Source organism: Sander vitreus, chromosome 4, assembly GCF_031162955.1.
Source record: "Sander vitreus isolate 19-12246 chromosome 4, sanVit1, whole genome shotgun sequence".
Lineage (NCBI taxonomy): Eukaryota > Metazoa > Chordata > Actinopteri > Perciformes > Percidae > Sander > Sander vitreus.
The window spans coordinates 24,765,237-25,301,757 of record NC_135858.1 but is presented as its reverse complement, the minus strand read 5'-3'; the positions used below and the strand labels follow the sequence as shown (position 1 = coordinate 25,301,757).

Below are 536,521 nucleotides of genomic sequence, written 5' to 3'. Positions count from 1 at the left end.
AAAAGCCCCAAAAAAATAATCAAAAAATAAGAAAATCCTGTCTTTGATGTATCTGTATCACTTTTTTTGGTGTTTGGTTATTCAGATTTCAATAAGCTAACCTCTACATCTGCTGGAAGCCAGTCCTTTGAAAAAAACAACTCTTTTTGTTGAGTAAAAGTAAGACTACAGAGACTGAACAGTAAGAGAAAAAAAAGAAAAAAAAATTGACTGTTAATTTTGTGCTTAGCGGTGTTCCATCTCCAAAACACTACCCTCTAGGCTTCTCATTATGAGTCACATAGTCCAGAGTATTTGTTTCTTGTTGCTTTCTCAAGATCATTGCTCACTTAAAAGTCATAAGGAACATCTATTTAATAAGTTGATTGCATGTCAGAAAAATAATCATCAACCCTTTTTGTTAAGCTACAAAAGCAATAACAGAATTCAGGGGAGAAAAGTAGCCTTAAGTATTTCCTTAAATTGACATTTCTTGTCAATTATAGGTACACTGCACTTTCTATTAGTGCAGTAGTTGAGTGAAATGTACCAAATAACCATTGAGATATGGTTTTGTCACATCCTTTCCTCCTCTCCATGCCACTCGTCCTAGGTGGAGTGCCACCAGCTTTTGTCATCACTGGCACAGTATTCTTGAGCAAGGCAAGTGGGATTCTTACGAGGGAGCTCAAACTGCAGGTGAACACGTTTGCACAACACAGGGGAACCCCTACCATACTACCCCCCTCCCTACGCTCACTGCTTGTCTTTATCCCTGTCTCTGTCCCTCACTGTGTTTCTTTATCCCCTTCTCTTTCAACATGTGTCGAAGAAGTCCGCACAGAATACAAATCCACTATCCATCATAGTAGGAAATGAAGCGGTGCGCCATTTCCGTGTGACCAGTCATCAGGGCAATGTGTACTGTTGCCCTTTGACCAGAAAGTTACATTAATAGCCTCCTCCTAACTCTACATGGAGCAGTCAGGCCACATAAAGGCCCCTTCGGTGCTGACAATGTCAGATAAAGAGGGCACAGGGAGAGTGGAGCGGGCTGTACATCCACTGGAATCAGCCTCAGCAGTAGCCTAAAGGGAATTAGCAGGAAAGGTCTATGCTAAAAAATAAATAAATAAAAAAAACCATGGATGATCGAGTTAATCAATCAGATGGAGGTTCAGGTGTGTATAGCAACATTTAGATCATTATGGTTCATGACAGACTGATGAAAACCAGCTGATGCTTTCAAGCGGCTGCATGTGAACAATTGTTACAGAATACAAAGACGCACAGCTGTTTTTTTTTTGTTTTTTTTTATTAAAATGTGATGTCTTCTTCAGTCATTCAGTTAGATATGCATAATACAAGAAATGGGCATCTGCCATTAATATGCTTCCTCATCCTCTGTGGATGTGTATAATCTAGGCTTTGTTTACTTGTAGTCTTTTCAGTTTTGCAGCAAGCTCTCATAGATGTTATCCTGGGAGCAGCCCTTACGCAAACACAATAAGGATCACACCACTAACAGGAAGCTCCTGAAAGGCTCCATAAAACTCCTGTGAGAATTGAGAATGTAATACTGATCTGATAAAGCAGTGCTGAATTGCGCCTTGTACCTGGGTCAGCATTAGAACACATCCTCGCCTGGAAGGAAAATGACAAAATGAAAGGCCGGAATGCTGCGCAAGCGTTTCACTGTCAAGACTCAAACGGTACGGGGCGTAAATATGTGTGCTTTTTTTCCCCCTGCTGGGACTTCAGCAAAACCCCTTTTTCTCAACCTTTCTATATATATTTTCTGCCAATTAAGTCTGCTTCAGCAGAGATTTGCCTATCTCGAGCCCCAGCTTTGCGCCTGTCCAGCTCCCGGCGTCACTCTCCCTGCGTCTCAGGTATAATTTGCATGCCTCGGTCAAGGCTAAACTGAAGCGGATGAAGCGTTGCGGTTTGAAGGTCTCCCTTGCTTTATCTGCCGACTCCTAAAAGCCGGCCATATTTGCATTGCTTTTCATTTCCGCAGGCTTGGCAGTACGGATAATAAAGGAGGGAGAGCACACTGTACAAACCTTGCTTGACAAAGGAAGCAGTAGCTAATGATTTGCATACGGAGAATGCAAGGATAAAGGCTGCCGCAGGTGTTATTATCACCCTCCATCAACGCTCTGGGCTGATGCCTGTCAACATCCAGTGCACAGCCCTACAGAGAGAGAGAGAGAGGAGGGGGGGGGGGGGTTGGGTCACATCTTGGTGTCACATGTAGCTATCTCCCTCCTGGCAAAGTTAAGTCTCACGTGAACCCCCCCAAAAAATAAATTTCAATGGAGGATATTGTTTTCCAGTTCACCTAACTTCTAGATGTGAGGACTAAACTCCCTCAGTGCACCCCCTCCTTTCTTATACAAACCATCTATCCTCAGCCATTGGTTGACCAAATTGATTTATTTATTGTATTTTATTATCTGTGTACTTATTTATTCTTTAATTACCTATTCAGTTTTCTTTTCCTGTACCTGTCAGTACAATCCCTTGCATCCCAATGAATAGGACACTGGGACAGGCGAGAGGGAGGGGGGGATGGGTGGGTAAGTTAGCTCGATGGAAGATACATGTTCTATGTAGTATCTGGTTAAAGGGGAAGACTAAGAGCTAGATGGAGGGGCGGAACGGGTGGGAATTTATGTGTACTGTTTAAAAACAAGAAAAATGTCAAACCCAATACAGCCTGTAATGAGGTTTGATCAATAAACATATTTGAAAAAAAAAAAAAAAAAACTCCCACAGTGCCTGTTCAGTGCTCAGTCTCACATTGCTGTATGTAGACCTGTCTTTTACAATGCTCTCAGTGCCGCTCACAGATAGCCTATGTTTAATTCACTACCTTTTAATCATGCAAAAGATTAATGAAAATTTGATCACGGTACATTATTTAACTTGTCCCCTAGGAGTGGGGTCTGCTTAATGGCAGGACGTTGTGCCTGCATTGAATAGTTATCATCTCCCGAAATATGTATCCCTGTTTCCATCCATTGTATCCATTCGTATAGAGGCACTGGAAAAGAAATGTAGTGATCCTTAACAGTGACATCTCTGTAATGCTTACCTATTCTGCACCTTCCTTTGGATATGACAATATTATTATTACAATTTTTTTTTTTTTTTTGCAGTCTGTAAAATCATAATAGGTAAAGTGCAGCTGAGAAGTGTTTTATAGGCAATTTCCTCAAAACACCTTCATATAATGCCTCAGAGCCCGTAGTCCTATCCCCACTTTTATTTACTGTTATATGTATAAAGATGCCAGTTTTACATGCTCGGCACTTCCCTCTGTCCTGCAGTGTTTTATTTTCTCAGACTGTTTGGGCCTTTGAAGGGTGACCTTCAATTCATATATCTATTGCTATAACTCTCTGCTACTATCTCAGTGGGACCTCTGTGGAGAAGATAACATTTCTTTTTATGTTCTGCAGTGAATCAAGTCACTTTATGCCAACATTTCTCTGACTATTCAAACAAAATGAGAATGTTAGCATTCAGGTCCAGTCTTTCCCCCTTTTTTGCATCCTTGTTGAATTTGGATGCCAGCCAGAGAACATTTCAGAGGTAACTAACACGTTGAATGTGGCTTTAACCTGGCGGCACTTCACCAGAGGATCAAAATGTGACTCAAACCATTTTCGGCATAAAAAACAACAGCATCTCGTCTTGGCTTTTCTCTCTCTGTTTGTTTGACATGCTGATGCAATACTTGCATCACCTGCAGCTAAGGATTCACAGGACCGCTGAACAATATTCATTTTGGGCCTGTTGTGTTAATGAAAGCCATGTCTCCCACCAAGTTTTCAAGTGTTTTGACTCACAGCAGTTTGTCTTCTTCTGGCTGTCACTCCTCACTTTTCTGACTTCTGCTCTCATTTATTTTAAACCTTTTCTTCAACATCTCCCTCTCCATCTCTCTTTCCGTCCTCACTCCTGCCTCTCTTCCCTCCTGGGGGAAAAAGATGTACAGTACATTTTAGCGCTGCTTTCCTCTGCATGACAGATGGAGGCTATTAAAACACATTTACATTGTATTATGGTGAATAACACAGCCATGTTTTATATAATATTGCTGTTCCCAAGACAGTGCTAGGCTGCAAGAGGAAGTCATATAACCATCTTGTCATGGGTTTACTATCCATGTATGGTGTACTATATCTGTGATTCAGTTACAGATGGTTTTCACTGAGCCGCGGCGCCTTGATTGTTGTTTGATTGCACGAGTCAGTCCCGTGTGAAGTATAAAAAAAAAGCTCTGACATCAGCTCATCAGGCCTGATTTTCAATTTTACAAAAAAAAAGGCAGTGTGACTGAGTAATGGACTTCTCCTTTAAGGCATCAGGGGCTGACAACCACACACATGGAGCAGTTAACATTCTTAGAGTTTCAAAGGTATAGAAAATCAATATCACTAGTGACAGGTATGATATTTATTCAAAATGCACTCCCTCACTTGATAAAAAGAGGAGAGGAGGTTTGGCTTTGCAAGAAGCTTGGCAGCTTAGACGCTGTCTGTTTTATAGGGTGGACATTCACAGTAACCAATGATGACAGTTTCTATTTTTATACCCCTCACTCCTCTTTGTCACAGCGGTTGGCTGGCACAAGGAGAATTTGTGTTTTAAAATGATAGGATAGGGAAAGTATTGGACTTGGACAGTTTAATACATTTATTAGTAACTCATGATTTTCTGTAAATGGCCAAATCTGAGGGGATGTCATATGTTGTTTAGTGGCCATAATTGTAAATTAAATGACAAAAAAGAAGGGTTATCAATCAATTAGCCGAGGTGAAGAGGATGATATATTTTCGAGGACATACCTGCTGGGGACACATTTGACCATGTACATAAAACATGTTACAGTAGTGACTTAGATGATGTCATTGAACCTTGAAATGATGTCCATCACATATAGCAACATGGAAGTTTCTAGCAACATTTCATGTCGGGATGTTACAGAAGTATTTTGTGTTGAGCAAACAGAGAAACTAAAAGAAGAAATGGGGGCTGTACAAAATGGTTAAAGGTATAATGTACAGTATATGAAGTAGGGCTGTCACGATATCAAATTTTCACTTCACGAATATCCTGGCCAAAATAAATCACCCCGTAACAATATTTCAATCAGGAGAGACTTCATTTAAGAGTGAAATAAGTTTAATGAACATGGTGCATGATGGTTTGATATGTTTGAGTAGCGATTAGACTCCATCGCAATGTTAATTCATAAGGGGTATAGAGGCCGTGGATATATAGGAATATCCACCCCGATGGAGACACTGGTGGAGGTAAGGAAGCGATAAAAGGAAGCCTGAAGATCTGGATGGGTGTGATGTGAAGCGGCGTTTCTGATGGAGGAACCCTGGGTGCTGGGAATGATGAGAACTGGAGGTGAATGGGATGGAGGAAGTTTGCATCGATTTTGCCTGAAAAGACAACTGACAGCAGCGGAGAGGAGAAAAGATTTAAAGGTTGAATGCAACAACACGATAGCTCACGGAGATTGTGGCAAATTCTGGTTGGTTTAACTGAAAGAGTGAACGCTCACATTCAGCTGATAACAAAGCAGCTGATTAGGTTAGGAGAGAGAGAACTGTGAAGCATAGTAGTCTTCCTGAATGAACTTATGCTGAGCTTAATTACCGTGATTGCTATAGAACATTTGAAATAAATAAATAATGCATCAGTCAAATTCATCTTAAACTTAGTTTTGCAAAGGATAATCTATACATTATTCATTTCACTCACAATATTCTATTCATTATTTCGGTTGCTGACCAAACAGCACAGATGTACTGATACTAGGATGGGGTGAATGATCATGTGACCTGTGACCATGTGAGATTAGCACTTTTCACACACACGTTCACTCTGATTCGTCAGCAGACTTGACTCAATGCATCATGGGATACATCTTGCCATCCGTAGGCTTCAGCTAATGGCTAATGCCAACGACAACTCCTTTCAATACAGATAAATAACCACAGAAGACATTAATAGTTGGATTTATTAGTTTTATGAAGTCTCTAAAAAAAGACTGCTGTTCCATGCTGGATTACAATGCTTCTGAAGGGGATACAATCCAGTGGAGCCCTCGTTTGAAAGCTGCAACTGAAAGGAAGTGGAGGCAATTTAAAGTAAGGCTACATCTACACTACTACATTTGAATTTTTAAGCGGCGTTTTAGACAAAAACAATCTCCGCTCACACAAGAGTTTTAGCTCCGTAGCAGAACTAATCTCTGTCCATATTAACCATAGACTGTAAAAGATGTTAACCATAATATCAACATGTCTGAAAATGCATATCACATGACCATTTGCATACACTGGGCATGTGCGTGCCGGTGTAAACAGGAAGCAGATAGTCTGACGTTACTCGGCTGTTGAAAATCATGGATGTATAAATTAAAAATACAGAAAATACTTTGGAGAAAGAACAACAATGGCGAAAAGTAAAACCAGAGATTTATCTGCTTGGGCCGACAATGAGGTGGAACTGTTACTGAAAGGTATGCCTCCCTAACTGATAAGACTGACTGACGCACATCGTCGTTTCCAAATGTTTTAGGGGCTCCTAAACCCGGAGCAGTGTGGACGCAAGGCGTAAACGTAGCAAAATATATTGGTTTTTGTATGGTATGAGGTACGGTCACACATATGCAAAATTAACATTGACATATTTTGCCAATATTCATGTAGAGTTCAACTTTGTGGCAAAGTTGCAGTCTTAACCAATAGCAAATAAGTATTTATTCCACCACAAATATTTAAACGGACTACAAAGCAGCAAACTGATTTCAATGTGCGTCACATCGTGCGCTGCCCACGTTCAGCACAACCATTGCCTTGGCAGGCAACGGCCACTCACCTGCATTCGCACATGTGTGACTGTACCCATATTCTAAACATAGTAAATATTACTTTGACATACTTTGATGTCATATACGACTTTGGAGATAGTGAAAGGCAACCAGATGAACTAATGAACAAAAGGAAAAAACAATGTGTGGGGCATGTGGAGCGAGAACGCAAAGAAACTAAAATGATTTAAGAGGCACTGGATTGACAAAATATAATCATATGTTTATTATTAACATAATAGCAATATTTTATCTTTAAATATCAGGGTTATCGTCAATACCTGTATATCTCGACACCCCCAGTATGAAGTGAACGATCTAATTCTTAGCAATCTGGTGCAATAAGTGCTAATTCTAAAACAGATTACATGTTGTGGATAGGGGCCGTCCAGAAAACTTGATTTATGTGATAAAAGCATTATTGGACTTACATGTTTTACAAAGGTATGAATTATGAAAAACTACTGTAATGGCTAGGTTTAAAGTGCTTTTATGCTTATCTTAATTTGTAATATTTGAAAACGTTTATTCACTTTATTTGTGGCATCTATCATGTCCTGAATATATGCTCAGCCGGTAAAGGTGTGATACAATTTCACCCCCACTCACCTCTGAAGGATACTCCTCAGCCATTGTGCTCCGTGAACACTTGGGAGAGAAGGTCACGCTCGGAATATACAAGCAGAAATGCAGTCAGTGCACTGAATTCATGAACAGTCGTGAATTATACTGTAGTTTGTTGCCAAACTGATGCTCCTAATGCCAGTTTACAGACATGCCCTTCATTTGGACACTTTGCATAATGGGGATAGGTATAAAGACAGTATTCATGTCAGCAAAATACATATAGCCCGTTGGTTTCATTTTTGCTTCTGAGACATTAACACAATAAATGCAAAGAGCGAGCATATCCGAGGAACATTCTTTGATACCCTTGTTTGGAGACAGATGGGACTGGCTGGTTCTTTTCATCGCTTGGGGTAGTTGTCAGATTCTACATTTAAAATGGGCCATGCAGACAAATAAACCACTGGTTATTGAAGCGATTATGGTGCTGTCACAGTCTGAAGTGTTTCTGTATTTTTTGTCTCATCACTAATACAGGATTACCCCAGCATGTGTAGCAAGTTGAACTAAACAGTTTACTGTGCTAGGGCCTTAGAATTACTATACAGCTAGAGGGATCCCAGCACACATTCAGGAAATTAGGTGGCTAAATAGAATAAACCCTATGCCCTGAGGGGATTTTATTGTGATATCAACAAACCAGGTGGCAGAAGGTAGAAGGTAATCTTACACTGTATAAATGCTGGAGAAAGAATGTGTATACACTTCCAATTGGCTGATGTGTCTAAGGTTTAATGCTCATAAAACATGAAAAGCTCAGCGAGAGGCTGTCAGGGACAGTTAAAGCATTTCAAAAACATTATGTAAGGCTCTCCATGGACAGGAAGCCAATACTGTAGATAGGAATTCCACATGCTGAACAAGCTTAAGTGAGAACATCTATATTTTTCATCAGTAATTATTAGATTTCAAATATGGTCTTGGGTTTCCTGTGAGGGTGAGATAATATGGAATTCAATTTGTACCAATATAGTCAAACAAAACTTCTTAAGTATTAAACAAAAATCACTCACTAAAGCAAAACAGTCATCTGATGAGTAAAACGTATAACTTGCAATCATTTATGTAATGCAAAACTATTGGTCTTTTACTTGTTTGATAGTATGTCCTTTTGTTAACAATTCGCTCTGCTTCTTTCTCACTGACCAGACTTTTGCTGTCTCCAGTCGAATCCAGTAAAAACAAAAATGTTATCTGCGGTTAGTCACAGTGGAAGGAAAGTGAAATAAAGGTTGCTGTTTGATGGCTTTAATGGCTGTTATTGTTTGCATTTTATTGGTAAACCATTGCAGTCTTTTTATGCTTTAAATATGTAGTGTTTTTCTTATACAGTACATCTAAGATATGACAACACAATATAACTGCCGTACATCTCTTCATCTCTTTATGACTGGAATTACTTAAACTTATATGTCAAGGACAACTATCGTTGCTGTTTTTTCAAGAGAAACTGTATGTTTTTTAATTGAAATCTTTTGCAATATCCTACTGATTATCTAGCTTTCAATCTTAATATTGGTTAAACAAATTAGAAATACAATTTTAAGGATATTACTTTTTCCAGCAATCTGACAGTGGTCACACACATTCACCTCACAGACAGAAAACAAACAAAACTGGAAGTCTGGCATAATAATAGGCTGACTAAAATCTATAATACAAATCTGCATTGCCGTCGTTAAAAAAATATGGCCCGATATGACCACCTCATATTCAATAATTTATTACCAATAGTCCGCAAACAAACTCCTCACCACCTATGGAGCTATCTGGGCCCTGGGACCTGTATTCCTGCACTGCCCTGTATAACCATTATATGCATTATTGCAGAAACATTATTGCATAGCTGCACTTATCGTACGCTCGTTGTCAGCATAGGTTTTTGCACACTATCACACTTTCCATCCCCAGGAATTATTTCCATGTTTTACAATCTTCCTAATCTGTTCCTCATTTTGCTCAATATTACCCCGTCACGGTAAACTGTCTGGTTGACTACACACTAACCATACCTTGCTCTAAAACCATGATCATTCTATATTTAAAGCTGTCTCAACATGTACTGTAAAGTGAATGAATGTTCAGAGGATGATATATCTATAATTTGGCCAAACGTATGTGCCTTGCATTGTTCTTTTCACTAAAAAGATGTTTTCCTTGTACATGTAATGACTTTGCATGTCACTTTATTTACAGTACATTTCCCTGCGACTATGATAAAATATCCCACATAACAGGGCCTACAGTAAGATGTGTTGCCCTGTGATGACTCACAGCATCCTAGAAAGGCAAATGTACATATTAATAGACTAGAATCTTCACAGCAGGTACTGTAACCTTGTTTTTAACATCAAAGTAGATTAGACATTTCTTTGTTCTTAGCATGAGATTAAATTGTTTGAGGTTGCAAGATGTATCTGTAATCTTTTCATTTCCTTTTATCTCAAGGTTCAGACTTAGTTAATAATAATTAGAATAATAATAAAACGCTAATAATTCTTGACTGACCTCGCCTTGCACTTTGTTGGTTGATCATATCATTTTGATTTTTAAGTGATTCTATCCAATTTAAGTTTGATGTTCTGCAATCCCACAAAAGATATTTGCTTACATGGAGAATTAATTTCCATGCCTTGTCACGCGACCATGACCAATCATCAATCCATGCTCTTCTGCTCGCGTCCTTGATGTCATTATCGTGTACAAGAATATCTGTTCGGTACTTAAAACCCTGGTCAATACATTTGACATGCATTAGGGTCACGTCTCTGATTGGACTTGCCAGACATATCTCCACAGCGCTGCGGAGGAAGGTCTGGCTATGGACATTCCTGGAAAGGAGAATAAAGAATACATTTCTTTAAACCAATCACAATCGTCTTGGGCGGTGCTAAGCTCTGGACGCAGCGAGTGGGGCTCTTTAAAATTGGGAAGGAACTTGTTTAGGTGGAACATTTGCACCACGCAAAAGAGAACACCACATACGGGCCCTCGCGCCTCTGTGTGCGTCGGGGTTACTGGCGGATGCCGCTCCTTGCGATCGTGCATTTGCGCGACACTCAGACGCAGCAAAACGTCAACAATGAAAAGGGAACTCCCTGCTGAGTTAAATGATACCTCACACAAGACTGTACGTCATACAGTTCATTAGCTGTGAAAAGGGGCGTGGCTAAAGCATAGGGGGCGGGTCAAACCATCACCAATGAAGAAGGAAGTCTCTGCAGAGTTCAATGATACCTCACACAAGACTCTACCTTAATGGGTCAGCATTTATGCAAGGGGGCGTCGCTTAAACATAGGGGGTGGGCCAAACCATCACCAATGAAGAAGGAATTCTCTGCTGAGTTCAATGATACCTCACACAATACTCTACCTTAAACGGTTCAAATGTTATGAAAGGGGGCGTGGTTAAAGTATAGGGGGCGGCTCAGTATCACATGTAGACCACACATTATAAGTTTCATGTAAATCGGATGATGTTTGTCATATAAGGTGCATTTCCTGTTGCCAGCGGGGGGCGCTATGACCAAAAGTCAATATTGGCCTGTAGATGTCCTCAGGCCTGGACCCTTGTCAATCATAATACATTTCGGGCAGATACGACAACGTACACTCAAGTTACAACAATTTCTTTGCTCATTGCTAAACACTCACAATGGTTTGGTCAATAGCAAAAGTTAATCTCAATACTTTGTTATATACCCTTTGTTGGCAATGACAGAGGTCAAACGTTTTCTGTAAGTCTTCACAAGGTTTTCACACATTGTTGCTATTTTGGCCCATTCCTCCATGCAGATCTCCTCTAGAGTAGTGATGTTTTGGGGCTGTCGCTGGGCAACATGGACTTTCAACTCCCTCCCAAAGATTTTCTATGGGGTTGAGATCTGGAGACTGGCTAGGCCACTCCAGGACCTTGAAATGCTTCTTACGAAGCCACTCCTTCGTTGCCCGGGCGGTGTGTTTGGGATCATTGTCATGCTGAAAGACCCAGCCACGTTTCATCTTCAATGCCCTTGCTGATGGAAGGAGGTTTTCACTCAACATCTCATGATACATGGCCCCATTCATTCTTTCCTTTACACGGATCAGTCGTCCTGGTCCCTTTGCAGAAAAACAGCCCCAAAGCATGATGTTTCCACCCCCATGCTTCACAGTAGGTATGGTGTTCTTTGGATGCAACTCAGCATTCTTTCCTCTCCAAACACGACGAGTTGAGTTTTTACCAAAAAGTTCTATTTTGGTTTCATCTGACCATATGACATTCTCCCAATCCTCTTCTGGATCATCCAAATGCTCTTTAGCAAACTCCAGACGGGCCTGGACATGTACTGGCTTAAGCAGGGGGACACGTCTGGCACTGCAGGATTTGAGTCCCTGGCGGCGTAGTGTGTTACTGATGGTAGCCTTTGTTACTTTGGTCCCAGCTCTCTGCAGGTCATTCACTAGGTCCCCCCGTGTGGTTCTGGGATTTTTGCTCACCGGTCTTGTGATCATTTTGACCCCATGGGGTGAGATCTTGCGTGGAGCACCAGATCGAGGGAGATTATTAATGGTCTTGTATGTCTTCCATTTTCTTATAATTTCTCCCACAGTTGATTTATTCACACCAAGCTGCTTACCTATTGCATATTCAGTCTTCCCAGCCTGGTGCAGGTCTACAATTTTGTTTCTGGTGTCCTTTGACAGCTCTTTGGTCTTGACCATAGTGGAGTTTGGAGTGTGACTGTTTGAGGTTGTGGACAGGTGTCTTTTATACTGATAACAAGTTCAAACAGGTGCTATTAATACAGGTAACGAGTGGAGGACAGAGGAGCCTCTTAAAGAAGAAGTTACAGGTCTGTGAGAGCCAGAAATCTTGCTTGTTTGTAGATGACCAAATACTTATTTTCCCGAGGAATTTGCAAATAAATTCATTAAAAATCCTACATTGTGATTTTCTGGATTTTTTTTTCTCATTTTGTCTCTCATAGTTGAAGTGTACCTATGATGAAAATTACAGGCCTCTCTCATCTTTTTAAGTGGGAGAACTTGCACAATTGGTGGCTAACTAAATACTTTTTTGCCCCACTGTATCTCTGACTAATGACAGAGGGAATAAGAGATTCGGCCCAATATTCCGTGGAATCCAAAGCTGAATCCGGGCACCGAATCCAGGATTCGGCTTCGGTCGGGTTTGGTCAGGTTCGGCCGGGTTCTGGATCAGGTTGGGTCGGGTTCGGTAGAGTTCGGCCGGGATCTGGTTCGGCCGGGTTCAGGCTTGGGGTCGGGATCAGGTTTGGTAGGGTTCGGTCGGTTTGGTCTTAATTTCTATCATATTACACAGGCTCGTGCCGGGCTCGGGCCTGTGCTCCGGGTTGCGCGGTAAATGAGCGGTGAGGTGATGCGTTTCGATTTGAATAGAATAGAATTCTTTATTGTCATTGTACAGGATACAATGAAATAGGACTGTATTCCTCTTGTTGCTTTGCAAATAAATAAAATAGAATTTAAAAACATAAAAAAATTAAAAAATAAGAATGTAAAAGCAATATTGTCCAGCCATTCTCAACCCGAATATCGGCCCAATATTGGGCCGAATTCGAAGCAGAATATATCCTGGATTCGGTGCTAGGATTTGGTGCTAGGATTTGGTGCCAGGATTCAGCCGAATATTGGGCCGAATCCAACACCATCCTCACTCACACAAAAAGAGAGGGGTGAGAGGGAGGGCAGGAGATTAAAGTACTTCCTATTCTATTAACCAATCAAGTTAAAAGTCAAGCAAGCAAAATCTCAGGATTCTAAAGTGTTTTACTAATATTTTGAGCATGTAAAGGCAGGGCCCTGATAACACAGGTAAACTAAACTCCACTTCCATCTGTCACTCTCAAACACATCACACACACACACACACACACACACACACACACACACACACACACACACACACACACAGTGCGAGAGAGGTAGAAAGTGAGCAGGCGAGTGTGAGAGTCCTTGTGATTGAAGTATCTTAAGGATAACCTAAGAGTGGCTGATCCCTCAGATAAGACTGCAGCTGAAGAGGGTGTGGAGGGCTTCTGCTAAAGAAACTGCCAGAGCCGACTGAGATGCAATATTATCTCTGACTAACGACAGAGGGAATAGGAGATTCGGCCCAATATTCGGCAGAATCCGAAGCCAAATCCGGGCACCGAATCCAGGATTCGGCTTCGGGTTTGGTCAGGTTTGGTCAGGTTTGGCCGGGTTCGGGATCAGTGTAGGTTGGGTTCGGTAGGGTTCAGCCGGTTTCGGGATCGGGTTCGGCAGGGTTCGGCCGGGTTCGGTAGGGTTGAAATAGGATTGTATTCCTCTTGGTGCTTTGCAATAAATAAAATAGAATTTGAAAACATAAAAAAAATTAAAAAATAAGAATTTAAAAGCAATATTGTCCTGCCACTCTCACTTCCTGTTGCCACTAAGGGGCGCTATGACTTTGAGTCAATTTTGTCCGGTAAATGTGCTAGAGTTTGTCTTATGATCATGAAACGTTTCGAACCAATTGGGAAATGGCGAAACGCACAAAATGGTGGCCACGCCCTACGACGAAAAGTTTTTCTTTTAATAACTTTTCATCTTTAATGTCTTAAGATGGCACAGACCGAATTTGAAGTTGATCGGATGAAATCTCTAGGAGGAGTTCGTTAAAGTACGACATGTGGAAATGGCCAAAATCGCAATTTTGAACTTTGAAATCATAATGGTGGACTTCCTGTTGGGTTTAGGGTATGGCTCCAATGACGTTTTCTGTACATCTTGACATGCTACAAATGTGTACCAACTTCCGTGAGTCTTCGTTAAACGCACTGCAGGGGCTCAATTTATTTTAACTTTGTAGGGGGCGCTAGCGAGCCATTTTTGTGTGCCTATTTCCGAAACCCTTAAAATACGTAAATTTTCACCAGACTTGATGCGACCGCCAATTTTGTTGAGTTTTTTAATATGTTAAGCCCCTCAAAAAGCCAATTCATTTGGTGTAGTAATAATAATTCCTTCAGTTTCAATAGGGCCTTCGCCGCTGTCAGCGCTCGGGCCCTAATAATAATAATTCCTTCAGTTCCAATAGGGCCTTTCCTCCGCTGTCGGCGCTCGGGCCCTAATGAAGTTAACTGTTCACTCAATACAGTAACGTGAGCTATTTAAATTAGCTGGATACATGGTTAAACGTTATTAGCTCTTACCAGTGTATCACTGTGTGTATTTTGTCCATAGCAATCAGTCCTAAAACATCCCAGTTAGAGAGTAAATGCCGTAAACCTATTATTTGTAAATCTTTACGATCATTCCCCAAATAAACCAAGCAGGACTGCCTTGTTGCACCATCCAAATTTTCCTTAACTCCACACACAAGTTTAAGCTTAAAGACAGCGGAAAGTGAGGGACATCCGGCGAAATTTCCAGCCGCTCTGGAACTATCCTGTAAATGAAACGTCGATATAGACTATGTCTCTGATGAATCTCTGTATAGGCTATGCATAGCAAGTAAGTTAGAAGTAAATATGCCTAGTGAGTGCATATTTTACAAGAACTATAGAAAAACTGTATCTCATTTCATCTCCATTTGAATGAAATGGAGTACCATTTATCAATACCATTTCGTATTTTAGTTTCGATAGTTACGAATAGCTGTAATCACGCGATGACACTGAGGCGATGTGAATATTCACGTTGATTTAATCGTGTGAGTTCAACTGCAGGATCATACTGGGATCATTTGTGTATTTTTAATTGCCAATTTGTAAAAAGTGTCAATTCATACTTTTTCAGGTCTGTCCGCAAATAACTTTAAAAATGATTGTTTTCTGAATAAAGTCCTAATCAATCAGTAGGTCTGTGTATTGGCAAGAATATGGCGATACGATACGTATCACGATTCATGTGTTATGATTCAATATATTGCAATATATTTTGATACTGTGCATGAGGCGATATATTGGGATTTTTTTAAAGTAGAATTTTAGAAAAACTAATATTTAAAAAAAGACATGATGTGCATAAAAGTCAAAGAAGTTTACTTTAGGTAAACAATTCAGTACACAGAAAATCAAACTGCCAGTTTGGGATTGTGGTTCACAGGTTCTTAGTGAGCAAATATTTATATGCTAAAGTAGGCCAAAGTTCAGCCATAGGTACATTGTTAGCTTCTAGCAAAAAGTCAGGCACTGCTATGCACTGTTAGGCAAGGACACTAGTGGTGCATCTCAGCATAGCCATCTAGTGGTAGGGGGTTTAAAGACAATATAAACGTGAACCACTGTCTTACATGAATATTTTTGCACGTAAACTAAAAAAAAAATTAAAAAAAAGATATTGCGTTTTTGAAAATCTATACAGTATTGCTAAATAAAATATCGCGATACTCAAGTGTATCAATTTTTTTTCTTACACCCCTATCAATCAGGGCTATGCTAACATTGTTTCAGAACTGACCAGGTAGTCCAACTTCCCCGTTTAGTTTTCCCCAAAAAAAACTCCTTTTTAGTCTGCTCTCTGTACAACTAATGAGGTACTGTAGAGCTCTGGGAATCTAAACACTGATTGGCTTTTTGCGACACAGCGTCATGTGAATTTCTCACTTGAGTTGAATTATTTCAACTCACCCGAATATGTGAATGTTGTGAATTTTGCCTACTTGCCTAAATCGCAACACATCATTTGCATTATTCATGCTGCCCCCGCAAATTTGCGTCTTTGCACTGACTTTGCACTTCATATGTGCCGCCCAATATGCGGGTCTGAACGCACCATATGAGATGGGTGTGAATATTTAGGTCTCTAGTTTCACAGTTGTAAACTGGTGCTAATACATTGATGTTAGAAATTAACAACAAGAATCCACTTAAAGCTAACTGTAGTCTATATCGACGACAATTAATTTAGGGCAAAGGTGTAAAAATCCAGCTCCTCACAAATTTTAATCTGGCCTGCATATCAATTTAGGCTCACAATAAATTTTGGCCCACCTAGTTGTGCGCCAAACCAAGAAGAACAGAAATTGTTTTAAAACTGCAATTACGTGACACTAATAGCAGAATTTGGCAGATTTCCGACTTTGAGACCCACAGAACCAGAGTTAGCATAATTTGGCTTCTTAAACAGGTTGTTGTGAGTCGGCTGTGTGGTAGCTTACTTTTAAAACATTTCTAATCATTGTTTTGCTTGATTTGCTAAACTCTATGATGGCTAAGGAACTTTTTTACTGACTTTTTTAGGGCTTTATGTCAACAAATTTGTAAGTGAGAAGACTATATGGGACATGCAATAATACAGTCAAATATAATTTTACATTTTCGAATAAATAAAAGCATGTGAATAAACTACACGTCTGGCCCTTGATGTGATTCTCATTTTTCAGTGTGGCCCTTAGTGAAATTAACTAAATTGACACCCCAGATTTAGGGAATTGCTTTGGTACCGCTGGAAGATCCACCTGATGTCCCTCTTTTTGGGCCGGATGTCCGTCACCTTCCACTTTCTTTGTGTTGGAATTTTAAACTCCAGTGGATGTATGAGGACTAAGGTTAACTGCTCCTCAGATCTCTGCAGGGTAAATCCAGACAGCTAGCTAGAATATCTGTCCAATCTGAGTTTCTGTTGCACAACTAAAACAACCTTTGAATGTACACATGTTCCACCAAAAGAAGTTCCTTCCCGAGGCTATTTTGCAGAGGCACCGTTAGTGCATCCGGCCAAGACGATTGTGATTGGTTTAAAGAAATGCCAATAAACCAGAGCACGTTTTTATCCCATCCTGGTATGCTGTGTGGACTAGCCAGACCCTCCTCCGCAGCACTCTGGATGAAGGTCTGGCAATGCGAGACTAAGCTCACTGTAAAGTACTGAAACATATCAGACATATTCTAAGTCATAAATATATTACAGGAATATTATAGGAGTAAAATACATAGCCTACATGTGAACTCTATTTGTATGTTTCAGTACTTTTTGATCCTGCTTCCGTTGTGTATGTAGTCCCACTGAATAATATAACATCTCCTGCTGACTTATTGAATTATAATTTAACACATTTCTCATTTAGATTTGTTATGCTAATGCACACGGAACTGCAACTGGGTTATTAAGCCGCTTGATGAAATGGGATTAACATTTTCTCATGTATGATTGAGCAAGTCTATGTTTTTGCTTAAAGGATCTTGGTGGAGTAACATTTAGATAGTGTGTACATTTTTAATCAATATTAACAATCAGAAAATGTATAGGCTAATATATTAGTAGTACAAAAAGCTACAAACTGAATAGATCAACCACTTTCTGTGTGTCTGACAAATGCTTTACAAACATTCTGTGAATACTTTTGTTGCAAAACATACGTTATTGTGTGTGTATTCATTTTCACCGAGGTTACAGACTTTTAAAAAATAGTTTCACCCTAATGTTGAGCTATAAAAGGTACGCAGCTGACACTTCTAATGCCATTTTCAGCGTGTAGATGGCACTTTAGACAGTAGACGGATTTTCCACTTCATGGCAGAATTTAGCGTCTTTGTCTGCACCTGTTCTGAAACTGTGCAAGCAATCAAAGCATATTCAAACATCCTTTTGATATATGGGATGACTCGGAGGACTAAGGAGAGAGTTCCCACAGGCAGACTGAAGCACCTTTGAGTCCTAATGATGTAAACTGGTGGAAAAGAGTACAGTCTGCAGAGGCATTAAGACTTAATTGCTCTTTCAGCGAGGCTGCATGTAAAGCCATTCTCTCCAGCTCCAGGACTTAATGAGAGAGCTACCAATGTGCTGCAGTCAACTCACCTCTTCATGTGTTACGGTGATGATAATTAGAAATCACTTGGGTGTGTACTAGTTTGGAGTAGGGCCAAATCAGGCTAACAGATCAACGTCTGTGCCGGCTATGTTTGTGGTTATACTGGTTCCAGCGATGAAGCATGAAGAGAGGCGAGCCTGTGGTGAAGTAGGCAAAACATTAAATGTACTCACTTCCACAACATATGTACACATACGCTTGCATGCACCTGTACACCACTGATGTTTTCTAGGCTTTTCTCTGAATCTCTCTCCCTCTTTCGTATACCCTTATAGCCCCTACCCGCACAGACACTACTGGCAACATTTGTGTACAATATCGACAAGCTGGCAGCCATACTTAAGTCCACGCTGAGTATATTAAACAGGAATAATGTGGTAGTCTTACACTGCCCTTTTAAATATTTTAAAGATGATCAGTCTTTAGTATCACTGTCAGTCATAATTGTCCACTTCTTACTTTAATCTCTTTAAGTGCACTAGAAATTAATAAATTACCACATAATACAGTTGCTGATGTAACCAGCAGGTAAAAGTCCACCTTTGTCACACCCACTCGGTTAGCTGTTCCTTCACAATAAACCAATGCCGTGAGTCTCCAGATAAGTCGCTCGTTTTGCCAGACCTTCCGCCACGGTGCAGCGGAGGAAGGTCTTTCTAGTCCACACAGCATTCCGGGATGGGAGAAAAATGTGCTCTGGTTTATTGTAATTTCTTTAAACCAATCACAATCGTCGGTCCACGGTGCCTTTGCAAAATAGCCTCGGGAAGGAACTTGTTTTGGTGGAACGTGTACGTTCAAAGGTTGTTTTAGTCATGCAACATAAAACTCAGATTGGACAGTTAGTCTAGCTAGCTGTCTGGATTTACCTGAGGTAAAGATTTATCTGAGGAGCAGTTAACCATAGTCCTCAGAAATCCACTGGAGTTTACAATTCCAACACAAAGAAAGCGGAAGGTAATGGACATCCGGCTGAAAAGAGTGAAATCCTGTGGAATTTCTGGTGGCAACGGAACAATCCCGGAAGTGGAACGTCTTGGATATAGACTAGTCCCTTGGTAATAAAGACCGGTAGTAAACCCTGTAAGTTCGCTCTGCATGATTTCCTGTTTCTCCCTGTGACTTATGTAGCATGCTCCGGTGAGTTTGGGATGGCGTTATTTGTTAGGGAACTCCTTCTTTCAAAACAAAGGAGTAGTAGTTAAAAGTAAGGAAATGGGTTTGAATCCCAAGCTTTGGTAATTCTTTGGGTGAAAGTCCCAAGGTGGCTTTGTTGACATTTTTACCTGTAATACAATATAGCTGACACCCCTCCACGTGTCCGGTTACACCAAGATGCTTAAAAAGTTTTGTGTGTCCACCCATTTGGAATAGCAGGGTGGTGGGGTCCACAAAGCAATCCAGAAAGTTGTCTTTAAATGTACAACGTTATTGCCTCTGAAATACTACCAAGTAGTTATCAGTTATCTACACTATTTAATTCACTTTATTATTTGAACATGTACTGTAGCGGTGTCAAGTTGTAGTTTAGAGTGCGTGATTTGTATTCAAGGAAAAGAGACATGAATGTTTTGATCTATCTTGTTGAATGTGAGGAAGGAGAATCTGGAAAATGGATTTGTTACGATCTTTTGTACGGTAACTAAAAACTGTAAATGGCATTGAAATGTAGTTTAAAAAAAAAAAGACATCGCACCCCCTCATTAAATAAAAGGTGTTATTTAAACAGTAAAAGGATATCGGCATGTATGATGTTGGATTCTTATTTAGCTAACAAACGGAATACTGCATATATGCAACAACATGCCACAAAGGTTTATCTACACAATCACACAGCATAGCTTACTGTAGCAGGAGTCAATTTGTTACTTGAATTTATGTTTGAAGGATAGAGGGTGTCTGTCATACGTCGCTCAGACTGTAAAGCTCTCTGAGACAAATACATAACTGACTTGGGCTAAATAAATTACATTTAAGTGTGTGTGTGTGTGTGTCCATCTGGGGACAAAATTCGAGTCCCCACAAGTTAAACAATTTATTGCATTTTAAAGCCCTATTCGCACGGGATTCTAATATTAGATTTTCATATTTTAAATGTCAATGCATTTTTAACTGACTTTTCCTTTTCCATCTTACAAACAAACCAAGCTGCAAACGTTTTGAGGTTAAGGAGAATAAGGACTTACATAGCACCTCAGCCAACTTTTGTTATACATTGTAAAGCACAGGATTGCACTGTATTAAAAAGGATTAAGAAGCTGCAATCTATAGTGCTACAAGAAGCAGTACAGATGCTTTGACTAGTTTTTTTTATTGTAATTGATTGACAAAGGATACTCAATGCATTGTTGTTATACTTTTATGCTGTGTACTTTAGTCTTGCAGCCACCACCACCTGAGTGACTGCCAGTGGCTTATGCCAGCAGCTGAGATAATTGGCCATCACTGTAACTGGTGCTAGGTAGACCATGATCCAAAGCCACCGGTGCAAATTCCCTGTCTCATTGAGATCACATCATCAGCGAATGAGATGTCATTATGTTTTGATCTGATAACTCAGCGAAGGACCAAATTATAAACAAAGCATCCCCGATCATTTTTCCTTCAGAATGTCAAGACTTTTCAGTGGAGCTGTTAACGTTGAAGTGTTTCCCTGTCTCAGCTCTCTGCAGATTGGTATGAACCCTCTCCATCTGACGATGTACTGTCAAAATACAGTCACTTCACTGATGTGCTTTGTGGATTTACACTCTGAGAATTTATCACCTGACTAGCTAGCTTTGCATTATTCATTGAGCTGGGAGAGTGAGACCACAATCTGAATGCAGACAGCGTTTTATTCACACTCAGAGCCACACAGTATGACAGCATTGTCTTCACAATGCCCTTGTTAAAACTCCGCTTTGGCAAACAGGAGGCAAAGACAATCTGAAGCCTCATTACTGTCCTTGCTACATTTGTTGAACACTAACAGTGGAGAAAAAAAAAATCTGAAGTGTCATTTTAATGCCCTTTGCAAGAGTTTCTCTTTCGTTTACAACAAGTAATACCAACCACATGAAACTGCGACTTAAGACCCTTTGGGTCAATGAAAACATGATTGACTGCAATATGTGTAAACAGTAATATATGCACATTGACTGTTTAGTCAAGATATTTCCAATTCATTTCTACACCATATATCCAATGTACTGTAGATCAGCAAGTCACAGCTGATAGGATGAAAGATTGAGTTGAATGCCGTTAAAACAGCTCAGGAAAGCTTTCATGTCAAAAAACAAACATAACATTTGAGTGTACATCATAAAGCCTTACAAACAACTACAAAAGGATCCTCAAAATGAAAAGAAAAAGATCAAAACTCTGCTCACATTAATAAGCAAAACAGCACACACAGCAGGTCACAGGAAATGTTTTCTTTTGTTTAAATATAAATATATTTGTAACCTGAGCAGAGGTCTAATCAACCAGATTAACTGTGTGTGTGTGCAGGGCATTCAAAGCAATCATCTCCACAGGTGTGGTAATGTTCTGTAGTTAAAGGCCTTGAACACCCACACAGGTGTTTTCAGTTAATCCACTGATTGGACCTCTTCCCAAACATGTGTGGGTGTAGACTGATTGACATCTAACGGAGTAGTCCTGTTAGCGCTAGCTGTGTTCAAAATCGTTCCGTATCATGGAAATAGTGCACTATATAGTGTGTTCGTAAATTTAATTCACTATATAGTCCACTATAAAATACCCACAAGGCACAGCTAATTTGAGTGTACGTACGATGTACACTACATTTTACTCCCGTATGCCACAATTAGTCCAGTCATTTTATGAAAAAAGGTTGAACAATTTGCAACAGAAGCAAACTCAACTGATTTTGTATCCTCAATATGTCCCGAGTAAGGAAAAAAAAGCCCCGAAGAATCCCATTAGGGGAAGGTTTCGAAAAAGACCCAAATATAGCCTATTCATATGCATATTAATTCTTTTTCTCACGTGAATAGGGTAAACATTTTAACCTTTAGATATCACCATGAAAATTACCGAGTCGATTACTTACATCAAGACAAACAAAATGTATTACAAGTTCTTTGAAATTGTTTGTTAACATGGGCAAATGGTGCATAATCGAATTACGTATGTGCTAATTTGCATAAATACCACAACAGATCTAAACATTGGGTATAGCCAGGTGAAAATGTCTTGTTGAATCTTGTTGACATCTTACAGTAAAAGACTTAATGTTAAGGTCTGAATGTAACCCATTTAGGCTACTCATGAGCATTAATAAATAGAGGCAGGAAGAAGTACTTTAAACAAGCCTTTATTAATTATTATTGCACAGATGGGGTTTGAGGCTGGGTCCGTGGGACTGTTTCTGGGGGATGAGTCTGAGGGAAGAACAGGAGACAAGGGTAAGGAGAATGCAGAAGACAAAAGGTAGGTCCTGTTCCCCATCGCTGCAATAATAATTAATAAAGGCTGGTTTAAAGTACTAAGTAAGGTCAAATTAAACCCTATTCATGTGAGAAAAAGAATGAATAGGCTATATTTGGGTCTTTTTCAAAACTTTCCCCTAATGGGATTCTTTGGGGCTTTTTTTTCCTTACTCAAGACATATTGAGAATACAAAATCAGTTGAGTTTGCTTCTATTGCAATTTGTTCAAGGTTGACCCCCATTTTGGCTGAAAATGACTGGACTAAATGGAATGGGGCCATGTTTTCCCCGAGGAGAAGAAGAAGCAGAAGCACCCGCGGAAACTGAAAAGGACAAATTGGAGCGGGCTTTCGTTTCTAAACAATGGAAATGTAACATGCAACATCAGTACAACCTTTTACTATTCTCCGGAGCACTCCGTTTGTTTTAGGGACGTATTAAAAGTATTTTTGTTTCGGTTTGTTTACCTGATGCTGAGCCTTCCCTCCGCCACACCCATCTACTGACGCAACGATATTTTCAGTCGTTCCCTATATAGTTCACGATTTAATAAACACTGTATAAGGAATAGTGATTGAGTGAATGAGGGAACGGTTTCGAACACAGCTTTTTTTTTAACCTGTTACGGCAGGACAAATTACACCTTTATCATTATTATTGGTAGAAAAGTTTTGTAACCTAAATTCCCATCTAAGCTCTGTGTCACCTTCAACCTGAGCAGAGGTCTAATTAGCCAGAATTAGTGAAATCACCTGTGTGGGTGTTCAGAGGCTTTAATGCTCCTTCCCCTCTTTAGAAGTTAAATGCTGCTTGGGTGTATCTGGTGGTTTGTTTTTGCAGGTAACTCGCAGGGCTGATCACTTAGGGTAAGTGGGAGCACCTGGGCCCAATCCTCCCAGCCACTATAAAAGCTGCCACCTCAGGGCCTTTTGCAGAGGCTCTGCTCATGTGCTGTGTTTGGTTTGTTTAGTATTCCCCCAATCAGCATCCACTTAACACATTTCTAACACAGATAGTGCCTTCGTGATTCAGAATTTGACTAAATTGCTCAATCAAGTGTTTTTTGTCTTAAGATTTGGTGGTATTTTGAGCTAATTCATCCTTTTCAGAAATGTGTGATGTCTTCACATCCCTTCTTCAACTTGTAATATTATTTAGTAACAGTAGCGAACTGTATGACACACGCACACACACACACACACACACCGCCAGTACAACTGATTAGCATTAGTTTACTGTGGTATAATATATACCTAATCACAGGTAGATTTATAACAAACAAAGGGCAATCCTAGTCTTTAGTCGTAATTTAAACTATAACATTATACATCACGTTAATGTTACCCGATACATATACAGTGTTGTGCCTATGCTCTGACAAGCACAAGCCCCACTGTTTATTTCATGTTTAGAAAACATACACACATTTATTTTAGGGAACTCACAGAGAGCAAGTGTCTTGTCCACTGATTTGTACTGTGCATTGCTCACATAGGAATTTAATTGAAATATGTTAAATATGACATTTACAGTTTTTTTCAATTGCTTAAGCACAATTTTGAAAACCCCTTTACACAATCAGCACAACACTACACCAAAGTAGCACAACACCTCAGCTCATTTACTAAATGGAACACTTTTGTCAAAACTATACAATGTCTTATAAAAACCTTATTTTGTTGTCATAACATAAACACAACCATCATATGGTCTGATTCTGTTTGAATCAGTTAAACACTCCCGTGCTCAACCTAAAACACTTTTAGCATTTACACAGAGAACGTGTAAAAATATATTCACCAACGCCACATGACACCAATTGTGCAGACTAATGAAAATATTTATTTCTTTTCATGTACTCAAGTCAGTCAATACTGAACATTTCAACAAAACATTTTCCAGTTTTCATACAGTATTACTGAACGTACCATTGTACTGTAAGCTTACAGTAATACTGTAACATAAATTACATATCCAGTTCAGTACTGAATAAAAAAAAATAAAAAAACCTAAACATAGGTTAGCCGGATCTGGCCACAGGGCCTCGTCAACATCAGGCTATATTTTCATTTGCAAGGCAACGTGGGAAGAATCTTTTGGAGTGACGAATCCACCCTTGTATGGATGCTGCTTCAATTTGATCATATGCTTCCTCCATAGCTTGAACTAGGGCCATCTGGACATAGGGCCAGAGATCATAAACCTTCCACCGCCATGCTGAGAAGAACTCCTCGATGGGGTTTAGGAAGGGGGAGTATGGTGGAAGGTATTGAACTGTAAATTGTGGGTGTTGATGAAACCAGTTTTGGTCCAGAGCAGAACGATGGAAAGCTACATTGTCCTAGACGACAATGTATTGCATCTGGTCCCTTTGGTTTGCTGCTGTGATAATATTGTGTAATCTGTCTTAGAATGAGGTCAGTGTTGTAAGGACCCAAGTTGGCATGGTGGTGGAGGACCCCATTCTGTGTAATGGCAGCACAAAGGGTAATGTTACCCCCACGTTGCCCTGGTACATTGGCAATAGCCCTGTGGCCAGTAATGTTTCTTCTCCTTCTTCTCACTGTTGTCAGTAAAGATAATTTGTTGGGCTTTTCCGCCTTTTATTTGATAGGACAGCTAAGAGAGAGGGGGAAGATATGCAGGAAATCGTCACAGGTCAGATTCGAACCCTGGACCTCTGCGTCGAGGCATAAACCTCTCAGTATATGTGCGCCTGGTCTACCACTGAGCCAACCCGGCCACACTGTACGGTTAAATCCAGCCTCATCAATGTATATAAACTCATGCGGGACTTCCTCCGCATCCATTTGCAAAACTCTGTATATACAGATGTATAAAGTATGTATAAACTCTGTAATACTGTAGGTCTGCTATACAGTAAAATTACATGTACAGTAAAAAGGTTATGTGTGCAGTACACAATACTACAGTCAGTGAACAAAACGTACCACCACATATTCACACCGCAGGACTTTCACCCTGTCTGAATTTCTTTCAAATGGCACTTTATACAGTTGTTTCATCAGGACTTGATGTTTTTTAAGGATTACAGGCTATTGTTGAAGACAGACCTGTTGGACATTATTTAAAATTTGGTGATCATTGACTATATGGGCTTGAATTTCTCTAAGTCTGATTGCATTATTGGCCAAAACAAGGTTTATGATCTCTCTCTCTTGCTCCTGTGTGAATATGGGACCCCTCCCTCCTTGGTGTTCTCGACGTTCAATTCTATGTTGGCCAAACAAAATACATGTAGCTTACTGTAAAATGATACAGGAATAGATACGGAAACTGTCGATATAGTTCATGCAGTAAGCTATGGATTATCTGTTGACAGAAGATAAGTTTCTCGCCTGTGCTCTTGACGAAATGTCCGAACTGTTGATGCCACCGTGTACCAGCTTAGGTTAGGCTGTACTCTCAGTCCAGCCTTCCTCAGTGTAAGTCTGTGGTTTATTACATGGTCCACAATTGTAGCACGAATTTCTTTACAGATTTGGTTGGCTTCTTCTTTGTGCATGTCCTACCACTACTCCAGGTCTCCCTCTCCCTGGGCCTCTTCCTCCACCTTGTTCTCTCCAGATTCCCCCTCTCATCCGCACTTTCCCTCTTCCTCTGACACCGTCCATTTTTGTTGAAGACAGGTGAACTTACCTGTTGCCTTTTTATAGTGCTTAAACCTGATTGGTGTGTCTACAATTAAGCACCAGTGTGTGTGCACACCTGGTGGCTGTGTTTAACCAATTGGCTCATGGGTGTGTTCATTTGAAAGCCTTTGCTTTGAAATTGCAAGGAAATGACATCATGATACATTTCTGTGTCAAATGCATGGAAGTGTGTTCAGTGTTTTGCAAATCACTGTGTGTGATGTTTTTTTGAAAAAAGTGTGAAGCTGACAATGTGCTTACAGTTGTACAAATCTAGGCCGGTGTTTTGCTCCTTGAGTGTAAGGTTTTGCTAATTGTGGGAAAGTTTTAATTTGTGTAAGCAATTGAAAAAAACTGTAATATGCTGATATGTCGGGCCTTCTCTGAAGTCCTAGAAGTCCCTAAGGGTTTCCCTCTCTGCAAGCATTCTCTGCTAATTATCACGTTTTACTTGGATGTTACTTAAACCTACCCTACGTATAGAATATTTATGCAATTATACCTTCTGCTGACGTGAGATTTAATTTGTAGAACCATTAGATGTGTATTGGCAACAAACAAACAAACATAGTTGGTATAACCAATGTGGTGCTCAAGGTTAAGAAAGTACTTTTAATGTCGTCATGCCTGCAATGTAGTCATTGTCTGCAATAAATACAACTTTTAGAGGCCTTGAAGGTACAGCATTTGGAAATGCTAACTGTTTTTATGTACAGTATACAGGCTGTCCTGCACTGATTTTCATCAACAGCACACTGTCATATCATAAACAAATTAAAGCTATATGACAAGACAAGTCATCAAGTTTGATCAGCAGTGACAGCATGTGTAACGAGTGGCTGGCAGAACTTATCTTGTCTGGATAACTGGCTCGTTATACCTTTCCAATCTTCCCAGGGGATTCAAGGCTTTAGACCCGTATACATCAATGAAATATCAGCAGTCCAGAGCAGTCTTATAAAAATATAATTGGCTATTCTTGTAAACTCTATTCATACACTCGCTTGTACCACCACAGTACCAACTGCCCTCCCAGAATGCCTGACACACTAACCTTTTCATAGTTGTCTCTAAATGGCAAAATATCAAAAAATAGAAGGAGTCACTGAGCAATCTACCTCTGGGTCTGATTTATATATTCTTGTACTACATACAGTAGATTTTTTTTTTTAGGCAAAAAATGATATATTCAGAACAGTAAAGATAGGGAATAATATGTCTCTCTAAAATGGAACCAATTGACTAAGTGCTGTATTTAATTACAAGGAAAGTACTACAAACCCATTTCACTGTAACTGAAAATAAAGGTGAAAGACCCAGTGGAACAGTATTGTTTGCATGAATAACTGTCAAAGACCGACCTTAGGGAAATATGGCGCTAATGGTTTTAGCAGTGCAAGTATTACATTTATTATAGCAAACATTTTCTGATGTGTTTTTCCTTTTGCTTGACAGCACTTAGTAAATGTTGAGAAAAGTGCTATTACAGGACTGTCAAGAATATATTTGTGCCAGCAAGTAAATTTCAAAATAGGCTAAAAGGGGACGACTCGAGACCAAGACTAGAGCATGTGGAGCAGGCAAAATGGGCAATTTCTCTTGTGGGAAATTTCTCTTGTGCAAAAGACAACCATTTAGGAAGAAAGAAGAAAATTTAAACATTTTGTGAATCTACTGTATTTGCAAACATGCTTGCTGTGTCTCAAATCACCACTTCTGTACTTACATTTGCTATGTTGAGTACATAGTGCTTTCACAATGACAAAGTGTGGCCACATGCAGTGCACTGCAAGTACCTGGGTGCTGCCCTCAAAGCGTTGAAAATGTTGAGTGTGGATCGCTGGGCACTATTCGTACTGAACGGCCGCCATCTTTTCTGCGACGCAGAAGCTAATGGACCGCCAACGTCTTTTCAAACTTGTAAAAGTGGCAGGCGAGGAAGCTGCAGCGGTAACTACTGAAATAGCGTAACACAAACTATACAAATTAAATATATGTTGACAGATATGATGTGTTTCTTTTCCAGATAAGTACCACTATACTGCTGTCAATTAGTGAGAAAACAAGCCATGCAATTTACCATTAAACAGAAGAAGAAGAGTCATTTCCAGTCGGTGCATAACGGTCGTGTGCTATTTGAGACAACACTACCTCATTGAAATGTACAGACTGCACAAGTCTTCACAGTGCACTACATGTAAGTGAGACACACTGGCTGATTCATACTCTTGAACATCCAACTAATCTGTGCTTAATAGAAGTGAATGTATCAGTCCACAGGCATTGTCAGCGTTCGGCAGATGCAATCTCTTAAATTGTTTGTTGTGTAATACTAATAATCAACATCATTATCATAATAAAAACAAGTAGGTGAGGATTAATTGGATTACCAGGAAAGATGTACAGGGAAAGAAGCCATGGTCTGTATCTGGTGTATGTCATTGGAGAAGACAAGCTGACGAGTGTTTCAAGAACAGCAATAGTTTCAGTCGGGCAAAGAGAAGATCAGCAAATTGTTCTTTTCTACTGTTGGATCATAATGACAGCTGTGGTCCCAGGTTGTTTGTGGCAAGGCTGACTGACAGGTTGGGCACCGTAGAGCTGACAGGCTTAGCACATCCATTGGCAGATACAGATGTCACATGCACCACGGGTCCATCTTGCAGCTGGGAATGGAGAACAGGACGGTCATCACCACCACCACAGGGCTTGGGCAGACTTACAAAAAAACACAGACTTCTCAGTGACCTGATAGTCTGTGGCTGCATCTCATAACCCTTATTTCTAGCTCCTCAACTCCTCGGTCCTCGGCTGAACCGGAAGTTGTTTAGTCCCTCCTCAGTGAAGACTGTCTCAAAGCTCTGCCCCGAGGAGCGAGCATCGAGGAGGGATCATCAAGGAGCTATAGGTGAGATACACAAGGGCAGCCTTCCCGGAAGCCATGCAGCTGAAGGAGTTGTGACGCTTCAAAAGAAAGGACGCCTCATCCTTCTAAAACACATTTGCTCTATGCCTCTGTCCTCCCATGATTTTGCAGAGGCACCGTAGCTCCATCCAGCGCTTAGCGCTGGCCAAGACAGTTGTGATTGGTTTAAAGAAAATGCCAATAAACCAGAGCATGTTATTCTCCCATCCCAGAATGCTGTGTGGACTAGCCAGACCCTCCTCCGCAGCACTGTGGAGGAAGACTAGTGATGCGAGACTAGTGACCTGATGGCCAGAACAATCATCCTTTTCTGAATCATCAAGTGGCCTATGACATAATTCAATCAAGCACACTAAGTTTTAACTGGCATGCTGCTGAAAATCATGTTCTTATACTTTGCATACTAAACAAGCCCACACCAGTTTCATGTACATGCTGTAACATGCTGTCATGCCAACCATGTGTCAATGCTACAAATATATAGAGACCTTAATTAAATCCAAGAATGGGCCACCAATTATCAGGCGTGTAATGGAGAAGTTGTAAAAGCTGTAGCTGACTCGCGCGACCTAATTAGATGTGACAAAGTTCAGCATCTCTTGGGGGTAGGATTAAGAACACATTGTGGAATGCAGACCGTTTGGACAAAATCGATTATGACACTAATCCTTGATGAATAATGAATACGGTCATTTACCAAGAATGCTGCAGGGGGAAGTCCATTGTGTGATGATAAAACGATGCTTGGAGAGGTAAGCTGGAATGGACCGTTTACTAATCATACTAATACGTGGTGGTAATGAGAGAGACCTTCTCTACGATGATAATGTGCAGTGCCCTGAGGTACCTGCTTAAGACCTTTTCAACCCATGGGTGAAAAGGTCAATCCAGGAAAACCCATTTAACTAAAGCAGTTGAATCTGTGTGGAATACCTGATGCGCAATGTTCAGTGACACGGGTAAGTTACCCGTTCCTCTGGGAGGATCTAAACTCACTTCCCCTCAAGCTGCGGCGCTTAAATAATTTAACACATAAAAGACTATGTGAAGGATGTGTTGACTGAAAATCAATTAGATGTCCACAGCCTCATATGTCTCTTTCGCAGCGTTGGCACCAGCACTTCTTTAAAAGGTGCAATAGGTTCTCCCTGCGGGGGCTCTACTCAGAAAGTACTTCAAGAATCCAGTGCATAACAACAGTATAACAACAGTTTACTAGCCACAACATTTGAAAATATTTCAGAGACGCCACAGCATCACTGAAGCTATGCCTTTCTGTTACACCAGTCATTAAAATGTTACCCTACACTATAGAAAAACAAGGTAACAAAGACACTACTGTGTGTCTAACCATGATACATCAGTGCATCTTTTCAACAAGAATTAAAATTTCACAAAGTCAGCCCTAAACATTTTGTATAATGTTGGGTAATCCTGCAGGATTGTAATCATGGAATATGAATTTGTTTGAGAACGATGCTATTTTGGAACTTTACAGTCCCTTTAGGCGCTACATCAAACTCATTATAATCCTAAAAGTCATAGAGGCTTTGCAACGGGGACACAATACTCCAAGCAAAGCAGAAGTAGCCACTAATTCGTAACTCGGACAGTGATGAGGCACAGGTTTCTGATGAAGAAGGGTTGTCTGTCCCAAGGAATGTTTGAAAAATAGTCCCTGTATTACACATATAAATATTTCTCTGTCTTATGTTTAGTGGTGGAAGAAGTACATATATATTTTACTACTAAAAGTAGAAATACTACAGTGTTGCAAGTAAAGGTTATGCATTCAAAATTTTACTTAGAAAAAGTACAGACATATTAACATTAAAATATGCTTAAAGTACCAAAAGTAAAAGTAATCAGTATGCACAATGACCCATTTCAGAATCATATATATAATATTACTGGATCATAACTATTGATGCATTAATGTGTACATTTTATTGCTGCAGCTGGTAAAGGTGGGGCTAATTGTGATTACTTTATACCTCTGTATAGCTTGTATATGAGTTTTCCCCCGGGAATCCGGTCTTATCTTGTTTTAACCTATACTTACGCATCCAGATTTATTTATTGAATATAATTGGTATTATTAATCTGAATCTGTGTGGAAATACTAAAGTGATGGGTAAATGTAGTGGAGTGGAAAAATACAATATTTCCCTCTGAAATATAGCAAATTATAAAGTAGCATAAAATGGAAAATACATTATACATGTATGTGTGTGTGTGCACGTACACCTCAAATGTGGTCATTCCAGTTCTTGCTTTGTCACAAAATGTTGCCACCTGAAACCCATTTAGAGAGCAGTTGGTAGAAGGCTCTCGTGTTCGGATATTAAACCAAGAATCAGACCTGCTTTATTCTATGTCTGGGAAACTGACATAGAATAATGGCGCGGAAATTCTGTAGGCTCTCCAGTTTGTTTCCCCCTCTCTCCTCCTATACTCCACTCAGAAGATTCATGGATACAGCAGCTTTTGCGAGATCACTCAATTTGTAATAACGCCAAAGCTGAACTTCTGATTTATGAACAGTCAAGGGTCTACAAGAGGCCATTAACTATAGGAAACATGAAGGAGTGAGATTTATATAAATCAAATTAAAATCCAAGAGTATAACTCTCCGTAATATCTGGGTTATCTAGGTCAAGAAGGTTTTGCTGGTATTAGAAATATAAATTGCATGGTATATTACAAAAAGGTCATACTTTTGTATGACATTTATAATGTAACCTACATGCAATAAAGTCATTGTGTATTGATGGTAACAGCATACATTAATGCATGCATGACAGACAGTCATGCATGCATCCAGTATGTTAATGTACTGATTGTGTTTGTGTTTCAGAGGGAGAGAATGTGTGTTAGTGTGCGGTAACAGTCCGTGAGTGTTTGCGAAATACAGCCAGGCTCTACTTCAGTTTGTTGATATTGATTCAATTCCATGAGTTTGGACAGAGACATTTCTCAGAGCATAATTCTGTTTTGCAAAGACACCAAAACTCAGCGAGACATTCGGAAGTTCCACAACGTCAAAGCACTGATCCAAGCACTTCCATCTCAACAATGGGTGTAGTAATTTAAATGATTTGACAGGTACATCCTCTCTCTTGACAGAGGAAGGCTATTACAAAGATATTGTGATTCACATATGGACTGACTTTAGACAGCTTTTGCAGGTACAGAAGCACACAATCCTTTTCATTTATGTCTATTCCCCTGAATCTGCAATTGAAGCCACTATGTAAATTCAGTGCATATGGGAGGACACACAGACAGTACAACAGATGCTCAAACAAACATGCTACTTCCTGGTTAAGCCAGCTGTTTAATGAAAATGCCATGTTGGCCTAAGGATTCACATACCATATTGCAGTTGTCAGGTGAAAAGCTGGCATATTTAATGTACAGTATAAACTTGTGGACAAATATTGCAGTGCCTGCTAATACCACCAGAATGCACTGCCTCTTTTGTGTTTTCCCTGACTGCAAGATTGGGAACAGCATAGAGGTAGACTGGCAAAATGGGAAGCCATGAAATATATTGAAAATGTATGTTTACATTCAAATATACTGCCTGCTAATGTGAGATAATGTGTCTCCTGTAGTACTAATAGCCAAGTCTTATCAAGACCCTATTGTAATCAAGGTTAACTTCCAAGACTTATTTTGCAGCCACACTAGTAATATGACTCTAGAGGTTTCAAATTCCTATCAGCATCACCTCTACTTTCATATTAATGGCAACATTACTAAAACATCAACATGCTCTAGCATACTGCCATGAAGCCTGCAACAGTAGAAGATGCAACCCAGTCTCACAGCAGTTCATGAAATGGTCACGTTATTTCCTTTCCCCGCTGTTCTTTTCCTAAACACAACTGTCCCGTTGTTGTCCCGCGTGCCCCAGAGACCGCGGATCGTGTCCCGTGTGTGACCTTTCCTTTCCCAGTTCTTCTTTTCCTAAACCCAACCTTCGTATAGATGCTTCCCATTACGTGCTGGCCACCATGAAAAAAACAAAATAAACATGTCCGTGTACACGAATCAATAGATTAAACATGATGTGACCATTTCACGAATTGCCGTGAGACCGTGTTGGAAGATGACATGGACCCTTTGGATAAACTTTAGACTACCACAACTGAGTGGGGGCATGTCTAAGCTATGGCCTAAGCAGGTAAAGCTACCAAATGCTCTGATGAAGGATTCTCGAAGACAAGTGAAACAAGTGTGGGGAGCCTATTGGTTTCAGATGCAATTAAGGGAGAAGGACATATTACAAGGGGGTGCAAAAATAACAAGTTAGAGGGCCAGTTTACTACCAGGGGTTCACCTTTTTAGGTAGGCTAGATTACGCAGTTGTCAAGAGAAATCACAATCAAAGGTGAAGGTGAAAGTTCAAAGACACACATGAGAGATTTTAAATTAGCAGTCACTGTTTGTCAGAAGGATAAAGTTAAGATGGGTGGAGGTAAGGCTAATACTGTGTTGGATATTGGGAACCAGGATAGCACCGTCTGAGTTATTCTTCTGGCAATAGCAACAGAACAAAGTCAACAGCCTACAGCCAACTCACTGACGGCCCCACACGTGTGCATTGAGCTGGACACGCAGGCCATGTGGTTGACTTCATGTACTTGAGTATGGGTTTCTAGTAGTCAAGGATGACTCAGATCAAGAACAAAAAATGTAAGAGATCCAGAGGAGAATATGTCAGTAGACTAGGATCCAGAATACCAGTCTCTGGTTGGCTGATAGATTCACCGAGCTTGGAGAGAAGCTTTTCAGCAAGACCAAACTAAATGCATGTGCCATCAGCTTAATTTCAACTTCGAATCTAGACACCTCGTATGGCACCAGGCAGTCCTGCAGAGACTTCAGAGGACAGTGTTGAAGGTCAATGTTGAAAAAAATCCTGATTAAAGTTGAGGACACAAGTACAGATCTAGATAGCTGCAGTGAACCAGTGGCTTGTGTCTGCCACCATTAAACACAAGGGATTTTGCAGATCCTGTAAGAGATTTCTCCAGGGTTTCTCTCAGTCTGTAGGTCTCTTACATGATGGGGTTAAAGCATGCATCAAGCATTACCAGCTGCAAAATCCAAAGACCTGTTTTATGGCATATGGACATCTGAGGGCCAGGAATGATTTGACCAAAGAATTAAAAGAGAAAGTGCTTTGCTACTGAACAATACTGATTTGTCTCTTCCTTTATGGCAGGGACATACGACAGCAGCCTAGATTAAGGGCATTTTCACACCTGAAAGTCCGAACAAAGGTTCATGTTTTTGTTACATTGTATACATTTGATCCGGTAAGTTTTGGTTTCACACTTCAGTTATGCAAGCGCACTAAAGATCTATATGTGACAAAACTACGTCCTGCTGTCATCACATACATGAGCTGCGTCTCCAGATACTTACAATTGATTGGTTTGTAGACGGGCTTCCTCGTCCTCTCGTATCCTCTCTCTGTGTCAGAGTTTTTTCAACTGACTGCTGCTCTCCCCCCTTCTCCTATTCAGAGACAAACGGAAACCTACACTGTACATTTACTACCACTTAACAACTAAACTGCTGATGTAAAAGATGCAAAATTTGGTCTTTTGATCCGGACCGTGGTCCGGGGGAGGTTTCACACCTGTAATTTGGTTTTGGATCAAACTGAAAAGTCTGAAAGTCCGGACCAAATGAGGTAGGTGTGAAAACGCCCTAAGATGCTGTCCTCTAACAGCTGTAAGGAGACATACCACAGCAAAACATACCATACAGTATGCCAGTAGAATAAGAAGTACAGAGAAAAATAGAACTTTCAGCAGCCTGGAAACGAGAACTCCTGGCTCTAAACAGTGAACTGTTTTAAAAAAAATTCCAGGGGATACTTGAGCTAATGTTATAGACCACAATCCCCTGTGTGGAGCATTTCAACATCAGTTTGCCTATCTTCAGTGGGGCAAAAAAGTATTTAGTCAGCCACCAATTGTGCAAGTTCTCCCACTTAAAAAGATGAGAGAGGCCTGTAATCATCATCATCATAGGTACACTTCAACTATGAGAGACAAAATTAGAATTTTTTTTTAAAGATTTTTAATGAGTTTATTTGCAAATTATGGTGGAAAATAAGTATTTAGTCAATAGCAAAAGTTAATCTCAATACTTTGTTATATACCCTTTGTTGGCAATGACAGAGGTCAAACGTTTTCTGTAAGTCTTCACAAGGTTTTCACACACTGTTGCTGGTATTTTGGCCCATTCCTCCATGCAGATCTCCTCTAGAGCAGTGATGTTTTGGGGCTGTCACTGGGCAACACGGACTTTCAACTCCCTCCAAAGACTTTCTATGGGGTTGAGATCTGGAGACTGGCTAGGCCACTCCAGGACCTTGAAATGCTTCGTACGAAGCCACTCCTTCATTGCCCGGGCGGTGTGTTTGGGATCATTGTCATGCTGAAAGACCCAGCCACGTTTCTTCTTCAATGCCCTTGCTGATGGAAGGAGGTTTTCACTCAACATCTCATGATACATGGCCCCATTCATTCTTTCCTTTACACGGATCAGTCGTCCTGGTCCCTTTGCAGAAAAACAGCCCCAAAGCATGATGTTTCCACCCCCATGCTTCACAGTAGGTATGGTGTTCTTTGGATGCAACTCAGCATTCTTTCCCCTCCAAACATGACGAGTTGAGTTTTTACCAAAAAGTTCTATTTTGGTTTCATCTGACCATATGACATTCTCCCAATCCTCTTCTGGATCATCCAAATGCTCTCTAGCAAACTCTAGACGGGCCTGGACATGTACTGGCTTAAGCAGGGGGACACGTCTGGCACTGCAGGATTTGAGTGTGTTACTGATGGTAGCCTTTGTTACTTTGGTCCCAGCTCTCTGCAGGTCATTCACTAGGTCCCCCCGTGTGGTTCTGGGATTTTTGCTCACCATTCTTGTGATCATTTTGACCCCACGGGGTGAGATCTTGCATGGAGCCCCTGATCGAGGGAGATTATTAGTGGTCTTGTATGTCTTCCATTTTCTTATAATTTCTCCCACAGTTGATTTCTTCACACCAAGCTGCTTATCTATTGCAGATACAGTCTTCCCAGCCTGGTGCAGGTCTTCAATTTTGTTTCTGGTGTCCTTTGACAGCTCTTTGGTCTTGGCCATAGTGGAGTTTGGAGTGTGACTGTTTGAGGTTGTGGACAGGTGTCTTTTATACTGATAACAAGTTCAAACAGGTGCCATTAATACAGGTGACGAGTGGAGGACAGAGGAGCCTCTTAAAGAAGAAGTTACAGGTCTGTGAGAGCCAGAAATCTTGCTTGTTTGTAGGTGACCAAATACTTATTTTCCCGAGGAATTTGCAAATAAATAAGTTAAAAATCCTACAATGTGATTTTCTGGATTATTTTTTCTCTTTCTTTTTTTCTCAAGTGTACCTATGATGAAAATTACAGGCCTCTCTCATCTTTTTAAGTGGGAGAACTTGCACAATTGGTGGCTGACTCAATACTTTTTTGCCCCACTGTAGCTGTATTTGCTATTGATGTGTAGTATTGCCCTGGGCAAAGTAACACTGGGGCTGACACTGTATATAAGCAGCTGTTAGCAGTTGGAGCCTCTGTCAGGCAGGAATCACCAGGGGTCTCATTTATAAAACTGTGTGTAGGATCCTTACTATAACTGTACGTACGCCCAAAAGCCCAAAATGGCGTATGCCAAAAAAAAGTCAGATTTATAAAACCGTGTGTACACACACCTGTAAGCAAAGTTCCCTTTATAAATCAGATATTACCTACAAGTTTGCGTACTTGAATCCGCCTCTTATCCCGCCCTGTACACGCCCATTTTTAACCATACATAGTCAATGCAAAGCACCTCGTGAATGCTGATCAGTATATGAATGACCGAATCATGATTGGCGGAGAAAAGGCTAAAAACTTCTCAGAAACCTGATCTATAACTACATGTATTAAAAATACGTCCAAAACGGCAGGCATTACAGCTTCGATATACCAGACGTATATAATAAGATTTCACAGAACTATATATTAAACCCAAACAAGCCTTAGTGATAAAGTTGAAGATTATATATAATATTTATTAAATAAAAACACTTAGCTGTCTGACATTTCTCTCTAGAAACAGCTGGTTTCCCCCAGAGTGGCGAGGACCTGTCTTTGGACTGGGATGGCACGGTTCCGGCGCGTTGCCCTACTGGACCCAATTCAATACATAGATCCAAGAGCTCAGCTTTAGGGAATCTAAATCGGCATATTAGCCAGTCATCGTCATGGTCCCTGAAGTCTCTTTCTCTCCTGATTCTTCCATTGGCAGAGTCCTCCTGCAGGGCCAGCAGTGCCATCATGCAGCATTACGCACGGGTTCACCACAGTATTTGTTTACAACAATTTGTGATTAACACCTTGCCAGCACAGCATCAACTAGTGGTAACCCCACCCCGAGATACAATTTGAAGACGAAAGAAGGTCTAATAGGCAAACACACTTTTCTTCATGCAGGTTTGGTCACAAACATTATTAAAGTTCGGACCGATAACGAGAACATTAAGTGTAACGATTGCGTGAGAGCTTAAGGGCTGTATTTCCAGACTTTGACATTTGATGATATATGCACAGTTTTAAAGATTTTTAAAGTTATTTAGATTTAGCTATTTAGAGTTATTTACACTGTGTTATCTAATGCTAGGGTATTTGATGCTATCCTGTATTCCATGCAGTCGGGCCATCCCCTCCTCCTGCGCTCCGTAGTGGACAATGTGACGGCGAGTCAGCACCGATTAAACATTAAGAACACATTTTTATTAAAGAATTGAGCTGGATTTTACAAGGTGTTTATGGAACAAGAATCATTAAGTACAAGCACAAATAACACTACTGGATTTAATCTTCATGGGAACGTGGATGATATAGAGTGAAATGTGTGTGAGGCATATCAATACTTGAAAATATTACGAGTAATCGTTTTTCCCATTTACAGTCTGACTTCAGTTCACCACCTCACCATCTGCGTCGCCAATTCCTATTTTGTCTCCAAAATGTGCGTACGCATGGGTCAGAGTTTGCGTGGAGGACCGCACATTCTCCCGTCAAGTTAGTTTTTTATAAATCACAACCTTTGCGTGGGAAGTGGCGTATGCACATTTTCAGCCCCGTTTTGTGCGTACGCCATGTTTATAAATGAGACCCCAGGACTTTGATGGGTTTACTGTTTATCTATCTGTAAGACATCAGAAAGAAAATAGGTACACATTTAGTGACATCAGGTATAAAGTAAAGATTGTTTTGTTGATAGATAGACATTTTTGGGATCAGAAGAAAAATGCACAGTATGTACATTTTTAGTATGTACATTGTGTTTAGATGTTAAATACATGTACAGTACCACCTTGTAATTCTACAAGACAATTACCATATTACCTTTTCTTTGGCGTACAACCACATCTTTCTGATTGGAACAGTAGCAAGTGTTGGATAAGAAAGGTGATTGGTTCGTGCATTAGGAACATCTAATTACGTATACTAGTGCAAGACGGGAAGACCCCAGATTAGGTGTGGAGATTCACCCTGGCCTGTGAACGCCTCGGCAGTGGCCATGGTGTCTGGAGAAGTGCAACCGCAGGGTACCGCTAAGCTAACTTACCCTGTGTCTTTAGCTGCATGCCACCAGAAGTAAGCTACACTGCGTCTGTTCTTTACTTCAAACGTGCACAAATAGGCAGGGGTGGAGAAAAAAATGCTGAGGGAATTGATGATCCTGCTTTTGATTTTGATAGTCAAAATCAAAGCTCATTCTGATTGATTTGCCATTTAAAATCAAAATCGTGACAAGCCTAATGACAATAGATTGTTGTTGGTTCAACAAAAACTGAAACTTGAAATATATGCTAAACAAAAATAGTGGTTTTAACAATTAGGCTGTCCCACTGTAACCTGTCTCCTGGAAGATACTTTTATATGTTACTAGTTTGGAACCTATGGTCATGAAGGCTGGGTAATGACCGAAAGAACAAGATCCAGGGTACAAGCGGCCGAAATGGGTTTCCTCAGGAGGGTAGCTGGCGTCTCCCTTAGAGATAGGGTGAGAAGCTCAGTTATCCGTGAGGAGCTCGGAGTAGAGCCGCTGCTCCTTTGCGTCGAAAGGAGCCAGTTGAGGTGGTTCGGGCATCTGGTAAGGATGCCCCTTGGGCGCCTCCCTAGGGAGGTGTTCCAGGCACGTCCAGCTGGGAGGAGGCCTCGGGGGGGGCCCAGGACTAGGTGGAGGGATTATATCTCTAACCTGGCCTGGGAACGCCTCGGGATCCCCCAGTCGGAGCTGGTTAATGTGGCCCGGGAAAGGGAAGTTTGGGGTCCCCTGCTGGAGCTGCTACACCCACGACCCGACCCCGGATAAGTGGATGAAGATGGATGGATGGATGGATGGATAGTTTGGAACAACAAATACGATTTGAAGGAAATGTAATGATGCCTGGATTACAGTGTAAATTAACATATCTGGCAAGTCACAAAAATGTTGATACTGAACATAACTGCAACATGTTTACTGACAATCTATTTAATTAGTTTTCTGTTGAAATATCTGATCTTGCTGTACACTATTTGCTTGTAGTGACTACAGCATAGCACTCGGCACTGGAAGCACTTGGTTAAGGCAGGGGAAAGATCAACATGTGCACTTTGTACATGCGCCATTCCACTCCAAAGACCTCCCTGCTAAACTGGAGCAGCACATTAATGTAGCACATTCATTCAAAAAAAAACATCAGAACATAATCAAGACGGTGTTTACATTTCCACCCACAGCGTAATTAGGAAAGCAATTTAGTACTACATAAACATAATTTGTAGGAGAAAGGCTTGCCTAAAGTGCATGCAGGTCAGCCGGTCTACTCTCGACACTGGCCACGTAGAAATAAAATCTAAAATACACAGGAGAGCCAGTGAAGAAGGTTAAGAAGGTCCAAAGCGTTGATCTTAGGTTTTGTATCATCCCTGTTCCTGATCCCAGGGAAGCAACAGGAAGTGACTCTAAATTAACACCAGTCTCTTCTCACCCAGATTTAGATCCAGAGTATGTAGTGCTTGAAGAATTTAAATACCCAAGTGTAGACCAGAGGGAAGAAGGAATGAGAGATGGACTCTAATCATGATTCAAAGTCAAATCTATGGATGTGGTTTGGGTTTAAATGAGAAGTCCTTCATGCTCTGATGGAAACTTTATGATGAAACACATCAGCAGATTTGTCAGCCTGTTGTTGTTGATCAAGACCTGAGGTGACCTTTTCCGTCACCATTAATCGACTGTCTCAGATGCTGACCACTATAGTTGCTGTATTCTTCAGAAAAGGCTTGAATGATATAAAAGTATGAGCTAAGTCATTTTAATTATAGTCGTTCCTGTAATTTGTCAAATCAACAACATTTTGAGTCATTGCCTCGCATGAATTTTCTTTATTATTGTGCACAAAAGAGTCTAATGTTTGGGATAATATGCATACTTCATAGGGCAATTGCCATTTTGTTCTCAAGTTGTGTTTTGCATCATCAGCGACAAAAGTGGTATTATCCTCTTGAGGATGCTGCAAAGTAGTGGGTTGTGTGATGAGAGGTATTGTCCCTCTTCGCAAGGCATTGCTTTGTCAAAACTGTGGTGTCTTCTTCTAAATAACCCAACAAGAATGTACTTCACATAATTACAAGACACAAAAATCCTCATGGTGTTCATTAATGAGCAGAAAACATACTGTACATGTAAATATGGAACAATGGGGACGACAAAGTGGGCTGTTTAACGCAAGAGTGCTGATTATTGATTCTGTAGTGTTGAGAGCTTATGAATATGTAATATATAATAAATTATATATAATATATTTAAATCATACTCACCTTAGGCGCAAGTTAATTTTTTTAGCTTCACACGAGTGAGAAGTTATGCACAACTCACTTCAGATATTGTCTGATGTCAATTACCAATCCACTAACTTAATTGTGTGCGTGTGTGTGTGTGTGTGTGTGTGTGTGTGTGTGTGTGTGTGTGTGTGTGTACAACAGCCTAAGCGGATCAGCATAAAGCTTTATTAAAGCATCAATTACCACCACAACAGACTTCTGGATACAAAACATCATGTTGCCAAGTCTTTGCATTTGTTTAACTGCTTTGACCTATGGACATACACTGATGTATACATGTACCAACCTAAACAATTATGACTATTTCAAATATTGTAGCATGTAGAGTCATGGAATGAGGCATATGGTTCAATTATGCATCCTTGAGTGCTGAGCTCATTAGTCCCCAGGAGGTCCCTCTAAATAGACCACAGGCATCATCTAGGCCTCCATTTAGAGACTATAGAAAGAAAATAGCTTCGGAAGCCAAGTTAATGCTTCACAACCTGATGAAAGTAACCTAAAAATGGCACAATATTCACATAATGAAATCAAATTAGTGGCGTCCTTCTCATATTGTACTGTCCATTTCTAACTGCAGGCTAAGCATCCATCTGTAAGTGATTCCTAACAGCTCTCTATGAGTCAGCCCTCCAAAAGATTGTGTGTAATAAAGACTGCTGAGGAGAATAAAAGTGTTTGATCACGCATCTGTCTGCTGCCATGACAGTCTAATCCAATAACAGCTCCTTAAGGAGGTCACACTGAAAACTTCAGGCTAGTCGCAGGCAACACAGAAAAATTACGGATGGTTATTTTCCTTATTCACTATTACAGTTATTTCTACTGTTATAGTGATGCAGATTTGTCATTCCATAACTGGTAAGAAATGTAATTACTAGACACAGCATGACCCACCTTTGGGGGGCTGCTGACATGAACAATCTGTATGATGTAATGAGCAGCAAGGATCCGCAAGTCTACCCTAATAAATACTCATTGTAGGCTATTGTACAACAACAGTCCCACTGCTTCTTGTAGGAAAGACCACACGTTACTTACTAACTGAAAGAGACTTGCACTCAGTGGAAGTCTAGAGTCCCTCTGGGAGCCCCATTTCTTGTAACAATGCCACAATCCCTGCGTCTCACTACTCAGGGGGCGGACGCCTGGTGTGATATACACCTTCACATTAGCCCCTGACAAGAAAGGGTTGGTTTTGATCGAGTGCCGTTCTATGGTGACAGCCTCATCTCTCATAAAGAATATTTACACAGCCACAAGTGGAGGGCTGTAAATAAATTGCCTTGTGGTGAACCACAAAGTCACCAGACCCTTTCTTGCAGAGATCAGAGGAGGTAACAATCTTTCTCTACTCCATCCTTACAATAATTGCAGCCATGGATCAATTACATTCAATGTCCTGAATAAAAGCAATTGCAGAGTAGCATATGTATGGCTTATTCAGCTTGTCTCTGCACTTGTTGCAGAGTCTAGTTGAGTATAACAAAAAGTAAATCCCATGCTGTGTTGCCAAGTCTTTTCCAATACAAGCCACTGTGACTGCTCAGAAGGTTTTAACAGCTTGCCAGGTGTCATATTAGAGTTAAGGCACTTTGATCTCTTTTTTCCCCATTATAGACAGATCATGTCTGTTCTTTACAGAGCAGTATTTGATTTGTCCCATGCTTTGGTTTTGTGTGTGTGTAGAATATTTGTATCAGCTGTGATAAAATGATGTATGGTTGACAAAACAATCTCGAATCAAGGTCCACTTGCTCGCTTGTTTCGGAGCCCTAAAAATGCTCAGAATAATTGAGGATTTAAACATCTGAAGTTTCATTACAATCGAGTAAACTCCATCTGCTGATTAGGACTGTATAATAAAATAGGAAGCTGGAGAACAAGTGAGTAAGTGTACCTTGAGTTGAGAATGAACAGTCAAACTTAATTGATTTATGTTGATACAGTATTGTATACATGCAGTATAAGCATAGACTAAAAATAATGCATATAGCTTCAGTGACGTCACCCACTGGTGTATGGACTTTTAAAGCCAAGAGTTTCCATATTTGGACAAGAGGGCAGAGCTTGGGTGGATGACGCGCCTAAGCTAGTGTCGCATATGGTTTCAATTGCTAAGCAAAGCTAAGCTAAATGATAAAAAGGTAGTCGATTTTCAACTGGCTGACTTGAGTCATCCAGCAAAGTTTTGCGGGCTCTCTAAATTCTCGGGAAGGAACTTGATTTGATGGAACATTTGCACCCTGCAAAAAAAATGCCACATACAATAATAAATTAAGTAACTGGTCACATAATACAGTAACGTGACGTGAGCTATTTAAATGAGCTGGAAACATGGTGAAACGTCATTTGCTCTTACCAGTTTATCGCCGTGTGTACTTCGTCCATAGCAATCCCACCATTTGATGCCAAAATGTCCCAGTTAGATAGTAAATGCTGTAAACATATTCTTTGTAAATGTTTAAAATCATTCCCCGAAAGAACCAAGCAGGCCTGCCTTGTTGCATGATCAAAATTTTCTTCAAAACTTGCCATTTTAAGTGTGTAGCTTGCTAGCTCGAAGTTTGTTGTTGTTTCCCGTAGCGAAGGGATTTTGCAGCACAGCAACACACAGAGAGAGCGGAAGGTGAGGGCTGATCCAGACTATTAACCTGATCTGTGAGCTTTCCCTAACCAAACCAAATGTTTTAGTTTGCCCAATGGTGTTTTGCAGAATCGTTTAATATTGACAGTCTTGTCTGGACATATGGTTGATAATACTGTATGTTCTGGTTTTACAGAACAACACTGCTGTTTGTATCTCAATCTAGAATTTTCTTTTCGTTTGTCTGTGTAGTAGGTTGACATTTTTATTTAAACAGACACCCCCCAATGTTTGTTAATATTTGAATCATTCTAACTAGTCTTTACACAGACTTACAAAGCTATTAGGCTTCCACGTCAGTAGATGACGCTATGGCCAGTAGGGAAACCGTAGCCCTTAGCTCTGCTTATGCGCAGCTCAGAAATAAACAAGCTTTGCCGTGAGCAACCAAGGGGGTAAGCTTCTCCTCGGAACGCGTAGCTCCTATGGCACCATTTTGATGCTAACAAGCCATCACCTCCCGTTAGCATTCCATTGACTGCAATTCATTTTGGCGCCACTTTGACAGCGAATAATTTTACATCTGAAGCGTTTAAAGACTCTATTTGTCCATTGTTTATTTCTAAAGAAACACAACAATGTATAAAAGGCTCCATTACCTTGTACCTCACGTTATGGTTCCGTAGCAGGTGTTTTTGTAAAAATAGGCTAACGATTGTGTCATAACCACGCGACTTACTGTCGCACAGTAGAGAAATTACCGTACAGTAAAGAAGAAGCTCGCAGGCAGTTTCGACTCACATTAGCTGTTTAAGTTTAATTACTAATGTTAACTAGCATTTTAGTTAGTAATAATTAGCCTGTGCCTATGTTATCTCCTTACATATACCTGCGCTCTCCGTCTCTGCAAGATTGGGAATGATTGAGATTTCTCTTGGCACAGCAGAAGACTTCCAACTTTCAGACAGGTTGCTCATGTGACAGCTATGTCTTCGAGCTCAGTTGGAGGCTGCGCAGTAACGCTCAGCTGGAAAAGTGCTTCTAATATCCTTCACTGGTCTCCGTCCAGAGCAACGGGATCTGTTGGTTCATTTTATATATGTCAATGTGAGCAACTCGCTAATTTCAATGCTTTCTATTGATTCACAGGTACTACAACTCGTTTTTATATTAAGCTTGTATCAGCGTACTATTTGAATGTTATAGTAATCGTTTTGTGATGTTGTGAGAGGATTCTGAGCTGTGTGTTAAGGTAAAAGCTTAACTTTGAAGCTTATATTGTACCGACCAGTGTCGGCATGCTGAGTAATGTTAGTTCTTTTTTATGAACTTCGGTTTTAAAACGTAGTTTTTCACAGTAGTTTGTAACTGTAAGTTACTGATATTAGCGTTCTGTAACATAAGAAAATGTGTTCTATATTTAGTTCAGAGTATTAGCCAGCCAGCAGTGATGAAATGGTGATGAGATATACTGTTTCAAGCTAGTTTTACATTCCTGGTCATTCAGTAACATGTCGTTGTCGACGCCATATAGTCAAGCGTTACTGATAAATGCACTTGTGTGAGAGAGTAGGATGGGTAAGAATGTTGGGTATACCTGCAGTTTAGTGTCCCAAATTCCCCCATACAATGTCCTTAATTAATTAGAAACCTGCTAAACCACCTGTGCTGTTTAACAGGTGTTTTATAGTAATAAATGTGGGCGTGACAAGTTTGCTGCTCAAAAAGTCATTTATTAAGTAATTTTGTTCCAAATGTGCATTATTTACAAGCGAAAAAATGGCAGGGCGACCCTGTTCTCCTGAAACGGTTGTGGCAAATTGCCTCAATGAGGATCAAATTAAGGGGGAGGAGTGGAATTTAATGAGGCTAGCTCCCGAACTCACCACACCGACAGTAGGGGTGGGAATCTCTTGGCACCTCATGATTCGATTCAGAGGCCAATTATTCGATTCTAAACCGATTATCGATGCATCTCGATGCAACAATTTTTTTATGTACATTTCCATGCGTGATTTAAAAAAATATACATATAAATCTGAGTTTGCTACTCAGAGTTTGCTAATCACTTCCTACTTTTGTGATGATCATTAAAAGAAAATCAACAGATGAATTACCTTCTCTAATATTTTATTAGAGAAAAAGCTTTTATCATCACACATATGACTTTCTATGAACAATGCAATAATCAATGCAGGTTGCATTTCAACACAATCTAGTATGTAAAAAAACCTGATGCATTTTTCTTTTCTTTCTAATCTTTTCTATGTAAAGCTGCTCTTAGTCAATTATATACGACTTCAAACACAAAATCCTCCTGTTTTTGTTAATAAGCAGCATATCCCTGAGACAGAAAAAAAACAACTGTTTGCTACACAATGTTATGCCGCTTGCATTTCAACACATTGTGCAAAAAGTATGGCTTGGAATTCAGCTCTCATACAAAAACACTGTGCAATATGATGTAGAAAAGTAAACAGAAATATAACAGTGCTACAATTAAATCATGGCAGTGTACCATGGAAGTGCAACATATTAGTAAACAAACAGTAATAGTAAAGGTGCTTAATTTCCAGTTAATAGCTGGTGGACGCTCATGGAATATGCAAGTTCTTGTGTAAGAACAGGAGCTGGTCGACATACTCTGGTGTGAGTGTACTCCGTTGGGCAGTCACAATATCCCCTGCAGTAGAGAAGACTCTTTCTGCAGAGACAATGGTGGCCAGGAATACAGAAGCTTGCCAAACTTGGAAAGCAGGGGATACATCACCTCATTCTTTCTCCACAAGCTGAGGATTGTGGAGCACCACGGAACTTGCTAACCTCCTCCTCAGCTTTAGTATAGGCAGAGAAGGGCTGCTGAGCTGTGTTACCAGCTAAGGTATTCCCCAGCAGATTCTCTAACAAAGAGGATGGAGCTCGTCTCTTAGGAGGAGAGGGGCATTGCAAAGAGGATGGTGCTTGTCTTTTGGGAGGAGAGGGGTTTTGCAAAGAGGGGGAAGCTCTTCTATTGGGAGGGGAGGGGCTTTGGTTCTGCTCCTCTGTGGTGTGGGTGTCCTCTCTGTTGGGCTGGCTTTCCTCATCTTCCACTCTCACCTATTGCTGTAGGTAAACACAATAAGAGCAGATCACTACAGCGGCCTCATTTTCACATTTCCATATCATGTCAATATCTCCAATCCTAACCACATACAAAATAATAAAATATAACAAAATCATAAATTAGGCTACTTATCTGTTCAATATTGTATTATGCATTAATGTTGTGTTATGTTGTCAAATGTATCAATTCAACAAAGTAAATAGTAGGCCTAAACCTTGAAAATCAATACAATAATGTTATATCATACAATAAAATAGCATTATTTACCTCAAGTGATGCAGCCTCAGCAACAACTCTTCCAAATGTCTCCTCTATATCCTCCTCAGAAAGGAAAGGCAGTCCCTTGAATCTCAGGTCTAGAGCAGAAGCTGAACGAAGTGTGCTTCTCTCTAGGTCAGAAGTGTACCTTTTCCTGAGGTCCTCGTTGATAACCTGCTTTATCTCGCGGATAATTGATGATTCTGCAATGTTGCCCGTCGTTTCCTGGCAGAGTTGAGCTTGCAGTGGGGCAATCAAATGCACTGTGGGGCTGCTCTCCTCTGATATAAGTGTAGTAGCATCTTTCATTGGCTTGAGGGCCTTAACTACATCCTCTGCGTTGGAGACATCTGTCTCAGTGAGAGTAAAGCGGCGCAGGTAGCAGGCTGCTGTTCCAAAAAACACTCCACCAACTCATACCCACTCTTCCACCTGGTGCTGACGTCTGTTATCAGTTTGTGACACGGCAGACCAAGCAGCTTCTGCTTCTCCTCCAGCTGGTACGACCGACGGTGCTGTGGTGGAAAAACAAAACTATGCGTCTAATCCTCACCAGGACAGAGCAGGCAACTTGAGCGCTCGCTGACAAGCCAAATTTAAGGTGTGGACGTAACATCTCACATGCATAAATCCTCCAAGTTGGGCAGCAACGACCATATTAGAAGCATTGTCTGTGACTAGAAGTTGTTGTCATTCAGATGCCATTCATCTGCTACCCTCTTCAACAAGTCGGCCACATTTGCGCCCGTGTGACTGTGACATTGCTCTTGTTAGGAGCACAAGTGACACTAGCTGCCAGTCATCGACGAAATGCGCGGTTACGGTAACGTAGGACACCGTGGCAATTGATGTTCATGCGTCGCATGTTATAGCGACCCTTCCAGCGTTCGTCAAAGTGTCCAACATTTTTGATTTGGTTTCAACGTAGAGTCTAGGGACTGCAGTGTTGGTGAAGTATCGCCGACAAGGTATCTTGTACCTCGGCTCCAAAGTATGCACCATCTCCCGAAAACCCTCGTTCTCTACACAGAGTATGGTCTTAAATCCACTGCAATAAATTTTGCAATGGATTAAGTAATCCTTTTGGCCCTAACCGAGTTCGGTGGCAGCTGTGCCATTGCCTGCTCAATTGTCCTCTGGCTGCCATCAGGAATGGGTCGCTTTTCTTCCAACTCTGAGTGGTATCGAGAAATGTGGTTTCGCAGATTTGTTGTATTTCTGATAGGGCTGTCCCAAACGATTATTTTTTAAACGATTAATCTAGCGATTATTTTTCCGATTAGTCGACTAATCTAACGATTTAATATTTTGATAAATTTTTTGATTAATCTAACGATTAATTTTTCAATTAGCGATTATTTTCCCATTGCTCAATTATTAACAATTTACACAAATCAAATTTCAATAAGGTTCAAATCTCTATTTATTAAAATTGTTTAACACTGCACTGTTCAAGTAAAATGAATTTGTAGTGCAACCTGAAGCCAACCACAAAATAAAGTCACTTTCAGGAGGAATACAAAAATAAAAAACTTTAATTTTTTCTCTCTCCTTTCTACCTCCCTCTCTCTCTCTTAGGCAGTGTGGCTCCATGTGTGTATGTTGAAGAGATGGTTAGGCATTGCTGTGGAGAAATGTGAGCATGTCTACATGGAGCTCAGCGCAAATTCTTTCAGGAAGACTTCTAAAACATAATCACTTTCTCTCTCCTCTAAACGGACCAGCTGTAGAGGTGTTCACTTTTATCTTAACCAATCAGGTGCGGCCATGAAAATCACGAGCCAATCACTGCATGACATCCCTGTTTTAAACCTGTCTCTCTCTGCTGCTCAGTTGTCATTTCAGGATAAGAGCACAACCCTCCTCCTCCCCTCGCTCCTCCGGTCTTCATCACACATGGCTCCTGGGTCCTCATCCGGCAGCCCACTACCGACGGCTCTTCGGTTTTGGTTTCCAGGCTCCTCGCGCCACCATCAGTGTCTAGACTCCATCAGGGGATTATCTTTCGGCTTTCTACCCCTTTAAAAAAATTATATTTTTTAAATAATGATGGAGTCTAATCTCCAAAGACTGTACATTTCAAATCATGCATATGTACAATAAATCTTTGCATATCTGCAACGAAGTCTCTCCTGATTGAAATGCTATGCTGTTAGGCTTGCTCTTTTTTTTGTCACAATGTTCCCAGCAGCTGAAAAGAACCGTTCGGATGGAGTGGATGTCGCAGGCACAGGCAAGTAGGCTAGAGCAGCCAGGTTGGGGAACCGTTCTGCATTTCCCTTCCACCATTTGAAGGGGGCTATTCTCTCTTGAAATGGAATTTTCTCCAAAATACAAGAGCACCTCATTGCTCACTGCTTCACGGTCTCTGTCTTCTTCCTGGCCAACATCTTCCTCATTGCTGTGCTCCTCGGAATCTGACCCTAACAGTGTCCAGCACATACCTGGAGCTCTTGTTTGGTTGGGACCTGGCTGAGGCATCCAGCACACTTGCCTGTTTGTTGTTCCTTCTTTTGATTTGAAGTGCAAGAGTCTGAATTCGGACTTGCACTTTCAGAATATCAACTGCTGACAGAAACTTCAGTTTGTGAAAGTGGGGGTCCAGAGCAGCAGCAATTATACAGACATTTTGCCCACCGTCTCTGAACCCTGTTTCTCCCTCCCACCTTGATTTTATCTTCTGTTCTGCATCCCTCTGGAATGTGTTCACAGCTGCAAACTCAAAGGAGGTTTTCTGGCTGGACTCCAGGAGGCCCTTTAGCATTGGAGGTAGAGCAGAGCTAGTAACATAAGCCTGGCCACTCAGGAACACAGTGGCCTGCTCAAAAGGCTTGAGCACTTGCTCCAACAACAGAGTCCATTGGTCACTTCTGAGGTCAAGGTAGTGTTTACCCCTTTGTGTGACCTCTGGATCTGACAGGGCTGCGGCCACTGGCCATCACCTCTGACAGGCGTCTCACCATATAGTAAGAGCTGTTCCATCTTACTGCTACATCTTGAATGAGTTTGTGCTCAGGTGTGCCCCACTTTTTCTGCTTTTGCTTCAGCTTGCTGCTAGCCAGCTCACTGTTCTTGAAATGCTGTACAAGGCACCTTGCAGCCCCAAGAGTCCTGTTAATCATGGCATCACTCTTCAGTGCGTGGTTCACCACCAACTGGAGAGTATGGCCAGCACACTGATGGGAGGCAACTCCATGCCTTTCCTCCAGGTTCCTTAGAGCTGCCACAACATTGGCAGCGTTGTCATGGATGATAGCTAGCACATTGTCACGGAGTGAGAAATCAAACTTCTCTGCCACCTTTTCGATCCAGGAAGCAATATTTTCTGCTGTGTGGCGCTCTTCAAGTGGCATTGTAGTTAGGCTGTATTAGATCAGCTCCCAACTATCATTGATGAAGTGGCAAGTGACTCCTAAGAATGCCTCAGTGGCAAGACTTGTCCATGCATCTGTAGTGAGTGTGAGTTTTGTTCTTTACATTTTTTAGTTCAGTTTTCACTTTCTCTATGGTAGCCACATATTTCTTTTCCATTAAATCCACAAAGTGGCTCCTGGAGGGAAGTGTATACCCTGGGTAAAATGTGTTGACCATGTCATGGAAGCCTTCACCCTCCACAATAGCAAAGGGTCTCATATCCTTGATTATAATCTGTAAAATGCTCTGAGTAAGCTCAGCAGCCAACTGGGGTGTGCATGGATTTGGATTCTTCTTGTGAAAAAAATCCTCCACACTGCTTTGCCTAACCCTGAAAAGGAGACAAATGAATACCAACAATAATCTGACATTTGTCGACATCTGACAGATGGTGATACTAGTATAACATAGCCTACTAGACCCCATTTGTCAGACACATTCAGAAAATATTATTCCTCAATCTCAAAAGGATTGCTGTGTAAGATTGTTCATTTTAAATCACTGTATATCAGAGAATCACTTTTTAATTATATACAAGGCTTACGATATAAAATGGTTACTAGAACATGGACTTTCATAATTGAATTAATAGCCTATGTTGTTAAAATAAAATAATCCCTGGCAAATGTATTGCACATAAGGCAAGTTGCAGAGTGTCTAATATAACAGTCTGTAATCGATTGGGTCACTCATGATGATAGTAAACCAAAATAATAACACTGCCAACTGACAGCGTTTGATGATGCTTAATGTTAAGTCATAGCGGGGCATTAAAACAAATCAACGGACTAATGTACCGTTGGGCTACTACTGGGAACACATTCCGTGTCACTATGTTGATGATCGCACATGCTTGGGAGAAAAGCTTAGATAGGGTCCAAAAAATCCCTACCCTACCTGAGCCCATGCACGTTGTGTCTGAGCACGGCCCGGCCCGGTGTATGAGCCCAAGCCTGATTTTAAACCCGACAATTTTTGAATACGTGGGCCGTTATAACTGACGTTATAAAGGACTCATGATATATCTGAAACAATCTGGCCTGGTTGTGCAATTATCGAAGACACTACAGACGCTACAGATGGGGGAGACACGATTTTAGCACAGTTTACCTCACACTCAAGTCAGTGCAGGACATATACCCAGAGCTACGGGAGAAGCTGGAGAGGCATAGCTTTTCTCCCCACCAAAAATAACACAAATGCTTGATCAAGGGCCCGGCCCGGTCTGGTCGTCAAACCGGGACGTCTGGACACCCTAGTTTGGTTACATCATTTATTTAATTTTGAAACGTTTCATTATCATTTTAACATGCACTTTCATCAGAGAGCTAATAGAGACAATGTGAATGTATGGGAACTGTATGCAATTGTTTCAGAAATAAACAAGCTTTGCTGTGAGCAACACTCTAATTTCCGTGCTCTCTATTGATTCACAGAGTCACAGTTTCCAGTTTTATTTGGCTACGCAGTGCCTCCTAGCCTGTGTAACTATTGATGCCAGTCCAGATTTCCCCAAGGTCTGGTGCCGGTAACATCTGCATAGAGCTGAAGGTGACGAACATCTGGCGCGTGAGTCACAATTATTCACTTGTATATGTTGCTACTGTGTCAGTGATGGGGCTGAACAGACTCTTGACATGTTGTCAGATTGGTGCCTAGAAGAAAATAGGCAGAGAAATAATTACAGATTTTTATTAACAATCTCCTCAAAAAACAAAAACAGACAGAATTAATTTCTGTTTATGACTTAGAATATGTCATAGTCCCATAGTATTTTTCAATTTTGCTGCGACACTGTGCAATTAAGATTGTATGACAACAATTTCAATTCACCTACTGCAATGGCATTCCAATAAAACAAGCTTCATATTGCCAAAACTGTGAGGATTAAAAAGCAGGTGCTTGAGGCTTTCTGAGTGTACTGCATTTCATCTGATGACCACATTGAGAATGTCTCTGCCAGTTACATATTTTGAAAGCTCCTGGCTCGGTGTGATAAAATATGGAGTAGGTGCATGATACATTATACTGAGTGGCCTAAGTCAGGCACCATGCTGTCGGGAGTTCACTAAAACGCCTGAACAATCCTTTCTCCTTTCTTGTTCAAACTACTGTCCACAACATTTTGGACACAAATTAAGGAAATTATAGTTCTCTCACTGATTGTCCAAAACGTCAACATCAACATCTTTCTGAAGTTTTGATAATCAGAAAGTTGCAATGATAACAGTCGCACAAAAATAATTATGCTCTAAAATATAATAATCATCTCCGACTTTTGATTGCCACATTGATACGGCATGTCAATGAGGCCGTGTGGGATGTGTGTGTGTGTGTGTGTGTGTGTGTGTGTGTGTGTGTGTGTGGATTAATTATCATCATCGCTTGCTAACTCTTAATTAATCAGACAGTGTATTTTCCTTTAAGGCTTTTTGTGTATTTGCTAGTTTGCTGTAGGCCCTCTGTATCAGTACAATCATTTTAATAGACTACTCTATCTCACATATACATCTTCTGAGGAAATGTTTTATGCCCATACACTGTTGTAAACAACTTCGTTGGCTTGCTCTTCTGCTCCTCAACACATTTCTGGTAATGAAAATGCCCAAACGTAACACTCCACTCAGCTAGAAGAACCTTTATTTTTGAACATCCAGATAAGAACAGTAAGGGAAGTAAAAATCACTGTTGGCTGGTGGAGTTTATGGTGTGATGGGAAACACACTGTGTCTGTTTTGTTGAGTGTGTGCACACCACAAAACAATGGTTCACATTTGCAACGACCTGACGGAAGTGTTTTGGCAGTTTCATCCTCAAGCTTAAGGCACATTTTCATGGCAGGTGGTATTTGGTGATATCAAGAAGAAAATATTTCTCACAGGAGTGGCAAGGGTATTGCATTTTAGTGTTTACAGCTTATAAATTGAGGGGAATAATTACAGGCACCTTAAATTAACAGTGACTCACTTTGCTGCTTTACCAGCACAGCTGTTTTTTCCTCTCCTTCAGTGGTGCAATGAGTTGTTCCCCCTGCCTGTCCAGGCTGCAGCTGACAGGCACACTTAAAGTGGTCACCTTGAAAGTACATTCTTAAATGAAACACTCTTCTCTGTCTGAAAACTGTCCGCGGTCGTGTTGTGGCTTACTTAACAGACAGTGATGCTGTCTCATGTGATGCAGATCTTCCAAACACAAGTACCACCAGTCCTTAATTAAACACAAAGTAATGTGCTGACAATCACACATTGTTTACTTCAATCGGGCAAGTTCACTTGTGCTGCTGTGCACATTGTGATAAAACTCTGCCTGGACTTACTGTAGAGTAGATTAGGACATCTGTTCATTTATTTTCATTCAGAGGTTACTCATGGTACAAGAACCTACTGTAAAATATTCATGTGTTAAAGAAAACAAGTGAATATAGCATACCTAATCAATGTATAATCATAAGCTTGCAATATGTTAGACATTTTGGAGAGGGGAATGACATTGACATTCATTCTCTCTGTGGTAGCTAATTGATGATGCATCTACTTGAGGAAAAATTAAATGAAATCAGGAAATGTGCCGTCTATTTGGTGAAAATTGAACAGAGCAAATGCATGTATTAATGTGTATGGCATCATACAGCAAAGTGATGTATGCTACTATGTGGTAGGGAGAATCCGCTACATTTTGCTCATCTCTATTGGTCATCTATGTGGGGGTAAGAGTTGTCTCATGTCTCTTTATGTGTCTTGCAATTCATCTACTCTGCTCTCATGCAGAGCTTTTATCCTTTATACCAACGCCTCAGATCAATCAAAATGATGCAATACATAATGATGCAAAGGTAGAACATGGAAACAAAATCCCTTTACATTAAATTGCTCACTATTGAGTGGCAATGTGCAGTGATCATTGAAGAAACATCAGGCAAGCATTGTGCGTCTGTTAAATGTATAGCTTGACAAAAGGCAAGCCTAATTGAGGAATAACACCATGATTTTTCTATATATGTATTTGTAAGCCACCAGATAAACACATTACAGAATCCTGGTGCTTTTATGGGTAGAGATTAGGCTGTGGATGGCGGGACCACATGGTGAGCTTGTCTTCATCTGGCCCAGCAGGGGTGCCACTTGCCATCCTTCCCATTCTCTGAACCCCTTGTCAAGCGCACCACTTATCTGTTCACCCAGGATAGTGGCTGGCTTCTGTCTAGGTTCATCCTCTTCGTCCCCTCTCGTTTTTTCTGCGACATTCCTTTTGTGAAGATGAGGGCAGGCTAATACCTGTGCTATTTTGCAATGCTCAGGAGCATCTTATCGCACCCGGGCAAAAATCCCTTGCCTAGGAACGGAGCAACTAGCCAGTCTTATTGGGAAGGGACTGAGGCGGTGGTAACCAGTGGCATGGAGGCAGCCTTATCTCAGTGTGAGCAGCCATGGCTCGCCTCCCTGTCCCTCTTAACTCCACACAAGCCTCTCAGATTAACAACACCCTTCTTCTCCCTGCACCCCCTGCACATGCCCCGTAAGCACCTCCCTAGCTCCCCAGCGCCCTTGAACAGACATCATTACTGTGATTATTACTGTTTATCGGGCTGATGAATACACAACAAAGCATTGGCCTGTTTTGTGAGACGCTTTGTTCTGGTTTTTGTGTTTGTCGGTTCATGGCTTTGTCAAGGAGGCATATCACGTACAGTATGTTTTAACAGGCCTTCAGGGTGGAATGCTTCCATTGGACACCGAGCATGAAGTGGGATCATATATAACACCCTTGATTTAGTACAGCTTACTGATTTACCTTTGTCCCCACTGTGTGAGTCACTGCTTTCCTGAAGCTTCCTGCTTTGCGGTTTATCTTGTACTGCTCTGTGGATTGTTCCAGCATTACACGCTTCTAAATATTCCCTTTTTTTGTTGGTCTCCTTTATATTCATATGGTCTGTAAAGAATTTAACAATGACCCCGTTTGTTAAAGCACCTTATAAATACATTTGGACGGCCTTGAATTGACTTGATATGCTTACAGCTCCCACAACACTGTACGCACAGTGGAAAAATCCATTTCTCATTTTTGAGAAATCTGATTTAGGTTTTCATTACTCAATTATTTTCCACTGAAACTTAACCTCTGGGCGGTGTGTCATCAGAATGTGCACTACTCTCCTGGCAGCATGATACACTGCAAAATCATTGGATTTCCCCTGTCCCAAGTACTAAAACATGCAATTATGTATTTATTGCTGAGCAGCAAAAAGGTTAACAATTTATATTTCATGTAGTGTGCCTACACACCTTCTTAACAACAAACTTTGTAAGCCACAAAACACCAGGCTCTTTTTGTTTGCTCGTTCAGGCTGGCAAAACAAATTTTGAACTAAGACCGGGGCATTTGTTGATTTAGGAAGACAAAGAGGCATCTTAATTAAATTCAAAGGGGATTATGCGAAGGCATTATTCAAATCATACCGTCTGTGAAATTAAGTTGTAATGCATTTGAAATGTGAAGTCAAATATACTGGAAGGGGGGTAAAATCGTTTAATTAAATCCCTATAGTCGTCATTAGCATGCAAGCTTGTGGAGTCCTGGTCACAGATTACATGTGACGTGATGAAAAGCTGACGAGCACTTTTTTTCAAAAGTTATTAACTTTTTAAGCACCCAATTACGTCTGCTGGATTGCAAGCTCACAACTTACAATCTTCTAAGGCAACTTTGGCTTAGGATCATTGTCCCTGTGAAGTACGGACAATTAAGCCCTGTTGAGGCTGACAGAGGAAACATAGACCATGTAATGTCAATACGACACTATTTTTTTTCCTCCGGGACTTAAAGCATAACTGTTGAACCAGGATGGAAGATATACATTCCCTCAGTTTATAGACAATTACCATTCACAGCTAAGTGGAAGAATGTTGTGGCACGATTGCACAATTAGCAAAACTGATTATTCAGCTTTCTTGTCTGCTTCTTGTGAGGCACATCACATGGGTGCGTATCATAGCTGGAATCGTGGAGGTGATTTCCCACGCCTATCAGAGCTTTACCATCATGACAGTGTATTGAACAAAAGGAAAAGCCAGATTCAACTCAAGAAAGGAAAGCTTGTTTTGATTTACCTGGGGAGAGCTCCGTGTAAGACTCTCATATCTGTCTCTGTACTTATCTTTTGACTACACTTTATTTACTCACCCCTTTCAGAGCTTTTGTATTTTTCCCTTACTGCTGACTTGTGGTGTTGGAAAAAATGTTTTAGACAAAAAAATGTTCTCCCCTCAGTGAGCACTGACGTACTATACAAAGCTTTTCAAAGAAAAATGAAAAGGATGTATTCTCAGAAACACAGGCTACAACATCATTTTACTTGGCAACATTAACAAAGTGCAAAACGTCAGGGACACCATGTTACGTAACACAAGCGTAATACAACTTCATACATGCAGGGTTATTTTGTTTGCCTGAGAAACCGTTCACGGAAACGCTGTGTATGCCATGCTTACATGCCACAGCATTTTCCAGAGGTCAGTCTTGGTATTTGTCAACTCATTGGAATTCTGCGAGCCAGGTAGGCGAGGAAGCTCATGGCGTGAAATTGTCATTGCAGTGACTGCAGGGGACTTGAGAGACGTGGGTCAGTTGACAACCAAATGACAGGGTAGTCCAATCCTTGACTGCCTCCCAGGGCGTCTGTCTCAGTAGCACACACTTCCATGCCAGGAGACAGTGTAGCACAGCCATCCTAAACTGTTGTGGCTTATGTTGGGTTCCATCCAGCAGCCTATTGTGACATCTTTCTCAAATTTTTAACCCGGTCGCAGTCACTTCCCTACAAAAGTCCCAAACCATGACATTGATAACAATTTGCGATTGATAAAGACAGCACTGCAGCTGGCTGGTTGCATAGACACAGCAGACAAGACAGCCTGAGTCTGCAATTCAGAGAGGTCATAATGTATTACTCTTATCCATTGAGATAAAAACATAATAATTAACCATTGACCTACAAAATGCCTCTACTGATTGTATTCTACTTAAAATAACAGCTATTCCAATAACACAAAAAACATTTAACTTGGCTGTCCTTTAGGAACTGTTACTGTTACCGTTATTTATTTAAGGGGCCACCGGAAGAGTTTTGGGACCTTTAGTCAAAAGAGACCTGACCCTCCCTTTACCAGCAATACATTTTGGATGGCTCTGGAAATGATATGAAAAAAAAGGGATGACCCTCCCCAACAATGTATTGATGCCTTCTGTACTGGTTTGTGCTTGGCAAGGACAAACAGATAACCATTGTTTTGTTTTGTTTTTTACAGCTGTGACCTATGTGTCTAAACCTCTCCATTCTATCTTACGCATCACACTCCTCTGTTATGGTGTGGTGGCCATTTCAGTAGATTTACTCACTAACATTGTTGTGGAAACACAATAAGCATGGAAACTAAATGCACACTTCCTGCATTACTGCATTACTTCAGATACTAAGTTACTCATCTAGTAAACTAGTAGTCACATGAAATAAAACAATAAAACATTGAGACCATTCAGCAAAGCACACTGGGTAATTCAACACTGGTTGCTATGGACTCATCACTAGGCTTCCTCAGTCATGGTATATTTTAGCATATAGGTAAAGCTGCCAAAGCTGAACATTATCCAAAACTCCATTTCTCAGACAAGCGTCAATTTGGGAGCTTGCATGCTACCACTCCTTCCTTCTCAAATGCCTTAAAAAGCCTGTCGTTTATATATATATAATATCACCGGGACCGAAAGGATACTTGACTTGAGTCGGGTATGGCTGCAGCCTGGAGACCTCCCATCTCGTTCCCTCCCGGCTTGGTGCAGTCCGCAAGCTTTGACTTTTCAAAATAAAAGCTTGCGTCTGATCCGTTATGTTTTCGTACGGTGTTTTGGATGTTTTTGAACTAAACAGTACCGCAATCATTGGAAAACACTGGTTGTTCTGAATTAATATGTTGTGTGGAATCAATATAGTCATGTCAAATATATCTAATTTCATTCAACAGAATCGTGGTCACAACTTTTAGGCAATCCTACTTTCTTTACCCCACAACTCACACTTTAGTGTTGATTTGAAATAACCCAGAGCGCAGTTGGTTAAAGGATCCTGGGCCAAAAAGCCACTTAAATCCCCCCCAATAAGCTACAGTAGCAACCAGGCCTGACAGCAAATCTTCGACTTAAAGCTGACGTGAAACTGAATAGCTCTCACCCAAGCCCCTGGTTTGACAAAACTATATTTGCTTTTAATCTTCTTATTGAGTCCAACGCTGGCCTTTTAAAGACCAATTGAAAAAATGTAAATCACATACAAATGAGGAGTAATTCAGATTTTCTCAGGCTGCTTGTCCCTCAGTGACCATATCCAATTTTCACAGTTATATTATCAGGCTTGGTGAAGTGGTCAGCACACCAAAAGGAACTAATATCGGCTAGACCAGCTGCTCTGACAGGACACATAGAAAGCTTGAATCATACTCTGCTGCTGTTACTCCATTTAAATGGACAGACTGGAGCTAATTTTAAATAAAGTCTAATTACCGGCATGCTTTTGAAATGAAGAGAAACATAAGCTGGTGCTACCATCTAGTAGCTATTATTCTATGGCATAATGCGTCTCACAAAATGGAGTAAAACAGACTGCAATGCATTAATCTCTTTTAACTTTCTTTGGACCATGTGAAGTGAAAGTTCATGGGTCATATAATGATTTTTCCTTGTTTGAAAGGTTACCGTGTATGTTGTGTGACTGTGAAACAATGATTTCAAAGTATATGCATGTCCTCCATCATAAAACACTTTCAAGGGATAAACCAACCTCCTGCCAAGTACCCCCAAAATTAAATATTGAACCACTGAAATGGGAATAATTCAAATGCATATGATTTATATAATATATTCCGCTCAGTGAATGGGAGTGGAACAGGGATGACTGATTAGGCTTTTTATCTTCACCAGTTCCCACTGATTGTACTCAGAATGGTAGTAAAGAACATCAGATGACTGAAATAGACCAAGGAGAGAAATAACAATAGATGGCGTGGAAAGGATGAAGGTATCCGTGTGCAGCAGCAGCAGCAGCAGCAGCACCAACACTACTAGGGCCCTATGATTCCCGTGATGCAGAAAACGCGGCCGGAATCACGGAATCTACACATGAAAACGGAATTCTCTTATACACGCGGAATTGCACAGAATTTGCATATATTATGTTGACATATTAAATAAACGATTTTTTTGTGAGTTTGTTACGTGGGGAAAAAAAATGTAGAAGCGAGTGGCTCCTGATAAGCCAACGGTGGGCAAATCCAACAAATGAGTTTGTGGAAGATTCTGTTGCAGTGTGTGCTGAAGCTGACACCGCCTGAGAAAATGAAGAGGATACGTCCGTTTCTTGTTTAACATTGCAAACAGGGAGGCGCACTCCCAGAAAACGCCAGCAGCCTCAGGCAGACCCACCTACCGCGGGTCTTTGACCAGCACATGCAAAAATTGCTGCAAGAGATCCGTGGAAAGAAAATCTTCGTTGTTGTCGACGAAACCGATCGCAGTGTCCTCAACATTGTTATAGGTGAGCATCCAAAGCTTTTATTTAGGTAATTTTGAATGTGCTTTGCTGAATATATTAACGGTTTAAATAAAAAAGCTGAATTGTGAGTGTCACTGAGTTTTTAAAGGTCAATACTGCTTATAAGTGAAAAGAAAACAAGCAAATCCGAAAAGTCCGAAAGGGCTAAAAATAAATCCGAAAACACGGAATTTAAAAAAAAAAAAAAAAAACGGATTTCATAGGGTCCTACACTACCACGGGAAAATAGTGCAGTTTTCATTATATTTTGGCATTTGATTGAGAGTTTTTCAAAATTCTTATTTATTTAAATCTCGTGACCTTCAGTTGTTTCGTTAGTCCTTCAGCTCACTTAAGCTGGATGTGGAGGCAGTATTGTTATCCTTTGCTCTCACACAGTAAAATCTTGCACCTCAAGACTTTTCAACTGTAATGGATGAGCGCGGAAAAGCTGTGCTGCCAAAAGTATTGACTACTGTAAACCATAAGATGTACGACGGGTGATATGATCCATGCTCGGGAAGTGCTGTAATGTACTTACAGTAATGGTGTTATGTCTGCAGTTGAGGTGGATATATTATAACCATCCAGAGTGGTGGAAGACTGATCTTTTGGAGCATGATTTTATATCATCATTCTGCATCCTCCTCAAAAAAACTTCTAAATATATATAAACTTAGCACAAAAAGTAAGGAAATTTGTGTTTGGTAGATTATTTCTCTGTGGTCACAATGCTTTTTGGCAATACATCTTATACTGTTGGAAAGCCTGTTTAGTTCCCTTTCAAATGGTGCCCCATTTGTAAGGAACATGCATTTGTGGGATGAGCAGCAGCGCTGAGTATGTGGGTTGCGGCCATTCCAAATCTTCTCTGCCATTGCCCTTCACCGTCCGGCCCGTTTGCGCTGGTGTCGGCAACACGTGCACTGAACCTGAACATGTGGAGGAACGTTATGTTCAGTGATGGGTCCAGATTCTGCATACGGCAGTTGGATCGTAGAGTCAAAGTGTGGAGAAGATGCGGAGAACCCTATGCTGATTGCTGCACCGATAGAGTAACACCTTTTGATGGAGGCAGTGTGATGGTGTGGGGCGGCATCTCCCTCACTGGAAAAACGAGGCTTGTCATCATTGGAGGCAATCTCAATGCAGAGAGATATAGAGAGGAGATTCTGCAACCAGTGGCAATCCCATATCTCCACAGTCTGGGACCGAATTCTATCCTCCAAGATGACAACGCTCGCCCCCCCAGGTCAGGGTTTATCAGAGACTACCTCCTGAATATGGGAGTGGAGAGGATGGAATGGCCTGCCAGCAGTCCTGACCTCAACCCCATTGAACACTTGTGGGATCAGCTTGGGCGTGCTGTTCGTGCCAGAGTGACCAACACAACCACGTTGGCTGACTTGCGACAAATGCTGGTTGAAGAATGTGATGCCATCCCACAGCAGTGTGTGACCAGGCTGGTGACCAGCATGAGGAGGAGGTGCCAGGCTGTTGTGGCTGTGTATGGTTCTTCCACACGCTACTGAGGCTCCTGTTTGTGAAATGATTAAATTGTTAAATTGCCAATATGTCTTGTTTCTTCAAACTTCAATCATCCAATCCACCAAACACCAAACGAGTCAATGGCAGAATAAGCTGTTGGCATGTTCTTGGCATTGGCAGAGAAGATTTGGCAAATTTTTCATGGGCGCAACCCACATACTCAGCGCTGTTGCTCATCCCACAAATGTGTGTTCCTTACAAATGGGGCACCATTTGAAAGGGAACTAAACAGGCTTTCCAACGGTATAAGATTTATTGCCAAAAAGCATTGTTACCACAGAGAAATAATCTACCAAACACAAATTTCCTTACTTTTTGTAAGGTATATGTATTTAACTGACAAATACAGAAGTGTGAAAAACAAAGGCATTATTTTGTTCGTGCTTATCACTGATTCTTCAGTACACCTGCTATCACCTTTCTCTGCATTGATCTGGTAAATCTTAAAATACATACAAACACATTCATATCACTGCAGTGTCGTTTTCAACCATTAAAGGGACAGTTCACTCCAATATCAAAAATACATATTACCTTACCTTACCTGTAGTGCTATTCATCAATTTAGATTGTTTTGGTGTGAGTTGCCCAGTGTTGTTCTCTTCAATATAATGGAACTAGATAGCACTCGGCTTGTGGTGCTCAAAGCACCAAAAAACAACATTTAAAAACTCAACAGCAATGTCTCTTTTCAGAAATCATGACCTGGTTACTCAAAAATAATTCACAGACCTGGTTGTAAGGAGCTTCATGTAGGAACTATTTTCTGTCTACCAAACTTCACCCGCCAACCGTGTAACCGCACAGAAAGGAAATTTTAATTTTTCAAATGTATTTTTTGGGTGATTTGTGCCAAGCCAAGTGCCATCTAGTTCCGTTATTTTGGAGAGAAAGCAAACATTTCTACGGCGTATATCTCCAAAACTGGGCAACTCACAACAAAACAATCTAGTTTATCAATAGCACTACAGGTAAGAGGAAACATATTTTGATAGTGGGGAGGACTATCCCTATTACATGTAAGTGCTGTCATGCCATGCTACTATTTAAAGCCCACATAATGGTTGTCTTTGATCATTTGTGTTCCTTCCTTTGGGGTTTTGCTTCCCACTTTGACGACAGCCAAGCTGGAGCTGTATATATCGGCGCAAAAAATAAACTGTGACCTCTGTCAAAAGGAGAGGTCAGAATCCCAAATTCTCTTTCCCAACAGGCGTCCTGTCAGCTGCTATCACAAACAGTATTAACCCAGCTTGGTGGCACTCCTGCAGAAATCCCACCAGCAATTTTCACCATCTAAATTAACTGTCATTCTCTTGTCATAGTTAACTCTAACTGATTCACAGCCACTAATCTCCTTAACAGATATCCCAAAAGGACACGGTGATAAAAACAAAAGAAGAAATCTCGTGGAATGATTTCATAACAAATTCACATTTAGGTCATTGACAGTTATTGTAGATCTCTGAACGGTTAAGGCTCATGGCAGTAATATTATTCATCATTCTGTGCAGTGTTTAATGGACATGTTGACATAATCTGCATTAACCAGGGATTTTAAATGCACGCCGCAGTTAAGTGGTGGACAGTGATGGCCATATTCCTTCGGTATTCAACTGTCATTCAACTTTAATGCGCTGGTCTACTCTACAGTGTTACTCGTTACTAACTTGCTTAACAGTTTAAAATGTCCAATTACACAGTTGGATGGCCATTATGACAATATAAGCGAGCGACATGACTGAGCCATTGAAATTGGTTTTGCAGTGTGAAATAATCTGAAATCCAAATGGTTGCAAATGATGATAAATATTAAGACAAAGAAGGCAATGCTGATTTGCTTGCAACTGTGCCACATATGAGCTCTGCTTTCACTTTCCTGCTAAATAACTGTAAAGCATGTGAAATAAGATTCCTCTGAGGAACTAGGACATTCAGACTGCAGCTGGAAACAAAACTTTTTTTTTTCTTTTCGTTCGGCTGTCACAATCATTCAAGTTTTTCGTCAAGCTTATTTTCATCGCCACATCTTGTCATAAGTCTATTCATCACAGTCCACATCTGTGCCATGTGTGATTGATGCATGTGTTTGATGGCAGCCAACTGTAAAAATACCTCAAAAGTACGGGTGCTCTTCACAGATTGCCTTTACTTTTCGCCCTGTCGATGTTTTGCTTGCACAAGCAGTCTCTCCCTTTCTCACATGCCAGCATCAGTCATATCAGAGCTGTCTCTCTCTTGTGATGGCGCTGTAAATAATGTCATTTCCAGCAGGTAAACAACGCTCCACACCCAGCGCCAACTATATCATTTCTTCTGTAAACTGATATTCATTTTGCATTGGTAGCGATGACCGTCCCTTGTCTTCCAAGTTCCAGTCGGCCTCCATTGCTTCATGTTTTTGCAGAATAATCAGCTGCATCCAGGGGGGGGAAACTGAAATACAAATATGCAGAGAACACAAGTGCACAGAAACCACGAGCTACACAAACATTTAAATGAGAGTTTTCCAGCCCTATTTTGCCAATGCAAAATATTTGCCTAGAAACATAATTCACAGGAGATAAGGTTGCTGCCTCCTCTTATGTTGTCCAGTATTTCATTTTTCACTCAAGTTTAAGAGGTTCATTTCAGGCAAGTTCTCTTTGGAGCTCAACGTGCTTTATTCTGAGAAAGATGGAAAGAGGTCATCCTGTCCCAGATAAGAAGCTGTTACTGGTGCAATAAATAAGGTTTTCACAGCTCCACAGTACAAAGTGATCCTAAAACATCTCTGGTGGTTTGATTGGGCCGAGGATCAATACCAATGACACAATGATTGCTCTGCTGGTTATTAAGTTCTCCGGATTTCAAAACTCCCTTTTCCAACCTGTGGTTTGTTCAAAACTCACTTTCCAGCCTGTTTTGGAACAAAAATGTCAATGCCTGTCAAATTTTGCAATGGTGGACCTTGCTCCAAGCAGACACACTGATTTCTGCTCCAAGAAGCTCACTTACTTTGTCTAGATCTTGAAAATTGTTAGGATAATTATTTATCAAAGAATGGACAAAATCCCTGGAGTTCTCCTTTAAAGTTTGTTTACTTGCAGCAAGTAGAGTCAGTTTACAGCTCTTCAGCATAAGTACCGAAAATGACTGTCGATAGTCTTTAACAGTAGCTTTTCATAGGGAAAAGGGAGTAATATCACAGAAAGAGAAACTTTCTTATCTCTGGTCAGGCTTGACGTCTCCTCCACATGTCCTGCCCTCAGGGGTTTTCTGTGCTTTCCACAAGGTCAGCGATAATCATAATTATCACATGAGAAACGGAAATGGATGCACAATTTCTTATGCAAATAGTTTAACACTAACATGAAGCAAAGACTATAGCAAGCATAACAAAATGTAGTTTTTGTTTGTGTCAATTATGATAAGTGGTGTCAGAGACCTGCTAATGTTCCATTTATTATGCTTTACTTGTATCCCACTAAGCACGGATAGAGCTGGATTTATTTCTGCCATACTTGTGTCCCACTGCAGCTTGTTTTCAGCTGGTGTGACTCCTCTCACCTATCTTTGCATCAAATGACATTGGAGCACAGACGTGTCCTATTAGTGAGTGATACAAGTGTTCCTCAATTATGAGTCTCATTAACGACATTTGATAAGACTCCCTCTCCCTGGGGGACATCAAGAAACTCGCTAATTCCCAAGCTAGAATAACGTCTCCGAGATTCACTGTCACAGTACCAGAGTCTGACAGATCTAAGGCTTGTTTGTATATCTGGGGAGTGGCAAAATGAGGCAGCACAGACCTGACATGCTGTGTACTGTGGTAGTAATTAGTCTCTATAGTTCAGGATTTAATAGTGTTGATACAGTCTTTGTGCGGAGCATGGTCTGCTAACCCTCCTTGACCTCCAACAGAGGTGCTTGACTAAAACAAATGATGAGCATCTGCTTCGGATTCAGTGTGAGATTGTCCTTTCCCTGAAAAAATAAGTTGTTTGTTCAAACAGCAATTACAACATATATTTAAGTTTATAGTGGCGGCGCCCTCTAGTGGCCATAGTCATTATGATGGAAGCGAAGCAGTAAATGTAGGTGACCAGGTACAAGAGCACCAAATTTCGCAGAAGGTGGCAGGTTGGGTTGGTGAATCATACACGGGACATACATGGGACTTTCACACAGGAGTTTGTGTCCGGTTGAAATAAAAGTAAATGTAAAGTTTTAGTTTTTTTACTTTACGGAACAAACGGAACAACACCACGTTCTGCGTCACGTGCGTAACCGGAAGTGAAGTAACATAACAAATTTACAGATTTTTACCCAAACCACATTTTTTTCTAAACTTAAATAAGTAGTTTTGTTGCCTAAACATAACCAAACTGCAACAGCTTCACGACGTTAACATTGTGTTTGAAACTGCAACCGCTATGTTCTCTGGTTCGGATATGAGGATGGAAAACGCTCCTGAGGGTTGTGTTAGAGGGTAGGAACAAACAATCTTTATCGTCGTATAGCTTGGAGGACTTGTTAGCCAGTGTATTAGGTGGCAGAGAGACACACTCATCTGGCATCCTGGATCCGCAGCATGGTTTACTCCAGAGTACAATACTCACCAAAGCCCTCAGCGCCTGTCCTGATCCGTAAGATAGTAAAACAAACTCACCACAAAAATTGTTACCTTCGTTGGATGATTCCCCGTTTACTTTGGAAATATTTGGGGGCGCACAAAGTTGGGCTGTAGATATTTCTGTTGAGTGTTAGAAATAGGAAAGAGATTTCTTTCCTCTTGGTCAATAGTCATATTCATTTTCCATAGAAAATGGATGGCTGCCAGTTTCATCACCAAACATCTGCTGATTCTCTGAATACATTCCACATTGTGTTTAACTTCACAAAAGAGTCCATTTAAAAAACATAATACAGCACGAGTGTTTCATCTCGTGCAATCAGTGAAATAGTCCTTGGCAATATACGGCATCTGATGGCTTGTTTCAATGTAACAACTCTGAAAGTGAAATCATTTAGAATTTATAATTGAAACTATTTTTGGCTTGAAAATATTTGTATCTACAAAAGGGAGGGGCCTGCAGAAAAAGTTTGGGAACCACTGCTTTAGCCCAAAGTTTTTCTCCTTAGGACATAAACTACCTTTAGTTTTAACAAGACAAAAAGTTCCTAAGCTAATAGAGGCCTTAATGTTTATTACATCTGACTAAATTACATTTCCTACCATACTTTATGAAAATGTTGGATGGCTAATGGGGGCTCTATTGAACCAGTCATGGAATCAATACATGTGGAGGGATAGTTTCTCTGAGCTCGTGAAAGTGCTGTGTCCAGATCTAATGAACAATCACAAATCTTGTGTGCAAATGGAAAATTGTGGTGTGCAGAGCATGTGAGCGGTGAGAATTTTCGCTCCTTGTTCACGGAGCGGTTTAATTCCCTCTGCAACCCCCTCTCAAAGCCGCTCCAGGCTGCCCCACTATTATGATACTATTATTATTACTACTATACTAACTATATATAGCCTATTGCTCAACTCAGATTTTACCCCTCCACTCAAATCACTCACCACTTGCTCCAAAGAAAGAAAAAACCTGCGTTGTATTTTAGCTTAAACCCTAGCTTAGCATGATGGCGACAGAGTAACCATGTGGCGGACGCTGGGACTGTGATTGGCTGCTTGTGTTTTCTCCTACAAGTGTCTGATGCTGGAGGAGATTGTTGTTTGTGAAGACATTGTAAAGGAAGTTGAAAAAAGATTGTCTTCTCCTTTTCAGTTACACACATCTAGCAAAACCATCTCCACTGCAAACCGTTTGCCTACTTTGATCACCGCTCAGTGAATAAGCCTGATTATGTACTATGCATCCATCTAGATCTAGTAGTAGTTAAGTGGTTATTTTTTCTATGGCTGGAACATTTGAATGACACAGCTCCTTTCAACAATGTCTTTGAAAAGTGATAATTTGTTTTGATAGATGGTGTTTTGGTACTGGTCATTCAGAGAGAAAGCGAGAAATCACCTACAGTGATTTTTCTTTTACATCTACAATACGTACCACTTCTTGTGCCAAAGAGTGCAGTATTTAAAAAAAGATATCATTTCCAAAGAGCTATGTTTAAACAGTTTCATATAAAAAAAAGCTAAATAGATTAATTCTAACAGACAATCACGTTACCTGGCCTCCTAGCTCCCACTATGACACATTTGCTTTGTGCTGTTTGAGGTAGTTAAACTGCAAATATGAATCTAATATGCATCATCCCAAAACATCTGCTTTATAATTCACCTTTGGTAATGCATTTTGTGGCTTAGTTCAAGCCTATATTCAAAAGAACACATTGACAGACTTTAAGCAATAGATAATAAGGATTAGACATATGTAATTATAATTGTAATGCGACAGTGAGTGAGCATATTCATGAATATCAAAATGCCTCAACAAAGCAGTTCTGTCAGAGCACTTCTACAGAGTAGCTTTTGTGTGATTTCTTTTACCTGTTTTAAGCCACAGGAAAATAAGTTCACTCGTCTAACACAAACAAAAGCGGAACTGTAGCAGGTTTTGTTTATGGTATGAAAACATAATCTGATGCAGCCACAGTTGAGAGAGATTGAGAACAATTTAAAAGGTAAAAGGTAGTGTCTCAAATCCTGTAATGACTGTTTTATATACTGTAACATACGTTCCACTGATGAGGGGAGTCATTCACAGCCTCAAGGCTAAGCAATCGGTTGAAGCTATTTAGACAAGTAGGTCAAACGCATGTTAACTAAAGTCATGAAGAGCACTGCTTAGTGCAAAACGTCAGCTAACTTTATTGGTTAAATTAGTGGTTTTTAATGCTATTGACCGGCTCTCTAACTCAGCTTTTTAACATCAAACAATGTGATAAAAAAGCAGCAACAGGATTGCAGAGACAGAGCCAGGTCAATAAATTGCACCATGACTAAATAAGTGGGAGTGTAATTACCACTTTGTTGGTATTTTGCCAGCAGTGGGGATATCAATCTAGTATTAAAATCTAATCACACTTGAAGTTACATGTCAATTTCCATTCATTTCAGGTTTTATCAGCTTGTGAAGCATTAATGATCACAGCAAACAGGTTCGGATCCACTGTGGCTAAAGTAGGTGTGGGTTAACTGTTGGCAGGGCCAAATCTCATGTGGGCCCCCTGTGGGTTGGCCCCACAGCAGTATTTCCCTTTGAGGCCCCTATGTGGGTTTCCTGTCGGCACAGAAAGCCCAAACGGGCCACCCTGTGTCAACAGCACAGCACATTTAAATATTGTTTAAATATTATAGATCTTCTAGGTCAGGAGTATTCAAACATTTTTTTAATTTAAGGTCCACATGTGAATGTTGCATAAAGTGCCTCTTTCTGTTTTCGACAGCAGACATTAGACGGGTTCTGTCATAGGACAGCTGGGCCAGACGGTAGTGATTGCCAAATGAAGCTTCATGAACCATTTTCTTTTTTTTCTGAGCCCACTAGATGGGGCTCTCTCTTCAACAAAGGGTTGAAAACACACTGAATTGCCATTCCTTTAACCTTTTTCTTTGAACAGAGAGCGCCATCTAGTGAGCTCAGAAAAAAAAAAATCGTTTACGAAGCCTCATTTGACCATCACTACCAGACGTGGGGCGTCTAGTCTTCGCTAACATACTCTTGGTCCGGGAGGAACGCGGGGGAAAGTCCTCAGACCCCCACTCTACACTCAGGGACTGAGAAGAGAGTGAGTGAGGGATGCTGAGTTGCTGAGTGATGCTGAGTGATGAAGTTACACCATAGGTTTGTCAAGTGTTGGAGTTTCCCCATTGGCTGTTGCTCTTTCAAAACAATGTGCAACAGTGTTTCTGCTCATAACATTTTGTCATTTTATTTTACCTCAACTGCAGAGGGTACCAGCTTAACAAATGTTCAAATGTTCAAAGATCTATAGGATAGTGACCTCAATGGACAGAGCAGTTGTTTTATTTGAAATTCACCAACAGGTGGCAAAAGAAGGATCAATTGTCACAGAAAATGAAGTTATCCAACGTGAAGTTATCCATAAGTCAAACCAGTATTCTGATTCTCAGCTCACCAAAGATCCTCTTATTTCTGCCTACCTCAACTCAACTCTATACCGGTTCCATCTACTGCAGCCCATGCATTTAAATAGGATATTTAACTGAACTGCAGCAGCATTTTGGTATATTTGGTGGTCACTTGTACAGTTCTGGAAAGTCAACCTCACATTTTTAGCCCTAGGATATCACATTTATATATGCCTGATTTCAAGTGCATATCATGTGTCAGTGAAATACTGTGAATCCCTTATAGAGGAAGCAATGTTGAAACTAAAGTTGCAGGAGAGAAAACCTTCTGTATCAGCAGTTTCTGATTCATGCATAGTTTAAATACTGTAAATTGGCACTGTGCTTACAGGTTTTCTCAATCGCTTTGGCGCAATCGTCAAATGACTATTAAACTTCGTCAAACTATATGACTATATGAACATTAGGTCAGTTGTTCAAATGACTATAGTCAATTATCATTGCTTTGGCACAAAATGCATTGAGAAAGCCTTGCAGATCAAAATAGTTTGCATTAATTTGCTATTGAATCATATTATTCTCAAATGCAACTATACACATGTTCATTGTGTAAATCCCTACATGCAAAATGGAGCAACCAACAATCATAATAACCTGTCACATATATATATATATATATATATATATATATATATATATGTATATATATATATGTATATATATATATATATATATGTGACAGGTATATATTAGATAAATAATAGTTATGTGGTATTGTTGTAGAAGGTGTCAGATTGATACATTTGCAGCATATTTTCTTTTTTCTTGCAGATTTTGTACAGTATTTCTTGATAATTTTGCTGTTGTATATTTTTCTTTCTGTGCAAGCTTTCGTTATGTATTTGCAGTTGGTTGGTGTGTTCATACAAGTATGGTGTGTGTCATGGCTGACATCAATACTATTCAGCAACTGGACAATATGACACAGTTGGTAACTATCACTTTCAGAGTACACTGTCATTTGACAAGATGTCCCTGCATTTCGACTGTCTTGGTCTAAGCAATGATAAAGGAACGTTTGATTTATTCATTGATGGATTTATTGACATTTGAAATATGAGTTAGTTAATTTGATTGAGTAATCACCTTTTGCAGGTCACATAGAGTGATGTGCGGAATGTACCATTTGGTGTGATGCTTGTACTTAGAGTTTCGTAAGTTTGTTTCAAAGCGATTGAGAAAAACTGTAATTCTGTGCCGTCTAATTCAATGTGTATATTTGCTTGCTTTGTTTCTAATTGGTATAATGATTGGAGGGGTAAAAAGGTCGGTTAAGATTTAAGCCCCACAGTTAATGCAGAGCAAAATACTTGGATATTGCTAGTAACAAATTACCTCATATTTGTCGGTGTGTATTGTATAACTACCTGAGGGTTTAAGGTCATGCTCTTCAGTCGACTGGTAGAAAAAGCCTGGATAGAGTTTGACAGCTGCAGAAAAAAATATATACCTCACAGGCACTGTGCAGCTATGACTGAGCAGAGGAAATTACTTTTTACTAATACCCAGCTTGGACAAAGGCAGACAGAGAACAGTTTGATTTGGGTACACATCTGGGATTTCATGTTAGGAGGATTTGGCACTGCGAATATATACAGATGCTTCTTCATAACTTAAATTTAATAATTTAGCCTAATATCAGCCAAATACCATCTTTCAAGTAAATGAAACCCATGGATATGATGTCATAATATCAATTCACAGTACTATAATATTCGCATGTTGGTGATGCAAATGCTCACAAGTCATTAACATGGATGTTCTTTTTCATTCTCTACCATCCATCCCATGTGACGTGAACACTGCATATTAACTCCATGCCCCTCGACTTTGGAACATTGCAAACATCTACATAAACAAGATGTTGTAGATGAAGTTAAGTATGACTTAGAAACTGTGTGGCTGTTCGGAAAGAGATTTCAGTGGATAGTTTAGAAATCAAACGATGGTTTGAGAACATTTGCTATGTTCTTACATTTTAAACACCTGAAAAAGAAAGGAAAAAAGGCAAGCCAGCAAGTGCTGCTTTAGTCCAACTGGGTACAAGAAGTGTTCATGTTTCAATAAAGAGGAATAATTGCTTATTATCAGTCAATTAGTTTAAATCTGATCCCACAACATAACAGGACAAGCAAGACTTCACCTAATGATACTGATGATGGGTCAATACCATTTAGGTGTGTCAGCATGCTCAACAAGGCCCTGGCATTGGAAAACCCAAATGTAGTGCAGAGCAATAAATAAAGTAATTTGTTACATCTGTATTTGATTACTCAACTGTGGGGAAAGTCTGTTGCCTGTTAATTTTGGTCATCACTTCATTGTTGATGCCCCTAATGCAAATAAAGCTTTGGCGAAAGTTCAATAGGCTAAGGAAGATCTTTTCTGTCACATACCTTTATTCCTCTATGGATGAATTTGTGCTCATTCCTCCTGTATGTTGACTGTGCAAAGCTATGGTATATACCAGCAGTGTCACAAGTAATAGCAGCTAGTTGTTGGGAGTTCAAACTACTAAAAATAGGTCAGGCGACTGGCACACATAACAAAGCCTACAGATCCTAGAAAAGGTGCAAGGCACCACTCATTGTGCACAAATGAGAGCAACACTCCTGTGCTGCTCAATATTTGACAGAGTAAAAGAAACCTGAGGGGATGAAGGCGAATATGCCCTCACACTGGCCTGCTTAAAGCTTAGTCAGCCACCCAGTGAGACAAACTCAGCTAAAACAGATGCTATCACACTGGGCTATAAAGAGTTGGCATGACTGTCTCACGTCTCTCTTTTGAATTCACCAGCTGGACTCATTGATTTATCCCTTTTCTCCTTTTTTGATGTAAATAAAGAGCATTTCCGGCTAATGGATGATTTACATTAGCGTGACGCGCCAGATGGTTTGTTACATAGAACCATCTGAGAAGCTGTCATTGGAAACTGTTTGGAAAAAGGCAGGCACACACGTGATTGGATAAATCATCTGTCTACCACGCCCGCGAATGTTATTTTGAACAGTCGTGGCTGTCACACACACCAAAACGGACGCTAATTGGTTTGGTTAGCCGGTAGTTCAGATACAAATACATTAGGCCTACTTGAAGCTTGACAAGATGGATTTTTGTGTGATATGTGATACCGCAATTCTCTCGTGATTTCATGGTATCGTGAGAATCCAGCTGCTGTTCAAGCTAAGATTTATATGGGGTTCAGCTAGAATGTGACAACTTGACACCGTAGCTCGAGTTATGCAATCTGATAGAAGAGACAACGGGCACAGCACAGCTTGGACCATCCTCCACCTTTTGCCGGCAGCAAAAAAAAAAGAAATAAAAAGGTTCTTACACAGAAACAGATTGTTGAGCACAGACTCTACAGAACCAGCACAGATCCTCAGCTTGCAAGAGTGTTTGGTGCAATTGTAAATGACTAGCCATAGCACACAAGTAAACTACTCACCAAAGACGGACCATCAGCCCACAGGGAATATCGGTTAGAATATGTCAGAGGTGAGAGTATCTGGCACTGTTAGCCATGAACTGCCAAGACAAAGGAAATTAATTCCAAGGAGCAATAAGAAAAACCAGGCTCAGGCTCACCAGAAAAAAACGGCACTGTTTTCCAAAGATTCAACCCTGGATCCATTGCAGTTTTACCTGGACTCCAGCCCTTCGCTTCCCCCAGCCTCTGCAGGACCTTGGTTGTGCAGGCCACTGTTGGGATTACTGGAGACTTCCAATAAAAAAGGGGAAACATATTAAAAAGAAACACCAGCTCATGGATTTGGACCAATGTCATCCACCATAGAAGAGTCTGGCGATAATACACCGGGCCCGTTTCAGGAAGGAGGTTTAACAAACTCTTGAGTCTAACCCTGAACTGAGTTGATTTACCCTGAGATGGGAAACTCAGAGTTTTTGGTTCCAGAACAGCTGATATGAGTTAGTTCAATCAACTCAGAGTAGGTTGACTCAGAGTTAAGCGTGTGCACCGCCACTATGAAAAGGCAGCATGAATGGAGCCATGATACTATGAGTCACCATGGCAACAACTACAAAAAATCAGTTGCTTTACTAATATGCTCCGCATCACCAATGTTGTAAAGAAAAAAATGTATGCGACACAAGAATTTGCTGGGATGTAAGAGCATGTCCACGATGGGTGACGTTAGTGATATGAGGATGGATAAGTTTATGTAGGCTACATAACTGATAGACTGGGAAAAAAAACGATAACGCTCAAATAGGTAGTTATCTGGAATTAAAAAAATACATCTAGTCGGGGCCTCAGTATCATCTCCCGACGTATGTTTAACTCCCTGCGACATAATACATTAAATTCTTCATCAACGGGATTGTCGACAAAAGGAAATGCCATGTTGATGAAAAAAAAATGTTTTATAGTCTGCCTAACAGAGTTAATAAACCAACACTGTTTTTTTATTCATGCAGATAACAAACTGCACTAAAATGCGCCTGATACAGACTGACTGAATGAATGAATGAGGAAATGAAAGAGCGCTGTGTCAGAGGGAGGAGACTGAGAGACACTCAAGGTTTATTGAAGAAAACCTGCTCCAGACCAGGTTAGGTTCACAGACTCAGTTACCATAGTAACTGACTCTTAGGTTAAGTTACCTCTCTTTCTGAAACAGGCTGGAGTTACCCGTCTTTCTCAGGTTTGATCTACCTCCCTTTCTGAAAGGGAAAACCCAGAGTTTCCCTCATCTCAGGGTTAACAAACTCAGAGTTTTCACTAAACCTGCTTTCTGAAACAGGCCTCAGAGCAGCGAGGATTTCCTGGATAAACGGAGCTAGCAGAGCATCACGGATGACAGGGTGGATGAAATGGGAAAGTCAGGCAGCTTCAAAGTTAAACACAGGCACCATTAAGCCAAGTCATGTAGTTACAGTAGTATCTCAAAAACACGCCAGCAGATTTTGGTAAAAAATTAGATCACAGGCTAAAGAACAAGTCATTTATTGTGGTGTGAATGCAGATTGAGGAGCAAAACCAGAAATCTTGTGAAGATGTCTGAACAGTGGCAGAGAAGGTATTTTTGCTTTTTTCAAATATTTTGTTGTTATTTTCTTACAAAGTACCTTTACTTTTCTAAGTAGTAGCCTACATGTATTTAATATTTTCTGTTATCAAAATAAGACCTTTTTGGAGAAATGTGAAGCCTTGGCAGTGGTATAGCTCACTGAATTCTTACATCGGTTTATGCTACTAGATTTGTTTCCTTCCACACATGAGGACATCTATTGGTGCACATTGTTTTACCTATGTGTTACAGATCTTTTTGTTCAGGCTCCAACATTGGGCTCAAAGGAGCAGTTAGCGGTCTCACTCATTTAATTACATCCATGTGATGTTCTGGCTGAGAGCTACACCTCGCCAAGCTTCCCTAATCTGATGGCAAATAAGGGTGACATCCATCTCACCATGACAGAAATAGTAATAGCCACACTTTCTCTTCTCTCTTTGGTCTACATTGATGCAAGACAGCCATTCAGCCTATACTCCCCTCTCATCCTTCCTTTACTCGTATCATTCATCACAGGAAGTCTCAACAGATGAGATCGTTTAACAGTGGGTGTGAATGGGGATGTGCACTCTCTTTTTTTGTTAAAGAAGAGCCTCTGCGATTTGGAGTCCAGTGGCTTCAAAGGAATTTGTCACTGGGACATTTAATTGGACCATTAACTTTTGGAAAGACTCTCCAGATATCTTTATTACTTCCCTATCCAAAACTCAAACTCAGTCCTTTACACACACCTCTGTCAACATCTTCATACACACCATTTCCACCCATTAGTGTCTGAGACTTTTTCTCCCAAGTGTATTACACACTGCCCCTGTTTCAGCCCTTGTGGCTCAGTAAAAGAGATAGGAAAAGATTGGTTTATTGTAAAAAGTGGACAATGCTCTTTCTTACAATGACATGTTCTGATCCCAGTATTTGGTCTCGAACCGCTTAGAAAGACTATGTGAACATATACACTTGAATGTCAGACATTGAGTAGAGTACAAAAATGTAATGTGACAGTTTTTGCCAAAAACAAATCTGCACGTATACAGACATCAGTTTGCACCTCTGAACTAATTTAGTGAAAATGATGCATACCATGATTCCTGTATATATTGTTACCATCCAATATTGAAAATATACCATGATATCCATTTTATGCCATACCACCCAAGGGGAGTAGAGAGAGTGGCAATTCTCAAAACCTATCGAAAAATTATTCTTGCCAGACGGATGAGGTGAGAATGAAAACAGAAGTATACAATAGAGACAAAGCTTTCTATTCTTCCTTCTGCCTGTGATCAGTAATCACTGAAGCAGACAGGAGAGAGTAATCTCAGAGAGGGTTCAACAATTCTGCCCATCCGGAGATTACATTATTTTCCCAAATTGCAAGTGAAGCCTCTCAATTCACCAGCCAATGAATCAACAGTGTAGGCAGGAAGGGGAGAGCAGCATGCCGTGTCATCTAAGACAAGGCGTGTGTGAGGCATCCCATTAAGGGAAGAAAACAGCTGGGAATACTCTGTGTGGAACAAATGGCAAAGCAGTGCAGTGGCAGTAGCAAATTACTTCAGAGAACCTGGAAAGTTTCTGTAGAGGAATTCTACTAAATGATGTGAAGGTGAGCCAAAACATAGCAAACATCTAATATAAATAATGATGTGAGTGTGTACGGTAGCATTTATTATTAGTATTAATAATAATAATAATAATAATAATAATAATAATAATAATAATACTGAATGAATACCAAAATGTATATGTAATGTAATAATTGATAACGCAAAGGTTTATGCATCATAAACACGAATTGGTATGCCGCCATCTTGGATAACAGTCATGACCAGTCCAACGACGAACGCTGTGCAACCAGTAACCAATAACATAGCTCAAACACAGCGTTCGTGATTCGACTGGTCAGGATGTTATCCAAGATGGCGGCCGCATGTAAACATTAACGCTACTGTCTTTATACTGTCTGTACACTTACAAAGTTCTCAATGATTCGGTTTGCATGTAGGGACCCTCATTATGCTACTGTTTAAGTGTGGTGCTATTTTGACCCTTGTTAGTGGTATAGAAATAGTGATTTACCCTCTGCCCCGAAAGCTAGTGTTAGCAGCTAACCCCTGGTTTGTGGTAGCTAGTTTCAAGCTACAGACACATTCGATTAGCATGAAAACAGATCCCAGAGAGCGTTTGACTCGGTACACATATGTTATTAACCCCTAGGTTCATTTTGCACCGGAATTGTCCTTTAATTCGTGAATGAAGGCGAATTCTAAGTGAGAAGTGCCGAAACTCACCAAACATTACAAAATAAAGTTTCCACTTCACTTACTGGCATACGTCTGTGACGTTGTTTATGAAAAAACATAATTATATCCGCTGATACGCCATAAAAGTTTGATCATTTATGTGGATAACGTTTCACATCTTTCACACTTTTAACTGTTTAATTCCCAGGCTACTTAACCTCTGTTAAACATGAGGATGGGAAATGAATGAAAAATCCACTTAGAAAATACTTTCAGTCATCCTCTGTATTTCTCATAGATGAAATATCTACTCACTGTCAAGGTTATTATAGTTTTGCATTTTTCATTAGTTTTTATTTTTATTTCGTTTTGACTTTTTGTTTTTAAATTCAGTTTAGTTTGAATTAGTTCTTAAAGCGGGTTTGCTAGTTTAGTTTAGTTTTTATTTTTTGAAAATGCTTAGTTTTAGTTTAGTTTTTATTAGTTTTAGTCTTTTTTTGTAATATGGGTTATTTGTCGGGGGATTCAAAAAGGTCAGAAAAAGTATTGTGTAATAATAACTCAACAAAAACATCATACAATTTTAGAAACATGTATTCACAATGTATTCAACAATAACACCAGTAAATAAAATGTAGTACATATGGTCATAAATATGTAAACAGTCTACACAAGACGCAGCAGTAAGTGCAAAATGTGTAAGTGACGTGTTCCAGGAAAAAAACCTAAATAGCCAACAGACTAAAGAAGACATGAACAGGTGTTATGAACTTTGGTGCGAGTAAAGTGGCGAACTTTTTGAAGTCAATCGAGTCACACACAGTTGTGTAGAGATTCCAGTATCAATCCACATATTAACCCACGCTTCCTCCCGCTTTTGGTGTTCCTGCGTATGTACTAACCAGCAGCTATCGAGTCGCCGGTGAAAGCCTTCCTGTAGTGTTCTCTGTCCTGCTGTTGTCTCCGTCATGCTGCCTGGCCCTGTATCCATACATCCATGCCCGTAACGTTACTGGGGTTAGCTTCTGTTTCGGGGAAAGGGGGCTTTGATGCCAGGCGAGGGACACAGACTATGTTGTGTTCATTTTGACGTGGAATGTCGGAAACTATACATGTCTCCGGGAAATGTCATGGTCGGAAAGATATAACATTATTTGGTCTATGAAAGACATCGACAAAGACGAGAGCTAAGGATATTTACTCGGTAATATTATTTTATTTTAGTTAGTTTTGCAAACAGACATTACAGTTTTAGTTTAGTTATCGTTTTTTTGTAATGCCTCGTTTTTATTTTTATTTCAGTTAACGACAATGTTTTTTCCCACCTAGTTTTCGTTATTTCGTTAACGATTATAACCTTGCTCACTGTGCAACAAAAAGATAGGCACGGAAAAATGCAATAGTGTCTGTGAGTCGTAGTTGCTGAGACTCAGACATCCATGGCGCACAGGAGGCGGGACGCACGGATCCATCTCCCCAGGAACAAACGCTGTGTCGGGTGGGCGTACTCATGTGATGCGTAATTGATCCCGTGGTTGATTTGTAGGCTATGTAAGTGAACAACGTGTACCCGGTCCACCAAACACTGGGCCGTCTTGACTGTCTTGATTCTGCACATATTTCTGTTACTGTAGGCCTATTTACTATTTCATTACTTTATTATTTATTACTTAATGCATGGCGCAGCGGATCTGTGCGCACTGTCATCTGCCGTGGAGACGCTGGCCTCACTAACTTCTCCTCCTCTGAGCTGGGTCTCCCTCGTGCTGGACTCAGTTTCACTGAGCCTATTAACACTTACTACTAAATGGCATTACATCAGTGGGTTCAAACTGCTTATTGTGCGTAATTTGGACTGACACTGAGATGCATGTTCATAGGGGTGGCACGGTTCACAAAACCCACGGTTTGGTTCGTATCACGGTTTTAGGGTCACGGTTTTCGGTTCTGTATGGTTCTTATTTTTTCTTTTAATCTTTAACACTCCAGAAACATACTTCAGCATATATTTAGCTTAATTATCCTCAATGTAGGATACAGTATTAAAAAATAGTTATATCATGTAATCATGGAAACTGAATTTGACTTGACTTTAAGCACATTATTGGGACCATCTCTGAGGAAAGCTAGGTGAGATTTTGATACAGCAAGAGGGAAGACATTGACGATTTCAACAAGCTTTTCATTTATTTGGCAAAAAAAAGAGAATGTGTATTGCCATCTACAGGAACTTATCTGCCCTTTTAGCACACAAAGATTGAAATATTACAGAATATCAATTGAAATAACTTGCATCTATCAAACTGCCAACTTCAGTGTAGCGCTTACAAAAATTGTATCCTTTAAAAAAAAAAGATAGGGACTCTTAAAGCTCCGTCTTTTGAATAAGTCAGAATACGTTAAACATAAAAAAGGTGCAATATTCCTTTTGTATAGTTCTTTAAAAATAAAAAGGAAACTTGTTTTGGTGAGAATAAAATTACTCTAGGCTGAGTTTTCCTAGTAACCTTAGCAAAAAGGCTCAGGATGCTGCAAATGTTGATATAATATGAAAATGGCAAATGATAAATAAACAAGCCGTTCTTTAATGTCACTAACTGTTTAGTACCCTTCTTTTTTTAACTTTCTTAAAAAGTATCGGTTCAGGCACCATTAAGGCACCGGTACCGTTTTAAAAGTACCGCTTTAGCACCGGTATCCAAACCAAACAATACCCAACCCTAATATTGACTCTAGATTCAAATGTGTGACTAGATTAACACAGTTTTCTTTAGTTTACAATAAATAAGTAAATAATAAACAAATACAAATCTTAAAAACAAGTTCATAAAGTCATTTTCTTTGCATTCATTTGATTCCCAATCAAGATACACTGGTAAGAATTGCTTTCCATTGTTAATATGTACTTAAAAACAGTTCTGAAATGCAAAATAATAGAATTTTAATCATGTGATAAAACATGCGATTAATCGCGACTAACTATAGAAATTCAACGGTTAATCGCAATTAAGAAAATGTAATCGTTGGACAGCCCTAATATATATATATATATTTTATAATTGTAAGATTATCCTAACGTAGGCCGGTAACATTTAGTTATAGGCTTAATATCAATTGACCCTTTGTTTACTTATAATTAACACAGAAATATACATGTTCTTTGGTAATTACACTGGAACATATAGCCTGCATTTAACAACAAACACAGCTAACATAAATACAGTGTAATAATATAGTATTATTGTATAAATATATTTTTGTAAAACCACATTTTGCATGCGTTTATGTACCACTATTGCAGACACATTTCTATAAATCAAATCCAAAATGATGCAAACTCAAACACAAAGATGAAAAGCAAATGCTACTGTATATAATACAAAAAAAAATTGTTTTGTTTTTATGCATTTTTATTAGATAATACAGATAGACAGGAAAGTGGGGAGGGAGAGGGGATGACAAGCAGGCTGGATTTTGAACCTGGGCTGCTGCCAAGGACTCAGCTTACATGGGGCGCATGCTCTACCAGGTGAGCTAGAGGTGGCCCCATGCCTATATAATTTTATCAATTTTTCTTTTTGCAGTGCACTCAGACAGGAGAGACAAGTGAGGAGTAACAGAGAAAAGTACAGACAGTGAAGATTGTAGTTTGGATTATTCATTGCAAATTTTAACCTGATTTTAATGTCTTACTGCTTGACACATCATTTATGCTACTGCCTACAGACAGATTTAAAGCTGTTGTTATCCAATTTTTGCTCTCCAAACGTCTAACAATACATACATATACACATATTTAGATCAAGGAAATCAAAATTGAAGGGGGTGTAAGATCAGTTTTTTGACCTTGGTATTTCTTAAACCCTGCATATGGCCATGGTATGAGTAGTGCTAATTGTCAGCTCTATAGCTCCTAATGACTATTAGGCAGCTAAATATCTGATAAGACGAAAGAACCATGACAAGACAGTACAATTTGAAGCTCACTGTTACATAAGTACAAAATAATGGTAAGCCCATTAGAGATTATACCACTGATTTGAACTGTTTTTAACTGAACAGAACAATGCTAATGCCTGTTAGGTTTCAGGACTACTGTCTGCACAAGAGAACATGAGTACCAACCAGATATGCAGAGGCAATATGGCAACATCTGCGTTTTAGATATTGACAAGTATGACTGATCTAGTTTGTATTTTTGATTGATCAGATGGTGGCAAATTTATGTAACAGCAGTTCTTTAACACATACACAAACAATACATAACTAAAATGATACAAAAGCCATATTTGTATAACACAGTAATGCTTCTTTATCTGATAATTGGAAAGAACCTTTCCTTCAAGGAATCCATTTCAGTTTAGTTCCTTTGGGGATGACAGGCTTAAACAAGCATGTTTGGTTGGCAAATCAGTGACTGCGTTTACATGCACATAATATTCCGGTTTTTGCCGTTATTCCGAAAAAAGACGATATTCCGACTAAGCTGTTTACATGGCTAATGAAAGTGAATATTCCACTAATATTTCCGTTTACATGTAGCTAGCTGTGAAAAATATACGATTTTTTTTCAAAGTTTACCAGCGGTGGTGGACTTGTTGGACCGTGCGAACACAGCGTCCCTCTTTCATTCCTTCAACAAGCTTCTTGAAAAGCTGGACAAGCGATGTGTGCGCATATCCAAAACCCTGTTGATATCCAAGTCTTTGATAATGTTAAAAGTAGCTGTACGCATATTCCGAATGCGCTGTATACATGTCCAAAGAATGCCTCTACAACCCGAATAATACCGGAATATCCCACGTCTTTATCGGTATATTTATTGCTATTGCTATATTGCTATATTCGGAAAAAGGCCTTTTTCGGAATATCCAACCAGAATATGCTGTTTACATGACCCGTATCAAATTTGGAATATTGTCATATTCGGAATAATAGTGGAATATTGGTGTGCATGTAAACATACTCAATGAGTCTGAACCACCAAGGAAAATAAACTACAGTACTATTGATTCTAAAACTCTGTAGCACCATTCACAATCTCTGGAGAGACCCTAAAGCACATTTTACTATAAGACCTGAAAAAGACATCCGAATATTCTGATTACAGCATAGCTCATCCAACATTTTTTGGTGGAACTGAGAGCCTTTTTTTTTTACATATTATGTGGTAATAATTCAAGTCAGGTTTCATAGCAAGGCATTGTAAAACAATAAACAACCAAAGAGGTTGGACTAACATAAATCATGTTGTAAAGCCACAATGGACAAAAGATGTATTTGTATTGCTCTTGCAACATCAATTCTATTTTTAGATGGAAGCACTGGTGTGTTGTGCAGGAGTACATTACGATCCCTCTGTCTTACAATTACACAGAAAGAAAACTGCTAAACAAACACTGTTTGCAGTGCATGTATCCTTAGGCATTTTTCCTAAATAAAGTGCAATTTTATTATGTTTGCAATTTTCTCAGTTCATTATTGGTGTTTCGTAAAAATATGAAAATGACTAGCCTAATTCAGTAAAACATGACCAGAGGCAGAAAAGAAGCAAACATATTACCTTACTTGATGCCAATTGCCAATTTACATGAAAAAAAGATTGTAGGCTCTGTGTAGATTTTTCATGACATAGAGTAATAATATAGTTTCAAGACATTGAAATGTGTCAATTAAATGGTCTCCATTTACCAGTAAATCTCCTGATTCCATCATGAATTGTAGGCCTATAGAGCCTGTTTCTTAGAGCCACCCAATCACATAAATGTGTTTGCTGTCTGACAATAACGATGGCAAAGTATCCATGAAAAACCTTTAAGTCATAGTGAAATGAAACTTAAACTGAAATGACTCCTGCAGATATGTAACTTTCACTGTCAGTGTGGCTGTCCTAGCACTGATCAAATCCCATATCAAAAAATATAAATCCATCCTATAACATTCAACATTATTACTTTAACTTAACCTTTACATCTGTCAGTTTGTTCTCAAATAATGTATTCTTTTTATAATTTTTTATTTTTTTCCAAATATAAATACAGACAATAATAGGCTTGAAGGACATAGTTCAAAAAGTCAATATAAAGACTAGTAAAGACATAAATGTGATGTGACTTGAACTCCTCTGCCTGGCCATGTCTGCAGCAGATATAGACATCTGAACAAATGGGCATTACCATGACCTTCAATGTAATTGGAGTTCGGTATCAAGTAAATGGTGTGAAAAAATGGTGGTGATCCTGTCTTAATGCGCAGCTGACCACAATAAGTCACACTGATTGCATTTTAAAAACAACAACGTTAATGGTCCAGTGTTGGCACAAGGTACCGAACGTTGACAGAGACGTATCTCACCCACTGTGGAGACAAGTCAATCAGTGCGAGGGCTGGTGCCAAGTACTTGTTGTCGCTTTGTGTCTCTGCTGGAAGGGTCACACTCATCATGCATTCCACTAAAACCTCCTGTCCCTCACATCCCTAATACCTTGCACCTTGACCATGTCGACCGATCAGCACCTGTGACTCATCTACTGCATATGTTACAGCGGCTGCCTCATAAGAACATAATTGCTGTACTGGATTATGTTTTTAAAGTGTAGGTTAGAATAATAAGATATGATCTCTGCTGCCCCTTTGCACAAAATGACCATAATGGATCTACAGGGGATTGATAGGGTTGTTGATCAATACCAATGACTCACTGATTACTTTGGGACATTCTCAGACGACTGGCTTTCAAAACAATTTTTTCCAGCTCATCTACTGTAATCGCGAATACCCACCTGTCAAAATCTGTCTCTTTTATCAGAGGCTTGTGTAAGATGAGATAAATTCTGTGATGTAGCATTTCATTATCTGATAGAAGCAAATAAGGGACAGGGATTACTTAATACTTGTTTAAAGCTAACTGCTTACTACAGCAAACCTAAATGGGTTTTAGTGTTTGGACTTTGTGGAACTATACCCTGTACTGTTGTCCAGGAAGTTTTGAATTTGTTCTTGCCAACCTTTCCAACCCCTGAAGTCAAAGTCCAGTACGTGCTTCTCAGCTTGCAGAGGTGAATTTTCCAGAGGCGACATAGGGTCACGGAAAACCTAACATTCTAGTAGTGGTTAGAAGCTACCTTTCAATCCTGAGTAGAAAATGACAAAGCTTTCTTTACTGCAGCTCTGAATGGGACATGCTGGCCAAGTCATCAGTCACATTGGTGCAAGGGGGTAAGGGTGGGCACATTCACACCAGGATTGAGAGCTGACTGATGGGTTATTGCAGTAATGCTCTGCCACTGAGGCTAGCCATCTATTAACGTCAGTCCTACCAACTGAGCCTTGGGTCTGGGGTCTGGACAGTGTTTCTATGAAGCATTTGATTTCACAGCATGTTTAAATGGTTGGCTCCACCATCATGGGATTTATTGCCAAGTAGGCACCAAGGACTTTGCCTTGGTGCCTGCGATAAACATATCAAAAAGAAATAGAAAGTAAAGAAAGGTAATGCAACAGTCAAGAACATAAATGTCAATAAAATATTAATACTATTAACATACTATAACAAATACTATAACCAAATATGTAAAATTAGAATTGGAAAGCTGTACAGTTTAGTGCAGGATGTGCAAAAATATATTAATAGGGGATGTGCAAAAGTTCACAGTATAGATAATAGTCCAAAATGTGCATTAATGTAACACATAGAGACAGATGTCTGGGGAGGGGGAAAAGAGATTGTGTCAGTAGGGGTTCTGGGCCTTGTTGATGAGGCCTGCTGCAGTCAGGAAGAAAATGTTCTTGTGGCGTTTGGTTTTGGTCCTGATGGTTCCAACAGTTTGTGTCCAATAAATTGTATTAAATATGACTGATAATTTAAATAAAATGTTTAATTTAATTAAAGTAGCCTACTGGTACATAATTATTTTCTAGGGTTTAAAATGTATACAGATTTGACCTTTTCCCCTCATACTTCTGTCGGAATGGGTACGAAGTTGGCACTGAATTTCATTTGAAATGGTATTAAAAAGGTCTTAAAAAGCCTTGAATTTAAGTTGGAGGACCCTGGGGGTATCCTATTGTTTGTGTTTGTTTGTTAAACGTGACTTTTTCATTGTAGCCTAGGCTGTACAAACCATCACGACAAAGAATTATAGGAATCGTATAGTAGGCCAATTTTGGAACAATATTATAGTAATCTTATAGAAATAGGCTACTATAGGCCTAATATTTTGGGACATACTATAAAAGTATTACAGTATTTTGGAGACTATTATAAGACTGTAGGCTACTGTAGGAACATTATGGAGGGTAAGGTTATCATAGAGATCATAAGTGACCTGGGCTATGACTAATGACTATGTCCTATTAGGGCTGTGCAATTAATCAAAATGTAATCGTGATTATGATTTTGGCTCCCAATGATCACAAAAACAGAATAATCGAGAAAAACAATTATTTAGCTCATTACATTTTGCAAGTAAACTCTTATTTTCTCTTGTGTTTGGAATGAAAAAATAAAGTTTAAATAGGAAAAGTATTAAGGCAAATTTCACAGTAGTATGTGATTTTTTACTGTTGATTTATTTAACTTTTTCCACTGTTTTTTAAGTTCAATAATTGCAACATCTTTCCAGAAGTCAACGAGTAATCGTGTTAAATTATCGGGATTTCAATATTGACCAAAATAATTGTGATTATATTTTTTTCCACAATCGAGCAGCCCTATGTCCTAGGACCAGGTGAAGTGATTGGTAAGCATGTGAACTAAACGATACACTATACTGATGCCCAACCAGCCAAAATGACATCAAAGACAGCCGTAATGGCACATTTTTTTCACGTGCGTGCCGTGTTCATGAACCAAAACTTCGACAAGAAATCAGTAAGTTGCTACTCAAAAAAGTTTTTCAAGGTTGGCAGGTCTGCCTATGTTTCGTCCGTACGCCACTTCTGACACAGTTTTATAAATGAGGCCCCAGGTTGGGAGGGATCGGCCACAATCTTCTTCCACAGCTTGATGAAGTCGGAACCGGCTCTGAGGCCACTCGTCCTCGTTTACCAGTGAGTCTTCTTGCTGTCGGTCTCCATTTGCCACATCTTCCAACAGTGCAAAGCCAGCCATTGTGCATCATTACGCATGGCATGCCTTTTTATACCCCTCAATTTGGTTGTATCTAAAAAGCTAAGTGTATGGATATTTATTTAATTGTAAATGACAAATAGTTTTGCGCAAGGAGCATGTACTTAGTAAAACTTTATTTCTATTGCACCTTTGACAATGGTTAAAACATAAATAAAACTGTCTAAAGCCCAAACAATAAAAACACTATGATACTGTATATAATGAACATATTAAAATGACGTCCTCCGCCAGACAGAAGCATCGAAAACAGCATTACTGTAAACAGTATTCGTCCTGTTTATCGTATTGTTCATGAGAATAAATTACATAACATGCCAATATAGTTACAGAACGTATGATTTTTTTTTTTTTTTTTTTGCAAAATTATCTTAATTAGAATTTACGATAGTATCTTGTTTTTTACCGCAGATCGATCAAACAGGTGTTTGTGTAGGATATTAATTGTAAAAATGGCTTTGTGATTTCTTTAGATCATCAATGAGAGGCAATATTTCGATTTGTTTAACACAATGATCTCAGTTTCAAGTGTTTCATCCATCTCCCGTCGGTGTTTCTCATTTCACCCGTTTCTGTGCGTACGCCTAGGTCAGAGTGTCCGTAGAGGACCGCACATTTTCCCAAGTTTTTTTTTTATAAATCCCAGTTCTTGCGTAGAGAGCGGCGTACGTCTTCTTTTGTGCATACGCCACGTTTATAAATGAAGCTCCTGGAGCATTGGAAAAAGTTCCTACTATAACCGTGTGCTCCAGATCTTATCTTTCCAGTGACCCTATTTAACTCAGTGACTGAGTAAGAAAATTCTCTGTCATCTTCTAAAGACACAAGGAATAAAGGTGTATACCAAATAGATATAACTGTTACATGTTAAAATGTATTTTGTATTAATACTGATTACTGTATTTAATAGCTACGACTTTTCTTTCATGTCATTAATCCAACTACAAAATGAATACAACTTCGTTCTTATTGATGTTTGTTTCTGTTTTTTTTTTTTTTTAAGCTCTTTGATTATTCAGCTTTGAATGCAAATGCACAAAAACAGAAATACATGTTTTCCCACCAAGGATTATGTAACGGAGGCAAAAGTGTGACAGGCTGTAATTCACACTTTCTCACACACACACACACACACACACACACACACACACACACACACACACACACACTCCATAACAATATTGCACAGACACTAAACATTCACAATCGTACTCTTAAGACACACTATTGTCTGGGCAAGTGAGAGACAATGGTTGGGCGTGTGAACTAGTATAATGATGTGTGCGTGAGACCGTATGATGATGCATGTAAGACAAAATTAGCTTGTCTGAGAAGGAATGACAGTGTCAAACACACAACCATTTTCTTTTCACATACAGAGTAGGATCATCTAAGTGAGGGACAATGATTGTGTGTTTGAGAAATTATGATGGTTCATGTGAGAGGGAATTGTGTGTGAGGGAGTATAATTAGTTCTCAGTCGCCGCCCCTTCTTTGTGGAACTCACTCCCTAACCACATCAAAAATGCCCCCACACTGTCAGCATCATTCAATAAGGCTTTCAAAACCCACCTCTTTAGATGTGCCTTTTATCTGTCTTGCAATCTTATTTTTATTGTCTTTATTAAAATGTTTACTGCTTGTTTTAATTTTTATCCTACTATGTAAGCGTCTTTAAGGGCTTCAAAATGTGCTATATTAATACAATGTATCACAATTATTATTATTAAAAAGGAATTTATTTTGATCACAGAACATACAGACAGTTTAAATCCTCATTCCCTATTAACTTACAGCCTTGAAAACAAAGCCTGTACCTGCTCAGAGCGCTGCTAGCTAAACTGGAGCTAAATCCATATGAAAACTCAAGATCAGTGGAAATGAGGCAAAAGGCTATGTTTAATTCAAGAGTACCTCAAACAATCAAGAACTCTTCATCCTGGTCCAATCTACAACATGAGCAAATTACCCTCTGTTTGTTCCTTTAAATGAGTCAGCATAAAATAGCTGTATGCTTTGGAATCAACAGGAGGACATTGTACAAGCACAGAAAGCAACTTGAAATTGGACCACCAACATTTACAGGAGTGTCTGATGAGGTCTTGACTGACATTGTTAGTGAGGCCTACGTTCATACAACATCAGAATACAACGTTGGTGTATAAGACGCTGCCTGCAACAGCATGGCCCGTCCAACTGGGTCTAGCTGATTCCAAAGCATTCAGTTATTTTTTGCATTCCAAGGGAGAAACATTTCTAATCTTTCAAAGGAAAGAAAGGAAGTTCAACATCATCCAAATCCTCCATTTTCTCATACTATTATTACTTATTGTCCTCCCTACCTTGAAACTCCATTTCAATGTCCATTTTTCTTTGCCAGTACTGAGTAGCTATTCTATACTCAGCAAAAAAAGAAAAGTCCTCTCACTTTCAACTGCTTTTATTTTCAGCAAAATGATTTGAAAAAAAGACCCCCAGCAATTTATTGATGCCCTATGTGCTAGTTTGCACTTGGCATAGATATACAAATACCCTTTGATTTTTTACAGCTATGACATACATGACTTAACCTCTGCTTTCTCATCTTACTCATCCCACGCCTCTGTTATGGTGTGGTGGCCATTTCAGTAGATTTACTCACTAACATTGTTGTGGAAACACAATAAGCATGGAAACTAAATGCACACTTCCTGCATTACTGCATTACTTCAAATACTAAGTTGCTCATCTAGTAAACTAGTATTCACATGAAATAAAACAATAAAACATTGAGACCATTCAGCAAAGCACACTGGGAAATAAATTGAACACTGGTTGCTATGGACTCGTTACTAGGCTTCCTCAGTCATTGTATGTTTTAGCACATAGGTAAAGGTGCCAAAGCTGAACATTATATTCAGAACATATATGTTTATTTTTAAAGCAGATTTTAAATTACATTGTAACAATTTAACAATTTGCCCTTATTTTATCCAATCGCGGCACGGCTGTCTTGGAACGCAATAGACAGACGGTGGCGGAATGCCCCGACACTTAAATTCAACTATAATGTAACAGTGAACAATCAGTGTTGGACCTACAGTCTGTTGAGATGCCTCCCCAAACTCACCATAAAACGTTAAGACACGTTGAGAAAAAAGATCCGTATTTTGCCGTAATCCAATGACACGAAAAAAAAGTAATCCACAGTGATCAGTAGATCCACAAACAGAGTCACGGTGTATCCAGCAAGGCCGATACGGGCGTCACATTCACCAGCCAGCTCCAAACAGGTGAACGAGGCCTCTCCACTTCGCCGTTTAAACAAAGTGGAATAAACGTATAAAAGTATCTACACAAAACCCGCAATCAATTAGTAAGATTATATCAAATGTATATACATGGCATTTAGGAACCCTTTATTGCAACCTTGGCACGGCAAGATGTCCAGACTAGTGCAACAGTAATTTTAATTATTTACGTCCTGCTGCTCCCATCGTCAGCCAGGTAATATGTTTTTTACTAAAGCAGTATATGAAATCTGATGTATTACCTACCACCATTTAGTTTTGTGTTATTTAAGATATTTATAAAATATCTGGTCATGCCAGACGGAATTATTCCACTCATTTTTTAAACAATGCAATTACCCATTTCACCACCAAGGGGCCAGTGCTCCGCCTGCCCCCCAGCAAACTCATGGGTCAGACCATCTGGTAGCGAAGGAGGGTCGAGACTAAGAGCTACATGGAAAAATATGCACCAAACAAGCCACTTTGAAATTTTGCTGTTTAATGAATACAAAAGTTGGGTGAGCCCCCCCCATTAGACTAAATTTATTTGGGTGACCCTCCCCTATTTTCCTCCGGTGGTCCATTCCATAAATACCGAACAGTCCCTAAGGAATGAATGACAAAAATATAGAGAAAGGAAAATGGGAGATGACAAGGATGTAAGGAGAGAAGGAGTGGAAGAATGGCAGGAGGCAAAGAGTAAAGAAGAGGAAAGGAAGAACAGCAAAGAAATGCAGGATTTAATGGAAAAAGAAAAAGAGAAAATGAGAAAATAAAACAGAGACAAAATATTGAACCAGAGGAAGTTGACAAATTGACCAGCGGATGGGTCTAAAGGAAAGATTAGGGGATAACCAAAATCCTTTAGATTTATTTTCTGGGAATAATGAATGTCCATTACAACTTGGATGCAAATGTGTCATTAGTGGTCTAAATTTTTTTCCTGGTCCAATATTGTATACGCTTGGAGTGACCAACAGCACAAGAGACAATGTACAGGTAGCAGCAGCTATATTTACCTTCAACATCCTGCAGGTAATCCCTAAAAAATGGCCCAACAAGTTCATTTGCCCTTCTCCTTTTGCCTCCCACCCCAGACAGCAGGATTCATTAGTCAGCAGTGAGTGTGGATGGTTTGTAGCACACTAAGGGCCTAAAACTGTCTTGGATTCATTCGGATTACATACCACCAAGACCTTTTCAGACCCTTCCCAAATCTCTAAAATAATGAGAGACATGAGAATTTCAAATGGGAATGATAGTAATGTATTGCATCACTAAGAATCATGCCCTGTATAATTACCCAGATGATGCTTCTGCCTCAGCCTCTTAGAAAATAATCATCAGTATTATTCTATTTCTACTATACAGCATATGTCTTGCAATGCAAGGATAACCCAATAATCAATAAAATATTATATTTAGAGCAGTGCTTTGGCCCTCGTTTTTAGGCTGCTGTCACAGTATTTAATTCCAGACTGTATGTGCATGCCACTCCTCCCTTTCTTTTTCTTCTCTGCATTAAGCTTACTTTGTGTCCCTGCAGACTTTCTATCTTACTGTGATTTTCATTCTATGGAAAGTATTTGCTCTCTTTTGACTCCATCTTGGTTTGTCCTTTGTTGCCCTGTTGAAGACTTTGCGCTTAATTGTTAGATTAAAGCACTTTCTAATTAAATGTACAGCACCTCCATCTGAGAAATGCAATTTGATTATACAGCAGTGGCCAGTATAATTCGAGGTCTTCAGAAGTAAATTCTAGTAGATTCTCTGTCTCCCCAACATGTTTTATTCAATGTATCTCAAAGAAAAGTTTAAAACAAAAAATTGAGAAGAAAAGAACACTGATTATTTCTTTCCTGCGGTGAGTCTGTCTGCATGCTATACAGTCAGAGCTGGCCTGACGCGTAAAGCTGCCTACACATGATCTGCTGTAAAACCGCTCTGTGCTGGCAGTGCAATTCTTTTCCTATGGGGAGAGCAGCGGAGACAAGGGACAAGGAAGAAGCGCTACCCTTGGCAGGGCACACTGCTGTTTAAATTATTTCAACTTTGACGTCGTAGTCGCTGACCTTTCAAAGCTCAACCAAAGAGATAAAGAGTTAGCCAGAAGTGATCATGCCGTATACCTGCGCTCTGCGCTTTGCCTCTGAAGCATTGTTGTAGTGTATGCCGAGTCAAGTCTCGAGTCCCCAGTGTTTGAGTCTGAGTCAAAGTTTGAGTCCAAAGAATAGCAACTCCAGTCGGAGTCCAGGACCTTGAGTACTCCATTACTGGAGTACTCCATCACTCCCTATTACACATAAAAGTAGTCAGAAACTAGGGCTGCAATGATTAGTCAGCATAATCGATGACGTTGATTATAAAAATTTGTCGACGCATAATTTCCTTGTCGACGTGTCATTCCAGATATGTTCTTAAGGGGGGTGATATCAATCTTAGCACTTTTCCCCTTAAGATAATTTCTGGTCGTTCATTTGTAACTGCAGTGCACTACAGGAAGTGCTGTGGGCAGTATCACTTTCATTTTCTGCCATGACTGTATGACTCTTACCTGTGAAGAAGTATTTGAATGATGGAGAAGCGACCGTGACTTTCTGCAGTTTGGGGATATTCCACCGAAAATAAACCTACCACACAAGTGAAGTGCAAACACTGTAAAGGACACTTAGCATTTCACGGCAATATAACAGTGATGCACGAGCACCAAGTTTTACTGACCGTTTCATGCTTTAGCCAACTGGCTATACGTTAATGTTTGTATCGGAATGTTTGTTAGTTTACCTGTTTAACAAGGTCTCATGGTGCTGGCTAAGAGAACGCTATTTCAGTTATATCAGCTAACGTGTTAAGTGCAAAAGTAAATCATAGGAGTGGAGTAGCCTACCCTGTCTCGTCGTCTTTTTTAGGTTTTTCCCTGGCGTTTTCTAGCATTCATTCTGAATAGTAAACCTCCTCCACTTAAAGGGCAATTCATAGTCCAGGCGACAAGTATCGCACGACAAAAAATGACGTCAAAACGACCAACTTTGTGTCTGTTAGGGTGTCAAAGAGCTTTTTCGCGCACATTAAAAAATTTTAAAGGGCGCAGATGTTGTAGAATAGCAACTCAAAGTTCTACGTCCTGGAGTGTTTCCGTGGTGCAGAGCAGTTACGCAACTATGTTTCTTTTGTAAACAAACATTAGCTACGTTGTTTTACAAGTTGTCATAGAAATGACCATGTTAAAGGGGCGCTATGCAGTTTTGGCAATTTCTTCGCTGTTTTCTCGCTTTTTGCTCGCAGGTTTCTCTATAGAGCTCCCCCTACAGCTTCGGAATAGATATTTGGCAACACTGTGTAAAAACTTGCTCGGTCAGTCTACCGTTTCCTCTTTCTCTGTTCCTCCGACAATGCTTTCTTAGCTTTCTGCTTCTTTTTTGCCGGCTCAGTCATGAAGATAATGTGAAAAACTCCATCGCTACCTTGTTCTTGTTAGCCAGTTCCTGGATGGGGGCGTTTATGTGTGCAGTGCCTAAAACAATTTGTTACATCGCGAGACCTGATATCACGCGATACTTCCTGGCCAGTGGCTCGCCGGCCAAAAGTATCAAGGGTGGTTTTTCCGCTCACAGGCGCTAGGGGGAAGCGAGATGACCACCATTCAACCCGAAAAAAGACATATAACCATTCCAATGAAGCTGTTCAGTTAAGGTAAATTAAGCTAAAAAAAAAACTCCATAGTTCCGCTTTAAGGCAGAGACCAGACAACTAGGTGACATTCACAGGTGTACAGACTTGAGCAGGTGAGGTAAAACATGCACTGGAGCCCATTACAGGAGACCCGCCCAAAGGAACCAGAGATTGAGGGCGTGATAAAAATAATCGTTGCCTAATCGGCTAATTGAAAAAAAAAAAATCAACAGGTTAGTCAACTACCAAAATAATCATTAGTTGCAGCCCTATCAGAAACTTCATCCAACTTTGGAGTCCTATTTCATAAATCCTCGAGTCTTAGTCCAAGCCAAAGTTTAAGCCCAAGTCGAGTCACGAGTCCAGCGAATAGTGACTCTAGTCCTTTTATCACTGCTTTGTGTTTGCACTATGCTCTGGACCCTACCTTGCATCAAACTTTAACCAGCTCAAACAAAAGGCACTGAGAAGGACCATTCATAGGGTTAGGGGTTAATAGACAAATACTGTACTTACTGTAGTCCATTTAAAGATAACATTGCTGGTTATAGGTGTCTGTTTAGTCTTTACATGCGTATTTGTAGACTATGAGTGCTTAATCTAATATTTACATACAGAAGTTGGTTCACTGGCATGTGAAGTGGCAACACGTTACAATGTGGATGGCCGCCCCCCAAACCAAATCCTGTTTAGGGCCCCCAAAAGTCTAGGGCCTGCCCTGGCTACAGTGTACAATATAATAAAGTTAGATCTACTGTTTGTCCTGGCTTACTGTGACGTGAGTGAAAATGAGTGAAAATAAAATGTTTCTTTTATGTTTGTGGCTCATTACACTTAAGCCTGGGGACAGTAATCTATGAGATTACAAATATGTGGGCCCTACTGCTTGAAGGCAGGATCTGTGCCTTTTTGCGTGGGGAGAGGGAATTTGGCAAGCTGCTGTCAAGCCAATGCATCAAAGTCCTTTTCCCACTGCAGTGGCTCGTCACAACAACAGAGAGAGAGAGAGAGAGCTAGAGAGAGAGAGAGAGAGAGAGAGAGAGAGCTAGAGAGAGAGAGAGAGACAGAAAGCGGGAGGCAGCGATAGATAAAGGGAGACAGAGATCTTGGAGGAAGACGGCTTACGCCACTCATGGTTGGCTTACTGTGCACACTTGCTTCACATTTTAGATCCAAAGCCCATACTGAGTATAGCTCAATAAAGCACTCAAGTCAGCAGGGGAGGCTAGATGTGCTGTCAGTGTCAGTACATCCAAATGGATCGTGACAGTGACACATGAGTACAGAAGCAATGTCTCCATGCAAAATATGAAAAGGATGTCAACATTTGGAAATGTTATGATTAAAAAACTGAAACAAACCTTCAAGATGAAGCTCTACAGAGAACATTATAGTATACCATACTACTGCTGTAAGCATACTGTCATTGAGTACTGGAAGCATTAGTTGATGTCTGTATGCGTTTCTATGTTAGAGCACAGAATAGGTCAGGACATAATAGATACTGTCAAAATCTACAACTTACTGTTGCATATTTCACATCTCAAACAGAGTAACCATGTAAGCCATGTGCTATCCACACTGCAGCAGCCTATGTGCTTTCTCTGAATCTTTTTTTTTCTTCCTCTTGCACCAAGGAGTGCATGTAAGCATGAAATTCTGTGTCTGGCTAAAGGCGCTTTCCATGTGACTTGATATCTGTGGACATTAGAATAATGTCACAACCTAGGAAGGAAAACAGATTTATGCAGACAAAAACAGAACTTCAATTAAACAGGGCTTTGGGATTACTACCACTACAGTACTATCGAGGTGCCCATGAGCAAAAAAGCTTTATCCCAGATTGCACCAATGGAGCCTTAAAGTGGGCAACCACAATCCCTTGCAAACAGCAGTGTGATGCCTGCTGTGGATTGTTTAGCCATGACTCTTTTATCAAAAAGAGACAGAGAAAACATCCATCACAGAAGCCTTGGTAATAATGCAAGAGAAAAGAATAGTCTTGTTACATATTGCAATATATTCTACATGTTTAGACAATCCTCTCACACACCTATATTTTGACATTCAATCGAGACGTTAATATCTGCAGTGCCTGTCACAGTTAGGGAGATCTCTCTCTCTCTCCCTTTATGTCTCTCCCGACATTCAATATTAATCACGAAATGTTCTTTTTGATCGCTTTGATAATCAAGGTTGCTGATGGGAGAGCACACATTCAAAATTGGTAGTTTGAGCATGGACTACCACAGGGACAAAAGTGCTAATTAATTAAGTAAGGTAACCAGAAAGTGGCTGGGCTGTGCTCAGAATTCTGGAGCCCCTTGAGGTTTAACCACAGACCCCCCCCCAGATGGATCAGTCATAATGGACTATCAGCATGTACCACCAAAAAGCAATTCATCAGTTTTTACCAGCCACGACAGCAACACCGGTACTGTTTTTGTCACTGCGATAGCATCACAACCGAGCAATATGCAGACACAAAACTTTACAGGTGTGTTCTTGAGGTCAAAATGAAGGCTGAGTTTGAAGATGGGTCTGGTCCGAGTAGGGCCGCCGGAATTCGGGTGGTAGAAAGTGGAAGAAGGGGCCAATGGCCCTCCCTGCCTCCCCTGGCCTGATTTGGCATTGCGGCTGGCGCGGTACCATTTTGCAAGATCTTTAGGTACTTGTTATTGTTATTGTTAAGTGATTCAAAATCCCAAACAGCAAGGGCTATAACACAACATGTTATCTATCAATACAGGAAGCATTTATTTGGTTTCTTATACAAATACAGATTAAACTACACACAGTCAAATTGAAATTTTGACTAGATGAAGGCGTTAGGTGAAAAGTCACGGAATCACTTAAGTTATTACAATTAATCTATGCATGTCTGTTTCAAATGTCACCGCAATCCATTCAATAAGTCAACCTCATGGTGGCGCTAAAGGACAGGTCAGGTGTTCACCAAAGTTATTAATACCTCTTTCACACCAATGACCACGGTTGGGCCCTGGTTATCTGACCAGTGTTCAACCCTTCTTTTGGAAATTCAAACCAAGCCAGTCAACATGCGTATATCCCTGTTCATGAAAATTCAGGTTTGACCTGGGTCACACACGGAGCAATGCATAACAATTACCTTAAGTGCTAGAAATGGGCGGGGTTTACACGTCATATTCAATTAACAGCTAACATCACATACTCCAGTCCAGCTGTATACCAGCAGAACTAATGTTTTGTAGCTACTTCTACTTTGTCATTGTACGGTAGAGAGATATATATAACTAAAGCTTATTTTATGTTTGTTTCACAGTGGTTACATTCTGAAGCACAAATAAATAACCATCAAACACTTAACAGATGATTTTGTGCGGACGGATTTCTCCTCCTCTGCATTTCATTGCAGCAGCTGGACAAGGAAGTTGCTGCTCTAGTATCAATTCACAGTATGACCATTTTAGGACAAGGGGACAACATTTTTGTTTGATATCATTAAAAGTAAAGTTATGCTTTGCTGTCGGCTTTACGACTCATTTTAAAAGAGAGAGAGAGCGAGAGAGAGAAAAGAGATTTGCGATACCCAGCAGCCGCACTGAACTGCCGGCTGGAGACGTGTCTCGAGCGAGGGAGGGGAGTGAGAGCAATGGTGTCACGTCTAGTCCCTGTGTCAAGTTTCTTTGTTTAGTTGGTTTCATGTTTTCTGTTGGTTTTCCCATTTCCTGTTTTATTTTGTAGTCTCTCTGTTCCCTTATGTGTTGTCTTGTTTTACTTCCTGTCTTTTGGTTTTCCCGCCTTTGTGATTGTCTGTCTTTCACCTGTTCACCAGCCGTTGTGTCACCTGCCCCTTGTTATCCCTTGTTTACTTGTGTATTTAGTCCCTGTGCTTTTTGTGTCTGTTGGTGGTGGATTGTCATTTGTCATTTGTTATCCGTCCTGTGTATTGCTGTGGTTTTGTGTTCCTGTTTTCTCTGGATTACTTTTCCCGTTTACAAGTTTGTGAGTCTCCTTGTGTTTCATTAACATTATTGTTTATTCAGACTGCTGCTTACTCCTCGCCTTCCTGCATTTGGGTCCAAGCCTGCATTCTGACAGTATCCACCAACCAAATATGGACCCAGCAGTTATGGAGTTTGTGCCACTTTTTCACCCTGGACTCTGTTTTTTCGCGATGTTCATGAGGAGGACCCCGCCTTTGCTAGGCACCTCATGGAGGCTCGCTGGCTGTCTACGGAGCGGGAATTTAGCCTTCCTGTCTCCAAGCCTGGCAGCCTTTCAGAACTTCAGCAGCCAACCAGCCTTCTTGTCTGTAAGCCTGTCAGTTTTCCCAGCTGACGTGCAGCCTTCCAGAGTCCCAGCTGATGTGCAGCCTTCAAGAACCTCCGCTGACGTGCAGCGGTCAAGAACCCCAGCTGACGAGCAGCGGTCCAGAGCATCAGCGGACCCGCCTTCCAGAGCCTCAGCGGACCCACTTTCCAGAGTCTCAGCGGACCCGCCATTCAGAGTCTCAGTGGATGACCAGTCCTCCAGAGCTTCAGCTGATGAACAGTCCTTCAGAGCCCTCGGTGTTGTCCAGCGAGCGGCCCAGAGACTGTGCTGTCCAGCGGCCCCGAGCCCGAGCTGACCAGTGTTCCAGTTCCTGAGCTGACCAGTGTACCAGAACTGACCAGTGTTCCTGAGCTGACCAGTGTTCCAGAGCTGTCCAGTGTTCCAGAGCTGACATCCAGCCATCCAGAGTCTCGGGCTGACGTCCAGCTGTCCAGAGTCTCAGCTGACATCCAGCCGTCTAGAGTCTCAGCTGACGTCCAGCCATCTAGAGTCTCAGCTGACGGTCCTCCCAGAGTCTCCGATGACTGACCTCCCAAAGTCTACGTTGACCAACCACTCAGAGTGTTCACTGACTGGCGCCCCTGTGACTTTGCCGTTCCCCAGCGTCCCAGTGACTTTGCCGGTCTCCGGCGCCCCAGAGACTTTGCTGGTCCCCGGCGCCAAGCTGACCCTTTGCCTGCCTGGCCCTCAGAGGAGTTCAGCCTTCGCTGGCCTGCCAGGTCTCCCAAGGGATTCCGCCTTTGCCGTCGGCCTTCAGAAGGGTTTTGCCTTTGCCGCCGGCTTCCAGAGGGGTTTCACCTTTGTACTCGGCCTCCAGAGGGGCTTCGTCTTCGCCGACCTGCTCGGCCTCCAGAGGGTCTCCGCCTTCGCCACCCTCCTCGGCCTCCAGAGGGTCTCCGCCTTCGCCGTCCTGCTCGGCCTCCAGAGGGTTTTCGCCGTCGCCATCCTGCTCAGCATCCAGAGGGGTTTTGCCTTCGCTGTCGTCCTCCTGAGAGTCTCCAATGTCCTGCTCGGCCACCAGAGGGGCTTCACCGTCGGTGTCATCACTGCACTCCAGAGGGTTTTCGCCGTCATGTTCGGCCGCCAGTGGGTTCCCGCTTTCGCATCTGGTCTCCTGAGAGTCTTTGCTGTCCTGCTCGGCCGCCAGAGGGGTTCCGCCTTCGCTGCTGTCCGCAGCCCCGGACCCCGTGCCTAGCTGGCCGCAGCACTTCGGTCCCCAAGCCCCACTGTTCTCAGTTCTCAAGTCCCACTGTCCTCAGTTCCCAGGCCCCGTTGTCAATTGTTCTCCCCCCATGGGTTGGGCTTTGACTTTTTGTCCTCCCTTCCCCCCTTCCTGGGTTGACTTATGTTTGTCCCTCCTCCAGATACACTCCGCCCTCCCTGGGCCAAAACAAAGCAGCATCTGCTCTGAAGGCTAGCAGGCCTGTTAGCTGGAAAGCGGAGTCTGGTACACTGTTGTTCAGCCATGTTTCCACAAAAACACAGCAGTCTCTGAACTCGCATTGGGTTATTTCGTTGAAGTTGGATGTAGTCCAGTTTGTTGTCTAATGAGCGGACACTTGCAAGCAGAATGGATGTGACAGGTGGCTGGCTAGCGTTAGCTTTCCAGCTAGCTCGAACTCCTGCCCTCGGTCTGCGTTTCCACTTTTGATGTCCCCTTATCCTGCTACCGGCATCGAGCGACACCGCAGGCTGAGGTGCTGGTCTCTGTAGCAGGCAAAGCTTGCGTAGTGTGTCAAGTATTCCGTCTGTAATAAAGTTTCCTGCATATTCTCCGATCTGTACCAATGTATCCCAGTGGTACACATGTGCGGTAGTTTGAATGCACATAATTGTTGTAAAATTTTGCTGCTGAAAAGAGAGACCCTGTTTAGCATAGCTTCAAGATAGCTGACACTCGACTTGCATTGGTAGTGACAGTCCCAACCCCTATGGGCGGGTTGAAAACATGCAGAACTAGCTAGCTGTAGTCCATAGCCTCTGTGATTGCGCCATTGGATATGTGCAGCCTCGAGAAAGCTGTGTACAAAATGTCGTATTTGGTTATCAGTGGAGCATTCTTTTGTGCTAACCTGTCCAGCGTGTACCCGCCACTCTCACCCAATGTCAACTTCAAAGGATAAGCGGCTATGGGTAATTGATGGGTGGATGGAGGTGTTTTTTTGTGTCAAATAACACTTGGGACTGTGAAGTTTGATGGCCTTTCAAAATTACAACCTACACAGCTTGAACACTTTTATATTCGTATGTCAGATTTTAGTCATTTCTGACATACGTAATTTAGTTAATAATCCCAGACTAAATACATTAATAAGGATGTAGAATGCAAGTGACTGCGGTGGTTTCAGAAGAAAAGTAGGTCTATACAAATTTAGAAATGAGGTTTATTGTTTATCCTTTAGAGGTGGGGAACAGAAATGGATTACTCTATATAATAATTATTTATGGCCAGTGGGATCAGAAGTTCTATGTTTGACTACGGAGCCCAGGATTAACCAAACAATACACCAGGAATGACTCAAACACAGCTGTACTTTCTTTGAAAAACAAAACGCTTCCCTTTTAATACATGGATGGGAAGGATAAGCCAAAAAACATAAACATTGCACACTCTTCAAATGACACAAATCTTACCCGAGTAAGTAGAAAAGTAAACAAAACTCATAGCTGTGATTTAAAGTCCCCCCCCGTTTTCAGTCACTTCAATTGAGTTTCAGTTTCAGTTCGGTCCACTGTGGAAGTGGAGAGTTTGTCCTACTGCACAGTTGGTGGTGGGTGTGTGTATGTAATGAAGTGTCGAATTCTGAAAGGCGCCGTATCTCTAGTTCTCCTCTGGGCTGTGGCTCGCCATCAACATCTCGACTCAGGCTCCAACATCCAGGTAGATCAAAGGTTCAAAGGGTCCAACAAAAAAAACCTTCCCTACAGTGAGTAAGGTCAAAACATTCATTTAGCTTTTTTTTTTTAGCTTTCAATCATGAACTATAGAATATAATTCATGTTAAATCATCATATCATTAAACTTAAAAATCACAATATCAGTAACAAACACTCAAAATATTCTTAGAGACAATTATTGAAAAACCTCTTCAATATAATATCAAAATATTGCTTCCACATAATAATTAGGACACAAAATAACATAGATACTAGTAAACAGACACTTTGTGTACCCTCTGCCATGTGAAGGCATGTTTAGACACATCTCAAATAAAATGTAACACTCAAAGATAATTCAAATATGGCTTAATGTGCTCAAAAAAACAGATAAAAGTGCTAAATCAACACATTCCACAGTTAAGTATGTAACAATTATGCAAACAAACATATTACACAGCACTGGGGATGCTAACCAGTGCTTAGCATGGTAAAAACGATCGCTCACCAATGCGTTTAACAACTTTTATTGCAATATCTTCCCAAGGTAGGTATCGTCAAAGCCCGTATACGGAAAGCCGTTCCACTCCCTATTCAGCCCCATTGTACCGAATTTGGTTGCAGTTCCACCAGAGTTCCAGTGGGGGTGATCGCGGTCCAGTGCTAAATGAATGGGACTCTATGGCGCTAGACGGCTAAATTTGTCTCTTTCGCCTGATTGTCGTTGAGAAATCTCAGATTTGATTGTAGTTTTTGCAAGTTCAACATGGATTATAAGTCAAAAGTTGAATGAACGAGTACTTGTGTCCTTTCGATTTCTCACAGGTTGAGTCGTTGTTGCCCATAACACGCTAGCATTCTGCTAATGAATGCTGATTGGTCAGTGAAGGACTGATTACGATTGGAGATCCCGCTTGACGGCATCCAAAGCAGAACCAGAATGTCAGAGTGAATATTTCGGCGTGGTCTTTAAAACATTAGCAAACCTCTTTCTACCACGTGTATTGACAGGGAGAGCCTAACCTGTCAGCTGTGTTGTCGATGCAACATTCAAATTACTAGACAAAAAATGATATCCTGAGAAAAATGGATTTTGAGGGGTATAGCTCCATAGAGTCCCATTCATTCTGCACTTGCCTGTGAGCGCCCCCTATATGGAACTCGGGTGGAACTGCAACCAGTTCAGAAGCCGGAGGTAACGAGAGAGTGGAACTTCTTCCCTTATTAGAAATTCTTTGGTATCGTTCTCGACGCGGGGTTTGCTCTCTGATCTTCCAGCAGCTCAAGGGGAAGTGAACTCTGCTCCGTGCAGGTCAACAGTCCGAGCTTCTTCCTGATTGACTGACAGCACGTCTCCAACCCATCTCCTTCAAAATAAACTTCCTATTTATTTTCTCTTTCTCAGTTGAATTGCTTTTTAGACAAATATCAGTTTTTAATCTTTAACATTAATAACATACTTCATGAATTTACTTTTTAATATACATTTTAATATAGATTTTTAACCTTGGTTACATATATTTTTAGTAGAGCTCGAAATGTGCCTCACTCAAACATGGTGAAGGACACTGCAACAAGTGTGCAATGTGTTAGCAAGTTCAGATGCAGGATACTGACCTAACCAGGATTTAAATCTAGGAGTCTAGGAACTCCAATGCTATATTTTTGTTTACAGAAGAAAAAAACTAGCTGCGAGCAAAATGAAATAGAAACTGGAGAAGCTTGAATTAAGGCTGAGTCACAAGAAAAAACAACAACCCAAATGATCAGTTTGTAGTAAAGGATAAAAAATATATCAGTTTCCTTTCCTTAAGATGTTCAAAAAACATGTCAGTGTTGCTGCTTCTCAAATTGTTTGTAGTGAACGATAAAAGATAAGTAGTACACCTCGTATGCATGCGTTTTAATAATAAAGGATAACAGGTGCCGCTGCTCTTCTGAATCATATCTCAGTGTGTGAGGCAGCATAATGTTTACCCTTTGTCTTCCTTGAGAGAACAAAAGGGAACTCATAAACCATGAGAAAACTCATAACCCTGATAAAAGAAAACCAACTCGCTTCCAACCGTATTGGACCAGAGGGGCTGTATCCACAATTCTCACATCAGGCTGGTCCTTTTTTGGCAAGTCAAGGGAACAGTTTAAACGACTTCATGAAATATTATTGGTGCAACTGACAGTTTGACTTTAAAAATGATTTCTAGCATGTAGCAAGAGGACAAACTCCTCCCAGCTTCAATGGCGCAAACAATGATTGAAGTCTGTTTCATCATTCTGAGGAATGACCCACTGTATATACTCTTAAAAGGTAACTACCATTTTTTTCAACTTGGGCCCTATTTTCCTATGTTTTTGTGTCTAAGTGACTGATGGGAACAACAATGTTTGACATTGGTCCAGTATTAAGCAAGAACGGTGCAGTCGGCAGCGGCGAAAAACAAGCTACAATGTAAGTTAATGGGGCAATTGTCCAGCTCGTATTTACTTTTACAAAAGTGCTCATTTTGTCACTGACAGGCTCAGATTAATATTCTAAGTGTCTGACAACATTATCGAAAGGATCCCTTCAGAGATAAATCTTTAAAACCTCTTTGAGACCTTTTTTCTTTAACCAGAAACAGCTCTGAAGTCGCTAGCGCTAAACCCACCAGACTCCATTTAAAAAAGCAGTACTTTTAGCGTGTATAGAGACAACTTATTTTCACATGTAAATCGGTAAACTACAGTATGTGTTTATTTCAACTCAAACTAGAGTTGTGATGGTTGGAAGACGACCCAAAACGGCTTTTCATAGTTTTATTTAGTCGACTTTGAATGAAGTGTATTTTACAATGCTAAAATTATTGTTTATTTACATGGACTCTGGTGGATTTAGCGAACGTGATTTCACGGATGTTTTCATGTTTAAAAAAAGGATCTTACTCTTTAACAGAAGGGTCGACATCCTTTGAAATCCTTTCCATAATGTTGTCAGACACTTAGAATATTAATCTGAGCTTGTCCGTGGCAAAACGAGCACTTCTGTGAAGGTAAATACAAACTGGACAATTGCCCTATTAACTTGCATTGTAGCCTGTTTCGCTTCTGCCAACTGCAGCGATCTTGCTTAATACTGGACCAATTTCAAAGATTGTTGTTCTCATCAGTCACTTAGACATTAAAACATAGCAAAATAGGTTGAACAAAAGGTAGTTACCCTTTAACTGATAGAAATGCCTGATTATGAGATGCCTCTGTGACAAGCATATGGCCCTGAACTTGGACATCGGGGGTACTATTTTGCATAAGTCTCTTGCAAATGAGTACTAATGCACTCCCAAGCAGCAAGAAATACATCTTTTAGAATCAAGCAGCAACATTTTGGCTGCATAAACATTGCAAGTGTCTGTACTGCAGGATGGTTGCTGTGAGTCTGCCCACTGCGGTTGGCAGTAATGTGCTGCAAGATGTTCAGGAAGAAGACGCAATTTGGGTGATAACCTGCTACAGTACAGTTGCCTGTATATCAGTTTTATTTGGGTGTCAGTCTGTCAATATTAATGTTATAGAGTGTGAGCTAAGTGAAGAAGAGTGTAATGAGAGGACATTAACTTTATTCCCAGATTTATTAGGTAGCTGTAGAGGGGTATTATAAGGTAAGACTGCTGATTTATGAATCACCAAATGAAGACAAGAATTTAGGTTAAAGCATGCACAATTAATTAACATTACATTAATTTCCTGTGTTGTCATTCAAAGCTCTACAGACTAGGCCTACCATTTTACTGTACAGGGGCACAGAGTAAAGGCTGACACCTAATCAGTCTATGGGGGGGCATAGTTATGTGGAGTCACATCAATAAAGATGGGAGAGGTCCACTGAAAGTGTCCCTTATGTTTTGTAGACCGAGGTTTCTAGAAGTAGAGTTTTTATAAAAAACATTGTGAGACCGGACAGGAGTGACAGGATCAGGATGGGAAGGGACTGGCTACAACAAAAATGCGAATAGAGATGGGAAAAGAAAACGTTTTGTACATTTTTATATTGCAAAATATTGTATATTATCAGTGTTATTATCATACTGAAATACATATTGCAGTATATAAACACATTACACATAGCTACTATGTATTTGTACTAAATATTAATTCATGAGCGTTATGTGATTGAAACTCATTTTACCTTTTATCACAATGTTAGCTTTTTTGTGAGAATGTGGTAATGAGCAGATGAGGGTAAATTCACAGGAATAGTCTTGGTGGTATCTTAGTAATATACAGGCTTATATTGCAATATCTTAGGCCTACATGTAGGAGTACTTATGGACACTGCTCTCTGGGTATCGGGTCATCTGGCTCTAGAACCCCACAGGCTAAAACAATGTTGCAGACTTTTTCTGCTGTGTATAGTAGGGTCCCCCCCGCTGATGCAAGACCATGAGCCATCTGCCCTTAATCAATCCGATGGAGCGCTCCACCGTGGCCCGTGCGCGTAACGTGTGCACTGTTGTACCGGCGAATAGAGGTCTTCTAAAAGAGCCAGCTCTGCCATTGCTGATAAGTGATCAACTGATGACTTCGCCTGTTAAACTGATTATATGCTGCAAGTCCACACTGACTCGAAAACTTGCGTACACAAGTTCAGACCAGACGTGAGATTTTATCGCAGCCTACGCTTACGTTCAAATTGATAAATGCCTTGCTTTGCGTAGGAATCGGCGTACACCCGTCCTACGCCTGTTTTTGGTCGTACGCACGTTTCATAAATGAGGGCCAATGTCTCAGTTGTCTAAGCTGTCAGTATTTATGTTTTAAAAGCATGACTCCTAGACTAGATTGTCACAACATATGCACGCAAATGTTAAAAGCCACAGCTAAGTTGCTAAAACATTACAATTACTCAGCGAGGAAGCCATGAGGACATTCTGTTTATTTAGACAATAGCTAGATACCAGTGTTCATCTCATCTCCAAAATGCACAATATCTTTTCAATCAGCTATTTTTATGGTAATAACTTCCTTGTGATATAACAAATCTGTGTGTATGGATTTCAGGTTCACAGTATGCTTCTTCACCACACTGTGCAGATTTGACAAGCTGTGGGTCTTATGGTTACACTGCAGTTATTGATTTTGCTTCTCTGTGTGGGGTTTCTCAGGCCCTTCTGTGGTAAAGTTGTTCAAAAAAGGCCATACCCCCCAAACTTTCCACCTAGGTTTCTATTCTCCAGAAATACAGGGCTTTATATTGCTTTTTTCATGCTTATTTGCTTTCATTATGTATGTTTATGACACTATTGACAATCCATGTAGCAACCCTGTCACTTTATTTGATTGCTTGGCAGTAATGTACAGTATGTTGCCTGCACTGACTCATCACTCCCTCTCATACTTTATTGATATATGTTTGCACAGGTCCTAAGGAATTACATCAAATAAAAGTGAGCCAAGCATTTCTGTGCCATTTGCAGACTCTAAATGACAGAGTCTGGGAGTGGGTGAAGAAGGTGGGAAGAAGGATTGATTTGATGCATGCAAGGCTCCACAGGAAAATCAATATGCTCATGGCAGCCCACGATTGACTTAACAGCACATGCCAACTACCTCTGAGAGGAGGTGAGAGCTAATGTCGACACAGTTTGTTATAGACGCTCGGTGCCGATATGATCTCACAGCCCTGCTTTTTAGTTCAGCGCACCACCTGCCCATAGGACACTTACTCAACTCCTCGCCCAGTTGGGTCGGAATAATATTATTGTGGTGGGTGGCTAAGACATCACACTCCCCTACTATTTTATTGCTGTCAAGCTCCAGCATGTGTCAAACTAAGCTCTTTCTGTGGGCGTTTGGTGAGAACTAACTCACCTTTACTACATGCCTGAAGATTGAGATGGAGACGATCAGAGACCTTTCCCCTTTTATCTAGTTCAACTGCACATTTATTCTTATTTCCATTTTATGTTATTTGTTTTAGTTTTGTGTGATTGGGTGTATTTTTAATAGCACATTGTTTTATTACCATGACTTGTATAATTTCTCGTAACTGCCACTTTATAGTAAAACAAAGCAATATCACACCACACTGAAGTTAAGAAAATAAAATGATTTATTTTTAACTTTTTAATTAAACAAGTGTTTGTTTTGAAGTTCAGAATGTTACATTGATTCATAGACTTCAATATTTATTAAATCCGTAGCAAAGCTTTAGATTACCAGGCTCAGTATATCTTTTTTTAAATGTTGGCAGAAAAGACAGCAATATTGGGAATACTACCGTTTCACTTTTGATTGTTGCATGATATCTACAAAGTTATTTAGCTGGTGAGCTCCTTTTAGATTTCTGGTCAGTGTTGTTGATGGTAAAGTGAAATCACACTCTAATTTAAGCATGCAGAACATTTTGATTGCTGACTCTATGTCAGTGCAGTGGTGGATTTCTAAATGTCCTAATATAATAATCCAAAAGAAGATAAATAGGTATAATTTCTAAAATATGAAAGTAAAATGATTAGTTTATTTCAATCTATGGTAAAAGTCCCTATTTCACAGAGCCTCAGTTTCTGCTGTAAGTAAATTATGACACAACCATTGGACTATTTAATAAGTGAACTATACCAAAAGCACCTGTCAGTCTTTGGCCTTAACTGACAGCGCTGTTTATCTGAGCATTCAGCTTCTGTCCTCACTGAAATTAAAACCATGCCAGGACAAAGTGGCTTTGTACCAAATGTGTGCTATAATTGCTTTTTGGGGATGAAATGAAAGAATCTTCTTAGTTATGGCAGTACTTTGGAAAATGTTAATGGGCAGCAAAAAAAAAAAAAACAGGGAAGCAATTCAGGCAAGCCACAAAGTCATAGCAGAGCAGAATTACAGCACATTTAAAGGTAAATCTGGACTGTGCACTGTTAGGCACTATGTAGTCTATATCCACGACGTTCCACTTCCGGGATTGCTTCGTTGCCGTCGGAAAATCTGCCAGATTTCACTCTTTTCAGCCGGATATTCGTTACCTTCCGCTTTCTTTGTGTTGTAATTTTAAACTCTGGTGTACTTATGAGGACTATGGTTAACTGCTCCTCAGATCTCTGCAGGGTCAATCTAGACAGCTAGCTAGACTATCTGTCCATTCTGAGTTTCTGTTGCAAGACTTAAACAACTTTTGAACGTACACGTTTCACCAAAAAAAGTTCCTTCCCGAGACTATTTTGCAGAGGCACCGCGGCTCCGTCCAGTGCTTAGCGCCGCCCAAGACAATTGTGATTGGTTTAAAGAAATGCTAATAAACCGGAGCACGTTTTCTCCCATCCCGGAATGCTGGAGTGTGGACTAGCCAGACCCTCCTCCGCAGCGCTGTGGAGGAAGGTCTGGCAATGCGAAACTAGGCACTGTGTGGCACTACAGTATGTGAGTTTATACAGTAACCCCCCTGTTATGAATCTGTTTTGGTTCTGCTTTTGTTGTGGGTTTTTTCTGTTTTGTTGTCCTCTCTGCATGGCATGTGTGTGGCAGGGGGCGTGGCTGGCTTCTCCAGGCAGAAGGCAGGCACACCTGCTTCCACTCACATCATCACCTGGTCCATATAAGCCTGGTTCTCACACCACTACTCTACCAGATAGCTCTATAGTGTTCGGTAGTGCGCTGCGGTTTCCGCTCCCTCGTGTTCTTGTAAATGTGTTTTTTTTGCTCTAGACCCCCAGTTTTCTGTTCGCTATCCTCTGGGTTTTTGGTTTGCACAGCTCCACAAGTGTGCCTCACTGCTTCTCCAGTTTCCTGAGATTCAATGTCTGGTTTTCACTTTTCCTCTGAGGATATCTCCAGCCAGCCAGCTCCCTGCCACCGCTGCTTTTTTTTTTGTTAAATACTTTTTTTATAACTACCAACCAGTTCCAGTTCTCTGCTTTGTCGTCTAACTTCACGTGAAACTTAACACCCCACCCCCCCTAAACAAATCTACAAACATGGGGACACTGTAATTTCACTTCATCACTCTTCGACAGTTTAAACAATTTTAACTAATAAAATGCCAAGATTAACAAAATTGTTATACATAAAATACATTACTGTGAAACCTTTCAAAAGCAGTGTGACTTGACATTTGTAAAAGGATTGTGTGAATATAACAAATCATGAAAGATCTACTTCCTTGTTCAAATACTTACATCCCTATCCTCTGTACAGATTCAAAAGCACTATGGCATGATAGTGGAAAAGAGGATCATCTTTCATGTGTGATATAACAGGATGGAGTGGAGTGACACTGGGGTGCCAAAACATCCCCGAACAGTAACCTGTAGTAGGAACAATACTTTTCAAAACCATAAGGAAAGAGCCCTGTCCTTTCATTACTGCACTTCTCAAATGCATGTGAGCTTTCATCTTTTTTTCCAGTGCATAGTTTGCAGTGTAAAACTCTCTCTCGTATCTGAGAGAGGCTACCTCCACTTCCTCCTCATTACAACATGCACCATTTGAGCAAATTCTCTATTCTCTCCCCTTTTAAATTCATGCCTTCATTATCCATTTCATTCTGGCCATAAACAACCCATCAACCATTTTGCAGAATACAGAATCCCCTTAGCCGTAGCTACATTTACTAATTGCTTAAGATTTAAGGCTAATGATGGGGTTATTTGCTCTACAGCCCTGTCAGATCTATTTCCTTCACTTGCCAGTGGATTCTCAGTTTCTTATGGTGCTTGTCATTACTGTCACAGTGCACACTGAAAAAGAGAAATAGCACTGTGTGAAACTACAGCTGCAAAAGAGTCTACTTTTTATCAACTATAGTTGATTCATTTGTGAAAGAAAGAAATACACCGTGCAAGATGTTTCTTGTAAAAATGCTTTCTTTTCAGTCTGAATAATAGTGACATTGCAACAGCACTGAGCAGCCCATCTCCACTAAAGTAAAATGCAATTTATAGAAGGTATTGTTTAATGTTACACATTTTGTGTGTGTATTTCAACTTTTCAAACAGTCACAATGCAAGACTAATTAATAAGCTGCCTGGTGTAACCGTAAACATGTTGCCAGTAATGTTGCCAAATATATATATATATATACAGTATATATCAAACTCCCTTTTGCAATATGGATGACCTTTATTTGCATTCAAATACATAAAATAAGTGCAAGTGAAAATAGAACGTGGAATTCTGCAATTGTTTTGTGTCTTGCAAAGAGTTTTGACTTCAAACTTACAAATTGAATTGATTTGAAATAGCTATATCCATTTAAAAGGAGGTACTATGGTGTTATTCGTCACTCATAAAGAACAAGACAATACAGCTTGTTTGCACAAACTGTTGCTGTGTGGAGCATTGGACACGTGAAGTCAAATAATTTGCATATTAAAGGCAAATATGTACACTGAGCTGTAGTGGGCACTGGCCTCTGCTCTTTCCTTTTAGCCACTGATCTGCTGCCAGTGAATAAGGCCCTGTTTACACGATGACGCTCGCGGGTGAAAACGAAAAAATATTTTATCGGATGTGCCTTTCGTTTATACGGTGACGGCATTTTTGGGGCTTAAAAACGCAAAAAAGTGAAACCACCTTCCAGAGTGGAAATCTTAAACGCTCCACAGTCGCGTTACCGTCTAAAGGGTAAAAACACAAAAGTCTGAAGACAGCGGTGTGGAGAGAGACGAGAACAAGGCGTCCAGGTAGTCTGTTGTTACGGAGTAGACTACAGAAATTATAGGCTCCTGTTTCTAAAAGATTTTCAATGTAATGGCTCAATATTTAAGTAATTTCCACAATGTGGATAAGGTTGTTATAGTTTGATGACCATATGTAGGCTATTCATTTGAGCCAGAGTAGGCTACAATGTTGCGGATGAAGAGAAAGAGAAAAAGCGAGTGCCAGAGGGCAGAGGAGGGTCTGCTTAAGCCTCCTCTGCCCGCTGGCCGCTGCCACTGAAGGGCTGCGACGCTCAGGATACTGGTAGTGCTCCCCGTGGGTGCTGTGCTGTGGCTTATCACGGTCGACTGTGCCGGTCATCATCAGACAAACATGCAACTCCACCTCCTCGTCTTTCCAGACAAGCTTTTGTTGTTCACTTCGACATGTTTTGGTTTCGCGCTACTAAGGAGAGAAGTAGAAGGAAGGTTCTACGTAGGCGCGCGGCCTTGGTTTGTGGCAGTGCCACCTAGCCGCCTGGCGTGCATACTACATCGAATTTCACACACTTTTGCGTCACCATATGCACACAGATTTCCCCCCCCAAAACTTTCGTCTAAACGCGGAATAAAAAGTGAGAACGCAACGCCACTTTTGCGTTTTCTCTTCAGATCGTTTCCGTCTAAACATAGCCTAAGTGTATCCCTGCCACCCGGCCTCCTTCATGCCAACCAATCAACCCCAAGTAGTCTATATCCTTCGCGTTCAACTTCTGAGATTGCTCTGGTGATGCAGGAAATTCTGCCGGATGCATGTATTTTCCATTTCCTTCCACTTTCTTTGTGCTGGATTTTTGTGCCAGATCTCTGCAGGGTAAATTGAGACAGTTAGACTATCAATCTGAGTTCTATTTTGCAGCGGCTCCGTGCGGAGTTTAGCTCCGTCAATGACCATTGTGATTGGTTTAAAGTTTTCCTCCCATCCCGAATGCTATGTGGAGTAGCCAGACCCTCCTTCAGCGCGCTTTGGAGGAGGGTCGGGCAAAGCGAGAATAAATCCCGAGTGACCACCAGCTTGCAGTGTGGAACCTCTCAGTGGCATTGAACTGGCAGTGGCCAGAGAGAGTTGAATGATGCAACCCTGATTTGTTGATAAGCCAGATACTAGATAAGTAAAGGGGAGCCAGATTTTCTTTCCTGCTATTTTGGAAGAACAAATTCCCCAGTGTTTGTGGGTTTGGGTCACTAATTTACTCTTGTTGAAGCCATAAATGAGTGCAAAGGCGCTCCAGAGGGACTCATGTCCCTGGTGGTGTGTTTGACGGGGGTGTAAGAGCCTGGACTGGACCGTGTTATGGTTTATTAATGGTTGAACTATTTTTGGGGACATTTATTTGGATGAGGTTTTCATATTTTATGCACACAATACAATTCAATAATGTAATTAAATGTAATTAAATAACCAATGGAATGATATCTAAACAATGTTTTGAGTGCTCATGTGGTGGCTAAAGATCAGAATTGAACCTATGAGCAAACTAAGCTAAACAAAGTTCTTGCTTCTAAACTATTGTATGACATTTACAAATATCTTATACAGATTTCTTTTTTAGGTATAAAGACACAGCAGTAGACTAGTTTGATTAATCAGAGTGATGATTCAGAGTAATTTCACCCTAGGCTGCTTTGCACCTTGACCTCGAGCCAAACAACCCCCCATAAGCTTTTTTCCCTTGTTATAACGTTGGTCGAGTTAGCGTTATCAGCTGGTTAGCTTAGTGCAGGCACTAATGGATCCACGTTTGTATCTCGTAAATTACCCCACTAATAATGCCCGGAATGATACCAAACTTCTACAGTAGTACAAATAGTTTCTATACTTATGAAACGAGGCATTAGAAAGTTTGTAACTACACCAGAAGTATATTTAAATAACACTAGCCTGATGGATACTCCTCTCGGCTGCTACTGCGTGATAGCGCCGATAGCGCGGTAGCACACATACATTCCAGGATAAGAGAAAAAAAGCTCTGGCATTTCTTTAAACCAATTGGGCCGTCTTGGGCGGTGCTAAGCCAGTAGGAGTTAGATTTTTAAGTGGCAAGTGGCAGCCGGAAGTGGCATGTTCTTCACTGTAACACGTAAAATATAACTTATAACGTTAAAATATAACTTACAACGTAAGATTTCGTTAAAATATACGTGGCACTATCTAAAGCCACGTGGCGTGTTATCGCGAGGCTACGTCTTATGGCGAGGCTACGTGACACACTGGTTGCGATTAGGAAAAGAAGAACGGGGTTAGGTTAGGAAAACAACAAACGTGAAAAGGAAATATCAATCGCGGGACACAAAGTTACACATGGGATTCGATCCCTGCTCTCGAGCCCTGTGTTTTACCCATCCTCCACCCAAAACAGATTTTCGCCGTTTCATACTACTTGCTACGGCGTTAATTCACATGCAATCGCAATTGGCATACGGAAGTACCGGTAGTACATGCCACTTAAAAATCTAACTCCCTCTCTGCTAAGCTCCGGATGCAGCGATGGTGGCTCTGCAAAATGGTCTTGAAGGAACTTGTTTTGGTGGAACATTTGCACCCCGCAAAAGAAAACGCCACATACAATATTAAATGAAGTTAACTGTTCCCACAAAACAGTAACGTGAGCTATTTAAATTAGCTGGATACATGGTGAAACGTGATTTGCTCTTACCAGTGTATCGCCGTGTATATTTTGTCCATAGCAAATCCCCACCTATCGGTCCCAAAGCGTCCCAGTTAGATAGTAAATGCAGTAAACATGTTCTTTGTAAATCTTTATAATCATTCCCAGAAAGAACCAAGCAGGCCTGCCTTGTTGCACGATCCAAATTTTCTTAAATACTTGCCGTTTGCAGCTTGAAGCTTGCTAGCTCGAGGTTTCCCGAAGAGAACAGAGTAAGACAACGGCAACGCACAATGTCGGAAGATCCGGCAATTATCCTAGAAATGAACTGTCGTTGATCCAGACTAATGCTGGTGTGACTAAGTCCTGAGACGGCAAAGAACTAGTGGCGACGAAGGCCGACTATGGCCGACTATGGCGTCGCATCATGTCGTCTGTCTTGGCCAAAAGCTGTACTTGAACACACGGCAAAGACTTCAACATGCCACATAAAAGGCAGACGGGGGCCAACAAGTAGCAACAGTGCGTGACACACCGGGACACACATGGATCGACGGCCGACTGTCTCCTTGGTGTGTCAGCATCTTGACACTTCTACGCTTATTAACAGTCCCTCCAGGATTTTGCGGTCTTTTTTTGAGATTGTTGCGGCCCAAAATGCCTGATTTCGCAGGAGCTTTTGTAAAAAATTGCGATAAAAGTTGCCATGTCTTTTGTATGTTTGTTGTAATTAAGTTGCAGGAGACAGTGAAAGTTGCAAAAAATAAAAAGGTAATTTGTTTTGGGGGGAATGAAACTACTCTGGGCTGAGATTTCCTAGTAACCTTACCAAAAAGGCTCAGGATGCTGCAAATGTTGGTATAATATGAAAATGGCTGGTGGATTTATAACAAAAAAATATAATTTATTGAATGAATCAAATTTGACCATATCTGTCACTGTCAGTGGCTTGTTGATCTTTACATTGTTAGTTCATTTCCTATCCTGGGCTGGGACACACATTCATACAGTTTGTAAAGTATAGTAAAGTAAAGTACTTATTGGACTTTAACTTATCATTGCACTTACAATAACGAGCGTAGCTGTCCTCAATTTAGGTCATTGTGTCGTCTCATCTCCGGTTTTTCCTGCATCCACCGTGTGTGTGTGTGTGTGTGTGTGTGTGTGTGTGTGTGTGTGCGCGCGTGCGGGGAACGGAGCAGCAGCCCCACCCGATGCAGAGAGCCGACAGTCAGGATTGAAATGGCAGCAACTTCAGCGACTTTTATATCATTACAGCGTACATTGATGTTAAAATGTATACAGGTTGGCAGGACGGTCTAAAATGTTTTGCGTGGTCTTTCGCTGTACGTTTTGTTGGTAAATGTGAGATGTTCGAGTCACACATGTCTCGTCTTCATATCACAAACAAGGAAATTATCAGAGATGTCAAAAGTATTTACATTCATTACTTAAGTAGAAGTATAGATACTAGTGTTTGAAAAGACTTCTGTAAAAGTTGAAGTATCAACTCAAGCTTTTTACTCAAGTAAAAGTGTAAAAGTACTGGTTTCAAAACTACTTAAAGTATAAAAGTAATGTAAGGGGGAAAAATGCCGTTAAGGACAAAAGCTTAGCCCCCACAGAGGCCTATAGTGCACTACCCCACCTCCACAAAAAAGGAGCACCTTGTTCAATTGTATTTGTCTGTTCTGTATGTTCAAAAATATAAAACAATAAAAAGTTGATCTTAAAAAAAAAAGAGCACAAGGCGACATTAAAGAATGGCTTGTGTATTGCTAAGGCCACAGGATCAAAATTAAATGATTTATTAAAAATGTAATAATAACTTATTTCAGGCTGAGTCTGTGTTTTTCAGACAACGGCAGCTACAGTCTGGTGTTCTTCTTTACAGTGAAATTCAGACACTTTTACACCGTTTAGCTGTCAGCATTTTAACCGTGTTTAATCCAGCTACTAGCTAGCGGTAGGCTCACGTTACCTGCTGCCAACTGTAGTGTTAACTAGTCAAATTTGCGGAAAAGTTGTGGTGATTGGTCAAAATTGCGAGTCGCACCAAATTTGCGGTGATTGGTTGAATTAACGTGAATTGGCGCGGTCGCGACATCCTGGAGGGACTATCTTATGACGCCTTAGCACCGTAGCTGCTGTGAAATGTCCTTAGAAACTGAACACACCTGTAGACATTAATGGCTAAATCACACTGCAAAACTCACTCTAAAGTATCCAACTGTCGCTGACTTGACTTGGATTTTAAGGTCAGCACATTGTTTTGTTTCGCTTCATGTTTCGTCTGTGATTGCAGAGCCGCCTCACAACACAACAGACAGATGAAATGGACATGGTATTATTTTCCTGCTGTGAGCAGCAACACAACTTAAAGCAGACGGGATTCAGAAGGCAAAGCTTCACACAACGCATATATTTCAAAGTTGAAATGAAAGTCTGTGACCGCTGACACCTTCATTCATGTTTTGTGATGTTTCAAACGCAAACGCCTGCATGCACAGAAAGTGCTGAAGTGTTAAACTTCAGATTTTGATCGTTTCCCTCAGTTGTGCAAAATCTTAAGCAATGCAACATAGTGCCCATATGTCCTGCACACCTTAATCTTCATTTCTAAGAGGTTTATTTGGATATAAATAGGAAAAGTATATTTTGCTGAGACAATGTGTTCCTTTCATGCCATCTGTTTCAAGGTGTTTTTCTGTTTGTCTACCCATGATTAGGCTTTAACTGGCTGGGTGTGCGTTTGATCATAGTGCCAAATTTTTTTTTTGTAAGGCTGTTTGTTGCAGGGCTTTGTTGTGCGTTAGCTGAGACACAAAGAGAGAAAAGCTGTCAAAGAGTAGAGGAAATATTTTCTCGCCACATTCATTCATTGCCACCCAATAAATAATACAAATAAAATGCTGGACCTTGCAGATTCAGAGAAAGAACTTGTAGTAAATATAGCTTTTTCTATGAAAAGAGATCATTGTTTACTGACTTGAGGCTTTATTGGAATTTACCTATTCAGTACTGAACAGGCTCTAGCTTTAGAGACTAAATCACACTAAAGTGGGGATCTGAGAAAGTAGTGCTTAGCAATTTAGTTACAAAAACATGAGAAATGTGTTGTTCCAGTTAATAATTTGGGCACTTAGAAAATAGCCTAAACATACACAATGTGAAATTGTGTTTGATGTCAAGTCAACTGTTATCAAGATGGTGAAAAAATAGGAATGCTAATTTTGATCGTATGGGATTCATCCTGGAAAAGCAGAAACATTTACGCTCATACAGTTCCAGTCATCGTTTCTATTAAAATCAATTTCTTAATTACATGAAAAAAAACTCTTACCAAGACAGAACACTCTGACCCAGACACTACATAGATGGCTATCACTTTGTGTATCTGTGCTTTTGAGCGTTTAACACCCAAATGAGTTTCATTCCATTGTAGCGCTTAGAGCTCTGAACCAGAAAATGTAACCATATCCCTGGAAAATCAGCCTGGGTTCTGTGCCACAGTGTCCACAAAGCCAGCCCTGTCTCATTGCAATTGAGGCTCTGGAGACAAAGAGTGTTGTTTATTGGCATATTGGATATTTTCCTCCAGACTTTTACAAAAACTCACACATATCTGGACTACGTGGTTTGAAATCACAAGAGTATCGTGGTTTATTCCTGTTATGTATAAAGTAGCACTTCTTTTTATACTCTGGAATACTTGGTGTAGTGCATCCATAAAACATAACCATGATTACAGCATGATTTTCTTTCTGTGTTAATTAGAAATATGTCTGGAATTGCCATAGCTTGCCATACCACAATTTGCCCAATTGTTGATTTTCAAGTGTCCTTCCCATAATTTTTTTCAATCATGTTAATCATTGACAATTTAATAATTAATATAATTCATAATTAATAGTTTTTAACGTCAGCAATTAGCTGTGATTAAAACTAACTTGACTTGGATTAAGTAACATTATTCATTTCTGGGCAAAAACCTCAGAGAATGGCTTGAATTTAACTTTTTTTTTATGAAACCTGTTTTAGTTAATCAAAAAAGATTTAAAAAAAAAAGCAATCACATGAAATTACAGGTCTCAGATATACTAGCAGTGTTAGGCAAAATAAGCTGATGGATAACAATCCATATGACAGCATGGGTCTAATCTGCAGTTTAAGTGAGTTATTTGAGACACCATCTGACTGTGCTGATTACTCATAGTATTCTACAGTCCAATGAAAGACAATTCTTGAAAGAAAAGTCTTAACACGTAATAACACTGACAATTTAAATTCAATGTCAAAAAAGCTACATTTTGAGTCAGATTGCCCAAAACTAACAATGTAAAAATCAGATCAGCCATGTGTAATGTGCAAATATACCTCAGTATTGTCATCACAATTCTCAATCAGTCCGTTTAAGGTATGCAATGAGATTGGAATGTTCTATTAACTTCCTTCCCCCATTCATGTCTCAACATCAGCTGTGGCTATTACATCAGTCAGGACGTTACCAGTAAGGTGAGGTGGGGAGTAAAATAGATTTCATATGTGACAGGTCTTATCTGCCCTTCACTAAACACATTTGCAGGTAGGGAAGGGTACGCTAGATTAGTCAGTGCATCATGTGGAAGATGAGCGACAAGGGCAGGTGCCAATAACCCTTTGCTAGATGGAAATTGAGAATTTCTCTGCAAATGCAGTGGAGCCACACGGACCAGTTAGCTGACACCATGTAGACATCCTGTCCCCAACAGCAGGGGCTCTATAGGTTGGTAAATAAACTGAAATTCATATATATATATATATATATATATATATATATGTATGTATGTGTATATATATATATATATATATATATATATATGTGTGTGTATAAAAGCAGTGTAATGTGTGTATATGTGAATTGGTGTAGCAATTTCAAGACATGCAATAATGTAATGCATTCTTGGTAATTACTGAAACTTCATATGATTTAAACCAACCTCTGGCACAGCTTTTATAGTCCATGCACAGATGAGATAGATACATAGCTTACTTTATTTTTTTTACATTTTATTTTACTTTCTGCCATTTAATTAGAATTTTTATTAGCGGTAGCAGTCCCATGTGCACTTGCAATATTGAACTTTGCCTATATGTGGCTGCATGATAAAAAATAAGTTAGTATGTAAATAAATAAATTCTAGAGCAACAATGCTGTGTCTTCATGTGCTGTGGTGGGATAGGTTTTAGTTACCTGGTTTGCTACCTGCAGCTGTTCATCCATCAACATTTTGCAAGAGGAAACAACAGAGACACAAACTAACCATCTGCTCATAATTCCATACTGAAATTCAATTTTGCAGTTTGTACTGCTGTCAGTCAAATGATATTTTGAATCATTTACTTCCTGTGATGTTTTATTCGTATAGCAGTCAGAGGAGCATTATCTTTTACATTGCCCTGAAGACAATATGAAAAACTTGGTTTAGGCAGCATTAATACATGTACAAGTCTACCCTTGCTCACATCGTGAAGCTCTAAAAAATGTATTCTTTAGGGAACATATGAGACACTTTGAATCAAACATCCAAATTATTTAGAATAATTAATTAATCAATCACTCCACAGGGTTCCATCATCCTCGTATGATTGACACATGAATGAACATGGATAACGTACATGTGAAGAAAACTACAAATATACACATTTTATACAAGAAACATCCATCACATGAGAGTTTATTAAATCATACCCACACATGTGTAATTCCCCAGCCATATTCCTCTGTTAAATGCAATTTGCGATCTATTAGATGTTTTGTTGGCTCTGCCTTGATGCATACGCTTTATCACCTTAAATCTTGAAACATTTTCAACCGTTGATGAGGAAGTGCATAATCATGGTGACTGTTGTACTTTCTTTTTTTTCACCCAGTAAACCTGAGACTAATTTCCTTCTCACACCAGCAATCAGTGTTGACCTTTTAATACTTTACCATGAAAATGATTGTACCTTACCTGTACCTCCATGGGCATGCTCCCCTGTAAGAATTTTTTGTGTATTTTAATGTTTAAATGCATCAATCTGGTGCACTTTGAAAAGAAATTCTGAGGTTAGACTTGATTATTCATATATCTATGGATGGGAATATTTGTGCTGTAGCCTGAGCTATTTTGTACTTCAGAATTTTAACCATGCACACACAGGTGGAATAGTTTTTTCTTCATATTTTTGCATTAATGTCACTAGGAAGCATACCAGTAGAAATATATATTTATATTTGTAAGTGGGATATATATATAAGTAAGTGGGATTGTCTGGAATCTGGCAATATAATAACGATTATGGTGGAATACACTAGCTAAGCAATTTACAAAAAATATCTGTGCTGACATAGTTTACATGAGAATACAATATAATTTTGTAGATCATGTGGAACTTTTGTTGCAATTTCAAAACCAGATTACTCAGGGACCGCTTGTTGTACTGATGCATGTGTTGAGTGAAGAGTTTGGGAGATATTTCACAGAGAGTAATGGGTGTGCAGAGATTTATGCAGAATGCAAATATGATAACATTTCATGTAAGTTCAATGTTAATTTTCTTGCAATTTGTCACAGCAATGGGGTTAACACTTTTGCATGAACTATATCTGTGTCACATTCTCATTAGGGGCTGAGCCCCCCTAAAGGTCTGATCCTAGAATCACCCCTGTTGCTACTTCATACTTGTACTCCACTACACCTCAGAGGGAAATGTTGTAATGTTTACTGCACTACATTTATCTGACAGCTTTTGCTTTATTGCTTCACGCTGGGCTTCTTTCTGCAACAGCTCATTGAGATTCGGATACAGTTAAAACTATTGAGGAAATATTTTCCTTTGACATTGGTTCAGTATTAAACGAGATCGCTGCAGTCGGCAACGGCGAAACAAGCTATAATGTAAGTTAATAGGACGTCAATTGTACAGCTTGTTTTTACGTTCATAAAAGTGCTCATTTTGCCACTGACAGGCTCAGATTAATATTCTAAGTGTCTGACAACATTATGGAAAGGATTTCTAAGGAGGTCGACCTTTCTGTTAAAGAGTAAGATCCTTTTTTTAAAAACATAAAAAGTCCGCGAAATTGCGTTCGCTGAACCCACCAGACTCCATGTAAATAAACTAATATTAGCATCGTAAAATGGGCATTCTAAAACATCTCTGAGCTCTGAGCAGTGCTTGCTCTGGCTGTCTTGAGCCTGTGCATGTAGGCATGTAGGGTGCACGACTATTTCATTCCAATTTCGGGTCTGTCAGTCACAGTGAAAAGCCGGGGACAGGTCACCGAAACCGGGGACTGTCTCCGGAAACCGGAGACATCTGGTCACCCTACCCTATGCGAAAGTCCGAGCCAAGAGGGAAAGAGCCTCACAACTGGCCGGAAGTCAAAGAACTACAGCCTTGTAGTCTTCACACCTTCAAGAGCTCTGATTCTTCCCATTGGTTCAGCGGGATCATAAACACAGCATGGAGCCATGTCCGGTGGCCTGAGCTATAAAACTTCACGTCACTCCCCCCCCTCCTTGTCTTCCGTTGCAACCCCGTTGCTGCAGGGAGCACGCAAGCGCTTGTGTTAAAACTTCCATTTTTGAAACAAAGTGGATTTGATTTCGGTGCTGAAGCACCAGGGGATCCTGGAAACACACGGCGTGTTTCAAAACTGCAGAAGAGAAAACATTTCTCTACCAGGAAATCGGATAACAGTGGACACCGCTTCTCTCATCGAGTCGACTAGCTTCCTCTCTGCTGCCTTTTTGGAGGGAAAAGCTTTTTTCTGTGAAATCGCCGACGGGCAATCCCGTTTCTGTTTTTCTGTGGAAATCTACGGACTGATGGACAGCACACTTAAGCAGGCTTAAGGTTCTGGGCAGAGAAATAGTGTGTTTTATTAATGTCAGTAATGCTAATGCTGCCACTTGTTACGACATTAATGTGATCTGGTTAATAAGCGCTACTGGTGCACCTTGATTTATTAATCTGATTGAACCGCCGAGTCCAATCTGTTTTGCTGTGAATGTATTTTGATCACGATTGTTGATGATGTGTTGAATAATGTAGCTTAGGTAACTGTAAATGCTACATTGCAAGCTCTTTTCACGATGTTAGTTACTGTACCAAATGCGAGGGTGATCACTGTCAGAACCTCGAAGATTCTTTTTCTTTTCAGTGTGTTTTTCGCCCCTCTTTTACACACTAACCACACACACACACGTGCCATTCTGTCCAGCGGGCCTTGCCAGCCGACATAGTCACATGAGAGCGGAACACAGCTCCACAAGAGAAGCTAACCGTATTGTGTCCTTTTTGTCTGCAACACGTGTTGTGAACAGCTAGCCTTGCTAGTTTCCTCAGTATCATCACAGACAAGCTAATCGGCTAGCACATAGCCTGTTGTTTAGCGTGAACGAGCTAACGGCTAACTCATAGCCTCCGGCGGGGCTTCCTCCACCGTCTTGATCGCGTTGCCTAGCAACCCCTGGGTTTCGTCCCCCCCCCCCCCCCTCCTCGCACTCTCACACACACTCGCACACAAGACACAGAGTGTCTCACCACATGCTGGTTTGTTTTTGTTTTGGTTGTAGTTTTAAAAAAGGGTATTGATTGAAGGATTTTTGATTGGCCATTGATGATTGAAGAAGTTAATAAATTCTACTATATTTTAAATAGCAGTTGTCTGTGATTGTTTTGTGTATTTTGTTGTAATAATTGCTGGTTGAACACAGGTAGTGCTTGAATTCATCCTTCCTTTCTGTTCCTTTAAAGAATACCAGATAGGTTAACCAAGTTAATTAAGATCTCTCTTTTAAAGGGAACACCACCAATGAGACTATTTCACAGCTCAACTATTGGTCCCTAAGTTCCAGGGTGGTGCACCGTTTTGATTATTTGTCATTTTGGTGGAGTTATGAATACACACATTCATAACTCTATTAATATTGATAAAACATCTTTGATAATTTGCCAATAATTGAATCTGTACCCTACCGACCCAACAAACTGTATGGTAACATTTACTGACTCATTTTACTACACAATCACTCTCTTCAACCATACGGAACAAACCATGTTCACATTTATTCATAAGCTTTCATGCACAACTGTGTTACTTAACCTTATAAACTACAATGATCATAATGACTTTTCTTATGAGACATCATAATCATTAAGGCCTAGAGAAATTATTATAATGCATTCGGTGGGTAGCTAATACATTATTATGTGTGCATTATGTGTGTTCCCATTTTTTTGTCTATTCAATTAAAACAATAAGCATTCTTTGTTCATTCTCAATACTATTTTATGGAGTCAGTTTAAATCAGGCAGTAGAGGTTTCAGCACTGTGTTGTGCTTCACATTGTCTTACAATAATAAGCACACAGCTGTTAATTATGTTGATTGTTCAGACAGTTCAGAGGGAGCTGGTTATTACATTGTCATCTCTTTGGAATGTGTCAGATATATTGGCAATAGTGAAACAGATCTGGAGCACGACTCTAGTCACTTTTCTCTCTTGTTAGCAACACTAACTAAATGCCACAGAAGCAAGATGATGTGCCGAGCATGTTGTCTATCTGAGCTCACATGCTGAGAGCACAAGAGCCACTTGGCATCTTCCTCTAGAGCTCTCCTGGACACAAACATTAGCTTATCAGTGGGTACACATTACATTGCTTTTATAAATATCAATTTAACATGCAGATGAGCGTGTTTGGTGCTTTATCAACACTCCCATCATCTATATCCACGGTGTTCCATTTCCGGGATTGCTCCAGTGCTGCTGAAAATTCCGCCGGATCACGCTGTTTTCGTCCGGATGTCCGTTAACGTTAACTCTGGTCGATTTATGAGGACTATGGTTAACTGCTCCTCAGATCTCTGCAGGGTAAATCCAGACAGCTAGCTAGACTATCTGTCCAATCTGAGTTTTCTGTTGCACGACTAAAACAACTTTTGAACGTATACGTTCCACCAAAACAAGTTCCTTCCAGAGGCTATTTCGCAGCGGCACCGGGACTCTGTCAGGCGCTTAGTGCAGCCCAAGACGATTGTGATTGGTTTAAAGAAATGTCAATAAACCAGAGCACGTTATTCTCCCATCCTGGAATGCTGTGTGGACTAGCCAGACCCTCCTCCCCAGGGCTGTGGAGAGACGTCTGGCAAAGCGAGACTAACACTCCAATAACGCACATGTGCATTTGTGATTCAAAAGGGATGAAAGCATACCTTAGTGTCATAGTGTGGCATGTTGCTCCACCTGCTTTATAATAATGCTTAATTTACAATACTAAAATATACATTTCTATTTTAAAAATTCATGAGCTGCACCCTATTTTTATCAGTGAGAAGTAATGGCCATTACTACATTTGACAATAACAGCACTTAGGCCAAAGTGCATGCACATTATAGAGGAGACGTATCTGGAGGTTGACTGGAACGCCTGTTACTATTCTTGTCTTATCCTAGCCAGTAGAAGAAGAAGCATATCCCAGGGTTACCTGCTAGACAATGACTGAGGCTGTGGGTCTGCCATATCAAACATCCAGAGCCATCTTGCCTCTTGGCATCTAATTACTGACACAAATCATCCGGAGATAATGCATTCCCATTTGCGATTAGCATGTCATTGACGATAATGGTATATCTACCATGGGATGCCAAGGCTCTTACAAGATGTCTGCATGTCTGGCAATAATGATTTGAGTAAACTGTAAACACAAATCAACAGGGGCTTGTATGCAATGAGGTTGTTCCCAATATAATCAAGAAAATGTAGGACTTGTAGATTTTGCTGTTATGTTGTTGTTTGATGTGTGACAATACAATGTTATTTCAGTAATAGTCAAAACACTTGCAGGGAGCTTTCTCTCTTGTGCAATGCACCTTCAACATGCATTAACCTCATTTAAAATATTTGTTCCTCATTATGGTGATACAGGAGTTGCATCAATAATCATTTCCTTCTAATCCTCAAAGCCAACAGCTAAGATGTGGAGTTACCTATAATTCATGTGATGGCAGAGAAAGCATCATAATTTATATCTTCTGTGACACCTTCCAATGGAATTATTATTTCTCAGGTTACAGGAAATGCAAAGATAAGAAGAACTGCACAATGCAAAGCATTAAACAACCAATAAAAAATACGCTAAAGCAAATTATATTAGCATTTCTAATAATCTTTTGTAAATACTGTAATAATGTTTATGAATGCAGATTTTTTTCTCAGTAAGAGTACATGGACACATCAGTAGAAAGTACAACACAAACCTCCTTTCATGATGAAGCGTCAACCCAACCATCTGGATGGATAAATTAAAGATCTTCAATCTGCATATATTACTGCGTTATAACGGCTTTATGGTATTTTATTTATTTTGTGTTCTCTTTTCAGTGCTTGAAAAAAACTCAAGCTGAGAGAGAGAGAGATAGAGAGAGAGCAAATGGAGGTCAGTTGCCATGCACCAGCTATTTAGGTGGCTACATATATTTGTTTACATGCTTTAGAAATCTCCTCTAAAGAAAAACAAAAACAAATTAAATGTTTTATGTAAAAGAAATAGAACACAAAGAAATGTATCTCTGCTATGTTGCACAAAAAGGTTATTGGATAATGGGACCAGTAAAAATTTGTTTAGATTTAGAGAAAAATCAAAGACGCCAGTGGTGTTTAATTCAGAATTCACAAAATGTCTATGATTGGAACATTTGGTCATGCTCTTTTGAGGTGCTGATTAGCAATCAGAATGTTGTTCCACAATAAATTGGTATTGATCTATTTCCAGGAATGCAACAGCAAACATAATTGATCTTCTTTCAAAACTTTAAAAAGAAACACAAATTCCTTCAGTCAATGGCAGGTAATCCTGAATCCTTGTTTCCAATGACTGTGCAGGTCTTGGCACACTGTCTTTTTTCTTATCTTGTTGCAGTTTCTTTCTTTTATTCACTATCCTGGTATGGGCATGGTATCGGCTCAGTGAAACTGAGTCCAGCGCGAGGGAGACCCGACACAGAGGAGGAGAGGTTAGTGAGGCCAGCGTCTCCACAGCAGGTGACAGTGCGCACAGATCCGCTGCGCCACGCATTGATGAAATAATGAAATAGTAAATAGGACTACAGTAACAGAAATATGTGCAGAATTAAGACAGGCAAGATGGCCCAGTGTTTGGTGGACCGGGTACACCTTGTTCACTTGATAGCCTACCAATCATCCACGGGATCAATTACGCATCACGAGTACGCCCACCCGACACAGCATTTGTTCCTGGGGAGATGGATCCGTGCGTCCCGCCTCCTGTGCACCATGGATGTCTGGAGTCTCAGCAAGTACTAACTATAAAGATACAATTTGCCTGTTCATTAGCACAACACTTTGCTTTTTGAAGGTTAGCTTGTTAGCTGTGACGATATATGCTAAATTTAACGTCTCTTTCACAAGTGACTGACCAATCTGGGTGCATTTTGAGATGCCTGATGAAGTTCGACGTTGTAGATCCGGCATCATTTATCTTGGCGACACACACCTTGCATGTAGCTGTTCGCTTAGGGCCACTGTTTACGAAGTTATTGAAAGCAAAACTAATAACAAAAGGCACAACTCCGGGAGGACTTGGTGTCTCCATTGTAAATGCATTTTTTTATATGTGAGTGCGCGCACATAAGGCATAGCGCATGTGTTATGTTGTACATTATGGGGGACATAATGTGGGACATGCAGCTCGTCATATGTTTTCCCAACGTATATATAAAAGAAAATTAGAAATACATGAACACATTTAGATTTAAAAAGCAATAATTGCATGAAAACAGGTTGTTGACGAGTCTCGAAGCTCGAGTCCAAGTCAAATCTGAAGTCACTGTTTGTGCGACTTAAAGATGCAGTAGCTAAGACTTATACAACTAACTTTCTGTCATATTTGCTGAAACTGATCCTATGTTCCAGTAGAACTACATGAAGCTGGTAATTAAAAAAAAAAAAAATCTGGCTCCTCTGGCACCACCTACAACCTGTAGTGCAATTTGCAAAAATCCACCGCTCCCTGTTCAGATGCTCCAATCAGGGCCAGGGGAGTGTCTAACTGCGTGTCAATCACTGCTCATGCACACATATTCATTCTCCCTTGTGGGGGGAGGGGCTTAGGAGACCGTTTGGGCTTTAGCAGAAAGGGGGGAGGGACTGAGAAGTTGTTGAATGTTCAAATTCTTTGGCTAAGTCCTGGATCTTCACAATCCTACCTACAGCACCTTTTAAGTGCGACTCGAGTCCGAGTCTCAGACTCGAGTCCCCATCTCTGATTGGTCGTTGTGCAAGGATCGTCCATTAGACCGGAGTGGATCTTAGATTAGACACCATCAGACTAACGTTACTGTACACAAGCACGTGATTAAGGCAAAACAGTCCATTAAATCTTCATGAAATGTTCTTCTTCATCTGAGTCAACAGTGATTCTTACATTATTTGTTAAGTTATTACATTATTAGGTTTTATTATATTTCAGATAGGGTTAAGTGCAAATTTGTATTGCATGTTCAAGAAAATTATTACAGTATTCGGTGCTACAAGGCTTATTCGATACAGTTTTTCCATTAAAGCAAACAATCCCTTTATTTTAAACACAATAAATGAAACCACCACATTTTATAGGCTAGACACTAAAGAGACAGTGTCACACTTCAGTGAGTGTCATTCAATAAACCTAATGAAATCCTGTTGGAAAATAATGACACTTCAACTAAGCAAATTTGTACCATAATGACTGGGTCAAGGAAGGAGCTAGTCTTTGTTTAAATGCAGCCATTATCATAGGCTTATAGCACAGCTGTTGTACTGTGGTATCTAAATACTTCATGTAAATATCCAAATGCATACTACAGTACTGTTGCCTAGGAACAACCTCTTATCGTTAAAATCCCACAAACAACATAATTTTAAAACATCCAACTGTGCAATCAAAGCTTATCAAAACTTAACCAAAAAGTACAATACTTTGATATCAACGAATAATTGGCTTACTAAACACTCACAAATCTTTTGATTCAGTCAAGAACCAAATAACTGCAACTAAACTCCTACAAATTAAAGTTTCAGTACCAATACAGATGATGTTCACACAGTGCAGCAAAAATGCAAGTAACTGTTAATCCCTAATCATGCTTTATTTACCACATGAAGTTACTGAAGTTTTGCTCCACACAACAAATTTCACTGAACTTAATATTAAAAAGAAAAAAAAAACATTAACAAAGAGATCTGGTTGTCAGAGAACAATCAATGGACTGGGAGCAGTGCTCAAAGTGGGCCGGTACTCACTGGTGGCACTTCTACATTTTACCCTTAAGCGTACCTGCACTTTTTCTTGCGTTCCACTACTTCTCGCATGTAGCCGGTACTCTACCACTGACAGATAAAGCGTCAGTGTCAGAGAGATTGACCCTAACGTTACATAAACTACACTACCCAGAGGGCACTGCGTGACTTACCTCAGTTCGGAAAAGCTGTCTGATGCCTGCAGCCTGACCATAACAGATTTTTCACTGCTGAAAACCTACAAACTAAAAAGAAGTGTGTCGAGTTTGTAAGTCGTTATGTTAGCCTGGCTTCAGAAAGGTACTAAAAGAATGCGTCAAAAGAACGAGCCAGACACATCAACAGAGGTCCAAGTTAACGTTGATGTGAGCGGAACAACTAGCGTTAATGAGGAGTCTGCAGCAACCAACCTTAACGTTACCTTAGTCAGTGACACTGACGTCAACAATAACGTGAGTAACGAAACACATGGATGGCCTGACTGTTGGTCAAAGGACCAAATTATGTATTTTTGCTACATGAACAGCTGGCTCGTTTTTAAAGATAACATACTGGGCTGCAAAACATGTAGCAGCATCCCGTCACTTGCTGGCCTGACAGAGAGGGGACTAAAGCTGTCAAGAGAATCACTCACACACACACACACACACACACACACACTACTTGTTTAAATAAATACATACGTTTATGTTGTTAATAAATAACAATAAATTGTTGTTGTACCAGCAATATCTCCAAGTTTAGTTTTTCACTGCTTAATGATTTGCCAATGCAAGAGAGTACCGGCACCTGTGGGCGTGTCCTATGGGACCCACATTTGGATTCACGACTTACACTAATGTGAGCAACTTTAAATTTACAGGGTAGATGTACAATGGGTCATGGACCTCACCTACCAAAAATTACACGTGGACCACTAGGTGGTGCTATAATGTTTTTTTGCCTTTAACTCCTACATTACACGTCACACATTAGAAAACCTTACATTAACGTGTTCCTGAATCAAGCTGAATCACATGATATAGGCCACACCCATTTCTGCTTAAATCTTTTTTCACAATATTGCGCAATGCACAAAACCAACTTTTTCGAACTCGTCCTAGGCCGTGTGACCGATCTGCACGAAACCTGGTACATAGCATCTCCAGATGTACCTGACCAAAAGTTATTAAAAGAATTTTGCTACGTTAAAGTACGCACATTTGACAACCAAACAAATTTTCCTAGCTAGCTACCACACACATATCATATCTCGGCCAAATTAAATGTTATCAGCAAATAACTTGAGGTCATTGTTCTACATCCCACTACGATGCTCTGTACCAAATTGGGCGAAGATTGGCCATTAGGGGGCGCTATAATCAACGCTTATGTGTTTTGGCCAATATCTCAATGCATTTAAATTGGAAATTTGCAATTGCAATATCTCTGCCACAGTAAATGTTATCAACACAAAACTTGTGATGCTTGTTTGGCATGCCAGTTTGAAGCTCTGGACCAAATTTGGCAAAGATCAGCCATTAGGGGGCGCAATAATCAATAGATGAGTTTTTTTTTGTGTGTGGCAGGGTTGACAGGACAGCTTAGACTTGAAAGGGGAGAGAGAGGGAGAATGACATGCAGCAAAGGGTCGCAATCTGGAATTGAACCTGTGGCCGCTGCGGCGAGGACCAAACCCCTGTACATGGGGTGCACGCTCTACGAGGTGAGCTACCCAGGTGCCCCTTACTCAATCAATGTTAATGGAATATTTGCAACGGCAACGTACCGCAGACCTTGCGGCTCAAACCTCTCGATATTTCCCAACGTAGTATGCCTCCCCATGTTACGCTTTGGGTTCCGCTTTTGTGTGCTCCGCAGGTCGTCGCAGCCACTGGCGCCGGGAGGCTTGGACCCTGTCAATACTGCTTGCAGTTCTAGTTCAAATTGTGATAACTGTTCCCAAGAGTCGTGGCACTTACAGACATAAACTTCTGGAATATGTAACAGGTATACTTTCAAAGGGATACTTTGCAAATTGTGTGTTAAGATGAAAGCTGTGTGGCTTTCCTCCGTGGAGCTACGTGTGCTGCGGCCATGTAGGGAAGCCACGCAGCGTTCATCTTAAAGCTTTAGTGCGTAACTTTTTTGATATTAATGAACGTCCGTTACATTGAAGCCATTGCCAAATGAGTTGATACAAAGCTAATTTAGACTATCAACTCCACTAATCCTCCATGTCCTCCTTGGCTACTAGCAACTGTATGGAGGAGGGGTGGGGGGGGATGCGTGACCAGAGAAGGCTTGCATCATGTGGACGCACCGACAGTTTTGTTGTCATTACTTAGAATTCCTCATTGGAGCGACAGAAACTACGCACTAAAGCTTTAACACCCTGCAAACACTGCCATGACACAGTTGAATTGAAATCATCAAACTATCTTTTGAATGGCTCATTTATGTTTTCTTACATTCTAAATAAATTGTTTTGTTTTGGGTTTTATGGAAAAACTTAACATAATGTATTCCAGGTGGCTTTGCATTTTTTTGTTGTGTCTAATTTGTTAAAGAAAAGTAATTTGTAATAAAAAACAATAATAATGTGTAGTCTATCCATATCTAGAAATTGTTATACGATTGGCTCTAGTCTTGAGGATGCTGTCTGCCAGGTACTGTAGGAGTAAGCATCGTAGTCAGTTAACAGCAGCAGTGACATGAATGATCAGCACAGTGAGAGTGTGAGCTGTCAGGTTATACAGTAGAGAGCATGTCTTGTCTACAAATTCTCTACATCTTTCTACAGCTGTAACACTTCTGAATTGATGAATTGATCATTACATGAGCTAATGAGTACTTGTAATTCAAAAGGTGCGCTACTAATGAGCTTTTATATAGACGGATATAAGCTTTGAAGGGCAGTTTGTTAAACCTGGGTAATATATAGAGGCATTTAAAGGGGTGATAGAATGCAAAACCGATTTTACCTTGTCATAGTTGAATAACGACAGTTCGGTGGGTAAATAGGACATACATAGAAGCTCAAAATCCCATTGATACCCCTTTACTATGAAAATCTCATATTTTGAAACTGCCGCTGAAAACGGGCGAATCTCAACAAAGCTGGAAGCTGACGTAAACATCCCAACTCCTAGTCTTTGTCACGCCCCAACATTTGCATAGGCTACACCACTGACCTGAGGTCAGCTTAGTCTTCTGAATCTAGCTAGGTCATGCAGATCTCCAGAGGTCCGCTATTTAATTACTAAAGTCACTTCTGAGATTTTTTTTATGCGAGAAATCAACTATATAGAGGTCAAATATGGGCCGTTTTACGAAAATTGATGTCAAATTGCAAATTTTGTCCGACTGTGTGTCGCAGTTCAGCAGGAGCTCAGCAGGTTACGTGACAGCGGCCGGTGCTGCCTCGCCGCCCGGCGTGTCCTACTTCATAGACTCCGGCCTAATGTTTACAAAAATGCATTAAATTGAAATTGGACACCATAGTTAGCTTTATAAAACCTTGGGGTAGATGTTATATAAGTGGCGTGACGAAATTCAAACTGTAAATATACGAAAGTTATACCGAAAGTGTAGCAACGATCTTTTCCCATAGGATTAAATGGGACACATAGCCCCGAGCCCCGGTCGTCCAGTAACCGAGAAACGGTGACTTTCACTGGGTATGGAGGTTGCCGCTTTCTCATCAGACTGTGTGGAGCTCCTAAAGTCTGACACGTCTTACTAAATTTCCAAATAGCATTCGGGCAATTTTCAGCACAACCAATGTTACATACCCTATTAGGAGACAGGAACAGTTAGGAACAGTGTAATATACCCTATATAATCATTCTATCACCCCTTTAAATTCATATCTAGCAACTCTCTGTTGTTTTTCAAATATATTTTGTCTGCCAATAACAATCCTGTATAACACTCTATGGGAACGTAAGCCATACAGTCTCAGTCGATGTTGACTTGGGTGGTTGAGCAAGGCCAAGGCCAAGTTTGACCTCTGATCTGACTGAATAACAAGCTGTGCAAGTAGCCCATACAATAGTCAGCAGGGAATTAAGTTGCTCCTCATAGTGTGTTTTGGACTCATTCATAGCTCTACGTTTACCAACATTTACTTCTCTCTGTTTCACACCTCTCTCGGATTACACTTTAATCAGTATCAACACATTTGCAGAAACAGTGACAGGAGACAAAGAGAAAAGGAAGCGAGTGGACTACTACTTATTAAATCTCTCTTTTGAATTTTAAACATTTGCTTACTTTAGTGTTAACAGCCAAAGAGAGACCGAGTGCTGCCTTTATTTACACAAGTACACACCTCCAGTCGCAGTGTTTAGTTTGCAACTTTAATTTAGATGAATTTAGCTTGGTTGAGTTTATTTGAAAAGGTGAGGTAATCACAGATAGACCTAAAATCACCAACCTGATGGCCCGTAATTTTAACATAACCAGTTACACATGAGTTTGTCTGGGTTGCAATTATCACTAATGAAAAACATTGCAAATATTTGTGCTAGCCCAGTATACAGCCAATTAAAATCAACAAGTGCTACTTGGTGCATTTATTGCTAACAGAGACTATCCACACAGTAGCTCAACTATTGAGTAACACTAAGTAATTTATAAATAAATAAATGTTAACTGTATTATAAAAAGCATCAGCCAGATAAAAGATATACATGGAAATGCAAATGTTGCAGTCTTGATTAAAAATCTAATTAAAAATCTAACTTAATTAAACACGTTGAGTGTTTTATTGTTGTTTTAATGGCTAATTTAACATCTGGCCAATGGACAATAGTTCAGACTTACCCTTTCGACTAATGCAGGCACATTTACAGTGATGTAAGTCTCGCATTGCCAGACCTTCCCCTACAGCGCTGTGGAGGAGGGTCTGGCTAGTCCATGCAGCATTCTGGGATGGGTTTATTGGCATTTCTTTAAACCAAACACAATCGTCTTGGGTGGCGCTAAGCCTCGGAACCAATGACAGTGTCGCTGCAAAATAGCCTCGGAAAGGAAGTGTTACATGTTTTGAGATTGGACAGATAGTCTAACTAGCTGTCTGGATTTACCCTGCAGAGATCTGAAGAGCAGTTAACTGTAGTCCTCAGAAATCGACCGGAGTTTAAAATTACAACACAAAGAAAGCGGAAGGTGACGGACATCCGGCCGAAATGAGGGACATCCGGCGGAACTCAACACCAGAGCAATCTCAGAAGTGGAACGTCGTCGATATAGACTACAGTGATGTTGATCAATGTCATGCTGTAATTCTCATTTTCCTTTTTTCATGTTTTGGGTATGTTGTATGTGGGCTGGGCTTTGGGTATATGACAGTTACAGTAATCATACATGTTCATTAATAGATACATTTATGATGACATTTGGCTTATTATGTCATGTATACTTATTGTTTTATTACATACATATATATTTATCATAAATTATATGCAATGGAGCTCAGTGAAAGTTCAATCAGGATCATCCTCATGCTTCATTCATTCACACCTCTCTCTCTCTCACACACACACGCTTCTTCTTAATCAGCTGATTAAGGGTTTTCACTCTTTTAATTAAACCCAATCAGAATTTGCCACGACCTCCATCAGCCAATCATGTCGCTGCTGTCAAACTTTAGATCTGTTCTCTCTGTTGCTGTCAGCTGTCATTTTAAGCGAAATCGTTGCAGCTCACCCCAATTAACTCGAGATATGATGATATCCGGTGCCCAGGTTGAGGTCCACTCCTCATCACATCCAGATCTTCAGCATTATCTTAATCTCATTACCACCACTAGTGTCTAGACTCCATAATGGAGTTTCCTATTCTACTTCACCACCCCCTTTAAAATATACGACATCACGGTGGGGTCTGATCGCCAAAGACTATTCACATTTCTCATTCTTTTGTGGTCTCTCCTGATTGAAATATAGTTTAACTCATTAATTGAACTATATTTAATAAGTGTGATGCTGACAACACATTTTTATTATTGGGTTAGTTTTTTTTATATACACTGTCTTAAAGACATCAAATGAGTCTAAGTAAATGTAATATGAAAAGATGAAATTTGGCAAATGCGTTTCTTGTCAATTTAGCACATGTACTGTGGCCCCCATCATCTTCATGTCTATCATCAGTCCTATTCTAATGGATTCTGATGTGTTTTGTCTGTGTTAGAAATATTTGACAGACCGTTGCATGCGATGCGGCTGCTCAGTCTTTCTTTATTTCAGTAAATCACTGACAATAACAAATGGCACGAGTTTAACCTTTGCTGACAGAAGCTTCAAACATGAAGGACAGTCTGCTGTGGGAGAGCGGGGTGTCTTTTCGTCACCAACTCATTGATTTCCTTTTGCATATAACTGTTTCATTTGTAACTTCATCAGGATTGGGTTGGGTGGGAGTTCTTTCTGTCGGTCTCTTCTTCATTGCTTTCAGTTGTTGAGTGAACTGAGCACATATCAGCTCAGTCAGGACACTAGACCTGTGTAATTACTGCCAAGGGCTAGTTTATCCCACTACTCTCCCACTTTACCATCACTTGAGTGATTGGAGCTGCAGGGGGGATCACCAATGTAACAGGTCATTACTCATAAAGGTCTGGACTGGCAATATAGAGTCAAAAAAAAAAGCTCTTTGCTTCAATAAAAGAGCATGGATTGCTTATCTGAGATGGTGGCAAGCCCATGGATCATTCTGCTGTAGATCGCTTCAAGTAGCTTTAACTCGTCCAGGTGAAAGGAATTCTTTGTCTGTGTCTGGCACTTCAAAAGCCAGCATGGCTGAAACTAAAAATAATACTGCATACATTGTATGGCTTGTTAAAGGTTGATGGGCTGCTGTAAAAGCAGAAAAAAACCTATAAACACTAGTTGTATTTTTCATTAAAATGAACATTGATAGATTGTATAATCATACATGTCAGCAGGCATTCACTGTTGAATTCCTACTATTAATAGGTCTTTCCACCAACATATCAGTTATGTTGGTAATTCGGAGGTTGCTCAAGGTGGCTTGTGACCAAATCGTAATGAAATGAGGAAATCCATCTGGAAATGGATAGATTACCCTGGATGCTGGCAGGAATTACATTAACATCTGGCAAAGGCATGTTGCATCCCCATATCTCAGCAAAAGACATTTGGCATGAAGTTTAACCGCTTCATGAGTAAGAATAAGTGACACATTAAGGTTTTTTTTTGTGCATACAGATATTTGCTAAAAAAAGGATTGTCTGTGTTATAAGACAGAATGCATTCTGGGTGATGAGTTTTGATTTTTTTCTTGTTGTGTTGTTTCAACATGAAGTCAAACAGAGACAGGTACATGGTTTTAAGCTGTTTTCAGCTTCATTGCTATTCATAAATCAATACACCAATCTATAGCATTTGTACAGACACCCAAGTTTCTTTTGAAAGGGGTTAGCTTATACTGACATTGAATTTCTCCCTCTTCTTTAAAGGCATTTAAAGAAAATTAGTGACATATGCAGCATGACACTTTACGTAACGTTTCAAGATTTCACTTAAATGTATCCGTGCCACATAAATAATCTCTAAAAATAAACAAGCCAGTGGTGGAATTCATAGTTCAAATCTGTCCTTAACTCTAAATTGCCTGAAGGTGTGAATGTGACATTAAACATGGTTGTCTGTCTCTGTGTCAGTGATTGACTGGCGTCCTGTCCAGGGTGTACCCCGCTTCTTGCCCAATGTCAACTGGGATTGGCTCCAGCCCTCTATGACCCTGTAAAGGATTAGCGGTTTCAGATAATGGATGGAAATCTTTCCTTAAATGTTCTACGCCTGTGCTATGTTTGTATTAAGCAAATACATTGATCAGGAAATACCCCAATAAATGATAGAAATAGACACACAATGTTTGGGCTACAGTATACTGGATTATCCACACCCGAAACCTGTCCCTCTTATTCAAAATCTCTTCTTTAAGTGAACCATGCTGATTGTTTCAAACATCTTGCTAAGATTATTATTTATTTTCTATATTTAAAAAGGTATTCTCAGTTTTTTAATATATCACTACATTGATTTTTGTGGTCATATATTGCATTTTTCTGAGCTCTTGCAAGAGTAATAACATTCTCAAATGGAGATGTTAATATGGTTTGCTTGGGTAAGGCAATGCTATTCTCTCCCACACAAGTCATTAATACAAACCAAAAACAAATCACGTACACAGATATGCATGTATAATCCCAAAATTCAATATGACTACATAACATGTTCAAATAACCAGAGCATCTAATGGGAAAAGACAAAGGAGACATGCAATAACCACATCCAATTATGAGTTACCCTGTTAAAATATTTGTATCGTCTTGTTTCATAAAATAATTGTATCACCTGTCACATTTTATCAAGACATGAAGTCACACAGTCCATCAGCCATCTAGGTTACACACTGAACCTCCATCTGGATGATGATGGGAATGCTTGCAAGCATAACAAGTTTAATTCAGTTGCAAGATGCTAATTTACAAAATGTCATAACCCTTTCAACCAGTTTCAGACATTTCATGAAATGAGCACAACCCTTTACAACATGGAACTGAAGCCATATATCACTCTCTTCAAAACCACCAGAATCCTTTGACAAAAACAATATTTTTGCCTTACAGAAACACAGGAGTTGCTGGCCTACCAATTTCTTCACTAGAACATTGTCAAAAGAAAAATTCTTCACAGCAAGGTCTCTGGTTATACTGAGTTACAGTACTAGGAGGACAAACTGCTTTTGACTTTTTCAAATGTAATTTTTCAATAGTTTGAGCATCTCAAAACAAAATCCATTCACCTCCATTGTACTAGGATGACTGAATCTCCGAGGTAGCATTTTTAAAAGCTGGGCAAATAAAAGCAAAAGTACCTGCATTGCTAGATGCCATAATTGGCTAGTGATTTTCTTTAGTGTCGAACTATACTGTAGCCTTCGGGGGAGCCCTTTTTTTTTTTTACTTACAATGACTTACAAAGATACATAAGAGCTATAGGTGTATGCATTATACTGGATTTACCCTGTTATACTTTATTGACAGGAATTGATAGGTCAAACAGCCACCCACAAATATTCTATAAATGAAGCATCAGGCTGTCTTTGAGATTTCACATGAACAACGGTTAAAGTTACTCAGGCTACCGAAGAATACCATAAGTCCTCTGTTCAATTAGGCCTAAGCGATGCACCCCAAGCTTCTATCCTTAACAAACAGCCATGTACTGTATATCGGCTCTTCCAGTCTCTCCACTGCTGGCTGTTCCAATTTAACGGGAGAGAAGAGCAAGAGGGGTTAGGATCGTGACCGGCCTCTGACGAGCTGTTACCACCACCATCTTCAGCCAGAGAGGACATTATTTCTTCAGCTTCTTCTTGTGTTGTCAACCTGGCGGGAGGTGTGCTAACAGGGCTTGCAGCAGGTGAATCGGTCGTGCTATTAACGTCATCGCTACACAATTTCTTAGTAAAACCAAAATTAATTAATCTGCCTTGTTTTCTTTTTGCCATGGCTATATGACGCTAACTGCAGAATAGATTTCAAGGACTTTGCACGCTGATTAATGGCCTCCAACGTTTATATTTTTTTTACAAATCTTAGAGTCGAATTTGCACCGCAGCGCCGCCACACCTCGACAAGAATAGCATGTATAGTTATCTTTATTGAAGTGAATTAGGTTTAAATCGCCGTCATGCATGAATGAATGATATTTTTGCAATAGTACACGTAATAATCCACAATGATCACATTACACAAAACTGAAATTGCATGTCAAAATGAAATGACACTGTCAGTATTTGACAACAGTATTGTCAGAGACCCCCCAAAATTTCACACATTTTTCAGGGAAGCCCATGTCTTATTAAGGGGAGCCTATCTCCCATGTAGTTTGCACCCTGATTTTCTTTCTTCTTTTTTGTCATTTGTGTAAACCAAACCCTTCAATTTCAACCTGACATACATCCCTGATTACTTTTTAGCTAAGCAGAAAAATGACTGATACTACCAGAATTTATAAATCCAGGATAACTGATGAAGCGAGGCTTGACCTAGTCTAATCTGTGCAGCTTGGTTTGGTGCGTTTCACGACGGCCAAGCCAGGCTGAGGAGGTGCGACTAGGTCAAGCCAGGATGAAGTATTTTGGATAGATGCACGTTCACGGCTTTCTGTAACAGACCGCGAGGTCGATAACAGATTTACTGATGCTAAAATGGAGAATACGCATTGTACATACTTTACAGCAGCTTCTTATGGAAGTATGCTAACATGAAACATGTTATTTGTAAAAAATAAAAAAACACTAAAAAAAGAAACACGCCCACTGTAATGAAACAGCAAGAGAAAGTGTGGCAGATGAACGCAAACTGACTGAATGCGTAAGTAGCCTAAAAATATACATTAACGGACCACTGCTCTGAATTGAAACCGTCATAATCATACCATTCAAGAAATTAGGCTACTAATCAATTGCACAAATGAACTTAAAAGTAAGCAGAAGATAATGTCAGTAAATTTACCATGAAGATCAATTTTCTACGATAGAATATGATGCGTAAATATCTCTTTCACTCTGTTTCTCCCTCTCTCTCATGGGCTAAAATGTAAATTACCGAAGTCATATTAACTTCCACTGCTCACTTTTAATGCAAAGTGTACAACTGTTCGTTTTTGCAAATAACAAATGACTTATTGAATGGTTTCAGTTAAGAGCAGTAGTTCATAAATGTATATTTTTAGACTATCATTCAGTCGGTCCGCTATTATCTGCCACGATTTTTCTCACGTTTTTTTTTTTTTTTATTTTTTTTTTTTATAGAGGACGAGTTTCCTTCTTTATATATTATATGCTTTGCTCCCTCGTATATAGTGCATGGACATAGAAAAGAAAGACACTGAAGAAATTGTACTCTAGAAACTATAAAGATAATTAAGTGATAAATTCCATGCACGCTGTAAACATGAATTTAAAAGGTATATTCATCAGTTATTTTCCTCCAGCTAAATATAAGGTCAAAACCCACTGAGGTGTCATCTCCCTGTTGTTACATGAATGTACAGTAGCCTACAACACTATATAGTTACTGGTCCAGTGAACTAAGACTATAATTACGGAGGATTGTACAATTAGGATATGTTCTTAAAATTGTACAATCCTCCCAAATTATAGTCCCAGTTTACTGGACAACACAAATTGTGTGCTAAGAATGCCAAATACAATGCACATAGAAGAGGAACAAACATGATCCTATTGTTAAAGAATAAAAAAAAATTAATCACCTAAATAAATTCAAGGTGCATTGGTCCACTATAGAAACACACATGTACAGCATTTTATGTATTGCCCTTTGTAACAGACTTCATTTTAAACACATTTGAAATGTTATCAGCCTTTTTTAATTATCTCGACTGCCATAATATATTCATCAAACTTCTAACAACAATATGAACAGCAGTCTTCATACAGCAATATAACAGTAACAATGTCACATGAATAATTGTAAAAAAAAAATAATGGTCACAACTTTAAATAATAACAGTAGTTAACTGAACAGCAATATGCTATATGTATTTCAATGTAGGCTGATAGACATAAGGTAAAACCACTGCTGAGTGAACAGAAAAGGCTCCAGGATTAATAAATCCTGATTAGCCTGGTCAAGAGCAGGCTAGCTGTACAGAATAAATCTCCATGGTAACTTACGTGCCTTTGCTTTTGTGAAACTGAGTTAAGGCTAAATTGAGCCAGGATAACTGGGAAATCCCAGCTTAATCCCTTATCTTGGTTTTGAGAAATAGCCCTCAGAACATAAAGAAAATGAAAATAAGGTAATATTATGATCATGCAGGGATGGAAGAAGTATTAAGATCCAATACTTAGTTAAAAGTACTAATTCCACACTGTAAAAATACTCTTACAAGTAAAAGTCCTGCATTGAAAATGTTACTTAAGTAAAATTATGTAGGTTTCATCGGGAAAATGTACTTAAAGTATTAAAAGTAAATGTACTCAATGCAGACAAATCCTCACAAAACTAATACTGTCAGATAAATATAGTGGAGTAAAAAGTACAATATTTCTCTGAAATGTAGTGCAGTAGAAGTAGAAGGTGGCATGAAAAGAAAAGACTCAAGTGAAGTACAAGTATCTCAAATTTGTTATTAAGTACAGTACTTGAGTAAATGTACTTAGTTACATTCCACCACTGTGATCATGTCCACGTGAGTGATAATTGCGCATTTGAAACACCCCATGCCCAATCCCAATACACCATGCTTTGGCTGTCTGGTTTTGCTTTACCATGTCAAACCAATGAAACGTTTTAGGAAAGTAGACTGGGCACGTCAAAATAGGAAACAGACGTTAAATGCCACTAATGTTTTAATGTGTCATGAACAGAAACATTTGCCTGGCTTCCTGTAGCTATCCCATCTGCATTTATGTCTTGGTCGTCCACTAAGCATACAGTTTTATAGCAGCCCTATTAGCTCAACACCTTGCAGATATGATAGAGCCTTAAGATTTGATATTTTATACAGGCATCAATTCAAAGTGAGTTACTTCAAATATTAGAGGAGAAGCCATTAAATGTCTCTTCTCCCATGGCAACCTTTTCTTCATTGAAGCATAGACTTCTTATCATAGAGTGTAATGGCAGCAGTGACGTCACCCATTAGTTTGTGGCATGCCTTTTGGAAGCCTTGAGTTGCCATTTCAGTTTTTTGAAACTGGACATGACGATTTTGGACGAGAAAGTGGAGCTGGGGAGGATAATGTTGTAAGGTTATTGGTTGGTTGAAAAGGCGCTGCGTTAAGCTAAACGCTAAAGAGGAAAAGTTTTAAATTTTCAATCCTTCTTAAGCGAGTCATCCAGTGGAGATTTTCTGTTGGGTAAACGCATATGTCCGGGTGCTAGTGCCGTTCATCTGCTTGTACGACAGTACAGAAAATCAGCAAGCTTTTCTTTAACAGTGCCTCCAGGATTTCGCTGCCTTTTCTTGAGATTGTTGCGATCCAAAATGCCGGATTTTGTGGGAGCTTTTGTAAAAAAATTGCAATGTCTTTTGTATTTTTGTTGCAATGAAGTTGCGAGAGACAGTGACATTTTTTTTTTTGGGATTGGTCAAAATTGCGAGTTGCACCGATTTCACAGTGATTGGTTGAATTTGCGTGAATTGTTGCAATTGTTGCACCCTGCATCGCAAATTCCTGGAGGGACTGCTTTAAGTTACCAGCTAACGGTATCTGTAGCTAGCTAGATTGGTTTGCAGAACATTGAACAGGCGAACAAAATGTTACAATAAACTTTCATGAAGTGAAAACACACAGAGTTTCAAAGTGCATTGAAAACATGGACAACATGGCTATTTTAATGTATAGAGGGTTTTCACCGACGTCACGTTCTGGGCGGTAACTTGGATGCGAGGCCATATTGGAGGCACTCGGTGTAAACAACTGAATGAAGTAATGGAGTATTGTGCACTTTGGATACTTTAATACTGTATGTCTAAACAACAGAAAAGCTCATCAAAACACGTCCAAGATGCAAAGGCATGGAAGGACTTGGACCACAAAAAAAGGCACGATATTTTGAGAAATTACAGTTTACTGGTGGTGCAGATCCCTACAAGTTGGCTCCCTATCCATGGCGATCTGGTGATTCTTCCTTCAGTTGCATATCCCGATATAGTCAACTACCTGGTTTTCTCGCCGAGCCCATACACAGCGGAAGACCTTAAATCCTACAAAAGTTTGGAGGCTTATAACCAGATGGTGTGTGGATGGGTGAGGGAGATGCAGTATGTAGTCATTAACGACCAATGTGTTGTGAAGGCCAAAGTAAGTAATGCAATAACGTCTTTAATCAACCTAACCTTAACTGTATGACATCATTGCGATACTCAAGGTGTAGCCAAGTGACTCTCAATAGTTTGTTTTTTTCATTTCAAAGACCGAACAAGACAGATTTTTCCCTCGTAGATCCTGGTTGAGCTTTGCCAACCACAAGCGCCTCCTTTTCATCTGATAACTTCTGGCATTCCTCTCCCTGGTTTTTAATAACCTTTGGAAGTCGATAATATTCCAAATGTTTTTCTCGGTCTGACCTATTGGTACAACCTAAAACATGGCAATAATTAACCATTTTCCTTGACGCCGTTCGGGATCTACTTCAGTGCCTGTGCTTTGTTTTGATGCGGAGTACCTCCAACATGGCGACTTCGGGTCTGATGACGCGTCGTGAAAACCCTCTATACAGTGCCATGGATACGCATGCTAAGCCTCTGTCCTGATTGACAGGTCGGTGTGTAGCCACACCCTAAAGTATCCCCTTCTTTATTATCTATTTTAAAATAAATGCGACCATAATTTACAAAAGATCATTACTTCATTATAAAAATGTTTACTGAGTAAATCACGTAAGTAGGGTCATTTTCTCGTAGACTTAGACCTATAGAAATGGACTCATTTTTGCCAACAGAGGAGTCACCCCTGCTGGATTTAGATAGAATGCAGGTTTAGGGCACTTAAGCATTGGCTTCTCTTTTCAGACCTGGAAGCTTCTTCCATTGTTTTTTACAGTCAATGGGTTTGCCATGATTGCAGCCTGGGAGAAAAAGCTACCAAAAATACTCCAATCCAAGCCAACAATAACCTATTGCATAACACTTCTCTTTCTAAATGGGTCATTTTCATACCAATTTTGGTTTTGTAGAGCTGTAACTGTTTTTCTTGGAATTGGTTCTAGTGTTGTAGGTTTTGTCAGTGCACACAGAGGACGGAGTGCCTCAGAAATTTTAATTTTGAAATGGTGTAAAGGAAAATCATAAGGTTGTCCCAGTATTGTTTGTTTTGTATATGCACAAAAGTTATAATGCCAAAGACATCTTCTAAAACCTTTGTGGTGACCCTACTGTGATGTATGCAATTGGTCAGATAAGCAGGAACTAACTCACAATAGTAAAAAAAAGTGATGTAGTATTTAGTAAAGACCGATCTGATTCCAATTTGTCAGCAAGAACTAATAAATGTGTCACCCACCCTGTTTGAGATGTGGCTTGGCTCCACTAATGACAGTTGCTACCGATTTAGCTGGCTCTGTAATTAACCGGTTGATTTTCAGGTGCTCTCTGGTAGCATCAATGCAAAGAGTGGGGCTATCTCCACACGTGAGAGTGTAATGAAGGCGTGTCTCTTCAAGTCAGCGTGAGCAGTAAAAGTGTTTATTATGCACAAATGATCAGCTAGTTCTGTAGTCATTAAGCTCTCTTAATATGCACGTGTCTTGTTTATGATTCTCACAGCAATTAACTGTAATTTAAAAGGCTTTGGTGTATGAGTACTAGTGAGTCACTGGAAACAGTAGCAGTAGGGAAGATGATAAAGGTTGCTGAATATGAGGCCACGTTTTGAGTTACGATAGGTTAAGGAGGCTGTAATAACTAATAAATAATAATTATTTAAAATGTACAAGACAAACACTTCTAATTATCCATGAGGATGTCCTAAATTTATACGAGCAAAACATTATAGCACTTGGGATTTGACATAGCTCTCACACAGTGCTTATTCCAAGCTTGGGCAGACAGATATGAAACCTGTAAAGAACTACTGTATTCATGAGAATGTTTAGGGTGGGCAACAGACAACGAAATATCTTTTATTAACCTCAAAAAAGTTCATTTCACCCGGTTGAGCGTGCACCCCATATACTGAGACTCAGTCCTTACCGCAGTGGCCCTAGATCAAGTCTGACCCACGGCCCTTTGCTGCATGTCATCCCCCCCTCTCTCTCCTCCCTTTCCTGTCTTCAGCTATCCTATCTAAAAAAAAATAATAATAATACAAAAAATACAGTTCATTTCAGTATATCATGTAGTTGTAGGATTGATGCACCTTTTTCTCTAAGTACACAGGATGGCGCTGTTAAAGCTGGTGACGCTCAGTTCCATTTAGCCAAGCACTGATGCCATGTTGTCCCACTTTCATGGATGGCCTTAATCTCTGCCCTTAGCTGAGGCAGATTAATCCAGACAGTGCTGACATTATCTCCTGTTCTACAATGTGACACTGGACACAGGAGGAACTCCTCACATCCTCACTTCTCTAAGCTCAAACATCACCTCTTACGCAAACCTGATCCCGATCTGGAGCCAAAGAATTACTATATTTCCAATAAAGCTATTTTGCTCAAGTGTTTAAATCATGAGTGGCAGAATATGTATGACTATGTTTCCAATGCAAAGTGTATTTGATTTAAAAAACAGTACATTATCCATTGTGTGGATTGTATTGGTTTGTGGTTTTAAGACATTTGCATGTCATCATTTCCTTTTAGAGTAATGACACTGCAAATACATACATACATGCATTACGTAAATGTGTCAGACGTATCTAATATTTGTAATTTACTGTGGAGCCTAATTTATGCAGTGGTGGAAAAAATACTCAGCTATTTTACTTAGAAATGTAGCAATACCACAGATTACAAATAGTCAAAAAGTTAAAAAAATTTACTTAGGAGTAAAAGTACTAAAGTAGTAGAATGCCCCCCTTCCAGAAGCATATAAATTATATTATTGGATTGTTACATTAAAGGAGCACTCCGGGCAATTTTTATGTTAAACTTGATCGCTATAAGTATGTGAGTACTGTCAATAGCAAAAAAAATGAGCCAAATTGGTGCTAGCAATATGGAGCTGCTGCAGCTAATGCCGAGAGCTCCCACTTAGCTAAAACAGCAGAAACGGCATATCATAAAGAGTGCCTTTGTGCCTCTTTAACAGACACAAAATGCAATTAAAATGTCTGTGCAACATGAACAGGGCCCTTACATGACAACAAGACGCGTTTTCAACTCAGACATTGTTTAAATTCACCTACCCTGTTAGCTGCTACTAATCATCAAGCAGCAGTTCTGTGTGTATTTGTAGCATATATATCCATTTTGTGTGCGATCCATCTGGCGTTGGTGAATAGGAGTCTCGGCAGTGGCGAACTGTGTATTAGTTGTGTTAGCCGGGCTAGCAGGCCCGACCGGCATCCTTCTACTTCCTCCCCGCCTGCCGCGGCCGACAACAATCCACGGGCGCCCACTGGTTTGGTGGATGTCCTCCAGAGGACAGTTCATGCTTTCGCGGCGAAATTTTTGCGCCGAAAAAAGTTTATTTCCCCCTCAAAAATAGGTAATTGAGCACTGTAGTGGTTATGATCATATCAGTGACTATGTAACTACATGGAAACGGACCAAATGATGCCCTTTTCTCATACAGTAATAGCGTTACTGAAGGCTATGTAAGGGCCCTGTTCATGTTGCACCGACATTTTAATTGCATTTTGTGTCTGTTAAAGAGGCACAAAGGCACTCTTTATGATATGCCCGCAAAACTGCCATTTTAGCTAAGTGGGAGCTCTTGGCATTAGCTACAGCAGCTCCATGTTGCTAGCACCGATTCGGATCGTTTTTTTTGCAATCGACAGTACTCACATACTCATAACGATCAAGATTAATGTAAAAATTGCCCGGAGTTCTCCTTTAATGTGTTAATAAATTTAATTGTGGATAGTAAAGAGCGGGCTAATTTAAATGACTTTATATAGCCTACTGCTTGGTAGCTTGTAGATCCCCCTGGATCAATAAAGTTTTGCCTAGCAGAAAATGGAAATACTTAAGTAAAGTACAAGTACCTTAAATTAGTACTTAAGTACAGTACTAGTGACTTTCCACCGCTGCATTTATGTTGATTTTCTTCCTTCTACTCAGTACCTTGACCTGTAGACTGAGTATGATCAAGGCACAAAGTGCATGTCAAAGTGACTGATTAAAGGTATTGGGTGGTAAATATTTACCACCTTCTGCGACTTGCACTAGTGGTGCTGTGGCTAAAAACAATGGACGTCAGGGTCCTGCCGAGGCACTCTGACAAATGTTTTCCATTAATTATGTTTATAATTTATAAGCCAGGGGCTGTTTGATGTTCCGTGACGGATTATCATAATAATGATGGAGCACAGTGAATAGCAACCCACTGGAAAACACGTTTTATCATAAGATGGAAGGTTCTTCCTCTTTCTGTAGCAGCAACCTCCAAACAGACATCAATTCCCATTGTTGCAGAACTAAAGAACCATCATAATCTCAAAGCATTGTGTTCAAGGCTTTGAACAGTGCTCAGTTGAAAAACAATCAATTAACAGTTTTTATAGAGCACTTTACATAAAGTAACAACAGTGAACATAAAAAACATAAAAAATTAGGAAATTAACTATATTTTTAATGACCACTTTCTTCATCAATATTTCCTGATTATTCAGTCACTGATCAGCACAAAACTAGTCACTAACTCATTACTTAATCAATATTTACTCTTTTTGTAGTCTCACATTGCCAGACATAATTTGCTCTTATCAGTGTATCACCGTATGTAACTTACTTCGTCGATAGCAATCCCTGCCAACCGGGTTTGAAACATCCCAGTTAGATAGTAAATGCCAAAAAACATTATTTGTAATCTTTACAATCATTCCTCAAAAGAACCAAGCAGGCCTGCCTGATTTCCCATTCAAATTTTTGGCAAAACTTGCCATTGTCGGCTTGTAACATTAGCTCGGAGGTTGTGTTGGTTTTGTTGTGAAGGGGAAAAGCCAGACATCCGGTGCTTCTCGCTGGATTCTCATCCGCCTTCTCAGACTTATCCTGGCAATGTACTTCCATTGAACCCAGACTACTCTTTTTGTGCACACCAAAGTAAAGTGATTCAAACATACTGGCAAGTTACTTAGTAATCCTCCAATCCCAATACTCCATGATTATCTGACCATAACTTACCCATGTTGTGCCCCAAAAAGGTTAAAACTAATTTTGCCTGGACAGCTTGCAGAGTTTATCACTGCCTCAGACCATGGCTCTTTTTTCTGGCTTGCTTACTACTGGGCTATCTATATCTAACAAGCCACGCAAAACCTAAAGTCAATAGGATGTGTCTATTATCAAATGATAAAGGCCCTTAACTCTGTCAGTCATAATCATTTGTTCAATAGCCGAGGAGCTCATGGCAGTTCGTGTAAATGTCACGTTATTTTTAATCTATTGATACGTGTTCACGGGGACGTTTCTCTCGTTTTTTACGCGGTGGCCAGCACGAACATGTGAAGTAATGTATTTCAGTGGGAAGCATATTTTGTGGTCACAGCACGAAAATGGTAGGGAGTAGTATAAAGAGCCGAAAATCCGCGTAGGGAGGCTGGTCAGGGTGTTGTATGGGTCAAACAACACAGGACTTAACACAGGACTTTCACCTGGGCGAGCGGGGATCGCGTCCCACGTGTGGCATTTTGTTTCCCGTAGTCTTCCTAATCACAACCGTCCCGTTATTGTCGCGCGTCCCCAGCGGCCGTCTCCCGGCGTGTGAGGCGCCCCGTCCTGTTATTGTTGCGCGTCCCCAGTGGCCGTCTCCCGGCGTGTCAGGTGCCCCGTCCTGTTATTGTCACGCGTCCCCACTGTCATAGTGTGATTGGTTATGTCGCTGTCAGTCCCCTGCTCCATATCCTATCCACCAATCACAGCGTCTCTCGGATAAAAACGCCTCTTTAGTGACCCCGCTCAGCAGCCCGGCAGACGCACAACAGGGTTTCCGCTATGTAAACCGCGCACCACTGCTCCTTCAGCTGTTTATGAAAAGTGATAAAGTCATAGCGCCGTCTGCTCTACTGAACTCAAGCGAACTGTCATCCGCTCTCTCTCCCCCTAGGGTGAGCAACTGGAACAGTGACAGGACGTCATCACTTGCCAAGTTATGGCAACCAAATAAACAACAGGGCGAGTACTACTTCACTCAATAAGTGATAAACAGCGACGAAAGCCGCGACATGAAATCTGCACTCACACCCATGAAATATGACAGCTACAGTTTAATGGAAAATAGCATTGTGGACACAAAGGTAACGGTCGGTAGCTTACATTAGCAGATAAGCCCATACTCCATACTCTTTTTTTTTAAACGGCGTGCGCCCTTTAGCACCAACGGAGGAAAACATAAATCGGCCTATAAACCGCATATGACCAGAGATGTGATGGAATGAAGCTTTATTTCTGCTGGCCTTTTTTGCTTAAGTCTGTGCCTTTTTTCTGTCCATCTCTCCTGGTGTGTATGGACTGCACTCCTGTATCTATGAAGATAATTTGTTATTGAAACAGTGAAGGTAAAATCCACTATAACAATATTCAGTACATTGCCATTTCATCAATAACTATCCCTTTTGATCTTTTAGTCCCAATTCATTTTAAGACTATATTTTGCTAGATGTTTTGTAAATATGTAAATACTCAATACACTTTGTTAAAGCATTTTGTGTTTGGAGTTATTGCCTTTTGACATAGCTCCATGGTCAAATTTTTAAAGCTAGAGTGCGTGCTTTTACATTTTAATGAACGTCTGTTACATTCAAAAACAAGTTCACACAATGCTGATGAAACCTATCATGGTCAGGAAATGCTGGTTGTATTTCTAAACCTGAGTTGTGGTGTCTGGTTTCAGTGGCAACATTCCTATGCTGGCGTACAGCGTATTCGTACTCAGAACGAGAAGTTCATTAACTACATTAACCACAACAACATCATTACATTAGCAGTACACAAAGTGCAGTTAACCAACCTTGCTTAGAGTTCTTCACAGCATAGCTGCTCATTCTGGCTCTCTGATTGGTTACACTGTATGTCAGCATTACCCACTATACCTGGACAGGCAGTAAAGGGGGCGAGACCACAGTGAAGCAGCATTTTCTTTTCTTAAGCACGTCAACAGTGTTTGTGTAATTACTCTCACTGCCAGGGGGGACAAAAGTTCCTGCACTTGAGCTTTAAGCTTACTTACACAAGTACATACTCTGTTAATGATTTTTTAAGATGTTAGCATCACTAATGCTCCAGAACATAACATAATCATGAAGTAATGAGGGAATACTTATAACTATACTTAGTATAATGTACCATGTTATTTGGTGGGACATTAAAAAGTGATGGCAAAGTAATTATGAAGTAATGTGGGCCTATATAATAACTAGTACACTATTTTGTGGACTGTATTGTAAAGTGTTAGCAGTAACCTGATGCTATGTACAAAGAATTTGGAGGTTGGACGACATCACTGCAGAGAGATGTTAATGCATTATATTTGTACAGCTAATATAGATGCAACTAATAAAAACAACAGGGTGCCACATTGAAGACATTGAAAGCACAGGGAGCCATGCATACTGTAAATGTACCAATTGTCATGTGGATTAACACATTGTTTTGAGGCCAGGGCACTTCTTCTTGACTATTTCCATTTGCATAACTGTTACTCTTCCACAGGATGTTGTGGCTAACAGGATCATATCAACTAAAAAGCCTATTTTCATTACAGAGAATGGTCTGCAGCATCTGAATTGAGTAGAACTGCTTTCACACCTTCCCACGCTGTAGCATTTGCATCATTTCTGGATGAGGCACAGGCAAAGTGTTTTTTTTTTTTTCATTACTCTTTTCTTGATTATGCATGCAGTGCCTGAGGAGCTCACAAACTGAATATGATGCTTAAGATATTCCAAACACTTGTATGTCTATATGAATGCACGTTTCTTAGTTCTGGTAAACAATGCAAAGGTCACACTATAGAATTCATGATGCATGGATCATAGTGATTGTCATAGTGTCAGATTTTAGAAAGGGAGCATTTTAGTAATCATTAGAGTTATCAATTAAGTTATCAAAGAACGTTTAAGGGAACTTTGCTCAAGGCAGTTAAAACCTTATTTTCTAAACTACTGCCTGATACATAACCGTATTGGAGGTGGGGCCATTGGTGCCTGGATTTTGTATTTATATTTTAACACATTAATGTACACATTACATTAACACATTGACACTTTAATAGACCAGGTAGGGAGGGGAACACAAAATCATTAATTAAAACACTGGAGCTGCCACTACCATAGTCTGTCTACCCTGTCATGGATTCACACCAGTCACTTGTTATTCACAGCACTGCCATCTGGATATTCTAAAATAAATTAAAAGTCCTTGCCAGAACATATTTAGGAGCAAAACATTACCAGAGATAAAGCTATTTTCTTATTTCTGTTTAAAAATACTGTAAATAGTGGTTTCAAATACTGAACTCTTACTCTTTTCAATCTATTTGCAAATATAAGTTTATGAACCTTGTTTACAGAGGCAAGACTTTGAACATATCTCTTAGTGGCTTGTTGGCTTTACATTGTTAGTTAATTTCCTAACCTGGCCTGGGAAACACATTCATACAGTTTGAGAAAGTACTTATTGGACTTTAACTTATCATTGCACTTACAATAACGAGCATAGTTGTCCTCAATTTAGGTCATCCTGTATATCTCATCTCTGGTTTTTCCTGCATCCACTGTGTGTGTGTGTGTGTGTGTGTGTGTGTGCGCGCGCGCGCGTCAGTCACGGGGGGAACTGAGCAGCAGCCCCGCCCGCTGCAGAGAGCTGACGGGATTGAAAAAATCGTTACAGAGTCCATTAATGTTAAAATGTATACAGGTTGGCAGGACGGTCTGAAATGTTTTGCACGGTCTTTCGCTGTACGTTTTGTTGGTAAATGTGAGATGTTCGAGTCACACACGTCTCGTCTTCATATCAGAAACAAGGTAATGAATTTGGCGACGTACGTGTGTTACGTCAACCCGTTCTCACTCCTGCTTGGTCAGTGTGAGTCATGTCCTCAGAGTCACACACTGACGCAAAGTCTAGCACGTAGGACTGCTGCGATTGGTTGAAGTCACCGGAATCTCAAGTTATTGGTATTTGCTGTACAGTTGCGGTGATTGGTCAAAATTGCGGGTTGCATCGAATTCACGGTGATTGGTTGAATTTGCGTGAATTGTTGCGATCGCGACATCGCGAAATCCTGAAGGGACTGAAAGGGGGCACGGGGTGGCACCGGCCCCTCCCCTGAAATATGATTTTCTATGCTGTATTCTGATAAAAACATCTGACTGTCTGATTGGTCCCCCCTGTGCCACTAACTTAAAAAATCCTGGAATCGCCCCTGCCTACCAGGCACAGGTCCAGGGGCCCCTCTGGCCTTCAACTGCAAAATGTCACTCAATGAGACATGAAGCAACCAGGAAAAGAATCAAAATGACTGCAAATAAGCATAAACCGAGTACAAAGACACACAAAAGACCACTAAGAGACTCACAATAACTATGGAAAGGTGAAAAACAACCACAAAGAGACACAAAACCACATCAAAATGAGGCTAAACAACTATAAAGTCTGTGTTTTGCTTCATATGTAAGAGAGGTGGTGGGGCCTTTTGCATGTCTGTGCCCAGGGGCCCATTGTCTCACAACCAACTGTAACATTTCAGAAGACAGACGAAATATGCGTTATTTATACATGACAAATGCATGTATGTGTTATTAGATGCTTGTTAAACTTAATTTGATCTGATGAAAATCAGAGAAAAGGGCCAGTGATCAAATTATGTATCTGATATGTAGTCCTTCAACTTTTACTGTCATAAATAGAGGTCTGTCTTTGTTTCTAAAGGCCAGTAGAGGGGTTAAACATCGAGGCAATCTATGGCTTTCATTATATTAAAAAAGATCACAAGAAGGGGGAAGGGCACATATGCTCTTTTGTGATATCTATCTAGCCAGCCATATGGAGTAGACTTCAAACCATCATTCACCAGCGAAAGGCTTTGGTAATAAAGACACTCATCCCCCGAGGAGGTTCCATCTTTGCTATCCTGTCTAAGAGCGAATCACAAACACAGCTGAAGGACGCATCACCATCTCCTTCCAGCCACACGACTACTGCTGTCACTGGACTGAGAGATAACTGGCTTTACCAAGCATGTCCTTTATGTGAATGTCAAAGTATCCACGCAGGGGCCATGACACACCAGCATGAGCCACTGTTGTCTGCAACCAACCCTGCCTCTGTGGTGAACTGCCTCAGAAGAGTTGGTGCTCATATACCTCACCTCCTAGCTATTGTGTCCTGGCCACATGCAGATGTCTTACTCTGCAGGAAAGAAATCCAGCAATCTAGGTTTCCCTTACCATTAACAATTATACAGTTACGTTTATTCCTGTTTATAGTTACTGGACATTTAAGCACATCATCTGTTCCAGATGGTGCAATATGAGACTAAGACACTCATCTTTCACAGCTCTTCTCATCTTGAGCTCAGGTTGTTGATGTTGGCTCTGATTGCTCTCTGAGCAGTGACACTGAATGTGTCACTTCATCTAAATTCCTCTGTACAGCCAAGTAAGTCACTAGAGATGAAGTCAGACTTCAGTGGATACAATTAATTGCTCAACCTCTGCAAAATCAGGTGCCAATAAATTACATGGGGAAATGACTGATCGCACACATCATGTTCACCAGACGTTGGTCTGTCATACCTAAACAGAGAGTTCAGTGATATGCACAGTTTTGTGTAGAGAAAATGCAATGTCACTGGAATCAAATGCAGCAAGGCTACAGTATATCATGCAGCTGTGCGTTTGAGTGCACTATGTGGTGGAATTTCCAGCTTACAAACACATGCTATGTTGAGACAGTGGTACCCCAGGTCTCATTCATTCAGGTCAGTGTCCAACATAACAGCAGTAGGTCATAACCTGTCTCAGGCAGAGTAGTACTGAAACTCTGTGTTCCATAGATGACAGGAGATGTAACAGTGCTGCCTCAAACGCTCGTACACTACGCCGTACACTACGCCATACACTACGCCATACACTACGCCGTACTCTACTCGGTACACTACGCCATACTCTACGCCGTGCACTACGCCGTGCACTACGCCGCACTCTACCTACGCCACACTCTACCTATGCTGCACTCTACGGCGTACACTGCGCCGCAAACTACGCCGCACACTACGCCGTACACTACGCCATACTCTACTCTTACCCTGGTCGCATGCTCTGCAGGACAAAATTCACCGTACTCGCTTGACCACACATCACGTCTTGACTACGTCCTGTCTCAGTATCTGTGTATACCATGTAAATTCTGTTATGTTTGTTTTTTTGTTTCTTTGCAAGAGTTCTGTCCATGAGTTAGGTAAGCATATGTGTTTACGGTGCCCGCAATATCTTTGTTTACATTGAAGGTCCAGCTAACCAGCATAGAGTTTAAATACACCTACAGGAAGCACAGGAACTTAAGAAATTGAGATGGCACTATACTGTACTGTTTAATCCTAAATTCTCCTTGGCTGAGATTTCATTAAATGCTTCTGTGTAAGTCATCAAAGTCTCCTGAACCTTTTTTTACATATGTGAAAATAAGTTGTGCTGCTCCTGAGTTTTTCCATAACACACTATACTGCAGCTGTTGCACTAATATTAGTCCCTGCAATGGAAACATTGTTATACTGACTCTCTGACAAAAGACAAAATCAAATTGTCTGCAATCTACTTACCAAGTATAGCTGTGGTTGTTTATCCATCTTCTGTATTGTTCCAGTGAAGAGAAAGAATAACCGAAGAAATGACAAATATCACATCCCACTTTGCCTGGAATCTCTATATGAAGGTTATTTCAGCCATATACACTTGATATCAAAAGAAACAATTCAATCTTCAGCTCTGAACATATCTGCTGATTTAACAATCCGTCAAATGAAAAAAGAAAAATAAATACGTCAGGCATGTTCATGCTAACAACACGCTGTGTGGATGAATGGTGATCTAAATGGGAGCAGTCACACTTGAGAGCTGCTGGTTCACATCATCCCAGTATTTGTTCAGCTTTGGCTAAGATTCCTATTTTCAGAGTCATTTTGTCAGTTTTAAGGGTATTCCTGGTTTCAAGCAACTGAAGCGATGGTAAAACAAAAGAGTGCAGGGAGACACAAAGATTAAAGTTCTATTCTACTGAGAGTCATTCAGACACAGTAAAGAATAGTCATGGTAAGTGAGGCTGTAAAAATCTCTGACTTTAGCTGACCCCTCTGTCTGGCAATACATATTTCAAAAATATGGACCCTGGAGGTCATTTCTAAAGTGTGTATGAATTTACATTCCTTGTGACAATGTTATAAAACACCACTACTGTAAGTAGCTTCATTGTTTTGCACTGTCTAAGTAGTGCATGCACTTGAATACTGGGTTTACTGTCAAACGTAAATTACCTTGCTCTTTATTCAGATTCACATTTCAAGCTCATAAGTATGCATGACACACACACACACACACACACACACACACACACACACACACACACACACACACCCAACAAGTCCACCAAACCATTTAGTTTAGTTTATTTGAAAAATAGTTAAAATACTAGTACAAACAAAGAAATAGCGAAGATATGTGAAATGGAAGCTTGTTTATAGGAGCCCAGATACTTGCACAAAATCTCTTCAATTCTACAGTAACAGTTTCAAGCTACAGACAACCCTAAAAGCTTACTACCCTAACCCAATATATTTGTTCCATCAGTCTAACATTGGTTAAATAGGTAATACAATTCAAGCTTGAACATATTTTAGTAGTAACTGCTGTCTCAAGCTGCTTTTGAAAGCAGACACAGACAAATAATTTTTTTATGGTATAATCATTTTCATTCTATACCTGTGGACCTCTGCAAACCACACTATAGCTCATACATTTAAGTTTGTTTTTTTACCAGTTATAAGATGCTTTTTACTCGTCTTAAATGTATGCAAGGGAGGCATTATACATTACGTTACACAGGCATTGTGAAACATATTACACTCAGTAAGCTTCAGAAGACTGTAGGTGTGGAAAGGAGGGTCAGTGGGAGCATTTACCATGGACCATGATATGGCACTTACAACTTTCTTCTGTAAAATCTTTAATTTCACCATTGAATGATATAGGTCGTTTTGTTCTACCTTCTAACCTTCTTACCGTCGCAGTTTGGTTACGTTTAGGCACAAAAACTACTTGGTTAAGTTCAGAACAAGATTGTGGTTTGGTTTAAAATCAGCACGTTTGTTATGAAACTTCACTTACGGTTAAGGATGTGACGCAGAACGTGGCGCAGTCTCGTTTGTTTACCTTTAATTTGAAACTGGACACAAACTCCAGTCTCCTGGGTGAAAGTCCTGTGTTTGTTTGACCCATACACCACCCCAACCTGTCTCCTTGTGCGGCATTTGGTGCGCTTAAACTTTGTCACCTTACCTCCTGCTTTGCACCGCCACTATAAAGTTAATATAGGTCCTGCTCGAACAAGCAATTTACAGTGTCCTTTTTTTCGTGGGAGGACAGTCTCTCTCTCTCTCTCTCTCTCTCTCTCTCTCTCTCTCTCTCTCTCACACACACACACACACACACTACTGTATAATGTAAACCAACATACTGTACAACATTCAAATACATTACTTTAAACAGAGAACCTTATTGAAGGCAGCAAACTGAGGTGGAAACACAAACCCAAGGTAAATGGCATCTTTCGTTTTGCGAGCCCACCTTGAATTAATCCCATTTAAGGGTTTAGCTACACTGTGCACAGCAGTATTCACTCAAACTAATCCATATCACACCCACGTACTTTTGCACACAGAGGCTTGTGTGGATGTGTGCAGATATACACGCAAATGTGCTGTCACACCCACACATAAACTTACATGGAAACACACACTCACAGGTGCAATGTCTCTATGTAACCAAGACACAAACACTCCTCTTTTGGATAAAACAAATAAAGTAAATGGCTACCTTGCAGGAAGTTTTTTTGCAAGAAAAAAAACTCTTGACTATCTCTTGTCATAGTCACAAGCATCTGAAGTAGATATTCTTTGGTGAGACACACACATAAAAGTAATAAACAGAGCCTCCCTATGGCCCTCACAAACCCAGTCTCACAGTAGGCTTCTCCTGGACACTATAACATTAAAAAGTATTAACAAAGATTCTTTCTGTCCTCTTTCTTTCTATCTTCTTTCTATTTTCTTCTCATGAATATTCAGCTGTTGAGTCTTAGATGTGTCTACTGTGAGTGGAAGCACAGGTGGATAAGAATCTGTACATGAAACACAAATGAATGAAAGAGGAGCGTGACTGTCTCTGGGGCTCTATACCCACACCTTCAGCATCAACACAACCGCAGGGCAAAATGAGTAAGAGCTGCAGATTTGAAGAGTGTAAAGGAAGCTAAGAGGCATTCAGTAAACATTCAAGGTTAGGTTTCATCTCATCCCTTAAACATACATTCCCTCTGAATATGGGATGGGTGCTGACATGTTACAAAAGCTATTTCCTGACCATTATTATAGAAATGTACACCGGTACTAGGGATGGGCATTTGATAACATTTTCTTAGTCGATCGTCGGGAGAATTAACGATCGACTATCGATTAATCATTAATATCTTTATATTAAAATTCATTATTTATTTAACTTTTTATAAATTAAAAATGCAATGAAAATACAAAAATACAGTGTGTTTTTCCTCATTGAGATCTTTATTACAAGAAGAACAACTTGTGGCAGTTAAACTGGACGTTCGGTTAGGCTAAACTTGAAGATATATGCGCTGCGGTGCTCTAAAGCAGTGGAACCTGCAGCTGTGAGCCGGCGTTCTTAAACAGAGACACTCGTTTGTTCCAAAATAATTAATAGAGATGGCCGATACCATTTTTTGCTTCCCGATACCGATTCTGATATCCTGAGTACCGATCCGATACCAGTGTGTCATATATTTTATTATGTTTTAACAACTGTATACTACTATCCCTGTATGGATGTAATATTATTTATATCTTTGTTGTCAGTCTGGCTCAGGTTAAACTCTTTGTGAAACATGAACAAACACAAACAATGAACGCCACAGAACTTTCTTTTATTAAGCAGTTTGACAGTCAGTTATAACGGAAAAAGAACATAAATAAAACTACTTTAACGTAGATTTTCTTTAGGGCTTTATTACGTGGTATCGGATCGGTGTATAAACTCCAGTACTTCCCAATACCGATACCAGCGTTTTAGGCAGTATCGGAGCTGATACCGATACCAGTATCGGAACATCTCTAATAATAAATTTTTAAAAAAAAGAATCATGTTAAATAATAACTTAACCAAAAACATAATAATACTTAGATCTGACAGGTTTTGTCAAAATGTAACTCAAAACTATCCAAGGCACAGAGTAGAGAAAGAGGTTGAGAGAGATAGCCTACCTAACAATTAATTAGGCTACTTAACAAAGCCTCATAAAAAAATAACTAGTAACTCACATACAACTTCTGCACCAGTCTACTGATTTTTGTTGAGAAAGATAAGCATGTTGACATGATCTTGGGTCAGACCGAACCGAAACCTTGTGACCGTCAGTCCAGCCGCCGAAAACAGCCGCTCTGAGGGGACTGACGTTGCCGGGATGCAGAGGTACCTCTGCGCTAACTTGGCCAGCCCGGGGAACCTTATTCCGTTCACTTTCCACCAGTCTGTAGGGGTGCAATCCAGGGGTGGGGGAGTCTTCCTCAGAAAGTTCTGAAGTTCTGCTTCGATGCCAGACTTGCATTGAGTGGTATAGTGCTCCCCAAGGAGTTGTGCCATGGCAGAGGACTGGGACGCCGCGACTCCAGTGTTTGCGCTCCCCTTGTCCGTGTCAGACAACGCAACCTCGTCATCCCCAGCCTGTGGGATAGCCGCCCTACCGGTCTCCACTGCCTCTCCCAGTTCAACCAGTTTCGCATTAGCAGCCAGTCTCTGTGTTGGTATAAGAAAGCCCAGGTGCTTGTGACGAAGGTCCGGCATTGATGAGATCATGGGGGCGAATGACACAAGCTCACCAGACTGAACCTGTATAAATATATGATGGGGGAATCAATAATCAGAAAAAATGCTGTATCTAAATAGGTAACACAATGCAGATAACAGGCAAGTATGTATGTAATTAGGTATATCATGTAAACTAAGATAAAAAGTTTAGCTTACATTAATTCGCTTGATGAGGGAGGAACGCACTTGTGTCTTGAATTCAATGTCTGGGCCCGTCTCCTTCACTGCGCATGAGGTGGATATTGATGAAGCCGAAGGGGACGGGATAAGTGTTAGAGATAGAGACGTCTTTCTCTGCAGACATAACCGTGGTGTAGGGCTGCACGATATTTTGTTTCATCGTCTACATCGCAAGGCATGTAGACGGGGAGGGGTTGTTATGGTAAGTGAGGCTCTCCCGTGTGTAGAAAAGTACGATAAGCGGCAGCTGCCGCTGACACAGTGATGCACATGCTTTTCCATGTAGTGAAGCTACAGTAGTCAGTGTTTTATGTTCGCTGCAAAGACAAACTAAATCACCTGATGAATGCAACGTAATCACGACATCTCCCGGCCATTTTTCACTGCAGAAAGCTGCTACCAGCCATGCTAAAGCTAACATAGTTAGTATAAAGAAACAAAGCGTCTGTCCCAACTAACGTTATGGTTCGGAGCTGCGACGCTGGAAACATAACACTAATCTACAACAGCAGTCTGTTTCTGATATAACGTCATTTACACTGATTTAAGTGCTCTTGGATACACAGTTTGTTGCAAGAGTGTGACATGCAGGCTCTGTATGCACAGCAAACCAATCATGATCAATTTTAATCAATTTATCAAACAACCAAAGCAGGCCCCGCTAGTCGACCACAACCTGAAATTTAGAGGAAGCAACATGCATGCATTATTAATATCATTCACTTTAGCCTGGATTGATATTATGTGAATACAATGTTGTCATGTCAGTCAACCAGTGTATTTCTTCCTAATTTCCCTCTCCAAAATCACTTCAGAAGAATAATCACAGCGCTTACTTGCTTTGGTTTTTGTAAAGCATTACAAAGACTGGTTCACATAAGAAAATTTCCTTTTTCATTTTTGTTTTCTTTGTAGATGCACTCCCCTACAAAATCACCCCAGTAGCTGAGAATGACTAAATAGGGCTATTTATGTCCTCTTGTAAAAATTAGTCTTTTTTTCATATCGCAATATATATCGCAGGGAAAAAAATATATCGCAATGTAAGTTTTTTCCAATATCGTGCAGGCCTACCGTGGTGGCACATTTAAGTGCTGACAGCACAGGCTATGTGTCCTCCATCAGCTGCCAGTACTCATCCTTCAACTCCAGGATACTGGCATCTTGAAGCTTGGTCACGGTTCGGTCCGACAGCATAGCAACAGCAGCCCACCGCTGCTCTACCAGCCGATCAAACATCTCGCACACGGAGTTCCACCGTGTTTTACACGCCTGGATAAGCCGGGGAGTTGCGAGGCCCATTTGCTCCTGTTTCTTTTGTAGCGCTTTGGTTGCTGTAGTGCTGTGATTAAAGTGGCTAACGAGTTTGCTAGCTGCTGATATTACCCGATGTAGATACAGTGCAAATCCATCATTTATGGCCAACTGGAGGGTGTGTGCAAAGCAGGCAACAGAAATCCAGGGCACTCTGGTGGGACTGTTGGCAGCAACAATATTGGCCGCGTTGCCTTGAAAGCATGCAATAACTCGATCTGCAAGTCCCCACTGCTCTACAGCTCCATTCATTTTCTCAGCGAGGTGGTCAGCTGTATGCGGGCCTGGCATGCTTTTAATTTGTCAGTCATCACTGATGTAGTGGCAGGTGATGGTGATGTAGCTCTCAGCTGTTACAGCGGTCCAGCAGTCTGTAGTTAGAGCAACTCTCTCAGCTGTGCTCAATTCTTTTAACAGCGATGGTACGTTGTGACGGAATGTGATTTGCTGGTTCTAATAAATGTATCAGTTCTCAAAAACCTTTGCCCTCAACAATACTTAAGGGCAGCATATCCATCTCAATGAACTTGCAGATCCCTTGGGTAGTTTTCTCTGCTCGTTGTGCATCGCAGCTCCTCAGTTCTAACGCCGACTTGATGCTAGGTTGAGACTGAGAGCAGGATGCACTGACATTAACCAGGGTCCGATGCACTTTGTTTAAGTGGTACCTCATTTGAGTCGTGGCCGTGTTGTACTTATACATGGCATCACAGTGTTTGCAGTGAACTAAGTCGTTTTTTAAAGCGTAACTCTCGCCAAAATGCAACCTAGGGTCTTTTTGTGAATGAACCCGAGTCAAACTTTCGTTTAAAAGCACATTTAGGACGGAAGCGTCACTTTTAAGATTTACCGTATCTTCGTTTTTCGGTCTACTAAATTTACTAAAAAGAAAGGTTTTGAGCAACTCACTGTAGCTGTTGTTCTTCCGGTCCCCGTCTATCGAGCCAGTCAAAAATAGTCAAGGGAGGAGAGTAAAGATGGAAAGCTCCTAAAGCTTAGTTCCATATAAATGCACGGATAATTTGTTGTTTTGTCCTTAGTGAAAAAGAATATTGACCTTGTAGTTGAAAAAGGAGCCTCATATAGGAATGACATTTCCTCCTATGGAGTCCGTTCATTCGCATTCTGAGATCGCCTATTTTTGACTGGGAAAATGGCGGATAGAGTAAACAACTGCTAACGTGAGTTGCTCAAAACCTTTCTTTTTAGTAAACTCTGTGTACACAAACAATGTTCTCAATGCTCAAGTTCATGTGTAGAGACCCTGGTGATACTTGAGCAAAGTTTCATGTTGTGTCGAGCCGTCATAGTGTTATAAAAATAGCTATTTTGAGGCTAGCATGAAAGTGCCCCTGGCACTCCCATTCAAAAGGCCATTTGACCGAAAAACGAAGATACGGTAAATCTTAAAAGTGACGCTTCCGTCCTAAATATGCTTTTAAACGAAAGTTTTCGGGGACTTTTACAAAAAGACCCTAGGTTGCATTTTGGCGAGAGTTACGCTTTAAATCAAAATGGTCCCACGTCACACTTCGCTGTGACCACTTCATGTTTACTTTTGAAATCAAAACAGAAACTCGCAGGTAACTGAGTATGGTGTCAAATATTGCCATAGTGAAATTAATTTCATAGCTTCAAGACTCACACTATGCAACGCAACCTGCATTAGTTTAATCGATAACAACTTAACGTGATCAACGAAATTCTTAATAATCAATTATCGATCATCGAGTAATCATGCTGTGACGGGGCGCATGGCTGCCGTCACGGTTTCAAATCATCTTGAAATCATCTCAATCAGCCTAGCCATTCATCAAATCCCCCACAGTAATCCCATAGCTTTCTTGTGCACATATTTAACATCCAATACTGCGGTGATATATATGCTAGCTACATCCATCAATACATTATTCTCTATTGTTTAAAACCATACCGTTTATTTCACAAACATGACCAGTTATAATAAACACTTGTCTTTGTTAACTACATGGCTGTTTATTGAGTTTAAAAGGTAACAGAGGTTAACATGTAGTTTTTGTGGTTTACCGGCATCTGCTCTCTTAGTTTATAAAGGAAAGTTTGCCACGACCAGTGAGTTTAAATGACGCTAGGACTTCCGGGGTAACAGGAAGTTACCGGAATCATGAGTAATTAATTTATTGGCCATCAAGGTATCTTGTGGCTTTGTGAAATGTTTCTGTGAATCATGTAAATAATCTTCAGTAAATTTCTAGCCTAATATCTATTAATTGTGGCTGTTTTTAGCTTTTATTGTCTACTCGCCTGAGCCCCTGTATTGTATTTTGTATTGGTATGTTCCAATTCCAGGGGCGTGCTACAGGTCTATATAGACTGGCAGTTCAGTTGCTCGAGAGGATGGAGAACGTAAGTCTATTGAAGGCTCTGATGACTAGTTAAAAAAAGTCAACTTGTATACAGCTGTATCTTGTTATAATTTAACCATTTTTTGACTCTCATGTCAATTTATTTTATTTTTGTGAAATTATTTTATTTTTTTCTTCTCTTTAATTGTGGTTTTGTTAATTGTTAGTTTTGCCTATGGGCCTTAATTGGGTAAACAATAAAAATCCCATCTCTTCAACTTCATCTCTGACTCTTTCTGAGTGTATACACCGGTCACGACTACTCATCTACATCTACCCTCAACACATACCATCCCTAACCGGTACAATTATTAATTCCATCAAAGCGCCTTTCTGTATTATATATGTGTATGTGTTCAATTTCAATTACATTTTATTTATAGTATCAAATCATAACAAGAGTTATCTCAAGACACTTTACAGATGGAGTAGGTCTAGACCACACTCTATAATATACAAAGACCCAACAATTCCAGTAATTCCCCCAAGAGCAAGCATTTAGTGCAACGGTGGTGAGGAAAAACTTCCTTTTAGGGAGAAACCTCAGACAAACCCAGGCTCTTGGTGTGATCGTGTAATGAACACTGGCAATAATACACAATAAACACAATAAAGATAATAATCACAATAAAGAAATAATGGAACTATGACTAGAAATAGTAGTTGTAGTAGTTCATGGCGTAGCAGGGTATAGCAGGGCGCAACAGCTGCCACCTTAATCCAAGGAAAACTGCTGGGTGAAAAAACATAAGGACTCCGGGGAATAAGCTCCCTAAGTTAGTAACAAGCATTTCTGGGACATGGATGCACACAGATGGGACGAGACAGGAGAGCAGAGCTCAGTGTTTCAAAGGAAGTTCCCGGCAGTCTAAAACTATAACAGCATAATTAAGAGCTGGTGCAAGGTAAACCTGAGACAGTTCTATAAGGGTTGGTAGATGAATCTGACTACTATGAAGAGAAGCAGAGAAGAGAAGGGGTGCCGTGTCTGTAGCAATACACCCTCCACGTCCGGTCTAGGCGAACGCTGCAACTCCTCACTCCCTAACTATAAGCTTTATCAAAGAGGAGAGTTTTAAGTTTACTCTTAAATATGGTGATGGTGTCTGCCTCCCAAACCCAGACTGGGAGCTGGTTCCACAGGAGAGGAGCCTTATAGCTGAAGGCTCTGGCTCCCATTTGACTTTTAGACTCTCTGAACCAGAAGTAACTGCATTCTGGGAGCGCAGTGCTCTAGTGGGACAATAAGGTACTGTGAGCTCTTCAAGATATGATGGTGCTTGACTATTTAGAGTTTTGGAGGTCAGGAGAAAGATTTTAAATTCAATCCTGAATTTTACAGGAAGCCAATGCAGAGAAGCTAATACAGGAGAAATATGATCTCTTTTTTTAGTTCTTGTCATAACACGTGCTGCAGCATTCTGGATCTGGACTTATTTGAGCGACCTGATAGTAAAGAATTACAATAGTCCAACCTAGAATTAACAAATGCATGGACTAGTTTTTCAGCATCGTTTTGAGACAGGATGTGCCTAATTTTGGCAATGTTACGAAGGTGAAAAAAGGCTGTGTTTGAGGTTTGTTTTAAGTGGGCATTAAAGGATATATCCTGATCAAAAATAACTCCTAGATTGCTGACAGTAGTGCTGGAGGCCAGGGCAATGTCATCCAGAGTAGCTATATCTTTAGATAATGAGGTTCGGAGGTGTTTAGGGCCCAGCACAATAACCTCAGTTTTGTCGGAGTTTAACATCAGAAAATTGTAGGTCATCCATGATTTTATATCTTTAATGCATGCTTGAAGTTTAGCTAACTGACCGGTTTCGTCTGGCTTGATTAATACGTATGTACTTTCCGATCATGAAATGCCTTCCTAAGAGAGTTTTCTACCACATTCTTGAACTGTTAAATATATATAATCATGATCATATGAATTGCACAATAGGAAGTGAATGATTTAGAAGCAAATTATGCTTATTCTCTCACTGACTGTTCCCAGAGAGCGTGTGAATGATTTTGAGTACTTGATGACTATTCATTTCTCTGCAATCCCATTACTTTTTTCTACCTTCAATTGAAGTCTTGTAATGGCACATTGAATGCCATTGAAAAGACACTAAGTGTACTATGAAATGCCTTTAATGTCGAGATGGATCAGCCAATTAGCCATTGTAATTCAGCGGACTATTGAAATTCACTAGAGTGAAATCAAAATGGAGTGTGTCAGAAAACACTATCATTTATTGCTGCAGCCTACCTCACTATTCCGCAAAGCGGTAAATCCACTTACAGTGCACGGCTCATCACACATCCTCTACTGTGTGATGAAGGAAGACAAAGTGGAGGTTATATGTGAATGTTAGACAGTTGTAGGCAGTCCAATTAAATAGTATTGTTTCAAATATACACACATCTGTAGAGGACATTACAGTAGTATTAATAACCTGATGCTTTTGAATGTCTAGTTTTTATTTTTTAACCTTCTAGAACACTGTGTTCAGGCTCACTGGTTGATGAAGAATTAAACGATTAAAAGATTTTCATACCCCATAATACCTTACCTTCAGAAAAAACTGAATCCAATCACTCTGACCTGCATATGGTCAGTGACAATTTCATGAAGTTACATCATGAAATTTTATCTTAACAGCTCACTGAAAAGTGCTTGGAGTGGGTGTAGCACTATTGGCCAAGTAGAATTTCCCCTTGGGGACAGGAAAGTATATCATATCTTATCTAACTCTTACATTATAAAACTACATCAGGAAGTCTCTTTGGCCAAAATTAGATGCTACTTAATACATAGTGCTTTTTCCATAATGCGTAGACTTGAATTTCTAAATGTTAAAATGTAAGATATTGAGTTGATTGACTGACCACAACTCAAATGTCCTCCAAAGAGCTTTCATAATGGACAATTCACATAGTCTGAGTATCTGCCTGTTTTGTGAACCCTTCTTTAGCTGCCTCGCCTACAGTCATGGAACTTCAGGACTTGGCATTTGAACAAGGGCCCTGGAAGACATTGGCTAATTAGTTCCTGAGGAAAGAGCAATCCATCTTCCTCAGGAAGTGATGTGTCCACTCCTGCAGCTGTGGTCAGTGCACTTTAAATTAGAATGTCTTAAACTTAGGAGACAAATAGCGAAGTATGCCAATCAACAAACTACAGGAAATAGATTTTTCTTCTTATAAGCCACATCATATGCTTTGCTAACAGTTCTGCTGTGATCAAGGAAAACTGACTGAGTGTAAAACTCTCAAGATTTGAAACAGGAGAATGATTTGTCATTTTTCAGTTTTCACCTTTTTTTGAGAAACACTTTCCAAAGAGCTCATGATCTGACTGAAAATACAGAGAGCAAATTGAAAGAGCTTCATTCTTCCTGCAGCAATGAAATTCAGCTGATTATCAAAGCCTCTCTTAGACTGCAGTTTTTACAGTCAATTTGGGTTAAAAAAAAATCATGCCATGAATGTTGCACAACTGCATGGAAAATGCATGAATTAACTTCAGGTCAGGTCAATGTAAACTCAGATTGGAAATTATAGTTTGTGGGTATAGTGGAGCTTCCTCGCAGGCCATGATGCATGTAAATATGGAATACATATAGACTCTTAATGTACAGTTGTGTTCAAAATAATAGCAGTCCAACATCACTAACCATATAAATCAAATTCTTTGGTAGAAGTTATATTTCTACATGGCAAATAATTTACTAGTAAGTGTTGTAGAGTCATAGAAAACACAGACCCAACAGTCATGACATGCATGCTGCTCATTCTGTGTAATTGAATCTGTAATTGAAAGGGGCATGTTCAAAATAGCAGTGTTGTGTTCAGTTAGTGAGGTGATTGATTCTGTGAAGAAACAGGTGTCAATTATGGCCCATATTTAAGGAAGGAAATGTTGTGCATGCTGGTTATAGTGCATTTCACACTGAAATACTCAGCAAAATGGGTCGTTCCAGACATTGCTCTGAGGAACAGCGGACTTTGATTACAAAGTTGATTGGTGAGGGGAAAACATATAAAGAAGTGCAGAAAAGTATAGGCTGCTCAGCCAAAATGATTTAAAATGCCTTGAAATGGCATCCAAAGCCTGAACGACGTGGGAAAAAACGGTCAACTACCATTCGAATGGATCGAAGAATAGCCAAAATGGCAAAAACTCACCCAATGATCAGCTCCAGGAAAATCAAAGAAGACTTAAAGTTACCTGTATGTGAAGCAAAGCTATCAGCTAGAATATGGAGTTATATTCCTATCTTTATTCAAGAGCGCATTATTTCAATTTGAGAGTATTTCTCACTAATATTACATTCAGATGTTGTAATAATTTCCCTCAAAATCTTGCTCTCACACTCAAATAGTCACTGCTCACGCTTGGATTTGCTGTGCTTGTGCTCAAACTTTCTGCTTGGACTCAGATATTTCTCCTTGCACCTGCTGATTCTGCGCGCTTGCAAATCTTCTCCTCTCGGATTTTCCTGCGCTCTTGGATTGTTTGTGTGACAACCCTATCAAAATTCAGCAACCAATAGAATGCCAGCTGTAGTGTTGACCAATGAAATGATCCCTGCCCCGTTGAGGGTGCGTTCGTTTTATGTTAGAACATCCGTTGCGTCACCTACAAACAAGCAAGCTTTCTGGCTCTCACAGACCTGTAACTTCTTCTTTAAGAGGCTCCTCTGTCCTCCACTCGTTACCTGTATTAATGGCACCTGTTTGAACTTGTTATCAGTATAAAAGACACCTGTCCACAACCTCAAACAGTCACACTCCAAACTCCACTATGGCCAAGACCAAAGAGCTGTCAAAGGACACCAGAAACAAAATTGTAGACCTGCTCCAGGCTGGGAAGACTGAATCTGCAATAGGTAAGCAGCTTGGTGTGAAGATCAACTGTGGGAGAAATTATAAGAAGACATACAAGACCAAAACATCACTGCTCTAGAGGAGATCTGCATGGAGGAATGGGCCAAAATACCAGCAACAGTGTGTGAAAACCTTGTGAAGACTTACAGAAAATGTTTGACCTCTGTCATTGCCAACAAAAGGTATATAACAAAGTATTGAGATGAACTTTTGTTATTGACCAAATACTTATTTTCCACCATAATTTGCAAATAAATTCATAAAAAATCCTACAATGTGATTTTCTGGAAATTGTTTTTTCATTTTGTCTCTCATAGTTGAAGTGTACCTATGATGAAAATTACAGGCCTCTCTCATCTTTTTAAGTGGGAGAACTTGGCTGACTAAATACTTTTTTGCCCCACTGTATATGTCAATGTGCACAGAATGGTCGACGCTCTTTCACCTGCACCCATCAGGAAATGGGAGAAACCTTTGAAGTGGGACATATCAAGTTACGTACACAACTATGAGGGTAACATAAATTAAGCACATAGCATATGGCGCTAGCCACAGCTAGCCTAGCTTGATGTCCGTAAACAAATAGCTTTTCTTTATACTGCTAGATTGAACGACATATGACGGACAGTATGTGTGTATTTACAACTGGTATTTAATGACACTTTGTATTTTTTCCTCGTTTGGTTAACCATGTTCCTGGTGATTTTGCTAATTTGCTAACTAGAGGCAATAGTAAAACCTAAACTGTAATATAACTGAGAAACAAAAGAAACTGGATTGTTTGTATCAGTTTTTACATCACTGTTGTATGTTTTTCAGATATTGTTCTAAATTCTTATAACATTATTTTAACAATAACATTCATATATATCTGTATAGAAAGTTGTAAGTACAATTTCACTCCTATAATAAAACACTATTTAAAATAGCAGTTATTTATTTTTAACCTAATGAAATCAATACAAATCAAACTGAACAGAAAAAAAACAAGTATTGTTTTTCAGTTTCCCTTCTGGGGCTGAAATACCCCTGTTGAGCTGCATCACAGCTGCACTGTGTGCATGGACCAGTGTTGTACCACCACACTACTGTGTTGTTCCACCACACTACTGTGTTGTTCCAGTCAGTACATTACTCCAAATGCAAAATCCCATTGGTTCCCCCTGTACTCACCTGTTTGCAGAGGGCAGGCAACAGTGGAACAAACCAAGAATGTTGGCAAGTCTGATAATAATATAATTGTAAAATCATGTTACATACACTTATCATTTCATCTTGCTTAAATTCACAGGGTGCACAACAAGGCCTGGGAGAGAAAATTACTGTGATGTCCACATATCCAAAGCATTGAAGGTAAGGTAAGATAGTAATAATGTTCAATAAAGCTATGTACACCTAATATCTTATGTGTTGATGTCTATGAATTTGTCTTAAATAGGAGCACACTATACAAAGACAGCAGTGGAGAGTTGCTGGAACTGTCTGTCCTCAAAGTGCCAGAGATCTACAAGGACCTCACCCCTGTTTCTGTACCATCACCTGCATAATCCAAGTGATAAAAGAGAGAACAAACTATTGTGTTCTCTGCTTACATGAATAGGTGCCTGTAATGTCTGCCCACATATACAATCAATTCAATAAATGTTGATAAGTCTCACTGATATTTCTTAAATCATTGTAGTTTTTCAGAGCAATAAGATTATTAAAGCCATGTTCATATTTGCAACAAATTAAAACCCTTATCTAGGCAAATAGGTTTTTCATGATCTGTAATCTTTATAAAAAAAAACAGTACAATTAAATTGACCAGAGTGGACACTTGCAGGTTGTTAAAAGGCTTTAATTTACCTTGTCAAAACAATGAGTAATTCATAATAAACTGCACAATATTTGACACAAAACCTAAAAAGCATATGGTTCATACTCCTGTGAAGCAGTACACTTTGCCTGTAGGATTTACTGTAGCAGGAACATTGATATTGGCAAACAGATGACCCAGGTACAGGTGAGTTTGTGAGAAGGGTTATGATATGAACTAAAATAAAGATAAGATAAGCCTATTGTGCAGTGAGTCAAGTCAACAGTGTACACCAGAATAATATATACTGTGATTAAGTACTGATTCTTAGTGTTGTCTGTAGCTTACTAATATAACAAAACAGAAAAATAATATAGTGTATGATGCAGTATGGAGAACAACCGAGTCCCAAAGCCCCCCCGAGACTTTAAGTGCAGCTGTTGATGATGTTGCAGATGGTTGTAGTCTGTACAGCCATACAGTAGGTAGATCTGGAGTAGCAGGGTGACTTCTAGCTTTCATGGGTTGGCGATAAGACACTGTGCTGCTATGATGCAGCATTGGTCGAGCCCTTCAGCCTCAACTGGAAGAAAAGAAAACAAAATGTTTTTTTTTATTTGTTCAGTTTGCTTTGTAGTCATTAAAAAAAAAATGCTATTTAAGAAGCAAATCATTTCTAGATCTGTTTTTATTATAGTGATAAAATTGTACTAACGTTACAACGTTTTATACAGACTGATATGAATCCATCATTTTCAAACTAATGTTATATGAAGGAATGAAGACTAAATTCTGATGAACAACACACAACAGTGATGCAAAAATGGACACAAACAATCCAGTTTCTGGTGTTCTTTCAGTTATATTACAGTTTTACTATTGGCTCTAACATGAAATTAGCCAAATCCCCAGGAACAAGGTTAACCAAACGAGGAAAAAAAAATACTAAGTGGGGTCATTAAATACATACATACTGTCCGTCATATGTTGTTCAATCTAGCTAAACTAAGAAGAAAATGTTGTTTACGGAAATTGTTTACGGACATCAAGCTAGACTATATGCTAGCGTGTGAAATTAGCCAAATCCCCAGGAACATGGTTAACCAAACGAGGAAAAAATACAAAGTGGGGTCATTAAATACCAGTTGTAAATACACACATACTGTCCGTCATATGTCGTTCAATCTAGCTAGCTAAACTACTGGTATAAAGAAAAGCTATTTGTTTACGGACATCAAGCTAGGCTAGTTATGGCTAGCGCCATATGCTATGTGCTTAATTTATGTTACTCACCCTCATAGTTGTGTACGTAACTTGATATGTCCCACTTCAAAGCTTTCTCCCGTTTCCTGATGGGTGCAGGTGAAAGAGCATTGACCATTCTGTGCACATTATTGACATATACTAATAATAAAGCGATGGACGTCGGGGGTAAATAAACTTGGGTTGCAGATCCATGGTTACAGAGGAGCCCTCCGCAACGGATGTTATAACATAAAACGAACGCACCCTCAACGGGGCAGGGATCATTTCATTGGTCAACACTACAGCTGGCATTCTATTGGTTGCTGAATTTTGAAAGGGTTGTCACACAAACAATCCGAGAGCGCAGGAAAATCCGAGAGGAGAAGATTTGCAAGCGCGCAGAATCAGCCTGAGTGCAAGGAGAAATATCTGAGTCCAAGCACAAAGTTTGAGAACAAGCACAGCAAATGCAAGCACGAGCAGTGACTATTTGAGTGTGAGAGCAAGGTTTTGAGTCCAATTTTTTTTTTTACCGCATACCAGGGACCATGGATAAGTTTCAATACATCAAAATACTTGAAGAGGTCATGTTGCCTTATGCTGAAGAGGAAATGCCTTTGAAATTGGTCTTTCAACAAGACAATGACCCAAAACACACCAGTAAGCGAGCAAAGTCTTGGTTCCAGATGAACAAGATTGATGTTATGGAGTGGTCAGCCCAATCCCCAGACCTCAATCCCATAGAAAACTTGTAGGGTGACATCAAAAATGCTGTTTCTGAGGCAAAACCCAGTAATGCAGAGGAATTGTGGAATGTAGTTCAATGGTCCTGGGCTGGAATACCTGTTCACAGGTGCCAGAAGTTGGTCGACTCCATGCAACACAGATGTGAAGTAGTTCTCAGAAATAATGGTTATGCAACTAAATATTAGTGCAGTGATTCAAAGTAAAGCAAACCCTTGAGACATTTTTTTCAGTTTATACAGTAAATGTTTAAGTTTGTAAAGAAAAATGCAAAACAGCCTAATATTCCTTTTTCTTCAAGGTATAACACAAACTTGATCAATTTTGGTCATGTGTATTTGGAATTGAATGTGCAGTGTTCCCAATGCATTCATGTTATGGAATTAAAAGCTATTCTAAGGATTTTGAGCATTATTCACTTTTTTAAACACTGCTATTATTCTGAAAACAACTGTGTATTCTAATGGATCTAATTATCAGAAGCAAACATGTTTCACCATATGTGTACCATATTTAATTAATTTAAGCAATAGGAATGTAGCCACTCAGATATCCTCATGTTCATGATGTTATTCTATTAACATATGTTAATTTTTTTTATATGGCATGTATTCTTTATATTTCTACAATTTACTGATGCTTAATATCTTACAGCTCTTACAGGAACAGAATCTTACATGTTCATCAGTTAACAACCAAAATGTGGTGAAAACAAACAGTTAATGTGACTGAGTCTTGGCTAATAACATGATGATTAGTGAAACATGATCAATTCATTGAAAATATATTTGACATATATTTGCCAAAAAGACAGAAAGGGTTACAGACAATGGAAGTAAACCATGCAGTGTGGTTGTTATTAAAATGTAGATCTGAAACCTAATCCCAATAAATATAATTTGGATTTCAACGTGTCTGACAAGTCTGGCTTCAGCCATGACTGGTTAAAGTTGTTTTCAATACATAAAAAAAAAAAAATTCTTGCAGGGAATATATTGTGTATTCTGCAGCCTTTGTTTATAAATGTATGAGAGTGTTGACTGTCTCTATTAAATGCAATTAAATATATCATTCATCCTTATGATGCTATTAAACTATTATGATTACATTAATATGGTTACATGTTAAGTGTGTATTATGAGTTTAATTTATGCTTTGATCGAAATTTCATGTATTCTGCCACCGCATGAGCACAGTATGTGTCCATTTAATATGAAAATAAGCTTTAGGCTTATTATGTATGGCTTAATATTATCTCATTTTGTCAGTACTCCAGAATGAAAAAGACATGTATTTCCAGTGTTTTGTTTGGCCCAGTACAGTGGAAACACATTCACTCTGTAAATCTGCTTTTTACAATCAATAAGGAGACATTCAAACTGTTAGGTTGTGTCATTGCTTCCAAACATATAGCCCACTCAAATACACAGAAAGTGGTCAGAGATGCCATCCCTGAATGCTGGAAAAAAAACTATGGGAGATTCGAGCAATCAAAGCTGATTAAAAGTATTGCCAAGTAATGAGTCAGTGGGTGGGAGCTCTTCTCCCATCTAGAGTTCTGAGATGAGGACTGTTTGTGTAATTTCTAATCCTCAAAGTGGGAGTTTTGTGAGGAGAAAATACGTTTACTGTACAAAAACTCACCTTATCTAAATTGCCTTTGCGCAAATGCATAAAAGTCAACAAAGGGAGTGTGTCACATTTAAATGGCAAATTTGTATATGCAGGAGCACAAATCTAAATAACATAACTTTCAAAGTAATTTGGTAAAGTATAGGGTACAACGCCTCTTGTTTGTGTCCATAATTTGCTTCTGTGATTTAAACCAACGAGAAAAAGTTAGTTTGAACCTCTTTGATGACCGATGTTCTCCTCATTAACATATTGAGTTTCAACAGTCTGGGAATTCAGTTTAAGTATAAATGTGGTGGAATGATCCTTGACTATATGCAACCCGGTCTCAGCCCTGTAAAAATTACATTGATATACTCAGTTTGCAACAGTACATCTGTTTAGAGGAAATTAACATGAGGAAGCATGCAAAAGCTGACCAGTTGCAAAATGTTGCTACTGAATGTATCTACAAAAAATGTTCACTGAGGTATTTCATATGTTTTCAGACAATATCTAATCTTGCAACACAATGTTACTTGTAGCAGCTAAGGCATTATTCATTGTTTTATAGTTATATTTAATGACTTTAGACAAGTCATGTGTTAGGTCCTGGAGTTTGGCAGACCCAAAAGCAGAGGCAGCAGGCAGAATAGAGCTTGAGTATTTAATGAATGAATAAAATACAAACAAATGGTGTCCAGCAAAACAGCAGGTAACGGAAAATCCAAAATACGTGAAAGTAAAACCAGGAATAAACAGGACCAAAAACACAGAGACGAAACGGGTAACTCACAAACAGACACTCCAAAATAGAAAAACAATACAATGATCTGACACCGGGCAGGGGGAAGACAAAGACTAAATACACAGGGTAACGAGGAAACACAAGACAGGTGACACAAGGCTGGGAAACAGGTGAAACACATAGGGCAATCACAAGGGCGGGAAAACACAGGAAGTAAAACAAGACAAGACAAGACAAAAAACAAAACCGTCAAAATAAAATAGGAAACAGCAAAAATACAAAACAGAAAAAACAGATTACCAAAATAAGACAAAACACACCAAACCCATAACATCATGTTTACTTTATTAACATTTAACCAAAACTACTATCTTTCTCTATCTCTTTTCTCTGAGTCCAGTGTTCTGTACGCCCGTCATCCACCTTGACGGCCTTTCTGTGACTTCGGTTGCTACACAAAAATGTAGCACTTCCTCCACTCCGTCACCCCTCCCCCCCAAAAAAAAGTGCTGTATGTAACATTATCCAAACATCAATTACAGTTCCCATCACAGCATAATTGGGAAAACAAATTACAATTATAGAAATGTACAAACATAATTTCTAGGAGACAGGGTTGCATACTAGCATACACTAGTCAACACAGATACAAAAAAAATAGAAGTTGTATCAATGATTTCTACCTTAAAATGACTATATGTAACTTTCAGTTTGTGTTGATTCTAGTGGCCTTTTTGGACAGAAAAGGTAGTGTTTTTACCTGTCTTAAAGGTCTTTTCTTTACGGTGCTGTATTACCTACTGTATATTACTGAGTCAGCGTTACCGGGAGGTCATATAGTCGCGATGAATGTTTTGCTCTGACAGATAATCATTCATTTACAATAAGAGAATATGTTGCAGATGCATCGTTGCATTTCAAGTGTTGCAGATGGTAACTTAGTATCCGTATCGTGAGCTAAACTGGGTATCACTGTCGCTGTGTCACAAGCCAAAGCATTAGGAGATTGTTGAAGCAACCAACGTAATAACTTTTAATATATATTAATATAGCGCATTTCATGAAACCCAAGGACGCTTTACACAAGTAACGTTACAGGGGGACAAGGAAAAAGAAACTAGTAGGCCAACACAGACACGCACTAAAAGTAATAACACGTCCGCGCTAAATGGAAGGGGGATGTAATTTAACTACTGTCGGCTACTGACATACAACTACACTGCGCAATCTAAAGTTATTTCCGTTTTAGCTTTTCTTTGTTTATTTTCCTTCTTTTCTGTGATGGTCCTGTCCCAGTATCAACCATAACTACAGCAGATAACTTCTAAAATACAATTAGGCCTATATAAAAGACATATCCTGCTACCTTTTACCTGCGTACTCACTAGTGCGTTCCATTTACCTCGGAACTCAGAAGCTGAAATAGCGTTCTTTTCACCGTTAGTCTCGTTTGTTGTTACAGGTCATTTATGATTATCAGATGGAACATTACACAGTTTCAGAAACATTTAAAAGTTACATATAGTTACTTTAAATATGAGGCAGGGCAATTTTATTTATATTGTGCATTCAGGAAGAAGACAATTCAAAGCACTTCACATAACACATTAAAAGGACAGACATGACTGCAAGGTTTAAAGGGAACTTCTGTCAGTCAGTCAGTCAGGTTTCACTAGAGCGGAACCCAGAAGCAGACCAGGACAAGTTGAGTTGAATAAAGGTGAGTATTTATTAAGAGACTTAAATGTGGAAGCAGGAGAATCCAGGTGACAGCGCAGACAGTGGAGGTGAGTAGGTGGGAGGGAATAAGCAGATCCAATGTTGTTTCTGAAGCAACAGATGACCAGGCAGAGGTGGCGTGACTATCCCGGAAGAGTAACTGCAGACAGAGGAAACAAAGGTAAGTTCACAACGAGCAAAAATAACAGAACAGCAAAACTAACTATTAGTAAACTGAGGCTGATACGCAGGCACAACATACTGTTCATGGCTAACGATCCGGCAGGGAATGGATGTCAGGTCAGAGCTTAAGAAGTGGAGAGGTGATGATCAGGACCAGGTGTGCAGGTAGCTGATGAGATGCAGGTGTGGGTAGAGATTGTCGCCAGGCAACCAAACAGGGTACGTTCAGGAAACTCAGGAAAACAGACTCCAGGACAGAATACAGGCAACTCAGGCAGAAAACAGACTCAGACAGCGGGATTCATGACAATATATATGTATGTATGTGGGTGGGAGCATAATTACATGCTTTCAGGCATAAGCAAGCAAAGTGGTTACAGTGTTGCTGTGGTGTAACTGAATTACAAATGCTCTCTTTATCCCTCCATCACCCACTTGACACAAACAAAATGATATTTTCTTTTAAGATGTGTATTGACCCAGATGCTGTGGCAGTCTTGTTGTGGGAAAAAATTATTCAGATGACACTTGGAAGAGAAGGCTGTGTTAGCCTGTGCAATATGGCTAAAATATTGTGCTAAATATATTTACCTCAATCAACAAATGAGGTTACATTTTTACTCATTTGTTGGCGTCTGTCTGTTAGCCAGATATCCCAAAAGTTAATTAGGGAATTTAGATTAAATTTGGCCGCAGATGGCCGTGGGCCCAAGGTTCAGTTGATCAGATTTTGGTGATGTCTGGGTCTGGGATGACTGCCACTGGACAATTATCATTTTTTAGTCATGGCTATGATGCTGTGTTCACATGCCAGTGGGAAGTGTGGGAAATGGACATTTAAGATTATTTTATGAGTAAGTCTGGTGAAGTCTGAAGTTTGTTAGATATTTCTTAACAGTCAGCATAGAGACGAAAGCTAAAAATGTCAAAAGATCAAAGATCATGCTTTTCCTGAGAAACGGTTAGGGGGAACACCAGGGGGACAGTTAGGACACATCTTATTGTGAAGTACATTAACATGACTTAAGATTTTCAGGAAGGGCTCAGGAAATATATGTTGTGTTGCCAGACTGAATCAACATTGTCAGAAGGTTAACATTTGTTAATTTTTTTTTTCACGATTTCAGTTTAGGTCTTTATAAGAAGAGGATGAACAAGTAGTTAGCCGATAAAGCTAGTATTGACAAATCAGGGGGCGTGTTTGTGGACGCTGATTCAACCCAGCACTGCAGGTGTTTGGGAGAGCCTCGGACAGACGTTACAGGCCACACACTCTGGAGAAAGACACTGTTGTTTTTCCACAACACAACATTTGTAAATACAACTTTTAAAACCTGAACGACGACACCGGAGAGCGTGCTGGTGCAGACCCGACGGCAGAGACGCTGGAGCGGCACATCAGAGTGTGCTGTTCCGTCTCGACGAGGGAGACCCCAAAAGCTAGCAGGCCCGGCTCCGGAACGCAAACTGAAACTGCGGCTGGGTGAGTCAGTTAACAAAGCACAAACCCCTCCTAGAAGTAGGAAAGATATACACTCATCCAGGCAAGCACAGGTCTCATTCTCATGTTAAATGCAAACGCTCAGGGAGAGGAGAAAAAAATGTTTAATATTACGAGCTAAGTTAGCCTTTAGTATCTGTGTTCTTTTGTTCTACGAGTCCAGGTTAGCTTACCTTAAAAACATTTAGAATACATTGAATTGCATTTTATAAGTAGGAATGCGGCCATCACATACAGCTTACTAAACAGGCCTATTCTGGTGTGTTCTTCTGTTCCAACTGGCTGAATGTGTACCTAAACAAGCAGATAGATTTTTGTATTTGTAGTCCCGAACTGCATACTACAAAAATCTAACCGCAGTCTAAGCTACCATGAGCTAATTTTAGCTAACGTTAGCTAACATGTCAAACGGGGCTAGTCTTCAACGGCTCTGGGGCTAGTAAATCAGCATGTAGGATAAGGTGACCAGACTTCTGAGACAAAATCCGGGGACATTTTCAGCTCAGAAGCGTAAATACCTCCAAAAAGGTAATGTTTTTTATCTTTGTAAAACTTGCCCAGGGAGGGTCACTAGACCTAGAGCTGCACTGGGGCACAAGCTCCCCTAGTCTATTTTAACATTTAAATGCATCAATCTGGTGCACTTTGAAAAGAAATTCAGAGGTTTGACTTGATTATTCTTATCTATGGACGGAAATATTTGTGCTGTAGCCTTAACTATTTTGCACTTCAGAATTTTAACCATGCACACACAGGTTGAATATTTTTTTCTTCATATTTTTGCATTAATGTTACTAGAAAGCATACCAGTAGAAATATATATTCATATTTGTAAGTGGAATATATATATATATATATATATATATAGTAAGTGGGATTGTGTGGAATCTGGCAATATAATAACCATTATGGTGGGATACATTGGCTAACAAAAATGTCTGTGTTGACATAAATAGTTTACATGAGAATACATTATAATTTTGGCCTTTTGGCTGAGTCTCTATCTGTCAGAGGAAAAGCAGGAGTGCGGTTGTGAAGAAGTTGGTAATTTAATGGCGCAGAGTAACACTTTTGCATGCACTATATCCGTGTCACATTCTCATTAGGGGCTGAGCCCCCCTAAAGGTCTGATCCTAGAATCACCCCTGTTGCTACTTCATACTTGTACTCCACTACACCTCAGAGGGAAATGTTATGTTTACTGCACTACATTTATCTGACAGCTTTTGCTTTATTGCTTCACGCTGGCCTTGTTTCTGCAACAGCTCATTCACTGAGTATCGGATACAATTAAAACTATTGAGGAAATATTTTCCTTTGACATTGGTTCAGTATTAAACGAGATCGCTGCAGTCGGCAACGGCGAAACAAGCTATAATGTAAGTTAATAGGACGTCAATTGTGCCGCTTGTATTTACGTTCATAAAAGTGCTCGTTTTTCCACTGACAGACTCAGATTAATATCCTACGTGTCTGACAACATTATGGAAAGGATTTCTAAGGAGGTCGATCTTTTTGTTAAAGCGTAAGATCTTTTTTTAAATATAAAAAGTCAGCTAAATTGCGTTTGCTAAACCCACCAGACTCCATGTAAATAAACATCTTTTATAAACAATTTTAGCATCGTAAAATGGGCATTCTAGAATATCTCTGAGCTCTGAGGCTTGCTCTGGCTGTCTTGAGCCTGTGAGTGTAGAGTGCACGACTATTTCATTCCAATTTCGGGTCTGTCAGTCACAGTGAAAACTGGGGACATTTCCGGGGACATCTCCAGCCAGGGACAGGTCACCGAAACCGGGGCCGTCTGGTCACCCTAATGTAGTAGAATGTAAAGTCGCACGTCAACTATAAAATAGCAAGGTGACCAGTAAAACTACAGCAGACGACTACCCTTGGCTAAAAATAACTTACTTTAAGATGCTTCTTCAGGTTGGAGGTGGAGTAATTTGGATGCTGAAAGGAAGTTGGTTGCTGGCAAGCAGAAGTTGCACTGCAGTGCACAGTTATATTTCGTTCTCTCTTCTCTTTCTTTAATGTGAAATGCTGTTTGAATTTCCAAGATAGAAACGCATTCCTGCCCTGGCTCTGTTGTGCCGGTTCCGGCTCCATCTTTACCTCTATATTAGCAAATAGCTAATCTTTTTCGTTTTCATATTGGGGCTTCTGGGAAATGCATGGAGTTGCGAGAGTGAATAAACCCGTGAAACAGAGAAGTATCGTCATGTAATCCATTGATTTCAACAATGTAACTGTATTCTAAATACCAACTATTTAAATTGTAACTGTAACGGAATACAGTTACTCCCCAACACTGCTTGTAACACTTCATTTCACTTGAGGACATGTAAGGCAAGATATTCTAAAATTCTGGAGAAGATTCCATTCAGAGGCCTCCTCTCCATGCTGCATGAAGTAAAGACTTGATTCATCACACTAGCGACTCTGTAATCTTTGTTGAAGAATTTCTTCTACAGAAGATTCAAAATTAAGGGGCCCCTGAACAGAACTGCATTTATGTGCTACAGTATGTTCATATTCGTGTGACAGAATCACATACAGAAGACAATCGTATGCTGGTGCTTTGATGTGCAACACAAGTGTCAGGGTTGGGGTTTCAATCAAAATGGTATAATCTTCTTCCATTGCTTAATTAATGGATGGTTGTCTTCCCTCGGATATGCAGATCATGGTCAAAATGTGTCAGAGTTGTTACAGTATGTTTCTCAGAGCAAATGTTGATATAAAGGCAATTTAAATTATGACACACTTAATCATGATAATCCACAGAACTCATTGGAACAGTTGGAATTATTTTTCATCAAAGTATGCCTGCCAACTGTCTGTCGCTGCACAGAAGGATGCATGCCAGTGCTCATTGATGACATGTGCGCATTTGTGACAAAACAGAAGTGGATGTGAAAAAAAAAGCTCATTTGTTTCTCAAGCTAATTAAGTTTGGGTCTGTTCACTTATAATTTTGTAACAATTTAAAAATATATATATATTATTATGTTTTACTACCGGCCTGAAAATTTGTCTCTTTTTCTGTGTATTCTATTTTAAAAAGTGTGCAACATATCACAGGTTGAGTTCATGTCAGTAGAGTAATGTGTCGGAGTTAGCCACTAAACTAAAGTGTGCGGTTTGGTCAACACCTCCTCATACCTAAACAACACACCAGGTCGGTTGCCATTGACTCCCTTTCCTCTTTTCTTTTCATTTTGCTATCAAGTTCTTTGGCATCAACCTTTGGGCACTGGGTGTGTAACCCTCGAACCACAGGGTGCAGGGTGTGAGGGCTGGACTCTATAAAAACGTAGCCAGGTGCCAAATCGTGATAATGCATCCAAGAGTAATTAGGAAAATGGCAGACACAGTGCCAAAAAACTGCAAATCTGGCAAGGCGAAGCGCCAAGTGGACAAAGCTTTGTCCAATCTGGGGTTGTTTTTTTTCCCACTGGTGGTGGTAGTCACTCGTTTTCCTGCAGGTAGTCAGGTACACTGCTCTTAAGTCATATTCTAAAGTATTCTTAACTTTTACATAGCAAGTGTCTAGTCTAGCCTTTGTGTATTAAGGCCTCATGTGCAGCAACAACCAACACCTCAGAGTGGCCTAATCCACCTTTGTGTATGTGGGGGGTGCACTTTTATTGTACGTACATATAAACACATTATAAGGCCACATTAGTATTTCTAATGGATGCAATCCTGCTCTCACTAGGCAATTATAAAACCAATGCTATAACCATTAGCCTCAGGCAAACACATTTCTTTCACAACAGACACTCCCCCAACTCCTGAATCATGGTAGAACTAGGAAGTATAAATAGACATGTGGTCCAGAGAAGAAACTTTTTTCAGCAGGAAGTGGGGGAGGAAAGAAGACTGGGGAAAAGTGGAGAGAACAGTGCATGTTAGTAGTAATAGGCATACTCATGTTTAGTAGAAGGAGACTGGGACACACACAGTTAAGTGCATCTTTGCATGTTATTGGGAAACATCCCACTGGAAATTGTGATTCCTGCAATAAAAAGGAGACTGTGGAAAACGTTCTTCTGGTATGCCCTCAATACTCAACTGAAAGACTGTTGTTAAAGGATGGACTGGAACGTGAAGGAATTCCGCAAATGGACATTAAAACAGTCTTAACAAATAACTCTGGAAAGATGCTGTTAAAACCTATATTCACTTATCTGCAACAAACTGGACTAACAACAAGAATGTAAGGAATATGTATAAAGGATACTGTAGGTCACGATACTGCTCCGACTGGTTGCAAGTCGCCATTAAAAAAAAGATAAAGAAGAAGAAGTAACTTTTGCCTGAGAACCAGGAAACAGGTGAGTAAGAAATGCAACACAACATTTAGATATTCCAAGTGTGTTAGTAGTTGTAGACTAGTGTATCATCAAGCACCACCTGCATGTTCCTCAAGTGTTTTCTCACAAGGAACTAAAGTTGTGTTGTGGTAATGAGGAACAATCGATTGGTTGGATCAGTAGAGAGATGGTGCGGTTACCTTGCATGTTAGCTAACATGGTTTGATTGCAACTGTTTGCAAGCAAGCAACCATTGCCTTGTTGTCCTCAGTTGCCTGTGTTTGCTAATATGTTATATTATGAAAGTGTAACTGTTAATATACTAATGTTCTACTTTTACTGAAATAATGTTCTACACGTTTACCTCTGAATGAGTATAAATAGCATTAAATTAATGCATTAGTGCTAGAAAAATTAAGAATCTTAAGTGTTTTTTTTTTTTTACACAGGTACAGGTCAAATGACCCTTCTTACTCTTAAATAAAGTGTGTACGTGTGTGTGTGTGTGTGTGTGTGTGTGTGTGTGTGTGTGTGTGTGTGTGTGTGTGCGCCATGTATTAATAGCCACAAGTATTCTGTAAAGCCACTACAGGGTATCACTCTGTTCAGTGAGTCATATGAGGCCAATCGCTTCAGGAAATACTTGTAGCTGACATAGATGTTAGATGTTATTTCTCTCTATCTACGTGTGCTGCAACTAAAGAGAAATTGTGCAGCTAAAGCACGTCTACAGCTGGTTCCAACCTGGTCAACCCCGCGAGCCTGGTCTTGTCCCATTTTACGAAGTCACCCCTAATCTCTGGTGATAGTTCAGGCACACTGCAATGTGTTCCCCACTGGCAGACTTCTGAGTCGTCCCCCATGCATAATATCCATGCAATTCTGCTTCTGACAGATATGTGTTGTAATCTCTTTGAAAATGAGCATTTGCAACATGTAAGAGCCTCAAAGCTGTGGGTTTGAAAAGTGTGAGGGAGAAAATTACATTAAAAAAAACTGCAACGTAAAAGAAAAAGAGAGAAAAAAACATTGCTGTCTCGAGTCTGGTCTTTATTCCATGTTTTCATACAAAATTGCTATTGATTTCTTTGGAAGCTGTTGTAATATATTTACTATAGAAACAGTTCTAACTTTAAATGATCAAACGTGTTCATTAAGTGGTCATTTAACAATTCATTACGCATTTATTTTAATATGATCACCTGGTGGATTGCAAAATAAAGTAAGCCTGTCTTGTTAAAACAGTGTTTCAATTTGTATTAGGACACTAAAACTGATGAATCTGCGTCATGCTTCTGATTTTGTGAAAAGAGAAACTGTAGAGCAACTGTACAACACATGTACATACATCTGTTCTATCTGACATACTTGCTATCAGTTTAAGAGAAAATCTGTTTTAATCCCTCTTTAAGACTCACCATGGTGTTTAAAGACCACGAATAAAGGCCATGTAATGTAAGCTAAACTTGCCTTCTCAGCCCATGTTTTAGTCTCTGAACATGCAACGAATGTTCAACCAAAATTTATCAAAAAAAGCGACTACAATTTTTGGTAATGATTAGGAAAGCAATATCATCAATATATCAAGATCATCTCACTTCCCCAGTACTTAACAGTGCTCAGTCTGTCACATTTCACTAATGAAAGTTTAAGGGCTTTTTCAGCTGTGATTGCCTTATTAAATATTCCTCATGAGACTCTAAACATGAAAGCCATTTGGAGTGAGTAATGGAGATAATTAGAGTCAATCCTTCTGTACCTGAGCAATTAAATTGGTCAAAATTGCAAAATGGTTAATAGCTGGCTGGTCATTTACATTGACGTCTAGACGCGTTTATTTTCAGATCAAGGGTTCAGATGATAAGAGACAATTCCATTGCCACACATTTGGATAGTAATTCACCTTGAGTAATACATAGAGACTATTGAAGGAGACAAGAGCATTGTTAAGCTGTGATATCTGATCTTCATCTATAGGAACAGTGTCCTTAAAGGATCCCTCCCCCACTTAATGACTTAGACGCCCTTTGAGATAATGTATTACAGACTGTGCTTGAATAAAGCTGTCACTTGCACACAAAGCTGACAGCCATTCATTGGATGTTATTGGCCTCTGTGTGGTTGACCCTAAGATGTAGTTTTTGTGGTGTGTCCTGCACCATCAGTTCTGTTTGGCCCTTTATCAGTAAGGTGGATGCAGGCAATGAGTGAAAGCCTGAATCCAATACTGACATTTATTCACTTACAGTATGTTTAAATGCATACTAGGCATTGCATTACCCCAAATGACCAAATTGGAATGCATTACTATTCCTTATCCTTGTGCAATGTTGGAGTAAATGAGTTAATGAGTTAAACATGTCCCAACACTGGTCTGATAAAGCTTCTTTTCACTACCCCTGTTACAGGATACATATGAAAATTATATGCAAAGTCTTTTTTGTGATCACACAATAGTTTTGTATTAGCACGAACTTGAAGCTCCCAAATTTACTGACACTTCACGACATATGTTTTTCTGAAATCACTGTAGTGTGTGTGAGAGTTTTGGGCCGGTGACATAAAGAGTTTGCAAAAAGCATGTTCAGCATTCAGGATGACTGCTAATTCTGCTGGAAGATGCAGGTAGATGCTTTTCCATCCTAAGGAATGATTTGGGGCCAGCCTTGTGCTCATTTCAGCTTTCTCTCAATGCAATTGATTTCTAAGCGACTAAGACAAACAAATCTGTTCACTTAGCTGATACCACTGCAGCATAAGAACTGCAATATTACTCACTCCTGGATCTCAGTGTCCATTTGGCCTAAGCTGGACAAGATCTTTTCTTTTCGCAATCTCACCTCCCCAACATAATGCCCACGGTTCTTACAAATATTCTCTTGGCAGTGGCAGCTAGATAGTTCACTGGTAGGTAGGTTTACACAACTCGCTTTAGCCAACTGATTCATATCATCTTGCTTCTGTAGGTGGTTCTAGTGACAGATCCATTTAAGCAGTGTGTGCTGTTCCACACAATAAGCCTAAAGCTATGCATGTTGTAAATAATGGGTATCTCTCCTTAGGGACATTTTTAAAGGTTTGTAGAAACAAAATTAAGCTAAAATTGTTGGATCTGTGTCTTACATTGCATGCCTAATTTGCCGTAGGCAGTGTGCCCTGAGAAGGGCGGAAGTATTTCCAGCCATTGTTCATCAGTTGTGGGTTTGCTGTCATGTATACATTTATTTCTAATAATTGTCTTTTTGGTATATGTACTTTAGGCATGTACTGTCTTAATAAATTAAATTTATTTATTCTACTTCGTTTAAGAATGCTTGATTCTGATTGGCTGGGAGGAGGGCATTAACCCGGCAGGTTTCCCGCTGACTGAGCACAGCGTCATCAAAATCAAAATTTCAAACATGAGGTCCATTGTAAAAATAAACCTTGTTTAAAAAAAGTTTCTAAAATGTGTCGGAAATCTATCGGAGGGTCAGTCGATACATAGTTTCGCAAACGAGATACAATGTAGCAACTACGTTATTAAACTAACGTTAGTGATCAGATGCAGCCTTGTGTGGTTGCTATAGAAACTAATTAACGTTAGCTACAGTTGAGCTAACGTTATTCGCTGTAGTTGTAAACATTACAGTGTTTTAAAAATGGACAAATTCATTGTCAATTTTAATATATTTGGAGTAGGGAAGACATTTGAGGACTGGTTAAAGAGCGACGAGGACGACGGAATGACAAAAGAGAAAGACAAGGCCCAGGGTACCCGTTTCCGAGATCTGACAGATGAGGAGCTGCGTACAATTGAAGACGGGGCCCGTGAATCAAACACGAAAAAGGCAACTGCCTTTGCTATCAAGGTTTTCATCAAGTGGAAGAGCCACCAGAAGGATAGACTGACAGTGACAACTGACCCGGACACCTGCAGCACCGAAGAACCTTGTGCGGTTGCTATAGAAACTAATTAGCTACAGCTGAGCTGACGTTATTCACCGTAGTTCTAAAGGGGACTACTTTTTGAGGGAGATGAACTCAAAAAGAGTATAAATTTTAATAAGCATGCAATACGAATAAGAAAAAGCATAATTATTAAAGTATTTGAATTGTTTTATTATGTTGGCAAGCAAGAAGCAGAATAAATGGGATAATCACCTCAAGGCAGGGTAATAGGGCTTGTAAGCCGGGCATATCAAACTGTTTATTGCCCTGCCTTGAGGTGATTATCCCTTACTTACAGTTTATTATTAAAAAGTGGCAGAGATTAATCTGACTTTTCTGATGTCCATAAACCCTTTTTAAAAAGCATACAAATACAAAAAGAGTATGCTAGAGTCAACTGGGGAAAATTAACCTACAGTTAGCACACACAACAATAAAATACAAAGGAATTCACAGTTGATTGTCATGTATAACTTAGGTGTGTGTATTTCTAAAGTGGATATGGACTTCTTTCCTGGCAATTTCTTTTTTCAGCAAGAGATGGACAGCGGTCATGCTAATGTGACTTCTGGCTGTAGGTTTCTGTATCACAAAGTTAAGGTGAACTGCAAACTTTACTCAAAGTAACATTGGTTCAAAACTATCTATAGATCTGCCTCGCATACTGGTGCTTTCCTGTACAGCTGGATCATTTTCAACTTTCTGCACCAGTGTGTGTGTGTGTGTGTGTGTGTGTGTGTGTGTGTGTGTGTGTGTGTGTGTGTGTGTGTGTGTGTGTGTGTGTGTCAATGCCGCTGTCCAAGGTGCTGATCCTGAGACTGCCAAGGATGCAGGATCTGTCTGGGGGAGCTCACAATCGTTGACGCGCTGACAATGAAGGATACAATCTTAACTGAACTCGCAGGATTTGCTATTTTTGATTTGGTTTTAGATAACCTGGCAGTACATTCTGCGGTTTTGTGTGTGTGTGTGTATTATGCATTTTCTGCCAGGTGCATCCCAGGGTAGGTCAAAATATTCACAAAAAATCTGTCACTGTGCATGAACACTGACTGGAAGAAGGATCCAGAAATAATAAAATACTGTATACTAGCGGTGTATAACAATGCATTGGGAAGCGTTTAAAAATTGATATGCACGTGCAAAGATTACAACCGGTTGAGATTAAAAATGAATCTTGACGCAATTTTTTTTTTTTTTAACGGCCTAAGGTGTAATCTACTTTTGATTTCACTTGTTTGATTTCAAACATCAGTGTTATCAGTTTATTTATTTGAAAAGATTTTCGTTCTATTTATTTAGTTATTTTGATGTAGGATATGTTTTAGAAATCTTTTTTTTTTCTTTTATTTGAGATAAAATACAATTTCAGTTGCACTTTTGATAAGAGGATGCATCTGTTTTGCACATTTTATATAAATACAGGATTCTTTTTAGCCATTTGTCTGCAGCGCATTCTGTTAAAAAAATGGTGAGAAAATCGTATCTTAAAATCGTTAATCGAATCCTGAGTTGGGTGTATTGTTACATCCCTAAAATACTATACCTTAGGGGAGGGAACAAAAAGAGTACCTTTACATTTCTTAGATCACGGTACATGTGGAACACTGTCCCAAACTATTCAAATACTCATTTGATACATCAATTATCTGTTCTGAAGTAATTTTTTTCTGTTTTGGCAAACGTAGCCTAACTTACAAAAGAGTTGTTTCAGCAAAACACTTTTTTGATAAGTTATATGGTTGTCTATTAAACAGAACAAAGTAGGCAAACGTGACTTTAATTAATGTTGCATATCCACCTGTTGTCGAATTAAAGCATGTTTTTGTGGATAATACTGCCAAGTTTATCATTACTTTGACAACAGTTATTTCATCCTTCAAATGGCGTTGTTAAGACACCGTTATTGTCTGTTCTCCTCTGTTAAATTTTGGGTTACCACAGTAAATTAATGTTACTATGGGAACTCACGTTTTTTTACGACCATTTTCTACAGTCTACTGTATGTTATTCACAATAAAAGTGTGTTGTTAATGCCAGACGTTGGCTAACATTACGTGTGTGTGTGTGTGTGTGTGTGTGTGTGATTTGCTAATTATTGGTTTTATTATTGGTTAGACATAATAGTCTACTGTAAGACTTGGATTGTTGGTTAGGGAAAAAGGCAATTTTAAGAATTATTTCCGCTGTGGTCACTTAGCATCTGTTTTCACTTTATATTGACCCATCAATCAAAAATAGATCATACCTGTTAAAATGTTTTAGTGTACTCACAGACATCGCTCTGACAAACCCAAAACATATTTCACATTGAGGAACGTGCTCAAAACCTGATGACATTTCTAGGATGTGACAGCACAGCTCCAAATCCTACCAGATTTCACAAATGCAGGATTTTATGTTTCCCATAGAGATGACATGATTACAGTAAACCTGAAAACACAAAAGTAAACTGAAATACATGGCCCAGAAGAAGCAGAACAAAACAAAGCAGTTTTGATTTAATTTCTAGTATGCTCTCGGTTTAGGTCCAAATGTAACAGGTGTATATTCATGTCTGATAATGCTCCATGTGGGAACAAACATAGGACTATGCAGTCATGGCATAACCTATTCCTTAATCTATTTATTAACATTTGTATTCCATGTTATCAAGTTAAACACAGCCAACAGTTGTGTGCTCACCTCTGCATTTGGTGGTTGAGTGTTTTTGCTCAAGTGATCTTGCTCGAGTGGTCTTGCTAAACTTCATTTGAACTCTATTTACATAAAAACATGCAATTAGTCAAAGTGCTGCAAAGCAAACTGTGTGTGCTAATACACGGTTAGTAAAGAACTGTGTCCACCCAGTAGCCATGAGTAACATGACCTCACCAAAATGTGTCTCTGATAGTCCAGTGGCAGCCAGTAACACTGTGTAGATATTCTCACAAAATAGTGAAACGGGCATCAAAACAAAGTAATCCAAAGGAACAAGGTACTTAATGATGACTGGAAAGACAAGAAGAACGAGAGGAGACGGAGTAATCCTCATCAAGTTGAAGTCCCTTCTGTCTTCGTGTCAGCTTTCCTCTTCCTCTGAATTCCACACATCCTAAATATAAAGATATAAAGACAGTTTAAGGCTTATTGATTTGTGCTTATGCTACAAAGAGAAAAGTAAGCGCATGAAAGCAGTATGTGGACTCTCACAAGACTGAAGACCCCTCTTTGTTAGTGGGTTAGATGCCATATGGACAGCAACATGTTCAGCTATGTTACCCCAATAAATTGTTGTTGACAGTGCCCTCTAGAGATGCGTGATAGTGCATTAGCACTGCTGACCTTAACCAGGCAAGCATCCTCCCTACTCTGTCAGCAGTGAGGGGAGGGAGTGCGGGAGAGTCTCTGGCACTGCATTTACATGTAGTTTGAATGTATACATTTGTGACACGCTTTCCTTTTCATGCGGTTTGTCTTTTGTTGCGTTTGGTGCTTTTGCACAGCATGGCAACGCCTAATAATGTGCAGTGTATGGGCCACCGAAACACTACCTGCTACCCAATAGTTTTCCTGTTGTTTCTCTATGGGCAAAGGTTTTACTGGGTCACTGCTGCTCAGATCAATACAAGTTTATGGCCTTGATATATTGAGTTGGCTTTGCTGAAAATAGGAAACCAATGGACTTATTCAACTGAATTCCTATTTTTTTGGGCAATGGATTTGCCGTGGTGGCTGTCTTCCTTAATAACTCATTGCCCAGACTTTGAAACAGAACCCCGAGGACCATTTCACAAAAGGCTTATAGTGCTGCAAACATGATTTCAGAGCAAAAGAGAGCAGCAAACCGGGCCTAACATTGCTGGTGATGCTGATTAGAATAACGGAGCCTGAGGCACCTGTCAACGTTAGGGGAGTTCTGACAATACTTGTGAGCCTGTCACTCTTGAACACTGAATGACTTAGAAGATGACCATAATGACCCAAAAATAGGTAATTAAACTCCCTATTATTTAAGCCTCTATTAATTAAATGTGAAAAAAAATGTTTTTAAGAGAATTGACCAACCTATATATTTGGATCCTTTCTTGTTGCACTGCTGTGGGCTGGGAGGAACAGCATTTACTTATGTATGCAGGTAAGAAAATGACAAACTACATTTTTAATATTGACTAAGGTAAAACTGCTGCAGTCTTTGTGACAGCAGGGATATGCTAATTGGAATCTTTAGTAAATGTTACATTGTTATATTGAAGAATACATGTGGGGGATAATTTTAATGCAAGTGGCATTTACTAAAAGGCTTTCTAATGTGAGTATCAAAAAAGCAGGGCTAGAGCCATTTACTTGATACTGTACTGTAGGAACATAACCTGCCAAGTAGAAATGGTCACTTCATCTAAGGTGAAATCTTCCCTGACACGTGAATCCACATTTGCGTGCCTGCATGACAGACCATCCTATAATGAGACAAATGATTGCAGCCAATTTAAACCAGAAGAGTGACTTTAACCTGTCCGATCAGGTCCATTACACTGCTACTCATAAAGTTCAAATAAGTCTTTATGGGGTTTAATGTTGTTCCAACAAAATGTATTTAATGTGTATCTGCTCGTTAAAGTAGTTTGGATGTTGTGGACAATAACAAGTGAATGAATCTGGATTTAATGCAACATGTAATGGAGTGTAAAGCGGAAAAAAAGGCAGACCCTTTCATTTGCAGAATAGAGAGTGTATCTCTTTTAGCTGGCTGCACAAAATGAGGTAAGACAATTAAAAACATCATTCAAAACATCCATTCAATAGTTTCTGACGAATTGATTGGCTTGATGAACTGGACATGGTTTGCCATCTGCTTTACTTATGTATTTGTATTCTCGTAGTTGTAATATAGTCTATACTATAGCCTAGCGGCGCATACGGATCTTTAAAACCCGTTTGTTACAGGGGGGGAATCAAACAGAAATGAATCGGCTTAATGGACAGAATTAGAGTGGTCTGAATCCAGGGCAGGATTAAGGAAAATTGTGTGAAATAAAAGAGCGAGTGATCAGGAATCACTGTGCGCCTGCCTGAAGGGCGGAGGGAGAGAGGGAGAGAGAGGGAGAGAGAGAGAGAGACATTTTCATCCAAACCTCTCCGTTTTTTTCCAGAGCCTATCTCTGCTCCGCGGCTCAGCGCAGCTCCCTATTGTTTAAACTAGGAGGGGAAAAAAGAACACTCCGCTTATTTTGTAGCCTAATCGCAGCCAGTCTTTATTATTATTATTATTATTATTATTATTATTATTATTATTATTATTATTATTATTAATATTATTAATATCTGATGCTCGATTTCACCAGTCCGAATGCCGTATTCACTATCAACTTCTCCGATTTCTCCACTCAGACTTGAGCTGCATCATGAATAGTTTGTGGGCACCTTTCAATCGCATACCTCTGGAATGGTGGGGATTACACAGCCGAGACCCGGAGAGCATGTAAACGCAAATGGAGTTTGGGATTTATTGCAAAATAAGGGAAAGATGACCGTCTTCTCGTTGTGCTTGCTGCTGTGCGCAGATCTACTGGATTTAGCCGTCGGTAAGTCTGACCCTGTCTGTCATATCATTTAACACAGTTACACAAGGGGGAAGCTCTCGCGCAGCCCTGCAATCCATGCGTGGGGTCTAACAATAGCCTAACTGCCAATGAGTTGAGTGTGTCGTATGTGACAGTGAAATACTCCCTGGCCATTAACAGGACACCTGGGTGGAGGCGATCGGTGCCACGCTTGCCTCATGCCGACTTTCCCCCTCCGCGCCAACCAAGTCGTGTAAGAGAGAAATCAGTGAATTATGATCGGATCGAGTTCAGGCTGCACAGTGCGCGGTGTCGGTGTGCTTCAAGAGATGCAAGAACATGGTTAGCAGGAGGCCTAGTTATGTATTAAGTCTTAACTCCTCTGCATTGACTATCGCGACCAGCATGCATGACAACACCTACTTCTGAACAACACACACACACTAACACGAGCGCGCACACCGAAGCGCACTCCTCTGCGTCCTGGTCGTCGTGGCTTTTGCACATCAGATAGCGCCCACATGGGCTCAGCAGCTGTTAAAGTTGTTGCCTTGAAAGACGTTAAAGTGTCTTTTTGCAATGCAGATTTCGGCTGTCCGTAGGCTACAGTCTGATCCGCACAGCGGTGGCATCAGTGTCGCTTGTTTTCTCTCTGTCCTCGCGTTTAAATGTGATGGAAAACATTTCTCATTAAAGCGAATTTGGATTTGAAAAGAACATAAACGCATCCTTAAACATGTGTTAGGCTGTCTTCTAGGCTACAGGATTGTGTGTTTTTTTTTTCTTTCTATTTTGTGAGGCAATGGTGATGGGACTTAGGATGTTCTACTGCAATTTAGGGGAAGCCAGTATTATCCAAATGTTTGCAACAGATAAGGACCTGGTGGCAGTAATTTAAACATGTTCACTTGTCTCTCGTATATGATGAAATGTGTCATTTTGCAGAGGCACCTTCTTTTCTACATGGCGTCATGCATCAAGAGCTTGCATTACAAGACTGCACTGCAAGCACTTGATTCCTTTACTGAGGAATATAGAAAGAGCATGTAAGGCTGCGTTTCATTCTGTTGGAGTTAGAGGCGCACACTCAGTGCACTGGTGGTAACATTGTGGTGTTTGAAGGACTTCAGAGGAGAGTTCACTCCCGGTTACGACATCAGAGCAGCATGCCTTTCGGACCAACCTGTTAACATGTGCTATTAGCTAAGGATTTTCTGTTGTTTTGAACTGTTTCTGACCTTCGCTGACCCATATAGGAAATCGTTATGCCAGTTAGGCTTAATATAATGTTAAGTGATAAAATGCCTCCGGGTCGGCCCTGCTCAGATGATGCTGAACTACACGCAGGCCAAAGTATTTAGGACTACCTCAGTAATGCAGTCATGCTCATTTGAAATGCTCCCAATAGCTTTGATTACTTTGGTTCATGTAGATTGCCATGCAAGCAAACAGTGAAAGGTAGAATTGAGCCGACCAACTGGCAGGAGTTGAGTTGTAGTGACTTTCGGTCAGACTGCGTGGTTGTTGTGGTTGGCTTTTGTTGTCACTGCTGTTTTAACAAAATAGATTTATCCTGTGGATACACCTCAGGATTTCATCTTTATTGTCTGTTTCCCCCCCAAGTGGCATTCTCTATATTGACTATCTGCTGTTGTCTGAATATCACTTTAAATTCTTACACAGAGAGAGAGAGAGAGAGAGAGAGAGAGAGAGAGAGAGAGAAGGTCTCTCTTTTTCAATGTGTGCACCAGTGTCTTAAGATAGATTTTGTTCCCCGAAGAGAGGGCCTGTGGTCAATGACTCCACTGTCATCTCTATCTTGAAATGTCATACATTTTTATTTTGCCCCAGCCGTTTCTTTCATGTCAGCAAAAATACAGAGATACTTACAGTATCTCATTCAGTTAACTTGAAGCCCATGTGCCATCGCTATGCGCCAGATGCGTTCTTCCTTGAGAAACTTGGTCACAGCAAACATGCAGCTGTACCTTCAAGCTAGCCTCAGCTAGTGAAATTCAGTAGGTCAGGATTTATGTTTGGCTGTGAGGTATGTCACAGAGTCACTGTATCAAGAGCAGGCTACATATTTTGTGGCTGCCTGTAGGCTTTTCCAGGAGTTATATTTTCTCACAATTTATGCATGCAGATTTATAGACCTTCTGTATGTGTACCAGGCTTGTGCAAAATTCAGAATTTCAGAATTGACCTCCATTCAATTCATGAATTTCATGAATTGAATTGAATTGACTCCGCCCCACAGGAAGTTGAATTTGAATTTGAATTTGAATGACAGGAAGTGGAATTACATTCATGGCAATTTAAAGAAATTCCACACAGTCACACAACAGACTGTGTTGAATCTCACGTACATTCAGTGTTAGGAAGGTTACTTTGGAAATGTAATTGCTTACTGTTATAAGTTACCCATTATAAATGTGGTTTGGATTACTTTATTTGGATTACTTTATCAATGCAAAGCAATTTCCTTTAAATTTGATTAGTAACTAATTGAATTACACATTTTACCTCAGTAATACAACTAAATACAATTACATTAATTTTGTAATTTAATAACATCATTTCATTACACGTAACTAGTCAGTGTTGGGGGTAACTCCTTACGAAGTAATGCCATAATATAATCACATTTGGCTGTAACTGAGTAATGTAACACATTAATGTTACTGTTACTGGTGTGAGTTGAAGGTGTGTTTAAGCCCTTTATGAGCTATATGCCAGGCTCTTGCTGTGTTGCGCTACAGTAATGTAATGAGTAGAGTAATGAGTTACTATCCATAGAGAATAACAAATAAAGTAATACATTATGTTTTTTGTTTTTTTTAAGTGAATAATGTGTATTACATGTTCTTGAGTAGTGACCCCAACAATGATATCAAATATCAGTAGCATAATACCATAAAGAGATGGTTTTCAAAATAAAAGACTGTCTCTCTGTTAACTTACTTGTAGATGCCTTTTGAAATTTGAAGTAGCCTTGATGGAGCCACAGACTGGAGCACTGCAGTGCTTGCATATGGCTCTGTGGTTTCCAGGTATTCTTGTTGGAATTGGTTTTTCAAAATAAACCAGTACAGATGACCTTTTAGGCCTGCTATTATTTCCCATGTCGCTGTTATTACAGGTGTCAAATCTATAAATGTTTGTAATCTGAAGTTGTAAGGGACTTCTGAAACTTAAAGTCCAGTGTTGACCATCATATTGTGTAGAAAAGAAGCTTTCAAACAAATGTCCACCTCAAATTGTTTGGCAATCATTTTAAATACTTGGTTAAAGTAAAGCATTCTGGGAAATGGAGTCATGTTCCACAAAATTATTTTACATTATACAATTAAAATAAATCAAACTTCATTATTTGTTCTGTGACTAGCGCTTTTAACATTCATTGCTGGGGGAAAACATTTCCTGTTAATGTAATCTGTACAAGTAGTTCAAACTAATCCTTTATAGAATATGCAATGCAATCATATCTGACATATATTGTAAAGCTTCATTACACTTAAATTATGTATATGCATTTCTTTCTTTCTTCATTTTTATTGAATTGCAATTCTGCTTCCTTTAATTCAAATTTAAATGTAATTCTAGATCCTGTTTTTGACATCAATTCAAATTTAGGAATTTAGGAGTCATTTTCAATTCTGAATTGTGCACAAGCCTGATGTGTACACAGCACAATCTAGTCTTACCTCAGAGATGCAATGTAAAATCCAAACAAATCTTTAGTATATTATATATACATATGTTGATACCCTAACTGGACAGTAAGAAATTGTCCCCGTATTTTCTCAAACGCATTGGCATATTTTCATGTGCAGGTCAACATGGTGTGTGTCTTTAGCCTCCAGTGCACCTGTTACATCTGATTGATTTTTGCTACATCAGTACAGACACACCACTATAAGAATTGATCTCACCAGAGTACTTACTCTGTAGGCCAAACATTCATATAGAAATTCAATTCAATCCAAGAAAAAAGTATTGGCTCCTGGATCGAAGAGGACTACTTCAGACGCTGAACTTTGGAAACATCTAACATTGCAAAGAATCCCGATAACCATTCCTGTTGGTTAAATAAATTGTCTGTGACATTTTTTGGGAAAATATGCTTATTCACTTCCTTGCAGATAGTTAAATAAACCAATAAAATTTAGCTTAGCTTAAAGACTGGATGCAGGGGGAAACAGCCAGCCGGGCTCTGTCTGAAAGTAATAAACTCTGCCTCAAAATCTGCCTATCAACATCTCTTAAGCTCACTAATAAACATGTTATATCTTGAATATTTCTTACAAAAACCTGAGTGTAAAAAAGTTAAATGGGGTTCTGTGCCAGACCATTTGTAGGCCACGAGCAGCGACTTCCTGAAGTTTTTGCTGGTAAACCTCACGGTGACAACAACAAGGCTTTAGGAAATTAGACTATGGCTTCTAGCCAAGAAATACCCACTCCCCATAAAACGCCAACTTGTAATTTTTTGACTTTTTTTGCGCCAGATTAGCTGTTTCCAATCTTTATGCCAAGCTAGGCTAGACATCTACTGGTTGTAGCCTTAACAGTATAATATGTATACTGTGTTGAATACTAGTTTGCTGAATTTGTACATGTGTTCTGTTATGTTTATGTTGTTATACCAATCGTAGCTCCGTGTTTTAAAGTAGTATAATTTAATTTGAACCACTGCAGGGATTTTTGAATAAGGGAAAGGCTGAGCCACTGCAAACAAAACTACTGCTGTTATCTTTGTGAAATCTCATGTGACACATTACAGGTTTGGTTTGACCTGGTTGGTGTTTTCCTAGTTTAAGGCAATAGTTCTAACTGTTGGGAAATGTGCTCATTTACTTTTTTTTGCCCCGCAAATACAGATGATCAATAGGTCCATCGAGACTTAACTAATCACAATTGCTGCACTGAGATCACTTGCTGCTGTCCAAGAGATAGTTTTATAGTTCACTGTTAGGTTTTGATTTATGACTTCTTGTTGGTGGGAAATTATTATCCCCAACACCCTAGAATTTAATTGTGAAGAAATATTGTTATTCTTCTGAGGTTCAGCTAGAAGCGATGCGCTGCTTTTCTCTGCAGTCCCATTTTTGATTTTGGTGGATATAAGAGGTGCATGCTTTTACGTTACTGTAAGGTGTTGTGTAGGGTGGCTTGACTTTTTTTTTTGTCCTTACAGACTTCACCAAAAAATAATTTCTAATAAGTTGGCACAAGGTGGTATTACTGTCTGTATTACATCACCATTTAGGCAATAACAGACTTGCTTCACATGGCTTTAGAGATTTCTCTAAGAGATTAAGAACTACAGATAAGAGTGTTCAGGATTGAATTGAAATTATAGCAAATTTTATCTTTTTGACACTTTGTCTCTGGCAAGAGCAGTTGGCTTGGCTTTTCCACTCATATTCATCTTCTGCCCGGGACCATTTTCTCAGATCAGTCTGACCTAATAGAAATCAAAGTATCTCTAATGCTGTATCTCATTTCCCTTTCGCTTTTTAGAGCAATCTGTGGACTGAGTGTCTTACACCGTAATACTAGATACTGTATGTCCTTCTACATTATTCTCACTGGGGATAATGCTTTTCTCAAAAGCCTTATGAATAATATCCCTCTTTTTTTTTTTTTACTCTCAGAGCAAGTGACAATTTGCTGTCCAATGCAATCAATTATGCATCTTCCCTCAGATGCTCATATTTTTATATTGTGTTTTAATGTTTTCCCAATTGAATAAAAGAAAACATGTTTTTGTGCAGTCGTTGCATGTCCTAGGCTAAATCCAAATGACAAGTGAGAACTACTTTAGGTTCAGGTTTGAACAGCTGCATGTAGGTTCAAAGAGCAATGCAGTAAAGTGCAAGGCGCTCTGATTTTATATAGATCAGAAAATGGGACAGGCAGGCTCTTGTGATTTGCTGCCAGTAGAATCTGGTAGGAATATTACAGGGATAAGGAGCAAAATAATCTACGTTCAGCTGTGTCAAAGTTCAAAGGGATACTGAGCATTATTGGAAACAGACTTAAACAGCTCTGTACAACACACTGTTGTGGTTGTTTGAGTTATTGCAGTTAAAATGCACAAAAAGGAGTCAATATAGGCACATGGTACAGCCACAGGTGGTTGGCTGTAAAATCATAGAGTGGCAACTAAACATGACATGACATGCCTGCAATAGACTGACTGACTGTAGCAGTGTTGTAGTCAAGTCACCAACTGTTGAGTCCTAGTCAAGTCTCCAGTCCCCAGTGTTCCGGTCCAAGTCTGAGTCACCAAAGAATAGTTTGAGTAGAGTCCGATTTCGAGTCGCCATTACCTGAGTTTGAGTCTGAGTCGAGTCACGAGTCCAGAGAATAGTGACTCGAGTCCGAGTCCAGTACGCCTAATAAACATAAAAGTAGTCAGAAACTTCATCCAATTCTGAGTCCTATTTCATGAATGCTTGAGTCCGATTTTATAAATTCTCGAGTCCAAGTCATCAGCGTGAGTCTAAGTTGAGTCACAAGTCCAGAGAATAGCGACTCGAGTCAGGACTCGAGTACTCCATCACTGCCTATTACACATAAAAGTAGTCAGAAACGTCCTCAAACTTCCGAGTTCTATTTCATGAATGCTCGAGTCCGATTTCATTAATCCTCGAGTCCAAGTCACCAGTGTGCGAGTCCAAGTGGAGTCACAAATCCAGAGAATAGTGCTTGAGTCCGAGTCCAGGACTCAAGTACTTCATTACTGCCTAATAAACATCAAAGTAGTCAGAAACGTCATCCAATTCTAAGTCCTATTTCATGAATTTTCGAGTCCGATGTCATAAATGATCGAGTCCAAGTCATCAGTGCACTAGTCCAAGTTAAGTCACAAGTCCAGAGAATAGCGACTCGAGTTCAGGACTTGAGTACTCATCACTGCACTGTAGCCTTTATGTTTGTCTCTGCTATAGGTTAAAAACAGTATGTATTCTTTCAGCGCAAGTTTATTTTAAGCCCTTCTGTTCCACTGCTGATATGAAGCATCTATGATAATATCTTGCCTCATTCCACAGTACTGTACGTAGGTTGGCTTGTTGATTGTGGATCATAGCGGTGTTGACAGATGTACCAGGCACTGGATCTCTATTAGATGTGATGGTTTCCGGTGCACTGTGACTGTCTGCTACTGACGGCTGGTCTTGCATCACAGGAAGTGAGAAGAGATATTAGCTGGGATATGGGTTGTGGTTAAGCCACTATCTAACAATCACCAGGCTTTGCATGAGCACTGCAGCTTTCAGCAGTTATATAAAATGATTATACTCAGATTAGAAGCAGTCTTCATTGTTTTGCTCTGCTATTGTTTGACTGGTCAGTCAGTCATTGTGATGGTTTATATAAATGTATACATGTATTTTTTCAGCTTACAGTATGTGCTATTATGGCCAGGGGTCTATTAACACTGGAGATCACTAAAAGTACAATGCAGCCGTTTGATCTATTTATTGATTTATTGCTTACGACTCATTTCTAGACTATTTTTGTTCTCATAGACCACCCTGGGCTTAATATTGATGCAGTGTACAATTTAATATCACACTATCCTCTGCAGCTGATAGGATCATTAGGATTTGTCCTAAAACTCTATTATGTATTCCACTGAAACCTGGGATGTGACAGCGAGTTCAAACAATGAGGGGTTTTGGAATTTGTAGAAAAATATAACATTCATTTCTTTCAGGTGGTAACTTAATAAAAAACACAACTGCTTTGAGTCTCTGGTTGACCTCTTACACTAGAGTACTTTGACCGAAATTAGAGCATCAATACCACACAAAGGTGGCTAGGCTGCATCAAATAGCTTCACAGAAGAAGAAATATCGGAAACCTTTCCCGTATACAGCAGTCACTTTAGATAACCTATGTGTGACTACCAATTGTCTCCTTCAGTGATCATCTTCAATAAAGTCTAATTTATGTTATACTCAACTTTTAGTGTGGATCTTTTGTAACATGAAATCCCAATTTAATGTGATGAAAGAGCCATAATGAAACTTGAAACAGGTTGTTGACCCAGAAATGACAGCTTTTGTCAAAGTGTTTCAGCCAGCTCTGTGCATGTAGACCAAAAAATGAAATGGATTTTACTGAAAAATCTAAATGGCCTAAAGTTCTTTGTGGTGTCATGCAGTCCCTGCAGGACGTCAGTAAATATTTGAGGTTTATTATTTGATTATTGAGTAGAGGAGCTTTACATGTAACTAGGGCTGCACGATATTTTGTTTCAACGTCTACATCGCGATGTGCGCATGCGCGATAGTCACATCGCAGGACGTTGCGATGTTGACGCTACAACTTCTTTGCTGCTTGATTAAAAAAAGTAAACTTTCACCGTTCTCTTTTTCCATGATTGTTACTGGCCGACCCTTCCCCTTTAAGACAGGTGGTCATGTGACGTAACGTTAGTCCGATGGGGGGGGTTGTTATGGGAAGTGAGGCTCTCCCGTGTGTAAAAACGTACTGTAAGCGGCAGCTGCCGCTGACACAGTGATGCACATGCTTTTCCACGTAGTGAAGCTACAGTAGTCAGTGTTTTATGTTCGCTGCAAAGACAAACTAAATAACCTGATGAATGCAATGTAATCACGACATATCCCGGCCATTTTTCATCGCAGAAAGCTGCTACCAGCCAGGCTAAAGCTAACATAGTTAGCCTAAAGAAACAAGGCGTCTGTCACAACTAACTTTATGGTTCGGAGCTGCGACGCTGGAAACGTAACACTAATCTACAACAGCAGTCTGTTTCTGATATAACGTCATTTACACTGATTTAAGTGCTCTTGGATACACAGTTTGTTGCAAGAGTGTGACATGCAGGCTCTGCATGCACAGCAAACCAATCATGATCAATTTTAATCAATTTATCAAACAACCAAAGCAGGCCCCGCTAGTCGACCACAACCTGACATTTAGAGGAAGCAACATGCATGCATTATTAATATCATTCACTTTAGCCTGGATTGAATTTATATGAATACAATGGTGTCATGTCAGTCAATCAGTGTATTTCTTCCCAATTTCCCTCTCCAAAATCACTTCAGAAGAGTAATCACAGCGCTTACTTGCTTTGGTTTTTGTAAAGCATTAAAGTTCAACAAAGACTGGTTCAAATAAATGAAAAGGGTTGGCTGCCATCCTCCCTCACCTGCATTGTTCGATCAGGAGGAGAACAAGGAAGTAATTAATAAATTGGAGCACAACCACGTGCAAAATGTAAAAGTTTTTGTCGACTGAGATCCAAACACACATTCCTGACCCATGATATTGGGTTAGCTATATTGCAGCAAAATATTGGCTACATTTATGTATATACGCCCCTGCATTGAGGATGAAAATATAAATGGGTAAAGTATTTGACGTTTTACAGAAAGAGAAAAGAAAGATATTTTTTTAGATCTAAACATATACAGCTACACATATACAGCTACACATATACCAAGGGATGACAGATCAATTACCACAGGGACACAGAATTAGATTCAGTCAGTTCACCCAAATCCTAAAAAAGAAAGTGGGGAATAACAACATTTTTTTTTATTTATATTTTATATTTTCTACCAAAGGTAGAGAATATTGAAGGCTCTCTCCACAGTGAGGTCTCATTATCAGGATTATCCAGCACACATCCAATTCAAATTGTAAAATTCTTTGACCACCACAAACACAATTCCATTCACCTCCATTGTTGTGTTGGTACTGTAGAAGTCTTAAGGGTGGGTGAAGTAATCCTTTAACTTTGGCTTAAACCTTTTTTTATGAGACTGAACAAAAACTCACACTTGCTGCTACAAATTTTCCAACAGCGGGTCTGAAGCAGTTTTACACCTCTCAACCATGCATGCATTTGCTTTTCACATTGAGGTGCGGGTGTTGATCTTGAAAGAAATTCTGGCTTTTAGTTTCTTCAAAGGCATTCATCCCAACAGCGTGACAACCTGAAATGTCTGTGACAGTGATAAGCCACATGTGAAAGAATAACATATTCTGAGCATTGGCATACATGCCAACTATCTGCTTTTCAGGTAAATGTGTGAAACCATATCATCTCTTTGACGTTTTGGATGAGCTAAAGTGTGTTGTTTGCAAGGAATCGGTTATTGGAAAACCATTAACATAATTTATTAACGGCTGGCATCTTTAGCTTTGGGGTTTGCAGCCGAGATGACTCGTTGCCTCAGGCCCAAGGGGTCAACCACAGGGCAAACATCTCCTACAATGCAAATAATGCAACGGAATCTGTAACCATCACAACAGATCTGTCCTCCCCCGCAACACCCTCTTGCAAAGAGGGGGGAAAATGTGCTTTCCTTCGCCGATATGGCTGAAATACATGTGATTCTCCAGCAGTGATGCGCCACATGATCAAATGATAAAGCCTGTGATTAGTAGAGACAACTAAAGGCTTGGGGCAAGGAAGTTCAAACAGCAGCTTCCCTTTCTACCCCTAAAGTCCCTCATACACAGATGTAGGCTGGCTTGCTGATGGCTCTGGCTTGCGTGGGAGTTTGAAGCAACTTTGATTCCCTCAACAGCTGGTGGTTTGCAGAGATAGAAGAAGGAGTAGATACACTTTGCTCAGTAAGGTCTCCCAAGATGGGCTAGAGAAGGTCTGACATAGTAGTTTGTGACTTACAGTTACCATTTTCCAAACAGTGTCATACTGTATGTTCCCTTACCAGAAATTTTTATCTGTAAATGATATCAAAATGACATATTCATGAAAAAGATATGAGAACCTTTTCTATTTTTTCTGAATTAGCAGTTAGAATAAGCAAGGGTTTCTTGACGAGCTTTATCAGCAGCTTTACATCATTCTCCCCTCACTTGTTTCTCTACATGCTAATGTGGATTATGCGATTTTTTTTTACTTATCGTCTTCAAACATGGCTGCTGTGTAATAACAATTGCTCTGCCACTGTGTCCCAACATTAGCCTCCTTATTAAAGACTCTGAGAAGTGCCATGTATATTGTACGTGACACTTATCTCTGCGTTCCTGGTTTATCACAGGGGGCTTAAGCTTCCAGGAGTAATACTGCTGTGCACAGATGAATTTTTCATATACAGACCTTCTGATTCTTCGCAGTTTGCTGTCTTTATGCTTTTTTTATTTATTTATTATTTTTTTTTTTTAAGAAAATGAAGAACCTGAGCAAGTGGAATTATTCAACATCACTGTGACCTCAGATTGAAAAGATAAAACGCGGCTGTCCTTGTTTTTTTCTGTGTTAGCATACACTATGTACACTGGTTATCAAGGTTATGTTATAAGGAAACATGGTAGGGTCAGTATCACTTACATTAGCAGGAGGTGCAGCATATATATAGGACATAACATTGAATCAATATAGTCAGAATATGTCTGTTTGGAGTAAGCCCTTGTAATGTACCTCTTCATTATGTGGAATGGGTTACTTTTATTTTTTTAACTGACCAATCCTTATAGTTCCAGTTGATATTAAAATATATCTATCTATCTATCTATCTATCTATCTATCTATCTATCTATCTATATATATATATATATATATATATATATATATATATATATATATATATATATATATCTATCTATCTATCTATATATATATATATATATATATATATATATATATATATATATATATATATATATATATATATATATCTCAACTGGAACTATAAGGATTATAGTTCCATATAATATCAACTGGAACTATAAGGATTGGGAGATAAGGATCTAAGGGATATATTAATTATAAACAGTGGTGGAAGAACTAGTTAGATCCTTCATTTAAGTAAAAGTACTAATACCACACTGTAAAAATACTCTGTTACATGTAAAATAAGTGCATTGAAAATGTTACTTAAGAAGAAGTATGTAAGTATCATCAGGAAAATGTACTTAAAGTATTAAAATTAAAATTACTCAATGCAGAAAAACATTTTAGAAACTGCAAACGATCAAAACAGTTCTGTGTTTAATGGTCTAATCATTTCAGCTGGACTTGTAGGCCGTTATCGATATTGTTGGCTATAATTTAAAATAAAACATTGTGTTTTATAAACTACATGTGTTTTGTGTGCACAAAGCTTAATTTGTTAAGTAACTAGTAACTAAAGCTGTCAGATGAATGTAGTGGAGTAAAAAGTACAATATTTCTTTCTGAAATGTAGCGGAGTAGAAGTAGAGAGTGGCATGTAGTCAACATTTGTACTTGAGTACAGTACTTGAGTAAATATATTTAGTTACATTCCACCACTTATTATAAACAAACAATGTGTCTAACAAGAATCCTATCCTGCACACAGTATGTAACTGTAAATATCTCAAATCACTGCTTTGCCAGTTTGGTTTGATTCTTCCGTTCCTTATGTCTATTCAAAGCTATCTCTTAGGCTGTGAATGCAGCATTGCAGAGGTTTCATGAAAAATCCAGATTAGGCGTGAAAAAGAGATTGGGTGGGGGGCGCCCTAATCTGCACATTGACGTCACTCTGGATAGGCTGTAGCTGTGCAGATGGGAGTAAGGGAGGATTGTGTGGGCTATGCATTTTCATGACAACAGATTATTTCCTTTTTTGCACGCTGCCTTCCTCCACATGAGCCACAGAGAGACTTTCTTCCCTTGGGACAACATCCCCATGTTTTCTATCGCCAAATCATCACCAAATCATGAGGACGTCAATCTCCAGTCCCAGGAGCAGGTCTTAGTGAAGTTTTACAGACTGTGTCAGTCCATGATAGGACAAGTCTTTGTGTTCATCCTGCAACATCTGTCATTTATGATAACATTTATCAGCAAACCTTTGATTCGCTGCAAAACTTGTCTTGCAAGTTCAGAGAATTAATCTCCTGAGCATGTGACATGAATTATACAATAATAGAAACTGCCGTTGCATATGGATCATAGCCTGCATTTGATATGATTATTTTACTTCAGTATTGCGAGGGTGCTTCATCTTCTGGGGTGATTGCACTTAACTTTTTGCTGCTTGCTCCTTCATTCTGAATTTTTATATAAAGCATAGATGATCTAATTTATTTTTGCCCAATAAAACTGTCAGTATTAATTTGCGTCTGAAAGTAAGTGTGGCTTGTGCCTTTTAACTTGGTATCACTGATACAGTAAAATGTCCTCAGGACAGGGAAATACAGTACTGTCAGGGAGCAGCTGGGATGACACTTCACCAGCGGTGGAGGAAGTATTCAGATCCTTTACTAAAACCACACTGTAAAAATACTGTTACAAGTAAAAGTCCTGCATTGAAAATGTTACTTAAGCAAAAGTAGCTATCATCCGAAAAATGTACTTAAAGTATTAAAATTACTTATTTTAGAAACTAGGATTGGTCAAAACAGTTCTGTCAATCAACTAAGGGATTCATCAGCTAATTATTTCACCTGGACGTGTAGGCCTATACTGTATATTGTTGGGTAGTTAAATTTATAATAAAACATTGTATTTTATAAACTACATGTGTTTTGTGGAACAAAATCTTAATTGGTAAAGTAACTAGTAACTAAAGCTGATTAATGTAGTGGAGTAAAAAGGACTGTTTTGTACTGGGCAGCTTCCAGGTGTGAAAGTATAACTGTGTGAATGTGATTAAGGCGTTCCTGCAAAAGAGAGGCTCAGTAAACTTTCCCTGAATAAATAATGGTAAACAAAAAAAAATGTAGAAAGTAAGTCAAATTTGTACAGTACTTGAGTAAACGTACTAAGTTACATTCTACCACTGCACTTCACTGTTGGTTGCTTGTGTGCCTGGAGCAATTAACCTTTAGTTTGGAAGCATACAATGTGGCTCCATGGTGGGATTCTAGCGTCTTCTGATTGCGATCTCTTGGGGTATGCAAGCATGATGTTCCAAGCTGTTTACACTTAAAGACATTGGTACTTGACCTTAACACAGTTATCTCTGCAGAGCACACCACACTTCATGCAATGTTATCTGCCATGCTTTTCTTTTCCTGTGACCATTAGCCAATATCTTAAACTACGTTAAAGCCCACACTGTCAATTATATTTTTCTTACAGATTATTTTTCTTTCAGCTTGGATAGCGTTGGAATTGAAATATGGAGCAATTGTATGTCAAACCCTCTGGCTGTGTCTTTGCTTTAATGTGACTGCTGGTAAGGGAACAAGCTCCTCTTTATATCTACCTAGAACATAAGCTAGTACAAGGCTCACAATTTGTTGCTCTGTCAAAACATTTCTCTCAAATTTTACTGTGCATGTACCATTGCGGGGCATAGGTATAGAGACCATCTGCTGCATCACTTTTAACCTTGTGCAGAGGTTTGCAGGCTTTGTCAGGGCTCACAAATCACAAAATGTAACCCCAAATTAGCACTAAACTGTTGAAGCATTAGCATTAAAGCTCATCATGTTGCTTTGTAGAACAAAGGCAAGACAAAGCATAGGCGTATGAGTAGATTACGACGGGGTGTTGCATTATTTTTCTAGGGAATAGTGCTTGAATTAAGCTTTCTTGAACATTAGAGAACATTCTTGGGTAATAATCCTCAAATGGGTTTTCTGATATGTCCAATTCTCTGTAAAGATACTTTGCTACCCACATATGCAATTTGATTTGTAATTCATAGATTTTGATTAATTCTAGTAAATCTATGCTATTATGCCACGTTTATGTATATACCCCAATAATACAACAATTTCTTATACTATAAACTGGCCCGATTTGGTGTCGTGGCTGGTGGGATACACAAACACAGTTCCCTTGGTAGTTTTAAAATATTCCACTATCTATAATGTTGTACGTCAGTTTCTGAAGACCTTTTGTACAACAGAATGGTTACGCCTTGATACACCTTTTTTTTTTAAAGAAAAAGCTGTTAAATCCTAGTGTTTTTTTAATGTGATAAAAGTGTTTTGAATCATGTAATCCTGTATCATGTCCTTAGACAGAGGGTGGCCGTGCCCAACAGGCTCCCCTGTGTAATTAGACCTCTCACTAGGTTGAGTTTTTTTCCAGACTGTAATGAAAGTGATGAATACGAGGTGGGAATAGGGAAAAGGAAGGCTTGCGCAATATCTTTGGCTCTGACGCAGCAGAGTAGAGTCAGCCTTCGGCCATGGATCAAGTTTGTGCTGAAACACCCCCACTGGATTGTATTTAATCAAACTTAGAGAGAGGCATGGGGAGGTGGTGGTAATAGGGAAAGGGAGTAGGTGGAGACTATTTGGAGAGCTGTGCATTTAAGTGTGTAATAAGTACATTGGCAGAATGGGAATCTCTCTTTCCGAGCATTCAAACTAAAACTAAACTCTTTTGATTAGGGTTGTTGATGACCAAAGAAAAGGATCCAGATTGGTACAGATCTAACCAATTTTAATTGATGCATAGTGGCTCTGATCTGTTTTGTGCATGAATGAACTGCAAATAGATAAAGTTCACAACTATCTCTTAATGAAATGCACACTAAAGCCTTTTTCACATATGAACTCCGGACAATGTCTGAGGAATCAGGTCCTGACATAGTCCGGAGTTTCCCTTTTCACACATGTAGCACACAACAGGAGATTGCCCGTCTCAGGTATGTTCTCACTTACTGGAAATACTCTGTTTGGTTTAGACAAGGGGTGATTCACCATGTCATGGAGCTGTTAATAATTTGATCATAAAGTCGCTTGCTGTTCCTTGAATTTGTCTGATGATTTCGGCGTCGGCCCTTACAGATAGAATTTCCTGAACTCGTTGTCTCCAGTTAGACATTTTTTACTGCCGTCTTAGTGTAAATCACCCTTCTTCACCCTTGGCTGTTTGTTTTCTTCCGGTTTTGTGTGAGCCTGATGAAACATCATCTACACGACCACTCGCTTGCTGTGAATCCTCACACTTTGGGCTCAACCAGAGATTACTCGGACTTTGTACTAGGGGGCTGGCAGGGTAAACACCGCTTAATGATCCGGACATTTGCGTTCCCACATACAGCTCTGCCAGGTAATGTCTAGATAAGTTCAAGTTTGCAGTGCATGTGTGAAAGGGCTTTACAGTATATGAAAGTAAGCTATGAAGACATAGTCATACTCATATTGGGTTAAAAAAAAATTGATTTTCACCTATTTCTGAGATGTTCTGAAGATACAAAGTGCTGCTCAAGGCTGAGGATTCGTTTTGAACCTCAGTAGTCTTTTAATTCATGCTTGGGAGGAAAAAAAGCTGTCCAAACTTTCCTGTCTTAAGACGGAAACTTCTGTTCCTATAAATATTACACCATAGCAGACTATGTGATGTAGGCTTACTTTAGTTGTGCAACTTTTTTTTTATGAGAAAAACATAACTAAATATTGGATTCAATTGGGAATGAAGAAATGATTTGGACATTCCTACAGGATGTGTTGGTGCTGACAAGACTACAACTGCTTGAGTAACACCAAATTTGATTTAGCTCCTGGCTCCTTAAGGGTACTGTTGCCTTCACTTTGTTTCACTATGTACAGTTATCTTGTCAAGCCTGCATAGTTTTTTTATTTTTATCTATTAAATGTTGGTTATGCACCTGTTTGGCAAAAGCAAAGGCAAAGTTGAATTAAATTGCTTTCCTGTCATTTCAGCAGTTTGATTTACGCACCCACTCAGCTGTTCAGTTTTGTCATGTGGCTGCCTTTTCCAAGGGGAGGTGAATGTAAGAGAAAGCTCACATTAGTCCTTGCCACAGCTGACTGAACATTTGGCTGCACTGTGTAGGATAGTGAGACCTCCATCATGTCATACTAACACTCCGAGATAGAACCCGCCAGGATGCAGTCAGATTGTAAATTCAATAGACTGTATTATCAGTTTCGTTTTGCCATTTTATCTAATCCCTTTTTCTATGCAAACCCAATGAATATGTACGCCCAGCCTCATTTTTACACCGTACCAGTAATAAAATGAGAACAATTCTGTGCACTTTGACTTCATTGAAATTCAGTGAAATGTCCTTGATATCAGATGTTGGACATCTGATGCCACAACAACATAACATATATTATGTAATTAAAAGTAATCCTGTGTTGCATTTTTATTTCTTTATTTAAAAACATAGAGGGCAGTGCTGTATATGTTGGGCAGCTGAGCATGAATCACTGGCAGATTATTGAGTTTGACTGACACTCTTTCTCAAAGGTCAGTGCTTTAGATTTCTAGAATAACATCGGCATCACAGTCGAGAGAAAATGTAAAACATAAGTGCCATATTAGAACATGTACATTTTCTCCTTGTAGCTGTAGCATGACAGATTTAATGTGATTGGGAGATGACTATATATATATATATATATATATATATATATATATATATCCTAGAATTAAAGTGCAATGTGAAGTAGACATCTGTCAGTCTCATCTCTTCTATCCTTCCTTTCCTTTCCTTCCCATTCAGCCACTCTCCTGATGGGACCATGGCTGCTTTCCGTGTTCAGGATAATAATCTCAGAATAAAAAGTAAAATGACTTGTGTCGGTTGTGGGGATGTTTTTTTTTATTTTGTATAATTCCTACTGTTTAACCATTCCATGTGCGGGTACACGGTGGTTAATATTAATTCTATTGTTTAAGCTCCACCCATGAGGAAAGACAGCTGATGACAGGATTATACTATATTAAGCCAGAGAAAGATCGGGCTGAAAGAACACATTTCTTTGTTTATGATCATGCGCCCGCGGGACGGATAGGTAAAATAACTCTGGATGATATAATGAGACACCCACACCTGCTCAGTTTAAATCCACATTCTAGCACTATTTTAAATCTCACTGTTTAAAAGACAGACTCAAGCTTTTATGACAAAAGCTGCTGTTAGCACAGTCATGGCAAAATCACTTATTGCAGTATTATACAACCAATGTAGAGGCAAATCTCACTGAATCATGCAGAGTTAAAGTTTGTCAGGGACGAATGGAGACAACCTGCTGCTTTACCATTAGAGTCAAAATACATGCTGTAAGAATATAGCTTGAACATAGAATAAAAATACATCCTTAACACATCACACTGGAACACACTGCCTCTTTTTTTTTAAGCAATATTCTTATGATTATGAACAAACTATATAGTTGACCAGAATATTTACAGTAGCTATACTATATAAACCCAGCATTAAAAAGCAACCAGAAAACACAATATATAAGGTAGGGCTGGGATGATTCATCGACGTCATCGATTACGTAAATGCGTCAACACTAATAATTTGCGTCAACGCGTCACTAAATAAATTAAATAAATAAAACTTGCGTGCAAATTAATGTAATGTAATGTAATGCGGAACTAATTTAATGCGGAACTACTGTTAGATACGTGGGTTATAGGGACACCTAATCTGTAGCCCTGCCTTAGCTCTGAAGCTAGCCGAGCTCTCCGCCTACATGCAGTTTTTTGTCAGGTCGACGGTCCAGTGAGTGAGTCAGAGATAGCAGCACGAAAGGACGAGCATGGCGAGTGGTGGCGACCCACAAGAGTTAGAGGACCCGCCGGCCTATTTAAGATCGCAAGTTTGGGAAAACTTCGAGACTGTATGGCTGCAGCGTGGAGCCTCCTGTGTCATGCCATCTCGTCTCATGCCCTCCCGCCTGATGCCATCCCCGCCTCGAATTCTTCGGTCTTTGGGTCATTTACAGGCGAGAGTGGTGGATGAGACGAGGACTGTGTGTCGGCGTTGTTCAGCAGTTGTTGGGTATGTGAGTGAAAATACATCATACAACAACATGCTAACGCATATCTGACGCCATCACCCAGATGTGCCAATCACTGGAATGAGACAAAAAAAACTGTCCAACTTCTCCCTACAGTGCTTAACCAGCCTTTAGATACAAATAATTCAAGTTAAATTAAAGGGAGAAGAGCTTGTTAAACAAGAGCTTATTCATTATTTTACCTACTGTTAAAAAAAGTAAATACAGGCTACCCTTTTTGCACTTGTTTTTATTTTTGTATTCCTCCTGAAAGTGACTTTATTTTGTGGTTGGATTGATAGCCTACATCTGGCTTCAGATTGCACTAAAAATTCATTTTACTTGAACAGTGCAGTGTTAAACTATTTTAATAAATAGAGATTTGAACCTTATTGAAATTTGTTTTGTGTAAATTGTTAATAATTGAGCAATGGGAAAATAACCACTAATTGAAGAATTGATAGATAGATGGATAGATGGATTAGTCGACTAATCGAAAAGATAATTGCTAGAAAAAAAAAAAAAAAAATATAAAAATAATCGTTTGGGACAGCCCTAATATAAGGGCTGTGCAATTAATCAAATTTTCATCGCTATTACGATTTTGGCTCCTAACGATCCCAAAATCAATGTAATTGAGAAACTATTCTTTTGCACATTACGTTTTGCAAGTAAGTGCTTATTTTGTCTTGTGTTCTAAGGGGGAAATTCAACAAGTTCAACAGGAAAAGTATTGAGGGAAATTTCACAGTTTTGTTTGTTTAACTGTTTCACCATATTTTAGGTTCAATAAATGCAACATCTTTGCAAAAGTCAATGAGTAATTATGTTAACTAATCGGGATTTCAATATTGACCAAAATAATTGGGTATGATTTTTCATAATCGAGCAGCACTACAATATATTACAACGTAAAATTGCAGTAAATCATTTCGGTTCATAATACTGTTGTGTTTTTGCATTATGGATGACTTGATAAGTCCCTTGGTTTGTTTCCTCCCCTGCACATACCCATGGAATTCTATTAGTGTATGTCTTGCAATAAAAAAAAGGATGTTCAATGGTCAGTGGCTAGTATGCCCCACCTTTTACTGGCTGAATCAATATTCTCTCTTCAGGCCTGATTGCAGTGTTGCATTTACATTCTGATGAATGAAGCTAAACAGATATCACAATTTTACTGGTTTGTAAAAACACTACTGGCCCACAAGGAATATGTTTCAAAGGGCAAATGACTCAAGTAGTACCTCTTCTGATGTAATTTCTATATAAATGGGCTTCTCAGAAGTAAGAATGGTAGCTTCTTCTCTGAGCAAAGAGCCAGATAGTTGGCCAGAAACATTTTTATCAGACTTATTCTTCAACAATTCCACGCATAAAGCTTTATGCAGAAAGAGCGGAAAAGGAAATGTCTTTATTGCAATTAGTGGTTTCTATAATAAAGGCAAAATCAAGCATATTGTTTGACAGAATTAAAGAGATCCTATGTTTGGTGGAATGTATGTCTTACTGGAGATTTCTGCAAAGTTTATGCATGAATGCAATTCGAATGAGTTCATAAGTTATACTATACTAATTGTAATAATTATAACTACTTTTTGTTAAATGCCTTTAAAACATTGAATACATCAATGATTTAACTGCAAGTTCCCCAAAGGCTGTGATGGTGAGGCTGAACATGTATTATTAATTTGTAATATTTCCATTGATATTTCCATTTTAAACAAGACTCATTGCTTCCTTGGCACTGGTCACTGCAAATATGTTTACCTTGTGTAATGTACAATTACATTTCAGACAACATCCGCAAAGTTTAATATTACAGCGGAAGGTATTGCAGTCAGCCTTGTTAACAAGGCCCCGGACCCCCACTGACATTGACTCTTAAACCCCCCCCCCCCCCTAGACAATACACTTTGCATTAACCTATATATCCTAAACTTTTTGCACATCCCTAGGGCTGGGTATCGTTAAAAAATATTCAATACCGGTTCCTAAACAATACTTTTTTCGATACCAATTTTATAAAACAAAAATAAATGACAACATTACACATTATGGCACAAATCTTTTTATTTATTTTTCAGCTTCTACTACGTGAGCCCCGTCTCTGTGTGTAACAGAGTTTTACCTGCCTGCCTTTACGACATGTAACGTTAGACAGCCAATCACCAGCATTATTAGATCTTGGTAGAAGCATGCTGCATGCTGAATAGCTCACTGACTCTGATGAGTCTTAGTCCTTAGGTATTGAAATTGGGTATTGAATGACGAGGCATTTTTTGATACTTGATACTTTAGAGGCAATTTGGTCGGTGCCTAAAAAAGTATTGAATTCGGTACCCAGCCCTACATCCCTAAACATTTATGCACATTCTGCACAAAACAATTTAGCCTCTTTTTTTTCTTATGTTAAACAGCTATTTTGTATGTATTTGTTTCTGTATTTATTGTTTATTTCATATACATGTTTAATATGTTTATGTATGCACCACACACCAGGGCAAATTCCTTGTAAGTGTTACTTACTTAGCAATAAATCCTTTTCTGATTTTGGAGTGTAACTACTGAGTAGAAAAGGAATGAATAGTGTTGGACAGGGACGGGATTACAACATGTGAGCAGAGCACGCATTCACAGCCCAGTAAAGAAGGTTACATCCTACAGTAGATTAAAAACTCACAGGCTGTCAAGGACATAAAGTGATGAGATGAATAAAATAAGTGGGTGTAATTATGAAGAGAGCAGCGAAGGCTGTGACTTCATCTTGGCTATTCCATATTTTAATGAAATCGAAAGAGCTCCGTGAGTTACTTCGAATGTGATCATACTCCTCTTGATTTCCACTTTTGCAAAAGCAAGGTGATTTTGCACCAAGGTTAACAAGGTTGCATTGTCCACGAAACAGCACGTGAAAATATACATATAAAATATGTTTTTAATCATTTTGCAAAACAAATATTGTGAAATTGTAAGAAAAAAGTGTGTACAATTATAACTTGTAATACTAATGGGTTTCTGCAATGGCACATGTACAGTTGTGTCTGCATATTTGCTTTTTTAAATTGAGATTCTCATTCTAATTATCTATTCATCTTTTCATCATATGGAAATAGTAAAAGGAAATAGCTGGAGAACTAATCAAATGTAGATTCAACAAATAAAACATAGACCATCGCTCTGAGAGAAGAGAAATATTAAGAGTGTATTGCTGAATGTTCTATTAATATGAGTTAAATGTACAGGGGTGCGCAGATACAAAGATAAGAAGTCCTCAAGTGTGCACATAATTCATGATCAGAAATCATTACAATCTCTAAAGACAATTTCTCAACAAAAATCTATTCTTGCCTTCTCTTTTGACTGTGGTGAAGCAGCCATCTCACATTCATTACACATGAACAGCACATAATAATGACAGCAATTACCACAAATGTTGGGGCTGGATCCATTATGGAAAAGAAGCTTAGGCATAATTGTTTTTTCCTGTTTTTGTATGCTTCTTAACATGGGGTTTAGGGAATGAGATGGCCCAATATAGAGGAACTGAACTGAATGGAGAAACATCAGATCAACTATACACTGCAAAATCTCATATCTTAAAACTTTATATCAGAATATGTAGCTGATACTGTAGGTTTCCAAGTTTGGCATATCATATAATGCATCATTACTCATCTTGCAACATTCAGTGCAGTTCTTAAAGCTTTAGTGTGTAACTTTTGATATTAATGAACGTCCGTTACATTCAAGCCATTGCCAAATGAGTTGATACAAAGCTAAGTAAGACTATCAGCTCCACACAACTCTCTCTGTATTTCTCAGTATGGCTATGTTCAGAAGATTGTGGCTTCTGGCGACCTTCGCCCACAGAAACTTGAGTAAAGATAATTACCCCCATCATGTATTTGTAATCCTCCGTGTCCTCCTTGGCTACTAGCAACTGTGTGGAGGGGGGGGGGGCGCAGTTCGTGGGCATGGAGGGCTTGTATCATGTGGACACGCCAACAGTTTTGTTGTTATTACTTAGAATTCCTCATGGTTGGCGGCAGAAACTACGCACTATAGCTTTAAAAAAGTAAAAGTACATTTCAACTCTTGATTGATATTTAGAAGACATGATCTCATTATTCTCCCAAGGAAAACAATAGAGTCAGACGTTTGTGAAAATGCTGAAAAAGAACATCTGTTTACATTTAACCAGCCTATAGCGACCGTGTGAAATATGACTCCTGTCAATCAGGGGTAAAGGTGGAAGCAGTGTGACATTGTTATACAGTAGAGCCTCAAAGTCTACATACAGTAGGAGGTTGAAGTGGATGAATGGGGTCGACAAAGCATCAGGCTTTGACACAGGACCTTCTTTTTTTTTAATACCTATGACGATGAAAGGTTCCAAGACTCATCATTTATCATTTTATTATTTGCATTGTTTAACTATGTGATTAAGGAACAAATTAAGACAGTATTGCCTGAAAGACATTCATACTTTTGCACCCAGTTGTTCACATGACAAGTGACAGAATTAGTTGCATAACAAATGAAGTGGGTGTAAATGTCAGATGGTTAGTTTGGGAAAGTTAGAGAAATGGTTGTACGTCAGAGAGCTGAAGGGGTTCCCGAAGGCTACCGTCACACAAGCTCTTCTGATGGAGCCCCAACCAATCTTTAATTACAGTGGTGTCAGATGGAAAAACTCACATATGAATCATCTTTTTCTATCAGTGATTTGTAACTGTTTTGGAAGGCATTGACAATAGGCCTGTAACAATTATTAAATAATTGTCTAGTCGCAATTTTTTACGGAATCAGTTTCTTTGTTTAAACACAATTAATTGCTAACATTAGCTAAGGTCCTAAGGGGTATGACTATTGAAGGTAATTGTTGATTTTGTTAAGATATGCCAAATTGTAATTATATACGTGTCTATTTGGTGCTTTGTTTTCTATTTCTATGAGAATAAATGTTCTGTCAATCAAAATGTAAATTTAAGAAAATAATACAATGTTGTATGATAATAGAGGCGTGTTTTACTTTATAGGCTGTGTACCTGTGTTATTACATTATATGGGTCACATAACAGTGATCTAACAAGACGTATTTGGAATTCATTCAAACATTTGTTTGAAAAAGTAATACATAACAATATATTTTAATTTCACTGAAAGAGAACTGATTGTGATTAACATTGTAATTGTCTGAGACAATTAATTGTGCAGCAACTTTTGGAATTGTTCCAGCTGTAATTGAATATTGATGTTGTCCTGCTGATGATGGCATCAGTTCAGAAAACATATGGGTCATGAGGCAATGAAGAACAAAGTATCTTGTTGTTTAGTTCGGAAGACTTTTTGATCACAAAATATATACATTTTCTCCTTGAGTATTTTAACATGGAGGCTGTGGAGGCTGGCAAGCAAGCTCTGTCTTCAATTCTGAAGAGAGGACCACTCTGGGCCAGATTCACTCATATAAATAAGAAAGTAATTTGTCTAACAGCCACATCATAATAATAAATGCCACGGGCTGCTGTGGACTTGTCAGTCTCGCAAGCGGTTTCAGGAAAGTTGCTGCATGTGTCTGACAATGCACAGAACATTAACGGTACAAGCCTACAGCTGTCAGTGTGTCAGAGAGGCTCCCGGACGGTGAACTGAGACTCCGTTAGCTGCTTGTCAAAAATCGCCACATAATAGCTAATGAATTAGCCTGAGGTAAACGCTAGCCATCAGTAAACAGAAGTGACATGGTGGCTGGCGTCTGCTTGTTTGTTTGTTTGTTTGTTTGTTTGTTTGTTTGTGTGTGTGTGTGTGTGTGTGTGTGTGTGTGTGTGTGTGCCTGTCCCCGAGAAGCCACGAACTGCAGAGGAGCAGAAGAAAGTATAGCTGCACCTTCGCCAAAATGAAGATTTTGGTACAAACATTTACCCGCCATGAGGCAGATAGCCACATAGAAATAGATACATATAATGTATTAAGTATATATTATTTAAATTTCATATTTAGTGTTTAATACATAATTATTAAATGGGTAGCACTTTATAACTATCCATAATTCATCATTTATTAAGCATTAGTTAATGGTTTGTTCATTATTACTTATTAATTGTTCATACATAGTTCATCATGAGTAAAGTATTTGTTCACACAGTTATAAATGGTTTGTTCATAGTAAACAAGCCTATTAGTTAATGGTTTGTTCATCATTATTAATTTATTGTTCATACATAATTCATCATCAGTAAAGCATTTGTTCACATAGTTATAAATGGTTTGTTCATAGTAAATAAGCCTATTTTGAAAAATATGTTTGTAAGTACATGATTTATACTGAACAAATAATGAAACAACCATTTATAAATGAAATCATTTTTCCATTATAAACCAGTTGCAAACTATTACTAAATGCTTTGTTCATTATTTGTAAAGCATTGCTTCTATGTTAATTCTCATAAATAAAGCATTTGTATACACACTCATAAATGGTTTGTTCATAGTAAATAAAGCTCTCAATAATTATGTTTATAAATAGAGGTTTAACACTTTCTAAGTATTGCAAAAAACATTGGTAAATTAAATAATTTTCCCTTTATAAACTATTTACAAACTATTAGTAATTTATTTGTTTATCATTGTAAAGCATAGTTCCTACATTCATTCTAATCAGTAAAGCATTAGTAAATACTAGGGCTGTCAACATAACGCGTTAATTTTGATTAATTAATCTGAGAACAAATAATGCGTTAAAAAAAATAACGCAGATTAATCCATTCCATATTGATGTTTGACCCGGAGCCATTCTAGCCATCATTGGACTGTAAAATGAAGGAGGGAGACGAGAATGTGCTGCCTGGATTATTAATTGGAACATTTACTTGTAAAAATCTTCTTCCTGCCAACCCTTGCTACCGAAATCTGGTGCCACTGATATGTCTGCGCTTCTCTCTGATGCTCTGAAGATACAGGCAACACAAACACCGCTGCACGTGACGCTAGTTAACATTATACTCGACAGCAGCTAACGTTAGCCTACCACTAGCTAGTAGCTGGATTAAACACGGTTAAAATGCAGACAGCTAACGCTAAATGGTGTAAAGTTTGACTGTGTTTTACTGTAGAGGATTCAACACCGGTATGTAACAATCTGCAGCTGCCGTCGGAGAAACAACACAGACGGTGCGTTCAATGAAACTGGTAAACTACAGTCTCGTGGTGCATTTGAAGTTATTGTAAATGTCCTTTTCCCATCTGATGGTTCAACAGCAATTTACTACTGAAATTAGTTATTGTTATACATTATTATTAAATCATTTCATTTTGACCATATGGCCTTAGCAATAAACAAGCCGTTCTTTAATGCCACCAACTGTTGTTTAGTACCCTTTTTGTTTTCTTTTCGTTTTTTACTTTCTTAAAAGGTATCGGTTCAAGCACTGTTAATTATGTATGCGATTAATTTTGATTAATTAATCACAGAGTATGTAATTAATTACATTACATTTTTTAATCGATTGACAGCCCTACTAAATACAGTTAGTCAATGGTTGGTCTATAGTAAGTAAGCTCATGTAAAATGTTTATCAGTTTATTTTTTAATAATTCCAAAATGATGCATTAACCATTTGTAAATGAAGTAATTTTACCATTATTAACTAGGTACTCAGGAACGTAAACGGTCGTTTAAAACTAGGAAGTTAATGACTAACAGACTATCTACACCTACATTTGTTCATGTCTTAAATAAAATGTTTTAGAAAAAGGCCTAAACTAATAGCTTGGGTGTTAACACATCTGTTACAAATACTTACCAATAATGTAATCCATGACTAATTCAGGAGTTACTACTGGTTAGTTAAGTATATTGTGTGAGCCCATCTACAATGAGGACTTGCTATGCTTTACAAAGCATTTATAAATGAGTTGCAAAGGCTAGCAGATACAACAGAAACACAAGTAAAAACAGTATTTGTAAACCTTATTACAATGTAGTAAGAATGTACATTCATGAAATAGCTTGTAGTAGTGTTATTTAGTTGATATCAGTGTGAATTTGGACCAGAACCAGAAGAAAACGAGATTAAGAGCCAGAGAATTGAACATCAATAAAGAAACTAGGAAACCAGGACAAAGTTTGAGAAGTGTATTAATATATACAGAAACATGGCATACACATATACAGATAAAACACAGGTATGAAAAATAACAACTAAAATAATAAAGTGCGCACATAAAAGAAACCCTTTTCAGTTCTATGAGCTCAATTGTTCTTTGATGACAAGAGTTCAGAGATGTTCAACGTTGGGGCCCATATGAGTTTGGTTTCTGTTTGTCCTACCACCATGAAGAAGGAATCCAGGGCAATCTGTATAAGTTCAGAGTCTCGATCCTGTAGCTCGCCACCCAGCCAACTGAACTGGGAATCTCTAAACCCTGGAAGACTCTGGGATCTGAAGAGTCAATGTGATCCAATATCCCTCTCTGGACCGGACCTCCCGTGCATAGCGCTTCTCAAATCTCCACCTCCTCCACCTGTAGATAAGGCCAAATCAGTTCTCTCAATTACTATTCAGTAATAAAATCAATTGCTTAGGCTACAATGAAAATAAAATGAGGTGATATTTCAGTTAACCCATGTTGAAACATCTAAATCTCTATTCAGTTGTACAACCATTCTTAAATTTATTCTCTTAAGTATCAAAAGTATATAAATCCCTTTCAGGTATCAAAAGTACATTTATATTAATAGGTAACCTTTATACAAAAAATACATTTCTAATTCAAGTTGTATGGAACCTACCTTAGTAACATTAACACTATTCTTAATATAACTGCATAAATTGCATGTAAAAATCTCTCAAATTGTATTATTTTCCCATAACTTAAGCTACAGTGTTGTAATCTAGAGGTATTAAGACATGCGTGCTTATTTATCCCTCCCCGCACCGGTAACCGTAGAAAGAATGCACTAAAAATTAGCCTCTTTAAAGTTACTTCACCATAAACTCCAGTTAAACAATTAAACTCACAACTTGTACTAACATTCATTCAATAAAATACCCACAGTTAGCAATAGTGTTGAAAAGCAAAATTACATGAATACAGCGCCTTAGCTAACCCGTTAGCTTTGCACTATTAGCACCGTTCTCTTAATACATCCATGATTAGCATCGATGCTTGAGCGAACTCAAGGCCTAGTTCTAAGGAATGACTCACCATTTTAATGGAATTCACTGCCTTTAACTCCGTGACGACATTTTCAGGCACAGCTCTTTCGTTCTATTCACAACAAGGCATAGCCAGCATTAGACAGTATATAGTATGTAGAATTGATTTAATTCACTAAATGTCGTTCTTTTTCTCTTACCGAGTGAATAACTGCCGCCTATGTTCCGATGTAGCGCCAAAAGGGACGTGAGGAGACATAAATCTAGCGATCTAACGTAGCCTAGTTGATAGCTGATTGGTTAGCTCACGGACCCAAGTTCACCCATTGGCCCATCAAAGGCCCATCAAAGGTAAGTGAAAGTTAAAACATTTTCCACTATTTTCTCCCATAGCTTTTACCAACTACTTTTGACCACATTTTAATAACTTGGAAAACAAAAGGAATGTCTCAAAATAAAATAAAATAATATATGGGTTCCATTATTGTTAACTTTGAGAACGGTGCTAATAGTGCAAAGCTAACGGGTTAGCTAAGGCGCTGTATTCATATGCTAATTGGGTAATTTGCCACAAAAGGCTAGCGGAGTACTGTGTATTGCCTATGAAAAGGCTAATGATTCTATCTATTGGTTATGGAAAGTAATTTTGCTTTTCAACACTATTGCTAGCTGTGGGTATTTTATTGAATGAATGTTAGTACAAGTTGTGAGTTTAATTGTTTAACTGGAGTTTATGGTGAAGTAACTTTAAAGAGGCTAATTTTTAGTGCATTCTTTCTACGGTTACCGGTGCGGGGAGGGATAAATAAGCACGCATGTCTTAATACCTCTAGATTACAACACTGTAGCTTAAGTTATGGGGAAATAATACAATTTGAGAGATTTTTACATGCAATTTATGCAGTTATATTAAGAATAGTGTTAATGTTACTAAGGTAGGTTCCATACAACTTGAATTAGAAATGTATTTTTTGTATAAAGGTTACCTATTAATATAAATGTACTTTTGATACCTGAAAGGGATTTATATTCTTTTGATACTTAAGAGAAGAAATTTAAGAACGGTTGTACAACTGAATAGAGATTTAGATATTTCAATATGGGTTAACTGAAATATCACCTCATTTTATTTTCATTGTAGCCTAAGCAATTGATTTTATTACTGAATAGTAATTGAGAGAACTGATTTGGCCTTATCTACAGGTGGAGGAGGTGGAGATTTGAGAAGCGCTACGCACGGGGAGGTCCGGTCCAGAGAGGGATATTGGATCACATTGACTCTTCAGATCCCAGAGTCTTCCAGGGTTTAGAGATTCCCAGTTCAGTTGGCTGGGTGGCGAGCTACAGGATCGAGACTCTGAACTTATACAGATTGCCCTGGATTCCTTCTTCATGGTGGTAGGACAAACAGAAACCAAACTCATATGGGCCCCAACGTTGAACATCTCTGAACTCTTGTCATCAAAGAACAATTGAGCTCATAGAACTGAAAAGGGTTTCTTTTATGTGCGCACTTTATTATTTTAGTTGTTATTTTTTCATACCTGTGTTTTATCTGTATATGTGTATGCCATGTTTCTGTGTATATTAATACACTTCTCAAACTTTATCCTGGTTTCCTAGTTTCTTTATTGATGTTCAATTCTCTGGCTCTTAATCTCGTTTTCTTCTGGTTCTGGTCCAAATTCACACTGATATCAACTAAATAACACTACTACGAGCTATTTCATGAATGTACATTCTTACTACATTGTAATAAGGTTTACAAATACTGTTTTTACTTGTGTTTCTGTTGTATCTGCTAGCCTTTGCAACTCATTTATAAATGCTTTTTAAAGCATAGCAAGTCCTCATTGTAGATGGGCTCACGCCATGTAGTCAACTAATCAGTAGTAACTCATGAGTTAATCATGAATTGATGTGTTGGTAAGTGCTTGTTAAAGATGCATTAACACACTAACTATCCATAGGCATATTTCTGAAGGCATGTCCAAATAGAACAATACATGTGTGTCCAGGTTCTGTTAGCCTTTGCACCTCATTTATAAATGCTTTGTAAAGCATAGAACATGCTCACTTTAGATGGGCTCACACAATATACTTAACTAACCAGTAGTAACTCATGAGTTAATCATGGATTACATTATTGGTAAGTATTTGTAACAGATGTGTTAACACCCCAACTATTACTTTTTCTAAATCATAACATTTTATTTAAGGCATGAACAAATGTAGGTGTAGATAGTTTGTTAATCATTAACTTCCTAGTTTTAACCGACCTTATACATTCCTGAGTACCTAGTTAATAATGGTAAGAAGACTTCATTTACAAATGGTTAATGCATCATTTTGGAATTATTAAAAACATCAACTGATAAACGTTTTACATTACTTAGACTATAGACCAACCATTTACTAACTGTATTTACTAATGCTTTACTGATTAGAATGAATGTAGGAACTATGATTTACAAATGATAAACAAATAAATTACTAATAGTTTATAAAGGGAAAATTATTTAATTTACCAATGTTTTTTGCAATGCTCATTAAGTGTCAAACTTCTATTTATAAACATAATTATTGATAGCTTTATTTACTATGAACAAACCATTTATGAGTTTGTATACAAATGCTTTATTTATGAGAATTAACATAGGAGCAATGCTTTACAAATGATGAACAAAGCATTTAGTAATAGTTTGCAACTGGTTTATAATGGGAAAATGATTTCATTTATAAATGGTTGTTTCATTATTTGTTAAGTATAAATCATGTACTTGCAAACGTATTATTTTAGATAGGCTTATTTACTATGAACAAACCATTTAGAACTGTGTGAACAAATGCTTTACTAATGATACATTATGTATGAACAATAAATACATAATAATGAACAAACCATTAACTAATAGGTAACTAATGCTTAACAAATGATGAATTATGGATAGTTATTTTAAAGTGCTACCGTTAAATGTAGTACAGAGTCTGTAGTCTATCGCACAAACACTCGACGAATGCTGCAAAGATTTGACAGCCAGTACGAATTGCCTGGGAGAACATACGTGTCACAAACAGCAATTCCACAACTGTACAATAACGTGAAAGTCAACATACTAAAGGAGGTCAAAGGCATATTGTGGATATTTAAAATGTCTTCCAGTTCCAGTGTTAAATATTCTTTAGAAATAAAGGTTTATTGATATTTCAAAAGGTGTACCTGCATTATTATGCCATTATCATTATATTAGATGAAAATGGTCTCAGAACGACAATTTTATCGTTTATCGCAATAATTTCTGGGACAATTTATCGTCCAGCAAAATTTGTTATCGTGATCGGCCTACACACACACACACACACACACACACACACACACACACACACACACACACACACACACACACATACATACATACATACATACATAAAAACCCGCTAGAATAAAAGTCAGAATATGAATATGAAAAAGGCTTAAAATCTAAACCAACCATTTCTAATAAAACTTAACAGTTAAATACAATATATGTCCCTTTGCTACCACTATAGAATCTATGGTGGTTCCACTTTTTAAAAATAATCCTTCACTAAAAGTGTGTATTAATACCTTGGGACTCTTGAGTGACATCAATTGTGTCAGTGCTGTCTGCCTCCTTCAAAGGCTCTAGAGTGAGTGTCGACAGCCAGCTGCTCCATTATTTTCCCCATAATCAACTATTTTTCTTTGAGCGTTTGTCATTCAATTTGCTTTTTTAATTTCCTTAAAATGTGTGTAGTAACTTCCACTGCATTCATATTATGCACAGTGGATGCCTAGATAAGTTTCGGAATTGCACCATTGTACAAAATGTGGGTAGCTTGTTACTTCGTTGATAAGGGGTTTCTATTTCAGTACCGCTAAACTGATTTTCTTTTGTTTTCTGAGCTTGTTCCACCTTTGGTAGATTCCACCACTGCGTGCTTGAGCTCTGCCTCAGTTTGCCCTAAATGCAGTGTTTTTGCTTTATTAGCTGCTTCCTTGGTAAATTAGATGCTAATTTCACACTTTGAGCACAAATACCATGAAGACGATACAGTGGCACCTTCTACGTACGATATTCTTGCCTTTTTATCTTAAATTCACTGCCTGTTGTCACTGGTGCATACACTTTATCTATTAGTGCTTGTACACTTTCCTCTGTGCAGAGGTAGTCTTGCATTGCCAGAACTTCCTCCACAGCGCTGCTGAGGAGGGTCTGGCTAGGCCACATAGCATTCCGGGATAGGAGAAAAACATGCTATGGTTTATTGGCATTTCTTTAAACCAATCACAATTGTCTTGGGCGGCACTAAGTGCAAAATAGCCTCGGGAAGGAACTTGTTTGGGTGGAACATGTGTAGGCCTACAGAGAACTGAGGAGCAGTTAACCATAGTCCTTATAAATTCACCGGAGTTTAGAATTCCAACACAAAGAAAGTGGAAGGTACCGGACATCCCGGCGAAATGAAAGACATCCAGTGGAATTTCCGGAACAATCCCGAAAGTGGAACATCGTGGCTATAGACTAGACCTTTGATGGGTATATTTAGGTAAAAAAAATGTTTTCAATGAAACTGTTCACAACAAGGTCTGTGAATTACTTTATCAAGAGTCACAGTGTCATGATTTATGGAGGGAGATTTGTGGCAGATACATGCCACAAGTTGTGAGTCGCTTTTTGGTACTTAAACCAAATGCCATTGTTCACCTCAAGTTTGGTGATGGCATAGCAGACATCCGTAAATGTTTGCAAATCAAACGAAAGCGATAGCACAGGAAATGAGAATGATTCGTAAACTGAAGTTTTAAGATCTATTGGTGAGGCTCCCCAGTGCAAAGCAACTACCATCTAGAGTGAACATGTGTGGAAGGATACTGGCTGCTCAAAAAGAGCACATGGGTCCAGTTAACCTTGTTTAATTTGTAGTGTCTCCTGATCTGGCACTTGTTCTGGATTTGTCTGGATGTGCATGCTGCTTCTTACATGGTTGATCGTGGCTGTCACACAGCCAGACTTTGGGCTAGTCCTGTGGTCATGGCGAGTTATACTTATCAAGTAAGCAGAAATAATTAGTCCAAAACCCTCTGCTCTTTCATTTTAGGCTCTTCCAAAGCTGCTCACACAGTTCACTCAGCGTGATGCAAGACACAAAGTAGTTCATTTACTGTAAGACGTCCATACTGAACCGGCAGCAGTGAAGCAATCCTGATAAATGGCCCTATTAAGGAGAATGGAATAGAACGTAATTATTATTATGAATATTAGGTTTCTACAACAGACCACATCCAAAAAATGGCTTTTTGCTTTTACCAAAATGTTGATTTGTTACAGGCTACTATCTGGTTAAGAATGCAGTTACCATATTGAACATGTTAAAGCTTTGCTGTCGATTCCATAGGAATTAGTCTCATAAGCGCTCCGATGTGCTGACAATACAGTCAGAGAGTGTAAAACGGTAATCTCATATAAATTCCATCTTCCAAGGACTCTGCTCAGACAACACTGTGATGTATGAAGTCACTAGCAGAGAAAAGGGCAGGTGACGAGGCTGAAGACTACTTGATATTCACAACGGCGGCTTCCTCAGACTGTCCTGAGTGAGTCAGTCGCTACAGGGACAATATACAATGACACCATTCTCTCCTTATAGCAACGTCTGAATTAACTGATGGTTTATTTACTGAGCACTACTACTACTTACTTCTTTACTACCTGTTTCATTTTTTGTCCACTTGAAATGTTCACAGCACTATTGGAACTTTCCTTTGGAAATCCAGATTGTTGTCAGTTAAGTGTTTGTTTTTGTGTGTGAATTTATTAATTGGTTAGTCACTGGCCTTGGCTCACCTAAATCACTACAGTTGGATCACAGAAAAAAGACCGCAATACCAGTCGTGTATATCTGAGAAGCAGGTAGTATTAATACTACTATGAAATCTGTACACATTCTTATTGTTGGGTATTCTTTGAAAAATTGCATAAGGCACTAGAACAAGTGTTACTTGGAAGGGTGTGTTCTGAGTACAGGGAGCACTCTGGTCTCCGGCCAAAGCTCTCCTGCTTGGCTTAGTAGTCTGTCCTCACTGCAAAAGCTCACTGCTTAGGTTTGCCCCCCTAAAATGCTCCCCCATCACCAGATGTATTTCTGCTTTGAACAGCACCCAGACAAAATCAACCTCTTGCCAAGTGCTCTGCAGCTAAGAGTCAGCAATAGGTAATCGATAGAGATTTACAGGAGAACTTTTCCCAATCGTCAGTGCGTGACATCTTCACTCTGTCACTTGACTGTGCAAACAGCAAGGTTTAACTGTAGGGCTATGGCCATTTCTGTGGGGTCTCTCGAGTTCAGACATCATATCTGGGCTGGATAGTAAGGTTCTGCTCCACCTCTGACTTTCCATTTCAGTTTAGTTGAACGTACAATATGTCATTCTCAATCAAACAATCACAAAAGACGGAGCAATGCCATAATTGCAGTCAGCTTCTCCCAATTAGGATTCCTTCAGTGTTTATCGTTTAGGCAGATAAATCAGAAGCCAAATCATCCAGAGGTCTCCTCCTCTCCAAAACAAACATTATACATGTGGCGTACGCACAAAACTGTCCTGAAAATGTGCATACGCCACTTCCCACGCAAAGGTTGTGATTTATAAAAAACAAACTTGACGGCAGAATGTGCAGTCCTCCACGCAAACTCTGACCCATGTTTGGCGACGCAGATGGTGAGGTGGTGAACTGATGAATGAAAAGTGGGAATAACGATTACTCTTAATATTTTCAAGTATTGATGCCTCACGCACATTTTTTCACTCCATATCATCCACATTATCATGAAGATTAAATCCAGCAGTGTTATTTGCGCTTGTACTGAGTTAGAATTGTTCCATAAACACCTTGTAAAATCGAAATCAAATCTTTAATAAAAATTCGTTCTTAATGTTTAATCGGCGCTGTCTCACCGTCAGATTGTCAGATGGCCCGACTGCATGGAATCCAGGATAGCATCAAATAGCCTAGCATTAGATAACTGCAGAACACAGTGTAAATAACTAAATATCTGTCTTTAATATGGTGCATATATCATCAAATGTCAAAGTGTGGAAATACAGCCGTTAAGCTCTCGCGCAATCGTTACCCTTTATGTCCTCGTTATCGGTCTGAACTTTAATTGTTCGTGACAAATCCTGCATGAAGAAAAGTGTGTTTGCTTATTAGACATTCATCTTTAAATTGTATCTCGGGGTGGGGGATACCACTAGTTGATGCTGTGATTTTGGCAAGGTGTTGACAATCACAAATTGTTGTAATGCGGTGACTCCCGTGCGTAATTCTGCACGATGGCACTGCTGGCACTGCAGGAGGACTCCACCAATGGAAGAAACAGGAGAGAAAGAGACTTCAGGGACCATGACGATGACTGGCTAATATGCCGATTTAGATTCCCTAAAGCTGCGCTCTTGGATCTATGTATTGAATTGGGTCCAGTAGAGAGGGCAATGCACTGGAACAGTGCCATCCCGGTCAAAATACAGGTCCTCACCACTCTGGGGGCCATCGGCTGTTTCCAGATGGAAATGGCAGACAGCCATGTATTTTGTGTCTGTTAAAGAGGCACAAAGGCACTCTTTATGATATGCCCCCAAAACTGCTGTTTTAGCTCACTGGGAGCTCTGGGCATTAGCTGCAGCAACTCCAGTTTGCTAGGACCGATTCGGCTCGTTTTTTTTGCTATCGACAGTACTAACATAGTTATAGCGATCAAGATTAACGTAAAAATTGGCCGGAGTTCTCCTTTAACAGTGTGTATGTGTGTGTGTGTGTGTGTGTGTGTGTGTGTGTGTGTGTGTGTGTGTGTGTGTTTGTGTGTGTGTGTGTATGTAATTACTCTCACTGCCAGAGGGGGGAGACAAAAAGTTCCACACTTCAGCTTTAACCGGGCTCCGCATAAAAGTAAAATGATTTTCTCTGTGTAGAACATTCGGGGAAGTTCTTAATGTACTTCACCTAAGGGCCACAATGGCAAAAAAAATCATGCTGCTTTATTATGTTCATGTTATTATGGTGTTCTGTGTTTGTTCCCTCATTAAATACGTATAAAGGTGTTTTAACTGGTAGGTTTTATTGTGGCGAAACAAATTAGTTATGAATTGTAGTAAACAAATGATGTTGCTACTTTAAAAACTTGGTGTTTAAATGAATGCATGCTGTAACATGTTGCAGGTCGGCTTGGAAAGGTTGTAGGATTTGAACCTTAATGAGTGATTTCAGGCTTTCTACAGAGCTGTATGTGGTGAATTGATTAAATGCTTGATTAAACACTAGGCGAAGGAGGCTGGCAGCCTAATTCCAAAGCATATGCAAATAATCTAGTTTTGTAGATTATTGCCTTTTACACTTACACACACACACACACACACACACACACACACACACAGGCGCCGACACAGTTGTGCTAATGTGTCACTTTCATACACACAAACACTGAACAAACTAAGTATAGGTCTACATAAACCACATATTTTATAAACATCCCAGTGCACACACAGACACAAAAGCAAGCAATTTCATTTTAGAGCAAAGTTATCCACAAACAGCACATGCAAATTTAAGCAAATTAAGTAGAATTCATATTGCCTGCCCAGTCTCACACAGAAATTGTTTTACAACAGTCCCCAGCATATTTTGTTGAGGATTACAGTTTTCAGAGATTCCGCAAGTACACAGTCTCAGGCAGTGTTTCCCAACCTTTTTCCGGCCATGGCACACTTCCATGTTCAAATTATACCAGGGCACACAGCTATCATTAGCCACAAATATGTTAGAAAATATCACACTCATGGACATGGCCTACAGATACAGTGTCACTTACCTTAATGATTTAGCCAAGAATATATTAAATGCTTTTTAAACTTTACCCTCTTGAGTGCCTCAGTTTCCTTCAACCCTTTTACTAAGTTAATGCTTTTGTCTTTGCATGCCTCTGTACAACAGTAATCCATACATGGATCAATACTTTTACACATTTATGCCTGTCGTGATATCAATAAGAAATAAAAGAAAATTTGTAAAGAAATCCAGTCGTGGAAGTGTCCTTACATATGTCTCCAGTTTGATAAAAGAAAATGTCTTTGCACATGAACTGTACAACTTCAGACTGACAATTTGAAACATGTATCATGTCATTTAAACTCTTTTATGCCACCAAAAAATGAAAAAATCATTAAAAAAAATGAATGACAGCAACACACAAAACCACATTACCCAGAGGCTAAAATAACTCAACACTGTGGGTGGCAATCTTGAAACAAGACCTTTTTAAAAAAAGTTTATCTGAACGATAAAGCTGCCCACAACAGTATGACAACAGAAAATAAGAAAACAGCAGAATAACCACAAAAGGGAAAAAATGCTATGTCCTGGTATGCAAAATAACATAAACGTACCAACTTGTGACTGTGACTACTTGTGCCTTTGAGCTGTATCTTATAGCTCATTGGCCAGTAATAATAATAATAATAATAATAATTATTATTATTCATTACATTTATATAGCGCTTTATCATAGACACTCAATGCGCTTCCAGTGGGGGAGACTACTGTCTACCACCTGGGTGATGCACGGCAGCATTAGGACGCCAGACGCTCACCACACATCAGCTCAGTAGAGAGGGAACATGTTTTTAGTAGTGGGGGACACCGGAGCACCCGGAGAAAACCCACACAGACACGGGGAGAACATGCAAACTCCACACAGAAAGGGACCGGGACGACCAGGGTTTGAACCTGGTACCTTCCTGCTGTGAGACCACAGTGCCAACCATTGGGCCTCCGTGCTGATCACATAGTCAACAGGTAGAAAGTAGCTGTGTTCGAAACTATTCCCTCATTCATTATTCCCTATATAGTGTTTATTAAATAGTTAACTATATAGAGAACGACTAAACGAGATTTCGGACATTCACTGACAGTATCATAGTAGATGCGTGTGACAGAGGCAGGTGCTCAGCATCATGTAAACAAACCGAAACAAAAATACTTTTAATACGTCCCTGAAACAAACAGAGTGCTCCGGAGAATAGTAAAAGGATGTATATATACTGGATGTTACATTTCTACTGTTTTAGAAACGAAAGCCCGCTCCATTTTTCCTTTTCAGTTTCCGCGGGTGCTTCTGGAAAACACGGCCACGTTGCATTGAGGAATACATCGTATGTACAAATTAGCTGTGCATTGTGGGTATTTTATAGTGGACTATATAGTGAATAAAATTTACCACGGAGAATTTGAACACTACTGCAAAATGGCGAACACACTATATAGTGCACTATTTCTGTGATGGGGAACAGTTTCAAACACAGCTAGTGACATGATTAGTGTGAACAGGTCAAGTCACATGACAGACCGTGTTAACTGCATTGTAACCCTTTACATTAGAACCTTTGCTTGACATGAGGTCATAATAAATGTGTTCAGGAGACCACAAGAAGTATTCTCATTAGATACAGTTCTATATGGAGGCATGGTTATTATAAAATGTCCATGGCAACAGTGTATTCCAAAGATAACTTAACAGGAAATGTGATAGTCTCCAGGATACCGTGCTTGTAAACACACAGCCAATGTCATAACAGATGACTGCAAATATCATTGATCCTCACAAAAATTTCCATCGGGCAGGGTGATTTGGCACCGTACAAAAATATGTCCTCTGTAGAAGAGGATTCAATAAGCATAGAGGCTGTGTATGAATACTTACTTCCTGATTAACCTTTTTAATACATTTGATTTATTAAATTTTTGTCCATCTTCCTCTGCAGATGTCTTTTAAAAATTTGATCTGATGCTATACTTTGGTGGAGAACAAGAGATAATGGGAATAATCTCAGAATATCTTTGGGCCAAGATGGAGATGGATTTCTCTGAAACACAATGTTTAATGACTCATTATTGCGGTCAGCCACTGAAAATAGATGAGCTAGACATTTTATCCTGATTAACGCGCCTAATGGGTTTGCCCATAAAACCAAACTGTTCCTTCAGTGATGCATGCTTAGTCTGTCTCTCTCTCATATTTTCAGGTCGATAATGCATACACTAATCCATCAAGATTGACAGTGATCATTAGAATAATAAGGGGAGCAGATATTTGATATGAACTCTCATGGTGGCTGTTGCCAGTTGAATGAAATTGTCTGAGACAGCGGGCAACCTTGACAGCAGAAGCCAATAACTCGGTGAAATTCATCATTCATCCCACAAAAGTCCATGCCCAAGATAAACTTTTCTATTTGTAAATAAATAGAGATATTTTTTACTTACTCTGGCACACAAGCAGACATTGTTTGGGCTTCCTGCCCTTGTGTCTCAGTAGAGGCATAGACACAGCTGAGACTCTATGTGTGCTAATGTACCACCCATAAACAATCTATATTTACTGAAGTGTTATCAACCCAGTGCTGAAGGCATAAACATAATTTGTTATGCAGGCAGCGAAAGTAAGGTGTGTGCTTGACTGTGTGTATGTACTGTATATTTGTGTGAATGATGGTTTTCAGGTGTGGCTGTTTGTACGCCAATATGCATGTGTGTGTGGTTCAGAATGATGTGCTAAATTTGTATATCTCTAAGTAAGTTTTATTTCAGCATCTTATTAAATATTAGTTTGTTGTGTTCAATCTGTTGCAACTCTTAGAACTGTATTCATCAACAGAATTTAAAATATCTCCATTAGTTGTGTAATATAATATGTTATTAAGAAACCTAACATACTTATTGGCTGAGAGGTTACACTGAGATTTATGAATGGGGACAGTACTGAACTCAGTATCCATGTTTCAAATAGTCATATCATTTCATGACAAAGGTCCACACTTGAGGTGCATTGGTAGTATGTTGAAACTAATGAAACGAGTGGCCATTCGTCTTGTACTGTACTTGAATCAGAAATGAAGTGTATCATGATATATTAATGAACTGCACTATAGCACACTTAAATACTTTACCAATGGGGTGTTGAGAATGAAGAGGTGTAGGAGTCACTTTATCCCAGTTACAGACAGAATAGTCTCACATTGCCTGATCTATCTCCACAGCGTTATGCAGGGCTCAACGCTAACTTTTTAAAGTGGTTGCCAGCTTGGCAACCAGGCATCAGCTTTTGGTTGCCGAAATTGTCAATACGGGTGGATGCCAAAGGGGGCAACCAGAGGCCACAAAACGGTTGACAATTGACTCAATCTGGTTGCCAAGGGAAACCGGGCAACCGTTACTGTCAAGCCCTGGCTATGGAATAAGGTCTGGCCACACAACACATACATTCCTGGATAGGAGAAAAAAAACACTCTGGGTTGTTTGCATTTCTTTAAACCAATCACAATGGTTTTGGCGACGCTAAGCTCCGGATGCAGCAAAGGTAGCTCTGCAAATTAGTCTAGGAAAGGAACTTGTTTTGGTGGAACATTTGCAGCCCGCAAAAGAAAACGCAGCATACAATATTAAATGAAGTTAACTATTCACACAATTCACTAACGTGAGCTATTTAAATTAGCTGGATACAAGGTTAAACGTTATTGGCTCTTATCTTATTGCCGTGCCTACCTCATTCAAAGCAATCCCCACCAATTGGTCACAAAACGTCCCAGTTAGAGAGTAAATGCCATAAACATATTCTTTGTAAATCTTTACAATCATTCACCAAAAGAACCAATCAGGCCTGCCTTATTGCACGATCCAAATTTTCTTCAAAACGTGCCATTTTCAGCGTGTGGCTTGCTAGCTTGAAGTTTGTTGTTGTTTCCTGTAGCGAAGGGATTTTGAGAATGGCAACACAGAGTGCGAAAGCGGAGGGGCGAAGTCTGACATCCGGTGCCTTATGTCAGGCTTTATCCTGGAAATGTACTTCCGTTGAGCCAAGTCTACAGACAGAATGATACTGAAAGTGAGGCTTTTCTTCACTTAAAATAAAAGCACGCAGTTTGATACTATCTATGAGCTATTGCACCCGGTGAACACTCTTTCTTATGACATATCACTTACACTGTAATGCCCATATACCATACATATACTGCTGGAATAACCTTAACTTACCCTTTATGTCCTTTTATGTCTCCACCATACACTATTATAGTATGTGCTTGTTGAAATTATTAGCCATTTCATTTACACCATGCGCTAATGAGATTTTGCCTCACAGTCATCAAACTAGACTAGACTAGACTTTTTCTTGAGTATCAAAAGTAAGTAAAAGTAGTTGACTCTAGTGTTCGTACATGATTGAAGTTCATGGCACAGATACAATGAAAAAGGCAATTATAGATGGGGATTCGTTTTTCAATCCTAAAAATAACTTCAATAAAAGGTTTTCGTAGCCCAAATTTCTAATGTTTAGACAACATTTTGAATTGAATTGAATTTCAGGCCAAACATGAATTATTTTAGCTCGTTGGCTAACATGAAATAATGTAATTTTGTAGTGCTTTGGAACTTTCTTGCTAAAATCAGGTTCTAATATGCTGTAATTAAAATGACCTCAATGGTAATTTAGACAAACTCATAGGTTTTTACACTGCAGGTGAATTACATGAATACTAGGTGTAATTTTAAGACCAACTGCTGTTTTACGCAGGGCATTAATCGATAACATGCATTTTTTCTACTGAGGATGACAAGCTGTTTGAAAAGATCAAAGTACACGTTCATTCAAAAATGGCAATGGATGTAGTAATTAGTGATTCCTGCCCCAAGTGATGAGCTATCTCCTGTGAAATACTGTGGCATGGCTGCCCTTAACACTCATTAAATTCATTTTATTTGAGTCATTTACAGACAAGAACCATCGTTTTTTGACAGTTGTTATGGTTTACTGGATAGAAGAATGCATTTTTGAAACACGCCTTGAAACACGCCTATGCCTTTGGCTATACAATAGCCAATATTATAGTTTTCTAATGCAAAACATTTAACTTACCATGTTGTGGCTGTCTTACTAGTTTAAAATTCCCGTTACCCAGTCTTACTTGATGTTTATTTTAAGTATTGCAAATGTCCTTGTTCATTTTCAAAATCCCTTTCAAAAACACATCTTTGGCAAGAGTTTCTGAAAAAGAGTTTCTATTTTGATGGAATCATGTCAACCAGAGAATCAATAAAAAATACTTCAGCTATAAAAATCAATATCAGTTTAAGTTGATGCTATATTTAGAATATTTTCACCGCTTTACCTGCACTATATTTTCACAACCGTAAAACTTCTGTTAGAATTGCAACTGTGCCGCACACTGTATTACGCCGTCAGCTTTTGGGTCAGTCTTTCAGCGATTTATGGAAGAGATAGTCTTGCATTGCCAGACCTTCCTCCACGGCGCTGCGGAAGAGGGTCTGGCTAGTCCACACAGCATTCCAGGATGGTAGAAAAATGTGCCTTGGTTTATTGGCATTTCTTTAAACCAATCACAATCGTCATGGGCAGTGCTAAGCGCCTAGGGGAGCCACGGTGCCGCTGCAAAATAGCCTCGGGAAGGAACTTGTTTGGAACATGTACGTTCAAAGGTTGTTTTAGTCGTGTAACAGAAAACTCAGATTGGACAGATAGTCTAGCTAGCTGTCTGGATTTACCATGCAGAGATCTGAGGAGCAGTTAACCATAGTCCTCATACATCCACCGGAGTTTAAAATTACAAAACAAAGACAGCAGAAGGTAACATGACAGGTGACATCTGAAAACGGACATTCGAAAAGTGTGACATCCGGCGGAATTTCCGGTGAACGAGAGCAATCCCGGAAGTGGAACGTCGTGGATCTAGACTATGGAAGAGACAGAAATACAAGAAAATACAAATTAGTGTTTTTGACAGCAACGGCGAAATGCTGATTACAGCAGTACATTGCCTAGTTTCTGTGTCGGTACTTCAATCCGTTTCTCTAAACTGGTGCCGTGGCGACTGCCATCAAGGTGTTACCAGTCAGAAATGGCTTGTGTAATCCCAAATCAAATAAAAAAAAGTGTGTTCTCTGAAACATGCTCGAAAATACAGTACTAGGGGAGATTTGAAGATATCTCAGTCTCAAAATACATGTTATATGGAAATATATCGCAAGTCAACAATTAATATAGTCATAGTATTTTCCTTTTTCCCACAAGTATACATTTTCCATGTAGGTTATGAATAGGAAGATATGAACATTGGATAAACACTTTTATGGTTGATTGCAGTTTCTTTCCCACAATCACCACAAAATATAAAACACACTTTATTTTAATGTTTTGAGTCCAAATTATTACCTTTGTAGTTCATTTTGTGGCAATGAAATGGCCCATGCTCTATCAACACAATGTTCAATTTTAGATTCAAGAAGATTTTTGTGAACATGTTAAATATGCTACAGGTTGCAGTATTTAAAACGAACTACTATCCTCAGAAAAAAAACCCGGGAAAATGTTGCTAGGGAAGAGTCTCTCCCTCTCTCCTTGGGTCTACACCGATCACTTAGTAATACATCTGCCGAGAAGAAGGTAATTAATCTTACAGGCGAAAATAGGAGTGGAACAGTAAAGTTAGTTAGAGCATTATTCATGAACATAAACTTATTTTTCAACCAAGTTTGCACACCTACTCTGAAACATCCCTGCAATTTATTAACACACACCCTTCTAAAAGCCAATGACAAAAAAATGCCAGAAAAGGCCATGCAATTCAGTGTGCTCCCTTTTTCCAGCAAGTGTAAAATGCTGCTGTTGAGCCACCTCATTAGACCATATAAGTGGAGTAGCTGTCGTGGCTGACATAGGAATGAAGTGCACACAAGGGCACAATTTGTGTTTGTGTTGGCACCTTGTCTTCACCGTGAGTGTCACCCATTTTGGATTGTCATGGGGTGGGATTGAAAGGCATGTGAGTGCCATGCTGACCCTTAGGAATTGTCACATCTTCACTGAGGCCTGTCAGTCACCTCAGGATACACCAGTGTCTGTATATGGCGTAAACCATGCTTTAGCCTTTGTAGGATACAAAAAACTGCAAGAAGATACAGTGATTGATTGGCAGATATTTATTTCTAATCCCACACCGCTAACTCCCAACGTCTTCCAGCCTATTAGCTTTAGCTAAGAGTGATTTCCTTAGAGACATTGTGAAAAAGCAGTTTTTTGGCAAGTGAGCAGGGATGTCAAAAAGACTCAATTAATCAATCTCTCTGCCAAATTGACAGCCTTTAGAGTATGTTGTTTTATCATAGCTCTCCTGTTCCTCATTACTTTTACTTTCACACCTTGAAATGCAACTTGAATCCCAATTATAGGAAGAAGTATTTCATTGCATGCACTAAGAGTCCATTAAGCTCAGCCAGGAAGTAGCCCAGAGTAATCTAAATCCTTGCTTTACATGTTCACTGCTTTCTTCCACAGGTTTATTATAATAAACCTCTGTGTACGTTTTGAAAAAAAGCCATTGATTTTTCAATAAATTCTGAGTGGCCAGTAATGTATTGCATTGCTTCCGGCTGACTGCTCTGCAAACATTATATCTGCATATGCTATTTTGGAAAGTGAGCTTCGAGGATCCGTTATCCCCTCATGATATCCATTTGTCCATTTCACTGTAAACCTTGTGCACCTAGAGCATTTTGAAATGCCTGATGGCATTTCAAAAGTACTGAAAAGCAAAATTGTAGCAATTTAACCAGTGCCGGGGTGCATGTTTTGAAATGATGCTTCTATGAACATATTTTGAACAGAAGCATTTTGCTATTTTTATGTTATTATGTTATGTTGTTATGCAAGCTATTCATCATCAGCATATTAGGGATTTTGGGTGTAATACCTGCCTGCCTTCTTTCTTTTTAAAGCCTTTTTTTCCTGTATATAAACTACAGTATAAGCACAAAATAAATTCAATAATCTTCTGCCGAAGTGGCTTACTGTATTAGTAATTTTTCAGCATGCAATTGTAATAAACTATGGACTCCTGCTCTAAACAATGATTGTTCTATATGAGTCATGAGCAGCATCAGACAGCTTAATCCATCACAGAGTTCAAGCAACCACTCTCTTCCTCTAGTTTCTGCTGGCCTTGATGAATCTATACCACCTTTTCGGGAGCCTCATAACTTACTGCCTTTAATGTTCAATTCTCCCTTCACAGGCCTTGTTCTTTCTATTTTCATAGCCCTTGGTGTAAATCATGGACTAATATAGAGCATTCAACAGCAATAAGTCATTGTTTAAGATATTGTGGAAGCTCGGGCTGTTCCTCACAACACCGATTTACAGCTCATGCAAGACAATTACTTTTATCAGTCCATCATTTTTTTTGCCAGAATCGTATCCAATCCGACTGTTATGCAATGTGTAAACTTGTATAATCATCTGGTTGGATAATAATAATTGTCATACACTGTTGCTGTCAAACAATCTCTAAAGATAGATGGATAGATGTATTCTCTGTCAACTTATAAAATGCATTTCCTATGCAGGGTTTGCGTATGTTGACACGTATCTTTTCCACCCGCATTGTTCAGCTTGCCCCCACAGTCCAAAAACATGGAGCTTAGCTTGACTGCAGACACTAAAATGACCATATTGTAGTCAGGATCAACTGAAGTACATTTCCAGGATAATTGCCTAATGTCTCTCTGTGTGTTGCCGTTCTTAAACTCGGTTTGCTTCGGAAAACAACAGACTTCGAGATAGAAAGCTTCAAGCTGAAAATGGCAAGTTTTGAAGAAAATTTGGAGGAGCTGATTATGTTTAACAATGTATCCAGCTAATTTAAATAGTTCACATTACTGTATTGTTAGGTTCATGTAATATTGTATATAGCGTTTTCTTTTGCGGGGTGCAAAAAATGTTCCACCACAACAAGTGCCCTACCAAGACCATTTTGCAGAGCCACCGGAGCTTAGCGCTGCCCAAGACAATTATGATTGGTTTAAAGAAATGGAAAACAACCCAGAGCATTTTTTCTCCAATCCCACAATGTATGTGAGGTGGAGCCAGATCTTACTCTGCAGCACTGTGGAAGTAGGTCTGGCAATGGTAGACCACCCATATTGTAGCTATTAGCTGTTGTTGTTCACCTGCAATAGACTGGTACTCAGAAAGATAGGCTCTACCCCTGGCTGTTCCAACACTGCACAGAATAAAGTGGGTTTTGGAGAGCAGATGGAGGTATAGAGAGGAAGAAGAGATGGCATCACCATAGCAGATGAAATTATGTAACACTTGTAAATACTGTTACAAGAAATTCATAAGCAAGGCTAGTTTATGTTCATCCTTCAAAGTTTGACACTCAATGGAATTATGTAAAACTTTGCAATGGCTATGAACCTTTTATTATGCCAGCCCAAGAGAAAAACTCATTCCAGATATCAGGTATGGTATTGCAGAGCGACAGGTCTAAATATCACAAGCTGCCAGAGGTCTTTTAGACTTCTAAATACGATATGCCACTCACAGCGTACTGGATGAACAATATTGCTACGCATTGCACCACAAAGCTTTGCCAAAACATCTATATGTCTGTACGGCACACAGAAAATATTACCGTTTCATCGCATTGTACAGTACGTCCAATGTGTTTGTGTCATACGTGCCACAAAATCTGCTCAAAGGCTGCCTTTCTCATCTGGATACCTTTCCTTAAGGATGCCCCTTTCTCTCCATTGAGGCTTTCATGCAAACCTAATAGCTATCTTGTGAAAACAGCGTTGTGGATAATTGGCTGTATGATGTAATTAGGGCCTTTTAGGGCCCTTTGGTCTTGAAGGACTCACCGGAAGGTTCCCTCCTATAGAGCACAGAGATAGGCACACCGCCCCAGCGTCATGCAGAGGGCTGTGAAATAGCCTCTTGTATCATTCATCTTGCCCACAACACTGAGGCTTTTTCCTACTCATTAGAGCTATACTTGTGCTCTAATGAGGAAGCAGAAGGGGTGTTGGCCATGGGGTGGAGACGCACAGCGGTCATTTTATTTTTGTTTGAAGGTGACCACTGTATTTAATGGAGGTGCACCACGAGAGTGTGATCTGTCTCCCCTGAGTTGTTAAACTCTTCATCGCTTGTCTCTTTAAACGTATTGTCTCCTTGTCTCGGGTCTTTGGCTCTGTCTCTCTCTCTCTGTCTCCCTCCTTCTTTTTGTCATTCAGTCACTTGTGCTTTCTTTTTGCTCCTCTGTCTCCTTCACTAGAGCTGAGGTGCATGTTGGAGAGCTTCCTATCGTGAATAATGTGCATCAACTGCAGAGGTCAAATGGAATGGGTTTTGCGAGATAATGACTGGAGTGATGGTACCTGGGCGCCACCAGATTGTGGAGTGTCTGAGCTTGTCATAAAACGACAGGGGAGGAGGACGCTGGATGCTCACTGTGTCCTTTAGGCATTATGAATGTCAGAAAAGGCAATGTCAAACTGATCCTGTTTTCATCCCCGCCCACTACGGCTCCCGCCACTTCTCCATCTGACACCGACAATCTCTTTGTCATTTCTGTCTTCATCCAAGCAGAAAAAAAGCCTCAGTTCATCCATAGGTCACACATCCATGTGCAGCATTTACAAATTCAATCTGTGACCGAGCGGCAGTCATATCGGACAGCTTTGTGTCATCATCCAGCATCACATGCCGCTCAAAACCTAATATTTATTGCATCTGTCTTCTTGTCATTCAATAACTTTGATGCCTCTCTCCTGCATTACAAAGTCGATGTTTGCTCCTCTTGCGTCTGCATCTTCTTCAGATTTACAGCTCCGTTGACTGTTTTCCCTCCCACCCCTCCTTCCGCCATGTTTAAATCCCAAGGAAACATCACAAGTTAAGGGAATTGGGCTCATCACTCTGCTGTCTTCCTCCACTTTGCGGTTCTAAACACTGAGTTTCAGCTCAAATTGCATCCTATTAAATGTCAATGAGCCGTTGTCACATTATTACAGGCCCTGGACTTGACGGCTCACAAAATAATCTATTAAAACCCATGAGTCACTGTGATGTGTTTGTAGCTGATATTTGGGACACAGGATATCACCTGTCACTGGGAGAGTGGGGCCATCATTGAATGGTAATTAGATGAGAAATCATGAATAAGTGAAATGAAAAGAGGCTTGAAAATGTGACACAATTTTTTATTCAGACAGCTGTATGTGAACTGTGACTTTGCTGACAAGTAGAACAACTTGGGAAGGAAACAGGGTGAAAACAAAGGCCCTGTATATGACAGGGCCTCTGTCTTCTCCAATACCCCGGCAACCATCGCCAAGCTCAGAGTTCTACACTTTTAACAAAGCATCACTGTATTTGTGCAATGGCCTGTGCTTGGAACAAGTTTCAGACACAAAGCCAATTTACCATTGTTTCGTCATGACTTCTTCAGGGTATTGACTTGTATCAACTTTCTGCCATTAGGAGGATTTGAAGGTGCAAAATGAGTGGTAATTACTTTACCTGAGCAAAAGGAGCAAAAGGACAACTTGATACATATTTATGCAAACCAACATATCAGCTTAAACCTAACCTGTATAGTCAGTTATACCGGCATTTAAACAACACAAACATTTGCAGCTTCAAAATGCCATTATGAGGTAATTATTTGCAAATGTCAATTCCCGGAAATTGTTTAATGTTAGGGCAGTAAATTATTCACACTAAGACGATGTTTACCAACTGGGCTGGTCTGTGTTACAACCAAATGATAAAGTTCAGCCTTTTCTCATAGAGGTTTAGAAGAAAATTTATGTTTCGGTCGACGGCAGAATGTGTCCCTTTCTTCAGGCAGATAAATGTACATTGCCATGCCTTATTTATGCAAATATGGTGTATCTTCAGCATCTAAATTAGAGGAATGGGGCAGTGCTCTACTGCAGCCCTTGTTTGCGGTCTAGCCGAGGTGTTGATTTACATAGGAATCTTGCCTTTGTGCAGCTTTGTGGATTTAACCGCTTTAATAATTTATATTGTCAGATCTGTTCACTGAAATGATGCATGTGGGTTCTTTTTACAGGGAAGGTCAATATTGAATTTATAGAATTGTGGTTTCAGTCTGTTGTAATACAAGTGTTCCCTCATCAAGGTCTTGACTAGCATTTTTCTCTCAGCTTTTCAAGCCTCAGTACAATGCTCACTGCCTCTGGTGCTGGAGCCTTATGGAAGTGAAGGCTCCCTTAGTTCAGATGTTCACACCTGATTGCTCCAGTCTCCCATGCCGGTAACCTTGCAATAGCTGACCTTGTGGACAGGTTCAGGGTTTTGCCAAGGATGCCTCATGTTCCTTATTTAGGCCGCTTTGCTAAAGTGGGAAGCGGAGACAGATGAGCATCCTGAGTGAGCATGCTGCAGGGACTCTGGGTGACAGCAGGGATTTCCATCATTTAGCTTTATGCCTTCACTACTCTGCCTCCCCAACACCCATCCTTCCCACCCCTACTGGCTTGTGATTAAACAATCACACTTACTATTAGCACAAGATTTACAGTGAAAACGCCTCTACAGTAAATATATACATAAATCATAGACACACTGAAACATGCATGTGTACAGACAATCACTTAGAATTCCAAATCATGTTTACAGACAGTAAGGCATACAATGCAAAGCCATTACACAGTTAAATTTGTCTTGATAATATCGCATGAAAACTAAGGCTGTCAATCGATTAAAATATTGCAAATTAATCACACATTTTTTATCTGTTCTAAATGTACTTTAAAAGGGAAATTTTTCAAGTTTGTAGTGCTCAAGTGGTATTTCAGACTCAACGTACTCTAACCCTAACCAAAACTCAGTTCACATCGACAGTACATGCAAATAACTTTAGTCTTGTTGAGAGATCCATCTGGAAGGGCTTTGAAACATCAACTTGCCATTCAAAAGACCCTTTTCTTTATCAGTTTCTGCTAAAGGTGCTTTGTTTCTGCTAGCCATCCACTCCCGTCTTGCTATCTTGTCTCCGCCGCAGGCAGGCCTGTCCCCCCACCCCTACTGACTGCCCGACAGTGCTGCTGCGCAAGATGAGAGGACTGGGAAGACATCAGCGCGGTTTGCCGAGGAGCCGTGGCTGCATGCATGTGAATGAATTACAATATAAATATATTTGTATATATTTATAGGTCGCTAAGGGTCTGAAAAGTCACCAAACCTAAGAAAGTCGCCAAGTTGGCAAAACTGTCCACAACGTTACTTGCTGCATTGCTTCTTGATTTCCCAATGGAGCAGAATCACGGAATGTGCGTGCGTTAATTGAGCGTTAAAACAAAAATGGGTGGCGTTAAAGGAAGTAGCGTTGACTCGTTATTGTCGTGTTCATTTTGACATTCAATATTGCACGAGAACATAATGATTGACATAATGACATACCATTTGCTTCAGTCCAGTCACGTCTACAGTAGTGTGTTATGAATAAAGTTGGATGAATAATGAGTTAAAGATGTTGTGAGGTGTTGCACCCTTGGACGCGCAGGGGGATAGTGCCTGTCTGTCACAGCGGTGAGTAACGGGCACACATGGCACTGGAACACAGCGATGTCGAGCAGGAAGCTGCCATCCTGACCTTCTCGCAATTAGTGTGGTCATCCAATTGCTCGTGTGCTTATAGGTGTTTATTCAGAGGGACTTATTATTGTTTTTTTCCCTGGCAGATATGTTTGAAACAAATTAAATTATTTTTGACACACAAGAGAATAAAGGAAAAAAAAAATGATACATAATTGCATGCACAAACACAAGTCAAATAAAATAGTGGGAAAGTAACCAGAAAAAGTATCCATGCGTTTAGCAGCCTCTATCTGTGACACATGTACCTGTCTTCTGTGGCTGAAATTCCCTCATCGCACTGGCTACACACAATTATGGCCTTCTCGGAGGCGTGAAAAGAGCTGTCAGGAATAATGCTGTCTTTTGAAGTTTTTGTAAAGAAAGCTTTTAAGCTATTTTTATTGATCAATTTACAGCTACTCACCGAAGTATGGAACACTTGCAGTTTAAGCTGTCCAGGTTGTGATGATTCTCATTTTTGTCGCACCATCACACAATTATTGGATGCAAATTGTGTTGGCAGAGCCTTGCAGCCACCAGGCCATTTTGTATGTTGTGCCTTAAAATTACTGCAAGACTAACCCACTTGATTTAGCCATTGTGAATGACTTAAAGCACCATATACTGTAAGTATACTGTATATTGCATCTAGATCAGCCTTGTTTTTACGATACACTATATAATAATATAATACAATGTGCTACATGGAAGTAAATTCAACTGGAAGAGGGCCAGAAGAGAAAACATTTCATACCCAACAGTTGGCATCAGTTTTCTCATAATTTCTGCTTAGCTCTCGAAGGATGTCTTGTTTCTTGTAGAGCATCACTGTACCAGACATACTGTATGGTGCATACTTTTCAGCACTGGCTCTGCATGTTTTAGTGTTAAGGGTGAGTGATTTCCTTTAGAGAGGTAAAGCAGTTATTAAGTAGCCATTTTGCAATCAACATAATAGTCCCATTAATTAAGTAATACAATTAAAATGATCCTTGGCAAATACTGATGAACATGTAAGTGAATTGTTAACTAGTTTGAACTGATTGGCTTCATGATGACGCCTGTGTTGTGAGAGTTAACAAAACATTAATTGTGTGTGTGTGTGTGTGTGTGTGTGTGTGTGTGTGTGTGTGTGTGTGTGTGTGTGTGAGACCAGAACACACACGTAAGGTTACTGTAATTATGGTACTGTAATTTTACCACTGTGTCAGATGGTTTCGTGGCTACCGGGGAAGTAAAGATGTCCGGATGGCTTTCAAATGACTTATTGATCTGTCTTCTGGAGTGGTTGACAAAGGACTTTACCTTGGCTTTTCTGAGGATCAGTTTTCTGATCTGCAATCAGTAAAAAAAAAAAAAAGTTATAAAAACAGGTACTGCTAAGCTTAGATGTATTTTGCAGATATGAGTGTACTGTTTTTGACAAATAGTGCATCCTGCTTGATTTAACCCCACTGATGAATGGGTTTTATTGTGCAGAATTTACAATCCAAATGTGGTACAAATGCTGAGAATAACTATTTGAGCCAAGGTTAGTGTGGATTACAGTCATACTGTTTTGTTTTGCGCTTTTTGCTAAAATAGGTTCCTCAGATATTTCAACATGGCTTTTTTCACAGTTTTGAAGCTGAGTATATGTAGTTAACAGATAGGACCGTGTGGAATTCGACCAGTGAGCCAACACAGTGAAGGACAGAAAAGAAACCACATATATAGCGGTACTAGTAGAAATATGATTCATAATACAGTGATCAGAGTGATTTTCATATAGCTGCTTTTCACTAAGTACAGCTTGTTGTCCAATTCAGCAGATGTGCAAAGGAAATAAAATGCTAAAGACACATGAACCGTACATTTTCTTTGATCTCATAAACCTGGCAGATATGATTCATCCATGCCTGTTTACAGCCGTGCATTAATTTCCCCTCCCGTCCCTAACACAGTTTAGCCCAATTAACACAGTAGCTCTTTTACTAACAGTGTGAGGGGGAGATGTGCATGTGTCAGAGCTGCAGTTGGCTGCAGCCAAGTACCAAACTAGATTCCAAAATGGAGGGACTGCTGTGAATACCAATGCTTCCCACTTCCTCTCACTCAAGACGACTAGGTTGTGCTCTCTCTCTCTCTCTCTCTCTCTCTCAGACTGCCATGATTCTTTCATTCATCTATAGAAATACCTAGCTCAAAGCTGAAAAATAACCCATTAAGGCATGCAAGGGTGCACCATTAAAGGAGTAATTGAGAGGTACAGTGGCTGTAGTGAGATTAGATGAATTTGTGTAATTTAGGAAAATCACTGCAATCTCCCATTCAGTCTTGTGCACTTTCAGAGACACTATAAGCATTATTCTCTACTATTTTCTTCCTGTCTTTAGCTATCGCTCTTCCCCTAAAGGATCTTAAACAAGAATAGGTGTCCTTAGGGATAGTTGGGTCATTCCAGTTTATGGCAATGTTTCCACTTGATGAGCCATGTCTCCAGGCACAAGAACTTCAAAATGCTTGGCATCAGGGCAACGGTGGTATATTAATAATCAGGGAGATGTATGCTGCTGGGCCTTGCCCCAAAACAGCCCTGCTTGTCATAGTAATGAATGGATGAAAACACTGATCTTCTGTAGCTTTTATCATTGTATCCAGTGGCATATAAATCCAAAATATGCTTACTCTGATCTGTAGATTCTGATGTCAATCTCACTGCCAGTGCCCCCCCAGCTGACTTTATGACTCCACATTTCCAGGGAGATCTGAAAATGACTAAAGGGAAATAGCCACAACACGGCTCCTTTGACTGTCCTACCTGCCACTCGCTAGCAGCAGGAGGGGACATATAGGCGGTTAAAATTACAGCAGAATTATACATGTGACACCAGAGTTAATGAAGACTGATTGGTGCTAGGTGTAACTGTAGCCACAGGGGAACAATGTTGAAAGACGATCAAACCAGTGTCTGTCTAATCAGTAAAAACGCCCTTGGTTCAGTTAAAGATGACAGCGGGCAGCCTTAGAGAGTGACTGATTTTGGCCTACGCCAACAAAAACACAGCTTCAAACAGAAGGTAAAGTCATACAGTACAGGATGAGTACAGTGGCACAGTTCTAAAGGTATTTTGCTGTCTGTGCTTACCTGATATGACTATGTTTTTAGAGCTCTGGTAACAAGAGGAGCCATGCAAACAGCTCTGTGAGACTGCACTTAACCACAGCGGTGCTTTGAGATAAATAACACCAGGATGCTAACATGTCCATAATGACAATGCTAACAAGACCAGATACAAGGACCAGGGTAGGTGAATTTAAACAATGTCTGAGTTGAAAACGCATCTTGTTGACACGTAAGGGCCCTGTTCATGTGGCACAGACATATTAATTGCATTTTGTGTCTGTTAAGAGGCACAAAGGCACTCTAAAACTTGCCCCGACCACTGCCGTTTTAGCTCAGGGGACGCTTGTAGTACGTAGCTGCAGCTTCTCCGTGTTACCTGCACTGATTCGGGTCGGGTTTTTTTCTATCGAAAGTACTCGCATAGCTATAGCGATCAAGATTAACGTAAAATTGGCCGTAATTCTCCTTTAAACCTCTAAACATGCTCGAAATGTCATTACAAGTGCTTACCCATGTGCAGTGATTCCTTCCGAGGGAATACAGCGAATCTGATTGCAGTAGCTGTGACAGAAAGGCATACAAGTTGTGTTAATCCAGCCAGTGCACATACCTCTGTTTATTTCCTGTTTTCCGGTCAAGTCCACACTAGTCGATTGTAGAACTCATACAATCCAATATTCCAGTCAAATTTGCTGTGTTCCCTCGGAAGGAATCACTGCACATGGGTAGGCACTTGTAATGACATTTCGAGCATGTTTAGAGGTTAAAAACACATTGCCCACACAACTTGCCCTGTTTAAGCCTGTTGGGTGCTAACACTAGCAGGGGGATAACACGGTGTAGGCAGCACCGATTGTTTTAGTCTTTCTTGCTACTGACAGCACTCCAAATTTCCAAAAAACAGAGCTACGTGTTGAAATAATTCAACAGTTACATCATTTCAGTTTTTGCCTATTCCAGCAGACTTGACATTAAATAATGACTGTGAAAATAGATTGCCAACCTAGGGAGGTTTGAGGCGAACACCAGCTCAAAGCAACCCCCCCCCCCCACACACACCCCCCCACCACACACACACACACACACACACACACACACAACTTTAGGATAATTTAGTGGAACAATGATCCAACCAAAGAGTTTTTTTAATGGCCAGACAGTGGAATGTTCTCGTCTGGACAGATTAGTAGTCTCAATCCACCTGAACATATCTTTTATTGGCTGAACACCAGACTCATGGTAGAATGCCTCCAAAATAATAATAATATAATAAGTTTATTGTGATATTGCACCTTTTACAGATGTCACAAAGTGCTTTGCATGATAAAATTGTTAAAATAAGATACAAACAGTAAAATGAGCAAGCAAAAAAGATATAAAATACCAATGGAAATAAAAATTGAAAAGACTCAAAATCACAAACATGAGACAAGCCAGTTTAAACAAGCAAGTCAACACAGCAAAAAAAAAAAAAAAGTTGTTAATGTCCAAACATCTATGGAGTGCCTTGTATATGATATTTTAACACATTCCCCCATTTATTCAGCTGGTTGTGTAACCTTTGTGATTCTTCTACCTTCAATATACTCACTGTGACATTTTTGCTGCATCCATACTATGACCTTAATGTTTGCTGCAGTTCACCTGCAGGACAGGAAGTCAGTGTGAAGGTCACCATTTTGGCCAGCAGGACACTTTATTCCCCAGAACACAGAGGAGAGGAGCTGCAGTGGCAGCCTTTAATCCTCTTTAATTTGTTTTCAGATGGGGCTTTGGAATACCAGCCTGTTCCCTAAGCAGAGATCACATAAGAACGTGGGCTGGGACAGCTGTCTCCTCTTCTTGCAGTTTTTAATACAGGTCTGCTCACCACCCCACCCTGCATTGAATAATTCTGCTGTGGAGCCGAGTAGTTACTTCATGTGGATTTTAGTAAAAAAAAAAAATAGGATGCAATTCCACATAGTACAAAAGCATGATAGTGCAAGCGCGGCCGTGTTGGGGGATAAAAAAGAAAAGAAAATGAAAGTGGGTGGGATGTGTGTTCTTTATCAGCCGTCATGTGGCCTCCTCATCCCTCACAAAACAAAGCTTGTAATTGGGTTTGGGCGTGTCCTTTTTCTCCTTTGTTTGACGGTAAAGGTTGACTTGTGAAAGGGAAAAAGGAGGCTTTGCTTACCTGACCTACATGCCTGTGTACCTTCATAGAGGTGAATTGTATCAATGATTAGAGGACTGCACTGCCTGTCTCCTTTGCAGCACATTTTTATCTAGCAATTATTTCAGAAGAAGGCATGATTCTGTTAAAGTGATGAAGCACATCTTAAAGTGGCCATATTATGCTCATTTTCAGGTTCATAATTGTAATTTGAGATTGTATCAGAATAGGTTTACATGGTTTAATTTTCAAAAAAACACCATATCTTTGTTGTACTGGACATTGCTACAGCTCCTCTTTTCACCCTGTGTTCAGGTGTTTGTTTTAGCTACAGAGTGAGACCCCTCTACTTCTGTAACTGGCAACACTTTGTTGTCAGTCGCACATGCGCAGTAGCTAGGTAAGGATTACATGAGCTAGCTAGCTGTTTCTCCAACTTTATGTTACATTACATGTCATTTAGCTGACGCTTTTATCCAAAGCGACTTACAATTGCTATATATGTCAGAGGTTGCATGTCTCTGGAGAAACTAGGAGTTAAGTGTCTTGCTCAGGGACACATTGGTTGATGTATCGCAGTGGGAATCGAACCTGGGTCTCCCACACCAAAGGCATGTGTTATAGCCACCGTGCCATCAATTTCGGCCAGTACAAGGCAGGATTAACTGGGAGACTAGCAGGGAATACCTGCAGAACATGGACATGTAATTACAATTTATTTTGTAGATTAGGGTGAATTTATATGTTTTAGCAGTGTTTTGCTATTGAGAACGAGCTAGCTTGCTAACGGTTAGCCCCCTAGGCCTCTCGTTTCGGCTAGTGATGTAGAACAGCTCACCCTGAGACTGAAGGCAGGATACATTCAGAAACCCATATCTCACTCAAAACAGCATGGGTGATTTTTTTTTCAAGGTTTGTATGCATGTGGAAGCACCAGAGACACAAAATAACACCCCAAATCCCAGAAAAAGTGTTTTTTTTTTTCATAATATGGGCACTTTAAGAGACGGAGGGGGTTTAAAAGCTGCTGAAACAAAGCATGCAGTCAGTGGGTTGGTGATGCAAGCAGGGGGTTGGCAGTCCTTTAATCCTCACCGCAGTGCTGATAAATCAGCATGCAAGTTTCATTTTTATCCCCTTTCCAGTTTGCTTGGCTCTTGAGTGATGAACAAACACCCACTGGCCTTTGAGGCCTTTTGATGTAATATCCAACCATGGATTACGCCCTCTGCACTTGGCCAGATTGGTGCTGAGGAACAGGTGGATGGTCTCAGAGTCCAGGTATCTTTCAGGGAGGCAGAGTAATCAAGGACAGCAGTCTAGTCAGAAAGCATCATCGATGCTATGTATGTAGATTCACTTCTTGTAATTGGACTACGATGTATGTAGTTTTTAACTTGAGCTTGATACATCCAAGAAAAAGAAAAAAAGCCAGCAGTTTTCTTTCGATGATCACTTTGATCACACTTCCAAAACTGCTGTGCTTATGTGCTCTTTGAATTTCCAGTCATACACAGTGATGCATTTCTGTAGCCCTTCTACTGTAGGCCTACTTCTCTTAGAGCTTCTCATTGATCCTCATTGCAGTTTTTGTCACAGTGACACCTTGAACATTGCAAATTTGATATCTCAAAAAGTCGAATGACTCTTCTTACAAAAACATATATTTTTTCTGACAGTTCCTTTCCCTTTACTCATTCCTACTTTCATTTACACAACGGGCCTCTTCCCTCTAGGCTGTATGATGATTGTGCGAGCATAGATTGAAGATTATGCACTCCAGTTTTCCATTGCCTCATGCACAACATGACGTCTCTGCCCTTAAATGAAGTTGGCTAGATGACAGAATCTCTTTTTTTCTGTCATTCTGTTCGTACCATTGTCTAATTTGAAGAGGGAAGAATGCACGTTGCCGTGAGCAAAAAAAAAAGAGATAAGGTTACAATAGCAGGGAGACTCATTTTGCAGGCCACTAGAGTTAATAGAAATATATAATACATTACCAGAAATCAGCTGAGCCGCAAGCACAACCCTGCAGGTTGTGTTTGTCACGCAGGCTCAATACACTCAATTGTCAATATCTTAATTGAGGTCACTTTGGCAATAGTTTTTGAATGCTTCCTTTTTTCCCCCCTTTTTTCCCCTTTTGGAACATCAAGGCAAACTGGATTTCCTCTTTTTGGCCTCACACTAAAATGATTTGAGCAAAAAAAAAAAAAAAAAAAAAAATACACTGCCAGTGGGAGATTGTGCTTCTGAAGTGGATGAGTGAGGCTTCAAAGTGGAGAAAACAAGAGCAAACCAATGAAAAGATGTTGTGAATAGTCACTGAAACAACATGAAATGACCTTCTTGTAACTGCAGCAATTCTGCTATTATAAATTGACTCTGCAGTTTATGTTCCTCGCATGCTGGATGCGTTCCTCAAATCTTCCCGCTTGACATTCAAAATGGCCATTTCTCCACACTACCCCCGTCTCCTCCCTCGTTTCCTGCCATTGCTCATGACCTGTGGTGATGCAGGGGTCTACAGATTGAATCCACAAACAGTGATTGATACCCTAGTCTGTCTCTGGGTTACCGGGACAACTTGCTACCTTGGTAACATCATCATGACTTCTTTGAGGCCTTTATTAATATGGCACCCAGGTCCTGTTTACCTTATTAAAAACAGATTGGAATATATATTTCCAAGGCTCTGTGACATTTCATTCCTCTGAGCTCGAGATTTGTTTGTTGTATTTATTACTAAGTAATGGAAAAATACAGACAAACTGCGAGCAGCTTTCAGGACAACCCTCAGATGATTTTGTAGATTGTTTGTACAGGCGCTGATACTGATTCAAGATTTTTTTTTTATGATTTTTTTTATGTTACAGTTTTATGTAGCCTAGTCATGGCTTGCATATTTTAAAACTTTTCAACAACTAGTTATCTTTCAACGCAGTACGATATCATATGAACAGGTTCATATGATATCGTACTGTATGGCTTTTGTTTTATCTCTTACACTCCTATTTTAATCTAGTACTTTAACTTAATATGTTTAACATACAGTATGTTTCCTGTGTATTTTTCTGTGTCAACTTTTCTGTCTCAACCCTGTTTTTTCTGCCTACATGCAGTGTTGAGCGTCCATTCAGAGTTATGTCCAAGAGTCACTCCAACAACTGCTTAGATAGTGATTGGAAGAGCATGAGGAGTTTGAGTGACCTTATATGGCGATATTGGTTACTGGGATGTCCAATGAGGGCTGTGTAAAAGGAACAAATGCTGAAAGAAGGTCATTTTCTGTAGAAAATACTCAGGGTCTCTTGATTGAATAAAGATGTTATTATTACACCATCTGGTCTCCCTGAAGATTCTTCGATCCAACAAATCGGCCTAAGAAAATCCACCACAGTACATAAATGTATGCACACCAACTTGTATGATATCGTACTGCCGGCTGGTCACGTGAAGCCGGCTACAGAGCTCTGTGAGCTGTTGCTCGTATCAGCGGCAGTTGCTAGTTCAGTTTAGCCTACAATAGGTTACTGTTAGCCAGTGTTGGGGAGAAACAGAATACATGTACCGGCGTTACGTATTCAGAATACAAATTATGAGTAACTGTATTCTTTTACAGTTACAATTTAAATAGTTGGTATTTAGAATACAGTTAAATTGTTGAAATCAATGGATTACATGACAATACTTCTGTTTCACGGGTTTATTCACTCTTGCAACTCCATGCATTTCCCAGAAGCCCCAATATGAAAACTAAAAAATTAGCTATTTGCGTGATCACTGATGGAGGTAAAGATGGAGATGGAGCCGGAACCGGCACAACAGAGCCAGGGCAGGAATGCGTTTCTATCTTGGAAATTCAAACAGCATTTCACATTAAAGAAAGAGAAGAGAGAACGAAATATAACTGTGCACTGCAGTGCAACTTCTGCTTGCCAGCAACCAACTTCCTTTCAGCGTCCAAATTACTCCACCTCCAACCTGAAGAAGCATCTTAAAGTAAGTTATTTTTAGCCAAGGGTAGTCGTCTGCTGTAGTTTTACTGGTCACCTTGCTATTTTATAGTTGACGTGCGACTTTACATTCTCCTACATGCTGATTTACTATCCCCAGAGCCCTTGAAAGACTAGCCCCGTTTGACATGTTCGCTAACGTTAGCTAAAATTAGCTCATGGTAGCTTAGACTGTGGTTAGATTTTTGTAGTATGCAGTTCAGGACTACAAATACAAAAATCTATCTGCTTGTTTAGGTACACATTCAGCCAGTTGGAATAGAAGAACACACCAGAAATAGGCCTGTTTAGTAAGCTGTATGTGATGGCCGCATTCCTACTTATAAAATGCAATTCAATGTGGAAGTAATCCAAGTATTCAGAATACGTTACTCAGATTGAGTAATGTAACGGAATACGTTACAAATGACATTTTTGGGCATGTATTCTGTACTCTGTAACGGAATACGTTTTGAAAGTATCCTTCCCAACACTGCTGGTAGCCGGCTACAGAGCGCCGCGAGATGACGGCCCTTTCTGGGGCCGTGGCAGTTGAGTTTCACCGACAAAAAGTGAACGTCATCCGGCGGCGACAGTTAAGTTTAGGTAACAAAACGACTAGTTAAATTTAGGAAAAAAGGAGAAAGATGGTGGTTTGGATTAAAACACTCCCGGGGAATGAACATGCGTTTCCTGGGTGAAAGTTTGAATTGTTCATGAGAACGGCCTGTATCTTTTATTGATCCACCAGTGTATCTGGCCATCTTTTATCATGTCTTTGTATGCCTGTGTGTGTTTGAGTGTGTGTGTGTGTGTGTGTCACAAAAAATTGGACTGTGACTTCCGCTCAGCTCTAAATGTGTTTACTTCATGTAAAACACACAAACTCTTTGTACAGCCTGTTCTCATGAACCATTCGGTAAAAAAGCCACGAAAAGTTAAGATACATTTTTGTATGATATCATATGGACCCGTTCATGAGAATGTGTTGCTTTGTACCAGGGGATGGAAATAGGAATAAAGGATAATGAATAGAATCATACAATGCTAGCCTATTCGAAAAATTATCTTTTTGAGGGGTTGAGGCAGGATTTGGGAACATATTTTCTGTTTCCACTGCAGGTGTCCACTTAATTGTTTAGGCAAAATAAACACTTCTGTTTATGCCTGCAGCTGATTTACTTACTTCACATGTGCTGGATATAACATTATAAGTAAATTTCCTTTACCAATTACCAGTTACATTCTGGTCAAATGTTGTTCTCTATAATTCAATTAGCTGTTTATATAAAAATGTGTGATTTTCCACTACTCCAAGTTTGTTTATATTCCAGTAAAATTCATATCACCAAACACACAGTGAATCGCCCCTGCATTTGGCCTTCCAAATTCAAGAGAACAGTCAGTAATTTCAGAAATGTTACAAAACCAAACATTTCATGGACAAACAACTGCACCATCAGCTAAACAATCCACATTTACCTCATTACCTCCTATATATACCCCGCTGACTGGTCCTTGTTTTTGAAAGCTTGTACAGATCGACACCTTGGTGTGTCAGCCTGCAGCACTGTGCCAGAAGGCTCTGTTTGCTCACTGTGCTGTGTGCACCATCAATAATCTCCTATGTTAAAGGTTCGTGACATGAAAGTATTCTTCAGATAAACCGTTTTTTGTTCACTGCAGAGTGCTGAGTCGTGCTCTGGTGGCCAGCCCACTCTTTTTGTTGGAAGGAACATCAGTTCCTGGACTTTACTGACAGTGGGATAGGCAGACAATGGCTGACACTATAGTCTTCATGAGTACATCATTTGCATTTCCAAAAAGTGTTACTCTAAGGCCATAAAGGGGCACAGAAGATGAGGTCGGAAACTTGTTATAAAAACTTCTTATCGTGTCTGAACACATTTTTACGGCAAATATCTTTCTCATACTAATACTGTGGCTCAGGAGGTAGAGCGCGTCGTCTGTTCAATCCCCTGCTCCTCCTGTCTGCATGTCGAAGTGTCCTTGAGCAAGACACCCCAAGTTGCTCCCAATGGGCAGGCCAGCGCCTTGCATTGCAGCTCCGCCACCGTTGGTGTATAAATGTGTGTGTGTGTGAGAATGAGAGGCAAATTGTAAAGTGCTTTGTCTGGTTAGGTAGAAAGGCGCTATATAAATGCAGACCATTTACAATTTACTTGTAGATGCATGACATTTTGAGTGCAGCTTTTTTCAAAAAGCAGGGATACAGCCCTCCGTGAGCAGAAATTGGTTGATTTTTTTCCCTCAATTATTGAGATTGGCAGCTACAGAACAATGATAACAAATCATTTCCAGCTGCAATAATGAAGCTAAAAGGCAGATGGATTCACATAGCGAGAATAATACAGGTTTGCAATATTCTCCATAAGAACTGAAGGCATTTTTATTCTACAGACATGTCATACATTTAGCTCAATTCTCATAAAATTTACCAGATATGTCATTATAATTAATCTCTTTAGCTAAGCAGAGGGAGATTTAAGTTAGAGTACAGCATAACTTCAGCCCCATTTTACAGCATCATTGCCTTATTATACATCATCATTATACAATGAGGTTAATGTTTTTAAATAAAGTACAAATTTTTAACAGTTCTCGATTCTTGAATCAAGAATCTGGTCAGGTCTCATTTCAGTTGGCTGTCATGTCAAAAACCATATTTATCCTTTTTAAATTCTTATTTTTTCATCCACTGTAATTATACCTGTCAATCATAGACTATTAAAATAGTGGACGTTGCAGCAGTGACAATCATCCATTGGTTTGCGGACTGCCGTTTTGAAGCAATATGGCCATTGCCATCTTTGACAAAGGGGTGGAACTGGGGAGGATGACATGGCCAAGCCATAGTGGTTTATGGTTGCAATGGCGTACCATGGCTAAGCTAAACGCCAAAGTGGGAAAGTTGCCGATTTTCAACCCTTCTGAAACGAGTCGTCTAGTGGAGATTTACCGGCGGGTAAAGGCAGACCTCCGGGTACTGCTGCCATTCATCTGCATGTATTGCAGTACACAGAAAACCTTCCCTTAAGTTACCAGCTAACGCTAGCTAGCTAGCTTGGTTGGATAATGCAGAACAAGAAATTTTTAGGCGACCAAAATGTTCCAATCAATTTTGATGAAGTGAAAAGACAGTGAAATGGTCAAAGATTAAGACAAAAACATGGACAACACCCAAAAACAAGTTCATGGCTATTTTAATGTACACAGTGCCATGGATACACATTGCTAAGCTAAATTTAGCAATACCATAAGAGACCATGAACTTGTAATGAAAATGTTTACTGAGGTAACAAATCAAGTGAGATATAGGGTAATTTTCCCTTAGACTTCTATAGAAACGGACATCTTTTTGTAACCATTAGAGTCTCCCCCTGCTGGAAATGAGATAAAATGCAGGTTTAAGGCACTTCTCCATTGGCTTTACTTTTCAGACCCGGAAGCTTCGTTCATTATTTTTACAGTGCTTTGCTCTCACCCTGTGAGTTTTATGTTTTAGTGCCTTTGCTGGCATCTCAAGGCCACATAATTTCCACATATTCTGACAGCATCAAATATGCTTTTTGTAATCCTAGCTCAGTGATAAAATGCAGTAGTCTGCGGACAGGACGTGTTTAGTGCGGGTGCTGAAAAAAAGTGCTGCATTGGTCTTTTTTTAATGTTACCTACGTTTTTTCTGTTTGTCATATACACTCCTGGAATGTGAATAAATGCATGCATGGTAAACTCCCCACACTGATTATATCAGGCTTTACAAATCTCCAGAGGAAATACACAAGCTAATGGCACATTTATCCCTGTACATACAAGCTCCCAGTTGGATAATCTACACCAGACATGGCTGTTTGTGTCATCTTTCCTGATGGTGTGGCCATGGAAGGTCTGGTACTCCAACTCCCCGTGGGCCACTTGCATGCTGCAGCAGTGGTCATCCTCTGTCTTTATCACAAAAGCCTTATGTGGCTGCTGTTCAACTGAAACCTTGTATCTTCTAAAAGTGTCTTTCAATATATTGAGTTGGGGTGGAAAAAGGCTTGTTTCCCTGTTTTGAACAGGATTCATAAGTTGCGTGTTAGCTAACATTAGCTGACAGTCTCCTCTCCAGCTTGTCATGCCAAACGATGTATAACATTTGTAATTATGTTATATCTAGTTAAATTACGTTAGCTTACGTTAAAGGGAAGCTATACCGATTTTTCACCAGTGTTTGTGTTTTTGCAGTGTGGGATGAACGGGGTTTGGCCTCCCCTCATTACACTAAACGTTAACTAACTTACATGACAAACCACATAACGTTAATCTTCTTATTGAAAATATGAGTACTGACAGTGTGCTCCATGTGCACATTGCGCCTTAACAGGCTGCAAGGAGAGCAGCTGGCTGCCTGACTAAGGGTCTCCATCACTGGGTCGAGGGCATTAGAGCTGCTCTTCTCAAAGCCCAGGAACATTAAATGTCAAAAATCAGGGTGCAAAATTTGTCAAAAGGGAGGAAGGGAGAGTTAGAAAATAATATATCTTATTGTCCACCATGACAAGTTGTCTGTTTAACTTCAGACAGTGAACTGGATTACTCTTTTGCCCAAGTAAAGTATATTTGTAATTTATTTTCACCATATGATCTGTCAGGTATCATCTAGTAGAAACTATTTTCATTTAAAGCAACACCACTTCAGTCCCCCTACAGGTTTGAAAAGGAATTGTCCATTACATTACATTATGCAAGTTTGCCAGATCGGGTAGCGGATCTGTAGTTCGAATGAACTGGACAATGTAATGTAATGGATAATTCCGCTTCCAACCTGTAGGGGGGCCGAAGCGGGAAAAGTTCTTTAGTGTTGCTTTAAAGCAACACTATGTAACTTTTTGCGCGAGCTGTAGTTCCAATGAAACAAACTGGAGGGGGACCGAAGCGGGAAAAGTTACATAGTGTTGCTTTAATAGCTGTTAATTTATTTGGTCTGCTGCACTTTGGATCAATAGACTGAGATTAAAAATGATGTCTAATGGATGTTTGTTAGGTTTAAGTGATGCTTTTGACTTAAGCTACAGATCATCTTGCCTTTGCTGTCTCACAGAACGGTTCAATAACGTGAGAATGAAATGCTTTCCTTCAGAATGAGAATTTCACTGACACCTGTTGTGTACTTTTCAAAGAATGAGTGCTTCATGTCCTTGTTTCACAAAATTAATATTAAATGCACAGATTGGATGCTCTATATGTAACAAGTATTTATAAAATTAAATGTCCAAATTTAGCATGCAAGCTTGTCCTTTTGATGTAGGGAGAGTTGGAACAGAATACATTATTGTCATTTTTTATTTGTCAAGTTGATACCCTGTCCTCTAGCCTACCGGTAATAAATAGAACAGTAAGTAGTTCAACACAGGTAATACCGTTTGTTTAATTTCTTTTCATGACTCAAATGTATGGTATACCAAAATGTGTTCATGGTTAAAAAGTTTACAAGAACACATATTCTACATAGATCTAGCCTCTTAATTTTGCTCTCAAAGTGCACCAGATTGATGCGTTTAACTTTAAAATGTACATTTTCTTTCGGGGGAGCATACCCCCAGACCCCTCCTAGAGGGTCGGGGATATCATTCTCATCTTTTTTACCCCTGACCTGTTTGCATGCCTGGGGTTCAAAGATTCATTGCTTTCTAGTTTGCCAGCTAACTGCAGAAATGACAAACAAAACACTGCATCTGACTAACTCCATGTGGGAAGGCTGGCTGCATTTCCTCCCTGGTTTCAATTTGTCTCACAAATGACATGATAATTCCTCATGCCTAAAGCCCTTCTGAGTGAACACCCACTGATAGGGTTCCACGTGATTGCTATCCACTGTAGCTGTATGGGCTTGTGGGATGGCAGTGGATTACAACGGACACTCTTGAAGCTGAAGCATGTCATTAAACAGTAAATCACTCTGATTGAAAACCCATCAGCTACCAGCTTTCTGTTTACAAAAAAAGACCTTCTCCACAGTCGTGGATTGTAGGCCAGAATAAATCAACAAGCAGTCATCCAGATTCTCCTTCCGCGTAATGCTTCCTTAGCTCAGCTTCCATGTACAGTTACAAATCACTACCTGAGATGTGTTGACTTTGTTGAACCGGCAATGTTCATTCATCCACTGTGACTTTCAACACTGCTGTTTGCTGAAGATTATACAGTCATAATAATAACTCTTCATTGTTTTAAAGAGGAATTTACTTATTTTCAGGTTCATACTTGCATTTTGTGTTTCTATTAGTACATGTTTACATTCTGTAATGTTCAAAAACTTTATTTTTCTCATACTGCCCATGTCTGCTGCTCTACTCACCCTCTGTCTGGGACACTGTTGAAGCACCTGCCTTTTTTAGCCCCCCTCCCGAAAAAGCCCAGTCTGCTCTGATTGGTCAACGTTTCTGGGTTCTTCCACATCTGTGCTCTTGCCATCTTTGTACCATCTGTCAATGCAGCCGGGGATGGTGGTAACGTATGTAGCAGCACTTCCTACCATGAAAAATCATGAATAAAGGCTTCTAAACCAAAAACTACTCACTCAAACATGTTCCAGCAGGAATGTGATCCGAAATTGTGGAGAAATTAACATCTGCAATCAAGTTTACAGGTTTCCCTGACGTTAGCATGTAGCTACATGTAACAGTGTATGTAATGTAAACACTGCAGTAACATGCCTGGAGCAGATGACTACAGTATACAAAGAAATCTGGCACAGGTTGACCTAAGCCTGAGCTGAGAGTAGAAAAAACATTTGGAGGTGGACAGTTCAGAAGAGTCTGAAATCTAAGGTTTGCTTACAGGGATTATTTTCTCATATATTAAACACATTATTTGAAGCTTTGGCCACGTTTAATATGGACATCTGACATTGTATTATTTATTTTATTTATATATATATATATATATATATATATATATATGACAGAAAATAAGAAAAAGCATAATAGGTCCCCTTTCATACTTTTAAAGTGACCAAGAATAGATCAGATCATTTGGAGTGATTTATTCTGTGCATGTTGCCTCCTGGTAGGAATTCATCTAAGAATAGTTACTTTAATAGGACATCTTTACTCCCCTGTTCTGGTTATTTCGGCCATCATTTGTGGTTAGAGCACCATGACATTTGTGAGATGTGGGGATGCAACAAAGGTAGATACAGCTTTACAACAGAGACCAATAAGGCAACATAAGCTGTCAAACAAATCGCTTTTGTGCCTGCTCGGAGCACTCTGCTTGTAAGCTCTGACTACCAGAGATGGTACATGGACACATCTCAGTGATGAAGCAAAACTTTAAAATGAAAATAATGAAGGACAAAAATAAGGCCAAAGGTTGGAAAACAGATGGATTTTACTTTAAAATAAAGGTGTGATTTACATCATATTATATAACATATAAAAGTACAAAGGTTTGTACACCTTCTGTAAATCCACAAGAACCTAGTGCTATAGTTCAGCAACCTGCTATTGTTACTGTTCAACATTCTTTACACCATTTAACCAAACCTGGTGATTGGACCATAAATCAGGAATTTCAGAAGACACTTTTTTGCTCCCATTATCCTATTATTCTTTAACCTATAACTTATATATTGTATTCACTTTTATTCATGTTCTAAAATATAAAAGGATGAGGCAGTACAAGTACTTCTATGATAACTGTCTAGCTCTTCAAGAGCTTTAAAAGCCACTAAGTTCCTCACTTAGTGAATATTGTTTTATTAAGAATAGTTTGAATATGACATATAACATGTTCAATTTCCTTAATCTATACCCCTGTTTGCCTTAGGCTCCAGACTTTAAAATGTTTCAGATGGGCCCTCCAGATCACTGACAATTAATAGCACATCACTCGCTCACTTGCCTTAAGCTCTTGCCTTCAATATAGTCACCTGGCTTTAGCAATGCTGTTATTAGCAGAATGTATTGATTACCACATGTGTCCACATTGCTGGACCTCCATACAGTAGTGGACAAACATTTTTATACCAGGCAAATTACATGTGTTTAATTAAGGATGTTGTAAACAGTGCCAAAATTCTTTGTTTTGCTAAGACATGAACAGAACAAGTCCTCCAAACCATACGACGATATGGGTCGTTTGTTCCTACCCTTTAATACAACTCACAGGAGTGCGTCATAAAATAGCACCCTTAGCGGTGGAGGGAATTAGACCTCATATCTAAACCAGGGAATGTCTTTAACGGTTGCAGTTTGTTTACGTTTAGGCACAACAACTACTTAGGTTGAGAAAAAGATTGTGGTTTGGGTTAAAATCAGACGTTACTTAATTTCCTGAAGGTTACGCACGTGATGCTGAACGTGACGTTCGTTAAGTTAAAAAAACTTGCTGAGAAAACGTTTGTTTTCAAATGTGACTCGAACCCCGCTCTCCCGGTTGAAAGTCCTGTCTTTGTTTGTCCTATCATAACAACTACGGCCACTAGAGGGCGTCGCCACTCGAAACGTAAATATAAGTTGTATATGCTGCTTGAAAAAACAATCTCTCAGAGCATTTTTCGGGGGAAGACAGTTTCGAACAGAAATACTGCAGTGTTACACCGGAGCCATGGTGTCATGTCTCTGTTATTGTGAACATGGTTCAGGTACTATGTCCTGTGTCCTTGCTATCACTTATTGAAAAGCTTATTTTTCACATATACTGTGAAAGTGATAATGCATAAATGTCTTTTGGACAGATCAGCTGTTTATTCACACTGCTTAGAGGCACAGATGAGGAAGAGAGCTGAGAAACTCAGCCATCCATTTCTCTCATACATTTAGTTGCACTGACATCTAAGCAAAGGTAGACCATAGCCATAAATCACAGGCCACAATAACAGGCACATTTTGGGCCGGTCCATCATCGGCTGTGTTGTTTTGTTTTCTCATTGCATCTTGGCAAATTGCTGTTATTAATGGGAGAAAGCATAGTTTGCAGCCCTCATTAGATGTTGTTCCAACAGCGCCTCTGATGGATTAAGACAAGCCGGAGGCCTTGTCTGCCTCTACAAGCAGCTAATATGAGCCAATTAAATGCCATGCACTCTCTGGCCACTCCACACTAGCTTATATACTCGCACAACGATATACAAGTATTCTGCTTCATGGCCAAATGGATTTACGTTTCAAGACAAGTACATTTCTTTCAAGGATTTTTGGCTGAACCATATGCTTACCCTCATAATCCCTGATAATGAAGTATTTCCCTTTAAATCAGTTGATTTCTCTGAACATTTTCCTTTGATCAGGGAAGTTTTAAATCTTCATCTCTCCCCACAGTAATTGGAGCTATTTGTGACACAAGCTGTTAGTTCTACCTAGGGCATAGCGCCTGATTCATGAAGAACAAACTTATGGGTAGGTGGCTGTGAGCCCCTTCGAATGCAGAGCTCATAACACAAGTCGATATTGTGCAGCGCTAGCCTGAAAACAGGACGCAAGTCTCTCTGTCTGTTGAGTTTAAACTGAAGGTGTTCATGGTGCCAGACATAACTTGTTAGAGCTCACTGGATATATCCATCCTGACAACTAGGTCACATTTCCTTTAAAGGCTCAACGTGTCATGCATTAAAGCAACACTACAGAACTTTTCCCGCTTCGGTCCCCCCTACAGGTTGTAAGCGAAATTGTCCATTACATTACATTGTCCAGTTCATTTGAACTACAGATCTGCTACCCGATCTGGCAAACTTGGATAATGTAATGTAATGGACAATTCCGCTTCCAACCTGTAGGGGGACCGAAGCAGGAAACGTTCTTTAGTGTTGCTTTAAACAATTTACACATAAGGTGCATATTGGGAATTCCAACACATTTTGGGAGAAATTGTTTTGCACTCTGTCTTACATCCCATTTCAAACAAACATTCAAACAAAACTAAAAGAAACTGTCTGCTTCATAATTCATAGATTGCTCTTTCCACTGAAAGGGAATCAGTTCCCCTCTGACTGTTTAAATATTTTGTTTCACACATTGAAGTAAAATAAAAGCTGTACAGTGACGTGCCCAGCGTTCATACAGTCTGTACAACATAGCAGATTAACGCTATCTGACTAACTTTAATGGTTTTGTTTTAGTAGAGCTTGCAAAATGAAGAGTAAAACAAGCAACAGTCTTGTTTTTTTCCATTGCAATCAAAATGTTAACATGTTGGAATCATAACAATGTGGTAGATTGAGATAAACAACATACGATTTGTGCCGTTTTATATGTAATAATGGAAGCATCTCTGTTGGTTGAAGTAACTGATGACCTGCTGGCCTGCACGGATGACATGTTTATTCTTCATGATTTTGAGTTGATAAGGGCTGATTGGAGACTTGTGTGTCCACTCAGCTGTCTAAATTATCACAAGTGTTGAATTATCGCCGATGGGCGATGACTTGCACAAACACTTGCACAGTGTTGATTTCTACGCCTCAGAGTTGAATTAACAATGGCGTTTTTGCTGTGCGAACATGGCCCATATTAGCCTTTGTTTTAACAAGGGCATCAAGCTAACCAAGAGATATTGCTCCATTGGAACACTTTCAACAGAGAATTGGCAAATAAAATGTGTCTAATTTATGAAGTCATTTGGATGGCATTCGATGGATATTGAATTGCGTGGGAATTATGCCCTCATCTCTTGCTATGTGCAGCCTGCAACTGTTCCAGTTTCTTGTAGGGATTATTTGAAATGTGAACTTCCCTGGCACGAGTGCATAACCCATGTAATTTGCTCTTTTAAAAATTCCTCATCCCTCCCCTCATGCTTCGGAGAATTTTTCTGTCATTGGCTATGCTTTATTTTTCTCTGTGCCACATAGTCAATGAACTGTTCACAATTAATCCCTGCAAACACACAAGGAGATCACCAAGCAATTACTTGATATGTTATGTTTAATTCTTTTTTGTAAGGATCTGACGCAGTGGTTCTCAAACTTTGTTACATCAAGGACCCCTAAACTGACATAAAGTAGACCACAGACCCCCATCCGATGAGACTTGTCCCAGGGTCCCCTACCTGATAGAATTTTTGCTTTTAGATGTTTTATTACAGAAAGTGAATGAATCCCATGAGCAAAATAGTCATGCCTCTGGAAAACTCACACTGAGACAAAGCCATGCTGCTCCTCTTGTGGGTTGGTAGTAAGTGGTTAGGATTTTCTCCAAGAGCATCAGCTCTGTGTTAATGACATGCAGTCTCTGGAAAGGTTTATTCATTCAATTTGACTCTAGAGAGAAGATCTCTTCAACCTGCTGATTAAATTAAGATCCTTTTTAATAAGCAAATCTAGGTGCACTGACACGAGAGTCATTCTGACCTGTGTCTGCCAATGCAGATACCCTGAACTGTATAAGCTCAAACGCACTAAAAGCGATAATTCACCAACTAATTTGTTACTCTTCAATTGATGCTCCTATGGCGCACTTCAGGCATTAGATTTGAAGTGACAACACAACAGAACCAGCAGTATTTTAGAAAAATCGATATTCAGGCAAATGTTTTGCCTCCCACCCTATCAGTGGTTGCATTAGACTTTGCCCTATGACGGACAGCGTCATAAGACTCCCATCATAATCTCTAGCCCATTATTACCGGTCATTTGAATTTTTTTATGATATTAAGATACATATATTTAATTTGCATTCATATGTTTTCACTTTTTAATAATAAATATAGGCTAAAGCACAAGCTTATAGGCTAGATTGTGAATGTCTGACCAGAGGCACCGAACCTGCAGTCACTTTTCATCACAAAACAGATTTGTTTTTTTTCTGCAGTGACAGGAGAGGCCACTAAAAACATTGTAAATATGTACGCTAATGTATACTTGCTTGTCCTTCATCCTTCACCGCATAAATCCCTCCTTTTTTTTTAACTCGTTTATAAGCTTATAACACACACTTATTATTGGGCTTTCTAAAGAAACCTTTGGACTCTCAGGTGCCGTGATATTTTGCAATGGTGTGAAGACACAACGCCGCAGCAGAATTACAGTATGAGCGTGATTCACAGGATTTTTAACATCCTCTGATCATTAACATCCTGTACTCATGCCTGGTGTGGCCAGTTTCATCGATTAACAGTGAACACTGACCTCAGACAGCAAGACAGAGGTGGACGTGCAGTGAGAGCGTACAACAGTTGTTGGTAGTAAGGCGCCTGAATATAAATTAATGAATACAAATTTAGATTCTGATCACACCAGTACAGTAACTCTCTCCATGTAGATCAGCTGCAGAAAAAGCCGCTTTGGCCGCTGGGTTCTCTCATTTGACGCTCCAAAATCTAAACAAGGTCGAAGTGGGCGTGTCAAAGCATTTTAACGTGCCTCATAAACTTTTGGTGCGTGTTTGGCCATTTAAAACAAAAGGTGTACGTTAAAATGCGCACGTCTGGGCCTTATTTTCTAAAGGCAAGTGACACTGATTTTCTGCTGTGTAATGTATTTTCTTTGGTGGTGATTATTCATCTCTGCTCTGCTTGTAATTTGCTGTGCCACACAAATCCACAGCTGTATGTGTGTGTAGTCATTTTCTAAAATGAGAAGTTCTCTATATGCACTTTTTCATTTGCTGTACATGCCGTTTGCTATGTATACTTTTGAATTATTCAGTAAAGTCTAATTCTCTCTGACACTGTCCTAAATATTATGTAAACCCAGGTAATTCTGGAAATCTGCTCACCTGATCTAGCATTTTAGATCCATCATCCCATGTGTAGTGTTCTGAAAACTATGTAGCCATATAGATTCTTATGTAGAAGGTCAAAGGACAAAAAGTCTCTATACAATGTTCTCGCTGTAACCTAACAAGGACGAAACATGCACATTTCAGCAGTATTGCAGAGAGGCGACTAAAAAAATCCTGTTTCAGCGTGATGTCAGATATTTTCTAGACACTTTTCTGGACACAAACGGCCAAACGCCCTAACAGTGACTGAATGACTGAATATGGGAGTGAGTTACTAATTTAGAAGGCTCTTTTTATGAAAGAACATTGGGGCCAATACCACTTGAACTTTGACATTTTCTTTCATGCAATTTGGCATGTTTTCTCACTTTACCTATTATGTTGATGACTCATGGTAAAAAGCAGTGCTGGAATGTAACTAAGTACATATACAGCAGTAAAATCATGCTTCAAATTAATGCATGAGTAATAATTTAATTATATATGTGCTATAACTGTCACAGGGGGAATTTTTAAGCATCGAATACCTTTCCTTTCAATACTTTAAGTACATTCCTGATTATACTTACATACTTTTACCTAAGTAACACTTTTAGTGCAGGACTTTTACTTGTAACAGTGTATTTCTTACAGTGTGGTATTTGTACTTAATGTGGCGAGTGGGACTTTTTGGTGTTGAGCGCCTTTTTGGCCCGCTCAACGCCCAGACCCAAGGAAAACACCGGCAACACCACCCGGGGAATTTCACCCCGAGAATAGGATTTGACTAGCTCGATAGTTAAACTACCAAAATACAGAAAGCACACAGGTTCGACTTATGCACGAAGCCAGAGACGTAGTTCCGTTAAAGACAATAATTTTATTTATACAATTACTAAAAAACATCAAGTATAAAATACCATTAAAATACCATACACACTGAAATAGGGGAGATAAGTGCTGAGGCCTTACCAGTGGAGGGACAGGGTCAAGGGGTGTGGGATCTCAGGGAAGGATCACCCCAATCACACGTGAACACTCTCACACACACAGTGGTGAAAAACTCAAAATAAACCAAAGGGGGAAACACAGCACACAGGAGGGAGACACCACCACCGGGGACACCGACACCTTCGGCACTCAGCAACTGTGGGAGAAAGAACATTACATTTTTTGGGGGGAGAATAAATCAATAAACCAAAAATAAATGAAAAACATCTTCAATCAAAGGCAAATTTAGGCAGCCGAAGGTGACTTAATAGCTGCCTACAGCCAAACAAAAATAACCAAAGATTAACAACAAATAAACCATAAAGTTTTCAACAGAAATGAATGTCTTTATCACAACTTAAACAAAAGAAATAGAAAGGAACCAAAAATCATTTAATCCTAGCTGCCTAGAGCCAAACAAAAATAACCAAGATTAACAACAGATAAATCATAAAGTGTCAACCGAAATGAGTCTTTATCACAACTTAAACAAAAGAAATAGAAATTAACCAAAAATCAACTTAATCCTAATTTAACAAAGAAACCCATAAACATAGACCCCAATCTCCACACACATATTAATAAGCACGGGCAGGCCAAAGAAAGGCAAAGCTATCGTCCATGTCACAATCACTCAATCTAATACAGCCTTGTAGGACACCCAGTTGGGCAACAGATCCTGGTGCTGAAAGGCACGTGGAGGCGTTCAAAGCCTGGAGTGAGCTCATCTACAGCCCATTGAAACCATAGACTGTATATAGAATGGACCAACCATAGACAGTATATAAGAATGGACCAACAGATCTCGTTGCTCTGGACGGAGACCAGTGAAGGCCATTAGAAGCACTTTTCCGGTGAGCGCCGAGCGTTACTGCGCAGCCGCAACTGAGAGAGACGACGTAGATGTGACATGAGCAACCTGTCTGAAAGTTGTAAGTCTTCTGGTAGCTGTGCCAAGAGAAATCTCAATCATTCCAAATATTGCAGAGACGGAGAGCGTAGGTATATGTAAGGAGATAACATGGACACAGGCTAATTATTGCTAACTAAAATGCTAGTTAACATTAGTAATTAAACTTAAACAGCTAATATAAGTCGAAACTGCCTGCGAGCTTCTCCTATACTATACGGTAATTCCTCTACTATGCGACAGTAAGTCGCGTGGTTATGACACAATCGTTAGCCTATTTTTACAAAAACGTCTGCTACGGAGCCATAATGTGAGGTACAAGGTAATGGAGCCTTTTATACATTGTCATGTTTCTTTAGAAATAAACAATAGACAAATAAAGTCTTTAAACGCTTCAGATGTAAAGTTATTCGCTGTCAAAGTGACGTCAAAATGAATGGCAGTCAATGGAACGCTAACGGGGGGTGAGTGCTTGTTGGCATCAAAATGGCGCCAAAGGAGTTACGCGTTGTGAGGAGAAGCTTGGTTGAAACAGAAGTCGGTTGAGACAAAACAGCAGCGTGGCAGGGAAGGGAGGGGCTAGTGCAGATACCAGCGCAAGCAGTTTACAACCCCGTCAGGGAGCTTGGCACCAATACACCACCAATAGTGCCGATAGTACAGCTACACAGAGCCTACAATAGAATGGCCGATTACTTAAACACTCAGTCAGGAGAATATCCGAGAGGAGAAAAGATTTGCCCAACCTACCAGCAGCAAAACTCAACCCGGTTCCGTTACAGGAATAGTCGGGTTTGTGACCGGGAGACACTGCAAAAGACAATGCACGTTGTAACGCCCATCCTAACACAAACAAGGCCTATAGGTAACAAACAAATTAGCAACACTGCATTACCTGTCGAACTACCGTGACTGCGCCGCGGACGCGAAAGTACCCAGAGTGGAAATGTGGCTCCGGCAACAAAGAGTGTCAAGAGGGCAAACCCCCTGCCTTTATCGCATGCAGTTACTTCCTGATTGGTCCAGAGAGAGTGAGTGTGATTAAAAACATAGCGACCAATCAACCTGCTACATTGAGGATCTGAACACTGCAGGCGGATGCTCACTCGGGGTTGTATCACTACCTGTCAAGGGGAAACATTTTGAACTTTATCAACCTATTTTATGGCTTACATGAAGTGCAACCTGACTTTCTTTCATTTTGATTACTTTTAAAGTCCATGTGCCTGCTCTAAACAGTGAATGTCATTTAAAAGAAAACTGTCAGTATGCATTGTGACATGCATATAGTGGGTTTGTCGAGACAGTCTTTTGTCTCTTTGAAACATAACAGGTGGTTGGACATATTTCTGTGGTCTTGCACCAGTTGAGTGACTAAGAGCTGGGCGATGTGCCCAACATATCATATAACAGTAGTTTTTTAATTATTGATATGACTGTATTTGTATTTGACTGTATTGTGTTTTGTTTTGTTAATGCTAATTCCAAGTGAACTACATCACCTAAGAACAACCAATCCTCTCATTGTTAGCTATTTTTACATGCTTAAAATAGATATAACTAATGAACTTAAACACCTTTTCACTTGGAGCATAAACGCTAAACAATAACACTTTAAATAAACCAGGAATAAATAAAACCAATTACAAAATTGGGGTATTAACAAAATGTGCTTTCTTTTCTCAACCACCTTCTGGTTCAACTGCAATGCCTTCCGTATTAATGAAATCTAAAATTGCTTTCATACAAAATTACACAATATTTGTCAATAGCAACTGTGAACGATTTCAATAGTTTATATTAAAGGTTTTCACAACACTATATGAAAGCATTTTGCTAGTATGTGTGAAAGCTTTTCAAAAGCTTTCATAAGAGCCTTTAAGTTGTGTATGTAAAAGCATTTCACTTGTATGTGTGTGTGATTTTCAGTATGTTATGTGAATGAGTTTGGTTTTATATGTGGATGTGAGAGGAACATTACATGTACTGTATATGCATGGTTATTCTAAATAAAGTGCCTAACAGCCCGTCATACTGTCCGCTAAATGGTAACGATTGTCACGGTTGCCTGCTATTCCAAATTATATTGTTGTTCAGCCACACTCAGCCAGACTTTTGTCAAAGTCATCCAACTCTGTGTGCCTACACTGCAAGCCATCAATAAGAAAAAATATATTTGATTAAATAAAATTTGAAATAAAACGTTGGGGAAATAAACAAACAAACACAGCACTCGAGCAGAGGGTGCACTTTGGGTGTCAGTGCTTCGGAACTTTGCTTAGGAATTTTCGATACAGTGCAACGGGTTGCAGAGCTAGAGAGACCCTTATTGCATGACAGTGAGGATGCATGCTGTGAGTGCTTTTTCCGAGAATTATTTATTTTCTTTTATATTTCTACTGTGATATTCATCTGTTTTACAAGATCCAGTTCCCTAATTAAATAATCAATGTGTTGAAACAGCTATGATGTTGGGAAGAGGGTTGTTGTCTGTCTATGGAAGTCAGCTCATGCACCCTCGCTGGCTCACTCATGGTAGCATATAAAGAGATGCCCTTTACACTTCTTTGTAAACTAGATATATTTTAGTAATTATAGATTAATTTTTTGACACTATATTGCCTTCCCCCACAAGTTAGGATATGTAATACCTTCTCTCAGATTCTGAATCTGTCCTCCATACAGTCTTCATCTAATTGCCCCCTTCCAATTTGTGGATGCATTTATTTTCCCACACCTTGTCATTATCACCAGGTAATTCCCTTTGTATCCACCCATTATGCAAATCATCACCTTGTGTATAGTTATAGTGGAACTAAAGAACTTCCTTTACTTTATTTATTTTTTGGCGAGTGTATGTGTGTAATTTGTTAATGTGTGTCACTGTTGTCTGTTTATGCCTGTTAACACAAAAGCCTGAGTTCCTTTTTTAATGAAAAAATATACATAATTTCAATTCTTTGACAATAGGTAGGCTCCAGGCAGTGTAGGCTACTGCACGGCATTTAAGGGGAACGTTTTCACTTTTAATATTTTTCAGCTTGGAACTTATTTCTCCATGTTTTAGTGTCTAAGTGACTAATGCGGTCAACTATTTTTGAAATTGGTCCAGTATTGAGCAAGAGCTTTGCAGCCGACAGCCGTGAAACAGGCTGCAATGTAATCACACAGGACAATAGCGACTGTCAATGTACGTCCACTAAAAATGCTGTTTTAGCAACTGACAGGCTCAGATCATTATTATAAGTGTCCGACTACATTATGGAAAGATGGAGATGTTGACGATATCCAGCCATGCTTTCGTGTGTAACTTACTGATACCAGGTCAACACTGTAACTTTAACTAATAGCATTAGCTTGCCCCGCCCTGTCTGCAGCTCTCCACTCTTGGTACAGCATTTTTTCCCGATGGTCTGCAAGGCGCAGTGTATGGACCGGTGTGTTAGGATCCAATTGTAGATAGCACAACTAGCCACAACGACTTTCGCCTGTCTGTATCCAAAGGTTAAAGTGTTTGAAAAATGCTTGAAGTGTAGCTCAACATTTTGTTGACACAATTTAGAAATAGCGCAATTACAAATCTTTTAGATAACATTTAGCTACGCCTAATGTACTCCAACACAACAACCTCTCCCCTAGCACTCCTCTCTCCAACTGTCACCAACATTTCCACTGCTCTCTTCTGCCAACAAGTCACCTCTCATGACTTTTTAGAGCAAGACTTCTCCATCTTTCCATAGTAGTCAGACACTTCTAATAACAATCTGAGCCTGTCAGTGGAAACAACAAAGACTTTTAACGTTCGTTGACATTGATGGCACATAATTGCCCCGAGGGACTACACTGCAGCCCAGTTCACGGCTATTAGCTGCAGGGCTCTCGCTCAATACTGGACCAATTTAAAAAGTTGTTGTCCCCATTAGTAACTTAGAAACATGGGAAAATAGGGTCCATGTTTAAAAATATAAAAGTCTCCTTTAATTAGTTAATTTTCTGTGTTCTAAAAATAAGAAAAATATGTTATAGAGATAATGACTGAGTTACCCTTGTCAAAATCAATGGCCGCATTATCCTTTAAAATACATTTTCATTATTAAATCAACACTTCTATGTTGTTGTTTCTGACATTTCTCATTATGTTATTTATATTTACTGACGATGAATGACAAATTCTTCAAAGCAATTGTTTGAATCGTGATGTCATTCAAATACCTTTGCTTCTCTCAGAGGTTTGTTGACACACACACACACACACACACACAAATAGTTGCACTGTTATTTCCAAACCAGATAAAGAAATCATGAAAAGTCATGCAGTGAATGATTTTACACACTTAAGTAAATACAACTGAAGTGCTAGTTACAGTAATAAGATAACCCCCATGTGGGAAAGTGCTTGTTATGTAATTGCATAAAGATGAATCATGGCACTATTCCACAAGAGAGTTCGGACTCATTCAATCTTAGCTTTTTAAAATGATTCATATTCTGTAAATTCATGACTACTTCATTGCTGTTGTCCAACATTTACCTCAGCAGGACATCAAAAAACATGTTTATTGTTCAGGCAAAGTGTTTTATGGTATATGACTGCAATAAAACTCCTTTCCACATTTTTGTTTTTCCAGGATATTTGACTGTTACCATAGAGCCCCTGCCTCCCGTTGTTGTGGGCGAGACTGTTACTCTCAAGTGTAACTTCAAAACTGACGGAAGGCTTCGAGAGATTGTTTGGTACAGGGTGAGTAAACCTGTCTACACTGTGTACACTCAATGACATTAAGCACTCCCTCCAAATACGTTTTGAGCACTATATAGATTTGCTTTGTAAAAGTGGCTGACTCTTCACCAAGTTGTTTGTGAAGTTGCTGAGTGATGATTGGATTTGTATCATTTTGGTACAGACAAACTGTAGAGTCTGAAATCAGCCGAGCCTTGAAAATGCCAAAATGCATTCTTGCTCTGTCATTCATGGTGCTTGTGATACAACCAACATGCTGATGGGTTTCCATGACAAACACGTTAACAGCACACAGAAAGATGACTTGCAAGGGGTGCTTTGATGATGAGAATACACTAGAACGTGAGGTACTGATTTCCTGAACAATAGATTTGGCTTAGAGGAGCTCTCCACTGACTGTGTCCCATTTGCTCATGAGGAGTACTATTCAGCCTGTAAAAACAGTTGGATATGTTTGTTTGTGTATGTACTGCATTTTTGGCTCTGGATGAAGCTTTCCAAAGTCTGAAAAATAACCCTAATGATGCTGCGAGGAGGAAGTTGCTATCGAGTTGCATTGTGGGTAATATAGGATCCAGCATTTCTGGAGCTTGACCAATACTGGACCAAAAGTCAGTCAGATATCTCAGCCTGTGTGGCATTGATTTTTTAAATTGTCTCTTCTGTGTCTTCCAACATTGTGAAGTGCGATACTAAATCTCTGAGTACCAAATTAGTAATTGAACCACGATGGTGGGAGAAAAGAGAAAAAGAGAATTTTAAAAAGATCCTGCCAAAAATACTTCTGCATCTTACTTGATACTTATTTCAACAGTATTTGATCATCATGATAGAACATTCACCTTGGTTTCACCCTCCGCCCTGTGTTCAAACACCTTTCATTAATGACCGAGTGGCGGTTTATTGCTTAGGCAGGAACTCTGTCTTTAGAGTAGCTTCTGCTTTTTCACTTTTATTATTGTGAAATAAAACTGTGTCTTTGGACTCATCTTAGCGAATGCTGACCTTTCAAGGTAGGACAAAAATAGATTTATGGCACTTTACACATTCACCTTAGTATCATAGATCACTTTCATTGCTGTGACAATTCATTTAATCAGGCAGGGATTGGAGAGCGTTGTTTTGCTTATATTCTGTCAGATTTCTGTGGTGTCTATTGATAGCTGTAGTTTAAATATTCACGATGAGAACAGAGCTGCCCATATTAAGTGCTCCCATGAGGAAAGCAAAGAGGTTGTAACTGTAAACTGGCCAGATCTCTGCAGTGGCCACTGCTCAGCACAACTGTTGATAAATTATAAATCAATTACCCACACTTGGCTGCCAAAGTTTCTTTAATCTCTGCCTTTCATTTGACTAAATAATGTTGACTTCTCATTTTACCTCCTGTTCGAATGGAACTGGGGTTGATACTCACCTGGGGAATCCTCGTATCTAATCGAAGCTTGGCCAATCAGACATGGGCTGTATGAACTGAATATTTCAGCAAGTGCTCATTTGTGCGGCTAGATCCTGAGGTATTCTGTTTGAGGATTTTTTAACACATCCGGACTGCAGTCAGATTAAGCATGTCTTAAGATGTACTTAGGATACATCTGATTATTGTAGAAAACCTTACAGTACAAGCCACACTAACCCACATTCTCCCAAAAAACACATTTCCAGTAGATGCTATCACCGCAAAACTTGGGATTCATGTTTGCCATGCAACTTTTCGGCTCTGTACCAAATTTGGTTTCAAGGGTGTGCTAAAATCAAGGTTGGTGCGTTTTGGCTTATAACGCAATGAATGTAAATGGCAAATTTGCAATTGCAATTTGCTACAGCTTTGCAGCTCACGCGTTGCAATATTTCCTGATGTTTGCCTCGCCGCCGTCACGCTTAGGGTTCCGTTTTCACAGACTACCGCTACCGCGTGCCCACGAGGCTTGAACCCCGTCATAACTGCTTGCAGTACTAGTATTTCTATTATAAAGCATTTTGTGTTTATTTTTATTAATAGGTTATTTTTTTTAGGAGACCGTTGAAATGTTATCGCCACAGAGTGGACTGTAAGGGTGTGTGTAAGGGGGGCCTCTCATTTAATTTTCCACAAGATGGCACCACATATGGAGACAGGGAGTGAATGCAAGAGCGTAAGAGTGATCCTCTGTAATGGATGTTGTACAGCCCTGCAGCTAACGCTTCAAGAGCAGATAAAGGAAAGCCTCTCAAGTGTCTACGGTTTTGCAATGTAGGCCACATTAATGTTTTTAGTGAGTTGTGAATACTGACAGGCCATGTATTAAGCACTATGGATATGTAGTGCCATCAAGCTGTCCATTATACTTTAATAGCATACACCAAATAGCAATGATGCATCATTTGAGAGGGTGGGGCTTATGTGCTGTCTGTTTGGGAGAAAAATGTCAGCATGGTGGCGCTCGCAGGGACCTACACATAAGCTCATCCCATGCTATGCCTGTTTTCATTTGTCACTCTGATGATAATACAGTATACGTATGGGACGTCTCCCAGTGGGCGCCCAGGTATACCACGCTGATGGTGGTGGAGCTAGAGGTGTCTGTAGCTTGTTTGGTGAGTGCAGCTCTGCACTCTGCTTTATTGTAATCACTGGATAAACTGTCTCGGCTCTCCTGTTTGCTCTGGCAATTACCAAACTCCTCCATCCTCCCCGACATAACTCTTCAGGGATCCTCTCTCTCACCAACACTAGTGTCTTCCCTATGCCTGCCCTAAGACACTTCCCTAATTTACCCCTGGCCTGTCTGCTAGCTGTACTGGTTTTCTGATACTCATCTCATCATTCAGCTGTGTCCACCTCTGTCCATTTCATTATTAGGATTCAAACTCACTTGTTTTTATCATAATCCTGCTCTCTGCTGAATTGAACCCACTCCATGTGCGGTACAGATACATACTGTACCTTTGCAAGATAACACGCAATATCAACTACTAAAGAGCACAGTATTAGTCATGATTCAGAGACATTTTGAATTTGTGTTAACAAATTGCAAAATAATCAGCATGGATTATTTTGAGCATGAGATATCCAGAGCACACCAGAATTTGGTCTCCACATTTTGAATTTATTATGTGGTCTTTTTTTCTAATTAAATAAATAAATGGAGTTGAGACTGAAGGTTAGAGAAGAGTGCTTTTCATTTTGAGATGTGTCATTCAAATCTCCAGACTAGCTTAGAAAAAAAATTATCTATCATTCTTCAATTTAGAACTGTGTAGCTGGTACAAAATGAGTGGATGCCAGCATGTGAAATAGGAAAGGGAGCCAAATCAGAATGGCATGTTGAATCCCATGTTTTCTGATCATATCCCTGTTTTCAATGTTAAAGATGGACAAGGTCAGCACTTTGTTTGAAGAGCCACAAACATGAAGAAGTAATGTTTAGTTAATACTTAATTACACCACTACATTTCCGTTTTTTAGCCTGTCACTTTAACTACAGATTTACCTATGAAGAAGACATGAACATCATTAATAAATCAGAAATCATGATGATTGAAATACCTTAATTGATGCATTAATTAACATATTGTCAAACACTGTGGTTTCAAGCACAATTAGCTTGTGAAGTACAAATAACATTAGCTACCTGCCTGCTATTGAAATTGCTAACTGTATCCTGAAAACCATCATTGTGATTAATGGTTCAGTTATATATATATATATATATATATATATATATATATATATATATATATATATATATATATATGTGTGTATATATGTGTAGATATATATATATATATATATATATATATATATATATATATATATATATATATATATGTGTGTATATATATGTATGTGTGTGTATGTATGTATGTATGTATGTATGTATGTTTATCCTGTCATTTCGGGCTTACTTTAAAGAATATGTAATGTTTGGTTTCCTCCCCTCTCGTGTGCGTGGGTTGGTATTTGTGTCGGAGAAGTAACTAATCAATAGTATACAATGTGTGTGAAGGACAATAACCAAAGAGTAGTTCTTAATCATCAGCTGAATACCATTAAAAGCTTGTCAAATTTTGATGAAGCCATCTGCCCCCACTGGTTCTATTCGGATCAAGTTCAACACTTAGCTTTACAACCTACGCTACTACACCTTATATCATTGTGTCACTACATGTTCAAATATCAATTTGAAGCTACAACTTATACAATAGTCTTTTTGGTCAAACAACTTTAAAGAAAATCTGACCTGACAGGATTTTATGTTCAGTACCAAACTAGAAGGTAATGGGATGTTGTTATAATGAAGCTTAAAGGGATATATACAATTGTTTGAAGTGGGGTTGTATGAGGTATGGCTACTCATCCATCCAGGCGGTCGGCACGCCCCCAGTTTAAAGAAGAAGTCAGTAGTACCGGCACGGAAGCTAAGCGATGTACTGTACTGCTGAGTATAGGGGCAGCAGATAAATGTATTTTAAGTTTAAGTGTACGCTGTATTTAGATTATTTTCGCCACTTTACCTTGCCATCAGACAGCACTTTTCAATAGGGAAATGGAATGGCTCCCTTAAGTGTGCCAATGAGTGTAGTTCTCCTTGTCTTCTAACTAAAATTGGACAGTTGGCTGTTGGTCTCTTTTGAACTCACCCATTCACTCTGAATTCAGTTATTTCATTTTTTTTTAGAAATTCCTATATATCTACTTGGATTTATGTATATGATTAAATCTTATTTGTTCAAAATGATGTACCAACTTACACCAATTGTTCACGCATCATGAACAGACCGCAGTCCTTAGTGAATTTGTGAGGGTTCTCATATCCAAGTGCTGCATGCACAGTTCTTCCCTCACGACATATTGCCATTATCTTAACAGCACAGAAGTGCTGTACACGTGTACTAAAGAGTTTGCCAGCAGTGTTTGGACACAGGCCAGCTGCCTTAGTTGCTTTGAGGAGAATATGTTTATATCTGCAAATAAAAATAAGTGATGAAAATAAAATGTAAAAAAAATGAACATTTTAAAATGTAAAATACTGACCTGACTTCAACAGTACAGTCTTGACTTACAGCAAGAAACTTATTCTGGTATAATAGACTTGGTGCCCACGCAAACTTTTCTTATTCTAATACCCCCAACTCTTACATTTTCCAGATTTACTTGTGGCCCACATTTTGACAAATCCCATTTAAGCTGTTGGCAGTGTCAAAGCACAATATAACAGCTATGCAAATGACTTATCTCTTGTCACAGTCAGCCAATAAATATACAGTAGGAGTGCATTACCTGAGGGCCACTGGATTTACTGTCTTTTTCTGGCCATATGTTACCTCCAAATTCAATAGCAAAGAAAGGTTACCGGACACTCAACCTAAAAGTGGAGTGTTTTTCTAGCCAGTAATCCTGTTGCTTGACTGTGGTGAGACACAGGAGGTATGGTAAATCCAAGTTTAAAATCTTCAAGACAGGGTTGCCTGGGCAACTGGAATCTGTGAGTACAGAAGAGAGCTCACTGAATGTGTACGCACAGCACACTCCTGTGGTTTTTTTTGGGTGTCTAACTTCCCGCTGTTTAATCCCCAGAGTGTAGCTGTGTAGGTTCAAAATGTCCTTGTGTTTTTATTGTAAAGTCATATATGAATAGTGGCAGGCTAATGCATGAAGTCTGTCTATTTATGTACAGCATCTATCTATTTCTCTATATGGCTGTCTAAAAGTACCATTTATGAAAAAAGGGCATTTTTCATTTAATAATTTCTAGTACAGACACATGTTTTGAAGTAGAATATAGAAATAAGAGCAATATCCGTCCAGAAATGCTTTTCGTATCTTTGTCTTTTAGGAAACATTTCCAGTTTTGGAGCTTAGGCTCCATCATCAAATGTAATCAAGGTACGGTGATTTTGCTACAAACCATTAGATGATTTCTGAGAGAATGTAGGCAAACTAAGTAACTGCACAAACTGTCAAACTGTCTGTAAAATATTGGTCTATTTGGTATCACTTGACCTGCGATTAAGATTGGATATGTAACATGTTATGATTATGAGAGAAACTTTGTTGGCATAAGTCCATTTCCCTCAACACTTACTGTACTGAAATCAAATTATCAAATCACGTTTATTTGTCACGTACACAATCATACACAGTACAACGTGTAAGGAAATATATATATATATATATATATAGCTCCAGAAAGTAATTAACAAATCAAGAATAAAATAGAATACTCTAGAATAAAATAAACCAAATAAATATTTTGCAATAAAATCAGTATGATATAAAAACGAAAAGAGTGAAACAATTAAACAGACTATGGGTGACATTCAGAAAAATGTAAACCATATAACCGGTACTTATAACATATGTAATATGTGGCAGGTGGATGGATTATAATTAGGGTTATAAATTAGTCACTGGTTCAGGACCCACATGGGCTAGGGGAAGAATCTCCTCATCCTCTCTGTTTTGGACTTTAAAAAAAAAAAAGAATTGCACGCATGTATTCACTTTAATGCATAAATCCTTGCATTCATTATGATAGCCTCCTAACAAAGAGTAGTACCATGGGCAGATCACTATCGGCTGAAGGGCAGCTGTAAGCTCTGTGCCGAAGGGCTTCCCCAGCCTTTGTCCATGGTGCTGATCCGGCTCTGGCTCCCAGGGCATATTCACGTTGCTTCAATCATGCCCTGAGTCTCCCCACAGGATCATTCAGCACTGGTGAGAATGGCCCTGCTTGTTGAACAATGGGACACTACGCCTTAGTTCGTCATATTGCATGTATAGCCAACATTCAGGTTGCTTCGTCTTGACATGGTGAGAGGCAATAACTTCCTTCAATTTTCTAAATCTGCCAGCTTCAAATGTGAACATAACTTTTTTCTAGATAGAAAATTAGTGTGACAACTGTTTAGTTTTCATTTTGTCTGTTATTATGCCCACTGAGCTATTTAGTTAGTGTGCCCTACTTGGCAGAATAGAGTTTGAGACTCCTTGTTAGATTGTAGCATCATTAAAACGTCTGAGCATTCCCCTGCCTTCATCTTGCTTCTCCACTTGGGTTCAACCCCTGATCATTAGATCATCAGAATGAATAACTTTACACTGATGTGCCATTTGAAAGCAGTAAACCATAAACACTTGTCCTACAAACTAGGGAAAAGAGACATTGGGAATTTAGCCTCTGATTTCAAAGACGTCCGAGCATAAATATGTGTATACTTGAAGTCAGGGCAGCAAACGTATAGATAAAAAATGTTGTTCTTGTGTATTTATATATTATTATTAATTAGCATTTTACAAAATGGGACATTATCTTCCTTTTGGTAAAAGAACACTTTGTGTTTCAAGGAGGCCCACTAGTGCCACATGCAGTGTTATTATCATACATTTTGCTATCAACAGCCAAAGTAATTACCTCCTAATGTGGTCATTTCTTCTTGAGTTTTGTACCCTCATCCAAATCTAATTTTATTAAGAGAGATCTCACAGGTGAGCTCTTCACATCTTACATCAATACTGGATATTATAAAGCTAGGGCGTACTGTAAAACACTATAAGACCCTGTCTGTGACTGACTTTCCTATCTCTGCAGGGGACAGCTAACAGGCCAATCTGAAAAGAACATTCAAAATCACTTTCATTACATTTCAATTTCAATTCAAAGAATTTTATACACCCTCTTTTTGGAGAAAGGAAAAAAAAAAGTGGTCTGCCCCTTTAAACAGTGGCACAAACCTCTGTCATCTTTATTAGCGTGCTGCTCCATGCCGAATGTGGTGCCCCAAGGGGAATGGGAGATAAGGTGATACGGATCACTGCACCGCAACCTTCCCCTTTGAGGATGCCACTGGGGCAAATAAGCAGCCTGTTATACATGGAATGATAATTACACACTCATGAGTCCCTTTTTATCCACAAATTCTAATAGCAACAAAGGGACTGATCATTGCTGTGGCGGTCTGAGAGATTGTTCTGCTAATGGGAGTGACTGTGATGACAATAGAATATTTTGTTTCCATGCTGCTAATTGTGATTAATGCCTTCTCATTTAATGCATATCCCAGAGATCCTCAGGTATCTATCAGAAGCATACTCTGTATCTAATTAATTAGATAATTCAGCAAATGATTATATGGAAGAATTCTCCACGAGAGCATTTGGTTTTTCCCTACGGACACATTTTCTCTCCATGACAATAGGATTAAATATATTCTAATTGTTTTATCACATTTTTTCATCTGTATGGTAAATGTGAGCATCAGGGTATAGTACTGTATATGTCATACATGCATCACAAAAGCATTGCATGGCACATTTATTTTTCAATCTCTTTGTTTGTTTTTACCCAGAAATTGGTTAGATAACAGTATTAAATATAATCGAAGTGCTTACATTGGAACAGATACTGTAAAACAATAAAACATCTGTTTAACAAGAAAGATAATAGTTCATTACATAGATCTCAAAATGTTTTGCTTTATTATATTTCATTATGATGGCCATCTGGAAGAAGATTTTGAAGGCATCGCTTCAGCTTCACTCTTATTTTAAGGCTTACTGTACTGTTGCTCTTCCAATTTTCAACATGTCGTGAAAATTCATAATCTCCCTACCAGAATCATACCAGATTTTTGAAATCCATTCTTACATTCACAGAAGGATCAAACAAGTCAGTGATTATATAGTGCTTAGGATTGGATCAGAGGCTCTTTGTGACATTTGGGAGAGGGCATTAGAGGAGGAAGTCATTTCCATGCCAGGAGAATCTTAGCAGTGGCCCCTACTGCGTCTCAACCCAGCGCACTGCGAGTTCCTCCAGGGGCATGAAAGACTCAAAACAATTACTTATTTAGTTCTTTATATATTTTTTACTTGTTTACTTCCTTGTTTGTTAATTTGGATAGACTGTGATGAGCTATCTAAGTATAAAAATACTCTGTCTGTGTGTCTGTCCTTGCATATCTGGAGAACTGTTCATCTGCCAGCTGTTCTCATGAACAATTCATACATATAGTTATGAAAAGTAATGCACTGTAATTCCTATGCATTCCACGTTTATTACTGTATGCCACACATTGACTGCCGCTGTATAAGACCGTTAAGATCCGCATAGGGAGGAGCTCGGGATGGATGGGTGGATCCTAAAACACAGGGCTTTCAAGCGGGGATGCAGAGTTTGTGTCCTGAAAGAAGTTAAGGGGAAACACAAGACTTTCACCCAGGAAACAGGTGTTCCTGTGCTGGGAGTACTACAACTTTCAATAACTCAAACTACAATCATTTTTTAAATCTTAACTAGTTGTTTTGGTGCCTAAACTGAACTGTCGTTGCCGCATAACGGTCACCTTTTGTCAGTTAAACTTACCTGCAATGGCTGCAGAAGCGTTGTCACCTCACAGTGCCCTATACCCGGCTCACAGACCCCTTCTGTCAGCTAAGCTTAACTATAAAGCTTTATTTAACTTAAAGGACAATTCCGGCGCAAAACGAACCTACACTTACAAAGTTCTCAATGCTTCGGTTAACATTTTGGGACCCTCATTATGCTACCGTTGAAGTTTGGTGATATTTTGAGCCTTTTTAGTGGTATAAATAGTGATTCGTTTTTACGTTCCCTGTGCCCCGAATACTAGCGTTGTAAGCTAATCAGCGGTCCGCGCTAGCGTCTTTCAAGCTAAAAACTCATTCGATTAGCATGAAAACATGTCCCAGAGAGCGACAGAGTGGGTACACATCTGTTAATAACTCCTAGGTTTGTTTTGCACCGGAATTGTCCTTTAACCCGTTCATGAGAATGTGTTTTCATCCTATCTACTTAACACAGGTGTATTGCTGGGGGCCCAAGTACATGCCGTGTCAATTTTGGTGAAATTTGGCTAGATGGTGGCGATATAACAACAAACGTTTTGGCCTGTAACTTTTAAACCATAAGTCTCAGAAACAAAACTATTTTTGTAGTTTTTGATGTCAATGCAGTTTCCCAGTTTCCACCTATCTTCCATGGTCAGCATGCATTTAACATCACCACTCCAGATAAAGTTATATCTTAAATCAGACAAAGTTATATCTTACATCAGCTCAGATCCCACTCACAATCACAATCTTGTAGCACACGCACGGGCACTGCACTAGTACTTCCAAAGTGGAAAAAAGACGCACATACAAACAAATGACACGTGAACCCTTGATGCTATGTAAATCTATTAGCTAGTTATGTTATAATTTGCAAAGTCATAAACTCAAATACTTTAAAGGATAAGCTTGGTGACATTTTATATTTTGCTTATAATCAACATCCCCTTTCATCCCATTGAAAAAAATTTGATACCAGTCACAAGTACTGTCTGTGTAGCCAAAGCTTGATATAATGTACTCCTCTGTGCCGTAGAGCTCCATTGTTGTCCAAAAACTATTAAAAACACATCAGTGTGCCACACTGTTGCACTGGGTGATATGTTCCGTCATTACCATGAACATGGGTCGTGCCTAGATGGTAACTCGACATTTGATTTGCAAAAGTCTCGCCAGATGGTTGAGATAAGCATTGACCTTGAATGAGTGAGGTTAGGATAGTTCGTTCGGAAGAGTTTTTGCAAAATCTAGGGTTACTATCTAGACACGACCATGAACATGGGCACTTTAGTATATTTTGATTTGGTCCCGCATGCATCATTCTGCTGCTGTAAATACTCATTGGAGCACCAAATGTGTATTAATCCACAGCTGAAAATAGTCCCCAACAAATGCACTACACATTCTTATAGTCTGCCAACAACTACAGTGTCCTGCTGTTTAAAACTTTTCAGCCTTTTTTTTTTTTGGTTATATAATGAATTCATTTATTTGTGACCCATTTTACATTAGGTTAATACAAGCAATAAAATGTTCCAGGAGAGCATCTCTGGTCTGGGGCACTGGTGTATAGTGCTTTCAAACTAACACAGGGAGGAGTAATACTTGATTTCATTGTCAGCTAAATTGACAGTTTATATTGGCTGCAGCAAGGAGACACATCACTGTAACTCCAAGTGCTGGTAGAATATAGTATTTGGAGAGCAGTGTAGGCTAAGCATGAGTTTAGTTGATACTATTTTACCCATTTCTCTATCAGTGATAATTTGGGAGGCTAAATACTGTAGAAACACGATGTGAATGTTCATTTGTTTTCCAAATTCTTTACAACCACTGTAATTGGATATGTCAGTTTGAGTGTAGCATTCTTTTGTATTCTAGTTTCAAGATGAGACAAAGGGAGCTCCAAATGAATACTGTAGAATGCATGATAGCTATATGTATTTAAACTATTTACTTTAGTTTTTCATTAAAACCCTGTCACACAAATAGTGTCAGGTAGTGAAATCACTGTCAGGTAGTGAAACTGGAATTAGTAATGCAACATGAAAGTGACCCTAAAGTTGAGAAACTCTGTTATAGAAGTGTATAGTTAAGCGTGATATAAGTTGCAAAAGAGAAATTATATTTCAGCTTTCTTCCTACCACTGCAGTTGGTTCTTATGGCTCTATCTGCCTTTAAAAATAGCATAATGACATGTGACAACCGTTACACATTTTGCACGTTCAACTAGACATATATAATATTTGGCCTGTTTCTTCAGTATGATTGCATTCAAATAGAACATTAATAGTCCATGATGCAACATCAGTGTGGGAGCAGAAACCATTGAACATATATAGAAATAGGTCATTACAGCAATATTTCCGCATGTGAGGAGTTTCTTATCTGTGCAAGCTTCACAGAAACTGCAACAACATAACATAAAATAAAAAAATAAAAATAAGGGGAGACCATAATGTAACCAAATTATCTACTGAGTGACACTATCTAAATTAGTTAGTGCTCTCCCAACAAGGGGAAGTTCTTAGAAAATATTGATTGCTATCTACAAATTTAGACTTCAACACATACCGTTATCATCCATCCATTCATCTTTCCATGCCTGACTGTATCTTCTTTTTCCTCTTCAGGGTTATTATGTAGCTGTGCCAGCATGCATTAAGTGAACGGCACCGAAACACCCTGGATATGTCACCACTGTATCGCATGGCTAATAGGGGCACCAGTTATCATTACGTAATAGGAGCTGAGGAATAAATAAGCACTCATTAGGGTCAATAATTTAGGGGCACATCTTTAGTCGGATACAGACAGTATTGGCAATCATGTCTGAAAAAGAAATGGAATGAAAACAACCAAGTGACATCTTGGAAGTGAACATCTTCAGCCAAGACAAATTAAAGGAAATATGAATAACCATGAAGCAGTATTTCTATGCTTCTTTTCCAGAACATCTCAACTATGAACTGCAGTAGGCTTATTTTCTTTATTGTGTTCCCACAAAATAATCTTTAGATGAGTTTTGTTGATGCCTTCAAACAAGGCTTTGGCCCCATTGACACAAAGCCTAGGGCTAGACTGCCCCTGTCCAAAATCACTGAAAACCTGATTCTCTTTTGCAATCCATAATAAATCGTTTACAGTGTGAACCACTAGTCTACAACATTGTAGCAATATGAGTAATACAATAAACAATACATTGGGTCATATATATTATAAATAGCCTGATAGTAACCTAACACCACCAAATTGTAGTGTTCCCCATTAATTAATAATTGTGTGTAAATAAAACTTTTAAAACTGGGGGCGACCTTTAGTTTACCCAATAGAGTGTGCACCACCGGGTTTTAATCCAACCCACGGCCTTCTGCTGTATGGCATCCCCTCTCTTTCCCCCCTTTCCTGTCTATCTGTACTATCCATTAAAAAGCCCCAACATGTTTTTGAAAATTGTTTTATCAAGAGAAATTCACTAAAAGGTTTAAATAACAGCTATAAAAATAAATAAATAGAAATATCATTGATATATCATGTGCAGCTCTAGCTTGATTGGTGGTGTTAGCCATTCTGAAGCAGCACACTAAACATATTGAAAGTTGGTGAATACATGAATTGTTTATAATGCCTGTTAGGCTTCTGGTTCTGATCATCAAATGGTTGGCTTGTTCTTTGCTCTCCCACAGTTTATGCATTAGGCAGAAATAATTCCCAACTTGTTAAATAGCAGTATCATAAAGTGAAATGCAGTATATGCATGCCACATACTGTATCAGGTTACACCCTGGCATCTAGCAATTACATTTACATAGTACTAATTTCTTTTCTGAATAACTTTGTGGTGAGAAACGTTATCACCACCTGGATTATGTTTACAGGTGTCTTTTTTCCAAATAAATGAGTCTCATGTGCAGTAATAGAGTTAAGGTTAGTAAAGATTTGTTCTGTATTAAAACAAAACTATGATCTTTCACTAAGCTTAACCTTAAGTGCTGCAAATGCCTACACATAACCAGAAGAAAAAAACATTTCATCAGGCTTTAGTTGCTACAAGCTGATATTGCACAGCCAGATCAGATATGTTGACAGAAAACAAATGAGATACGCTGTTAGTGAACATTTTACTAATACATTCAGTCTCAACATTTTGCAACATCCCAGATTATGCTAATCGGCAACATTTTCTCATTATGTCAATAAAAAATCGTAACCCAGGCAACATTTCTTACAAAACATATATACCTTTGCAAAGTACTTGTACATAAACTGTGCTGATGAGGGTATCTAAGCTACTGAAGGAGGAGAAACATCACAGTCATCCTCCTGATATCCTCCTGGTAATTAAAAATTAGCGTGTGATAATTGTTTGTAATGTGGTGTCCCATATTTCCCACTTAATCACAAATTGTAGAGGTATGTGAACACAGGTGGCAAACATAGCTGTGAATGCACCACTGCCAGCAGTCGAAAATAATACAAATCTTAAATTCCGAGTTGATATGAATATGCTTACAACAAGCATCATGCAAGATCTGCTTTAGTTTCTTTACTGTTGCGTTTAAGGTGATGACAGCAGGCCTTGGTTTTCATCTTAGACAGTTAAGCTGCAGAAATGAGCTTCTTCCACTTCTTCCTTTGAGACGTGACCTTTGCTTGAAGGCTGTAGTCAGTGCTTATATTCACTCGTCTATCCATCCTTTTTGTTCAGCTTCTTATTCAGTTTCATGAGCCAGCTTAAGAATATGCCGTGAGCAAACCACAGAGAAAAACACTGAATACGTTATCCAAGGTTTATCAGTGCATCAGTTCTAAGCACATATTTTAGATCAGAAGTTGATATGTACAGACTAAATTACATATATCCTAATATGTGTTAGTCATTTCTTTGAGATGCTAACTATCTTTTGACCAGTGCTTAGATATAGTATAACTGCTGGTATGAGCATAGGAACACTCAGTTTATACTTATCTGTAAGCACAGGTTGGTTTCCATCTTGAAGGGGTCTTTATTGTAAAGGTGTGTTTCTTTTTGATTTGTTTAGATTTCCGTTGGTCCTTTTTGTGAAAAATAATAAATTCACCTTTGGTCACTTCTGGCATTTTTTTTGGGAGGGGGTTTGTTGTTTTTGTGACCCTTTTGTTAGGTTCCGTGTTAATGGAAAGTCCTAGGTATATTTCCCAATCTGTGCGGGTTAGTCCTTTGCCCCACATTCTTCCAGGGAAATTTTCCATGGCGAACTGAAGGAGATACCCTTTGCACTGAGAAATACTTTGTTGTTTTGAGAACACTATACAATTCACTGTACGGGAGATAATGTAGCATGGAATAAAGCTCCATCTTCCCTGCTGAGTGTCCATGCAGATTCTACTTCACTGGATAGTATACATGATAGAGGAGACATGGCTGAGAATTTGGAGACATGTGAGGACAAAAAAATACAAACTCAGTAATTTTGCAGGTGCATCTCATGAAATAGATAACACAACTTTCTTCTATGTCATTTGTTGTTGCATGTACAGTATTATTGGGGGCAAAATATCACTGAAATGCAACAATCACAAAATTCAGTTCTGAAGGAACATAATGTACAGTACAAGATGGTCAAACGTGAATGTTATCTTTGTATGTTTTCTACTGTGAAAAAAAGCAAAACAACCCCTCAGCTCTTTACTTAGAAATGTGCTCCATTGCTGCCACCGCAGACATTTCTCAACATTGTTCCTTTTTTCTTGTTCTGTGGACTACTGCAGATGCAGAGAGGTGCAATGAAAGGATACTGCTGCTACAGTGTAACAATTTGCTAGAGAGGCTTTTCAGCATGAGTTTGTTTACTCACTGCCATTTCAGAGCGACAAGTGAACTGAAAGCCAAGAGAGCTGATTGAGCCTGTAATTGAATCCAAAGAGACCGGGCCTTGAACATAAATCTTTTTGTTTTCTGGAGGATATCAGGACTCCTACATTTACCAGAAAAGTGTTTATCATACGTGCAACCATACCACACACAGCATTGTTGCTAAGCAGCCATCGCTGTGATGTCATTACAGTCACTATTTCAGAAATTGATGTCCTCTTCCTTTTTTGGTCACAAAGTTTCTGTAGCTGCCGAGTGACCTTTTTTTTTTTTTTTTTTTTTTTGAGGTGAGATTCCCATGTCATGCCGTCTCCCTCACTCTTCTGTTCATTTGAAAAAAAGTAGGGTGGTAATGCCTCTAGAACACTTTTCCTACCTGATGTCAGTGTATGCAATGGCAGATGTCAGAATTGTTCACAGTCTGTGTTTTAGATTGTATTGTATATCAATCAAGCTTTTAAAAAGTTTGTGAAAATAGGTTAACATTTGTTTCTTCATATTTCTCTGCACTTTCCTTGCAAAACTCTGCTGTGCCACATATAAGCTATATTTGTACTTCAAATTGCACTAGGTAGTTGATGGGTGTGAGTATTAACTCTAATGTGTTTGTAAAATTGGAATGGTTTTATTGCAGGCTGTTCTCATGAACCATTCGTACATATAGCTACAAAAAATAATGCACTGTAATTTGTGTGAATTCCAAGTATTTTTTGCTATATGCACCACAATGACTGCTGCTGTATAAGAACGCTGTGGACAGCGTAGGGAGGAGGTCGGGGAGCAGAGTTCGCTTTCCCAGGAAAACAAAAGACTTTCACCCAGGAAACACTTGTCCGTTCCTCGGGAGTGTTTGGATCCAAACCACGATTTTTTTTGTAAACTTAACTAGTCGTTTTGGTAGCTAAACTTAACTGTCGTTGCCGATGACGCTCACTTTTTCTCTACAACTCAACTGCCACGGCACCTGATAGGACCGCCATCCCGCTGCCGCTCACGGTGACCTGTAGCCGGCTCCCAGTAACCTTTTTCTCGGCTAACCTCAAATACAGTTAATTAATTAAAAAATGCGCTACTTTGGCTCGGCTACAGCTCTGTGTCTGTCCCTCTGCTTCGGTTTCACTCACCACTGAGTCTATCTTAATGTCCCGCCCACAACACTATCTGACTATCTTTTACTGTGAATTATGTTGAAAGTTTCGAATTTATTAAATCCATCCATCCATCTTCATCCGCTTATCCGGGGTCGGGTCGCGGGGGTAGCAGCTCCAGCAGGGGACCCCAAACTTCCCTTTCCCGGGCCACGTTAACCAGCTCCGACTGGGGGATCCCGAGGCGTTTCCAGGCCAGGTTAGAGATATAATCCCTCCACCTAGTCCTGGGTCTCCCCCGAGGCCTCCTCCCAGCTGGACGTGCCTGGAACACCTCCCTAGGGAGGCGCCCAGGGGGCATCCTTACCAGATGCCCGAACCACCTCAACTGGCACCTTTCGACGCAAAGGAGCAGCGGCTCTACTCCGAGCTCCTCACGGATAACTGAGCTTCTCACCCTATCTCTAAGGGAGACGCCAGCTACCCTCCTGAGGAAACCCATTTCGGCCGCTTGTACCCTGGATCTTGTTCTTTCGGTCATGACCCAGCCTTCATGACCATAGGTGAGGGTAGGAACAAAAACTGACCGGTAGATTGAGAGCTTTGCCTTCTGGCTCAGCTCTCTTTTCGTCACAACGGTGCGATAAATTGAAAGTAATACCGCACCTGCTGTGCCGATTCTCCGACCAATCTCCCGCTCCATTGTCCCCTCACTCGCGAACAAGACCCCAAGGTACTTGAACTCCTTCACTTGGGGTAAGGACTCATTCCCTACCTGGAGAAGGCACTCCATCGGTTTCCTGCTGAGAACCATGGCCTCCGATTTAGAGGTGCTGATCCTCATCCCAGCCGCTTCACACTCGGCTGCGAACCGATCCAGTGAGTGCTGAAGGTCACAGGCCGATGATGCCATCAGGACCACATCATCTGCAAAAAGCAGCGATGAGATCCCCAGCCCACCGAACTGCAACCCCTCTCCACCCCGACTACGCCTCGATATCCTGTCCATAAATACTACAAACAGGATTGGTGACGAAGCGCAGCGAATTCATTAAATGATTGCTTAAATCGGTATCGTTATCAGCCTAGAAAACCCAGTATCGGTCAATCCCGAAAAAAAGACACTTTAAATAATGCCATGCTAAACATAGCAATGTGTAAATGATGGGTCTGAATGACCCGCTCACAAATCAGAGCTATAATATGGACTTGGTTCACTCATAACCAGGCCAGCTTCTGCTGCCAAGGAAAAACAATTAGAGAAAAGCCTCCCTTCCCCAGTGGGTTTAATGCGAGTGGAGAGAGATAGGTTTTGTAATAGATTTTTGTCCGTGTAAAATGAGATGCTGACCTCTAGGTCCAAGACATTCAGAGACATCAGAGAGAGTGGGACAGCACACTCCCAGTGGGGCCAAAGGATATTCATCCAGGACATCATTCTCGCGCTTGGTGTGAGTCATACTACCAGCCATGACAGCTCCTCCTCACGGTAGTTATCACCAGAGAGCTTCTGAGGGTGTTCAAAGTCGAGATTGCATCTACACTATGCAATCAAGTTCTTTTTTTAAATGTCATGAGACTCCGGCAATTGACACAGGTTTTTTCAGCTCCTTTGCAGCTGTTGATTCGGTGATGTTAATCATGTCATCATGACAGATTCATGAAGAGGCAATTTTGAAAGATTGCGTGTCTTGTTTATTTTTGTGGCTTTGTTAATTGAATAAACTTGTCAGGAAAGCTGTTTCCTTCACATACTACTAAGTCATTTTCCTGAATAAACTTAATGTTGCTGTGGAGTGTTTCTTAATGTATATATGCTCAAAATGACACAACTTCACCACAGTGTGTTGTTTTGCCATTTTGATTCAAATTGTACACTGTTTATTATTCAGATGCATTCATTGAATCCCTTAATTATTTTTCAGAGTTTTTGACGCTTGCAGCTTTCATTCTCAATCCAAATGCAGTCAGAAATGTTTAATATTTTATGTTAGTCAGAAATGCTTTGTGTTGGAGACCGCCGATATAAGAAAGACTTTACTTTCATATAGTTAACAGCAGTGTGCACTGTCTGTGATATTGTTTATCACAGATACAATTGTTATTTAAATTTTCTGTCCTCTCTTTAGCTGCAATCTCTTTGTTCCCGTTAGGTTGTCTTTGCCATGATGTATCTTAATGGGCCATTATAATGTCTCCAACTGTGTCAGATTGCCACCATTTTATACCTCTCCATCAAAAGAAAATTTGGCTTTTCATGCTGTTTATTGAAGTTAAAGTTTGGTTTTGCTCATGACGAGTTGAGATAAATCCAAAATGTTTATTTCATGTGTGAACTAGATCAAATGACTTCAAACACACACATGTTGTTTAATTGGCACGTAATTATGCATAGTTTTATTTTCTTGCTTGACAGTGATGGTGAGAATGTAGATCTGTAAAATGTGTCCTCTAAATCAGGGGTCTTCAACGGTTTTTTTTAAGCCAAGGACCCATTATCTGAGACAGAGACAGAGCACAAATAGGCTGATTTATATTTGGTAATAATATGTTGGATTCATGTTAAGAAATTTTCATTTTTGAAAAAACGTTCAAAAGTACCGAAACGTTGCCATTAAATTGTTTTTTTTTTGCAAGTTAGACAGTCTGCTGGAGTTTCTTTGCAACCTTTGACCTACTTATCCCCCTCTAAAATGAACAACAATTTGGTGCCCCCCCTGCAATAACTCTGAGGACCCCCTAGGGGCCCCAGACCCCCTGTTGAAGATCTCTGCTCTAAATTGTAAGTGTCATAGTTTCTACATTTATTGTGTTTTTAATGATTCATTTAATCGGAACTAGTGATTTTTGAAGCCTAACTAATGAGAACTTGTCTTGAGAACTTGGAAATGTTGCGGAGTAGAGGCTCTTCATGTAATGGGATACAGATATTCTTTGGCAAATCATGTTTTTTTTTGTTCAACTTATCGCTGACTTGATATTGACATTCTTACTAATACAGTATGTAAATACTGACATGCTATTTTTACACTATTTAGAGAACAAATTACACATTAATGTATGAATGAATTAATCATCATCGTCATTAATCAAGTGCATTCATTAACTGTAGCCGCCCACATACTTTTTTTGTTTTAATCCAGTATTCATCCTCAAACCCAAAGGTCATCAAATATTCAGAATGAGAAACTGCATATTTGACTTGACTTATTATTAAACTGCTGGGGTCCAAATAAACAAAGGCACTGTGGCATTTGTGTCAAGTGTGTCCTACAGAGCATGTTAACTTTTAATAGAAAGTTGTCGCACATTTGGTAGATGTCACAAACTCAGTGGTGGTCCTGGCTATGATTGTGCCCCCCACCCAGCTACAGCACAATGCCTCTCCAACTGCAGAAGTTACAGATCATTCACATTATACTAAATGCCTATCACCCTTAACCCATACCTGCCATCTAATTTATCCTGATCAAAGCTTAGCTGTAGGCAGACATGCTGACATTAGCATACAATCCACAGAGCTTTCCAGTGCAACAGAGACAAGGAGCGAGCTGTGAATGTTTTGTTTATACTCAATCTTGATGCTGATGCATAAGGAATTGAACATTACATTCATCAGTGATTCATATAAATCTTTAGAGAGCACAGCTTATTATGTCAGCTCAAAAATAATGTGACCTTAAAGTGTCTGTAAGAGATATTTTTATAATATAATAATATATAATAATTAAAATAACGCGTTAATTTCGATTAATTAATCTGAGAAAAAATAACACGTGAAAAAAATTTGTACCCTTTTTTTTTCTTTTTTTTTTAACTTTCTTAAAAAGTATCGGTTCAGGCACCATTAATTATGTATGCGATTCATTTCAATTAATTAATCACAGAGTATGTAATTAATTAGATTAATTTTTTTAATCGATTGACAGCCCTAATAATAATGTTTCAAAAGACAATATGAAAAGGGTCACTCGCTGTGAATTCCCTCAGCTTTATGGAGTTTGTTTAATTTGTTTTTGAGTTTTAGCTCATTGTTTAGCTGTCCGGCCCACAACTTTACCTTTTAGGTTCACTCTCACAGCATCATTTTCCGCCGCCGCAGGCAGGCAGTTTCAGTGAAAAAGCTCTACAAAACTCACTATACGCTACCCGCTCAGCGTTGGTGCCATGCCATGTTCTGTCAATGTCATTAGGCATAATAATTAGCCGTGTGCTTCTGTTTGGGAGAGTTAGTAGCGTGTTTTCGGAGACACTGGAGCAATGCACCTTTGTTTTTCGTTATAACGGACTGTCGGCCAAATGGCTGATGCAACAATACGTAATTTTAGATAGAGCTAAAGGTTGCTTTTACACCTACCTCGTTTGGTCTGTTTAAAACGAACCCTGGAGCGTTTAGTGAGATAGTCCGGTTCGTTTGGGCTGGTATGAAAGCTCATCCAAACTCTGGTGCGGATCAAACAAACTAACTTTGGTCTGCTTGAAAACGGGGGTCTCGGTTCACTTCCAAGTGCACTACAGTTCGGTTCATTTTAGGTGATAACGCGATCCGACCTAAATACAGAAAGTGAACCAAAAACAACCCATTTACTAGCCAGCATTTTCAATCTTGCACACAATTTACGGACTTATGATTTAAGGGATGATAACTTTCAGTTCCATAAGCTGTTCTGAGCACACATTGCTGGTCGTCTGTGTGACAACACATCATCGTCTCTCTCCTTCACTCCGTCTGTCAGCTGCTCACATTGTTCGCCTTCTTTTAAAGCTGCAGTAGGTAAGACTTATAATCTAACTTTCTGTCATATTTGCTGAAACTGACCCTATGTTTGAGTAGAACTACATGAAGCAGGTAATTCCAAAAAAATCCGGCTCCTCTGGCACCACCTACAGCCTGTAGTGTGATTTGCAAAAATCCACAGCTCCCTGTTCAGATGCACCAATCAGGGCCAGGGGGGGTGTTTAACTGCGTGTCAATCACTGCTCATGCACATGCATTCATTCTCCCTTGTGGGGGGAGGGGCTTAGGAGACCGTTTTGGGCTTTAGCAGAAAGGGGGGAGGGACTGAGAAGTTGTCGATGTTAAAATTTTTGGGCTGAGTCCTGGATCTTCGCAATACTACCTACAGCACCTTTAAAATATTAGAAACACTAAAGCAGAACCAGAAAACCCAAGAAGTTTTGAATATTCTGTCCAATAAACAAGTGACCGCTTCGATCGCGTGACATTTGTTTACAGTGTTTGGTGCGTTTGACAAAGTGTAGTGTGAAAGCAAACCGAACCAAATGAAAAGTACACCGAATTAGTAATAATTATCCAATAACACGATACATGATAATATATCACTCTCTATGGGGCTACTCTGCCCGTTTGTGTGTACTTTTACTTGTCATACTTTAAGTACATTTTTCTGATAACTCTTTTGTACTTTTTTTCAAGTGAAATTCTGAATGCAAGACTTTTAATAGTAACAGGTACAGTAAGTCTTTGCTTTAAATGTGAACATGGCAGCCAGCATGGTGGAGGCTTTATACATAATTGTAATACAGTACGTCCACAGCATTTTTGTGTTTTATCAGCTGAGGCACACTCCAGTAACTTTAAACCTGCCTGGATCATCTCCCCCTTACACACTCACTTTGTGCTCCAATACCCTCTGATTTACAAATTGAACACTTTGTTTAATCCCCCATTATCCTGATGTGATCCGACCATTTAGAGTCAAAAGCCAACAGAGATGTGTGTGTAATTTAAGTTTATATGGTCTCTGTCTCTCCTGCTGATGCAGCACATGTGTGGTGGATCCTGATTGAACAGCCACGGAGGCAAAGTGTTACGTCAGTGGCCCAATTAAACACACTGAAGTATTGACAAAGCCGCTCACATATTCTCTCTAGAAAGGCCTATGTTGCTGTGGATTGTCACATTGTTTGGTAAAGCCATATATGTGTTTTGTAAAGTTTTTAATAGTAGATGGATAAATAGATGAATCCTGTTTTTCTGCCTTTTTATACCTCCGAGCAAGGTTTACGGCGGGGTCAAGCAGACCCTGACAGTCTAATTGGGTGTTATACTACAAAAGAAACAGAGGAAAATATAATACTGAATAATACTTCAACCTGCACCAAATTGTATCAGGAAATGAAGGAATTAAAGCATGGCACATCATCAAGCAGCACACAACATTTTGTAAAGGATGTGTATATTTATATGTTTGCAGACACAAATCTTAAAGTATAGATGTGTTTGTTCTGCACAAGCCTGAACAGAACGGCTCTGTTAGTTTAAGGCATGAAAAGTGTGCAGTGAAAAAGGATGACAATTCCTTCTGTTAGTGATAATTACGGTTCATACCCCATAAAGCAAAACTACTTTGAGGTGTCTTAAGTTAAGATACAAGCTTGTTTCAAGTCCTTTTTTTAAATTGTTTTTTATGCAGCACCGGTGTTGCTGCAAAATGGAACCATAGCCTTTTGGAGTATTGCTGCTTCGGATGCAAGTGGCATAGCTGTATTTCTCTTATATTTGCATTTCCATTTTATAGTTATTACCAGAAATCTGTTAAGCTCAAATCAAAAACTATGGGGTATTGGAATTAGCTGTTAGAGAGCAGAGTTGATTTTGCTTTCCATCCAGCACCACACACTTAGTGTTATATACCTCTGGAGTCTCCTTGGCATTAAAAATGGTAGACCTTTATTTTTCCAGTTTGCTAATGCACCACGCCAATCAACTGTAAAATACAGTTCTGTTAAATGCCAGTACATCCTCTGAGCTATGCTTTCTTAAGGGAGTGAGACGCTGCAGAACATTGCGAACTGATGCATCTTATAATGTTAATTCTGTACTCTTGTCAAAGTCTGGTGGATGCACACAGCATAAGACCTGTCCTCCCCTCAAGACGCTGTTCTTTGCTAAACAAGTATGTAAAACAGCCAAGGTAGGGGTGTGAATCTTCACTGGTCTCACCATTCGATTACGATGATCCTGTCAACGATTCAAATCGATCCTATCATGCGTCACCTCCTCCGTATTATTATATATTACTACACATGGCAAAATCATAAAAAGCAATGATCAACAACATCAGTAGGCAATAATGGATTATGGTCTGGCACTGCATCGATGCAGAATCGTCTATAGGCCCGCATTGGGATGCATCGATGCAATGATTAATTTCAACACCCTGAGTCCAAGGTATACGTAAAGAAATAAGATGAGTTATTACAACAAGTGCTTTCATTTGTTGTAAGTGAGGGAATGAACCCTCCATGCAACCTCCATGCAACCACAAACGCTCCTGCTTTCTTTTTTTGTTATCTTTATTTTTTGGGCATTGTGCCATTGTCAAAGTGTATCCTTAATAGCAACATACGAAAGGCTTAGGCGTATTCAGAGGTATCACTTTTGAAATATGCTAAAAGTCTAAGAGCTCCCTTTCATCTCGGGTCTTCCTCATAATTATTGAGAAAGCTGTGATACTGGGCTGCATTCGAAGGCCTGCATCTCAGCTGGGATTTTATATGGTCTGGGTAAACCCTTTTCCTCACCGAGCTAATGACTAAGGCATTGTGAGCCAGGCTGCATCATGTAAACTGAAATCCTTCATTTCCTTTAAAAAACGAAAAAGGCTGTCTGCCAAACATGTTTAGAGTATTTGCATTTTATTTTAGCATAGCCCTAATTTGTTAACAGAAAAGCTTACTGAAGCTAACCCTTGTTGACCAAGTCACAGCAGAGTGAGCACCAACAGAGATGCAAAGAGCACAGAAATCATAGCCAAAAATGCCTGGCAGTGATACAGTTTTATATGAGCAATCCATTTTCCTAAAAAAATCATGCAATTTTATGTCTGCATCCTGTCCTGTTATCTATTACTTCTGAGAGCCCGACTTTTAAGCATTTTGATGGAAAACAAGATGCCCTGATAAGCCTGGCATGTCTGATCAGCTGCCTGTTTTGCTTTGGATATTTATTTTACCTCACTGAAATAATCACTGGAGACAGCGTGAAGGGTACGTTCAGTGTATGAAAGAAGCTTGCCAGGCATCTGAGAGAATGCCATCGCAGGAGTGTTCTCAATTAAAAGCTACATGTTTTAATCATCTAGTTTGACGCAACCCTGACGTAGCTGTCCTGACATGTACACTCGAGCGGTAAATCACTCACGGGTAGACTTCTATAGATCGTCGACTCTGCGGGCCTGTCTCCAGATGACTTTCAGTGCTACAAGGAAACATACACAGCAACTGTGGTGTCTTCCTTGTGCAGTAAGTGGACAAAGTGTGCCATTTCAAATGATGTTTTATGTCATTTTATTTTTATATAATAACAAAGCCAGAGTTAATCGGCAGTCTTTCATCTACATTATGGTTTGTGAGAACAGAAATGTGTGCATACACCTTTTTTAAAGTATATATTATACATTCATGCAATTCAACCAAATAAATGAATCAATTTGATTTAAAATGACTTGGTGACAACTTGATTCACGTGCAGTAGATTGTCTTGCCGCAGCAGATCAGGTATTTAAAATGTCTTGTTGTTTACTGGTTCAATTACACCGTTCAAATGGACACATAAAAGGCAGGGCTACATAAAAAACAGTTCGAATTCATGGCATTAGATAAATCTGTCACAGGGTTTCTTTATGCATCTTTTGAAAGCTGTTAAGATATCTCTGAGGCAGGCCATTTTCTCCCAGCATCAGAAACATGTACTGAATTCAGCTCAAACGAACTCCCTGATAAATTGAGTTGAGAACAGTGACATAGAGATAAACTGAATTGTAAAGCAGCTGTGATGCATTGATAGAGTGCTCCGACACCAGCTGTCCTTTGCAAACATCACCACCGAGACATTTTTAAAAGATAAAAACATCTGATTGGATCCATCAATGTGGCTTAAACGCAGAATCAACCCCCCCTGCAAGTCTCCCCGGCAGCCTCGCATTTGATGAGTGAAAATGTGTTGACATGTCAGTTGTATCCCTGCAGTCCATAATGTGCATATGTAGAATACTGTGCTAAGTGAAATGAGCCACCCTGCTCAGTGAAACTAGGTGACTGTGTGGGCGCGCTGATATCCCACAGCTCTTTCTTTGTTTCAGATTTGCTCATCAAACCTAAACACTTGTGTGGTTGGCAAAAAAACGCAGGGCCTCTATTACAGAAAGCTACGGTATAGGGGAAGATTTATTTTCTGTGCTTTCAAAGCAAAACATTTCTCTCTCTGCTGAAAGGTCAGAAATCTGTAAAAGGCATGCCACTGAAAATCTTTCCTTCCTTTCTTGCCTTTTTTTTTAACCCACTGTATGCAGCTATATATGGGCTGTCAACAAAACTACTAGTTATTTTCTCACCAACCCGACCATATGAAAGACAGATATGGCCAAAGAGCCATATAAATTCAAGATATTTTCTTTCTTATAGCCAATTCACATGTAGAAGTCTTGTTCTCATTTCTGCACAACACACACACACACACACACACACACACACACACACACACACACGCGCACACACACTGCACAAGATGAGCAGAGACCTTTGGTAGCTTGTCATCACATTTTCTTTTTCTGCACTACTCAACTATCTCAAGGAATTAAGTGATTTTAGCTGCAAGTATTTCAAATGGCTTGCATTACATTATTATTAAACAAATTGCTGAAATGTTCCAGGACAGGCTCTTTAAACTATTTCATCATGTAAATTCCCTTGCCCCCCGTAAAGAACACTAAGTACCTCCTTCACACAATTAACAATGACCTCCAGAAAAGAAACCAATCCGTTCCACTTGTAGGACCACAGCTCCTAACCCCTGTGTTATACGAGGGAAACAGTTTTGTTTTCCCCTGGTGCCTCGTATAGGTTTTTGCAGCATCAGTCTGTGATTTCACTGTAGACTAAAATATTTTCCCAAGGCCTCTCTCAGTAAGGATACAATAGCTTTTTTCACATATGCGTTTGACAGCTCTTGCTTGCAGCAGACCTGAAGCGATGTGCACAACACAAGGAAACGCACTAATGAGAGATTTGTGGAAGGGGGAGAGGAAAAGAAAGAAGAGACAGTTATTTTTCTGCTGCACCCGGCTCTCGCTATGTCATGTAATTATTGTCTGCTGCTTCATTAGCTAATGTCGCGTCATCACACAGCCTTGAAATCCCTCGACCCTCGCCAGATGACCAAAACCACCTTTAAACATGATTTGGTCCCCATATGATAATAAGGTCTCATTTGCACAAGCACTCTTTTCCCCTTTGCGTGGCAAGGCTGTGGTTCTTCTTTCATTGCTACAAGCAAGTAAACATTTTATGCTGACATGCTCACATTGGTTTTCCCCCAGCACTTGTCTAATAGGAAACCATTGTCTTTTGGTGACTCTAAAGACCGGTTTCCATTCACATGAACTGTGCTAATGAATACACCTCCTTGGACTGCAGATTTCAGTAGAAACAGAAGTGGGCAGTGAGTACAAAAGCTTGAAGGGACTGAGCTTGTGAGGGATACTCTACCTCACAAAGTGCTTTGTACACTGCTGCGGAGCTGAGATGTATCTGATGTTCGTCATTAGGCCAGCTGATGGCTCATTGCGAGGAGAATATGCCCAGAAGGAAAAGGACAGAGATCAAATAGGCTGCTAGTCTCCCAAGTCTTGTCTGATTAGGCGTTCCATCCAGACGCCTCACACTAAGGCACACTGAGGTCTGGCTTCTGTGTCCATCTCGGCACCAAGAATGATGCAAGGCAGTGACATACACTTCTGGCACGCGAGGGCATCATTTCCCATGCTCTTATCGTCTGCTGCGTACCAAACATCATGAGCCAGGTTATCACAGTAGCCGATTATGGCAAGATGTGTGTGAGTGAGACCACCTGGCCCAATATGAAGCCAGCAAGACCGTGGACCCTTTTCAGTTCTATCAGCCTCAGTGTTTCACAGATGTTGGTATGAAATACAAGCTAGAGAAAAGCTAACTGTTGTCCCTGCACTATCCATACATTTTTAAAGAGGGTCAGATATCTTACCTTGGAGCAACTGAAAGTCAGTCCACTACCTCTTCCCTGTTTGATACCACACCAGGGAAATGTGGAAAAAATGTGCTGCTTGGGAAATAAACGGTTTTCACATTGGAGACACTTTTATGTCAACAGAGCTGGTGTCAACATTCCCACAGGGGAATCATTTTATATTATAATTATTACTGCTAATATTATTTTGATCAGTAACAACTCTTAATTTAATGGCTTGAGGGACATTTATCTCAGGCTCAAGTATTTGAATTTGAGTGTGTGTACTGTATGTTACTGTGTGTGTGTGTGTGTGTGTGTGTGTGTGTGTGTGTGTGTGTGTGTGTGTGTGTGTGTGTGCGCGCGCGCTGGGGGTTAAATATTGGCGTAGCACAGATTCATTTATAGCTCTTCAACAGATAATTGGCCTCTGCTGTGAATGCGTGATCCCAGAGATGTTCACAAGTCATTTGTTGCAAGTCCAAGTCAAGTCTCAAGTCTTTGAGCTCGAGTCCAAGTCAAGTCTCAAGTCTTTGAGGGTCAAGTTCAAGTCAAGTCTCAAGTCTTTTGCCACAAGTCCAAGTCAAGTCTCAAGTCTCTGGCCATCTGATCTGTCCCTAACACTGTATTGTTAAATCTTATGAATTCAAAGCATGTCCTGTAGCTACCATCCATACAGTCCAGTATCAAAATCAGTTGTAGGATAACTTTATGGGGTCTACTTAACACATCCCTCTAGCCCTCGGACCTGGTGAAATATTAATTAAGTCTGTCACATCATATGGATACAACTATGAAGATACAATTTGCATGTTCCCAGCATTAGCACAACACTTTGCGATGGTTAGCTTGTTACCTGTGATTATATATGCTAAATGTAATGTCTCTTTCACTCAAAAAAATGTCTAATGTCGAAGTGGAAATCAAGAGAATAGTGGCAGCGCCACACCAGTTACAAAACAACATGCATCTCAGTGTCAGTCCAAATTATGCACAATAAGCAGTATGAACTCACTGATGTAATACCATTTATTTTCTAAGTATTAGTACGCTCAGTGAAAGTGAGTCCAGCGTGAGGGAGACCCGACTCAGAGGAGGAGAAGTTAGTGAGGCCAGCGTCTCCACGGCAGGTGACAGTGCGCACGGATCCGCTGCGCCACGCATGGATGAAATAATGAAATAGTAAATAGGACTACAGTAACAGAATTATGTGCAGAATTAAGACAGTCAAGACGGCCCAGTGTTTGGTGGACCGGGTACACCTTGTTCACTTATTGCCTACAAATCATCCATGGGATCAATTACGCATCACATGAGTTTGCCCACCCGACACAGCATTTGTTCCTGGGGAGATGGATCCGTGCATCCCGCCTCCTGTGCGCCATGGATTTCTTAGCCTCAGCAACCACTAACTATAAGATACAATGTCCCTGTTCCCAGCATTAGCACAACACTTTGCGATGGTTAGCTTGTTACCTGTGATGATATATGCTAAATGTAATGTCTCTTTCACTCAAATGTCTAATGTCTAATGTCGAAGTGGAAATCAAGAGAAATAGTGGCAGCGCCACACCAGTTACAGAACAACATGCCTCTCAGTGTCAGTCCAAATTACGCACAATAAGCAGTATGAACTCACTGATGTAATACCATTTATTTTCTAAGTATTAGTACGCTCAGTGAAAGTGAGTCCAGCGTGAGGGAGACCCGACTCAGAGGAGGAGAAGTTAGTGAGGCCAGCGTCTCCACGGCAGGTGACAGTGCGCACGGATCCGCTGCGCCACGCATGGATGAAATAATGAAATAGTAAATAGGACTACAGTAACAGAATTATGTGCAGAATTAAGACAGTCAAGACGGCCCAGTGTTTGGTGGACCGGGTACACCTTGTTCACTTATTGCCTACAAATCATCCATGGGATCAATTACGCATCACATGAGTTTGCCCACCCGACACAGCATTTGTTCCTGGGGAGATGGATCCGTGCATCCCGCCTCCTGTGCGCCATGGATTTCTTAGCCTCAGCAACCACTAACTATAAGATACAATGTCCCTGTTCCCAGCATTAGCACAACACTTTGCGATGGTTAGCTTGTTGCCTGTGACGATATATGCTAAATGAAACATCTCTTTTCACATTAGTGTGTGAGTGACTGACCTATCTGGGTGCGTTTTGAGATGCCTGATGAAGTCCAACGTTGTTGATCCGGCATCATTTATCTTGGTGCCACACACTTTGCATGTAGCTGTTGGCTCACTGCTTCTGTTTACCAAGTTATTGAAAGCAAAACTAATGAGAAAAGGCACAACTCCAGGAGGATTTGTTGTCGCCATCGGCAATGCATTTTTTGATATGTGAGTGCGCGCACATAGGCGCATGCGTTACGTTGCACATTATGGCAAAGGGCAGGGGACATACAGCTCGTCATACGTTTCCCCGTATATGCGCCAATAAAAGAAAATAGAAATACATGAATACATTTTGATTTAAAAAGCAATAATTGCATGAAAACAGGTTGTTGACGAGTCTCGAAGCTGGAGTCCGAGTCAAGTCTGAAGTCTTTTGGGTCGAGACCGAGTCAAGTCTGAAGTCAGCTGTTTGTGCGACTTAAGTGCGACTCAAGTCCGAGTCTCAGACTCGAGTCCCCATCTCTGCATGATCCCCCTGCCAATAGACACATCATAAATCATTTCCTGCTCTACTCTCCCATTTAACCTTTTGTTGACGTTGATGTAATGTTAAGACTGGATTTTGTTATTTCCACCAATCTGCATGTTGTTGTTTTGTATAGCGGGATATGTCAACCATTTCCTAATGACCTCCTTGGACTATCTGAAAATGCAGCTTTACCATATGAAACACATCACAGTCGCTACGACATTTGATACTGTCAGAGTGGGATGAGGTAAACAAATTAATGTTGATAACATTAATGAAAGTGTGAATTGCCAACTTTCCCCTTTAACTAATAATTACATTGTTTGGATTTGGCTCACTGCAAAATCATTATCTCTGGTATTTTTGCTCTGCTCTACTCACTGCCAGTATTGCCAAGTAGCAACAAGTAAGGCACTTGGTGGGAAAAAAATGTTTTGGCGCTCTACGAGAGTGCACATAAACGGGAAGAATTAAAGGTTATAAATGCATCACAGATGAACTAAAACGAGAATAGTTTTACTTTAATTAAAGATTTGTTGTTTGAAATATAAATCAACACGGGTCATTGGTGGATAGAACAGATGGCAAGAAGTTTTGTACTCACAATGCACTAATATTAACAGTACTTTAGTGCTTAATAAATCTCGTGTCATAATGCTCCCATAAGTGTTAAATTTAATTTAATAATATAAATGTCAGTCAGTACAATAAAGGTATCAGGGTACCGTCAAACGCTGTCTGTGTTGTCTGTGTAGACACATCAAGACAAAAAGATAAAGCAGTGGAACATGAGATTAGTCGTGTAGACTAAATAAAATAGAGGGATTTTATATTGAAAATTAGAATTTGTGTTCTCAGTACTTAGCTCAGTTGAATGAGGAGACAAAGTCACCCTGGAAACAAGCATTAGGAGTAAATAATATGAGCCACTGTCTGCTTCCTCAATTAAACTCAAGCATGTCTTATTAAAAATGGAAAAATGGCCCATGCCACATTAAGGATTAGAAATTTGTATTTGAGCATGAAATGAGCCCTATGCTGTACGCCGTACAGACGGATAAATGTTTCGACCAACCCGAAGACACATTCTGTGGATCTGCAAGCATGTACATGTCTTACTGCTTTGTCGCCTTGATGAATAAATGAGAACATTGAGAACTAAATTTCCAAAATACTTCTCCACACAGAAAGCAGCGCTGACACTATTAAATGTGTAGAATCCTGTGTTTTTGTAGGTGAAATCAATCATTCAGTTGGATCTTGCTTTAACCTTTTAAATTTGTCCTGCAGTAATCCCTATGTGAATTTCTGCTTTCAACCAATTCCTGTCAGGACGACTGCTCCAGTGATACATTTTCCCACAGTATGAAGACTGAAAATGCTTTATCATAATAAACTCACTCATAAAATGTATGAAGAAAACAAAAACCTTTTGTCTATTCTAGCATTCTGCCAAATTCAGCATTCTGTTGTGTGCTCACAACCTGCTTTATGATTTATGTGTTGAATAACACTCCCCATATATCCATCAACTAGCAAATGCAGATGGTGGCTACAGTAATCTGGAGGGTAAGAAAAAAAAGGGGTGGAAAGCTGTGAAGCTGCAAACGTATGCAGACTTGTTATGTCCACAGTGGCCCTGATGTCTTTTAAGACCATCTGTTTTCCAACTTGTGTGCCCTTGTGAGCTAAAACCCATCTGTGAAGTAAAGGAAAAAAATGTTGTCGGTCATAGTTTAAGTTCAGTTCATTTATATGGCACGTTAATACAGATATACAAGCATAAACCATATATGTGCATATATGTTGTGGAAATAAAACAAGGTTGCAAACTGCATCATTAGTTAGATAATAAAACAATTGTTTAGCTCTATTCCTCTATACTTTCCTTTAACATGCTGGTAACCAGTCACACTTGTGGTGGCATATTTATTGTTTTGCGATTTTAACATATCGCTCACATCATAAGTAGCACAGCAGCATTCTTGTAAACCAGCTTGTTGACCGTTAATGCACTGACGTGTAGAAATTGCCTGGGGGATTTGTGGCAAAGAAAGTTACACACATACACTATCGCCATGTTTTAGTAGCTGCTGGAGTTACTGATGACCACTGACAAGTTCCACTCAGCAATTATGTGTTGCACAGCTTCATTTCAAGTTGTTAAGACAGAGGACGGCGTTAGTCATTCCACTTCAGACTACCATCATCCCCGCATTTAACATCACAACTGACATACGCAGCCACTTAAATACAGGCTGCCACACAGCTTGCGTTTCATTTATAAGTTTATGGACTTTGACACAATACATTATCATTTTTGTTCTCGGCAGTCAACCTCATTTGTTTACATTTTGTTATTTTCATATCAAGCAACATGCATACACAGAATTGGGGACAAAGTGGCTCAGGGCTAATTAAGGCTGCAGTAGCCTGGTGGTCAGATGGGCAAAACAGTGATACCGATGGCAAAAACAGCAGCTCAGAGAGTGGGGTAAAAGGGTTGGAAATGTAATGAATAAAACAGAACACATGTAAAATAGAATACATTTTTTATAAACATACAACCAGAAGCACATGCATTGCATCAGATACCATAAACTCAGACTGAATTGTGACCGATATGTAATTAGGTGCCTGCTGACAGTCACATTTGTGCACTATTTTCACAAAAACAACTTTGTGTGCCTTTATCTAAGGTATATCAAGTTATTACATGGGTTTGAAAGTGAAAACACAAAGGGTAAGATGTGAGATGTTTAGAAATCTTCCCTATACCAAAAGATTGTTCATTACCGAAATGTTAACCACACTGTATTCAGTGTCGAAACAGGTTAAGTTTAGTTTATTTGTTTCACAGAACATAAAATACAAATTACATTGAAGAAATACAAAAATACATGTGAGGGTGAGGTAGAAACCTCACCCTGTAGCTTAAATAAAAACGTGTGCCATCACGGAAGGCTTGTATCATGTGGACGCGCCGACAGGCGAAGGAAACTACACACTATAGCTTTAATATTCTATTATTTTGTTCTCAACGCAACTAGAAGTTTCTCCTCACTTCTCCTTCTGTGTCCTACAGTACAGGCAGCCAGCTGTCTGATAAAGACATTGTCAAAGGAAGGTGTGAATGTGGAGTCACTTAATGCCCATTGATCAAACAGATTAAGGACAAGTGCCCACAATGATGTTCGTCCCTTGGTGCTGCATCTCATTACCTGCCCGTCCTTGATGGAACTCTGTGATATGTAGTTGAAGTTGCTGTATTACATAATATGCCACTAATTGCTGAAGTTATGCATTCTTTGTACTTATATTATAATAATAATACTTGGATGCTTTATTCAGTTTCAATGTCTGGTATTGTGCTGTTTGATTGTGTGTGTAGTTCTCTTTTGTTTGTGTTGTTTATGAAATAATGCTGCACTATATAATAAAAAAATAAATGCCCTTCTTCTACACATACACGTGGTTGTTATCATAGTTGTAGCAAAAAAGCGGCCTCTTTTTTCATCAGCAGGGGGCATTTCCTGTTCATGCAAAGTCTTTTCAGCTGTGCCATTGTTAGGAAATGGTTAGCATTTACAGAGGACTGCCTCCAGAACAGTTCTCCATTGTTAGCTAATCAGCTATACTGAGCAATTTGGTTAGAAGAGCTTTGCTTAAGGGCATCTCAATGGTAATTGTTGAGGTAGATGAGTGATTCTTTGCTCTGATTTTCCAAGCCACTGTATGAGCAGGAGCCATGCTAGTCATGTATGCATTTTTTTCTAAACTCTAGCAATTCAATTTCATTCATAGAATGAGCGTTTTCCACCTTTTCTTAAATGTGTGTGCTTAAATCTAGCCCAGGCTACAGTGTGTTGCCTTACTATATATAGCAAATATATAATAATCACTGTAGATCAGCAGTCTCCAACAGACTGACCTGTTTTGATCTCATCACCTTCTTACTGTCAGCCCACAGACAGCCTGTCTTCATCAGAATGACAGCCATAATAACCATCTCTGGATGGCCTTGTCTCAGATGGCTTTAGATAACACGCTTGCATAACGCTTAACTGCCTGAATTTATACCCTGGCTGTGCCTGACCCTCACCCTGGGGTGGGCTGAATGCAGCTGGTCTGTTCCTGTTGGTGGCACAGTTTTCATGCAGCCTAGCTCTAATCCTTGTACGTAATCTGGCAGTTCCAGCAGCAGCCAATCACAACCTGTTTGTACTCTGTAATATTGGGATGAAAAAGCCTGACAGCCGAGCGGGAGCATGTGACACCAATGACAAGCCAGATAAAATGTCTATTGGTATGATGCTATCCCTCTGTACCTGTGTGCGCATATAGATGATGACACTGAAAACTTCAAAACTGCGTCACAGTGAAGACCACCACATAGACACATCAAACCTAAAATTGTCATATTAACATATGTTTTATCATTACTCTGACAAAAACTAAGTATAACAATATATTTTGGGAAACAATGTTAGATCTTTTTGAGGACCCAATAACAGTCACCCTTTTCCATTATATCTTTCAATAAGTAACAAAAGAGATGATCATAGCATCGCCATGAACAATCTTGGCAAGTCTATCTCTCTACTATAGGACCATGGGCCCTATTTTAACGATCTAAAATGCAAGTATCAAACGCCAAACGCAAGTAGCTTTGTGGGAGGATCAACATTAGACCGGGATTTCCTCACTATAGACGATGCAGCTCTTCTGTCTCTCCTCTCCCATGCTGCTGCTGGGGCATTTGGGTTAAGTGGCATCGGCACATGCAGTTCAACATCACATCTCCTTAAGTCCTCTAATATTTCCTCATTTATGGCATCAACACATTCATGATTCATGGAAATGTGTAAAACAAGGTCATATTTTTCCTTGTATTTATGTATGCTTGGCAAAAATGGGAACTGCTGGGTCCGTGAGATGAGAGAAGCAAAGTGTATGCGCAGTGTGTACATTCCACATTACGGCCAAGCATGCGCCCTTAAAAATAGCATCTGAATAACGCGCCACTGACTTTAGACTAGGTTTTTCCTGATCTGTGGCAGAATTGTTTTCTGAAACTGTAAAATAGCACTAGGGAATGTTTGCGCCGGAACACGCCTCCTCTTTTTGCTGAAACGCCCCCGGGAGCGCAAGTTCATTTCCTAATTTACCAACGTGAGTCTGTGGAGGGAAAAGTCTGTTGTGCGTCGGGTGCAAAATAGGAATGATACATGCGTCGGTGAACAAAGTCAATTGCTCTGGGTGCAAGATAGAGCCCCATGTATTATAGAGCCATTGTAGGAAAAAAAGCAAAATAACAATGTTATGGGGCAGGGGAAGAGGGGTAATATTCTCAGAAAAAAAATAAAAATTGGATATTCTCTGAGATTAAAGTGGTGACTTTACAAGAAAAACCTCACAAATTTAGATTTTCTAAGAAAACGTATTCTCTTAGATTATAATCTCATAGATACAGTATACATACATTATAATACAATTTGTCAAATAATTTTGTCTGTAAATTTATGAACTTTTTTTCTCGTAAATTTACAACTTTAATCTCAGAATATTACCTTCCTCCCCTGGCTCCGTAATTTTTTTGTTATCCTACAATGGCACTAATACGCTGTCGGACTACTTAATGTCTCACAGTGGCACTGAATGTGTTAAAGCCCGTTGACTTCCTATCAAATTTTGAACGAATTTCCCTGTAAACTCACTTTCCTGTAAATTCAGCACCCGTTTAAATTAGTATGACTTTGTGTGATGAGTAAATCTGAGTATCAAAGTTACTGCACATTTGCAACCAGCCTGAATTAGCTGTGGTTCCCCACTGAGTGTAGTGACAGACAGAGGGAGGAGAGGAGCCTGTCATTTGAAGCATGAAATCCCGTTAACCAAGTCCTCTGTCAGTCAGCAGCCAGTAGGGGAGCGCAGCATGCAGAGCTGTAAACGCACAGGTTAAGAGGTAGGGCCACCAATGCTGCTGGATCTGCTTACTGAATGAAGATCAACATTACACAGCACATCCACAGACAACAGCCATCACTTATGGACCTCCTCAGTCAGCAGGCATGCCATATCAACACCTCAGCGTTCCACCTAGTTACACTTGGCAGCTCTAAGTGCTGCAGACTAATAAAGTTAATACACAATGCACTTTTATCCTGCAGCATCGTATTTTGTCTGGTTTATTACACTGTTTTAGGTAGAGCACTTTGCAACACTTTCGTCTGTGTTGTCCCTAGTATATAATGCTTTGTGCTTCATAAAAGCAATGACAGCGAATTTCATCTCTTACCTCACTGGGGCATGGTTCGTTATGGTTGTACCTTAGCACTCCCTTACCTCGCATACTGCATAACTCCCAGTGTGCACTGCTGTTGTCTGCCTGTTTGTTACTGTAGCTCAAAGGTTCTTTGCCTATCTTTTAATATACCATATGTGAACATTTATCAAGCTACTCAACACATTTTATTGTTTACAGGATAAGCACGAGATGCATCATTTGGTTTTCAACAAGGTCCTGACAAGACCTTACAACTCACAAACTAGAACAAGAAAAACTTGTGTAACATAATCAATGTTATAAAACATATCCAGTTAAAAGTACAAACATAAACAGAGAGAGATGTAAAAGTAACTTATATTTCAAACATGAACAAAAGGTCTTCTTGCGTACAGCAATTATACCAATTTCACAAGTAAGACAATGCCTCCCAATGCCTCCCAATGCCTCGGCGCTGTTTCAAAAAGACACTTTGTGAGATAATAATATTAGGCAAATTAGCACGGATATGAAGGGAAGTGCCAAGTCGGTTCATGCTCTGATCATCTCTTTTGTTGCTGCTTGTCTAAGTCTTTAAATGAGGGACTGAATGGGAATAAATCTCATTAGGATATTATTTGAGAGCCATGCTGCAGTTCATATTATGGACGTGTTAGACTTGTAGATTTAGATCACAAAGAAATGTTCGTAAAATATGAATGAACATTTCTTTAAAACCATTATCATCTACTTATAAGACACCATGTGAAGAACATACTGCTATTCCTCAACCCTGTCTTAGCATAACGTTAACGCCATGAGGTCCTCCATATCACATGGAGATTAGAATATCTTTAGAAATGCCACACATTTCATATTTCATCTCTCTTCCCGACCAGCTTGAAAAAATACTATAAAAAGACCTGCTGTAGTGATTCTTTGAATGCTGCCTGAAATTATGAAGCAGGATCCAGGTTGAATCTCTCACAGTTGGCCTGCAGTGTGTTAGCTGAATTTCCTCCATTGCCTGCTGATGCAGCTGCAGCCTATAAATAGGCCAACCCCAGACAGGCAGAGGGAGGAGGGCTATGGTTAGCCCCTGAGACCCAGTCCTAATCTGACCCCAATAATGGGCAGCATCATTAGAGAGTCAGCTAAGCTGGCTGGTCACGAAGGATACAGGGGGCCCTCTGTCTGGAGAGATCTTGGCATTGTTACGTCTCGGGAGCCCCACGGGACTCTGTTTTGAGCACCTTCAAACTCACCCCATTGTCAGCTACCTCTCGTGGACTCTTCTATTACCTGCTGTTTATTCCTTCAGCCAATATCCACTATCTGCCACAATACAGACAAGGGAGGGGTAGCTCAGTCTCTAGCACCCATGTCTGTCATTTCATATCTCCAGATGGCTGAGGGTTGGAGAGGTTTGGTGCCTCTGTGCCTCATGTGCATTGCATGGCCTGGATTCAACAAAGCAGTTGTAGCAAAGTGTTGCTTCCCCCAACGGTGCTTTTCTGCAATCAAAGAGTATTCATCTCCCTCTTGCCCTCCCTCTTATACAGCCATTTTGGCACAGTTTGGCTCTCTTTTTTCCCCTCTCTCCCTTTTTCTATTTCTTCCATAGTCAGCCATTTATACCACAAACAGGTCCCCTTGTGGGGATAGGGAGACATCCACTGATGCACAGATTCTTTTGGATTTATTACACAGGGGTTTACGGGTCAGTCTTAATTAAGAGGTGAAATCATTAAGGAGGGATAGATAAAGAGAGGGTGCCACAGACATGACCTGTCTGAGGCAGAAATCTCCTCTCTGGTCTTTATGGCTTCTAGACAACCAGAAATTTGACACCTGCGTTATCCACCAGGTTTTACAGGGAGAGGATGGAAGCAATTGTAATGCATGTTGGATTAGAAAATGTCTCCGACTCACCTGTGTACTTCTACAGCAGAGTATTTTTTGGTATCTGTTTATGAAGCTTGGTAAGGGGATTCGTAAACCATTGCTTAAAGCAGATGCAATTGCTAATCTGTGCAAATAAGCACAGTCACGTCTTTTTTCTTTCACTGTTAATTGGTTAGATGGGAAATAAATGACTTTGAAATACTGATAATATGAATGCCACATGCAGTCTTTGTTTGATCTGAATTAATGATTAAACTAATGGAAAAAATGCCCAATCCCTTTTAAAGAGATAATCCACAAACTCATGTATCTTTTTCAATTCTTCTTTATTGCTGTTTTTTTCCCCCCCCCACCACATTTCGAGGAGATCACTTGGCAATTAAACACTCTGATGTCTTTTCCTCCTGAATTGTGGTAATGATGTTTGAGTTTCTGTCTGTGGAATGCTTTGTCTTTTTCAGCTCTGCTAGCTAAGGTTATTGCTGCTCACGCTTACTACCAAGTTCTATTTCTGCCAGTGGAAAAGGTTTCACTTACTGTGAATACAAGGATCTTTGCTGGAAATCACCTACAGCTTACACTGTGTACTATGTCTGTGGTTATGTTTTTCAAAAGAAACGGCGCATACAAGGTTTCTGTTAGAAAAGCTTTATAGTGAGCCTCTAAGGTTATTTAATTTAGTTAAGCTTAGCTCACAAACACATACAGCAGGTCATTCTTATAAAAGGTCTATGACATCTTAGACCTGCCCAACACCCAACACGTGAGGACTTTGAACAACTACCTTGAGGCCATCGTGTTAGGGCCATCTAATTGTTAGGTTACTCACAGCAAGCTAATTTAACAAACCAGCCCAATTAAATTTTTGCATGTGACTAAAGACTAAATTAGTCAACATATTTTTGTATTTTTTAAAGATGATAGATGATAATTTTTTGGGGCATTTTAGGCCTTTAATTGACAGGACAGCTGAAGACAGGAAAGGGGGGAGAGAGAGGGGGGGAATGACATGCAGCAAAGGGCCACAGGTTGGAATCGAAACCCATGGCCACTGCAGTAAGGACTGAGCCTTTGTACTGTACATGGGGTGCACACTCAATCAAGTGAGCTACCAGGGCGCCCCCATATTTTTTTATTATTAATTGTTTTAGCAAGCATGCTGATGACACGTGTTAACATGGTGAGCAGACCGGGTTGAAATATTACTCTTACCTGCTAACAAGCTAAAACGTTTTAAACCCAGAATTGATAAAATGTGTCAGTGCCATGTGTGAAGTCACACAGTCAGTTGTTCACAGCCACTGTTGCCTGAAGGCTGAACACTTCAATGGTTGCTATAGGTCAGCTGAAAGGCTACTATTGATTTGCAGAATGTGTACGTGCCAACACGTGCATGTACGTACTGTACGGTACATATGCGACATACAATGTTGGCTGTCCTGTTGCAAAAATGATGCTTTTGCAAAGCATTTCCAATGATTTTTGTGTGTGGTTTCTTTAGTTTGATGTGGTTCTGTGATTTGGATTTAATGATTAATACAGTTCCCCAAAACCCTGGTATACAAATAAAAATGTGAGAGTTAAAATTTCAACAGCTGCTTACATCTTAATGATGCATAACCCCAAAACTAAATTTGACTTATTTGTTTTTGTGAAAGACTCCAGATTGCTCAAAACAAACAAGCAAGGAAATAAATAGCATTAATAAAATGATTTAAACCTTGTGGTAGCAAATTATTCTGACACTGAAAAGATCATTTTTTTCAAAGATTGCAAATAAAAATGAGGAAAGTTCTTTTGTAGAATGGAAAGATATTTGGTTTAGTCTCAAAACTGCTTTCTCAAGCACTATTCCTGTGTGAAATTGCGAAAGATATATGTTACTGGAAATGAACCATTCCAATTTCATTAACATTTTTGCTGCATAATTTGTCTTTATAAATGGTTGCACCTTATTGTACTAATCTGTAATGTATATCACTTCATGTCTCTGTGACATCTCATTATTAATCCAGTAAAAATGTGCTGCCTCTCAGCCTTCCAAACAGGTGTCATACATCAAGAAAGTTAAGGGTGGTATTCGTATTAAGCTCTGTTGAACCGTTGCGACATTAGGTGTACAGCCATGTCAGACAGAAATGTCTCTTGACTACCTATGGTGATGTTTCTAAAAGGTACATCACTGTAACATTGGTGGCACAAGACTGGGTGTTTGGAAAGCACAATTTCCAAACATGGCTTTCCTTTTAGAAGGGCTGACCCCTGCCTGTTGCCTCTCCCTGTTCTGTAGCTCAAAACAAAGTCACATCATTGCTGGGTGTCTACACCGAGCAATGATGTGAACTCTGTGTGTGAACTGATATTAAAAAATGAACAGATGGCCTCAATACTCTCAGGTCCTTGACACAGGTGCAAGAACCTTTCTTAACCAAATGGTGTCATAAAAGTCTAACATCATATCCTCAAGTGGAGAAATGCTTTAGAAAAAGGCTTGCAAGGTATTGGTATTCTAAATCTGTAAAACTATAGTATATATATATATATATATATATATATATATATATATATATATATATATATATATATATATATATATAATATATATAATATACAAAAGCCTTCCTATTATTGGTTACAGGTGATTTATTTCCACGCTCATGCTTTTGGTTGTTTCAGCATTGTGGACTCCCTGTGCAGTACCACTTAGCAAACTAAGCCTGAGGCAGTGGGCTTTCTCCAGAGGCAAGAGGTTATATTACCCCACATTCACAGGGAACAATTGTTTGCTTATATAAATACAATTTGGCTTTGTCTCTTCATGAGGCGATGTGTACATTATACATTATACAGAATAATCTTTAAATGCTTTGACGTTGTTTACTTCACTGAAGGGATTGGATTGAATCAGAACGATAGCATCTTCACTGGCAAATGGAAGAAGGATGCCTGGCCCACCAACAATTTCCTACTTCAAAGCAGCATTAGTGGCTCCATTAAAATCCTGTCACCCTTTTTCCTTTATGGCTGTCTGTGGCTTCTGAGGAGCGGAGAAATCACAGTCATTCAAATGCTAAGTGACTTTAACACTCCTGTGAATATTAGAAAGGAAAGAACTACTCCATCATCTGCCATGCACACAAAAAGATGAGACCAGTGTTTTGAATATCCTATCCCCCCTACCTCTGCAGTATCTCGTCACATGCCATTACCTCTGCAGAAAGCAGAATGCTTGACACATGCATAAAACTATACTGTGTCAGTCTTCATTAAGACTTAACCATGTGCACGAACACATACCGACAGCTGCCTAACAGACTGTCTCGATGATGTTATCATGTCAGCAGGTTTTCAATCCCTTGCTTTTAGACGTTATAAGGGGTGATCTTATCGTGGCTGCAAATGAATCAATGAGGTAATTACAGGCAGCAGCACTATCTACACTCCAGGCCATGGGACAACAGTTGATGCGTAGGAGGAGCTCCAGGGGCAAAAAGGGTAAACCCTGTCCCATCCATCATTAGAGGAATCATCTTATTAATTGCTCTCTCTTTTTGCTTCACAGGTCACAGATGGAGGGACCATCAAGCAGAAAATCTTCACCTACGATGCTATGTTTAATACCAATTACTCTCACATGGAGGACTACCGCCGGCGTGAAGACCTCGTGTACCAATCAACCGTCCGGTGAGCCTCAAAATCAGATGGTTATAATTCAAAACAAGATTACTTACTTGCTCAACTCTGCTCGTACTGTGTTACCTGCTCATCCTGTGTTGCCTGCTAAACTTTAAACTTACTGTATAATAAAATAACTTCTTGAAACCGTGATAGTAAATGCATCAAGATGAACGGCTCTGTGCTACTCAACCTTTATTCCAAGAGCCATCTGCTGCTGGTCAGACTAGGCCAGCATGGAGTGTCATAGGGGTTAGGGCTTTATTACATGAGAACAGGAGGCATCAGCGGACTCTAATCAGCAACTCTGCTCAGGATAAAGAGTCTCGTGTTAAAGATTTAGCTAACATCTGGCCACGCTGGTCCTTATTCCAGACCCTCTGTGGAGGAAGGTCTGGCAATGCAAGACTACTTTGATCCACACTGTGTATGCATTAACAGGTTTTTACGGAGCCAGAGCAAGAGATGGAGAAAGAGAGAATAGTAGGACGGGGAGTCATCTGGCTCTGGTTGGCTTGATTACACGTTTAATGCGTCCTGGGGACTGTCTTCTTTTACCCCAGGCCTCAACAATACGGCTGTCAGCTGTCTGCCCGTCTCGTCATTTCTTTCTCCCTCTGCTCTGGCTCTCCCACTGCAAAAATCCCTGTCTCCATGTTCAACAACACAAAGGAAGTGCTGGCTATACATCGCACCTACCACTTAATTTAAAACTGGAAGGCCTCACTCTTTGCATCCTTTTGTAACGATCCTACGCTCATCGTTTTCTTTCATGATATCTTTGTCATGCTGCTTTTCTTTGATTCCGCTCATCTACATTCCTACCCCTTTGTGTGTCTTTTTTCCCTTGAACCCTATTTCTTTTCTCATGTGTGGTATGGCTGCCCAGCTGAGGATGATTTATCTGGACAATCCTACTACCCCTTTGGGAGAGTAGGCATCATCAAAATGGAATGGCGCACACACTTACATGCACACATACATGATGGCAACATAAATGCACACACAAACAGAAAACATAACCACCCCCCCCCCCCCACCCATGTCCAGACGCACACACACACACACACACACACACACACACACACACACACACACACACACCAGAGAGGGAAGGGGATTTCAAATGAATCAGCATCAGCAGTTGGATGCTACCTCCACTGACCTCTATCTGGATCTGTAACTGAATGCTTAGCCTGTGATAGTCAACCAGAGAGACATCTGGACTGCTGCCACAGTCACACTATTCTTCCAGTGAAGAAAAAATTCTGTCCCACTGTCATGGTGTAACACAGAAGCTCAACACTACTAAGAAATGCAAAAGCTGAATTTTTCCTCGCCACAATCTCCCATTTCCACCTGAGAATGGTAGATCTGCTTTACAAAGCCTTAGCAGTCTGACAAATCCACTTGAAAAATGAATGCCTCAATATTCTGTATCATTTTTAAACTCAGAACATTTTGTTGAGAACTATATTTTTAGCTTTTACCTTTTTTTTCCTTTTGTAGAATACTTTTTCCTCACAGCAATATGTGATTGTAGTGCTATAATAGAGTAACAGTAAAAGAGATTTTTTTTGTCTCCTCACATGAAATGCTGGCTTTTAATTGACGGTTGATATTGACTTCATCTCAGTCTTTGACAGCTATTAGTCACAGTCTTTCAAAGACTGGAAGCAGCTGTAACTTTCCCTGTATTAAAGTGCCAATGCACAGATTAGTCGTTGTAAGACTAATGACAGATCTTGTATGTAGCTGATGACACTTGAAGTTTTGAGGACCTCCAGTATTCAAGCTCAACTAGTGAGAGCAAGCGTATGCTACTTTTAAATTGCCATAAAAGATGAATGTAGCACATGAAGGACATTCAATGGTTTGTATGGTAGAGACATTTCTGTTTAACTTATGCTTGTGGGTTTGTGTATGATTTCTTTCCCTTGCTCTCTCACATGCACAGACACAAAATATGCCGTTAGTTCGAATTTAAAATTACCTGCGGTTCTGTGTTCCTTACAAGCAACCTCTTGAGGTTGTGCATAAAATGACTTTTCTCTTTTAGAAGCAAAAATGGATGTAGCATGATGTGGGAGAAGGTCAGGACGGATGGTTGGGTATTTTAAAAGTGTCTGATGTTAAAACTGGAGACGGCGGTTCGCATCCTGTCTCCTGCCAACAGTCATTGTTGGTTTCTTTTAACCATGTTCACATCTTTCCCCATTGTAAAACAAGATGTGGAAGATCAGAAATCCCATCCTATGATTTTTTTTTTTTTGTCATGACCAAGTTCGTAAGACATGACACAATATGGAGATACACAGTTTTTAAATCGGAAAGTGGATAGCCTACATCCCATGTTCTTAAATTGTATCCCTGTTTCCTTCACTTGCTTTCCTTCCTCGAGTCTTAGTCGTTCCACCGAGGAACCACGGGATATACGCTAGGAAAACATGGGAGGAGAAAGGAAACAAGGAAATGTGTTTTCAGAAGGATCACCATACTATTAGAGAGAAGCAGCACCATACTATTACTGAACATGGAAAGGAACAGGACAGGAAAAGCATACTAAAACTTTAGTGTTGAGTGGAATCAGTATTATCAGTGTGTCTGCAGATGGATGAGTGGTTAGGTGATGAATGAAAGGTGTTGTACAGTGTAACACCTAAACGAGTAACAAGGCCAAAGCCAACCAAACAGACCAAAACAAATTTCAAAATAAAACACCCAGATTTATGATGATTTTGGCTGTCTTGACTTCTCAGCCATGTCTAGAGCGAGACATGCCATCAAGCACACGGAGAGAGAGACAGACGGACAGACAGATAGAGTCACACACACACACACACATGGGGAGCGATAGAGACGTTCTGTAGGGTGAGGAGGGTGGAGAGGAGAAGGGTCGCTTTGTGACCGCCTCAGAGACATGCTCATTTGGTATGAACAGCTAGGCGCGCAATCAGGCACAAATCTATGCTTCACGGCTCTTCCGCGTGCACTGTGTTGCTGCTGTGAGACTCCTGGGAGACTGGTCAGGTGCTCCCAGTTGCAGTGATTGACTCCGCCCAGGGACCTGCAAGACAACACAGACAACAGAGAAACGCACACAGCAGGCCCTGCTATAGCAGGAGGGCCGTAACACAGTCAGATGGGTCTTTTTGGAAGGCAATGACAGACAACATATCATGTCGTAGGTACGAGGAAGTGTTAATAATACCATTAGAGCTAATCTGATATCCTGCTCCACCTGCTTGTGGCCTGCTGTCACTGCAGTAGCTGCTGGTACCAAGATATTTCCTGATGATATGATACCATTAATAAATAAATCAGTTATGTGTGCTGGCTAATGTTCATAATCCCCTATACAATGCAGATTGATCACTTAATGAACTATTGATCCACTTGTAGGAATAATAGCTTTATATTAATATAAGTATATTTTTTATATAAATGTATAAACATTATATTAAAGCTTAATATACATTTGTTAGCTTACGATACAATTACAAAACATTTGTATTATGTTAGACCTGAAATAAATAAATGTTAGGGACAGCAGATGTAAAATAGCCTCCGGGCTAATTCTGGCACATTTTACATTTATTTATGTATTATTAGTGTGCGTTGTCCCTGATAAATAAACCTGAAATAAAACTAAATAAGCTAAGTCCCCACTTACATTGGGAGTCTTTTGAAAAGGCACACGTCGTCTAGTATTTTCTCAGAAGACAAATTGAGAATATGTCTGATAAAAGTCTTCAAGTGGCAGTTCAAAGTGCTATTTTGCATGTCAGCCCATGGCATGTTGCTCGTGCCAGAAGAAAAGAAAAGATCCAGGTTAAAAATAAGGGCAAACGATACTATGTGGATAAAAAGAAATACTGATTTGGTAATCTGAACTGCCAGTCAGACAACTCAGTCAAACTCCCCGCTGTATACGCAAGACTGACAGAAAGCTAGCCATGTAATGTACTGGTATGTACTGTAAGATATATTTTTAGGTATTGATAAATAAAGTATTTGCGTCTTAAATTGGTAATGAATAATGAGCGAGACATAACCTATTTAACGCACAGTAAATGGGGCTTTAGAGCTTCTGTAATCACCGAAACATCTGTTTTTTTGGTGAGGTTTCTTTGATGGCTCTTACTCTCGTTCCAGTAATACCTCCATGCTTTTTACCTATTTATCACTGAGTTCCCCTCTTTGCATGTGTGTGGATTTGAATCCAATGAATGCAGTATGTATAGCAAACAGCAGAACTAGAGCTTTGTGGATAAGAACAGAGAGATGAGCTACATCAGCACTTAATATAACAGTCTAATAACAGACAGCACAAAGCCAATCACACCTCCCTTGGCACTCAGAGAATCGCAGCATTATCCTCGTCATTTTGGGTCATGCTCATTTCTCAAAGAATGAGAACATGAGAAATTACAAAGCTCTCTTTACATCCCGTCCTCTAGGCAGTTTGCCTCTTTTTTCCATCAAATGTGCACTGACTTACAGTCAGTAGTCTTGACCCATTAACCAATGTTCAGGCCAATAATTTAATGCACAGATTGACTGGATGAACTATCAGACGCCGCTCTGTCAAGACTGCTCTTTTTCACTCTCCATCCAGACAGTTTCATTTGCTTGCATTTGTAGGCAGGAGGAGTTCTGCAGGGAGGCCTACATAACAGGAAAGAGCTTTCAGATGCAAGTCCTAGGGGACAATCGATCTCTTTTTGCGGTGTGCTGTTTTTGCTACTCCTCCACGGGGGCCCATTGCTATCGATCTCCACCATGTATGTGCTGTTTTCTGGTGTACAGGGGAGAGTTTGCAGTGTGTTTAATGTGGTTTGCTTGAAATTGTTTATTCAATTACCTAATCACTTGATTGCATATTAACCACATGCAAGTTGTGCTGATATTAAGTTTTGTTTGCAAGGCTGAGGAAAAGGCTTGTATTTTTAGTTTTCAGAATCTACCTTGGTTTGTGTCATTGCTAATCAGCTATTTACAACTCACTGATTAATGAGTCCTGCAGTTTCAAAACAAAGTAAAGGACTAAAGGATTCAAAGAGGCAATGAAACATGAAAACAAATGATAAAAGAAGGAGGCGTGTTGGGGAGAAAAATGTGTGGGGTTGGGGGCCAAGAAAGTAGGGTGGAAGATACAGAGGGAATTGTAAGGTAAAATGTGAACTGTCAACAGGAAACCTGCTCTGCACAAAGGTAGACAGTAATGGTTGTGTCTAGATTGATTGTTGGTGTCCAGTTTGTGTCTGGGAGGGTTGTGTCTAGGTAACCCTAGATTTGTGAAATCTCTCAAGAACTCTGACAAGAATTGCTGCCTGATGACCTATCCTAACCTCAACCATCTTGAGGTTAGGATACTTTTGTAAAATCGTCGGTTGCCATCTAGACATGATCGACTGGAATCACGTATTCGCATTTCCAGCTTACGAACTCATGCTATGTACCCCATGTCTCAATTAGGTCAGTGTCCAACATAACCTCATAACCTGTCTCAGGAAGAGTAGTAGTTCAACTCTGTGGGCCAGATGTACGTACATTTGCAATTATAGCGTTATCAGCGCCATGGCCAACCCGCAGAAAGCGCACGCTGTGATATTTCAGCTTACGTCGTATTTACCAAACCTGCAGTTCATCGGGCAATCAGCGCCTTTCTCTGCCCACTATACCGTAAATTGCACTGTAGCAAAGCGTTAAGTAGTGGTGCTATGATACGGCTGAGTGCAGACTGCGATATCCCCACTGCTGATGCTATGACTGTTTGTAATGATCCTGATGCCAATATTTGTAATGTACCGAGGAGTTTAACAACTGCTGAAATGGAATGTGAACGCTGAGTCGGAGATTCAGTGTCATCTTTGATTTCTTCCAGTAACTGTAATATTGCATGGCTGCTAAATCTGTAACGCTTAATGATTTCGTGTTCACTCAACTGAAAAAGTGTGATCCTTGTGGCAAAAATCTTTTCAGCTCGTCTCCTTGGCCTATCTTCGTCTCGCTCGGATTACTGCTGCCATTTCACCAGGAGGCATATGCGAGGAAAGCCACTTGCGGCTTTTAAGAGGCGGAGAATTTTCACTGCAAAATAGAGGCGCGCTTTCACAGGCGTTTTTTGTACATACCGTGGAATACATAATTAGGCGCACTTTACGATTCTCCTCCCATCTCTTTATGGGAAACTTCCACTTTCCCCTTGACCCTCCCATGAATGCATATGCATGACACGGAAAAGCGCAATTATTCATTTTCAGTCCCCGCGACAGGCAGTCTGCACTTTTACCTCAGTGCGGCCTGTTTGTACATACCTCACCATGCTTTTACGCGCATGTTGCGAAACAAATACGCCTGAAGTGGGCGCAAAAGCGTTACTACATCTGGCCCTGTGTCTCCATAGATGACGGGGGACAGCTGTATGATAACACAGTGCTGCCTCTAGCGCTCCCATCCTGCCCCTGTCAGAGGAGGAAGTTGACACTTAACACATACACACATTCACACCTAAGGATAGATAGGCTCTACTGCAGTATTCTCAGACTGACATTGTTTTTTCGGTCTGCGCTGAGGTGTTTGGGTTCATGATTAAGGTAAGCATATATGTTTACGGCACCCGCAATATCTTTGTGTACGTTGAAGGTTCAGCTAAACTTAATGCCTCCAGCATGAGTTTAAATACACCTACAGGAAGAGAAGGAACTTTTTGTTGTTGTGAAGTTGGGATGGCACTACACTGTACTGTTTAATCCTAAATCCTCGTCAATTAACTTCTGTGTAAACCTGAATATTGGTTGTGCTGCTCCGGAGTTTTTCCTTAACATGGATACATCCAGTGTTAGTATACTGATGTTACTGCAGGACTCAAAACACGCACAAATGCTTCCTAAACAGTTTGCTTAAGTGCTCTGAAAACTATTTACTAAAGTAAAATCACATGGTTATAAATGTATGGCACAGTCGATGCTAGTCCTGAGTTATAGGGATAATCAGGACAATAATCATGAAGACATTTTTTTAAAAATTCCATGTAAATGGTGATTTTATTCCAATTAAGATCTGAAACATTAGCTGACCCATTAATAATGAATGGCACATAGCTGTAAAAAAAAGAGAAGAAAAAAGAGCTTGAGTACTCTCAGAGTCACATGTTCCAATTTTGTGAACAGATTCTCAATGGACTAGCACCTCTGAAAAACATGCCATCAAAGATTAGAGAGGGTGTTGAAAAATGAATTCCACCCGTCTTAATATTTAACAGAAATCGCAATGTTATGAGTACAACCTTTCCTCTTTTTCTGCCCCAAATTCTGATGGATATGTCTTGATGTCAAACTTGTGCAGAATTCTGAAGCAGGCAGCCACTCAGAAATGCTTTGGTTGGGGGTTTCTTTGTGGCCTCCTCACCCTTTTTCCGGCAGTACTTCCATGCCTTGAATTATCTTATCTCTGGGTTTCGTTTTCTGCACTTGTCTTGGTTTGAAACCATGAATGCAGCAGTCAGGATTGAGGATAATAGAACTACGGCTTTGTTTGTAAAAACAAAGCAATGGGCTACATCAGCGTTTACTATAATGTAGCCAGCCAAGACAAAGCCAATTACCTCCCCCACCCGCCACCACAGAGAGATTCACTGTGCTATTCTCATCATTTTTGCACTGTGGTAGAAAAAAAAGAGACTTACTTGACTATGCTTATCCCTCGAAGAAGCGCTGGTGGAGAAAACCTCACTTTATATCCCGTGGGGCTCACTCTTTTTCATATATACTTACGTTTTTCAAACATTTGTTTATGATTGGTTCATTCGGCAAAACTTGACCTTTTTACTTCAAGTTCATGCACTAAAGGCTAGTTCAAAGTTGGTGGTTTTTATTGATAAGCTCAACTTCCCTGGTGAGTCAGAGCTGCAAAAAGTGCTAGTCAGGTTTCATTATTAAGATTTCAAAAGATTGCAGAGAACCATGAAAACACACATAGCGGAGAATCTTTGTCTCATTAGTAGGGCTAAGTTGAAGTCTAGTTTTCACACATTTACATGGTTTAACTTCCCAGCACAACCACTCATTGACTATTAAATGATCAATGTTCAAAGATACAACAAACCAAACAAAAGTACATTAGAAGTGGAAAGTAAATGTATGGCTTTAACATTAGCAATATGAAAAAGCAAAATGTACCCCAGTGTTATCCTTTAAGCTCAGTTGAGGCTGAGTGCCTTGCTCAAGGGTAGTTCAAAGACAGTTGTTGAGCGCGGAGAGAATATATATATATATATATATATATATATAGTGGAAATATATTTGTTGGCACACAGATTTGACTGCTCTCCAAAACAGCTAGCTCCTCTTCTACACACGCACGCACACACGCACACACGCACACATGCACACACACACACACACACAGCTAAACTCATTAAAGCCGGGCTGCTGTGAGCGCCCGCTGTTCCAACAGAGGTCCCCATCTGAAACACCCGGGCGGCAAGGACAATTGTTCCTGTTTTGTGCGAATAAATCACAGGGGCTAAATGTGACTAGTAGTGTCTCACTTTGGTTATCACTGTTGACACATTAGCCAAGTGCAGAATACTGATTCCGTTCCCTATCTGTTTAAAAAATGGTCATCTGCGATCACTGACTGAATAATTGCTGGTTGTTGATGCATTGCACAATTATAGGCCAAAAAAAAAAAACTTACTTAAATTATCTAAAGAAGAAATATTTGTTATAAATTAAAAAAATGTTTACTTAAGTTGTGTTATATTGAGAATACAGTACTTTAGTTGTACGTACTGTTGTACTTTAGATCTGCTTACTGTAAAATTACCAGTATATCATTTACAAACCATTTTGAATTATCTTGTTTTCAGCTTGTGAGATACTTTAAAATGCTACATAACATATAAGCTGGTTGGAAAAGTCATCCAAATAAGGCATATAATCACTTATGACTTACTTAGGTATAGGTGGAGGATTCTGGTCCATTTTGAAATCATATGTTTGGTCTGCATTACATCCTCTTAGTGCTCTGTGGCACCGAATCAGAATAAACTCATAATTTCCCAATGCCATGTTGAGAAGGATAGATCAACAGATAACTGATGGCTTTGTGCTGTGGTAAAGCATTCTCCTTAAACTTGAATATATTAGTACTCATTTACTCAATGTTTTCTGTGTGCATCACTGTGTCAATAGTGATGAAATTCAAAGATTAGTATCACATCATAAACTCATAACTCTTGTATTTTACAGGCTCCCGGAGGTACGGATCTCAGACAACGGGCCTTACGAATGCCATGTGGGCATCTACGACCGGGCAACAAGGGAGAAGGTTGTCCTGGCTTCAGGGAATGTTTTTCTCACTGTTATGTGTGAGTACCACCACTGCACTCTATATGTTAAAGCCACGTTTTTGTACAGTTGTGTTCAGTATTCAATGTATTTCTGGTTAACGCTCAGAAAGCTAAGGTCATTTTTACAGTTCATTGTCCGTCTGGTTTTATTTTCTAAAAAAGCTTCAACCCTGTTGTCTACAGTCAATTTATGAACATTATTTTTTTCAGGAAAAACTGGGCTATTAGAATATTTGTGCTGCAGTGAGATCACTTGAATGTAAAAAAAGGTTGTATGACCTTAAAGACAAATAAATAAATAAAACGGAACATGAATCTCACAGATATCTATTGATATCACACACATATCAATAAAAGCTAAGCCAATCTCCTGTCTAAATCAGTTCCCATATGTATTAGGAGTCACACTGTGAAGAAATAAACAGAACTTATACAGTTGACAAAATATATACATTTTTTCAAAGAAAGTCCAGACGCTTTTGCCCTCATGACATTCACTTATGCCAATAATCAAATAATAATGTCATATTTATTGAAATCACACACACAGCAATGTTCTAAAGCAGTTCTCCTATATATTTGGAGTCATGCAGTGCAAAAATAAACATAATGAACATTATAACTCATGTAAAAGGACAAACTATTTACATTTCTTCAAAAAAGGCCCAAATGTGTGCCACATCTCAAAACATTCTTCTCTGTAGAACGGTAATAGACTGGAGTGACCTATCTTGCCACTCTATAGCCTTTGTTCTCGCTCGGATTTGCTGGAGTGATCCATCTTTCCACTCCATATACTCTTATAAGTATAAGTATACTCCATATACTTATACTTTGTATAACGGACCTGCCTTCCCATTGGTTGAAAGATGTCAACACAGTCTCGCAAAGCATCATGGGATATTCAAAATGGCAGCTAGCATCGAGCTAGCGGCAAAAATGACGGAAAATTGATAAATTATGGACATCAAGTGGATAAATCTTGGATATAAGCGTTTGGATTTATTGCTGAACAACTCCGAAAAGAGGCACAACTTCCAGGCTGGATAGAAAACCTTCTGTAAAGGCTACAAAGACACCCCCGTGATGGCTAACTCCTTAGCTTTTAGCAGGAAAAATCGGCAAGTGGCTAAATTAAACCGTTATCAAATTATCTAAATATTAATCAGAGGTGCAGTTTCGTACGGTACCGTATCGTGGACGATCCATTAGGGCTCTTAAAAGAGTATGCTGGGTTGGGACATGGGTTGCATGGAGAGTGACTGTTCAAAGTCAGCGGCTTGTACAGTATGGCAAAGATTGAAAAGCTACATGCTGTGCAGGCCAGCCAGGAGGAAAAAAAACGCTCTCTTGATCATTCAAAAAAAGTGTGACTTTCTAGTTTTGATTATTGGTCCCCCCCTGTGCCAACCCACTTAAAAAATCCTGGAATCGCCCCAGCTTACCACTCCTGCATTGTTTGCAGTTAGCTGTTTTCAGGGATAAAAAAAACCTCTTAAAAACTCACTGTACTATAACTGCTCAGTACCAAGCAGAAGACAGAAAAAGTTAGCGACTAGCTGTTGAACATTGTGGAACATTTAGCAGCTAAAAAGCCAGATAATTCCCTTACAGTAAGAGACCAAAAACAGAGCTAAAAAAGAGTGAATATTAGACATGCATTCTTCAAGTGGCCAGAAACAGGACTGAATGATATTCTTGCTCCATACTGGTCTGGATGTGCATTTAATGCAACTGTTCAATAATAAGTTGGACAATAATAGTGCTATGTAGTGACAGCTGGTGGAATTTATTTCGGAGGGGGGGGCTATGCCAAAAATTATGCAGACTTTCTGCTGATGCAAAAATACAACCTGTAACACTGAGAAAATGGTGTCAATATAATGTACACAGACACAGAACAGAATATTGTCACTATTTGGTTCCTATCAACCCCAAACAATTTATAAGCTAACTATTGACACATTTCAGTTACTGAACTGAATATAACTAGGCCCATTTTTTATGTTAACTTGCAATATTTCATTTCACAAACATGGTCAGTTCCATTGAATTTCCAATGTGTGTGTGTTTGTTTTTTAATTAATATTTCAGAAAGGTGCTTTAGGTCATTTACACCAGTACGTATTACAAAATCTGTTTGAGAACCGGTGTCGGCTGTGGTTGCCTCAACTCTATTTTCAGTTCACGTTCACGTTCACGTGTAGAATGTCAGTCACTCATCAAAACACTACGGGTGAGATTTTGTGTAACCTATTAATGAGTGTATGTGGAAGCGTCTGTCCGATTCCTCTAGCGCCCTCTATTGACTGCAGCGCTGTAAGATGACATAGTATTACAGTTTTTCTCGATTGCTAAGACACATTTCTGGAAACCCTCACCTATTTTCTCAAAATTGTAAACACAAAACCAAATGCTCAAACTATATTCACAAAACACCTGACTCTGCTGGCAACATCAAACAATGCTTTCAGTTCATACACACAGCCAGTCAATAACTAAACACTACAGAGCATTCATTAGACATTACCTTAAACATTCGAGAACACAGTGCCCATGGCATGTAGTTACAGAAAATCTTTTTTATTTCATATAGTAAACACATTTTGTAATGAAAACAAAAAGTATATCACAACTTTCCCATACAGGGAATATCTTGTACACTGCAAGTAGTTCTAGTAATACACTATTGCATGTCTGGTAACACTTTATAATAATGGTACATGAATAATCATTAATGAATTAACATGACTTCATACATGAAAAAGTCTGAATTCATTCATGTAGTACTTCATGAACTATCAGTAATGTACAAGGATTAATACTATCTCATGCATGACTTAATGCAGGAACAATACGTTAATTAATGCATCAATTAAGGTATTTCAATCATCATGATTTCTGTCTTCTTCAAAAAAACGAACCAGTCAGTGTATATAGTATACATAGATTCTGAAGAACTGTAGTGTTGTAATCATGATTAACTAAACACGACTTCTTCATTACTTCATCATGTTTGTGGCCCTTCAAATAAAGTGCTGGTCCATCTTTAACATTGATAAATAAGATATGATTAATGGTGGCATAACATTTAATGTATTAAGAATTAGGAGTGGGTTGGCAGAAATATACTGAGGTCACAACATTTACACAAAATACAGTATACTGCAGATGCATTCTTATAGTTGCTTTATTCACAACAACATGAGGCACTTAAACACAAATGCCTGAGGACAATACTCACCCAAGTAAGATTTCTATGAATTGTACTTGTTACTAACTTCTAAGTGTCTTAACACCAGAAATGTCTTTTTTAATTTTAATTTCACAAAGATGATTGCTGCATATGCCACCATTAATCATATCTTATTTAATCAATGTTAAAGATGGACCAGGTCAGCACTTTATTTGAAGGGCCACAAACATGATGAAGTAATGTTTAGTTAATCATGATTATAACACTACAATTCAGTTTGTTTAGCCTGTCTCCTAACTACGGATTTACCTATGAAGAAGACATGAACATAATTAATAAATCAGAAATCATGTTGATTGAAATAGCTTAATTGATGCATTAATTAATGTATTGTTCCTGCATTGGTCATGCGCGAGACACTATTAATCCTTGTACATTACTGATAGTTCATAAGTTACTAAATTAATTAATTCATGCTTTTTCATCCATGAAATCATGCATGAATCCATGATAATTCATGTACCATTATTATAAAGTGTTACTGAATGCCTGTATATACATAGGCACTTGTAGAACAATGCAGTAGTCAAACTGCAAAAGGCCAAAGAACAAAGAAAACGAAATGAAAAGCACATGAGGGTTTTACCAAAAGAGTGATTGATTCGACAAATGGGTTTAGGCCACTGAGCATTTGATTCAGAGAATGGGGTTTAGTGTTTTAGCAATTCAGAAAAACTGTAAGAGCCACAACGTTTGCGAGTAGTATGAAAGACCGAAAATCCGCGTAAGGAGGCAGGTTGGGGTGGTGGATGGGTCAAATGACACAGGACTTTCACCCAAGAGACTGGGGTTTGTGTCCCGTTCTTGTCCCGCATGTCAGTTAATCGTATGTCAGGACCCACAGCGTCAAAAAGTGATGCCAAGAGTCACAAGGAAGGGTATCTAAATATGACGCCAAAGGCTAGAAGCTAAAGGAGACTTTCTGCGTCAGTAACAAACGCCAAAGTGTTGTGTGTGTGTGTGTGTGTTGGATATTGCAAATGGCGATCATATGACAATAGTGTGTTCACAACTTGGCCTAAGTGGCCAATAAACAGTTATTGCAGGTTTAAGGTCTCTTGTATCACGGTTCCAAACCTGCATCATACGTCATTGTGTAAAAGAAATATTTGCACACACTCATCATCTATGTTCTCTTCACTCCCATTTATGGTGTTGAAGTATGATAGTCTCTAGCAAACTTGTGTTGGGATAAAACAAATGTTTAATTAATTTAATTGTTCTAATACTGGTGATCAGTTGTCTCACACCAGCCTGGTATGAATTTGAGAACACCTATCAGCTCGTTCTGTTGCATGTCCAGCTTTTGTGTGAAAGCATTTGAAAAATGATACGCCACTCGGATAGATGTTTGCTTAGAAAAGAACACAAAGGCACTACAGACGACAAGTGCATTAATCACCCTCCCCTAATGAATACCAAAGACATTTCATACAGAGGTTGATACAGTTTTGATTATTGTCTATGTTTGCCTTCTCCATTGTGGCTAACTTTTCGTCCTGCTGTCATGACTATCTATGTGACAAGATTTAACAAAAATCTTTTCCTCAAAAATTCAAGTTGATGGGAATTATGTCTTATTGCTGTAACAGTGAGTATTCAGCGTTGAAGAAAGAATATGTTGTCTCGGTGTCCTTGACTTTCCCAGAAGTTACATTTGTAGACCAAACACTTATTTGTTTGTAGAGATGGTCCGATACCATTTTTTGCTTCCCGATACCGATTCCGATACCTGAACTTGCGTATCGGCCGATACCGAGTACCGATCCGATACCAGTGTGTCATATATTTTATTATGTTTTAACAGCTGTATACTACTATCTCTGTATGGATGTGATATGATGTATAACAGCTGTATACTACTATCCCTGTATGGATGTGATATTATTTCTATCTTTGTTGTCAGTCTGGCTCAGGTTAAACTCTTTCTGAAACATGAACAATGAACGCCCCAGAACCTTCTTTTATTCTGCCGTTTGACAGTCAGTTATAACGGAAACACAACATAAATAAACTACTTTAACGTAGATTTTCTTTAGGGCTTTATTACGTGGTATCGGATTGGTGTATAAACTCCAGTACTTCCCGATACCGATACCAGCGTTTTAGGCAGTATCGGAGCCGATACCGATACTGGTATCGGTATCGGAACATCTCTATTTGTTTGTGTGTCTACCGTATCTATCGATCTGTGTGTAAAGCTGTCTGTCAATCACATGGATTTAAAACTGATGAATCTTTGCTTTCTTCAATGTACTTCAAACCTTATTGCCTCTGTAATACAACTACTAGTACCATCACCAGTTACTATGATATCTCATTCAATCACTAGAGGACATTGTGCGCCTGTAGCCTCTGCTCAGTCTGTGCTGTAATTATTGTATTTAGGTCTCCCCAACGACTGCTGCTTTGCTTGCCTCTGATGTATCAATTCAAGCAGCAAAGACATTCTGTCGGTCCTATGGATAATTAGCAATGGTGAAATATCTTCAGTGGAACACCAGAGAGAGACACCGTGTGACAATATTACTCCATTATCACAATCTCTGCCTCTGAGAACAGCCTATGGTTTATGGTTTCTTCTTTTTCCCCTTCTGACTTTGACATTAATTTCTTATTAAGTCAGCCCTTGACCCTCTGTTCTGTTCTATTTGATGACCAATCCCACGCCTCTGTTTGAGTGCTCTCCCACATTGACGTCAGTAAAGGCTTTATCAACGGTAGGGGATTTACTCAGTTAACTTGTTTCAGTGTTGGGTGGGAAAATGTGAGTGATGTAGTCGTGGGATAGTTGGAGCACCCTAACTCAGCTGGGTCTTAAATCACCACTCCACAAGAGAGGAAGAAGAATGGCCTCTGGCATTGTGGCTAATTGCCATCTAAACTGAAACAGAATTATTCATAACCTATTAGGGTGTCAAGTTCAGTGGAAAGTAAAGAAAAAAGTAGAGAGGAGAAAGAAAGGAAAATCTGAGGGGGAAAAAGTTAATTAATAGGAAGCAGTACACGGAGAGTATTTTAATTTTTTAAAGGGCTTCATAAATAAGAATTATCATTTTAATGAATCCCCTGCCAAGAAATTCAATCATCCGGTGGTAAAAGGCTAAACCCTGAACTCTTCGTACCTCTGCTTGCTGTCTTTCACTCTCTGTAAGTTTTTAAAGTTTGCTTTTCTTCTTGTACTGCATGAGCATATGTTGACTTTATTAAGCCCGAGGGCATGAAGAATCCCCCACCCAAGTGACTGTTTTAGCCGTACTATGATGACCAATTTAGCTCATGCGACATCCAATGAATGCAATAAATAATAATACATTTCTTGGGTGACAAGCAAAGCATCGTGTACAATATTCTTAACATTTACACGCTTACAATATCAAAATAATTGGGAGTATTCTGTTTGTTTTTATCTAGTTTAATGTTCAGTATACACCATATCCCCTGGACAATTGCGCCGACAAGCTTTTATCTTGATAATGAGGAACATGAATAACATGCAACACCAAGATGGTTCAATAACTAGGGCACTTTATTATGTACTGTGTTAGATACATTCTATCCCTTAACCTGAATGAGCTGTCATGGTGCGCCTGTGCCTGTAATTGTAATTATTGACGCATTACTGTATGATAATTGATGATGAGGTTGTTATCAAAGTTCAAAATCAACATGTGAACTGAAAGCTTTTGGATGAGGAGTTCAGAGTGAGAACATGCTGAAACAAGCTGATGGACAGAATCCTTATCAAGAAATTGAATTTACTGTCAAATCATCTTTAATCTCGGTCTGCAGAGGATACTTTCAACAAGATGTATATACAAAGAATTGACAATCTAATACAGCTTGGCCTTTTGACTAGCACTCCCTCTCTGTTATAGTTTAAATGACGAGGGCTCAGTTCTTTGACATTAGGACCAGAAACTTAAATGTGATTACCATGTTTTCAAGAACTTAATTTTTTCATTAATTAAGACGTAGTACATCATATTCATAAGAGTCTGACATATTGAATGTACAGTGCTGGGATAAAGCCTGCCATCAAGCAAGTATCTTACCTCCCCTTTCACCATCTCCACTGTCATTTTGCAAGGGCACCTTCGCCGCATCCAGAACTTAGTGCCGCCCAAGCTGATTGTGATTGGTTTAAAGGATTCAAACATGCGTTCCCCCCCATCCCAGAATAAATAAGCGTAGTAGCCAGACAATACTCTAGCGCTGACACAGCGGTGTGGAGATAGGTCTGGCTCTGCAAGACTATATTCATAGCAACCATTGCCTATTGCTGTTGGTTATGGGTGATGTAGATGTTCTTTCACCTTGGTTAAACTTGAAAACACATCCAGTCTGCTTAGAGCAACAGGGTTAAGGATTGCGAAGGTTATTGGTTGCAAAATGTTACGTAACTGTGTACGTTGCATATCATTTTTCAACAATATAATCTCCTTTCTTTGCCTTCGTAAAAGAAAACTAAACAAGAATATGTAAAACATGTTTAAGTATTCGGAAGGTTTTCTATTTCAGAAAAGGCTTTGTCAAAAATAATAGCATTATAGCATGTGAATTGTGTTCCCACCAAACTGTATACTTTGGTTTAACTGCAAGTATCTTAAACCCCATGATACTCCTACACATTTAAGTAAGGTTTTGATACAATCAAAGCAATTGTAATATCAATGCAAGTCATTGTGAAATAACTTGAGTGTATGAGTTCACTTCAGCAAATTACAATAATTGAGAGCTGGCTTTTGAACTAAAAAGGATTGGGCACATTTCAGATCTTTAGTTGTGTACTTTCAAGAATTCATGTTGTGCATTTAGTCTGTGTGGTAGTTGTGTAAGTGCACTTACAAGAGACATGTTTAGCCAGCAGAAAATAGGTGATGTTATTACAGTATAATTGCTTCAGTATACTGTTATTTCAACACTAATGGATAGACCCCTGACCCATCACCACCAATCACATAAAATGGATATTTTATTCTGCAAACACTGACATATCCATCCCTGTAAAGCTAAGGTCATAATATCCAGCTTTGGAGGGTGAAAGAAATCAATACCTCTTTTCCCAGTGGTAGAGAGGGGGTCATTATTTGTTATTACCCAAAGTTATTTCAATGCGACATTCCAAAGATTACAAGGAAATGTTATTTGTCTCCTCAGAGTGGAGCCTGCCCTTGGAAAGCCAGTGCCTGGTTGATCTGTGCATAGTGTCTGAGGCAACTAAGGTTGTTGTGTTGTTGTCTGTATCAGATGGCCGTTGGGTTGTGACTCCTATGCCGGATGACGAACATCGTAATAGCCCTTGTGTTTAAACATCATGTCACGTAACTCCAGAAATCCTTTCATCTAACCTTTTGTAAAGCGTGAGGATGTAATTTAAAGGATACCCTTCATGAGGCGGCATGGCTGGTATTTATAACCCCTAGAAACAGAGATGAGCGCTAAGGTGTAGAGGGACTAATTACCTTCTCATCCCATAAAACTGGGATTCGCTTCAATAATGGATGCCCGACTTTAATTAAGCGCTGTGTATATTTAGGCGCTCGTTTATAAATGGGTGGGATTAATGGTGTACGAGCCAAGCCCAAAGACGGCATCGCCTGCAGACACAGCAGTTCGCTGTACTAGTAGGAAGAATTTAGAGATTGTGTGCGTCTGTAAGCATGCAGCTTTGCGTGCTTGTATGAAGAGGCTTGTTTGGGTGGCGGGATTTGATGGATTGCCATGGAGCGGTTGTTCCCTCTGTGTCCTGTACTTGCTCGGGAAGTAAGGAGAACATCTTGGCCGACACACAGAGCAACTCAAACACAGTGGCCTAATTCTCAGCTCTAAAAAAAAGGTGTCAAATTGTGTCCGAATAATCAGTTGTATTCTGAAGTGTTTGTCATTTCTTTTAGCATGCCCCAGGTCACCATAGGGGATTGTTCAAGAGTCCTTGATATGATTCTCCATTACTCTCTCATTTAGCCTCTGTGTCACCTTAGTGCTGATCACACTTAGTGTCTTATAGTGTGCTCTCAGCATCACAACCTGTTCAATGGATTTTGTGCAAAAGGGTTTCAGCGGAACGCAACAGCATTCTCTGTTTCATTTTGTGACAATATAGTGCATCAACTGTAATCCACGTGGGATAATATTTTTTTGTATCTTGTTCATGATTAACAGTAACAATACCATAACAGTAATAACATTTAACAGTACAGACTTTCCTCTGAGATCATTTTATCTGGAAATTAGTTCTTTCTTTATAAATTGTGACCCCTGCACGGTCTTTATCACTCCTTACTATTATTATTCAGAGTTGCTGACCTGGAGCAGCTAACAGCACTAATAACACATTTTGGCTTGGAGCCCATTGAAGGGGAAAAAAGAATCAAATGAATCCAAAGAGCAGATGAATTATTAAATGTCTTTGAGCTAAACCCTGCGGTGATAATTGAGGCAAAAATAAACAACCCATGGGCTTCCTCAAGGATTTCTCTACATTGAGTTGTTCTAGTCTATGCTAAAGAATTTCTGTCTGATATAATTTTTTTTCTCTTCCTTCCATGCTGTCAGAGTTTTGTCAGAAAAGTGTCTGTTTTCCTTTTACTTGAAGTTTGGAATCTTTCATTAATTCAGAAGCGGACTTCATCGGACAAACGGTGAAATCCGTTGCAGCCAATTTTCTACAATTAGCTTCAACTGAGTTGTGGCGAAAACTTGCAATTATATTTGCTGCCATTCTGTATCTCATTTGAGGCGGCATTAACAACAAGCCAGTTTTAGCCTCTAGCTTATTCAGTGTCTCATTCAGTTGACATTCACCAGGCACTCATCAGTGGGGCAGCCGATGCGCGCCAAGGCTGTAGCCTCATGAGTAGGCCATCCCCGGAGATTTCACACAGCAAACAAAAACAAGCATCTGATGTTTGCATCATATCCCCTGCTCATATTTTTTTTCCACTAAAAGCCTCCAGAATGAAATATTTTGGCCTAAGATACTGTTCATTAGGTACAACCTGGATTCACTGCATGCACCCTTACAAAAAGGTACCATGGTAATAGCATAGCAAATGAAAATACGTAAAAAATATGATTTGTGTGTGTTATTGTCTGTCTTCTAATTAACTACATAGCAAGGGAATAACCTGACTATTATTATCCAATCACGTCTCCCAATTTCTCAGGGTGGGAAAAGGTCCATCTTTATACAAATAAAACAACATTTATTCTATAAGACAAACAAATAGTAGGCCTTAATGGTATCGATCCTAGCCTTACACTGTCAAGGGTATTCATAGCCTTTGAAATTAAGGATCTTGTCTCTGCTAAATCTTTACAGCATAAAAAATAATTTTAGTTGTTGACTCTGCTCCTCCACAACAGATTTACCATATTCCTACAATGACACTGTTTGAGCTTCATCGTGAGCTCTGTAGGCTAGCAGTTACCTAGCTTTAGTTAACATTTTTAAGCTCATTAAGCTAACAGAATGACAATCAAGGAGGTAAAGATTATAAGGCTTTTATTACAGAAATGTAGTTTAGTTTAACAATTTATATATGCCCTCCTTAACCTCCTCACAGTTACCTTCCCAGCTATCACTAACAGGAAAGGCTAAGTTCCACTACACACCACTACCCACTGTAATCAATACGTCTTGGACTCTAAGTGAGTTAACACATGGCAAAGTTTACACCCATAATTATTTTCACTGTAAACAATTAACGACCACAACACACCTAAGCCTGCCTTGACTGCCTAACTGAGATTTAACCTGTGTAAAAGCTAATTGGTTAGGGAAGCCAGCGGGTCGACAACAACACAAACAAACCAAAAGAAAGGAAAGAAAACTAGTCCCCCCACCCCACGCTAAGGGCAATACCCATATCTTTTTGCTGGCTACCAGCTCACTTGCCAGGGTAGACTGGACAGAAAACATAAACCCCAAAAACAACAAGAAACCAACAAAAATAGTCCCATGAAAAGAGCAGCTAATGGACAATTGATGCTCTGCAGAAAACAAATATTAACACATCTTAAAAACACTTTTAATCCCAACATTAAAATACATGCAGAGGTAAAATAACTAAATGTTACAAATTACACGACTAAACTTTAAAATAACCGGTAGGCTACGTCAATCTACTTCCCTACTGACTACCAGCTGCCTCTAACCCAGCAGGGAAGCAGTTTTGAAATATCAACAATAAATGTCACGTTTTATGCTGTCGAGTGTTAATGTGTGTGACAGACATTCAAACAAAAAAGCACAAAACTCTACCCACACAAAACAGCCTAAAGCTTAGCAGTTGTTCCTGCGCTCGTCTTCCCTGCACACCGACATGGAATGCGATGTGCAGCTGCCTGACTTCACCGGCCTGAACCAAACGTCAAAACCTGCGTTCCTCCTGCAGGTAGCCATACAATATATCTAAAAAAACCACAGGTGCACTTTCCCTTTTTTACTCAGTGCCACCTGCTACATAGACTGGATCGACGACAATTTATTTCCAGGATAATAGCGATGTGTGTTGTCAATGTCTAACTCTGTTCTCTCAGACCACGAGCTAGCTACATGCCGAAAAGAGAAAGTTTTGAAGAACATTTGGATCGTGTAACAAGGCAGGCCTGCTTGGTTCTTTCAGGGAATGATTATGTTTACGGTATTTACTCTCTAACTGGGAGGTTTTGGGAGCAATTGCTGGGAATTTGCTATGGACAGAATACACACAGCGATACAATGGTAAGAGCAAATTACATTTAACCATGCATCCAGCACTTACTCCACAGCGCTGTCAAGATAGGTCTGGCAATGCGATAACTAACTACATCTTTAAGTACCTTATAACAAAATCTTATTCTCAACCCTAATTCCCCGACTGTGGTGTGCACAGAAAAGGACCTGGCAGCAGGTAACCACAATGCGTAAACAGGAAATTATGTTGGAACAACAGGCACAAGCTTTTCTTCAACAACGTATGTGTAAGAGGACAAAGAAGAACACACTATTGGAGTCTGCTGCAACTTTAACGAGAAGAAGACAACGCCTGTTGTGAATGCACGATGGGGTGTTTGCTTTCTTCACGGCTGCAAGTGGAGTGATATTTGAAACGGGTAAAATGCAAAGTTCAGCTTTTATTACCTGAAGCCCGGTTTTATAACAGACATTTCCTGTCGCTATTTCTATGTATCAGACTATTAAATGCTTCCAGTCTGAAAATGTAGCATAAGTTAGCTAGAGTTAAGGAAGGCTCAGTAACAGGTTCTCGTTAGCAAGAGCTGATGTAGCTACAGCAAACTGTAACATTTGGGATAATTAATTTACCTGTAGGTACAGCTAGTGTAGCTAATACTAAATGTAACCTAGTGGGTAATGAATGTGAGGCTATAGCGTGAAACTCAAACCGTCCCAATAGGAAGAATAAGAACAAGAACACAGTAACAGTGATGACAGTGAATGAATACTATGTGTAAGTGGAGTTGGCATGGGTTAAGTTACAGTTGTAAAAAGTAATGTAATTAAAGTTACAATCTCGAAGATCGCCATTTTGTTTCTGGATCTCACTTCCCAGAGATCCAAACAGTACACTGCTTTACACCCAAGTACGTTAAACAGCGAGTATGTGTAAGCTCTAGAGATGCACCGGTTACAACTTTCTAGGCCGATTCCGATTTCAGATTTTTCATTAAGTTTGAACTGTCGATACCGATTTTAGCCGATTCGGATTTAATTTTTTCTAACCACTTTACAGCTACACAAATATTTATCTTCTATCTTTTCTTTAATAGAACATTTTACATTTTGCATAGAACATTTTATTAACAGATAATTAATCGCTATAAAATACAACTATATAAGGAAAATTCACACACATCTAAAGTGCAATGTTATGGAAGAACCATTTCCTTCTTTTCACATCCAATATCCAACAAAAAAATGTGATATATTTAGCAAACTAAGCTTCTGTATTTTCAACAGGGAAAACAGGTAATGGCAATAAAATAATATATAAATAACAAATAAAAATAAAATAAATATAGCCTTGCAGTATAAAGATATTTCTCAAAACACACACACAGGCCTGTTTGAACGTCAACAGTAACGTTACCTAAACAGCGTGTAGTTCCTTTTTTAGTAAGTTTGCTTTATGTGTCATTGTGCATAAGTGTGAACACTACCGTTGCTGTCAACAGGCTTATCTGCAAACGTTAGCCACTGATGGTTACCTCGGAACAATCCAGCAAATAGACGGTACCCTAGGGTGCTGTTACCTGAAACAGATGATTTAACATCACCGCCAGGGCTGGACTGGGACAAAACATTGGCCCTGGCATTTTTGGCCCAGGCGGCCCACACCCACCGTGATTGGTCAGACACATTCCCTGTAGACAGTCCTCTTAAAATATGCGTGCATTCTATGATACGAGTTGCCTAGTGTTCTGCGTTCAATCGTTTTGGATCCTTCAAGAGGGGTCTCAAGACTTATCTGTTGATCTTACACTTAAATAATTCATTCATTCTTAAAGTTATGATTTGTATATTTATGGTATTTTTATTATTTTTTATTATTATTGATATTTGATATTGTATTGCCATTATTGTTATTATTACTATTTTGCTTAATATTGGCTTTGCAACTTTAAAAACAGTTTACTGTTAATTTTAACTATTGTAAGATTCATATTTTGTCGCTTTGGACAAAAGTGTCTGCTGAATACAATAACCATAACCATAACCCTTCCCAAAAGCTACAATAAAGCTGAGAGTAGTATATGCCCTGGAAAAGAGCTAATTAAGCAATTCAAGGAACATCAACACTGATTTTATAGATCACACAGACTTTTCAGCTACCCAACAGGCCAATCGCTAGAATTTCCCATGTAAGCTTAAGCAGTTAGGTTACCTGACAGCCACTAACTTTAATATTACAGACAAACTGCTTGTTGTCGTTATGACATGAGGTGCACATAATAAATATTCGTAAATTTGTGGCCCGGAGTGGGGAAGGGGTTTCCTGGATTTGATTGGGTCAGGCCAGTGCCAATAAAGAAAATTAACCAATGGGCCGCTAGGAGTACTTTATAGGCCGGCGCAGCCCAAAAAAAATGGCTTATTTATATTGGCGATTCGGCCCAAAAGTGCGTCGGCCCACTGGGAAAATGTCCGCTATGCCAGATGGCCAGTCCAGTCCAGTGTCATTTTACACACAGTTTAGCAACAAAACTAAACGCTGAGGAAAGATTACTACGTTTTTAATGTTGGTTTTGAGCGGTATACATCCCCACTAACCTGGAAAGCGTTTTAAACAGTAACGTTAATACAGCGTGTTGGAGGAATACACACAGCGTCTCCTGCAGCGGGGAGTCCGAGGCAGAGGGACCGTCTCCGCAGCGTTCGCTAACGTTAGCTTCTTGTCTCATCTGGGGTCTGATAAACAGTAAATTCATCAAAGTCAGTGTGCCCAACACTATTTTCCGATAAAGTGTAGCTGTGAGTGCGGTTTTCTTGTTCCAGTTGTTCAGCCTCAGAGGGGAGAGAGCGCGGCTGTCCGTTCGCCTGAGATCAGTAGAGCAGATGGTTCTGCAGAGCCGTGTATTTACGACTTTATGACATTTCATAAACAGCTGATGGAGTGGCGGCGCGTGTGCACGTGTGATGCTGATGTTGCGCCATGTTAATTATGCTGTGCCCGAGTTCATTTGACCGGCATAAAATCGGCATATGTCAGACTGACCTGCCGGTCATGCCCGGTCACGTTAAAATCAGCCAATTCCGGTCACCGGCCGCCTTCCCATTTCTAGCGGACCAACCACTGATGGGTGATGGAAAACACATCATTAACTGTGCACCTTTAACCTTTTGCGATTTTCCTGGGAATGTCGCCACAGACACCCAGTTTGTAATACTGCAAATGCGAGGGCTTTCATCAGTGGGCCATATGGACAATCGCCATTGTGTTACCTCATTCGGCGGTAGACAGTGACTTATCAGACATTTATTCCAATGAAAATCTTTGAGTTTATTACTTTAACCCTGTAAATAGCTAATAAAGAAAGAGAAGTCATGCCAGTCGTGTCCGCACACTTAGTCAACATGATACAGCTAAACTAGCTAAATATGGTGCAGCTCCTTTAGGAGTGCACAGTGTTGTGTGTGTGTGTGCGTGCGTGCGTGTCTGTGTGTGTGTGGTGCCTGTGCGGACCATCAGAGGCGAGTCCAGAGTTTTTGTTTAGCAGCAGCAGAGTACAGTGATGGGGTTAGCTCTGCAGCTATTCAGCGTGGAGCTGTAAAGCAGTCTCCTCTATGTGCTCCCCCACCACAGAGGATGTAGCAGGTTGTTTCAGATGCAGCAGGCTGTTATAAAAGTGTGCACAATTATGACACCGTGATGTTAAAACATCCGCCAGATGGAACGAGATAACAAGCACTTTAAAGTGTTATTCAGATCTAATTATCTGCATTAGATAATTTATTTTAATAGCCAAGAGATGTGAAACAGAGCCCACCTTACTTTCATTTTCCTGTTTTAGCAAACAAATACCTACAGGAGTTCTTAACTAACTGAATATTTGACATTAATGTTATACATAATATATAGGCTATAATCCATGCTTATCTGTTTCTTGTTGAGTAGAAATAATTAATTAGAACCTCCTTTATGAGGACGGACATTCTTGTGCACAAGTGTATTTAATAAGATATAATTTATTAATCACTACTGAGGTAAATGGGACAATTAATCATGATATTGATGTCATGTGATATCAATCAAGCCTTAATACAACAGTTTGACGTAATAATCCATGTAAAAGTAATGCTGTGCTAAGTAATGCTTTGTGTTTTCCAGGTGCCAGTCAACTCCCTGGAGACCTGCAAGGGCTTTAGCTGGTTTGAAGCTCAGATTGTCAGATTGTTTGAGGAATAAAACAAGATTTGTTAAAATTAAATGAGCCCTTGAGTGATATTTTTTTTCATTCCCGGAGAATGAAGAGATACTTGTAAAATCAGCCAGTGAAATATTTAAGCAGTTCACCTGGGATAAGCTTTACATTACATATCAGGAATGTATAACAGGAATTTTAATGTAGCTAATAATTTATTATTATTATGTCTGCTTAATGAGGTATAATGTCATCATTTGACCTACTTGTCAGTATCATGGCACAGTGCTGTTGCATTGGCCAGTACCATGGGAAGTACCATGGTAAAACCCCATCCATTTCCATCACAATACCATGGTACTTTTTGTAGGGATAGGCATTTTCTGTACACAGATTAGTTTGCATTTGTATATGGATCAACGGAAGTACATTTCCAGGATGTCAGGCTTTGCCCCTCACCTTCCGCTCTCTGTGTTGCCATTCTCAAAATCCCTTCGCTTCGGGAATCAACAACAAACTTCAAACTAGCAAGCCACATGATGAAAATGACAAGTTTTGAAGAAAATTTGGATCATGCAACAAAGCAGGCCTGCTTGTTTCTTTCAGTGAATGATTGCATAGATTTACAAATAATATGTTTACAGCGTTTACTATCTAACTGGGATGTTTTGGGACCGATTGGCGGGATTGCTGTGACAAAGTACACACAGTGATACACTGGTGAGAGCAAATTAAGTTTAACCATGTATCCAGTTAACTTAAATAGCTCACAATACTGTATTATGTGAACAGTTAACTTTATTGAATATTTTTGTCTGGCTTTTTCTTTTGTGGAGCGCAAATATTCCAAGTTCTTTCCCGAGACCATTTTGCAGAGCCACCGTATTTGCGCCGGTAACTTTTGATCAGTTTAAAGAAATGCAAACAACCCAGAGGTTTTTTTTCCTATCCTAGAATGTATGTGTGGTGTAGCCAGACTTTACTCCACAGCGCTGTGGAGATAGAGCTGGCAATGCAAGACCACATTTGTATGTATGCTACCATTTAGCAGTAAGAATTAGCAACGTAGTAGCCATTAAGAATCCCCACAGATTGCTTCCAAATCCTCAGTTGAAGTCCACTGGGCATGAAGTGGCCAAAACACTCTCACCACGGGCAGTGGCACAGTATAATGAATGCTCTTTAAAGAGGTAGACTTATATAATGAGATAGGGTGACATGCATTACAGCCAGCTTGGGTGTGACCATGCATAAAGCTAGCATAACGAGTCAGTGGCATATAGACACATTTTAGACACAATTCAAGGCAAATTATCATTTTGTCTTAATGAAGATTGATAATATCCTTTTTTTATTTTCTAGTCTAGTATAACACTATGTTAATTATATTATCAATGTTTCCTCTCCTCAGTACACCCACTGGCAATGGACCCAGCAGGCACATTAAAAGTTTGGCTTCTCATTTTAAATGTAGGCATGTCCTGAGTAGACCCTGCTGCTTCCCCCACCATATGGCATCATTGTTAAAGAGCGCAAATTAGTGCTGTACTGAGTATAGGCTGCTGAAAAGAACAAATAATTTTGCTCTGCATGACATCAAGGGGTTATTTATTATACCCCATCAAACGCAGCATCTCCTGCCTGTCATGCATTAATCATTTTCTGCAAGAATGTCCCTCCCATGATGCATAATGACAGTCATGGCACAGCAGCAACAGTGATGGACATCAGACAGACCTCTGTGCTGTGCATTATTTGTCTTCTATACACACAGTTACGTCTGATGGAGAATTAAATATCTGTTGAAGTTTGTTTATTAAGATCCCCATTAGCTTCACAGAAGCTACTCTTCCTGGGGTCTCTATTTCATAAGAGTATTACATAAACTGGATTACATACATACATAACATTAATACTCACAATACATCAAAAGAACAGCAAAAACATGAAAACCTACAGTAACGGTACAACAAAACATAAACTTACATACATAACATTTATACTCACAACATAACAAAAGTAAACACAATACATCAGACACCACTCAACACAAGCCCAAAAACAGACTAAGGGTCCTATTTTAACGATCTAAGCGTACGGTGTGAAGCGCATGGCGCAGGTGCATTTAGGGCGTGTCCAAATCCACTTTTGAGAAAAAAGGGTCTGTGCGCCGAGCGCATGGTTCAAAAGGGTTGTACTTAGTGTCTTCATTAATTCATAGGTGTGTTTTGGTCGTAACATGCAATAAACCAATCAGAGTGTCATCTCCCATTCCATTTGTAATCTTTTGCATGTTTGAGTGCTGCTGCGCTTCCCTGTGTGTGTGTGTGTGTGTGTGTGTGTGTGTGTGTGTGTGTGTGTGTGTGTGTGTGTGTATGTAACAAGCATAGTGTGCGCGCTCTGTGCATAGGCCTTGGCGCATTTTACTAATTTGCTGTTAAAATAACAATGAAATGCTGCGCTATTGACTTTAGACCAGGTTTTTGTTGGTCAATGGCACGATCACTTTCCGCTACCTCAAGATAGCAATACGCCAAGAATTCACCTGAACACACCTCCCTGTAAGACCAGAACGCCCATGGGTGCAAATATGGGCGCAGGTGCATTTGCTATTTAAACGACGTGGGCGCTGGACAGGAAACTGACTTAAACTAGCAAAGACACTTGCGTCAGGCTTTGCGTCAGGCTTTGCGTCAGGCTTTGCGTCAGGCTTTGCACCGCGCTGCGCCGGGTGCAAGATAGGGCCCTAATACATACAGTTGCTCACATAGACAAACAGACAAACAAACCAATGAGTCAGTGAGTTATATCAAATAATGGTCAAGTCAAGATTGTTATATGCATAAGCACAATGTTGTAGTATTGTCAGTGACATGAAGACACTGTTTTTGACAAAAAGAAACTTCCAGCAAATCAGCATTTTCTTTTTCAAAGCCCCGCACTAAAACACAGAAGTATACATCTTCAAATACTTCCAAGTGTCTTTAAAGCATCACTTTAGAATAACCTTGTGATGTCTTTCACGATGCAGCCCTTTCTGTATTTCTTGAGGAGCTTTCCTTTCTTCATCCTGAGACGTGCATGTCTGATATTGAACACAGTGCCTCCCCTGATGTCTCCTCATGGTTCTCCGTATGCTGTGAAGTGTAGGCTTCATCTCTTGTGGTGCAGTCTACCTCATTCCCTTCACTCCCCCACGCTAAGGATGTCTTCATCGCTTGCTGCGCTCTGCTCCCCACCAAGGTCCTTCCCTTTTGAGCGTGGTTGACTGGGGAGGCGACAGAGGAGAAACAGCTTCGCCTCCCCAGAGACACATAGCTGATGAGAAAACCTTTTTGTCTCTCTACCGTTTACCTCAATATCACCTTGCTTGATAAGTCTTCTTTCCTACGAAGTGATCCCCCTAAAAATAGTTTCTTGCTTCATAGTTTTTTTTAAGCAAGTTTGACAAAACTTATCAGACAGTGTTATCTTTTATGAATCGATTCATTCACTTAAGGCGTTGAATTTTAAATTTAATTATTTTCTCAAGAGACTAACCCAAGGGCATCTGTAGCTTGAAAAAGGTCAACTAAAAAAAGCCAGACAGGATGAAAAGAGCCAGAATGGCTCCCTAGTTTATAATATCATTCCAGCCCTGTGGAGTAAGTATATGATTTGATTTATTTTTAGCTAGGCCCAATGTGACTTTGTGTCTTTTTGTAACTACAGGGAAATACATAGATGTGAGCTCACCTGTCTGTCATTCATAGCCTATTGGCTATCCTTTCATAACATTTATTTTGTGATCTTTTTTTAAAGTATCAGTCTATCCCCTGTGTGCTCTGTATCAAAATATTTAATTATGTTGAATCCCTCAAAACTGTTTTGATGCATACCTCACCAGAAGGGATCTCTCATAATATCAAGGCCTGAAAAACACGAAGCACATGAGTTTCTCATTTCTTTCAGAATTTCACAACAACATATTGACAGGAAACGAATAGTATGACATTTTATTTTCCCACACAGGCTTCATTTATGGTATTTGTAAGCTAAATTCAACACAGCATGGTTTGAAGAAATGTGCGTTCTGTTAGTTTTTACAAGAGTCATTAATGTGTCCCTATTTCGTTGCAATCACACTGCCTTAGAAAGTATGGCTTGCTTCAAAATGTCTCTACTAATAAAACATGTTGCATTAAACTTGTATCATTGTGTGAACACTTGTGCTTTTAAATATTAATAAACATAATTTATTTTACATTTTCATGCAGGGTATAAGCATCTCCCACACAGATGAGGTTTGTGAATGTTATTTTGTTTAGTTGATCTTTCCAGTGTCACGCTTGGAGGGTGGAAAGTTGCAGATATTTCCAAAAGTGGTACTGAGTACTTTTCACTGTGGTCTTAGCTTTGTGAGATTTGACACTCATCTTTTTGGCTGCACAAAGGACTGTGAGACAGGCAACAGATTTATGGGGAGAGAAGAAATACAGCTTTAGGAGGCCCTGAAAGCAGCCCATGGCCATGGATCGTATGGATTTTTTTCTCAGTGTGCCCATTTTTTAACCTCGAAAGGAATCAGAGGGGAAGCTGAAGGGAAAATTGAAATGGGAAATTCCTATTATATCAGGACCCTTATTGTGTCCTTTCTAAATCTATCAAATTAGGACTAGGAAGGGAGTGCCTGCATTGATTGTCTTAATGTCTGATCTGAAATAGTTCTGCTAGGATTTAGCGATTTGCAACGACGTCTTTGGCTTAATACAACAAAGTTGCTTTTTATTAGGGCTGTCAATCGATTAAAAAAATGTAATGTAATTAATTACATACGCTGTCATTAATTAATCGAAATTAATCACATACATAATTAACGGTGCCTGAACCAATACTTTTTAAGAAAGTAAAAAAAGAAAAGAAAAAAAAGGGTACTAAACAACAGTTGGTGACATGAAAGAACGGCTTGTTTATTGCTAATGCCATATGGTCAAAATGAAATGATTTAATAATAATGTATAACAATAACAATAACTAATTTCACTATTAAATTGCTGTTGAACGACAAAAACAACCACCAGATGGGAAAAGGACATTTACAATAACTTCAAATGCACCACAACGCTGTAGTTTACCAGTTTCATTGAACGCACCGTCTGTGTTGTTTCTCCGACGGTTGCTGTCGAGTATAGTGTTAACTACCGTCACGTGCAGCGGTGTTTGTGTTGCCGGTATCGTCTGTTTCAGAGCATCAGAGAGAAGCGCAGACATATCAGTGGCACCAGATATCGGTAGCCAGGGTTGGCAGGAAAAAGATTTTTACAAGTAAATGTTCCAATTAATAATCCAGGCAGCACATTCTCGTCTCCCTCCTTCATTTTACTGTCCAATGGTGGCTAGAACGGTCCAGGTCAAACGTCAATATGGATTAATCTGCGTTATTTTTTTTAAAGCGTTATTTTTTTCTCAGATTAATTAATCGAAATTAACGCGTTATTTTGACAGCTCTACTTTTTGTTGTTTTATGTTATATGTTGTATTAGAAACTGTTAATGATAACCTACACAGGTACACGGGCAAGTCGGTCCTAAATAGTTCCGTTCTTGAGAGAATTGTGTTGTTGGCTTTATTGCTAATTTACAAAAGCATTCTCAAAAATGATTTAATTGAGGTTGAGGAACTTACATATTCAGGTATTTCAAAGGGCAGAAAATAGAACTCAATGTGATGAATATAAAAATGAAAGTGAAAGCTTGAAAGTGAAATGTAACAGCTTTAGAAGAGCGAAATGCCAGCTTGCTGATTCTGCTTTATTTAAGGAATTAACCACTAATTGGTGTTCTCTAGTTAACTCCTTTTTCTTCCTGTCTGTCTACATCTTGTCAGTAGCAGTAATTGTACCATTGAGAGCTTTTTCACAAACATTTTTGCTTCTTGAGGTAAGGATTTGATATAGGGAACATTTTCTCGTTGCGTGTGACATATTTACATCTCCAAGGAGGTTATGTTTTCTGTTCGGTTTATTTGTTCGTATGATTGTCCGCAGGATTACGAAGAAAAAAAAAAAACTAACCATTTTTTCCTGAAACTTGGTGGACGGGTTTAGCCATGGGCCAAGGAAGAACCCATTTAATTTTGAAGTGGAGCTGAATCATGGGGCGGATACACAAATAATTTTTTCACTTTCCTTAACAATGAGTGAGAATGCATTGCACAGGAGCAGCTTCCTTACACACTTATAGCAGCTTTGCTAGAAAGAGAATAGACTTTTTAAGAACACTAGCAGTGCCCGTTGAAAATGTGCCTGTTTGGAACGGGCCGATTGCTTGGCCTGTGGTATTGCTGCTTGTAGAATTCATCAAAACCAAATTGTACCACAAAATACTTACAGAAGGACCCCAAACCACTTCATATGCAACTCCCCTGTATAGCCTACTACTAACTTACTGATTTACCTGACAGAGAACATTCTAGATTCAGAATGTAATCACAAAATATCACAATGACAATGTGGAGTAATCAGACATTAGCCTCATGGACTCATGGCAGTGCGCTACCCACCTGGCCCGTTATGAGAGCTAATCAGCACATATCTGCGTTAATCAACCACCAGAACAGGAGTGTGTGTGTGTGTGTGTGCGCGCGTAGAGAGAGAGAGCGAGAGAGAGAGAGGGTGTTGTCCCGTCGTATGATCGTTGAAGAATTTAACACTTCGGCAGAGATGTTAATTTCCATACAGGTTTATTGTCTTGACAGTTAACAGTGAAGTAGGGGATTTAATTTGCGGGGGTATTTTGGCGACGGTAATGTTATTAGTTAGCAGTAGACTTAATTAACCCGACCCAGGTTGAGTCTGATGAAAAGTGCTGTGTCTGCCCGGTTCAGCTCTGAGATTTTCTCGCATTGCACAGCGCTGTGAAGGAATAATCTCCGAGATTACTTTATATTCTGCCTCTGGTTAGAAGAGGTAAATGTAGGCTACAGCTCACAGCAACTTAATACTATATAGTTTCTGGCTTTTGTTTGATATTTAGTATTGGCAAATGGCTTTTTGTTGAGTTTCCTCTTAGCGAAAAAATAGACACAGAAAAGCGTAGCGCCTTTTTTTCGCCAACCTTATTTCACACAACAGTCGTGATGTTCAATTCAATTTTATTTATAGTATCAAATCATAACAAGAGTTATGGATAGGAAAAACTTCCTATTAGGGAGAAACCTAGGGTGGTGAGGAAAACTTCCTTTAGGAAGAAACCTCGGACAGACCCAGGCTCTTGGTGGGTGTCTGACGGTGTTGTAAAGCGTTCAGCATGTGGCATCTGCGTGTGGCGTGCAGGTTACCTTCCCACCAAGCACGCCCCCAAACATGGACAGCGATGTGACTCAAAAAAAGTGTCTGGTAGCCTGCCTATAAGTGGCATCATGCTCTGTCTGCCACTTGTTGTCTGGTTGTGCTTTGCATGTGTGGGATTCTGAAACGTCCTTAAATTTGGGAATTGTCGTTTGTTTATTCAAAGTCAAAGACAGTCCAAAGTAGTGCTCCTTTGCACGTTTTTGTGAGTCTGAGGTGTATGTCACATTTTAGCTGCCAAAGCTCCGCTGCTTTCTTCACTCAGTGAGCAGTGTCAGAGGGGGAGTGGCCAGCGGCTAGAGCAGCAAAAGCCAATGTGTGCTTCTTTTACCAATACATACGTTATCTTTTGCATTTCTAATCCAAACAACGTCAAACTTGGCACTGCACTTACGCATGCCCGTAGCAAGACACCTGTCAAGTTTGAAATCCATCGGAATAACGGTTCGAGAGATGTGCATAACACACAGACAGACAGACAGATGTTCCTGCAATTTATAGATAGATGTAGTCACACAATCCATCTTTTTTTCTCCATATTTACTACGCTGCTGCAGTGTGCGCAGTCACAAGAAAGCTGCTCCCATGCTTGGGAGAACTGAACTTAATTGACTACGGTCTTAAGCTCACTAGACCCTACAGTCACTGTCACAGCACCCCAGGGAGAAACGTAATGGAGGCAAATCAATAGTCAATTAAAAAATGGATACTTTGTCATATTTCTGGTTTTAAAAAGAGAGCAAGAAAGACTCAAGAGGACACAGCAGTCAAAGCCTCAGTATGGGAGAGGCTTTGTGTGCATACAGAACCAAGATCAAAAAACCTCACCTGCTAAAGTAGCCGGTAGAATTGACACAGCGCCTGCCAATTTTGTAGCCCATATCTGGCAAAAACAAAATGTTGAAGCAGATGGAAACTATTTCAGATTTAGGTGTTAATAGAGATTGCAGCTTTATGAGTAGAGAAACAAGATCTGAGGACTATATCACTGTATCTTAGCAGCATATCAGTGATAAAGTCAGGGGCACGTCTTTGCATAGATTAATAGCCAAAAGTACCGGGATCTTAAAAATCTATGCTAAGACTAATTGGAGTTGCAGCAAGAAGAAAGTGCAAAGATTTTAGAACAGGATTCAGAACAGGAGTGATGTGAGCTCTTTCCTTTGTTCCAGTTAAAGCCTTGGCAACAGCATTTGGAATTAGCTTTAATTGATTTATAGACATTTTGGAGAAACCTCAGAGCAATGTCATACAAATAGTCAAACCCCTTTTGTAAGAACAGAATGGACATGCTGTTCTGTAGTTTTCCTTAAATGATAGAATGGTGTTTCTGAATGTCCTTAAATGCAACTTAAATGTTATATCCAAATCAATGCTAAAACCCAGTGGTGAAATGTGCTGAAATAATGAAGTAAGCTGTGAGCAGTTTTTTTTTTTTTTTTTGCTCTCATAGACCAAAACAATATTGCTAATTTACAAAATAATTCTCAAAAATGATTTAATTGAGGTTAAGGAACTTACATATTTAGGTATTTCAAAGGGCAGAAAACAAGTTTATGTTGATGAATATATAAAAACTAGGAAAAAATGTATAAAAACTGTTCAGAACGGTCAGAAATCTGAGGTTTTTGCTCACAGGGATTACTTTTACATACGTTTATCTTATTATTTGTAATAAGTTATGGCCAAACTTAAAATGAACATCCCACATTGTAACATTACAGTATATATATATATATATATATATATATATATATATATATATATATATATATATATATGACAATATATAAGTAAAAATATAGTAAAAGCATTATAGGTCCCCTTTAATAACATAAGGGAGACATTTAAAAGAGATGCGTCATGTTATCCTCTATATCCTATATATCTGGTGTGAGGTGAGGGTCAATGAGCTGAGAAGCCAACAAGTCTCCATACCTACCTCCAACAATTTGTCAATGCAATCCAGAAACATCCATTGTTGTTAACGGGGAAGAATTCAGAGATTTTCAACTAGAAGTGCTCTGAGCGGCCGGGCAAAACAAAGCCGCAACACACTGTCTGGTGCTCCTTCGTAAGGACATAGACAGATGGACACGTCACACTCACCTTGAATTTCATATAACCACTGACAGGCCTGACAGGCCTACCATAGTTGTCTGTGGCCTATACAGTTTAATTTCTGCTGATGGAGTCAGGCTCCTTCACTAAATTAAGCCAACTGTGAATGTGTAGGGATGCTTGGGCCTGGCTGGCTTGGGGCTATGTGGTTCTGTGTCATTTCAAGTGGGATATGCTGGTTATTCTGAACAATGGAATGTGTGTTGTTTTTGGCTAAGGAATTAAGCAGGGAACACACTGCACGCTGAAGAGCCGCAAATAGCCGTGAAGCGTAGATTGGTGCCTGTTCGCGTGCCTGGCTGTTAATACCAGACGCGCAGTTCTCTGCGCCAGTCACAAAGTGATCCTTCTCCTCTCCACTCTACAAAACATCTCTTGATCTCTCTTCCAGTGAGTGTTTGTTTGTGTGTGTGTGTGTGTGTGTGTGTGTGTGTGTGTGTGTGTGTGTGTGTGTGTGTGTGTGTGTGTGTGTGTGTGTGTCACTCTGTCTGTCACTCTGTCTGTCCGTTGTTCGGTCTCTCTCTCTCTCTGTGCTTAATCGCCCTGTAGACACAGCTGAGGAGTCAAAAATACCATACACCTTTTATTTATTTTATGTTTATTTTGTAAAGTATCCAGCTGCACTGTGGCCTTCATGTATATAATTACCTGCCTGGCTGGACACATTCGCTTGCGGAAGAAATATAGGAGACGCTGAAACGATCGCTGCAGTGCGCAGGCCGTCGCCCTCCACGCCTGATTGCAGCCGGTATGGCCGGACAGATTGAATAACATGGGCGCGGAAATGAAAATAGCTCCGCTTTGCGGCGCTTCCGAGCCCGGTGTGTTTTGGCAGTTAGTAGACGTTTAAGTTCTGTTCTGATCTTGGATAATTAAATCTGTTACAGTTATCATGGGCCAAAAGCAGATTTGAGTTAAGAACTGATATAAAATCTTAATGTGGGCTGGCGGATGGTGGAAAACCTGTCTTTCAAACCAAACAGACAAACCAGGCAGCAAATTCCTCACTGCAGCAGCCAGAGACTACACAAAATCATCTTTCTTGAATAATGCATGCTCGAGGATTTTTCATACTCTCATCATGTGAGCGGTGGTGAAATGCTGATACATAAAAAAAACTTAATGTGTATCATACTTTGCATTTCCAGGAGAGTGGGTGATGCACAATTTTCTAAACATACAAAGAAAATATTGCCTTGAAATGCACAATATCTGACATTTTAAAAGGTGCCACAACGAAAGCTTGCTACAGAGCTGAGGCTCCACCTAAATCAAATTATGCCATAATGGAAAGTGGGTGCATAGATATTTCCAACCTCACGTGTGCCAAATTCAATGTTTGTCAGATTGCCCCTGAACAGAGTAACAGTGCTCCATAAATGATTCCTTGTTCCATATAATGAAGACTCTCTCAGCTGGCTCTTGCTGCTGGCTGTGACTACGCCCGAGAGCCTATTCTCACTTGTTCCATCCTATTGTGACTGAATGACTGTGGAATAGAAACAGGCTTACAACCTGACTTACAATTATAGCTGAATTGTTTCTGTCAGGACTCAAGAGGTTGACTCTGTCCTTGTGATTTTGCTCTGCTGATATGAGGACATACACAGCCAGATGTGTTAACTCAGTTAAAATGATGCGTTTTCCTTCTCAGGCGTGAGACTGTGTGGGGGTCAGAGCAAGCTCCAATTTTAAATCAACACTGGATCATACTGGATAGAAAGTCCAGTACCATATTAACATATTTAACGTGGTACAGCGACAATGTCCTCCCCCCAAAAAACAACCCCAAAGGTTGCACAATTACGACCCATATTTACATTACGAGCAAAGCAGGAAGTCATGTAACGTGGTTTAAGACCCAGAAAGTCTGTTAATGGTTGGCAGGAGCATTTGTAAATGGCTCAAACAAACACACAACTGGTGGTTGTGTCTGTTTAAAATCAAAAAATAATGACTTTTCAAGCGATTCCGCTGTCACAGACACATTTCAAATAACGGAATGAAATCATGAGAGTCTGTCGTCTTAAGATGTGAGTTGGTTGTCTTTAGATGTGAGATGGTCATCTAGTGTATGTTAGGCACTATTTTAACTTTACTTGACAAACGAAACTACGTCAGGTTCTACACCACAGGTGTAATTACGTCATATACGTACGCACTGAAGTAACAGAACAGATGTACTGATTTTAACCCAAACCATGATCTCTTTCTTAACTTAACTAAGTAGTTTTGCTTCCAAAATCTAACCAAACTGTGACAGTTTTACAGTGTTAACAACATGTTAAAAACCATGACTGTTATGTTTAGGTGTGAGGACAGAAAACACTCCTGTGGGTCATATTTCCTGCCAGAGCTAGGGGCACTAATTAATGAAGCGCTCCTATGGGTCATATTAGAGGGTAGGAACAAACGACCTACGTGATTGTATTGTTTGGAGGACTTGTTGGGTACAGTCCATCTTAGCCAACAAAAGTCTCCATAGCTGCTATGAATGAGGAGAGCTGTGATACCATGATGTAAACAAACCTATATCCTCACTGGCCTTGAAAGTAAAGGAATCTAAAATGATCCTAATGTACACAACATGGACAGAATTTGGGCCATAATGTAGTTTTCTGTTCTTTAGCGAGAAACCTGGTCAACTTTTGGCCATGTAAATTGTGATTTAACCAAAAAAATGTAATGTAAAATGGCAACCACATTACTTCTGGCACCAGGATACCAATTGTCTCACCACCTTGCACTAATCCATTTGCTTCTCTTCTCTTGATAGCCTTCAGCAGTTTGTAAAAAAAGAAAACGTTTCTGTATCTATATTGTGCAATTGATTTGCTTATTTTGCCATTCATATTATCAGTATTTTTCTTTTCTTTCCAATGTGACAGTCAATGCTAAGTTATTGTATAAGTGCCCTGAGTCACTGCTTATTTGGTTGAGCGACTTCCCCCATGTGGTTAGTCACTGTATGTACGTTTACAGCTCACGGGAAGCACAATGTAGCAGCAGTTTTCTGCCTTTTGTGACTGTTTGAATTTACTTTTTAATTCCTCATTTTAATGTTCACATGAGGAACCATGAATCATTGTCATCTTTTCGACAACTTTGCCCTTGATTTTTTTTTTCTCTTTCAAGAGCCATATTATTAACGCTCAGACTATAGTTATACACGCGATATCAACATAATACTGCAAGCCTGAAAGAAATACGAGCTTGTATAGCACTAATCTCAACCATTTGGGGCTCTAATGAATCCGCTCTGGTCTCTTTACAACAAGAGATTTGCTCTTGGAGTACACAGCTCATGAATCCATCATTGTTTTGAATGCAGTGTGTATTATATAGGAAGTTTCAGTAAGGATTAGATTGGAAATGTGAAATCCCAAATTACTCAGCAGTCAATAATAGCAATTGATTGTGCATATTACACTGGAGCAGCCACTGGCAGCACTTTTGTTTGATGGGACCATCTGTCAATCATTGTAAATGAGTTCTTCTTTTTGCCAGTTTCAATTATCATGATAGTGTAATAATAGTTTTTTTTTAAAGAAAAGATATGGATGCTTGTGCAACAGTTTTGCGCTTGAGTGACTTGAAAATGGAAATGTCGTGCCTCCTCAGCACTGAGTTGAAATGCAAATAAATCATCTCAATATTAACAAACCACTCAGTATTTCACTGACATATACATTCTAAAAAAAGTAGTTTGCATGTGCACATCTGTCAAGAAAATGGTGAACTGAGCTTCACTTTTCCCAGTGTGACATTACATTATGATGCCAGCTGTGGTACTACAGTATGGCAGATCCTTTTTTGCACTGATTAGCAGACGTCACTGCTGACTCCTTCAACTTTTGGTTTGAACAAAAATCCCCATAATCCCCTCTATATAACCAGGAATCTGAGCATTTACTAAATCCATCTATTTCTGTGTTGTAAAACATGTAAAGCTCATTTAAAAGGTTCTGCTAGAAATATGAATTAGTTGGTCAGTAGCAGGCATGTTTCCTTATCTGAGCTTGTTTAAAGAATTATAGAGCGTAGAGCACTGAAACATGAAGTGCTACTACTTGCTTTTTTTCCCACTGTAGTTTTGAGACAGCAAAAAAAATCCCAAACTCTTGGAACTTGGTGTAGTGTGCAGGCTCTCACTCACTAACCCAATGTGATGCTGGCCTTCATTTATTGGAGCATCTCCGATTATTTATGCTGACATCATCCAGATTCAATGAGACACTTTTGCACACATTTTTAAAATAGTACTCACAAAGATGATATGTTTATGAAGGCTTAGTTTATTTTATAGTTTTCTTACGTTTAATCATCATGTGGATCATATATCATAATATTTGTTGAGTGTAATGTGCAGATCATTGGACTGGATGAGGGGATTTCATATATAAACAGAATTCTCAGCACTAATGAAGATCGTGTTCTTCACATTTCACATAAAAAGGTCAAGACAGTGAGTTTGGTTATTCCTGTCTCACTCACACTGATGACAAGTGTAAGGATGTACTGCTCATGTTCCATTCATTATTTGTGTGGGGAAAAGATGAAAAAGATAATGATGCTTTTATGAGTGGGTCTTTTGTGTGTGTCTGGTTTGAATGGCCAACTATAAGGCCCCTGATTACATCCCTTAATCATTTTCATGTCTTGATGACAGCCTATCTTCTAAAAATGATAGTTAATATGCAGTAGTGAATACATTTCATAGGAAATGTAGTGCTGCTCGAATTACAATTTTTATCAACATAAGAAGAAATCCTTTATTGAATTTATCTTCGTTCTGTTCACTGACAACAAAAATTTCATAATGAGCATGAGTGCAAAATATTAACTGTCAGTGTATTTCACTGGTCTTTTGTTAAACATCTGCTCCTGACAAATTTGGGCAATTTCAATTTGGTCAAACTTGGAGTTTAAAACATTTTTGGCTACAGTCCTGAAATAAATCCTGCTGAATCAAATTCTTAATACACCTTTTAAGAAATGTCATAAATAATTAGTGCATAACCTTATTTATGTAGGGAAAGCAGTAGCAGCAGAAGTTATCCAAAAGTTTCATTTTACCAGTACCAGCATATTTCCACATCTTTTCTGAGTTTGTTTAGGGGAGGAAAATGTGAAATTTGAGCCTTAAAATGAAATAATTATAACATGCATACCCACAGTCCTACATACACACTTACACACACACACACACACTAACATACTAACGGATACTTCTTCTACAAACACAAACAAATGCATATGTATTCTGCAAATGCATGCACACATTCACACGAAATACATTCACACACAAATACAAACACACTTGAGCGGACCAAGCTCCAGGCTGAATCAGAGCAATTTCCCGGGTGAATCAAAGCAATCTGGTCATCCTAATTATAGCGTGCTCTATGGGAAAGTGGTGAGGTCCTGAAGGAAAGCTGTAATCAAAACCTCTGGCAGCAGGGTGCTGCGATGAAGTGGCTCTCTACATGTGCAGTTAATATGAAGGCATGAAATTGCAAATTCATGACCCTTGAATGCAATGTGCACCAGGCACCAGGTCAGTCCTAGTATTTTTCTGTCTCTATGTCTTCTCATATGGAGAGGAACATTGCATATTCCCTCCCTGGGAATATTGGGAACAGGATCATTATGCAAAGAATCTGAAGCGGCAGGTGTAGTGCAGCATGGAACAATTGCTTAACCTGCCTTTAACAAGGGCCAAAACCCATAAATCAAACCCCAGACCATGACTTTATAGTTCATCTCATTTTTGTCCTCATTTTACTCCTGGATTTACTACATAGCATAAAGCTGAATGGAATATAACATCACATTTTACTATTGTTATGGATAGACCATGCAGGCACAAAACACTGCATGCATCGCCTCTTAACAAGGCTTTTATTTTGTCATTGTCACTGTCACAAGTGCTTCACACAGTTCTCAGCTTGAGCTTTCAGTGTTACAATGCCGGTCAATCCAATGACTGTCATCATCCTTGGAATGTCAATGAAATGTCTAACTAGTTTAGCAATTAAAGGCATCCTTGAAACAAAACCCCCAAATGTCTTGAAGCGAAAGCTTCAGATTTAATTGAGAATGTTTGCCAATGTGCTGTGTGAAATAGTTCAAATAGAAAATGGGATTTTTGGCTGTATTTATGTGACACAATTAGCTGCCATGGAATGTTATGACAAATTCTCTGAACTGCCATGTTCAAAGATTCAACTGTCAAAAATAGGAAAAAATAGAAATAATAGAAATATGGGCAGGAAACAATTCATCAGTATAGTGAAAAATGCCCAAAGATATGTACTTTTGGTTAAAACATTTTCAGCACTATACTGGGTAATGTTTTTGTTGTTGAAACGTTACAGTACATTGAATTAATTATCAAAAGTCATAATTTCTAGCATAACAGGATTTGCTGCACCATGGGAGCTCAATTTATTTTGAAATGAAAGCTGTTTTCAGCCCTTACGTAAATCTAATATTTACTACGGCCAAAATAAGAACCAATGCGTTCATGAATATTTAGGAATTGAAGATGTAATATGTCACCATGAAGTAATCAAATGTCATTTCCATGCTAATGGTGGATTTACATTTGTATCTCATGTAAAAAATGTTTTGCTGAGATTGATTCATGCATTCATGCATTTATTTGCTCATGCACCAATGCATTTATGCATGAATTCATTCATTCTTTCATTCATCGGTTTTGTTGTGTGTATTATTTCAAATTCTCTTTAAAAGCAAAGCTAAAATTACAGTTTTGATGACTGGAGCTAGAGATAAAGTAAAAAAAAAAAATGTTTCTGACTGTCAGAATGTGCAAGAAATGCCTTTTTTTTCTTTTTTAAAGCAGTTAATCAAAGTGATTATGCATATCTTGGACTGTTTGACAAAACCTTTTTTATTAAACCTTTCCTGAGTATAATTCACTGGAAATAAGGTGTATTTATCTTGAGCTTCTGATTTGAATCACCTTAGTGCTTCACGTAATCGCCTCTGACACAGACAAACAAAGATAAGATAAGATAAGATTAACAAAACAGTTCTATGGCAACGCTGAGGAAAGTGTCTGGATCAACAGGCACAGTTTAGTCCTTCGAGAAATTAAATCATCTTTGATTTGTGGATTTTATCTTTTTTGTGAGGAGTGTGAACATCAGTCATATTTGCTGGGCCCAGTCAATATTGATAGATGCACCACAATAATGAAGTTGTGAAAATACAGGTGCACCAAGTATCCCTCTTTCAATGCACATAACAGAATATAGGCAATCCAAACACCAGGGTGTGGTCATAATATTGCACTGCAAAAAAAATCTACATCTTTCCCATCTACCTTTGATTCCTAATATCCTGTTTTGTTTATTTTAAAGCTTAAAATAAAATAAAAAACAGAACAACATTAATTTTAAATGTGAGACTGATACAGATTGGATTTAAACACTTTAAAGAACTGTCTAAGATTTAAAGTGTTCTCTTGATTATAATATGGATGTAACTTTAAGACAGTGGTTCTTAAACTTATTTCTACGGAAGAGGATTAGGGCCACATGTGAAAAAATGTATTTGAGTTCTGAGATTAAAGTCAGAATTGTGATTTATCTTAGAATTCTGACTTTGTTTTCATAATTCTTACTTTAAACTCAAAAGTCATATATATATAAAACATATATATATTTCAATAATGTACCCCGTCTGAATTTTTTTTTTTCAGCCAAGTACCCTCTGAACAGCACAAAGCATTTTTGGTATCAAATTGAATTTCAGAAAAAAAAAGCTTAGGTTGAATTTCACACTCAAAAACTCTAACGTTAATCTGCTTCATTGGAACTGTTGGACATGCATGTTTGATTTGGTTTGATTTTTGTGGGAAATTATGTCTTAAGGCTTGGTCACATTCCATTCAGGGCATACCATTAGCACCCACCCACCTGCCAAATGTGGGTATAATTCGGCAGTGGTGTGTAACACAGTTACTCTTACTAGCCACTTTGGCGTGTTCAGACTACACAATATTTTTGATCTGTTACGATGGGCACTGTGTCAGATTAGATGATTATAGAGTCATAAATCTTGCTGTGACTTGGCTGAGAGACATGACAGACTACGCGTTGGTCCATGACCAATCAAATCTTGCCATCTTTCACGACTCGCATGATGTCATCGGGAAAGAGTTGCTAAGAACTGACTTACAAACAATAGTGGTGTGTATAATGCTGGCTATCTATTGTTCGGAAAATAAAGAAAAAAATTACTGACCTTTCCTGTTTTTCACAGTTCCACCTGCAGCACCAACAACATCTTTCACATCGTTCCGCTCTTGCTTCACCATGTTTACAGAAGAGTGTCAGGCTATATAATCTGCTAATATTCTATCTTTTTATGTCTTTATCTTAATCCAGTTTTCACACAAAATGAGCTTTACACACAACCTTACCAGAGCTGAATATATGATGACTGGGTGTTTACAGTGGCCATTTACATTTAAAAGGATTGTAAATGTAGTTGTTCAAGTTAATTGTAACACACCATAGTCAATTTCAGTCAAATAAAACAGCATTTCCCAACAACTAAAATTGGCTAGTAAAACCAATAGCCACAGTGGCTGGTGGGCAAAAAAAGTTAATGTCAAGCCCCAATGCCATTTATCTAAATGTACTTGGCCTTGAAAAAGGACGTGATATGACGTAACATATCTGATGTAGAAAGGGGTACTGCTGACTCTGACTGGGGATAGAGTTGTGTGGTGGAAAGAGCACTTTGAGCAACTCGTGAACCCAACCGATATGCCCTCTGTCCCATATAGAGGAGGCAGAGTTTGAAGACCTCACCACATTTCAGCTTTACAATACATGTTCGCAATGCAATAGAGTACCATAAGTGTAGTACACAGCTACCACAGGACTCCATACATATTATGTTCTACTAAGTACTAGTACTACTACTTACTCAGCATAGCATAGATTACAATTGTGCAAAAAATGTCCAGCCCTATTAAGAGCTTTAATGTGCTGCACACTTTAATGAACATTGTTGAAACATGCCATCAGCTATAAGTTTCCGTTCTTTTCAGAGTGGATTACTCACCAAGCACCCATCAATCAAATCCAACACAAGGGGGGCGTTATTCACACTTGATAAACCTTTTTATCCCTTTAATGTCTGAAGTTAAATACTTCAAACATTCGCATTTTGCCCATGTCCCCAAGGAATGGACTGACACTATGGAGAACCCACTGCATTTGGTTGCTACTTTGCATTTTTCTTTTCACATCAAATTACTTTCAAACAGGAACTTACTGGTAACTAATGACCCAGCTTTAAAGCTTTTTATATGGAGCTGTCTTTGCTTGTGGTCAGCACAGAGAATATGGTGAATATAAAACTTACAATTACAGTGGCAGAAAAAGGCATTCAGTGTGTTACTGAAACTAGTAATGTAAGAGTGATGATTTGGCATGGGTTAAATGGCAATAGCCAGGTGAATTTGTGTGACCAAATTCAAGACACGTTTTATGTTTTCATCTTTAAGTCACTGACGATTTAGCTACATATAACAAAATCACTTTGATATACATTTTCATAATGTGATTGATTAGAGTTGGCAGCTGGAGGCAGTTCGTGTACTGGATTCGATGAACCAAATGATTTGTCTCAGGGTTTTTTGCAGTTTCTCATGTAAGAACCTGCAAGAACCACCCAAGATTGTCATCACCACCAAGTGACTAAATCACTTTGTCACATGTCATCTCTGAGTCCCCATTATTTCTGTTGTTCAGAACACTGCCAACTATTCAAAAGAGGCAAAAAACTGGTACAGTTTAAGTGTGATTGCATGGAGTATCACTGTAATAATGTGTGAAAATATGAGTTGGTCGGCAATTGGCACAGTTAACTCCTGGGAACTTTTCAGTGAATGGTACATTTTGGGGCATTATTTATAACCACAAACAGTAGGGAATAAGTGCTCAAGCCCAGATGGAGCTAGTTTGAGCGTGTTAAATTTGTTAAAGGGGCTGAACTCAACATATAGAACATTAATATAGCAGTAAACAATATTTGCTATGTAAAGATATTGTGGAGTAAAAGTGTCCTGAGAAGAGAAAACAGTCACACTCCACTCAACACACTGTGTTTGCGGATGAAAGAAATGGCAGGTATGCTTGGGACTAATATCACACAATCTCTGTGTTTGACTAAATATGGTAGGTAATTTGTAAATTGCTGACATGGCAGATCGCACAGGGATTAAGATCATAGATGACTTCCGTAATTATTACAAATTACTAGAGGTCCCCAAGTAATACTAGTCCCGTGCATATACGGCTATAGACTGTTTTCACCTTGAAAAGCCATCTATCACGCATGTAACACTTGCCACAAATTCAAGTATAACTGGCTGTGTTTCAGTAAAATGCACAAATGAATGGCTCTGTGTGTGAATAGCATATTATGATTGAACCACTTGTAATGAATCCTGTAAACTAGATGGTTCACACATGAGGAGGTAGCATTGCTTTTGTGTGTACTGTGTTGTATGCTTATTTTGTTTTTTTTGTTTTACCAGACTAAATCTATTATTTTCTTCAGTTATGTATACCTCTTCTTACCAGTGTATGAATCATTTAGTTCACTTTATTGCAGGCAGAAAATGAAAAAGTGTGATAAAAAGTAAGAGAAAAAAGACATGACATAGAGTTTAAAATGGATTTATCACATCAATTAATGATGGCTCTGAGATGTGTTTAATAGCTGAGGAAATTATGGCTTTTGTGCTATGTGCCAGAATGAATGCAATTGTATTATTTGTCACTGACTTTCTGAATAGCAAGAGCCTCACAAATGGTATAAGATAAAAATGCAGCTGTGTTATTGGATCAAATGCATTTTCACCAGAACAGCAGGCAGAACTCTGAATTGTGCAGTGAAACTGCAGGCAACTTTAAAATGGTCTCAAAGTGTTAAGGATGTTATAATGTCATATATATGTCATCAGTGTACCCACCGTGATGGACAAAAATAGATATTATTTATATATTTCATTATCTGATAACTGATGATAACTTACGTTATTTTGCTGAAAAATTAACATAAAGCAGTGTCCAGGGCAGGTTAAACATGTCAAGGCAATGAAAGTCATTCTGTTGTATTTTTTGTTCATTTTGACAAGAGAAACCGTTGATGCATGGTCAGCCATTTATCTTGGTCATAACTGCCCCATCAACAACCCCTGCATGTCAGCTTGAAATATGAGTTCTCCTCCCTGAATGTGTATACTATATTGACATTTGTGTAACTTGTGGCCGTCTGGCATTTGATGTAGATTTTCTCAAAGACTTCTTTGGGAATTGTTCAGATGGGCTAGGACCAGAACTGGGAATTGAATGATGGATACTTAACTACCTCAAGTGACTCTCTTTGGCCTCATATAACTTTACAGCCTCTTTTTACCCTCCTTGGTCTGTAAATCAGTCCCTCCAGGATTTCGCAACCTTTTTTTGAGATTGGTGCAGCCCAAAATGCCTGATTTCGCGGGAGCTTTTGTAAATGCAATGTCTTTTGTATGTTTGTTGCAATGAAGTTGCGGGAGACAGTGAATGTTGCAAAAAAAGTTGCGATTTTTCGCGGTGATTGGTTGAATTTGCATGAATTGGCGCGATTGCGACAAATTAGGTGTCATAAAACAAAAAAACATCACAACCAGGCCTCACAGCCATACTGATCAAGAAATTTGTCTGTGACAAGGCTCTGGGGACCTTAAATGTCCATACATGTCAATACCTTCTGAATTACCAAGCTGTCAAAGGGGGGATGGGTAAGGATGAAGAGGGCTGAAGGTAGAGGGGCCAAATTGTAACAGATTGCCAAGCCTAAACCCCTGCCCTTAAGCAAAAAATGGACTTTAGAGATTTGGGTGCCAGTCACAGCATAATTGATGCTGGGCGGGGTACAGGGTAAGTCCCATCTGCCACTGTCTGCTTTTGGGAGAAAGCTTTCCCTTTTCTCCTGTTTCAACCAAGCCTTCAAACTGTGCTGGCAAAATCCTCTCTTCTGTCCCTCTTGTCCTCATTATAAGCACAAAGCTGTAAGTCCAAGCCTGGTTTACCCTCAGAGAGCAGCAGCAGGAGAGACTGGGGAAAGCCATATACAGCCATGACATATTGTATTTCTATCATATGGGAACAGAGCGACAAAGAAAAGCGCAATTGTGCCTAAGCTCCCAAATCATTCTCTTTAGATTATATATATATATAAATATATATATATATATATATATATATATATATATATATATATATATATATATATATTTTTGGTATGTAATCTTCCTCCTATTTTTCAATGAAAGCTATATGAACCCGTGAGATGTTATTTTTGTGGATAGCTCTGAATATTGCTGTGTATTAAGTATATGTGGTTGGTGGTAGACCACAATATTCTGTCTCTTGAGAGTATAGGCCATTTGCTAGACAGCTGATGCATTACTGAGCAATAGTGCTCAGTAATGCATCAATGAAACCATACAGTATGTTTGCCAGAGACAAGAACGCTTAAATGCATTTCTCACTCTCTTAAACTCACAGACAGAACTAAGCACACTGTCCTGTATGGGCTTGCTGTGTTTTCAACAACATCTGTATGATTAATGGGCTTCAGAACTGGGGAGCTTGTTCAATGTGACACAAGCTTTTGTCTCTGTGTTTCATCCCCTTCCTCTTCCTGACAGCCACCAGAGTCACCCTCTCTTTGCAACCAGCTACCGCTGGCTGATGCGCCGGGTTGGGCGGATGTGATATGAGCTGACAGCACAGTAATAACCCATGCAAATTAAAAGGGTGGGGTGTAAACGTGAATTCTAAAAGCACAATAGAAAAGTGATTAAAAAGCATTTGGGTGTCTTTTATCTTGTGATGCTGCTGGTGCTGGGGGAAAAAAGGAGCAGATTTCGGTACAGGGGTGTCGAGCCAGCGCTCATGTTAACATGTCTTTTTTTCCCTATTGAGAGGACTTAAGTTTGATTGTTTTCAGACTGCCTTCTATCTCCCCCACTGCCACAGTCATGCATCCAACTGGGTGGCTTCTCAAAATAAGGGAGTGTTTTATGTTTCACTCAGGCAGCTGAACTCTGTCATGTTTCTCCCCTTCACAAGAAATAACTGTCACCAATATGAATTCACATTTACCTCTCTGTTAGGAACAAACTTAAACCTTGAAGCAGAAATCAAGCAGCAGTGGGGCGTATGTTTTGTCCATTGCCAAGAGCTGGCACTGTGAAGTTTGTTTTGCCAGAATCATATCCTCAAGCCTATGAGTAAAGTTGAGATCATAGAACTGGCCCAGGAAGGGTCCAATTAACTTCTATTTCAGACTCCACTGGGATGGATATTAGGCGAAGGAGTCAATTAAATTGACATTTTGAATTTCCAGTTGCTTGATTTTCGGTGATGTGTCCGTCATGTCTGTTTCCGCTGTTCAGGTTTAACCTCTTACTTGTGGCTTAGGACCATATACAAGTCGCATTAAGAGCATCCGAGTAATATATGCAGCCTTAACTCTGAAGTTTCCAATGTCCTCCCGAAAGTACTATGAACTATAAACGCGCAATTGGACAGAACAATAAATGTACATACATTTGTCTTGGTGGCATTGGTGAAGACTGGAGAGCCAATTAGGCAAGGACATACAGTGTATACAGTGTAAGAAAAGGACAACAGGACCTCACATGTTGGAGCCAGACACATATGGTAAACTAGATGAAGTGGCAGGATGATATGTTCTTTAGCTGGAGAAAATGGGTCCAAGCACCTGTGTCGGCTGGCATTAGCATCTATACTGCACAAGTGTCTGAGCAAGTAATTGTATCCTTGAAAGCTCTAGGGATGCTGCTTTGTACCTGGTACTGACTTCTCTGTGGAGGAGAAATCAAAAAGAAAACTCTCTCCAAAGTGTTAATAGAATATTCTGCTATTATGGCAGAAGACAGAATCTTACAAAGTGCACTACATCACCTCAACACATGCTTTTTGCCAGCCTCTCCTCTCCCTCCGTCTGGATTTGCTCTCTGGTTTTTGTTACAGATCTGCGCATCAGAGACTCGGTGTGATATTGTCACTCTGGCACAAAGAGGAGGGAAATATTTTTTAGCAGTTCTTTAGGGTCCACTTGTGTCTCTTTCTGTCTGCGCTATTATTTCCAGTTTCAACTCTAAAGAACCTCTCCAAATTCAGACATGAAATTGTTTTGCATATTGATGACACTGTGTCACCTCAAGGCCCTCTTTCAAAGCCATTTGAGTTACGGCCATGTAGTCATAATACATGGGGATGTGCTAGGCTATTGGCCTCGCTGTATTCACTATACAAATGCTGATGGAAATTAGTGTTTCAAAGCTTTATTAAAAGCAAATATCTTCAGTGGAGCATTCAGAACGAATGTTCTGTCGTGACTAAATGGCATTCATCCATACAGGATAGTTGGTGACTGGAGCACAAGTTGTGCATAAAAGCTAATATGCAGACAACAAAGAAAAAAAGCAGCAATAGCAGACAATCGTGAACTGTCTGCAATTGAAAACCTTCGCTACATGATTGCACTAATGTTCCTTTTGTGATAGCTATTTAAATTGACTTCTACTTTAATTTTGTAACAGAGATTAGCTGCTGCTTAGTTATCCCAGCTTTCAACTGTAGGTATCAAGCCATTTCAAACTAAACCTATACAGTGTATTTTATGAAATCAGTGGAACACTTTGATTCACAGTGGCACTTATAAATGTATGAACCCATGCTAAAGTTGACTAAAAAGAGGAATAAAAAAGTAATCTTTTGGAAATTGATCTTAATGCCTTAATTAACAAAATGAGGAAAAATCCAACCTTTAAGGACACCAATTTTCTTTGTGAATAAATAATGTATCGTAAATACATAAATGTTCTTCCTTAAAATACAGGGGGCATAAGTAAGTACACCCCTATGTTAAATTCCGTTAGAGGCAGGCAGATTTTTATTTTTAAAGGCCAGTTATTTCATGGATCCAGGATACTATGCATCCTGATAAAGTTCCCTTGGCCTTTGGAATTAAAATAGCCCCACATCATCACATACCATTCACCAGATTGGCATGGTTTTATTTCAGTTAGCCTAATAGCTGGTTTGATTTGCATTGAGAGATGATTTTATGGAAAGTACCCCATGCCAATCTCTAGGTATGGTGAAGGGTATGTGATGATGTGGGGCTATTTTAGTCCAAAAGGCCAAAGAACTTCATCAGGATGCATAGTATCCTGGATCCATGAAATAACGGGCCTTTACATAAAAAATCTGCCTGCCTCTGTAGGGAATTTAACATGGGAGTGTACTTACTTATGCCCCCCTATATTTTAAAGGAAAGAACATTTATTTATTTACGATACATTATTCATTCACAAAGAAAATTGGTGTCCTTAAAGGTTGGATTTTTCCTCGTTTTTTTTTTATTAAGGCATTAAAATCTATTTCCAAAAGATGATTTTTTTTATTCCTCTTTTTAGTCAACTTTAGCATGGGTTCATAAACTTACGAATGCCACTGTAGTTGTTCCATCCATTTTCAGTAACCACTTATTCTGTTTAGCTACACATGGGGCTGAAGCCTACCCCAGCATGCATTTGGTGAGACGCAGTGTACACCTCGCACAGGTCCCCTGTCTATCAGAGGGGCTAAAACAAAACATAGACTAACACATGCATTCCCATGGGCATTATAGAGGGTCCAAATAATACATTTTGGAAGAAAGTGGAAACTGTCATAAATTCAGTTCTTGTTATGGACGTGGTTCTTCAGCTGTCAGAAAAACTAGTTGTCGAGAAAATGCAATAGTGATTTTGATAAAATTGCACTGAGAAGTGAGCATTTAACTTGATGAAATGATTCAAAATTCATATTGATTACTTTGGGACTCTTGGGCTCACGATAAAAAAGTACAGCTTCATCAAATATTTATCACAGAATAACTCTCAGTAAGCCAAGGAGGACCTTGGTACCTTTTCTTTGCCATCCTACCCACACACACACATACACCACCTTCATCCACTATAAATAACCCCCCTGAGATGTGGACTCGAGGCCAAGGTGCTTAGTACAAGGGGGTGTTGGGAGTGATTCTTGTGAGTCCAGCTGTCTCCAGAGCTCTAAATCCCTTAATTATGAGGCCAAGGAAAGCAGTCTCTTGGGAGCATTAAACATGCTCCTGTTCTGCACATTCACCAATCCCATTTGCAGGTTTTTCTTTTTCCTTTTCTTTTTTTCTTATTCTTTTTTTTTGTGAAAAGATAGCAGGTTAATGGTGCTTGAGGATATGGAACAAGAGGGAGGTGATAAACGAAAGATATAGGGAGGGATCATTATTGAAGTAACTGGCACAGCAATAGTACCAGGGACAAAAGAAAGTAAATGCTGCTTTTAATGCAGTGGACGCTGAATATAGGAAAAAAGGAGGAACGGCTCATGGTACTGCAGGCATCACTTTTTTTCAAAGTCATTTGCATTTTTAAGTTTCAGGATCTGTATTTATATTATATAATGGAACGTAGCCAGTAGTATATATAACACGTTTGGCAGAGCTGTAGGCAAATGTGTTTAAGGTTTTTCTCTTTTAGACCAATTTGTGTTATTGTCATGTAAAAAGCTTCATGGCCAAGTTTCAGGAAGTTTTAGCTTGATAAGGTTTTAGTGCAATTACTTTTGAAAGACTTCCATGAGCCCACAAGGTTGTCAAAATTACTACAGAGGAAGATGGAATCCTTTAATGTAAAGTAAAAACATGAAAACCGCCAAAATTGGACATAGTGGGGTAAGTGATATAAAAGCATTATTCTCTCTCTCTCTCTCTCTCTCTCTCTCTCTCTCTCTCTCTCTAGCCATAAACCAATAATATAAAAGGCCCACAAGATTTCAATACATTCTGAGGAAAAAAGAAAAACTTGTGCAGCAATCTGAATGCCAGGCACACAGAGCAGAAATACTTCTGCCTGTACACTGTGTCGCTGTGCAGTTTTCAGTATGTAAAGGAAAGTGGGAGATGGTAACATTTTTATATCTGTTTTTAAATCTTTTCAGTCTTTAAATAAATCTCCAGAAGAATATCAAAGATATTGACATTTATGTATTTTTTTTCTTTTAAAAGTTTCTTTAGCAAACTGAACTCTGTTTTTTGCATTTCGATTCAAATGTTTTTCTCTCCCTGTTTTGTATGAGCTCTATATCAGCATCAGCATACTACAGTATAGTTAATAACCTTGTCAAGGGAGAAATTCATTATTTATCTGTTGTTTTTAAATTATTGCTATGCAGGCCTCAGTATGTGTCTGCAATGGGAGGCAGGGCCCCCATTTAACACGCCCAACAGATGTCTTACAAGAAAGAACTGCAGCACACAAAAACAAGGGGAAAATTAGCTCAACCTTTAACAAGTGGGCGAAGAGAGAGCTGCAATTTAATGAGGTATGAAAGGCTTAGATCATCACATCATCCCAGACAACCATCTTAATACTACACAGGGTTGTTGTGTTTGCAAATAGTGTGCTCGGTCTCGTTTTTATTCATCACCAAGGTTTTTTGCCATCTTTAGCTTTGACTCCCATTCGATGGCCATCCACCCTCAGGGCACAAACCCTGATCAATGTACGGCTCTCCTGAACTGACTTGACCAGAAGGTTGTGTTAGTGATTTCATTCAAACTAAACAAAGCATCTCCTTATCAGTGCTATGGATGAGTACTTGTCAGGGGATTATCAATACTTATCAGTCAAGTGAAAACTTGCAATTTGACAGTAATTATTTTTAATCTAACAAAATTTCATTTCATGAGATTAGCTTTGTCTAAATTGAATGTGTGTGGTTTGGTGTGTTGAAACTCCCTGCAGATTACGGGAAAACTCTCCTGATCTCTTTGCGTTTACAGCTGCTAATTTTGTGAAAATGACTCATATTTTTTTAACTGCCTAGTATAGCAGCACTTGAACCACTTTGCAGACGGAAAATTGAAGATGGTGTTAGTAATATATTTACTGGACTCCAGCAAGCTTTCACCAAGTACAATATGATGCTTTATGGAATAGAGCAATCAATATTATGAATCTATTAAGATGATTGTTTTTTTTAATTGTCTGAATATATGCTCTGCATATTGGAGCAACTTCACTGTACTGGAGGAGAGTCTTCACCACTTGACACTGCTTCTGTGTCTGGTATTGTGAATGATCGGTCACGAACAGACACCTCTGATAGCTTATCATACGCCACGTTGAGACAGGCTTGTCAGTAAGCTAATGGAGTGTTCTAAGGTTAATTTACTACCATATGAATCCCATCAATATGCAATTAAGAGGTGTAGAAACAGAAGCACCCAGACCAGCAGCTAAATCCCCACCAACCCCCCCCCCCACCCTGACGTTTTAATCAATTAATGTATGTGGCTTAAAGAGACAGGTGCTCCAACAGAAGGCAAATACTATCACTTTCTCACTAACAACGCCCCAAAAAGTGACCCTTGGTCAGGTGTCTTTGGTGTTTGTTATTGACGCAAAAGTCTCCTTTAGTATCTAGCCCTTTGGCGTCACTTTTTGACTCTCTGGGTTAGGACTCTTGGTGTCACTTTTTGACTCTCTGGGTTGGGACTCTGTCCATTAGCAGTAAGACATTAAGGGCCCTATCTTGCACCCGCAAAGCCCGACGCAAATTTCTTTGCTAGTTTAAGACGGACGCAGTTGTCAATTTCCCGTCCAGCGCCCACGTCGTTTAAATAGAAAATGCACCTGCACCCATCTTTGCGCCCATGGGCGTGCTGGTCTTACAGGGAGATGTGTACAGGTGAATTCTTGCCGTATTGCTGAGGCAGCGGGAAATGATCGCACCACTGACCAACAAAAACCTGGTCTAAAGTCAATAGCGCAGGATTTCATTGTTATTTTAACAGCAAATTAGTAAAATGCACCTAGGCTTATGCACAGTGTGCAAGCAGCGTTGGACGGGCCCTCGCACCTCCTTGCACGTCGGGGTTACTTGTGGACACCGCTCCTTGTGGCCGTGCATTTGCGCGTCACTCAGCCACTGCAAATCGTCACCAATGAAAAGGTAATTTTTTTTCAATGATATCTCACACAATAGTCTACATCATACAGTTATTTAGCTGTGAAAGGGGGCGTGGCTAAAGCATAGGGGGCGGGCCAAACCCTGACCAATGAAAATGTAACTCTCTGCTGAGTTCAATGATACCTCACACAATAGTGTACATCAAACTGGTCATTAGTTATAAAAAGGGGTGTGGCTAAAGCATAGGGGGTGGGTCAAACCATCACCAATCAAAAAGGAACTCTCTGCTGAGTTCAATGATACCTCACACAAGACTCTACCTTAAATGGTTCAAAAGCCATAAAAGAGGGCTGTGGCCTGAGTACATGGGTGTGGTTAAATTATAGGGACCAGCTCAGTATCACATGTAGACCACCAATTATAAGTTTCATGTAAATTGGATGATGTTTGTCATATAAGGCGGATTTCCTGTTGCCAGCAGTGGGCGCTATCACCAAAGGTCAATATTGGCCGGTAGATGACCTCAGGCCTGGACTCTTGTTGATCATGGGAAATTTCAAGCAGAATGGACAATGTACACTCTAGTTATAGCCACTTTCTCGTTCATCGCTAAACACTCAAAATGGCCGCCATGCCACGCCCACACCGTTTGATGAAAAGTTTTGCTATTAATAACTTTTCATCATTAAGGTGTTGAGATGGCACACAACAAATTAGAAGTCCATCGGATGAGTTCTGTAGGAGGAGTTTGTTAAAGTATAGCACCTTAACTTTTAGGTCTACTTTCTGTTGTCACTAGGGGGCGCTATGACTTTGAGCCAATATCGGCCTGCAGATGTCGTCAGGGTTGAACTCTTATGAATCCTGACATGTTTTGAGCCAATTGGACAATGTACACTCAAGTTACACCCACTTCCTGTTTTGATGGCGAAACGTACAAAATGGCCGCCCGCCAGGCCATGCCCTATGACGAAAAGTTTTTCTTTTAATAACTTTTCGTCTTACGATGGTACAGACCAAACTTGAAGTCTATCGGATGAAATCTCTAGGAGGAGTTTGTTAAAGTACGACATGTGGAAATGGCCAAAATTGCACTAATTTCGAACTTTCAATTCAAAATGGCAGACTTCCTGTTGCGTTAAGGGTATGGCTCCAAAGAGCGTTTTTGTACGTGTTGACATACTACATATGTGTACCATGTTTCGTTAGTCTACGTTAAATGTACTGCAGGGGCTACATTTTTTACATTTTGTAGGGAGCACTAGCGAGCCATTTTTGTGTGCCTATTCCCGAAACCCTTAAAATATGTAAATTTTCACCAGGCTTGATGCGACCGCCAATTTTGGTGAGTTTTTGAGTATGTTAAGCCCTCAACAAGGCGATTACTTTGCCTCATAAAGAGAAGACATGTAGATATACAGAATACATGCTAACTCTGCATCTTAAGGCCTCTTCAGCTAATGTTGTGAAAAGTGCCTTTGTGTTCAGCGGTCCTCATCAAAATTCAAGTGGTCCTTGTGCAGCTGGCCATCATCTGCTGCAGTGTCGTCAGTTGAAACTAGCTTGTTGATATTTTTCCTGATTCAGCCCCAATATGGTCTATGAAATATTAACATTCCTATTCAAGCCACCATACAAGGACTGGAATAGGACTGCATGTTGAACAGTTGATTTTTCGGGGGATATGGGAGATTTCCATTCATTACCTTCTTCTCCTCCTAGTGCTCCTCTATAATAATGCTTGTCTTGCTCACGTTTTCCCTTTACACTGCTGTGACATATTTGCTGGGATCCCTAGAGAGATTCAGACGGAGGGTTCGTGATATGATATGTATGAGATTGTCTACGTTATCAGCCTCATCCAACTCACATAAGCCCTGGGGAGTTTTAAACATATTGTCCCAACCATTCAGTTACCATTTTAAGTGGAGATTCTCTCAGCATCTTCTTGCATTAGACAGATAAAGCAGGTCTGCAGATTTGTTTTAGTCAGTTGTATTTTAAACAATTGGGGCACAACAACATTGCTCTTTCTTTGCTCTCACTTCCTTGCTCTACCTCTGTTGTCAGTATTACCAGTGCTGCCTCCACCTACATGCATAACCCTAAGCTGACATTTGATTTTATCACGAAATAACCGCTGCATTGCACTGAGCAAGGGAAAGCGGATATATAACAGTTTAAGAATGTTTGAGGTTGCACTTTGTGTCCATCAAATGTTTTTGGGATATTGATTCACAAAGCTTTCTTCCTGTCCTCCACAGCGCCTCCAAACAACATATCAGTGGTGGCAGAGAACACTCCAGCCCCATTCAGTCGATACCAAGCCCAAAACTTCACTCTTGTCTGCACTGCAAAAGGAGGGAAACCAGCCCCATCGGTAAGTCGCTTTTGAAGATATACCATGATGCTTGTCCACTAGGGACCTGCCTTTGCAGCACACAGATCCCTGTTGTTTACAGAGGCAACGCAACTGTGTTGCATGTTGCTGATGGGCTTTTTTGTTGCTGTTCTTTTATAGATATTAGCACACAGACCACTTCAAGTTATATGTCATTCCAGTACAAATGCTCTTTTAACAGGATTTAAAAAATTGCGTTGCAACAGCACAATCCTTGTTCTCAGTGCTTCCCGCAGACATGCAGTGGTATTTAATAAGCTAAGTCCACACTACACAACTTTCAAAGTCGTCAGATTGCTGTACTGCTCACACTACACAGCTTGCTGTCTTGTAATTGGGAGTCTTGAAGTTGTTGTGGTTTTCACACTACATGACAGGCCGGCGACAAGGGGTCACACAAGACAAGATCTTTCACCAGGAGGAATCCCTGATGTGCAGTGGTGGAATGTAACTAAGTACATTTACTCATGTACTGTACTAAAGTACAAATTTGACGGACTTGTACTTTACTTGAGTCTTTTCTTTTCATGCCACTTTCTACTTCTACTCCACTAAATGTTGTTTATAAAATACCATGTTTTATCATAAATTAAACTACCCAACAATAAACAAGCCTACAAGACCAGCTGAAGTGATTAGCCGATTAAACACTTAGTTGATTGACAGAATTGATTTGATCATTCCAGTTTATAAAATGTGAGGTCACGGAAGGCTTGTATCATGTGGACGTGCCGACAGTTTTGTTGTCATTACTTAGAATTCCTCATGGGGGCGGCAGAAACTACGCACTATAGCTTTAAGTAACATTTTCAATGCTGGACTTTTTGTAGAGTATTTGTACTTTTACTCGAGTAAAGGATGTGAATACTTCTTCCACCACTGCCGATGTGTATGTCTGCTCTCCAGACTACGTTTTGTCATGAAAACAAAAGCACGTAGTGACATGGAACACAACGTAACACCATGCGCAAGACAGGATTCTTTTTGTTCCAAAAATGGATGTCCGCTAGGAACAAGTGCTCCAAGTTGTTGGTGTGCTGATTTGCAGCGATAAAACAAAAGAATAAAGAAAAGAAGAGTTAGGGGGTGCCAACGTCAATTTGCCTCTAATCTGGGGCTTTTATTGGGGGATCTACAAAAACTAAGCTAAATTTGTGTAGTGTTAACTAGGCATTAGAAGATTCTGTTGGTTACAAGCTTCACACAGAACATGCCACACATAAACACACAGATAGTGTATTCCTGCAGCCATTTAAAATAGCTGTCTCCAGTGCCGCTGTTACATTACAGATTGACTTGTGATTGATTACAAGCACTAATTTACTCATGCAATGTAGTCATTGAAAAAGGTATATCAGATTTAGGAAACAGACAGATTAGTGTTATTGATGGTCACACTCTGGGCAATTAATCTAATCACAGTGACATGATAGTAATGATTGCACACATAATTATCACTGTACACCCTCATACATGTACACTACATGCAGAAACACACCATGTGTGCAATCAAGCAAATACACAGTGCACACACACTTGAGAGTCACACTTACACACACTTTTGTTCTCAACTTTTTGAAGTGCAAGACAAGGTCTTGCAAATATCTAAAGCATATGCTCCTGTGTTTGGTGGCATATGAGCTAACGGACGCTGTTAGAGAGCGGTCGCTCGCTGTTTGTTCCCACCGGGTCATTAATCATCGTCCATGGATGTATGGTAATGGACTCCAGACCCTCCAGACCCCTATCTCCTGCAATTATGAGCCTGGTGAGAGGTGAATACAAGGTGAATATGATTTCCGTCTCTCAGGTACTTCCTGGTTGATGGCGTGATGAGTGAGGTTCCCCCCTGTTATGATTTCACAGGGAGCTTTAAGCCCATTAAAGCTCAGCACCGCTGGATACTTTTTCCAGCACTTAATGGAGGCAAAGAGATCCGAAAGGTTTCAGCTGGTCAGTAAGCCTCGACTGTCTCTGTATCAGTGGCCAAGTCACATTGCTGATAATTAGCTTTGTCAGTGACTCAGAAAGCAAATGATCCAAGTCATTGACTTGAGATAAAAACAAAAACGTAAAGACTGTTTGGCCGCTGCATCCACCATTGTACCATTTGCAGATTGCAAGAAAGATATCATTGCTGTAAGATAATTTGGAGGGTTTTGATATTGCCTCAGAATGCAAAGCAATTTTGTGCTGCAAAGACTGTTTACAGTAATTTCAATACAGTAGTTTTAATACTCAAGAATTTTAAGCAGCAATATAAAAGAACAATGTGTTTAATATATGAAAAACCATAATTCTATAATTTCTTACAGTAAATCAATGTTAAATAAAAACCTATCATTTATTCTATTTAAAAATAAATCCAAGACAATGCACAAATTACATATGTGGGGAATTTGGAGCCGTAGAAGTACATGAAAAAATATCAGTATCATAAAAAGCAGATTATATGCAGGGAGAGGCTACGTAAAGCAGATGTAATAGTGTACTAAAGATTGCTTTAGTTAGGGAAATGGTGCAATGAGGAAGTTGAGAATTGTTTTGCAATTGGATCAGGATTTGGAATATTCATTGAAAGAGGCATTGCAAGTACTACAAATGCAACTGAGCACATACACTTATCAGTAAAAGAAAGGTGATATGCTATATTTTAGGATAAGGAAGTTTAACCAAGAATATAAAAGAAAGATCAGTCGTCAACCGCTTATCAGTAAAAGTGTCTGTAATGGACAAAAAGCATTGAATTAACAAAACAATTATGAGCTATGTGGGTTGTCCTTGTTTCAGACACATAAGCCCCTTTCACATAACCTGTTAAAGGCACGAATGTTGCGCTGTTATTCCACCTCACTGTTCCTTATAAAAGGTATGAACATGGAATGGGGGGCAGAGTTGTTCTGTTTTTAACCCGGCAGCAGCATTAGTCACAGAGCTAAATCAACATCTGTTTAAAAGGGACAGTTGGCATGGTGGGAGTGGACCTTTTTGTGTTACACATCACGCCTCTTCCGGAGTACCAGCATACTATCTAAAATAACACACTGGGCCTGCATTATGCTGATTTTGTTTGCTTCAGTGTAAAAAAAAAGCAATGCTGGCATAATGGCAGATCTTCTTTATGGCTGTATTGCAGAATCTCTGTTTAAAAGAGGCTATAGAAACTCATATTGTTAACCTTCATCACAGTAAACGTTTCAGTTTACCATTGAGATCCAGCAGCCAGACAAAAGCAAAAACAAATACATCTACTGGAGCTCTTGGACCGTAATCTTATGGAAATCACTGAATCCAATCTCATCTAAAAAAATAACAAGTCGTGTTTCCTATGTCTTAGATTGTAGATTGGCTCATTTCATTCTAAAGTGGCTTTCTTTTACCAATTCTATTTTACCAGAGAAACAGAAACAACAGTGAAGGTCCTGCACACCCACACATATGTTATTCTGTTTAAACTGGGTGGAGCTAAAGTATGCAGAATGTTTGTTTAAGTCCAAACTTCATACATGGGGTTGGTTTAAAAAAAAGATGTACAAGTTGCTCCACCCTGGCAGATGAAACAAAACTAAGAGGAGAGTCAGATGTTAGTCAAGCACAGTTTGTTCAGTAAACACCCACACAGTCCTAAGAAGAGGTTTAATCAGCCGTTATAAGTGAAAACACCTGCATGAGAACCATGAGTGAAGGATCTTCTTAGTGCTCTCATTGCATGGAAATTATTTGCTAAAATTATATTTAGTCATTACGTGAGCCATAATACTATTGGAGGAAATATACTTGCATATTGTGCCTGGATAATAACTAATTCCAGGATCACTTATTAGCTTCATACTATATCCTACAGGCAAACAGACAAGGTGCTTACACTGGAATGATACAAGATATGAAGTCAAGTCTGCATGATCTAAGGAACTTGAGAAAAGGAGTTACATTGCTTCTGTGTTGATCATGGTCTGTCAAAATTGCCTTGTACTGTTGGTCTAAAGGTTGGGTATTGTTTGTTTTTTTCCGAAACAATACTTTTAAAACGGTGCCGGTGCCTGAACCGATACTTAAAAAAACAAAACAAGAGCACAAAACGACATTAAATAATGGTCTGTTTATTGCAAAGGCCATATGATCAAATTTAAATGATTTATTTAAATGTATTAACAATAACTTATAACAATAAGTTATTATAATAATATACCAGTCAATTGCTGTTAAACGACAAAAAAGAACCACTAGATGGCAGTAGGGTACTTTACAATAATGAGTGCACCATTAGTTTACAAGTTGCAATTAAACGCACCATTAACTGTTGTCGGTGTTGTTTCTCTGAAAACTCAGACAGCGGCAGTGGCCGTGGTGCAGCTAGGCTACATTGTGTCTTAAGCTGCAGACCTGTATGTCCTGGTGTGGAAATCCCTTTGAGGCAAATACAGCCACTCTTTAGACCATTTAGCTGTCAGCATTTCAACCACTAAGCCAGCAACTAGCTACGGTTGCTAGGTGATAGCAACAAATACAGCATTATGATCACGTAGCTGCCCGTTCTATTCGCTTAAACTGGACAAAGTTATAGTTCTACCATGAGTTCTACAAAAAAAATTTAAGAACTGCAAGTGCCTTGGAAAATACTTGTTTTCTTAATTTGCATGTGCTATTCTGGGGATTTAAAAAAAAAAATTATACTTGTTTTTGTAAAAAAAATTAAAAAAAATATAGCTGCAAGCAGCAATGAGGGGGCCAAGCAGTACATTAGCAGGAATGGCGTTGCCATTGCATGAGCAAGCACTCACAGCAACTTTGATGACAATTGGATAAAGAATGGCTGAGATATCAGCTCATTTACCTTGTTACAGTGCCCCTAGAGGCCAAATTACACCAATGTCCTTGTACGTTCTCACAATCAAGTGCCAAGTCCCTGTGCCAAGTTTGGCTTTAGTACATCAAAGCGTTGCTGAGATATGAGCTCACTTTCTTTATTACAGCGCCCCTAGAGGCCAAATGACACCACTTTCCTTGCATGTCCTCACAATCAGCTACCATGTCCCTGTACCAAGTTTGGACTTCATACATCAAAATGTTGCTGAGATATGAGCTCACGTCCTGTGATTATAGCGCCCCCATAGTAGTCTAAGGTCACCAAATTGATTGTGCGTCCTCAGGATGCGGTCCCAAGTCCATGTACCAAGTTTGGTTTCGATACGTGAAAGCATTGCTGAGATATGAGCCTACTTCCTGTGATTATAGCGCCCCCATAGTGGTCAAAAGTCACCAAATTTCTTGAGCCTCCTCCGAATTGGGTCATGAGTCCAAGTATTGAGATTGGTTTTGATATGTGAAAGCCTCCCCGAGATATGAGTTCACTTCCTGTTTAGCGTCGATTGGCTGTGACAGGCAAACACTTTTGAAAATCAATACGCAATGGAATAACTTTTGTGCGGCTTGGTCTGAAGATCATCTGTGCCAAGTTTTGTGAAAATCTGAGAAATTTTGTGACCTGTGAAAACTTTTTAGTGTTTTTGATGAAATCCCATATGGCGGCCGGATCAATTACGTTGACGTCACAAATTGGCATGTGTCGGCCTTATGCTGCGTTCATAGACATCGGAAAAAAAATTCTGAGTGAAAATGTCATAATTCACGTCCCTTCCTGTAGGGAATCAGAGGTGGGAAACTCAGGCTAGATTTTGCTAACCGAGTTTCCCAGTTGGTGACGCGTTGTTGACAACTGACATTTGATGTAGGCGACTTTGGACTTTGGTTCACTGAAAATATTTCAATGACAATAAACTGTTTATTGTGGACAAATGCCTCTGCCAAGAAACATACACAGACATAACATGTTTCAAATTATTCATAAATAGGCCCAAAAAAACAACAACCTCATCCGTGTCTTTTCCCGTTCGACAAACACCTGTCCATGTGCTGTTTCTATGCTTGTATAAGAAAACAAATCTTTTGTTATTGTGACCTCCATGTTTTCACACACCTGATGCTCTAGGCTACGGCCAACCATTTGTGGCAGTCATGCAACAAGTTGTTATGCCAAACGCCAATATAACAGAAGAAGAAGAACACGCATCCCGGCCATGTGAACGCTGGCAGTCGGAAAAAATAACGTAATCACAGGGGCGCTCCCTGTTATTCCCAGGTGGCATGAACGCAGCATACGGACCTCCTACATTATTAACAGACACCGCTAGTAAGTTTTAATTCCAAACACATCAAACGTGATAGGCCAAAACGTAATTTTGGTAATTACAGCGCCCCCTATTGGTGTAAGGTCACCACCTTTCTTGAGCCTCTTCCTAATTGGGCCCTGTACCTATGTACTAAGATTGATGTTGATACGTGAAAGACTTGCCAAGATATGAGTTCACTTCCTGTTTGCCGGCTTTGCCGTCGATTTAAATTGGCTGTGACGGGCAAACACTTTCGAATATCAATACGCAATGGAATAACTTTTCTGAGGCATGGTCTGAAGATCATCTATGGAAAGTTTCCTGAAAATCGGACCTATTTTGTGACCTGTGAAAACTTTTTAGTGTTTTTGATCAAATCCAATATGGCCAGTGTTGGGAAGGATACTTTCAAAATGTATTCCGTTACAGAGTACAGAATACATGCCCAAAAATGTAATTTGTAACGTATTCCGTTACGTTACTCAATTTGAGTAACGTGTTCTGAATACTTGGATTACTTCCACATTGAATTGCATTTTATAAGTAGGAATGCGGCCATCACATACAGCTTACTAAACAGGTCTATTCTGGTGTGTTCTTCTGTTCCAACTGGCTGAATGTGTACCTAAACAAGCAGATAGATGTTTGTATTTGTAGTCCCGAACCGCATACTACAAAAATCTGTGAGCTAATTTTAGCTAACGTTAGCTAACATGTCAAACGGGGCTAGTCTTTCAACGGCTCTGGGGATAGTAAATCAGCATGTAGGAGAATGTAAAGTCGCACGTCAACTATAAAATAGCAAGGTGACCAGTAAAACTACAGCAGACGACTACCCTTGGCTAAAAATAACTTACTTTAAGATGCTTCTTCAGGTTGGAGGTGGAGTAATTTGGACGCTGAAAGGAAGTTGGTTGCTGGCAAGCAGAAGTTGCACTGCAGTGCACAGTTATATTTCGTTCTCCCTTCTCTTTCTTTAATGTGAAATGCTGTTTGAATTTCCAAGATAGAAACACATTCCTGCCCTGGCTCTGTTGTGCCAGTTCCGGCTCCATCTTTACCTCTATCAGTGATCACGCAAATAGCAAATTTTTTCGTTTTCATATTGGGGCTTCTGGGAAATACAAGAAGTTGCGAGAGTGAATAAACCCGTGAAACAGAGAAGTATCATCATATAATCCATTGATTTCAACAATGTAACTGTATTCTAAATACCAACTATTTAAATTGTAACTGTAACGGAATACAGTTACTCATAATTTGTATTCTGAATACATAATGCCGGTACATGTATTCCATTACTCCCCAACACTGAATATGGCGGAAGGTCCAACATGGCGGATATTGACATCATGGGGTGCGTTGAGTCCAGCGTCATCCAAGGATTCCAACTATATCTTTTTGTTCAAAATCGAGCATACGGTTCAACAGTTAATCGCATGGATGCAATGCCAACTTTTATTACAACTAAACTAACTAATTATTATTATTATTATTATTATTAGTTTTATTACAACTTACAACTAACTTAGACCCATTGGTGGTGCTAGACTGCCTGTGGTGCAGACCTAAAACTTGAAAATGAATTATGGGACTGTCCTGAATCAATGTGCCAAATTTCACAACTTTTTACTGTACGGTTCTATAGGCTGCCATAGACAGATGGCAGATGAAAGATGTGTAATAATAAAATAAAGGTAAATAAATAAAGGTAGAATCACCAATGGTGCCTCGCAGCTTTGCTGCTTGGTCCCCAATAAGAGAGAGAGAGAGAGAGAGAGAGAGAGAGAGAGAGAGAGAGAGAGAGAGAGAGAGATCAGGGGTTATTCATAAAACATTCGGGGCTGTAGCCGGGGATGCCCAGGCCTAACGACACCTCTGACTAGCGCCACGTGCAGTGATGCTTCTGTTGCCTCTAATGTCCGTTTCTAAACCTGAGAGAGCAGGGCAGGTATTTAAGAGACAGCGAAATGAGGCACAGAAATCTGCGTTGTCATTCTGTCTGGTAGATACAGGTCGTTTAGGAACCAGGTTTTGGTACCCAACCCTAATCAAAACCCAGTAAACAAACTGACAGGTTTTATGGATAGATTTTACAGTAAAAGTACAGTCTTACTACAGGCTCCCCAGTCCTTCCAACGTCTCTACTCTTTTGAGATCTCATTCTGTGGTCTTTAGTCAGGAGCAGTAGTAAAAGGAAATATTAATTTGTAAATGGCATGGTAAAAAGTGGAGTCCTTCATGAGGTAGAACTTGCTTTCATATTTGTTTTTGGTACATTTGCTATGTTTGGCTGTCTAAATTGTTACTGTTATACGATAGCAAGTTAGCTCTGCAACTTGCGGTAAAATGTTGCCAATTGATTTGTCAAATCTTCTACCAAAGTGGTAGTTGCTATAAAATAATCAAAGATAAATGTAAAACTACTGTCAAAATTAATAACAGGTTGTGGAAAGGCAATTACAAAATAAAAACTAGAACTGCAAGCAGTTATGACGGGGCCCAAGCCACCCACGCCAGTCGCCCCCGACGCCCCGGGGAGTGCGCAAAAGCGGAACCCGAAGCCGGGAGGCAGGGAGGCAAACGTCGGTAAATATCGAAAGGCGCGAGCCTCGATGTCTGCGGTATGCGGTAGGTTGCAAACGTAGCGGTCAACAGTTCACCTCCACGCATATACAGACTACCTTTAACAATGATATACGGATAGGATTGGAGATGAAAAGTTCAACAGACACGTTACCGCGATCAGCTTCGTGGGAAATTAAGAATCAATGCCACGGACATAACTAATCACACTATGACAGACTCTCCACTTAGCACCAACTGCAATGTTTAATTGAAAAATTAATTTAGCCTACTGGCAGTCTGGCACACGCGGGTGCTCAGTATTTTCATCGGCGCCTATAAACGGTGTTGATTTTGGATTGAAAAAGTGAGAGAAAAGAGTTGCATTCATCCACTGTGAAGGTTGTAGAAACTTTGTCAGGTGGCTTAAGAAGTTTGTTTATTGTAAAAAACCAATCGGTCCATCTGGAGATGCTACCTGCCAAATTTCGTGCCGATTGGTCGCACGGTCTAGGAGGAGTTTGAAAAAGTAGGTTTTTCATAAATCGCGATTTTTCACGCATAGAAGTTTAGGCAGAAATGGGCATGGCCTATATCACGTGACTCAGTTGGATCCAGGGAACGCGTGGATGTATAGTTTTTGAATGTACGGTGTGGGAGTTATAGGGCCAAACGCGTTATAGCGCCACCTAGTGGTGGAAGTGGGTCAATTGTTGCGCCTGAGGTCCTTGCGGAGTTCTGGACCATTCCTGAAAATGCCAACCCCCCACTATGTACGGTTTAGGCTGTAGTCAGAGTTTTGGGCGGAGAAGAATAATAAAAATCGGTAGAAAAACAATAGGGTTCTACAGCCCTGCTGTAAGAACGGCATAGCTTTGCTATTGCCCGTTCTTGCAGACTCAGGCTTGGACCCCTAATAAGGCACTAGGCAGGTAGAGTTATTTTTAATCATTATATCGTGTACGTAGTATTACAGTTGACATGATCCTCATTCACTGTAAAGAATGAGCACAAATAAAACATTTAGACTGGTACCATTTGGTCTATGTATGCTGTGGTCCACGGTCATGCTGCATAACAAAACCTCAGTATTAGGTTTGTAAGTATTTGCTTGAATGTTGCTGCTTTGGCCCAGTTGTGTGACTGAAACTTCAAACGGCTCCCTTTGCTTTTTGGAGAAACTCGTTTAGTCTGTGTCGGTGCTGCTGCCCCGGGGCTTGTTGCAAAATGAGCTGTTGTCAGCTCTATTTTCAATGTCATATCATTGCAAGCCTGGTCTCAATAGTGGCTCACAACTTACAAAGAAATTGCCTGGATTTATTGAGCCAGCTAAATATGACCATTCTGTAGTATTTCTTATTTTAAAATTATCTTTGTTTCTAGCTAATCCAAAGTATATTCCACCTTAGTTTTTAAGAGACTGCAATGAATGAATTATTTAATACACTGACTATAAAGATTTTCCTCCATGTGACATGTGTACATAGATTTAGGATAGAACACATTCTGTTTTCTGTCCTACAGCGTGTAATTGTGTGACATATCTTCAGCCCATCACTCACCTTCTCTGCTGCCGAAACTCTGATCCACGCATTCATTACATGCAGAATCAACTACTGCAATAGATGGTTCATTTGCAAAACCCTTAAATTAACTTCAATACATCAAAAACTCTGCTGTCTGTCTCCTCATCCACACCCATACCCGCTCCCGTGACCACATCATCCCCATCCTTCAGAATCGGCACTGGCTCCCTGTTCCCCAACGCATCCAGTTTAAAGTCCTCCTCCTCACCAACAATCCGTCCATAACCAGGCCCCTTCCTACCTCACAGACCTGCTCCACTGCCACAATCCACCGCCACATTTTGATCATCTTTATCAAAATGAGGTTTACAAGGAATACTGAGTGCACATTGAAACATTAATTTACAGGAAGTCATAGATCATGTTTAAACCTTGGTCAGTGTGGGCGGCAGAAACAAGTTGTAAACACATAAAAACACCGGACTGTGAAGCCACAGAGCGGAGTTTGCTTCCCAGGGAAAACAAAAGACCCAGGAAATGCGTGTTACTTGGGAGTGTTTTAATCCAAACCACAATCTTTTTCCTAAACTAAACTAGTGGTTTTGGTGCCTAAACCTAACTTTCGACGCTCACTTTTTGCCTAAACACAACCGTATTGTCCGAAATGACCAGCAGCTCACGGTGCTATGTATCCGGCCACTGTAGCCAGTGTTACGTGACCAGCCAGCGGTTTCCTAGTTTCATATCTTATGTTTTGGTGTCTATAAATTCATATCATAGGGACCCGTTCATGAGAATGCATTGGCTTATTTAAACATCTAGCCGTTACTGAGCAACATTTCCTTCATTTGGAGTTGTTTAGTATTTGTTTCCATCTGATATATGCTAGTCCAATATTCACTCTCTTTTAGCTCTGTTTTGGTCAATACCAACTCCTGAAGTCCTGGGGAAAATATCTGGCTCCACTATGTTCACCAGCTAGTTCCTAACTGTGTCTGTCTGACGTTTGCTGCTGAGCAGGAAGTGTACAGCTGCCTGCTGCGGCCACTGCAGACATAATGAGAGCAGTGAGAGTGAACCGAAACAGTGAAGTTGTGGCAGGACAACTAAACAATGAGATGAAACTCATTGTGAAGAAAGAAACAAAAATCATTATATAAAGAAATTGATTGTACCTGCTTTAAGGATTCATTTTAATAGAAGTTAACCCACATTTTAGGTTCCCAGGGATCAGGAAGTTGTTCTATTTCCTGCTGCAAGAAAACAGCCAAACAGGGTCCTCTCGGGGTAAGCACTGCTTAAAAAGTGGCTGCTGTTATTAGAAAATGAAGAGAAAAATGGTCAGGAAGGACAAAAGCAGCTGATTATGCTGCAGATCAGCAAGAATCCCTTCAAGTAATTAAAAAAACAACAACCGGTGAAGCTGCACAGTGTTTGTGCTGCAAATGATATTTTTATCATCAGATTTTCACATAATTGATATTTTTTATATTTACCTGTCCTATTTACATTTTTTAAATAAATACTGATAAATTAACAGATTTAAAAAATAATAACAATGAGCAGCATTAGAATTGCTCTGTGTTCACTTTCTCTCATTGTAAAAAAGACGTTTACTTTGATCCTTAACAGAGACATACGCTTTGTGTGTTTTGATGAATTCGCTTTGGTCCTCCATAAAGAAAAATATATTCTCTGTTGCTATGCAAAATCCTTTCGTGTCTTTCCAGCATCCATTGTAATGTCTGACACTTATTCTGTCTTAGTGTAGACATTTGAAAGTGTTGAAGTTCATCCAACACTGCTACTGTTGCATGTTATACTAATTTTAAAAGCAGTTTTAGAAGGCTTGTACTTTTCTTTTTGCTCATTATGTATATGTTTTTTGGTTCTTCAGGATTAAGTAAAGAATTTACATGCATATGTGCACAGCCAATAATGTTGAATGGTCAGGTATTTTATTTATTTTTTCAATACGAACACATGATGATGTGTAAATGTATTTGAAATGTGTTCAGCATTTGATAAAAGCAGCAGCCTGATTCCAGACCTCTGAATCACTGCACACATCTCTGATTTGGGTGGAGATTCAAATAGGTCTGCTGTTGCACTCATTGACAGCTGTGCCCCCCCAACATAAGCACGGGGTCATCATTGATGTGAAAAATGTGAAAGGGCTGCTATAGCAACCGCTACCACAGCTTCCATGTCAACTAAAGAATGTCATTGGTGGAACAAATGCATCACTCACTATTGAATGGTTAGGTCAACACAAAATAAATCAAATACAGTTCTAAAGATACTATAATCACAAATGTTTTAATGTAGCATAAAGCATTGAAAAGTTCATTGTTGCTATGCTTACTTTCTGTCTAGGGTAGGGCTGGGTATTGTTAAAAAAAAATTGATACCAATACCGTGACTTCGATACCGGTTCGTAAACAATACTTCAATCCCAATTTTATAAAACAAAAAGAAATTACAAAATTTTAGGTCGGTGCCTAAAAAGTATTGCATGCCGTACCCAGCCCTAGATGAGGGTGATATGCGTGCTGATTTGAGGTGTTGTGCTGTTTGATTTTAAAAAACATGCATTGTCAATGGATGAATGCGATCCTATCCAAAGCTGCATTATCATGGACTGCATTCAGTGAACATGCCTCATACTATCTATCCTCTGCAGATGTCACCAAAATAATGAAGTTGCTCATGTTTTATCCTGGCATCCTTGCATCATAAAACTTAATGCTACTTTAGTCACATGGGTGCCCAGCAGAGTAAGATGGCAGTGTATTTTCTATCCTATGAATGTACTGTGATATACAGTAGATTCCCCATATGTACATAATCATGCTGTGCACAGCTTAGTTGTATTGCATCATCACATAAATTCTTTGTCTTGAGTTTGTTCATATCTTTTTCAAAAGATGTTACTTCCTAACACTTTTTGGAGACACCCAAATGCCAAATTCCCCCAGTGCAGCTTTGAGAGAGAGCTGAATAGTGAAAGTGAAATTGTCTGATATTATGTTCTGAGATCTGTCAGCATCTGATGTCACTAAAGCAATCTGGTGAGATATTAATAATAGCTTCCCAGTGCCACACATTAGAACATCCTCAGAGCACAAGCAAGCACTGATTGAAAAGAAGAAAGATAATGACAGTTAATAACAAGAAGGAAAGCTGATTAAGGCATGGCCAGGATCCTTCTCTCTGCCTCTCTCCTCTTTTTCTCTCCCCCTTTCTCTTGCTTCTCCTCTCTCATTGAATCATTGTGTCACCATGAAAATTACCACCTTGTCCTTCTGCCACCGCCATGATTAATTGCAGCAACATAAAGGTGTATATGGACCAATGCATTATTGTTATATTTTCAAATTTGAGATGTTGGTGGGGGAGGAGGAGGGTGAGTTTTGGCACTGTACAGAGTGCAGGTGCTTTCAACACTGCCTATTCATAGAAAAATGCAAAACCCTTCTCATGCCATTCCAGCTTAATTTTACCACTGCCATGGCATAGTGAATGGGCTACTGCTTAGAATTACATCTCGCTTGTTTCTGTGCTAATTCATTTCAGAATGAAGTAAGTGGTTTGTGTATGGTCTCATTGTCTGCACATAGTGGACTATGAAGTATTTGGGGATTTATAACAGAGGCGTGATTGATAATCACTTTATTCCGTGCAGTAACACTGTCTGTAAGAGAACAATACGACAGCAATGCCAGAAACACACCAAAATCCCCTTTTACATGAGAGCAAGCACTTTTTTCCAAGTACTACTGAAGCTAAATGTATTACCTAACAAGCCAGTGTGTTGATTGAAGACAATATAGCTATTTTGTACATTCTAATGCATGCTTGCCAGTAAGATGTACAATTTCTAATTTCCTGAGAGGATATGTTTGGCATTTTCAAGATTCAAATTCAGTATTCCCAGCCATCTTAAAGGACAAGAAATGCACAATGTACCGCTCAATAAGGAGTTTACTTGATTGTACGACATGAAAAAACATAATGGATGCGGGGTAATCACATGAAAGGCGACTCCTTAAAAGCTGTACCCAACAAAAGTACTCATGTCACTTGGTGAAATGCAACCATTTATTGGAGACATGTATCACAGTGAGAGACATCCTCTGTGGTATTTTGGCAGCTTTATAATCACTTGTGGAAAATGAATCAGTGTTTGCTCTCCCATTTGAACGGACTGAAAGTAGTGAGGCGTTCGCTGTTATCTCTGCCTGTCAAACAAGGAAATGTGGGAAATTAGATTTTAGCAAATTAGTAGATAGCTTAAAGTAACACAGACCAAGTCAACCATGATGATAGATGTCCCCCTAATTATGCTTAGATGAATTGTGGATTGATTCATATTAAAATATTTGAAGATCAGGGTCCTGGTGCCTTATTTTGTTTGGCCAAATGACATGTAGTGTGGCCAGGGACATTTGCCACGCATCTCTCTTAATTCCCTCTTATTTGGCTGCTGTAAGCATGTGTAGTATACGTTCAGAAATATCATCAAAGTAATTTCACAAGATGTCAAATCATGGCCTTGCATTCCACTCAGACAGATCGTTTTTATCGCCAAGTCACCATTTGTTAGCATTTAATTGAATAGTGTCTTTAAAGTTGGCAGTTGTGAGCCTGATATATTTAACTGTAAAGTCAAAGTGCTTACATTTAACTCAATTATAACAATGGTCATTGTCAGAGTTCTACTAAAGCTGACATTCTGCTGATTGGCATTCGACTTAACATGTTTCCCTTGTGTCTTACAGCATTTGCTGACTACATTGCTGGTGCATCAGTCACAAACACTGCAAAAAATAAGCAATGAATCGAGGGAAAAAGTCTCAAAAATGAGGATGACATTTGTTTAACACTTTAAAAAAAATGCCTTGACAAAGAGGAAGAGTGGTCGCAAATCACAATCAATGACAAAGACACTTAACAGGATATTCAACAAACAACATTACAAACAAGTTCCCTCAACCCCAATAATCTATTTATAACTGTCTGCATTTCCATATTCCTATACTATGTGTGATCTGCTTCAATGAAAGGGGAAATAAAAAAGGAGCAGAACTGCAGGATAATGAAATAACCGAAATAACACTTCTCTCCCTGCAGCTACATATCTGTTATCCCATTCATTCACGTCTTTGATGAAACATTAATTGATTCCCTTTCTTATACCTCAAGCAGATAGGTGCCAAAGAAAGATACTTAGTCATGGTCGGATCACATGAATAGGTAAACTGATGATATTTTGCTGGAGGTAACACCTCAATGAAGGTATTAGTTTTGACTCTTTCAGAGCACACGCAACACACGGCTCTATGCACTATGTTAAGTCATGTGGATGTTTAATCAATACTTCTTTTATGCGTATAAATGAACTTCTCTGCTAATGTTTATAGAAACAAATCAGTTATCCAGCCTTACAGAATTAATTCCCTATTATACCAATCTATAGCCAACACAGGTGTTATTGTGTACCCACACAATGTTGTCCAACAAAAGCTACCGAACAGGTGCATGGATCGTTCTAATCCACGCTGCTCACCCTCCACCTGCTGTGATAATTAATGAGGTGTTTTAATACACAGTGAAAAAGCTTATTCTCTTTGCAAGTTATCGAGTTGCTGTAGGAGTTAGCAGCAGATGCAATGGGGTCATTTCGGAGCTGAGGTTGATGTTTCTACTTCCCATTCCGCTATTGGATTTTAAGCTCTGGCTCTACAGAGCACATTAGGTGAATGCAGATGGGTATTGAACACTTCCAAATGATAACATTCAACACAGGGCTAATCCGTGGAACTTTATTCGTAAATTAGCCTTATGTGCTATAATGGGCTACAATCAATACACTTGGGTTCATTTACACATTTAGAGCAGAGGTTCTCAATCTTTTTTCAGCTAAGGACCACTTACAAGACAAAGAATATACCGGGGACCCCCTCATGTATGTCCCTTGGAATTGTTTGAAGTAGCCTATTTTTCACACACAGTCTTAGTTTTGTGAAAGAACAACACACGAGAAATGTATTAGAAAGATATTAGACATGTGTTAAACATTTACATGTTTAATACACAAGAAACATATACATGTTTAATACGTGGCTAATATATTTGATCAGTGTTTTAAAACGCATTTGCAGATTATTAGATTAGTAGATTTGCTAGATTAATAAATAATATATGAACTATTATAGAATTATTTTAATAAAAATGTAAGTATTATTCGTTGAACTATACAAATAAATCCACATTTTTCTATCATGGCAGAGGGCCACGGACTTTAAGGATCACTCATTTACCAAAACCAAAGGTTCAAGTGGATGCCATAGACGTAGAAAATAAATGCCATATATGAAGAAATTTTATGTTTTTATGTACAGGACATGTATGACATCAAGTTTATTATCTTACCAATGGGCATGATTCTAGAGAAGTGAAAGCGTATAAGAATACTTGACACAACCTGCACCTTACCTGCCACTTAGCTAATTTGAAATGAACATATATGTGGAGCAGAGAGTAATAACTTATCTCTTGTGTGTGTGTGTGTGTGTGTGTGTGTGTGTGTGTGTGTGTGTGTGTGTGTGTGTGTGTGTGTGTGTGTGTGTGCGTGTGCATGTGTGTTGGACCTTAGTAACACCCTTTTAAGGGGCTTTGTATTTTTACATTTACATAACAAGATCTTATAGTGTGTGTGCACTAATTAAAAACTAAGGTTGTACTTGTAGGCATAGTCATTAGTCATCTTTCAAGAACAGATTGCACTGATGTTAGATTTTAGAATGCCTCCTTCCATCCACTTCAAGTATTCAAATGTTGTTCTCTTCTAATGAAACATTTTAATTTAACTTCATTAAAATTTATTGAAATGATTAAGGAGGGCTTTTCATCAACCTCTACAGCCACAGCCCAAAATGAACAAACGTACTTAGAGAAAAACAGTTGAAAAGCGTGTTTGAACTTACCTCTGTACTAAAAATGTAGAGCAGGTAGATGGGGCCATATAGCAACTCTAGGCTAGGTAGGAGCAGCAGGATGTTTTGAGGACAAGTAGTTCAAGTTTGTTTTTGTTTTATTATTTTTAATCCATGGTACTGACAATAACCAGTACTGCAGAACGCCTTTTGAGCAAGGGCACTTAGCCCATGTGTACCAGCCTGCTCTGATGTCAGGCATTAGAAACTTTTTAGAGTTGGCTATAAATACTGTGATACAACCCAGCAGCCCAACACAGCTTGTAATATAATAATGTGGCATCTGTCTTAGATAACATAACCTCAGCATCAAGGGGGTCCACACAGACAGCCCCCATTTATCAGGGTTTTAAAACATATTGCTAAAATAAAGGTTACATTGAATGAAACTTAGAACACTTACAAATTATTAACCAGGCTTTGTACATTTCAAATAAAACTCCTCATTTGTAAATGAATTCTGTACAGTGAAATTTAAAATACTATGTATGTGCCCGCTGCACTTTTTCAGATAGCAGTATTGAACCCCTTCACTTTTTACAGTCTAGTTTATAATGTTATACATGTCATGCTCTCATTCAAACCGATTTAAGCAACCTGCCAGCAGCTCAGCACAAACCCCCAAAATTACAGATAATCTCAAAGATTATTAGCTAGAAATAGAAAATGGCATTGTTGAATCTCTGTGTTATTTCTCACATCACATATCAAACAAGCACTCAGTCCACCACTGTGCTTCTTCAGTCAACACATTCATCTAAGTATGTTTGGCTGGACCGCAGAGGCCAGCCCCAGGACCTGGATATTCTGTCACTGAGTCACTGAGTAATGAAGATTCACCTTTGGCCATTGCAAAGCTCCTTATTCATCGTGTTTCAGGCAGGCTTTAGCGATGTGTTCATCGCGCATGTTATATCGCGATGACGATGAAAACACTATCGCACTACTTATGAACATTTAATATCTATATTTACATTACAGACACAACCCCTGAGTATCCCTGTAACAATTTGTCCAGAAATAAGCATAGTGACCATACACGGTTCAGCCATATATTAGGTTTTGACCTAGTCTTGTGATTTTTTGGAAATCATTTATTGTGTCTGTATCTCAGCAGGAACAGCTGCCCTAACAGGTGCTGTGTGTGTATGTGCGTGTGTGTTATTGTTAAACTATATTCATGGGGTCCAAAAACCGGGAATACAGTATACTTGTGGGGTCCGGACAGCTTTGTGGGGCCAAAATGCTGGACCCCACAACTTTAAAGGGCTGTTTGAGAGTTAAGACTTGGTTTTAGGATTAGGGTTAGAATTATGTTAGGGTTAGGGTAAGGGTTATGGTTAGGCATTTAGTTGTGATGGTTAAGGTTATAGGGTAAGGGGCTAGGGAATGTCATGTCAATGACGGTCCCCACAAAGATAGTGAAACGCAATGTGTGTGTGTGTGTGTGTGTGTGTGTGTGTGTGTGTGTGTGTGTGTGTGTGTGAGTCATTTTTTTATTTCTGATATATCTCCAAAAGTAAAAGAGATAAAACATACATATACACAGAAAATGCATATTACTCCCAACTGTACACATTTTTGCTTTATTGCACCACCTTTATTATTTTTGCCCAAATAAACTTAATCAGTGTGATGGTGTGAACTGGGAACTGTCCAACATACCATCATTACCTTAAGTAAAAGTAGCTTTCTTTTAAAAAAAGGTGTCTGTGACAACTTTGTATTTGAAAGCCTTGTTATTCATTAAAAAGTTTTATATTTAATGCATATTTTTCAATTTTCAAATTGCTTTGAGGAGTAGGGCAGATGTCAGGACACTATTAGTGCAAATTTGATCTAAATCCAAGCAAAGGGTGAAAGATTACACAAGTGATTTTAATCTGCACGTTTTTTGGGGGGATGAGTCAATATATTGATCAGTTTTAGCACTTTTTGCTGTATAAAATATCTTGTGCTACGACCATCCATTTCATGAAGGGGTTACATCAATATTATGAAAAAAAGTGTCGATACAATTTTATTTCAATGCTAATATCTGGAGGTTATGTGCTGAAATGGGAGCATGAATTTCCTGTCAGGGGATTAGGCCCCCTGGAGATGTTAATGAAAATGGAGACGAAACTACTGTAGGTTAGTATTGGAGAAAAAACATGTAATGTAAAAGATGTCACACAAGAGACAAAACATTACAGAGCATTTCTGTGTCTTTCAGCTCATTGTTTTGGTTTTACACCTTTACTGTTTTGGTTCACTTTGGTTGACTGCTTTCATCAACCTCATTTCCCGCTGCAGAAGGCAGCTGTTCCGTTAAACTTCGCTGTACACTACTCACCAAAACGAAGACAGACAAAGTTAGCGACTAGCTAGTGAACATAGCAATGTATTTAGCATCTGAAGAGTCGGATATTTTCCTCAGAAGTTGATGGAAACTAAAACAGAGCTGAAAGAAGAATATTGGACTTGCATTCACCAGTTGGCCAGAAACGGGACTTCAAATGAATACAAATTTGTCTCTGTGCCTGCTGGATGTAAAAGGGTTAGGGTTATTCACACTTTATCAATATCAACTTTATCGTAAGAATGCTGTGCATTCTTTGTTCTTTTCTGCTAGAGTTCAGTAGAAAATATAATATGTCTTGACATCTCTTGTCCCCTCTCTTTTTTTCTCCTCTCTGTCTACTTCTCACTCTATTTCCATACTCCTTGCCCTGTCTTAGGTGTACTTCAAGCGTGATGGGGAGCTGATAGAGGTGATCGCCTACACTCAATCCTCCAGCGAGCAGGGTGGCGGCTCAGCGGGGGTAAGAGGAGCCAGGCCGCTCATCAGCAGGGACCTGGATGACACTAAACTGCAGCGTTCTCTCTCCCTTCTGGACCCCGAAGGGCGGGCGCCTCTGCCCCGTCCGTACACAGAGAGCACCCAGCATGTCCACACTCAAGGCCAGCAGGCTAACGAACCCAGCCCTGCCACAGAGGTCATCCCAGAGACAGTGGTGAGCCGGGAATTCCCCCGCTGGGTGCACAGCACAGACCCTCTCTACTACTTCAGCCACACTCACATCCCACAGAGTGACGGCTCTGTGGTGGTGCAGGCCCGACTCACCTGGACCCTCAACCCTCAGCTGGATAACGATGCCCTGTTCAGCTGCGAAGTCAAGCACCCAGCACTGTCCATGCCCATGCAGACAGAGGTCACTCTAGGTGAGTAGGATGCAGACTAACTTATTGTTTTTGCATTCTTATTCCCCCCCACCACCTTTTTCTCATCTGTCCTCTACTCCTCCTCCCACTCCACTCACACACACACACACACTTTTCTCATTTCTTCTCACTTTAAATCTCCGGTTGTCTCCTTGTATCCTCTTTCCGTACTTGGAAACCGACTGGGCCCCCTTATGTGTCCCTTGCAAATGTACTCCGAACAACACTGATTTTCATTTGATGTCGCTTAATTGCGTTACAGCTGAGCAGATTGCGAGTTTAGCGGCAAATGCAAAACTCCAAGTGACTGACAGGGCAATTCATCGAGCTGTCTGTTGCTATATTGAGTTAACTCAGTACTGTTATTGAAAAAGTCGACCTGAATTAGAGAAGTCAAATGAGAATTTAGACACGCTGACCAATGTTGTATCATTGGCAAGGCGATCTCCGAGATGCTGCCCTGCTTCGAACGTCAATGAGCACCTCCCTTAAGCTCTTCGGTCTCACATTTTACTTTTTGTTAGCCTCTAAATTTCATCACTATTTGAAGGAGAGCAGCGAAGGAGAAAGGAGAGGAAAAGCTGTGGGATTAGTTGTTTGTTCATCTGCAAACTATGAAAGCAGAAGATGTAGTGATGCAGACCCTGCATTCTCGAAACAGAAGTCATACTTCAAGAGAAAACTTAGCATGAAGTTTTAATAGTGTGTGATCTGAGAGAGACACACACACACACACACACATACACACACACTCTCATTTTTTGTAATCTAAAAACAAAGATGGCTTCCAGCGCATCCAATTAACACTTCAAAGGCAATACGTTGGCCTTGGTTCTCCTGGAGACAAGCCACACAATCCTGACATGATAAACTGAGACATTATCTTCCGTGAGATGCTCGCAATGGTTGAAGGCAGAAAGAGAATCTGAATGAGGAGACTGTGGCTGGCACATATTTGCTTGCTGCATTGTGTCAGTATTTTATCTCACATCACCACCTTCCATGTAATTAAATGTATCCCTCTTACTATGCTGGTGAGCAGCTGTGGTCACTTGTGAGTGAATGTATAGAAACTGTCATTATTACCCAGAAGTGGAAACTCTTAAATAGATTTTAGAAATGACATTTAGAGATTTAAAATCTCCCGTAAACAAGGCACGCCACTGCTTCCTCTAGCCATAAATGTGGTCCGTTGTTATAAAGGAAGATCTATGATACATAATCCGAAACATAATCAGTACATTTGAGTGACTGAGTTGAAGTCAATACTACACAGTAAAGCTTGCTCACCTTATTTGTCCCAAGTAGCAGCTAGATGTTTTGGAAATTAGTAAAACGCATTGTATGACACTCCTTGGATCTGAATCTGGTCGATTGAATAATGATGTTGCAGCAGGTTGAAGTATCCATTTGTCCAGCTTTCTTTTAATTGTGCACTCACATATTGTTGCTTGAGAATTTTTTTCGATTTTTGGGTTCATTTGAATTCTTCTCTATTTGTGTGCCAAGAACATTTCCTGCCAGAATCCATATACAGTGGGGAGAACAAGTATTTGATACACTGCCGATTTTACAGGTTTTCCTACTTAAAAAGCATGTAGAGGTCTGTAATTTTTATCATAGGTACACTTCAACTGTGAGAGACGGAATTTAAAACAAAAATCCAGAAAATCACATTGTATGATTTTTAAATAATTAATTTGCATTTTATTGCATTACATAAGTATTTGATCACCTACCAACCAGTAAGAATTCTGGCTCTCACAGACCTGTTAGTTTTTCTTGAAGAAGCCCTCCTGTTCTCCATTCATTACCTGTATTAACTGCACCTGTTTGAACTTGTTTCCTGTATAAAAGACACCCGTCTACACACTCAAACAGACTCCAACCTCTCCACAGTGGCCAAGACCAGAGAGCTGTGTAAGGACATCAGGGATAAAATTGTAGACCTGCACAAGGCTGGGATGGGCTACAGGACAATAGGCAAGCAGCTTGGTGAGAAGGCAACAACTGTTGGTGCAATTATTAGAAAATGGAAGAAGTTTAAGATGACGGTCAATCTCCCTCGGTCTGGGGCTTCATGCAAGATCTCACCTCGTGGGGCATCAATGATCATGAGGAAGGTGAGGGATCAGCCCTGAACTACACGGAAGGACCTGGTCAATGACCTGAAGAGAGCTGGGACCACAGTCTCAAAGAAAACCATTAGTAACACACTACGCCGTCATGGATTAAAATCCTGCAGCGCACGCAAGGTCCCCCTGCTCAAGCCAGCGCATGTCCAGCCCCGTCTGAAGTTTGCCAATGACCATCTGGATGATCCAGAGGAGAAATGGGAGAAGGTCATGTGGTCTGATGAGACAAAAATAGAGCTTTTTGGTCTAAACTCCACTCGCCGTGTTTGGAGGTGGCACGGCACGGCTCCGTAAGAAGCATCTCAGTGTCCTGGAGTGGCCTAGCCAGTCTCCAGACCTGAACCCAATAGAAATTCTTTGGAGGGAGCTGAAGGATCTGGAGAAGGTCTGTATGGAGGAGTGGGCCAAAATCCCTGCTGCAGTGTGTGCAAACATGGTCAAGAACTACAGGAAATGTATGATCTCTGTAATTGCAAACAAATGTTTCTGTACCAAATATTAAGTTCTGCTTTTCTGATGTATCAAATACTTAAAATTAAATTAAGAAAATTAATTACTTAAAAATCATACAATGTGATTTTCTGGATTTTTGTTTTAGATTCCGTCACTCACAGTTGAAGAGTACCTATGATAACAATTACAGACTTCTACATTGTTGTAAGTGGGAAAACCTGCAAAATCGGCAGTGTATGAAATACTTCTTCTCCCCACTGTACATATCTGGGTAAATAGGGTGAATCTACAGGGTCTCAATTAGTGAGGAAGGGACACTCCTTTCTGTTGTACCTTTTGGATCAATAGGTTTTCAGCTAACACTGACAAGAGCAGTGTGCATTTTAGATAGGAATCTAGTGGAGAACAGCTTAAAGGACTAGGCTGGCATGATATGTTTTTTATACCCGACAGATGCCATGAAAGATCAAACCCCCACTCTGCCTGTGACACTCAGCCCAAAGCCCTTTGGTTCCTACTGAAGACATAAATATTTCAAACTACATTGTGTAAGAATGTCTCCCATCTAGCGGTGAAATTGTATATGACAACCAACTGAATGTTACTTTCTAGCCCCTTCTATTCCAAGCGCGTTTTAACTCCTACGGTGGCCGTGTTATTCCAAGAAGTACGACTTTGTCCGTGAGTGTTCCTTCCAGTGTAATAATAGTTGTACGTTTTTGTTATTTTGGTACCATTTCATTGCTAACATCAGCTATCAGGTTCCCAAACGTATGCAAGCTAATGTTAGTAAAGTATCAGTGCTATCGTTATTCTGTATAGTGTACGAGATTAATAGTGTAAGGCAATGTTCACAATGTTGGAGAGAAGCAACGGAGGTTTGTGTTTTTTAATATATTTCTCTGAGAGGTATGAACAATGTCAATAAAAACCGAAATTAGCTCTTAGTATCTCTATCGTTTACACGCAGCTGTTCTAGCTGTAGCTAGTCTGTGTTACAACTGCACATGACCCGACACATATGATTACATTTATGTTACAAGGTAGACAATCCTTTTTCATCATTGACGCGAGGAAAAGTATCCTAGACGTTCTAGTGTTATGCACAACCATGCTATAGTTAGCCAAGCAACTATAAAACTTTGAATTTACACAAATAGGCATAATTACCTTTTGAGAAGAAAGCAGGCAACTTCTGCATCCCTTTTAAAATCCTTGCTCCTCATGAGCTCTTTCCATCTTGGAAAAGCCACTCCAATATTAACTTTGGTCTTGTTGCTTTGCCTGTCGCGTTGTCATTTTAATTCTCTTTTTAACTTCCTTGGTGACTCCGTTACATGTCCTCGAGAATAAGTGTGATCCTCCATCTTCAACAGGCTTTCAAATCTGCCTGCAGTCGTGAGTAATCTTCTCCTCCTCCCTGGCATTCGTCACAGTGCCACTGAGTGTAAAAGCGCGAAAGGCGGAGGTATGTCCCTCTTTGGCTAATGTATTTTAAAGATTTAAAGATTTGAGCGACTCGCTCGTATGTATTCTGAATGATGCTGAATGGCAGATTCTACCCGTACGAAAATACTTGGATTAGTTGGTGGAAGTAATTACACATGAATGAGCACATATTTGTGAAAGAACAAAGGGTTTTTTGCTAAGAATCAACTCAAAAAATTACACAATGGAGCTTTAAAAATGGTTCACATATATATAGTTTCATTTTTAAGAAAGGTTGGGTATTTTACCACGTCAGCTGGGCACTTTGTGTGTTTTGAGCAAACATTATTCAAACAAGATACATTGTGCATTTGTTTGGGACTATTTTCTGCTGTGAAAAAAAAATACACATTTGTGGCACTAGTGAGAATTTGTCAGCAAAATGAGGTATGTTAACTTGACGCACCTTATGGTTTGTTACACAGAACCATCCAATAAGTCGTCATTGGAAGCTGTTTGGAAAAGGGCAGGGATGGCATTTTTACAAAAATACCTGGCAGGTGATTGGATGAACCATCTGTCTATCAAACTCTTGCTGAAGCCAGTTGGAAGAAAAGCGAAAAATCTTTTCTGTTTAGAAAAGCCTTCAGTGCTGTTCTTTGCTCTTCTTTCAATGAAGAAATACTGTCAAGTTATGATGTGACTAGTCCATATCCACGTAGTTCCATTTCTGGGATTGCTCAGGTGCCGCCGGAAATTCCGCTGGATGGCCCTCATTTCGGCCAGATGGCCGTTACCTTCCGCTTTCTTTGTGTTGGCATTTTAAACTCTGGTGGATTTATGAGGACTACGGTTAACTGCTCCTCACATCTCTGCAGGGTAAATCCATACAGCTAGCTAGACTATTTTTTTTTCCAATCTGAGTTATCTGTTGCACGACTAAAACAACCTTTGAACGTACACATGTTCCACCAAAACAAGTTCCTTCCAGAGGCTATTTTGCAGAGGCACCGTGGCTCCGCTCAGCGCTTAGCCATGACGATTGTGATTGGTTTAAAGAAATGTCAATGAACAAGAGCACGTTTTTCTCCCATCCATGCTGTGTGGACTAGCCAGACCCTCGTTCGCAGTGCTGTGGAGGAAGAGCTAGCAATGCAAGACTATGATATGATTGATGCTATTGCAGTATTTATGCTACGCTAACCTCTTTAGGAGCCGCCATTGCCTCTCCGTGATGTCACACACTTAAACCACGCCACCTCACAAGATGCTGATTGGTCGGGCCATGGTGTCTCAGACACAAACACATTAACTGAGGCCTGACAAGATAGATTTTCGTGTGATCTTGTGATCCCGCAATTCTCACGTGATCTTGCGATATTGCGAGAATCCAGTTGCCGTGCAAGATAAAGTGCATGTTGTATTGACTCAAAAAAGTAATAAAGGACCATTTCACCCATTGCAACAGTGTGGCTCGTCGTTTTGAATAGTTTTACACACTACTTGTTAGTATGATCAATATATATATATATTTTTTTGTCTTTTCATGAAATGTGTTGATCTTAGGTAAAATATCAAATATTGCCAGCCTTATCCTTTAAACCACTTAATCTTTTTGAACAGAGTAGAGGATCTGGTGTCTAAAAAAGCAGTTTGGCCCTTATTTAAACACCAATTGTCGCAATTGGTATTGTCACTTTTTTTCAAATGGGAATATCTCATACCAGAAATTCATCTTTTAAAGTGTAATAACTGTCACTGATATATCCCAAGTGGATTGAAATATTGTAGACGATTACATGCAAGATGGAGACAGCCGCATCAGTTGAAGGTATAATGGCACGAGCTGTCTTCTCCAGACAAAGTATTGCAGTAAAGATCTCTTTGCCTCTCTCACATGTTGATGATAAAACAGATGACACACCCTGGGGGGAATGGGCCCTGTGAAACTCTTGCTAAATGTCAAAGGTGCTAATATTTTGACAAGCCTTTCTCTCTGCTGTGTTTGAAGGCATTAACTTATCAATACCTTTGTTCTTTTAAAAAGATGGAAGGAGCATCGCCAGACTTTTTTTTTCCCCCACCACCTACAGAAAAGAGAACAGAAAAGAGAATAGAAATTGTGCGTTTGTTGATTTTAATTGGAGCATACTTGAAATTCAAAGCATTCACATACCTGCTTTGGGCTTGATCCATCATGGAATGGAATATAAAAGGTAATATAAAAAGGTAATAGGGTTGAAATTCAGGTCGCAGGTTGTCTACAATGGAAATTTGATTTGGCTCATATTGTTGACAAAACGGCATACTGTTTAACTCAAATTGAATGTGACTGTGTAAAACAGCTCACCACAATGATTCCCATCACTTACATACCCTATTCATTTATATTATGCAGCCATAACTGGATAATTGCACTCAGTATCTGTCTTAGTGTATATATATACACACACACACACACACACACACACACACACACTCTTGGTTCTCTCAGGTGTGTTTGGTCAGGAAATGAAAAGGAGGTATTTGCAGTGCCCATAAGTAATAAATATTTCAGAGATTTAATACTGCCACATGAAATGGAAGGACAGTCTGACAATCGACCAATGTTGTATTGCACTTCATGAATATTCATGAGTGGCTCCGTGCTCGCCATACAAATTGACCTAAAACTGGCGCCAGGCCTTGGGAGTCTGAAAAAGTGCTACACCTCTATAAGATCACGGAACTGGCTCATTCTGCACGCCTGGATTGTATTCATGAACACAGTGCATCTTAATAATTAAAATAGGTTCTCTACTTTGGATTTAGATGAGCTAAGGTGTTTATTATTCAACATGGTTAGACAAGTGGTGGAATTCTCATTTCATACACTGTGCAGCAATGAGATGGGATGCAGGCTTCCTCACATCTCCCAGTCATTGCTTTGCCAGCCGTGATAATCAAAGAGCAGATGCTCAGTTTCAGGAAGGTGTCTGTGATCTTTGTGTGTGTCTGTGTGTGTATTTTGGGGGAGTGTGTATGCATATACATTGTGTATGGTTATTTGTATGTAAATGTCTGTGTGTGTGTGTGTGTGTGTGTGTGTGTGTGTGTGTGTGTGTGTGTGTGTGTGTGTGTGCGCGCTTGTGTGCGTGTGTCTTTGTCTGTTTGCCCATGCGAATATGGATTTATTATGTGTGCCTAGTATGTTATTTCTGTCTGTCTTCACCTGCAGCTTAGTTCCACATTAATCAATCTTTTTCATCTCCCTGCTTTGGGTCAGCTAGTCTATCCGTGAAAGACATTACATAGTGCCGGATTTGTCACAATAGAGCGATTCAGCAGTCAGTCAGGCCTTTTAAATGTGGTTGCATGCCTCTCCAGCTTATCTTTTTTTTAACGAAAGCAGTCACCCAGCTAATGCAACAGGTTCCCTAACTGTTTAAGTCTGTTGTGCAGCTGGGCAGACCTGTTGATGTCTTGGCTTGCTATTAAAGCGCACCTGATGCATGTTTTTCTGGAGGGTATGTTTATTCTCTGACCTGTCCTGAAGTGATAACCGTTCCTTCTTGCAAACTGAAGAAGTTGGATCTTAGTTGACTGTGGCTCATTTTCCCTGTGAGGCCCTCACCCTCAGAGAGAGGCTGTTTTATGTTCATCACACTGTGTGCTGCCCTCATCAATGGTGGTGACGTAGGATGCCAACTGTCACTGTTGGAGCAAATCCCAGAAATCAGCCATCATCTTCTCCGGCCATATGCCTTGCAAGCTCTATGCGACGCCAGCCATGACACCAGTATTTAAAAATACCCTTCCGTTAGTATGTGGGCGGTGGAAATATAGTGCTTCACACTGCCAGGCCAAAACTAGCCTGTAAAATGCTATCCATCTTCAGCGTGAGATGGACCACCTAGCCATGTCAAACTGCTCACATGATGTCTTTGGTTGGGTTGCCAGTATACATACGTAGATGTTTTCCTTTTAATCTAAAAAAAAAAAAAAAAAGCTACTGATTCCAAAAATTTCTTCTTAGACTTTGCACCAGTTTGGACTGATTTTCTGCACAAATGGACCAGTTTATGCAGAATAACAAGTTGTCTGTGGGTGCTGTAATCTTGAATATCTGCTATTTCCATTTCATGCAATTCAAATGCATTTGCTTCTGTTTTATAAAAGGATCCCTAGACGTTATACACTGCATGGGCAATGTCACAAGCTCAATACTATTTACAGATATGACAGCGTAACTCCTAATCCATTAGTCTGCTGCAGGCTTGTATGGCTGCCTAAGAAAAAGCCGTGCTTCATTAGCCACAGTGGACACTTTGTTGCCAGATTAATAGCCAAATACTAAGGTCATTTGTCTGTTTATTTATGTTTCCTTTAGTTTAACTCATCAATGGAAAACAAACATCCAGTGTGATTTATATGGAGTTTAAATAAAATTAATTGAAGAACTCCCGGGGTGGACTTGTACAGGCATTACTGATAGGATGCCCTTAGCTTTTGAGTCTCATTCCATGTGCTGCTCAGTTCGTTTGTCTAACATATGGAACTGCACAGCGTGTGGAGCCGTTATTTTTAACGCCATTGTTAATCATCTCAAATCGTGCAGAACCTGCTTATACGGACGTGGTGCAGTAAACTGTGCAGTTTAGCTGTAATTAAATGACTTACCTTTTTATAACATTATGCAAATCACTCATTTTATCTTGACACTACATACACAGGACAATCACTGGCCCCTCACAATCTCAGAATATTAGAATCTGCCTCGCGCCCCATTGTTTTAGTTGGTCCAAATGAAAGCCATCTAGGGGCTGCTGTCCACACCAAGACAAGGGAATTAGCTCTCTGAGTGTCCCTTATCTCACTGCCTCCACACTCCACCCGGTGAACTCCCATTCTCCTCTAGTAATGAGTAGCTACCCAATTTAGTTCCTTTTCTCTCCAAGGGGGAATAAATCCAGCACAGTCCTTCTGATGAAAGAACCTGCAGGTCCCTCGCCTCCCGCCCCGTGACCTTAATTGACAGGAAATTGTATTTGTCTCGCTCCCTCTGTGACAAAACAGGTGTCCGGCAGGGTTTGCTCCCCATGCTCAGTACGATGACCTCTGTCTCTGTCTTTCTTCTCTTTTCAGCTGCTCCTAAGGGTCCTAAACTCTCTATGTCCCCCACTAGAGCAAAGGTAGGGGACACGGTGCGCATCACTGTGCAAGGATTCCAGGTAGGATCGCCTGGGGTAAGTGCATGGGGCTTTAAAAAAATGAATGGTCAAATTGACACTTGTGTACTGTATTGTATATGTGCAAGGTGTGCCTGTTAAATTGTCATGTGTGGCTGTTGGACATGGACATATTTTGCCTCAGTCTTTTCAAGTATGCATACAAAATACAAATGTAAAAATTTGGATTCACAATAGTATACAGGCTATAAAAATAGTAATCATTACATTTGTTCAGGTTGTTTCATATTTATACTTATCAAAGCATTAGGCAACTAAAATCTTAGCTAAGACGAATAAACTAAAAGAGATACATTTGTTTATGAATGAATAGGGCTATCTGATGTCCATGTCTATCAGTCTTAGCCAATGCTATGTTAGTCGGTGTCATTTTTAGCTGCTTTCAGACTTCCTGCTCTATAATCCCAAATAAAGAGCTAAAGGTTCCAACAAAGAGATTGTTTTGTGTCACTGTCATCCCCTGCCAAAGAACCATGTCCCCAGTGTGAATGGCCTGTGGACGGTCCTGATCTCTTTGACAGGAATGACACATTGAAGCCAGGCAGCTGTAGTCAGTCAGGTGAAGAGGATAGGGCTAATCCTGATATAGGACCTGCTAATGGCCCACAGCACAAATTGCCTTTGTTACTTCTCAGCCACTGCTTCAGGAATCTCTAGGAATCATAAGTCAGATTTGTTGTGTGATATTATTTTACTCTTCTGAGATATTTCCATGCAAAATTAATGTTCTGTATTGTCTTTGGTTTAGTGCACCAAGCTATTGAATGTAGACAGATTTGTACATGTGTTTGTGTCTGCCCAAGGACCTCTGGAATCTTTTAAAGTTTTTCTTTGAGCAGTTTTAAGATTGGTTATTATAAATAGGCTTGACTGTGGCATACAGCCAGTGAGGCCCTTCGGCAGCATAGGCATCAGACGCATGCAGTCTGATCAGAAAGCAAATTTCCCTTATCCTTCTGGAACTAGGCTTTAGGGTTTCATAAGTAGATAAGATTGTGTGTCAAGACTTGATAATTTTGCCTCCCGCCTTTCTGATAAAATTACATACCAGTTTTCCCTCTGGTTTATTGTTTTAGGAATATATTATGGATGATCATCCTACAGCATGTTCTTTTTTTTTTTTACTTTGTATTCCTTTTTCATATTGCTTTATGTATGAGATAAAGTAGGACATTGATGGTTTCAGGAGCACAGTGCACAGACGTTTTTTTCATGTGGACTCTATGCTCGTGGGGTTATGTGACAGGAAGGTTTCACTTTAAGTGTTTTGTTTTTTTATTGTAATGTGACCTTTTCCTAAGAGCCTGACTCAATGTACTTACTGATTTAACCTCTGTCATGATATAAACACAGACCTTGAATAAATGTTTTATTTACATTTATTTTGAAAGGTTAGACATTTCACAACTACTTCAGTAGGTCACTTTAACGGCACTTTTCCACCAAGCATGATTAGAGCAGTTTATCTGAACTCTAAAGTGTTTGTTTGGGCATGTAAGAATATAATTTGAACTTTGGTGCATGCCAACCAAATCACCAACATCTCTTGCTTCAGAGTAGGATTTCTTAAATGTGCACTTTTTGAGTCAATGGAGAGGGATATTGACTCAAAAAGTGCAGAAATTCCGCCGTATGTCCTTTTCGGCTGGATATCCGTCACCTTCCGCTTTCTTTGTGTTGGAATTCTAAACTCTGGTGGATGTATGAGGACTATGGTTAACTGCTTCTCAGATCTCTGCAGGGTAAACGCAAGTAGCTTTGTGGGGGTTTATCTTGCGCCCGAGGCAAATCTACAGTGGGTTGGTCTGAAGTAGCTACATTACTCATTCAGGTGTGGTTTGGGTGTAACGTGCAATAAACCAATCAGAGCGTTATCTTACATTCCCTTTAAAAACAGGCACGCTTGTTCCATAGTGGATTGCTATTATAATGGTGGATTTGCTAGGCGCAAGCTCTTAATACATCCATGGGCGGACGCCAGGAGCAGTTCACGGCCGAGGAGACCGACGTTTGCTATTGATTTTTCTTTTTGACAAAATGTAAATAAAGAAATGTCACAAAAACATACTTTCTGATGTTTTGGGCTCACTCTCACTGAATCACGAGGTTATGAATGCATGGTGATATTATTGTAATGTAGTCTAACATTAGACCGGGATTACCTCACTATAGACGATGCAGCTCTTCTGCCTTTCCTCTCCCGTGCTGCTGCTGGGGCATTTGGGTTAAGTGGCATCGGCACATGCAGTTCAACATCATATCTCCTTAAGTCCTCTAATATTTCCTCATTTATGGCATCAACACATTCATGATTCACGGAAATGGTCATATTTTTCCTTGTATTTATGTATGGTTTGCAAAAATGGGAACTGCTGGGTCCGTGAGATGAGAGAAGCAAAGTGTATGCGCGGTGTGTATACATTAGACAAACATCAGACTAATAGATACAGTACTGTAATACTAGACCTTTGGAATCCTGTGCTTGTGGAGACTGGTCAAGGGAGATTATTTGGGACTGAAACATTTGAATCAGTTTTAAAATGTACTTGAATCTTAAAGATACTGGTATAGAAATGCAATGTGTTTGTTGATGCACATTTACTCTACATGAAAATAATGAATGCTCTTAAGATGCTCAAATGACTACAACTCTAGCCCAAACATGATTCAAAGGCCACCCTGACACATTTTTCTCCTGACTCAAGGAATTAAGTTGTTAAGGGCAAAAATATTAGATGTAATCCACAAGATAAAGGTAGCCTTACTTATTATTTATACTCCTTCTATCCACACAAAATTACCTATAATACCAGCACAATGATTCTTTTCAAAGTATTTTTGTCACAGGGAGATGTTTAAATGTTAAAAACAATATAGCTAAACTATCCATTTTTTAAAAGACATCAAAAAAAGTATTTGTACCCATTCATGTCCCTTTGCAGTAATTGCTCACCACAGAAAGTTTGATTACAGGCTATGGAGGTCCCCTCTTCGCAATTTTTAAAATTTTTATTTTTAAAGCAGAGTTGCACTTGAATGAATTATGAAAAAATACCTTAAATATTTGTCATTTTTCCTTCTCCCAAATGACTAGAAATAGTGATCTACTTATCATCTATGGCCATGTTAACCCACCGATATGAATGAAATAATGCTTCATTGAGAGTCATATTTTTAAATTGGAAATAAGGAGGTGGTTCTCTGAAGGGTTAAAACGTGAGGAGAAAAAAGCTGTTATAAAGTGAAGTGTTGATTATTAATGCATGTTGTTAACTTGCCGTTGCATTAGGGGAAAATTGGAGCTTGTATTATTCATGTATCCTTTGCTCTTAATCTTTTGACTGAGCCTCACAGACTTTCTTTGCACCATCCTTTCAACCCCCCACCCCCCCCTCCCTTCCTTCTTTTTCCCTCTATCTCTTTTTTCCTCTCCTTTCTCTTCCTTTTTTTTCTCTCCATCCCATGTGGGTGCTGGGTGTCGATAGAATGAGGTGTTCCCCGAGCCCCTGTTCACCTGGACCCGAGTAGGGGGCCGCCTGCTGGATGGCAGCACCGAGCGAGATGGGAAGGAGCTGATTCTGGAGAGAGTGCCAGCCGAGCTCAACGGCTCCATGTATCGCTGCACGGCCCAGAATCCTTTGGGCTCCACAGATACGCACACTCGCCTCATAGTCTTTGGTATGTATGCTCAATTCAGCAACACGCCCTGGCCCCATTCTGGAGTGGCTACTACACTAGCAGTGAAATTGAAATCACATTTAAGTTTGATTAATTATTTAGAAGAGGATGAATATGAAACATTTTTTTCTTTCTGTGACTGTACAACTTGGGTGCACAAGAATTATCTAGAACACTTATACAATTACACAGTTGAATGTCACAGAAAATTACATAATTCTACAAAACTCATTTCATGTATCTACAGTATCTTTGAAAAATACTTATGAGATTTATGTGACCGCTTTTAGGTATGAATCATTAATGCAGCTAAGTGTGTGATTAATAAGAGATTGTATTCCTAATTGGTGCAACAACACATTCTTTTTAAGGCTTAGTGACGATAACTGTTCTCCAGCAAGGGATTTAGTCACTATTCCATCAATGGCATGTCTTGAACTGCTATCACTTAAACACCATGATGAAATCAAAGCACCTTTTCTTCTGACAGTGTCAGAAAAGCACATCGTTCAATGGCTACACCAAAGTAACATGTTCATTGGAACCTGGAAGTAGTCCATTTACTGGTGTTGATGTGGGAGCTGGATTGCTTACAGGCTATATTATGTCTGTGTGTCTTGCTCCTCTGGATCTGTTTACTCTGGACACTCTTGGAAGAACTGGGATCTGCCTTTCTGAGCCTCATCAGAAAGCTCTATCGACATACGGGAGTTTTATTCAAATAAGTTCTACTATAGCTAAACAGGTGTTGCCTTCTTTACCCATCTTCAGACGTAAATATGATGGCAATTTGACATGTTGGTCCCAATGTTTGAATAAGCCCACAACACTTTTTGGCAAAAGTCCCAATGTCAATCACACACGACTACTACACACTACCGATTTAAAAGACTTCACATTTACAGCAAGGCTACAACACACACCGTTTTAAATATGCAGATATTATTTGAATACATTATTAGGCATCAGATTTCTTAATGATATCTAATGAATTATGATATTTAAGTATATTTGGGTGTGTCCACGAGTGAAAAGCACGGGCTAGCCTCCCTCACACTCACAATGATCAGTACATTACATGTCATTTAGCTAACACTTTTATCCAAAGCAAAGGTAGAAACTCCAGACAGCAAGAAGTAAGTGCAAGTACATTAGCTTTAAATAACCGAAACTAAAAAGAGCCATATGCAAGTAACTGTAATTTTTTATTTATTTTGTGTCATCCAAGGTGCAGTCAGAAGAGATGTGTTTTTAACCTGTGGCGGAAGATGTGTAGGCTTTTGGCCATCCTGATGTCAATAGGGAGATCATTCCACCATTTAGGAGCCAGGACATCATTAATTAAAGCTTCAACTACAAAATAAGTTTTAAAATCCGTCATTGATGCAGGCCCTAAGAGAACTGTGAACACTTCCTTGATGTCATTATTTTCCCCCATTGTCCCTCAGCAGTGGTACTAATCCCTTCTGCATACCAGATGCTAAATGTCAGGAAAGCATTGCAGCTCTTTCCATAATGGATCTGTGATGTTGGGTAAGAGTAGTTACCGAACATTTACGTAACAGAGACCTATGTTTGAAAGCCCAGAAGCCCTGTCTATATATAGATAACGGCAGCAATGTTACACATTCCATGGCTGAAAAGTACTTTTGACACTTGTACTATACTGAAGACAAGACACATAAGAAAAACAGGAGAAAGTTTTATTAAATGTAGAAATGTGTGTTGCACACACAAGCATTCACTTCAGCCCTGAAGTGCCCTATTAACGTAAATCAGGTCGACACCATTTTCGTACTTCATCGAGCCTGAAACAAAGAACGTTGTATCCATTATGTTTTTTTTTTTAATCCTCCGCTCGAAACACTCCTGTGAACAGGGTTTAAAGTACGTCACAAATGTACAAATTACTGGGCGGGCCTAATAAGAACCCACTTTAAGGGGAAAGTGCCACTTTAGGGAGGCGTTACCTTGGGAGGCGTTTTGCTAGGAAGAGCACTAATGTCTGTTTAACACCCTGATGCACCCTCAGGTGTCATCGGCTACGTGCCTAGTATGGCCCATCTGTCTGTCTGCTCCTTGTAGATTTCTTCCACTCACGCTTAGGGGAAGTAAATGGTGATTAAGTGACCTTGGCACCGCCCCCCGTGGCCTTGATATGAGACACTTGTCTCTCTGCCGGGGGCCAAGAGATAGAAGTATTTGGGGGCTCTGCTCGTTTGGCAAAGTGTTCAATATAAATCATCAGGAATAATAGAGAATAATGACGGCGTGGTATAGAGACTCTCCACTGACGACAGGCAGCACTCACGTCTTGATGATGTACATCTTTAGCCACCCTCAGTGATAATACCCTCTGAGATTACTGTGAAGTGAGTCAGCACTGGGGAGCCGGGCAGTGACACACACACACACACACACACACACACACACACACACACACACACACACACATACACACACACACGGGCAGACAACCAAATTGCACACACGTGCAGAAACACACAGATATGTGTGCTTATGCAAATTTGCAGAGGCAAGCAAACACCAGCCTGCATATGCAGAGTGCACACACTAATTTCCCTGTGCTTCTCAGAGGAGCTGCTATGTTAATGTGGTTGCAGTGAGACTGGAAGAGTTTCACACTAGTGTGCTGTATTATATGTAGCTTCCACCTGCTCATATGTGAGGTCAGAAAATAGCTCACAAAGTGGAATTTAGGCGTGTTGCTAATACTCTGCAAGCCCTCCTGCTTCTTCCTTTGCAATTACTTTATCCCTCTGAGAACTTAGAAAATATACTGTCAGAGTGTACTGGGCAGGGTAGACATTGGAGCTGCTTATTAAAGGTGGAGTCAATTTCTTCAAACCTCTTTCCCAGACTGTCTAGCCACAGCTTTAGTTGCCTGGTCTCACTGCTGCTAAAAGTGTCCTGGTTGTTCTGATGCAGCACTCTGTGTTCCCACTTCCATTAGCAGGCCTTGTGTTCCTCACTGGGGATGTGCCATTTAAAATGTGTTTCAGGAACTTTGGAGTTCAGCTTCATTAGAAAGCCACAACCTCTGTCAGAGATGACTATTTTTTTTTTCTTTTTCTCTCTCTGTCTTTCTCCCTCTCATGCTCTTTATCCTCTGATTGATTCCCCCCTTCATTCACTGAGTAACTCGGTCTCTCGGCTACATTTTTTGATCTTTTCTTTTTTCTTTCCAACAGAAAATCCAAGCATGATGAAAAACACACAGAATCAGAACAGTAAGTATTTCAGCCACAGAAATTGAGAGCTTTCAGTGTGTGTTTCATTATACATCTCATGATCCCTGCTGTATCACTTGATCGTCATATTTCCAGAGACGCTGTATGTAATATGAGAACAAAATGTGACACTGCAGTCTTTTTTTTTTACTCAGAAAAAGTGTGCAGAAAAGGGGCACTGATCGGAGAAACAAATTCTTTGGGAGACTGTGGTTTCAACATTCAATGTATTGACAGGTGGATGTTTCTCATTCTGTCCTGAATGCATTTTCTCAGATAGGCTGCTTGAGTGTGATTCAGTCAGGATTAATCTTCGGCGATGTTCAGTAGCAGCAGGCAGCAAGCCTCTTCCAACGATTATTGGTGTTTCATATGTGCGGTAGTGGCTCATTTGCGGCTCCTGAGTTTATCATATGTAAAGATGAGGGATTGTCAGGAGAAGCCGCAGGGCTGTGACAACAACCTTTCCATCTCTCCCTTTTTTTCTGCCACTCCCTCCCTCTTTCTTCTCTCTACATCTCTCTGCTTGTCTCTCCTCTCCTCCTCTCTGACTTTTCATACTCACTTTCTGTCTCCCAGTGCCAACGTCTCTTCCCGTTTCATCCATTTCTGCTTGCTTTTTCCCCTTTTCACCACCCTTATTTCCTCTCTTTCCCTCACTTCATTTAGCTCTCTCCTTTCAATCATACTTATACTGCATTTCCTACTTTTCCTCTTCAGCATAGCTCACAATCTCAGATTTTGATGCAGGCACACAGGCCTTATGGTCAGTGCAGTTTATTCTGTAGTGTAAAAAAAGATCCAATTCTGGCTAAAGGGCCAAATATTGGAGTCACCAAGACTGTAAGCAGAGTGTATATAATATGTGTAATAATAATCGTTAAGATACACGAATAAACTCTTTAACAGCTCATATAGATTAGTTTGTATAAACAAGACTTGATAAATGGGATAAAATAGTCAGTCCACATAGGTGTATATATATATATATATATATATATATATATATATATATATATATATATACATATATGTATGCATTTATTAGTGATTAGGGAAATAATCCTGACTGTTATTCTGTAAAACACATCAGGGATGTGAACTAAATGTAGATTGTAACTTCTGTGCCATGAAGCAAGAATCAATAAAACACCTGTACTGTAATAGTTTTTGAGCTGTCGTTGATTAACTGAAAAATGATAATTTCATAGTGTATAGTCCCTTGTGTATGTGTGTGACGCCCATGTTTGTCCCAGTGTAGAGTGTGAACAGCTTCCCAAAGCAGATGGCAAGGGGGGCTGTCTTTAAGCCGAACCGCTATAGTCAGACGAGATGACGACATGTGTCTCTCATCCTCTCCCCTACTCAGTCTCCCCATCTCTCTTCCTTTTGCTCTTTGTTTTCCTCCTCTCTCTCTCTCTCTCTCTCTCTCTCTCTCTCTCTCTCTCTCTCTCTTTTCTCCATCTTACCCCCGTCTCTGCCAGTCGTATCGTAGGGATGCAAATCTGTATATGCAAATGCTGTGGTAAGCGCCGGAGCAGGTGTGTCACAGCAAGGACAGAATCAGGTCAGCATGGACGCGCAGACATGCCTTGCATGCAAGTCAAATTGGTGTACAACATGGCCCCAAGAGTTCACCACACAAGTGTCTGATCGCTTAATGGCTGAATACACAACTCCTCGCCCGGCGCAAGTGCGAAGGACCACCGCTGTCAGTCAATCAGCAGACGAGAAAACTATGCTTCCCACGAGGGGTTATATTCATTCATCTTTGTCAGAATCCCACTAGCCCCGACAACTTGTCAAGCCGCACTGTATGGCAATGAATTGAATTCAAGACGTGTGAAATTGAGGACAAAAATCTGCCATGTTTTCTGCCGCCTAGAACTGTATCTGCCAGCCTGGGCTGGTGGAAGTATCAACAGTTTGGGGTGTCACGTCATTCAAGCCAATGCATCATATCGGCTGAGAGGCAGTTCTGCAATCATAAAGAGCAATTCATTACACCCAACAAAGCCTCAGCTGATGAACTTTGCATTCATTGACTCAAAAATAACAATAACATAAAAGCCATGACCAAGTAATCTGCATTTTAATTTTTTTGGCAGGCATGCTACATCTGTCATTTTCCATAGCGCCATGCAAAATTCTATTTCAGATCCTCTTTTAGAAGAGAGGTCAGATCAGAGACAGGAACCAGACTGGTAGGAGTGTAAACAGATGTGTTGTAGCCACAGTCAGAAATATCAAGTAGGTTCGTAAAAGCAGCAAACTTGACTTTAATTCACGTAGTCAAATGCAAAAAGAAAGTGTTGTGTTTTCCAGCTGGCATTTGCAGTCCAGCACAAGGTAGAATAATCCTTTATTAAAAAGAGCACATTGCCTTTGAAATCAGTCCCAGTTCAGATTCAGGTTGGCAGAAAATGCACTGAGTTCTGAGCCAAAAACTGAAGGCAAACAGATGGCTGGGCGACTTGCATCTATGATTGTGGATTGGAAGGGGACCTCAGATGATGATCTTATGGTTGGATGAGCCCATTAGAGAATGAGATGAAGTACTTATTGAGAAGATCCAGTTGTTATTGTCTCATGTTGATGTTGATTTGAGTGGAATATGCCGTGTATGAAATGTCAGATTATAACATTCTGTTGGGATTTACTTATTAGGGAGTCATCATCGTGATAGTTCAATTAAAACAATCCTGACAAACATATGATTCAGTTGTTTATGATCCAACTCCTAATGCAATCAACATTTCTCAGCAGACAATATTTTATCCTCCAGACTCAAGAGACCTGATGTATGGAGGGATTGCAGGGCCATAACTAAATAAATGAATAAATAAATAATAATTAAAGCTATAGTGTGTAGTGTCTTTCGCCCTCATGAGCAATTCTAAGTAATGACAACACCACAGTTGTTGCATCCACATGACATTAATAGTGCACGCGCCCCACTTTTATACTCTTATTTATCCATAGCGTAACTTGATGCAGGATACAAAATGTCTGTCATCAAAAGTCAGGGGGCCGTTTAAAGCTCATGTCTCGTGAGTCTGGATGATGAAATATTGTCTGAGGTGAGTCTAGCCACAAACCGATGTGGTCTGGCTCACATTGTGATTGGGATTGTTGGTGTAGCCACAATGTTGGCACAATCTGAACAAACTGTTGGTAAATGTCAGCAAAGCCACACCCACAGTCAGACACAACTTTCTTCCCACAGCAGCTCCAGTTCCACTGTCCTCTCTGTAGCGTGCCCATGAGGGAGCTACAGAAAACAATAACAGCAAAAAGCTGCTGATGGAGCTGATATAATAGCTTTATAATCTAGTATCCCTGCTGTGAGCCTTACAACTAGTACAAAGTGTAAAAAGAAGAGAAAAAAATAGGGATTCCGCTTTCTAATAGCTCATTCTGAGGATTCTTCAAATATGGAGAAAGAAAAAGTATCTTTGTGTTAGTCTAAACTGCAACAAAGGCCATGTGGAATTATTTTAGGGGTGGTAGCCCAATACTCAGCCTTTTTCCTTATCTGAATGGAGGGTCAGAGCATAGATGGTGTTGTATGCTGTACAGTTTGAAAGTCCCTTGAGGCTGTGTGTGATATTGGGCTACATAAATAAAATTGACTTGACCATAAATCATTAGTGTGTACTTCAAAGAACCACATGGAGAAGATTTTCCAATAATGAATGTACTGTATACAAAGACAGGTTGGTATAATTGTCCTCTCAGAGTTTCACTGTCATCAAGTCACCACAACTCTAGTCCAAGAAACAAATGTGACTTCAAGTGATGGTGACAAGTTGAGATCAATTGAAAGCTGCTGTAGATTTTTAGTATGAGGGGCACTCCAGGTTGTCTATTTATGTCATACACTTTTTTATTTGATTGTTGTTGATTTGTTTGTGTTTTGTAAGTATAGAATAGCACATAGTACTTCAGTGGTTTTAAAAATAACTTTCAAATGTATTAATATGTATCAAATATGTCTTATCTGCCCAATTTAAGCACTAGTTTTACTGAAATACCATACAGCTTATTCAGGAGTAAGCAAATATGTAAAAAAAATAAAAAATAAAAAAAAATAATTAAAAATGCCAGGTTATTTCAATAACACTCATTGCATTTGAACAGGCTTTAGGAGTCATACAAATTGAGAATTAAAGCTATAGTGTGCAACTATTTTATATTAATGAATGTCGGTTACATTCAAGCCATTGCCAAATGAGTTGATACAAAGCTAATTAAGACTATCAGCTCCACACAACTCTCTCTGTAGTCCGGCGACTTTCACTTTCAGCTTTGGAAACGAAGAGGACATACAAATTACAACATAACCTCTTCTGAAGAGTCCATAATTTTTTTTTAAATCCTCCATGTCCTTGTTGATTTGACTGGTTAACGCTACTAGCATCTGCGTGAAGGAGGGGTGGGGGTGGTGTGTGATCACTGAAGGCTTAGAATTTCTCATGGGGGCAACAGAAACTACGCACTATAGCTTTAATGTATTAAAACACTGTTTAAGAAATATGACTTTTCTGATTGATAAGTAGACGACTGAGTGTTTTATTGACTGTTTCTTTTGTGTTTGTAGATGGCGGCTCCCGCATGGATGTGCTCGGACTAACGTGGATGGCACTTGTCCTCACAGTGACAGTGGAACTGACGTGAAACCTCTCATGCAAGACACACACACACACACACACACACACACACACACACACACACACACACACACATACTTGCCCTTCTTAGACAAACTTCCACACATGCACACAGAAACTCACACACACCCACACACACACACATTTTCCACAAACCCTGCAAGCCTTTTCCAGTCATCAACAGGCCCTCCATGCGTCAGTCGATCAGGAAACAGTGCCATCACAGGATGGCGCTCCACTGTGTTTTGTAATAAAATATTAACCAAGATAATGATATCAAAAGAACAACGTGATGAACATGACAATGACCACCTCCTATATAGCCCTGCCCAGTTACACCTTTTTTGTTTCTTGTCCCACGTCTGCCTGTTGATCAATAAAATCAGTTGATTTGAAATGGAAAAAGAAAAGAAGCATTTGGATTTTATTTCGTTAAGTCAAAATGTCATTGGTGTTGACTGAAAGTTGAAAAGTGGAACTGGCTTAGGATGTGCCACCATATGAACCACTCCAATCTGTTACATGTCCTGGGATGCACCTGATTAGGAACACGCTGATAAACCACGGAGGAACAAACACAGATGCTTCAAGAGAACATTCTTTTTTTATTGATATACAAGTATTGCTTTTTTTCTGATGGTGCAGAATGTATGAGGATTTAAACGCATTGAGAAACTAGAAGAAAAAAAATCTCCTTTTTGAGTGTATTTTGTGTACATCAGTGTAAATATTGAAAATAATTAAAGAGGTTATATGGGTTATGGTGAGGGATGGTTGGCTGATATAGTTGGAGCTTACGCTTCCCCACCTTTGTTTGTACTTCATTCAACACTGTTCTCAGTGATAATTCTTGGCTGAAAGGACAGAAAGATTAACAGCCTTTTTGTTTCTCATTTGGGCTTTTTATATCTCTATGGCAGGTCTCCAAGGACAGAGTAAAAAAGAAGAAAAGAAAATCTAACATATGTCTGCTGTTTTGAGGTTGTGGTGCATGTGACGTTTCAAGATTATTTCTCCTTTTTGGTGTGTTGCAATTGACGGCACTGCAACTCATTGTCACTGGCCTGTAATCCAGTTATTCACTTGTGACATACTATCTTAAGTGACCTGCATTGTGTACAATACGTAACTCTTACCCAGACATCTACAGTACTAGTAGGATAATTTTAGCCGCCATTCCAGGGAGGTGCTCACTTGAGGCAGCGTGTGTAAACAGGGTTGTTGCATTTGTTTCATTTCACCTGTATTAAAATGGAGAGATGATCAAACTTCCAAGCCTTGACTTTACTTGTAACAATGTGTTGGTAGTAGATGGACAGGTAATATATGAGGGAAATTCGAAGGACAGTCTGCCTGGAGACAGAGACTCTTACAGACTTTTATGCCTGCTCAATTACAGCCAAGCTCCAAAAACCGCTTTATTTCGGATATTTCTGATTGTACCAACCCCAACATGACATGTATTTTAATTTATTTTTAACCTTTTTTTATTCATTTATTTGCAAATCAAGTCCACAAAACAAAGTACATTAGATGCAGCACAGTTCATAATTGGTTACTGAAGCATATTCCAATCTCAAAGGCATGGTCACCTTCTTGTAAAATAATTCTAGTCAAAACACAACTGACTGTTGTTAACCCTTTCCAGTTTGTACTCTCTCACACACAGTGAAGGGTGGCTTAATGTAGACTAATCCTGCATTTGGACTTCACAAGAATTGCAATTTAAGCTATTCTAAGGACAGAACATGTAGTAAGGGATTAAGGGTTTGAACCAGGTGAGAGGTAAGAGGGGAGATTTTTAAAGCTTAGTCGAATAGAAAGACCTACACGTTTGGGATATTGGCTCACCTTGCCAAAGTACAATCCATATTCCTGCATTCTGGAGATGAGAGCTGCATAGCACAAACAGTACTAACAGTCATATGTGCTTTGAATAATTCCAGTGAGGGAAGCAAAGTTCACACATCCTTGTCCACCCACTGTATAGCATTATAACTCAGCTATCATTTAAATTTGTTATTTAACATGCTTTTCTTTTCTTTCTTTTTTTACTTTTTTCATTCACTTGGCATTCAAGAGAGAAAATAGCTCCATTACTATTTCTTCTTAACTTCTGTTAGAGAATGTGCAAATTGTCTTACCTGTCCTACCAATAGAAAAGTACAGTACATTATGACACACTGTGTGTATGTGCATATGTGTGTATTACAAACGTCTGTAAGTCAGGGGCGATTCTAGGATCTGACCTTTGGGGGTGCTCAGCCCCTAATGAAAAGTTGATAGCAGTTAAGCTAGGAAGGGGGGTCCGGGGGCATGTCCCCGTAAGATTTTCTTTTTTTAAACCCTTAAATCATGACTTCTGGTGAGTTTTGGGGAAAGAAATAGACAGATTGAGATGTGCAATTATGACAAACTATCAACAGATTCAAGGCATCTGCTGTGAAAAAAGATGGGGCCCATAGAAAATGCCTTTCTACAGGGCCCAGAATTTTGAGCTACGCCCCTGCACATACCTTGAACTGGTAAAATAAACCTTAACATATTCTTAGACAGGATTATTCATGTTTTTTTCTGCTGTTAATTTTCAACTTTTACATTTACATCTTTGATAGAAACTGATATGGTTATACAGCTAAATGATGAATAAGCTAATCTAATAATGCCTCTGAACCAGATGGGGAAAATACAACATCTCTTTTTCTTAAGAGCCTAGTCCTCCATGAAATGCATATGTAAATATAATGTGAATGAAATATTTTAAGTGTTTTAAGTGTTTTTGCCCGTACAATATATGTCCACTTTCTCATCTGGTTCTTCCAGGTCCCTCTCTTTGTCCACTCTCTCTCCATCCTGCTCTCTCCCTCTATCCCCCTCCGTCGTATCACTGACAATCACATACAAAACATTTTGTAATCAACTAGAAAATAATCTTCAAATAAAAGAGAAAACAAAACACAGTAGTCCTACTATATATATATATATATAAGCTAAGCTACATTTGCCTACAGGTAGCACTTTTGTCTAACGTTGCACAACACAATTGGACTCCGTGGTGAATAAGCTAGGTTAATTCAGATATAATTGCCATCATTGTGATCAGGGAATCACAGATTGGTTCCACAAATACTACACCTTGAACACATTAAGTAGCCTAGGCTACAGGTGTGTTCATTCGATTCGATTTAATTTTCACTCCATTAGCCATACCTTTTCAGTGGTTGAAAGTAGCCTTACTCTGACGACTGTTCCCCAAAGTTATCTGCGCAGACTGAACAGTAGGCTGACTGAGGCGCCCTTGTTCAGGGAATCACAGACAGGCTGTTGACTTTAGGCTACAACTGAGCTGAGCCTGTCGTCATTTATCCTATTCCATCGCTAAAATCAGGTTTGCAAAAGTAATAACGTTTGAGCAATAAATGATTTCACAACATCACAATGATGATGATTTTTCAGGGGTGCTGAGATGATTTTTAGGGGTGCTTCAGCCTATGCCACAAGTTATCAGTACATATGAACACTTCATGTAACTTAAATACATAAAAATTTGTTCAAAGCTGTCCTGGACCAAACAGATCCAACAGACGATAAATGTGACCCTTTTAAATACTTACATATCCTGTTACCCAGAAAGAAAGACTTCCTATTTTAGCCATGTATATGAAGCATTTACTGTAATTGTTCCCTTCAGTCGTAATTGTCCTTAATTATAGGGACATCAATGTGAAAAGAAATGCAAGCTTTTGTGTGCACCTTTTATCCACATGTAAAGAAATTGTTCTGTTTGCCCATTATACGCTGTTTAGGTTTATTTATTCATTTAGGTGTAGATTTATATGGGATAAAGTTTGAGCCACCTCAGCTTCTTAAAATTATTTTATTTCCTTCAAAATGTACGACTGAAAAACGTGTCACAAAGTTAAATTCTAAGCTTCATTCTTGACTACACCTCCCCCCCCCCCTCTCCATAGCTATACACGAAAACAGGAAACCTGCTGAAAAAATGTCTTTTGGGCCTTCTGTTCTTGTTCTGTCGCATGTTGCACACCTATCATGGATGGCACAAGCAAGAAGAAGGGAAAGTGCCACACTACAATGCACATGGCTGACTGTCCTGTTGTTTTTTTCTCAGCGGTGTTCTGATAGTTCACCTGAGCTGGGAGCAATGGTGAGGATAAGAACAAGCCTCTTTGGCCCATATGTGAATTATTCAGTAGTCAACCATGAATCAGGTTTCCTTTATGTCACCTGCAGGCTTGGCTATCGGATGACCAAACAGCGCCTGTGTCAGCTTGGATACCTGACACACCCTCTCTATGCCTCTCCACGTGATGCACCTTCAAAATGCTCCACAGAGTGCTGCTAAAAAACAACAACACTGTACTGTTGCTGACCGCAGACTCCCTTAACTGTGTTACATCGGCAACACAAATGATAGTCTGACAGCACCGACTGAGAGACATGACAGAGATGTATGTTCAGTATAGTGTATGGAAATGAATGACACTGTCAGGTTTCTCTGTGGACACTCTTTCCATCTGTTATTTGTATTATTTACAGTGCTGTGTTTATAATACCAAGTGACTGCCATTTTGTTTTCCGACAGCAATCTTCAGCTTATCTTTAGAGGGAGTCATTTTAGCATCTGCGCTGGCACAGAAAAGGGCCTTTGATCTGTGGCATGGCTGTGCAAACAGATGTATCCTGGTTATTAAGTACTTGATAAATGTCACCTATCATAACTCCCCACCCCTTATTCAAACCATGTTTCCCTTCCGCATCTCCAGACGTTTGTTTGAGCAAGTTAAGGAGCGTGATCTATCATGATATTTTTACAGACATTTTCACAAATTGGCATAATAAAGAATCACCTGAACCACTCCTGTTTTAACAAAGAGCAAAATATATATAACATAGCACAAACAAATTGGATTAGAATGTATTCAGATGACTTTTGGATAGTTATGGTTAAAGCTTGGGTGAGTCAGCAAATTGCATAACCAAATATTGATCTATGAGGGATTTACATAGTCTGTGTATGGTTATTGAATCTGACTTGCCACAGGTGACCAGCATGACTAGTGCCCCGCCTCTACAGAGCCAGTGATGCAAATACTACCTTTAGACGTATCATTTTACACGCGATCCCGTGGGCAAAGAGGCGCAGTCATCAGATCACAGCAGCTCTTTTACAATGAAAACCAGACAGCATGCTACCGTCAACTGAGACGCATTGACAATTCAACATTCAATAGGATCAGTCAACCAATCGTCCCCACCATCACCGCCACAGCTATGCCCTTTGCAAATCTTTTAGGAGTCCAGTTCGACATGCAGCTGGTGTTGAAACTGAGTCTCTCTGTGGCTGCCGTGCTGCTGGTTTCATGGGCCTACAGGTTCTACAGCTCCAGGGATGCAAAGAAAATCCAGCTCTGCGTCAAAGACAACAAAGAGCCAGAAAATACAACCTGCCAAAACTGCAAGATGACACTACCATGTCAAAGCCCACCAAAACATGACAGCGATGATGGGGGCAAGCGACCCGGACCCTCGCACCAAGACTCAGCTACTGATGAGCTGACATCGGACAGCACCGAGGAAACACCGGCTGAATGTCCATGCCGAGCTGAAAAATGTGAGGATGCATTTAGCATGTCATATAGTGACCAAGATATCAGCATAAAGGGACAGATACTCACTCTTCAGAAGCAGGCAGAGGTTGCCACCAGTAATATTTCATTTGGATCTGCTTTGAACCTTCCTCATCGAACTGAGAGTGGGATGGCCAGTACAACGGGGCGCCGATCGCCTTGCTCTTTGCAGAAGCTGGAGGGCAGCGTGGGTGTGGGCAGGGAGTTAAGGCAGGACTTGGAGCACCAGGGGGCCTACTCTAGCTTCCTCTCCAAGGCAGAGATCAAAGTGGAGGATGCCAACGTGGTGCTCGAGGGAACAGGAGAGCAGATTGTGCGCGGAAAGATATATGATTACTATGTTGAGTCTTCCTCTCATTCTATTACAGATTCAAATGCTGTGCTGGATCAGTATGAGAGGAACTCTGAGTATCAGCCAGTGGAGCTTGGAAGTCGTGGCAGCAGCCTCACAGAATCTCCATCCTCTCTGAGCCCCATCATCATGCGTGATCTGGTTTTTCCACAAATTACTGTTGAGGATCCCTCCTCACTTGGAAGCCTCAAACTGAGGCACCCTGCAAGGCCTGTACTCCTACGCAAGGAGAGCTATCTGTCTGCAGCAGAGCAGTCGGAGCTTTCCATCCCATTTCTAAACACAAGAGCCTCAACTCCAATGACTCACTCTCTGGCCAAAACCAGCAATGAGTCCATCTCTGTTCACCCTATGATCCGTCACTCTACAGACAGCAAAGACCTCAATGTGAAGGAGGGGGCAGATCTAGAGACGTTAGCAGCATTTTTACACCTTCCAGCAAAAACTCTCGACGGCACAGATTTGGAAAGCTTAAAGAGTAAACTTGATCTGGGTAACTGTTTGGAGACACTCTGTCTGGCCAAGAAACATGGCCACACCACTATGCAGCAAGCAGCCCTGGGTGTCATGTCAGACAACTACCTCCAGGTGCTCAGGGACCCCAACCTTTATGGGCGGCTAATGGCTGGTGAGCGCGAGCAGATCCAGAAGCAGAGAATGAAAGGGAAACGGTTTGTCATGGTGGCAGATATGGACCCTCAAGACTGGGCAAGGAACACAGGAGGGCAGACAGCAGAGACAGAGCAGAGGAGGACATCCAGTGCAGTGTACTGTTATGATGACCACAAAGACGTCTGGCACACGCTCTGCCTGATCCCACAGGAGGTCATCTCTAAAGCCTGTGCCATGTGCACAATGGATAACTACTTATTTGTGGCACTGGGCTGCCAGGGCACAGACAGAGAAATGACACCCTCAAAGCGAGTGTTTTGCTACAATCCTTTGACATCAATTTGGAAGGAGATCAGTCCTATGAATGAAGCCAGGCCTCGCTGCAAACTGGCAGCTCTGGAGGGCTACATCTACGCCATTGGAGGGGAGTGCCTCTCCTCAGTGGAGCGCTATGACCCGCGATTGGACAGATGGAGTTTTGTGGCTCCACTGCCTAATGAAACATTTGCTGTGGCACATCACGTCACAGTGTGCAGCGGAGAGCTTTTTGTTTCTGGGGGAACTCTTAGATATATGCTACTGCGCTACAGCCCCAAAACCAACACCTGGAGGCCAAGTCTGTTAGTAGGCAGCAAAGCCAGAACTGCAGATATGGTAGCTGTGGGGAGATTTTTGTATCGGTTTGATGTGAACCCACTGCTGGGTGTCAGTGTGTACCGCTACCATACAGTGGCTCGAATGTGGTTCGAGTGCAGCTCCAAAAGGCTTCAGCGCTGCCCTGCCTTCCAGTGTGTCACGATGGACAACACAATCTATTGCGTCAACCGCCAGTTCACCATGAAGTTCGAGGCTGATGGGATCTCTCCAGGTTTCATAGATGAGAATTTGAGTGTCCTCTCTGCAGCGAAGGGCATTCTTTTCCCCTTTGTCCTTTCCCTCCCTGATAAGAAGCCTCGGCAGACTAGTGTGTAAGGAGGATTCAGTTTTCCATTAATGATAAGATTAGGTGGTGATGAAGTATTCATACAGGAGAATGCTTTACATCAAGTTCCTAGTTGACAGAATGGGTTTTGCTTTGCACAGGTTTATGCTCAACCCAACTTCAAATGTTATTGCAAAATTGTAATTACTGTGTTGTCATTTTTTTAGGTGTTGTGATCACCTTTCCACGAAGCCACAAAGTTTCAGTTTCTTAAACTACTTTATTTTCTTGGATTGGGTATTGCAAGTGTGTGTTTGTTATGTCTCAGTCTCAGTCTCTGGCAGTAGATGTAAAATATTTGACTCTTAATGGTAGTCAAACCAATGTTTGCTTAGATTTACGCAGGATGTGCTGCCATGTAAATTGTTTGCGTCTTTGATTTGCCACTCCTTTCTGCCATTAAGTTAGTTTTATATCATTCCAGATGCTTAACCTCTTAAGATAATTCATGAATAAGTCTCAGAGTAAATGAGCTCATTCAACTCTAACACATTTCAAAGATTGAGCAATATAGTGATCATTTATCACTGTGCTCCACTGTGTAGGGCGCACATATAACTTACACAGTGGCCTGGATACAATGCAATTATATACAGTTGCTCTTTAAATATGACAGGATGTAAATGGGTTTGTCATACAATATAGATAGGTGGGCTTCTAAAAGCCTTTGTCACCACTTTTGAAACTTCCAACCCTCAGACTTGCTGTTATTTTTGTAATTTTAGTCACTCTCCTTAGGTTTGCCAGAAGGAGACTGAGTCTTTGATTTATCTTTATACATTGTACCAACTAAATCTCTTTGTTTTGTTATATATTGTTTTATTAAATAAATATATGAATGTCATGCATTTGCATATGAATCCACAATTAATGAATAAGGGTATTAAGCTAAATGTCTATTCCAGTATTTGTGTGGCCTATAACCAAAGATAGAATAACACGGCAACAATCTAAACACTTTTTTATTTTAGGTTTTGAGCAAATACATTTAGAATGAAAATGAGCATAAGAATTAGATAGAAATAACAAATTAATTCACTCATTATTTGCTCATTTACAATCACATCTTTCTCTGTAATGCTGAGGACTTCAAAGACAGCCTGACAGGTTAAGAGAGCGACGTGCTGCTTTAGCACCATCATGTGGCTCTCAAGGCAAACACAACCGTGCTTTGGGTGAGACGTGTTAAGCTCTCGACTTCCCACAACACAGAGGCGCCATGTGACATGCAGGCATCAGCAGCACATTGGAGCGGCTAACTAGCTAAACAGTGGGTGAAACAGAGGGCTTCAGCTGCACGGGAAGGCAGCAGACAGGCGGGGAAAGGGAGGAAGACGCAGATGGTAGGCCATCAAACGTGAGCATCTTTGATTCTTCCTAATTAAACACTTTGATCCCCTGTAACAAAACACCTAATGGAATGGAAGTTAGACACGTCCCATCAGATGTTGCCTGGGATGACTCATGGCCTCTGCTTTGCCTCAATACCCAGGTCAGCTCTGGCATCAACCCTCGTTTCATTTATTTATTTAATTTCCAGAGTGACTCTAGGGTAATACTAACAGCCAATTCTGAGTTTCAAGTGTACAGAGAGAAGGCAAATTTGCATATAATTATCCTCTGGAAGGTCGGACATAATTCATAGCCCCATCCTTTTTGCACACAGACACACACACACACACACACACACACACACACACACACACACACACACACACATATGCACAACACACAGTAAACATACAATATTCCTCACAGCCACAAAATGAGAATCATGTTTAATTTACTATTACCAAATTGTTTGCTTTGTTAAATTTTTTTTACATGCAGCTGACTAATACAAAAGAGCAACCACCACACATGCGAGGCAATTCAAGAGCCACAGTGTTGTCTCTCAGCCGGTTGTGATTGTGGAAGCTGACTCAAACAATGATCTGGGATTTGTAGTAGCGAGCGCTGCCTCAGATCCAGGTCCTTATTGTTGTGATTGGCTGCATGGAGGTGGCTGGACAGCATGCGTGAAGTCCTGGCAAAGCGGCTTTGGCAGAAGGCACTAAGTGGGTGCTTCTGGTATGCTGACCTGCACACAGTCAGTGACGGGAGGTGTGACTGCTGCTTTTCCAAACAGTGCTTTGTGGACCACAGTGGGCCAGAGTTGGTTGGAAGGGCTGTAAAGGAACACAGAAGAGAAAGTTAACTGTCACGTTACTGCAGCCATTAATTACACTGGTGACTGATTTGGAAAAATAAAAGGCATCTGGGGCCATCCAGAGTTAATTGTTCATGAACTGCTGATGTCTTTTGTCCATACAAAATTTAATGCAGCAAAGTATTTGTGCTCTGCAGTGGTGCTGGGATGCTTTAATATGTAATTTCCCATGTATAATCTGTACCTTCAGGCAATGGTGGCATGACACTATAAAACTGGTCTTACCAGAAATTGGCCGGTCAGACCTCTCAAGCTGCCATGTCAAGCTGTCTGGATGCCCGGGCAGCAGAGTGAGCAAAGCATTGGTATGTTTACACTGGTCTCGCTCTCCATAGTGCGTGACCAAGTAATTAGAGGATGGCGGGCCACAGTGGGCAAATAGCAGCTTGGATGGAAGCCCCTGGAAGAAAATACACAGTAGTTTCGACGTAGCCTGTATGCATTGGCCTTCACTGGATTAAGATATAGAGGGCATGACCTATTCTTTTACAATAATCTTCAAGAGGCTCACCATGTGACAGCAGCAAATTGCTCTAACTAGCCTTTAAGTGCCTGTAGGACTGATGATTTTACACATTTTTCATGACTGCTGAGTCTGACCAGAAACTTTCTTTCATAAAGAGTTTTATCACAGGCCTTTATCTTGGTTGTCAATAATATGCAGAATTGGCCACAATCTGGAGAAGAAATCCCTGACTCACAGGGTTGTGACAGGCATTCAATTGGTGTTAATGCCATGAATGAGCAGTTAAAAGGCTGACCTCAGCTCTCAGCAGGGCAGATCGTCTCTCAAAGACGTCTGGCTTGAAGTCCCAGTGGGGCCGGTAGTCTACACGGTTGGTGCTGTTGGCTGTCTGTGGCTCCCGAGTGAACTGTGTCAAATAGAGTAAGCAGACATTGCAAAGAAGAATGAGGAGGTGGGGGGGCAATAAAGCGACATGAGCCCAGCGCAACGATCAGCAAAGCTCACACTTCACTATCGATCCGCACTGTTGTACAGTGTTTCTCAAGTCATTTCTCCTCTCAGATCGTGAACTAGCAGCCCGTGGCCGAACCTCACGTCAATGCAATTAGTCTCCAGCTTGAGCCTCTCCCACCAGGAGGCTGTGCTGAGGTAGCTAAACTGAGGCTGCCTAATCACTTTGCTATAGATTTGACTACCAACTGAAGTGCTACAAAAACCCTTGGCAGGCTGTCAGCCACTGGTGTGACAGTATGTTTGTATCTGTAGTAAGACAAGGCATGGATAGTCTGTGATCTCATTCAATTGAAGTTGTATATGCATACATTCGAACATTGTATTTTGTATTAAAAGTGAAATAGGCAATGAGCAGACAAAATGCCTACCTGAAGTCTTTCTTCCGCCCAGTTGCCTAACAGCACTTTGTTGGCATACTTCTGCTCTATCCTCCAGCCGGTTTGGGCCCATTTATCCTGCACAGTCCCTGTTTGGTTCATGCTTTACCTGGTGTCAAACGTACCTAACCAGGGAAATCTGAAGTCCTGTTAGAAGAACATGGTTAGCTAGTCAAACATATAGCATGTAGGCACATTCACCTGGCCCCATAACAGCACAGGCAGTGGAGGGGAAATAGTAGAGCTCTGTTGCTATGGATACAGCAAACACTGAAATGTGAGGCAAGCAGAGTATATTGGAAGCAAACCAGAGATGTCTTACATCTGAGTTAAAAAGAGATACATTTCCTAAGACGAGGGCATGACATTTACCTTTCAGCAGCCTACGCTATATTGTTAAAATGTTGCCAGAAACTGTTTACTTTGTGTCCTCGGGCTACTTTTTCATTTTTGCAACAAAACAGGTTTTGTTTATTGATTTGTGTGGGTGTTTTTTTTGTCTTCTGTGAACACTTTAATGAAGAAGAAAACTCTGTGACTCGAGGCATGTTTTGTTTATTAAAATGTTAAACAAAATGGAAAGTAGAATAAGGTACATGGCATGATCATGATCTTCACAGTGTCTTCATATAGTCAACGACACTATCCACAACCTGCACTGCAGAGGGAAAAGTGAGCCAGCCCTGTTTGAAAAAGTTAATCATGCCATGAAAACCGTCCACCACATGTCGCCAGGTGACATCCTTTTTCAAGTCCAGCAGCCGTTTCCTGTAAAGAATCCCATCATCCCTTAGGACGTCATACTCGCAGGTGAGTATGAAGGTAGGAGGTGTTTTCTCAATGATAGCATCTTCCGCCAGTAAAGGTGAGACCTCATGTTCCAAACCAGCTTTGATCGCGTGATACAGCTGCCCATCATATTCTGGGGTAGGGTGGTTGCTGAAACCCCGCGTGAGGAACTCAGAGGGAAGGTTGGAAGGGGAGAGCCAATCCTCGTAGCGTGGCTTGAGCTCAGTGGGGACGTGGATGCCTTCCAACACGTCCTGGCACACAGACATGTCCCCATTGAGGTACTGCAGGAAGTAGAACACCACACGGCCACGAAACAATATGGGCACAGCATGATTTTGCTGGTATGAGGGCAGGTTGAAATCTGCCATCTGCAGGGCTGGGTAGACGAGGACCTGAGCACAGGGGAACGGCAGATGCCCGACCTCTCTCCCCGCCAGCCTTTGGCACAGTGCTGCCGCCAGGTTAGCCCCAGTGCCGTCGCCTCCGACTGCCACTCTGCGAGAGTCCACACTAAACTGTGCCTCTGCCACAGACAGGAAGTGACACGTTGCGGTCTCACAATCGTCCAGCTGGGCAGGGTACCTGTGCTCAGGGGCTAATCGGTACCTGAGAGGGGTGAGAGGGACGACAGACGGATAATATGATGAATTCTGGCTACTTGGAAGGTGAAATAAGTTTTGGCTATTTACGTACATTAAAAATGTTCAGTACCCAACAGAAACCACAGTGGTGTCCGACTCCTTGGCGATGTGCCGGCAGACTTCATCAACAGAATCTGTTCAGGATTCAGAGGGCATCACAGTTAGCAGAAGATGGGGTCTTTTATAAGAAGCAACTAAGCACCGCAGACGGAATATGACAACCTTTGTTTCCCTCTCTACCGACACACATCTCCTTTTGTGTATTCAGAGAGCATACTATTATTTAAGAAATTAATTTGATTAAATAAACATAAACATATCCAGAGATGCAACGTAGCCTACTATATTTAAGTACATTTTTGTAGATAATTTAAGTATTTCGATATTTTGCAACTTTCTTTGACGACACTATTTTTCAGAGGAACATCTTGTATTTTTTGTACTCTTGGTTGGCTTTTAGTTTCTGCTTTCTTTGCAGATACTTAACATTCAAAAATGTAGCGGTTCTTAAAAAAATGTTGTGAATTGTTAAATATCCAACTTCCCAACAGCACATAAAGTAGCCGGACTTTAGCACAAACTGGACACATTAATAATACAGGATATTATTTGGAGAAAAAAAACATGAACCACACATGTTTGTGGAAGAGAGTGCACACTTGACCCATCTTTCTTTTTCACAGTAAATGAATCCATCAATAATTTTAAGGGTCAGTCCTTGAGCCAAATATACAATAAAGGGTAGACCTGCTTTTATACACTATACTATTATCCCCAAATGCATTGATAGGCAATTTGATACATTACCTAACACAAGACAACACAGAAATAAATAGTCATTAGTTTCTGATGCAATTGAAAGTCCAGAAAACAGGCCTACATCAGTTGACCAACACAGGTGTGTTCACATACATAAATGATGATTCTACATCCATTTGTTAACCTTTTCGATTATGTATGTGAATATATTTCATTTATATAGTCGAATGATACTTATTGTAGTTTTAAATGCACCATAAATTGTATTTTCTACTTAATGTCATTTCAAGATTCAAGATTCAATACTTTATTCCCATGCAACCAAGTTGCTAGGAATTTGGTGCAGTGTGCGCATTACACAAAAAAACAAAGTATTCATAGCAGGCCAGTCCATAACCGTTGTAGACCCCCCCCCACACACACACACACACACACACACACACACACACACACACACACACAAATGCATACCACTTATCCCATAATAAAATACATAAATATATTTTTTTTAAATCATAATTTTCTGATGTGAACTTTGTGTACCTATGTTGCCCAACACCCATCCTCCTCCATGGAAATACACAAGACCTCTTCTCAAGCCCTCACACACACCGGTGGATTCATAGACCCGCACTGGAACCTCAGAGAACTTCAGATCCTTCACTCGCAGGCCCACGGGAACTGGATTTAAGCGAGTCAGAAAACAGGCCACAAACCATCGGATAAAGCTGACCTGATGGCAAATACCCAGGCGATGTAGGATCCGGCCCTTTTAAGGAGAGGAACCACAGACGTGCCCACAAGTGAAGTGAAAACAATGTGATCTTGATAGCTAATGTCAAAGTAAAAAGTTATTCTCACTCAGAGACCATATTTACGGTGACAACTTCAAAGAAGGGGAACACATGACCTTGCCTTTTTTACACCTTTGTTAGACTTGATTTCTTATCTCAAATTTCTCTGATCTAAGCTTTATCAGTTACTGGAGGACAAAGAAAGGACAGCCTTCTTTGACAAAGGCCTAAAAGAGTAGATATGATTTTTATCTTTATAATGCACAAGCAGAGGCATTATCCTTTACACTATAATAATAACTTAATTCAATAATCAACAAAAGTGAAATATACCACAAACAGAACATGAAGGAACACAACATAATAAGCACGGACATGTTTTTAGATGCTGTAGATACTCACCACAATTGCTATGCCAACAAACAAGCCATGAACCATGTGCAGTCTCCCACTATTTGCAACTCCTCGAGGAATGTCTGAATTCATCAACTCAGAATACACAAGTCCAATTACCAGAAGGAGGAAGGCTGCAACAAGAGCAGCAAAGCCAATTATAAAAATTGCCCAGCCAATGTCCATGGTTTTGTTGGTGTGCTCTGCTGAAGGTAAGTCATTAGGAGTAAATGTTTTATCTACCTGCTTTCAGCCTCTTTGCACCCCTCCCACTTCTGCCTGCAATGCATTTTGACCTTGTTTTTACTTAATGACGTGTGGCTGCCTGTTGCCCAGGAAAAACTAATGATATTCTTGAATGGATTGTATGGCTGTGTAGTCAAAGTAATTACTGTACATGTTTTCCTAAGAATGCAAGTTGTTTCACTAAGGAATATTGCACTAAATATTTGACGTTAATAGAGCAGTTTTGTATTTAATCATACATTTCCATAGTAATCATTAAGATGCCTTTCAATCCCTAGCGATATTTTCTCAGATATCTTTTTTATTTTAAATGTTATTAGGGATTTCCCATGACAGACAGACATACGAGTACGAGGACTTGGCACATCGCACAACCAAGACAATCAGATATCTGAAGGTTGTTTGGTGGTTGTCCTGCTTTCTTTCATGGCCCTTGTGTTGAGGAAGCTCTGCTGCTTACAGCTGCACTCGGCACAGAGTGGCATTTTAATTGTCTGGTATCTAAGGGAAGGAAATGTTCAGAGATGCAGAGAGTGAAGGCTGACTAAGAACAGCCTAATCTGAACTTTCACGACTGATCTGTAGATGGCAGTGATAGCATGAGTATAAATAAACAGTGCCTTCTGAAATATACACTGTTTACATTTTTACATTCTGCATGCAGCCTAAACCCATTTGCCACTCGCTTCAATGCATATCTTTGGACTTTTTCTTGTTTTTGCCAATCCACTAAATGTAATTTCACTTCAGCTGAGAAAACTTTTGGTTTGGTATACGCTTCCAGTGCAACATGACTTTGGGTTCACATTTTGTAAATCTCAGAAATTTTCCAAAATGAAGACAGCATCTGGAGTCGTGTTGTCTTGGAGTTTTCAGCAGCCCTCGAGAGCCTCTCTGCCTTCCCTAAGTAGCTGAGCCCAGCACAAAGCAACCATTGTGAGGCTGCTCTTTAAACCCATCCCAGTTGCTGAAAAAGCCCTGCATTCAGCGATACCCAGTAAAAATCACAGTGCCAGGGCCAAAAATCACAGACTGGAATCTTGTCTGAGGCTCATGAATTCATAGGATTTGTTTAGGAGGTATTCACGCGGTTTTCTGTTTGTCACCCTGCCAAGCTTCTGAGACTGGGCTGACCTATTTTCCAAATTGCACTGTCACACATAACGGAAAGATGTAGTCTGCTTCAAAAACACCAAATGTTAACGCAAAACAAATTGGGTTCCAACAACTGATGTGGCTTTGCACATAGGAAATCGATACAAATGTAGTTTGTAATGTAATGTACTTGTACATTATGAGGCTACACACGTGTTTGTTAGCATCCAAATATTGAGGCTGGAGAGAGCAAAGATCAGTAACATCAACAGATTGCTTGTCAGTACGAGATCTGAACCCAGATTGCCCAATGTAAAGGTGAGCACATCAAACATGTTCCACTTATTGTATATTCTTTATCATAGATAGATTTTTTAAATATACAAGAACTGAAAATGTTGGATGTGCTTACCTTTACATTGGGCAATATGGGTTTAAATCTTTATCTATCTATCTATCTATCTATCTATCTATCTATCTATCTATCTATCTATCTATCTATCTTTCTATTTTGGGGGGTCTGTGTTATGGTTACAATTGTCAGGTGTCTCAGCTGTGTGTTTGTTTATTACTACTACTTAGCTGATTCACTGTTTGTTTGCTTATGTCTTCACTTAATTAATAGGGGGGGCGGAGTAAGGATTAGTTGACCTCAGTTATGTTTATGAATCCCTTGACCAAATAGCCCCATCTGGCACTCTTACATGAGAATAGTTTCGTTGTTGATTTTGCATTGACTTCGAACTGTCAGTGGAACCTGTGATCTAAACATTGTCATTGTTATTCTGCACGTCATGCAACGAGGTTAAGTTAATAAAGTTAAACTTTCCCAAACAAGATTGGGCACCCACCTGGGACGCAGTGGTGCGACCACTGGGGGGCCCTGGACCACAGATTGAAAACCACCTCTGTAGACACACGAAGTGGGTGGGGGAAGAGGCAAGTACGAAACCACTCGGGGCAGACGGGCTCTGGAGCAAAAATATTCATCCACTTAACACGTCAATCAGGATTAATGCCCATACAAACCTCCCTTTTAGGTTCATCCAGGGCTTTTCACTAGTGGAAGTACCGAAGCCAGGGCAGAGGCGGTGATATATAAGGCAGGACAGGACAGGACAGGACAGGAACACAACAGTAAAAGCCCAGCGGGTTCAGTAGCGCACAAGGAGCGCCGCCTGGACTTCACGTCTCTGCGTCTCTACCAAAGGTTGACAGGCGTATGACTGATCACTCACTCACTCATCTCCAGAGCGTGATGCACGTCGACTGTCATGTCCGAGCTCCTTGAAGTCACACACTTCTGCTCTTTTTAATATTCCATCGCCATTGGATTACTCATGCAACAGTTTCTGAGGCTGCAGATGAGATTGTTTGCATGCGGATAAACTTGCAGGAGCTCGCAAGTCGCTGCCCCTGCACTGTTGGGAGGGGATATCAGTGTGTGTGTGCACGTAAACTTGCAGCGTAAACATTATAGGCTATAGCCTACTTATCGGCTTGCCCGCGAGCACTTTTCGAGATGGATTTGAAAAGCGCGTGTCGCATGTGTCTTTTCCCCGTTCAGATGCTCTATTACATACTCAAAGCAAGTTTGTTTTCGCTGTTGCCGAGCAGAAGGAAGGACCTGACCAAGGAGGTGGTATTGATCACCGGTGGGGGACGAGGCATCGGGCGGCACCTGGCCAAAGAGTTTGCCAAGCAGGGGGCCAGAAAGGTAATTTCATCTAACTATATAGACAACTTGTTGCAGCCACATTGCTCCTTCCACTCCTTAGCAAAGAAATGCATCAGCAAATTAGTATTTATACTTTAAGTTATGTTTGCATGCAATCTGTTGTAGGTTTAGTTTGTGTCAAAACCAGGAGTAGTAATTGGGCAGCCTGAATCCCCCTCCGCCTCAGGTAGCCTGCTCAGTCCTGTCCACCCTGCCCCAGGTGTGTTGTTGCTCCACTTTTCTATGGAAGCAGGGATCATAACCTCCAAGTAGCCTGGTTGGTCCAGTGAGACGAAACACTGCCCTCAATTTTGGTTGAGTATTGCACAACAGCTTGGGTCAACCAGAGGGCAGGTCTGGGCAGCCTTTATGGCAGATTGATGTGATTAAGTGCAGCACTAGGCTGACATCCACCCTGCTAAAGGTCTGACTGATTCTGGTATGACTGACATGTCTACAAAGTGTATTATCGTACGATTTAGGCTGTGTTAAAGGCATTGACTGTGTGTATGTGTGTGTGTGTGTGTGTGTGTGTGTGTGTGTGTGTGTGTGTGTGTGTGTGTGTGAGATCAGTCTGCACTTATAAAATATGGCAACATATAACAACACCAGAAAAGGCCCCATAATGCTTTTAATAAAAGCCAGATTATGTTTTATTTTCAAGGCCTTTTATGGAGTGTATGCAACACTAAATGAACAAAACAACATAACAGAAAGGGGTTAGGGAGGAACAGATTACATTATCTTGGATTTGTTTAAAGTACAAATGTCTGTTACAGTAACTGAAATGCATTGTATTCAGATGACAAAGGTAATAGCTTAAAATGGTGTCCACAAATCATCATTGTGTTTTTACAGCTGGATTGTGAAGGTGATTTGTGCATGCTCTTACCCATGTTTCCATTATTCTTTAGAATAGGATCAACTGTGTAACATCCTGTTCTATGGATTTTAAAGTTAAGGGGATCCAAAAGTTATCTGATAACATTACTTAATCAGATAGAGTTAGACCGATCCATTGGATGCAACGTTTGCAAACCCAAAATGTATAATTACAATTCTCACAGGAAATCAGTTTAAAATCTATTCATCCAGTCCTGCCAATTTCAGAGAATCTCCCCACTCGTCTAAACCATGCACCCTCCCATCTTGCCCACTCTCCCCATCCCTCACCCCCCTAACAAGGAGCCATCACATGGGCCTGAAATCCTCAAGCGGCTACATAGAGAGTTCCTCATCACTGCAGGTCAGGCCAACCTCCGTTCCCATCACCATTTCCACCTACGGTTTGTCTACCAATCCAGTGGGGGAACATTACACAGCTGAGTGCCTGATGAGCCGCTGGTGTCTCTTTAGCAGTAATGTGTTAATACAGAGTAGCTCTATTTTTGATAACCTCAGATGGGAGTCATCATTGCAAATGGAAGAAAGTGGTAGTAATTTCCCTGGTAGGAAGCATTGAGCAGCCAAGCTGAAAGCTGCGGGTTGTAATTATCTGTACATGTGTGACACAAGCCCCACATCTCAGATGCTCTCTTAAGGCGCAATTTCAGCAGCTTGAAAACATCGCTAAAAGCTGAATGAAACACTAACTGCCTCCCTCTGTCTTTCAATGCCATCTCCTTGGGGAACGTGCAAGAAGAAACCAGTGGGTTTTAAAAGCTTTACTTTGCAGCTGCACAACAAAGGATGTCACCATGCTTTTCAGCACCCCATTGTTGGGTATTATCTAGGTGTGAAGGCTTTGAAAACAACACCTGTGGTAATGTGTATGACAATTACTCCCTGCCTAAAGACATGCTAAAAGGAAATAGGACGGTAATTATGAATAGGGCTAACCTCTACGAACTTGCGCTCACCCCAGTTTGAGCCCCTTTGTGATTGGCAGCCGGAATTTCCTTTTACCTCTGCTTTAGGCTTTGGTGTTTTCACGGTGTGAGGAAGACTAACTACATCGTTGATGAAAGAATCCGGCGATGGAGAGCCGGGGACTCAGGAGGGGAGCCAGGTCTTCTTGTGTGCTGTTCGGGGGGGAGAGCGAAGCTCTGAAACAATAAACCAGACCAAAGTATTTTCACACACGGCATCCAAGTTCAGAGCACTGCGAGAGGGTTTCAGAACAATGCCAGTAAATAGTTGACAGCTAAACAGCATAATTCTTCAAAGCTCCATTTCTAAGTACTTTTCAGCATCAACTTTACAAGAAAGGGTTTTGCAGAAAACATTGGTTTTCCTGTGGTTGTAAACATTACATAAAGAGATCACTGCGAGGAAGATGAATCAAACCGGAGCACCGACAACAGGTTTGTGTGAGTGGGTGTGTGTGTGTGTGTATGTGTTGTGCTGGAGGCGGGAAGCACACTGCTCCCAGCTGGGTATTGCCCTGCAACTGACCTGGCTGTCTCCGCAGTAATTAGACAGCGGCAGGCGACTGCCTCCTGAACTCCTGCTGCCCCCTCTGTGTGCCGCCTCTCTGCTGGCTCATACAATGGGTGTGAAAAGGAGGGTTCATACCCACCCATACATTCAAATCTGAGAGATAAAGTATCACTGTAATTCAGCTGGTGCTACTGGAGACACGGAGGCATACACCACAGCCAGTGGCATCTGTGCTCGCTCTGAAAGTCTTGTGTTAAGCTTTGCCACATTAAATTTGTCGTTTTAGAGACCTTTTACTTACAGCATCGTCATTGGTGGACTTAGTATGTTGATTCTTTACTTAAGTAAAAGTACTAATACCACACTGTAAAAACTACTCCTTTACAAGTAAAAGTCCTGCATTGAAAATGTTACTGAAGTAAAAGTATGTTAGTGTCGTCTGGAAAATGTAAAATAATAAATAATACAAATAAAAGCACTCAATGCAGAAAACTCCTCACATTTTAGAAAACTGGAAATGATCAAAACAACTAAGTTTTTAATTGGCTAATCCTTTCAGATGGATTAGTAGGCCTGTACTGTATATTGTTGGGTAGTTTAGTTTATAATAAACCATCGTACTTTATAAACTACATGTGTTTCGTGTGCAAACATCTTAATTTGTAAAGTAACTAGTAACTAAAGCTGTCAGATGAATGTAGTGGGGTAAAAAGTACAATATTTTCCTCTGAAATGTAGTGGAGTAGAAGTAGAGAGTGGCATTAAAAGAAAAGACTCAAATATAGTACAAGTGTCTCAAATGTTTACTTAAGGTACTTGAGTACATTTACTTAGTTACATTCCACCACTGCAGCGTGTGTTGACATTAAGTCCTGGTAGGCATGCCCAGTTCGAACAGTCACTTCTTTATCACTGATAGTGAAGGGGGCTTCTGCAAGGTCAATTAAAAACTTGTTTTCTTACTGTTTACTATCCAGATCGGAATTTGGCCAATGGTTGTTTGTTCTGAGGGTCCTGTGTGCTGTGACGGATGATAAACCTAATTAATTAAATAACATTTTAACAGGAGAGCACAGTTTGAGTGCTGACTTTTAATGAGAGCTGTCAGCTTTGTTTGTAAGGCTCAAATCCTATTAAAAGCTTTCAGTTATTTATCAAGACCTGTCTGCCTTCACTGATTACTCAAATGGGCTTGCAAATGAAGCAAACAAAAAAACCCAATCAAAAGTAACACAAACAGAGGGAGCCAAACCCTTAAGGGATATTTCACCGCTGGAAAGATGAATATGTATTTAAATTGGGTCATTTATGTAGTAGAAATGTGAAAAGGATTTAGAAATTGGTTCCTTCTAGACCGAGAAAAGACAGAAATGTGTTTTTGGCTCATGTGGATGAAAGACAACAACTCCCAGAATGCACTTGCTTTGCTTCCCTAGGAGGCCACGCCCAAGCCACGCCTACCGGTTACAGAATGCAGTCAAGTCAAGTCATACAAGTCAAGTGGGTTTTATTGTCATTTCAACCATATACACTAGGGGTGGAACGGTACACTGAAGTCACGGTTCGGTTCAGACATCACGGTTCGGTTCGGTACAATGGAGGGAAAAGCATAACAAAAATGCAGAAGGCAATTTTTTTTATTGTGCATGTCTCAGGCTGTACCACCTAGCGTAATCCAGTCTCTCCCCTGAGCTAGTTGCAACAGCCTGAAGCGTATAAAGTAAGATGTAAACAATAAGTAGGCTACCCCACATCATCTCCAGACTCCATCTGGAACTTGTAAACAAAATAAGACAATCAGCTAGTAGTGTGATATGGGAGACAAGCGCTGCTCTCATATGTGAATGCACAGAGCAGGGGTGTTAAAAGAGCAGCTTCGGTTACACAGAGCAGTTGACGAATTGTGGCATTAGCTTCACACGCTAACAGCGGAGCTAGCAGCTAACGGCGGAGCTAACAGCTAACGGCAGAGCTAAAAGCGGTGCTAACAGCGGAGCAAACAGCGAAGCAAATGGGCCTGGAAGCCATTTGTGGTCGAGGCAAGAAGGGATACAGCTACAGTACATCCGTGTTTGGTTGTATATGGAAGGGACTAGTTTGCTTAGTGTGGAGTCACTGGACCGACTTGACATGTAGATGGAGCTTGGGAGCTTCAGAGCTAAGGCGGGGCTACAGATTAGGTGTCCCTAAGAAACGCGTATGTAACAATAGTTCCACATTAAATTAATTCATTTACACACAAGTTTTATTTATTTTTATACCGTGTATTCTCCGTGTAAATTCATGTACCGAACCGAGACGCCTGTACCGTTTCGGTTCAATACGAATACATGTACCGTTCCTCCTCTAATATACACTGTATATAGTGAAACCAAACAACGTTTCACTGTGGCGTTACACATTTAAAATATATAAAAATGACATTTTATGAAAACATTTTATAAAAACGACATTATATAAAAACGACAAGACAGGCTACATTTAGTGCACACACATTATAGACTATACATAAAGTGCAATTACTATTCACCATGAGGTGAAGGTAGAATATAAGAACTTTCTTGAGATATGCGTGGTTGAAATCACCAGCAACAATAAATAGTCCATCCGGATGTGGAGCTCACTGATAGCGCCGTAAAGTTCAGCTAACACATTGGTAGCATTAGCGCGTGGTGGGATGTAAACACAGAGTATAAACACAGCTGTGAATTTGCATGGAATGTAGAATGGTCGGCATTTAACAGTCACAAACTCCACCAGCAGTGAGCAGTAGTTGGATACAAGCACCGCATTTCTGCACCAGTCCGTGTCCGTGTTAACCAAGGGGGTAAGTCTCTCTCCACAACGCATAGCTCCTATGGCGCCATTTTGATGCTAATAAGCCATCACCCGCCGTTAGCATTCCATTGACTGCCATTCATTTTGACGTCACTTTGACAGCGAATAACTTTACATCTGAAGCGTTTAAAGACTTTGTCTATTGTTTATTTCTAAAGAAACACGACAATGTATAAAAGGCTCCATTACCTTGTATCTCATGTTATGGCTCCGTAGCAGACGTTTTTGTAAAAATAGGCTAACGATTGTGTCATAACCACGCGACTTACTGTCGCATAGTAGAGGAATTACCGTAGAGTACAGGAGAAGCGTGCAGGCAGTTTTGACTTACATTAGCTGTTTAAGTGTAATTACTGATGTTAACTAGCATTTTAGTTAGCAATAATTAGCCTGTGCCTATGTTATCTCCGTACATATACCTACGCTCTCCGTCTCTGCAAGATTCGGAATGATTGAGATTTCTCTTGGCACAGCTATCAGAAGATTTCCAACTTTCAGAAAGGGTGCTCATGTCACATCTACATCTTCGAGCTCAGTTGGGGGCTGCGTAGTAATGCTCAGCCATCACCGGAAAAGTGCTTCTAATATCCTTCACTGGTCTCTGTCCAGAGCAACGGGATCTGTTGGTCCATTTATTTAACTTACTATTGTGTTAACACAGTCCACCTCCACGAGTCTTACCCGGTGACAGAGCAGCATTTGCTTGGAAGGCTAGCAGGCCTGGTAGCTGGATAGCGGAGTCCAGTACACTGTTGTTCAGCCTTGTTTCCACAAATTCAAAAACACAGCAGTCGCTGAACTCGCGTTGGGAGTTTCGTTGAAGTTGGATGTAGTCCATTTTGTTGTCTAATGAGCGGACATTTTCAAGCAGGATGGATGGGACAGGTGGCCGGCTAGCGTTAGCTTTCCACCTAGCTCGAACTCTTGCCCTCGTGCCGCGTTTCCGCTTTCTCACACATCGATTTCGATGTCCGCTTCCCTGGCTAGCGACATCAAGCATCACCGCAGGCTGAGGTTCTGGTCTGTGTAGCAGGCAAAACTTGCGTAGTGTGTCGAGTATTCCGTCTGTAATAAAGTTTCCTGCATATTCTCCGATTTGTACCAATGTATCCCGGTGGTACACATGTGCAGTAGTTGGAATGCACATAATTGCAAGGTTGCTGCTGAAAAGAGAGAGCCTGTTAGCTTAGCTTCAAGATGGCTGACACTCGACTCACATCAGGTAGTGACAGTCCTACCCCCTATGGGCGGGTTGAAAACATGCGGAACTAGCTGGCTGTACTATGGCTGTAGTCCATAGCCAGGGGCCAAAAATGCCTCCGATGATGCTAAATGACGATTTTTGCGTCATCAGAGTTTTTTTTTTAAGACACACAATACAGAGCTCTATCATCTCAGGGGGACATGAGGGAGGGAAGCACGGTCATTCGAAAATACTACTGGGTTTCTACTAATACAAAGCTTAATGCTAATCGGTGAAGTATCCCTTTATTGCTTCAGATCTGATGAAGAAATAAAGAACACGTTCCAGACTGTAAGAGCTTTACAGTGTCAATATTTCTGTTTGGTTTGCTTCTGCCAATGTTACTATCAGACATTGTAGTATTACTATAATATTACATTAGCATACTGTCATTGCCAGTATGCTCTGTTTGGCTCTAGACAAATGCTAAGTGAATTTGAAAAGATTGGCACAGTCTGAAAGTGTCCTGTTACTGCAGGATGACCGACGTGCAAAAGACGACGTGATCATCTATAGCTATTGAATTCTTGCAAGTGGCAAGAGACACGCTCTCTTTTGTGTGTGTGTATGCGTACACACAATTACTTTTTCTGTCTCTCACATACACAAGCTCACTTTCCAGAAGACTTTTTGCTCAAATATTAACCTTGGTCAGGGGCGACCAGCCAAATCCCACACTGGCGTCCTCAGCACTTCACACATGCACTGTTTTCAGACTCCCTGACCAGAAATGACGGGGCTCATCTGCCCAACAGGCCGTGTAATCTCTTTGAGAATTTGTGTTTGAGAGAAGAGGAGGGCTGCACCCCCTGATTTCATTACCTTTCCCTGACCCCAAAGACTGACAGATCTAATTGCCCAATCACTAGTCCCCCACCTCCATCCAACCCCATGTTCCCTGCTCAAATGACTGGCCTTCATTTAGTCTCCGGGTGGATGAAGAGACAATTCATTCGCACAGCAACCCCCAAGCCTTTAATCTTCCTCTAAAACTATTTGTTGGAGTGAAAATGGCCTTTCTGTTCTCTGACTGAAAAGAGCATTGCTGCTCAAAGATCTCCACAGTTACACCAGGTCTCATTGCCAGAAAAATTGCGCAAAACATACGTAATGTTTTGTTGACGACTGACTGTAAAAAACAACCCTTTTTGTTCCACTTATAAGTTACGCTTCACTTGATTTGCTTCCGATCTCGGCACAGTTGCAATGCAGAGCATTTCTCTGTTTTCTATTCTTTAAAAATGTTTTTTTTTGCTAGGTGATCTTGTGGGGCCGAACAGAAAAGTGCCTCAAAGAAACTGCAGAAGAGATCTCTCTCTCAGGAACAGAGTGCCATTACTTCCTGTGTGATGTGGCCAATCGGGAGGAAGTTTACAACCAAGCCAAGGTGGTTAGAGAAAAGGTACGCCAGTTTCATATTTATTATAAAGATATTTCTACTTACACAAAGAGAAATGTCAAGAAAACACATCATGAACACGTCAAAATGTCGTGAAACACATCATAAAATAGTTCTCTGTGATGCCTCTGTCTCTGCTGCTGTATGTATATTGGCTCTGAGTTACTCTGTCTCCCATCTGGTGGATAGATTACACTTCATCTGAAATATCTGAATAAGAGAGCGGAATATTGCTGACAGCTCTGGAGCAGCACAACTGTATCATCTCACAAAAAGCAGACAGAGAACACATAAGATCTTTGACAGTGTTTTTTCTTGTTGTGCTTTTTAATCTCAGGTGGGAGATGTTACAATATTAGTGAACAACGCAGCTGTAGTCCACGGCAAAAGTCTGATGGACAGCGATGACGACGCCCTTCTGAAATCCCAACACATCAACACCATGGGACAGTTCTGGGTAAGGCTTGCAGAGACTAAGCAGAGGCAGTTTGCATGCAGAAGTTAGGGGAATTCCTCCTAGCAGATTATCCTTATCATTTTCATAGACTTGTCAATCATGACCGCTATTATGGCAGGTTAAGTGGGGTATTTCCAAATTGCCTCTCAGCCCCTGAAACATCAGAAGGATTTTAAAACTCATGGCTCATTTTTATTTTAAATGGACATCAAAAGACTATGCCATATGCAGACAGAAATGCAATTATCATCCCAATGGAAATGGAAATTTAATCTGGTTACACTGTGGGTCTGTTTCTCTTTTCTGTTCTGTTCTTTTTACTCTAAATGTAATTCACCTTCTATTTCCACGCTTCAATCCTCCTTGTATTCATACGCCCTTTTGTTTTCTTTCATCATCCCAGACTACAAAAGCCTTCCTGCCTCGGATGCTGGAGCTGCAGCACGGCCACGTAGTGTGCATAAACTCCATCTTGTCGCTGTCTCCCATCCCTGGGGCCATAGACTACTGCACCTCCAAGGCCTCATCGCTGGCCTTCATGGAGAGTCTGACGCTGGGCCTGCTGGACTGTCCCGGCGTTGGCTGCACCACTGTGCTTCCCTTCCACACCAATACAGAGATGTTCCAGGGCATGAGAGTCAGGTAGTTAAAGATGCTTTGTGTAATTGGTTTTTATTTTTAGCCAATCTAGCAATGCCAGTCCTTAGGTCCAATCAGTCCACCACATTGTTCCAGAGTGAAATATCTCAACAACTATTGGATGGATTGCCATATTGTGTACATTCATGTACCCAACAGAATGAATCCGACTGACTGTAGGGAGCCACTGACTTTTCCACTAGCACCACTGTGAGGTTGTGGTTCAGAGTGGATATCTTGACAGTTATTGGATGGATTGCTGTGAAATTAGCTATATAGTGATGACGGTATTTTTTATCAAATACTTTGATATTCAATTCAATTCAATTTTATTTATAGTATCAAATCATAACAAGAGTTATCTCAAGACACTTTACAGATGGAGTAGGTCTAGACCACACTCTTTAATATACAAAGTAATATTTAATATCCAGTAATTCCCCCAAGAGCAGTGCGACAGTGGCGAGGAAAAACTCCCTTTTAGGAAGAAACCTCGGTGATGAGAAAAACTTCCTCTAAGGGAGAAACCTCGGACAGACCCAGGCTCTTGGTAGGCGGTGTCTGACGGTGCCGGTTGGGGGTGTGACGAACAGTGGCAATAATAGTCACAATAAAGTTAATGGAACAGTGACTAGAAATAGTAGTTGTAGTAGTTCATGGCATAGCAGGGCACTGCAGGGCGTTACAGGACGTAGCAGGGCACAGCAGAGCATAGCAGGGCGTAGCAGGACACATCAGAGCGTAGCAGGGTGTAACAGAGCATAGCAGGGCACGCAGCAGGACCACAGCGACAGCTGCAACCATGATATAGGATATAGATATTGTGACGATATTGTAGGGTTGACTATTGGTGCTTTCACAAAATATTTACACAATGAGAGTTTTGATAAATAATCATCAGTAATATGGATATAATGACTGAGTGGGTAAAGGCAAATAATAGAACAGCTAGAACAGTCTGGTAAGTTCAGAAAATGGCATCACTTTACTGTAATGCAGACTTTAAAACCAGGAAAAGACAACACACAGTGTCATATATTGATATTACAATATCCAAAATCTAAACAATATCTAGTCTCATATCACGAGATCTATATAATATTGATATATTGCCCAGACCTCCATCTAACTTTTCATCTAGCGCCACCATTAAGTCCAAATTTTTACTTTGCAGTCAAATAGCTTGAAATCTGCTTAAAGGATTGGTACACAATTTTACATAGACGTTCATGGTTCCCAGATAATGTATTTGACTTTGGTGACTTTTCCTCTGTAATGAGCTACTCCCTAGTAGAATAATTAATTAATTATTAGATTAAACGATTAAAGACAGTCACAGTGCTGGGAACCTCCAAAGTGTGAGTTTATTTAAAAAGGAAATTTGTGACTCATTAGTGACTCATTCATTAAGGAATTCATCGATTTATTAATTTGTCATCAGTCTATCTGCCCCCTTGAGGTCTTTAAAGATGACAATGAACCTTGGTGCTTTAAATCTTTTTAATAGTGCTGAACGATGTAAGGTGCTTTGCATGTATAACACAGAATGTTCTTGTATAGGTGTATGAGTACACCCAACCTTTCACATTGTTGTGTACTAGCTTTTAGAAACATCAAAAATATTTCACGCGCAGTATGGCAGCTCACACCAACAGATCTAAACTTTTTTGCTATGTTACCATTAAACGTATGTCTAGCTTGCTAAAGCAGATTTGTTTGCACTGTAATTTCAACCTAAAATGTCCACCAACGGGCTTGTTAGGAGGAGTGGATACACCTTGAAAATGCATTCTTGGTTTCATCAGAAAGATCACTTTGTCTTAAAACTACTATATTTTATTTTGCAGGTTTCCCCAGCTCTTTCCACCTCTCCGACCTGAGGTAGTTGCCCAGAGGACTGTGGATGCAGTCAGAGCTGACAAGGCCTACCTATACCTGCCCTGGACTATGCATGCCCTTGTCTTTTTAAAAAGGTAATTACAAAAAATAAAAAATCTTTTGAAAAGAAAATTCTCATTTAACATTTTCTTTGTTTTGTCTTGCTTTTAATGACCATACTTGTCCCATGCTTAACACTCCACCCTTGGTCTTTATGCACTTTTTAGCTTCATGCCACAAGTTTCACTTGAAGAAATCCACAGGTTTTCTGGGAGTTACACCTGCATGAACACGTTCAAAGGGAGGACATGAACCTGGATTGCACACAATGTGAGAGAGACCTCAACAGCTCTGGGGTGTACTGAAGGGAATGTGGACCCTTAAGACGTCAGCAAGGAGGATAGAGGAGGCCCCATGATAGCGTGAAGACAAATACTTAGCGGACATGCAAGGCGGTTGCTTCTGCAGGTAGAATTAATTGATAAACTGCAGGGTACATCCGGATCCCATCTGTATCTGTGCCTATGTGTATAGTATGAAGGACTGAATGCCATTCTCACTTTGAACAGAAGCCATGCATAGGTCTGAACCAGTAGTTATTCTGGGAGTTTTTTTGTGACACTTGTTTTAGCCTGTTTTTACACTTCTATTTTTAATTCTTCTTCTTTGAATCAAAACAAGATAATAAAAATGGAGTTTTAGAGATGCACTGTGTGTCCTTTGTGCATGATGAAAGCAGAAAAAGTGAACACTTGGGAGGTACAGATTGTTTGTTGTCTGGGTTTTGACTCCCATAGCACCTTTGATTTATTCTAAGCAAGAGTGACTGTGACAGACGATGTTGTCAAAACATAAAACATACGCTCAGGGGAGGCATGTGTATTCCTGTCTGTTGCCTGTTGTCAGAAAATGGTGTAATTCTCCATAAACATATTGAACTCAAAACAAGTTTGTCAGGACCTCCTCCTCCCACGTGCAGAGTGGTCTAAACCACATTCAATGAACAAACATGGACAGGCAGAGAGACTGTTGTATTTATTGAGCCCTGAAAGAGCAGCAGTCATCTTTGGACCTCAATTATTAAAGTTAAAAGTAAACGTCTAAAATAAGATTCCAATATTTCACATTTGTTTCTTTTTTTAGCTTGGATCACTCTCATACAATCTTGTCTACCACCGCCACACATTTTTTTGGTAGTAGATCATATAAATGTGATTGGTATGAACCCCAGAGGCTAATTTTCTAAAAAGAAAGGAACGATATGGAGCCTATTTCTCTTTATTGCATATGAATCTGAGCATGTTCCAAGGCTTTAGCTCCGAACAGAGGGAGGGAGCTGCGTAAATTCACAATGGATGAGATGTCTAACAATAACCTTTTGATAGAGGATATTATTCAAGAAGTAGAAAAAGCATGTTCTAAAATCAGGAAGAGACAAGCTCATAGCTGAATTACCAAAAGATTGTCAGAAAAACTTGAGACAGCGTGGAATGGAAATTAAACAAAAGTCTCTTCCCATGAGAAATGTGCAAGGAGCTTCTGATTTAACTCCAGTAGCTGATGAGAACCTTCAACCAAAGAGAAGAAACTGATCTGAGATTTCAGATTATGTGAGCTGAATGAAAGTGAACTCCAGTATATTAAAGGAATAGTGTGACATTTTTGGTAAAGGTGCTTATTTGTGTTCTTGCTCAGGATTAGACGAGAATATCAGCAGCCGATTATCTAAGCTTAGCATAAAGACTTGAAAGCAGGGGACACAGCTAGCCTACTTTTGTCCAAAGGTAAAAACAAATCTTCCTATGTATGTGTGCTGGGAGTGATATTGATCTTCATATCCAACTCTCAGCAAGATAGGCTGAAATACGTGTATTGTCCAAACTACTGAATTATTTCTTTAACTAAAATAGCCTGGTGGATACAACAGCACCTTGACTATGTCCATGGTGGGGGTGTTATGGGGAAGCCTAAGGGTAGATGTTCCATTCCTGTGTGAAAACATCTCTTTCCACTCCATTCATATTTTAATATTATGTTACATTTTAAACATGTTGACTGAGATTGTATTAATTAAGAATACATAAAGACACCAAACTTCAAAAGGTATTGCATTTTGATTTAAAATCCAACTCTGAGCCTCATTTATTACAGCTGTTTCCCACCATGCATGTAGTTAGCATAGCATCTAGCCCTAAAAGCATAAAAGCAATGCAGTGTAACGTCAAGACGATCTGCTTCCTGTTTACACTGTGCCCAGTGTATGTGAACGGTTATGTGATATGCATTGTCAGACATGTTAATATGGATGGAGATAGTTCTGTTACAGAGCTAAAACTCTTGTGTGGATGGAGATAGTTTTTGTGTCAAACATAGTAGTGTAGATGTAGCTTCTCTGAGCAAGTGAAACAGACTTTTAGAAGGTTATTGCATTGATTAGTGTTGCACCTGTGTAGGTGTTGCTAAACTCAAACAGGTCAGTATATCTTTCATACTGTACCTTAGGGTAACAGTGCCTCTACTTCCTTTTAGTGCCATGCTAGTGTGTTTGCGCTTGTTTTTAAGGAACTTAGATTTAATTTTGTGCAATCCAGGACAGACCTGAGACACCTAAGCAAATTTCTTTTTTCAGTAGAAGTTCAGTTTCACATCAAGAGTAGTAAAGACCTGTGTGTGTGTACCACCTATTTTACTCCAAATGTCTATAGTTACCGGACAAAGCAATCCCTGTATGAAGCCGTTCCACCTTTAATTTTGAGAATAGTCTGCCATCCAGTGCATGAAGGCCATTCTGACAAATAAGAAGAGAACCAAACCTAAATTGAAGCAAAATTAAAAGTGCAGGTTATATAGCTCCACAAAAAACACAAGACCTTTAGGGATCGTGAGCTGCAATAAAAATAACTAATAAGGTTAAGGAGGGGTTGTGCTCGTTTTCACCTCACAGATGGTAGACAGTGAATCAGAACTCATTAATGTTTAATGAGATGAGCACATTGAGGTTTATCACAATAAAAGAAAGGGCTGTAGTAAAAATGAAAATACCGCACTCAGCTGCATGTTTCTAAACCTCAAGGGAAGCCTGTGTTGAACTTTTTTAACAAGCTAAACCTCTTTATGATGTGACTGTCCATGATTACATTGGAAAATATACACATACACATAAACTAAAACAGCACAGCAGGACTTGAAACATAAAACAATGTCAATGCACTATTTAGAATTACCACAGCCTTTAATAATGAATGAATGAATTAATCATTTTATTAGTGTGTCATGCATAAAACAAAATATGCCCAGCCTAAACAGGTTGCTTTGTATAATATTGCATTCAGTAGGATGATCACCTCGACGTAAAGTCTCACCACTCATTCACACCACAAAAAATGGCAGTTAAGATTAAAAACGTTTGCTTTCACAAATTAAATAGGCAGTGTGATGAATGTGTTGACTCGCCACAAGAACACACAAAGCTCCACCTTATTATCTACAGACCTCAGAATTCCATTCCTTCTGTTTGCTTAATGATATGCTCTGATTGTTTCTCCTGAAACTGTAACTAGTATGTATAGATCAGAGCAGGGGTGGACTGGGACAAACATTTGGCCCTGGCAATTCCGTCCCTTACCGTTCCAATTTCAGACAGGGACATTATTTGCTTTATAGTTGCAAAAACCAGGCACACATGAGATTATGGCAACAGCAGCACTTACAGACTTTCATAAACTTACTGTGTAAGGCAGTAAACATAACTGCCATGGCACCATCTTAGAAAATGAAAATGGAAATGCTTGAATATTTAAAACATATTATTACATATTTAAACACCCAAAACACCAAAGTACGAAGTCATAATGGACCAGACGTAAGCTTTGATTTTCAAAAGTAGAAGCCTGACTGCACCAGACGGGAGGCTCCAGGCTGCAGCTGTACAATCTTGCATATTTTCGTCAAACTAGTGTGAAACGCCAGTGTTGTCTAATTTTTCTTTTATCCAGCGGCCCAAATCGGCCCAAGAACTGCCAGATTGCCAGATTGCCAGCCCGCCTATGGATCAGAGCAAAGAGCAATGTTCAGCGAAAATGCAACTGAGTGCAAATTTGTGCTTATCTGTAGGCCATGCTGTTTCCTTCCTCACTGTGAGGTTAATCATGAAGCCAATACTCTTTAACCCAGAAGAGACAATGTGCAGCATGATAATAAATTCAGATTCTCTGCTAAATATTGAACATTATGAAACCAGCCAACATTGACGTGACACATGTAAAATGTTACTGTAAACGAGAAAGACAAGTCTTAGAGCTCTGTAAGAGTACACACACAAAGGACTTTGAAACTTACACTTCAACCCCTCTAATAAACACATGAGGGGATATGGAGATCACAGATTCAGACACACAGAGAGAGAGAGAGAGAGAGAGAGAGAGAGAGAGAGAGAGAGAGAGAGAGAGACACCCCATATCTGAGCACAAGTCAAAGCAAGAACACACAACCAAAGGGAAACCCATGAGAGTGGCTGTAAAAGCTGTGATAGTGCCTGCTCTTTGGCTGCCAGACAAGGCTCATAAACATTCATTTGAATCCCAGCGAACCATAAATGCCCTCCTGTGTGCACTCACGATAGGGCCGCACATTTTGATCAGTAGGTGACCCGCACTGGGTGGGGAGGGGGACGGACTCTGCCGAGAGTGAACCCTAGCCTCTTTCAGGGGTCTGTTTCTCATTCTCTGTGTGAGCTGTTACGAAAGCACAGGGAGAATAAGCATGTTGGGATGGAACTAGGTCGGGGAGGCATGTAGTTTTTGATGCTGGAAGAGGAGGGCTAAAATGGTTGGAAAGCTCATGGGGAAGGTTCAGAGCAAGGTTAGCCAAATACTGAATAAATCAAAGGGGGTTTGGAAAGCTCTTTCCCTGCTGAAGGCGCTCAGCTCTAGCCTAGAAATCTAGATGCACCATAGTGGCAGCAAATGTAATTTGCAGCCAGTGTCAGTCTAGCAACTCTCCGTTGGCTTGCGAGCTGGAAAAACCAAATTCTGGTCAGGCCAATCACATCGTGTATAGAGTCGGTGGGCGGGCTTAACATAAGGATGGCAGAATTGCAACGGTTCCGTGTGAATTCCCTGCTATTTGAAAACAAAGAAGATGGCTGCAGCTACTGGCGAACAGCAGTCTTTCGAATCTGCTTTGGCCACGACTCTGGTAGACTTGGAGTTAAGCACTGAAGTCATTCTTAAAAAAGGATTGTGTTCGGAGTTTTGCCGACCGGATACGGCAAAAGTTTAATCTATCAACTGGCGTTGCTCTGAATTTGAAAGACAACCGTTTATCCCGCCCCTCGGATTGAGCCCTGCCAATGTTGAGTTCCCAGACCCAACATCTTGATGTGGGTCTGGCTTGTCAGGCTAGCTCAGCTCCAGAGGACTTAAGGTTCGGACACATGGGGAGAAATTGGATAGTGTAGCTGTCTTAGCTCTAGCCTATATCCATGATGTTCCTCTTCCGGGATTGCTCCGGTTCTGCCGGAAATTCCACCTGATGTCCCTCTTTTCAGCCGGATGTCCGTTACCTTCCGCTTTCTTTGTGTTGTACTGGTCAACTGGTGGATTTATGGTTAACTGCTCCTCAGATCTCTGCAGGGTAAATCCAGACAGCTAGCTAGACTACCTGTCCAATCTGAGTTTTTTGTTTCAAGACTTAAACAACCTTTGAAGGTACAAGTTTCACCAAAACAAGTTCCTTCCCGAGGCTATTTTGCAGCGGCAAGGTTGCTCTGTCCGGCGCTCATCCTGGAATGCTGTGTGGACTAGCCAGACCCTCCTCTGCAGCACTGTGGAGGAAGGTCTGGCATGCGAGACTATCTCAGCTCTGACCACATTCTCAGGTGTCTTTGCTGAACAGTTCAGTTTTATTTAGGATTGTTTTGCCATCTTAAAACAGTGTGGCTAATTTTAAAAGACTGCACTGAATTGAATCATCATCTTTGATACTGACCACAAATATGTTCATGCAAGTTTATCTTAAAGACCCTCTCCAATGACAATCAAGTTTTCAATCTTAACATGTCCATGTGGTGTTTTTCATGTTACAAGACATATCATGAGCTATGGCTGATCATTTCCACCTTGGAACTGCAGTGTACCAATGACAGTCTCAGAAAACAGTGATTCAGGCAGCCAGGGTTTCATCATAGACTGTATAAGAAGATGGATGAGGCGTATTCATTCCTCTCAGTCTGCACAGTAGTGATCGGGCGGTGGAGCTGCGGGATCCAATTGCGAGTCAATCACGTTTCATAACGTTCTACACTGTTTTTATAGTATCAAAGCATCACAAACACTTGAACATACATCATCCTGATCCGACCTGCCAAAACTGACAGAAATCATCTTTGGGAAACATGTATTTAACATAGATTTTCTTTTTTGGCCCATATCCTATCCGCTAACTTGGAGGGGGCGGGGTTGATGAGCTGTACTTCAGCCAGCCACCAGGGAGCAATGTTTTGGCTTCACTTTTGGGGAACTGTCATGCTTTCATCTTTACAGTCTATGGATTTCAAACATCACATACCTAAGGAACCAATCCTGTCAACTTGCAGGATTTTTCATCAGCTTTCATCAATCATTAGCAAAACGCTACTGCTTTGAGAGGTGGGGCACAAGGCCAGATCCAAAATTTCTCACTGAGGGGGAAACAGCAGATGTGCTTCCAGCTCCTTTTCAGAGTTTTACTTTTTTACTTTGAAACCATGTTATCAAAATATAAATCATAGCAGATTATTTTTACATACTTTAAAATGTGACTGGAGGAGAACTTTACATGTTTATTAGTCATCATTATCCCTTACTGCACCTTTGTTAATAAACGCCCCTGAATGTACCTCTTCTATACTGTACTTTAAAGGAGAGAAACAAACCTGAGTGTATTTTTCCTATATGCTGTCCAAGCATTTGTAATCCCAACACAGGGGCTTGGAAAGTCAGCCTCCAATGATCCATTTAATATATTATAGGCGCCCGGATCTGGAGTCCATTTGGCTTGTTGTGCAGTAATGCTGAACGCATTTAAAACCTCAGCCAGTGCAGGCTCATGTCATTATTCACGTCACATACACTTTACAGATCCTGTGACTCCCAGTTTTCTGGCAGATGGTTCACTGTGACTTTAAAGCTTAATATGGCTCTGCTGCATATGATAAATGTGTGCTCAAAACACATAGCCATTTTCACTTCATATTCACTTTTGATATCTGTAAAAATATACAAAAACATTTGTCTACTACTATCCATTAAGAATACCATAATTTCTGTCAATTTTGTGGTGCCAGAATTTGTCACATTTGCACTAAAGCTTCTAACAGACATCCCCTAACTTTGCATTAAAACACTCAAGACGAGTGGCATCAGAAACTCGCTATGTAAGCAGTTTGGACTATTACCTGTAATAAACCCCTATAAGTCTGTGTGCGAATAGCAGAATGAGCTTGAAGCCAGGGGCAACAAGAAGGTAGTGGAGTGGAGTTCAGCGAGCCGGGGTGTTATTTGTTACAACACCTTATCTGCTCTCTCTGATCAACACTGTTAGCCCTCTCGCCAGTTTGTTGCTGGGTTCATCCATCACAGGGTGGGTAGTATGATAAAAAGGCTCATCCCTAACCCACAGCAAGGGGCCAGCCGTGACGCCTCAGTTGACCTGTCAAACTGTAAGAGTTATTATACACTGTGGTGTTAAAGGTCAAAGGGAGCAGCAAGCTCAGAGGGTGTCAGTCGTCAAAAACACACACACACACACACACACACACACACACACACACACACACACACACACACACACACACAAACACACACAAACATACAGACACACACACATTAGATAAATGTGGAAAATTAGCTGCAGTTCATTAATGAATGAGTGAATTATGTAAGACATTCGACTCAGAGGGACATGTTAAGTATCAAATATAGGCTATGTGTCTCTGACTGGAGGCATTATTTTTGTCATGTTCATACAGGTAGTTATAGGCTATACATCTATTTTTATGTGGCTGTCATTTTGTTTTATGAATGAAATGTTTAGTTCTAGTTGGACAATGGGTTACACTATTGTGTTGTGGCTGCTTTAAGATGTTTTCTTTATTCTTTATTTTTGGGCATTATTAAGTTGTGTGTGGACATAGGACCGGAAGCTGTATTGATGTCATGTACGTAATTCCGTGTGGGATGGGCTACCTAGTGGCATGACACGTAAATAAAATATCATATCATATAATTTCTTATAAGCAGCAAATAGAAATAAGAAACATGGCACAGATGATTTCGAAACAAATAACCCAAAGCTTTTTCAGCTTGTTTAATGCTATCATGAAATATCCAATCACTTGAGTCACAGTTGGTTTGAAGAATGCAGCCTGTACAGGTAGATGCACCATACATATGCATTAGGTGGATGAGGCTGTAGTTTTACAACACAAGGTCAAACAATTGGTAGTTGGGGCATAACGCTCCATAAATTCTATTCATCACTGGCTGCCAGCAATATCTACACAGAGAAGCACAGAATATCTATATGGTGATCTGGGTTTTGGTGCTACACAGAAAACTTTGGGCCAGATGTAGTAACGCTTATGCGCCCACTTCAGGTGTCTTTGTTTCGCAGCGTGCGCGTAAAAGCATGGCGAGGTATGTACAAACAGGCCGCACTGAGGTAAAAGTGCAGACTGCCTGTCGCGGGGACTGAAAATGAATAATTGCGCTTTTCCGTGTCATGCATATGCATTCATGGGAGGGTGAAGGGGAAAGTGGGAGTTTCCCATAAAGAGATGGGAGGAGAATCGTAAAGTGCGCCTAATTATATATTCCATGGTATGTACAAAAACTGCCTGTGAAAGCGCGCCTCTATTTTGCGGTGAAAATTCTCCGCCTCTTAAAAGCCGCAAGTGGCTTTCCTCGCATATGCCTCCTGGTGAAATGGCAGCAGTAATCCGAGCGAGACGAAGATAGGCCAAGGAGACGAGCTGAAAAGATTTTTGCCACAAGGATCACACTTTTTCAGTTGAGTGAACACGAAATCATTAAGCGTTACAGATATAGCAGCCATGCAATATTACAGTTACTGGAAGAAATCAAAGATGACACTGAATCTCCGACTCAGCGTTCACATTCCATTTCAGCAGTTGTACCTCGGTACATTACAAATATTGGCATCAGGATCATTTCATAGCATCAGCAGTGGGAATATCGCAGTCTGCACTCAGCTGTATCATAGCACAAGTACTTAACGCTTTGCTACAGCGCACTAGTCAATACATACATTTCCTCACCACTAATGCCTAAATAACACGCATCAAGCTGTTACCTCATGAAAAGCAGATCAACTTCGTTATCGCTAAATCTTTGTTTTCGCTGTTTTGACTGACTTAGTGGCTGATCCATGATAGAAAGATGCAAACAATTTACGGTATAGTGGGCGGAGAAAGGCACTGATTACCTGATGAACTGGAGGTTTGGTAAATACGACGTGAGCTGAAGTATCACAGTGTGCACTTTAAGCGGGAAAAGAAAATGGTCTGCTGCTGATATGGCAGTTTACAATTTTGAAATTATAGGTGCAACAGATACATAGTTTCTGTTATGGTGCCTACGACAGATTTCAAAAGGATTGGAAATCTCAAATTTAATTCTGATCTTTCCGAGCTCCCATATGACATAAAGAAAAATCCATCTGGGTCATTCACCTACATTGTGAAGCCAAGAGAGTTCTGTTTCACATGTGGTTTCCAGTGTTTTGCTTTTGAATACTGACAGTTAACAGGGAGAAAGTGGGAGGTAATCGCTGAGGGACAAACAAAGCAAAGTAAAGCCTGCTTTTCACTGAGAGCAGTAGGCAAACACTCAAAGGGGAAGGGTGTGGGAGGGTGAAACACAGTTCACATTGCACCGATGGGCTCAGGATATTTATAAAGCCCACTAGGCATCACGTCAGGAGAGCTCTGCTGAAAAATGTTGTTCCCAGATGGACTGCCTCATCCAGATTTATTTATTACAGAGCAGCTTCCTCATAGATTACGCAACGGTGTCGCAGCACGAGTGAACTCAGTGGTTTGGTGTCTGTTGCCAGCAGCCTGCCTTGCTCAAGGTGAATCAGATGCGGGTCAGATGGAGGGCACTGTCCTCTCAGCACCCCCCATCTACAGAGTACAGAGCAGATTTCAAAAGGTTATACAACCTTTTTTAACATGCCATTGCTCTCACCATGACAAGGGGAGACATGAGATCTAACAGGTCATAGACTCCTCCTAAACCACAGACACACTGATAAGACTGACAGGAATAAAAATAGATGAAATATCAAGCATATTTTCTTGGCTTATGTAAAATAGCTGACAGTTAAGATGCTCTTGTAGAGTTCTCTTGGCACAGAAGCTCCCACCTTATCACATGGCTATATTACACAAAAAAAGGCCTCCAAAGCCCACAGCCTGCATGCAAGTCATGACCAGAGTCAGCGGCCTCTGTGAACTACACCTGAACTTAGCTAAATGGAAACAGACCAAACACACAGTGTGCGTCAGGATGAAAGCATCCCTCTGGAGAGCTGTTACTGAGGGTTTTCAGGAGAGGATGTGGGTTATCAAGCAGCACAGGAGAGCTTAAAAGTACTTTTCTAAACGACTAAGTCAGTATGGGGCTTAGTTATATGTCTGAGCAAAAATCACACTTGGAAATTTCACATCACAGGAGTACAATTTCCCCTGACTCTTAGGTTTATGAAAGTCGAGCATGCACTTTTGCCACGAAGCTTCAAGTCACATGGGTCCCTCATTATACTGTTTTTAAATGTTTTTTCATGTGTACAGCTCTCATTTCTGCATCTCAGGCTTATATCAAACTGAGGTGAGAGGAATAAAAAGGATGGCATCTGCAAGTGACTGAAAATCAAATCGTTGTAATCACATTACTGTGAATTATCTCTGGGTGTCATTTTCTCGAAAAGCTGACTACTAAAAATTTAAGTTAACGTTAAAAAAAGTAAACACTCCTGAGTTTGAGACATCTTTAACAAAAACACCCACACAAAGTTTTTGAAAACGAAAAAGAGAAAAAAAGAAAAAGAGAGAATAAGAGAGAGAATAGAGGGTGTGGGAGGCAAAAACACAGCAGCCATCCTCCTACGCATGACACGCTACTGAACCTAAAGGTGGGTGCGTGTGTTTATGTTGCACTTGTGTGTTGTCCAAGTGCTATGAATACTCCAGTGGGTCACAGAAAGAGAGAGAAATGAGGGATGGAGAGGAAGATGAATAGTTTGTGTTTGTACCCTTCACACAGAAGCCAAGAAGAGTAATTGCCTGCTCAACACCTCGGAGGTGAAAGGTTGTATGGGAATGCGGGGGGTGGTCGCACACACTGCTGTAATTAGCCTGCAAAAGGACAAATGAGTTTCCCACCAGATCGCTGTGAGCATGTCAGATTTGGTCCACTGAAGACCTTACAAGGTATTATCGCGGCCTCTTGGAGATCCTGATTATACGATAGGGAAAATAAGTGCATGGCTTGGACAGTTGTATCTGGTATTCAGAGCACTTCTTCTGCATTCTTTCTTTCGTTCTGCATTAGAAGTTATCGAAAGTCCTGTTCACACATGCACTGCAACCCTGAACTTATCTAGACATTACCCGTAAGAGCTGTATATGAGAAAGCAAATTTCCGAATCAGTTGGACCGGACAATAAACAGACTTTACCCTGCCAGCTTCCCACTACAAAGTCTGTGTAATGTCCAATTGAACCCACGTGTCAATAGAGCATGTCATTGTCCGGACAATTCACAATGAGTGAGTGTTGTTTCTGTCATGCGGCTGGCATGAAACTAGAATGATAGAATACAAACATCTAACAGGCTGGCTAAATTGCACGCGTAATGTATGCGGAGCGGATGCTCCAACACCAGGCGTCTACTATAATCAATGAAACTGGCTACATCGGACATGAGAGCAGCACGTAAGAGGTGCGTATGCGCTTCGGCGATACGCTCTACAAGCGTAAAAATAGGACTGTCAGTAAGTGTATTACCAGTTTCCTTTTAAGAGTTTCTGTTTTGATTTCTTGTTTCCCTTACCTGCGTCCTTTGATAACAGCTCACAGTAGATTGACGTTTCACAGCGCTGTGCCGGCTCCAAAAACTGAAGAAACAACAACAATCCCAAGGCAAAAGCTCACCGTCTCATCTATGACTCACACAATCCTACGTCATGTGTGCGCCAGTTGTAGCCAGTTGAAAGATATATTTCGCGTCACATCCGCTGCGCCAACAGTCCGCATTAAGCGTGCAGTGTAGCCAAAGCTTTAGGGTGAAAAAGAGAAGTGATTTAGAAGATGGCAACGAAAATGTCTAACTGGAGATACGACGAGGGCTAATGACAAAATCGTTAGACAAATTCAAGGAACAGCAAGAGACTCGATTGTTTATGACCAAACTACAAACCGGCTACGTTACCACGGTTTAAGCCGTGTCATGTCCTGCCTCATGCATGCTATATCCAGGTGCCACCACTCACTTAAACCAAAGTAAGGATTTCCATGGGTGAGAAAACATCTGACACAGACAATCTCATGTTGTGTGCTACATGTGTGAAAGGGCAAGTCCGGACAGAGTTCATATGAGAAACGGCTAGAAACACACAGACGAGCAGCTATTTATTCAGGCAGCTTTGAGCGGAAAAGCAGTTTAAATATGTTTAATGCTCTGTTAACTCGTTCCATAAAGTATAACTAATCTAGATGGGGGCATCTGGGGGTAATTTGGTTGAAAGGAGGAATCATACGTAGACTAATGTGCAACACAGCTGTCCTCATGAGACATGACTGGGTTTGGTATGTTCCAAAGCATTTCATCAAAATCATGAAAACTACATAGCGACCTGTTTTTAATTGTCACAAAGCCCGAATAAAAGAGCTGCAATTTAGCACAATTTCTCAATTAGACAGTTCTACCGTACATGGCAAAAAGACTGAAATGCACGTCTCCCGTTCAATTAGACTGGGTTTCTACCCGCCCCCTTTCCTGCCACTGCTCCGCTGCCGGGCTTGGATGAACCAGACTGGACTGAGATTGAACTGAGCCGAGGAATTCCAACATCTGGCTTGTATCTACAGCTTACGGTCATTTGGATGCAGTTGATGGTTTCCAGTAGATCCACAAAGACTGAATTGTTCTTGGTTTGGGCCTTGTCTGCCTTGGACTCGGAGGGCGTGGTGCTCTGGCGCCTGACTGCCACAGCTGGGCCTGTCTGTCAAATCCTCATCTGACACACAAGACTGAGTTATCCCCAGCGTGAGAATTGGGAGAAAGATTGGGGTGGTCACCACATGAATGTAGGGGCTTTCGATGAAATGTGAGAACATTCTGTATTTAAGGCCTAAATCATCACATTAATTATATAGAAAAGAGGCTAAGAGACGGGAAATTCCACTTTTCACAGCTTTTTACTACATTAGCTGTGGCATATAAAGTCATTATAAACTCTTTCAGGAACCAAAAGATGACAAACACTTGCCTCAGCTAAACCACACGCTGGTGCCTCTCCTCCCCCACCAAGGTCCCACACTACACTGCAAGTTTGACAATTGGGTTCAACACCAGGTCAAGCTCTGGGTTTGACAATGGGCCAACCAGTCTTCAATGGGACTAAAGCAGACAGCTTTCCCACAAAGAGCTCAGTCACACAGAGGGGATTCTGGCTTAGTGGCCTCTCCTATTTAAACCACACTGACTGGAATTAAAGAAAATCTTTCTCACTGTGTTATAATGTTACTGGTGCTGTTGCTGCTGTTGTTGCTGGCTATGGACACTATCAGTTACCATCTCAGTGGTTCACTAAATCTGTTCGCACCAAGAGCCGAGCCTTTTCACTTTTCCTTCTGCGCGTTTATTTTGCATATGTCTCCCGTAGATAAACTTTCCTTGCACTGATATGAAAACAGTATGTCACCGTGCATGTAGAGACACTGTGTGAGACGCTTACTGTTTGCTCCTGTGTGCATAAATCCCCATTTAGCTCAGGCTAAGAAGATTGATTTTATTTTAAACATCCTAAATGTTTCGCAAGTGCATCGTCTTTGTGCATGAGCGTATGATGATAGACGTGAGTTTTTCTGTGTTGCTGTGTATATGCTGGTGTACGGCTGGCGAGCGCTGACTGAGGGACATGGATCTTGCACACTGAGTGTGTGAACTCTGGCTGAACCCCTGGGTGTACTGTTTCAGGCACGCTCTGACAACCTCGCCCCAATGACCCGGCTCGCGACTGCACAGTTCACAGGGAGGTCCTCTACTCACGCACAGCCACCCCCCCCCCCCTCCCCCCCTCATCCCCTCTCTGTTCCCCCCCTGCACCCTCCTTCACCTCTCTCCTCCACCCTGCCTCTCTACTCAACTTTTCTCAATCTCTCCCTTCATGCTGGGTTTTTTCACAACCCCTCCTGCTTTCCCTTCTCTCTCTATTTCTATCACACTGTTGTCAACAAGACAGAAACTGTCTGCTGGCATCTTGGAGAGACAGGTCCTGCCGACCTGCCAATGGAGACAAAGTGTCTTTAAATACCAGACACTCTAACATCCTTATCAGGCCTGTGGAATGAGTTCTTTTTGTGGATAACAAAATGTTCTTTCACACAGAAGTGCCAGTTTTCAGAACAACAGGAATAACTCAAACGTAATCTTAAAGGAAAATAAAACAAAACTTTTACTTTAAGTGTTTCCATCTTACACTACTTTATACTTCTACTCCATTACATTTAAGTGAGAAATGTTGGTCCGATAAAAAGAGGTGGTCTCGGTCCGGACCAAACTGATGGTCCGGTTCGTTTATAGTGTGAAAACATTTTTTGGATGTTTCGGACTTTCGGACCAAATACAAGAAGCTCTGGCAGGCTTTCCTTGTGTTACAAGACCGGAGAATAGCTCCTTTAAGGAATAGCTCGGTGCTTAGTGTGTAGGCTACATGAGGGAGTGACAGTGAATGCGCTCAGAGCAGACAGCTGTCGGCTATCAGAGCAGAGAATACATCAGCAGTTTATTTAAGTGGTAGTAAATGTACAGTGTAGGTTTCCGTTTGTCTCTGAATAAATGCTCCAGAAAGAAAGTTCCCGTGTCTTGCTTCTCAACATCACAACAAAACAAAAAGAGCCACGGCAGCAGTCAATTGAAAAAATTCTGACCCAGAGAGAGGATAAGAGAGAATGGGGAAGCATGTCTACAAACCATTCAATTATAAGTATCTGGAGACGCAGCTCACGTATGTGATGACGGCAGGACGTAGTTTTGTCACGTATAGATCTTTAGAGCGCTTGCATAACTGCAGTGTGAAACCAAAACTTACTGGATCAAATGTTACAATGTAACAAAAACATGAACCTTGGTCCGGACCTTGGTTCAGACTTTCAGGTGTGAAAACGCCCTAAGACTTTCAGCTCCACAAACCTCTCTCTGTATTTCTCAGTATGGCTATGTATGGCTATATATATTTTAATCTTCCGTGTCCTCCTTGGCTACTAGAAACTATGTGGAGGAGGGGTGGGGGTGAAGTGTGATCACGGAAGACTTGTGTCATGTGGACGCGCCAACAGTTTTGTTGTCATTACTTATTCATTACTGAATTCTTCATGGGGGGAGACAGAAACTACACACTGTAGCTTTAAGTACATTACATAAATTAGTAATAAGTAAGTTAAGTTAACTAACTAATTAACTGTAATTCAGAATGCAGTTTAGTTTTATTGAAAGATAATTTTGGCTCAAAAATACTGCTTACATGATGAAATGTAAATAATTATGATCCAATAATATAATATAACACTAACAGGGATCATTCTGCACAATAATTCATTTTATTGTCAATACTTACGGTCCTGGTAAAGCAAAAATAAATGTATTTTGAGTCTGTCACACCTCAGGAAATTGTGTATGTCTGAATCAACGACAGTACATTTACAGGATAATTGCCTCACATCTTGTGCCGCCAAATGTTCCGCCGGATGTCCCTCTGCTCTCTGTGTGTTGCCGTTCTCAAACTCTGTTTGCTTTGGAAAACAACCTTCAAGCTACTAAGCTACACGCTGAAAATGGCAGATTTTGAAGACAATTTGGATCATGCAACAAGGCAGGCCTGCTTGGTTCTTTCTGGGAATGATTGTTAATATTTACAAAAAATATGTTTATGGCATTTTCCTCCTTGGAGAGGATTGCTGTGGATGAAATACACACGACGATACACTGGTGAGAGCAAATTACGTTTAACCATGTATCCAGCTAATTTAAATAGCTCCCATTACTATATTGTTTTCTTTTGTAGGGTGCAAATGTTTACCAAAACTAGTTCCTTTTTAGCAGAGCCAGCACTGCTGTGTCCGGAGCTTAGCGCCTCCCAAGATACTTGTGATTGCAGAGCATATGTGTGGTTTATCGAGACCTTACTCAACAGCGCTGTGGAGATAGATATGGCAATGGAGGACTATTAAACATCCCGCCAAATCTAAATCATTTAAAAAAATTGTCAAGTATATAAATTAGGTTTCAAAATCGTGAAAAACTACTGCTCTGAGACACTGGGTGGGGGGCTGCCATGGGCCGCTGGCATCAACAGACTCTCGTTGCAGCTGTGTTAGTTTGCTAGCACATATACTTAAAAAGTAGCACACGCGGTAGAATAGCACATCACACACTCCTCGAGCCGAAGAACGAGTGCCGCAACTTGGCAACAGAAGATCATTAGCAGCTAACCCAGTAGCACAGTCTATGGTAGGACAGCACACACACCCTGAGCCACTTCGGACAGACAGCACCAAGCACACACCTTAAGTGAATAATAGGAATACTATCATATATGGATTGCAGTAGCTCTCAACCCATTGAAATATAGTATATATTCCAATATATAATATGTATGTATGTGTTTACAGTAATGGGTTTTTACCACTTTGTTAGCTTTCCTGCAAAAGTATAGTCGTACAACCTAAGTCATTGAATTTGTTAGACGAGCTGAGTTGTTATTCAACCCTTATTTTTCTCTCCATCTCTCTCTGTCTCTCCATGTCTGGTATTTATTTATCTGGTACACTTACAAAGTTCTCAATGCTTCGGTTTGCATGTAGGGACCCTCATTATGCTACCGTTTAAGTGTGGTGCTATTTTGAGCCTTGTTAGTGGTAGAAAATAGTGATTTACCCTCTGCCCCGAAAGCTAGCGTTAGCAGCTAATCGGTAGCTTGTTAAAAGCTAGAGACGCATTCGATTAGCATGAAAACAGATCCCAGAGAACGTTCGACTCGGTACACATATGTTATTAACCCTTAGGTTCATTTTAAGCCGGAATTGTCCTTTAAGTCACCACAAAGTTTTGGGGTTTTTTTTTCTTTGAGAATGACTCTGTCTTTAAGTTATTATATATGTAATCCAATCTCCTTATGCTGTGCATCACATCACATACTGCAGTTGCAGCAAATACTTTAATACTTTTCCACTCTTGAGTGGGCCAGATGGTCAGATATAATGTAATGCAAGATTCAGAATATTGCGGAGGCGGTATGAAAAGTTCCCTGAGCTATTCCTTTTATGAAGAAAAATGCCAACACAATGACTTATAAATCAGGTGAGAATTGATCAATGCATTACTATCAGGTAAGAATGTTTTCATTAAATCGTATCAACACAAATTGAAAAGAAAAATACTTCATACAACCACAGTCGTAACATTATTCATTGGGAATGAATCACAGTTTATTCATCTCCAAGAAAGCAAAGAACAGAAGTCCTGATGTTGACATAAACTGCTCTGGATAACATTACAGTGTTCTTTCCTCAGTAAATGACTCATGGGCAATTTCAACATAGTCCTGATTGATTTTGCTCATGTAGCCCAGGAAATATGATGATCCAGTAGGGCTGCTTGATTATGGAAAAAATCATAATCACAATTATTTTGGTCAACATTGAAATCCCGATTATTTGACACGATTACTCATTGACTAATGAAATGTGAAATGTTGCATTTATTGAACTAAAAAAACAGTTGAACAAATCAACAGTCAAAACACCTTGAACTGTGAAATTTCCCTTAATACTTTTCCCATTGTACTTTTTGCATTCCCTTAAAATAAATAAAATAAGAATCATCCAAATGTTGGCTGAGTGCGTTTAGCCTTTGGGAGGGGCAACAGTGTGTGTGTCATTCAGAACACCAAAATAACAGTTTACTTGCAAAATGTGATGTTCACAACAATCGTTTTTTCTCGATTACATTGTTTTTGTGAACGTTAGGAGCCGAAATTGAAACATGCAATTAAAATTTGGTTAATTGCACAGCCCTATGATCCAGTGTGTATTTCAGTAGTGTGCACATGCTAACCTATGGCTTACTATTCCAGGCTTGTAGTCTGAAATGGCCGTTGTGAGAGAAATGGAGATAATATGTCATTAAAAATAGTTTCAAAATAAAATGCCAGTGCGAGAGTGAAACAAGGCTAACTGTTTCTGTCAGATTGTGGTCTGACGTGTTCGTCCTCGCGGCCACCTGGTGTGATCGGCAATAAACAAACACTTCATAAATCTAGAAAGTATTCCATCTCTATCAATGTGTGTCTTGTGCCGTGTCATAGGTCTTCAAACCTCTCATTGCTGATCACCCCACCAGTCATCTCATTAACTCCCTTCCAACCTCTCCCTAACCCCTGGTACAGGCTTTACTCTTGACATTATGGGAGGGACCACTTATCCACTCAAAGGACCCATGCTGTGCTGCCTGTGCGAACTGCCTGATTAGTTGGCCACCCCTGACTTGCTGTTTGGTCTGTGAGTGTCGAGTGATAGATTGTCTCTCATTTGTCTTTTTCAAAAGCCTGCGTAAGCCTCTGCTCCATCTGTACGGTTAGCACATCCACCTGGTACTTGTGTTATTTAAAGTTAACTCATGAACAGTCATTTCTGAAGTCAAGAAGGGCTGAATGAGCAATAAAGGGCTTTTTATGGTACATTTATGCAACTACACAAATAAACCGCTTTCAATTTCCTCTTGTGTTATTTGATTTCATTTTCATTGACAAGACTATTTTCTCTGTGGGATCGCACAGTCTCGTTTTCACATTGCTGGGCTGTTTCTGTGTCCAGTGAGAATAGTAACACGAGCCTTTACAAAGACACACAGGGATGAGAGCTTTAAAAACAAACCTTCATCTGACAGTTAGAAAAATATTTATTGGTGAAGGTGGCTCTGCTCACCCTCCCACCCCCAGAATGACTTGCGTTTACCAAGGGCATGCCCTCGTTCCCTACACAGCCCACAGAACTCCTGCTGGAAATGGGCTTGTGTTACAGGGCCCCTGGGGGGCTCACAGCAGGGGCTGGAGGCCGTCAAGAGCAGGCCCCTTTAGCCATGGACAGCTCCTCCGCTCTCGCAGAGTCAGCGAGGGAAAGACCTGAACTTGGAATGACCCCACTAAGCAAAGTCCCCGATGGGTTCATCCACAGGCCAAAGCTCCGGTTCCCCTCACCCCTAAATGTTTCTGCTCTTCTCTTTTTGTTTTTTTTGGACCTGTTTTTCCAACTAGACCAATACATTTTCCAGAGAAGTATCACCCCCCCCTTCAAACCCACCATCTCTTCCTGCTTCCCGTCCTCTTTTCCTCCCCCTCCAACACCATCACCCCCCCCCCCCTTCCCCCCTCCCCCGTTTCATACAGAGTCACCTAGTTAACTCTTTTTACTCCTCTCATGATGAGGAAAGGCCTTTCATGTTTATAACCCCTTCAGATGCTTCCTCCTCTTTACACCTGCCATCCTAATGTGTTGGGAGTGTGGAGTTTATTGTGCCCTTAGCATGTATGGAGGTGTTTGTGTTCCTCAAAAGAAAGAAAGAAAGAAAGAAAGAAAGAAAGAAAGAAAGAAAGAAAGAAAGAAAGAAAGTATACAACTGTAAGTACTATATTACATATATTCTGTTACTCTTACTTATATTACTTTTATTACTCCACTACGTTTATTCAACAGGTACTAGTTTCTATGCAGTTTTAGATCTTACATATAAAACATAGAATCATCTATGAACATGTGGAAGAATATGATGCATTGTTATTGATTAAACTATTGAAGATTCTGTAATGTACTTAAAATGAGTTACACTTCAAAGTGCTACAACTAGAGTAGATATGTACAGTTGTGATGTCACAACTACACCATATATTTGTAGAAAGTGCCGTTACAGTCGTTCCCCGGCTGCAATGACGGTGCAGAGACTCCGAGAGCGTGGATGCAGAAAACCTCACAACACTGACCAATCAGAGCAGACTCCTTTTTCAGGAGGGGGGCTTAAAGAGACAGGTGCTAAAACTAAACGTTTCAGCCAGAGGGTGAAGACAGAGTTAGGGTAAGGGTGTAACCCGCAAACATGGGCGGATGAAGACATTTATGTCATGCCAACCAAAGCGGCTGTGGGAAGTATAAAGCGTGCTTTGTGAACATTTTGAATACATGAGTATTTATAAACTGTTGTGTGAGCACTTTGACTGGGGTAAAGAATCTGAATAAGTCACTATAGTGTCTATACATATTTGTGGTGTAAAGTAAAACATGCAACTGTAATATTTAACATATTTATTTATTAATTATATATTTTACATATTATACAGCAAAATACAGATGACTAACATAAGTGGCATATTGTTGCAGAGACTGTAGTAATGATTACTGAATACAAAACAGATGAAGACTATGACTATCTTTTCCGCTAGACAACATTTTGGCTATGTCAAATATACCTCGTCACTGCCTGTACTTTACTATTACTAACTACTACTAAAACTATAGCAATTATTTTACAGCCACAGAATCTATTTTCAGTTTGCTGAGACAGGGAATCTGTTTTTCAATCAGTAAGGTTTACAAGACCCAGGAGACAAGATGTGATATGTTATTTCTCTGTTTTACCATTTGTAAGAGCCCTGCAAAATAAGTCAGTTAGTCACCCAGTTTGTAGTCTATATCCACGACCACGACTGTTGCTGCCGGAAATTCCGCTGGATTTCACTCTTTTCGGCTGGATTTTTGTTACCTTTGCTTTCTTTGTGTTGGAATTTAAACTCGTTAAAACTAACATTAAATAAGATGTATGAGGACTATGGTTAACTGCTCCTCAGGTCTCTGCAGGGTAAATCCAGACAGCTAGCTAGACTATGTGTCCAATCTGAGTTTTCTGTTGCCTGACTAAAACAACTTTTGAACGTTTCTACCAAAAACATGTTCCTTCCTATTTTGCAGCTGCACCTGGTGCTTAGGACGATTGTGATTGGTTTAAAGAAATGCCAATAAACAACAACACGTTATTCTACTAACCATGCTGTGTGGACGAGCCAGTTTGAGTCAATGTCACCACAAGATGAATTCCTCATTGCTTCTGACTATGAACTCTTCACTGCTGCTCAGGTACTAAAAGCGGTGGACTTTTCCACTCAGCCTGAGCCTCTGTGAGCTCTGAGCAGAGCAGCTGGCAGAGAACCAGACATCAGCACTGGCACTATAAAGGCTTAAAGACAGACAGGGCTCCAGAGGCATTGGCAAGCCTTCCCCCATGAATTCTGCATAATAAAGTCCATAACACTCAATATCCTCACCTTAGTTGTCCACCATTTATGATACCAGTGAGAAGGCCCAATGGATTTACAGGTATTAAAATGTCCCCCCCCCCCCCGAAAATTGGATTTCTATTAAATTCTATGGTAAGGAATTTTAACAAGGAAAGCTCATTTGTTGGCAATGTCTTTTCTTTTTCTTTTTTCACTTGAAAAAAGGTAGGAAAACGTGGATGTGTGAACCTTAAAGTGTGTTTGTTTTGTATCTTGGATTCAGTATTTTGTAAGATTAATTTAGAAGCAAATCGGCCTATGTTTACCAGTCAGGATCAGATCACAGAGAAGTAAACAAAAGCATCTGAATGAACTCACCACCGCACACACTCTGCTACTGCTGTGAAACAATGATGCCTTTGCACCCCCATGTGGTGCAATCATATTGTTACACATTTGTTGGAGACACTGCCACAAAGACGATCTGTGGTTTTCGGCATAGCTGTTTTTTTTGATAATTTGATGTCAGTGATTTTAATTGATTCTTTTTTCTTTTTTTTTTTTAGAATTGTTTTGTGAAGCCCTTTGTGAATATCCACATTGACTTTACTTGACCCTCTGCAGCTATGGAGTTATAAAAAGAGAACATAATTTGGCTTATACATCATACCTTGGTTTAAACACAGTCCATTTGTGAAGAGAAGTGACTCTTATTCAAAGACAGAAACCAAAGAAGTGAAAGACACAGCGCTGTGATTAAGCTGTCACCGAGATGTAAAATATAGCACCGCTCCATTAACGATATCTGGGAGACCGTTTTTATGGACGCCCAGCATATTTGAGCTTTTATATCGAAATGAATTTTACTCTACAATTGTTCGCACCAGTGAACAGGAAAATGTATCCTTATAGGCTGTCCTAAAAACCTTTTACTACAGTTGCATGCTCTCACAGATACTTTTATCATCTTTTTTTCCAATTTATTCTTTATGGAAGAGCTCAGTCTTATCCCTCTGCGTTATTACCTTAAGCCCAGGCTTGTTCATAATATGAATATTTACAGACCTGCCCATATGAGGATATAATTTAGTAGTGTTTACACTGAGTTGTTACTCAAAAAATATGTTTTAATTAGTTTTTTTATCAATCTAGCGGAAAATCAGTATTCTTAAAAACTGCAATCTGTGTTACAGACTCAGTAAAGACTCCTTTAAAATAAAAATAAATGACAAATCAAAAATGAGTTTACTTTTGGCTTCACGGTCTAATATACTTGTGCGCACAGAAATCTTAAAACTGGTAACTGATGGTGAAAGCACTATTTTTATTGTAATTACACTGAAAATAAATGTTAACAATTATGCATAAATGAATATGAGTCTTAGTGTTCTTGTGAACTTTGAGAGTAACCCTTCCAAGCCTACTCACCCCACGGTTGTCCTGGCATGAGGAAGGGTAAACCACAGATCTAAAGGGAAATGATGGAAAGGGGTGATACTTTAATCTCAGCTGGATCTCAGTAAAGTAAAAGGGCACGTTGAAGTAAGAAAAGGATTAAGGTCTATGTAATAATGCCCTGCCCCTTCATGAGCTTTAAGTAATCGCTGACCTCTGCTGGTGACCTGCAGGGCTTGCAACAGTTAAAGAACTACAATATCTTCTTTTACACACTTTATCTTCTTGAACTACAGTGGACTCTTACTTACATAAACATTAAAATAAAATGTCCTTAGCTAAGCAAGACAGAGGTCTAACAAAATATTTTTTGAGGAGTGTAACTCTTACATTGCTTTGCGACTTGCCAATTTATTCTTTTCACTCTCTAAAATTTTACTTTAATTTTCCACTGGATAACCTTTTCCATTAAAAGCAAGACACAGACTGTGTATTAAACAACAAATAAAAAAAGTGTGGGGAAAACAAGTTATTAGATTCAACAAGATTGCAACAAAAACACAGGCCTTGATAGGAGACCTTTGAATATTCTAAAGTCCAGACATTCAGATATACATGCAGAAGTTGCTGGTGAACACATTCTTCTTGAGACCTCTAAGGTTTGTTTTATATTTTTTTCATCTTTTCAATGACAAGTGGAATTTTGACAGACTCAAATTGCCTTGCTCTTATATTTACTGGTTAATAGTAAGTAAGTAAGTAAAGTTTATTTCTAGAACACATTTAAACGCAGCTTAAGCTGTGCAAAAAGCACTAAGGTAAAAGAACATTGAAATGTAAAAACAAAAATTAAAAAAGAAAACACACAAAGAACATCCCAACAACAACAAACAGCAATTCACAAATACAGCATTATAGACATGATAAGTGAGAGAATGTGTTAAAAAGGCCAGTGAGTAGAACTACTGTATGTCTTTAGCCTAAATTTAAAAAGCAGAAATGAAGGGAGCACATCTGTTATCTATCGGCAGCTGGTTCCACAGTTGTGGAGCAGCAACTACAAAGACTCTGTCACCTTTTAGTTTGAGGCCTAATCAGGGGACCTACAGGAGAGATTTGTCATCAAATCTAAGAGACCTCGGGGCTCAGTGCAGGTGAATAAGATCCGTAAAATAAGACGGTGCCTGACCATTAAGAGCCTTGAAGGCGATCAGCAGGGTCTTAAACTGGATTCTGAAGTGGATAGGGAGCCAGTGAAGAGAAAGTACTGGAGTGATGTGCTCACACTTTTTAGTAGCAGTCAACATCCTTGCAGCTGCATTTTGGACCATCTGTAGGCCTGCGACTTAATACACAGAACAAGAATAACTTGTTGATATTGCAGGCCAGATGCAATGACACAGGGCTATCACTAGATGGCAATCCTTGACTGACTCACTCCATTAATCATGGCGCTACACTGTTAATTAAGAACACATCATTCTGATTATTAAACACTAATGATGATTTTAAACATTGAGTGCTATCAGAGTGGTAATGAATGTTAGCTAATATTATGAGTTATTGAAATGCAAGTTTCACGGCTTTATTTTTGACACATTGAAATCAGCTTCATTTCAAATTGTGCAGCATTATTAAAATCTGAATTTCAGAATAAAAGTCCCTTAGACAAAGGTGATTAGGCAAGTCAGGCAGTCTAGTGATATATGTTACTTTCTCTACACTTATTTACTTACATGATTCGCTAAATGATGCAAATTCTGACTTATTATTGATTTCTAACTGAACTTTTTAATTTGAATTTTGTTAATGTGTATTTTTTATCTATTAGTGGTTTTCTGACACAATTACAGTTACTGAATTAACAAATTTGAATGACTTTATACTAAAAAACACAACAAAAGTACAGTATAACCCCTCCCCTCTAAAATAGCCATGGACCAGGTGATTCCAGTGTTTCTGTAGGCAAGGTGTTATTGCTGAAAAATAGAAATACAACTTTCATTAGACACTTGAATGCTTGCTGGATTCTAAGTTATATTTGCAGCTTTAGATGAGTAGCAATGTGATTCATTGTGTATTGTCAACTGTAGTATGATATTTGCAGGCCATGTTATGTAAACCTGGCCCAACCTGTTTACCTATAAATGTAAAACATTGACCATAAAATAAGAATACCCCAATGACATATTCATGATGCAAGCACAAAGGAGACGAAGCAACAATCATTACAATTCAACCCCCTCGGCCATGCAGACTTATGAAACGTGCTGTGCAATCATGGCACATAAATGAGTAATATTGCTGCTACAGGTAATGATTCATTCAGCTTTCTTATCATTTCACCGTTATGAACATGCTTTGGCAACCTGTCACAAAACATGAGTTCATGTTTTTCTATAGCATGTCCATTTCGGGGTTTGCAGGGAATGGGTGAGCTTAACCTTTCAATGTTGTTATATAAACCATTTTCTGATTCCAATTGTTATCTGCTATTGGGCAGGTAATAAACAGCCCGACCTGTAACTTTTTTTTAGCAAGAAGATTGTCCAATCAGAAGCTGTATTACTCCACTGTCTGTGTCAAGGATGTCCCATTTTCAACACACAACAAACACATCCTTGTGTCTTGTTAAAGATGACTCACCTTTACACACAGTATTCATCACAGTCATTTGAGCTGTGCACAGTTTGTGCTATTATTGATGTGTTTCTTGTAAATAGAAAATGTGTAAATGTGTTGAAGGACAAATCAATAGTGCCATTAGTTTTAACAGTTCATACAATTGTACTCGTTTTAGAAAACAAAGCTCAATCCTAAAAACTGCCTTTGTTCTGCTGGTTGTGAATGTAGTTTAATAGTTTGTCAGATCATAATTATGATGTGTTTTGACAACCACTTCAGTTGAGTCAGTGGCTGGCCTCAGCACAGCCTCACACAGGCTTTAAATTTAACAACTTTTGACAAAGAGTCCTCTCTCTTGATCGAGCGCCACAGAAGTCATTGCTGCCCAAAATGTCTCTCAGGCTGCTCTCAGACATGTATTGTAGCACTAATTCACTGAGATCCATTGTTTGATTTGTTTTGTTTGTCGAGGTCAAGCATATGCATTTCTTCGGTCAAGTGATTCTGAGTGACTCAGTAATTACTTAGCATCACACTGGCAGGATGCTCTGTCACAGCATGCATATCAGTTTCTCTGCTAGATGAAATCATTGGTATCCTCTCAGGTGACTATTTGCTTGAACATTGCTTCATTATTTAAGTCCCATTTTAATGTTCTCAGAACATTTACTCGATAGGCTCTTCACAGAATGTTTTCCCACAGCAGCAACTGTTTTGCGACATTGTCATGTCTCTTTGCTTCTTTCGGCACAGTAGAATATCCAGTGTCTGAATAAAACTCGGTCAGTCTGTGATTGTTAGAGTATTTTAATAAAAAGCCCATGTGCTCACAAGGGATATGCCATTATGATTTATTCTCTAATTAGAGATGAGCTGGGATTAAAGGCAAGTAAGGCCGAGGGCCCGGGCTATGCTGCACACTTATGCATGGACACCACACAACACATAAATAAATGATGGAATAAGCATGTACTAAATCATCATCTGAATGGTGGATAATGAAATGGGTAGGGGAAGATAGTTAAAAAGACTTGAGTTAAAAAGAGAGTTGGAAATAACTAGTACATATGAAGATACACTTTATGTGTGATTTCCCTACCCTCCATTCTAACTAGACAATATTTAAAATAACATAATAAGTTACACTTACGATTAATGACAAAAATAATTATATATCACATCATCCCATGGCTTTCAAAATATTTGACAGGGATATGCTTGAATATCATTTATGATTACAACAGCAGAAATGGTGCACAACATCAATTCCACACTCATTACCAGAAGCCTTTGTACGCAGTGACAACGTGTCTGCTCCTGGAGGACATCATGTCCTCTCCTCTTTAGGATAACTGTAAGTGATCGCTGAACAAGCATCCTCTGTATCATGTTAACTGGTCACAATTAGCTGAACAATTGCCCCAAGCTGAATTAATTTCTTAAATAAAAGTGTTGGGGGAAAGGATAGGAACCTGGAGGTTAACTTTTACCATCTTTCCTTTATTCTGGGCAAATGAGTCAGCATGAGTCACAAAGGTTTTGCTATTTTTGGCTTTGTTCGCAGCCTTATTCCCAGGGCTCCAGTATTTTTTAACAAGTCTGTATCTGCAGGCTTTGATTTCAACAGTGGTTGTAGTGCAAGGTTACAAAAACATGGCAATCTAAATTCTCTTTAACCTTTTCTTCAATTTTAGCTGCAGTTCTATTGTTTCTGTGTGTAAATAATGTTTTGTTCTTTTTGTCGGCCCTCCCCTGTGAGAGATGCACGGTCTACCGTGCAGTCCCCTCGACTTCCTCCCTGCTTGGATAATCAAAACAGATGTGAACTTCCCAGAATGCCCCCCATCAGTCCTGTGCCCCCTCTCACATCAACTAATCTCAGCCATGCCTGTGATAGCCAGCAGAGAGTACCATCTGCTCTGCTCCAGCCCTCTTTGAGATGTGCAGACCTCCACATCTGGAGCCCTGCCTGCCCCTCCTCCTATTCCTCCTTTTTATCCCCTCTGTACATGGTCTCTATCACTGATACAGCGTGCAGCAAGGATTAAAAAGCCCATCAAGCTTCATAGTCTTTATATACCAGTGTCACAATCAGGGATGTGGAGGTTAAACTAATTTGTTTAAAGAGTTTTGCCAGTTTTCATATGTAAAACACTTCTAAGGATCTTAAGTCTCATTATGATTTAAAAAATCCAGGGCTAGACTGATGAAAATTAAATCAAAGTTTTTTTTAGAAAAGGAAATTGATATTCATTTTTAGAAATCATTCTATGGCGTCTGGAGCGCGACAACAGAAACAGAGTTTCCCAGTGATTAATTGTGTGAATGCTGATTCAGCAACATTCACAGTATTGTTATTTGATTCTTCTGTACGATTTTCAGTTGCCTACTACTTCTGCATACTTTCAGCTACAAAAAGCATTCAAGTGTCAAAATGTTCAGCTCTTTAAGGACATTTTAGCTTGTATTCAACTTTTCTCCACCATTTATACGTTTTAAAATATTAACCTTTTTTCTTTTTACATTGGAAGTCAATATAATATACAATACCATGACTTTTTTTTAATCACTTTTTTAAACGTATTATACTATGTCTATTTTTGACATACGACGCTTTGACTTTTTTTCGATATACTATACTATGATTTTTGTATCACTTTTTTTGACATACTAAACCATGACTTTTTATCACATTTTTCGAAGTACTATACTTTGACTTTTTTCAACCTACCATACTATGACTTTTTAATAGCTTTTTTCGACATACTATGCTTTGACAGTTTTCAATATGTTTTATTTTAGTGGCACAGTGGCTCATTTCTTAGCACTGCTCCAACAGGCAACCAGCAAGTAGTCACTGCATGCTATGACCCAGGTTTAATTCCCAGTACGGAATGGCCCTTTTCATGACGTTTTTTTCAACATACCATAATATGACTTTTTAATGGCTTTTTCAACATATTATTCCATGACTTTTTTTCACTTTTTTCGACTGAATACTTTTTGAAATACAATACAATTACATTTTTCAATATACTATGCTATGACATTTTTATCACTTTTTTTCAACATACCATTCTATGACTTTATCACTTTTTCGATATACTGTACTTTGACTTTTTTCAACATACCATTCTTTGACATTTTAAAGGCTCTTTTCGACATACTATACTATGACTTTTTAATGACTTTATTCAACATACTATGTTAGACTGTTTGTAACCATAGACTGTTAATTTTACAGTCAATGTTTGTAACATAATTTCTTTGGTGGCACTTTTTTCAACATACTATACCATCACTTTTTTATCAACTTTTTCGACATACTATACTATGACTTTTTTCGACATACTATACTGTGGCTGTTTTATCACTGTTTTCGACATACTATACTATGACTTTTTAGCACTTTTATTGACATACTATACTATGACTTTTTTCAAGATACAATACTGTGACTTTTTATCATTATTTTCCAAATACAATACTAAGACTTTTTTTATCACGTTTTTTGACATACTATACTATGATTTTTATCACTTTTTTTCGACATACGATACTATGTTTTTATCACTTTTTTCAACATACTATATTATGACTTTGTATCACTTTTTTCTACATTCTATACTAAGACTTTTTAACGAGATAGTATAATGTGACTTTTTTATCACTTTTTTTCAACATACTATACTAAGCCTTTTTTATCAATTTCTTCGACATACTATACTATGACTTATTGTCACGTTTTTCGACATACTACACTATGACTTTTTTTGAGATATAATACTGTGACTTTTTTATCAATTTTTTTGACATACTATACAAAGACTTTTTTATCACGTTTTTTGGACATACTATACTATGATTTTTATCACTATTTTCGAGATACTATACTGTGACTTTTTTAACAATTTTTTCGACATATCACACTATGACTTTTTATACATTTTTTCGAATGCTATAATATGACTTTTTATCATCTTTTTCGACGTACTATAGAAAGTATTTTTTATCATGTTTTTTCGACATACTATACTATGATTTTTATCACTTTTTTCGACATACTATACTATGACATTTTTATCACTTTTTTCGACATACTATACACTATGACTTTGTATTACTTTTTTCTATATACTATACTTAGACTTTTTTAATGTACTATACTGTGACTTTATTAATCACTTTTTTCAACATACTATACTATGACTTTTTTTAATAATTTTTTAGAAATACTCTACTATGACATTTTTATCACGTTTTTTGACATACTAAACTATGAATTTTTATAAGTTTTTTCGACATACTGCACATGACTTTTTATCACTTTTATCGACATACTATACCATGACATACTGAGAATTTTTTTAACGTACTATAGTATTACTTTATCATCCCTTTTTTTGACATACAATACTATGACTTTTTTTATCACTTTTTTCAACATACTATAATATGACTTTTTTCAACCTACTATACTATGACTTTTTTATCACTTTTTTGGACATACAATACTATGACTTTTTTTTTAATCATTTTTTAGACATACTCTACTATGACTTTGTATCACTTTTTTCTACATTCTATACTATGACTGTTTTATCACTTTTTAGACATACAACACTATGACTTTTTATAACTTTTTCAACATACTATACTATGACTTCTTTTATCACTTTTATTTGACATACTATAATGAGAATTATTTCAACATACTATAATATGACTTTTTTTGACATACTATACTATGACTTTTTTATCACTTTTTTCAACATACTATACTATTACTTTTTATCACTTTTTAGACATACTATATTGTGACTTTTTTATCACTTTTTTCAACATACTATACTATTACTTTTTATCACTTTTTTGACATACAATGCTATGACTTTTTTTATCACTTTTTTCAACATACTATACTACGACTTTTTTTTATCACTTTTTTCGACATACAATACTATGACTTTTTCCTACATACTATACTGTGACTTTTGTGAGTTGTTTTACTTTTTTTCTATATACTATACTTTTTTAATGTACTATACTATGACTTCTTTAATCACTTTTTTCAACATACTATACTATGACTTTTTTATCATTTTTTAGAAATACTCTACTATGACATTTTTATTACTTTTCTCGACATATTAAACTATGAATTTTTATAAGTTTTTTCGACATACTGTACATGACTTTTTAATCATTTTTTTGACATACTATACAGTGACTTTTTATCACTTTTATCGACATACTATACCATGACATACTGAGAATTTTTTTAACATACTATTATATATAGTATTACTTTATCATCACTTTTTTCTACATACAATACTGTGACTTTTTTATCACTTTTTTGGACATACAATTCTGTGACTTTTTTTGACATACTGTACTGTGAATTGTATCACTTTTTTCAACATACTATGCAATGACGTTTTTGATCATTTTTTTTCTACATACTATACTGTGACTTTTTTATCACTTTTTTCAACATAATATACTATTACTTTGTATTACTTTTTCTATATACTCTAATTAGACTTTTTTAATTTACTATACTATGACTTTTTTATCACTTTTTTCAACATACTGTACTATGACGTTTTTCAACCTACTATACTATGACTTTTTTATCACTTTGTTGGACATACAATACTGTAACTTTTTTCGACATACTATAATGTGACTTTTATCACTTTTTTCAACATACTATGCAATGACTTTTTTGTCATTTAGTCATTTAGACATTCTATACTATGACTTCGTATTACTTTTTTCTACATACTATACTGTGACTTTTTTAATCACTTTTTTTCAACATACTATACTATGACTTCGTATTACTTTTTTCTACATACTATACTGTGACTTTTTTTATCACTTTTTCAACATACTATACTATGACTTTTTTATCACTTTTTTCGACATACTATACTGAGACTTCTTTTACCATACTATAGTATGATTTTTTAATAATTTTTTGACATACAATTCTATTACTTTTCATCACTTTTTTGACATACAATGCTATGACTTTTTTCATCACTTTTTTCGACATACAATAATATGAATTTTTATCACTTTATTCAACATACTATACTATGACCTTTTTTATCACTTTGGTTTGACAAACTATAATGAGAATTCTTTTAACATACTATACTATGACTTTTTTATCATTTTTTTCGACATACAATGTTATGACTTTTTTATCACTTATTTCAACATAATGTACTATGACTTTTTTTGACATACTATACTATGACTTTTTTATTACCTTTTTCAACATACTATGCAATTACTTTTTTTAATAGATTTTTTTAGACATACTATACTATGACTTTGTATCATTTTTTTCTACATACTATACTGTGACTTTTTTAATCACTTTTTTCAACATACTATACTATGACGTTTTTTCATCATTTTTTAGACATACTATGCCGTGACTTTTTATCACTTTTTTCAACATACTATAATATGACTTTTTTTGACATACTATACTATGACTTTTTTATTACTTTTTTCCATCCATCCATCCATCGTCATCCGCTTATCCGGGGTCGGGTCGCGGGGTAGCAGCTCCAGCAGGGGACCCCAAACTTCCCTTTCCCGGGCCACATTAACCAGCTCCGACTGGGGATCCTGAGGCGTTCCCAGGCCAGGTTAGAGATATAATCCCCTCCACCTAGTCCTGGGTCTCCCCCGAGGCCTACTCCCAGCTGGACGTGCCTGGAACACCTCCCTAGGGAGGCGCCCAGGGGGCATCCTTACCAGATGCCCGAACCACCTCAACTGGCTCCTTTCGACGCAAAGGAGCAGCGGCTCTACTCCGAGCTCCTCACGGATAACTGAGCTTCTCACCCTATCTCTAAGGAGACGCCAGCTACCCTCCTGAGGAAACCCATTTCGGCCGCTTGTACCCTGGATCTTATTCTTTCGGTCATGACCCAGCCTTCATGACCATAGGTGATAAAGGTATTACTTTTTTCGACATTCATTAATATGAATTTTTTATCACTTTTTCAACATACTATACTATGACTTTTCATCACTTTTTCAACATACTCTACTATGACATTTTTATCACTTTTTACGACATATACTATGACTTTTCATCATTTTTTTCAACATAATGTACTATGACTTTTTTCTGCATACTATACTATGACTTTTTTATCATTTTTTAGACATACTCTACTATGACTTTGTATCACTTTTTTCTACATTCTACACTGTGACTTTTTTACCGCTTTTTGCGACATACAATACTATGACTTTTTTATTACTTTTTTCGACATACTATACTATGACTTTTCATCACTTTGTTCGACATACTATACTGTAACCTTTTATAATTTTTTTCAACACACTATACCATGACATACTGAGATTTTTTTTAACATACTATAGTATTACTTTATCATCACTTTTTTCGACATACTATCATAATATTATGACTTTTTTATCACTTATTTCAACATAATGTACTATGACTTTTTTTGACATACTATACTATGACTTTTATCACTTTTTTCAACATACTATGCAATGACTTTTTTTAATCGATTTTTCAGACATACTATACTATGACTTTGTATCACTTTTTTCTACATTCTATACCATGACTTTTTTATCACTTTTTTCGACATACTATACCGTGACTTTTTTATCACTTTTTTCGACATACTATACTATGACTGATAGGTTTGGTATATTTTAGCATGCATGTGTTCAAAGGTATTTCATCTATTCTAGGGATCTTCCATATAAGGATTTGTGTTTTAGGTGACATTATCTTCCAGAAAGAAATAGACTGGAATGTGTGAATCTATTAAAAGAATCGTCCATAAAAGGAATAGTTTGAAAGTAACTGTTCCACTGAAATAGATAGCCTGAACTGTGTGAGGACAAAAAAGAGTATAAAACAGATCCATTCTGATGTTCATGTTAATCACCCTTGGGCAGACTTTCGTATGCTCAACGGTTGTCTCATTGTCATGCGAGTTTGTTCACTGTTTGAATAAAGTTGAATTTGATCTGAAATCCCTGGACTCGTCATCTGTTGAAGTCTCCAAACATCATTTCCACTTTTTTTCTACATACTATACTATGACTTTTTAATCACTTTTTTTCAACATACTATACTATGAATTTGTATCACTTTTTTCGACATACTATACTATGATTCTTTTCAACATACTATACTATGACTTTTTTATCACTTTTTTAGACATACTATACTATGACTTTTTATCACTTTTTTAGACATCTGTACTATTACTTTTGATCACTTTTTTCGACTGAGTTTTTTGATATACTATACAATGATTTTTTCTAACATTCTATAATATGACTTTTTCATGACTTTTTTGACACACAATACTTTGATTTTCTTCGTCATACCATACCATGACTTATTAACCTTCAAACACTGTTTGTTGCTACCCCCTTCAATTTACTGTTTTACAGTTTTAACTGCTCTTATTTGAACATGAATGCCAATAAAAATGACAAAAAGTATTTTTAATAGAACATTTATTGTAAAAGAACCTTTTTAGGACATCTATAACGTGTGTGTGTGTGTGTGTGTGTGTGTGTTTCTGTGTGTGCGTGCATGCATGTGTGTGTGAACATTGGTGGTTCACATGCACAAGTGGCAACATGACACATGAACTTTGTGTGTGTGTGTGTGTGTGTGTGGGTGCATGCATTTGTGTACGAACATTGGTGGTTCACATGCACAAGTGGCAACATGACAACATGAACGGTGTGTGTGTGTGTGTGTGTGTGTGTGTGTGTGGGTGTGCATGCATTTGTGTGCGAACATTGGTGGTTCCACATGCACAAGTGGCAACATGACAACATGAGCGGTGTGTGTGTGTGTGTGTGTGTGTGTGTGTGTGTGTGTGTGTGTGTGGGTGCATGCATTTGTGTGCGAACATTGGTGGTTCACATGCACAAGTGGCAACATGACAACATGAACGGTGTGTGTGTGTGTGTGTGTGTGTGTGTGTGTGTGTGTGTGTGTGTGTGTGTGCGTCTGTCTGTCTTTTTGTGGGTGTGTGTGTTTCTGTGTTCATGCATGCATGTGTGTGCGAACATTGGTGGTTCACACGCACAAATGGCCAATTACAGTCATGGTGCAGTGTTCCTTGCAAATGGAAGCTTTGCACCTGTGAATGGGTACACAAGCACAGGAAAGTTGTAGGAGTGTGTGTATGGAGATGTCTTTTATCTCCTGGATGAAAATTACACTCTTTCCCATTCTTTTCCTATGGCGGTCATTTTTGACCGTAAACAAAAGAAGTGTGACTAAATTGAATTAATCACTCAAAATTCAAAGAAAGTAGTCAAAATGAATGTTATGTGTTTAAATGCCTTTTGTGAAGGATATCATAAGGTCCTGAGGCAATCTGATGAAAAATGCCATATTGTTATTGTATATTGTACCATATACAGTGTTAGAAGGTTAATTGCTTCTTTCGATATTCTATGCTTTGACTGTCAACATAATGTCTTTGTTTGCACAGTAGCTCAGTGGTTAGCACTGCTCCAATAGGAAACCAATGTCATCACTCCAGACTTTGACCCAGGTTTGATTCCCAGTCCGACCTGGCTTGTTTCATGACATTGTCTTTGACATACTATACTATAACTCTTTTTATATACGATACAAGGACTTTTTCATGACTTTTTACGACATACTGTACCATGACGTTTTTGACACACTATACTATGACATTATGACATTTTTCTTGTGTTCCTTTGCATGGTTTGAAGTTGGAAAAAGGTGATGTCACATATTTGTGTTCACCAATCAAAGTTTTGTCACATTTCGTGGTCGGGTTGATTCAGTGGGTAGAGCAGGCTCACATATACTGAGAGGATTATGCCTCGACACAGAGGTCCGACCTGTGACGATTTCCTGCATGTCTTCTCCCTCTCTCTCCCCTTTCACTCTCCTGTCAAAATTAAAGGCGGAAAAGCCCAAAAAAATAATCTTTAAAAAAAGTTTTGTCGCATTTCAACCAGAATATGATGATATTGGTGGGGTTTACATTTTAATTGCTGCTTATTAAACTCAATATGTGGGTCTTTGATTTAAATAGGCCTCTCTTTTATAAAGGCCTATGCAACTAACCACTGCCCCACACTAAAGATTACATTTGGTCCAAGCCCACAGAGAAGTAGCAGCCACTTTGATCGGCCTGCCATTATTTCTGTGACGTGAGGAAGAACGGAAGCTTTTGTAATTACAGTAACTATTGAAAGGTAAATATTAGTATGTGTATTATCTATATCTATATCTATCCAGCTCAACACTCTTGTAATTTCTCCTGTTGGATGAATTTACAGCTAGTTAACACAGCTGGGACATCGAGTTTACCCTTGAGTGATTTACTTATGTGATGTATAAACCAGTTAATTGTAGACTGTTTTGACGGCATCATGAATTTATAGCCAGTTGCTGTTGAGCCAGTTATTTATGAAGCCATTCATCTACCTTCATTTTATCCCCATATCTTAGAAACACAGTAACATTCAGATATTGTAATTGTATTGTTTAACAGTCTTTTGGTTTATCGCCTTGTCCATCCACCATCCACACGTTCCCTCCATGTACATATACATTGTTCCGGACATGAGGACACAGTGCACTGTAGGAGAACAAAGAAGGTTGACTTTTTTAAAGTGACTACATCTAACTGTTTTTTTGTTGCCACCCATGCTGTTTAGCATTGTGCATGAGCTCGCAGGCCGGTAGGAAACTTTGAAGGATGATGGTGGGCTTTATCTTTTCATCTATCAGCAACAATTCATCCCAATGATTTAACATGGTGGACAGCTCTGTCGTCAAAGTATAGAAAATGCTATAGCCTGTATGTTTGAACACTGTCACAGATGAGACTTTGCCTTGGCATGTATGATGTTGTGAAAGAGAAGTGTAAACAGTGAGGATGTTCCACCAAATGAACTGCAAAGTAGAACAGATGTGACCTGTCTCCAAAACCCAATCCATCTTCAAACTCTAGGTAGGCCAAATGGAAGCCTATATTTATACGTAGAATATCATGAAAATAAGTTGTCCTCTATTTGATTTATGTATAGTTTCTTACTAACTGTTTTATTCTTTTTCTCCCTCCAGCTAAATATAACTTTGATGTATTTAGTCAATGCATATTTCATCTATTATTAACACATGGACTAAAAGAGCAGAAGAGAAGTGTTCCTCTAAGATTTGGTGAGCCAAGCTTAGTAACACATTACTATTTACCTTTAATGTCACAATGTAAAGCTACACAAGGTTCAACTTATTCAAAAGGTTCAACTTGGCTCTCAAAAGTGAGAGATTCTATATTGTTTTTTTTAAATAATAAGTTCAGTGATCAGTACTCTTTTGTAAGGTGACACATTGAAGCAAAAGTAATACATCTAAGGGTGATACACTTGCTGCTGCAGCATCATTTTATTAGTTGGGTTGTAAGACGGGTGTGTTTTTATATTAAAATATAACATATAGTACATAGACTGTAAAAATAATGGATGGTGCTTCTGGGTCTGAAACATGAAGACAATGTGGAAGTGCCCTAAACCTGCATTCTATCTAACTTCCAGCAAGGGTGACTTCTCTGGTTGCAAAAATAAGTCACTTTTAATAGAAGTCTATGGGAAAATGACCCTACTTCTCACTTAAATTATTACCTCAGTTAACATTTTCATAATAAGTTCATGGTCTCAATTGCTAGTTTCAAGTCCTCTTTAATACAGCATGATGTTAATGTTGTAAATTACAGTTCCATTTTTAATTTAAAGACGATAAAGCAGGAAATGCTTTAGGGGCGTGGCTACACACCAACCTGTCAATCAGGACAGAGGCTAAGCAATGCTATCAATGGCACTGTGTACATTAAAATAGCCATGAACTTGTTTTGGGGGTGTTTTCATCTCAAACTATGACCCTCTCACTGTGTATTTTCAGTTCATCAAAAATTATTGGAACATTTGTTCGCCTAAAAATGTTATATTAAGCATTCTGCCAACCAAGCTAGCTAGCTACAGCTAGCGTTAGCTGGTAATTTTAGGGTAAGTATGCTGGTTTTTCTGTACTGTCGTGCATGCAGATGAATGGCGGCAGTACCCTGATGTCCACATTTACACGCCAGTAAATCGCCACTGGATGACTCTCTTCAGATGGGTTAAAAATCGTCGACGTTCCCTCTTTTAAAAAAACTAATCTCCAGGTCCATTATAACACCTATAAAGAGAGACTTCGCATTTATAATTTGGAACTAAGGAATGCAAGACGGTCCTTCTTCTCTGACATTATCGCAGAAACAATAATAATTCACGTGCTTTGTTTGCTACTGTCAATAGGTTAACAAACCCTACAGTACCAGTAGCATCTGAACTGTTGTCTTCCCCAAGGCTCAGTTCTGGGGCCTCTTCTGTTTAACATCTACATGCTTCCACTGGCTCAGATTATGGAAAACAACAAAATAAGTTACCATAGTTATGCGGATGACACACAAATTTACATAACCTCATCACCAGGGGACTATAACTGAATATGTGCATTGAACAAATTAACGACTGGATGTGCCAGAACTTTCTTAAATTAAATGAAGAAAAAAGTGAGGTGGTTGTTTTTGGAGCAAAAGAGGAACGATTAAAAGTCAACACTCAGCTTCAAACGATAATGTTAAAAACAACAGACAAAGCCAGAAATCTTGGTGTAGTCATGGACTCAGACCTGAATTTTAACAGCCACATTAAGACAATTACAAAGTCAGCCTAGTACCACCTTAAAATATACCAAGGGTTAAAGGACTTATGTCTCAGCAGGATTTGGAAAAACTTGTCCATGCTTTTATCTTCAGTAGACTTGACTACTGTAACGGTGTTTTTACAGGTCTCCCTAAAAAATCAATCAGACAGCTGCAGCTGATTCAGAACGCTGCTGCTCGAGTCCTCACTAACACCAAGAAAGTGGATCACATCACACCAGTTCTGAAGTCTTTACACTGGCTACCTGTGCCTCAAAGAATTGATTTCAAAATACTTTTGCTGGTTTATAAATCACTAAACGGTTTAGGGCCAAAATACATTTCTGATCTGCTGCTACACTATGACCCATCCAGACCTCTCAGGTCGTCTGGGACAGGTCTGCTTGTTGTCCCCAGAGTCAGAACTAAACAGGGGGAAGCAGCATTTAGTTTTTATGCTCCACATATCTGGAACAAACTCCCAGAAAACTGCAGGTCTGCTGTAACTCTCAGTTCTTTTAAATCAAGGCTGAAGACCTATCTTTTTGATGCTGCCTTTCTTTAAATAACAGTTCATTTCTTATACTGAAGTTGCATTGTTGACACTGTATGACAATCTACATAAACATATAAAGAGAAATTCCTATTTTATCTGCTTTTATATTTTTAACTGTTTTAACTGCTCTTTAATGTTTAATTTCTTATACTGCACTGTAACTTTTATTCTCGTATTTTATCTGTTTTTAATTCTTTTATCTGTTTTCATGTAAAGCACTTTGAATTGCCCTGTTGCTGAAATGTGCTATACAAATAAAGCTGCCTTGCCTTGCCTTTAGCGTTGAGCTTAGCGCAGCACCTTTGCAACCATAAACACCACTGGCTTGGCCAAGTAATCCTCCCCAGCTCCACTCTCTCGTAAAAAATCGTCACATCAGGCAAAAAAACAAGATGGCGACGCCCATATCGCCAAACTCGAGGCTTCAAAATAGCATGCCACAAACCAACGGGTGACGTCACAGATGCTACATCCCCTATTTTTAAAGTCTAGGATATAGTATTGTAGTTCTAATTGCAAGACTGTATTAAAGATAGCATATTGTATTAATTGATGATTATTATAACAAGAACATGACAAATGAGTAGGTGAAGATGCATCCAGATTAAACAATTATTAATTTTCACAGCTTGATGCCACAATTTAACTGCAGGTCATAGCTGCATCTGGCATCACTGTCTTAGCGGCGGTTCTCCAATACACGTGTAATGTAGTATTTTCATTAGAATTTGATGAATGCGGCATATGCTGACCTTATAAGGCCGCGAGTGAGTCAGTCTGAGCAATGCTTAAATCCATCCTCTCCTGTCACTTGGTGTGACCAGCCTGCTCTTCCCTCATTCATCTTTAATGTGTTTGCTGTGCTGGATGAACTTCTCCAGTTCAACACACATCAATCACAGGGGGATGTGACTCCCCACTGGGAGACTCTCCACACTTCTCCCATTTGAGCACTTGCGTATCATAAACTTTTGTTGGGCATTAAATATTGTCCATTGCTAATAGATGAGTACATTAAATACTTGTAAATGAAAATAAATTATCTCAATAACACAAGGGTAAATTAAATTACCTTAAACAGTGATTCAATTATGTTGTAGTTTAGGAGCTGCAATATAATCTACATCATGTAATTTTATTTTACACTGCAGTTGACATCAATATTGATTGTGATGTCTGACATCTATCTCTACCGACTATAGGGACTGGAAGTGCTTGTTATCCCACAGCAATGCAACATAAATCACTGTAATTAACAAAATCAGATCAGGTTACAGATACCGTGGATGTTTGACACACATTAAATCAAGCATGGCCTGAACAATGGTGTGTGAAAGAACAGAATTTTGTTAATTATTCATTTCATAATTATTTTGTCAACATCCATCTTTAGATATATGTTTTTTCCCTGTTTATAAGGAATACAATTTGAGGGTAACTGTGTCCACCAGCCTGTGTTTTGGTGCAGTGGATGAGCCGTTTGCCAGTAGCATGCATTGATGCTCATGACTGCCCATGGCTGCTGTGTCCCCAATCCACCTCTCACCCTCTCTACCTTGAATGATATTTCAATGCTGCTGCCAGAAATTGTGACCAGGCGTCGGCAAATGCTCATCTTAACTCCTGTGATCTCTCTCTGTGGATTATCTCAGGATAAAGATGAAGAAGATGAAAATTCTGAGGTTGTTTTCATAAAGAGGAGATTTGGAGTTGTTTGGACAAATTTAGGCATATTTACTGATTTATTTTGTCCATTTGGGCTGGTAAGAATAATGGCATTTGATGTCAGGTGACAAAGAATCATAGCGAAATGGCTAAATACTGTATAGTAGCAACGTTGCTTTTAGCCACAATATCTTTTTTTTACTACTACTGGGGAACACCAAAGTCTGAAAATGCACATGCCTGTAGTGGCTTTAATGGAGCTGGATGTTAAAGGGGTACTCCACTGATTTTACACATAAAGTTCAGTTTACTCGTCAAGATGAGTACCACTCAGCCTGTAAGAGATTATAGTTGTATAATGTCTTCTGTTGCTCTGGAGAGTGAGTTTGAAAAAGCTAAAGTCAGGATATCTCGGCTTCTGCTGCTTTGATTTTGACCATTCTTTTTTTTTTGTTTATTACTCTTCTGAGTCCCCCAGTTAGTACATCACTATTGCCCCTTTAAAAATATCAGACAACCAGGAATTGTTAATGCTTTAAAAAGCCAAGAATTAATTAAAATAGGTCAGTATTTAATAACAAAAAACTTACTTCACCATGAAGAATAAAAATCTACCTGCCAGAAAAGCGAATACAATGTGTTAGTGAGCAAGAGAAGAAAAAGTACTCCGAGCGAAAACACCCCAATGTTGACTCTAACCCCGACCATCTCCATTTGTCAATGTCACGCCAATGTGAACCAAATGCCCTCTTCTCTGAGCTCAGTGACCATTGTGCTTGTCAGTTACCCATACGAGAGAGAAGCATCAGGTGTGGGTCCTTTTGAACTTTGCAACCTGACCCCTCTGCTGCCCATTCCTCGCCAAACCCTAATCTCACTGTAAGCCACCAGGCCATTATTCATTCAAAGCTTCCTCTCTGAGGGTTGGCTTACTTTCCTCTGTGTCCTGCTCGCATCCTGTCTTTGTAGGTCAGGAACAGACAGTAACAAGAGACTGTCTGTAAATAAATGAATAAATAAATGCTTCTTTTCCAAAACACAATTCATCTATCCATAGATCTGTCCAACAGCTGTATGATAACACAGTGCTGCCTCACCCTGCCAAATTCAAGTAAACACATAAAACAGTCTGTTTGTGCTGATGAATTTAGGTAAGCATACGTGTTTACTGCGCCTGCAATATCTTTGCGTACATTATAGGTTCAGCTCAACGCCTCCAGCATCAGTTCAAATACTCATTCGGAAAGACAGGAACTTCAGAGAGTTGGGACGGCACAACACGATAACACATAAACTGTACTGCCTGCCTAAATGTTCTCCTCAATTTGCTTCTGTGTAATTCATGAAGTCTCCCAAACCTTTTTTGTTTTTGTATGTGAAATGTGTTGTGCTGCTCCTTAACAATCATTGTTCAGTGTTCATTTTGTATGACCAGGTACATTTTCTTTGGACTTCTGTTAAATGATCATTGACTGATTTGTTATAGTTGGTCAAAGAAATCATTTTCTCTCTGGTACAATGGTGTATTTCTGGCTACAGTTGAGAGGTACAGCTAAAATAAACCAATTGTTCTTGTGACAAAATAATCACACTTTTGGGTCACAGAATCTGGACTGCAGTCATGTGAAGAATAGAAAACGATACGAAACCCATGCATGGCACTTTAAACCTACATTGTGTAATTTTTTGAGTTGATTCTTAGCAAAAAAACCTTTGTTCTTTCACAAATATGTGCTCATTCATATGTAATTACTTCCACCAACTAATCCAGATATTCTCGTAAGCGAAGAATCTGACATTTAGAATCATTCAGAATACAGACGAGCGAGTCGCTCGAACGGCGGCAGCCATATTGCGCCTCCATCTTTAAAATACATTAGCCAAAGAGGGACATTCCTCCGCCTTTCGCACTTTTACACTCAGTGGCACCGTGACGAATGCCAGGGAGGAGGAGAAGGGTACTCGCAACTGCCGGCAGATTTGAAAGCCTGTTGAAGATGGAGGATCACACCTATTCTCAAGGACATGTAACGGAGTCGCTAAGAAAGCGAAAAAGAAAATTAAAATGACAACGCGACGGCTGCGTGTAAACGATGGAGATACTAAGAGCTAATTTCGGGTTTGGCCACCATAGGAGTTAAAACGCACTCTGAATGGGAGGGGCTAGAAAGTAATATTCAGTTGGTTGTCATATACAATTTCACCGCTAGATGGGAGAAATTCTTACACAATGTAGCTTAAAGCCTTTGAGTGTAGGTGAGTGTATGTAGAAGCACTTTGTCATGACTTTCTTCTGAGTTCTCACATCACTTCCTACTGTAACTGGGTGCAATGTGAAGGAGCAAATATCAGATTGTTTCAGTATTTCTCAATTAAATGTCCTAACTTGCTCCGTGTGTCATCGAACAGGCCAAGCAACGTGTCATTTGTTTGAAAAAACGCTCACCCTGGCTCTATTTTTGCAAAGATTAAATTTTTCCATCTGCCACAGTTGGCTCGTTCGCTGTATGTTAGAAAGAGGCGTTACACAGTACTTGAGACTATTTTTGATACTGTGATGATACTTGTTTCAATGTCCTGTGAATCTGTTTTGCTTTGATATCTTGTTTTAACCCTGAAATGCTGAACCTCCCGTCTGAACCACAAATCTACCCTTGGGTACTATTAAAGAAACCTGTATTTAAAGGCGTGGCTGTCATGATGGATATCCTTATCTGACCTATCACAATGCCTTTTACAGACAAAGCAAAGTGGAGGGATGGATGTGAAAGTCACAGATTGGTTGACAAGGCCACAGTGCTGTGGAGATTTTTTTCTTTTTCTTTTTAAATGCCAGGTCCAGTTAGTTGATGCATGGAAAGAGAAGCTAGGCAGCCACACTGAGGGCCATGCTTCCCAGCATCCCTCCCTCTCCCTGTTCCCGCCTCGCCGTCCAAGAGCTCGGGCCTCCGGCTGTGTAGCCATGGCAACCAAATGAGGTAAATGATTGCAGGAGAATCCTTATCACGACCACCACCCTCACAGACCTCTTTTCAGTGGTGCACTTACACAGTATGTGCAAGTCTTTCTTGCATGCTATTCGCCTTCCAATGTAGCAATTCCTGCTTGGAATCTCAAATATCTCCATAAATTATTCGTTCGCTAATTGTTCTCTGGCGTGTGCTGTGACTCTGCATTCTTTCTAGCCATTGCATACCCTGAGGGTGAGGTTTGGTTTCATCCTGTGATTCTTTGACATCAGACTTCTGCAGAAAGACATACCATCATGTTAGATCGCCTCATGTGGAGAGAAAAAATGTGGAAAAATAAATCATTAGCATGAGGGATGAAATAAAGAAAGCCAGGGACAAAAAAGTATTCATGTGCTGGAAAAGGATTGCTGATTGATACTTGTTATGCAAGCGGATGGTATGTGTTTTCTTTTTTTTTTCTCAAACACCCCTTCCAAAAATAGTGCAGTCATTTGTATACATGCAGCGTGATAACAGTGTTGTGTGAAATAACACACTGAGCCATGTTTACAGATGAGCCTCTCTCATTTGCTGCTGTGACAAGACAAATATTATGTCAACTCCACCAAATAAGGGGAAGAGATTCACAATTATGATGGAGTCATTATTAGGGATGCACCGATCCACATTTTTTCACTTCCGATCCAATCCCGATACCTAAATTTGGATATCGGCCGATACCGATACTATTCCGATACTAGAGCTGTGTTTGCTTTAATATTATTATTATCATTATTGTTGATTTTATGATGCTGAAATAAACTCCTCTCAACAGGCAAGTATGATATGTACATATGAATGCATGTATGTCCCAAAAGGCAACTTGAGGTAAGTATAAGGTCAGAAAAGGAAGTCAGAAAAACAGGAAATCCTATTAACAGGAACAATCCCATTCTGAAAACAAATATGCAACTGTAAGAGTTTGAGTTCAGTAGAGCAGACGGATCTACGACTTTATTACTTTTCATAAACAGCCGAAGGAACGGTGGTGCACAAACCCTGTTGTGCGTCTGCCCTATTTCTGATACCGTGGCGCTGGAAATTTTACTGTGGCGCACCGCCACTATGCTATCAACATAAAGGAAACACTGCTGCCTGGAGTTTACCTTGTTTTTGGAATGACTCCAGAAGTGATTCGCTCCTTTTTTCTTTCTGCCCCCTGGCTAAAAAATCCTTGTGCTCTTTCGTGTGGTGCATTTTTTTGTACGACGCGAGGGAGCTTCCGCCTCTCTGAATTACGGCTTTGTAAACATTGCATTTTGCTGTCTTGCTCTGCGGTGTTTCCAGTGTAAAGTATTTCCACATAGCGGACAGGTTGGCTAGCCACAATGCTGCTCAATGCTATCCTGCTAGCTGCCTGCAAACTGCGGAATGGATTTCCTAAGCGGGGTGTGTCTCATAACTCTGTGTCTCATTGAGCCGCGCCTCCGTTCAGGAAATCCATTCCACAGTTTGCAGCCAGCAAACTAGCCGGAAGGAATCACCTGTGGAGTTATTTCAGCAGACAACGTTAAAGCGCAGTTATGGCTCATGGATATCGGATATCTCCGCAGGTTGGATCGGGAAAATCCGATACGTGAATAACGCTGGTATCGGTCCAGATACTGGATCGGATCGGCCCCATCCCTAGTCATTATTAACACTCAGCAGTAGATATCACTTAGCTAAGAATCACATTCCCTGCACATAGTGTGGCCCTTGATTAAAGGAAACGATTACCGATCTTCAACCTGCTATCATTACTTCACCTGTGCATGTTTGTAAATTAATAAATGATCCCCCTGCTTTTTTATCTGCATTTACACACTGATATACAAATTCAGACCAGAGGACAGAAAAAAAGGATTTTATTGTTATTTTTTTTTTAGCCAAACATCAATATACAGCTACACATACGATCTGTTTGACATTTGGAAATGCATTAAGCTGCAGAAACAGCATCACACTCTTTTCTCTCACTCCATTTAGATTTGAGCCATTCTGACATTTATCTGACAAAACATAACATAGATTTTGGTATTTTAAGCAATGTCAAGACAAACTGTATGAAAGCAGCCACCAGTGTCTCTGCTTTCTAGGGTGTGCAATGCCAAACGATTACTTTGGGGACTGACAGAGTAAATAAATGCTTCATTCTAAAAGGTTTAATAGAAAAATAGACATAATTCTGAACTTTATACTGTAGGTAACTCAACAGTGCATGCTCTAATGTGCTGATATTTGTTACTTAATAAAATGAGTAAGAGAAAGGAAATTGTCATGCTAACATATGATTCAAGCTAACAGCTAAGGTAACATAATAATTTGTTAATATACAGTAACTACACAGTAGTTGGAAATAATAATGATATGTATAAAAACTCTCCCTGTGATTCCTTAACTAAAGGTCTGCACCTTCAGATATCAGTTAAGAAAGCTCTCGTGAAGCAGTAAACCACCCAACCTAATTAATCCACTTTAGCTATTCTTGGTATTTGTGGTATTAAGCATCCAAATGTTTTTGTTTTCTGAACTTGAGAACCTGCCTCCTCTCATGCCAACACAATCAAAATGGTTTTATACTTGTTGTTGGGAGCTGAGTTCCTAAATGCACCCTCCATACCTTTAGTCTTTCCATGTGAACTTAACTGGGGCACCTTTACTCTGGCTATGAGCAATATTAGGTGACTGTGATAATAAGAATGGCAGACTTAAAAATATGAAATTCATTGGCATTACCCTTTAAGACTGTATCTAATGTGAGAATTAACCATTCGCTAAACCCTCCTTACTCACTGTTATTGCGGAAAGCTTTCCATTCTTGCACCGCACACGTGCAGTTTCAGAGATAACAATGGCAGACTTACCACGTAATTTGCAGTAGGCCTACCTTTTGAAAAACTGGGTCTTCAATTCTACACAGAAGTAAACAGAAGCATGCTTCCCTTTTCTAGCTGAAGGCCATGGATTTTGTCACCTAAAATAATGATGAAGTGTAGCTAGCTAATGTAAGCTAATGGTAAAGCTACTAGAGTCAGCTGAGAAGTCTGTCTCCAGATGATATTTTTATGTTCCCGTCCTACACGTTTTAAAACGAGAACAATGTTAAAAGGTCTTAAATATGTACTTGACGGCTGCATGCATGATATGCTAGAAGACTGAGGCTAAAGCTACATTTACCAGACGTCAGCAGGCTCACCAGTTGTTGATCCATGTACAGGACATGTAAACAAAGAAACAACATTGTTTGTTTACTTTAGGATAGCTAGTTAGCTCCAGAGTACTGTAATAAAATTTGCAATTAAAATGGTATTTGTTCTAAAGAGAACCCTTGAACTGTTTGGTTGCTTACTATAGAAAAACGTACTTGGGCAAGCAATAGCCTACAGTGGTGAGATTTAGGCTATTCCTTTATTTTTCATATGCTTCACTGTCATCCTTGCATCGGTATCTAACACAAGTTTGTCTGGAGTTGCTGGAGTGTCAACTTCCCCAAAACAAACACAGAGCAAGACTGAGCTGCTATCATTACTCAAAAGTGATCTGATATAGTAAGATCTTGGCTCCCAAACTGTGAATGCAATCAGTCCTGAACGGGTCTTTAATGTAACCTGTAGCCTCAAAAAATAATGGAGCAAGCTAACATGCCCACTACTTTTGGAAGGGGGTCATCCCAATGTTCCCTCAGCCCAATGTTCCCTCATTTTTATGAAATTTCCACCCTCCATTAGGCCCTATGTTCCCTGAGGTCACATACCCTCCATGGTCACCCCCGGTCATATTTTATGTTTTGGATATGTGACCTTGTATTCATTGCTGCAGTAGGTCTAATACTAATCATCTTGGTTTAGGGGTTAGGAGTAGGGCTGAGGGAACACAGGGCTGAGGGAACACAGAGCTGAAGGAACACTGGGCTGAGGGAACACAGGGATGAGGGAACATAGGGATGAGGGAACATAGGGCTGAGGGAACATAGGGCTGAGGGAACACTGGGCTGAGGGAACAAAGGGCTGAGGGAACATAGGACTGAGAGAACATAGGGCTGAGAGAACATAGGGCTGAGGGAACACTGGGCTGAGGGAACAAAGGGCTGAGGGAACACAGGATCCGAGGGGCTGAGGCAACATAGACACTCTCCCTTTGGAATTAACATTTGGTTGCTACTGTAGTAAGCTAGTTAGCTGGACATGCTTATGTTTGCAGGTTACGTTCAGTGCAGATAAAGACAAAGTCAAATCCATTCCTCACACATTTGTGATGTTTTAGGGTTTTTAAAGACTACAGCAAAAAACACCATCCTCCAAACCCTTGAGATACAGAGTATCGCTCTTCACACACAATAGTTCAACATGAGTAGAAATCCAAAGCTGGACAGGTCTGCTGACGTGCCTAGTTATAAACGAAGCTATTGCATATTTGCTGTTTCGGCGGAGGGGTTTAGCGAAAGGTCAACTGGCTGTTATAAATGGATATTAATTTCTGATAGCCATGTGCCTTGAATTTGTCCTCAAAATCAAATGAATGTGTCTTCAATTCAAATCAGTAGGCATTTGAATTCTGGCAAAAACACGACACCAATACAATAAAAATCTTACACTGTTTATAAGGATGTGGCATTTCATAACGTAACGTGACAATACACATTAATAAAAACATACCGTGACAATACAGGATGGTACTAGAATCACATAAGTTTCCTGTGAAATCTTTGTGCTTTGACGCTAATGCAAATGAAAAAATAACAAAAATGAATAACTAAGGCTATATTTATTTCTTTTCATTGCTGCAAAATGTGCTTACCAATGCTGCACATTCAGGGTTATGACTTGTTCTTAAGGGACACAGGCATTTGCTATTCTTTTTTCTTTTATTAACCACACAGAAATTATAACTCTATTTGCTCATGTCTCTTTTTCTATCCTCTGCTTGTTTGCATTTAAAAGCTTGACATTTTTTTCTGGTTCATATCTCAATTTCGCTGCATTATTCATGCCTTACAAGAATGTGAGAAGCAAAGCGACATACCTTAGCTCTGGGGAAAATACTAATATATTTTTTTATAATAATAATTCTCCAGTTTTGAACATTCCAAATCCTAATGGAGGAGGATTTAAACATACAGGATTCAAATAACAAACAGAAACCCATAATATTCAGGGTGCTACTTTATTCAATTTGGATTTGACTGTACTGTTGCTCTTGTGAATGCAGATGCTATTGATACAATACGTTTTGATGTGAGACTTTTCCAGGATATTAAATCAGCAGCTTTACTATAATACATCGGAAAATGTTTAGTAAAAGAAGAATAAGCTGACTGAGAGTCCATGATGTATCAATTCTGGTTATCTTAAACAAAACAAAAAACATCTGTTTATTCCTAAAGAGACAAACCTCTTTGACAGTGAATACCTTTTTGTTCTGAAGTGACTGTGAAAACAGAGGTTGAAGACTGCCACGTATGAAGCAATGTAAGACAGCTGGTTCTAGAGGAAAATGATAATCTTTGGAGACCATAACTGTTTAAGTATAGTATACAAAGCGTGATTTGGCTATAGTGCTGCCTGCTTTTAAGAAGCTATCCCTACCTCACTAAGTAACACATCATCCACAACAAAGTCCATATGCAATCTCTCCTCACCTAATCTTTGGCAGATGAAGACAAAACCAGTCTACATAGTATAATTAGGGGCTTGCCAAAATTAGCTTCACCATATAAAGTGCGTTATTTGACACACTATTCTACGTAGATTCTATTTTAATACCGCATTAGTCATCATTTTCAAGATAATACTATTATTTATTATTTTATCTTTCTACACAGGTCACAGTTATCAATTCTAAGGAGCATACAGTACATCCTCTTAATTTATATTTGTTTGACTGTATATTGTTTTCTATTGTACATCAATGTATGTATGTTGTGATTATATAATGAATATACTGCTAGAAGAATGTGTAGACCCACTGGAAATTGTTCCTGCCTATAACACATCAGCTACCTACAGAAACACCTCGCCATTGTCCAAATCCTTTCTGTTTGACTGACACCCTTTGCCACTGTCTAATTTTACGTGCAGAAGGAACAACAGTAGGCTATTCGCCAACAGTAGTTGTGAGCCACTTTTGAATGTGAGTGAGGCTGTCCAAAAAAAGACTGTAAATGGCAGGATATGCCAGCATATCATGGTATAGGCAGTTAATTACTGAGGTCATTGGTCGGTATGACATCCTTTCTTTATGGGATCACAGATTCTGCCCTACACAGATAAACTCATGAAAATCATCTAAATGTTTGCCCTAACTTTACAGGATTTCAGGCTGATGTGATTACATGTTGCAAAGTTATCGCCTTGTCTACTACTAATGTGACAGCGCTGCAGCAACACTTTTTTCTTTTAATTTTTTTACTCTCTCATTATAAAGGTGTTAGCCTCACTTTATTTACTACAACATTGAGCCAAGAGCCAGCAGCCATAAAAGATGACCACAGGCTCTCACAGCCAAAAATACAATCTCTATAATATAATTTTGCAAGTGGAGCAGGGCACACACTAATTTTTATTGGGACTCATTCCTTGGGAATGTCCTTTGTTACCATATTTCATGTGCAAAGAAAACAACTGCAACTGTACCAGGGCAAGATCCTACCGTTTAAACAGTTGGATTTTCACCAGGGAGGAGGCAGCATGAAATTTGTCACATGTAGCACACACTGTCTGTGGTGTCCTCTCATTGTTTGAAGTACCAGGGCCACACAGGGCCCTTAGAATGAAACCCTTCTCACTCCTCACTCTCCTCCTCATCCCCCTTGGTGCCTTTACTCCAGCGCTGGAAGCAATGAACAGTTGAAGCCAGGAAGAAGCTTGTCATGATGGCCACCACAGACACTGAGATGCCAGAAAAAATGATGATGAGCAGGTCTGTTAGAGTCAGGGTGGCCTGGCACTCACGGAAACTGTCCTTGGAGAGCTGGGTCAGGGACACACGTCTGCCGTCCATCGGGATGGAGCACTCCATGCCTTCCACCCCTGCATTGAAACAGAAAATAAAATTAGACAGATTTACTAGGCATTCTGCTGAACCTGCTTTTGCAGTGAATAATATCAGATACATAGATACATAGCAGCCACTCAGAACAGCTACGTCTGTGCTTGCTGTATAGCACAAATGTAAGAACGTATTTATATCCCCAAAGATTTTGAATTTAAGGCGATGCACAGTTGCTCATTAGAGACATAGCTCACACAGCCCACACCTGGTTAGAGGTCTGAAGTGATCAGCATATTTCACAAGTTGTCTTGTTTGTATGTTGCAGGTATTTAATTCAGAAAGTTCATTCAATTCAACAGAGCAATGCAGTTCCTTTTCCTAAGAGTGGGAACTGATTTAATAACTAGAAGGTCAATAAGAAGTCTTCACTTAAGAGATGAAGTTGCACTGTGTATACAGTACACCCACCCACAGCATGACTGCAGGTTCTGTGGAAATGAAGTCGGAATACTATGAAACTGTAAAGCACAGTGATACTGTGAATATATATTCTAGTGTTAACTATATATATTTATATATGTATTACTGTATATAGAACATTTGAAATTATTGTTATTCGTACTCTTAAGAAAGGCTTTATTTTTGTCCTATAGTGTCTGTAGTACAGTGTTAGCTGCTCTGGATGGTAGCCTCTGACAACAAGACAAAGTCATTTGCATCTTTAGTAGATGGCATGGAGAATGAAATAAACATCCATTTAAATCATTTTAATTTCCGCTGCCAGCTGCACCAGGCAAAGCTCTAAGAATACACGTCCTCACATCTTAAAATTTTACTGATGTATCAGTTAAAAGGCAGCGTCCGAGACAGGGGCACCTTGACCAAACTCATCTCACGATGAAAGTATGATAAATCAGTTCGTGCTGCTCTCCGTGTCTCTGTCCCTTTCACGTTTATTGTTCAGACATGATGTAAATGGAAAAGGACAGTGTCTGTGGCTTATTGTACTTCAAGGGAACAAGTCTTGCAGTGAGCCTACTTTTCCAACTCATGACTACAAATGAGATCGAGACTGGACCATAAGGTTAGGTCTTACCACGTATAAACACTGGTCACTGATACTACAGCTTACTCTACATTATAGTGAGTTCACTTTCACATGGTCACAGACTCACTGATTCAAGTTGATTCACTGCCAACTTTGGTAACCTTTGAGTTTAATTTGAAGTGTTAATTAGATGCTTGCATTGCTGTTCCACATCAATGAATGATACAATATCTCATAGAACATAATCTATACAGTAACAACCTTAATATTGGCTATGTACTGTATGGAAAAACTAGACATATTGATGTGAATGTTAGGTTATAGGTGGGTAGAGATGAAGCCTTGCAATGTGGGAGGCAACTGCTACTGATTGCACATGCAAATGCGCACACTTGAAAGTACATCAATTCTGGGTCTTTGCTCAACAGTCAGCACAATTTGCAGCATGCCTTGTTTAGATACAAATGTAAAACAATATTTTTTATGATTAGATACAATTATGTTCATTCATGAAACTACCCTAATTCTGAATTAAATCTGTGTTTAAATGTGTCGTCAGTTATTACAGCAAAGTGAATAATAGAAATGAAAGTATGAAAATCGTATTACAATAAAATAACAATTAAATAATGTGCTTGTTTAAGTTGATATGTAAAACCTTGTTGTACATGTACAAGTATGTGTAAAAACAATAGCTTGAAAAAGCTTCAAAAGTGATTAGGGGCAATGGAAAAAGAAATAATGTAAGTTAGTGATGGCATGGAATTGGTTTAAGTGCTTCTCCGATTGACTCTACACTATTAATTAGGTTTGTAACTGAACTCTCTAAGAGCTTGATAAAATTTAGTGACACTAATCCCTTAATACAAGATACAGATTCTCACATTTCCTCTAACATTTAATTAGTAGAATCAAGATATACACACACACATTAAAATGCCAAACTCACAGGGAAGCCAATACATTACAATTGTGCTTTTATTATATATCAAATGCGTGCTTTTTGTTGTTAACATATTATTTTTTTAAGATTCTGCTTGTATTGTTTATTATCATTTCTGATGAAGGTCTCTGTGACCAAAAGATGTTTTGATCTCTTTTGATTTACAATTTGCTTTTGCATCCATAATAATAATTAGAAAAAAAATTGATGGCCTTTCCCTTCTATCAAGCTTATACAAAAAACTAGTAAAATACAAATACAATTAGTCTATTACAAGCATACATGAAGAAAGTATAACTACAAACAGCGATAGATGGTGTTGACCATTGTACACATTTCCCTTAAACTCAAACTCTGTAATTCACACCTCATTCATATATGTAACTTTTGTTTTTGTTGTTCATTTGTGTCCTTTTTTTTAAAATTATAAATGACTGCCGTTGTTCCTGTCTTGGCATACACACAGGCTGTAACTAGGCTTGCAAGAACCATAGCACATACTGTATCAAAAGCATTGCTGGAGAAGCTCCACAGAAAACTCAAATAGCTTGGATCAGGATCACATCAAGTGAGTCAGCATCAAGAATGAGGCTCCAAACTGATTAGGAGCCAATACCAACAATCCTGGTGGAGCCAAAGAAGAGCACACTGGTTCCTGGTGTGATTCATTTTAAGGCATGTCTACCGTATGTTGTGGGAATCAGAAATCAGAACAAATTCATAGCCTATGAAAACTGCTCATTCAAACTATCTGGATACCATGCAAGTCTAAGGGACTTACAAACAAGTACACACTACATAGAGATGGCTAATCTCATCATGTTGTTTTGTTTTAAATCTGATATTCTCAAAGTTGTGTTGCATAAGTAAATATGGCTCACACTTTAAAAGATTTGATTTAGTTTTAAAATCACATTTTGACTTTTGACATTTCCAATTTCTCTGACAGCATTTGTGAATGGCAGTGGTTGGACCTTGGACTTTTAGACTAAACATGCAGTGTGTGATTATTTTTCTTCATAGTCATAAAGTCTGGTGAAGTTAGTAATGATTTATTCTCATGGTTGCCATATAAAGTGGCTCCAGTGACGTTCTTTTGATTGTGTACAAAAAAACCATACTAATAAATTGCTGATAGTTACGAGATATACGCAGAAGAAAAACACCCACGGAATGCACTGACCTTGTTATAATGAATTTTCAAACAGCAGTTTAGAAAAACACACACAATTCTTATTTGTGTCATTGCCACACATCTTACTAAAGACAAAGAAAACTTTCAAAACATCTGAAAATCCAATACATTGGAGCGTCTGTCCTGTCTGCTTGTGATGAGATAAATATTCACAGTGCACTTATTGCATGGCAAAGTAACCCATCACCTCAGAGACTTGGCCTTTGCCTTCGAGACTGTCCTGTCTGGTCTTGCCTGTCCTAAATGCTTGATTAATAACATCTGAGACTGAAAAGATCCTGGTGAATACATGGCCTCTGCCAGAGCTACAGGATAATTACATATATTGTGATCAGTACAGAGTTAGTGAACAGGCCAATGGAGAGATAGTGGCTTTCCACTGGAGCTGCACTGCTGCAGTTAAGAACTAGCATGACACAATAGGGCACACAGGCTTATTACACTGCCTGACAAAAGGGGGAATTACTGAACAGCTGTGCTATTTGGCCAAAAGTGGAATCTTCTGGAACAAACACCATAATTATAGTTTCTCAGTATAACAAGCTTGTCTGTGTCAAAATGTGCACTTCTCTCACTAAGGGAGGAGGTCCAGACGTGACTGTGGCCTCAGATTAGAGATGTAGGAAACTTGAGTCTGATAAGTAAATGCTGCTTTATGTCAACAAAGGTACTACAGTTTGAAAACAGATTTGAAAGTGCATAGGCCAAGTCAACGTAATATTTTTTACACTAACGTATCCCGCTTAGCAAAGAAAATGATCAGAATGTCAACAAACCAGCAGCAAAGTGACTGCAGGGAAAATCCATTATCATACAATCAATTCAGCTGATCGAAAATGGCTGGTATCGGGTTTTACAGTACTTGGTAACAAACCACTACAAATATGTCACACAATAAAAATAGCTCATTTAGGCACAATTTCCAATTACCTTGTGCAACTACAAGGCTAGCAATGAAGGTAACTGCTACTGTAATTTTACATACAATTTTGATATATTCTGATACAGTATATATCTTATTATCTGATTTTATTTAAAAACACAGGTGCCTGACAATGTTATCCTCACTTCACAACTGACTTTAGCAGTTCAGATAAAAGACACTCATATGTCCTGCTGTTATTACAGTCATGTGAAACCAGCACAGACACTCAACTGCCCAGCTGTTATTACAGACGTGTAGAAGTAATCGTGAAGTAATCACAGACTTGTGCCTAATTAATGCCGCCACAGAATGAAACACTGATGTAGGAAACTGCCAATGAAGGTGCCGTAGCAGTTCCAGATCGTTCAGCTTCCACTTTATCCCCTGGGTTGAATGACTTAGAATGCAGCTTTGCAGTTATTACGAGTCAGTGTTTCAGTCATACCCATCCGACCTGTCATGAGAGCCAATCCGCAAAAAGGAGTGTTAATCAACCACCCGAAATGGACCAAATACAGAGCCGGCTGCCAGTGGTGTGACTGTACAATAAGTGTGTCTGGGCTTGAGAGAGATAGAGAGGGGAAGAAAAGGTGGAAGGCAACAGAAAGAGTTTTTAAACTACATTTTAGTCTAATGCAACAGATCTGTGAACGTGATCCAGAACGAGTTTATAAAAGAGCAAGATTAAGAGAATATAAGGGAGTGCGGGAGATAAACTGTGTTTGGTGCTTATACCTATAACTTTATTTGATTCAATGTAATTCTGTTTCACAATGATGTGTATGGAACTACAGATGCAGACTTGAGTCTCTGTGATTTGATTTCCGAGTATTATATGAATGGGTCAAATGCAGGTTGAAGATCTGCTTGTGGGTTTCCTGCAAGTCTAAATCTCCTCACCAAAACCTACAATGAAAGCTGTTCATTTTAATTAATTGAGATCTTAACCCACTGTGGCAGATAAAACATTGATACATAAACAATTACTTAAATAAAACAACAGAAAAGATTAGTAAAGAAAAAATAATTCATTATTTAGGATTTAAAGGGACATTATAGTTTCTTGCTCAGAAACTGTCGCAGTAGATGACAGTTTCTAATAAAAGCTACATGTACAGAGGGTCAATACCAGCTTTATAAATGGGTACACTGATACAGTACAAATTCTGTCACCACTATTTTCTGGTTGGAGTAGGCTACCAGACCATAATGTAACAAAAATCATGCCCTAACACTATTAGGTATGTCAGCCCACACAGATATGTTACATTCCTGGCGCGGACAATTGATGGATTACATTTAGGATTACAGCCAGCCGAGGGGAGACGCTATCTGCTGTCTCAGCTGTGATTGATCTACCTGGCTGTCACAGACTGATATTGGAGGCTTGTTTCTCCTCCCTCCTTCAACACCTGTCTGTCCAGATTGATCTCTGCACCATTTGCAAAGGCATTCATGCTTAAGTCTTCACTTGTTCCCGAACCACTAGTGTCTAGACACTCTACCTAAATAATCCAGTTGTGATAATGACTCACAAAACCGTCCCCGCCCTACTAATGAATAGCTGCAACACATTTTCATACCTAAACAACATTATAGGATGATTTCCAAAGACTCCAAAAACGTACGACTGTTCTATTTACTGCCGCCCGGTAGCGGTTCAATCATGTGACCCTAGTCCTTAGTCATGTGACCGTTTTAATGTTTTTTCCTATTTAAGTATTAAACACATAGTAAACATGTCAAACGGAAGTAGTTAAGTTTGACAATAAAAATACTTAGGGTTAGTAAAACATCAGGGATTGGCTTTAAATGAGTACCGTAAAATAAGGACGTAACATGACGTTGTGGACATTATTGCGTCATGGACTAAGGTCCGTAAAAGTTATAGGTAAATCGTTTAATTTTAAAATGTCTTTCAGTTTCACAAACCCTGGTCTCCTGAGTGAAAGTCCTGTGTTTGTTAGACATATCCACCACCCCAACCTGACTCCTTATGTGGATTTTTGTGGTCTTATACTTTGTCACCTCACTTCCTTGTTTGCTCTCGCGATAATTAATGCAGCCATGATAGGTTGTCGTGGTCGTTATAAGCTGCTTGCACAATCAACCCATATGGTCATTTTCTGGGTGAGGACGAGCTGGATGAATGTGCCGCAAAAGTCCAATACTCAGTAGATGTAAAAAGAACCAGGCAGACATAATTACAGAGAAACAGGATAATTATTCAATTGCAATCACAGGAAGAAAGAGTGAGGGAAATCTGAAGGGAAAATGAAGAGAGATTCAGTGAAGAGGAGGGCAAGAGTAGGAGTTGGAGAGGAACAAAATGTGTGTTATGGATGCACAAAAGGACAAACATTCGTATGACAGTGGGGCGAGGGTGACTCATTCAGGAGGGAATTCCTCCCGCGTGGAGACTGACTGACATCACTGTACCGTATTCAAAATGTCTCATCACAAAAGCACACATTCCCACACAATTTCTTTTTGCTAATTACCAAATACAAGAGACCAAATAAAGCAAATACTATGAGTCGATTCCTTTTGAAGCGTTTTGCCTACTGCCACAATTCATTACGATGAAACAGCTAAATATGCAGGTCTAAGCCATTTATGCTTCACACTCGACCACACACAGGCAGAAAGGAAAGCATCCATCATCCAAAATGGTGCACACTGCCTGTGAAATAAACCTTTTGGCTTTTCACCTTTTATTTCTGACACCGGCACATTATCTCAATCTGCTCCTGTGAGTGCAGCAGCCGATGCTATCACACTGTGTAATTCTGTCCACCTATTCTCTCTCTCTCTCTCTCTCTCTCTCTCTCTCTCTCTCTCTCTCTCTCTTTTTTCTCTCTCTCTCTCTCGCTCTTTTTCTCTCTCTCATCCCAACTTTAAATACACATTAAATTAGGCCAGGATAAGCTTGTGTTAATGGAATAGATATTTTCTCATCACATGGGTAGCAAAGATAGCAAGTACTGTAATGTCGCATCGGGAAGTATGTTATGGCATCGTGTGTGTGCTATGTTGTGCTGGTCATATTTTCAATGCTGCTCCCGCTGAGTGGTAACTGGTCTCTGGGGAGCAACTCGATGGACTGTGAAGTAAAATTCAGGGACTTTGACCCTGTCACACAAACTGCTACTTTGTAGTGAAACTGTTGGAAACAGGTCATGACTAGTGTTGATAGCAATGCCACGATGGGCTTCAGCCTCAATCTCTCATGGGAGTTGGCCTGCCCTGCCCTGTAGGCAGCTCTGGCTCCAATTACCCGGGCCAATGTGCTGTAGAACTGTGTCACCCTGAATTATACATGGCCTTTGTTCATCCTTAACCCAAGAGCACTGGAGATAGCAGTGGATCATGTTGACACTCATGCCTTCGTTAAAACATTAATGAACCTGATTGGTCGCTTAAAAACCTACAAACAGAAAAAAGGAAAAGAAGGCAGACAGTTAGATGTGTGTCTGTCTGATAGTTTGCAGCTCAAAATGAATACCTGCGCATAGAAGACAAAACATGGCTATGTGGAAAGTAATCTGTTTTCTATCCCAAAATAAGTCCAGAATGTTAACGTTCTTCCACCCACAGCTGACCTGCAGTAATCAAACTTAGGCAAACAGAAGAGCATGCTGCTTTGTGAACTTGAAATCACAGGGGAAATCAGGATGTGAAAAATGGAATGGGAATTGGGTTTACAGCATAGGCGCTGCAGCTGCTACATTATGCAGGCCATCGCAGAGGGAACCATATCTCAGGATGACTTCTAAAATAGCAGCACAGTTTGTCATGTTTTATTGACAATCTTTCAATTGAGATTTTGTTTAATTATTCTGCTGGTGCCGTACAGTTTTCTGAAAGTTATGCTATGACATCATCAGCCTAATTAATGCTAATGGGGAATCTATGGACACACATTACATTTACATTACATTTTATTTAGCTGACGCTTTTATTCAAAGCGACTTCCAATAAGTGCATTCAACCATGAAGGTACAAAAACAGAGCAGCAAAAATCACATTAACCTACATTAGCTTCAAATTAGCCAAACTACAAAGAGCCACAGGTAAGTGCAACATAAGTGTAAGTGCAATATTGTTATTTATTTTTTTAGTATCATCTTCTAAGCTAAGGTGCAGTTGGAAGAGATGTGTCTTTAGCATGCGGTGGAAGACCTTGTTTCAGCTGATTAGCTGATTCCCAACATCTGTACTTTGTCCTGATGATGGTTTTAAAAGTAAAAACCAAAATCTTGGCCAACATGCCCATCATACTGTGTCCCAAATCCATTTTTACATAACAATGCTTTATAGTAAGTACCAAGTCTTTGCTGAAGACAAAAGTATATTAATGTATTGTTTTTTAAGAAAAGGAAATGATAAAAGATTGGAACACAGCTGCCATTAAGGACACAATACAATGTTTTTTAAACATGTGATACTCTTACATTATACTTTTGTTTTCTAAATTGCTTCTGGAGTTATATATTAACTATATTTGTAACTATTATTTACAATTACAATATTTTCCTTACTTTTTAACATTCTTTTAACATAGATTGTCATGTCAGTTTGAACACACTGCACACAGAACAAGTATTTAAAAAAGTATGGAGTGTGGGGTTGGTATGCAGGGATCGTTTGTAGTAGCGTCAACATTTTGTGCTTTGAATATCAGTGGAGCTCTTAGTTTTAAGAGAGGCCACACTCACGTTAAATCCAAACAGTAATTTTCTAGTCCGATTACTAATTTGTTTTTGGATGAATCAGACATCAGGATACAACACCCACGCAGATGGAAAAAGGACACTGATGTGCAATTTAAAGATTAATTCCTGTCTCTGTAATAGATTTTTTCTTCTCTACGATGAACGAGATATTAAGTTGAAACACCCACAGTCATGATGGTTGAAAGAGTTCATACATATTGAAAAGCTTATCGAGTCAACCTCATTTACTAATGAGTGTCCATCTGTTATTTTGTATCCATTTCCAACACAGCGTTCAAGGGTATAGGTCATCGCAATATCGTGATCGAGGGCTCAGTTGTTACGTTAATTAGGTCTGGTAGTATGATGACTGCATGTGTGAATCAGCCGTTCTTTGCAACTTGAATACCAGTAGTTTGTACAACGCTACACATTTTCCTGTAGTACTCATAAAAGACAGTCTGGAGGAAATAATTGTCAGAAATGGTAATTCAGGGGTTGTGTGCTTAGTACTTCTTAGATTTTTATAACCTGGTCTAAAACTCAGGAGTTACATTAAACGTCTGCTCGTGGTGACAGATTGTCCATTTAAACTGATAAACATGTACAAATATAAGCACAAAAACTATATTCCGTTGTCAGTACTACGTGCTAGTTGTGTCACAGTTTTGACTGTCTTAAAGTAAGAAAAATAAAGCAACTCTTCTATAAATGATGCACACAAACTTGTTTTAGAGGATATTTTATTTTGGTTCACTGAAAGATCTTTTTGTCCTCTCTGACCTGTTACAGAACCAATTTGTATTGCCTTAGAAGATACAAATGAGCCTAAGATGAAAAATAATTATTATTCCTTTTGCAAAAATGTTATTTGTCATCCAATTCCTCTGCATCATTAACATTGCAAAGTACATTCCAGACACATTTTTTGGCCAAAGAAAATGATAAAATTATACGAAAGACCAAATGTAGACCATATATAGAGACATATATACAGTAGATGTGTGTGTGCTCTAAACAGGTGGACTCATCTCTTGGGTCAAACACTCCCTGATGGGGATGTACAGTAAGAGCTGCATATGAGGTGAGATACGCATTACTAACTCAATTTGAGTGTGTGTATAGACTGAGGCCAGTTGGCAGCCATAGTCGCAGCTTGGCCAGGCCTTTGGCTTCTTCTTTGTTGTTGATGTCTGCCTGGCCAGCACTACTAATGCAATTCATTATGCCTAGCAGTTGACATCAGTAAGAAGCCGTGATTAATGCATTTGCAGCCTGTTTCTAAGGTATTCTTGCCAGTTTATCAACTTTTCTTCCTCACAGGTCCAAACTTATCTGTTTTTGGGGCAAATGCCGATCCCTTAGAGGAAAGCGGGAGAAGTATCAATAGCACGGCACACCGTGGCCTACATGTATATAAGGAGTACAACTTCTGTTGGTTGTCAGCAGTTTGCAACAGCCAGCCAGTTTTTTAGGGGAGTTGAGTAAAATCCTCTGCGAGCCAATATAAGATTTTCATTTTAATTTGCAATTTGAAAAATTACCATTTTTGTTATGAAATATCTTGCCAAATTACAATATGAGAATATGAACACACCCACACACACACACACACACCACCACCACACACACACAATGATCTATGATTACAGTTTCACATTTTCTTTTGTCTTTCTTTCTCTCTCTCTCTCTCTCTCTCTCTCTCTCTCTCTCTCCTTTAAACAATAAAAGGAGGGAAAATGTATGGATGTATATATAAGATATATATACATATACTGTATGTGTATATCTTGTATGACCACTTAGCCTGATTCAACGCACCCCAACCCTACAAACATAAACATTCCAACAAATCCTCATACCTATACCCTAACAACATTATACGTCAATTTCCAAAGACTTCCAAAACAACACATATGACGTTCTATGTACAGTGGCGGTAGTGATGAGAAACCAGTGGCACAGAAAAGGGAGAGGGGGATTGAGGGGGGGGTTCTATTTACTGCCACATGGTGGAGGTTTAATCATGTGACCGTAGTTATGTGACCATTCTATTTAACGTAACGGCCACAGTTTTTTTCAACACGTAGTAGACATTGTGAAACGAAACTAGTTGAGTTTAGGCAACAAAAACTTAGTTAGAGTTAGTAAAACCTCAGGGTGTAGCTTAAAATGAGTCACATAAAACTACTAAAATGAGGACGTAACGTGACGTCACAGACTAAGGTCTGAAAAGTCAAAACTTGATTCATTTCAAAATGACAGTTGTCTTTTAGTTTCCAATGGGACACAAACTCCAGTCTCCTAAATGAGAGTCCTGTGTTTGTTTCACCCATCAATCACCCCAACTTGCTTCTCGTTTGCTCTTGTGACAATTAGTACAGCCCCGAGAGGTCGTTATGAGCTGCTTGCATCGACCCATGCATATGCTTTTTTGGGTGAGGACAGGCTGATCACCCTGTACACACATCATGCATCCATCTGCATACAACTTTTTGCTGGACCTCCATTTTTCCTTAATTTTCTGCTTACCCACCAGTTTTAACTTATGTTTTATTCCTTGTTTGTTTGTTTTGGGGGGTTTTGTAGTTTATTTTTGTCTTACTCTATGTCACTGTCTTACTTTATATTATCTATTTTGGCTGTTTATGTGTCCCTGTATGTGTCTTAACTTGTTCTGTCTTCACTTTATTACACAATAAAAATAAATTTAAAAAATCACATCTAGTCAGACGATTTAGTCCACTGCTATTCATGCTTTGGACAAAACAACTGTTCTTTATACATACAGGTAAAAATTTCACGCACCAAACAACCTTGGAATATTGACAGATATAAATGTTGCCACTCCTTATCTGGACACATTAATACATAACACCCTGTACCCGCACATTGTGTACTGTATTTAAATACACCTTGAATATCCATGGACATATGTCACAACACTGCGAGCCACATTTATATTAAATTCTAAGATTAAGTCAAAATACATCAAATCTGCACTTTGATCTGAATATGATAACAGCATGAGCTACTAGTCATGTGTGGCTGAACTGTCAGATCTGTTTATTTTTGCCTTCTCTGCTCCCACGTGCCGGCTTGCACTTATGAGATAACTGCTGTCTGTGTCCTTTGTAAGGGCATTAATATTGATATACATAAGGCTGACCTTCAGTAAAAACATATATGGTTCACTCTCAACAAAACATAATAATGATTTAGGAATAAATTGCTTCTCACAGGTGTTTTTAATATTCTATACAATCTATTTCAAAATGAATAATATTAACACAGATGTGATGTTTTTTTTGTCATGCTTTTTGTAAGGGTTTTGTCCAGGACATATCTTTCGGCCCTTTATAATCATGTAGCTTTGGATGTTGAGACCAATCAGCTCAATGTAAATGGATCTTACCCACATATGATATTTCTAAAGGGACAAAGTTCATCCCCTCTGTCTTTTGTTGTTCCTCAGATATGCATGCACACATTCAGATTGCCTTGCACACTCAAGCACACCAAAACTTCAGCCCTGTTATCTAATTCCACCCTCCAGGCTGAATCACAGTGGTAGACAGAGTCTATAGTGTGGGCCTAAAAATGCACATGGATTGAGCGGCGAAGAATAATAGGAGACGATGTTTGACTTCCATTGGTGTAGGACAAACATAATTGATAATATTGCTGAATTTCAATGTACACTAAATGGCAAGTATTATATAAATATTATATAAAATAAGCCGCAAATTGATCTATTTGACTACCACGCAGGATGAAGGTTAATGTTTATATGCATGGTGAAATGTGGAACCAGAGAAAGTGCAAGCTAAAATTCTTAATATTGTTTAATATTGAACAAAGCATCCTTGTAGCTTTCACTTTCAAAGAAGTGCTATTGTCTCATATTACATACACAGTCTCACGCATTATATGCTATGGGAGTGGAGGAAGAAAGAGACAAAATTAGAACACAGGAGAGGGAGGGGGGTTCCCTCTCCTACAAGGAAAACATAAATAACCAGAGCAGTGTTATGGCAATGGATTTGCAATCATACGGTTTTATGTTGTGCTCAGATGCTATATTTGGGTCAAGCACATGGAAAGCAAGTGTTTCTTAGATGTTGCTACTTACCGTTTGGAAGCTTGTGGCTGTTCTCCATCAGCCATGCGAACAGGCTGGCAAAGTTGCAGTTGCAAACCCAGGGGTTGCCCTCTAGCCTCACTGCCCGCAGGGAGGGCAACTGACTCAGTGCCCCCACATGTAGAGTAGACAGTGCATTACGCTCCAGTTCCAGTTCTCTCAGAGACGTGAGGCCAAGGAAGGCATCCTCATTCACCAAGCTCAGATATGGGTTGTTGCCCAGCCGTAGTTTGATCAGGCTCCGAGACTCCCCAAAAGTCCCCTTAGGGATTTCAGTCAGATTGTTGCTGCCTAGGTCCAAGAAGACCAGCCTGGAAGAGGTGCTGAGAGTCCCCGGTTCTATGTGGGAGAGGGAGTTGTTCCGGAGGTCCAGGTAGACCAAGTCACTGTACAGAACCAGGAAGTCAGAGGGGATGCGGGGTATCAAGTTGTCAGCCAGCAAAAGCCTGCGCACATCCAAGGGGATCTCATTGGGTAGACGGGTTAGCCCGCGGCCACTGCAGTCCACAGTATGAGGATCTGGGCACATGCAGGTTGCTGGGCAGTTTTCCCCCCGGGTCCATAAGACAGAGGACAGCAAGATGAGGATACGTTGGAGCCAGCAGACGCATGGCAACATGGTCAAGGGGTGAAATGATTTACGGGGGAAAGAGGCTCGGGGTAATGGCAAATAGAGGAGGAAGGGTGGGGGCAAAGAACAAGAGGGTGAGGGTCAGAGGGCAGGAGATCAGGACAAGGGAGGGGAAGGGGAAAGTGAAAGGGGGTGGATGGGGATCAATCCTCGTGAAGGAACATCCTGCCGTTGTAGAGATGGAAATCTGAAAGGGTGAAGGAATTGTGAGGCGGCACACCAGTGGCGAAAACGGTTTTCCAGGAGATCATGTAGCAAGCTGCTTGGATAGAATAGCACACTGTCTGCTTTGAAGGAGTAAAGAAAGGGAGATAGTAAGCAGTAGGGAGCGGGAGAGCAAGAAAGACAGAGCTTAACAGAGAGGGGAGGGTAGCTTAAGAGAGGTAAATAGACACGAGCAAGCCAGGAGTGATGAAAAGCCGGGGGCACAGACAAGGGAGAGGGGGGTTGAGGAGGGGGCTCTGTCCGCCACGCTACCCCACGGTTGATCTGGCGGCAGTGACAGACGAAGACAATACGGTCTCTGACACAAAAGGATATATGAAGCTGTGATTCAAGCATGACAAGCAAAGAGAAACATCATGGCATCCCTCCATTAGTCCCAGGTCTCTGTGTAGAAAAGCCTGATGGTCTGAAACGAGACAGAGAGAGAGAGGCTCACGGAACATCGCTCAAGTGTGTGGTAAGGTTGTCCCCCGTTATTATTACCTCTCTATCTCCCAATGCCCTGCAACATGCTGTGAAAACACAGCACAGCTGACTGTTACGCTGTCCAGCACCGTATCAAGGCTGTGTTGCTGTGCAGAGAGAATCCAAATGTCCAGGCAGGAGCCTCATGGATGTAGATGGCAATGTTGAGCTGCACACAGCCATGCCAATCCAACAACTGCCTCTGAATCTACCACGGTTTATCTCATGCCCTCTCCCCTCTCCTTATTTCTAGGGAGGCGTGCCTGAGCCACGCTGTCAACATGTGATGTCACTTCCTATATTGTGAAGAAATGACAATCAGTTGTATCTAAAAAGAAAAATCTGAATGTTTTGTAAAACACAGCCAGACATTTGGACAGGCTTCATTAGTTGTTCAAATGGAAAACTGTGACCTGTTAAAATATACAGCATTTGCCTTTATCCTTGTTTATTTACCTACTTATTTTGTTCCTGCAATTTCAGCCTTAGAACACAAAGTTTTGGTGTAGGGTAAAAAGTATGTCTGTCAGCATTAATACGTTAATCGTGATGCGATTAAGAGCTGAGCATAACGCATACATTTTTCATTTTGGCATTTTTTATTTTCCGAAACTCTCGAACAGCTCAGTAGACAAGTCGAAAGCCATATGCACGTTGTGTAAAGCCGAATTAAAATATCACTGAAGCACGTCAAACTTGAGCTACCACCTACGAGCTAAGCATAGTAGTACAGTTAACGTGACTCAGGTTGATGCTAGCAGGCTCAGGCAAAGCACTATTTTGGAGAGTGCTACTTGCCGACCTGTGGATGAAACCAAATCCCCAAAAATGACTACAGCTCTTGCAAAATGGGTGGCAACTAACTGCAGACCTGTCAGCACTGTAGAAGACTCGGGTCTTAAAGACGTACTACGTTTGGCATGTTCTGAATTGTGCAATAATGACAGATTCACACATTTTTCTTTTGTTTACAGTAGGGCTGTCAATTGATTAAAAATTTTTATCTAATTAATTACATACTCTGTGATTAATTAATCAAAATTAATTGCATACATAATTAACGGTGCCTGAACCGATACCTTTTAAGAAAGTAAAAAAAAGAAAAAGAAAAAAAAGGGTACTAAACAACAGTTGGAGACATTAAAGAACGGCTTGTTTATTGCTAAGGTCATATGGTCAAAATTAAATGATTAATAATAATGTATAACAATAACAATAACTTATTTCACTAGTAAATTGAACGACAAAAACAACCACCAGATGGTAAAAGGACATTTACAATAACTTCGAATGCACCACGATACTGTAGTTTACCAGTTTCATTGAACGCAACGTCTGTGTTGTTTTTCCGACGGCAGCTGCAGATTGTTACATAGCGGTATTGAATCCTCTACAGTAAAACACAGTCACACTTTACACCGTTTAGCGTTAGCTGTCAGCATTTTAACCGTGTTTAATCCAGCTACTAGCTAGCGGTAGGCTAACGTTAGTTGCTGTCGAGTATAGTGTTAACTACCGTCATGTGCAGCGGTGTTTGTGTTGCCGGTATCGTCTGTTTCAGAGCATCAGAGAGAAGTGCAGACATATCAGTGGCACCAGATTTCGGTAGCCAGGGTTGGCAGGAAGAAGATTTTTACAAGTAAATGTTCCAATTAATAATCCAGGCAGCACATTCTCGTCTCCCTCCTTCATTTTACAGTCGAATGGTGGCTAGAACGGCTCTGGGTCAAACGTCAATATGGAATGGATTAATCTGCGTTATTTTTTTTAACGCGTTATTTTTTCTTAGATTAATTAATCGAAATTAACGCGTTATTTTGACAGCCCTAGTTTACAGTAAATAAATAATACAAATCTTCAAGTCAAGTTCATAAAGCAACTTTCTTTGCATTAATTTGATTCCCAATCAAGATACACTGGTAAGAATTGCTTTCCATTGTTAATATGTACTTAAAAACAGTTCTGAAATGCAAAATAATAGAATTTTAATCGTGATAAAACATGTGATTAATCACGGTTAACTATAGAAATTCAGCAATTAATCGCGATTAAGAAAAAGATTATCGTTTGACAGCCCTAGTAAAAAGCCATAACAGACCACCAGTCCGCTTGAAAACTATCTTAATATTAATTGATCTGCCTTTCCATGTATGTATTTTTACGACCTCAATATTATGGATAGTAAAACAGAGGTGCCATTAGACTCAAACCATAATGGAGACAATTCCGAATGTGAATTGAATTTCCCAGATGGGATTTGCTCCAACAAATAAATGCAATTAGACCAAGGTTGTTGCGGGCGGACAGCGATTAGACCTGTAAAGACAACGGTAGCGTGAAATGTCTAAGAAAGTGGTGCTGTCATGGATGGTAATTGTGGATTTCCAAGAAGAAGAACATATTCACAATGCAAATGTAATACATGAAAAAGTTTACGCACTTATTATTTTATATATTATACTTATTAAGTGCACACATAGATTGAACTAAACATACACACAACTGCATCTCATAACAACAGGGCACATGGGAATAGAATCTAACTAACTTCATCACAGGTAATATAATAATACCACTTCTTCCTTGAGGCGTCCACTCAAGTCAGATGAGTCTGCAGCTCTACCGGTGATGTTTACTCCGTGCCACAGAGAAGAGAGCTGCTCTTTCATCAGAGTCAGCACATATTAGCTGAAAAACACTCAAAGCCGAGGTGGCGTCATTTGTTTCCTGTAAACACATTTCAACTCACTACGATGTAGTGGCGCTATATAATGCTTAAATATTTGGACCGTTTAATGTTTTAAAAAAAAAAGAATCCTTTTCATGCAGTTATTTACAGAGAATTATGTAACTAATCTCTAGAGAATTCATGTGTTACTGTGATGTAGAGCCTCTTACTATATCAAACTGAACTTAATAATAATACTATGTTATTATCCATGAATACAATTTTCACAAAGTGGTTATAAATGCTAAATAGGGGGGTTATAGTGCTACTATTTTTTTTAAATTTAATAACTGTCTTCAGGTGATAATACGGATTGATGAGAATTATATATGTATTTGCAAAACATATTTATCAGACAGTCTTGGATATCTGGATTTCTGCAGTTACTTGTCATATGACAAGAAATGAATCACTCTTTTTTTTGTCTTTAGTTGATCTGATTAATGTGTGTTGTGTATACTAACCTTTCTCGTCATTTCAGACCTGCCATTCCACACCTGCCCACCAGCCGTCATTACTGAGTTTCCGGCCTCAGTCACCTGACCCAGTCATCCACCCACAAAAGCTGCTTCTCATTTACAATCAGCCTCAACACATATTGTGTTCTCCCTGTCTGTACCTGGTCTAATTAACATCAGTATAATTACTTACTGCTCTCTCGTAGACCTGACTGTTTTATCACACCTGTTCTGCCTCCCGAGTCTGCTTTTAGGTATACCAGATCACATTCTTGCGTTCTGGAGTGTGTAACCTGAAAATTGTAACGCAATGCAAGGGCGAGCAGCAGTTGGACGCTATAACATGAAAAAACAAGAGAAAGCTGATCCTTTCTATTTGGGTTTGAGACTTTGCTCCCCCAAAAAAACTTAATAATTTACATTTATTGATAGACGGGGACCTCTAGTGTCAGTAGTTATTATAACAGGAGCAACGAAGGAAGTCATGTAACGTTGTATTACAACAAGTCCTCCAATTCCTACTCTCTACAGCGACCCACAGGAGTTTGTAATAAATGAGCACCCCTAGTGGTGGCAGGAAATATGACCCACAGGAGCGTTTTTCATCCTCATACCTAAACGTAACAATTGCAGTTTTAAAATTGACATCAATGTTATGATACAGTTGCAGTTTGGTTAGGTTCAGGCACCAAAACTACTTGGTTAATTTAAGAAAAAGATTGTGGTTTGGGTTAATATCAGTAGTAGTCTACATTTGTTATGTTACTTCTGTGCATATTGACATGACGTAATGATGCACGTGACATAGAATGTGATGTAGTTCGTTAAAGTTGGGAAAAAAAATTAGTTACTTTTATTTTCAAACAGGACACGAACTCCGGTCTCCTGGGTAAGAGTCCTGTGTTTGTTTGACCCTTTAAACACCGCAAGCTCCCTCCTTACATGGAGTTTTGCGCTCACATACTTCCTGTTTCGCTCCCATCAAAAGTACTACGGCCACTAGAGTGGTACTGCCTGTACAAACAATCTATAGGGTCGTTTTTCGGGGAAGGACAATAGTAGTAGTAGTAGTAGTAGTAGTCTAGTATTAAGGCGGGAGTGGCTGGGGATGGGTAAAAAAATCACAGGACTTTGACCCAGGAGACCTGGGTCTTTTTTTTCTGCCTTCTGTGAAGTAAGTACTGTGCAGCCATACACATTCCTCCACAGACTCCATGTTTGTTTACTACTGTGGTCATGGAAACACTCTGATTAGGTCTATATCGCCCCCCTGTAGACTGACGTTTGTCCACCAGTGCGTATGAGAGCACATTGTTTAAACTACACAACAATGTTGATCATTGATTTTATAATACCTGACTCCTAAATGAAATAAGGGACATGAAGGTGGGCATGCAATATTTACAGTTGTGAGATTTTTTCAGGTCCTATTGTCATTGTAGATCTGACTAATGCTTGAACCAATATTAGTCATTCAGTTGTAGTAGAGATTTTTTTCATTGTTGTATTTTTACCTTGCAGCTGCAAGGACAGAACAGAAAAAGCTTTTCTTGGAAAAAAGGTACATATTCTACACATTTCTTCTGCCCTGTTTCTGTCAGCTGATTAACTGCTAAGCAGCTCAGATGAAATGGACTTAGAGATACTTAAAATGGAGATGCCTCACATTGAAATGCAACTAGAGCACTGCCACAGGCGGAAATGGCTACTCTTGTTTCACACAGCATTCACATGCATTTTTTGGTGTGAAACCTTTGGTTTTAAGGTGTAGCTAAGGGTCAGCCATAATACAGCATCCCTGGAGAAGTTTGAGGGTTAGGTGCCTTGCTCAAGGGCACCACGGCAGTGAGCAGGAGGCGATCTGGCATCTTCTCCAGCTGCCAGTCCGCACTACTTGATCCGTACGGGTACCAAGCCAAGTCCCCACGGACGGAGCTACTGCTTCCCCCCAATAATTATAGTTACTGATTTAGGCAACTTTCTTCACAAAATCCCAAAGAAATGGTCATGGTTGGATGGCTGGCATGGTTTAAAGGAAACCAACGTTAACTGTTGGAAGGAGATAGGATGCAGTATCGAGTACCAAAATCAGATGCTTTGTATACCCAACCTCCTGAGTTTTTCCTGTTTGGCTAAAGTGAACAAACATCCAAAATTGTCTTTTTTGTTGTGAGGTCACTGGTAGTAAGTATTGTTTAAAGAATGAGTATGCCTACTTTTTATTCAAAATGGTCATTATTTAAAACAGGATTTTAGTGTTTTAGTTCTGTCTTTGAATATTAATATAGGTTGTTTTGGGGATTTTTGGCCAGAGCCCAAATTACTTTGACTTTGCTTGGCTTTCGGTATGTTTCTCAAAGTGCTAATCAATTGTGCTTCCATGCATGGTTGATCATGGTGGATGTTAAAACTACATATGCCTCATTAATATTGCTTTCCACTGACTTTCACGTGTGACACAGCTGACAATGAAGCATCAGCAATGTGATTCTTTTGGGGTAAACTTTATTAATCGGATTTTCCTACTGTGGTTAAAATTTACAGGGGTTTTATGGATATGACCCACCATGTTGTGGTATCGCTGTGTGGACATATCTTATTCTGGCTATGGCTTTGTTGATTTGTTTGTTTGTTTGTTCATATTCCAGGGACATTATCCACTTGGCTAAATTTCACAAAGTCCTCCAAACCATACAACCATATGGGTCTTTAATTCCTGCACTCTGATTCATGGGAGTGTTTGTTAAATTAGTGCCTCTAGCGGGACCAGGAAATATGAGCCACAGGAGTGTGTTCTGTCCTCATATCTAAATCATCTAAACACATTAACAAAAGATCATGATTTGGCTTAAAATCACTACATTTGTTATGTTACTTTACTTCCGGTTACACGTGACATATAGCATGACGTAGTTCTGTTTTTTCTGTAAAGTAAAACACCTTACTTCCTGCTTCGCTCCTGTCATAATTACTATACACACTATAGGGCGCGGCACCTATAAATGTAACTATGGGTTGTAATTGCTGCATCAACAAACAACTTATTGGGTTGTTTTTCGGGGGGAGGACAGTCTCCTAAATCTGGCACCGTTCAATCCTTATGATGTAAATTAATAGGATAAAAATGGATTCATGGATTATGAAAAGTAAAAAATATTTGAGTAATGAATATATTCATTGTTAATTAGTATGTACTACAAAAATGAGCAATTTTGTGACAATTTTCAAGTGGTCACTATTTCGTTTGTTTCAAAGCTTAAAATGTTTTATACAAGAATTTTCTAAAATATCTATAGAGAAAATTAAGGTTTTAATTTACTCTTGCATTCATTGAATCATGAAGCCATTGAAGAACAGAATGGACTGTGTAGCCTATGCTTTGCACTATGTGACTGAGGGGAACGTAAACTAGGATGTCCTAATCTAAACCCGACTGGCTTGAATCAATGTACCATATCTCAGCTACAGAGCTTCATGGCAATGAAAAACTACTCTGAAAGCAACATCCATTTACTAATTTGACCAGCAAAACTTTTTTTAATCCCGGTTTTACTAGTAATGTGTGGCTCCAAAGTGTCCAGAGATGAACGACTGAACATTCCTTGTTTTCCTTCAGTTTGTTCTCTACCAACCTTGAAAGCCTGGGGAAAACAATTGTATGTTGAGTGTCCACAACAGGAACAGACAGAGTATTGCTTTCTCAACAGCTGCTTGCACAAATTGATATTCTAGTCTTTGCAGCAATGGCACGTGACTGAAGTGTTAAAAGTAGTATAAATGTAACATGAGGGGGGAACAAACCAGTGCTTGAGGGTTTAGTGAGCTTGTCAGTGGAGACACAGCATTAATCCTGGTTTACCCTACTGATGTGTCCTTAGTCAGTGGAGCCACGCCCTATGTTGCTGCATGATTTATTACTTAAAATCAAATCATGGTATACATTGCAATCGCATAAAAATATAAAAATATGTTTTTTTAAATCAAATTTGTATCTTGTCTTCTTTGACGCCAAGAAACGGAGAGTAGGTTTTAGACAGTGTGACAGCTCATAGATACGGACAGGAAATCCAATAAAGGCAAAAATCCCCAAAAATAATCTTGTTTTCTTGGATGCAGTTTTAATATAACTGTTGTTTCAACATCAATTCCATGACTATACTCAACATACATTGGGTTCTACAGAATCTACTTGATACTTATTTCTTGGCTAAAGCTGTGCAAACAACAGTTACAATCCCTTGACATACAGTACAGCATTATTATGCAGATTTACAAGTGAGGTTCCATCACAATAATGGCAACATGTTTCTTCACACTACCAAAGATTAGTGTATAAAATAAGTTGAACACAGTGGACAGCCGAGACACTTCGCCGTTACCACCTGTGTATATCATGTGTCTCCAGCTGACCACTTAGGTTCAGATTTTGTTACTGGATATGTCTGCGAGAAGGTCAAAGGGCCCCGCACACAGTTATTAACGAATAAAATAAATAAATGATGTCCACCAAGTCGTGTTTGCAGTTGTGTTAGTACAGCTGGAGATATTGCTGTTAGCAGAATCCAACACATCTCCTTCCATAGGGCAAAACGATAGACGATCACGCAACTCATCCTAAAATGCTCGTCAAAAATAACTCGTCAAATACTGGCGCTTGGTCAGTGGCGCACAACTTTTTGCGTCAGTAACTAACGCCAAAGGCACCTGACCAAGCATTGTTTTTCATGCGCTGGGAGTGAGAATGTGTTGGGATGGGTCCCAAACCACAGGGCTTTCAAGCTGGGGAGTGTAGTGCTTGTCCCAGAAGAAGGTAAGGGGTAAACACAATACTTTCACCCAGGAAATGGGTGTTCATATCCCAGAAGTACTACTTAGGGGGACCAGTGTTTTACCCCAAACCACAAACCTTTATCAAATCTAGTCATTTTGGTGCCTAAACTAAAACTAAATTTGCAAATTAAGGGCTGTGGTCTCCACACTCACTTTTCTCCTCACTCAATAAATCTGTCCTTCACCGCCTGCAATCCATTCAAAACGCTGCTGCTAGGCTTTTTACTAGATCAAACAGGCGCACCCATACCACCCCTTTACTCTACTCCCTTCACTGGTTTCCTGTAACCTACAGGATCCAAATCAAAATTCTCACCATAACCTATAGGGCTCTACATGGTCAGGCCCCTGATTATCTTGCCAACATAATTCACTTACACACCCCCTCCCGGTCTCTCAGGTCTGTCAATCAAAATCTGCTATCCACGCCACTCACTCGTCTGAAGACGTGTGGGGATAGAGCCTTTGAGGCTATGGCACCCAGACTCTGGAATGCACTACCAACCAGCATTAGGTTTGCTGAGAATGTGGACTGTTTTAAGGGACAAGTGAAGACTCACTTGTTCAGGTTAGCTTTTGGGTAGCTTATGTCTTTTATTTATTTGATAATTGTTTCTGTTGTATTTGTATTTTATTCTATTGATTATTTTTACCATGTTTTTATTGTCTATGCACATTGTAAAGCACTTTGTGACCTTGTCTGTGAAAAGCGCTGTATAAATAAACTTACTTACTTACTTAAACGTAACTCTTAGGTCGTCGTTTTACAGTCATCTTTTTGTGGCTAAACTTAACTGTCACATGACCGGTTGCCCTAAAGGTCACGTGACCAGTCGCCGTAATTTCAAAATATATCCTATGTCCACTTGTGATCCAATCACCCAAGACACATTTTAAAACCAAGTGGAAACAGATGTGGCCTTTCACATGTACCATGGCATGTATCACTATAAACTATAAATGCCCTTAATTGCCATCACAGTAAAATATTAGATTTTCATACAGAATAGTGACCATCAATTCAGTCACTTTCCTCTTACAGTTAAAATTAACCAACTGCAGCTGCAGATGGATGCAAATTAATCCAATGCCAAATACAGATTAAATGAGAAAGGAGATTTATGTTGGGTTGTGTTAGTGGTTGTTAATAAGGACACCATGGTTGCAGGAAAAAACACATGGAGGGATTAGTTTCAATTTACAAGGCAGGGTTCAGGGAACTAATCTCCACAGAACTTTTGATGAGTGAAAAGTTATGTTTAATTGCATAACATGTGGATAGGCCATGGTTTTCTTATTGAATTCAAATGGGATTTCCCTTCCCATTACACATCTCTTTAGTGGATTTGTTACAGTTATCTGTATATTTAGGTTAGGAGGCCCCTGATAAGTCTCACATGCCAATCCAAGCCCTCTTTTACTCTGCTTCCATTCAGTTGCTAATTATTTAATTTCTGCCCTTAACCCACCTATGTTGTCAGCTAGAGCAAGAATGGAAGAAGTGTAAGCAGAGAGTGAAATGCGGTAGAAAAGAGGGGAAAGAACAACCCTGCAGGTTATTTTGTGTGTGTCACAACCATTATAAGTCAACAGTGGTGCTCCCAGGGAGTTGAGTAAATGTGGGCCCTCAGTAGGAGGGCATTCCCCATGGATCAGCCAGTGTGAGAGCAGAAAAGCCAAGCACTCTCCCGCTGCAATTAAAGAACAGCCCATCAATAAATGATGAATGCCAAACACAGCGTGATGTTTGGCTTTGTAAGCAGACTACTATCCTATGTAGATTCATGGTAACAGCAGGGCAGAAAAAAGGGGTGGCATGGTGGAAACACAGAGAGAGGAGACAAGAGGATGTTGAGAGAACCCTGCTGCAAATGTCATTTTGTCCTTTTCAAACACTTCTCTGAATGTGGCGATGGACATTCAAGATGCAGCAGCAGCTGTCATTTCTTAAGCCATCCACTGACATTTGGGATTCTGGGCAGCTTGCCCCGCGTCAGCACAGGAAGCGGGATGGAGGACAGGGGGTGTTTTTTTATTAGCCAAGGGCACAGTGGAAGGGATGGTTTCAAGACGATCCCTGTGGCCACATCATCACAGTAGCACCAGACAGTATTACTGTAACTTAACATAGTGTTTTCTACTTTAGTATAGGACTCTCGCAACCCTTTCATGACCTAACCTTACAAAGATTATATGAAAGGGCAGAACACCTGAGAACAGTTTGACATGTCCCACCGTGTCACCAACAAAACTGTGTTGTAGCTCTGTTTACTAGGGGTGTAAATCACACAGGTGTTTTTATACATTAAATGGTATTATACTGATTCTTTGGACAACGATACAATATTTAGTGATATCACAAAGTCTGTCACGATACCATTTCAAATTGATACAATTCAGGGGCCTGCGACCGATACGAGACGATACATAACACAATCAGTTACATTTATATATATTTACAAAAAGCAACTAAAATAAGATTTGACAATTGTATTACTGTGCACTTCATTATTTAAATTAGTATTATATATTTAAATTAAAAACAAACTACTCTTTTTAGAGAAAGAATAAACATAACATGGTAATTTTAAAATAAAAGGTGCATCTTAAAGATGACGATAAGTATCGATATTTTCACTTTGTATTGATAATATTGAATCGCTGAGGATTGAATCGATTCATCGATCCAGATCTATGTATCTGTTTATGTGTACCCATACTGTTTATGTGGTACACTGCCAAAATCAGCAACATTGCTATCACTATTGCATGACTAACTGGCCTTTTTAAGGCTGTGGGGAGGATTCCTTCTGCCAATTTTACCAGCTGAAGCTGAGTAAGAGTGAGTCAGAGTTAGTATTGTTTTAGAAGCTCTCTGAGTGTAGTCAAAGCCCACAATGGTCCACACTCACTGGGTAGTGTTATTTCCTGCTCGGTCCAACAATAAAAACATTCTGTCCACTTAGATTACACAGTCAGTGTGCAAAACACTGCTGACATGCAGTCTTTAATATCAGCTTTTCACAGTTACATGAGCCTCCAGGCACACGGAGAGGATGTGGGGGTACCTAGGTTCATTATGAGCAACTTAAAATTTACATGACCTTTTTTAATGTTGAGTAAAACCTATGTCCACATTGCTTTTGCAAAGATTTACACAGTCTCCTGGCTTAATAAAGTGCTGACTTCCTTGGGGAATTAAACCCTTTTCTGAATCCAGAGATTAATCAAAAATGCAATAACCTAAGATATCAAGGCAGACATTTTAAAGACACATATTTCACCTGACAGGGAGGATATGTAGTGGCAACATAATGTTTTTTGTGTTTGAGTTTAAATGTCTATGTAATCATCATTTTTGTGCATTTTTATTGACTCTCCCTTAAATTTGTGAAAATGTCTTGTGATGCATTTGTCACATTTCTTTAAAATATTCTTATTAAGATCACATTATTATTAGTAAACGTGAAAATGCACTAGATACAAGTGAAACTATATAACTTCTTGTACAGATTTTTACTGTGGGAATTATATTTTCAGTTTAGAGTTCAGTTTTGTCAGTAGAGATCTCTCTTCAAAGTGTTTGGTTTTTAATCTGTGATTAGAAGGTTAAATAGGTGGTTGTGCAGAAAACTAAGTGGGCATTAGGGAGGTGGATGTGTTTTCCACTCTGGTTGCAAATACATTTAATGAGAATATGCACAGAAACGCTCACCATCTGGTTCATCTTGTTGCTTTCCACTTTGAAGTTAAAGCACCAGCTGCTGTAAATGACCGTCAGATAAACTTTGACATTATTATTTTCTGATGTCTCCATAATATTTTAAACTTAAGAGTGACATGATCTCATTCCCGTTAAGGAAAGCCATTAGGCTTCACCTCATACTATGCCACTGCATATGAGTGAAATCCATCAGAGCCACATGTCAAGTGATTCTCTCATCTGGATAGAAGCGATTATCTGCAGAAACACGATGAATCAGCGAACACCCTACTCTCCCACAGATACAAAACTATTCCTGCGTCTGGTGTTTGTCAATTCCATGGCCAATCACAAAGTTATTAGTTATTAGAAAGTTTCCAACTTGTAAAATAAAAATATTGTCCTGAAAGAAAAACAAAGTCATTCACAAACAGCTGAGGGGACACAAGTACAAAAACAATGTTCAAGCCACTGGACATCATGTCTGATGTCAATCTGTGTTTGTCCCAAAGTCCAAAGCACATAATATCCAGAGTGTCATAGGTCCAGAATATTTCAAGACACTGCCAGCTGTTGAGCTTCTGGGCCATTCAAAACATCACAAATGTAATGTAATAAACATACATAAAACACAGCATTTACTATTACAGTACAATGTGGCAGTGTAAACTATTGTGGCTATGAAAATTTATTTTTGCATTTTTTTGAACCACTAGAATAAAACAAATCTATATATTATATAGTATGCTAGATTCCCAAAAAGCTTGTTTCTCATTTACAAGTCAGTCAACTTTTTCATTTCACAGACATACTTCTCACTTATCTGGACTGCAATGCATCAGCAGCCACCATTTGACCATTTTGTTCCCAGTAAAGTATTGTGTTTATTTAGTATTGAATTAAAAACCATCTACTTTAGGAGTGGAGATTTTGACCGTGATGAACGTGATACAGTGTGGAATATCTTCAACAAACAAGCCTGAATGATAACTTTCTTGACAAAAAAACTCCTCAGGGAACATTTAAATTTCCCCACATCTGGCCTAAAGTGTATTTTTGGTATATCAATAAGAATACCAAATACTTCCTCATTTTGCAGTAGAGAACCTGCAGAGCCCCTTCAATGACCTCGGTTTGTCCCCAGCCCAAACCTTAAGGATCAGCTGTTTCGATGTGTGCCTGTGGGTCTGTTCACAACAATGTTATGAAATGGCACTGTGAGATTTAAGCTGTCACTGGCCATTGTTGCTTCAGCCACTGTGTCCCTGTCAGCTGTCAGGGGTTTCTGGGCATCAGGGGGAACAGAACCATGACTGAAGCCTCGCAAACTGAATCAAAGCTCTCTGTGCACTGGATTGACAGACAGCTGTAAACACTCTTGAGCAATAGCACTGGGGTATGATGTGCATACAAAAACACACAGACTCACAGTCCACTGTCAGTTATCAGTGAAGTGTGGTGTTTTGGGACACTTGATTTAACATCTCATAATATGACACCCTATTGATTTCTTTACAAATGCATAAATTGACTGCGAACAATTTTAATTACTTAGCTCGTGCAATTCAAGCATATTAAATCTTTGGTGTGAAATGTCATATGGAGAGGAATGACGAATGAAAGATAATTGAACCCAACCCTGGTGGCTCACATGATGCCCTAAATTACTCTCCATGCATTTATCAAAAGGTCTCGATCCCTCATTCTTGGCCAGCTGGCTATTTCAGAGCCAGGCCAATGCTGCAGAAATCAAGACAGTGTGAAAAGAAACCATATAATCCAAGCAGCTACTTCCTTCCACCTCGAGGATGAGCTCTGATTAACCACGGCCTCCTCAGTGTGTCATTTCTCAGTATGAGGAAAAAGCAGGTGAGAAAAAGAGGAAACAAGGCAGAAAGACAGACACAGAGAGAGTAAACAGCAGAAGAGTAAATGTGAAAATAAAGAGGATTGAGAATGAGAAAGTGAAATGGAATCCTAAATATGGCAGTGGCTCCATAGATTGGAGAATAAAACCATAGATGCACAATTTAGTCACAAATTCCCCTCGCTTTTTCCACTCACGTTGTTTGCCACTTGAGGAGTGTGTCCTGTCAACCCAGGACTCTCCCCTGACTTGTCAAGCACCAACACAAACCTCCCTATCCTTGTCAACTGCCAGGGCAAATGAGATGGTCAGTTAATCTAATGGAGGGTTTGTATTACCCTCATGCAACCGAGAAGCTCCGCTGCTCCACTCTCTCAGCTGTGCTATTGAGGGAAGTGTTTATGTGGCAATCAGGGTTTAACTATGCCCTCAGATGCCTGAATTAATGTAGCTCTCTCGCCACCAGATGTAGCTGCCATCTGTATGGTGTCAGCAGCTCAGTCTGAACATGTTCTGCCATGTCATTGTTGACAGTGGCAGCCTAGCAAGTTTGTCCCTTGGGCTATAATTGTGTATTGTGTATAATTGTGTATAATTGTGAAAATGTGTTGTGTTCCAAACATTTTATGTTATGAACGCTAAGCCATGCTGGTGGCTCTGTCTAACTACAGTTAGGCAACACTAGCTAGCTAGCAGTAGAATGCTAACATGCTCAAAGAGACAATGTAAACATGTAGGTCTGGCTCTGTTTTAGTTTGGTGTAGGACTTATCTGTCTGGTAGAGACTATTTTATCTCCCTTGGTAAAGACTCCTCGGCTTACACTAGCATAACATGTGGGGTTCCTCAAGGTTCCATTCTTGGACCTGTGTTGTTTAGTCTTTATATGCTGCTACTGGGAAATATCATCAGAGAACATGGGATTCATTTTCATAGCTATGCTTATAATAACCACAACTGTACATTTCTTAATCACCCAATGACAGTTGCCCTCTTGTTAATGCATTGATCAACTTTTGGATGTCACATAACTTTTCGCAATTGAATGATTGAAAGATAAGACATAAGTTTTATTTTTTGGAGAAAGAGCCCAGAGAGAGATATTGTGCAATAACTTTAAATCCTTGGCAGAATTTGTCAACCCAAAGCAAAAAATCTTGGCATGCTTCTAGACACCGATTTGAATGAATTGGGAATCTCACATCAGGAATCTCACTAAAACTACCTTTTACCACCTTAGAAATATTATTTAAGTGCAGCCGTTTCTCTCCCAGGCAGATACTGAGAGACTCAAGCATGCTTTTATCATAGGGTGACCAGACGTCCCCAGTTTCGGTGACCTGTCCCCGGTTGGAGCTGTCCCCACAAATGTCCCCGGTTTTCACTGTAATATCTCACAAACTCTTCACTCAACACATGCATCGATACAACAAGCGGTTCCCGGGTAATCCGGTTTTGAAATTGTAAGAACATTTCTACATGGTATTACAATTATAATGTAGTCTCATGTAAACTATTTATGTCAGCACAGACATTTTTGTAAATTGCTTAGCCGGTGTATCCCACCATAATGATTATTATATTGCCAGATTCCAGACAATCCCACTTACTTATATACAGTATATCCCACTTACAAATATGAATATATATATATATATATATATGCATGGTTAAAATTCTGAAATGCAAAATAGTTAAGGCTACAGCACAAATATTTCCATCCATAGATAAAAATAATCAAGGCTAACCTCTGAATTTCACCAGATTGATGCATTTAAACATTTAAATGGACACATTTCTTTTACTGGGAAGCCCCCCTAGGGGGGCTTGTGCCCCAGTGCAGCTGTAGGTCTAGTGACGCCCCTGGGGCAATGTCCCTATTTTAAGTTTTACAAAGATAAAAACATTACCTGTTTTGGAGGTATTTACACTTCTGAGCTGAAAATGTCCCCGGATTTTGTCTCAGAAATCTGGTCACCTTATTTTATTACCAGCTGGATTACTGCAATGCTCTCCTTTCTGGTCTACCTAAGAAAGTTATAAATAAACTACAGATCATTCAGAATGCAGCAGCACATACACTGAACAAGACCAATAGGAGAGCACATATCTCATCCGTCCTCAAGCCCCACATTGGTTGTCCAGTTTTAAAATAGACTTTAAGATCCTTTTATTTGTGTTGAAATCACTCAGTGGACTAGCGCCTAATTACCTGTCAGACATGCTCTCAACATATGCTCTTTAAAACGGACCTTAAAACAACTTTCCAGTTTAGCATTCTCTTAAAGGTCCAATATGTAATATATTTACTATAATAAATCCAAAAGTGACCACAATGCGTCATCAGATATTAAGGAAACATGCTAAGTTGAAATACTATCTTTTCTGACAACAATGCTAATGCCAGTATTTTCTCCTTTTAAAATGTCTGTTCCGTGACTGAATTTCTGTTTGTGTTTTGGCCTGTGTGTTGTTATAAACTGCCCAGTTTGACAGCTAGGCCGGGTTGCCAGATATACCTGTAAAAATGTAAACTCAGCGTGCTACAGCTGTAACGTTAGTACAGGCATGAAAGTAGCAAACAAACAAACGGGACGGAGATAAATTCGACCCATTCTAAAAAACCTTGGCATGTTTCCAACAGTTGCGTGACCAGAGACGTTACAAACCCTGGGTAAATATTGGAGATGTATTTGAAAGATGGAGACAGGTTAGAGCCCAAAAGGACGCGGAGTTGGCTAATTTCCTCCTGAACAGGTAAGCATTAGCTTCAGGCTAATCATGGCTACAAGGGACGGGGATTTTATGTAATTTCAACATTTGTGTACTTACATTGAATTATATAGCTAGAGTACCCGAGTTGGTTACTCGCTAAAAACAAATTGAGACACAGCCAATAAAGTGATCACGACTGGTCCCGGCTAATGCCGCCATGCTAACCCTGCTAACGTTACAGGAGGTCCAGGCAAGCGGGCCACGGCTGTTTACAACGTGTAGCCTGTTGTGTAGCCAACAACTGTGAGTCAATGACTGTCGATATAGCCAGCATCTAACGTTAGCTACTCCGCTGTGCTGTGAAGTAATGTCTGGCTATGTGAGACAAGCGTCTAGCAACATTGTTGTGGATTCTCCTTCAGCGCGCTTTGGAGGAGGGTCTGGCAAAGCGAGACTATGGATACTGCTGTCTCAGCCTGGCAACCTCCATGAACTTCGAGTCTGGGGAGGAGGCGGCGGGGGAGATGACTCTCTCCAGTAATTTGAAATTGTACTGCAGTAATTACTTTAAACACTAGCTGTCAGTATTACATATTGCACTTTTAATCTTTTTTTAAAATAAATTCATGAATTGCTGTATTTTATTTGTATTGTTGTATTTTAATTGTATTGTTGTATTGTATTGTTAAGCAACTTGTATTGCAATTTTGCACGAAAGGCGCTATATAAATAAGTATATTTAAAGCTATAGTGCGTAGTTTCTGTAGCCCCCATGAGGAATTCTAAGTAATGACAGCAACAATGTCGGCGCGTCCACATGATACAAGCCTTACGTGATTGTGCCCCCACCCCTCCTCAATGCAGTTGCTAGCAGCTAAGGAGGACAAGAGGATTAAAAAAACATGGACTCTTCAGAAGAGGTAATTATCTTCACTTGAGTTTCTGCGCGGGAAAGACAAGCGGACGACACAATCTTCTGAACATAGTGATACTGAGAAATACAGACAGAGTTGTGTGGAGCTGATAGTCTTAATTAGCTTTGTAGTAACTTATTTGGCAATAGCTTGAATGTAACGGACGTTCAATAATATCAAAAAGTTACGCACCAAAGCTTTAAAGTTTTAACCCTCTGCCCACACACTTCCCCAGACTCATCTAATCTCATTTATCACTGGTGCAATCCCTTTCATTTAGGGACATAAAGTGTTAGACCATTATCCATTCTCTCTCTCCCTCTTTCTCTCTCTCTCGCTATATATATATATATATATATATACACACACTCTCACAGAGATAGACACTAACAAATGCACAAAAACACAATAGATGTGCAGATGAACAGAAACCAAGGACAGCCTCTTGCAGCCCTCAGGCTGCAAGTGGAAAGGGCAATATGACTGGCTTTCCAAGTGAGCCTTTGCTCTCAGTGTGGCTACTGTGAGCATGTTAGAGACAAGAAAAATATATATAAGTGCTGCGCATGATGGCAGACAATACTACAGGAGGCACAGATGGACCTGTGATGCTAAAATTTAGTGAACATCTGTTTCTCATGTAACTCTCTGGCTAGAAAAAACAAGACTACTGCACTGCTGTTATAGCAAGACTCATGCCTTCAAATATTATGTAGACCATGGTTGTACATTTTACAGGAGTACAGGCAATCAGTAAAAGTGAACAAGTGCATAATATAGACAGTAATATATATTTTTCTCATTCATTTAACTGCTTTAAAGGAAATGTGTTTAAGTCCAAAATTAAGTATTTCATTTTGGTCTAATGTCAGTCATTTCCAGCTGAGACTCTCTCTCTCTCTCTCATACTTATCCATACATTGTTGTACATCCAGTCATTATGACAGCACTCAAATCAAATCAAGTTCTTATACTGCTGCAAAAAGTCAAATGTCAGAGGTTATTTCCAATTGCTTTGAGTATAAGGACTTATTGTGCTATTGCAACACAATTAGAGTTTTCTTTTTTTAACATACAAATCAAACTGTCAGATGGTGTTTTTGAGTGTGTGTGAATTTAATCTAACCGGAAATGCTGCCTTGCTGTGTGTGTTAAAAGAGCTAAATCTGTACATGATTGACATGCATTTTGAAAATGGTCCACTGGTTAAATTATTTGAAAGGACGGGATATCTCTATTATGAATAATGAAGTAACCTCTTACATGAATGCATAGAGAACTTTAACACAATGTTTTGTTTTACTTCGACCTGCTGGGAAAGTGGGTCTAAAATCCTTCTTGGCCACAAAGCGCTGCAGAGACCCCATTGTGAAGATGTCACACATTCGGTGCGCTCAGTGACAGCAGAAGTCCCGGGGGTTCAGGCACATACAAAAATAGATCTGCTTTGATTGACGGGCCAAAATACAACCAGGGATTTCCATTGAGAGCTGCGTTTCACATATTTAAGGAAGAAATCACCCTGTGAATGTGTGTGAATGCTCCTGAAATATACACTGCAGTAATATGTTGCAGTTCCTTAACACAAACACAGTCAGTACAGCTAGCTGTATCACATATAGCTTTCAGAGATGACGAGGACACGTAAACATGAGTAGTAATCTGCTGATGCAGGGATGTGGAAGTCACATGAAACCTAATGACCTTGTCAGCTGCCACAGGGACGGGTTGATTGACAGGCCTTTCTCTCCGACAGCTGCCTCCCAGGCCCCAGCAGCCAAAGCACAAATAATGGCTTTCCTGGATTGGAATAAGAAATGTCCCGGCATATTTCATCAGCGGAGGGAGTTTTGAGGATATTAGGACAGTCTACAAGTTGTTGGCGTGGACCAGTCACCACTCACATCACAGCTATTACATCAGTCAACGGTCAGCTCCTCCTAGCCATATCCGCTACATCTCAGGCCAGGGAGTAAGTTATGTTTTAACCCAGCCATTCATCATCAACTATGTTTTGATTTTGGTCTAAGGCAGCAAATACGAAGCCATTTTCACTGAGCTCGGGGCAGGCCAAACCCCAAGTGCAAATTTGCTAGATAACAGCAGTGTTTTCAATTAGTTCAAACGTCAATCATGAAGATTTCTCAAATTGTATTTTGCAGCACTTAGGCATTCTCAAACATCTTGGCATGATACTGTTTTGTCATGTCCACAGCTGCACACCACACATCATCACTAACGTGTCCCTGGCACAAGCTCGGGGGTCAAGAGGTCCAGCTGAGAGATGACTTGAAAGGATGACATCATTAGATCAGTGCCACTGGGCAGCGTGATGGCAGTCAGAGGGCATGCAGGGTGGCAGCGCAGGGTGGAGGGCCAAAAATAACACAAGTGTAAATTTCCTCCTTCTCTCGGCCAATGGAAACATGCTACACTCTCTCGATCCAACACTTTGCTATCATGGACGCCCAGCCTGATCTCACCAAATAAATGTCCAAGAGGGATGTTGAAATGCAAGGTTAACACTTTGTGTTGGCAGCTTAATAAAAATATGCGCTTCTGTTTCAAGTCTGTCCAAAGTAAAGATGAAATTAGACGAGGTACTCTGCGTCAGGGCACTCAGACGGAATGCGTAATTTCATTCAAAGGCACATTAACTTTGAGACGGCTAATGAAAGAGATGGAAACACAGAGACAGAGACAATTTCAAATGTGTGCGAGTTGAAGCGGGCGGAGATAGTTGCTAAGGAGATAAGTCCTGTGAGCACAAGGTGTGACTTCTGCGTCACTGACTGTTTTTTTTTTTTTTTTTATTTAGTATTCCTCCCTCCTCTCCTCAGTGTATCTCTGTCTTTTGTTCCTGCAATGTCAGACATCATGTTTCAGCACCTCCCACCATCACTGAGGAGACGGAGGTGGGGGCCTCGCCTGTTTCCCTTTTTCCAAGATCACCGTCAAAGTCATGGCGTCACATGTGATGAGCAGAGGAAAATATTTCTGACTGTCACCCAAGACATATCCCTCCTGTTCACAGCTAGTCAGCAAGTGTAAGGATGTTCTGTCAGCACATGCCACTCTGAGCACGCACACACACAGACACACACACACACACACACACACACACACACACACACACACACACACACACATACACACACATAGTGTGTCTCACTATCTTTGTGGGGACCTGTCGTTGACATAATGCATTCCCTAGTCCCTTACCCTAACCTTAACCATCACAACTAAATACCTAACCTTAACCCTTTCCCTAACCCTAACCCTAACCTAATTCTAACCCTAATCCTAAAACAGCATTTTGGGCCCACAAAGCTGTCCGGACCCCACAAGTATACTGTCTTCCCGGTTTTTGGACCCCACGAATGTAAATAAACAAGAACACACACACACACACACACACACACACACACACACACACACACACACACACACACACACACACACACACACACACACGCACACACACACACACACACACACACACACACACATACACACACACACACAGAGTGATGTGACATTTAAACTTTGTGTGGCATGTCACTATTTCCCTAAATCTGCCATGGAAGCCATATTTTGTGGTGATGGATGGATTCGGGGTGACATTTAGATATACTACTTCAATTAGTCAATGGGTCTTTTACACACACACACACACACACACACACACACACACACACACACACACACACACACACACACACACACACACACACACACACACACACACACACACACAGACAATGACATGCATCAATACATATATCTGTGTGTCTTCCCCGCTATTTTGTGCAGCAGAGTTTAGCCAGAAAGGACACAAACTCATTTGGCCCTAGTTCACTGACAATACCTAGTCAATATATTTAATTTTAAATTTACTGTTAATTAATGGATACATTCTACCAATAAAGCAACCTGAAAATCAATGTGAGATTTGTATCTAGGCAGGTCCACCACATTATAATGTAACAGTCCTGCCACATGACCCTGTAGGTTACGATTCAAATGCTTACAAATCGTAGTCATGGTCATTTTCAATTTATCATTGGCTATACAGTAGATAATCTTTTAATAATTTGGGAATCAAAATGCATTGGACTGTAAGCTGTCATTTAATGTTTTGTCAAACTGCATGTATGTTTGCACAGTTTGCTGTATAGACAGCTGAAGTTTACAGGGATGCACTTATCTGAACTGTTGGATAGGTAGGTAGATGCCAATATTGACCCTATTAAGCAGATCGTATAAATGGCCAGAAGTAACTGATCCACATTCTAGTTGTCTATTATTCTCTGTTCATTTGCTGTGGCGCTAACGTTGATGCGTAAAGCTGCCGCTGATCTGAGCTACATGGCTTAGCCGTCCGTTTTGGTTTGTGAAGAAAAAGATGGAGCCATGCATGAGGAAGTGGGTTGGTAAAGAAATGCAGAAGCATATGGTGTTGAACAAGTTGAATAGGTCTGTGTCACTGTTGTTACGGGATCTGCACAAGCCCCTCTGGGAGCGTTGGCGTCGACGACGAAGCCAAAACTATGTTTTATGTAATATATAATATCTCCAGATCAATTCAGTGCAGATACTTACTTTTTGTTGTTGTTTAGAAGCTGAGAAATGTTCCGTTTCAACAAGGTCCTCCATCGATTATAGGCCATAATCCATCATGGAATTTAGGTGTATTTGTTTATTTAGTTTACTAAATAAATAATTGTGAATGTAAAAATCAACTCATTTAATCTTCCCTTCGCTCCGCAACTTTTCAACCCATGCCTCTTTCTGGCTGTCGCCATGTTTTTAGCTTTGTAGCTAACAGCTGGAGCTTTACAAAGAGGGCTTGGTGCATAGAAATAATAAATTTTATTTCCATGGCTGGGTGCCTTTGTAGCCCTCCAAAAGTTTAGTAATCCGGCCTGAAACTTCAGTGACTTTTCGGAGACTTTGCACAATAATTCCACAATGATAAATCCCTGACTGAACGCATATTTAGTCACCTTTTTTGTATGAAACGCAATGTTTGAGCCATCTTGTCTGCTGATGCATTGACTGATGGCTGTGTCGACCAATCACATAAAGTCATATCAGGAAGGTGCTTGCTCAGCCAATAGATATCCGAAGCAGGAGGGGCTTATATTTACTGTGTGTGTGTGTGTATTGCAAGGTCCTGGCTGGGAGATAAAGAGAGGCCAGAATGAAGCCTGGAGGTTGAAATGAGTGTGATTTGGCCTACTGATGTCTAATAGCAGACAGATAATGCATTGGAGATGGCACAACTAAGTTTTTGGATAAAAGCATATGGACTTGTCTGGGAATAATCTAAATAGTTTTATATGTGTTTTAGTTAGAGAGTTTATTTTTGATTCCCCTTATTGCCAAGACTTGGGATAACAATTTTCAGAAGCCAAAGGTTTTACCTATTATTGTTCTCTGTGTGTGTCAATACATTTCTGTGAGCTTCAATTTCTGTTTAGTCTTTTCTTTTGTCTTTATACAGTAGTTACATTACAATGTATACATCCATGTGACATCCCTGCAGCATGCATATCCCGATAGCCCATGTTGTCCTGAAAACAATGATGTCTAAAACAGGAGAGGAAGGGAAGCAGCAGAGTGCCTCATAAGCGATGAGTGAGTGAACTACACAGGCTGAGATGCTGCACAAACACCGGGCAGGAAATGTCTAACCCCTGCTGCTCCCTCCTCTAATAGTCCCCATGATTTGAACTCCGATGCAGAAAAAACTCAGTTCAGAGACACAAATGTCCCTATCAATTCTCCTCCAATCTAAGGGATGTCTCCGAAGGAGCCACAGCAGGGACTTTCGCAATCACTCATGCCTCTCTCCCTTATCATTCACAACACCTTCCTGCCTGGCAAATGTCAACGTGTCAAAGCCTAACCTGACTCTGCAGTGCATGTGTGTTATGTGCGTTGTGTGTAAGTAAGTGAGTGAGTGAGTGAGTGAGTGAGTGAGTGAGTGAGTGAGTGAGTGAGTGAGTAGGGGGCATTTAGACATCTGAGTGTGAGATGGATTGAAGCAGTGATGTGGAGGCAGCAGGATAGCGAGGTTAGAGAGGACAGCTACTGTAAAACGTCTCCCTGTGCCCGTATTAGTCAAAGCAATTCAATCTATCATCCTCCTCTCCACTCCTCCCAACCCTCGACTCTGTTGTCATTCTGCCCCGAAGAGTGTGATCAATGGACTCCACTTGCTGTTCATCCCAACTCCACGAAAGAAGCAGTGCTGGGTAGAAAACGCCTTGGACCAGGCAGGCGGGGTTTAGCACAACAGTACATTTAAAAAAATTTAAAAGTGGATTCCTATAAGTAGATAGAAAATAATAAGGTTGTGTACATGTTTTCATGGACTCATTATCAAGTTATATCAAACTGAAATAACTGAAAAACTGAAAATCAATATTTTTATGTTAACAATGGGGCACATTATTGTATTTGAAAGAGGTCACTTATAGTGACAACCCCACAGAAAATGATCACCCGACTCTGCACTTACTATCAGCTCATGTTATCTTTTATTGTTTTTACTTTACTGTTTTGGTTCACTCTCATAGGGTCATTTTCGGTCGCAGCAGGCAGCTGTTACAAAAAAAAGGCTCTAAATAACCACTGTACACTACCTACTTAGTATCAAACAGCAGACAGACACAGCTAGGGACCAGCTGGTGAACATAGTGGAACATTCATCCAATAGAGAGCCAGAGGAGGGCAAAACTCAAGCTAAACAGGACTTACATTCATCAGGTGGACACAAACATGCTAAAAGAATGCTAACGTTGCTCTGTACCTGCTGGATGTGTAGAGAGCCAATTGTTTGCTAACAAGTTCTCTATATCAACTTAGCTTGATTCCATTGCGACCAAAGTGGCCCAAAAGTTTGCAATTGAGGGTTTCAATAAAATAAATCAATAACCAGTGGGTACTGATTTGGTAAGTTACAGGTCAAAAGATATTTAGTCATTTAGTCCAGATTACCATATTAGAAAGTGTATGTTTCTATATATTAAAGGAAAACAGGGCCTAACTGTACACATTAAAATATACAGTAATCACATATAAATATTTTGTTATATTGAATTTTCAGCTATATAAAATAAATTCAACTTTACAACGAATTGTGGCCGTTTTAAGTAAAATATCAAGGCAGCCAGTAATTTATATCCTAAACATCATGACATGATGTCACTAGTCAATCCTGAACAGATGGGACGTTGTGACTGCCCTGTTAATAATGTCCTCCAATCAATCATTTGAGGAAGTGTAGTGATAACAGCTTTTGTGATGTCACATGGGAGAAGATTAATGGTGAGCTATGACCTTTCCTGGACTACAGACAGACCCAATAATCTGCTGAGACTGGACGAAACGCCTCGCTGCATCTTAAAATATTCCTTTAGTGTCTCCACCTGACCGAGAGAAGGCTGAGAGGATAGTACCTCGCTGCTGCTGCTGCTGCTGCTGCTGCTGCTGACATTTATCAGCCTGCTTTGACTAATGTCCCATATGCCACTTGTTACTCCTTGAAGCCCAATTTCAGTTTCATTTTGTTTGTTGACAAATTTCATCAGCTCAGACAAGACAACAGCGGAGAGGCTGTGAAGTTGTCTGTTTCAACTATTCAGATAGAAGTGTTGCTCGCTCTCACAAAATAGTGGAAAATTGCAAGTTGTCTAGACAGGCGAAGACCTTGAAGGGGAGTTTGTCCTCTGGCGTGGGACATTGGTTGACCAGTTGTCAAACACTGCCCCCCACTGGTGAAATGTGTAGCCTGTGCAGCAGAATGGCCTTTGTTGATGCCAGTTTAATAGCCTTTAACATACAGTTTTCCCCTTTGTTTCCTCTTAAGTAGCTTAGTTATTTTCTAGTTAAATCCTGGCTGATCTTTAATGCAATATCTACATTGCCCATTATCAACAACCATGCATCCAATGTTCCAAAGGCACATTCTGTTTACTAATCTGATATCATTTTAAAAGGCTAACTGAGAAAATATTGGAGAAATATTTTGCAATTATGTAAGTACATAATGTAATCTGAAAACTGCTGCCCTGGTTAAAAACAACAATGCAACTGATCTCAGCTGGTATTCTGTCTATAATGGAGTGGAATGGAAATGTCTTAGTGACCCAAAACTTTTGACCGGTAGAGTGTGTATATATATATATATATATATATATATATATATATATATATATATATATATATATATATATATATATATATATATATATACACACACACACATGTATTCTGTGTTGTTCCAACTCTTAGTAAAATATTCAAACCCAAAGCTTGTGCTTTTTATGGCTGCATCATCCCATCAAATGGAAATATTCTTGATGTTTTTGGTGTCATTTTCTACACACACCCCAAATTTGATCTGACATGTTTGGTATCTTTGGAAAGTTTCTTATTTCTAGAATTTTAAATAAAGTTCTGTGAACCATGTTTGGCTGCACAGCATAAAAAAAACTGGGTCAACAACAGTCCCAAAGCAGATGTTTTCACCTGATTGTGGCCTGAAGGGCATTATACTTTTAGTCAACACATTTAGCCCACAGATAGCACAGTAACTATCATTTCTGGCCTGATAGAAATAGTGCGTTCCAGGCGTAAAGACGTATAGTGTGTGTAGCTTTGGCAAAGGTTTTGCATCTCCAGGTGCTTTCTAGATCTTTGTTGAAATCAAGCCACTTTGTGAGCCGCAAGAATGACCAGGTCTTCCTCAAGGTTTCAGCAAGGAACGCAAACAATGCTCCAAGGTTTGTTTAAAGAGGCCTGATGACAGATGTATCTTTGTTTTCCATGAATCTGAGTGTCCAGTGAGAAAAAACAACTAAGTCGATTTCCAACTCTTGTCTATATTTCCAGGAGAGCAGCAGAAAGAACAAGTTAAGAAAAAAGCCTTGAGGCACTTATGTAAATCATCCACCCTGCTGGATTTCCTTCAACAAGACATGGGCTGCATTTGATGGCGGGGAATCTCCAGAAACACCTGAATGGAAGATGGCTGCCACTAAAGTGAAATTTGGTTCCAGTTTATATGAATCAAGGAAAGAACTATACGCCCTTGTTATTCCTCCTTTCACGCAACTGAACACAATACTTCCACCCTTTGGAGCATGTTGTCATGTGTGGATTGACTTTTGCCCGAAAAACTGTATTATCATGTTTACCATTTGCTGACTGCTTCATAAACGAGAATGAACTTGTTGTTACTTTAAATTTAAAGTTTTTAAAATCTTTACTTTATGTGTGTTCTCCTACAATGCAATGCAATGTGAAAAGGTTGTACAGAAGAAAGGCATTTTTTGAAGGGACAGTTTGTTATGGTGACACTTCTTGATTGTGAGGGTCACTTGATTTAAACTCTGTCCTACTTCCCAAAGCTAGTGTAAATCCAGGGAAGCTCACATCTTGTATGTAACAAATTTTGTCACCAGGGGGCTCACTGAACAACCAGGGACAGAAATGTGCAACTGACTTCCTACCAGCTCCAGTCTGTTCTGACTTCACAGCTCCCTCTGGAGAGGAAAAGAAAGTATAGCTCGATAACCTTACATTATTTTTATGGGTTGGTGGTATAGGAACCCATTAGAAACGTTTCCACCCCTTTTCTATATCTTTCTTCTTCCCTGGCTCCCCCTCTTTTTCATTTCCTCTTATTTATTTGTTTTTGGAGCAGCATTTCAGTTCAGAGTGCCACTTTCTGCTATCATTTGTGTTAATGTGAACATATTTTGCTTACTTGAAGGCATGCGTGTGGTGTGCAGATGTCATTTTGTAGTTGCTTCAGGAGTTGTATCTGAGCACTTTTTAATTTTTAATTTATATAACTAATTAATGAAAATGTTTCAGTCATTTTCTTTAGCCTCACTAAATTTGCACCATGTGTTTCTGCCTACATGATGATGGCTATTTGCTACAGTAGTATATTTCTTGTATTTCTACTATGGCTGTCATTTGATTAAAATATTTAATTGTGATTATTTGCATCATTGTCCATAGTTAACTCACGACTAATCGCAAATTAATCGCACATTTATTATGTGTTCTAAATGTACTTTAAAAGAGATATATTTCAATTTTTTAAGGCTTGTTCTGGGCACGAGCAAAACACACGGTGGCCCTGCCATTCAGTCTGACCTTAATTTGCCTCTTTCACTACACTAGATTTGCATTTTCTTACTATCAGAAAGGATCTAGTTACATCTCTTTAGGAACTGATTGTTTAAATTGATTTACAAACGGTATCATACTTTTCCTCAGTATTAAATGCAACCTGTGCTAGAGCTTTTGTGTTGATTACATTTCATCTTTTCCCTCCAACCACTTATCCCATCATCCCGCCAAGGCCTTGGAAGTTGCAGTTCTTCATTCCAGCAGCTGATTTCACTTGCACACATTCACAGCCACAGAGGGATGTGCAATCACTGAAATCTGCTTTGCTGTGATTGTGTCCAGTGTAGTAAGGTCTGGCTCCACCACACATACATTATTTTCTTTTTTTTTTAAACCAATCACAATCATTTTGGGTGGCGAAAAAAAGTTTCAGACACAGCAACTGTGGCTCTGTAATATGGTCTTGGGAAGGAACTTGTTTTGGTGGAAGGTTTGCAACCCGCAAAAGAAAATGCCACATACAATATTAAATGAAGTTAACTGTACAATACAGTAATGTGAGCTATTTAAATTGGCTGGATACATGGTTAAACGTAATTTGCTTGGCAACACACAACGCAGCTGATGTTCTGGAAATGTCGTTGATCCAGACTATCCCTCTGTTAATCCATCTCTACAGTCGCCTCCCTGTCAGCTCTGCAAAGTTTATGCTGAATTGTCTATTTTATAAATATTAGTTTTATGTGGATGACCCAATGACGTTGGACAGCGATGGCATGTGGCTATGAAATGCTCATCTGGATGGGGAAATTAACTTGTCAGTATGTTCCTGACTATGCTAACATACTGCTAACCACCTGCCGACTCTGCTAGCCTGGACTAGCTAGCTAGACTGAGGAAAAGGTGAAGGAGATGAGTTAGCAAGCTATCAAGACCATTTCTACGGTAAATATTGTACTTTTAACTCCACTACATTTTGGCTAGTTAACACTTGCTTTGTTTATATGATATAAATCAGCAGCCTACTACTATCTGCCCAGTAGTATACAAAGTAACTAAAATTGGCTACACATTGACAAACTACAAGTTAAAATGCTCTTAAATGTATTTGTTAGTGATAAAAACAGAATAGTATCTTGTTCTATAGTAATGTTACACTTTGAAAGGAGCCATTCATAATGAGTACTTTTAATTCAGATACTTTAGGTACATTTTGCTGATAATACTTCTGCACTTTTACTAAGGTAACATGTACAGATGGTAAAGCCCTTTGTGAATTATGATTTTAAATAAGATTGACTTGACTTGAAGAGCAAAAGATAAGAGACATAGCCGACTGTAATACTGTGTCTCGACCACTAGATGGTGATCAAGATTTATCCTGTTTAAAAGCATCCAAGAGTCGCTCAGATGTTTTCAACCGCACAAACTCAAACATTGTGCAAAACATGAACTTATTGAAAATGTATTATTGACACGGTGTTTTGGATATTGTCATGCAGATTTTTTTTTCAGATAATACAAAGCTTGTTTTAAATAATGTAAAATAATAAAAAATAATTCACAGATAACACTAATGTTAAATTGTACTCGATTGTTTCCATGTTATGTTACATTACACTTGTACTAAATTTCAGAGTGAAATATTGTACATTTTATTGCACTGCATTTATTTTTGACAGCATTAGTTACTAGTCACTTAAGGCAGATAATGTATACATAATATAGTCAACGAATAAATGATGATGTATTTTTATGGATTAGTCCACCCGGCAGTATATAAAGTAGTTAAAAGTAGCATGAACACATCAATGCATCAAGACATATAATCCAATATATATTATTCTGAAATGGGACATTCTGCATAATTAGTACATTTGGGACTTTAAACACATTGTAATACTTTTGTACTTTTACTTAAGTTTTGAATGGAGGACTTTTACTTACACTGAGAAGAGGATTATTTCTTCCCCCGCTATATTGATACAGTCAGATGCATCCTTTTCCATTCCACTGCCTCTCGCTGCGTCTTGCCTCCATGCTTTGTACCCTCCTGCTGCTGGAGGCAAAAATGGAGCTCTGCCTAAAACCCAGTGAGTGTTTGACTGCGAGAGGGGAAAGATATCCTCTTTGGTTCTGCCCGACATGATGTGGCATCTGTGGGTTGTGTAACTCAAGTGGAAGGGAATTAAGAAGAAAATAGGTTCAGGGCTCTAAAAGCAGTCACAGAGAGTTCAAATGTCTCTCTGTATCGCGATGAAAATGTTCAATCTGCACTTTGATGTTTGTGCTCTGCGGCCAGATTACTTTCATGGCAATACAGTAGTCATTGTCTAGAAAATCTACACGTGTAGCACAAATGTCACTTGTTTTATGGACAGGTTATTTGTCAACCCTAATTACGACAGGAGTCTTTTTACAGATGAATATTTGTATTAATCAATAATTAAAATCATTAAAATCATTTTCTTTGCAATTAACTCGGCATTTAAACACTCCTCACCTGCAGTGCAACATCAGGGACGTTTTGGGGGAAATGATTCATCACCAACACCGATAACTAAGCAATTGTCTAACCTTGAATAATGTTTTCTGTTTAGAAAAATCTTCAAGTACCCTGCCAAGCCAAAACATGTGGATCAAACTTGGTTATTATTTACAACCAAGGTCCCTGCAAGGCCCACATTACCCTCTCAGTCTTATTTACTGTACCTGCTGGGCTGTATTAGGCAGAGTCTGAGTCCAGTTAGAGTTGGATGTAATTCTCTGTACCCCGAGCCCAGATGTCCAGATTTCTTGGACGCATTAATTCATCAATGCACAGTAAGGGTCTTTTAGCAGTCTGTGCTGCATTAGCCACTGTCTCGTAACTCTCTTAAAATCTGGCTCCTGGGGTCGAACGTTTGAGCTTCTTGCCAATTAAGGGCGGTTGTATGGTAAGCAGATCCATTCCTCCTGTGCCCGGAGGAATCACTATGTCTTATTTCATTCTAATTCCACTCTCCATCATGTTTCTGGAGCGGGACATGATGTGAATGGCTTGTGACAGTTCTGACCCATTTGGAGGTCTTTCCACACAGCATGAGCGGGTGCAGCTCCTCCTCAGCCACTCGCTACACATTGGCCTAAATGTCTTCGCGGGCCACATACAGTTTCTCATCTCGCAGCTACCATTTTGGAAACTTTGCAGTGACCTCCTGCCTCCCAGACTGAAAGGTGAAGGCGGACATTTGCTGTAACACGTTCAGACAGAGCAGCAGCTACCAACCTGATGGCTGGTGGTCACACCTGGAAAACACACCATGCTGTAGGCTGGACATGTACTCTTTAGTATACTGTACCAGTTTATAATAAGGCATGCTTGTTTATTTTCATGTCTATATTTTTACAGTTTTCAGCAGTGATCCAGAATGAAAATCTGTAGAATTTAGTGGACTGTTTTTCTCCTCAGCATGGAGATGTGTTAACATTCTGAGTTTTATTTAATTTCCTTTTAAATCAGCAGGAAAAAAGAAAATTCTGCGTTTACAGAGTCCACGTGGCCCTGCTTATAATAGTTGTAATAGCTTTATTCATTTTTTTTTTTTATTAATGTTAATAAGCATTTATTAATGCTTAAAAAATCCTTAATTAGGCTTTTATATGGACAACATTTTTGGGCTGCTAGAAATAAAGAAATCATGGTGCTTGGTGTTTATCCTCCTCCAGCATTACTTTTTAGGATCTTTTTAACAGCTTTTTAATTCATAAGGTGACCCATCCAACAGACCACTCGACCACTTAAAGGGGAACTATGCCCATTTTTCAAAATTCATACATGTTTATTCCTAAGGTCTAAGACAGTTAAAAAATATTAGTAAACATGAACAACTCTTTCCTAAATCTAAAAACCAGAGTGCTAAAACTCTACAGGGAACAGGGAAAGATGTTGTAGATGACACTGAGTGCACCCAGGGGAAAGGGAAATGTTCTGACTTCATTGGTACATTCTCTCTTTCAGAACTAAAAACACTACAATAGAAAAGCTCATTTAGGTATACAAAAAGGAAATAAAATCCGTCTCCATTTCATTGTCTATAGAGCAGCTCCAGACTTTATACTTGATGACATCACACGTTCGAGACTTACTTCTCTGGTTTCTGGCTTTGAGAGGGAGTAAAGTAGTAGAGTGTTAACAAATATTGATTGAACTTTCCTAGGCCATAGAAATAACACATTGGAATTCTTAATTAAGGCTGTTCCTCTGTAACTTCTGGAAAAAGCCTGCCGACCATCTGCACAAAAATCCACCTATTAACAATGTATTAACATTTCCAACTGCTGACTGGATGGTTTAATAGAAAGTGAGAAACCTATAACTCTTTGTTATTATTGAATTACTCATTTCAGGCTTGTTTTGGGCCAGATGCTCTGCAGCCGCTTTTCATTAGTGGTAAAGCTGATGGTAAATGAATAATTGGTTAACCGCCAATTACTGCTATTTCACTTCAAACGGTATTTTAACAGTGTTGCTAAAGCATTTCTATATAGTCCCTCCAGCTCAGTGTTTTGCTGATTTTGATGTTCAGTTTGCTTTAAATGATTACTTAGTTCTTCACAGGTGATGGGTGGACATTTTTAAGTCTTTATTTGACAAATAAATAACATATAAATAATAAAAGACATTTTGTAAATCAAGGACTGTATATGGCTCTCAGCTATACATGTAACTGCACATCTAAAACAACATTACTATATTACTATATATATATATATATATATATATATATATATATATATATATATATATATATATATATACATACATATATATATATATACATACATACATATATATATATACATACATATATATATATATATATATTCTTCCTCAAAATAATAAATAATTAATACTTTTAAAGAATTTTCTAGGTGGCAGTCAAACATAAATAATAATTATAATTTTTTTTATTTAGCACTTTTCAAGGATTAAGCACCAAATGCTTTCCATATTTAAATATTTACAATCAGAAATCAGAAACCCACGTATGCATCTACTGTAAACATATTAAAATGCTGACACAAATTAAGCATGATTTAAATATGTAATGACGATGGAGGTTAAAAATAAAACACATGCAATAGTAATATAAAGAGGATATATGAAGTGACGCAATAATGGAAAAGAAAACCTGATTAAGTGTAGGTCATCTTGTAAAATTGAATGAAATTGAATGCTGATAATGTTTTTGAAAGGAAAACAACAACAGCACTTTTTATTCAACCATGAATAAGGCCGGCCACTGTTTTGTGTGTGTGTATAACCAAATACGTATGTACATGACAGAACATACACCCACACATATGAGTCATTTCTTCACCAAATGAGCAACAGCATAAGCTGCTTTAACTCTAAAAATGCTGCTATAAGCCACCAGGATGCCCCAATCAATCAAACTATCTTTATAAAGAGCTTGATCACAGCCTGTTTGACATTGACTGCATTCTGTAGCTGCATAGCATTGACTGCATAGCTGTAGCTATGAATCATGGGCCGTATGCACAGGCGATGACTGCAGGCACATCTACACCTCCATCTAATCGCCACAACATTAACATTAAACCACAACAACCGGTCTTTGTCTGCCTACCAACACACCTTCCATCACACACGATGAGTTCTGTGCTCTACTAAAGCTGGGCGATATGAAAAAAAAAAATCAAATATCACGATATTTTTGACCAAATACATCAACGTCGATATTGTAGGGTTGACTATTGATGCTTTCACAAAAATATTTACACAATGAGAGTTTGGAAGTAATTACCAATAATGTGGATACAATGACTAAGTGGGTAAAGGCAAATAATGGAACAGCTAGAACAGTCACCTTACTGCAATGCAGCCTTTAAAACCAGGAAAAGACCACTCGTGTCATATCACGATATTACGATATCCAAAATGTAAGACGATATCTAGCCTCATATATCGATGTTGATATTATATCCATATATTGCCCAGACCTATGCTCTAGCTGGTAGCTGCAACAACAAAAAAAAACACTTCCTGAAAAGATTGCCACCGTCTGGCATTTAATCAGTCACATAACACTGTGTAATCTCCCTGTGGTGTACATTATGGCCCTCAGAGCTCAGATGACAGGCCTCTCCCAGTTGGTTCCCGTGCTAGGCCGTGCCGGGCCCAGAGTCATCAAGGTGTAAGGACTTACGGGTGGCCGAGACTAGAAGTAGAAATGGTTTGGTGTGCCAGCGGGGGGGAGGGGACCCCACCCCTCTTCTCTGAACTCCTGAACCCCTACTCTCCTGCTTCATGGGGTAAACCTTTTAACACACGCGCCATTCTCCACCGGGTCAGGCCCAGGTCTCCAGCCTTTCACGCGTCGGCCGCTAATGAGGTTTCAAACTCTCAGAGCAAGGTGAAGGGAGTCTGACCTCCACTCACCAATCTGAGCTGTGGAGAGACGGCAGCACTGTTGCTCAAATCACTTCTGACATAAAACCACAGAACAATGTGCAGTAGTCTTGGCTCTGGTGATACACTGAGAGAAGTGATGCTCGCTCAAAAGCTCAGTTTGATTTAAAAAAAATATCTACGCTGCTTTTTGGTAAGTCCAATAAGATGTGTGATGTACGCTATGAGGCTTTTGTTGATTGTGTTCAAATTCATGCATGCAAATGTGTTAAATAATTACTCTATAAATGTGTAGCCTACATTTAGCTACGTATAGCATTGGTTTACCAGCATGTGAATCAAAACCGTGGTTGTTATGGTGCTAAAGCCAAAGAGCTTTGCTGCATCTTTCAATATTTATCACGTTGACTTACAGATCTACAGCAAGTTGGCTTATGGAGTCATATTTGGAAGTTTAATGTGAGCTGGAAACAAATGGCCTGTGTGTAAGAGCTTTAAAAACCTGTCCTTTTCATTCAAATTCTAAATCTCTTAAAACATACAATAGACTTTACTTAGATATTTTTGGAATGATAGGAATCTCTACTAGAATACAGTATTCTGCGAGAGAGCAATAACTACAGAAGCAGGGAGCATCGAGAAAGAAAGGGGTTTTCAAAGTTTCCAGGTTGTCCATCAAACTCTGTAACAGATAGACAATTTGCATTCATTTTAAGCTTTTAAAAGCTGATTATCTTACCCCCAAAATCACTACCATTTAGCATACATATTACCTGAAAGACGCAGATGCTGCATTCTCTTTAGGTAATCCTTCAGGGGGAAATACATTACAAACAAAATGTGTTCGTTCAGTTTTGTTGTTTGTCTCTCTATTAATATTACTATATCAATTAGATACATTCATTTACAATTTAATACATTCACAGATGTGAAATAAAGGTAGCTTTAACCACAGCAAGTTGTATGAATTTCACTCGAGTCAAAAGCTCAGTGGTCTGTCAGCTTTAGCAGGAGCTAAGCTGGTTTCTCTCTCCTCATCTTGATTTGATTCAGCCACCGCTTCATTTGTGGAATTACTTTTTACCAGGGTGTCAGTTCATCAAAATTGACATTTACAGATAACAAATAGGTAAACAACAAGTTGGACAAATCTAGTTTTAGAAACCCAAAATACAATTATGAACCTGAAAATGAGCATGATATGTTTCCTTTAACTGAGGCTAACCACGGCTATCTCAGAGTAGTAGTTAGGTTATACTGTAGGTTCTATTCTTCTAGCTCTGTTTTTCAGTTACTGCAAATTTAAAAAGCTGTTTCCACAGAAATTGTACATTTCCAAGGCATCATATTTTAATATAGTATATGTAAAAACAGATTGTGGGCTTAATGCAATTTAAAAAAGACCAAATAAGCAGCTTGGTTATTAGAAATGTTTAGTAAACGTTAACACCAATATTAATAATAAAAAAAAAAAATTAGTAATCATTATCATCTTCAGGGAATTTAAAATGAAATCACAATTTTTTTTTTTACTATTTCAACAGTTATGTACAGCATTTATTTATACTTGCCTTTTATGTGATATTAAAATTAGGCTTTATTACATTTAGGCTCAACAACTGTAATGTAGACATGTTTTTGGTTCATGTCTACAACAACAAATCTTACAGAAAAATCTGTAGTCACCAGTTATTTGTTTTACAATTAGCAGTGGCTACATTTTGCTCATTTGTGATACCACAGATTACTTTCATCGTAAAATATAGTCCAAATCAAAACTGTAAAAAAAACAAAAACAAAAAAAAACATAAAAACATTAGCATAACTCTAAGCTTTAAACTAGAAGAGCAGTCGGAGAGCGCAGACCTCCGTCAACGCATGCCATACCTCACACGCAGTGTAAAGTTTCCCAGTGGGGAACTCATTTTTCAGGTTATTCTGACACATGACACATGAATGCAGCATAAACGCCCT

At 39.7% G+C, this 536,521-nt stretch overlaps 6 protein-coding genes across 7 annotated transcripts; 3 read left to right on the top strand and 3 right to left on the bottom strand.

Moving 5' to 3' along the window:
- The first annotated feature begins 188,800 nt into the window (after positions 1-188,800).
- igsf21a (immunoglobin superfamily, member 21a) lies at positions 188,801-407,451 on the top strand. Of its 2 annotated transcripts, none has more exons than XM_078247520.1 (10): positions 188,801-188,939; positions 267,821-267,933; positions 309,611-309,732; positions 318,981-319,099; positions 366,002-366,117; positions 386,118-386,601; positions 395,742-395,827; positions 399,331-399,523; positions 402,736-402,774; positions 407,375-407,451. In XM_078247520.1, exons 1-10 carry the CDS (start codon positions 188,801-188,803, stop codon positions 407,449-407,451), a joined length of 1,488 nt encoding a protein of 495 aa, XP_078103646.1. The 2 variants fall into 2 exon arrangements, with proteins under 2 accessions (XP_078103646.1, XP_078103644.1); XM_078247518.1 differs by having other exon boundaries at positions 395,742-395,842.
- Positions 407,452-412,596: 5,145 nt separating this feature from the next.
- Positions 412,597-415,893, top strand: klhdc7a (kelch domain containing 7A). The gene has a single exon (XM_078249146.1). It carries the CDS (start codon positions 412,740-412,742, stop codon positions 415,029-415,031), a length of 2,292 nt encoding a protein of 763 aa, XP_078105272.1. The 5' UTR covers positions 412,597-412,739; the 3' UTR covers positions 415,032-415,893.
- A 1,020-nt stretch (positions 415,894-416,913) lies between these two features.
- cfap107 (cilia and flagella associated protein 107) lies at positions 416,914-418,708 on the bottom strand. Its single transcript, XM_078247314.1, has 4 exons — positions 418,598-418,708; positions 418,012-418,122; positions 417,476-417,650; positions 416,914-417,209 (listed from the first exon to the last, which is right to left on the bottom strand). Exons 1-4 carry the CDS (start codon positions 418,706-418,708, stop codon positions 416,914-416,916), a joined length of 693 nt encoding a protein of 230 aa, XP_078103440.1.
- A 512-nt stretch (positions 418,709-419,220) lies between these two features.
- On the bottom strand, positions 419,221-422,171 carry aadacl4 (arylacetamide deacetylase-like 4). The gene is made up of 4 exons (XM_078247517.1): positions 421,995-422,171; positions 421,342-421,567; positions 420,110-420,173; positions 419,221-420,004 (listed from the first exon to the last, which is right to left on the bottom strand). Exons 1-4 carry the CDS (start codon positions 422,169-422,171, stop codon positions 419,221-419,223), a joined length of 1,251 nt encoding a protein of 416 aa, XP_078103643.1.
- Positions 422,172-424,288: 2,117 nt separating this feature from the next.
- Positions 424,289-436,581, top strand: dhrs3b (dehydrogenase/reductase (SDR family) member 3b). Its single transcript, XM_078247516.1, has 6 exons — positions 424,289-425,043; positions 432,762-432,905; positions 433,240-433,359; positions 433,763-434,001; positions 435,846-435,971; positions 436,104-436,581. Exons 1-6 carry the CDS (start codon positions 424,849-424,851, stop codon positions 436,186-436,188), a joined length of 909 nt encoding a protein of 302 aa, XP_078103642.1. The 5' UTR covers positions 424,289-424,848; the 3' UTR covers positions 436,189-436,581.
- Positions 436,582-484,070: 47,489 nt separating this feature from the next.
- Positions 484,071-500,964, bottom strand: lrrc38b (leucine rich repeat containing 38b). Its single transcript, XM_078249145.1, has 2 exons — positions 499,437-500,964; positions 484,071-486,516 (listed from the first exon to the last, which is right to left on the bottom strand). The coding sequence occupies exons 1-2, from the start codon at positions 500,062-500,064 to the stop codon at positions 486,269-486,271; spliced, it is 876 nt and encodes a 291-aa protein (XP_078105271.1). The 5' UTR covers positions 500,065-500,964; the 3' UTR covers positions 484,071-486,268.
- Between the last annotated feature and the right edge of the window lie 35,557 nt (positions 500,965-536,521).

Coding starts and splice junctions, on each gene's coding strand:
- klhdc7a (XM_078249146.1), top strand. CDS start 412,740: ATGCCCTTTGCAAATCTTTTAGGAGTCCAGTTCGACATGCAGCTGGTG.
- cfap107 (XM_078247314.1), bottom strand. CDS start 418,708: ATGAACCAAACAGGGACTGTGCAGGATAAATGGGCCCAAACCGGCTGG. Junction 418,123..418,597: donor GGGCGGAAGAAAGACTTCAG/GTAGGCATTTTG, acceptor TATTTGACACAG/TTCACTCGGGAGCCACAGAC. Junction 417,210..417,475: donor GTCTGACCGGCCAATTTCTG/GTAAGACCAGTT, acceptor GTTCCTTTACAG/CCCTTCCAACCAACTCTGGC.
- lrrc38b (XM_078249145.1), bottom strand. CDS start 500,064: ATGTTGCCATGCGTCTGCTGGCTCCAACGTATCCTCATCTTGCTGTCC. Junction 486,517..499,436: donor CAGCCACAAGCTTCCAAACG/GTAAGTAGCAAC, acceptor GTTTCAATGCAG/GGGTGGAAGGCATGGAGTGC.
- igsf21a (XM_078247518.1), top strand. CDS start 188,801: ATGGTGGGGATTACACAGCCGAGACCCGGAGAGCATGTAAACGCAAAT. Junction 188,940..267,820: donor TCTACTGGATTTAGCCGTCG/GTAAGTCTGACC, acceptor TTGTTTTTCCAG/GATATTTGACTGTTACCATA. Junction 386,602..395,741: donor GCAGACAGAGGTCACTCTAG/GTGAGTAGGATG, acceptor TTCTCTTTTCAG/CTGCTCCTAAGGGTCCTAAA.
- dhrs3b (XM_078247516.1), top strand. CDS start 424,849: ATGGATTTGAAAAGCGCGTGTCGCATGTGTCTTTTCCCCGTTCAGATG. Junction 432,906..433,239: donor CCAAGGTGGTTAGAGAAAAG/GTACGCCAGTTT, acceptor TTTTAATCTCAG/GTGGGAGATGTTACAATATT. Junction 435,972..436,103: donor GCCCTTGTCTTTTTAAAAAG/GTAATTACAAAA, acceptor TGCACTTTTTAG/CTTCATGCCACAAGTTTCAC.
- aadacl4 (XM_078247517.1), bottom strand. CDS start 422,171: ATGGACATTGGCTGGGCAATTTTTATAATTGGCTTTGCTGCTCTTGTT. Junction 421,568..421,994: donor TTGTTGGCATAGCAATTGTG/GTGAGTATCTAC, acceptor TCTCCTTAAAAG/GGCCGGATCCTACATCGCCT. Junction 420,174..421,341: donor ATGGGTGTTGGGCAACATAG/GTACACAAAGTT, acceptor AATCCTGAACAG/ATTCTGTTGATGAAGTCTGC.